This window comes from Callithrix jacchus, chromosome 3 (assembly GCF_049354715.1).
Source record: "Callithrix jacchus isolate 240 chromosome 3, calJac240_pri, whole genome shotgun sequence".
Taxonomy (NCBI): Eukaryota; Metazoa; Chordata; class Mammalia; order Primates; family Cebidae; genus Callithrix; species Callithrix jacchus.
Window position 1 is genome coordinate 144,891,404 of NC_133504.1, and position 500,340 is coordinate 145,391,743.

Below are 500,340 nucleotides of genomic sequence, written 5' to 3' on the forward strand. Positions count from 1 at the left end.
CATGGCCCAAGCTCTAAATTGGCCCCTTTCAGCCATGGCTGGAGCGGCTGGGACAGAGGGCACCATGTCCCTAGGCTGCACACAGCACAGGGATCCTGGGCCTGGCCCATGAAACCACTTTTTCTTCCTAGGCCTCCAGGCCTGTGATGGGAGGGGCTGCCATGAAGACCTCTGACATGGCCTGGAGACATTTCCCCATTGTACTGGGGATTAACATTTGGCTCCTTATTACTTATGCAAATTTCTGCAGGCTGCTTGAATTTCTCTTCAGAAAATGATATTTTTTTTACTATCTCATTGTCAGGCTGCAAGTTTTCCAAACTTTTATGCTCTGCTTCCCTTATAAAATGAAATGCCTTTAACAGCACCTGAGTCACCCCTTGAATGCTTTTCTGCTTAGAAATATCTTCTGCCAGATACCCTAAATAATCTCTCTCAAGCTGAAAGTTCCACAAATCTCTAGGGCAGGGGAGAAATGCCACCTGTCTCTTTGCTAAAACATAACAAGAGTCACCTTTGCTCCAGTTCCCAACAAGTTCCTCATCTCCATCTGAGACCACCTCAGCCTGGACCTTATCATTCATATCACTATCTGCATTTTTGTCAAAGCCATTCAGCAGGTCTCTAGGAAGTTCCAAACTCGCCTACATTTTTCTATCTTCTTCTGAGCCCTCTAAACTGTTCCAATTATCTTCCTGTTGCCCAGTTTCAAAGTCACTTCCACATTTTCAGGTATCTTTTCAGCAATACCCCATTCCTGGTACCAATTTACTGTATTGGTTTGCTTTCACACTGCTGATAAGACATACCCAAGACTGAGCAATTTACAAAAGAAAGAGGTTTATTGGACTTATAGTTCCATGTGGCTGGGGAGGCCTCATAATTTTCTAGCAACTGTTGAATTTGGGCCATTATTTCAGGCAAGTCTCTGTAACTCATGTTTGTATACACACACACACACACACACACACACAGTTATGCACAGCTCTATTTCTGAAGCTTTACTCCCACAATTCCTCTGATTAGACTAATCCACACTTCATAATTGCCTTGGTAACAATCAATAACTATACCCTGTAATAAAAACTTCAGTCAAGATCTAATTCCAATGCCCAATTTCTCTTTCCAAAACTGGTCCTGCCTGCTCCCATATTTATTCTGGCACAGTCCAATATTGAAGCCAGCTCTCAACATGAGCTTATTCTCTATGAAGATTGCCAGATTTAGCAGATAGAAAAGCAGGACACCAGTTAAACTTGCATTTCAAATAAATGATGAATAATCTTTATGTCCCAAGTATTGCAAAATATTCTACACTGAACAATTCATTCCTCATAACAAAGAATTATACAGTTCATATATTGCAGGAGACGCAGCTGCATTTTATCTAGCAGCCCTATATCTCTAACCTCTCTGCCTTAAATCCTGCTGACTTGTGAAGATTTCCCTAGAGTCTTCTCCCACCTACTTCTTAAAGCTATAAGGACATTCACTTTTCCAGAGTTGACCTTGTGTGCCATGTGCTTGTCCATTTCTGGATTACTCAGTATTTCAGTCAGGTTCCAATCAGGAGACCAGAAACTAACTCAAATTTTAATGCAGGTGATGGAAGAGGCTTAAAAAACAGTGACCAAACAATGAAGCAACTCAAAGATTAACAAAAGCATAAAGTTATTCTCATCTCTATGCTGGACAGACAAAGGAAAGGTGGACTTACTGGAGCGCAGGGTTCAGGGTCACCTAGTAGAAGCTGGAACTTGAAAATAGGCTGGCCAGGCACAGTGGCTCATACCTGTAATCCCAGCACTTTAGGGTTGAGGCAAGTGGATCACTTGAGGTCAGGAGTTTGAGACCTGCCTGGCCAACATGGTAAAATCTGGTCTCACCAAAAAATACAATAATTAACTTGGCACGGTGGTGGGCACCTGTAGTCCCAGCTACCCATGAGATTAAGTCATGAAAATCACTTGAACATGGGAGGCAGAGGTTGCATGAACATGGGAGGCAGACGTTGCAATGAGCCAAGATTGCACCACCGCACTGCAGCCTAGGTGACAGAGTGAAACTCTGAAGAGAAGGAAGGAAGGAAGGAAGGAAAAGAAAGAAAGAAAGAAAGAAGGGAGGGAGAGAGGGAAGGAAGGAAGGAAGGAAAAGAGAGAAAGAAAGAAGAAAAAGAAGGAGGAATGAAAGAAGGAAAGGAGGAATGAAAGAAAGGGAGAAAGAAAGAAGAAAGAAAGAAAAAAAGGAAGAAGGGGGCTAGAGGAAGGAAGGAAGGGAGAGAGAGGAAGGGAGAAAGAGAGATGGAGGAGGGAGAGAGAGAGGGAGGATGGAAGGAAGGAAGGAAGGAAAAGGAAAGCAAGGAAGGGAGGGAGGGGCAGAGGGAGGGAGGGAGGGAAAAGGAACAGGCTGATCAAGCAGAAGCAGGAGATGAGAAGAGAGGGGGCCTGTCCTGCTTCTCTCACCAATCAATTTCCTGCCACTGGACAAACTCAGACAGAAACCAGCTAACAAGGGAACCTGGGAACTGCAGCCAGTCAAAGGCAGTTTGAGTTCACAGGCCCTGATCCTCAAGAAAAGGAGTCCCTTATCCACTTGTCAAAGGTGGGCTGCCTTTTCTTGCTCCATGGAGTCCTGTCTTTGGGATTCAGGTGAAGTCTTGGTGGCCACTGCCTCATTCAATCTACTTGTGAGGAATTTTGAATGGTTATTTTTTTTCTAATCCTGATTGTGTGCACTCAGTCACCTACTGAGCTTTCCCGAGCTGAGTCACACTTTTGCTCCACTCAGCCCTGTTCTTACCAGCTCTGCTGTTACCGTACATTAGTTTCGGTATATAGACACAGGGGGCGCTATATTCCCTACCTCCTTTGAAGTCAGGTGTCACCATGTGACTTGCTTCAGCCAGTGAAATGTAAGCAAAAGCAATACATGTCGCTTCTAGTTGAAATTTTAAGAGCAGGCATGGAATTCACCATTGTTCTATTTCCTGCCTGCTACAGTTTGAACATGTCCCCCAAACTTCACGTGTTAGAAACCTAATCCTCAAATTCATATGCTGACTGGAGGTGGGGCCTTTGGGAGGTAATTAAGATCAGATGGGGTCACCAGGATGGAGCTCCCATGATGGAACTGGTGGATTTATAAGAAGAGAAAGAGACCCAGCATGGTGGCTCATGCCTGTAATCCCAGCACTTTGGGAGACCAAGGCATCCAGATCTCTCTGAGCCCAAGAGTTTGAGACTAGCCTTGACAACATGGTGAAACCCCATCTCTACTAAAAATGAAAAAAAAAAGTAGCTGGGCATGGTGGTACAAACTTCTAGTCTCAGCTTCTTGGGAGGCTGAGGTAGGAAGATGGCTTGAACCTGAGAGACAGAGGTTGCAGTGAGCCAGGATGGCACCAATGTACCCTATACTGGGTGACAGAGCCAGATCTTGTCCCAAAAAGGAAGAATAAGATGAAGAAGGAGGAGGAGAAGAGAAAGAGAGACCTGAGTTGACACACATGCCCTTGACCATGTGATGCCCTGTCCATGTCATGAGGCAAGAAGACCCTCATTAGATGTCAGCACCTTGATATTGGACTTCCCAGCCTCTAGAACCATGAGCTAAACAAACTTCATTATCTATACATTACCAAGTCTTTGGTATTCTGTTATACTATCACAAAATGGACTAAGACACTGCCTTACGGCCCACCAAAGCTTTTGTCAAAATGGAACATAAGTCTCTATATTAGTTTCCTATTGCTGCTGTAAGAAATTATCCCAGCTTAGTGGCTTAAAACAATAAAAAATTATCATGTTATAGTTTTGGAAGTCAGAAGTCCAAAATCAGTCTCCCCAAGCTGAGGTCAAGCTGTTGACAGTGCTACTTCCTTGTAGAAGTTTCAGGGGACAATCCACTTGTCTTTTTCAGTTTTAGAGGATGCCTGCATTCCTTGGCTTGTGGCCCCTTCCTCACACCACTCCAACCTCTTGCTTCCGGGGCCATGTCTTCTACTACTGCCTTTGACTTTCTTCCCTCCTTCTTATAAGACCCTTGTGATTATACTGGGTCCACCTGGAAAATCCAGATAGTTTCCCTATTTCAATATCCTTAATGTAATCACATCAGCAAGGATTCTTTTACCATGTAAGGAAACATATTCAGCGGTTCCCAGGATTAGGAGGTGGATATCTTTGGGGACTATTGTCCTAACAGTACTTAAGAGATTTCAGTGAGCAGAGCTCCACCTGCTAAGTTGCATTAGACATGCGGTGTGAGAAAAAAAAATGGGGGTGCATTGACTCACTGAGATTTAGGAGGTTGTCTATTATGACAGCAGAATTTAGCACACATTTACACTTCCTGTCATTTTTGCCTCCTGCCTATGTTTTGCAATAACTCTACACAGTAAATACGACTTTTTAAAATAAAGTAGACTTTTTAAATAATATACTAGGAATAATCAATCTATAAGCAAACCAAAGGGTGTTTTTGTTCCTGAAAAAAAGTAACTTTAGATCTGTAGACTTAAAAATAAATACAGCCCACATTTAATATCTTAACAAAATTCTTTCCTGACTCTGAAAAATCTTCAGATTCCCTTTGTTTCAAAAAACTAAGAGGTTATACTTAGATCTGAAGCAGGTGAAAGCAACAAAGAAAACACACTTGATTGAAGGATTGTTAAATTTAGTCCTGTTTTTTCTAGAAGTTGAGGGGTGAGGATGGAGGAGTTTTCCCTGATAACTGAAATACAAATATACTTATCTGACTTTCTAAAGCACAACCCTTTCCCTAGTTCATGTATTCGTGTGTTATAGGTCATAAAAAGTAGAGCAATAAATGTTTTACAGTCTTGAATTACAGAGTCCAAGCTGTGCCACCACCCACATGTCTTCTTCATAAGTTGGATTGACTTCTGGACAAGTCTGTCTCAGTACAAATCAGGGGTCACCAGCTTTTTGATTGTGTCCCTCTAATCAGCAAAAAATATTCAGCCCATACTTCCACTACGTATACTTACCAATGTATTATAAGCATTATAATATGTGCATCAAAAAGACACTAAAACATGAGATAAATAATATTATTATTTATTTATTTTGGAGGGCAGGAAGTAGGCTTTATTGGTGGGTGTGACTAAGGAGGGGCAGCCCAGTGGGAGCCCCCATAAGCACAGGGCTGGCCGCTTGTCCAGGGGACCATGATGGCGGGGGGGGTTGGCCTGATAGCTGTCTAGGATGAGCTGCTTCGCAGCTACCATGTCTTCAAATTCATCCACATTAATCTTGGTAAAGTCTTGCTTCTGTGAGATACGGATCTTCCGGCAGCTCGGGAACCTGAACTTGGTCCTGTGTGGGGCCTTACTCTCATGCTCCTTGTTCTGGAGCTTGGTGCAAATGAACATAATGACTTGGCCAATGTAGGCCTTGCCTATCATACCCTGGGGCTTTCAGAGGCATGCTGCGTACCTGTCTGGAGCCTAGACTGGGGAGAGCATCAGGTCAGCGACATGAACGTCCATTGGAAAGGGCTGTGTCCAAGGTTCCTCAGGGCAACACATACAGCATACAAGCAACAGGGCCACACACTTCCGAGAAGGCTGCCATTCACAGCCATTGCACACTGGGCCCTTGCCAGGTAAGGAACACGATCAGCTTAATTGACTGTAGGAAATAATATTTTTAAATGTCTTTCTGATGGTGACAGCATCATGCTACAATCATTACCATTTCACGTCAAAATATGCCCTTAAGTTGTGGTTCCTCATTAATGATAGTGGATGTAAATACAACCAGCAAGCCATCTCCTTGATAATTTGGACTGTTTTGTCAGACTTTTCATCAAATCTCATTTGACCCTTATTATTTTTACCTTTCAATGTGGATAACAAAGAGCTTTTTCTAGGGGTTGAAGTCTCTGCTCTGTCTTTTTTGTTGTCGTTTATTTGCTTGTACTCATGTTATTGTTTTAGCCTCAATCCACGGTTTCTTTTCAGGAAATCTTTTTAGGTCATCTGCCTGTTTTTATGAGAGTTGATTTAATTAAAATTAGAGACTATGATTGAAAAACAGTTATGATAATATAGCTGACCATACATAAACTAATACATCACACTGTGCTGAAAGCAAAAGAGTGAGGAAACCGCCTTCACCCCACCTTTCCTGGAACTCCCAGCTCTGATTTTTGAGCCAAACTAGTGTATTACCTATAGAAAGATATTTATAAGGTCATGGTTTGCCTCCTGTTGTATGTCTAGCTGTATGTCTCACTGAAAAGGATATTCAGATAGATAGATTAAGGTTCCTCTGAAAAGAGTTCTTCATGCCCTCTCTACCAGAAATTCAAGGATATTATTAATATGGTTTGGATTTGTGTCACCGCCCAAATCTCATGTGTAATTGTAATCCCCAATGTTGGACAAGGGGCTAGTGGGAGGTGATTGGGTCATGGGGGCAGCTTCCCCTGCTGTTCTTGTGATCATGAGTTCTCCCAATTTCTGGTTGTTTAAAAGCATAGGGCCAGGCGCGGTGGCTCAAGCCTGTAATCCCAGGACTTTGGGAGGCCGAGGCAGGTGGATCACGAGATCAACAGATTGAGACCATCCTGGTCAACATGGTGAAACCCCGTCTCTACTAAAAATACAAAAAATTAGCTGGGCATGGTGGCACGCGCCTGTAATCCCAGCTGCTCGGGAGGCTGAGGCAGGAGAATTGCCTGAACCTAGGAGGCGGAGGTTGCGGTGAGCCGAGATCGTGCCATTGCACTCCAGCCTGGGTAACAAGAGCGAAACTCAGTCTCAAAAAAAAAAAAAAAAAGCATATAGACCTTTCTGCCTCACTCTTTTCCTCCTGCTCCAGCCATAAGGATGTGTTGGCTTCCCCTTCGCCTTCCACCGTGATTGTAATTTTCCTGAGGCATCCCAAGCCATGCAGAACCATGAGCCAATTAAACCTTTTTTCTTTATAAATTACCTAGTCTCAGGTATTTCTTTATAGCAGTGTGAGGATTGACTAATACATTATATTCAGGGCTACATTGATTATATTGATATATATTGATTCTATTCAAGGACAGCCAGCCAAGAAGATGTCTGGTGTGGCAACCTGTAAGAAATGATAAAGTGTTCCTGGAAACGTAATAAGACGAAGGCAATTATAGTTCCCTCCTGTACCAGTAGAGTGCAATCAGGGAAGCAAGACCATTATGAGCACTGTGGGGTATGTTATTTATTATGGAGTTAGACTTTTCACAATCTGGGGAAAAGCTGAGGGTGAACGGTCTGAAAAGCACCAGAGAAAAGTCACTAATCAAGCAAGCCTGGAAAAAGTGAACAAGTGGAAGCTTGCTGGATGTGAGGTGCACTGACTGCTGGAGGGCAACCGTGAAGGCACTGGCGCAGGAGTCTGTGGAGGACTTCCAGCTCTTTGTGGCTTCCTCCTCTGTGAGTTCATAACAGAGCATCTTATGGTGGGCCTGACTCATAGCTGGCCAGTAAGGCCAGCATCAGGAAGAAGAGCTGGACACTGAGTGGGAAAAAGTGAGGACAAGATGGCACCCACAGGCACTGTATTTTGTTTTTTTGTTGTTGTTGTTGTTTCGAGACGGAGTTTCCCTCTTGTCACCCAGGCTGGAGGGCAATGGTGTGATCTTGGCTCACTGCAGCCTCTGCCTCCCTGAAGTGATTCTCGTGCCTCAGCCTCTGCAGTGCTGGGATTGGGGGCGCCATGGCCCCCAATCACACCTGAGATTACAGGTGTGAGCCACAGCACCCCGCCCCCACAGGCACTGTTAACCACCCCTACCGGTGATGGCCTTCAAAGTGCAAAGGCTGCTGCCTCATTCCTGATCTCGAATTTCACACAAGGCACGTGCCTCGGTAGCCCATATAACAAAACTGGGATGATACAGAGAACATCAATATGGCCCACACACAGGATGATGCACAAATTCATGATGCGTTCCATATTTTCAGCTTCCTTTTAATATCATGCTGTTGTTTAGGTAGTGGGAAATACTAGGTAATTGGTTTTAGATTTTGTAACTTTCTCCCTGAGTTCCTGCTAGACTTTTACATTCTAGTAGTCAATGTATTTTCAGTGAAATGTAAAAATATTCTCATTCTCTTTGATAAGTGTTAATTTCTTGAGGTCATATTGTACTTGAATCCTGTAGCTGTCATTCGTCTCTTTTATAAGTAACATGATTTTTGACATGTGTAAACCAGCTCTTCATATTTTCAAGATGTGATTTTACATTCTTGCATCTTAAAAACAGTTTGATCATAACTCTAGATACATGCTGCTAATTTATGTACTTGCACATGTGACCTTTGTGAACAGAAATTGCCATGTCCAGTCTGTGTTTATACATAACTTTCTGGTTATATACTGCACTTGAAAACAGGATCTCTCAGCCAGGCGTGATGGCTTACGCCTGAAGTCCCAGCACTTCGGGAGACCTCAGGTGGATCACCTGAGGTCAGGAGTTCAACACCAGCCTTCCCAACATGGTAAAATGCTATCTCTACTAAAAATATAAAATTTAGCCAGACATGATGGTCTGTCTGCACCTTAATCCCAGCTACTTGGGATACTGAGACAGGAGAATCACTTGAATCTGGGAGGCAGAGTTTGCTGGCAGGTAAAAGTTGCAATGGATGGCACCACTGCACTCCAGCCTGAGCAACAGAATGAGACCCTGTCTGGAAAAAAAAAAAAAAAGTCAGATGCTAGCAAGCTATAGAGGGACCAACATGCTCCCATTGTATAGTTTTTAACATTTTTCAGAAGCACAAGTACAGACTGAAAAGCCTCCAGTCCTCATCATGGCTAAGATTCTGTTCCTGGAATGTAGCCAGATGGACTCATTAAATTCAGATTCGAATCCTCTGGAACTACGACTTGAAATGTCTTCAAGTCCCTAGAAGGAGCAGCTTCATCTTCTGTGATGCTCCTGTAGTGGGCACTGCTGCAAACTGCCGGATCCCCTTCCCCACGCCACCTCCAGATGCTGCAGCGACTCACAACTGCCCTTGCTCAAGAGAACTGCCCTTGGCCAATGGGAGCCATCTCCCCAACAGCCCCCTGCCAGTGACTGGCTGATATGAAGAAACGAGAAGCCAAGCCACTTAGCTCTTCTGCTCTCTCCTCCTTTCTTCCCTCGCTTTTTCCTGAAAGCACATCCTCAGGAAATCAATGACATTTTATTTCCTGTCTTAGGTTCTACTTCTAAGGAGTCCCAATCTACCATCCCTCTCTATTGCATTCTCCCCCGCAGCCACACTCCACACCTTCCAGTCCTAGAACCGAGGCATCTGCCAACCTCGAGGCCTTTGCACTTGCTATTCCTTCTGCCTGGCACGGTTTCCACCAAATATCTGAGTGGCTGACTCCCTCAGCTCCTTCAGGTCTTTACTTAAAAGCCAGCTTTTCATCAAGATCTTGTTTTGGATTTATTTTTTAACAACCCATTTAAAACTACAAACCCATCCAATACTGCTTTATCCCTTTCTTCTACTTGTACCATTTAATATAATAACAGCAAGTACTTATGTAGTACTTAAAATGTGCTGGGCACAGATCTAAGTGTTTAACACTAATTAAATGTAATCCTCATTTTTTTATTAAACCAATTTTACTGATGAGGAAACCAAGGCACAGAAAGGTTAAGAACTTTCTCAAAGGTCATACAGCTTGTAAGTGATGGAGACAGGCTTTGAACCCAAGCTGTCTGGCTCCAACATGGTGTCACTACACTGCATTATCATATTTGCTTACTTTATTTGTTTATTTACTTATTTGTTTTGATTAATGCATATCTCCTTCCACTAAAATACAAGCTCCTTGAGGATACAGATTTTTGTCTTCTTGGTCCACTGCTGTGTCCCACAGCACCTAGAGAAGTCTGGGTACGATACTCAGCCCTTAAATATTTATTAAACTATGTACCTTCTGTGTCCTCAACCCTTCTTCTTTCTGGATTCAAGAGAGAAAACAAATTATTATAAAGTGGATTGGTTCTTCTACTTTCAGCCAGTGTTCAGACTGATAAAATAAGAACCTCTTCCTTCCCATTTTGATTGAGCTCTGTAACAAATTGGATGCAATGATTTATGGCTCACAGTGACTGATTAAATATCTGGCTTTGGCTTCCTTTGTATAACCATGAGTGACATGCTGCCATGTTACTGTTGGCTGAGATGACGATCTCTAGCATCCTGAACACAAGAGTTTGCAGTGATTTTGTCAAGTTTTTTTACCAGAGACAATAGAAACTGATAGAAGACCTGCGTGAATCTTAGCAGAAAGTTCATGGCCAAAGTCATTTATTCATACAATGTAGTACTGTTCATTGGGACTTCAGGGAACTCCCAAAATAGCATCACATCCACATTCTGAACCATGTGGGAAATAGGACCAAAAAATAAGATGCATGGAAATCAAAATATCATGTTTACTACTAAGAAAGCTGATATTGCAGAATGTGGCTTAGATTTAAGAGCCAACTGGGTTTCCTAACACTAAATCCCAGAATTAGAGAGCTTGCCTGTGGATGGCCACAGACCTCCCCAGGGAGGGCTCTGACCTGTAAACGTACAGCCTGGAGCAGTCAAAGCAGACACATCTTTTCTACAGGTCCCCAGCTCCCAGGAGGACTCAAGAGGACACATTTTATCTGCAGGTCAACAGCTCTCAAGAGGAACTGAGAGGAAAGGGCTGGCCATTCATTCAACAGCAAAATGGGCAATTGAACTACTAAAGGAACTAAAGTTACATTTATGCTTTATGAATGTGGCATCATCAAATATCTAATAGTTAGATTATCATGATTACCATTTTGTTTCTTAGTTCTCAGAGCTAAAGCTGTATTGAAACTGTAGCATTATACAGTGAGGGGTAAAACTTTAAAAATAATTCCATCAACTGCTCTCCTTAATACAGATGATAAAACAGAAGGGTTGAATAATTTGTCCTATAACAAAAATCTAGGCAGGTCAGAACCAGAGCTGTCACTCCTGTTTATTTTCAGTCCAAATACTTAATCCATCCAATGGGCTGTTTTCAGCTTGTCATCAAAGTGTCTCTAGTGTCAAGAAAGAGAGGAAAAAGAAATCCTTCACTAATAAAATCATAACATACATGTCTATTTCATAGCCAAGATTACAGGGAGGCAGTAAGAGGATGAGGTGTTCAAGAAAACGGAAATCATTTCTCTAAATGAGGTAAAATAAGGGCTTCATCAGCTTTCACTGTACGTTTCATGATTAAATACCTTGCACTAAAATTTCCCACTAGTCTAAGTTCATGTGCTGTAGCTAGCTAAGTCTCTGCTTATTTTCATGAAATTCAAGAGAACTAGATAGGTCTCTTTATAAACATAAACTGTAGTATCCTAATGATATCTACGTTATGCTATTTATACATAGCTCAAACATCCTGGGCATTTTTTAAATTCTACATTATTATGAAACATATTGTAGCTTTTTTTCAATGAATGGTAGAAGAAATTAGTGCTAGTCTCAGTATCTCACAGGAGAGGGAAATCTTATTTCAAGATTCTTTCACTTTCTAGGCCAGGCACGATAGCTCATGCCAGTTATCCCAGCACTCTGGTAGGCCTAGGTGGGTGGATCACTTGAAATCAGGAGTTTAAGACCAGCCTGGCCAACACGGTGAAGTCCCATCTCTATTATTAAAAATACAAAAATTAGCCAGATGTGGTGAGTGCACCTGTAATCCCGGCTCCTCGGGCGGCTGAAGCAGGAGAATCACTTGAATCTAGGAGGCAAAGGTTGCAGTGACCCAAGATCATGCCACTCACTTCAGCCTGGACAATAGGGTAAGACTCTATCTAAAAATAAATTATTTTTTTCACTTTCTATAACACAATATGCATGGATAAGGGCTTTAAAATGGGGCACAATGGCCGGGTACAGTGGCTCATGCCTGTAATTCCAACAGTTTGGGAGGTGGAGATGGGTGGATCATCTGAGGTCAGGATTTTGAGACCAGCCTGGTCAACATGGTGAAACCCCATCTCTACTAAAACACAAAAAGTAGCCAGGTGTGGTGGCACATGCCTGTAATCTCAGCTACTCCAGAGGGGGAGGCACAAGAATTGCTTAAGCCTGGGAGGCAGAAGTTGCATCCAACCAAGATTGTAACACTACACTCCAGGCTGGGCAACAGAGAGAGACTCTGTCTCAAAAAAATAAAATAAAATAGGGCACAAATATAACGATCAAGTATCACTGGGTTTGAAAATTAAAATAAGGAATGAATTCAGTATAAATAGGCAGTATGATAATAGTAATTGTTTTGATATTATATATCCATGGTTACTGCTGAGGGTATTTCATTTGTTTATCCCCATACTTTTCAATTATGAAAGGTTAGTGCTATATTTCAAATTATAGAAAGTTTATGTAGATACAGAATCTAAAGAGAAATCTTAACTACTTTAAAATTCCTTATTCAACTACTTGCCTGTGTAACTTCATAAATAGCAACGCTGTTCATCTAACCCATGAATTGTGGGCTGGAAGTACCCATGCTGTGATGTAAGGAGATGAGGGTGCCTCTGCATGCTTGCTCTGGACTGCCCAAATACATTAGGCCATTGCACAGACTGTCATTCACCGAGGTAAGAGAGCAATTTTGTTGCTAAAGGAGTAAAAGCTTACCTAATGAACTACAGGCTCCACTAGCAAATTTAGGTTATTTTATTATGAAAATGCACTGTGGTGTTCCGTTGTGTGGCAATTGTTGCAGATATCTATAGCAACAACAACAAAATAGTCCAGCCAGGCTGGTGATCCTGAGCTGTAAAAGGTATGGACCCACGTTTATAAAGTTTGCCTAGGATAAATGATGCTTCAAAAAGATATCAAGAAGTGTGTGTGTGTGTGTGAGAGAGAGAGAGAGAGAGAGAGAGAGAGAGAGAGTGTGTGTGTGTGTGTGTGTGTGTGTGTGTGTGTGTGTCTTGAGGAAGGTTAAGGAAATAGCTGGTTCAAAGAGAGTGTGGGGTTTTTGGTTTTACTTTGTTTTTTATTTGAGACGGGGTCTTACTCTGTCACCAGGCTGGAGTGCAGTGGTGCAATCATGACTCACTGCAACCTCAAACTCCTGGGCTCAGCAATACTCAAGCAATACTCCTGCCTCAGCCTCCCCAGTAGCTGGGACTCCAGGCATGAGCCACCATGCTTTTTTTTTTCTGGGTTAAGTCCAGATTTAGAGCCAAATTTCTACTCTCCAGGTACTTACGGTCAGCTTTGGGACCTTTGTTTCTTCTGGAAAAACAAATCAGTCTGTAGGGCTAAATTTCTAAGTAGAGGGGCTAGAATGCTGCTTAATCATGGGAAAAGTATTCACCAATTCTACTGCTAACCTCAACTGTGTGTCAGTATTTCATAATATTCACAGCAAAGATTTTGATGATTTATTCACATTACTATCGCCACACCTGGAACAGAGTCTGGTGCCTAATAAATGCTCAATAAATATTGGCTGGATTCAGAAGTCATCAATGATTCTAAATTACAGCCTCACCTTATCACAGCTGCAGTGTGACCTTGATCCAGTTATTTGTCCTGTCTATTTCAGTTCTCTAAAGACAAACGAAAGCACGAGCAGGCCCTGGGTGGTGTGAGAAGTAGATGAGACATGTCATGTAAAGCACTTCAGCACAGTACTTGCATTCAATGTCCGATTTTAAAAATTATTTACGTTATTTTAAATGTTTTGCTTTTATGAAATTATCATATAAGCCAGGCACAACAGCTCATGCCCGTAATCCCAGCACTTTGGGAGGCTGAGGCAGGTGGATCACGAGGTCAGAAATTCAAGACCAGCCTGCCCAACATAGTGATACACCGTCTCAACTAAAAATGCAAAAAATTAGCCTGGCATGGTGGCGGGAGCCTGTAATTCCAGCTACTCAAGAGGCTGAGGCAGGAGAATCGCCTGAACCCAGGAGGCAGAGGTTGCAGTGAGCCAAGATCACACCACTGTACACCAGCCTGGGCAACATTACAAGACTCCATTTCAGGAAGATAAAAAAGAAAGAAAGAAATTATAATGTAGTAGAATTATAACAAATAATGTTCTAATTTCTGAAGCTGTTATTTTGGTACTGCAGACCTTTGGTTCTCATAACATTTTATGACTGTAAATTTTAACTCAGTCATTTAGAATTGTCTCTAATACACACCCATCAAATCTTAAAAATTTCAGTTTACTCTAAAATCAATCGATAATAAATGTGCTGTTGTAACAGGCCAAACAGCCCTGGTAGCTTCTAGAGGTCAAAGAACTCCCTGTGCTCATGCAAGTGAAAGAAAGGAGTAGAAAAAATATTCTTAATCTGTACTAAAAGTCTAAAATTGAAAAATGACATAGAACACTAAGAAATAAAGTCATTTGTAATCTTAATTAAAGTACAGCATTGCTCCGACTAAAAACCTGATACACAGTTATAAAACCATATTTATCCTCTTTCTATTTTGTTGGTGACAAAGATAAATTTTAGTCCTAAATCATCATGTGTCAGATTTGCTTGAAGGGTTATATTTATAAAGGCATCTTATTTTGTATCTGCTAATTTTTTAAAGGAAAAGATGAATTTTATTCCAGTATTCCTAATGAAGATGTTAAATCTTCTGTCAGAAGATTCTAGACCTAGGGGTGTCTTCAATTACCTATTATTTAACTACACTTAAAACTTTAGATTTATAATGGAGCACTAAAGCCCCATTACAACTAATAAGAGAAAATGTCTTTAGGTCTCACCACTCTTCACCAGCCCCTAAAACATGGAGTCAAACAGTTCTCAATGTAGTGTAAGAGAAAACTCAAAAATGGGTCCCCAAAAATAGTTCACATGGCTACTAGCAATGTACCAGAAAACCCAAGAAGCTGCACTGATTGTTATCGGTGTATGCCAACCCAGCACATGCTAGGATCATGTACCTGAATAACTAAAACAAAAACAATGATAATAGGTATGTCTTACGTGTTACTATGTGCCAGGAACTGATTTAATGGCCTTGTGTATATTAACTCATTTACCCTCACAATTATCCTGGGTGGTAGGTCTACTAATGAGATTATTTTTCTAGGTCCCCACCCAAATCTCATCTGGAATTGTAGCTCCCATAATTCCCACATATTGTGGGAGGGACCAGGTTGGAGATAATTGAATTGTGGGGGTGGTTTCCCCCATACTGTTCTCGTGGTAGTAAGTCTCACAAGATCTGATGGTTTTATAAGGGGGAGTTTCCCTGCACAAGTTCCCTCTTGCCTGCTGCCACGTAAGATATGCCTTTCATCTTCAACCATGATTGTGAGGCCTCCCCATCCATGTGGAACTGCGAGTCCATTAAACCTCTTTTTCGTTATAAATTACTCAGTCTCAGGTATGTCTTTATCAGCAGCATGAAAATGGACTAATACAACTAATACACCTATCTTGTAGTTGAAGAAACTGAGACACAGACAGGAGAATTACTTTGCCCACAATTGCACAGCTAGTAAAGGGAAAGACATAGTCCAGATTTCATGCCCTTTCCCCACTCAAGTGCTCTCTTTACTCGTATACTGTAGAAAAGCAGGTATTGGTTTGGTTGGGTCAGCCAATGAGGATCTAATGGGTGAAATAATTCTGTTCTTTCAAATTTTATTCCTTTACATTTGCTTTATTTTTTTATGTGGAAACACTGTAAAATATAGACATCATGATATTTTATCCCTAAATACTTCAGTATGCAGCTCTAAAAAATAAGAACATCTTCCAGAACCAAAATCAACACTATCATGCCTAACGAGCCATAATAATAATCTTAATGAGTTTTAATATCGTTTAAGACCCAAGCCATATTCCAATTTCCATAATGTTTCCCAAAATCATTTTTGTAGCTATTTAGATCTACATAAACTGGAATCTAATCCAGGATCACATGTTATAATACATCTGATGGTTGGGTCACTTAAATTGCTTTAACTCTATAAGTCTCGCTGTTTCTATGACGCTGATTTGTTAAGTGTCCAGGACAGTTGTCCAGTGGAATGTCTCACCTTCAGGGTTTGCCTGATTGCTTAATCATGGTGATCATGGTGTTGTTTAGCTTGTTTCTACTTTTCCAGTTATTACCTATCTTTGAAATACCCTTCTGATAGTTATAAGATAAAGAAAATAAATCTACAACACCAAAGGCATGAACTATGAAAAATTGATAAACCAAACTTCATTAAAATTTAAAATGTCAAGGCCAAGCACAGTGACTCACACCTGCCTGTAATTCTAGCACTTTGGAAGGAAGGTCCAGGCGGGAGGATCACTTGAGCCCAGGAATTCAATGCTTACCACTGCACTCCAGCCTGGGTGACAGAGCAGAACTTTATCCTTAACAACAACAACAAAAACCTGGCCAGATAAGGTGCCTCACTTTGGGTAATCCCAGCACTTTGGGAGGCCAAGGTGGGCGAATCATGAGGTCAAAACATCAAGACTATACTGGCCAAAGATGGTGAAACCCCGTCTCTACTATAAAATACAAAGAAGAGAAAAATAGCTGGGTGTGGTGGCAAATGCCTGTAATCCCAGCTACTCGGGAGGCTGAGGCAGGAGATTCATTTGAACCAGGGAGTTAGAGGTTATAGTGAGCCAAGATCACGCCACTGCACTCCAGCCTGGCAACAGAGTGAGACTCCGTCTCAAAAGAGAAAAAAAAAAAACAAAAAAACACCTGTTCTTCAAAGACACTGTCAAGAAAATGAAAACACAAGCCACAGACTGGGAGAAAATATTTGCACGACGATCTGATAAAAGACTACCTTAAAAATATACAAAAAAATCTTAAATCTTAACAAGAAAAAAACAACCCAAGTAAAAAATGGACTAAAGAACCTAACAGATACCTCACCAAAGATGATACATAGATGACATCTGTATATATATATATATACACACACATATATATATATACACACACATATATATGTGTGTGTGTGTGTGTGTGTGTACAAACACACATAAATATACAAATACAATATATATAAACCTTTGTGTGTGTATATATATGCAAGTACAAATATACACACGAATCTTTGTGTATATACACATACACAAAGATGCTCAACTTCATATGATTTCAGGGAATTGCAAATCAAAAGAACAAATGAGCTATCACTATGCACCTATTAGAATGGCCAAAATCTAGAACAATGACAACACCAAATGCTAGTGAGGATTTAGAGCCACAGAACATCTCATTCACTGCGGTGAAAATGCAAAATGGTACAACCACTTTGGAAAACAGCTTGGAGATTTTTTAGGAAGCTAATGATACTCTTATCATATGATTCAGCAGTCATGCTCCTTGGCATTTACCCAAAAAAGTGAAAACTTATGTTCACACAAAAACCTGCACATGGATGTTTATAGCAGTTTCATTTGTAACCGCCCAAACCTGGAAGCAACCAAGATATCCTTCAATAGGTGGATAGATAAATAAACTGTGGTCCAACCAGACAAGAGAATATTATTCAGCACTAAAAGGAAATGAAAAAGCACTATCAAGCCATGAAAAGACATAGAGGAAATTTAAATGCATATTGGTAAATGAAAGAAGTCAATCTCAAAAGGCTGCATGCTGTACAGTTCCAACTATATGACATTCTGGAAAAGGCTACAGTAAAAAGATCAGTGGTTCCTAGGAGTTCAGGGGAAGGAGGAATAAACAGGGAGAGCACAGAGAATTTTTAGGGTAGTGAAACTACTCTGTAAGATTCTACAATGGTGGACATATATCATACATTTGTCCAAAACCATAGAAGTACAACACTCTGAGTGAACCCTAATGTAGACTACTGAATCTGGGCAAAAATGATGTGTCAGTGTAGGTCCATCAGTTGTCACAAGTGTACTGCTCCGGTGAGATACGTCGATAATAGGGGAGGCTATGCATGTTTTAGGACAGGGTATTATGGGATAGCTCTGTAACTTTTGCTCAATTTTTCTGTGACCCTAAGATATTCCAAAACAAAAAACTCTATTGAAAGCAAAAACAAAGCAAACACAACAAAACCTAGATAAAAGAACATTGAAAGAACTCAAAGGTAAATTCTTGAGGATTCTGGGTGTGGTGGGGGAGATAATACATTGAATCTACAGCTCGTGTAGCAGCCTAGAGGAAAAAGTCTGAAGACTAGAGAGGAGAATGAGCAGAAACTAAGGACTAAAGGAATGTTATTCAATTATCTCTAGATTTAATTCATTTAAGTGATCCCTGTATGAATAACCACAAGTAATTGACACTAAAAATAAAGTAATAGTCCAAATAACTTGCATTCTGAGCAGGGACTAGAAATTGTAGGTATAAGGCAGCTTTATGACATGGATACCAATATACAAAGCAAGATTTTGAGTTTTTGTCTTCAAGGGTTTATCATATGAGGTGGGGCTTTGTAAGGCAAGCTCTCATTGGAGACTTCAATCTATTCAAAGACAAAGTGTAAAGTACCAAGGCTTAGTCACGTTAGCAATCTACAATGTATACTAGTGCAATATAAATTCAGCTTGTTGCTGGCTTGCAGTCATAAAAGTCTTTTGAATCCTTATTCAAAACTCATTTGCCTGCACTTTAAATGCTCAGGAAATAGCCATGGAAAACTTTCATTCAATGTAGGTAAATAAAAATGTTGCTATGGGATTATAAAAATAGACTGGAGAAATTTCAAGGTACTTCCATTATTTACTTATTCACCAAGTATTTTACATGACCTGCCTTAGCCAGGACCATGGACACACTGTAGATGTGAATTTTAGTTCACTAGGATTTCTGAAAGGCAGTGTTCTTTTGTGTCTCTAAATAAAATTACATTGTTTCAGAGTCCCCCTTCACTCAGGAAATTCAATCTCTAGAATTTGGTGGGGATGGGGGGCAAGAACCCTTCTTCCTAGGGTCAAGTGAGGGGATCTGGCACAATCTAGAACATTCTGGAAGATCATCTGATCTCTTCTAGTCACATTGAACTGGTGTTCAGGGTCAAAATCCATGTGGTCCCTTGAAAGCAGTGGCCCAGTCCCAGAACTTTTGTTGACTGGGAAGTTAAAGGCTTGGTAACCCTTCTCTCTCAGGGGACTATGCAGCTTTTCTGCCATGAGGTCCTGCCACACACCAGCTGTGGGAGGGAAGTGCTGGTCTGCTGTACTACAGGACCTGCACACCTCTGCCTTGCTCCCAGTCTCTCCAAAAGCTTTCAGAACCTTCCCTCCGGGGTTGGCCTATTTCTTCCTCTCTCGGTCGGGGCTTCTTTTTTTACAACAAAATTCTATGTAGGGGTGATATTCCAGATTCCTGTTGCATGCTTTATTTCTCAACTCTTCATTTATCCCTGTAGTGCCAAAATCATTAGTCCTAAACATAAGGACATTTGGTGACTTTCTTGGAATGGGGAAGGGAGAATCCTTACCGTTCATTCAGGCTGCTGAAAGAGGACATAACTCAAATTAAAACCTCAATGTGGTTTTCTAGTCACAGAAGTGAAGGCGAGAAAGACAGCCCCTGCCTTCAGGTATCTCACATCCTAGAACAGAGGCAAATAAAGAGGTCATCAAAATACAGCACACAGGAGAGATTCCTGCCTCAGGCCGAGAGGGAGAATTTTCCTGGAGGAAATGGTTATGAACACTTAAACAACACTCCCTGTGTGCCAGGCACTATGCCAAGCAATTATTTATGTACAGATATAGAGTGGGGCTATAATGGAGCCCAAATAGTCTGTGTTCCTGCTTAAATTCCTAGGCTTTAGGGACATCCCCAATGGGACCCAAAGAATAGGCACAGGCTTGCCATGGCAAAGCATGTAGGTGCCTGGTGGAGGGAATAGGGTGGACACAGTGCAAAGATGCCCTGAGAGGCGCTCTGAAGAGGGAAGCTGAAATTGAACAGCCTGGAGCAGTTACAGCTTAGGCCCCTCCCCAGGTGGACTGCCAGGATACTGACGCTTGTTTCCCTAATGCTGAGAAAAGTGAATCAGACCAACTGAGCTGACTAGGGTAACAAATGGATTTTCAAAGATTCCTCTGCGAAAGCAAGTCTTCCCCCAACATTCTATCAAGATCTTGATTACTAAGCTTATTAGATTTTGATTACTAAGCCTCTTGTCTAAAATGGAATTATGCCCTGCAAGGAGCTAAATCTGTGGTTTGCATTTACATCCTGCTGTGAGTCATTTTCACCAGCAATCAAATTGCTTTTCTCCCACCCACACCATAGCCAGGTGCGAAGGTTGCTACCTAAAGAGAGGCTCGGGACAGATAGCAGGACAGGAAGCTGACAAAGCACACTTGGGATGGGGTCAACAAATCTGCCGCAGGACATCACTGGCCTCTGCTTAACCACATATTCTCTCTGCTACACCAGGATCATTCTGTTTTTTGCATTCAAAGGCTTTGCATATCATGGGCTACAGAAAGCAGTTCTGGAATATTAAAGTAGTAAATTTACTCTCAGGATGTCTGTTATCAGCAGGTGTGAGTAAAATAAAGGACAGCCTTTGGGAGGCCGAGGCGGGTGGATCACCTGATGTCAGGAGTTCGAGTCCAGCCTGGCCAATATGGTGAAACCCCTGTCTCTACTAAAAATACAAAAATTAGCCGAGCGCAGTGGTGCACATCTGTAGTCCCAGCTACTCAGGAGGCTGAGGCAGGAGAATCACTTGACCCTGGGAGGCAGAGGTGGCAGTGAGCCGAGATTGTGCCAATGCACTCCAGCCTGGATGACAGAGCGAGATTCCGTCTCAAAAAAAAAATGATAGGCTTGATGCAAGGAAGACTGGAGACACAAGTAAATCAATGTTCACTCGTCTTCATTCTTCAGACTTTCCTTATTTGTGTCAAAATTATGATTGTTGGAGCCTGCTTCACCTCTTGCTGAGTCTGGCATTCTGAACATCAAATCCAGATGAAGCTGAAGCAGCCAGAACTCTGGGTTGATGGCCCAGAAGCTCAAGCTGAGAACTGGCAAGGTGCCTCGCGCAAAAGCCGTGCCAGCTCATGGCTGGAAAAGTAGAACCCATGGTCCATCTTTGTGTGACACCTCATTTAAACCCAAGTGCTCTGCTTTTGTGAGACTTAACATAATTTATTCATCAGAGAGGGAATGAGTGATTCACAGAGCCTGTCACAGAGGTACACAGATGGCAAGTTGAGCTGGAATAAGACAAAGAATGTCAGGATGCTGAGAGCTGCTCTTGCCACCCCATGAACACCCAAGATGTCCCCGACACACACATGAAACCTGTCCGCACCAGGAGCCAGCCAGAGCCCCTTTTACAGAGCAGGAAGAGGTGGCTGTGGGCGAGCCCTGGGCTCCTAGGGGCATCAATCATATTTCCACCTGCATTTTTTTCCTTAAGAGACAGGATCTCCCTCTGTCACCTAGGCTGGAGTGCCGTAGAGCGATCATGGCTCACTGCAGCCTCAGCCTCCTAGGTTCAAGCAATCCTCCTGTCTCAGCCTCCTGAACAGCTAGGACTACAGGTGTGTGCCACTACAGCTGGGTAATTTTAAAAATTTCTTTAGTATTTTGTACAGACAGGGTCTCATGTGTTGCCCAGACTGGTCTTGAACTGCTGGCCTCAAGTGATCCTCCTGCCTCAGCCTCCCAAGGTGCTGGGATTACACAGCAAGCAGTCTCATTTTGTCTTTAATCCATCCCCATCGCTCCCCCACTAGGGCTTGCTATTCAGCCAACCACACTGAACAGCACTCTCTCCTGCCCCACCAAGCTGCTTGTCCAGGTCTCTTCAGGTGTCTGTATTTATTTCTTGTTATGCATCAGTCTATGCATGTCCTCTGTCCAATGAGGCTGCTGGAGACACAACATATCATAGAGGTTAAGAACATCAGCTCTGGGACCGGGCCACTGCAGTCTAAATCATGCCTATACCACCTGCCAGCTATGATCTTGGCCATGTCACTTATCTTTTCTGTGCCTCATTTTTTCTACTTGTAATGTTGGGATAATAGCATGTATTTCTAGGGTTGTTTAAAAAACCCTGCAATGAGTCTGTTAAGAAAGAAAGGAAACTGTTCAGCTCCCACTTATGAGTGAGAACATGCAGTGTTTGGTTTTCTGTTCCCGTGTTAATTTGCTGCAGATGATGGTTTTCAGCTTCACCCATGTACCTGCAAAGAACATGAACTCATTCTTTTGTAGGGCTGCATAGTAATCCATGGTGTATATGTGCCACATTTTCTTTATCTAGTCTATCACTGATGGACATTTGAGTTGGTTCCAAGTCTTTGCTATTGTGAACTGTGCTGCAGTAAACATATGTGTGCGTGTGTTTTTACAGTAGAATGATTTATAATCCTTTGGGTATATACCCAGTAATGGGCTTGCTGAGTCAAATGGTATTTTTGGTTCAAGATCCTTGAGGAATCGCCACACTGTCTTCCACAATGGTTGAACTAATTTATACTCCCACCAACAGTGTAAAAGTGTTCCTATTTCTCTGCATTCTCACCAGCATCTGTTGTTTCCAGACTTTTTAATGATTTAAATATAGCCATCTATTTTTTTTTTTTTTTTGAGACAGAGTCTCACTCTATAGCCCTGGCTGGAGTGCAATGGCACGATCTTGGCTCACTGCAACCTTTGCCTCCTGGGTTCAAGCAATTCTCAAGCCTCAGGCTCCTGAATAGCTGGGAATACAGGCGCCTGCCACCGCGCTCGGCTAACTTTTGTATTTTTAGTAGAGACGGGGTTTCACCATCTTGGCCAGGCTGGTCTTGGACTCCTGATCTCATGATCCATCTGCCTCAGCCTCCCAAAGTGCTGGGATTACAGGTGTGAGCCACTGTGCCCAGCCAATGGTCACCATTCTAACTGGCATGAGATGGTATCTCATTGTGGTTTTGATTTGCATTTCTCTAATGACCAGTGGTGATGAGCTTTTTTTCATGTTTGTTGGCCACATAAATGTCTTCTTTTGAGAACTATCTGTTCATATCCTTCACCCACTTTTTGACGGGATTGTTTGTTTTTTTCTTGTACATTTGTTTAAGTTCCTTGTACCGTCTGGATATTAGCCCTTTGTCAGATGGGTAGAGTACAAAAATTTTCTTCCATTCTGTAGATTGCCTGTTCACTCGGATAATAGTTTATTTTGCTGAGCAGAAGTTCTTTAGTTTAATTAGGTCCCATTTGTCAATGATGACTTTTGTTGCAATTGCTTTTGTTGTATTAGTCATGAAGGCTTTGCCAATGCCTTCCACCCAGGGAGGGGAACGTTACACACCAGGGCCTGTTTTGAGGGGGTGTGGGGAAAGGGGAGGGAGAGCATTAGGACAAATACCTAATGCATGTGGAGCTTAAAACCTAGATGACGGCTTGATAGGTGCAGCAAATCACCATGGCACATGTATACCTATATAACATATCTGCACATTCAGCACATCTATCCCAGAACTTAAAGTAAAATTAAAAATAAATAAATAAAAATTTAAAATGCAATTTTAATATGTAGCTTTCCTGTCAAAAGCTTCTGAGAAAAAAAAACAGAAACAAAAAAAGGAAAAGGGAAGCAAGGTAGGGAGGGGTAGAGGAGGGAGGGAGAGAGGGAAAGAAAGATAGTGAGCCTCTTGAAATAAAGACCCATGTATTATTCACTTTTTCTTCTGTGCCTCATTAAATTCATTCATCATCATTACCATTCATGAGTTCATACGATGTGCCAGTTACTGAAAAAGCTCAGTCCTTGACTGCCCTGACCATCAAGGAGCTCACAGTCGAGAGAGAATGCCAGTGAATGACATCAGTGGCTGTGATAGTGTGAGGACAGCCAAGGGACAGCAGGGCCACATTGCTCTGAAGCTCATCACTCTGAATCCCAGGTTCAAATTCTACTGTCGTTTCCTGGCTGTATGACTGAGTAAGTTATTAGCACCACTCATGGGACTGCTGTGGGGATGAAGTTAAAAGATAATGAGAGCCTGGACAACATAACAAAACCTACAAAAAAAATTTTTAAAAATTAGCTGGTGTGGTGGTGCATGCCTATAGTCTCAGCTACATGGGAGGCTGAGGCAGGAGGATTGCTTGAGTCTGGAGGTTGAGGCTGCAGTAAACTAGGATTATACCACTGCACTCCAGCCTGGGCAACAGAGACCCTGCCAAAAAAAAAAGGGAAGGGAAGGGAGGGTTGGGGAGGGGAAGGGGAGGAGGGAAGGGAAGACTCTATCTCTAAAAAGGAAAAAAAACAAATAAGGTCATAGGAGACCAGAAGCACAGCTGACACATAGTATTTAAAGCATGAATGTTACATTTATGTATGTATATATGCATAATAGACACATATATAACATATATATGCACAACAGGTATCCACTGCAGAGTGCAATGGGAGCACGGAAGGTGAGAAACTATACTTGAGTCTGCAAAGCTTCCAAGAGGAGGTGACCCCAGTGCTCAGTCTTCAAGAATGAGTAAGAGAGAGGTGGAGAAGCAGAGGAAGGCTGATTCAGCCTGACGCTCCAGTGAACATAAAAGCATGAAAGGAGAGAACGAACATGAGTCACTCCAGAAGGCCCTGGGAGGGCCTCAGATAGATGCACTGGAGAGACAGGCAGGAGCTGAATCACGCAGGGCCCTGCTAATGAATTCAGACCTTGCCTGAGGTCAGTGCAGGGCTGTGGAAAAAGTTCAAGCTGGAACCTGCGATGGAAGGTTTGGCACTTTTTAAATCAATCATGTTTTCATAGCATTAGCCAGTGAAAACCAACTTCAGATCAGGTCATGATCCCAAGGCCCTGTAGAATGCTGAAGCAAAGTCCAAAAAAGGCTCTGTCGAGGGCCATAGACGTCTACGGCAACGTGTATTTATTCTAATTCTTTGGGAAGTGATAAATCCTTTGTGGAAAAAATCTCTTTTTCTATTATCTTTGAAAGTGCTAGAACAATACATGGACACATCAGATTTGCCCAACAAATACCAATTGGTTATAACCGATGCACATTACATATGATGACTTCTAGCTACTTAACGTAGTTAACGAACTATTCGGTGACAAGTAGAGATGAGGGTGGGAGCATAGCAAGATATTGAGGGACAAATGCCATTAGGGTATTTGTTAGAAGGTGGACTTCAGTGACATGGAGAGCTGTTCATTTAAATCACAAAACCTATTAGAAAGCTATTCTGTTCATACCACAAAAGGGCAGAAGCTTTTTCTGACTTCTGGTAATACAATGTGAAATTAGCAATAGAATTATATTCCCTTTAATTTGGAGGTGGAAAAAGGAGTGAAAAGAAAATAAGACACACTTTGGTGGGAGGAGGAACCAGTGAATCCATGGAGGAATGTGGTCTGAAGGATCTACTCAGGAAATGAACCCTCCAAAATAACAGTATCTTGACAGTCATTGAACCCAGGTCCACTTATTCATTCATTCATTCAACAAATATTTATTGAGCTCCTTCTAAATCTAAGATGCTACAAAATGGTGAACAAAACTGACTCCAAATTGTTCTGTACCTCATGAAGATTACACTGAAGAAGGGCAAACAGGCTTTCTATAAATGAACACACTGATAAGCCCATAATGAGTTGTGATAAGTACTTTGAAGGAAAACAATAGTGCCCTGTGCTATGAGAAAGAAGAAAGGCCTGCCTTAAGCTGTTCTGCGAAGCAGAAAAGTTCCTTTTTAAAGTTTCCTTTCTTGTTAAAGAATAAGTGTACTAATAACTTTGTTAAGCCCTATCCTATGTAGCTGTTAGACATGCCATGCTTACAGGTACATAGGACATTCTATGATATTGTACCTTAACCAAGATATCTATGCTGGATGTGCTCACAGGCATGTCCCAGCTCTCCATTGCTTTTACCTGGTTAGAAAAGTTTTAAGTTATTAGCCAATTGGGTTTTAGTTTAGATTGTGAGTTCTGGCTCCAGCCAATGGAAATCAGACTCAGCAGTAAGGACGACCCAAAATGCGTAAGGGATAAATTTGTGTGTTTTCCTTTGTTCATTGTACTCTCGTGGCAAGATGGCTAGCGAGAATAGTCTTCCTCCAGGAAGTAAAAATTGTGTTGCTGAAAAATCCTTTGTCTCAGTGCTAATTTTTCTTTGCCGCACAGAGCATCTGTTTCCAACAGCAGGGGTCCAGCAAAATTTTCCTGGGGAACAGTCAAAAAGCAGAAGTAGGAAAAAGCCAGGACAGGACAGATCAGGAGAGTCTGCAGGTGGGGGTCAGGGGGTCCTCAGGTGGAAAAGAGCTGTGTGAATGTGAGGAACAACAAGTCAGTGGTGTGGATGGGGGAGGCGTGAGGAAGAGGGGGCCACTGTGGAGAGGCCGAGGCCGCAGATACAGGGACCAATTTACTCAGTAGGAAAAGGTGAGAAATGAAGAGGGCCTTAAATGGAACTCCACAGCCTCTCTCCAAGTCAACATACCAGGTCAGTACTGGCAGCTCAGCCCAGAAAAGGTTGTCAGCCACAGCTGGGATAACTGTGTCCAGAGGTGTTTGAACCAGAGCCATTCCATCTTGAATAGGGACTGAGTAAAATAACACTGAAACTTACTGGGCTGCCTTCCCAGGTGGTGTGGCATTCATAGTCACAGGATGAGATAGAAGGTCGGCCCAAGGTACAGGTCACAAAGACTTTGCTGATAAAACAGGATGCAGTAAAGAAGTCGGCCAAAACCAATCAAAATCAAGATGGACATGAAAGTGACCTCTGGTCATCACTGCCCATTAAATGCTAATTATAATGCATTATCATGATAAAAGACATTCCCACCAGGGCCATGACAGTTTACAAATGCCACTGCAATGTCAGAAAGTTACCCTATATGGTCTAAAAAGTAAAGGAACCCTCAGTTCTGGGAATCGCCCATCCATTTCCCGGAAAACTCAGGAATAATCCACTTCTTATTTAGCATATAATCAAGAAATAACTATAAGTATAATCAGTTGAGCTGCTCTGCCAGTGGAGTAGCCATTTCTACTTCTTTTTTTTTTTTTGAGATGGAGTCTTGCTCTGCCACTCGGGCTGGAGTGCAATGGCACCATGTTGTCTGACTGCAACAAGCGATTCTCCTGTCTCAGCCTCCCAAGTAGCTTGGATTACAGGCGTGCACCACAACTCCTGGCTAAATTTGGTTTGTTTTTAGAAGAGAGGGGGTTTCACCATGTTGGCCAGGCTGGTCTTAAACTCCTGGGTTCAAGGGATCCACCTGGATTACAGGCTTGTTGAATGTGAGCCACCGCCCCCAGCCTGTTTCTTTACTTTCTTTTTATTTATTATTATTATTATTATTTTTGAGACAGAGTCTTGCTCTGTCCACAGGCGCCAGGCTGGAGTGCAGTGGCGCAGTCTCGGCTCACTGCAACCTCCACCTCCCGCGTCCAAGCAATTCACTTGCCTCAGCCTCCCGAGTAACTGGGACTACAGGCGTGCGCCACCACGCCCAGCTAATTTTTTTGTATTTTTCGTAGAGACGGGGTTTCACTATGTTGGCCAGGATGGTCTGTATTTCTTGACCTCGTGATCCGCCCATCTCGGCCTCCCAAAGTGCTGGGATTAAAGGCGTGACCCACCGCACCCAGCCTCTTTACTTTCTTAATAAACTTACTCTTTATGCACTCACCTCGAATTCTTTCTTGTGCGAAGTTCAAGAACTCTCGTTTGGGGTCTGGATCTAGACCCCTCTCCGATAACAACTGATATCGGTATTAAAGTTTCCCCCAAATGTCAGCGGCTTCCCCCTACAAGTCAGAGCTGGGGAGAGACAGGAGGGAAGAGGGGGCCGACAAAGAGCAAAGGAAAGAGAAGGCCTGGGAGCCAAGCGGGCCTAGGGTGGACTCCAGACTCCCCTGGCGGCCCGCACAACTCAGATGACCCGTCTGCGAAGCGGAGATCTCAACGGGCGCGCCACCAGGCTGCGGAGAAGGAGTGCAAGGGTGATGCCCACGCCTGGCCCGGGGCGGGGACGCAATACAAGGCTCTTCCGGCTGTGATTGCTGGAGGAAAGGAGTCCCGTGGAAGACACAAAGGAATTAGAACCTACTCCGTGTCGGGACAAGCCTTGAGGGTTGACGGGGGCTGGGAGGGGGGGGTCCGGCAAGAGCTGGGTTTCAGCCTGGGTTGCCCACAACAGCGAAAGCGACTGGCAGGTGGCGGTAGGGTGACTTCTTCAGCTTAAGTGCTTAGCGGGCAGGCGAAGGGGCGGAGCAAGAGAAGAAAACACAAAGGACCGGGAGGAAGCCGGGGAGACCGGTGGGGGCCGCGGGCCGAGGTCTAGTCGCGGGGGAGCGAGGCCTGCTGGGCTCGGCAACGGGGGACGCGGCCTCGGAGGCGACCCGGCCCCCACAGGTGAGCCCCCGCCCCGGGGGTGGTGACGGCGGTAGGGGGTGGCCTGGGGGAACGCGGAGCCGCGGGGTAGTCCTTTAAAGGCTGCGCGGCGCAGCAGCGGCCGCCCCTCACTCTCACCGGGTTCGGACCCCGGCGGCCCCGGCGGGGGCTAGGGGCTGGGAGGCTTGGGGTGGCCCCGGCTGCCTCTGGCTGGGGACGGCGGCGGACTCCAGTAGACTGACCCCCACCCGGCTCCCCCGACCGCATCAGAAAGTGCGGTGTCCCCAGCCCGTCGTTCAGCTCGGCAGTCCCCGGGTTCCAGGTCATTCTAAGAAGCACCCCCGCCCCCCATGCTGGGGCGCGCTTTCCTACGCATGTCCGCCGGTCAGAACCCCCGGGTCCCTTCCCCATCACTGAAGGAGCAGAGGGTCCCCGGACCACCCCAGGGTGGGGGGTGGGAGTTACACCTGCAGTCAAGATCCTCGGAAGGCTTACTCTTAGGTGTGGACTGAGGACTAAGTGGGTGCCAGCGGACCAGGCCACCGAAGCTGAGAGGTATCTTTGCTTCCTAATATAGGACAGTGGCTTACTGGCTAAGCAAAAATAATCCAGTTTGGCCTGGTCAGCACAGACTTCCTGGGAGTGCTCAGGAATTGGAAGGTGTGCAGGGCCTCTCTGACAGCCGCCCCTTCCTACGCACAGACTCACAGCGTGCTGGGTGCTGAGCGGGGCCTTATGGACCTATCCCTCATCCTCATCCTCGTCTTCATCTCTGCCACAGCCCCTCACTGTTGTGTGCATTATGCCCACTTAACAGAGGAGAAAGCTGAGGCACAGACGGATGAAGTCTTTTGTACCCAAGCACAAGGATCGCAGGGGAAAAGAATCAGGATTTGAACCCTGGTCTCTTGGATCCGGCACTTTCCTGTGAAGCTCACCATGCTGCCTCTGTAATCACATTAGGCACCTGTGATGAATCTTGGTGGGAGTATGGGTCCCTTTAGCTCAAATGCTTCAAAGTTTAGTAATTGATGTAGGAAACAGAATTGTGTATAAGAGATTCATTTTGCAGAAGAAAAGCAGAAGTAGTGGTGGAGTTCAGGGCTGCAGAATGCAGTGGCCACTCGGGGCAGGAGGAAGCTCAAAGTCCACCTGGATTATGTCCATCATTGCCAAATCCAAGGTCCACTTTTCTAAGCCATGTGAAGGTGTTGATCATTCACTCCCTCCTTCAGGAATTCCTTCCCCTCTGTATCAGCTATTCCTTCTCAGTCATTTCCTTGGCCTGCTTTTTTTTTTTTTTTTTAATCTTTCTTTCTTCTCTTTTCAATATCCCCTTGGGTTCAATGTTCGTATTTCCAAATACTATTTTTAGACACATTTGTTCAAGTTCCCTGCTCTAACTCTCATGTCTATGATGGCATTTCCAAATTCATCTCTCTAGCCTACCCCTGTTCTGGAACTCCAGACACAAATAATCATACATTAACAAATATTAACAGCTAATTCTGTTTGCCCCACAGGCACCCTAATCCAACATTTCCAAACCCAAATTCAGCCTCTCTGTCAAAGATAGACAGAGCTGAGTTCCAGCCTGGGTTGCCACTAACAGCAAAGTGACTGCCTGGTGGCTGTAGGATGACTGCCAGCTTAAGAGCTGGCGAATTTAGATATCTATCAAAAATGCTGAATTCCCACCAGGGTCTTTGTTCAGGTCTCTGTAATTCCTTGTGCAGACTAGTGCACCACCTTCCAACCTGATTCTCCTGTCCCAGAGTCCATCTGCCTTCCACAGATCCTCCTGAAAGTTTAGGAGTCCTAGTCCCTTTAGTGACCTGACTAGATGGAATGGACTGTCCTTCCTTTCCTTCCCTAGCATCCTGAGCATACCTCAAGGGAACCCTTTTCATGTTGTTTAACTGTTGACTTGTCTGTCTCCCTCTGTGGACTGTGAATTCCTTCAGCAGTGATCTTGTCTTATCCTTCTTCATATCCCCAGGCTGGCACATAATCAACATTCCGTGCACAATGTGATATTCCACTCTATTCTAAATCTGATCTGTCCCCCATTAGTGAGTGAATGTGTGCATGCTGGTGGAAGAGGGGCACTAGAAGTTGAGTTTGCAGATGGACTAATGACAAAAGGAAAACGAGTTTTCCAAATAACTCCAGTGGATCCTCAGAATGCTTTTAAGCTTGATACAAACATTCAGTCATGGCATAGTGATTCTCTTCTACCCGTCCTTAGACACTGGGTCAAGGAGCAAGCAGAGGATAATCAACTGGAAGGAGAGCAAGCACAAAGTCATCATGGCTTCAGCGTCTACTCGTGGAAACCAAGATAAAGATCCCCATTTGCCACCACCAAGCAAGCAGGTATACTTTTATCTTTATTTATCGATTCGTTGAGACAGGCTCTCACACTGTCCCCCAGACTGGAGTGCAGTGGTGCAATTATGGCTCACTACAGCCTCAAACTGCTGGATTAAGCGATCCTCCTACTTGAGCTTCTCACTTAACTGGGATGACAGGTGCAGGCCACCATGCCTGGCTAATTATTTTTTTGTGGTTAGACATGAGGTCTCACTATATTTCCCAAGCTGATCTCAAAGTTCTGGCCTCAATTAATCCTCCTATCTAGGCCTATTGAAATGCTGGGATTACAGGCGTGAGCCACCATTCCTGGTCAGGTATAGTTTTAATAGCAGGACCTGCCATCTAAATATAGATATATATCATACAGGATTTTTATTAAATTTCATCCTTAACCAGTATCTTATTTTTTTCAGTCTGGCACTTTGTTGGATGGGCTTTTGAAAAAAAAAAAAAAAAAAGCCGCTTTTCAAGGCAGCTGAAAAGTGTGTTTTCAGCTGCTTTGAAAAGAAGCCTTTTAAAATTTTATTTACAAAATCCTTTCTTTTTACTCTTTGTTCTTTAGAATCCAGTCTTACTAACTCTTAGATGAACTGTCAGTGACTGAAGAGGTTTCTGATAGCAGAGCAAAACTCTTTATAGATTCTAACAGAATGATACATATTGCATTCATTCATTCATTCATTCATTTATAGAGAGAGGGGTCCCATTATGTTGCCCATGCAGGTCTCAAACTCCTGAGCTCAAATGATCCTCCCACCTCAGCCTCCCAAAGTGCTGGGATTACAGGTGTGAGTCACCACACCTAGTGACATTTTGCTTATTTTTTTTTTTTACATTTTTATTACTATGGGTAGTTGCACTAATCCTATGCTGCTGACAGGTGTTACTGTTCAGGCAGAGCCTTTAATTACTAATTAGTGAGCAGGTTGAGAAACCAAGTGTTAACGTGGAAACTATTTTTCAACTTGTTAGGAATGAATACTGTGTATTTCAGGAATATATTAATTAACAAAAAGAGCTGAGGCACAGTGTCTCATGCCTGTAATCCCAGCGCTTTGGGAGACCGAGGTGGGCAGATCACCTGAAGTTGGGAGTTCGAGACCAGCCTGACCAACCCTGTCTCATTCAAAATTAGCCAGGCGTGGTGACGCATGCCTGTAATTCTAGCTACTGAGTAGGCTGAGGCAGGAGAATCACTTGAACCCGGGAGGCAGAGGTTGTGGTGAGCCGAGATCATGCCATTGCACTCCAGCCTAGGTGACAATAGCAAAACTCCATCTCTGATGGGTCAATAGTGTTCATATTCAAGCTGAAAATAGGGTATGGAGGCAGTAATGTTTAAGGAGCAAAGTTTAGGCGACGCAAACAGACAAGTGATAGAAAGTCACAGGAGAATTATTTGGATACCTGAGTTGCCTCTGTGAAATGGAGAGTCATCAAACATTCATTGCTATACAGAAAAGGATCACCAGAGCTCCTTTTCTTTTCTTTTCTTTTCTTTTTTTTTTTTTTTTTGAGATGGAGTCTCCCTCTGTCACTCAGGCTGGAGTGCAGTGGTGCCGTCTCTGCTCACTGCGACCTCTACCTCCCAGGTTCAAGCAATTCGCCCACTTCAGTCTCCTGAGTAGCTGGGATTACAGGTACCTGCCACCACACCTGGCTAATTTTTGTATTTTTAGTAGAGACAAGATTTCACCATATTGGCCAGGCTGGTCTTAAACTCCTGACCTCAAGTGATCTGCCTGCCTCAGGCAGCCTGGGATTACAGGCTGACTGCAGGACTGGAAGCAACTGTGATAGCCAGGGTGTGTGTATTTGTTTATTAAGGGGAGGCAGTCCTTATTTCTGCCCCAGGCACAGCCAAGAGCAAGAGCGAATATTTACCCTGGGCATCTGGAGGCATGCATGTGCTAAGGAAGGAAGATAAGTGGAGACTGAGAGCAGCTCCTTCTCCTACTGCTGTGACTCACTCTGGGACTTACTGCATCTTTGCCCTGTGCCTCGGGGAGTTGCAGAGAGAGAAGAGGGGGGTCGAAGGCTTGGGCTGCTTATAGAGCTCCACAGATGCTGGTCTCACAGGGTTTCTCCAATCTATTCATTAGCATCATGCATGTAAAGTGCTTGGCCCAGGACCAGGCCCATACAAAGTGCTCAAGAAATGGTGACCATCCTGTACACTGGCATCTACTACACAGAAAGTCTAAAAAAGACAGTGGCTAGATCAGCACAATCAAACTACAAGAGTTAAGGAGCTGCTCTGCAACCAGAAAAACACAGGTTTTTACACTGGAGATAAATGGCAAAGAACCCACATAAATAATTCCCAAAAAAAGGAAATATAAGTGTGACTTTTTTTTTTTTTTTTTGAGATGGGGTCTTATTCTGTTGCCCAGGCTGGAGTGCAATGGTGCAATTTCAGCTCACCACAACCTCTGTATCCCAAGTTTCCTGCCTCAGCCTCCCAAGTAGCTGGGACTACAGGTGCACACCACTACACCTGCTACACCTGGCTAATTTTTAATATTGTTTTAGTAGAGACAGGGCATGTTGCCAGGCTGGTCTCAAACTCCTTAGCTCAGGCAATCCACCCACCTCGGCCTCCCAAAGTGCTAGGATTACAGCACTGTGCTCAGCCTGTGACTTCTATAGTAATGAAAAAGTTAAACTAAAAAAAAATTTTAATGAGGCTAGGCACAGTGGCTCACACCTGTAAACCTGGCACTTTGGGAAGTCAAAGTGGGACAATCACTTGAGGCCAGGAGTTCAAGACCAGCCTGAGAAACATAGTGAGATGCCCCCAGCTCTATATTTAAAAAATTTTTTTTAATTAGCCGGGCAAGGTGGTGTGCACTTATAGTCCCTGTAATGGTTACTGCCGAGTTTAAAATGAGGAAACTGAGTGAGGCCAGTATAAGAACAATCAGATGCCAATTTATTTATCTCCCGGGCGAGGTTCTGTGGTCCTAAGGAAAGGGGGCCAGAGAAGTCACGCTTGACTTCTCAGGGCAGGGGGTTTTATGGGGGTTAGAGGGGGGCTGGCCTAGGATGCATGGGGTGGGCTGCCATTGGGTAAGGCTTGGAGGGATTTCTTCAATTTTCGTGGGTTCAGCTGTATAGTTTAGTGCTGAGAGTGCACAGTTTAGTGCTGAGGTTCAAATGCATAGCTTGCTGCTGAGAGTGCATAGTCTAGTGCTGAATATAGACCTGGGGGCAGAATGCAGAAGTGGGCGAGGGGAGCCCCCATAGAGGAGCCAGATGCTGAGTAAAGTGTTCTGCCTGATAAACTGTTATCAGGCATAGAGAGGGGTGGGTGTTGTTCATCCGGCTCTTAGCAAGGCTATCGGCCTTACAGTCCCAGCTACTCAGGAGGCTGAGATGGGAGGATTACTTGAGCCCAGGAGTTCAAGGCTGCAGTGAGCTATGATGGCACCACTCTACTCCAGCCTGGGTGACAGAGTGAGACCCTGTCTCTAAAAAAATAAAATAAAATAATATGGTCAAAATGGCAAATGTTATATGTATTTTTCCACAAAAAAATTAATGAGCCAATACAAAAAGATTACAACCCAGATCCAATTACAGGAATTGTCTAAAAACCAGAGAGAAGGGCAATGTAGCTGAAGAATATGTAGAGATACTCAAACACATTCGTTAGCAAAGAAGTAATTACAAGTGCTACGAGATTCTTTCTTTCTTTCTTTTTGTGAGCCAAAGATTTATTTCTTCATTTCTTGCATTTGAAGTATGCTTTAATGACATCCTTGGTCTGAGACTCCTTGCCATAGTCCTTTTTTTGGCAGGGGAACAGAGTCTTGCTCTGTCACCCGGCCGTAGTGTAGTGGCCCAATCTTGACTCACTGCAACCTCCACCTCCCAGGTTCAAGTGATTTTCTTGCCTCAGCCTCCAGAGTAGCTGGGACTACAGGCGCATGACACCATGCCCGGCTAATTTTTGTATTTATTTAGTAGAGACAGGGTTTCACCATGCTGGCCAGGCTGGTCTTGATCTCTTGACCTTGTGATCCGCCCGCCTTGGCCTCCCAAAGTGCTGGGATTACAGGCGTGAGCCACCGCACCTGGTCTCCTCGCCATCGTCCTTAACGACTACACAACTGCAACCAACCACTTTACCGGGGTTCCTCTCTCTGTCAGTTTTACAGAGGCTTACACATTCCCCTAGTTTCTTGTTGTCATCAACCTTAATTAGGTTGATTTGGTGTTCAGCACAAAAGGCCTCCACCAAATAGGCTCCTCACAGTTGGATGCAAGCACACAAAGATGGGCTTGGTGCTTGTCTAAGGCTTTGGCAGCTTCGCGAATTCCACGTGCTAGGTCATGGTGAATGAGGGCGGTCTTCAGCACCTCTTGTAAAGCAGTATTAACGTCCATTACACCTCCAGCAGCAATGCCTTCCTCGGCCACTGCGGTGGGTTAAAGGTGAAGCCGAATCTGGAACACACCCAAGCCTCCACTTCTACATGACTCTTTGGTGGCGGCGGCAGGGAAAGAGCCAAACTTCTTTCTTTAACTTGCTTGGAATAGTCTTTACCCATGCCTAGCTGTTACACAGGCTACATAGCTGGGAGGGAGTGTTCCGGCCCTGCAGGTAGGGGTGGAGACTGCGCAGCCATTAAGGAGAGCGGTCTAGCAACATTCGGTCACAGTAAGAATATACACCCCCTGAGCTTTACTTCTAGGTTCGTGTCTGAAAAATGTCCTCTCTTGGGTCCACAGGGGGAACATGAGGTGATGGGGACTCGGAGGCATTGTGCAGAATTATACAGCTGTTAAAAGCAGCAGACTAGATGAAGACAGAAACATGGGTGGGTCTTAAAAGCATAGAGCTGAGTTGAGAGGATTTTAAGAATCAAATATATAAAACAGTGCTATTTACATTAAAAAGATGTATTCCGGTGGCTCAAGCCTGTAATCCCAGCACTTTGGGAGGCCGAGGCGGGTGGATCACGAGGTCAAGAGATGGAGACCATCCTGGTCAACATGTTGAAACCCCGTCTCTACTCAAAATACAAAAAATTAGCTGGGCATGGTGGTGCACACCTGTAATCCCAGCTACTCGGGAGGCTGAGGCAGGAGAATTGCCTAAACCCAGGAGGCGGAGGTTGCAGTGAGCCGAGATCGCGCCATTGCACTCCAGCCTGGGTAACAAGAGCAAAACTCGGTCTCAAAAAAAAAAAAAAAAGATATATTCACCCAAGATAATAAATATTTCACAAGAATGGATAGAAATAAAAGATCCGGCCAGGTTCGGTGGCCCAAGCCTGTAATCCCAGCACTTTGGGAGGCCGAGGTGGGAGGATCAACAGGTCAGGAGTTCAAGACCAGCCTAGCCAACATGATGAAACCCTGTCTCTACTAAAAATATAAAAATTAGCTGGGCATGGTGGCGCATGCCTGTAGTCCTAGCTACTCTGGAGGCTGAGCAGAATTGCTTGATCCGGGACCCCAAAGGGGAGGTTGCAGTGAGCTGAGATCGCGCCACTGCACTCCAGCCTTGGCTACAGAGCGAGACTCCATCTCAAAAAAAAGAAAAGAAAAGAAATAAAAAAATAAAAGATCCAAGGATGTTATCGAAGAGTACTTCAAATGCAAGAAATGAAGAAATGAACCTTTGGTTCACACACACAAAAAAAAGAAAAAAAAGGAAAGAAAGAAAGGAAAAAACCACCCAGAATGGTTGTGTTGGGCAGAGGGGAAGGAGTGGAGAATGTGGAAGAGAGTGAGTGATTAAAACATATGTACCAACAAAACCAAAGGAATGGTAAAAGATGGGAGTTGGTCTGATGATAGCATATGAACTTGATTAAAAAAAAAAAAAAAAACACTGCAAGGCCAGGCGTCGTTGCTTACGCCTGTAATCCTAGCACTTTGGGAGGCCAGGGAGGGCAGATTGCTTGAGCTCAGGGGCTGGAGCCCAGCCTGGGCAACATGGCAAAACCCCATGGTCTCTATAGTCCTAGTTACTAGGGGAGCTGAGGCAGGAGGATCGTTTGAACCAGGGAGGTAGAGGCTACAGTGAGCCACGATCACGTCACTGGACTGTAGCCCAGGTGACAAAGTGATACCCTGTCCAAAAAAAAAAAAAAAAAAAACACTGCCGAACACACTATGTACCCACAACAATTAGAAGTTTTTTTAATTTTTAATAAAGTCCAAAAAATACTACAGAACTAATCAAAATAGTTATGTCAACCATGTCAATAGTTATATGAGAAATTATATGCACACCACTTATAAATGTGTTAAAATAAAGTGTCTAAATTGAAAGTAAAGTATGTCGACTAATAAAAAGCAGTCCAGTGATGAGTTCACAGTCTAAAAATGCATACAGAAGTGCATATACGTAGGTGCTCTGAGTGTGATGCCCAATGTCTAACTATTGTGATGGGGAAAATCTCTCTCTTCACCCTGGAGACAATGTTCAGCTGGGTGTTAAGACCAGTCAGGCGAAGGGAGTGAACAGCATTCTAGGTACAGTGAACCATGTAGAGGCATGGAGGTGGGGAAGGAAATGTGGCCTCAGCAGGGATTCAGCCTCACCACAAATCTGCTGCCTGCACCAGTCGGTGAATCACTCTCACTCTCCAGCTAGGATTCTTCTGTTGCCTAAGTCAATCAGTGTTCCCAGCAGGAAAGCACTCTTGGAAACTGATCATTGCTTTAGGCTGCCTCTGGCACAGAATACACACTGTATAGCAAGTGAAGAGACCTCCCTGTTATCTTCTGGAAAAAACAGAAAACAAAGTGGGTGATTTTCGGATGACTCAGTTAGCTCACCATATAATTTTCCTTACAGAGCCTGTTGTTTTGTCCAAAATCAAAACTGCACATCCACAGAGCAGAGATCTCAAAGATTATGCGAGAATGTCAGGAAGAAAGTTTCTGGAAGAGAGGTAATTGCACCTAACACTGTATTTGTGGCAGCAAACTGCCTAGATATCATATTAGAATTGTGGTAATGACATACTTTTGAGCAGGGACTTTGCATAACTATCTGAAGAACTTTGATATTCAGGGATGTTTAGAGTTTAAATCCAGGTTCATTCCTTATTTAGAACAGAGATAATATCTGATTAAGGAGCACTTTACCTCACTTAGCAAAAGGCGATGCACATGTAACTCTTCCCTTCACCAAGTGACCAAGAACGCATACCAAGACTGTTATTTATAATTTCTTGACTCCCAAAGAGTGGACCTTCCTAAATTCTACTAGACTCTAAGCCTCATAGAGTTCAGAAATAATGTCAGGTTCATCTGGAACTTCATCCTAGAGCATAGCACAGTGCCCCATTCATAGAAAATACCTAATCGGTATTTGTCGAATGAATGAAAAATGGCTGCGTTCCATTAATACTTCTCTTACACTGTCTCTGAAATAACATTTTCGGCAGAGTCACTTCCTCTTTCTGAGCCTGCCTCACATAAGACAAGGGTGTGAATTCAGGCTGTGCATTAACGTCTCTTTCAATTAAAAAAATGTGCGATTCAGCATTGGAAAATGGCATAGTAGAGCCTGTAGATATAGTCTCAATATTTTGCAACATGGCTGATGTGTGGATAATTTAAACTTTGAAATACTCATTTTGATTTCTTAAGTCATTCAAATTTAGTGTCACTTGTTTTAGAAATAACACTCTCAGGTCAAGCGCAGTGGCTTAGCCCGTAATCCCAGCACTTTGAGAGGCTGAGGTGGGTGGATCATGAGGTCAGGAGTTCAAGACCACCTGGCTAACATGGTGAAATCCCATCTCTACTAAAAATACAAAAATTAGCCAGGCGTGTTGGTAGGTGCCTGTAATCCCAGCTACTTGGGAGTCTGAATCAGGAGAATTGGTTGAAACCAGGAGGCAGAAGTTGCAGTGAGCCAAGATCCCACCATTGCACTCCAGCCTGGGCAACAAAGCAAGACTCCACCTCTAAAAAAAAAGAAAAAAAAAAGAAAGAAAGAACACCCTCGAGAAGTTGATGTTTATTATACATTATAGGATTACTGATTGTGCTTCCAGAAATTCATTCCAAAAATTTAATTGGGCCCTAGTAGATTAACACTTCAGTATGACCTATTTGCCCACTATGGTGTAGCTATGAGTGGAAAAATTGGTTTCTATTTGCTTTGTCTTGGTTGAACTAGAAAGAGCTACATGTTTATCACTACTCTCTGCTTTTGAAAGAAGTCATCTGACACATTTTGATGGACAGAACTAGAAACTGCTTTTCCTAGACTAAATTTCCTGTTTTAAAATTGTGGCTAAACATTACACATGTTTAACATGAATATAGTCATCGTGTAATCTTTAATTTGGATCATTGGGCAAATCCAAGTTGTAAGAGAAAATGTCATTAAAAAGAAAAAGAAAGGGAGGGAACTGTCCTAGACTAAAGCAGATAGGAGGAGAGTATGTGTAACATATGATCCCTGAATTTCTGAATTGGAAAAAAACCCACAGCTATTGGCCAACAGCTATTGGGCCAATTGGAGAGATTTGAATAACAATTGTGTATGAGTTAATATATTTTTTCTTGAGTATGTGTGTTTAATTTTGACCATGCTAATGGTGGTATAACTGCGTGCAGAAGCATTCTTGTTATTAGAAGACACCTGCTGAAGTATTTAGTTACAAAAAGTCATAATGTTTGCAAATTTCACGTGGCTCAGAAAAAAAGGAAAAATTAAAAAATGATAAAGCAAATTTGGAAAAATGTTCCCAATTAATGAATCTAGATGAAGGGTATGTAGGAGTTTATTGTATTGCTTTTTAACATTTATGTAGGATTGAAATTTTCAAAATATACACACAGCTAAAGGCAGCTCCCAAATTCAACAGGTAAATATACTTATATCCTAAGATGCCTTTATTATATGTCATGCTTAGAATCTGGTGTGTGTTGGCATTCATTACAAGTGGATGTCAGAGATGAAGTAACGTAGGGTTCAATTGAATGCTGTGCCTCAGGGTGAGTGACTGGGGAAGATTCCAAGAAAATTCTCCATGCTGCACTCAATAAATATTTGTTAGTAAATTAACAAATGAATAAAATTTCACTGACAAGGTAAGAGAAAAAGCTCAGAGTAATTCTCCGTAACTTCCAGGTGAGGTGCCAATTTTTAAAATACCAATATTAAAGGATGCTTTTGCCTTACAGCTCTGCCTTTTTCTCTTGTGAGCATGCTTGTCACCCAGGGACTAGTCTATCAAGGTAAGATTCAACATTTGTTAAATAATCTAATTTCAGAGAGCCCAGTTTTCTGTGACCCTCCTGGCAGCTTTTTGGCCCCTGGCACTTACTTTTTGGTGAAGGATTTATTTATCCAGACTTCTTCCTATTTTTAGCCTAAGTCCCCATCTCCCCAGAAAGCATACTAATCCCCAGAATTAGTGAATATATTGGGTTACCTGGCAAAAGGAAATCAATGTTATAGATGGAATTAAGGTAGTTAATCACCTGACCTTAAAATAGGGAGAGTTTCCTGGATGATCCAGCTGGGCCTGGTGTAATTGAAAGGGTCCTTAAAAGTGAGAGACGGGATCTGAAGGTGGAATCAGAGAGGTGACAATCTGAGGACTCAGCTCAACATTGTTGGACTTGAAGATGGAGGAAGGGGCCATGAGCGAAGGCTTGTGGGCAGCCTCAAGAAGCTAGAAAGGCACATCCTCCAGCCTCCAGATAGGAAGGCAGTCCATTTAAGGAATGCAGTTAAAACCTTGGTTTTCATCTGGTGAGACCCATTTTGGATGTCTGACCTCAAGAACTATAAGATAATAAATTTGCTTTGTTTATAGAAAAGAGAAGCAATCCCGTGCCTTTCTCTGTGCCAGAGTGCTGTGTCTTTCAGGGCCTCTGTATATGGTTAGAGACATGGTTCCCTGTACAAATAATGATGCTCCAGGGAGTGGGTGGGGAGCTGAAATCCACCCCAACCTGTGTCCACCACGCCATTTCTTTTGGCAAGAGGCTGCATCTGCCTGAGGTGGGCACTCTGTCTCCTCCATAGAAGATTCTGTAAGGACCAGCAACTGCCTTGTACCTCCCTGCACAACCTCTCCCTGCCTCTTAGTGTGTTCCTGTTTTCCTCTCTATTCTTTCTTCTTCATCTTCTCCCTGTCTCCACCTGACTAGAGAGAACCCAGAGACTTTGCTTAGTCCCCAGGTGACAAGAAGGCACCTTACCCTGTTTAAGCCCATTTTATCTAACACTGTTGATTGCCAGGATTTTGCTTTATTTTTTATTTGTTTTAAATGACATGAGGTCTTGCTATGTTGCCGAAGCTGGTCTCAAACTCTTGGGCTCAAGTAATCCTCCTCCTTTAACCTCCTTGAGTAGCTCAGATTAGAGGTACACACCACCAGGCCTGGCTTCTGATTATCAGGATTTTATGGGGGTCTCGGGGTTTTGTTTTGTGGGGTTTTTGTTTGTTTATTCATTTTTGAGACAGGGTGTCACTCTGTCATCCAGTGCAGTGATACAATAGTGGCTCCCTGAAGTCTCAACCTCCCAGGCTCAAGTGATGCTCCCACCTGAGCTTCCCAAGTAGCTGGGTCTACAGACACATGCCACCACACCCAGATAATTTTTTTTAAAATTTCTGCAGAGACAGTGTCTCGCTATATTGCCCAGGCTGGTCTCGAACTCCTGAGCTCAAGTGATCCTCCCACCTCAGCCTCCCAAAGTGCTAGGATTACAGAGGTAAGCCACCACACCCAGACTGGATTACCGGGATCTTAAAAGGAACATTTGTGCTCAGTAACTATGAAGGAAGAAATCCTCGTTCCTCTCTGGGTCTTAAAAACCACGTTGCATATCTAGGAGAATCCCACTTTGACCAATACCATTCTTGTCCATAAAGGTCATGTATTAAATATGATTTTATTTTTATAACTTGAAGATAGCTTTTTGTAGAAGTAATGAGCATTTTTACATCATTTTTTACACAGATAAAAATATGGGTGCTGGGATATATATGGAGATTATGGGGGGGGTTTTGGGTTTTTTTTTGAGATAGAGTCTTGCTCTGTTGCTCAGGCTGGAGTGCAGTGGCCTGATTTTGGCTCACTGCAGCTTCCGCTGGCTGAATTCAAGCAATTCTCCTGCCACAACCTCCCTAGTAGCTGGGATTGCAGGCGTGCACTACCACATCCAGCTAATTTTTGTATTTTTAGTAGAGACGGAGTTTCCATGTTGGCCAGGCTGGTCTCATACTCCTGACCTCAAGTGATCTGCCCACCTCAGCCTCCCAAAGTGCTGGGATTGCAGGCATGAGCCACCACACCCAGCCAGGATTATGTTTTATAAGTATTAAACTACTTCAATTCTAATGCTTGTGGTGTGAATGTCCCCTTCAAAACTCAGGTTGAAATTTAACTACCATTGTAACAGTATTAAGAGACAGGGCCTTTAAGAGGTTGTTATGAGGGCTCCACCCTCATAAATGGATTAATTCTATTATCATGGGCATAGTTCCTGATGAAAAGGATGCATTCAGCCTCTTGCTCTCTGTTTCCTGCACTTCCTTGCCATGGGATAACCCTGACTAGATGCCAGCTCTCTGCTCTTGGACTTCCCAGCCTCCAGAACTGTGAGCCAAGTGAACTTCTGTTCTTTATAAGTTATCCAGCCTGTGGTATTCTGTTATAGCAGCAGAAAACAGACCGAGACATCTACCATCTTTTGCATCTATGTAATATATTTTTTCAGGGCTTGGTATCAGTTTTCTACAACTTCTCTAATAAATTACCACAAACACAGTGACTGAAAACAACATGAATGTATTATCCTACAGTTTTTGGAAGTCAGAATTCTGAAATGGGTCTCACGGGGCTGAAATCAAGGCGTCGGTCCAGCTGTGTTCCTTCTGAAGGCTCTTGGGCTTCCTTTTCCTTTCCAGCTTCTAGAACCACCCATATTTCTTAACTGAAGGCCCCTTTCTATGACCGTAAAGTCCATTACATTGAGCCAAGTTCTTCTCTTGCTGCCATCTCTCTCATCCATCACCAGTTTCCTCTTCCACACTGAAGGATCACATTGGACCCACCCAGATCCTCTCTCTGAAGTTATCTGATTAGCAACATTAGTTCCATTTTCCACCTAATTCCCATTTTGTGACATAATATATTCACCTTTTCCAAGAATTCAGACTTGGGTCTCTCTGGAAGGACATTGTTCTAACTACCATGAGTTGTACTGTTTGCACTGTAAAATAGTGATATGTGAATGTGCACATGGATACTTTCTATGTTGAGTTGTTTAAAAGGGAAAGAGGATGATGACTAATGTGTTTGAACACTGTTGTTAGCCCTACCTTTGCTTGATGTCTTTGAATCAGTCTTGAATTGTCTGTTTCATACTGTTTTCTACACATTAAAGCTAATATTTGTAATTTATCTAAAATGACTATCTGGGAGTTAAAGTGAACTTTAACCATTGAGTCACACTGTATTTCTGTATTCCTCCTTAGGTTATTTGGCAGCTAATCCTAGATTTGGATCATTGCCCAAAGTTGCCGGTAAGTCATAGAAATAAAAAAGCAAGCCAGGCGTGGTGGCTCACGTCTGTAATCTCAGCTCTTTGGGAGGCTGAGGCGGGTGGGTCGCTTGAGTCCAGGAGTTCCAGACCAACCTGGGCAACATGGTGAAACCTTGTATCTATTTTTAAAAATAAAAATAAATAAATAAAAATTTTAAAAGCAGATTCATTTTGGGGGGGAAAAAAAGACATTACTAGCAACTGGAGATATGAATTTCCAGCCTAACTAAACTGCCTGTATTGACTTTTTGAAAAATCAGCCTCTATTTTCTGCCACTGTGCATTTCTTAGTTCATGCAACACTTTCTGATATACAGATTAGCAGTAGGGACATCTCCTTAGACCATCCTTAAAGCACGGACTAAGAGGGACTGGCAGGATATACAATGAGATTATCAATAGCAGAGCCTCTGAATGATACATCCTTTAGGGATTTTTATTTTCTTCTTTTGGCTTGGCCACTCTTTTCAAAATATTTTCTACAATGCATGTAAAAAATGAGTAATTTTTAAGAATTGGGGGATTTCTAATAATAGATTTACTGCAAACTTGGGGTTTCATCTTCTATCTTCTTCCACCTGTATCAATAGATTTTTTATGTATAAAAAGGACACATTCCAGTTGAGCGAGACTGAAACTGCATTTATTCCTAGCAGGAGAAAGAGGTTTGAGATCTCTTCCATAGGAGGGTCCCTCTCCCTCTGACCTCTCTCCTACAGGCAAGATGGACTGAAGCTCTCCCCTACTCCAAAGCCATAAGGAAGATTATGGGTGTTTCTACCCAGTGATTTGGAGGCTGTATATAGCCACAACCCAGACCTCATCTTCCCCTGCCCCAGTGGTCTCAACCATTTGCTTGACAGGTGGGCCCTTTTCTGGCTGGCTGTCTCCGGGACAGCACTGTGGCTTGCTCTGTCCTGGCCCTTCTACCACCAGTTCAAAGCTCAGATCAGGAAATCTCCAGTTCCCAATTCTGCTCATTTTAAATTTCATTCTCAGAGTCTTCATTCACTGATTTAGCATGGTCTTTTTAATTTTAAAATTGCTAGCATTAACTTTTAAAGCTCTTGAAGATAATTAATGAAGAGGATTCTCAACCTTTAAATGATCTCTCCCAAACTGCTTTTACAGTTGCTGGTCTCTTGGGATTTGGCCTTGGAAAGGTGTCATACATAGGAGCATGCCAGAGTAAATTCCATTTTTTTGAAGATCAACTTCGTGGGGCTGGTTTTGGTCCACAGCATAACAGGTTTGTAATCTATTTGATTGAGGGATTGTAATGTAATTATAAAAATTAAATGAAAGATTACTCACTATAATATTAAACCATTTTTAAAATTCATATGTTAAAAAAGTTTTAACTCCCAGGTTTAAAGTTGTTGCTACCCAACTTCAATAATAACTCTGTTATTACACTTACTTACCTATTTCATTTGTCCAATAAATATTTAATGGGTACCTACTGTGTTCAAAGAATTGTGCACGTTTCTAAAGAATTTCTCAGCCAGGTGTGGTGGCTTGCACCTGTAATCCCAGCACTTTGGGAGGCAGAGGCAGGTGGATCACCTGAGGTCAGGAGTTCGAGGCCAGCCTTGCCAACATGGTGAAACCCCGTCTCTACTAAAAATATAAAAATAAGCCTGGCATGGTGGCACATGCCTGCCATCCCAGGTACTAGCGGGGCTGAGGCAGGAGGATTGCTTGAACCTGGGAGGTGGATGTTGCAGTAAGCTGAGATCATGCCACTGCACTCCAGCCTGGGCAACAGAATGAGACTCCATCTCAGAAAAACAAACAAACAAAAAAGGAATTCCTCAATGAGCAGATATGCCTTTCACCATCTCAGAGTCACACAAAACTTTAACAGTTTCTAGGCTGGGTGCAGTGGCTCACGCCTGTAATCCCAGCACATTAGGAGGCCAAGGCAGGCGGATCACCTGAGAGTGGGAGTTCAAGACCAGCCTGACCAACATGGAGAAACCCCATCTCTACTAAAAAATACAAAATTAGCTGGGTATGGTGGCCCATGCCTGTTATCCCAGCTACTTGGAGGCTGAGGCAGGAGAATTGCTTGAACCCAGGAGGCAGAGGTTGTGGTGAGCCAAGATCATGCCGTTGCACTCCAGCCTAGGCAACAAGAACAAAACCCATCTGAAAAAACAAACAAACAACAACAACAAAAACAAAACAACTTAGCAGTTTCCTTTACTGCAGGCCTCCTTGGAGCTGCTGCTATGTTAATACTGTATACATCATGCTTTTCTATAGGGGAAAGAAGCAGTATGACTTTAGAGTTAATGGCACCTCTGCTGTTACAGTACTTAGGTTGAAAACCAGGTCTACCACTTACTAAGCTGTATGACCCTGCAAGTTTCTCAAGCTCTCTGATCTTCGGTTTTTTTATGTGTACAAAATGGTAATCAGGATAGTTTTTTATGAGATGTAAAGAATAGAAATGATTATTCATGGCTCTCAATAAGTGCTCAGTAAACATTAGCTATTTCTACTATTTCTACCATAGTAGTTACAAGACTAGTGTTGGGGACACATTTCTCTAAAGACCCCTTGCTAGTCACAGTGGGTTCTATCTAAGAAGCAGCGAAATATGACAAAAACAAACTGGACTAGAAGTCAAAATACCCAAGTTCCTTTTCTAATTATGTGACTGGAAAGCCATGTTCCCTAGTCCTGGAGTGATAGATGGAACCTTCAGTACTGTCTCTTTTTGATGAGCTGCATGAGACCCAGAGAGCTTCAGAGACCTTCTGAAGGTGACATCATTAGCAGTGGGTGGAAAAGGGTCTCTCACCTCAGATCATCTGTTTTCCAAACCCTTACTTTTCCCATTACAGAAGCAAGGCCACCAGTGCATCATTAATTCCGTATTTACAGATAACATCAACTATAGTTCATCCTTGCAAAGTTATGTTTTAGAGTCAGCTTGCTGGGGAGGAATTGATCACATGATTCTGGTCTGTGTAGGAAAGTAGGACAAAGTAGCATAAATAAAGGAGAGAATTTTGTTGACTGCTTCCTCTTCAATTTCAGGAGTGTCTTTTGCAATTAACCAACTTTGGATTTCAGAATAATTATGAACACAAGACTGAAATCTACATTTTTCAGACAATGTCCATTGTGAAAGGAGGTAATTGAAGTAACTAGTTTCTAGGGCTCCTTTAAGCTCTGCTTTCTGTGGTTTCATTTTGCCTTCCCACTGCCAGCCACAGAAGCCCCACTCTGGACTTGCATTTGTAGCTGGTAACCAATTGCTGTGCCCTATGTGAAGGGCCATTACCAGCACATCTGAAAGGCAATAATGCACAAAGCGATTTTATTTTCCAGTTAAGGGAAAGTAGAGTGGGGCACTTGACTAAGTTGAGGTAGAGGAGAGAGTTAAGGAATAGGCATTAAGGACGACTGCTTGGAGGAGGTGATGATACTTGACTTGAATCTTAGTAGATTCAAGTAGTAGGAACTATAGCAGAAAGTATGACAAGAGGAGATATAGCAGGAGCTATGGCTACAGTACGAGCTATGGCAGGGCTGAAGAAGGGGATTCCAGTCCAGGAGTAGTATGTAGAGAGGGGAAATTTTCCTTATTAAATGGAATCATAAATACATCCTATGGCTGGAGCATAAAGAGCTATTGGGAAAGGCAGATAACAAGCTGGAAGTCCAGGCAGGTAGAGGTCAGCTCCTGGAGGAATTTATGCCATGCTTAAGGATTTTTTTCATTCTCAAAGCAATGGGGGGAAGTAAGTGAGAGAAAGGGGTTCCTCAGCCACATGTTCAGGGTTTTACAATAGCAGTTTGTGGTCTTGCTACCTTTCAAGTAATCCTTCCCACCCAAGCCAGATTGAATGAGTTTTCTATCATTCAAAACACTTCCTATCACTGCCCTGCATAAAGTCGTCCTGTTGCAAAGTCCTCATCGTAGTAGATGTTCAGTAAATGTTTGTTGAATTTGTAAGATTATAAAGTGTAAATGCAAGGAGGGACTTGAGGACATCTATTCCGTATTCAAATGTTAATATTATTCTAGAACGAAGCTGTGCATTTTCCCTGGTGTCCTAAGGCAATACCAAGGGAAAGTTAGGCAAACTATAAGCCAGAAATTCTGGAAGTATCATTATTTTTTAATTTAAAAAATTATGTGTGTATATATGTGCACGTGTGTGTCTGTCCAAACCTAACTCTATAGGCATATAGTCCAATCCTAGATCAGTGCACTATATATTTATAATTTTTATGCTATTGTTAGAAATTACTCAAATTAAAAAAGAATTAATATGTTCAACCCCTGCTGGACCCTGACCACAAATACAACCATCTGTTTCAATATAAAGCTCATTATTTGCTTTTAGGGGCGTGAAATTCTGGGGTCATAAACCAAGCAACAACTCCTATTATTTCTGGAAAAACAAGCCTAGTGAACTTTAGCATAAACTATATCTCTAATATTGTGTTGAGGCCAGGTGCAGTGGTTCACGCCTATATAGTCTCAGATACTCGAGAGGGTTGGGTGGGAGGATCCCTTGATCCCAGCAGTTCGAGACTAGCCTGGGAAACAAAAGTCTCTTTTAAAAAAGACTTTTTAAGTTAAAATAATAATAACAAGGCTAGAGCTTCCAGTGTCAAAGTACAAACAACTGTCTATTTTTGCTTCTCTTCTAGGCACTGCCTGCTTACCTGCGAGGAATGCAAAATAAAGCATGGATTAAGTGAGAAGGGAGACTCTCAGCCTTCAGCTTCCTAAACTCTGTGTCTCTGACTTTCAAAGTTTTTTAAACGTCTGAATTTGTACACATTTAAAATTTCAAGTGTACTTTAAAATAAAATACTTCTAATGGAACAAAAACCTTGTGTCTCTCACTCACTGAAACATATTCGGTGGAAGCTCTCAGGTAAACTGAGCGTTACGTTTTTCTGCTCTTTAAGATCATGTTGGGGCTGGGTACAGTGGCTCACACCTATAATCCCAGCACTTTAGGAGGCTGAGGTGGGCAAATTATTTGAGGTCAGGAGTTTGTGACCAGCTTGGCCAACATGGTGAAATCCTGTCTCTACTAAAAATATAAAAATTAGCTGGGCCTGATGGTGCATGCCTGTAATTTCACCTACTGAGAGGAAGGCTGAGGCAGGAGAATTGCTTGAACCTGGGAGGTGGAAGTTGCAGTGAGCAGAGGTTGTGCCACGCACTCCAGCCTGGGTGGCAGAGCTAGACTCCATCTCAAAAAAAAAAAAAGAACATGTTAGGAATACACACACACACACACACACACACACACACACACAAATGACATTTCACCTCCCCTGCTTACAGCTAAAAAAGAGAATTAAGTCATCACAGATTAACCTCTATCCTTTCTTTTACTTTGCTTTTTTTTCCCCCCCAGTGTTTTAAGTTCTCTGATAGAGCATAGGAGTGAATGTTGAAGAAGTTAGGAAGTCATGATTGCAAAAAAATTAATGCATATGGAGATAGAAACAGGACAAGAATGTGTCTTACATGTATGAGAAGTGTAGGGCAACATTTTTAACTTAGTGAGAAGTGTTTTATTGGAAAGGGTTATAATATGAATCAACTCTTCTTTCGGTGCTCCGGGTGGCCTTATGGTTCAAAAGTATGGTGGAGTTTTAGAAATAACCACTGTCTTTTTTTTGAGACAGGGTCTTGCTGTGTCGCCCAGACTGGAGTGCAGTGGCATGATCGTAACACACTGCAGGTCAAGCCACCCTCCCACCTCAGCCTCCCAAGTAGCTGGGACTGTAGGTGTGTGCCACCATGCCTGGCTACTTTTGTAGTTTTTGTATAGATGGAATTTTGCCATGTTTCTCAGACTGGTATTGAACTCCTGAGCTCAAGCAATCCACCCACCTCTGCCTCCTGAAGTGCTGGAATTACAGGTTTGAGCCACTGTGCCTGGCCTCTTTGTCTTTAGGTTACCACAAGGTTTCATGCTTGTGGCCTGAAACAAGAAACACAACTTCCCAAACTGTCTCTCATTTCTACCAACGAACAGCTTATTTATGGGAGAATCACTGGAATAATTAATACATGGAATGATAAACAGAATTTTAGGGAGTTCAGAGGCAGCCAATGCAACTCCAAGGGTTGGACTCCTATTCTCCTGTCAGACTTGTTGCATGAAAACAACAAAAATCCGGCCGGGCCTGGTGGCTCATGCCTGGTAATCCCAGCACTTTGGGAGGCCAAGGAGGACAGATCACTGGGAAAACAGAAGTTTGAGACCAGCCTGGCCAACATAGTGAAACTCTGTCTCTACTAAAAATATAAAAATTAGTCAGGCATGGTGGCATGTGACTGTAATCCCAGCTACTGGAAAGGCTGAGGCATGAGAACCTCTTGAACTGGAGAGGCGGAGGTTGCAGTGAGCTGAAATCACGCCACTGCACTCCACTCTGGGTGACAGAGTGAGACTCTGTCTCAAAAAAAAAAAAAAATTAAGGAAGAAAGAAAAAAAAAAACAGAAATCCTTCCATGTGGGGAACCTCTGTTTTATATATGACAGATTGAGCCCTACACAAAACTACTTTTGCATCTTTGCAACTTCTCAGGAGAATGCTTTATATATGTATCACCATTTTTATCAATACATAGGTCAGGCGCAGTGGCTCACGCCTGTAATCTCAGCACTTTAGGAGACTGAGGTGGGTGGATCACTTGATCTGTTTGAGAGCAGCCTGGTCAACATGGTGATACCCTGCCTCTACTAAAAATACAAAAATTAGCAGGGTGTGGTGGCATGTGCTGGTAGTCCCAGCTACTCAGGAGGCTAAGGCAGGAGAATCACTTGAACCTGGGAGGTGGAGGCTGCAGTGAGCCAAGATGATGCCACTGTACTCCAGCCTGGGCAACAGAGTAAGACTCTGTCTCAAAAAAATAAAAAATATATATATATATATGTTGTGTGTATGTACATGTTTGGGTTTTACTTAATACACCTTGAAACTTGTATCATGGGATTTAAAAGGGAAACTTCATTAAAAGTTAATCATTTACATGAAATATTTTATTTTAAACATCAAATTATTCAGAAGTTTTAATTTTTACATGCACATTAAGTGTAAGCCTCTTTTTATATTATGGATCCTATTTTTTCAGTCAATAAAGTTTTATTTCTATAAATCAGAATGCAAAGCCAATATCCTACCATCTTAAATGCAAGTTTAACTCTTGGCTCTGAAAACTAGTAGTTATGACTCTTTGTGATCTCAACTATTGGCAAAAATTTAGAATTGGGTTCATCTATTTCCTGCTTCCCATAAAATTATTTCCCAGGGATCAGAACATTTCACATTGCTTAGCACAGCAAGTCAATGTAAAAAATCTATCCCAAGGTACTGGGGAAAGATGCATTTATTATTGTTGAAAGGAGCATTGTTTTAACTGCTGACATCTTCATAGTTCTTCTCAATCAAATTGGGTTTATTGCTTGGGCTTTCTACTTTTCCTATGTAGAAAATTTATTCACTGAAGCAGTTTATCATGACAATCTATCTTAGTGTGAAAGAAAATCAATAAGGAAGAAATTGGAAGTTCATCCAAGAAGCTTTGATTATTCTGCTGCCTATCTTTTTTTTTTTTTTTTTGAGATGGAATCTCTGTCACCCAGGCTGGAGGGCAGTGGCATGATCTCGACTCACTGCAACTTCTGCTTCCCAGGTTTAAGTGATTCTTCTGTCTCAGCCTCCTCAGTAGCTGAGATTACAGGCATGCATCAACAGGGCCAGCCATTTTTTTGGCATTTTTAGTGGAGGCAGGGTTTCGCCACGTTGGCCAGGCTGGTCTTAAACGCCTGACCTCAAGTGATCTGCCCACCTCTGCCTCCCAAAGTGACAGGATTACAAGTGTGAGCCACCACACCCAGCTGCCTATCTATGTACATATTAGAAAGCTAGTACTTAGGGCAGAATGTCTGTTTCTTGCGTTAAAGGAACAGCATCTGTCTTTTGGCTTTTCACCATTGCCAACATTCATTCCCACGCTGGTCACAAGCTTACGAAAGCAGGACCTTCATAATAAAAAACCGTAACAAAAAACCTTGGAGCTGGGTGTGGTGGCTCACGCCTGTAATCCCAGCACTTTGGGAGGCCAAGGCGGGTGGATCACGAGGTCAAGAGATCGAGATCATCCTGGTCAACATGGTGAAACCCCGTCTCTACTCAAAATATAAAAAATTAGGTGGGCATGGTGGCGCATGCCTGTAATCCCAGCTACTCAGGAGGCTGAGGCAGGAGAATTGCCTGAACCCAGGAGGCGGAGGTTGCGGTGAGCCGAGATCGCGCCATTGCACTCCAGCCTGGGTAACGAGCGAAACTCCGTCTCAAAAAAAAAAAAAACCTTGAAAAAGAACAGCAAGATAAAATTGTAGATAAACTCACATGAAAGAACTGATGAGACTCCATGGTAGTAAAAGTTGGATGTCTAACCAATTTTATTGGCAAACTTTCCCTAGGATGATGTGGACTGACATTCTACAGTGAAGAAAATGACAATCATTCCATTATTTTGAATTTGATTAATGGAATTTAAAATATAACAGTAGTTTATCCATGGATGCACCTGTAAGAGGAGACAAACTTGATATCTGAGATTAACAAACCTTGTCTAACATATTTGTAGTTCCTCTAGATAACCTAATGAAATGTTTTTACCAGAGGATAATGACGCTAATGAAAATAAGGAAGAATCTTACTCAACCAGAAAACATCAAAATGATTTCTTTAATTCCATGCATTCCCCTGATGCTCCAGTGATGCCTAGAAGTGTGTTTCTTTCTTGGCTTACATACAAGTCGTTGACTAGAAAGGATGCTTTCAAGCTATTTTTAGTTTCAAAGGCATTAACCAAACATTCCACCATTAACTAAGGTGATCATTTGTTCTAAATTTTGCCTCAGTTTGTGTGATCCTGGAGTTGAAAATTTATAACTCTAAACTGTATTCTCATGAAATGTTTTACAATTTAAAAAATAGTGGAATAATCCTTTTTTGTTTCTCATATCAAAATAGATCATGTTTCCAGAAAGACTCATATAGATATACTGTATATTATTACACATATAAATAATATATGTAGCATATAATATACTGTATATAATGCTTATTATATATTTTAAAACTCTCATTTAAACAAAGGTATTCTCCTCCTTTGCTGTCAGAATAGACGGTTCATCTAATTTAACATTATGAAAGTAATAAAAATGTATCTTGAATGATTTGATTAGGTAATGAAGTGTAATGCAAATGTAATATAGGCAATTTTCTTGATATTCAAACAATGCAACCTGTTAATCAACAGAAAAACCTCTCCATTTTGGAACTCTGCTCCAAAATTGCAACTATAAAATTCAGTTTTGTAGACACCTGGAGTTGACAGAGATTTCAGTGATTAACTCAGAGCCTTCAAAGAACAGGACCAGATGGACAATGTAATCAGTGAAGCTGAGCTAGTGGAATATTAAACAAAGGTGTGTTCTTCGCTGCCATACACAAAAATAGATGAGCCCACTGTTACCATATCTTCCACTTTTTCAACATTCAATGCAAGCAAACGTAGGTTTTTATGTGAAATCTCCCAGTTTTAAAATATTCACATTCTTTCATATGCTTAAATATTGAACACTCATTCGGTACCAGGAACTGTCCTAGGTCCTAGGAATATAGCAGTGACTATAACCAGCAAAATCTTATTCTCCCGGAGTTTATATTCTCATCATCAGTTCTTGGCTTGGGATCCAATCCAACCCCCACAGCACTCATTGTGGAAGTCCCCCCTGCATTGTCCTGGGAGGTGAGATTTCAGGACCTACATATGTACTTCCAAGGGAAGGACAACTACCACTCCACGGTGTAACCCAGTACACTGCTCAGCTTAAAGTCTTCAGAAAGTCTTACAGGGAGCCCAAGTTTGCTTCCCTCCTGTTCTAGACTGAAAAGCCCTCCAAGACAGAAAATGTTCTCATTTTATCTTATCTCTGAATCCTCAAGTAGTATACGTGCAGATATGGGCATTTCATAAATGCTTGTCGGCTTAAACCTGTAATTTGCCTGTGGCTACAAAATACAATTCTCATTCCTCTTTCACAAAATAGCCTTGAAATATTGGAAAGCATGCTTCTGGGAATTTTGCTAAAGGGCCCTAGTTTTATTCACCATTGGAGTGTGTTTCCAGCCCAATCACAACCTGGTCTTGGGGCAGCTTTTGGTTTGTGGTGTCCTCATACACAAAGACTCCAAAAAATAGACAGACCAGTTCATTAAAAGGCAGGATTGTTATAATTTTTGCTTTAGTCACTGGAACTGTTAGCAAGAGGGGCTCTGCATCTGGACCTGTGCTTCAAACCCAGGCTTTACCACTTACTACCTACTTGACTTTGGATTATTTATCTGCTCCAGGACTCAGCTTCCTCATCTGTAAAATGGAAATATTAGACTTACCCGATAGGTTTCTCATGATAATTAAATGGGCTGATACTTATAAATTATTTAGAACAGTGCCTGGCTCCGAGTAACCACTCAATGGATGTTAGTTATTACTACTATTACTATTAATGAAATCTAAGAATATGTAATTAGATTGCATAGTCGATTGTTACCGGCCCTCATTATTAACACTTACCTCTCCTTCATCCATGCCTTTTGTTATGCAATCTTGCCTTACCTTCCTACTGTGAATGGGGGCATACTTACCTATCTTCTTGATCTTCAGCTTGTGGATATGATTTTAGGCAAAATATGAGCCCAAAATGAAGGTGTGCTGAAACTCCAAACTTAGGCTTAAAGAGGGCTGTTCTGTTTCCATTTCTGTTTCTACCATGGGTGTAAGAAAAACATGCCCAGTACTAGACACGAAAGCAATAGCCCATGGGCTGATCCATCAGCAGTTGCCTAAGGTCTGATCCCTGCAGTAAATCCTTTATTCTGGATCACTGATAGCAGTTCTGCTTTTCTATAAAATCCTAATTCAAAAACTTGGTAGGAGGGCAGAGCAAGATGGCAGAATAGAAGGCTCATTGATCATCCGCTCACCACAGGAACACCAAATGTCACAACTATCTACACACAAAAAACCACCTTTAAAAGAACCAAAAGTCAGGTGAGTACTCATAGTACCTTGTTTTAACTTCTTATCACTGAAAGAGGCACTGAAGAAGGATGATAGTCTTGAATTGCTAATACCACCTGTCTCCTATCCTCCTGAACCACCTGCATGGCACAGAGAGAGAATCTGTATGCTTGGGAAAGGGAAAGCACAATTGTGAGACTTTGCATTAAACTCAGAGCTGCCCTGTCACAGCAGAAATTGGCTGAACTCAGCTGATGCCTGTCCATGGAGCTAGCATTTAGACCATCCCTAGCCAGAAGGGAATCATCCGTCCCAGCGGAGTTCCAGCAAGCCTTGCCACCATGGGCTGAAGTGCTCTGAAATCCTAAGTAAACTTGAAAGACAGTGTAGGCCACAAGGACTGCAACTCCAAGGCAAGTCTTAGTGCTAAGCTGTGTTTGGAGCTAGCAGATGCCGGGGAAGGGCAACTACTGAGATATCAGCAAAGCAGGTAAAAGTGCTTTTGCCACCAACCCCAGGCAGCACAGCTAGTGGCTCCAAAAAAGAAAACCTCCTTCTGCTTGAGGAGAATAGAGGGAAGATTAAAAAGGACTTTCATCTTGCATCTTGGATACCAGCTCAGTCACAGCAGAATAGGGGACCAGTCAGTCGGGAGGCCCCCATTCCAGGACTTAGCTCCCGGATTACATTTCTAGACACACCCAGGGACAGAAGGGAACCCACTGCCTTGAAGGGGAGGACCCAGTCCTGGCAGGATCCTTCACCTGCTGACTAAAAAGCCCTTGGGCCCTGAATAACCAGCAGTGATACCCAGATAGTACGCATGAGACTCTGGTGAGACTCTGAGACATGCTGGCTTCAAGTGATACCCAGCATATTCTCAGCTACGGTGGTTACAGTGAGAGGCTCCTGCTTGAGGAAAGCAGAATAAAAGTAACGGGGACTTTTTTTTGCGCCTTAGGTACTAGCTTGTCCATAGTGGAAAAGAGTACTGAGTAGACTCTTTGGATCCCCGATTCCAGGACTTGGCTCTTTTTTTAGTGGCACAATCTCAGCTCACTGCAACCTCTGCCTCCTGGGTTCAAGAGAGTCTCCTGCCTCAGCCTCCTGAGTAGCTGGGATTACAGGCATGTACCACCATGCCCAGCTAATTTTTGCATTTTTAGTGGAGATAGGGTTTCACCATGTTGGTCGGGCTGGTCTTGAACTCCTGATCTCATGATCCACCCAACTCAGCCTCCCAAAGTGTAGGGATGGATTACAGGCATGAGCCACCATGCTTGGGCTAGGACTTGGCTCTTGGACAAAATTTCTGGACCTTCCCTGGGACCATAGGGGAGCCCACTGCCCTGAGGAGGGACTCCCAGGCCTGGCAGCATTCACCACAAGCTGACTGAGAAGGCTTTGGGTCTTAAGGGACCATCGGCGGTAGTCTGGCAATATCTCTTATGTGCCTTTGGTGGTGGTGGCCACAAGTGAGGTCCTCTGCTTGTGGAAACGGAAGAGAAGAGTGGAAGAGACGGTGTCTCATGGTTTAAGGGCCAGCTTAGCTGCTGTAGAACACAGGTAGATTTTCAACAATTGAACTGCAGACAGTTAAAACGGTTCCTGGACAGGGTCTCTGGACCTGCCTAGGTCTGGAAGAACTTGCCACTCTGAAGGGAAGGATACACATCTGGCTGGCTTCACCACCTGTTGATTGCAGAGTCCTAAAGCCTTGAGCAAACATAGGCAGTAGCCAGGTAGTGGTTACAGTAAGCCTTGGATGACACCCAGGGCTGTGCTGGCTTTAGATATAACCCACAGACCCAGTGGTGGAGGCCACATGGGTGCTTGTATTATCTCATCCCCAGCCCCAGGAGGTTCAGCACAGGGAGAAAGACTCCATTTGGGAGAAAGTAAGGGAAAATAACAACAGTATCTACACAGTAATCCAGAGAATCCTTCAGGGTCTTATCCAAGCCCACCAAAGCAGTACCTTTAATGAGTCTGCAAGAACCATTGCATAACTGGGCTTGGGGTGCCCCCTAATGCAGACATGGCTTAGATCGCAACCCCCAAATCCTTTTGAATACCAAGAAAGACCTCCCAAGAAGGGAAGGCTTGTACAAACCCGGATTGTAAAGACTACAATAAATACATAACTGATCAATGCCTAGAGACCAGTGAGTATCCACAAGCATCAAAACCATCCAAATGAACTAAATAAGGCACCAGGGACCAACCTTGGAGAAACAGGGGTATGTGACCTTTTACAGAGAGAATACAAAATGGTGGTTTGAGGAAACACAATGAAATTCAAGATAACCCAGAGAAGGAATTCAGAACTGTATCAAATAAATTTAACAAAGAAATTAAAATAATTTAAAAGAATCAAGCAGAAATTCTGATGGTGAAAAATGCAAATTTTGACACATGAATACGCCAGAGTCTCTTGATGCCAGAAATAATAGAGCAGAAGAAAGAATTAGTGAGCTTGAAGACAGATTATTTGAAAACACACAGTGAAAAGAGACAAGAAAAAATAAAAAACAATGAAGCGTGCCTACGAGATCTAGAAAATAGCCTCAAAGGGGAATTCTATGAGGTATTGGTCTTAAAGAGGAGGTAGAGAAAAAGATAGAGGTAGAAAGTTTATCTGAAGATGTAATAACAGAATTTCTCAAACCTAAAGAAAGATATCAATATCCAAGAAGGTTATAGAACACCAAACAGTTTTGCTAGTATCTCAACAAAAAATTGTTTTATATATTTATACCAAGCAGATTTAATCCAAAGAAGACTATCTCAAGGCATTTAATAATCAAACTTTCAAAGGTCAAGGAGAAAGAAAGGATCCTAAAAGCAGCAAGAGAAAAGAAACAACATACAATGAAGCTCCAATACATCTAGAAGCAGACTTTTCAGTGTAAAACATACAGGCCAGGAGACAGTGGCATGACATATTTAAAGTGCTGAAGGAAAAATATTTGGGGCCGACAGTGGTGGCTCATGCCTGTAATACCAGCACTTTGGGAGGCTAAGGCGGGTGGATCACCTGAGGTCAGAAGTTTGAGACCAGCCTGGCCAACACTGAAGAAAACTCCATTTTTACTAAAAATACAAAAATTAGCCGGGTGTGGTGGCAGATGCCTGTAATCCCAGCTACTCGGGAGGCTGAGGCAGGAGAATTCCTTGAATCTGGGAGGTAGAGGTAGCAGTGAGCCAAGATCACACCACTGCCCTCCAGCCTGGGTGACAGAGCAAGACTCCATCTCGGAAAAAAAAAAAGAAAAATATTTTAGCCTAGATTAGTATGTCTGGTGAAAATAACCTTCAAACATGAAAAAGAAATAAATAAAGACTTTTCCTGACAAACAAAAGCTGAGGGATTTCATCAACAGCAGACCTGCCCTACAAGAAATATAAGAGGGAGTACTTCAATCAGAAAGAAAAGGATGTTAATGAGCAATAAGAAATCATCTGAAGGTACAAAACTCCCTGGTAATAGTAAGGACACAGAAAAACACAAAATTTTATAACACTGTAATTGTGATGTGTAAACTACACTTTTGTAGATAGACTAAAAGATGAATCAATCAAAAATAACTTTTCAAGACATAGTACAGAAAATATAAATAGAAACAACAAAAACTTATTTTTTATATATACATCTGTTCATTTTTTGAGACAGTCTCACTTTGTTGCCCAGGCTAAAGGGCAGTGGTGTGATCAATGGCTCGCTGCAGACTCAACCTTTCAGGCTCAAGTGATCTTCCTCCGTCAGCACCCCCAAGTAACTGGGAGTACAGGCACACACCACTATGCTCAGCTAATTTTTTCTTTTTCTTTTGTAGGGCTGGAGTCTCACTGTGTTTCCCAGGCTGGTCTCAAACTCCTGGGCTCAAGCAGTCCTTCCACCTTTGCCTCCCAAAGTGATAGGATTACAAGCATAAGCCACCACACCCAGCAAAACAATAAAAATTTAAAAAGCAGGGGGACAAAATTAAAGTATAGAGTTTTTATTAGTTTTCTTTTTCATTTTTAGTTTATGCAATGAGTGTTGTTATTCACTCAAAATAATGGGCTATAAGATAGTATTTGCAAACTTCATGGTAACTGTAAGTCAAAAAACATGTTAAGCTGCTAAGATCTGGATTAATTTAAAAAAACATACAACGATTACACAAAAAATAAAAAGCAAGAAATTAAATCATGCCACCAGAGAAAACCACCTTCGCTAACAGGCCGACAGGAAGGAAAGAAGGAAGAAAAGGCCACAAACAACCATAAAACAAATTACAAAATGGCAGGAGTGAGTCCCTATTTACCAGTAATAACACTGAATATAAGTGGAATAAACATTCCAGCCAAAAGACACAGAGTAGCTAAATGGATTTTTTTTTAAAAAATCCAATGATCTGTTGCCTATAAGAAACACACTTCATATAAAGACACATGTAGACTTAAAGGGATGGAAAAAGATATTCCATGCCAATGGAAACCAGAAAAAGCAGGAGTAGCTATATATACTCATATCAGACAAAATAGATTTCAAGACAAAAACTATAAGAAGAAACAGAGAGGATCATTATATAATGATAAATAGGTCAATTCAGCAAGAGGATGTAACAATTATAAATATATATGCACCCAATGCTGGAGCACCCAGATATATAAAACACATATTATTAGAACTAGAGAGATAAACTATAATACCATAAAAGCTGGAGACTTCAATACCCTACTTTCAGCATTGGACAGATCTTCCAAACAGAAAATAAACAAAGAAACATCAGACTTAATCTGCACTAGAGAACAAAGAACCAAATAGATATTTACAGGCTGTTTCATCCAATGGCTGAAAAATACACATTCTTTTTCTCAGCACATGGATCATTCTCAAGTATAAACCATGTGTTAGGTCACAAAGCAAGTCATAAAGCATTTTTTAAAAATAAATAATATCGAGCATCTGCTCTGACCACAATGGAATAAAACTAGAAATCAATAATGAGGAATTTTGCAGACTATATAAACACATGGAAATTAAACTATATGCTCCTGAATGACCAGTTGATCAATTAAGAAATCAAGAAGGAAATTGAAAAATTTCTTGAAACAAATGATAATGGAAACACAACACACCAAAACCTATGAAACACAGCAAAAGCAGCACTAAGAGGGAAGTTTATAGCTATTAAGTGGCTACCTCAAAAACAAACAAACAAACAAAACATATGTATATATTATATATGCACCCAATACTGGAGCTGTGATGTGTAAACTACACTTATATATCCAAAATTAGTAGAAGAAATAATAGGATCACAGCAGAAACAGAGATAAATGAAACTGAAACAAAGAAAACAATACAAAGATCAATGAAACAAAAATATTTTGGTGAAAAACAAAATTGACATACCTTTAGCCAGACTAAAAAAAAAAAGAGAAGGCTCAAATAAAATCAGATATGAAAAAGGAGACATTACAACTGACACTGTAGAAACTCATAGGATAATTAGTGGCTACTATGAGCAACTGTATGTCAATACACAGAAAATCTAGAGGATATGGATAAATTTCTAGACACATACACAACTACCAAGATTGAACCATGAAGAAATCCAAGACTGAACACAGGGATAACAAGCAATGAGACTGAAGCTGGAATAAAAACCTCCCAGCAAAGAAAAGCCCGAGACCCAAGGGCTTCACTGCTGAATCCTGCCAAACCTTTTTTTTTTCCCCAGATAAAAATATATTCCACTGGCTTCCCCCTTCAGCCTCAAACAGCAGGTCATGCAGAACAAGAAAACATCTGGGGGATTCTGCCAAACAACTAAAGAAGAACTAATACCCATCTTACTCAAAATACTCCAAAAAATAGAGAAAGAAATACTTCCAAACTCATTCTATGAAGCCAGTATTGCCATGATACCAAAACCAGACAAAGACACATTAAAAAAACCTACATGAAAGTATTGCTGATAAATATTAATGAAAAAATACTAGCAAACCAAATTTAACAACACATTAAAATGATTATTATGACCAAATGGGATTTATCCCAGGGATGCAAGGATAGTTCAACAGATCAATGTAATACATCATATATCAATAAAATGAAGGACAAAAACCATATGATCACTTCAACTGATGCTGAAAAAGCGTTGGTAAAAATTCAACATCCCTTCGTGACAAAGACCCCAAAAAACTGGGTATAGAAGGAATGTATCTCCACACATTAAAAGCCATATACACAGACATATAGTTAGTATCATATAGAACGGAAAAAGCTGAAAGCCTTTCCTCTAAAATCTGGAACATGACAAGGATGTTCACTTTCATCACGTTATTCAGTGTAGTACTGGAAGTCCTCACTAGAGCAACTGGACAGGAGAAAGAAATAGAGTATCCAAATTGGAAAGGAAGAAGTCAAATTATCCTTGTTTGTAGATAATATGATCTTATAGTTGGAAAAACTGCAAGACTCAACCAAAACACTATTAGAACTGATAAATGAATTCAGTAAAGTTACAGGATATGAAATCAACATACAAAAATCAGTAGCATTTTTACATTCTGACAGAGAATAATCTGAAAAAAAAAAAGTAATCCCACTTATGATAACTACAAAGAAAACAAAATACCTGCGAATTAACCAAAGAAGTGAAAGAGGGTCAGGCATGGTGGCTCACATCTATAATCCCAGCATTTTGGGAGATGGAGGCAGGAGGATTGCTTGAGGCCAGGAGTTTGAGACCAGCCTGGACAATGTGGTGAGAACCTATCCCTGCAAAAAATTTAAAAGTTAGCTGGGCATGGTGGTGTATACCTGTAGTTCTAGCTATTTGGGAGGCTGGAGGTGAGAGGATCACTTGAGCCTTGGAGTTTGAGGCTGCAGTACACTATGACTGTTTCACTGCACTCCAGCCTGGATGACAGTGAGATGCTGTCTCAAAAGAAGAAAACAAACAGCGACAGATCTCTACAATGAAAACATTAATGCAAGTAACTGAACAGGGCTCGGTGTGGTGGCTCACACCTGTAATCCCAGCACTTTGGGAGGTCGAGGTGGACAGATCACTTAAGCAGGACTCTAAGACAAGCCTGGCCAACGTGGTGAAACCCTGTCTCTACTAAAAACACAAAAATTAGGCTTGGTGGCACATGCCTGTAATCCCAGCTACTCTAGTGGTTGAGGCATGAGAATTGCTTAAACTTGGGAGGTGGAAGTCATAATGAGCCAAGACCATGCCACTGCACTCCAGCCTGAGAAACAGAGCAAGACTCTATCTCAAAAAAAATAAATTAATAAAAAATAAAAAAAGGAAAAAGAAATTGAAGAGGATATAAAAATATGGAAAAATATTCCAATGTTCATGGATTAGACAATCAACATTGTTAAAATGTCCATAGTTTCCAAAGCAATCTACAGATTCAATGCAATCTCTATCAAAATACCAGTGACATTCTTCACAGAAAAGAAAAAAAAAAAATCCTAAAGTGTATATAGAACTACAAAAGACCCAGAATAGCCAAAGCTATCCTAAAAACAAACAAAACAAAACAAAAAAACCACAATACTGGAGGAATCACATTGCCTGACTTCAAGTTATACTACAGAGTTATAGTAACCAAAACAGCACAGTACTGTCATAAAAACAGACATATACACCAGTAGAACATAACAGATAACCCAAAAACAAATGCATACATCTACAGTCCACTGAGTTTTCAACAAAGGTGCCAAGGACATATCATGGGGAAAGGACAGTCTCTTCAACAAATGGTGCTGGGAAAACTGGATATCCATATGCAGAAGAGTGACACTAGACCCATCTCTCACCATATACAGAAATCAGATCAATATGAACCAAAGAGTTAAATCTAAGGCCTCAGCCTATGAAACTATTAAAACATTGAAGAAACACTCTAGGACATTGGACTGAGTAAAGATTTCTTCAGTAACATCCTACAGGTACAGGCAACCAAGGTGAAATGAAAAAATGGTATCACATTAAGTTAATAAGCTTCTCCATAGCAAGGAAATAATCAACAAAGTAAAAAGACAACCCATAGAATGGAAGAAAATATTTGCAAACTATCCAAAGGATTAATAACCAGAACATAAAAGGAACACAAACAACTCAATAGGAAAAAATCTAATAATCCAATTAAAAAATGGGCATCCTCTCGTGGACGCTGAGGTTTGAAATAATAGGCCAGGTGCAGTGGCTCACATCTGTAACCCCAGAACTTTAGGAGGCCGAAGTGGGCAGATCACTTGAGTTCAAGAGTTTGACACCAGCCTGGGCAGCATAATGAGACCCTGTTTCAATTAAAAAGAAGAAGAAAAAAAAAAAGAATAGAGTAATAATATTAGAATGGGCAAAAGCTCTGAATAGACATTTCTCAAAAGAAGACATACAAATCGCAAATAGGTATATGAAAAAGTGCTCAACATTATTATTAGTGAAATGCAAATCAGAACTATAATGACATATCCTCTCCTGTCAGTTAAAATGGCTTTTATCCAAAAGACAGACAATAACAAATGTTGGTGAGGATGTGGAGAAAAGGGAACCTTCATATACTGTTGGTGGGAATGCAAATTATTACAACTATGATGGAGAGCAGTTTGGAGGTCCTTGAAAAACTAAAAAAAAACAAAAGAGAGAGCTACCATATAATCCAGCAATCCCACTGCTAGGTATATACCCAAAAGAAAGGAAATCAGTATGTCAGAGTTATCTGCACTCCCATGTTTACTGCAACACTATTCACAATAGCCAAGATTTGGAAACAACGTAAGTATCCCACAACAGATGAATGGATAAAGAAAATGTGGTACATGTACTCAATGGAGTACTATTCAGCCATAAAAAAGGATAATATCTTGTCACTTACAACAACGTGGTGAAACTCGAGGTCATTATGTTAAATGAAATAAGCCAGGCACAGAAAGACAAACTTTACATGTTCTCACTTATTTATGGGGGCTAAAAATTAAAATAACTGAAGTCATGGCAACAGACAGTAGGATGGTTACGAGTCTTAGAAGGGTAGTGGGTGGGGAGTGAGACAAATGGGTGCAGTGGGTATGGTTAATTGGTACAAAAAAATAGAGTAAGATCTAGTATTTGCTAGCACAACAGGGTGACTATAAGTAAAAAGATATCTACATACATTTTAAAGCAACTAAGAGTGTAATTGGATTGTTTGTAACACATGGATATCCCATTTATCCTGATGTGATTACGCATTGCATGCCTCTATCAAAAATTTCATGTAACCCATATATATTCCTGTGTACCCCCAAAAATAAAGTTTTAAAAAGAAATTTCATAGCTGAAAGTGAGGTCCTCCCATAACAAGAAGCTAAAACATATGGCATTAACGTTGGGACCAAGTAGCAGATGGAAGTTGCCAGGATTTTGAGATTGCTAGTAAAATTATAAAGGGCCTCGAGGGCAACGGTAGCAGAAGCCCAAAGGGCTTCCAAGTAAGATGTCAGAGGGAGGAAAATGTTACTGGAAGCTGGAAGAGACCCTTTATAAGCACTAAAGTTTAGCAAAACTGTTACCTGTGGTGACCAAAAATAGAAAATGTGCCTAATGATCCAGCTAAGATTTCCCAGCAATACTGAGTCTGGTGCCATTTGGCAAGTAAATAGGTGTATTTACTATGTATCAATTTATCTACATAAATCACACTATGTTTTTTAGACACAGGGTCTCACTCTGTCACATAGGCTAGAGTAGAGTTGTGTGATCATAGCTCACTGAAACGTAGAACCGATGGGCTCAAGTGACCCTCCCAACTCGGCCTCCTAAGTAATAGGACTACAGGCACATGACACCATTGCCAGCTAATTTTTATCTTTGTAAACACAGGGTCTCACTTTGTTGCCCAGGCTGGTCTCGAACTCTTGGACTCAAGCAATTCTCCCACTTCAGCCTCCCAAAGTGCTGGGATTACAGGCATATATTGTTAAATATTATAGGTGACTTTATTTCCTATACCTACATGATTTTAACTAACTTAAAAACTACATCAATAATTGCAAACAATAAAACCATTAAAACCAAGGAAGATGAGGGCTGTTGCATGTTCCTTTACATTTTATTTGTCATAAACATTAAGATAATACAGCAAATACTGGAGAAATAAAGCTTTTTAATAATTTCTTGATGTAAAGCTTCACACTTAAAAATTATGCTTGCTTCCCCCCACCCCAACTCAACATGCAGCTATCATTTATATTCATATATGTTGATTCTAGAGCACTATAATCTCTTGATGGTTTTATAAAGTATCTTTGCCCTTGCAACAATTTCACAAACTGTATACAATCATGGCATGATACCATCATTCAAATGAATCCCCAAGGTGAGAACATTTCATACAACATTAACACTAAAAATCTGTGTTTTTTAAAAACACCAGAGAAGTCAAACCACAAAAAAACACCCAGGATTTTGTTTTAAATGTGTTTATGAAGACTGCTGCTGAGCTCAAAGCATGCAGGTATTCATGACCACCTAGATGAAGCTGGATATTGAAACTTCTTCAGTAGATCCAATGATGTAATTTTTCACTCATCCCAAGTATCTCCATATTTGTTTACTTTGACTAGGAAAAAAGCACAAATAATTGATGATTCCAAACAATAATAAGTAAAAAACATTAGGTTTGTTGCTATGATGAAAAGTTATGTTTCTCTGTCATTTGAATAAAAGCAGATGAGAGTCAAATTATAATTACAAAAAGGGGATGGCCAGACTTTTGTGAACCTGGGGTTGGACAAATGCATTGTAACTAGAATTTTACATAAATAGTTGATCCTCATAACAAAATTCTAAACACAATCCTCATTTTAATGGTGGGAAAACAGATTAGTAACTTGCCCAAGGTACAAGCCCTAATGATAAGAACTGAGATTTGAGTACAGGTCTGCTTAGATCCAAAGCCTGGGTACCTTTACATCTTTACCATACTACCTAAGTAAGTGTGGCACATATTAAGCCATATGCAAAAAAACAAAAAAAATTAGTGAGAAACAATAATAAAACAAACATTTATATTTTTTTCACAAAAAATACAGCAGTAGAAATGGTCAAGTCTTCAAGTTGTGATTAATTCGATCTCTCTCAGGGCTGTAAACACTATTATGAGAAGAAAATACTACTACATTTCACTGGTACTCTACATTCTACATTTTGAAACATGTCCACTGTCTTTTCTTTTACTTTTTGGCTCTTCCTCCACATAGCCTGTCTGTGAGTAATCATAATCATATAAAGCAGCAGTTATCACAGTGTGGACCCTTTTCAGGGAATACATGAAGTGAAAATTATTTCATTATTCTACTAAGACATTACATATCCTTAACCTTCACATTTTGCCTTTTCCCCTTGCTCCTCATTCCCTCCTAAGTATATGGTATATGGTTTTCTAGAAGGTAAAGAATGTGTGGTGACACTGCTCTGGTAGCTAATGGAATATGTGCTTGAAATTTTTTAATTTCTGAATCTTAATTTCTAATTAGGTAAGTATCAACCACAAAAGCTAAAGATGAAACTTTAAGTGACAGTTTCTGACCCTGTGAATCTACCCTGTACTAATTCCAATGATATTTTAGAAAATCACTGAAACTATTTCAAAATAAGTCTTTAAATTATATAAAGCACAATTATATATTATATAAAGCACACTATATAAAACAGCTTTTACCAAAAAAGTATCATTTCACATTATTTTGTCATGTAATACAACTTAAAGACTTCACAGTCAAAATTCACAAATGTCAAAAACCAGCAAATGCTAAAGGTCTACCAAATTTCCTTTTCTTAACCTTTATTACTACAGAAGCCTAAACCAAAATACTCAATTTCTGATACAGTGTAAGGTACTATGCTATTTGAACAATAATAGAAAAAATTACAAAAATGAGAAAAATATAACTCTCTGTCCTCACAGAGCTTACAATCTAAATCCTCAAATTAATAAGCAGAACGAAGTACCAAAATCTTTATGTATTATAGAGGAACAGCCACTAGATGCATAGTTTACACTAAACATTGTTTGATGACAAACATTCAAAAGTATGGTAGATTACTAATTTATTTCAAAGGTAGATCTTTTTTTACATCAGTAATATGACACAGATATTATCTATCATTGTTATAAAAACAGAACTCCAAATTTGAAGCAACCGCGAATAATTAAAAATAAAATTAGCTCTAAAAAATGACCAAAACAACAAATACTAAGGACTTTTTTTTTTTTGGAGACAAAGTCTCACTCTGTCACACAGCGACTTGATTTTGGCTCACTGCAATCTCCACCTCCTGGGTTCAAGCAATTCCCTGCCTCAGCCTCCTGAGTAGCTGGGATTACATGCACCCACCACCACGCCCAGCTCATTTTTATATTTTTAGAAGAGATGGGGTTTCCCCATCTTGGCCAGGCTGGTCCTGAACTCCTGACCTCATGATCCATTCACCTCGGCCTCTCAAAGTGCTGGGATTACACAAGTGAGCCATTGCACCGGGCCATACTAAGGACTTTTATATATTTTTGCATTCTTTGTGTCATATGACCTTCTAGATGGTACCAAAGACCTATTATTTCCTTCTATTTTTAAAGTAAATAGAAAACCTTGAAACAATGACACATACTCTGAAATTCCTTAAGAGAAAAATCATAAAATCTTATACTGAAATAGCTATAAAATCCTATCAAATACCCTCTTCCTTTAGAGGTAAACATGTATCAAAAAATTTACTTTGGCTAATGTACAGCTATTCCAAAAAGACTTAAAAGAAATCAGGATTTTAAAATTCACATTTTTTAAAGTACGGTTTTTGTTTGTTTTTTAAAAAGATTAAATTCATCTTTTGGAAATGCCTTAGAAGCTGCTTTTTCAATGTCATAAATGGTCAAGAAAGGTCAGGCACAGTGGCTCCCACCTATAATTCCAGTGGCTAAGGTGAAAGGATTGCTTGAGCCCAGGAATTTGAGACTAGCCTGGGCAACGTAGGGAGACACCCACTGTACCAAAACATTTTTTTAGATTAGCCAGGCATGGTAGCATACACCTGTGATCCCAGCAACTCGGGAGGCTGAGGTAGGATTGCTTGAACCTGGGAGGTCAAGCTTGTAGTAAGCCATGATTACATCACTGCATTCCAGCTTGGGTGACAGAGTGAAACCATCTCAAAAAAAGAAAACAAAAAACCAGAACGAAAAAAACCCAAATGTACAAGAAAATCAATCTCATTACTTAATTATTCTGTGCTTAGGCCACAACTGGTACTTAATTTACAGAGCAATGCCAACCTCAGGTCACCACAGTGAATTGTGTGATAGGAATACCATTAGGAAAATAAGAATATCAGATCTCCAAGGAGACTTGTTACAAGGGGAAAACAGTCAAATGAGTATATAATCTCTACCCTGTGTTACAAAATTAATCTTGCTGCCTTAAGTCTTACTATTTGGACTTCATTATTTTCTTTATTCTTTTGAGACAGAGTCTCGTTCTGTCATCCAGGCTGTAGTACAGTGGCATGATGTCGGTTCACTGCAACTTCCGCCTCCTGGGTTCAAGGAATTCTCCTGTCTCAGCCTCCTGAGTAGCTAGGATTATAGATGGGTACCACCATGCCCAGCTAATTTTTGTATTTTCAGTAGAGACGGGGTTTCACCATGTTGGCCAGGATGGTTTCCAATTCCTGGCCTCAAGTGATCCAACCATCTCGGCCTCCCAAAGTGCTGGGATTTCAGGCATGAGACAGCATCCCTGGCCTGGACTTCATTATTTTCTAACACAAAATAGCCTTTGGAATACCTTAAAAATGGAAGAACAGATAACTGTAAAGTAACTGCTCTTTTAAAAAAAATTTTACTTTGGTTAATTGCTTAAAGAGTTAAATCACATATAATTAATTTTTTATAGTACTGTTTTAAAGTAATGCTTTAGTTTCCAATCCTAAACAATAAAGTGATTCAGACTAAACTATCATACCTTCTTTTTTTGGCACTCTTTCATGCATAGGCCTGACTGAGGGGTCAGTCTTTTGTGTTAAAGATACTTCATATGACTCTCTGTTCTTATTCCTTAATTCCTCATATGTAAATTTTTTTCTTTTAGGACTTTCTTCAAGGTTGGGATCTGGTCCTAAAACAACAAACAGTTAATAAATGGTAACAAAAGGATTTGTATAAATCTAAACAACTAAATTTTATAAATGCTCCTTACCTACAATCAAAATAAAGTAAAATAAAGAATCAGATTATTATCACCATTTCACAGGTACTATAATTTCACCAAGATAATTAGCAAACTAAAATTTATTTCCTCTTATACTTTTAAGCTTTTATTTCTAAAAATTAAAATGGACATCAAAAAATTTTAAAACTAAACCACAGTCAGAAGAAAAATAGATATCATAATATAGAACAGTACAAATTAAACTCATTAAAATACCAGTGTTTTAAACTGGAGTTATTAATACTGTATATAGAATTAAGAGAAATATATTCTACTAGTGACAACTGAATAAAACTTGACAGCGTCTAGATTTTACTTAATATATTTTTATAGTTAAATATTCCCATAACCAAATACTCTATGAAAACAACTTCAGCTATTTCAAAAATCATTTATTTTACCATTATGAAATTTAAACAAAAATACCTGAAAATAGGCCAGGGGTGGTAGCTCACACCTGTAATCCCAGCCTGGCCACCATGAAACCCCATCTCTACTAAAAACACAAAATTAGCTGGGCATGGTGGCACATGCCTGTAATCCTAGCTACTCAGTAGGCTAAGGCAGGAGAATTGCTTGAACCCAGGAGGCAGAAGTTGCAGTGAGCCAAGATCACGCCATTGCATTCCAGCCTGGGCAACAAAAGCAAAACTCTGTCTCAAAAACAAAACAAAACAAAGTGAAAATAATACTGAAAAGTATAAAACATAGCCTTTAATCAGAATATGTATTGTTTTCATTCTGGTCTAACAGATGCAATGATGATGCAGAAGAAAGTATCAACTATTATTTCAGCCTGGGAATTAACATTTATTCTTTATTTCTCCAAAAGAGAGTCAAAGTGTGAATATTACATATTATCATAGAGTCAAATGTAAATATAATGTAGCGGTTTACTTCTAACATTGGTTGACAGGATCAAATAGTGAACACAATTTACACAAAATTTATAAACAGCAAAAACGGCCATATGAACATCCAAAAGAAAAAACGATGCTTACAAATCTTACATATCACACCAAAAGTTCTTTTTTTCAAAGATGTTTTCAAGGAGATATACAAATTGGGCATATAATTTTAATATAATGTTAATATAATTTTCTAAAACATAACTTTTGTGATACTTATTCAGAACTCAAAGGTAAGATCCCAGTGAATAATTAGAATTTTTCAAGCAACACAACTATACATTAAATAATGTTTTCAATCATAATTTTTTCTTCTTTTTTTTTTTTGAGACAGTCTCATTCTGTCACCCAGGCTGGAGTGCAGTGGCGCGATCTTAGCTCACTACAACCTCAGCCTGCTGGATTCCAGTGATTCTCCTGCCTCAGCCTCCCAAGGAGCTGAGATTACAGAATGTGCCACTATGCTTGGCTAATTTTGTATTCTCAGTAGAGAGAGGGTTTCGTCATGATGGTCAGGATGTCTTGAACTCTGACCTCAAGTGATCCATCCACCTCGGCCTCCCAAAGTGCTGGGATTACAGGCATGAGCCACTGCACCAGGCTGTTTTCAACCATAAATTTTAATTTTGCCAAATGAATATATACTGTACTGATGAAAGCCAAAGAAGATTTAAATTTCTAATTAGTTCTAGTATTATATGATGGGTTGAAAACTAAATTTTCTTACAAAAAAAGAATGTAAAGAAAAATATTATAATCTTATATTGGGTTTAAAACACTTTGTATTTCATTAGTGATAAGTAATTACTGATTTCCCTTCACCATATATTAGAAATTCTGATGGAAATCGTGTATACTTCAGGAACCCAACTTCAGAGTTGGGTTCTTAACCCCACCCTGCTGACAATTAGGGAATGTCCTTGGGCAAATCACTAAGCTTCTTCGAATCTTGGTTTTCTCAATTGTGAAATATGGCAGTTTGACTAGATGATCTCCGAAGTTCCTTTCAGGTCTAATGCTTTTTCTTATAAAAAGTATTTTACTGTTATAAAATTCTGGAACAAATAATGAATATATAAATCAGACAGAAGAAGACTGGGGAGAATGTCCTGCATTGGGGAGAGAACATGATTTACTATTTTGGGAAGGTTATAAAGAACTGGAAGGAATAGGAAAATGTAAAGCGGCACTTAAATCTGACTGTAATAAACTCTAAGTCTCCTAATAGCTATGAAGGGTACTTGCTATTTTAAAAGATTAATAACTCTCTGAATTCCTGGTAAAAGAAAGCACAACTAAAATAGGACTTAAACCAAAGAAGATGCCCAGGTAGGGGAGGACAGCATTTGGGGCAAAGCAAAAGCAGGCCACTGCTGGCCCACGTGGAGAGCAGTAGAAAAGTGGCCACTTTGATTTAGAGAAGGGGGTCAGAAAGCAGAGCAGTGGATGGATGGATGGCACAAAATAATATTAAGACATGGCCTTGCTGTAGTCTTTGGGTAGATACCAAAGGGCTTTTTGTTTGTTGGCTTTTGTATGGAAAAGAAACAATGTAACAGAATTTCCTAATGCAAATGGTGGGAAGGATGCAAGTCATTACAAGGAAAGAGTTAGTGCATGTCTAGAATACAGTAGTGCCCCCTTATCTGTGGTTTCGCTTTCCAGGGTTTCAGTTACCCACAGTCGACCATGGTCTGAAAATATTAAATGGAATATTCCAGAAATAAACAATTCATAAGTCTTAAATTACACCCTGTCCTGAGTAGTGTGATAAAATCTTGTGGGGTTCCACTCTGGTCCATCTAGGGCTTCAATCATCCCTCTGTCCAGCATATCCAGCTGTCTACACTAACTGCCTGTTAGTAACTTAGTAGCCATCTAGATCGAAAAAACATAGAGTATAAAGGATTTGGTAATATCTGAGGTTTCAGGCATCCAGAGGCATCTTTGAACTTATCCCCCATGGATAAGGGGGGACTACTGCACAAGAAAAATGGATTTGAACTTTAGACTGGTTAAATGAGACATAGTGAGGAACAAGGACAGCTGCCTTTGGAGATAAGATAGTGACTTCAGCCATTCTCTCCTAATCTGCCCACTCCCTTCCTTCCTTTTTTGACTTATTTGGTGCCTTTGCTTCCAACCACTAATGAAAAAAATAAAGAATTGGAGTTGAGGATTAAGAGGCTCTCAACAACTTTCATCCAAACTCTCTAATCATCTGAACTTCCATTCTTTCCTGTCTCTTCCTTTATACAAGACTAATACTCACCCCTTTGCCCCAACTTTTGCTTTGAAGTAGTGCTGTCCAACATAACTTTCTGCAATGAAGAAAATGTTCTGTATTGGTGCTAACATGGTAGCCACTAGCACATATGACTGTTGAGCAACTGAACAGCTGCTACCAAAGAAATTGAGAAATCAAATTTTAAATTTTATTTCATGTCAACTAATTTAAATAGCCACATATGACTAGCGGCTACTTTATATTCTGATTTACCTAGAACCGCCTTCTGCATTCTCTAGAACCTTCTCTGACCTATAATAAACTTCTCCCTTTCCACTGTATCCCCTACCCCTCCCCTTAATTTCTTTCCCTCTCATCTTTTAAAATTTAAAGAATATACTCTACGAGGGTCCATAATCCCTTATTCAAACCCTTGGGGTCAGATATGTTCCACAATTCAGTTTCTTAGATTTCAGAAAAATACTATAGTATATACCCCTTATTTTACTTAATACCCATCCATTCAGAGGTTTGAGACCGCAATGAATAAGCAAACATATTAATATTTCTACAATGAAATAAAGGAAAAAATCTTATCTGGCAAAGTAAATAAAGTCTATGTTATATAACTCATTTGAATTTAGGTTAGGGTATGCTGCTAAATGAATTCAGGCAAGATTTTAATACCAGTTTAATTACTAAAAAAACACAAAAACAAAAAACTTGGTTTTCAAAGTTTTTTGAATTTCAGGATTTTAAATAATTGTAGACCTGTATTTTCTATTTCTGATTCCTCATCTTTCACTGCAAACTAGACTGAAGGAAAGAAACTAATGTTTTTTTGAGAGTCTATTATTTGCCAGGCATTGTCCCTGATTATTTCATCTAATTCCAACAGTTCATTAAGAGAGGTTAGGTTTTGTTTTGTTTTGTTTTTCTTTTTGAGATGGAGTCCCTCTCTGTCACCCAGGCTGGAATGGAGTGGTGTGATCTTGGCTCACTGCAACCTCCACCTCCTGGGTTCAAGCAATGCTCTGCCTCTGCCTCCCGAGTATCTGGGATTACTGGCACCCATGCCCAGCTAATTTCTGTATTTTTTAGTAAAGACACATTTTCACCATCTTGACCAGGCTGGTCTTGAACTCCTGACCTCGTGATACACCCACCTTAGCCTCCCAAAGTGCTGGGATTACAGGCATGAACCACTGCAATTCCATTCAACTGATCAAGAAACTGAAAGGATTATAAAGTAGTTATAATAATCCCACTACATTGTGTAGTAGCAGTATTACTAGGTCACATAGCTCACAAATGTCAATCATGATTCAAATCCAAGCCTTAATCCAAATTGATGTTGTTGCATTTATATGTGTGATCCTCAAAGCTAGTATTTACAAACTTCACAAAGCATTTTCACATGGATTTTCTCACTTGACAACAGTTCTTTCTTATATTACAGACAAGGAAGTTGAAAGCCTTTAAAACCCAGCCTATCAAATGTAACCTTTACAAAGCTTTCCTGGAGCCTCTATTCCCTGAAACACAACTTATTTCTTCACTATTCCACTAAGTTTGCCCTAGTATTTTCAATTACTGGGACATACTAGTAATTTATCCTTGTATTTCTACATCTTCTAACAGACTGAGACTTTTTCAGGGACAAGAACCAAGTGTTATTCATCTTCTTCCACATCTAGCAGAGTACCTGACACCTACTGATTCTCAAGAAAAGTTGAATGAATGAAGAAACAAATGAACAAAAACAAACATGCTGTGTTTAGGTTGATGATTCATGGTACACAGGTGATATCCAGCAGAAAGTCATCAAATAAAGTTTATACATACGTTGGACCATAAAATGCTGAAATTCATTTCAAGAGAAGTTTCTACCTTGGACAATATGATCAGTAATACCAGTGGGAGCAGATTCATTCACAGAAGAACTGAATGGAATTGGCTCATAATGAGGAAGCATTTCTATGTTGTCTGCTGCTGGGGATGTCCCAAAAGATGATTGACCACTCACATTTGAGTCATATTTTGACTTTTGATAATAGTGCCTGTAAATGAAAACCATATTGTGTTAAGAAATATGAGTCACTGCCTATATCTTAAAGTGTTAAAATAACTTCTTCTATATATCTTATTTCCAAAATTATATATATATAGATATAAGTTTTTCTTTTTTGAGACAGGGTCTCACTCTGTCACCCAGGCTACGGTGCAGTGGCATAGTCTTGGCTTACTGCAATCTCCATCTCCTAGGCTCAAGCGATCCATCCACCTCAGCTTCTCAAGTAGCTGGGACCACAGGCATGCACCACCACTTGGTTTTTTGTAGAGATAAGGTCTCACTATATTGCCCTGGCTGGTCTCAAACTCCTGGGCTCAAGCAATCCTTTTGCCTTGGCCTCCCAAAGTGCTGGGATTACTGGCATGAGCCACCACATCTGGCCTCAAAATAATTTTTAACACAGTTATTTATAAGCAGTAAAATGAGGTCTGTTTCTTTCTGCCAACAAAACACTTTTAAGAAGTCCTGACCCAGTTATACATCTTAAAAGTGGTCACTGTCAACACGGAAAAATTGGAAATGTATACCCAACTTTCTAACTATTAGCCTTTCAAGATAATTTTAGTATGTTTGAAAGTTCTTGGAAAGAAAAAGCACTTCAAATCAGGTCTATTTTCAATAACCATGTCCATTTCCCATGTCAATTGAGAAGGTAATGTCATAGCTAAGAATCTATAAAAACACTAATTTGCTAAAGCAGATACAAGTAATTCTCTCTCATGGGGATTACATTGCTTGCCTATCTGTTTAAGAAGCATTAAAATTAAGTTAAAATCTGTTAAGAGATGGGATTGATAACATTTGGGAATTCAAAAGAAAAGTCAAACTACAGTAACCAAAGGTGTTTGCAAAATTGAATCAAGATAAAATCCTTTATTCTAGGACATGTACTCCCAATAGGATACAACTCTATATTTAAAACAATGAAGTCCGGCAGTGGCTCACGCCTGTAATCCCAGCACTTTGGAAGGCCAAGTGGGGCAGATCGCTTGAGCTCAGGATTTGAGACCAGACTGGGCAACATGGTAAAACTAGTCTCTATTACAAAATACAAAAAATTAGCTAGGCATGGTGGTGTACGCCTGTGGTCTCAGCTACTCTGGAAGCTGAGGGAGGAGGATCACTTGAGCCCAGGAGGCAGAGGTTGCAATGAGCTGAGATTGCATTACTGTACTCCCAGCTTGGGAGCCGAAGTGAGATTCTGTCTCAAAACAAAACAAAACAAAAATGAGGAACCAGACACAGTGGCTCACACCTGTAATCCCAACCATTTGGGAAGCTGAAGCAGGGGGATCGATTGAGCCCAGTAATTCAAGATCAGCCTGGGCAACAAAATGAGACCCCCATCTCTTAAAAAACATTCTTTTAAAATTAGGTGGGTGCAGTGGCTCACGCCTATAGACCTATTTACTCAGGGAGCTCTAGGCAGGAGGGCCCTGTGAACCCAGGAGTTCAAGGCTGAAGTGCACTAAGATCATGCCACTGCACTCCAGCCTGGGCAACAGAGGGAAGCCCCATCATTCATTCATTCATTCATAAATAAATGGTGGCAAGTCTTGCTCCAATTTTTGAAGCAAATTACTTTTAGCCTACAATATCCAATGGTCCTTTCAGGCAACGTTTTTGAGCCTTGAATTATAGAAACATCTAGTTGTTACTTACAAATTAAAAATCTTAAGTAAAGATCAGAATCTGGCCTACCCAGGTGGTGAAGATCGTCGTCGTGCTTGTGCCAATCGTAAAGCTTCTCCAAGGGGGGAATTTTCAAGATTCCTGAATTTCTCTTGGCAAGTTTTCACATAAGAAAGTTTTCCAGCAAAGTATCCCATGATACAAGCAACTTATTTGTAAAATCAAACAAAAAGTGTAACTGAATGTGACTTTCAGACAAAAGTATTTTCTAAAAAAAAATTTTTTAAGTGTGATTCTAAATATGTCTTTGGTTTAGAAAGACTGAGATGTCCTGAAATAATGATAGAAGAATCAAAATTAAATCAGATCAGAGTTCACAGACAGAGTCTATGGATATAATTCTGTTTCCTAAAAAACAAAGTATGCCAAAATAAAGTAGCTTTAAGTAAATCAATTATAATATACTACTTTATAATATATACAGGAAAGATTTAGTAAAGGTATAATGGGAAGAGGAATGGATAAAAAATCAAAATATCAAAACATTTATTTATTTCTAGTTCTGGTCTCATCACAAGGATTTAGGCCATTATCTTTCTATAAAACAGGAAATCATTTGCATAGCCATTTTCACAAGATTGTTTTTAAAATAAAATTAGGTGCAACAAATCTCTTAAAGTAATGGCAATTACTGCATCACGTGAGTTTCTAATACAACAGAAAGGCTAACCTGAAAGACCCAGGAAGAGCCTCAGGTACTCCTTTTGAAGAGCAATGTAGCTTCTTTTTCTATTAACTATATTGCAACGTGTAAATAAGTTACAGTTATTTACATTTTAAAATGTACATTAGAGATTTCTTTTAAAAATTAAGCTTAATTTTAAATATACTTTATTTTGATTAATCAGAATATCTACACAACTTTCTTTCCCCATAGACAGACCAAAAATTTATTTTCAAATACTTTATCCTTACAAAATAATTTCAAATTAATAGTTCTATTACATTATAAAGATACAAAAAATACCTATTTCAACTAAGGATTTTTTATGCTAACAATAAAATACCCAAGTAATCCACTTAATGAAATGCTTTAACAAACTGATTTATCAGAGTATGTAACCATATAACTAATACGAGTAAGATATGATAAAACATTTGATAAAAATAATTGTATTTAAATTTTAAAAAGCTATGAAAACTACAATGTTGTTCATACTTACATATAAGTTTAGGGATTGAACCATATTTGGGATGACTTGAAAGTATTCCTAAAGAAAAGAGTTAAGTCTTTCTGAGTAACATTGTTAAAGAAAAACCAGTAAAGACTATTTTAAAATATAATCTGACAACATTAGCTCCTTCCATGGCCCTAGAGAACCCTAGGCTTTTTAATAGGGAAAATCAAATGACTTCAATATCGAGAGAAATATGACAAAAATCCAAAGACTCTATCAAGTATTAGAAAAGGTGAATTTAGAAAGATCACTTGATACAAGGTCTATAGACCAAAAATACGCATATATGTATATATGAAAAACTGTTTATACCAACAACAAACAAAAAAAATCAAACATTTTTTAAAAGACAGAATTAATTATAGCACCCAAAAAACACTCAAAACCCAGGAACAAATCTAATGAAAGAGATAAAAGATCTCTACACTCAAAGTTACAACTTACTGAGAATTGACTCAATATTCTAAAATGGCAATTCTCCATAACTTCACCTATAAATACAATGCAATCCCAATTAAAATCAAAAGTTTTGCAAAAATTGAAAAGCTTTATAATTTTTCACACAAAGGGCCAAGGCAACACTGAAGAATGGTATTATAGAACTGACTACCACCACATAGCAAAACCTATATGATAAAGCTGTAGTACTTAAGACAATCTGGTATTAAGTACAAGGAAAGGTAAAATGACCAAACTAAGAGTCCAGAGACAGCTCCATACCTGCAGTCACTTGATTTATGACAAAGACAACTGTAGCATAGTCTTTTCAAAATATAGTGCTGGCTCAATTAATATCCATTAACAGGGGAAAATGTACCTTGATCCTATATCAAACAATAAACTAGATGGCTTAAAAATGTAAATATAAAAGATTAAAAAAAAAAAAAAAACCTCTAGGCAATTCAGGAGCCACAGTTTAAGGTGCAGACACAGCCAAGTCCAAGAGCCACACCACACACAACCAGTTCCGAAAACGGTACAGAAATAGTACCAAGAAACACTGATCACAAAGACACAAATCTCTTAAGGGGGTGGACCCACGTTTCTGAGGAACATGCGCTTTGCCAAGAAGCACAAGAAGGGCCTAAAGAAGATGCAGGCCAACACCTCCAAGGCCATGAGTGCACGTGCCAATGCTATCAAGGCCCTTGTAAAGCCCAACGTTAAGCCCAAGATCCCAAAGGGTATCAGCCGCAAGCTGGATCAACTTGCCTACATTGCCCACCCCAAGATTGGAAAGTGAGCTCATGCCTGCATTGTCAAGGGGCTCAGGCTCTGCCAGCTAAAGGCTAAGGCCAAGGATCAAACCAAGGCCCAGGCTGCAGCTCCAGTTTCAGTTCCAGCTCAGGCTCCCAAAGGTGCCTAGATCCCTACAAAGGCTTCAGAGTAGGCGTCTCTGTCTGCCAATGTGAGGACAGAAGGACTGGTGCGACCCCTGCCCCAGGCTACCATCTGCACAGGGCTGGGGCCCTCCTGTATTATTTGTACAAATAAACCTGAGGCAGGAAAAAAAAAAAAGCATATAGAAGAAAGCATAAGAGACCATGTTTGTGTCCTTGGAGTAGACAAAGATCTTAAAGAGTCAACAAAATGCACTCATCAGGAAGAAGAAACCTGATAAACTGGAGTCTATTAACACTGAAAACTACAGTTAAACAGAGTGAGGAAAAAAACCCCACGATATACATATCTGACAAAAGACTTACTTCCAAAATATAGAGAGAAGTCTCATAAAACCAGTAGAAAAAAGACAATCCAATGAAAAAACTGGTAAACAGACTTCGACAGATACTTCACAAACAATGATGTACTGAAATGAGGTATAAGCAAATGAAAAGGTCTTCAACTTCATTAGTCACAGGGAAATACAAATTCAAACCACAATGTAATCAATAATAGTGTTCATTTATCATAATGGCTAAAATATCAAAGACATAAAAATAGCTAGTGTTCGTGAGAATGTAGTAGTATAAATTGGTCTAAATAGTTTGGCAATATCGACTAAAGCTAAATAAACATATATGAAATCTATGACCCAGCAAAATGTCTATCAAAAGCACCATATTCTTGGCAGAACTAATTGTAATAGTCAAAACTGAAAACTACCAATTATCAATGTACAGTTAATACAGATAAACTGGTGTATTTACACAGAGGAAACCTATATGGCAACAAGGTGGATAAATGCAGTGATGTGCTGGTAAACTCCCTATAATAAGCTCTAATTTTAAGGTCTGTCAGTTTCCATGGTGTAAAGCCTCCAACACTTTAAAAATCAGCTTGCCGAAGTTTCTGAAAATTTAACAACCAATTCTCAGGAGCCAGTACAAACCAGTTCCAGCATGCTACTGGATCAATCTCGTAATGTTGAAAGAATTTACATAAAAGAATACCTCAGTGTTTTATTTCATGTAATTAAAGTACAAAAACAGACAACTAATCTGTGCCATTAACCTCAGTTCCTTCATTTATACCACTGGGATGATAAGAGAAAAGGAAAATGGTAAGAACGTCTCTATTTTTACATTAAAAAGCTGTTCCAGCCAGGCACGGTGGCTCATGCCTGTAACCCCAACACTTTGGGAGGCTGAGGCAGGAGGATCACGAGGTTAAGAGATCAAGACCATCCTGGCCAACATGGTGAAACTCTGTTTCTACTAAAAATACAAAATTAGCTGGGTGTGGTGACACATGCCTATAGTCCCTGCTAGTCAGCAAGCTGAGGCAGAAAAATCACGTGAACCTGGGAGGCAGAGATTGCAGTGAGCCGAGATTGCACCACTGCATTCCAGCCTGGCGACAGAGTAAGACTCCATCTCAAAAATAAAATAAAATATTTGGAAAGTCTCACTTCTGAGGAGAATAAAAAAAAAAAGAAAGAAAAATAAAATAAATAAAATTGTTCCTTCATTCTGTCATCAACTAGTTATAGACTACTTATAAAGACGCTAAATGCTGGATATTAACAGGAAACAAGACACGCTCTTTACTCTCATGGAATTTACAGTCTAGAGAGAGAGTTAAGACAAAGAGAATAGTGTGATGGTTGCTATTCATCCCCTCCAATATTTGAGTACTATGTGCACTAACTATGCCCTCTGTCAGGTACTAGAAACAGCTTATTTTCCTAAGTAGCAGCAAGAATGCAGGCAAACAGATTTGTTGAAGGTTCCTACAATACTCTTTGTGACATATGGTTGCATTAATTATAGTGGCAGTACAGATGGAGGTGGATAGTTAATAAAGACATTTAAGAGCTAAACGACAGGCTGGGCGCAGTGGCTCACGCCTGTAATCCCAGCACTCTGGGAGGCCGAGGTGGGTGGATCACGAGGTCAAGAGATTGAGACCATCCTGGTCAACATGGTGAAACCCCGTCTCTACTAAAAATACAAAAAATTAGCTGGGCATGGTGGTGCATGCCTGTAATCCCAGCTACTAGGGAGGCTGAGGCAGGAGAGTTGCCTGAACCCAGGAGGAACACGCCAATGCACTCCAGCCTGGGTAACGAGAGCGAAACTCCGTCTCCAAAAAAAAAAAAAAAAAAAGAGCTAAAAGACATGAATTGGATAAGGCAGAGATAAGGGATAGAAGTGAAGAAAAATGTTCCAGTTTTCTGGATAGTATTAATGTCACTCAGTCATGAAAAGAAAAGAGGAATTGGTTTTTGGGGAAAATGATGAGTTCAGTTTGAGGGGCCTAGTGAAGAGCCATCCATATTATATACTATATCCAGAATATAATAACACCAACATTTCCAAAACAAGCAAAGAAAACCCATACAAAAATGTAAGCACCAAGAGGTCATGACTTTTTGTTGTTCAGTGCTATATAACAATGTGTAGTACATGTCAAAAAAACATGAAACAACAAAGGAATCGCCTGAGGTGAGAGAAAAATCTTAGGAATATGACATCGTGAAAGCCAAGAGAATAGAATTATTTCAAGAAAAACTGGTTAAAGTTATATAAAGCTGGTCAGTAACAAAAACTATCCATGATATTTAAGCAGCAAAGAGGTTGTGTTGGTAACCTTTTGAAAAGTTCCAATAAATGGTAGAATATATGGATAGTCTCACAAGGACTGCAAGGGGTTAAAAGAAGTAAAAAGTGAAGAGTGAAGTGTTCATGAAGTCTGGCTTCAAATATGAGGCAGTTGGGAGTAGCTGGAAAAATAAATGAGGGAAGATTTTTTTTTTGAATGTTCTTAAGTTAGAGGAGACCTAAACACATAGAAATGGTTTTGACAGATCAGGAAGAAACAGAGGGAGCAGCTAAGACCATGTGGAGTATGACGCACTGTGGATGAAAGCAGATACAGGCAGCCCTCTGTAGGCGTGTGTTCTACAACCAACTGCAGATAGAAAATATTCAGGAAAACTTTGGGAGGCCAAGACGGGTGGATCACAAGGTCAACAGATCGAGACCATTCTGGTCAACATGGTGAAACCCTGTCTCTATTAAAAATACAAAAAATTAGCTGGGCACGGTGGCACGTGCCTGTAATCTCAGCTACTCAGGAGGCTGAGGCAGGAGAATTGCCTGAACCCAGGAGGCGGAGGCTGTGGTGAGCCGAGATCGCAACATTGCACTCCAGCCTGGGTAACAAGAGAGAAACTCCATCTCAAAAAAAAAAAGAAAATATTCAGGGAAAAAAACTGCATCTATACTAAATATGCAGACTTTTATCTTGTCATTATTCCCTAAACAATACAGTATAACAACTGTTTATGTAGTGTTTACATACTCTTAGGTACTATAAGAAATCTAGAGATGATTTAAAGTATACAGGCAGATAGGCACATATACTTTACTAGGCCATTTTACATCAGAGACTTAAGCTTTTGTGGATTTTCGCATCCTCTGGAGGGTCCTGGAACCAATCCGCAGATACAAAAGGACCAATGAACAAAATGTCAGGGATTCCGATTAAATGCAAAATGTCTTGGTGGATACTGAATTCTTGTCTTAAAGTCTCTCCCAATTTTTACCACTTCTACCTTACCTTCAGTAGTACAAAGTCTTCAACTGCACCTAAATCCATAATCTCTTAAAACACTTTCCCCTCTTCATAACCTAATCCAAATTATAATTTCTCCTGGCTCTACTTCAGCTCTTTAACGGAGTTTTCACTCCTCCCTGCATGATTTTGCCTCTTCAGCTCAGTCCTGTGTACCTCTCCCAAAAGTCATGCCTATTTGTCTTGATCATCAGGTCTCTCCTTCCTGGCAGGTTCTTTCTTCTCTTTTAATCTAAATCCTGCCCATCTTTCAAAATCCACTTCTTTCAAGAAACGTTCCTTGATTACAGCAGCCCTACAAAGATTTTTCTTCTTTGAACACCTACAACTTTTAGGGGTCCCTACTCTGCAATTTAGTAGCTGATTAAGTATGTAATTCAATTTCTATTTGCTTCAAGATATGTTCACATCCATTTGTTTCCTGCAATGACCTACTAGCAGCTCGTAAATTTCCTTTGTATAACCTTCTGCATACCTAGCTCCAATCATTATTAAATAACACACAGGAGTCGGAGGTTGCAGTGAGCCAAGATTGTGCCACTGCACTCCAGCCTGGGCTACACAGTGAGACTCAATCTCAAAAAACAAACCAAAAAAACAACAACACAGACTCTAGGTCCCCATTAATGTGCATTCTAGCAAGCTCCTAGGTGATAATGTTGCTACTGGCCCACCTAGACCAGATCTATCCCACTAATGCTGGTGTTTAGTTACTTTCTTGCTCTCATAGGTTGTTAATGATGCTATCAGTGCAGTAGAAATTCTCAAGTCATAATATTTGGGTCAGTGGATCCATAGAGACAAAACGTTTAAAAATGTACTGTAGAAATTCATCAATGAATTTTATATAATGTTTAATATAATACACTGTTATCTTTACTTCTTCTAAAAATCTAGAAAATATCACAAAACAAACATGGTATCCAAAATGCTAAATAAATTCAAAGTTTGAATATTTACCTTTACTAATTAATCCTTGAGTAATCAACATACTTGTTGCAGCCAAAGGCACAGCTATAGGAGGAAAAAGACCTTGTCAACATCAAAGAAAGGAAAAGATTTTGTCTTCAGTTCATTAAATAAATGAGTATCAGTAAAACCTTCTAGGAAGTATACTGCAAAACTAAGATCTTTATTGTATACATAGTGGAAAAATTAAAGGAGCATTTTAAATTTAAGAAAACATCACAAAATATTAAACAATATAATTAATGAACCATCTAGGCTTAGGTTCCAAATAGCCAGCTGTTCATTAATAGCATCAACTAAGACAACACAGTAGAACTGACTAAAAGTTAATTCTGAAGTTAGAGAAGGGGGAAAAGTTAATGAGGGAGAGGCAAGAAACAAGTTACAAATAAGAGCCACTACTGAGTAATGACTAAATTCTGTGCATCAGGCTAAGCACCTTATGTGCATTATCTCATTTATTATACTTTTATCATTTTTCTATAAGGTATCATATCATATTTTTATCATATTTCTATAAGGTAGCTTATGTTATTACCACCCTTTTAAAGATAAGGAAACTGAAGCTTAGAGATGTTAATTAATTTGCTCAAGGTCAAACAACTAATTGAATGGTTGGTTTGCAGATTCTAATAAAAGCCTGATATCAGATCTCAAGCTTTTAAGCTCTGTATTACACCCTGTGAACCAAAATACAAAATATATTTGACCATAATCAAATGGTGGCTGAGGCAAGAATTAAAAAGCACTATTTTAAACACTAATGTTTTGTTTTTGACACGGGAGTCTTGCTGTCACCCAGGCTGGAGTGCAGTGGCGCTATCTCAGCTCAGTGAAACCTCTGCCTCCTGAGTTCAAGCAATTCTCCAGCCTCAGCCTCCCCAGCTGGGATTACAGGCATGCATTACCACGCCCAGCTAATTTTTTTGTATTTTTAGTAGAGACGGAGTTTCACCATATTGGCCAGGCTGGTCTCAAACTCCTTACCTTGTGATCCGCCCTCCTCGGCCTTAATGTTCTTTGTACTATACTCACGAACTTATTAAAGAATATGAAAATATTACATCTATATATGCCTACAACTGAGAGTGAAAAATCCAAAACTCTTGTAATCTCAAAGAGGGTTATAACTTAAAAACAGCTATCAGTCACTGTTTTCTTCATTAGCACTAACGGAATTTTTGTGATGATGAAAGCTGATTTTTGAGTGACCAACCCTGTGATGAATTTGGTCTAGGTACTTGACTGGTAAGCAGTTCCCCACATTGAATATGTGTAAGTAGCTCACTGTGCTCAAACTGTACAAATACAACTCATGCCAAACACCTGCTTTCATTCTGGGAGTCTGGAATTCTGGTACCTGTTAGGTAGAGGGTACATAAGTGACTAGTCTTCAATAAAAACCAAGGGCACTGAGTCTCTAAAGAGTTTCCCTGGTAGATAAAACTTTACACATTGTTAGGACTAGCTGTTAGAGAAATCAACACTTCCCAGGAATTCTCTCCCTGGGAGAGAACTCTTGTTACTTGGTTTCCTCGGGACTTCACTCCATGCTCCCTTTTCTCTTGATGATTTTGCTTTATATCCTTTCACTGTTAAAGTTAAATCACTACATTTGGCTACTGGCTGCCACACTGGACAGTGCTGTTCCAGACCTGAGGTTGACAAACAAGTTCTATGAAGAGCCAGATGGCAAATATTTTGGGTTTTGTGGGACAATCTCTGTCCCAGTTACCCAACTGCCATTTTAAAGCAAAAGAATCCAGAGACAATCCAAAAACACATGAACACAGTAGTGTTCCAAGAAAACTTTATAAATGTAAAAATATGAATTTCGTTAAGTACTTTTCACATGTAATGAAATATTCTTCTGCTTTCATTTTTTCTCTTAACCACTATTTTTAATTTTTTTAGACAGGGTCTTACTCTGTCACCAGGGCTGGAGTGCAGCTGTGCAACCTCATCTCACCACAGCCTCAACCCTTGGGCTCAGATGATCCTCCTGCTTCAGTGTCCCAGGTAGCTGGGACTGCAGGCATGCGCCACCATGCCTGACTAATTTTTCATTGGTTTTTGTTTTGTTTTGCTTCTGTAGAGATGAGGTTTTAAGATGTTGCCCAGGCTGGTCTTGAATTCCTGGGCTCAAGTGATCAGCCCACCTCAGCCTCCCAAAGTGTTGGGATTACAGGCGTGAGCCACTGCATCCAGCCTCTTAACCATTTTAAAATATAAAAACAATTCTCATGCATACAAAAACAGATTTGATCCACGGGCTAGTTCGTTCAACTCTGGTTTAAACCATATATGGACAATTTAAGAACCAAAGTAATTAAAACATTTGAATTATTAGAGATTTCATGATTAAAATCCATCACTTTGGAACAGGGCATTAACTTTGCCATCAGACACAAACTGCACAAATGCTAAGGTTTGAATTCACGCATTCCTACTTACTAACAGATTTTACCTTTGCTAGAAATATGGTTTCTTTAATGTTGGCTGGTTAGAATGCCTTCATGTATTATCATTTAAGGTTTTGCAAAGGACAAATCCCTTTTAATTACAGCACCAGTACAATTTGCAATCATTTTTCTCCTTCAGCTTCACTCAAGGATTGCAACATGAAGCGCTGAAGAATCATACAAGGATAAAAGGCAATGAGTTAGTTGGCCATTTCTACAATGGATAATGCTTTCCCCATTTAATGTGGAGTAAGAGTCTGCTTGAGGAGATACTATTTCTGCCATTCACCACAATGTCTTTGTACAGCTTCTCTTACATTATCTTAGGATAATGGATTAGACCTAAGGTCTCATTCCAACTCAGGTATTCTACTTTATGTCATAGAAAAAGACAATGGTAAGACTGAAAGAGGCTTCAGAGATTATCTAGTCCTCATTCCAATCAGAGTACATTGACACCAAGAAAAGACAAGTCATTTGCTCAAAGCAACACAGCTGGTTAGTTTGCGGTAGTGCTGGGATCAGAACCCAAGTCTCGTGACTCCCCCAGTCAGTGGCCTTTTCCACTGCAGTATATAACTTCTGTTTTGTTAAATAATCTGTTTCCATAGGCAAATCAGTAACACTGCTGACCAAAACCTAGTGCACATTATTACCACGGTCCCAAACTATATTCAATATGTACAAGAGCCCCTACAATTCTTTGAACTCTTCTCCCCTCACAGTAACAAAAAGTTACTCTATATTCATAACTGTAGTCAATAGAAATTTTTATTTCATTAATCACAAGAACAGTAATAGCTATTTAATAAAGATAGCCAACACATAGACAATTAAATTGCATTAATCCCTATAACAATTTCATGAGATAGGCAGTTATCCCTATTTTATAGATAAGAAAATTGAGGTACACAGACCTCAGGAACTTGCCCAAAATCTCACAGCTACTATGTGTGGAGCTGGGATTTGAATCCAGCCAATCAGACCCCAGGGTTCATCCTTTTTTTATGGAGACAGAGTCTCACTCTGTCACCCAGGCTGGAATGCAATGGCATGACCTCAGCTAACTACAGCCTCTACCTCCCGGGTTTAACCAGTTCTTCTGTCTCAGCCTCCCAAGTAGCTGGGACTACAGGTGACTGCCACCACGCCCCACTAATTTTTGTAGTTGTAGTAGAGATGGGGTTTCACCATATTGGTCAGGCTGGTCTCGAACTCCTGACCTCAGGTGATTGGCCTGCCTCAGCCTCCCAAAGTGCTGGGATTACAGGCAGAAGCCACCATGCCTGGCTGCTTTTGTCTTTTTAACATGTGACTTACCTGTTTAGATGCACAAAGAAATTACTTAGCTTTGTACTGTTCATACACCACATGTCCCACTATTAAGTCTGGTATACATGGGCATCCTGATTATTGCTCACTGCTATTTAATGTACTTTTGGCATAATCCTGTCATAGCTATTTAGAATGTTAAACATATGCAACAGCATACATTTATCAGCCAGTAATAAATCTGGACACCTTAGCATCTATTTAGCCAGTAGGCCAACAGTATAACAATCCCAAACCCTCTCTATCAGACTTGTCTTTTTCTTAATCCTGTGTCATTGAGACTTGAAAACAGATCATTTTATCCTACCTACTCTATACAATTGTCAAAGATTGGAAAAAAAAAAACACAAAAACTGTAGCCAGAGTATATAGCCAAGTTCTCTAAGAAATTCCTCCCATTCTGGCCAGGCACAGTGACTCATACCTGTAATCCCAGCACTTTGGGAGGCTGAGGCAGGTGGATCACCTGAGGTCAGGAGTTCAAGACCAGCCCGGCCAACATCCGTCTCTACTAAAAATACAAAAATTAGCTGGGCGTGGTGGCAGGCACCTGTAATCCCAGCTACTCAGAAGGCCGAGGCAGGAAAACTGCTTGAACCCAGGAGGTGGAGGTTGCAGTGAGCCAAAATCATGCCATTGCACTCCAGCCTGGAGGACAAGAGTGAAATCCAGTCCCAAAAAAAGAAAAGAAAAAGAAATTATTCCCGTTCTATGAGCCATGAAACTTTGATTGAAGTCCTTAATGTATGATGACTATGCGTCTAAAACAATTATTCTCAACTGCACAGTCATCACAAATCAAGATAGACATCATCACCTCATTCTTACTCAGATTCTTTTTAGCTTGAAACATCTGCAAGTCTCTGAATATTGGTGAATAAAATAATTAAGATTCTATCAGAGCTCGTGTTATCTTCCTAACTGCTCTTGGTCTCTGTTGATTCTTCCACCATCACTTGTTCCCTTATCCATGGTACTACTCAAACTTTATTCTTTATTCTATCATTCCTAAGTATTAATCACATGGCAGAAACTATTAACAGTTTTATGCTTTTATCTCTACACTTAATTTGTAGGTGAATTCACCAATACAACTCCACAAGAAACCCGAATTTTTCATCTATATTTTGTTTCTATCTCTAGTTGCTTACAAATCTTCCACAATCGAAAGTTGCTCCATGAATTCAAAATGTCTGAACTAAACTCATTTCCCTCTTCAAACAAGAACTCCTTCTAACTGAACCTTTTATTCAGTAGTATCATCAATAATGAGTTTCCTAAGCTGGTTATCTTAAAACTATTTCTTTCCTCTTACCATTCCTTCATTCCGCCTTAGTTGAATTTCTTTAAAAATCCTATTATTTGTTCTTTAAAAAAGTCTTTCGTTGCCAGCTCATCTTTTCCAGTTCAAATGACACAATATTCAACTTTATCTCATCAATGACTACATACATATGCCTAAGGTTACTGCCAAAAGCTCATAGCAGATTTCACCAAATACAATTTCTCACCCTTCTACCCATCTTGCACACTGCTAACGAACCTTCCTAAAAAAAAACCTTACATATCACCCCGCTTCTGCTCAAGAACCTAAACGATATAATGAATCAAATCTTTAACTCATTACTATGTTTTATGTTCTATCCTCAATGAAAGACTTCTGTTCCAATCAATTCAGGCTCATGGCTCTACAGAGATCAAGTTATTGCAATCTCTGCCATTGTTCACTACTCCTTTCATCCAAATGCTACTCCACCTTTCCTCTTCATTTATCTAATTATTATTAATCTTTTATAGGGGGAGGGTAGAAACAGGGCCACACCATGTTGCCAAGGCTGATCTCAAACTCCTGGTCTCAGGCAATCCTCCTGTCTCAGCCACCCAAAGTGCTGGGGCCAGGTGCAGTGGCTCATGCTTGAAATCCCACCATTCTGAGAGGCCAAGACAGTCAGATCATTTGAGCCCAGGGGTTTAAGATCAGCCTGGGCAACATGGAGAAACCCAGTATCTACAAGACCAAAAACCAAACCAAACCAAGGTGTCAGGATTACAGGTGTGAGCCACCATGCCTGGCTTATAGTCCTATTATAAAGTTATTCCAGTATTGTTTACCTAAAAAATAAAGGTCTCTTTCCAACTCAGGTATTCTACCTTATGTTACATAAAAAGACAATTGTAAAATTGAAAGAGGCTTCAATTTTTAACAAATTGAAATTTAATAAAATTTTCAGAAAATTTTGAATTTTAAAATTTCAAGTTATTCAAATGTTTCAATTTCAGTAAGTCAATTCTACTTAATTTATCTCCTTAAAAAGTCTTCTGCAGTTACACACTTAATCTCTGTTTCATATTATAGCTTTGTCTCACCACATATAAACCTTCTTCAGGGCCAGGCCTGGTGGCTCACACCTGTAATCCCAGCCCTTTGGGAGGCCAAGGCCGGCAAATCAACCGAGGTCAGGGGTTCGAGACCAGCCTCGCCAACATGATGAAACTCTGTCTCTATTAAAAATACAAAAATTAGCTAGGCATGGAGGCGCGTACCTGTAGTCCCAGCTACTTGAGACACTATGGCAGGAGAATCACTTGAACTCAGGAGAAGGATGTTGCAGTGAGCAGAGATGGTACCACTGCACTCTAGCCTGGGCAACAGAGTGAGACATTGTCTCAAAAACAAAACAAAAAAAAAAAGAAGAAAAAAGAAAACTACTTCAGGACAAAGACTGTCCTTTCATAAAACTTATCTTCCCAAAAGGTGCCTTGCACATCTTGTACATTTTAAGCATACGTATCAGGCTGACTGATGAAAATGTACATACTCCTTAATGGCTTACGTTGTCCTTTTTTTCCTTTTTCTTTTTTCTTTGAGACAGGGTCTGGCTCTGTCACCCAGGCTGGAATGCAGTGATGTGATCATAACTCACTGCAGCAGCCTCTATGTACCCAGCTCAAGGGATCCTCCGGCCTCATCCTCAGCCTCCCAAGTGGTTGCAACTACTGCTGTGTACCACCATACCCAGCTAATTTCTTTCATTTTTGGTAGAGATGAGGCCTCTTTCACTTATTGCCTAGGCTGGTCTCAAACTCCTGGGCTCAAACGATCCTCCTGCCTCAGCCTCCCAAAGTGCTGAGATTACAGGTATGAGGCACCATGACCAGCCAAGTTGCCTTTAAAAAAAAAAAATTTGCTGGGCAAGGTGACTCACGCCTGTAATCCCAGCACTTTGGGAGGCCGAGGTGCCTGGATCACCTGAGGTCAGGAGTTTGAGACCAGCCTGGCCAACAAGGTGAAAACCCATCTCTACTAAAAATATAAAAATTTGCTGGGCATGGTTGCACACACCTGTAATCCCAGCTACCTGGGAGGCTGAAGCAGGAGAATCGCTTGAATCCAGGAGGTAGAGGTTGCAGTGAGCAGAGATTGTACCACTGCACTCCAGCCTGGACTACAAGAGCAAAACTCCGTCTCAAAAAAACAAAAATCCATCCTCTTTTTTGTTATAATTACCTTACCTGAAAGGATTACAGTTTCCACGTAAAGCAATACCAGTTCTTTGTTCATTTTCTTTGATTTTTTTTTCTTTTCTTCCAGTGTTTTGTTCAATACTAAGATTATATTTTGTGTATTGCTTCCAACAATCTCTGTCTTTAAAAAGTAAAACCTTGACATATATACACAAATATATATAATTCTCTAGTCAGAAATCAAGAGTTGGTAGTATAACAACATTTCACAAAGATGAAATGGGAACTAACCTGTTATTATGTAATGGTTAAAAGCATCAAGAGTAAAATCTGTTTCAGACAGACCTGGTTTCAACTCCAAACATCGTAATTTATCTCCTGTGTAACACTAGGTGCTGTTGCCATTTAACATCTCTAAACCTCAATTCCCTCACCTGTAAAGTGAGGGTAATAATAATTATCAAGTTTATTGGGTTGTTTTTATATAACTTATGTACATACAGTAAATGCTAACTATTACTATTATCAACAAAATTACCTCATCGTTTTGATTACAAAAATCTGGAAATAATTACTTTAAAATGTATGCAATTCCTTTTTTTTGAGACAGAGTGTCGCTCATTACCCAGGCTGGAGTGCAATGGCGCGATCTCGGCTCACCGCAACCTCCACCTCCTGGGTTCAGGCAATTCTCCTGCCTCAGTCTCCTGAGTAGCTAGAATTACAGGCACCCGCCACCATGCCCAGCTAATTTTTTGTATTTTTAGTAGAGACGGGGTTTCACCATGTTGACCAGGATGATCTCGATCTCTTGACCTCGTGATCCACCCACCTCAGCCTCCCAAAGTGCTGGGATTACAGGCTTGAGCCACCGTGCCCAGCCTGCAATTCCTTTATTTCCTTAATCTCTTTTAACAACAACCACACTATGCAAAAAGTTTGCCAATTTGTTCTATACAGAGTTATTATAATTTCAGATTCAAATTCAGGTCAAAATTTCAGGTACAAATTTTGGATCAAATTACATTAATTAGAAAATTGAACTCACATCTGAACCAGAAGCTTTCATCACTGCATTCTGCGAAGAGTCTCCTTTCTTCCTCTGTTGGAATGTAATCAGGCCCTATGTCTTTTTACAAGGAAAATAAAAAAACATTAAATTACCCATAATAAAAGTAAGTCTGAAAAATTATATTAGCCTAAATATTAACAAGAGACACTTTTTTTTTTTAACTCAAAATATAAAACAACTGGCTTATACATTTTTTTATTTGAGACAGAGTTTCACCGTTGTTGCCCAGGCTAGAGTGCAATGGCGCAATCTCCTCTCACTGCAACCTCCGCCTCCCGGGTTCGAGTGATCTGCTTCAGCCTCCCGAGTAGCTGGGACTGTAGGCACCCATCACCATGCCAGGATAATTTTTTTATTTTTAGTAGAGATGGGGTTTCACCATGTTGCCCAGACTGGTCTCTAACTCCTGACCTCAGGTGATCCACCCATCTCTGCCTCCCAAAGTGCTGGGATTACATGAGCCAGCGCGCCCAGCCATTTACACACTTTTAACAAACTTTGACTTCAAACAGAAGTTAATGCTACTATCTGCTCATCAAGGACTGACAACGTAATGTGCTGGGCCCACTGCAAAAACAAAACAAAACAAAAAATCGTGGAACTCCTTGTCCAAATTATTCAGAATTTCAAGAGTAGAAACATGAAATCAAGTACAGGGGCCTGTCTGCACATGCTCATGAAGCCAGCCCACCTGCCACTGTTACTCAAACCAGTGAAATTTCCTTTGCATAGAAAGCGCTTCTAATTATAAATACTTAATAGATAGTTACGGGTAATTGGTCTTGGAACTTCTGCACTCGGCTCTTGAAAATCAGCCCTCCCATTCATCTTTCCTGTATCAAAAACATCACATATTAAGTATTAGAAACCATCACTAGTTAGGTCAAAGTAAATTAAGATGTAGGCTATAGTAAAACTACTAGTCTACATAGCAATCAATCAACAAGCATTTACTACACACCACAGTATCTTAGATACTTCACATAAAAATAGCTAGATGAAAAAGTAACAGACCTATTAATTTGACTCACTATTCAGGTTACGTTCCTTAATTGAAAAAGCATAAGCGTTTTATAAGTTTATACTGTTTTTTATTAATATCAAGACATAAAAAGATAGCAATAAAATAATATACATATCTTTTCCTCCTGAAACTGTTTGTTTCATATTATCTTACGTTTTGGTTGTTTTGCAAATCTATGCCCAATGATTAGGATAATTCCCCAAAACAGAAGAGAAAAAAATCTCAAGTCATTTTTGAGTTTCCATATTAAAAAACAAAATAATCATCAGAAACATTCAACCTTTCCCACAAAAGAGGACTCCAAAACTACAGAATAACAAAGACGTCATATCCTTCACCCTGTGATGTAAAGCTAACAACAAATTCCGTATCTCCAAATTTCCTTCCTCCCCAAGTATATATTATAAAAAAGGCATAAAATTCCAAGAACGTAAATTTTATTTGGTTCTTTAAAAAAAAAAAAAAAAACTCATATATTGGGACTTAGACCAACAGATCAAGTAACTGTATTTTACAGAATATTTACGCGGGATCATTATTTTTCTTATTTTAATAACAATTTGCATGGAAACAGGAAATGGCATACACAATTAATTCATTTAGTCAGTAAGCCATGAGGGCCTACTACATGCCAATCCCTTAGATCCAGAAAAGGAATAAAAAGGGTAAGCCGAATTCATGGATGGATGGAGCCTGCTGAATAATATACTTCTACCCTACAACCGCATTCGAAAAAAATGAAACTCTCTTATTTCTCACAACAGCATCCTTCCCAGAAACACCACAAAAACTGTCAGGGCAGACAAGGCCCTGGAGACAATACCATTTTAAGCACTTAATAAAAAAGAAAGAAGGATTGAAGCCCCAGCGGCCTACAACCGCTGATTCCCGCACTCCATCCTCCACTCCCTGTGTCCATCTCCCACCTGCCATTACTGACTGATCAACAACCCCACAGGCATTCCGTGACCACGAACTTCCCCAGCTCACACCCCCAGAAGCAATCCGTCGCCTCAGCAGTCACCGACACCAAGGAGGCCGAGACCCGAGCGCGATCTATCCACCCTCACAGGCAGGAAAATGGCGGAAGGTGCGAAAGTCGCGGATGGCCACAGAGGTGGTGAAGGCATACGCGGAGGGCAACTACGGGGCTGTGTGCATCACCTCACCCACCTCCTGTCTACAGCAGCAGACGACTGCGAAGCAAGGCCAAGCGATCAGGGGCAGAAGGCTCGAAAGGGACTAGGGAGGGGCAGGGAAGGAGAAAAGTGCAAGGTACCGCGGGGAGGGGGAGGGGGCGTACAGCCGCAAGAAGTCACCCAGACTGGGGATCTAAATGACCGCGACCCGGAGACAGTGGCTACCTACGGCAGGAAATGACGTCAGAACTCCCTGAGAGGTTTAAGAGCTAGCGGCCCAGGATGGACGCATGCGTATACTCGTCTCTCCTCCCTTCTCTTTCAGGCCGCGGCGCTCAAGAGCCGCACTGCGACTGCGCAGGCGACAGCGGCGGACCAAGAACCCCGCCCGCGCCCTCCCTGGGTGACGGGGAGGGTTGAGGGTAAGCTTGTCTTGGGCTATTGTGACTCACCTCTCTGGGCTTCCCTTGACAGGCTGGCGGGAACATTCTGGAACCCTATGTTGTCCCTTTTTGGAGAGTTAGCGACTTTATACATTTTATCATAAATGAGATAATTTCATTCTTTGACCCTGTAAGCTAAGTAGTGGAAAGTAATTTTTAAGCATACGTACCTGGTTATCTGTCATATCCTCGAGCCAAGTTTCTAAGAGTTCTAGAACCGCTGTCAGGGTACCGTAGTCTCTCTGAGCCTAAGAATTTTCTCATCTGAAAAGTGGAAATGCATATAAGTTTATTAGAATTAAAACAACACATCTAAAGGTTTTAAGCGCTCAATGTCTGTTAATACGGGGCTCATGACTTCCGCTTATGGGACATGGTGCTGCCACACCCAGCCAATCACTACTCATTTTCATCCATTCCTTCCTCAAGTATTTATTAGTACCAGGGACTGGAAGTTATTAGTTACTAAACAGTGGGCAATCCAAGTCCTACTCATTTTATCAACCCTAAAAGCCTCTCAGGTTTCTCATCTCTTTCTGAGTCCCTTTGCCATTTTATCATTTCACATTTACTCTCCCGCAGACATAATTAAGAGAGATGGTCATGTAAAACAAGTCCAATCCCGAGTTGCCTTCCTTAGAGTCTTTTGATAACTTCAGTCATGCACAGAATATAAGGCCCATGATGGCTTGGCCTCTGCCTTTTGAGCATCACTTTCTTCTCTTGCAGTGTTCACTAATAAGAACCAGCTGGAGGTCTTTGCCCTCAGTGTGCTCTGTGCATTGGTCCCTCAGCACAACTCTATTTCCTGCTTTGTCAATTCTATTGATATTTCAAAATTCTGCTTTTACATCACCATCTTTGTGATACCTACCCTGAAACACACCCCAGAGAATTACTCAGTCTTCCTTCTTAGTCCTTAGCTTGTCCATACTGCTGTCACTGCAGTGTACTTCTGCACTGCATTATGATCTTTCTTACTTATGTCTGTCTCTCTTACAGAGCTCCTTTAGGACAGAGACCTTGGCTTGTAAGTCTTTATCGAACCAAATAAATCCCTGAGGTAATCAGTATTGGTAACTAATACTCATTTTGTTCCTGGGACATGCTAAGTTCCTTCTGGGCCCAGGGCCTTTGCAACTGATGTTCCCTCTTCTAGAACACTGTTCTTCCAGATGTTCAACATGGCTTCTTGTCTCAGACTTCAGTTGATGTCACCACATCAGAGAGGCATTCCTTGACCACCCAACTAACATGGCACGCCAGTCACTCTCCATGTTACCTTGCTTATTGTTTTCATAGTATTTGTCATGATGAGAAACTGATTTGTTTGTGTATTGTCTCTCTCTCCTCACTAAAAAGGTGTATGACAGTAGGAGCCATATTTGCTTAGCATCATAGTGATTGGCACATCATCACATGAAGTCAACAAATATTCCTTAAATGAATTTATTGAATGCATTTTTATGAGAGAAGAAATAAAAATAAGAAAATTAGAAGACATTCTAAAAGAAATAAAAAGGAAAGTCTTTTTTTTTTTTTTTTTTTTTTGGACAGGGCCTTGCTCTGTTGCCCAGGCTATAGTACAGTGGTGCCATCTTGGCTCACTGTAACCTCTGCCTCCCAGGTTCAAGCAATTCCTGTACCTCAACATCCTGAGTAGCTGGGACTACAAGTGCACACCACTATGCCCAGCTAATTTTTTTATTTGTAGTGGAGAGGGGGTTTCACCACTTGACCAGGCTGGTCTCCAATTCCTGGCCTCAAGTGGTCTGTCCACTTTGGCCTCCCAAAGTGGCATGAGCCACTGCACCCTACCTTAAAGCAAAGTCTTTTTCTGTGCTTTCTGACTACATTATAAGATTCCAGAATCCAGTTTTACCATATTCTTTATACTTACTGAGCCAGGCCTAACACATAGCATATGATAGATTGATAAGTATATTTTCCGTTGCCCCCTAATTTCTCAGATTAATCAATAAATTGGGTTTCTGTTGATAAAAGGGTATGAGCTCTTTCTGCGGGAACAAATAGGATTCCAAAACATTCAAGTAAACTGTCATTTTGCATTGTGCTGGCATTTAGAGGTTATTGAGTCCTTTGGTAATTTTGGTAATGCAACAATCAAAAAATTCAAACATAAATTGGGTAAGATCCAAAGACTTACTGGAAGTTCATACAAATTTGCTAGAGATGGGCTACAGGCTTTATTAGCCAATTCAGTCTCATGTGTTCTAATCTGGAATGGTGAGATCATCAGAAGTTAATCTACCTGGATTAAATTAAATCACTATTCTTTATTATACTTCCATTGAGTTAAGATCTATTGAAATGTCACCATAAGAAATTTCCATTTATTAGACATCACTTAAAAAAAACTAATTATAAGGGGATAATTTATACTTATAAATTCATGTAAATGAAATCAATGTGGTGAATTTCTACTTGATTTCAGTGTCAATAAAAAATTTCAAATGAACTCTTGAACTTCGATAATTGATCATTATTCAGCGATTATTCAAGCAATAATTATTCAATAAATTATTATTCAGCATATTTCTATTTACGTTTCATTAGAGCAGAGATTGTGTTTTATTATTTCACCGGACTATCTAGTTCAACACATATTTATTGTTCAAAATGTAATGTCATAGAAGCCAAAGGAAAAGAATCTTCTAAGAAGGAAGAAATGGTTGATTATATCAAATGCTGGGAAGAATGGAGAACTATTCATTACATACAGCAATAAGAAGGTTATTTATAACTTTCGCAAGTGTAGTTTTATTAAAATCTAGATTCCAATGGGTTGAGAACAGAATGATTGGAGATAATGTGAGAATCAGTGTACATTCCTCTTTCTAGAAGTTTAGCGCTTGGAGAAAGCAAGACAGAGTGGTAGCTGGAGGAAAAAATTAAAATGGATGGTTATTTTTTGTTTGGGGGCTTTTTCTTTTATGATTTTTAACTGACATAATTATACAGATTTATGGGGTACAGCATGATATTTTGAAACATGTATATGGTGTGTAATAATCAAATCAGAGTAGCATATTCATCACCTCAGTGTTTTTGTTTTTTAATTTTATAGACTTTTAATTGTAATTGGCAAAGCAAAATAGCCAGTAAAAAGAAGAGAGCTACTCTTCTGTAGCTACTGTGCCCGTAATCCCAGGTGGCAGTAGCTCATGCCCGTAATCCCAGGTGGGCAGATCACTTGAGGCCAGGAGTTCAGGACCAGCCTGGTCAACATGGCGAAACCCTGTCTCTACTAAAAATACAAAAATTAGCCAGGTGTGGTGGTGTACACCTGTAATCCCAGCGACTGGGATTGAGGCAGGAGAATTGCTTGAACCCAGGAGGCAGAGGTTGCAGTGAGCTGAGATGTCATCACTGCACTCCAGCCTGGGCAACAGAGTGAGGCTCTTGTCAGAAAGTAAGAAAGAAGAAAGAAAGAGAGAGAGAGAGAGAGAGAAAGGAAGAAGGGAGGGAAGGAGGGAAGGAAGGGAGGGAGGGAAGGAGGAGGGAGGGAGGAGGGAAAATACAAGCAGGAGAAGGGATAATTAATAGCACAGGGTGGATTTCTTAACAAATATTCCCATGGATGTGTTACAGGTATGCCACAAGCTATTGATTCACTCACTCGGCCTTTGCAGTAGTCTGTGGGCAGAGCCCATGAGCTAGTTTCCAGTTTCCTGCATTATAAGCAACCTTCTTTGGGTTCCTCTGAGGTGAGCTAGAGGAAAACAAAGTCTAATGGCATTCCTGTGTACTCCACAAGTGATGAGAATAATAAGCAAAATTCAGCTCTTCTTTCTCCATACTAAAATCTCAGAAAATTCAGCCAAAGGGCATGCTACTGCCCATCATGGGCAAGGGGCCTATGGGGCTGCTGGAGATATTCTTGTGCTAGATGCCCTGGATGCATGGCAGGCATCCCAAGGTGCAGCTAGTAGAGTGGGGAACACAAGGAGTCAGCACAGGGCTCCAGGTAGGTGCAGTTCCAGGAAGTAACCCCAAGGAGCAACTCCATATCTCAGTGTCACATTAATTGGGCATGTCTGGACTTTTGGAGTTGATATGTCCTTTTTGTGGTGTTCATACCAGCTGCAGGGGTTCTGCTCTCACAATGCAAATTACAGTTCCATCATTATTTTGACATATTTGAAATTAAAAAGTCAGGCCAGGCACAGGGGCTCATACCTGTAAGTCCCAATACTTTGGGAGGTCAAGGTGGGCAAATGGTTTGAGCCCAGGAGTTCCAGACCCACCTGGGCAACATTGTAAAACCCTGTCTCTACTAAAATTACAAAAATTAACCAGATGTAGTAGTGCATGCCTGTAGGTGCAGCTACTTGGGAGGCTAAGGTAGGAGGACCACTTCAGTGCAGGAGATCAAGGCTAGAACGAGCTATCACTATGTCATTGCACTCCAGCCTGAGCAACAAAGCGAGACTCTGTCTAAAAGAAAAAAGTTCCTTTGAATTGAAGATTCACCTGAAATGTCATTCAGACATTTCTGTTACATGTCTTAATGAAAGAAAAGAGGCCAGTGCAGTAGTTCACACCTGGCCAAGGCAAGAGGATCGCTTGAGTCCAGGAGTTTGAGACCAGCCTGGGCAATATAACAAGACCCCATCTCTAAAATAATAACAACAATAATAAGCTGGGTGTGGTAGTGCATGCTTGTAGTCCTAGCTATCCAGGATGGGGAGGCAACAGGATCACTTGAGCCCAGAAGTTCTAGGTTGCAATGAGCTATGATGGTGTCTGTACACTCCAGCCTGAGCAAAAGAGTGAGATCCCATCTGAAAAAAAGAAAAAAAAAAGTTTTAGAGTTATTGTGGTAATTTCAATTGTAAATACTGAATGGTTGTTGCATTCAAAATTTCTTGTTAATGGAAACTATTAAAAATTCAGGCTGGGCTCAGTGGCTCACACCTGTAATCCCAGCACTTTGGGAGGCCAAGGCAGGTGGATAGCCTTCAGCTTAGGAGTTCAAGACCAGTGTGGGCAACACGGCAAAACCCCATCTCTACAAAAAATACAAAAAATTAGCCAGGCATGATGGTGCTCGTCTGTAGACCCAGCTACTTAGGAGGCTATGGTGGGAGGAACAACTAGAGCCTGGGAGACACTCCTGGGCAACAAGAGTGAGGCCATGTCTTCAAAACAAAACAAAAATTCAAAGAAGGCCAGGTATAGTGGCTCACTCCTGTTATCTGAGTACTTTGGGAAGCCAAAGCAGAAGGATCATATGAGGCCAGGAGTTTGAGACCAGCCTGGGCAACATAGTGAGACTCCATCGCTACAAGAAAGAAAAAAAAAAAGGTGAGGCATTGTGGCACCCCTGTAGTCCTAGCTTATCGAGAGTGTGAAGCAAGAGGAGCACTTATGCCCAGGGATTTGAGGGTCCGGTGAGCCATGATAATGCCACTGCACTCCAGCCTGGGCAACAGAACAAGACCTTCTTTAAAAAAATTAAAAATCAATAAAAATAAAAATAAATTCAAAGAGATCATCACTTTAAAAAGGAACTGTATATAGCCATTTCTATTTTTTTAAGCATTACAATATTTCTTTTTCTTAATTTTACTTTAAATTCTGGGATACATGTGGAGAACATGTAGGTTTGTTACATAGATATACAGGTGCCATGGTGGTTTGCCGCACCTATCAACCTGCCATTTAGGTTTTATGCCCCACATGGATTATGTGTTTGTCCTAATGCTCTCCCTCCCCTTGCTCTCCACCCCCCAATAGGCCCCAGTGTATGATGTTCCCCTCCCTGTGTACATGTGTTCTCATTGTTCAATTCCTACTTATCAGTGAGAACATATGGTGGTTAGTTTTCTGTCCCTGTGTTAGTTTGCTGAGAATGATGGTTTCCAGCTTCATCCATGTACCTGCAGAGGACATGGACTTATTCTTTTTTTATGGCTGCATAGTATTCCATGGTATATATGTGCCATTTTTTCTTTTTCTTTTTTTTTTTTTTTTTGAGACAGAGTCTCATTCCGTCACCAGGTGTCAGGCTGGAGTGCAGTGGTGCAACCTCGGTTCACTGCAACCTCCGCCTCCTGGGTTCAAGCAATTCTTCTGCCTCAGCCTCCTGAGTAGCTGGGACTACAGGCATGTGCCATCACGCCCAGCTAATTTTTTTGTATTTTTAGTAGAGACGGGGCTTCACCATGTTGGCCAGGATGGTCTTGATCTCTTGACCTCGTGATCCGCCCGCCTCCGCCTCCCAAAGTGCTGGGATTGCAGGCCTGAGCCACCATGCCTGGACTACGTGCCATATTTTCTTTATCCAGTCTATCGTTGATGGGCATTTGGGTTGGTTCCATATCTTTGCTATTGTAAATAGTGCTGTAGTAAACATACATATGCATGTGTCTTCATAGTCGAATGATGTATAATCCTTTGGGTATATACCAGTAATGGTATTGGGTCAAATGGTATTTCTGGTTCTAGATCTTTGAGGAAGCACCACACGGTCTTCCACAATGGTTCAACTAATTTACACTCCCGCCAACAGTGTATGTTCCTATTTCTCCACATCCTCACCAGCCTCTGTTGTTTCCTGACTTTTTTAATAATCGCCATTCTGACTGGTGTAAGATGGTATCTCATTGTGGTTTTGATTTGCATTTCTCTAATGATCAATCATAATGAGCTTTTCTTCATATGTTTGTTGGCCACATAAATAAATGTCTTCTTTTGAGAAGTGTCTGTTTATATCCTTTGCTGACTTTTTGATGGGGTTGTTTTTCTTGTAAATTTGTTTAAGTTCCTTGTAGATTCTAGATATTAGACCTTTGTCAGATGGGTAGCTTGCAGAAATTTTCTCCCATTCTGTAAGTTGCCTGTTCACTCTGATAATAGTTTATTTTGCTGTGCAGAAGCTCTTTAGATTGATTGGATTCTGTTTGTCAATTTTGGCTTTTGTTGCAATTGCTTTTGGTGTTTTAGTTATGAAGTCTTTGCCCATGTCGATGTCCTGAATGGTATTGCCTAGGTTTTCTTCTACGGTTTTTATGATTTTGGGTTTTTACATTTAAGTCTTTAATCCATCTTGAGTTAATTTTTGTATAAATTGTAAGGAAGGGGTCCAGTTTCTGTTTTCTGCATTGAATAAGCCAGTTTTCCCAGCACTATATATTAAGTAGGTGCTGTTTCCCCATTGTTTGTTTTTGTCATATTTGTTGAAGATCAGATGGTTTTAGATGCGTGGTGTTATTTCTGAGGTTTCTGTTCCATTGGTTTATATATCTGTTTTGGTACCAGTACCATGCTGTTTTGATTACTACAGCCTTGTAGTACAGTTTGAAGTCAGGTAGTGTGATGCTCCCAGCTTTGTTCTTTTTGCTTTGGATAGTCTTGGCAATATGGGCTCTTTTTTGGTTCCATATGAAATTTAAAGTAGTTTTTTCTAATTCTGTGATGAGTCACTGGTAGCTTGATGGGAATAGCATTGAATCTATAAATTACTTTGGGCAGTATGGCCATTTTCACAATTTTGATTCTTCCTGTCCATAAGCATGGAAAGTCTTTCCATTTGTTTGCATCCTGTTCCTTCCTCTGGAAGCTTCATTCCTGAGGCGCACTAGCCTGATGTCAGCTGGAGCTCTTCTGTATAAGGTGTCTGTCAACCCTTGTTGGGAGGTCTCTCCCAGTCAGGAGGCACAGGGATCAGGGACCCACTTGAGGAGGCTTTGTCCCTTAGCAGAGCTGGTGCACTGTGCTGGGAGAATCCTTTGTGTCAGGATCAGCAGCTCTCTTCAGAGCCAGCAGGCGGGAACTAGTAAATCGTTTGAAGCTGTACCCACAGCCCCACTTTCCCCTAAGTGCTCTGTCCTAGGGAGATGAGAGTTTTGTGTGTAAGCCCCTGACTGGGGCTGTTACCTTTCCTTCGGAGATGCCCTGCCCAGTGAGGAGAAATCTAGAGAAGCAGCCTGGCCCCAGTCACTTTGCCAAGCCCAGCGCAGACCTCCCAGCCTCCTTAGCATTGTTAGGGGAAAACCACCTACTAAAGCCTCAGTAATGGCAAATGCTACTCCCTGAATCAAGCTCTATCATCCCACGTTGACTTCAGACTGCTGTGCTGGCAGCAAGAATTTCAAGCCAGTGGTTCTTAGCTTGCTGGGCTCTGTGGGAATGGGACCCGCTGAGTGAGACCATGTGGCTCCCTGGCTTCAGCCTCCTTTCCAGGGAAGTGAATGGTTTTGTCTTGCTGGGGTTCCAGGTGTCACTGGGGTATGAGTAAATATTTCTGCAGCTAGCTTGGTGTCTGCCCAAACAGCTTCCCCGTTTTGTGCTTGAAACCCAGGGCTCTGGTGGGAATCTCCTGATCTGCAGATTGCAAAAATTGTGGTAAAAGTATAGTAACCAGGCTGGGCACTACAGCCCCTCATGGCTTCCCTTTTCTGGAGGAGGGAGGTCCCTGGCTCCTTACAATTCCCGGGTGCAGCAACACCCCATTCTCCTTCTGCTCATTCTCCATGGATTGGACGCACTGCCTAACCAGTCCCAAGGAGATAAACGGTACCTCAATTGGAAATGCAGAAATCACATACTTTCTGCATTGGTCTTGCTGGGAGCTGTTCCTATTCGGCCATTTTGCCCCCTTTTTTTGGTGGGGAGAGAGTCTCGCTCTGTCACCCAGGTTGAAGTGCAATGGTACTATCTCAGCTCACTGCAAACTCTGCCTCCTGGATTCAAAGGATTCTCTTGCTTCAGCCTCCCTAGTAGCTGGGATTACAAGTATGTGTCACCATGCCCAGCTAATTTTTGTATTTTTAGTAGAGGCAGGGTTTTGCCATGTTGATCAGGCTGGTCTCAAACTCCTGACCTCAGGTGATCCACCCACCTCGGCCTCCCAAAGTGCTGAGATTACAGGTGTGAGCCACTGTGCTCTGCTACCATTTCAAATTTAAGCCTAATAGTAAATAGTAAGAAGTTGGATTTTGAGAAGCAAGCCCAAGTTTTAAAAGATACTGTTTCAAAGTCTTATAAAATTCAATATTTATTCAGTAAAAGCCAGTATTTATTATCTTTTGTTATCTTCCTTTGCATTTGGTATTTTTAATTGCAGTTACTATATATCAACTAAGTGCTAATATAGATGTTTCAGTTGCCTCCAGTTTATTCTAGTGAACTCCATTATTCCGTATGTGCCTCAATATAAAAAAGATTGGGACATATTGGCATAGAATATCCAAACAGAGCAAGAGAGAGAGAGATGCACAGGTGGATAAATCGACATAAATGGAATAAGGACTGACTCATCCTGTGTGACTAGGAGGAAGACAGTAATGAAAGTTACAGAATACAGGCCACTTTATACATTTGTGATAGAAAGACAAAGTAGTTGAGGATATTGGCAAGAGAATGGCTGAAGAGAATGGCAAGAGAATGGTTCCATTATGGGCAATGGAATTGAAGTTGAGTAGGGATGAAATGAAGACAATCAGATAGGGATAAAGTTAAGATTATCAAAAGATCTGCTAGTCACTATGATGCCAAAGAACAGGTATGTGTGGATTATCTACGCAGGAAAGCTGAAAGAATATGATGTTGACTGGATAGTGGAATGTAAATATTTCATACTCAATGAATTTACACCTTGGCCACAAAAAGCTTTGTTGTCATTAAAACAGAGGTGATGGGAAATGAAAGGAAAAGTAATGTTGGGACCGTAGGGGTTCTGAGCTGCTAGCTAATGCAGCAGTGTGATTTCCTCCTAGCCACTAGAGTAGGGATTTGAGAATTTGACAAGAACTGAGACAGCCCTGTCCACATTGTCAGAACCTAGTGTAGTTCATGAGCCTCAGGAGTGAAGATTTTTTTTTTTTTTTTTAATTTTTTATTGGATTATAGGTTTTGGGGTACATGAGCAGAGCAAGGAGTGAAGATTTTTTCGTATGTAAGACCCACTATAGTTTTCAGACCTTTGACAAAGTGCAGCACTTCTTAAAGACCGTCCAAAAAACAGGCTTACCGAGAAATGTAAATTCCCTGGCAGGTTTTGCAGATCACTCCAAAAAAAGCATAGTTTCATGCAAATGAAGTTTCAAGACAATTACCTCCCAGCTACTTCTTGCAAACACATTGCCAATCTCTGAGTCTTGTCTACAGAGAAACCTTGTATCTGCCATTGTGTGAACTTCTTCTAGATAATTTTTTCTTTTTTCTCTTTTAGATGGAGTCTCGCACTGTTGCCCGGGCTGGAGTGCAATGGTGTGATCTCGGCTCACTGCAACCTTGGTCTCCTGGGTTCATGTGATTCTCTGCCTCAGTCTTCCAAGAAGCTGGGATTATAGGTGCATACCACCACACTCAGCTAATTTTTTGTATTTTTAGTAGAGACACGGTTTCACTATGTTGGCCAGACTGGTCTCAAACTCCTGACCTCGTGATCCACCCGCCTCGGCCTCCCAAAGTGCTAGGATTACAGGCGTGAGCCACCATGCCCAGCCTCTTCTAGAAATGATTTAAGAGGACTTCAGAAATCCTGCAGTACCAGAATGTATCTGAATATATGGATTATCCTTTTAAGGCATATTTTGTGCTTGCTTTCCTTTTTTTTTTCAGCAGAAGAGATGAAGAGAATCATCAATAAAATCATGGAGCCCATGTGTCAGTATTAATATGAACCTAAGAAGAATCTATTAGTATCTCTGAGATTCTGAATCATAGAAAGTTATAAGTTTTAAAGCACCTGACAGCATCCGGGACTTGGTTTGCATGCAGAAAATGTGAGGTTTTGTTTGTTTTTCTTTTTTTTTTTCCGTAAGTTTTAAATAGTGCGCTGTTCTGAGTAAGGTGATGAACTCTCAGGTGTTTGTTTTTCTTGAAGATTTAAAGTACTAGAAAGGAGTTTGAAAAAGAGAGAGAGAGGTAAGCATAAAAGCGATCTAGTCTAGACTGTTAATTTAGGACAATTCCTGGTAAACTATTGCAAATAGTTGGTCTAACTTTGTAATTAAAATTTAAAACCAAAGTTTAGTTTTAAGGGGAAAATTGGGCTTCCAATGATCACTATTAGCTCTAGTCAATGCTATTTTGTGGATTATATTATTTTTGTTTTGGCCCTAATTCCAAGTCTATCTCCAATATTCTGAATATTGCATTCAAACACCAATCTGTCTTTAAATATGCAGAGTCAGCTCTTAGTCAAAGGTTAGAGAAGGAGAGTTTTTTTCACATTTGGTGACTCTATGATTTCACTACAAGAAATATTTGAAGGAAAAAAAAGGCTTTCTGAATAGCCATCCCCTGCTTTTCTTTCTTATATGACAGTTTCATTTTCAGGCAGAAGCAAGGAGAAAAAAAAACCCTCCACAGGAGGTGACCCTTGCTACAGTGCTCCTCGTGCTGTCAATCAAACAGAGAACCATCTGTCTCACTTTAGATTTCAGAAGCTATCTTGCACATCTGCTGTGCCTTTTCTATTGCCACTTATAGAACACACTAAGAGCTGTTAGATGAATTAGAGGAACCAGAGTGCAGCTGCATGGAGCTGGTTTGAATTTTGCAGCTGGGTCCTACTTATCAATCTCAGTCTTGAAATTTTTTTATTGAGATTAGAACCACAAAATAATTTATTATTAATAATAACTTCTAATTTATTATTAATAACTTCTAAAAAAGTCTTACATTTTTATTCTCTGAAAGTTTATATATTTTTTACAACTCTCACCAAATGCTTAAAATTCTAGCCAATGGTAATATTTAAGTAGTTATTCAGGAGCTCCTCTTAAGAAAAGTGTCACATGGAAAAAATGTTTTTAAAACTTTAACTCAAGTGCCAAATACTTTTCGATATAGAAGCAAGTTTGATGCTTGTTATAGAAAATGCTAGAAGTTTGCAGGCCACAAATCTAAAATATTAGCAGCTTTAGGTCTGTTTTTGTTTGTTTCCCCTTTGGGACAGGATCTCACTTTGTCACCCAGGCTGGAGCACAGTGGAGCTGATTCCCGGCTCATTGCAATCTCTACCTCTCTGGGTCAAGTAAGCCTCCCACCTCGGCCTCCTGAGTAGCTCGGACTACAGGCACGTGCCACTATGCCCAACTAATTTTTGTATTTTTTATAGAGGCGGGGTTTCATCATGTTGTCCAGGCTGATCTCAAACTCTTGGGCTCAAGCAATCTACCCACCTCCACTTCCCAAGGTACTGGGATTACAAGTGTGAGCCACTGCGCCTAACCAGTTCCTGCAGCATTTTCACATGCCTTTAGGATAACGCTTACTACATCACAATTGTTTGTCTACTTGTTTCACCCACAGTATTGATCCTGTAAGTAAAGGGACCCCCCACCATATCAACAATGTCACGTATACCAGGCCCTTTTAAAAATATTTCGTTAAATGAAAAATCATAGTATGTAATAAAAAAAAGTGTTGTGATATTTCTTTAAAGAAGCAATCGGAATTCCACATCATGCAGGATAGATGTCATGACAAGAGTTTGTGGAATTCTTCTGTACCTATACCCGTATAGTGTCTTTCCGCCATGACACACACAGCTCTTCTGCCTGTGCTCCTATCCAGGACCAGCCCTGTACTTGTGAGGTAGATTGCATCCTCTTTCACCTACTCAAGGTGTTCACCTACTCAAGGTTGAGCACCTACTCAAGGTACTCACCTCCAACAGTTCTACCCACTCCGTCTCCCATCCCTGATTTCTCTTCACTGTAAGAAAACTCCCATCAGCTTATAAACGAGTTATGATTCTCACCTTTAACAACAAAAATCCCAAAGCTTTTCTTGACTTCATATCCTCATTTATTTGCTCTTTTATGACAAAACTCCTTGAAAGAATTATCTCCACTTCCTGTGTCTAATTCTTCTCTTCCCAGTTTCTCTTGGGCTCACTCCAAACACTTTTACCCTAGCCCTTCCATGGCAAATGTCCTCATCAAAGACTCCATGACCTTTGTGTTACTAAATCAGTCTTTCCATCTTTCAATTCTCAATTGTTGTATTATGTGACCTATTCTAAACTTTTGACACAGTCACTCCTTTATTCTCTTCACTTTGTTCAAAAATTTGGCCCCCTTTTCCTTTTTTCCCTCTATCTCACTGACCACTGTTTTTCAGTTTCCTTTGCTGGTTCTTTCTCATCTCTCTGATTTCCAAATTTTGGGGTGGCTTTGACTCAGACAGACCTTAGACATCTTGGTAGTCACTTTCTTGGTAACCTACACTGGTTTCAAGGCTTTAAATAGCATATGGTAAATGCCAAATTTAGGTGTTTTTTTTTTTTTTTTTTTTAACGAAGTCTCTCTCTGTTGCCCACCTCCTGGGTCTAAGCCTCAGCTTCCCAAGTAGCTGGGAATATAGGCATGTATCACCATGCCTGGCTAATTTTTTGTATTTTTAGTAGACACAAGGTTTTACCCTGTTGCCCAGTCTTGAACTCCTGACCTCAAATGATCCACCTCGGCCTCCCAGAGTGCTGGGATTACAGGCATGAGCCACTGCCCAGCCTTAAATTTGGTTTTTGAGTATAGACCTCACTCTGGAACTTCAGATGCATATGTCTGCCTACATGTATCTAATTTGCATCTCAAAACTTTACATAGCTGAAACCAAATTTCTGGTCTTTAACACTACAAAAGAAAAAAAATGAAACACTTCTTTTCAGTCTTCTCCATCTCATTTAAAGGCACTCCTTTTTCCATTTTATTTGACTAAAATCTGTGGAGGCATCCTTGACTCTTCTTTCTCTCTCTACATAAAATTTTTTTGTGACTTATATTGGATTTACCTTTAAAGTATATCCATAATCTGATCCATTATTATTATTATTATTTTGAGACAGGATCTCACTCTGTCACCCAGGTTGGAGTACAGTGGCACAATCTTGGCTCACTGGAACCTCTGCCTTACCCAGGAGTGGTGAATTGTATTATGCAGCTATCTGAGGGCAATTACATAGAGCCTGAGATGGGTACCTGCTTGGCATGTTTGAGAAAATGCAAGAGCAGTGTTGCTGGAGTGTAATTAACGAGGGAAAGCATGGTGGAGTATAAAGTCTGGAGGAAAAGGGAAAAAAGACTGAAGGGCCTCCTATGCCATTGTAAAGACTTTGGCTTTTATTGGAGAATGGGAAGCCATTTGGAGGGTTCTGAGTAAAGAAGTGGCCATCTACTTGGATTTTAATAAGATCACTCTGGCTACTGTGTTAAGAGTAAAGTGAAGCAAGACCTGGAGGCCAGTTTGGGGACTTCTGCAATAATTTAGGCAAGAGATCATGATGATGTGAATCAAGGTGGTAGCGGGAGATCTAATGAGAAGGGATCAGGCTGGGTATAGTTGTTCATACCTGTAATCTCAACACTTTGGGAGTCCAAGGTGGATGGATGGCCTGAGCTCAAGAGTTCGAGACCAGCCTGTACAACATGGCAAAACTGTTTCTATTAAAAATACGAAAAATTAGCCAGGTATGGTGGTGTGTGCCTGTGATCCCAACTACTTGGAAGGCTGAGGTGGGAGGATCATGCCACTGCACTCCAGCCTGGGTGACAGAGTGAGACTCAGTCTCAAAAAAAAAAAAATTGCAACTCCTCACTTCTTTTTCTCCCATCCTCAGTCACTATCCATTGCAGGCATTTCCTATCCCTCTCCTATTCCCTGCTTTTCCCCACCTCTGGTAGCACTTATTACAACCCAACCTATTGTTTTACTCATTCCTTGTCTGTCTATAGGTAAGCACCATGAGGCAGGATTTTAATTTTTTCACTGATGTATCCCTAGTGCCTAGAACAGTGCCTGGCACTTAGGTGCTTAAATAATATTTTTTAAAAGACTAAATAAATAAGCAATAGTCATTAATGAGCATATATCATATGACAGGGACTGGATAAGAGAATCCCTTAAGCCCAGGAAGTTCGAGGCCTGCCTGGACAATGTAGTAAGATCTCATCTCTTAAAAACAGCCAGTCGCCGTGGCTCACATCTGTCATCCCCGCACTTTGGGAAGCCGTGGTGGGTGGATCACAGTGTCAGGAGTTTGAGACCAGCCTGACCAACATGGTGAAACACCCCATCTCTACTAAAAATACAAAAATTAGCCAGATGTAGTGGCAAGCACCTGTAATCCCAGCTACTCAAGAGGCTGAGGCAGGAGAATCGCTTGAACCCGGGAGACGGAGGTTGCAGTGAGCCAAGATCACACCATTGCACTCCAGCCTGGGTGAGAAAGCGAGACTCTGTCTCAAAGGGTGAGACTCCATCTCAAAACACACTTACATATACTCTGCTCCTGAAAGTCTAGCTATTTTTGGCAGAGATAGTAAGAATATCTAATATTTGTCAAGCATCAGACACTGTTCTAAGAATTTTGCATGTATCATTTCATTTAGTTCTCAAAATAAGAGGTGGATACTATTAAATAATATTTTACAAACAAGGGGACCAAAGCGCTGAAATGAAGAAGCATACTTAATGTCACAGAGATAGTAACCAGTGATGCTAGGATTCAAATCCATACAGTCTGACTTTGGAACCCATATGGTTAAGGACTTAAGTTTGAAGTTTATAATGCAATGAAGTCACTACTGTGATTAAAAGGAGCCCAGGTCATTAGAGGAAAACATAGCAGGCCAAACTTTCTGGGAGAGGTGATTGTGAGGGACTGCAATTAGTTAGCCAAGGGAAGAACAAGGGAGTGGATGCTTAGGCAGCATATGCAATAACAGGTGAAAGACTGGGTGCTTGGGCATCCTACAAATGTTATTAGTAATAGCTAGAGAATAAAGTGGCAGAGAGAAGGTGATAAGAGCAGATAAGGTAGACAGAGGCCATAATATGAAGGGCCTCAAATGTCATAATTAGGATTTTACATATTATCTTAAAAAAAATTTTTTTTTCTTTTGAGACTGTGTCTCACTCTGTTGCCCAGGCTGGAGTGCAGTGGTGCAATCTCAACTCACTGCAACCTCCACCTCCCAGGTTCAAGCAATTCTTCCTGCCTCAGCCTTCCGAGTAGTTGGGATTACAAGTGCCCGCCACCATGCCCGGTTAATTTGTTTGTATTTGAAGCAGAGATGGGTTTTCACCATGTTGGCCAGCCTGGTCTCGAACTCCTGATGTCAGGTCATCTGCCTGCCTCGGCCTCCCAAAGTGTTGGGATTATAGGCATGAGCCACTGCACCTGGTCTTTACATTTTATCTTGAAGGCAATAGGGAAAGCCACAGATGGATTTTAAACGAGGAAATGGAAATATAATCAGATTTGAATTTCAGAAAAATCACTCTGAGCTGTGTAGCTAACAGATTAAATTAAAGGCAAGGAGAAAAGCTATATTTAATTAAGGTTGTTTTACTAATACAAGGAAAAAGAATGAAGACGTGAACTAAGATGGTTGAAATGGTGATGAAGACAGGTGAACAGATTTAAGAAATAATGAAACATATAATCAAAGGGATGCAGTTACCAACTAAGGAGGGTTGTTAAAGAGGAAGAGAACAAGAATGACTCTCAGGTTTGGTAACAGTACTGGGTGGTAGGACCACTGACTGCCGTAGAGAATACTAGAGGGAGAAAAATTTGATTGAGGGAGAAACATATATATCAGCTGAGTGTTGGACGTGCTGAGTTTACAATTATCTTGCTTCCTTTGTGCTGCTGTAATGGAATACCACAGGCCGGGTAATTTACCAAGAACAGAAATTTATTTCTTATAGTTTTGGAGGCTGGGAAGTCCAAGATTAACGCACCAGCAGGTTCAACTGTATGGTGAGGGCTTTGTTTTTCAGAGGGAGGAGGAACACTATGTCCTCATGTGGAGGAAGGGGTTAGGGCAAGTCAGCCAAATGCTGCAATACCTCTTTTATAAGGTCCTTAATCCCATCAATAAGGGAGCAGCCATCCGGGCATGGTGGCTCATGCCTGTAATCCCAGCATTTTGGGAGGTTGAGGTAGGCAGATCACCTGAAGTCGGGAATTCGAGACCAGCCTGACCAACATGGAGAAACCCCAACTCTACTAAAAATACACAGTTAGCAGGGTGTGATGTGGCATGCCTAATCCCAGCTACTTCGGAGGCTGAGGCAGGACAACCACTTAAACCCCAGAGGCAGAGGTTGCAGTGAGCCAAGATTGTGCCATTGCACTCCAGCCCGGGCAAGAATGAAACTCTTGTCTTAAAAAAAAAGTGGGAGGAGTGGAGGGAGAGCAGCCCTCAAGGCCTAATCACCTCTTAAAGGCACCATCTTTTTTTTTTTCTTTTTTGGAGATAGGGCTCACTCTGTCACCCAGCCTGGAGTACAGTGGCGCAGTCACCACTCGCGGTGGCCTTAAACTCTCAGGCTTAGGTAATTGAACCACCTCAGCTTCCTTAGTAGCTGGGATTACAGATGCACATCACCACACGCAGCTAATTTTTTGTAGAGATGAGGTTTCACCACCTTGTCCAATCTGGTCTTGAACTCCTGGGCTAAGTGATCCTTCTGTCTTGGCCTCTCAGAATGCTGGGTTTATATACTTGAGCCGCTGCATTTGGCTAGCCCCACCTCTTAATAGCATCGTATTTGCAACACCTGAGTTTTGGAGAGAACCTATACAAAACAGCACAATACCCTAGTGGAGAGCTGTAGTGAGCAGCTGGATGTATTGGTCTGGAGCTATTACCTCTATGACATTGAGTGTGCTTAGGTCCCCTGGTTTGTAAAAATAGTACTTTAATAGTATCCACCTCTTATTCTAAGAACGAAATAACATGATACATGTAAAATTCTTAGAACAGTACCTGGTACAAAGTAACAGTGCCTGATGTAGGGCTCAGGAAAACATCTGGGCTGGAGACATCAGGCCATAGATGAAGTTGATGTCATAGTAGCAAAAGAGTAAAATGAACACTGGGAAACACCCACATTTAAAGCAGTGAGTTTGAGCATCAAATCGCCTTGGGAAGTTTTTAAAAATACAGATTCTCTGGAGCCCCTCCCCAAATCTACTGAAGCAGAATCTTCAGAGATGAGAGAAGGAGGAATCTAAATTTTTAAGAGCTCTCAGTTAATTTTGCTTAGGCCAGCCTGCAACTGGAAACCAGTGATTAAAATGATGGGAAGAGATCAAGAAACATACTTTTAAAAAGAGGCAAGAAAGGGAATAAATAATAATGCCTAACATTGATTACACACTTAGTGTGAGTCAGGTACTATTCTAAACACTTTGGAGCAATCTCATATGAATCCTTATAACAACCCAATAGGTACTTGGTACTATTATCCCCACTCTATACATGAGGAATTTGAGATACAAGGATGTCATATAATTTACTGAAGTTCAGATTGCTAATAAGTGGTAGATCCAGGATTTAGATCTAGTCCATGCTCTAGATCAGTGCCTCTCAGATTTTTTTATTTTTGTTTTTTGAGACAGGATTATGCTCTTCACCCAGGCTGGAGTGCAGTGGCTCAATCATAGCTCACTATAATCTTGAGCTCCTGTTCAGACCTACTCAATCAGAATCTGTATTTTAAACAAATTCATAACCACTGTAGTTCCAGCTATTCAGGAGGTTCAGGCAGGAGGATCATTTGAGGGTAGAAGTTTGAGATCAGCCTGGGTAACCCTGTCTCTACACACAAAAATTTTTTTAAATAGCCACCTGTTGGTGGTTTGTGCCTGTAGTCCCAGCTACCCTGGAGGCTGAGGCAGGAGAATCACTTGAGCCCAAAAGTTTGAGGCTGCAGTGAGCTGTGATGGCACCACTGCACTGCAGCCTGGGCAACAGAGTGAAAGCCGGGTGCAGTAGCTTATGCCTGTAATCCCAGCACTTTGGGAGGCCGAGGTGGGTGGATCACGAGGTCAAGAGATTGAGACCATCCTGGCCAACATGGTGAAAGCCGTCTCTACTAAAAATACAAAAATTAGCCAGGTGTGGTGGTCTGTGCCTGTAGTCTCAGCTACTTGGGAGGCTGAGGCAAGAGAATCACTTGAACTTGGGGGGCAGAGGTTGCAGTGAGCCAAGATCACGCTACTGCACTTCAGCCTGGGCTACAGAGGGAGACTCCATCTCATAGAGAGAGAGAGAGAGAGAGAGAGAGGGAGACAGGGAAAGAAGGAGGGAGGAAGGGAGGCAGGAAGGAAGGGAGGGAGGGAGGAAGGAAGGAAGAAGGGAAGTAAGAAGGGAGGGAAGGAAGGAATGAAAGGAAGGAAGGAAGGGAGGGAGGGAGGGAGGGACTAAAGTTAATTTAAAAGGGCAAGGGCAGGGATAATTCTGGGCTATCAACCAGAGTATGATTAGTCAAATCAATCTTATTCTGTGTATCTGTGGTGTAATTTTAAAAATCCAGAATTTGAAGTGGGTTTTAAACATTCTCTATGATATAATCTAAAGAGAAAAGATTTTCCCGAGTAGAAAAAAGAGAAAAAATTCATAAAAGTGATTTAGGAAAATAATGAAAACTAACAAAATGCAAAGTCCTTTTCCAAAGTTCCCCCAAAAAAGTGTCCTAATGAAAGCAAAAAACTGGAATATCTTCTTTAAAATGTTTTTCCAAATTTATTTATTTATTTGAGAGAAGGTCTCACTGTGGTGCAGGGGCATGATCCTGGCTCACGGCAACCTCTGCCTGCCTCCTGGGTTCAAGTGATTCTCCTGCCTCAGCCTCCCCAGTAGCTGGGACTACACGTACCTGCCACCACATGCGGCTAATTTTTGTACCTTTAGTAGAGATGGGGTTTCACCATGTTAGCCAGGCTGGTCTCAAACTCCTGGCCTCAGGTGATCCACCTGCCTCAGCCTCCCGAAGTGCTGGGATTACAAGTATGAGCCACCACCGTGCCTGGCCTGTTTTTCAAAATTTAAATGACAAATGCAAAAGAAGCCAGACATGAAACTGAATGAATAAAATTGGGATGGCTTTAATTTTAGAAAACAGAGTATGAATATTTTCTTTTCTAGAGATCATTAATTTATAAAGCCAGCATATAGCTGTATAATCCATACAAAATACAAAAGTAAAATTGCTTAGCATTGAATTTTTTTTCTAAACAACTGTTAACTAAACAGACTGGAATATAGAATACAAAGAAAAATTTTCATAAAAAGGACAAGAGAGATTTCTGATAATTTTTTTTTTTTAAGAGATGGGGGTCTCGCTCTGTCACTCAGAGTGGAGTACAATGGCACGATCAAAGCTCATGGCAGCCTTGAACTCCTGGGCTCAAGTGATCCTCTCCTGAGTAGCTGGGATTATTACCATATCATAAATCTTATGTCTTTTTTCACATTTACCCAAAGTAAGTTATAGAATTGACCAAACAAGGTTTCAAATTGCTTACCATCTGTATAGTCCCTGTATTAGTTTTCATTGTTGTGTAATAAATTATCCCAAAATTTAGCAGCTCAAAACAACACACGTTTATTATCTGGCAGTTTTTGTGGCTCAGAAATTTGGGAGTAGGTGTTGTGTGGCTCTGCCTCAGGATCTCTTACAAGGCTGTGATGAATATGCAGACCGGGTTTGCAATCATCTGAAGGCTCTCTTGGGGCTACAGTATCCACTTCCAAGGCAGCTTACTGACACAGTTGCTGACAGGGGCCTTAGTTCCTCTCCTTCGTGCTGGTTGAGTGTCCTCATGATCAGGCATCAGGCTTCTGCAGAGTGAGTGATGTGAGAAGTAGAGGAGGAAGCTGTAATGCCCTGTATGACCTAGTGTCAGAGATCACACACTATCACTTCCTCCATATTTATTTGCAGTGAGCTACACTCACACCACTGTACTCCAGTCTGGTCAATAGAGCAATACCCAATCTCTGAAAATAATAGTTGAACAAACGATAATCCAATTGCCAAAAACGTCTAGCTCACATCATAAGTAGATCCATATGTACCATAGCAAATGCTCATTGTTGCAGCTTCCCAGATGCCTCTCTTCTTTTGGTAGCAATGCCTTGATTTTCTTTTGCAAAACAAAGCATTCTTCCCTTTCAGTCAGTGTGGTGAGGTTGAGGCTGATTCCACTCCTTGGTTCTAGCTATGCGCTCACGTCTCAAGCTAGGCTGTTGTCCACACTGAGATCTTAGCTGAAAGTATTGGCAAAAGGCATACTTCGTCCACTGGGATTGCTCAACTGTTGGTTCCTGCCTTGGAAGGAAGTCACTGCAAAGGAAAGCAGAGACCAGAATGGAAGAGAGAAAGGTTTCTTGACGCTATCTTGAGAGTAGTTGGATCCAGCTGCACATGGGGTACATATCTACCTCTGGACTTTGCAGGAAAAAAAAAAATCCTTTTTAATCTGATCTAGTTTAAACTGATGTCTAATTTTTGCTACAAAAAGTCCTGATAAATACATGAACCAACATGAAAGATGTCTGTAAAATACAGCAAAGCCAAAAAGGCAAGATGCAAGACACATAGAGATGAATTCATTGTTTTTGTCAAAAAATAAAATAATTATACCTAGGATGTACTCCCAAAATTAAGGTAAAAACATTTTTAATAAAATAAAATAATAATCCTGGAAGAATATATACTAAACTGTTAGGAATGTTCAACTCAAAAATAGAGAGAGAGAGAAAGAGGATGGAGTTTCTCTTTGGAGAATGGCATACAGGGGATTTTAATATTGAACATATATATAATTATCACTTTAAAAATGAATATGACAGTAAAAAAATGAAAATAAATATCTCATAATAGGGGAGAATTAGATAAATTATGATATCCATGCCACAAAGACTATTAAAATTCATATTGTAAGTGAATATATAATAGCATAGTAAAACGATCACTATTTTATGGTAGATGAAAAAGTGGTGCACAAATGGCACAATGGAATTACAGCATTGTAGATAGAATAAAGATAAAAGAACCAAGTGCTTAACAGTAAGGACTCTAGCATCAGGCAGCCAGCATTCAATTCCTAACCTGATCACCTGACCTGTATGACTTTCAGCAAGTTCATGTCTCTGAACAGATTTTTTTCTTCCGTGAAAGGTAGAACATGGTATTAGCACCTAGGTCACAAGGTTGTTTTGAAGAACAAATTAGATAATTCATTTAAGGTGCCTGGAAAAAATATGAAAAAAAATACACCAAAATTTTAACAGTTGGGTTTCTCTGGTGGGAGATGGTGAAGTTTCCAATAAATTTTATTTTCTCCTATAAGCTTTCTATATTTTAAAAATTATAATCAGGAAAAAATAAAATTAGTATGTCTGGTTTCCTGTAAAATATAGTAATGATTGAGAGAATAAAATATTAGCAATACTATCAGTAGCTCAGAGAGCTTTAGCACAGTTTCCCATTTAAATGGTAGGTCTATAACAACACTACTAGACTTATCACCGATAAAAATGTGTGCGGCCAGGTAGAATTAGAATCATGCCTCTAATTCCAGGACTTTGGGAGGCCAAGGCAAAAGGACTGCTTGAAGCCAGGAATTCGAGACCAGCCTGGGCAACACAGTGAGACCCCCACCTCTATAAAGTAAAAAATAAAAAATTAGCCGGGCATGCACACCTGCAGTCCTAGCTTCTTTGGGGGCTGAGGCAGGAGGATCACTTGAGCCCAGAAATTTGGGGCTGCAGTGAGCTATTGTGGTACCACTGAATTCCAGCCTTTGAGCAATACTGTCTCTAAAAAATAAAAATAAATAAAAATGTATGAAAAGGGGAAATCCTGGGAAAGTTCACAATTGAAAGGGAACACTTGAAGGAAGTAATAATAATCTCTTGTATTTGTATAACAGTTTTTACTTTATGAATGCCATTGAATTGTCCAAAAAGCCCATATAGATATTATTTCCATTTTACCAACAAGAAACTGATGCTCAAAGAGATTAAATGACAAAAATCCACAATTTGCAAATAACCAAACTGGGTCTTGAATTCTAGGTTAAAAAGAAAAAAAAAAAAAGATGAAATAAAAGAACATAGCATTAGTGTGTTTCAGAATCCAGAGAACCTTTTCCTAGAAGTTGTCCATGGCCATAATATTAGATAATTTTTCCTGTGACTTTTTTTTTGTTGTTGTTTATTGCACGTCACTCCTTTATTATACTGAAAAAGGATTCAGTACAGTTATGCTCAAATGAACACTGGACCTATATGGCTGGGCCAAGCAACTAGAACACGATTCAGAAATCAGTGAAACAGACACTTGGACAGAACCAAGAGGCATTTCACTGCCACAAAACAAGGCAGGAGGGATTCGAAAACACACAGCAGGAAGCATTCCTGCCCCTCAGAGGTCAAGGAGCTGATCCCATGTTGGTATGAGGAATGGCTTATTTTCTGATGGCCACATATGCTACTATTTCAACTGCCACAAGAAACCCCAGAAGGGTTACTGTTTTGTATTATTTATATATACTATACTTTAAAATATATATATAAAAGTAAATGTAACACCTAAACTAAATTCAGGATTGATCCAACCTTCTAGAGGCAGCTCCTCTGGTGACCGGTCAGGGAGGAAACAGTTGTCACATCACCATGCAGGTTACATTCATCTTCCACTGGAATGACTAGAGTCCCCAGGCAGTGGCCTGACTGCAGGCAGCAGAGGACTGGCACCTGGGGGGCAGACAAGCTCTCTTGCTTCTCCTCATTGGTCACGGCTTAGCATGGTTCCTCCCTACAAGTCCTTAGTAAACAAAGCACTTGCAAAAACCCAGGTCACTACCTTTAAACTCTCTTGGATTAGGGGAGCCTTTCCACAGCTTGGACTGAGAACCTGTGTCCTAGAAGTGCTTTTCTGACTAGAATGTTTGAAGGGAGTGGGTGCAGGAGACAAAATGGCTAAAATGAAAATGAGAGCCACCAGTCCCCGTCTGCAGCTACAATTCAAGATGTCTACAGATTTGGTCAGTGTGACATGTGCAGGAGGGAGGGGTAGAGGGACACAACAGGCAGGGAGGGTGTTCCTGGGGACAGCAGCCTGCCCACTGGTCTTCACTTCTTGGCCTTGCCCTGGGCAGCCGCAGCTTCCATGGCTTTACCCACGGTCTTTTCATCGCTAGGAACTGCATGGGCTTGATGGGCTTCAAATTCTTGTCCAATTCATAGACAATGGAAATACCAGTTGGCAGGTAAGGCTCCATGATAGCCTCTTCAGAGAGACCCTCCAGATGCTTGGCAATGCCCCGGAGGCTGTTGCCATGGGCTGCAATCAGTACCTGTTTTCCCTCCTTGATCTGGGGAACTATTTCTTCATTCCAGAAGGGCAGAGCTGAAGCAGTGGTGTCCTTCAGACTCTCACAGGAGGGTAGCTGATCTTCTGTGGGGTCTGCATACCTGCAATCCTTACTGATGTTGCTGTAGAAAGGATGGTCGGGCTCCATCGGAGGCAGTGGGACATCATAGGAGCGCCTCCAGATCTTCACCTGGGCTTCACCATGCTTTGCAGCAGTTTCTGCTTTATTGAGATCAGTTAGACACCTGCAGTGCCGCTTATTGAGGCGCCAGGTCCTCACTACTGGCAGCCACATCTGATCGATGGCATCTAGCACTGTCCAGAGGATCCGGATCGCTCTCTTCTGCTCTGAGGTGAAGCAGAGGTCAAACTCATAGCCAGCATCTAGCAGCGCCTGCCTGCCGCGCTTCGCCTCCTTGTGGCTCGCGAGCCCCAGGTTGGCGTCGTACCAGCCGCTGAAGCAGTTCTCCATCCAGTTCCACGTTCTCTCACTGTGCCAAATCAGCACCAGTTTGTGGACGGCCATGGCTGCGGGATGGGGATGCGGCTGACTATTATTCTTTTTTAAATTTTGAGATGGAGTTTCACTCTTGTCACTCAGACTAGAGTGCAATGGCACGATCTTGGCTCCCTGCAACCTCTACCTCCCAAGTTCAAGCGAGTCTCCTGTCTCATCCTCTCCAGTAGCTGGGATTACAGGCATCTGCCACCATGCCCGGCTAATTTTTGTACTTATTTTAGTAGAGACGGGGTTCCATTAGGTTGGCCAGGCTGGTTTTGAACTCCTGACCTCAGGTGATTCATCTGCCTTGGCCTCCCAAAGTGTTGGGATTACCGGCATAAGCCACCACACCTGGCCATGTGACTCATTTTGAAAGGTCTTTTCATGCATTAGGGAAATTCCACAATATTATTTTTAATTCTTTAAAAGTACTTAAAATTTTTAGTGCATGATTTCTTGTGTAATTCTTCAAAAATAATCAAATTTTGGGAGAATAGCTCCAGAGACTTTTAGTGTGTATAGATTAGCACTGGGGTAGAGATGAGAAAAGGATAGCAGTAAAATAAGGAACTCTTATTGGCCAAAACTAGAGAAAATATTTACAATCTAAACATTAATAAATATAAAGAAGGCATTGAAAGGTAATCAGTCTGCATAGAGAGGGAAGTGACATGTGGATTTGTAAAAATAGGCAGGAGCCTTAAATAAATCTGAGTTTTAAATAAATAAATAGTGTGTTTGTCCTAAAGGCAGCACAAGAAATCTGCCTCTCGAATAAAGACCAACAGAGACCATTAAAGGGAATTTTAGGAAGGGAGTGACATTGTCAGAATGGCAACAGAGGAAGTTGATTTTGGCAGCAGCTTTGGGAAAGGACTTGAGGAGGAAAAAACTCTGGAAAGGAGGCTTTTCTCAAGGGGAGTAATGACTATACAGTGCACATAGGTGAAGTTGTAAAGATGGAAAAGATTGAGCACCCAAGAGCCATCTATTTCAAACTTTTATGGAAATGTTCTGTTTTTCAAGTCCTTTTAATGAAATCTTATTTGTCATCTATCTCTCCACTATACTTTGAATGTAGCTTTCATTAAGATGTACTCAAAATCATTATAATAATAGTGTGTTTTAAAATTGCTTGGGCAACCTGCACTGGTCAAATCAGCCCTCTCCCTGGTGTCATGCCACTTTTAGTAGGATAGAAGGGAAGGCCACACAGCTGGCAAGGCTGCCGCCTGCCTCTCTCCTACTAAGTGCTAAGAAAATCAGATACAAAGCAGAGGCTATATGTATTAACCGTATGTTGCATTCCAACAAGACTCAAGGATGTTTGATCAGTTTCCTAGTGCAGCCATCTGGGCATTCCAAACTCAAGTAATAAACATGAACACCTTGGACTTGAAATGTTAAAATAAAACACCCATTGTTTCAAACATCATTCTGTGTCATGAATTTTTGTTAAGAGTGTTGGAAGGTGGGTAAAAGGCTATTATACTCAAACTCTTTTAGTAGCTTTTAGCTTGTTGGGACATGAGTTTCAATTCTTTGAACTGTAGTCCTCCTCCTATTCATACCGCCCAGTTCATTGTTGGATAAACACTTAGCAGCCTGTAGGTTTTCACTTGGTTTTGTTTTGTTTTAAGCTGTTGCTAATTTCATTTGCTTTGAGCTGCTTTGAATTTCTAAACTATATCCTGATAAATGGTGAATGTTAAATGTTTAACAGTGATGCTAGGAATTAAGATTGCAACCGCCAAAAAGAAAATAATATAGCAACAACAATTATTCTTTTCTCTTATCTATTTCGTTGTTGTTGTTGCCCAGGCTAGAGTACAGTGGTGTGTGTGATCATGGCACACTGCAGACTGCACTCAAGCAGTCCTCCCACCTCAGCCTCCAGCATAGGATGACAAGCATGTGCTACCATACCTAGCTAATTTTTAAATTTTTTTTGTAGAGATGGGGTGTCTCCCTGCGTTACCTAGGCTGATATCAAACTCCTGGCCTCAAGCAAGCCCCTCCCAAAATCCTAGGATCAGATCAGGCACAGTGGCTCACACCTGTAATCCCAGCACTTTGGGAGGCCAACACGGGCAGATCACCTGCGGTCAGAAGTTTGAGACCAGCCTGGCCAATATGGTGAAACCCTGTCTCTGCTGAAAATACAAAAATTAGCTGGGTGTGGTGGTGGACACCTGTAATCCCAGCTACTCGGGAGGCTGAGGCAGGAGAATCGCTTGAACCTGGGAGGTAGAGGTTGCAGTGAGCCAAGATCACGCCACTGCACTCCAGCCTGAGTGACAGAGTCACACTCTGTCTCAAAAAAAGAAAAAAAGCTAAGATTACAGGTGTGAGCCACTGCACCCAGCCAATTATTATTTTCATATCCACCATTTATGTATCATTAAATCTAAGGACTTTAACAAACATCAATTATGAAACACTTTTTTCTTTGCCTTTTTTTGTTGTTGTTCAAGACAGAGTCTTGCTCTCTTGCCCAGATTGGAGTACAATGGCATGATCTTGGCTCACTGCAGCCTCTACCTGCTGGGTTCAAGCAATTCTCCTAGCCTCTAAAGTAGCTGAGATTACAGGCACCTGCCTCCACGCCCAGCTAATTTTTTGTATTTTTAGTAGAGACAGGGTTTCACCATGTTGGCTAGGCTGGTCTTGAACTCCTGACCTCATGATCTATCCGCCTTGGCCTCCCAAAGTGCTGGGATTACAGGCATGAGCCACTGTGCCCAGATGAAACATTTTTTTTCTTAGTGACTTGGTTTCCTTAGAGACTGAGCCATCACATCACATCAACTTTGGTAGAAATCTAGGAAAGGTCAGTCTCTTCTAATCTGGGAGCCATAGCTAGTCCTATACCTTTGGACACTGAAGGAAGGGATTTTCTAAAGGAATGTGTTCTTGATGGCTAAATTCAGAAAGATTTAAACAAGGCCATGAGAAGTTCATTGGCCCTGGTAAAATCAGCCCTCTCCTTACTGCCTGTCATACTATCTTCAGCAGGATAGAAGGGAAGGCTGCACAGCTGGCAAGGCTGCCACTTGGCTTTCTCTTACTAAGTGCTAAGAAATCAGGCACAAAGCAGAGGCTATAAAGAAAACTGATACCTCTACAAAAAGGAAAATAAATCATTATATAGAAAAGATAGCTGCTCATATGTTTATCACAGCACTTTCACAATAGTGAAGTCACAGATCAACCTAAGTGGACATCAGCAAATGTTTGGGTAGACCTAGTGCTGTGGCTCATGTCTGTAATCTCAGCACTTTGGGAGGCCAAAGCAGGTGATCACTTGAGGTCAGAAGTTTGAGACTAGCCTGGCCAACATGGTGAAACCCCATCTCTACTAAAAATATAAAGAATTAGCCCGGTGTGGTGGCAGGCACCTGTAACCCCAGCTACTTGGGAGGCTCAGGCAGAAGAATCACCTGAACCCAAGAGGCAGAGGTTGCAGTGAGCTGAGATTGTGCCACTACACCCCAGCCCAGATGACAGAGCAAGACTCCATCAAAAAAAAAAAAAAAAAAAAAGGATTGGATAAAGAATGTGTGGTACATATACACCATAGAATACTACTCAGCCATATAAAAGATTGAATTCATGTCTTTTGCAGCAACATGGGTGGAACTGGAAACTATTATCTTAAGTGAAGTAACTTAGAAAGTCAAATACCACATGTTCTTACTTGTAAGTGAGAGCTAAATAATGTGTTCACATGGACATAGAGAGTGAAATAATAGACAATGGAGACTCAGAAGGGTGAAGAAGCAGGAGAGGGAGAAGGAGTGGGGATGAAAAATTACCCAATGTGTACAGTATACACTATTCAATGATGGTTACACTAAAAGCCCAGACCTCACTATGCAATAAATCCATATAGCAAAACCACACTTGTACCCCTTTAAATCTATATAAAAATAAAGCATGCTTACATTTGTCTTTTATAGCTGTGAACTCATGTAGTATGAACCAATAAAGAAAGAAACGTAATTTTTTTTTAAGACGCAGTCTCACTTTGTCACCAGATTGGAGCACATTGGCATGATCTCAGCTCACTGCAACCTCTGACTCCCAGTTTCAAACGATTCTACTGCCTCAGCCTCTCAAGTAGCTGGGACTTACAGGCACATGCCACCATATGGCTAATTTTTGTATTTTTAGTAGAGACGGGGTTTCACTATGTTGGCTAGGATGGTCTCGATTTCTTGACCTCATGATCCACCCACCTCAGCCTCCCAAAGTGCTGGGATTACAGGCGTGAGCCACCATGCCTAGCCACATTGTAATTTTTTAAGAAAGGAAGACTGACACTCACCTTCCCTTAAGTGACAACCAGCATTAATCCCATTATGCCAAATGTCATATACTTCAGGCAAACAGTTCAAACCAGCTGCTTCATTCATTATCATTCAGACAGTTTAGTATATTCATGGATCTGAGTCAATTTCCCACTCTTCCCCAACCAAACAAATTCTTTACTATATGCTTTGGAATTCATGGTTCCTCTTTCTTGAACTGAAGTTTGTCTCACCTTTGAAGAAACTACACTCTCAGCTCTCTCAGTGGTCACTGTTTTCTCCTACATCTCATTTTCACAGGACCTAGAGGTGATATCCTTGTTTCTTATCATTGCTTTTAGACATTTTTATGGTTCCTCCTCCCTAAAAACAAAATAAACAAAACCCCTTAACTTTTTTGAAGCACATGTCAGCAGACCACTACTCTTCTTTATTGAGTCACCTACCAGCCACTTACTAACTCTTGCTTATTCAACAAAAATTTTAGCATCTATTTTTTTCTCTCTCTGTCCATCACTATCCCATATTCCTATGATTGGTGACTTTAGCATCCACAAAAAAATAATCCTTGTAAACACCCTAGCCTCTCAGTTCCTTAATCTTTTTCCTTCCTTCCTTCCTTCCTTCCTTCCTTCCTTCCTTCCTTCCTTCCTTCCTTCCTTCCTTCCTTCCTACCTTTCTTCCTTCCCCTTCCCCTTCCCCTTCCCCTTCCCCTTCCCCTTCCCCTTTCTCTTCTCTCTCTCTCTCTCTCTCTCTCTCTCTCTCTCTCTCTCTCTCTCTCTCTCTCTATTTCTTTCACAAGGTGTTGCTCTGTCACTCAGGCTGGAGTACAGTGGTATGATCACAGCTCACTGCAGCCTTGACCTTCCAGGCTCAAGTGATCCTCTTACCTCAGCCTCCTGATTAGCTGCAGCCACAGGTGCACACCACCGCACCCAGCTAATTTTTTCTATTTTTTTTTTTGTGGAGACAGGGTCTCATTTTGTTGCCCAGACTGGTCTCAAACTCCTGAGCTCAAGCAATCCTCCCACCTCAGCCTTCCAAAGTGCTGGGATTACAGGTGTAAGCCACCACGTGTGGCCTTCTCATGTCCAATATTATTTTCTTCCACCCCATTTCAACAAAACACCATCATGGTCATACACCTTGATAAATGAGAATTTATTATTACCATATCATCCACCAAATAGTGTTTATTTATTTAACTTTTCTTTTTTATTGTTCATGACCTAATGGGCAAGAACAAAAATATTGATTTCTAGAATCCTATACTCTTATGATTAATCATCCTTCTCTTTCTAGCTCTACCCCTATCACCACACTCAACCATAACCTTTGGAGCAGCCAATCCAGTGACCTACCACTTCTTCACCATCCATCATTCCATGCACATTACTTTCTTTTCTCCATATGGACATCCAACTGCCTTGTTCCTCTCACTCTCCAATCTTGCTAGAGAACCTAACTCTGTCTGAAATATAATTCTCTATCCACTTTACATCAGCACTGAACAGTCGAACATTGTTAGAAAAAATATGTAACTATGTTGACTGGTCTTCCTTCAAAAATGTTTTAACCATACATCTCAAATCAGCTCTGACTCTGTTTAACAATCTTGCTACATTTTTCCTAGCCTTTTCCACTCTCCTAGATAATCATTTCACACCTTCTCTTCTTTCTTTAAACTACAAACATTCTTACTCCATTTCTTGCTTTTAGATAATGACCACCCTTTGAAGTGGAAAAAATAGAAGCAATAAGAAAAAAAAAAAAAACAGTCATTTTGTCTTCACTAAATCTATCAGCCTGCCAGGATCTATAGCTTTCCCTTCTGCTACCTTGCATAAACCATCAGTGCTCCCGTCTGAAGCCAACATTTCCACATGTGCATTAGATCCCATCCTTTTGGTCCACCAACGATTTCAATATCCCTTGCATCCGCAATTTTTTCTTCTCTTCTTGATCACTCCCATCAGGATACAGCAGGATATAAATTCTCTCTAGTATCCTCATCTTTTTTTGACTATGTGGCACATCTTTCTTCAAATGTGGCACGTTTTCCTACTTCCTTTTATAGAAATGGTCCATTCAAAAATGTCTATTTTTACTGTCTTTACTTTGTCACCTTGCATTTTCAACTTGATTCACTTCTTTTCTAGTATTACAGCATTCTAACTACTCCATGCCAGCATTACCCTAGAAAGCTGGAATGAACTATTTCTCTAAGACTACTCTTGTCCAGTTCAATAGCAAGCTGGGCACAATGGCTCATGCCTGTAATCCCAGCTACTTGAATGTGGGAGGATTGCTTGAGCCCAGAAGTTCAAGGTCAGCCTGGGCAACATAACAAGACCCTGTCTCTAAAAATAAAAATTAAAAATTAAAATTAAAAAAATTTAATTTAATTTAAAAAATCCAATAGCGACTTGTATCTTGCTAAATCCAGAGGTAGCATATCAGTTCTCATCTTGCCTGGCCTCTTAACAGCATTTGATTTGACAATCACTCATTCCTTCCTTAAACATATCTTTACTTGGCTTTCAGGGTCTCCACTCTTCTTGCTTTTCCTGCATCACTAGTCACTCCTTCTAAAGACTCTTTCTTTCTCTCTTTCTTTCTTTCTTTCTTTCTTTCTTTCTTTCTTTCTTTCTTTCTTTCTTTGTCTTTCTTTCTTTCTTTCTTCTCTTCCTTCCTTCCCTCCTTCCTTCCTTTCTTCCTCCCTCCCTCTCTTTATCTCTTTCTTTTGTGTCTTTCCATCCCTCCCCCTCTTTTCTTTTCTTTCTCTCTTTTTTCTTTTATTACAACCAGATCTCATGAGATCTTTCCCCCCTCCCTCCCTCCCTCCACCTCTCCCTCCCTCCTTTCCTTCCTTCCTTCCTTCCTTCCTTCCTTCCTTCCTTCCTTCCTTCCTTCCTTCCTTCCTTCCTTCCTTCTTTCCTTCCCTTCTTTTTGAGACAGGATCATGCTCTCTCTCAGGCTGGAGTGCAATGGCCTGATCATAGCTCACTTCAGCCTCAACCACCCAGGGTTTAAATAATCCTCTCACTTCAACCTCTTGAGCATCTGGGACCACAAGCATACATCACCACACATGGCTGATTTTTTCTATTTTTTGTAGATACAGGGTCTCACTTTGTTGTCCAGGCTGGTCTCAAATTCCTGGGCTCAAGCATTCCTCCTGCCTTATCCTCCCAAAATGCTGGGATTACAGGCATGAAACACTGTACCTGGCCCACACCCAGTCTTTACTCATGTTTAAAAGGCCCTAATGTCTTGACCCACCTCTCTGACCTTATCCCTATAACTCTCCCTCTTTTCCTGCTCTTCTTTAAACATGCCAGACTTGTTCCTGTCACAGAGGAAAAACAAGGCGCATCAAAAAAAATCTGATTTTCCTTTTAGGATAGACAAAAACTTAGCAGTGTTTTGGTTAATTAAGCATGCTGAGGCCCAGATTAATCTATCAGCTGATGAAAATTGCATTTGTAATCTCGTATATATATATATATATTTGTGGATTGATTGTTAAGGTGATGAGGCAGTGAACTCCATGGACATGTCAGAAGACTCATAATCATATCCTGCTTTGGTTGTTGCTGATGCTAGATGCTCTTTAGCCAAGTCAGCCTTGATTTGGGTTATTCATGTCACAATGCACTTCTTTTTTTTATAGTGGGATGTGAGACGGAAGATATTGCTGTCATGATTAATATATTAATAAGCATTCATGAACTCTATCCCTGGGTTATTTTTGAATAAACCCAAAATTCTATTTCTTCTCTACTCCCTTTTTATTCATCCCTCCTGTGGAAAAAGGCCCACAAATCACTTTTCTCCTTTCTTTGCTCTTCCCTTTATTCTCATTCTCCTCTCAAAACCTGTTAGGAGAATTCAGCTTGCCTCAAATTCTAAGCTAGATTAGGCAATAAACAACCTGAGGGCAGAGACTGTGCTTATGTTATTTGCTGCATTCACAGTGCCTACCACATGCTTGGCATATAATTGGCACTAAAAATAATTGTGGAATGAGCATGTGAAAGCAAAATGGAAATTGCTAAGGGTACAGGCAGAAACCTAGCTTTTTTGGGTTATGAGCTAATAGCAAAAAAAATCTAATCTTTGTAGAAATCAAAATGATTCATGAAGTAAGAAAGGTATTGTCATGTCAGAAACTCCAGCAACTGTCCTTTAAGAAACTTCCTAGGAACATACATTATTTCTGTAAGGCTAAGGCCGAGACCCTTGACGCCGGCCACGATGGCGAAATTTACAACCATTAAACTTCAGCCTTAGCTTAGCTTTACAAGCTCTGGAACCCAATATTGTCAACATACTAAAAACAGATCCACTTCTTAGGACTGGACTGGCATTATCCAAACTTATAATAATGGTGTATAAACCAGAATGCCAATATATTACTTTATAATGAGAAGTATAATGATTATAGGAATTGGAATATATGAAGTCTGTACAATCAGTTCATGCCTGTAGGTAAACCTTTATAAAAAGCCACATCAACTAAGAAGATTGCCTGTTGAGCAGGAATTTGGAGATGCATTATAGCAGAATGATTAGGACTCAGACAGACTTGATTTTAGATCCTGAGTCTGCCACTGACTTGCTCTGTGGCCTTGGGCAAGTTACTTAAGCTCTGAATGCCTTCATTTTGTTAACTGTAAAATGGGGATAATAATAGTCCCTACCAGCTGGGCATGGTGGCTCATGCCTGTAATCCCAGCACTTTGGGAGGCTGAGGCAGGGAGATCACCTGAGGTCAGGAGTTGGAGGATAGCCTGGCCAACATGGTGAAACGCCTTCTCTACTAAAAAAACAGAAGTTAGCCAGGCGTGGTGGTGCATGCCTGTAGTCCCAGCTACTTGGTAGGCTGAGGCAGGAGAATGGCTTGAACCCAGGAGGTGGAGGTTGCAGTGAACCTAGATGGTGCCACTGCACTCCAACCTGGGCGTCAGAGCGAGACTCCGTCTCAAAAAAAAAAAAAAAAAAAAATAGTCCTTCCCTGTACTAGATACTTTGTGGGATGTCTTCACAGGACACACTGGTTTACTTCTCTAACAATAACCACTTTCCCGCCTTTTCTCATGTCCTCCTTCTATGTGGACCTCTAGTAACCCTATTTTTATATTGTGACCTTGCACTACTGTCCACAGGGAAATGAATAAGGGGTGAACTCCTTATTTACGTGGGGCCAATCAGGTTCTCTTTCTTAGGAATTTGCAGAGATATCCAGTCTGGTCTATTTGCTTGAATGAAGTCATGTAAACTTGGGATTGGAGGCTGCCTCTGTGGAGTTAATGATGCCTGTCCATGTGCTGCCAGAGTTAGTTGACTCTGGGTCTGCAGAAAAAAAGGAGAGGGGAAGGAAGCAGGCTTGCCCAGAGAAGCAAGGACTGGGACCATAAGCACTGGAGAGAGAGCCTGGAGTAATGCCTGCCATCTCCCTAATCCAGGCCCTTCTGAGGCTCGACAGCCTTCCCCTGTCTTAAGAAGTCCCTGTATCCTCTCCTAAAGCTCCCCTTCTTGCTTTAGCTAGTCAGCGTTGGCTTTTCTCGTTTGCAACAGAAGAACCTTCATCAGCAGGGCATGGTGGCTCATGCCTGTAATCCCAGCACCTTGGAAGGCCTAGGCAGGCAGATCACTTGAGGTCAGGAGTTCCAGACCAGCCTGGCCAATGCAATGAAACGAAAAATACAAAATTCAGGCAGTTGTGGTAGTGTGTGCCTGGAATCCCAGCTGCTTGAGAGGCTAAGGCACGAGAAGAGCTTGAAATTGGGAGACAGAGGTTGCAGTGAGCTGAGATCATGCTACTGAACTCCAGCCTGGGCAACAGAGTAAGACTCTTTCTCAAAAAAAAAAAAGGAACCTTGACCAATACAGCACTACATGATATTTTTAAGAAGTCAGCAAGTGAACACATGTAAAACACATGTAATAATAAAATTCTTACCACTCAGATTGATAAACTGAGGCCTTCAATCAAGGTATCCTCTCTCCATAAGGGCTTGAATGAAGGCTGCCAGCAGTTTTCTGTGACTCTTCTATTTGTATACCTCTGTGGCTAACCATTCTCATTCTGATGGATATGCTTATCTTTTTAGATACAATGGCACATTTTATCCTTTTCTGAAGTGCGTAGGGTTAGGAGCCATTCTGTCTCTTTATGGTGATTCTGGTCTTCTCTGATTCATTACCTGTTGGCTCTAAAATAAATTCCAAGATGACCTTTAGACCTTTCTCATTTCCAGATTCCTTAAAAATACTTATGTGTGTGGTCAGTAAACACTGATAACAATTTGTGCCCCCCAGGCCTGTCCATTGATAAATACTGAATACACTAAAAGGACTCTGTTGTTTATCCTAGTCTACCCACCTCAGATTCATTTACAGATTTCTTTTTCTTTCTTTTTTTTTTGAGAGGGGGCCGTGCTTTGCCACCCAGACTGGAGGGCAGTGGTGCAATCTCAGCTCACTGCAACCTCCACCTCCTGGGTTCAGCGATTCTCCTGCCTTAGCCTCCCAAGTAACTGGGAATCCAGGCACCCACCACCACAGCAGGCTAATTTTTGTACTTTTAGTAAAGATGGGATTTTACCCTGTTGGCCAGGCTGGTCTTGAACTCCTGGCCTCAGGTGATCCACTTGCCTAGGCCTCCCAAAGTGCTAGGATTACAGGCGTGAGCCACTGCACCTGGACATCATGTACAGGTTTCTTAGGGCCACTCACAGGGGATACAGCCAGACTGCTCTATCTCCCAGCTGCTCTCAATGAACTGGACTGACATTATCCAAACTTGTAACAATGGCGTATGAACCAGAATGCCAATGATAAAATATTATACCCTTGCTTTCTCCAATTTTCTGTTAACCATAGATGGCCGTCTCCTGAGATCTTTCTCTGTGATGTAGGCAAGGGCAGTAAAGATACCTGGGGAATAGCATATAGGCCAATTTGGTTAAAATATCAGAATAGTGGGAGATGGTGCTAGAAAAACAGGTTGGGGTCTGTAATGTAATTGTCATTAAAGCAAACAAACAAGCACAACAACCACCCAGATTCTCTGAGACTGGCAGAACCTTCATATCCAGCTGGGTATGGTGGCTCATGCATCTAATTCCAGCACTTTGGGATGCCGAGGTGAGTGGATCACCTGAGCTCAGGAGTTTGAGACCAGACTGGCCAATGTGGCAAAATTCCTTCTCTATTAAAAATACAAAAATTAGGCTGGGCGCGGTGGCTCAAGCCTGTAATCCCAGGACTTTGGGAGGCCGAGGCAGGTGGAGCACGAGGTCAACAGATCGAGACCATCCTGGTCAACATGGTGAAACCCCGTCTCTACTAAAAATACAAAAAATTAGCTAGGCATGGTGGCACGTACCTGTAATCCCAGCTACTCAGGAGGCTGAGGCAGGAGAATTGCCTGAACCCAGGAGGCGGAGGTTGCGGTGAGATGAGATTGTGCCATTGCACTCCAGCCTGGGTGACAAGAGCCAAACTCGGTCTCAAAAAGAAAAAAAAAATACGAAACTTAGCTGGACGTGGTGGCTAGCACCTGTAATCCCAGCTACCCAGGAGGCTGAGGCACAAAATCGCTTGAACCCAGGAGGTGGAGGTTGCAGTGAGCTGAGATTGCGCCACTGCACTGCAGCCTGGGCAACAGAGGAAGTAGAATTTGTTTCAAAAAAAAAAAAAAACCTGACAAAAAAAGCCTTCATATCCAGAGAGAGAGAGAGAGAGAGAGAGAGAGATTGAAACTTGAAACCCAGATATTTTCTCTCTCACAATCACTCAACGACTTCTGCCTCTGCTATCTTGGCCATGAAGTTACTGCTGTCTCGCTGGCACTGCCACTTAAGCTTGGCCACCATTTTTACTGATTTTGTGGAAATTCTTTAGTCATAAGCTCCCTGATATGAAGGACATTTTTGATGTTAGTACCATTTTGGAGGCTAGAACAAATTGTTTTCTTACTTGCATGAAAATTACCAGGCTGACATCGTACAGGCTAAAAATGTTCACATAGCAGGACTTCTATAAATAGATCCAAAATACTGAATTGTGTTAAGTGGGATTTCACAACAGCCACCAGATATCTACATATGGTTTGTAAAACTTGTCTATGGAAAATGTGACCTGCCAAAATACTGGGGCATGCAAAGTTGAGAATTTTCCTGTGCAGCGGGGGAAAACCCTCACAGTTAAAGATGTACATTGCTTCATTGATTGAGGGAAAGAGCAAAATTCTCTACGAGCAAATCCTCCTGCCTCCTGTTTCCTCTTTACTGTTTACCTGAGTTTACCCAATAGTACCTTTCACTCTTCTTTTGTTTTTTCTTAAAAGATCAAGTGATGCTTTCAGCAGTAACAAATTATGGCATGTTTACCAAAACCTTCTTTCTTTACCCTGAAAAGTGTAATCAGTTTTCATTTTGAAGTAGATTTAAAGGTGAGGTATCTCTTTGAAGGACAGTTTAGATTATTGTTCAGTTACTGTGGATTTTGTTCTATGTTAAAAGGCTAATTTACTGAAAGAGGATTTCCTCTTTTTAGTTTTAGTATGTTGTCACTTTATCATATGTAGCAGATAAAAAATTTCTGGTGTGATAAACATCAGGAAAAAAAATCACAAATTAATTGCATCTTGTTTTGCAACTTGAACTTGAGCCTCTGCTTCTCTATTACCATTTTACCAGTGTGGCTAGTTTATTACTAATTTCCTCATTATGTACATAGTTAATAAGTTAGTTTCATACATACATGTTGTCCCAAAATCTGGCCTAAAATTCAGGCCAGATTTACACTTGCAGAAAGGTAGTAAAACATTAAGCCTTTTATTTGGATGGTTCAAACAAACTAAAAAGAACCCAAACACTACTCAATGGATGAATCTATTATTATAATTCTGAGATAATTACGGCAAAGCTGTTTTTAAGAGGAGTATCTGAATGACCCAATTATTTTCTTCACTATATCTGTGATAAATGGCATGGCAGATATATTTATTTATAGATCTTTGTTGTTATGCTAATTGACTAGCAAGATTACTATGTCTGTATACCTTTATGTGGCTTTTGCATTATCTAGGAGCTACCTGGAAAGTGCTGATGAGTAAAGCTAAATTTAAAAGATAAGCCTTGGAAAAGATAATGGACTAGGGTCTGAGCCAAGCCTCCGGTACCAGAGAGCCCAATTTCTTGATATCTTCCTGCCTCCTCTTTCCTCCTCACTGTTATCTGAGTTTACCTGTATTAGTCTGTTCTCATGCTTCTGATAAAGACATACCTGGGATGGGGTAATTTATAAAGAAAAAGAGGTTTAATGGACTCTCAGTTCCGTGTGGCTGGGGAGGCCTCACCATCATAGCAGAAGGTGAAAAGCACATCTTACATGGCAGCACACAAGAGAGAATGAGAGCCAAATGAAAGTGGAAACCCCTTATAAAATCACCAGCTCTTGTGAGACTCATTCACTCCCATGAGAACAGTATGGGGGAAACAGTATGGGGGAATCCATGATTCAGTTATCCGCCGTCAGGTCCCTCCCACAACACAAGGGAATTATGAGAACTACAATTCAGGATAAAACTTGGGTGGGTACACAGCCAAGCCATATAATTACCTAACAGTACGTTTCATTTTTTTCTTTTCCAAAAAGATCAGGTGATTCTTTCAGCTATAAAAAATTGTGGCATATTTACCAAAACTTTCTTTCTTTACCTTAAAAAGTATAATCAACTTTAATTCTGAGTTAGATTTTAAGGCAGAAAGATGAACAAACAGGCTTATCCAGAATCTACAGTGGAATCCAAAATGATGCCCATTACAGTTATTCCTGAACTTTTATTGTACCTAGCCACAGGGCAAAAAGCAATTGAATTTCCTCCAGGAGAATGATGATGTAACTAGTACAAATGGGTCATACTGGTTACAACTGAAAGAGATATCCTTCTTTTTCCTGTATGCTGGCAAAAAAAAAAAAAAAAAAAAAAAAGATACCATTGCAATAATTTAATAAAAAATGTTATTGTCTTAACTGCTGGCATCAGAATTCTTCTCAGCAAAAATTTCAAACTGTTTGTGTTTGGAAGAATGTCTCAATAAATGATTGAGACCCTGAGGTCTTGGCTATCAGCTGGTTGCAAAACTTGAGAGAGGATGTCAAAACTGTTTAGTTGAGGAATTTGTTCTCTAGGAGGAGAGACATTTTTGGCTACTGAGAGAATGTTGAGAAGATGACAGAGGAGGGAAAAGGGTGTGTCAACAGAGTGATCATGACCCAGGGGTTATGGCAGAGAACCATGAGAAACCATTGGTGCTAGGTGGCTGAAAGGACTCTAAAAAAGAGAGTATGTTAAATCCTACCCAGACAGTGGCTCACAACTGTAATCCCAGCACTTTGGGATGCCAAGATGGGAGGATCACTTGAGCCCAGGAGTCTGAGACCAGCCTGGGCACAAAGGGAGACTCCTGTCTCTACAAAAAAATTAAACAATTAGCCAGGGTTGGTGGCATGCGTCTGTAATCCTAGCTATTAGGGAGGCTGAGGAAGGAAGATAGCTTGAGCCTGGGCGGTCGAGGTTGCAGTGAGCTGCGATTGTGTCACTGTACTCCAGCCTGGCAGTAGATCGAGATCCTGTTTCCCCCACCCAAAAAAAAAAAAAAAAGAGCCAGAAAGAAAAATCCTACTTTGAGTTGTTTTCCAGGCTATGCCTGATGTGACAGCTGTCTTCAACTTCTAGTTCTCCCATGAAATCTGCCACACTCACAGTGTTTCTGTACACTGGAAAAGTCTCAGAAGAGAGTCCTGAGGAGAGAGAGACTGAGCTTTGAGGCTCAATGAAAACATAATTCCTCACTACCACATTCCTGCCCTGGTAATTCACAGACATCCTCCAGAGGGCTTTTAGAATTGTTTAAGGTACACATTCAGGCTGATTTTCTAAATCTTAAGGGGCCAGGTGTCTCCAGCTTGCATCTAGGAATATGGGAAGGGATGTGTTTCCTTACAACTGCCAGATAAAATACAGGACACTCAGTTAAATTTGAATCTTGGATAAACAGAGGGTACTGTTTTAGGGTAATTATGTTCTGTGTATTGCATTGGATATATTTTTGCAGGGACTACAGATAGTCCCTGAATATTGATGATTTATGACTTTTCAACTTTACTAGCAATAGGCAGTCAGTAGAAACTGTACTTAAAGTACCAATACAACCATTCTGTTTCTCACTTTCCGTACAGTATTCAATAAATTGCAAGATATATCCAACACTTTTCTTTTTAATAAAGTAGGCTTTGTGTTAGGTGATTTTGCCCAACTGTAGGCTAATGTAAGTACTCTGAGAATGTTTAAGGTAGGCTCAGTTATAGTGTTTGGTAGGTTGGGTGTATTAAATGCATTTTCTATTTATGGTATTTTCAATTTATGATAGGTTATTGGGATGTAACCACGTCGTAAATCAAAGAGCATCTGTACTCTCTTAAGGGCTTCTTCTGATACCCAAGGCAGCTACCTTGTTGAATTTGAGCTTCCTTCCCAGTAAACAATATAATTTCTTGGAAAAGAGACTAGGATCTGAGCCAAGGCTTTGGTTCCATAGAACACATCTTCTTTTCTTTCTGCCTCTCTTTCTACTTCACTCTTATCTTTCTCCTGCAATTATTTCTCATAATTCTTTAAACTAGAGGCAACTGGGGCTGTACTAAGGGAAAAAATTGAAAGGCAGCCTGTAGTTAAGTTTCATCCTCTGTAAAGTGGGGGGTAATAGTTCCTTTCTATGGAATTGTGAACTTTCAATGAATTGGTATAATTAAAGCATTAAGGACAGTAACCGGCATAGGTAAAATACCAGTGACTCTAAGGTCTAGAGTCTAGAGGTCTAGTGTGTAGGGTCTAGAGGCCTTTGACTATTGTAATCACTACTCTTGCCCCCTCACTAATCCATTCTCCACACTGTAGCTAGCGATCTTTTCAAAATGCAAATCTGAGCCCTGTGTGTGGCATGTACCTGTAATCTCAGCTACTTGGAAGGCTGAGGCAGGAGGAGTGGCTTGAACCCAGCAGTTTGAGACCAGCCCAGACAATACAGGGAGATTTCATCTCATAAAAAGATTAATAAAAATTAAAATGCAGACTGGGCACAGTGGCTCACCCCTGTAATCCCAGCACTTTGGGAGGCCGAGGCGGATTGATCATTTGAGGTCAGGAGTTCAAGACCAGCCTGATCAACATGGTAAAACCCCATTTTTACTAAAAATACAAAATTAGCTGGGCGTGGTGCTCGGTGCCTGTAATCCCAGCTACTCGGGAGGCTGAGGCAGGAGAATAGCTTGAACCTGGGAGGCGGAGATTGCAGCGAGCTGAGATCACACCACTGCACTCCTGTCTGGGCAACAAATGTGAAACTCTGTCTCAAAAAAGAAAAAGCAAATGCATACCAGGCACGGTGGCTCACACCTATGATCTACCATTTTGGGTGGCTGAGGTAAGAGGATCATTTGAGCCCAGAAGTTCAAGAACAGTCTGGGAAACATGGTGGGACCTTATCTCTACAAAAAAAAAAAAATTAAAATTGGCTGGATGTGATGGTGTGTGCCTATAGTTCTAGCTCCTCAGGAGGCTGAGGTGGGAGGATTCCTTGAGCCCAGGAGTTTGAGGCTGCAATGAGCAATAATTATTCCTCTGCACTCCAGCTTGTGTGACAGAGCTAGACCATTTTTCTGAGAAATAAAATAAAAATTAAAAAATGCAAATCTGAACATGTCATTGCCTTGATATAAAGCCTTCAATGGTTCTCTACTACTCTGAATAAAGACCTATGGGTGCTAAAGCCTTTGCTTTTACCTATTTCTCCAACTTCACTACTTTCCTCCCTTGCCTTCACTTTGCACTTTCTAGGCACACAGGCCTTATTTCAATGCCATCAGGGTGCCACACATGCTGTGCCTTCTGCCTGAAATACATTCCTCTTTCCCATCTCTCACTTCACTCATTTTTCAGTCCTTGTCAAAGAATTCTTCCTCAGGGAAGCCTTTCCAGATTGCCTGGTCTAGATTACAATTCATGGTGTAGATACCCTGTACTTTTCCTCAGAGCCATTTATTATAGTTCTAATTATTACACTATAAGCTCCATGAGGGCAGGGACCATGTCTATCTTGTTAACCATTATAGTCCCAACCATAGCATAGTGCCTGACACATACTAGATACTCAACTGAAAAAAAAAAGTTTTTTATTTTTTCTAAATGAATTAGACTTACATTAAATCAGAGGGCCTTACACTGCAGCTCATGGGCCAAATCAAGTCCACCGTCTATTTTTCTATGGCTGGCAAGCTAAGAATGGTTTCTACATTTCTTAATGGTTGAAAAAAAATCAAAAGAATCGTGATATTTCTTGACACATGAAAAAGAAAAGAAATTCAATTTCAGTGTCCATAAAGTTTATTGGAACATAACCCTACATATTAATTTATAATATAACATCTTTGGCCACTTTAAGGCTACAGCAGCACAGCTGAGTAGCTGTAACAGAGACCATATGGCCTGAAAAGCCAAAACTATTTACTATCTGGCCCTTAACAGGAAAAGTTTGCTGACCCCTGTGTTAGACAATAGCATTTTGGGTCTCTGGGGCAACTTGTGTTCAAAAGCACCTGCAGGTGGCTTTTCTCAATTGTCAACAGTTTGCTTCTGTTGCTGAAACAAGTGGTCCATTTATTTTGCTTAGTTGGTAGGATTAATTAATGAGGGTTTCCTTTGTCCTTTGTTTTTCTGCTTCTCTATCAACAGACAGAAGCCCCCCAAAGGAGATCAGTCTATGGCATACTCCTTTGTCAGAGGTATGCTCATGTAACTGATTTACCCCCAACCAAAAAATTTCTCAGGTCTTTGGATAATTCATGAATTTCTCAAATGAGATAATGAGTTGATATAGGTGGTTGCAATACATTTAAATAGAATGTCTACTTTTTTCCCATCTATTTTCCGTCAACCCATAAACTAGGAACAGATTTAAAACTGCTTTCTGTCATCTTTTAAAGTTATAAATTCATACTTACCAGAGAAATATTTTAAGGCACACATAAATATAACAGATTTTAAGACTGTTCCAGAATGATTTCACCATAGTACTAGATAACCATTCAAACAGTGGCAGACAAGCTAAACTCAGTGGCTTATGCTTGTAATCCCAGCTACTCAAAGAGATCAAGGCGGGAGGGTTTCTTGAGGCCAAGAATTTAGATTAGCCTGGGCAACATAGAAAGACCCTATCTCAAAGCCCCCCCCAAAAAAAGAAAGAGAGAGAGAGAGAAAGAGAGAGAGAGAAAGCAAGCAAGCAAGAAAGAAAAATAAAGAAGTGACAGATGAACTGCTCATTCCTCTAAATAATTTAAAAGTCTAATCTGAAAACCACTTTATATGCTCTTGGGTCCTAAATTCAAAGGTGTTTTTAGTAATAGATAGACAGAGGGGGATAAACTGAATATAGGTGTCTTTACTTGTACAGTGCCTTTTACTTCTCTGTTGCCCAGGCTGGAGTATAGTGGTGTGATCTTGGCTTACTGCAACCTCTGCCTCCTGGGTTCAAGCAATTCTCCTGCCTCAGCTTTCCGAGTAGCTTGGATTGCAGGCACACACCACCACATCTGGTAATTTTTGTATATTTAGTAGAGCTCTTGGTATATTTAGTAGAGATGGGGTTTCATCATGTTGGTCAGGCTGGACTTGAACTCCTGACCTCAGATGATCTGCCCGCCTCTCCTCCCAAAGTGCTGAGATTACAGGCATGAGCCACCATGCCTGTCCATATTTCACCATTTAAAATACTTTAACAAACATCTACATGCAAGAATTTAAAAAGCTTTATTTGCATTAGTCTGCACACGTGTGTGTGAGTGTGTGTGTGTAACAGAGCGAGACTGTCACCCAGGCTGGAGGGAAGTGGTGCAATCTTGGCTCACTGCAACCTCCGTCTCCTGGGTTCAAGTGATTCTCCTGCCTCAGCCTCCTCAGTAGCTGGGATTACAGGCCCGTGACCACTCCCATCAGCGAATTTTTCTATTTTTTGTAGAGAAGGGGTTTCACCGCGTTGCCCAGGCTGGTCTCGATGCCTTGGCCTCCCAAAGTGCTGGGATTACAAGTGTGAGCCACCGCACTCAGCTGAGAAATATTCTTTTTAAAGAGTGGGGATTGGGCTTAGAATGGGAAACTAACAGAGGGAGATAAAGTACAACTTGTAAAGTTCTCCAGGGTTAGAACTGGGGCTGTTTTCAGCAACACTGCACATTCTCAAGAATAACCTGACATTGTAAGCTCTAGATTTGTAGATTTTTATAATTCTTCTTTGCTGTAAAATACCAGTAGGAGTATTAGAACCAGGAAGTTGTGTGTGGGGGCTAAAAAGTGATAAATTATCCTCTTGTGGGCAAATATGAAAAATTTAGAGAAAAGAATAATACAAATTATATTTGAAAGATGATGATCTCAGCATAGTTGGTTCAATGCAAGTAAGAGAATCTAGAGGTTACTGTAGACTGCCTTCTTTAGTTATACGCCCAGTCTACCAGTGCAGCAAAACAGGGCAGTAGCAAGCTGGATATCACAGGACAGGTGTTTCAGAAAAAAACATGAAAACATCACCTAGACCTTGAACAAAAGCTGCAGGTGTGTACATGCCTGAAATGCTGGATATCTCCAGAAAATCATACTAGATATCAGTGCATAGAATATTCTGAATATTATTATTCTTAAATTCTTTTTTTTTTTTTTTTTTTGAGTTGGAGTCTTGCTCTGTCACCCAGCCTGGAGTGCAGTAGTGCAATCTCAGCTCACTGCAACCTCCGTCCCCCAGATTCAAGCGATTCTCTTGCCTCGGCCACCCTAGTAGCTGGGATTACAGGCATCCACCACCATGCCCCGCTAATTTTTGTATTTTTAGTACAGACAGGTTTCACCATGTTGGGTAGGCTGGCCTTGAACTCCTGACCTCAGGTGATCTTCCTGCCTCAGCTTCCCAAAGTGCTGGGATTACAGGCATGAGCCACCGTGCCTAGCCTCTTCTTATATTCTAATGTAGAATATTAGAACCCAGAAGCAGTCTCAAAGTTTGAGAGTAGTAAATGAGTAAACCGGAAGTATCCGTTTGGCTTGACTGCAGTTTTAATATACAGTAAAATCAGAATAGGCTAAGCATAGGGGTTTAGTTATAGGGACTTAATAGGGAGAATGTATGTATCTGTGAAGGCCATATAAATGCAACCTAGATAGTTCATTGTCTCTTGCCCCAAGTAGTGACACCTTCCCACAACGTTCACTTTTGTCTCCTGCTCTTCCTTATTTCTGGGTAGCCTCATGAAATTTTTCACCTGAACGTGGGGAAAAGTCCTGTGGATTGCCAACTACTGATGTTGACTTACCCTTCTGTCATTAAGCCCCTTTTCTAGGGTACTGCTGAGCACTGACACTTCCTTGGCACCATTAGATTCTGCTGGGGGTATCACTGCAAATGTACCCTGGGGTACAGTCTTCCAAAGTTCATTGGCAAACAGGGAGAGAACACATAACCATTTTCCCCTAACATTCTTAGATGGGTACCGAGCTGCACCTGTGCTCGATTTTAGTGGCAACAAACCTTTTGGTTCTTGCAGCTTCCCTGGGAACCTGGGGAAATTCTAATGCAGACGCCACACTAGGCTTTCCCGTAATTTCTTCTCTTTTCAATGAGTGAGTTTCCGCTCCAGGGTGAAGCTTCTGGTATCAGACTCCCTCTGAGAGATGCGTTTTCTCCCGAGAGGCACCTCAGTCGTTCAAGAATCAGCCTTATGGTACCGACTTGGGTTCAACTGACCTGGGGTGTGGGGAAAGAAGTCCTGCACTTTGAGAATGACATAAGGGTACCATCTACTTAATTTTTTCAAAAAAGTAACAGGTCTCATGCAAACGCCGGAACGTCACAGAGGACGTGACTTAAACGGAACTTATAATGGAAATAATTTAAATGCTTTTCTAAATGAACACTTACTAGACAAGCAAGGAAACCTCCAGGTTTTCAGATACCTTGATTAAAGCTCTTTCGGGTGGCAAAATGCCAGTGCAATCAATGGTATGAGTAGAGCGGACAGTGGACGAAACTTGTTGAGTAAATCTCAGGAAGAATTAGCACTGGACTTTCAGGTATTCTAACTCAATTCTAACCATTCCATTCACTGGACCACAGGATAAGGTTCCGCAGGATCCGAGCGCCAGCTCTGGATGCATTACTCATCGGGAGAAAATTTTGAATTTTTCTCTTGTCCCTTTCCAGCTTTCTTCAATATAGGATATGAGTTTGTCCTCGACCCCCAACAACATTTAAAGGGAAAGGAGCTCCTAGAAAGCAAAGTGGGGAGGACTTTACAGCTGTGTTTCCCAAGCCCGTAAAGGGAGAGTAATAATGGTAGGGGGCGTGCAGACTAGTTCCTTCCTTGCCCAATCAGGTATACAGGAAGATGTTCTTTCACCAATAAAAATAAAGTTCGCTTTCCGGAGGCGGGATGGCGAGGCTTGACTGCCAATTCTCCAAAGCGACGTTAGAAGCGAGGACAGAGAATGATTAGCGGGAGGACCAACCCGGGAAAAGGGGCGGGGAGAAGGTGGGAGCAACTTTGAGCGGCGGCTGACTAGTCCAGTGGAGAGCGAGGATCGCTGTTCCTGTTGTAGTGTTTCTCACCAATCATGAAGGCCAGGGGGTGGGCGGGGCAGGGAAGGGGGTGGGCAGAGCTCGCAGCACCGCCGGGCGCCCGTCGGGCTCTGGGAGAGAGCGAGAGAGAAATCCGGTTAAAATCAGAGTCGGAGGGAGGTTTAACCACAGATCGGTTCCGATCGGATTATTCCTTAAAGGGGACGCTCCATTGTCAAGAGAACTGAGCCAGGTGCCCGAGGGCGGGGATCGGCGGCGCTGGAGGAGCGAGGCAGCTTCACTTGGACTGGGAACGGGTAGGTGTTGACTGGGGAAAGGCGCTTCATTTTACTTTCTCTTCCAGCTCCGGGGCAGGCGCTTGGATGCCCGTCGCCGGCAGCGCAGCCCGGGCGGGAGACGAGGTCGCCGGCCCTCGCCCGCTGCCCTTCCTGGTGGGCGCCGAGGGGAGGCGGGCCGGGATGGCTGGCAAGCGGCGCCGCCCGGGCCGACGCTCGTAACGGACACCAAACGGCGGCGCAGCCCCAGCCTCAACCGAAAACCCTCCCGAGCCGGGTCGGGTCCGCGGGGAGCGCCGCGCGCTTGGCTCTCCCGCGCGTCCCCTTCCCCTCCAGTGCCTGGCTCTCCTCGCGCGCGCCCGGCGCTCCCTCGCGCGCCGCCTCGCCACCAACTCGCGGGAGCCGCCCCGCGGGAAGGAAGGCGGCGGCGGCGGAGGAAGACCGGCGGCCACGGCTCCGCCGCCCCGGCTGGGAGGGGAGGGCTGAGGAGCACACTGAGCGCGGCGGCTGGCGGGCCTGGCGGGCAGGGTTGGCGGGGACCGACGGAGCGCGCCAGCCTGGCCCGGCATTGTCCGCCTTTTCCTTGCTCTGGTCTCTCCGCCCACCGCTCGCGGCCGTGGGGAGGGGTGCGGGCGCTGTGCCCGCGCCGCCCCAAGCCGGCGGCGCACCCCGGTACCCGGAGCCTTCCGGAGCCGCGGCCACCGCCCGCTGGCCGACTCGGCCTGCAGAGTGCTTGCTGCTCTCAGCCTCGGCGCCGGGCAGGCTGCCTGGGCGCTGAGCTCTTCCTTGCAACTTTTCTTTGCCGTTTGATGGAAGTTGTTGCTTCCCGGTGGCAGGTTCTTTGGAAAATAGACTGGTTTCCTGCGTTCTGGAGAGGCTGGTTTCTAGGGCGAAATGGTTCTTGATTGCTGCTGGTCTTTCCTGCCATCCTAGTTTCGTTCCTCGACACCTGAAATAGCATTTCTTTTTGTGGATTGGCAATGATAGGAGCATTAACCTTTCCTAGATCAAGATTTGAAAAGAAAAACAAGGGTTAGGGTGTGTGCTGCTGAGAGACAAGAGTTCTTAGTGGAGCTGCCCTTACCTTTGAACTGCGGAAAATATCATCTCGAGTCACTGGCTGGGATTCTTTTGGAAGGGTAGGGGTAAAAAGACACAGCAAAACAGGTTGCCAGGGTCTGTCGGATTATGGGGAAAAAAAGAGTTTTGATGGAAATAAAGTTGGTTTTATAAAATACTGTGCTGCCTCGGAGATAGCGCCTGTAAAGTTGATTCTGCTACTGAATTTATAGGCATTATAATTAGTACCAACAGCTTTTACTATTGATAAAACTAGTATAATAGGTCTTTTCATCTTGAGCATTATCACTCTGCTTAACCTGTCAATACTTGCTGAGGAATCACAGAGATAGTACATTCCTTGTTAGAGGCCTTAGTGAAGAATGTTTTCATAAGCATTCATTTTTGACAGTTTCTTCTTGAGCAATACTTTGTAGAGTACTTGCATGTGCAAGTTACAACCGTATAAACAAAGTAGCAGTGGGTGTGTTATTCTGTGGTCTTTTTTTGCTACTCATTATCAAAAATAGCATTCCATCCTGTCCTTTCTTCCACTCTGAATTATTTTATAAAATCAGTTCTCTAAAAGAGGGAATTTTGTCGGAACATGTGATCCAGTTTTTTTTTTTTTTTTTAAATTAAAGCAATACAACTTTTAAAAGTATTCATCGATTAACTTACTGTCCAGTAACTCCGGAGTGATGTGGAACATTGTAAATTCACAGGCTCAGCAGTAAAAATAGAGAAACTACTTGGGAAATTGAAACCCAATATCAGATAATGTTTGAAAGACAAATCTATTCTTTCCACAGAATTTAGAAAATGAAGACACTCAAAAACATATTCTTTGGGCTCGAGTGATCACCTCAGCCTCTGGAGTAGCCGGGAATGGAGGTGGGCACTACTGTGTCTAGCTAATTTTTTTTTTTTTTTTTTTGTAGAGTTGGTGGTCTCACTTTATTTTTTATGTGGATGGCTGGTCTCCAGCTCCTGGCTTCAAACGATCCTTCTGCTTTGGCCTCTCAAAGTGCTGGGGTTCAGGCTGAGCTACCATGCTTGGCCGTTTGTAGTCATGTTGATGGTATCTGGCATTGTTTCACCTAATATTTCTTCTTTTCTATTTTTTCTTTGATCCGCTTCTGTGATAAGGATGTCAGGCAAGTATCTAGGCCTAATCTTCCTTCCTGTCTCATAATAAAAAGTAGACGGTTAAACCAAGTTTTTAAATGTCTGTCTTTGTTTACTTACCAACTTATTTAAACAATAAAGGAAAGAATTTCTCAACTTTTAAAAGCACATATAAAGAAAACATTCAGAAATAATTATCTTTGAAATATCTAGACCATATTTCCTGGAAAAGCCTTTTTTTCCTCTTGTGTGCTTTCTCCATTGTTTTAAACACATTGTTTTATATGCACACATTTCTTGAGTTTGAACTGTTTCTTGAGATCTTTGGGAGCTAGGACTATCCTCCATTTCTGTGCAGATTCACTGTATCACCTAGGACCTTTTTAGTACCCAATAAATGTGTTATTTTAGGTCTTTGTGACAGAAAAAGATAACGTCCTGTAAAGTTCGCTTGAGTTAGTTTTTATAAAAAATAAATACCTTTCAGAACATTTTATACTAAAGACCAGTAATTGGCTTGTGGTTGGAGGAAGATATGTCAATCTAGAGGTTCTTTGTTCTGTGTACAAAATGTGATTTAATTATTTATAATATCTGTTCCACAGACATCTTTAGTGATGGTGAACACATTATCACGATTATTCAGAACTAGGTTTTATCTGTCATAACATCTATTGAGTATATATTTATTTAAAGGGTATTATGTAAAGTAGAAACTGATGACAGTATTTATGGAGATAAAGGAGAAATGGATGACAGTCTTGTTCTCAAATGTATACAGGTTTTTTTTTTTTAAATTAGACCCAGAGTCAGCAAATCAGATGTATACAGTATAATGAGAAGGTGCAAAATTCTTAGGAAAAAGGCAGTGGGCATGTCAGTGCAGTAACAAGGACAAAGAAACAGTGACACAGAATTCATGTAATTGATTGTTAGAAGTGGAGAAGTTTTCAAGGCTTTAGCAAATTTTAGAATATATGTTTAAATAAATTTTTTAATAAAGTAGTTTTGTCGGTAGATGGGGTGTATGTTCTCTATTAGAGCTATTTTTATGTATAAAATATTTTGGGGAGACAGAGTGTGTACTCTGAATTTCAACTATTATTACATAGTGACAGGGACCATCCATCTGGCTCAGCTCTGATATCACCTTGTTTGCAAGATCTTCCTCTGTTCTCCTAATCACAAATGATTGTTGTTTGCTTTGGCTGCTGTAAAATCCTCTTACAGTACAAGCCATGGTCTGACTTACTACAGTGTGGTTATGTATGTATGTATTTTATTAGATTGTGGAGTTTGGTAAAAACTATTAACAGAAGTTAGAACCCTTTCATTTTTACTGTTGCTTGAAGTACCTGCAACATATAAAAACCTTGGCAGTTTTAATAGCCCACCAGTATTCTAGAAAAATCACTGTAAAGAAGTTTAAATTATTTTTATTTGGGGAATGTGTGTATGTGTGTTTAAAGGAAAAAAAGTTTTTTCTTATCTAAGTTTCACATGCTCATGGTAAAATATTATTATGAAATAAGTGCATAATTTCAACATTAAAAGTGGCCAGACTTGGTGGCTTATGCCTGTAATCCCAGCACTTTGTGAGGCTGAGGAGGAAGATGGCTGAGCACAGGAGTTCAAGAACAGTCTGGGCAACATAGGGAGACTCCAACTATATTAAAAAAAGAAAAAGAAAAGGAAAGTGTCCCATAACACTGCACTTACCACACTGTAACATCGTTAATGGTTTGTTTATTCTTTCAGTTTTTTTCCTTTTTTTTCTCCTTTTACCTCTGTATAGGACTGTCTTAAACTGTTTCTCATGCAGATTTTAGTAAATTACGTTTATTGGGAGTAGAGAAAGCTAATCATTTTTTATATACTTATTTTTTAAAATAATTTCTCCAGACTCAGTAATTCTGGTTCCTTTTTACCTTAGGATACAAGGCTATCACCAGTATGTTTGTGTTCAAAATGTAGACTTCATAATCTTTGCAAAAATTGATCAAAACCTGTGTGCCTGAACAGTTTACCTGCATTTACCCCAGAATAGTTTTGGAGTACACACTTTAATTTCTTCTCATTTCTTGATTCTACTTCTCAAGAGAGACAGCATTAAAAATTGCTTTGAGACTCCCAGCGGGCACTCCTTATAGTAGCCCAAGGAGAAATGTAGATTTGTTCATGGTGGAATCACTCAAACATTAGGTTGCTAATTGTAAATAGGGGGCTACAGTTTAGGCCGGTGAAGTAGGTGAGAAGAGTCTGTTGTTCCACGTGTGTCTTTAAGCTACCTCAGAGGGCAGAAAGGCTTTCTAAGGGATCCTAAATAGAAAACCCAGCTGTAAGTAGCCAGGGGGGCCTAATCAGCTGAAAAAAAAAAAAGTCTCCATTCATTTAGCAGATTTTTGAGAACTGCACCTATAGTGTGTACCATGCTAGGCATTGAGGGTAAGATTAAGTTTGTCTGTGTCACAAGTCATGAGCTCCTCTGAGAAGAAGCCTTAATTAGATAAGAGCACAGTGGAACGTGTGGGTTAAAGGTAGCTTATGTGAAGTGCATCCTTTGGTGAACTTATTATTCACTCATTTGTTTATTGTTCTGCATAGCCTCTTCCAAAACAGCCTAGCAAACAAAACTGGTCTTCCACCGGAGATGGGTTAAGGTCCATGGAGCCTGTTGAATTAAACTTGTGAGCCTAGAATTGTTCTTTGGGATTGCAAACACTGCTGTTCCTGTGGAGCAAAGCATTTCTGAAATTCTGCAAATGTAGTTGTGTCTTTTCTTATACATAATTTACAGGAATCATGCATTTCAAAGAATATCATTATCTTTGTTTATATCTGCCTATTCTGGATATTCTAGATAAATACAAAATAACATTTTAATAAATGTACATTCCTTTGTAACTTGATCCCTCTCAATATGTACAATAAATACTGTGAATAGATTCAAGTACCTGATTTCTTGATGTGTATAACTACAAGTTTAGAAAGGTATTTATGTATTTATTTGCGACAGAGTCTCACTCTGTTTCCCAGGCTAAAGTACAGTGGCACAGCCACGGCTCACTGTAGCCTCCACCGGCTGGGCTCAAATGATCCCCTCGCCTCAGTTCCCCGAGTAGCTGGGACCACAGGCATGTAACACCACACCCGGCTATTTTTTGTAAAGAGCTATGTTGCCTAAGCTGATCTTGAACTCCTAGGCTGAAGCAAATCGCCTGCCTCGGCCTCCCAAAGTGCTGGTATTACAGGTTTGAGCCACTGTAGAAAGGTTTTTTTTTTTTAATTTTGAGACGGGGTCTCGCTATGTTGTCCCGGCTGGAGTGCAGTGGCTGTTCACAGGCGCAATCCCACTACTGATCATCATGGGAGTTTTGACCTGCTCAGTTTCCGACCTGGGCCGGTTCACCCCTCCTTAGGCAACCTGGTGGTCCCCCGGTCCTGGGAGGTCACCATATTGATGCTGAACTTAGTGCAGACACCGATTGGCATAGCGCATTACAACCCAGAACTCCTGGGCTCAAACAATTCTCCCACCTCAGCCTCCCGAGTAGCTGAGACTACAGGCACACTCTACGGAGCCTGGCTGTAGAAAGGCTTTAAGAGAAAATTTAACCCATCATATAGTCGGAAAAAAAGATTTTGTTTTCCCCTATGAAAATCATTAGACTCATTCTGCTAACACTTCCTTATACTAACATAATCATTTGATGACTGTCTTGAAGTAAACAATTTATATTTCAAGTTTTGCAGATTGGACTCAAAGGGCAGTATTTTAAAAGAAGTTAAAAGTACTTAGTTCTAATTATTGATGAATGTGATGTGACAACATTTGCCCCTTAAACTGGTTCAAAAATAGTGCTTCTTAGATTGATCATGATGGATTTGTATTACTCTTGCATATTGCTAGTGACCTGGTAGACCCTTAATAAGTGCTTATTGATTGGCTGATCATTATGATCACAGATATTTCCATCAGCTCTACTAGTCTTCATCTTCTGTCTTATAATAATAATAGCTACTTGCTAAGTAGTGTGATGAGTAATTTATGTGTACAATCTTTTAAGGTAGGAAGATGCAGTTTACATTTTGAGAATTTTCTGTAGTTGTCTTCATTGATTGTACTTTTACAGGCTTCTGGTCATTTCTTTGTCTTTTATAGATTATTTTGAATTACTATTTTTGATCAAACCTAAGACACTTTGATACTGGTGCTTTCTTGATCTTTCCAGGAGGGATCAACCGAACGTTTTCACCAACTACATCCTGCTGTTGAATGACAGCAGTTGTAAGATACATTGCTGTTTCAGTGTCCATACTTCAGAGAGGTTAAAGTGTTGTTGTTGTTAAGAGCATCTGAAAGTTGATGAAAAAGGAACATTAGTTTGTTTACTTAGTGCAGTGCAGCCTTGCCTTTTAGGATATAAAATATTCACGTGTTCTTTGTTGCCTGAATGGATTTCAGTGTAATATTTCAACTTCTCAGAATTCCTTGTATTGTTCTTCTTTTTTTTCTTTTTCTTTTTTTATAGGTCTCTTCATTTCAGGGTAAGCTTCAAATGTGGTTTAATTTAGTTCAATAGTAAAGAATGCTGGGAGGCGGAGTTTGCAGTGGCCAAGATCCCGTTGCTGCACTCCAGTCTGGGCAACAGAGCAAGACTTGGTCTCAAAAAAAAAAGAAGAATGCTGGAAAGATAATTTTTAATTTTAATTTTTTTTTTTTTTTTTTTTGAGACGGAGTTTCGCTCTTGTTACCCAGGCTGGAGTGCAATGGCGCAATCTCAGCTCACCGCAACCTCCGCCTCCTGGGCTCAGGCAATTCTCCTGCCTCAGCCTCCTGAGTAGCTGGGATTACAGGCACGCACCACCATGCCCAGCTAATTTTTTGTATTTTTAGTAGAGACGGGGTTTCACCATGTTGACCTGGATGGTCTCAATCTCTTGACCTTGTGATCCACCCGTCTCGGCCTCCCAAAGTGCTGGGATTACAGGCGTGAGCCACCGCGCCTGGCGTAATTTTAATTTTATTTTTCCATTTAAAAACTTAAGATGGGTTATGCATCTATAATACTGATTAAAAAATATTAGTTCGGTGAATGTATGTCTTGATAAATGTGTATTCCTGTGTAACTTGATCCTTTTCAGTGTGTATAAATACTAAGAGTCGATTCAAGTACATCATTCCTTGATGTGTGTAGATCCAAGTTTATGGATTGATTGATTGATTGATACAGAGTCTTGATCTGTTGCCCAGGCTGGAGTGCAGTGGTGCAGTCACGGTTTACTGTTGCCTCTATAAGTTAGGCTCAAGTGACTATCAAAAATTGCCATTCAAACTAATCTTAAAAAGACAAATAAATGATCAGAAGCCTGTAAAAGTACTGTTAATGAAAACAATTACAGAAAATTCTCAAAATATAACCTGCATCCTTTTACCTTAAAAGATGGTACATATGAAACACTAATACATATCACCTTACTTAGCAAGTAGCTAATAGATTCAGTTATATTTGTGTGTCTGGGATAACAGTGAACTCACAATAATTTATTTGCAAAAGGAACTTCAGCCATTAGTGTCCTCAGCCAGCAGCAATGTACAGACCATCATATTTTGTTTGTGTATTGGTGCAACCATTTCTTTTTAAAGCATGTCTGGTTTTGGGGGTTGATTTGCTTATTACTTTACTGTTAACTGTTATCTCTTTGTTTTCCCTTGTTATACCTGCCCATGGTAGTCTCCTCTTTCTAATTCGATGTTTTCAATGTGCTGTGGGAACAGAACCCAACACAGTACTTGCTGATTGGTGGATAAAAATGACAGAATGTTCTTCTGGGTGAGAAACCAGAGGACTTCCTGTGCATGGAGCTTAAGTGCTAGGGCTTGTTATGTTGGTTTTTACTGCTTAGAGGACTTGAGTTTTTTTTCTGGTTTTGGACTCTGTTTTGGCTAAGTGATGCTTCTGGATAGCCAAGGGTGGTATAACAGGATGGTAGATATTACCTTGTGGTTGTTTAACTTCTCCTGAATAATGAACCTCTAAAAATTGTCTTAAGTCTAACTCAAGTGGATGGAGAAGAACTGTTTTTCCTTTTTGAATGGCTTGCTAGTCTACTTCTTGTAAGAACCTCATAACCCTAAGCATGTATACCAGGAAACTTGGATGTACTGGTGTGTTTATTGTTTGTTACAATATAATTCAAAGAGCAGAAATTAAAGGCCTTAAAGCACTATGAGATTGCATGTTAAATAGCCAGATATGTCTGTTATCTAAATATTTTTATTTAAACTGGATCTTAATCTGTTTCATTGAGGTAAACCTATCTTTGCAGATGCCTTTTTCTGTATTTGTGTTGATACAGTTTAGACCATGTCTTGTATGTAATATTCTTGACACTACTGAACCATTAATGTACTTTCAATAAATACTAGTTAGAATTTGTCATGCATGTTTTTCATTGTTTCACTTTTTCCTACCTTGGAGTTAATGTTTTTGGAGCTAGAATGTCTTTAGGAATTATACAGTAGAATGTCTGCATTTTTATAGATGAGAATGAGATTGCAGCTTGTTTAGAATTGTTCTTTTTCTGCAGGTGTAGATTTGAAAGGAAATGACAAAAAAACTAAAAAAAAAATTTTTTTTTCTGTTATTCTTAGCTTAGTATTTTTCCTATTCTAACATTCTTCCCCAAGTAAAAAATTTAAGGGATGGATGGTACCTTGGAATTTTGTAGCCTCTGTAACAGAGGTCTGCAAAACTTTATTTCAGCAGTATAAAAAATTGAGTAGTCATTCCCAATATGTGTATACTTATTTATTGTAAACTGTATTCTATAAATCATGTTCAGAATAAGACATTAACAAAAAATGTGATAAGGATGAAAAACATTTTTGAATAATTTAAATGTAGTAGTTGCATGTTTTTGACCCCACTTAAAATATTGGTACATAAGAAAAATGTGATTGAATGTCATCACTTTAAAATTTTTTTTCTTTTTAATTTTGAAGTATTTATAGACTCATGGGAAGTTGCGGCAATACTACAGGGAGTCCTGTGTCACCTTCATTCAGTTTTCCCCAGTTATAACATCTTATATAGGATAATATATTAATAACCTTAAACTAGGAAACTGATACAATGTTGTTAATTAGCCACATTCAGATTTCATGTTTTTTAATGAATTCATTTATGTGTATGTGTGTGTACAGTTCTGGGCAATTTGATAAAATTTTTGTAGATGCCTTTATATGTGTATGTACAGGTAGATTTGTGTAACTGCCACCACCACAGTCAAGATATAGAACTGCCCCACCACTGTCAAGAAACTCCCTCATGAAGCTCAAGGTTTGCTTCTACCTCCTTATCTCCATTTACTGGCAGCCACTAATTCTCATTTTACTCTGTCATTTTGAGAATGTCACCTAAATGGAATCGTACTGTATGTAACCTTTTGCAATTGAGTTTTTCACTCAGTATAGAGTCCTAGAAAACCATCCAAGCTGTCTCACACAATAGCTCATTTCTTCTTATGGCTGAGAAGTATTTATTGTATGAACATAGCACAGTACGTACTTTAACTCTTCACCTGTTGAAGAACGTAAGAGCTATTTCCAGGTTTTGGCTGTTAATTAAAAAGCTGCTTGGAATATTTATGTACAGTTTTAAAGTTTTCATTTCTCTGGTATAAATGACCAAGAGTGCAATTGCGGGGTCATATTGTATGTGTATGTTTAGTTTTATAAGAAACTGCCAGACTATTTTTCGAAGTGACTATATTTTCATCAGCAATATATGGAAAGTTCCATTTCATCCATATGAAAAGTTTCTCTATATCCTCTCCAACATTTTGTATTATCATTATTTCATATTTTAACTGTTCTAATAGTATTATAGTGATAATGTTGTAGTTTTAATATGCCTTTCCCTAAATTAACTGTTTCCCTAAGGGGCAGATGGTATTGTTTTTTGTTGTAGAGTTTTGAGGATTCTTTATATATTCTAGATAGAAGTTCTTTGCCAGTTACGTGGTATGTAGCATTTTTCTGCATCTGAGACTTGTCTTTTCATCCTCTTAAGAGGATCTTTCACAGAGCAAAACTTTTGCATTTTCATATAGTCTAGTTGTTATTTATTCATTTTTTTCGAGAGAGGGTCTCACTCTGTTACTCAGGCTGGAGTGCAGTGGTACAATCATAGTTCACTGAAGCCTCTACCTCCTGTCAAGTGGCCCTTGCACCTTAGCCTCCAGAGTAGCTGAGATTACAGGCCTGTACCACCACCATGCTCAGCTAATTTTTCTTTTTTTGGTAAAGATGGGGTCTTCGTGTGTTGTTCAGGCTGGTCTCAAGCAGTCTTAATGTTGTCTTGGCCTCAAGCAGTCTTCCTGCGTCAGCCTCCCAAAGTGTTGGGATTATAGGTGTGAGCCACTGTGCTCAGCCATATAATGGTGTTTAATCAATTTTTTTCTTTTATGAATTGTACTTTTTTTTTTTTGAGATGGAGTCTCGCTTCACCACTTAGGCTGGAATGCAATGGTGTGAACTTGGCTCACTGCAACCTCTGCCTCCTGGGTTCAAGCTATTCTCCTGCCTAAGCCTCCTGGATAGCTGGGATTACAGGTGCCCATCACCACACTTGGCTAATTTTTGTATTTTTAGTAGAGACAGGGTTTCACCATGTTGGTGAGGCTGGTCTCGAACTCTTGACCTCATGATCTACCTGCCTCTGCCTCCTGAAGTGCTGGGATTGCAGGCATGAGCCACCGTGCCCGGCCGAATTGTACTTTTTGTGTTAAGTCTCAGGACTCTTCACCCAGTCCTAGGTCCTCAAGATTTTCTCCTCTGTTTTCTGCTGAAGGTTTTATGTTTTACAAAATAATTACTTTTTTACCTTGTAATTTTTGATAAAGCACTGATATTGGTAACAGAACAATTGCCAGCTCTACCATTTTCATTCTGCTTGCTTGTATTTTGATTTATTAATATTATGTCTCATCTATCCTTTTTCATAAAATCTTTTAAGAATCCAATTGTCCATTTGTGAGTGCTATCATAATTCAAACGAGATCTGCAGATCTACTGTAAGCTGCAGTGTGTTGTTGTATCCTGGAAGGGAACAAACAAGAGGACATCACAAGCCACCCCTAAGGGTGTGCAGCTGCCACCTTTCCTTTAGGAAACCTTTACTTACAGTATTCAGTGTCAGGAAAAGAAACCCCCTTGAGCATTTTAAGCTAGAAGCCGTTGAATGCAAGATATTAGGTGCTTATTGAATTGTTAGAAGGGCCAAGCAGCAGGTTTTAGGGTGGACTGCAATGTTTGAGTCCAAATCAGTCAGAGGTTACCCACAAGTGGAGCTTTGTGGGCTCCGCTGGGACTTTGCTGGAATCCAGAGCTTGTGTCATTGCTGTCCTTGCCTCCGGATACTCTAGAGACTGGGGAATGGACCCGTTAGCTGCAATCCAGGAATAGGAAGTTGGATCAAGAAGCCTCTGCTGCTGCCACCTCTATGACACTGCTTCCCACCACCCATGCTATACATTAGGTTTTTAGAAGTACTCATCTTGTAACTGAAAGTTTGTGCCCTTTCACCAATATTTCCCCTTTTCTCCCACACACTGGTTCCTGGCAGCCACCATTCTACTCTGTTACTCTGAGTCTGGCTTTTTAAATTTTAGATTTCACATATTGGTGAGATCATGCTGTATTCGTTATTCTGTGTTTGGTGTGTTTCACTTAGCATGATGTATACAACATTCATCCACATGGTTGCAAATGGCAGGATGTCCTTTTTTAAGGCTTAATAATGTTCAGTTCTGTATGTGTGTGCATGATATGGTTTGGCTCTGTGTCCCCACCCAAATCTCATGTCGAATTGTAATCCCCAATGTTGGGGGAGGGACTTGGTGGGAGGTGATTGGATTATGGGGTCAGATTTCCCCCTTGCTCTTGTGATAGTGAGTGAGTTCTCAGAAGATGTGGCTATTGTCATTTTAAAGTATGTCCCCCTTACCTGTCTCTTCCTGCTGACCATGTGAAGGCTGTGTGTGCTTCCTCTTCACCTTCTGCCACAATTTTAAGTTTCCTAAGGCTTACCCAGAAGCAGAAACCTGTACAACTCACAGAATCATGAGCCTTAAATCTCTTTTCTCTGTAAATTACCCCGTCTCAGGTATGCCTTCTAGCAGTGTGAGAACAGACTAATATAGTGCATAGCTATCTATCTATATATTATATAGATATATATTATGATTTATTTATCTGTTTTTTAACATCAAACTACATAATTTTAATGAATTGAAAAATATTAAATCTGTGGAAATCCATGAATTTGCAGAAGAAACTATTCATTTGACATCATTTAAAGTAACTCTTAAATCAACTCTTTACTTTGAAAGCTGGTATTTAAAGGTAAAGAATTAAGCCTTTGTACTATTGATGAATGCCTTGACTAAAAACAAAAACAAAAAAAGAAAAGAAAAAAGAATTAAGCCTTTCTTCTGACTTCCTAGCACTGATGATTTTGAGGACTTTTAAATTGTATTGTATATGATATTGTTTCAGCTGAGTAGGTAAATCTGGGTTTTGTTTGAGATGCATCTTGTGAGCCTGCTCTCTGCTCCTCCTACTCAGGGCCTCCTGTGGCTGGCTGGACCATGGCTCTTTGCCTTGCTCTAGCTGAGAGATCAGAGCTGGCTGGAAGTGGGTGATGTTCGGAAGGCCAACAGCCTCAAAGCCCTCCTGCATCCCATCCTTACCGGCATGTCCTCAAAAGTCACTGATTCTTGGGGCCTGGCTGTTAAGGAAACAGCTGTCATCATCAGACCTCTTTTGTTCGTGTCTTGAAGAAAGGTAAAAGTCTCAGGAGTGTGGACTCTCACTAGCCCCTACAGCTTCTCAGGGAACAGACTGCGGGCATTACGCACAGTTCCTCTCAAACAAAACTCACAACGGCACTTCATGACTGTTGTGCATAATGCCACAATGAACATGGCAGTACAGATATCTCTCTGAGCTTGTGATATTATTTACTTTAGATATATACCCAGTAGTGGAATTGCTGGATCATTTGGCAGTTATATTTTAATTTTTGAGGAGCTTCCCTTCTGTTTTCCAAACTGACTGTACCAGTTTGCACTCCCACCAACATATGTAAGTGTTCCCTTTTCTCCACATCCTCACCGACAGTTGTTACAGTTTGTCTTTTTGATTCTAGCCATTCTGGATATGAGATACCTCATTGTGGTTTTGATTTGCATTTCCCTGATATTTAGTAATATTGAGCACCTTTTTATATACCTATTGACCTGTTTGTATGTCTGTCTTTGGAAAAGTATTTATTCTGGCCTTTCCCATTTTTAAATTGGGCTTTTTTTACTGTTGTTGTTGAGTTGTATGGATTCCTTACATATTCTGGAAATTAACCTGATTTGGATATGTGCTTTGTAAATATTTTATCCCATTTTGTAGGTTGTCTTTTCATTTTGTTGTTTCTTTTGTTGTGCAGAAACTTCTTAGTTTGACATAGTCCCACTTGTTTGTTTTTGCCTTGTTGCCTTTGCTTTTGGTGTCAAATCCAAAAAAATCATTGCCAAGACCAATGTCATGGAGCTTTCCCTCTATGCTTTTTCTAATAGTTTTATGGTTTCAGGCCTTATGTTTAAGGCTTTAATCCATTTTGACTTGATATCTGTGTATGGTGTAACATGAGGATCCAATTTCGTTCTTCTGCATGTGACTATCCAGTTTCCCCAAACCATTATCGAGGAGACTGTCCTTTCCCCATTGTGCATTTCTGGTACCTTTGTAGAAAAGTAGTTAACTTTATGGGTTTATTTCTGGGTTCTCTATTGATATCTATCTGTTTTTATGCTAGTGCCATACTGCTTTGATTGCTATAGATTTGTAATGTGGTTCAAAATCAGGAAGTGTGATATTACCAGTTTTGTTGTTTGGGGTCAAGATTGCTTTAGCTCTTTGGGGCCTTTGGGGTTCCATATGAATTTTAGAATTGCTTTTCCTGGCTAGGCGCTGTGGCTCATGTCTGTAATTCTAGCACTTTGGAAGGCTGAGGTGGGCAGATCACAAGGCCAGGAGTTCAAGACCAGCCTGGCCAACATGGTGAAACCCTGTCTCTACTAAAAAATGTAAAAATTACATTTTTAGGTACCCGTAATCCCAGCTGCTTGGGAGGCTGAGGCAGGAGAATTGCTTAAACCTGGGAGGTGGGGGTTGCAGTGAGCCAAGATGGTGCCACTGCACTCCAGCCTGGGCAACAGAGCAAGACTCCATCTTAGGGGTTGGGGGTGGGAAGAATTGCTTTTCCTATTTCTTTGAAAAATGCAATTGAAATTTTGATAGTGATTGCCCCAAATCTATAAATTGCTTTTGGTAGTATGGACATTTTCACAAAATAATCTTTCAATTCATGAACATGGGATATTTTTATATGTATTTGTATTATCTTCAGTTTCGTCTGTGTACAGCCCTATCACTTCTTTGTTTAAATTTATTCCTAAGTATTTTATTTTTTTTGATGTTGTTGTAAATAGGATTGTTTTCTTTTTCAGATAATGTATAGAAATGCAGTTAATTTTTTTTTTTTTTGAAAACAGGGTCTCACTCTGTTGCTGAGGCTGAAGCACAGTGGCATGATCATGGCTCACTGGAGCCTTGATCTCCTGGGCTCAAGTGATTCTCCTGTATCAGCCTCCCATGTAGCTGGGACCATAGGCACATGCCACCATACCCAGCTAACCTTTTGAATTTTTGTAGAGATGAGGTCTCACTTTGTTGCACAGGCTGGTCTTGAACTCTGGATTCAAGTGATCCTCCTGCCTTCACCTCCAAAAGTCCTTGGATTATAGGTGTGAGTCACTGTGCCTGGCTGCAATTAATTTTGTATGTTGATTTTGTATCCTGCAACTTAACTTATTTAATTAATTAATTAATTAATTAGTTTTTGAGACGGAGTCTTGCTCTGTTGCCCAGGTTGGAGTTCAGTGGTGTGATGTTGGCTCACTGCAACCTCTGCTTCCCTGGTTGAAGCAATTTTCCTGCCTCAGCCTCCTGAGTAGCTAGGATTATAGGCCCCCGCAACTGTGCCTAGCTTAATTTTTGTATTTTTAGTAGAGACGGGATTTCGCCATGTTGGCTAGGCTGGTCTCGAACTCCTCACCTCAGGTGAGCTGCCCACCTTAGCTTCCCAAAGTGTTGGCATTACAGGCATGAGCCAAAGTGCCCAGCCTGAATTTGTTTGTTAGTTTGTTTTTGGTGGAATCTTTAGGGTTTCCTATAGATAAGATTACATAATTTACAAACAGATACAGTTTTCCTTCAGCCTTTCATATTTGGACTTCTAGTATTATGCTGAATTGAAGTAGTAAGGTGGGTACCCTTTTCTTGGCTGATCTTAGAGGAAAAGCTTTAAGCTTTTCAGTGTTTAGTATGACCTTAGCTGGGAGCTTGTCATATATGGCCTTAATAAAGTTTAAATTTTAACCTTAAGATAACAAATATGTATAATCTTCTAGTATTTTCTTTTCACTCAATGCCTTGATCATCTTACTTTTAAGGGATGCATGTACTCCAGTTTGAATTTAATACATTTTGAATGATTAGGTATTAGGAACACAGGTCTTTTTTTTTTTAATTTGTTTTTGAGACAGAGTCTTGCTCTGTTACCCAGGCTGGAGTACAATGGCGCAATCTGAGCTCACTGCAACCTCCGCCTACTAGGTTCAAGTGATTCTTCTGCCCCAGCCTCCTGAGTAGCTGGGACTGCAGGAGCATGCCATCATGTTCAGCTAAGTTTTAAATTTTTTATAGAGACGGGGTCTTGCTAAGCTGCCTTGCCTGGTCTCAAAGTCTTAGTCTAAGCAATCCTCTTGCCTCTCAAAGTGCTTGGAATTATAGTCATGAGCCACTTTGCCTGGCCTCCAAGTATTTGAATTTATCTGAAATCTCTCAATTTCTGAAACCATATCTTTCCTTTTATAAATATGGACAAATATAAAATGTTATTGTTTGGGGAAACACTAATTAAATTCAGTCAACATAATTCTTTCCTTACTATGAGGACCTGAGCTTTGTCTCTGTTTAACACCTGCATTTTTCCTAGTGTTCCCTGGAGAATAGTATAAAAGGTTGGGTCTTTTCTTAGAACCATGCTTTTGTACCAGAAGTCATATAGCCAAAGTTATCATTATTTTGGTACATTTTTGTTGAAAATAGTTAAAGTTTGGTTTGTTTTATTGTATACTTTGGATTTTATTCCTGGATAGAGCAACTTTTGGCACAAAGCTAAACATGAGACATGCAAAAATACTCGCAAAGATGGGTTTCATATGGTCTGTGATGGTGATCAATTTAAAATCCAATAAAATAAGTTGTATGAAAAATCTGAGTGTGTGTTCTTGTGCATTTTTCCAGTGAGAGGTTTGTAGTTTTCATCAGATCCTCAGTCACAGGGCCCAGGACACAGGAAAGATAAAAAATGGCTCCTCTAGAGGTATATATTAAATAAAAGACATTTGCCAATCACTTCAACACCAAAGCTTCTGCCATCTGTCATGTACCCCCTCCCTGATCTCCATCCTGTGTCTGCAACCTATCCTTAAGGATGTTAAAAAATATAACTTATTGTTACCCAAGTGTTTAGGAATGGGCCAAGAAACAACGCAAGAGTTCATTATTAGAGGAGAAGGGACACTTGGAAGTCAGTCATATTACCCCAGTAATCATTTTTTTTAAAGAACAGTATTAATACATTCACATATGGTTGATGGGATCCTGCAAAACAGTAGGCTATATGTGTCAAGATATGTTCTAATGTTCATAATCTCTAAGCCAATAAAGACACTTTGGGGAATGTCTTTATTGGTTCCGGCTGCAGTGATGAAGTACCATAGACTGGATGGTTCATAAACAATAGAAATTAATTTCTCATAGTTCTGGCAGCTGGAAGTCTGAGATCAACATGTCAGCATGGTTGGATACAGGTGAGGACCTTCCTCCAGGTTGCAGACTTTGGACTTCTCTGTGCATCCTCAGTTTGTGGAAAAAGAGCTAGTTAGCTCTCTTGTCTCTCCTGATTTGGGCACTAATCCTATTCATGAGGGCTCTACCCTCATGACCTAATTACTTCCCAAAGGCCCCACCTCCTGTCATCATTTTGGTCAGAGATGTAGCCATACACCTAACAATGGGGATACATTCTGAGAAATGTGTCCTTACTGATTGTTGTTATTGTGTGAACATCATAGAATGTACTTACACAAACCAAGGTGGTACAGCCTGCTACACATCTAGGCTGTGTGATATCTCTTGATCCTAGGCTACAGATTCTTATAACATATTCCTGTACTGAGCACTGTAGGCAATTGTAACAAATAAGTATTTCTATGTTTAGCTATTTGTTTAGATACTTTTCTATGTTTCTTGTATCTACACAAAGAAAGGTACAGTAAACATAGGGCATAAAAGATTAAAAAACCTACATAGGGCACTTATGAATGGAGTTTATAGGACTAGAAGTTGTTCTGGATGGGTCAGTAAGTGAGTAGTGAAGTGAATCTGAGGGCCTAGGATATTACTGTACACTTTTATATGACTGTCAGTGCAGAGGTTTGTTTATATCAGCATCACCTCAAACACAGGAGTAGTGCATTGTCCTTTGACATTACTATGGTTACAGTGTCACTAGGCTATAGGAATTTTTTAGCTTCATTATAATCTTGTGGGACCAGTGATAATCAATTGTTGACATAATGCCATTATGCACCCACGATTTTATATAAATATGTTGGATATTTATATAAAATATAAATATTCACATCTGTGTCACCTTTTCATGTAATTTTACCCTTGCTTCTTAACATATGGCTTCTTTTCATTCAAAGCCTACATGGAATATAGCATGGTGAAAAGTAGAAATGTAAAAAACTTTTCTTCAAACCAAATTGTGCACAGAGATCTCAAATGTAAGGAGACAGAAGGAGAAAGTGGTTTTGGTTGAAGTAGAAGGCAAAAAAATGCTTTTTGCATATTTCCTCTTCAGTGTCTGTGTGTATGTGCGCGCGTGCGCGCGCACACACACACACACACTAATAGAGAGTAGTGAGGGTGGCCTGTAATCCTAACACTTTGGGATGCCAAGGTGGATGGATCCCTTAAGGCCAGGAGTTAGAGACCAGCCTGGTCAACATGGCGAAACTCCTGTTTCTACTAAAAATGAAAAAATGAGCCTGGCATGGTGGTGCATGACTGTAGTCCCAGCTACTCAGGAGGTTGAGGCATGAGAATCACTTGAATACAGGAGGTGGAGGTTGCAATGAGCCAAGATTGCACCATTGCACTCCAGCCTGGGCAACGGAGAGAGAGTCTATAAATAAATAAACAAATCTACAGTTAACATCATACTTAATGATGAATGACAACATTTTCCCCAAGGTCAAGAATAAGACAAGGTTATTCTAAAAGTATTCAACATTGACCTGGAAGTTCTGGTTCTTGTAATAAGGCAAGAAAAAAAAAAATACAAGTCCTCTAAATTGGAAAAGAAGAAGTAAAACTCTTTATTTGAAGATGATATAATAGTGTATGTAGACAACGCTAAAATAAATTCTTCAGAATCTAGAAAAAATGATTAGAATAAGTAAATTTAGCAAGGTCACAGGATTATAAAATCAGTGTACAAATGAATTAAATAACAAAGAACAATTGGTATATAAAATGAAAATTAAAAATACACATGCCATACTTAGGAGATTGAAGCACAAGAATCACTTGAACCCAGGAGGCAGAGGGTTGCAGTGAGCTGAGATTGCGCTACTGCACTCCAGCCTGGCCCACAGAGCGAGACTGTTTCAAAAAAAAAAAAAAAGAGGTTTAGAAATAGACTGACGGAGGGTGCAGTCTCTGAATCCTGGTTCGTTGTACTTCAGGTCAAGTTATTTAAAGTCTCCCAAAATACCATGGATAGCCTTAGATTCTGCATGTATAAATGAGAAAAAAAATTTCCTTTAGAGTTGTTGTATGAAATAAGATGTAAAGGATGCGCATAACATAGTGCTTGTGCTAGGCAGAACAGGAGCCCTCCAAAGATGCCTAATTCCTGGAACCCGTGCATGATATGTTTCATGGCAAAAGGAATGAAGGCATGAGATGGAATTAAAGTTGCTAATCAGCCGACCTATGATAGGAGGATTAGCCTGGATTACTGACTGGGCCTAATGTTATCACAGGGGTCCTGAAAAGTAGAAGCAGTAGAGTCAGAACCAGCAAGACCAGACACAGGGGCTCACACCTGGAATTCCAGCACTTTGGGAGGCCAAGGCGGGAGGATCACTTGAGCCCAGGAGTTTGAGACCAGCCTGGACAACACAGCAAGCCCTCATCTCTACAAAAATAAATTTAAAAAATCAGCTGGGTGTTCCCCCGAGTCAAGGAAGCAGGGCAGCCTCTAAACTTCTAAATCCAAGAAAACAGATTCTTAGTGCTGCTGACACCTTGAATTTAACTGTGAGACCTGTTTTGGATCCGACCTCCAGAACTGTAAGATAATGCATATGTGCTGTCCTAAGCCACTGTGTTTGTGGTAGTTTGTTACAGCAGCAGTGGGAAACTGGTTTAGTGCCTACGACATACATATTGGGAGCTAAATAAATGTTTTCTTTCTTAACACAGCCTGCTAACGTTAACCCTTGTCTACTACAACATGTCTAGTTTTCCTTTTTCACAGAAAAAGATGTCCTTTAGTTTTTCACTTGAGCCTTAGAAGCCTGTTTCTTTTTCTTTTTTATTATACTTTAAATTCTAGGGTGCATGTTTAGATCTTGCAGGATTGTTACATAGCTATACATATGCCATGGTGGTTTGCTGCCTCCATACCCCCATCTTCTACATTTTTCTTCACCTCTCATTTTCTGTTCTACTCCTTGGAATATGCACAGAGCTGCCTTGTCTTGGGAAGTCCTCTGCTTGAGCCTGGTTTCCCTATTAGTCTCCATACTACAGTCACCCGGATGAACCAGACAACCTTAAATGTCTTCGGAGGTATCAGATGATTTTCACCTTAGAGACAAAGTCTCACTCCGTAGCCCAGGTTGGAGTGCAGGGGCGCAGTCATGGTTCACTGCAGCCTCAACTTCCTGGGCTTGATCAGTCCTCCCCACTTCAGCTTCCGAAGTAGCTGGGGATATAGGTGTGTACCACCACACCTGGTTACTTTTTAAATTTTTTGTAGAGACAGGGTCTTACTATGTTGCCCAAACTGGTCTTGAATTAATGAGCTCAAGCAAACTTCCTACCTCCACCTCCCAAAGTGCTGGGATCACAGGCATGAGCTGCTCCTCCTGGCAATTTTAATTCTTTATAGGGTTTATTATATTTGATATAAATTACTGAAAGTATTTGAGTGCATTTCCTCTAATAAACACTATGTTGGTTATGGTGAAGTTAGAATAGAATGAGAAGAATTGCTTCTCTGAAGGATCCAATTGTAGACAATTAGCAAATTATCGTACAGTTAACAGGCAATGAATACCAAACCTCAGAGGGCTTAGTGTCAGAGTGAGTGGTAGAGACAGTAGGTATCACAGGAAGGGCAAAATAGAGGTCATTTTAGACTGAAACAATATCTGACAGCTTTGTGAGAGTGATTTGAGTGAGGAATATGCTCTTAAAGGAATTACAGAAATTGGTTTTCATAAAATCTACAGTATTAGAAACAAAAGTTTACCTGTTAAATTGTATTTTGGGGAAAACCTTTTTTTTTGAGACAAAGACTTGCTCTGTTGCCTAGGTTGGAGTGTAGTGGCACAATCTTGGCTCACTGCAGTCTTGACCTCCTAGGCTTAAGCAATTCTTCCCGCCTTGGCCTCCTGAGTAGCTGGGGACTACAGGCATGTGCCACTACACCGGGCCAATGTTTTTCATTTTTTTGTAGAGATGAGGTCTCCCTGTGTTGCCCAGGCTGGTTTCAAATTCCTGGGCTCAAGCAATTCTCTTGCCTTGGCCTCCCAAAGTGCTAGGATTACAGGGAAAAGCCAGTAAACCTGGCCTCTTTTTTTTTTTTTTTTTTTTTTTAATTGAATTTTTGATGTTGAGGAAAGACTTGTAGAATTTTAAAAAATTATAAACTTAAGTTGCAGTAAATTGACACATCTGTCTTGATAGTCTCAAGTAGAATGCATGAGATGCCTTAATTCCTTGTGTTGCCTTCAGTGATATATACTGCTTTTTAAATTATATTTTAATGTTGGTATAAAAGTCTCAGTATGTTTTGAAGCCTAGCATGGCCTAATCTAAAAGTCATTGTGCTTTATGTGCTAAAAACATTGACTCATTACATTTTTAAAGAAAAGTATCACATGGCCTCAATAAAGACAGTTATGTTAGGTCAGCCTTGTTGTTAGAGAGGATTATTAGAGGATGGGTCAGGAGAATGCAGAAGGTATGGTATAACTAGATTTCAGCTAGAGATTTTGCAGCATTTCTGACAAGGGGGATAATATCAGCTGAATAATGTTGGCTTGGATGACCACACAGTTAGGTAGAAATGGATTGGTTGAGTAATACCTCTAAGAGTTAATGAGTAATGAATTGGTCACAACTGGAGAGAAACTTCTAGTAGCATGTGGAAATTTATTGTCTACTTTTTGTAATGACGTGAATGAAAATGTTGAGGCTATGTGTATCAGATTTCTGGAGGAAATGAATTTTCTGACATTAACTTAATGGAAATAGTATTTCTGGGTGAAATAGTGGGCCATGGCTAAGGAGATAACTTAGTGTGGAGCTGGGTGTCAAGTTTCATACCTGGGTTAAAAAACCAGCTCACAAGGGTGAGGGAGATGTGACTGAAAACAAACAACTAGAGTATTTTAATTAATAAACTCAATATGGATATAAAGTGTGACTACCGGAGGGCTTCACAGAATCATAGTCTAGACTAATAGAAGGAGGAGGTTGAGAAGAGGAAGCATGCTAGTCTTATATTATTCTGCAGTGTGCACAGTCCTGTACCCAATGCTACACCTAGGGTATTGTGTTCACTTCTGGTTGTCACAACTGAAAATGATTCAGGGCCAGGTGCAGTGGCTCACACCTGCAAATCCAGCACTTTTGGAGGCTGAGGTGGGTGGATCATCTGAGGTCAGAAGTTTGAGACCAGCCTGGCCAACATGGTAGAACCCAGTGTCTACTAAAAATGCAAAAATTAACAGGACGTGATAGCTCCTGCCTGTAGTCTTAGCTACTCAGGAGGCTGAGGCAGGATAATTGCTTGAACCTGGGAGGTGGACGTTGCAGTGAGTCAAAATCATGCCACTGTCCTCTAGCCTGGGCAACAGAGTGAGGCTCCCTCTCAAATAAACAGACAAACAAACAAACAGTGTCAGTGAAGTTATGGAGAAATTGGAATCTTACACGTTGCTTGTGGTAATGGAGAGTGGTGCGCATACTGTGGAAAACAGTTTGGTGGTTTCTCAGTTAAATGTGAAATTGTCATGTGATTCAGATACTCCACCCTAGGTATATACTTCCAGATAACTGCACTCAGGTATTCAGACAAACCCTTGTACATGAATGTTTATAGCAGCCCTTATTTACATTAGCTAAAATGCAGAAACAACCCAAATGCCCATCAGCTGACGAATGAATAACCAAAATATGGTATATCCATGCAATGGAGTATTATTCAGCCATAAAAATGAGGTACTGACATATACTATAAAGTGCATGAACCTTAAAAAAAAACCACAAATTGTATGATGCCATTGATACGAAGTTTCCAGAAAGGTAAATCCACAGAGACACAAATTTGCGATGTGGTTACCAGCAACATGGGGAATAGTGATTGCTAAATATGGGTATGGGGTTTCCTTGTGGGGCGATGAAAATGCTTTAGAAAGAGATAGAGGTGTTTATTGGTTGTAAAACAATGCATGTATTTAATGCCACTCAATTGTACACTTTAAGATGGTTAATTTTGTTATGTAGATTTTACCTTAGTTTTTAAAAAGTGTCAATACATATAGATTAATTAAATAGTATTGAGAGTCTATAAGTAAGTCTTTACATTTATGGTCCCTTGAATTTTTTTTTTTTTTTTTGAGATGGAGTCTCGCTCTGTTGCCAGGCTGGAGTGCAGTGGCACAATCTTGGGTCATTGCAACCTCCACCACCTGGGTTCAAAGGATTCTCCTGCCTTAGCCTCCCAAATAGCTGAGAGTATACAGATGCATGCCACCATGCCCGGCTAGTTTTTGTATTTTTTAGTAGAGACAGGGTTTTACCATGTTGACCAGGATGGGCTCTATCTCCTGAGCTTATGATCTGCCCATCTCGGCCTTCCAAAGTGCTGGGATTACATGTGTGAGCTACTGCACCTGACCTGAATTTTTTTTTAATTAAAAATATTTTTTGGACAAGGGCACCAAGACAATTCAGTGGAGGAAAAGAGTGGTCTGTTCAACAAATGATGCTGAGACAACTGGATTTCCGAATGCCAAAGGGTAAATTTGGGTTCTTTTCTCATACCATACATAAAAATTAGCAAAATAGATCGTAGACCTAAATGTAAAAGCTAAAATTATAAATTTCATAGAAAATAAGAGCAAATCTTGGTGACTTTGGGTTAGGCAAAGCTTTCTTAAGTAAGACACCAAAAGCACATGCAACAAAAGATTAAATGTTAGACATAAATTGGATTTCATCAGAATTAAAAAAAATTGGTGCTTCAAGGGGAGAATATCAAGAAAGTGAGAATGGGAGAAAATATTTGCCAATCATGTCTAATAATATGATTGGTACCTAGAATACTCTTCTAGAATAAGGGACTTGTACCTAGAATGCTCTTACAACTTAGAATAAAAAGATAAATAACCCAAGCAAAAATGATGATTAAATTGGTGAATTTTATGGTATATGAATTATATTACAATAACAACAGTTAAAAAATGAGTCACCTAGATTATGTTCGGAGGAGATTTCTAGTCTTGTGATGGGACTCAAAATTGAAATCCTTCTTTTCTCCACCTACCCCGCCTCTCAGTTGTACCTTTTATACTGACAAGCTTGTAAACATTCCTTCTGTAACTTTAAAGTCGTTGGTGCTTTATTTTTATGTTGAGCCTAAATTTTTCATGGAAATACTAATTGTAGAGCTGAGTAGTAAGTTACGGGCTAATCCTTCTCTACTTGTTTAATGTCGTGACCCATGCCAATAGAAGGAAGATTTCGTACTATCAAAGTCCATGGATTTTCTTTCCCTGCAATCCATTGGTTGTTCCAAATCATGTCATTTTTTCCCACACTTGAATTATGACTTTCTTGAATAATTTCTCCTCCCCTTCTTCTGCCCTGCCCACTCCCCGCTACCCCCCAACCACCATATCTTTTCGGTTGTTTTTGGCTGCAATTAACACTCTCCAAAGGAGCCATCTGATTTCCCTGGCCTTCTCTTATTGCTAATAGCTGCTGCAGCTCCCAGCGTCTGTTTCTCACAGTGTGCTAAAAGGCAGGAAGATGGGAACAGAAGAAGGTGTGGGCTGCTGCTTCTGGATCTTCCCCTTTTGTAAATATATTTTTGAAAAATTAAAAAACTTACAGAAAAGTTGTGAGAAGAGTAATGTGAACTCTTATCTAGCTTTCACCGGTATTCATCAGTTATAAACATTTTGTCATGTTGGTTTTTCCTTTCTTTATCTTTGCCTATCTAACTAGATATAGAGTTTTTATCTAACTAGAGTTTTTATCTTGATGAATCTTTTGAGATAATTACAAATATCATGACTCTTTACCTTAAATACTTAAGCACATATCACCAGAGAAAAGGACTTTATCAATGTGATCATTCATGGAACGATGATTAAATTCAGGAAATGTAACTTTCATTGTTAATTGTTGAAGCAGATGCCAAAACAGAATTATGATTGCACAAAAGTAAAAGGAGGAAGCAGGGTGGGACAGATGAGGCTGTCAGATTGTGATTACACTTTGTCTGCCAGCTCCAGGGGCAGATCTGGAGTCAAGATGGTTCATCAGAGGAGTTTCTCATTGGGCAGAAATTGGTCTCTACCACTACCTGTCTTAGCTATAAGACAGTTGGAGGCTGTCTAGAAAATATGCAGCTCTCTTGAAAACTAATGCCAACATAGATAAAGCTAACAGCTAGAGCTCTCAGTTAACCATCCTCCTCACACCTGCCAGGGAGTCTTTGGGATGCGAGTGGTACACCTCCACATCTACTACAACATGATACTATTGTCCAGTATGCAGTCCATATTCACACTCACCATTTGCCCAGTAATGTTCTTTATGGCAAATCTCCCACACCCCCCATCAGATCTCTTATCATTGAGGAGAGTCTTACAAGAAGCTTCCTGGATGACTTTCTTGTATGTTTCATTGGTTTAAACCAATCACTAGCAAAGGAAAATGGGATTTTCAGGATTAGTTCAGACCTGTGGGTGTGGGAGGAGGTGTTGCCTTTCCTAATCAGGTGTTTAGGAAATCAGGTGACCAAAACAGAAAAATGCAGTTTATTTAGTAAGGCATAAGGGAGGAAGGCTGTGGCTAGACAACTAGCAACATTTGCTGAAGTTTTCTTTTGCGTGTTTTATTTTTAATTGAAATATGCATTCCTGTCATTAAGCCAGCTTCTTAATTATCCTGTCTTTTGAACAGAATCCATTTCTTTTTTCCTTTCATGAAACTCGCTAGCTTTCTGTTTTAATGGGATGAATTATTGTCTATTCTTGCTGCACAGCTGCCATTCTGGGACTTCTTTTTCATTTTGCTGTTGGATTATTTCCAGTTTCTTTTGAATTCTCTTATCAAACTTTATTGGTTTCCATCCTTGTTTTGCTAAAGGACTCCATGAAATGATGTCCTGGAAATGTCTTTATTCTGCCTTCTCACTTGTTTGATCATTTGGATATATAAGTTTAAGCCAAATTATTTTACTTTGGAAATTTTTCAGAAAGTACTCTCTGTCTTCTACATTTGAGAGTTTCTGATTTTAGTCAGATTCTTAAGTCATGATTTTTTCCTCTCAAATTATTTGGAATCTTTACTTGGTCATTGTAAAAGTTGATGGAAATTGTCTAGAAGTTTTTTTTTTTTTTTTTGTCATAGAGGGGAGGTCATTTCCTCTCATTCATTTTTAACCTGATTCCCTATCTTATTTTGTATCTGTACTTTATTATTAATCTTCTTTTATTTGGAATAATTTTAGTGTCTATGTCCATCTAATATCCTTGGCCTTTCTGACAGATACTGCACCTATTAGTAATTCTTCTCTTTCTTTTGCTTATTTTGTCTAGGCATTTAGTACTTATATGTTTCATGTGCTCCTCCTCAGCCCCAAGGGGCAGTTGTAATTGCTCAGCCTGAGCAATGGCAACAATGGCAAGGAGTTCCATTCTCCTTGCCAGTGATTGTTTAGGTACGGTGTTATGAGGGAAGTCTGCTGGGAATCTGCTTTCCTTGAATTTATAAAGGTATACTCGTTTTGGATATAGTAATGTAAGCTCATGATACCTGGAGTGCTGCAGCCATCTTGGTTCACAGGGGAGAAAGTGAAATGAAGAATGACTCTCAACACAAGATTAACTTGTCAGTTGAACTCTTGATCACCAGCTCCCTCTCTCCATAATTTTTTGTTTCTCTTTCTAGTTGCTTGGGCCAAGAAGATCCTATAGGTTCCTCCTTTTAATTACATTTACAGTCTTCACTATTATTATTTGCACTGCTGGCATCCTTGTCCAGGCTGCTACCATTGCTTGCCTGGGTTACTGCAACAGAGCAGCGCCTACCCAGGAAGTTTTCTTTCCCTCTTCTTTTCTTCTACCTCCCTTCCCTTTACCCCCTTCCTCCCCCCTCCCCCCTTACCCCCTCCTCCTCCTCCTCCTCCTCCTCCTCTTCCTCCTCCTTCTCCTCTCTCTTTTTTTGAGATGGGGTCTGACTCTGTCACCCAGGTTGGAGTATAGTGGTGTAATCTCAGCTCACTGCAGCCTCAACCTCCCAAGCTTAAGCAGTGTTCCTGCCTCAGCCTCCTGAGTAGCTGGGACTGCAGGTGCATGCCCCACACCCGGCAGATTTTTGTATTTTTTTGTAGAGATGGGATTTTGCCACATTGCCCAGGCTGGTCTCAAACTCCTGGACTCAAGCTGTTTGTTCCTCTTGGCCTCCCATAGTGCCGGTATTACACTCGTGAGCCACTGCACCCAGCCTTTTTTTTTTTTAAATTTAAATAAATAGAGTCTTGCTCTGTCAACCAGGCTGGAGTGCAGTGGTACAATCATAACTTACTGTACCGTGAACTATTAGGATGAAGTGATTGTCCTGCCTCAGCCTCCCGAGTAGCTGGGATTATAGGTTCATACCACCATGCCTGGCTAATTTTAAAATAGTTTTTTTTTAATAAAGATAGGGTATCACTATTTTGCCTGGGCTGCTCTTGAACTCCTGGCCTCAAGTGGTTCTCCTGCCTTGACCTCCCAAAGTGCTGGTATTACAGGTATGAACCACTGCCTGGCCTAGGGAGCTTTCTTAGGGCTCAACTAGACAGACCTATGGATTGCCACAGACCACATTTGACATCAGATTCACTTGGGAGGATATGGGACAGGAAACACGGCTTACCATCACGGGATGCTCCAGGTGTTCTCTTTGGAGGGGGTACTTGTAGCAGTTCATGAAGAGAACAGCCAGAACATTCTCTGTGCCACTCCCTGCTTTTGGGTGAAGCTCAGGTTTGTGTAATGGGGCTCACATGGGTGGGCATATCACTGATTTGGCTTAGGAGTCCCATGCTCCAAAAGTCATTTTGCTTGACAACCATGAGCATAGCTTCCAGGATCCCGACAAGGCACATACCCAATTACAGGAGTTCTCACACTAAGAGAAGCCGTAAGCTATGGCCAGCGCCAGGTATTTATAGTTCCTCCCAGTCCCTTTGCAGTTTACCAGTGGGTCATTTTTACCATAAGCAGTGTTGCCTAGTAACACAGCTGACATTCTGCCTGTATGGTTTCCAGGGGAACGGAGCTAATAGCTGGGTTAAACTGAATCCAAGCCCAATTTCTCATGGTGAAAAAGACAAGAGTTTTGCTAACACTTAAGTCACAAATAGCCACTTAACCAGAGGTCTCCCTACTTCTGTGTTTCTCTGCCCTTTCCTCAGTTTCAGCACAGTAGCCGGAGCGATTCTTTCAAATGTATGGTGGATCACATTACCTGTTGTCCACCCTGCAGTGGTTCCCTCCTTCCCTCGGAGTTTGGTTGTCGCCAGGCCTTACCTGAGTTGGCCCCTCTTTACCTTTCTGACTCTTTCCCCTACCAATTCCTTGCTCATCCATTCTGATGTTGCTTATCGCCTTGCTGTTGCTCTAATATGCCAGATACGTTTCCACTTTGGGCCTTCCTTGACTCTTGCTGTGGCTGGAATGTTCTTACTCCTGATGTCCACCTGGATGACTCTCTTGCTTCCAATCTTTGCTCACATGTCACCGTTTCGACAAGTTGTATTCTGACTACTTAAAAAGTGCAACCCCGGCCGGGCGCTGTGGCTTACGCCTGTAATCGCAGCACTTTGGGAGGCCGAGGCAGGTGAATCACGAGGTCAAGAGATCGAGACCATCCTGGTCAATATGGTGAAACCCCGTCTCTACTAAAGATACAAAAAATTAGCTGAGCATAGTGGCGCATGCCTGTAATCCCAGCTACTCAGGAGGCTGAGGCAGGAGAATTGCCTGAACCCAGGAGGTGGAAGTTGTGGTGAGCCGAGATCGCGCCATTGCACTCCAGCCTGGGTAACAAGAGCGAAACTTTGTCTCAAAAAAAAAAAAAAAATCCAACCCCTACCCCATCCCCCGCACATGCCACTACATCATTCTTTCCTACTTTTTGTATTGATAGCTTCACAATCTACTTATTATAATATCTTGCTTATTGTCCCCTGCTCTTAGCATTCAGGTTTCATGAGGGCAGGATTTTGCATCTGTTTTGTTCATTGATACGTCTCAACTGCCTAGGAGAGTGCCTGACACATAGCTGATGCTTGGTTTTTGTTTTCTTCTTTTAATGTATGTATGTGGCTTAAACAAGATAAGTATCTAACTTCCCGTCTGTAGCTGAGGAGAGGTGGAGGGATGACTGATTTAGTTAACATGTGTCTTCCGTGTCTGGGCAGTTGTTGTGCTCAGTCAGGAGGAAGGAGGAAAGAGATCCGGGCCAGGAGGGCACATGTGCATCTTCCTAGATGCCAAACCACACTTTTTATCTTTGCTTTGCCAGAACATTGTCATATCACCATAACCAATTATAAGGAAAGCTGGGAAACTTAATGTTCAGATGGCTAGTCATATCTATAGCTAAAACTTTAGAGTTCTATTTTTATAGGAGTGGGGAATGGATGTAAGAGTCCAATTTGAAGCACATATAAATATATATGTATGTATGTATATATATATATATATATATATACTTTTTATTAATTTTTTTTTTTTTTTTTGAGATAGATTCTCATTCTGTTGACCAGGCCGGAGTGCAGTGATGTGGTCTCAGCTCACTGCTCTCTGCCTCCCAGGTTCAAGTGATTCTACTCCCTCAGCATCCCAAGTAGCTGGGACTATAGGCACACACAACTATGCCCATCTAATTTTTGTGTTTTTGGTGGAGACAGGGTTTCACCATGTTGACCCGGCTGGTCTTGAACTCCTGACCTTAAGTGATCTGCCCGCCTCAGCCTCCCAAAGTGCTGGGATTACAGGTGTGAGCCACCACGCCTGGCCTGATGCTTAATATTGCATAGGATTTGTGAGTAAAAGTTCATGGGAAGACTGGTTTAAGTTGAGATTGTGGCCTTTTCTTTGATGTAACAATACATATGTTATTTTTTATTTCCACACAATTTCACCCTTTTGTTTTAATGGCAACCAAAGCTGAAAACGATTTGTAAAGATATGTGGGAAGAGCTGGAATTGGAGCCAGACAAGGTAGGCTTCCTTGCCAAAAAAAAACCTATCAGGATTCTTCACAACTTTTATGAATTGAATTCATCCTGTTTTATTTTCTTTTTTCCCAAGTTAATGAGATGATCTTTAGAGGTCCACATTGCTGATGTATCAAGAAATAGATTGTGAATTCATATATTGATTGTTTTTAATCTGAACAAAATATAAATCTGAATAAAATAATTGTAAAAATAATATTCTGCCATGCCTGCTTTATTCATACCTGGGATCCTGTTTTCAGCAGTACCAGTTTTTGTTTTAGGTGATAAAAATATTTCCAGACAATGCTTACTTTTGAGGGTTTTTTCCATTTCTTGGGAAATAACTTTTGAGAAATTTTCCCCCATCACTCACTTTAAAATTATCTCCAACAAGTATTGCCTTGTGAGGTTTTAGTTTATTTGTTTTAAGCCCCAGCATATGAATTACAAATGCAAGAATGTTGTTACTTCTCTTCCTGGAATCTTTTGGCGGGGGTTGGGGGGACGGGGGGGTGGATAGGGGAAATATATTTGTTTGAGAGAACCTCCCTCTCTCATTAACCAGTCTCCTCTCCCCAATCCCTAAGTCCATTGTAGGATCAGGGAAGGGTTTTGCTCTTTTCCCAGGAGTTGGCCTGTCCTTGATATCCATAGTGCTTTGTGAAAAACTACCTCAAAACAGTCATTTTTAAAAGAAACAATCATTTATTTTTCTCACAAATGTGAGAGCTGCCTAGGCTCTGCCAGGCATATGGGTTACCTTGCAAAGTGACAGTCAGACCATGGCTTGGGCTGTGGTCTTCATGCACATGTCTAGCACCTGGCCTGGGAAGAATCAAACAGCTGGGACTCTTCTAAGTGTCTCTTGATGTGGTCTGTCTACATGGTGTGGCCTCAGAGTAGCTGGACTCCCGCAGCTGTACATACGAGCATAGCAGTAGCTGTGTGGGGTTTTCTGATCTGCCTTAGAAGCTGGCACCATTCTGCCACATTCTGTTTGTGGAGGCAGTCACAGACTGCCCAGGGTCAGGAGACATGGATCCAACTTTTGGTAGAAAGAGTGTCGAAGAATTTGCAAATCTGTTTTAAAACTACTGCATGACTCTTTAACTGTTACCTGTCAAAATTAGACCAGTTAGTACTAGAGAAATCCAGATCCTTGGAGCAGAGGGTTGTGCCAATTCCTAACCACAGTGACCCTTCCTGTGGGAAATGCAAATGTATGTGCCTTTGCTGTTCACATACAGAGGTGCTTGATTGATATGAAACATTCCTCAGTGATTTTTAATGAACTTTTATCTTACCAGTAGTTCCAAATTTTCTTTTTGACATTATACTTAATTTAGGACTCATGGAAATCAAGTCATCTCTCTCTTTAACCACCATATATTTTTTAAATCTACTCTAAGATACTGAGTACCTACATTGCACTAGATATCTTTAAATCACTCATCTTCTAAATGTCTCATTCTATTTTCCTTCCTTTTCAATTTCATAGTCACTGCCCTATGACAGGCCTTTATAATTTCTTACCTAGATAATTACTGTCCTCTCTTAAGTCTTTCTTCCTCTAGATATCTGCCACTATATATATATCTTTCTAAAACTCAATTCTGATGATTTCGTTCCCCTGATTAAAAGCCCTCTTGGACTATCTATCTGAATTCCTTGACATGTGCAGTCCCTTTTTTTTTCTTATTTGTTCCAGCCTAGCTTTTTGACCTTATTTCTTGCCAATCCCGACAAATGCACAATTTGTTCTAGCTACACTGAATTTCTCAATATAATCATAATGTACTGGGACATCTATTACTCTTTGCCTTCTTCTTTATATGCAGAAGCACTATTCATACAGTATTCTTTTTTTTTAATTTGTTTTTCATATGAAGTACCTATCACTTAAGTTCACACTATATTATCGGTGGGAGATATTGAGGATTTCATAATAAACATTTTAATCTTTGCAAAATAGTGCAAATATAGTAAATATAATAGAAACCTTTTGTTGTTTGAATTGATCCCTGTGATTTGACTAAATATAGGAGGGATTTTTAAAATAGTTAAAGTTATCCCAAGTGAAAGATTTTAGTTCTCTAGTTTGGTTTCACATGTCACTGTTAACTGAGACATTTCTCATTAATGCAGTTTATAGTTGATCTCTCAGATGTCACAGCTTTTATTTAACTACTTTGCTGCTTTTGATTTAAGAAAAAGAAAAAATCAGGCATATGCAGCTATTTGTTGATTTTCTCTGATTTCATTCTCTAAGATTTATTTGGGGCTCCCTGTGTAACTCAATGACTTGGAATGAGTAAATATTAACTTATGAAGTTGTTGACTTTTTTTTCCTTGTCATTTATAATGCTTCTTACCTTCACAGGCTGACTGACTTTCTTTCCTTCTTTTCTTCCTTCCTCCTTCCCCTCCTTTATTTCAACAATTTATAATTTATTAAGATACAATTCATATACTGTAACATTCACTTTGCAAAGTATACAATCCAGTGGATTTTAGTATTTTTACAGAGTTGTGTAAACTATCACCACTATCTAATTTTAGAATATTTCTGTCACCCCCAAAATAAAATTCTTACTTATTAGCAGTTATCCCCCTCCCCCACTAATTTGTATTGTTTCTGTATATTGGATCACAGGGTTTCTTAACATTCTTAGTAAATACATTCACTGACCTATTAGTTACAGAAATTTATCTAGATGCTCACATGGGTTGTGTTAGGGTTCTTCAGAGAAACAGAACCAAAAATGTGTGTGTGTGCGCACACACATGTACACATGTATATGGGGTTAGTGGGAAGAGAGAGGGAAAGGGAGAGTTGTTAAATTTTTAAAAATTGGCCCAAGTGATAGCGGAGACTTGACAAGTCCAAAATCTACAGGGTAGGCTGGCAGGCCAGAGACCCAGAGAAGAGTTGCAATTCAGTCTACTAGCAGAATTCCCCTTTCTGAAAAGGTCAGTCTTTCTCCATCAGGGCATTCAACTGATTGGATGAAGCCCACCTTTTTGGAGAGTAATGTGCTTTACTTAAAATCTGCTGATTTAAGTGTTCATTCCATGTAAAAAATCTGGACAGAAACATCTAGAATAATGTTTGACCAAACATGTGGGTACTATGGACTACCAAGTTGACACATAAAATTAACCACCACACAAGTATTTACTGAGATGTTTAAAGATAGAAAAGTAGAACACTGAATTAGGGAACAGGATAATTACTTTCTGGTCTTGGTATTACCAGTGAGAGCTTTATACATGGACAAGTCTGTAAACAGTTATGGGCTGTAAGTTTCTGTATTTGTTAAACAAGAAGTTCAGCTTGATCAGGTTTCCTTTCTTGAGTTCTTATATGGAAGCTTAATATTTAAACAAAAAAGCTTGAAAAAACTAGCTAAGTCATCTCTAAGCCCATTTGAACCTAAACACCTGTAGTTGTTACAGTTCTGATTCTGGATTTGTGATTTTTTAGGTATGACATGCTTTTCTAGGTAAAGTAACACCTAGGTAAGAATTTAGTGAAAGGCTTGTAAATTCAATGCTCTTTGTTTGTACTTTTCTACCTTTAAATATGTAATATGCTAGCATTGCCCTAATTCAGTGCTCTACTTTTCTACCTTTGGCTTGCTGCTGTGGCTCATGCCTATAATCCCAGCACTTTGGGAGGCCAAGGTGGGTGGATCACTTGATCTCAGGAATTTGAGACCGGCTTGATTAACATGGTAAAACTCCATCTCTAGAAAAAAAGAATTAGCCAGGTGTGGTGGCACACACCTGTAATCTCAGCTACTTGGGAGACTAAGGCAGGAGAATCGAGCCTAAGAGGCGGAGGTTGCAGTAACCTGAGATCATCACACCATTGCATTCCAGCCTGGTCAACAAGAGTGAAACTTCATCTCCAAACAAAACAAATCTCAGATTACCCTTCAAAAGGGTGGGACAAATACAATCATTCTTGGCAAATTGAAATTTCTGTAAAAATTGGTATTGTATGTAGTTTTAATAATTGGAGTTTTTTGGGGGGGTTAGTGGTGGTACCTGAGAACATTTTATTTTGTTCAGGCGTGAATGCCTGAATTGGATTGTGCTAGTCTGTACATAATATTAAGAATGGATAGCAGTCCTGCGTTGGTTTGTTATAGTAGGGAGTAATTGACAATATCAGTCTATTTTAAATATCATGAAGATGATGTGCAGAGCTGTGAGGCTGGATAAGTTGGAGTATAGGTAGAAAAGAGGTCCAGGGACTGAGTCCTGGGTTATCCAACGTGATGAAGTTGGGAGAAGAACTAACAATGAAGACTGACAGTGAAGTCACTAGGAGGAAAACTTCCACAGTGTGGTGACCTGGAAGCCAAATGAGGGAACAGTTTCAAGGTCAACAGTGTTATATGTGCTGATTAGTTAAGTAAAACAAAGATTCTAAATTGTGTTAAGTACAACTTCGTGCTAGTAAAAATTAACATTGTCAAACTTTAAAAGGTACATAAGGTATAAAGTAAAAAATTCTCTTTCTCATTAAAAAAAAAGGCAAATTTTCTGAATAATTTCAGGTTCACAGCAAAATTGAGGAGGGTACAGAGACTTCCTCTTTCTTCCCTGCTCCCATACATGTATAGCCTCCATTGTCAACATCCCTCTCCAGAGGGGTTTTTCATTTTGCTACAATTTGATACAATTGATGAAGCTACATTGATACATCATTGTTACCCAGAGTCCATAGTTTACATTAGGGCTCACTCTTTGGTGTTGTACACTCTATGGGTTTGGGCAAACTTCTAATGACATGTATCCACAATTATAGGATACAAAGTAGCTCATTTACTTAAAATTCCCTGTGGTGCATCTGTTTTTCTCTTCCCCTGGCCAACTACTGATGTTTGTATTCTTTCTGTAGTTTTACCATTTCCAGAATGTCATAGAGTTGAAATCATCTCTTCTGTTTTCAGGCTGGCTTCTTTAACTTAGTAATATGCACTTAAGATTCCTCCATGTCTTTTTATTATTGTTATTATTTTGAGACAGACTCTGTTGCCTGGGATGGAGTATAGCGGTGTCATTTCGGTTCACTGCAACCTCCACCTCCCATGCTCAGGTGATTTTCCTGCGTCACCCTTCTAAGTAGCTGGGATTACAGACATGTGCCACCGTGCCTTGCAAGGTTTTCTTTTTCTTTCTTTGTTTTTTTTTTGGTGACAGAGTCTAACTCTGTCACCATGCTGGAGTGCAGTGGTACAGTCTCGGCTCACTACAACCTCCGCCTCCTGGGTTCAAGCAATTCTCCTGCCTCAGCCTCCCAAGTAGCTGAGACTACAGGCATGTGCCACCACGCCCAGCTAATTTTTTGTATTTTTAGCAGAGACTGGGTTTCAGTGTTAGCCAGGATGGTCTTAATCTTCTGACTTTGTGATCTGCCCGCATTGGCGTCCCAAAGTGCTGGGATTACAGGCATGAGCCATTGTGCCTGGCCATTTTTCTATTTTTTAAAATAGAGATGGGTCTTCACCATGTTGCACAGGCTGGTCTCAAACTCCTGGACTCAAGTGTTCTGCCTGCCTCAGCCTCCCAAAGGGCTGGGATTACAGGTGTGAGGCACATGCCTGGTCTCCATGGCTTTTTATGGCTTGATGGCACATTTCCTTTTAGTGTTAAGAAATATTCCTTGGTCTGAATGTACCACAGCTTGCTTTTTTTTCCCCCTCAGATCTATTCACCAATGGAACAATGTCTTGTTTGCTTCAAAATTTTGGCAGTTATGAATAATGCTGCTATAAACATCCATATGTAGGCTTTTGTGTGGAAATATGTTTCCATTTCCTTTGAGTAAATAACAACGAGTAAGTGCTGGATGTATTTGTTAAGAATATGTTTAGTTTTGTAAGAAAACACCAAACTGTCTTCCAAAGTGTCTGTTTCATCTTGCATTCCTACTAGCAATGAATGAATTTCTCTTGCCTCACATCCTCATCCGCATTTGGTTGGTCATTGCTCTGGGTTTTATCCATTCTACTAAGTGTGTAGTGGTATTTCATTGTGGTTTTAATTTGCATTTTCTGATACTGTATGATATGGAGCATCTCTTTGCATGTGTATTTGCCATAAATATATCTTTAGTGTTATGTCTGGCCCTTTAAAAAAATCAGGTGTGGGCTCCATGTGGCGGCTTACACCTGTAATCCCAGCAGTTTGGGAGGCCAAGGTGGATGGATCGTGAGGTCAGGAGATCGAGACCATCCTAGTGAACATGGTAAAACCCCGTCTCTGCTAAAAATACAAAAAATTAGCTGGGTGTGGTGGTGCATGCCTATAGTCCCAGCTATTTGGGGGGCTGAGGCAGGGGAATCACTTGAACCAGGAGGCAGAAGTTGCAGGGAGTGGAGATTGCCACAGCATCCCAGCCTAGGTGACAGAGTGAGACTCCATCTCAAAAAATAAATAAATAAATAAATAAATAAATTGGTTGTTTGCTTATTGTTGAATTTTAAGAGTTCTTTGTGTATTTTGGATGTTACTTCTTTATTGTACGTTTTGCAAGCATTTTCTCCTAGTCTGTGACTTGTCTTTTCAGTCTCTCTCTTGACAGTGCCTTTCACAGAGCAGAAAATTTTAATTTTAATGAAGTCCAGTATGTTAGTCTGTTTTTATTGCTTCTAACAGATTACCTGAAACTGGATGGTTTATGAAGAAAATGAATTTGTTTCTCTGTTGTAGAACCTGAGAAGTCTAAGGTTGAGGGACCACATCTTATGAGAGCCTTCTTGCTGGTGGGAACTCTAGAGTCCCAATGTGGTACAGTGTATCATATGGCTGAGTGTTCTAGCTCAGGTCTTTTACTTGTAAATCCAGCAATTCTATTCCCATGGTAACCCATTAATCCATTAACTCATGAATCCACTATCTATTAATCCAGTAATTTTGGCGAGAACCTGTATGACCCAGTCACCTCTTAAAAGCCCTATGTCTCAATACTACCACATCGGGGATTAAGTTTCAACTTGAGTTTTGGAGGGGACAGGCATTCAAACCCTGATAGCAGCTAATTGGTTTTCTTTCATGGATCTTGCCTTTGGTGTCATATCTAAAAGGCCATTGACCATTTCAAGGTCAGCTAGAATTGCTCCTATGTTTTCTTCTAGGAGTTGTCAAGTTTTATATTTTAGATGTGGGTCTGTGATTCATTTTGAGTTAACTTTTTTTTGTGGAGAGTTTAAGATCTGTGTCTAGATTCTTTTTTTTTTTTTTTTTGCATGTGAATGTTCAGTTGTTTCAGCACAATTTGTTGAAAAGACTATCTTTTCTCCTTTGTGTTGCCTTTGCCCCTCTATCGAAGATTAGTTGAAATCTTTTTTTTTTTTTTTTTTTTTTTTTTTGAGATGGTGTCCTCCTCTGTCACCCAGGCTGGAGCAGTAGCATGATCTCGGCTCACTGCAGCCTCCTCCCCCTGGGTTCAAGCGATTCTCCTGTCTCAGCCTCCTGAGTAGCTGGTATTACAGGCATGTGCCACCATACTGGCTGATTTTTGTATTTTCAGTAGAGATGGGGTTTCACCATGTTAGGCAGGCTGGTCTTCAACTACTAATCTCAAGTGACCCACCTGCCTCAGCCTCCCAGTATGCGGGGATTACACGTGTGAGATACCCTGCCCAGCCAGTTGATAACGTGTATGTGGGTCCATCTCTGGGCTCTCTGTTCTGTTTCATTGATCTATTTATCTGTTCTTTCACTGTTCTTGATGACTGTTGCTTTATAAGTAAGTGTTGGGTTGGGTGGTGTTAGTACTCTAACCTCGTTCTTTCCTTCCATTGTATTGGCTATTCTAAGCCTTTTCTTTTCACATAAACTTTAGAATCAGTTTGTCAATATTCACAGAATGACTTCCTGGAATTTTCATTGAGATTTCATTGACCCTATACATCAAGTTGGGAAGAACTGACATTGTGACAATATTGAGTCTTCCTGTCTGGGGGAGGTGGCTCACACCTGTAATCCCAATGCTTTGGGAGGCAGAGGCAATAGGATTGTTGAGGCCAGGAGTTAAAGACTAGCCTGGGCAACATAGCGATACCCTGTCTATACCCCCACCCTCCAAAAAAAAATTTAGCCATGTTTAGTGGCATGCTCCTGTAGTCCCAGCTACTGGGGAGACTAAGGCTGGAGGATCACTTGAGCTCAGGAGCTTGAGGTTACAGTGAGTTATGATTACACTGTGAATGCTAGCCTGGGTGGCAGTGTGAGACCCCATCTCTTTGAAACAACATCAACAAAAGCTTGAGTCTTCCTATCCATGAACATAGAATATCTATATTTAATTCTTTGATTGCTTTAATCAGAGTTTAGTAGTTTCTTCATATAGGTCTTATACATATTTTGTTAGGTTTATACCTAAGTTTTTTATATTTTGTGATGCTAACATAAATTGTATTGTGTTATATCAAATTCTGTGCATTCATTGTTGGTTTATAGGAAGGTAGTTGGCTTTTGTATGTTAGCATTGTATCCTGCAACCTTGTTATAATTGCTTATTGGTTCCAGGAATTTTTTTGTTAATTCTTTTTGCTTTTCTACGTAGACGATCCTGTCATCAGTGAACAAACATGGTTTTATTTTTTCCTTTACAATCTATGTACCTTTTATTTCCTTTCCTTGTTTTATTGCATTAGCTAGGACATCTAGTATGATATTGAAAAGGAGTAGTAAGGGGATATCCTTTTCTTGTTCTTCATCTAAGTGGGAAAGCTTCTAGTTTCTCACCATTAAGAATGATGATAGTGGCTGGGCATGGTGGCTCACTCCTGTAATCCCAGCACTTTGGGAGGCCGAGGTGGCCGGATCATGAGGTCAAGAGATCAAGACCATCCTGGCCAACATGGCAAAACCCCATTTCTACTAAAAAATACAAAAATTTGCTGGGTGTGGTGGTGTGTGCCTGTAGTCCCAGCTACTAGGTGGGCTGAGGCAGGAGAATTGCTTGAACCCAGGAGGCAGAGATTGCAGTGAGCCGAGATTGTGCCACTGTACTCTAGCCTGGCACCTGGCAACAGAGCAAGACTCTGTCTCAAAAAAAAAGAAAAAATAAATAAAAGAATGATGATGGCAGTAGGTTTTTTATAGATATTATTTGTCAAGTTGAGGAAATTTCCCTCTAAATTTACTGAGAGTCTATCATGAATGAGTGCTGGATTTTGTGAGATGTTTATTCTGCATCTATTGATATGATCATGTGACTTTTCTTTGTTAGCTTGTTCATGTGATGGACTACATTAATTGATTTTAATTGTTGAGCCAGCTTTGCATATCTGGGATAAATCCTTTGGTTGTGGTATATAATTTTTCTATTACATTGTTAGGTTTAGCATACTCATATTTTGTTGAAGGTAACTGGATCTGTGTTCACGATAGATGTTAAGTCTGTAGTTCTCTTATAATGTATTTTCCTGGTTTTGGTATTAGAGTGATACTAGCCTCATAGAATGAGTTACAGAGTATTTCCTCTGCTTCTGTCTTCTGAAAGAAATGGTAGAGAATTGGTATAATTTGGTAGAATTCACCAGTGAACACCTCTGGGCCTGGTGTTTTCTCTTTTGGAAGGTTATTAATTAATGATTCAATTGCTCTAATAATGTAGGCCAATTCAGATTGCCTATTCTTACATGATTTTTGGCAGTTTGTGGCTTTCAAGGAATTGGCTCATTTAATCTCATTTATCAAATTTTTGGGCAAAGCATTGTTGATAGTATTCCTTTATTTTTTTTTTAATGTTTATGGAATCTGTAGAGTCTCTCTCTCTCTCTCTCTCTCTCTCTCTCTCTCTCTCTCTCTGTCTCTCTGTCTCTCTCTCTGTCTATCTCTTTTTGTGATGGTCTTGCTCTGTTGCCCAGGCTGGAGTGCAGTGGCATGATTTTGGCTCACTGCAATCTCTGCCTTCTGGGTTCCAGTGATTCTCCTACCTCAGCCTCCCGAGTAGTGTGTCTGGCTAAGCTTTGTATTTTTAGTAGAGATGGGGTTTTGCCATGTTGGTCAGGCTGATCTCAAACTCCTGACCTCAGATGATCTGCCTGCCTCAGCCTCCCAAAGTGCTGAGATCACATGTGTGAGCCACCACACCCGACCCCCTCTTTCATTTCTAATATTAGTAATTTGTGTTTTGTCTCTTCTTTAGTTAACCTGCTAGAAGCTCATCAGTTTTATTGATCACATTGTTCATAGTCTTCCTTCTTTCCTTCCTTCCTTCCTTCCTTCCTTCCTTCCTTCCTTCCTTCCTTCTTTCTTTTTTTTTTTTTTGAAATGAAATCTTACCCATCGCCCAAGCAGTGGCATGATCTCGGCTCATTGCAACCTCCACCTCCTGGGTTCAAGTGATTCTCCTGCCTCAGCCTCCCAAGTAGCTGAGATTACAGGTGCCTGCCACCATGCCTGGCTAATTTTTGTATTTGTAGTAGAAACAGGGTTTCACCATGTTGGCGAGGCTGGTTTTGAATTCTTGACCTCAGGTGATCCACCTGCCTTGGTCTCCCAAAGAGCTGGGATTACAAGCGTAAGCCACTGAGCCCGACCTGTTCTTAGTATTTCTTTATTATCCTTTTAATATTCATGGAATCTGTAGTATTGCTTCTGCTTTTATTTTCTAATATTAGTAATTTGTGTCCTGTCTCTTTTTTTCTTAGTTAACCTGCTAGAAGCTTATCAATTTTATTGATCTTTTCAAAGAACTAGCTTTTGGTTTTCTCTACTTCCTGTTTTCAGTTTTGTTGATTTCCACTCTAATTTTTATTTTTCTTCTCTTTACTTTGGATTCAATTTATTCTTCCGTTTCTAGTTTCCTAAGGTAGAAGTTTATATTATTGATTTTAGATTTTTCTTCTTTTCTATGTATGTATTTAATGCAGCAAAATTCCCCCTACATATTTCATTTGTTGCATTCCACAGTTTTGATGTTGTATTTTCATTTTTATTGTGGTTAAAATATTTTAAAATTTCTCTCGAGATTTATTTTTTGACTCGTGTTATTTAGAAGTGTGTTGTTTGATCTCCAAGTATTTTGGGACTTTCCACCTGTTTATCTGTTGTTGATTTCTTTTAATTTCATTGTGGTCGGAGAGCAGTTATTGTATATCTGTATTCTTTCAATTTTGTTTTATGGCCTGGAATGTGTTCCATCTTGGTGACTGTTCCATGTGAGTTTGAGAAGAATGTGCAACCTGCTGTTGTTGAATTAGTCCATAGATGTTAGTTATATCCAGTTGATAGATGGTGTTGTTGGGTTCAGCTATGTCTTTACTGATATGCTGCCTGCTTCTGATTCTGATCTGTTTGCTTTTAATGGGGAATATTGAAGTCTACAACTGTAATAGTGGATTTATCTGTTTTTCCATGTAATTCTATCAGTTTTTCACTCACATTTTGTTGCTCTGTTGTTAGGCACATATGCACATTAAATATTGTTATGTCATTTTGGATAATTGACCATTTATCATTATGTAATGCTAATCTTTATCTTTGTAGAACTTTCCTTGCTCTGAAGCCTGCTCTGTTTGAAATTAATATAGCTAGTCCCACTTTCTTTTGATTAGTGTTAGCATGGCATCTCTTTCCCCATCCATTTGCTTTTAATCTATATGTGTCTTTATATTTAAAGTGGGTTTCTTTTAGATAACAGAAAGTTACGTCTCATTGTTTTTGATCCACTCTGACAATCTTTCTTTAAATTAGTGCATTTAGACCATTGATATTTAGAGTGATTATTGATGTAGTTGGTTTAGTATCTACAATATTTGTTATTGTTTTCTATGTGTTGGGCTTGTTCTTTGTTCCTATTTTTCTCTTCTACTCTTTTTATGGCTTTTGTGGTTCTAACTGAGCATTTTATATGATTCCATTTTCTTTCCTTTTTTGGTATATGAATTATATTTCTTTGTTGCTTTTTTAAGTGGTTGCTTGCAACATACATTTAGTGGTATAGTGTTACTTGAAAGTAACATTTTTACTACTTCATCAGTAGGCGAGTATATCATGGCAAAATATTCCTATTTCCTCCCTTCTCTCCTTTGTATCATTGCTGATAGATGTGACTTTTACATAAGCATACATAATCATGCACACACACACACATACACACACACACACACACAGACATGTAGGTATACATACGTAATTGAATACATTGTTGCTATTATTTTGAACAACTGTTTCCTGGTAGGTTAATGAGTAATAAGAAAAAGAAAAGTTTTTACTTTTCCTTCCCTTGTTCCTTCTCCAGGGTTTGTCCTTGCAGATCTGAGTTTCTTAACTGTATACTTTTCCTTTTCCTTTAACATTTCTTTCAAGGAAGGTCCACTGGCAACAAATTCTGTCAATTTTTTTGTTTCTATGAGGAAGTTTTTATTTCTTTTATACTTTCGAAGGATAATTTCATAGGATACAGAAATCTAGGCTGGTAGGGGTTTTTTCTCATTACTTTATTTTTTACTTTTATTGAGATAGAGTCTTGCTCTGTTGCCCAGGCTAGCATACAATGGCATGCTTTCAGTTCACTGCAACCTCCACCTCCCAAGTACAAGCTATTCTCCTTCCTCAGCCTCCAGAGTGGCTGAGATTACAGTCATCCACCACCATGCCCAGCTGATTTTTGTGTTTTTAGTAGAGATGGGGTTTTATCATGTTGCTTAGGGTGGTCTTGAACTCCTGGCCTCAGGTGATCTGCCCGCCTTGGCCTCCCAAAGTGCTGGGATTACAAGTGTGAGCCACTACAACTGGCCTTTTCCTATTACTTTAAATATTTTATTTCACTTTTTTCTTTCATGGTTTCTAGGGAGAAATTCTGGGGATGTAATTCTTACTTTTGTTCTTCTATAAGTAAGGTGTTTTTATCTGCTGGCTTCTTTCTGGATTTTTTTTTTTTTATCTTAGATTTTCTGTATTTGGATATGATTTGGTATGTCTAAGTGTAAATTTTTTGTTTGCTTTTTTTGGTGGGGGAGGCATCTACCCTGATCAGTGTTCTCTTGGCTTCCTAGATACCTGGTTTGATAGCTGATGTTAATTTTGGGGAAATTCTCAGTCATTATTATTTCAAGTATGTCTTTGGTTCCTCTTCTTTCCTTCTGGTACTCCCATTTCACACATGTTACATCACTGTAATTGTCCCACGGTTCTTGGGTTTTGTGATGTGTCGGAGGTTTTTGTTTTTGTTTTTTCCATTCTTTTTTCTCATTGCTTTCCAGTTTTTGAGGTTACTATTGAGATATCTTCAATCTCAGATTAGAACTTTTAGCATATTAATCAGAGTTGTTTTCAGTTCCTGATCTGATAATTCCAGTGTATTGCCATATCTGAGTCTGGTTCCAGTGCTTGCTCTGTTTTTTCAGACTGAGGTGTTTGCCTTTTAGTATGCCTTGTAATTTTTTCCTCTTTTTCTGTTGGAAGTAAGGGGAGACTTTTCTGATATTTACTGTGAGACCTGGAGGTAAAAGTCAGAAAAAATGTGAGAGGCCCCTTCTGACTGGGTCCTCTGGAGTTTCTGACTCTCAGACTTTTCCACACTGATCCTCCAGTAATTTGTCAATTACAGGTCAGGTTTTCCTTCCCTGGGTTTCAGTTTCTGCTCTGGTAAGTTGTGATTCTCTGTATCCTTCTGTATGTCCCTCCAACTTTGGGGGCAGTAGTTTGTCTTGTGACCTCATTTCTTTTAAGGATCTAAGATGAGTTGTTGATTTTTTTTTTCCAGTTTGTCCTGCTTTTTACTTATTTTGGAATGATGACTTCCAAGCTTCTTTCAGGTCAGATCAGAAACCAGAATTCTTTTTCCCATTTCTTTTTTAAGTTGCTATACAGTATTCTTTTATGGAAGCAAACAATATAATAAGTTTCTGGTGTATCCTTGCAGAGGTAGTCTACTATTTAAACATTTTAAAAAATTGAGATGAGATTATTGATTCCAAAGACACATTCCGTGAAAAAAACCCTTTATTTCTGTGGTTATAATCAATTTCTCATTATTGATGTCATAGTTGTATGTTTTTATGTCCATCTCTGAAACTATCTGCACCTGTCAGATTTTCTTGATTTGCTGAATTTTGATAATTTTATTGGAATTTTTTTTTTTTTGAGATGGAGTATCACTCTGTTGCCCAGGCTGGAGTGTGGTGGCATGATCTCAGCTCACTGCAACCTTGGCCTCCCGGGTTCAAGCCTCAGTCTCCTGAGTAGCTAGGAGTGCAGGCACACACTATTATTTCTGGCTAATTTTTGTATTTTTAGTAGAGACAGGGTTTCACCATATTGGCCTGGCTGGTCTCAAACTCCTGACCATGTGATCTACTCACCTCGGCCTCCCAAAGTGCTGGAATTCCAGGTGGGAGCCATCTCACCCAGCCTTGGAAGTTTCAAATAACTAATATACTAGTTAAGCTAAGTTAGCTTGTGGTGCAATAAGAAAACAATTCTCCAATTATCAGTCACTTAAAACACAAAGATTATTATTTCTCATTCATATCAAGTTTATACCTTTCAGGGAAAGTTGTCTTTCCTGTAAAGGCAAGCATTGCACCTCTATATGAACAAATGAGTCATCAATTACTGAGAAAGCAGAAGAGAGAGGTTCAGAGCCCAACAGTTAAATGCATCTATGGAAGTGTATAGGTCACTTCTACTCACATTTCATTGGCCAACACAAGTCACATGACTGTGTCTAACTTCAAGAGGGAAAAGGAAAGTAAAATCCTTCATTATGCCCAGAAGGAGAGGGGGAAATGGATAATGCTGTTAATGACCTCTGTATCTTTATTTTTCTGATTACTTGGTTCGTGTTATTTTGAGTGTCTTACCGTCTCTAACCCTGATTGCAGATGCTGATTTGGTAAGCCTGACTATCCCACCACTTACCCCCACAAAAAGAACTATCTTAGAAAAGCAAGTAGTTTTGCCTTTCACATCTTTGTTAAGAATTTCATGGTCATTATTTCTAAAATTCTGAGAATTTCACCAGTCCTCTGTATCTGTAAACTCTTGTCATAAGATTGGTGATTTTTTTCCCCCTATATAGTAGTTTCCCCTTATCCTCAGTGTATGTGTTCCAAGACCCCAGTAGAAGCCTGAAACCTCAGATACTGCCAAATCCTATGTATACTATGTTCCCCCCCATATATACGTAAGTCTGATAAAGTTTAATTTCTAAATTAAGTGCAGTAAGAGATTAACAACAATATTAACAATAAAATAGAACAATTATAACAGTATGACAGCATCACTACTCTTGTGCTTTGGGACCATTGTTAAGTAAAATAAAGGTTACTTGAACACAAGCCCTGTGATACTGTGACAGTGGATCTGATGACTGAGACTGCTTCAAAGTGACTAGAGGGTGGGTAGCATAGACAGTGTGGACACACTGGACAAAGGGATGATTCATGTCCCAAGCGAGCGGGATGGAGCAGGACAGCGTGACATTTCATCATGCTACTCAGAATGATGTGCTATTTAAAACCTATGAATTGTTTATTTCTGAAAATTTCCATTTAATATTTTTAGACTGAGGTTAACTGAAACCTTGAGAAATGAAACCCCGGATAAGGGAGTACGACTGTACACATTAATAGTGTTGATAAATAGCACAGGCTGTATCACAGCTTGGCATGAGATTGTATTCTCTCTCTCAGAGGATAGATGGAATCTATTGAAGATTGCAGTCGGTATTTAGCGCAGAGAATCTGATGGAGGGGAGTGATTAAGTGTGGGCCATTTTCTTCTGGGCCTCACCTTAGTGGAGTAGCCTGGTGGGCAGGCTTGTGGAGTGGAGCACAGCAGATACGGCTGATGTAAAGGCAGATTGATTCCCCTTTCTCTTACCTTAAAATGTCTTTGTGAAAACTCAAAGTTTTAGGTGAGGGGTGAGACCCCTTTCTAATTTCTAATGATGCTTGAATTTTCTCTTTTATATTGATTTCATTATCTTGAGGGATAATGGAACAGGGAGCTAAATCAAATATGTATTCTTAGGTTATCATCTGAATATTGCTTCTCCTTTTAAGCTTGTTTGGATAAAGTTTGATTCCAGTATTTAACAGGAAGAAGAACAATTTCAAATCTGTTTTTTTTGGAGACATTAGGTTCCATCTCAACATGGATGTAAAATAAGGTATTCAAATATATTGGATTTATGTGCTGAAGGCAACATATTTCCCTCCCTTTCCCTGTCATTCTGCACTGTTCTAAAGTCTTCTAAAGGCAGCACAGTGGAAATGTATGTATTTTATTGAATTAACTGTTTGAAAGTCTGCATATTGGTGTTTTTTTTTTCTTATCATTTCTTATCATGGGTATCATTTGTGTAATCAACAAATGTTTATTGAGTTCCTGTAACCCAGGAGATGATATTGGGGGTTATAAATATCTACACGATAGCCTCTACCCTCCTGGAGCTTGCCTTTTAGTCAGGTAGACAAACAATAAACAAATATTGGATGATAAACTTGATGATGAGAAATTAAGTTTGCTTAGAGAGTGATGGTGTCCATTATTTTAAATAGGGTATGTGGGAAGGCCTCTTTGGAGGGTATTATTTGCAGTGATCGGAACGAAGTGAGGAGGCAAGCCATGCTCAAGGGAAAAGCTTTCCAGGCAGAGGGGTTAGCAAGCCCACAGGCCTAACATGGAAATAAACTTGAGTCTGAGGGATAGCAGGAAAACTGGTGTGGCTAGAATAGGAGAATGGGAAAGTCAGTGACATTTGACCATGGACTTTTTCCCCTGAATTTTATGTGAAACTAGTGGAGGATTTTGAGCATTGGTGGAATGAATACATTTGTATTGTTTATTTTTAAATTGTAATTTCAAATTGAAGTTATTTTTTGAGATGGGATCTTGCTCTGTCTCCCAGGCTGGATTACAGTGGCAAGATCATGGCTCACTGAAGTCTTGACCTCCTGGGCTAAAGTAACCCTCCTGTCTCAACCTCCCAACTAGCTGGATTACAGGTATGTGCCACTGTACCCACCTCATATTTTTTGTTATTTTATTTTATTTTAATTTTTTTTGTAGAGTTGGGGTCTTGCTATATTGCCCTGACTGTTCTCAAACTCCTGGGCTCAAATAATCCTCCTGCCTTGGCCTCCCAAAGTATTGGGATTACAAGTGTAAGCTACCATGCCTGGCTATATATAAATAGTGATCTTTTAAAAGATCACTCTGGTTATTATGCAGAGAAATGGGAAATGAGTAGGTGGAAGAATATCATCAGCTAAGAGTCTCCTTGATTTGTTTGGACAGAGATAATGGTGGCTGTGTCTAGAGTGGCAGCAGTAGATCTGGAGAGAAGTGGTCTGTGTTAGGTTATACAGTATTCTGAAAATAGGGTTGACACAACTTGATGGATTAGATGTGGGGGTGTGAAGGAAAGAAAGGAAATATATGTGACTGCTAGGTTTTTGGCCTTAGCAACTATAAGAATGGTATTATTTAGAAAGGAGCACGGCTGGGAGCAGGCAAAGATTTTGATATATTAAGAGTTAAGGCTGGAAACAGTGGCTCATGGCTGTAATCTCAGCACTCTGGGAGGCTGAGCTGGGTGGATTGCTTGAGGCCAGGCATTTGAGACCAGTCTGGGCAACATGGTGAGACTCTGTCTCTACTAAAAATACAAAACTTATCCAGGCATGGTGGCATGTGCTTTTAGTTGCAGCTAGTCAGGAGGCTAAGGTGGGAGGATCACTTGAGCCCAGGAGGTTGACGCTGCAGTGAGCTGTGATCATACCACTGCCCACCAGCCTGGGCAACAAAGCAAGATCCAGTCTCAAAAACAAAAACAAAAAATCCAGTTAGGTTTGAGGTCCTTTAGACATCCAAGGAGGATAGTTGAATTTGCCGACCATATCCCTTAGGAGGGGAGAAAAAAAGATGTGAGATTTTTGTCACCTTGAAACTGATATTCTCAGTTTAAAATGGCAGTTAAGAGATGAGTAGTGTTGATTTGGAAGTATTTTCTACTTCTGTGTCCTCAGAGAGCCATTATAATTTTATTTTTCTCCTTTTGGCCTGCTTGGTCTTATTGTGTATCATGATGGATTTTTACCTTTCACATTTCTGGTAAATGGTGATCATTAGGAAGTTGAACCAGTTGTGTTTAAAAAATGTAAAAGACATTTAACAGGGAATGTGCTTCCCAAGGCCCATTGTTTACCACAAAAAGGAAACCCTTACTTCTTGTTACATCAGTGAAGATAACATTATTTTGTAAACACAGTACTCCTTTTATGACTAACATATTTTTGTACTGTGATCAGAAGAAATTATGCAAACAATAAGTTTATGGGAAATGTAGACATGTTACAAATGAGAATTTATTCATTGAAAGCCCTTAAAAATCCTGATTTTTCATTATAACATTTCAGATTTTTCTAATTGTAGAAGTAGTTGATTATGGAAAAATATAGCTTGAGAAAGTTAGTATGTATTCAGTCATTAATTTTTTGGGTTTTAACAAAAGTTTTAACAAATGTTAGTGGATAGAATATAGCAGCATGGTAGTAGGAATATTTAGTTTTATTCTGAAGCAGAGGAAGGAAATCTGTATTTCTGTAAGTATAGTTACTATTCTAGTGAGCATATATTGTAAATAGACTATCACAACTTAGTATCTGCCTCCTGTTGTTAATTCAGGCTTAGTAGTAAAGTCCTCAGGCACTACCCTTGATCTCAGCCAGAAGGCAGGGAAGAATTCCTCAGGTCGTTTGATTAAGAACAACGAAAATTCACAGAAGACAAGTATATGATGATAGAATTTGGGCTCACTGGAGACCAAGGAATTTTATCTTCTATCCCTTACTCAACTCCCCACTCCAAAAACCAGAACAAAAACACATCTAAATGTATCTTTGGCCATAAAAAAAAATCCCCATTTCTGAGCATCTAAGAAACATACATATGGGCTGGGTGTGGTGGCTCACACCTGTAATCCCAGAACTTTGGGAGACCGAGATGGGCAGATCACCTGAGGTCAGGAGTTCAAGACCAGTCTGGCCAACATGGTGAAACCTCGTCTCTATTAAAATACAAAAATTAGCTGGGAGTGGTGGTGGGTGTCTGAGGCAGAGAGAATTGGTTGAACCAGGGAGGCAGAAGTTGCAGTGAGCAGTGATTGTGCCACAGCACACTAGCCTGGGGGACAGAGCAAGACTCTGTCTCAAAAAAAAAGAGAGAGAGAGAGAGAAATGTACATATGGAGGCAAGAGTCTCAGCACAGTAATTAGAGATGATAAGATGTTCAAGTTTTAAGCTATGTGTATCATCGACACAATTTTATTGTATAAATGTGACCTTTCCACTAGGATAATGACCTCAACCTTTTATTTTGTATTTTTATTTGTTTAATTTTGTATAGAGATGGGGTCTCCCTATGTTGCCAGACTGGCCTCAAACTCTTGGGCTCAAGATCCTCCTGCCTTGGCCTCCCAAAGTACTGGGATTACAGGTGTGAGCCACCATGTCCAGCCAAACTCAACCGATAAAACAAACAAACAAAATGTCCCACATGTGCACAAAAAAGTGTGCACATGTGGGAAGGTTCCCTTGTAACATTACTTGGTTTGTACTTCTTCATTCCTGCCCCTCCACTCTCTACCTCTCTGATTCTAGGCTGGTTTAGAGGATACAGTGGCCTTAGGTGCTTATATTCTAGTTAGGGAGAAAGGCAATAAGGAATTAAAGAAGTATATAAAACCAAGTATATGTTAGATAATGATGAGTTCTATAATGAGAACAAAATGGAAATAGGATAGTGACATGGGAGGCCTACTTGATGTTGTGTGTTCTTCTGAATCTTTTTCTCATTTTTCAGTTGGGAATAATAATCATCTACCTCCTTAGAGTTGTTTGGACTTAAGTAAGTTGTGTGTGAAATACACCTAGCAGAATAACTGGCAACATACCTAATTATTAAGTGCCTGCTGTTCTCCTTTTCTCTTTCTTTCTGTAACTTGAATCTTCCAAATCGGTGGTGTAGTGCCATAGAATCTACCTCAGCTGGAGTATGTTTAAACTATGACCCTGTGTGGTTTTGGAGTTCTTATACAAAAAGTTAATAACAAAGATGAATCTTGAGGACATCATGCTTAGTAAAATAAACCAGTTACAAAAGAACAAACGTTGCATGATTCTACTTACATAAGGTAACTAGAGTAGTCAGGCTCATAGAGACAGAAAATAGGATGGTGACTGGCAGGCTGTGACAGAGAGAATGGGGTTGACTGTAGTGGGTATAGAGTTTCACTTTTGTAAGATGAAAAGTTCTGGAGATGGATGGTGGTGATGGTTGCCCAACAGTGTGAATGTATTTAATGTACATTTTTTATTTTTATATTTTAATTTTATTTATTTTATTTTTTGAGATGGAGTCTTGCTCTGTGACCCAGGCTGGAGTGCAGTGGCGCAGTCTTGGCTCACTGCAACCTCCACCTCCAGGGTTCCAGCAATTCTCCTGTCTCAGCCTCCCGAGGAGCTGGGATTACAGGTATGCACCACTACACCCAGCTAATTTTTTGTATTTTTACTTGAGATGGAGTTTCATCATGTTGGCTGATCTGGTCTTGAACTCCTGACCTCGTGATCCGCCCACCTTGGCCTCCCAAAATGCTGGGATTATAGGTGTGAGTCACCATGCCCAGCCTTTAATGTACACTTTAAAATAGTTAAGATGGTAAATTATATGCTATATGTATTTTACTGCAATTTTGTTTTTTGAGATGTAGTCTCTCTGTCACCAGGCTGGCGTACAGTGGCGCCATCTCGGCTCATTGCAATCTCCACCTCCTGTGTTCAGGCGATTCTCTTGCCTCGGCCTCTTGAGTAGTTGGGATTACAGATGCACGTCACCACACCCAGCTAATTTTTGTATTTTTAGTAGAGATGGGGTTTCATGGTCTTATTCTCCTGACCTCGTGATCCGCCCACCTTGGTTTCCCAAAGTGCTGGAATTACAGGCATGAGCCACTGCGCCTGGCCTTTACTGTAATTTTTAAAAAGTAAATGATATGGGCTTGTTTGCTTTGTTCTTGTAAATCTGTGTTAGTTCTTTGTAAATTCTGGATATCAGCCCTTTGTCAGATGGGTAAACTGCAAAAATTTTTTCCCATTCTGTTGGTTGCTGATTCACTCTAATGACTGTTTCATTTGCCATGCAGAAGCTGTGGAGTTTGATTAGGTCCCATTTGTCTATTTTGGCTTTTGTTGCCATTGCTTTTGGTATTTTGGTCATGAAGTCCTTGCCTACTCCTATGTCCTGAATGGTTTTGCCTAGATTTTCTTCTAGGGTTTTTATGGTGCCAGGTCTTATGTTTAAGTCTTTAATCCATCTGGAGTTAATTTTAGTGTAAGGTGTCAGGAAGGGGTCCAGTTTCTGCTTTCTGCACATAGCTAGCCAGTTTTCACAACACCATTTATTAAACAGGGAATCCTTTCCACATTGCTTGTGTTTTTCAGGTTTGTCAAAGATCAGACGGTTGTAGATATGTAGTGTTGCCTCTGAGGCCTCTGTTCTGTTCCATTGGTCTATATCTCTGTTTTGGTACCAGAACCATGCTGTTTTGATTACTGTAGGCTTGTAGTATAGTTTGAAGTCCGGTAGTGTGATGCCTCCCGCTGTGTTCTTTTTGCTTAGAATTGACTTGGCTATGCAGGCTCTCTTTGGTTCCATATAAAGTTTAAGGTGGTTTTTTCCAGTTCTGTGAAGATCATCGGTAGCTTTATGGGGATAGTGTTGAATCTATAAATTACTTTGGGCAGTATGGCTATTTTCACGATACTGATTCTTCCTAACCATGAACATGGAATGTTTCTCCATCTGTTTGTGTCCTCTCTTATTTCGTTGAGCAGTGGTTTGTAGTTCTCCTTGAGTAGGTACTTTACATTCCTTGTTAGTTGTGTTCCTAGGTATTTTATTCTCTTTGTAGCAATTGTGAATGGCAGTTCATTCTTGATTTGGCTCTCTTTCAGTCTGTTATTGGTGTATAGGAATGCTTGTGATTTTTGCACATTGATTTTATATCCTGAGACTTTGCTGAAGTTGCTTATGAGTTTCAGGAGATTTTGGGCTGAGACGATGGGATCTTCTAGATATACAATCATGTCGTCTGCAAATAGAGACAATTTGGCTTCCTCCTTTCCTATTTGAATACCCTTTATTTCTTTTTCTTGCCTGATTGCTCTGGCTAGAACTTCCAGTACTATATTGAATAGGAGTGGTGAGAGAGGGCATCCTTGTCTAGTGCCAGATTTCAAAGGGAATGCTTCCAGTTTTTGCCCATTCAGTGTGATATTGGCTATTGGTTTGTCGTAAATAGCTTTTATTACTTTGAGATACGTTCCATCAATACCGAGTTTATTGAGGGTTTTTAGCGTAAAGGGCTGTTGAATTTTGTCAAAGGCCTTCTCTGCATCAATTGAGACAATCATGTGGTTTTTGTCTTTGATTCTCTTTATATGGTGAATTACGTTTATAGACTTGTGTATATTGAATCAGCCTTGCAGTCAAAAGTAGGCAAAGTATATGAACAGACACTTTGCAAAAGAAGACATACATGAAGCCAACAAACATATGAAAAAATGCTCATTATCACTGGTCATTAGAGAAATGCAAATCAAAACTACATTGAGATACCATCTCATGCCAGTTAGAATGGCGATCATTAAAAAATCTGGAGACAACAGATGCTGGAGAGGATGTGGAGAAATAGGAACACTTTTACACTGCTGGTGGGAGTGTAGATTAGTTCAACCATTGTGGAAGATAGTATGGCGATTCCTCAAGGACCTAGAAATAGGAATTCCATTTGACCCAGCAATCCCATTACTGGGTATATATCCAAAGGATTATAAATCGTTCTACTATAAGGACATATGCACATGAATATTCATTGCAGCGCTGTTTACAATAGGAAAGACCTGGAACCAACCCAAATGCTCATCAGTGATAGACTGGACTGGGAAAATGTGGCACATACACACCATGGAATATTATGCAGCCAACAAAAATGATGAGTTCGTGTCCTTTGTAGGGACATGGATGAACCTGGAGACCATCATTTTCAGCAAACTGACACAAGAACAGAAAATGAAATGCCCCATGTTCTCACTCACAGGTGGGTGTTGAACAATGAGAACACATGGACACAGGGAGGGGAGCACTACACATTGGGGTTCTATTGGGAGGAATAGGGGAGTGACAGTGGGGGGTGGGGAATTAATGAGAGATAGCATGGGGAGAAATACCAGATATAGGTGAAGGGGAGGAAGGCAGCAAATCACACTGCCACGTGTGCACCTATGCAACTATCTTGCATGTTCTTCACATGTACCCCAAAACCTGAAATGCAAAAAAAGAAAAAAAAAAAAAAAAGTAAGTGATAAAATTGTTTTGGTAAGCCATCAGTGAATCAAGTTATTCCAGTTATTCCTGACCAAATCATGAAATAGAAGGTGGTTGTTCTTGCGTCATGAATCTGTATGAGAGTCCCATAAAATGAAAACGTTATTAAAAATTTTTAGCATCTTAACTTCCAGAGGTGTCAAACCTTACACTGTTGATGGTGAGCAAAGAGCACAGTGTGGCTGGAAAAGATATTTCTATTGTTTTATTTTGTCAATTTATAATATATTTATTGATCACTTATTGTGTTTAGGGAACAAGAGTAATAACATTTTCTGAGTATTATCTCAGCAATTATTCTAAGTATATGCTTAACAATACTTAATACCAATAATGATTTGTCATTTTTCTATAGCAGCCTTGAAGGTGTTATTCTCATTTTATAGTTGAGAAACCTGAGGCTCTGAGTGGAAAAGCGACTTTCTACTTTAAAGATGATTTTAGAGGAATTTCAATACATAGAAACAAAGGGAGGGCATTCCAGATGGAATAAAGCATGCATTAGATCTGTGTATAGGAAGGCATGGGATATATTTGCACAGAGCATAGAGTTCAGCCTGACTGAAGTCTGGATAACATTCGGGAGATGGGCTGGCAATGTCGTCCCTTCCATGAGCATCTTGATGAGGCTAATGAATTTCTGAACTGTATTCTGTAGGCATTGGGAGGCACCATTGAATTACCACGCCTGGGGTTTTTGTGATCAGAGTTACGCATTGCAAAGCAGTATCTGAGACACATTGGAGTAGTGAGAGAGGGGAGGCCAGAGACCAGTTAGAGTGACCACTTGGAATTTTTTTGCGGTCGTTAGGAAGTAGTTGGGGTCAGAGTGCAAATGGCTGATAGTTGAGGACTAAGTTGGGAGGTGAGAAGGGAGAAGCACAAATGTAAGTGGAAATGAAGTGGAAGGGAGGAGTGTATGGGGCATGATTGTAAGTAACACTTTTTGTGTGTGTGTGTGGTGAGGAGGGGCATAATGGTCACATGTATATGAATATGTAGGTCACATGTAGCTTTGAAAAGGGAGAATTCTGAGAGATATGTGGAAATAAAAATGCCTTCACACATAGAGCCTATGAGCACAAGGACGGACTTAGCAGTCTTGAATTGAATTTGAAAGGTTGACATTAGGCAACCTTTTTCAGTTTAGCAGATGAAGGTATCTGTATAGAGTGGGACTGTAATGTGCCTGGGGACTTGAAGAGTAGACAAGTTTAAGCTTCTGTAAGAGAGAATTCAAATTTACTAGAGTCAATTGTCACACTTTAGAGTGTGACATGCAATAATAGTAGTGCACTTTTGTTCATCTTTTATACAAATAACGTATAGAGTAGAAGCTCTTTTACACAATATTGGCTATATAATATACCTGTGGTTGGGTTGGCTAAATAGAATGTTTGTTTAAAATCAGAAAGAAAGATACATACCTTAAATATTTTATGTGTATGAATGCTTATATTTCACCAGTCTTTTGATGTGTAGCCAAGACATTTTCTTTAAAATGTTTTTAATGTGACTTGCCTTAATTAAATTACACAACTTAATGTTTAGAGGCAAAGCATTTATTTTTGCACTCATTTTTGATGTAATATGTAACTAAACTATGTAATTGTAGTAAGCACAGTGGACATAAACTGATTTTAAAGTAAACACAATTTACTGTAGCATGCAACTTTGTTATTGGGAGGAAAATGATGTGGTGTTCCAGAGAGGACTCTGCTTTCCCCAACAAAGAAATTGAAGCTCAGAACTTGTTGCTTGTTCATGGTTTTAGGATTGACAAGAATGATTTTATCATTGTATTCAATGCTTTTCTCATATGGAGTTATAAGGTGATATAGAATAATGTGTCAGATGTTGGTTAGTAGTTAGGAAGTTATAGACTATAGTTTTTTAAAAGTAGCAGATTTATTGAGATTCACATGCCGTGCAAGTCACTAAGTTAAAGTGTACAATTTAAGGCTGTGCATGGTAGCTCATGCCTGATATCCCAGTACTTTGGGAGGCAAGAGAGGAGGAACACTTGAGGCCAGGAAATCAAGACTGGTCTGGACAACACAGCAAGACCTCCATCTCTACAAAAGATTAAAAAAATTAATCAGACATAGTGGTATACTCCTGTAGTTCTAGGTACTCTGGAGGCTGGGGCAGGAAGATTGCTTGAACACAGGAGTTTGAGGCTGCAGTGAGCTATAATTGCACCATTGCACTCCAGCCTAGGTGACAGAGTCAAACCCCTTCTCAAATAAATAAAGCGTACAATTAGAGGCTTTTTTATATTCACAGATTTGTGCAACCATTACTATAACAGATTTTTAGGACATTTTCATCACCCTCTCAAAGAAACCCTGTACCTGTTAATAGTCACCACCTATCTTTTTTCTCCTGGTCCTAGGCAACCACTTACCTGTTTTCTCTTTGTTAGATTCATCTATTATGGACATTTCTTATAAATGGAATCATATAATATGTGGCCTTTTGTGAATAGCTTCTTTCAGTTAGCATAATGTTTTCAAGATTCACCCATGTTATAGCGTGTGTCAGTACTTCATTCCTTTTCATGGCAGAGTAATATTCCATTGTGGATATAACACATTTTATTTATCAGTTGATCAACTGATGACATTTAGGTTGTTTCTGCCTTTTGGCCATTACAATAATGCTACTATGAACATTTGTTTTCATATTTTTGTGTTGATATGGTTTCATTTCTCTGGGATATATACCTGGGTGTGGAATTGCTGGGTCATGTTTAACCTTTGGGGAATGTGCAGAATTTTGATTAGTAATATATGTTATATGGAAGCTGCTAAAATGTTAACGCGTTGTAAGCATGGCTGTTACCAATAACTGTATTTCCTGTTTTTTAATCTTCCAGCATAGAACATTCCATATTCTGCTTCACACACGGTGACTCACTCACTACTGCTTTGCACCAGTGTGCCCACTCGGAGTGCCTATAAAGTACAAGCTCCAGATCGAAAAAGCTTCTAGATGGATCCTTTCCAAACTTGGTGTCTTTTCTACAAACTCTGTGCCTCAACAACCATTTCTGAGTGGTAAGGACAAGTATATTTTACAAATAAGAATAACATAATTACAGAAATTTGTAAAATAATTGTTGTTTGGATAGCCTTTGCTCTTTTCTAGGCCTTCTTTCCTTTATTGTATATGGGTTAATACCAGTACTTTTTTTGCTATTTTTTTCTAAATCAAATCTAAAAGTAGCAAAAACATGAGGTTTTTTGAGACTTCAAAACACTTTTTATATATTACACTCTGTGCACAGAACATGTGTAGTTTATAAAGAATAGAAAAATATGTGAGCAACTTTATGCCTGTGCACTTTATGTCCTTTATTTGTACTCTGTAGTCTCTTACTGTAAGGCTTAGTTTATCTTGTTACTGTCTTTTTTTTTTTTTTTTTTTTGAGACAGAATCTCGCTCTGTTGCCCAGGCTGGAGTACAGTGGCACTCTGTTGGCTCATTGCAACCTCCTCCTCCTGGGTTCAAACAATTCTCCTGCCTCAGCCTCCCAAGTAGCTGGGATTACAGGTGCCCACCATCACGCCTGGCTAATTTTTGTATTTTTAGTAGAGGCAGGGTTTCACTATGTTGGCCAGGCTGGTCTTGAACTCCTGGCCTCAGGTGATCCGCCTGCCTTGGCCTTCCAAAGTGTTGGGATTATAGGCATGAGCCAGCCACCGCAGCCTGCCATTACTGTCTTATCTATTTAGGGATTTTGAGCCCATTGGTTGAAGAATACACTCCTACTTCCTGGCAATTGCAAATTATGTGTACATTCATAGAGATGATAAGAGAGGTGTGCAATGCCAACTCTTCTTTTTATAGTATAGCACTATGTGTGCCTTTTCATATTCTGACTTTTTTTGGAAATGTAGATATCAGTTAGCAAACAAATTTTCTAGACATCTCTGAGATTTACTCAGAACAATAGGTGGGTGGGGGGCAGTAAACTTGAGCAGAAATGGGAGACCTTTAAAAGAAAATGACTGAAATAGGCTCATTTTGAGCCAGTTGATCAACCAATGCCTACTATTTAAGAATGAAAATGTATAATGACATTTAGCATAATAGAGAAGTAGTTACCAAATGGAAACTGTGGTATTAGATAAGGATGAAAGGCAGGTAGATAGAGTGAAAACTGGGGTACATTTTAGCTCTAGTTCTAATCATTAGTTACATAGTTTACTTGAGTGCTGGTTAATTAGCCTTGGTAGACCCAGTTTTCTCATCTGTGAAATGAGTAAATTAGATTAAATGACTGGTGAGGATTCTTGTTGCTTTCATAATCCCAACAATATATGAACTATAATGAACAAATTGATAGATTTTTTTATCTATTTGAGGATATGTTTTCTTTTTTTCCCTAACCTATCTGATAGAGACACTTTACATCTATTTTTGCTGAATTATGGGGCGAGAATAAGGTCTCCACTATCAGAACATTTTTCAGTTAATCTTTCTGTTTTGCAATTAGTATCTTTCTTTCCACATTCTTATCCTTCTTTCCTTGACCTTGAGGACTTTCCTTCATTTGACTCAGACCTTCTCTTTCCATCCACTCCTCTATCATATTAGTGGCTCTCATGATGCTTCCTTAACGTGTCTAGCATCCATTATTTTCACATTAGCAATTTCCCACAGTCACTACACCTTAGATCGGTGATTCTGGTTCTGGTACCTTTTATAAAAACACATACCTTTTGAAGCGGAGTGTGATGGTTCATGCCTCAATTCCCAGTGCTTTGGAAGGCCCAGATGGAAGGATGACTTGAGGACAGGAGTTTGACCCCATCTCTACAGAAAGTTTAAAAATGAGCCAAGCATGATAGTTGCACACCTGTAGTCCCAAATACTCAGGAGGCTAAGGTGGGAGGATTGCTAGAGCCCAAGAGGTTGAGCTTGCAGTGAGCTGTAATTGCGCCACTGCATTCCAGCCAGGGTGACAGAGCAAGACCCTGTCTTGGGAGGCTAAGGTGGGAGGATTGCTTGAGCTCAAGAGGTTGAGGTTGCAGTGAGCTGTGATTGCATCACTGCATTCCAGCCAGGGTGACAAAGCATGACCGTGTCTCTTAAAAAGAAATACAGACATTTTTTGAAACAAATTTGGGAGATGAGTGTGATTCTTTGGCAGGTAGCTAAAGCCAGCATTAGTCCATCAGGACTGGAGCCTCAAAGTTCTCTTACTTTTCACTTTTCATCACTTCTTGCCCTGGACCTCATTATTACCTGGAACAGTTTCTTCTCTAAGGTCATAGAAATAGAATGTTATTTTTATTTCAGGATTTTTTTTTTCTTGTGTCTATAAAAGAAATGTTTTGTCTTATTTATTTAAAAATTTTATGGTGGAAAATGAGAAACATATGCAGAAGTAAATGGACTGGTATAACCAATCCCTTTGTATTCAGACCCAGATTCAGTAATTATCAAGTCATGCCCACATTGTTTATTTATTCCCCACCAACTATTCTCCCATTCCTATATTATTTTAAAGCAAATTCTAGACATCATATATCTTATTTGTAAGTATTTCAGTATTTTTCCTAAGACCCCTTAAAAAAAATCATGAGAAAATTGCTATGAATACTCTGGTATATATCTTTGGGCAGATCTGTGTACTTTTTTCCCTTGGGTATATACCCAGAAATAGAATTTTTACTTCTGTATGTTCATATTATAAAAAAACATGAAGAGAATAAAAATAATTAAAAAAATTAAAAAAGAATTTGCAATATTGGTTTGGACTTAGCACATTCTCTTGGCAATGTTTAGTCCAATTACTATGTATATTATTATGTATTACTTTGTAACAAACTACCCTGAAACTTAGTGGCTTAACACAGTGACATTATTATCTCATAGTTGCTGTGAGTCAGTTTCTTTGGGGTGCAGCTTAGCTCATGCTTTCGGCTCAGAGTCTCTCATAAATTAGCAATCCAAGTATCTTCTGGGGCTGCATTCATCCCAAGACTCAAGTAAAAGGGGCACAAAGGATTAACCTTTTGGGGTGCTTTTAGGCTCACTCGTGATTATTGGCAGGTCTCAGGTCCTTTCTGGCTGTTGGCCAGAGACCAATTCCTTGATGCTTCCACAGGGCAGCTAACAACATGGGCAGCTGGTTGTTAGTTCAGAGCAAGGGAGAGAAGGCATCCAAGATGGAAACCATGCTCTTTCTGCAACTTACTCTTTTTTTTTTCTTCTTTTTTTTGAGACAGAGTCTTGCTCTGTCTCCAGGTGCCAGGCTAGAGTGCAGTGGTGCAATCTCAGCTCACTGCAACCTCTGCTTCCTGGGTTCAAGCAATTCTCCTGCCTCAGCCTCCCTAGTAGCTGGGACTACAGGCATGCGCCACCACACCCAGCTAATTTTTGTATTTTAGTAGAGACGGGGTTTCACCATGTTGGTCAGGATGGTCTCAATCTCTTGACCTCGTGATCCACCTGCCTCGGCCTCTCAGAGTGCTGGGATTACAGGCGTGAGCCACCACCCCTGGCCCTCTGCAACTTATTCTTAGAGTGACAGCTCATCACACCTGCTGCATCCTTTTTGAAAATTTATTATGGTAAAGTGTGCATAATGTAAACCTAACATTTTAACTATTTAAAGTGTACAATTCAGTGGCCTTACATACATTCACATTGTTGTGCAATTACTACCATCATTCATCTCCAGAACTTTCTCATCTTCACAAAATGAAATTGTATATCCATTAAATAACTCCCCATCCTCTTCTTCGCCCAGCCCCTGACAACCACCATTCTACTTTCTATCTCTAAGAGTTTGACCCCTCTAGTGGAATCATGTAGTTACAGTATTTATCCTTTTGTGACTGGCTTTTTTAACCCAGGGTAACGTCTTCAAGGTCATTCATGTTACAGTATGTGTCAGAATTTCATTCTTTTTCAAGGCTGAATGATATCCCATTGTATTTATATACCACATTTTGTTCATCCATCCACTGATAATTTGAGTTCTTTCCATGTTTTGGCTATTGTGAATAATGATGGTAGGAAGGAATGTAGGTATTCAGCTGAATTCTATTCTTAGAATCAAGACTTTCAATTCAGTCTACACTAAGCGGGAGGTGAGGCTGGGCGTGGTGGCTCATGCCTATAATTCCAGCACTTTGGGAGGTCGAGGCAGGTGGATCACCTGAGGTCAGTTTAAGACCAGCCTGTCCAATATAGCAAAACACTGTCTCTACTAAAAATACAAAAGTTAGCCAGGAGTGGTGGCATGTGCCTGTAGTTCCAGCTACTCAGAAGGCTGAGGCAGGAGAATCGCTTGAACCTGGGAGGTAGAGGTTGCAGTGAACCGAGATCACACCACTGCTCTCCAGCCTAGGCGACAAAGTGAGACTCTGTCTCAAAAAAAAAAGGGAAGGAGGTGAATACTTAAGGGTGTGAATACCAGGAAGTGTCAGGAAGTGTGATCATGGGGGCTGCTCTGAGATATCACACTGTTTAAGTTAGTCTTAATCATTGTTCTCTGTATAGTTATGCCACCAACTGGATATACAATTAAGTTCATTTTCTTTCATATTTAATAACTGTTCTAAATGTAATTTTGTTTTATAATCATGTATAATAGTTTTATAGTTCTAAAGTTGAATTCTGTTTTCTCCTTCTCTGTATAAGTAATCGTATTCTAGAAACTTTAGTTTGTTCTTTTAAGGAAAATATAAGCAAGCTATATATTCATATTTCTCCTTATATAAATGATAGGATACTATATCCTTTTTTTTTTCTTTTACTTGAAATATTCTGGGGATCACTGCTTAGTGGTATATTACTCATTTCTTTTTATAGCTGTATCATAGCCCATTGGATGAATGTGCCATAGATTATTTAACCAGTTCCTAGTTGATGGGGACTTGGATTGTTTATAATCTTTTCCTAACGTAAATGGTATAATAGAAATGCATAACCTTGTGGATATATAAATCTTTTAACATCTTGCCATTTTGTTTGGGACAGGTTCTTAGAAGTAGAATTGTAGGGCCAAAGGGTAAATGAATATGCAGTGTTGTTTGTTTGTTTGTTTGAAGACAGTCTTACTCTGTCACCCAGGCTGGAGGGCAGTGGCATGATCTCGACTCACTGCAACCTCTGCCTCCAAGGTTCAAGCAATTCTCATGCTTCAGCCATCTGAGTAGCTGGGATGACAGGCATGTGCCACCATGCCTGGCTTTTTTTTTTTTTTTTTGTGATGGAGTCTTCCTCTTGTTGCCTAGGCTGGAGTGTAGTGGCATGATCTCTGCTCACCGCAACCTCTGCCTCCTGGGTTTAAGAGATTCTCCTGCCTCAGCTCCTGAGTAGCTGGGATTACACGTGCCCGCCACCACGCCCGGCTAATTTTTGTACTTTTACTGGAGACAGGGTTTCCCCATGTTGGCCAGGCTGATCTCAAACTTCTGACCTCAGGTGATCCACCTGCCTCAGCATCCCAAAGTGCTGGGATTATAGGTGTGAGCTACTGTGCCCAGCCTTTTTTGTATTTTTTGGTTTCACTGTGTTGGCCAGTCTGGTCTGGAACTCCTAGCCTCAGGGATCTGCCTGCCTTGGCCTCCTAATGTGCTGAGATTACAGGCATGAGCCTCCATGCCCCATCTTGTTTGTATTTTTTTTTTTAAACCTGGGTATTGCTAGATTTATCCTCATAAAGAATTGTACCTCTTTGTGCTCCCATCAGTAATGTATGAGAGTGCCTATTTTTCCATACATAAACCTTGTCAGCAGAGTATATTGTCAAACTTTTGGGGTGTCTTTCCAAATGGAATCTTATTGTAGTGTTAATTTCTACCTCATTATGAGTAATAGTGAGTATCTTTTTATATGGCTAAGAGGCATTTGCATATCTTTTTCTAACTATTTCTTTAGCCTTCTTTTCCATTTGTTGGTATTTTTTATTTTATAAGCTCTTTACACATTAGAAATATCAATCGCTTGTCTATTTGCTTTTTTTTCTAACAGTTAAACAGAGATATTCTTTCAACTTACTTTACTTTTTCCTCATTCTTTTTCATTAATGTTACATTTATTCTTCTGGATAAGAGATCATTTGACATTTAGTGACTCCACTTGTACACATCAGACCTATTCCATTATTTCTGCAAGTTCAACATGTTTTATATGAATTTGACTTTATCTACAAACCTGTGTTCCCTTTATCAGGTAATGGTATTGTCATATTCCCAGATGAGAAATTGAAGTGACATTTTGGACTTTATTTATTATTTATTCAATAAGTATTTATTGAGTACCCATCAGCAAATTTGTTGAGATTTCAAGTACGGGCTAGGCACTAGGTAACAAATAGTATAATCCTAGCTCTCAGGGAATGGTCTAAGAGGGGAGTAGGTGTTCCATAGATACACAAAGCATGCCTAAATGTGGTTAGGAATTCCAAGAGAGAATGTAAAAATGGGGATATATTATAAGATTGGAGAGGTTGTGAGTTGTCTCTGAGAAAATGATTCTTAAGCTAAGATTTGAAGGATGTTTAGGATTAGCCTGGTGGAAAAATGTCAGTTTAGGATTAGCTTGGTGAAAAAAAAAGACACAGGAAACAAGTGTATAGAAGGATCCTGAGGCAGAAATGAAGTTGGACTTCTAGGAAATGAAAAGACCAGTTTAGCTGGCATGCAGGGAGAAGGGGTGGAAGGGTCTGAGATATCATCTGATTCCTTTGTAAAGAGATCACTCTGGCTATGCTGGGGGTAATCCTTTGGAGGGGGTCATATAGAAGTCAGTCAGGAGCTGGGTAGCAGACTTGTAGTAATTGTGAAGTCATGGTGCCTATTTGTTCAGTTATAAAATTCTTTCAGTTCTAATTCAGGACTTTGGTCATCTTCTCTCTTGACCATTGGGATAGATTTTTTTAAATTGGTCCCACTCTGTCGTAGGTCCTGTTCCCCATCCAGTCTGCTTCAGAAGACTACTTTTAGAGTCAACAGTCTATTCATATCACTTCCTTTCTCAAAAACTTATGATGGTTCCATGATTGTGGAAGAATGAGATCCCACCTGGAATTGAAACTTTTATCATTTTCTTTAGGTTTCAAGGTCCGCTCTCCTGAGACAACTTTGTTTTAGGCAGCCAAGATGGGTATTTTTCTGCCTCTTTTCTTAGCTCATCTTCCGTCTTCCATCATGACCTTTCTTCCCCGCCAACCCCCTCTATTCTCTGATCCTTCTTAGATCCCAAGATTGACTTCTTTTTTTATTGCATTTTAGGTTTTGGGGTACATGTGCAGAACATGCAAGATAGTTGCATAGGTACACACGTGGCAGTGTGATTTGCTGCCTTCCTCCCCTTCACCCACATCTGGCATTTCTCCCCATGCTATCCCTCCCCAGCTCCCCCCTCCCGCTGTCCCTCCCCTATTCCCCAATAGGCCCCAGTGTGTAGTGCTCCCCTCCCTGTGTCCATGTGTTCTCATTGTTCATCACCTGCCTATGAGTGAGAACATGTAGTATTTCATTTTATGTTCTTGTGTCAGTTTGCTGAGAATGATGTTCTCCAGATTCATCCATGTCCCTACAAAGGACACGAACTCATTGTTTTGATTACTGCATAATGTTCCATGGTGTATATGTGCTACATTTTCCCAGTCCAGTCTATCATCGATGGGCATTTGGGTTGGTTCCAGGTCTTTGCGACTGTAAACAGTGCTGCAGTGAACATTCATGTGCATGTGTCTTTATAGTAGAACAATTTATAGTCCTTGGATATATATCCAGTAATGGGATTGCTGGGTCAAATGGAATTTCTATTTCTAGGTCCTTGAGGAATCGCCACACTGCCTTCCACAATGGTTGAACTAATTTACACTCCCACCAGCAGTGTACAAGTGTTCCTATTTCTCCGCATTCTCTCCACCATCTGTTGTCTCCAGATTTTTTTTTTTTTTTTTGAGACGGAGTTTCGCTCTTGTTACCCAGGCTGGAGTGCAATGGCGCGATCTCGGCTCACCGCAACCTCCGCCTCCTGAGTTCAGGCAATTCTCCTGCCTCAGCCTCCTGAGTAGCTGGGATTACAGGCACGCGCCACCATGCCCAGCTAATTTTTTGTATTTTTAGTAGAGACGGGGTTTCACCATGTTGACCAGGATGGTCTCGATCTGTTGACCTCGTGATCCACCCACCTCGGCCTCCCAAAGTGCTGGGATTACAGGCGTGAGCCACCGCGCCCGGCCTGTCTCCAGATTTTTTAATGATCACCATTCTAACTGGTGTGAGATGGTATCTCAATGTAGTTTTGATTTGTATTTCTCTAATGACCAGTGATGAAGGCATTTTTCATATGTTTGTTGGCCTCATGTATGTCTTCTTTTGTAAAGTGTCTGTTTTTTTTTTTGCCCATTTTTGAATGGGCTTGTTTGTTTTTTTTCGTGTAAATCTGTTTTATTTCTTTGTAAATTCTGGATATCAGCCCTTTATCAGATGGGTAAACTGCAAAAATGTTTTCCCATTCTGTTGGTTGCCAATTCACTCTAGTGACTGTTTCTTTTGCCATGCAGAAGCTGTGGAGTTTGATTAGGTCCCATTTGTCTATTTTGGCTTTTGTTGCCAATGCTTTTGGTGTTTTGTTCATGAAGTCCTTGCCTACTCCTATGTCCTGAATGGTTCTGCCTAGATTTTCTTCTAGGGTTTTTGTGGTGCCAGGTCTTATGTTTAAGTCTTTAATCCATCTGGAGTTAATTTTAGTGTAAGGTGTCAGGAAGGGGTCCATTTTCTGCTTTCTGCACATGGCTAGCCAGTTTTCCCAACACCATTTATTAAACAGGGAATCCTTTCCCCATTGCTTATTTTTGTCAGGTTTATCAAAGATTGTATGGTTGTAGACATGTTGTGTTGCCTCCGATGCCCCTATTCTGTTCCATTGGTCTATATCTCTGTTTTGCTATTAGTACCATGCTGTTTTGATTACTGCAGCCTTGTAGTATAGTTTGAAGTCCAGTAGTGTGATGCCTCCTGCTGTGTTCTTTTTGCTTAGAATTGACTTGGCTATGCGGGCTCTCTTTTGGTTCCATATGAAGTTTAAGGTAGTTTTTTCCAGTTCTATGAAGAAGGTCATTGGTAGCCTGATGGGGATAGCGTTGAGTCTGTGAATTACTTTGGGCAGTATGGCCATTTTCACAATATTGATTCTAACTAACCATGAACATGGAATGTTTCTCCATCTGTTTGTGTCCTCTCTTATTTCGCTGAGCAGTGGTTTGTAGTTTTCCTTGAAGAGGTCCTTCACATCCTTTGTTAGTTGTATTCCTAGGTATTTTATTCTCTTTGTAGCAATTGTGAATGGCAGTTCGTTCTTGATTTGGCTCTCTTTCAGTCTGTTATTGGTGTATAGGAATGCTTGTGATTTTTGCACATTGATTTTGTATCCTGAGACTTTGCTGAAGTTGTTTACCAGTTTCAGGAGTTTTTGGGCTGCGACGATGGGGTCTTCTAGGTATACTATCATGTTGTCTGCAAATAGAGACAATTTGGCTTTCTCCTTTCCTATTTGAATACCCTTTATTTCTTTTTCTTGCCTGATTGCTCTGGCTAGAACTTCCAGTACTATCTTGAATAGGAATGGTGAGAGAGGGTATCCTTGTCTAGTGCCAGATTTCAAAGGGAATGCTTCCAGTTTTTGCCCATTCAGTATGATATTGGCTGTTGGTTTGTCGTAAATAGCTTTTATTATTTTGTGATACATTCCATCAGTACCGAGTTTATTGAGGGTTTTTAGCATAAAGGGCTGTTGAATTTTGTCAAAGGCCTTCTCTATGTCAGTTGAGAAAATCATGTGGTTTTTGTCTGTGGTTCTGTTTATGTGGTGAATTACATTTATAGACTTGCGTATGTTGAACCAGCCTTGCATCCCTGGGATGAATCCTACTTGATCGTGGTGAATAAGCTTTTTGATGTGCTGTTGCAATCAGCTTGGCAGTATTTTATTGAAGATTTTTGCGTCTATGTTCATCATGGATATTGGCCTGAATATCCATGATTCTTTTCTCGTTGAGTCTTTGCCAGGTTTTGGTATCAGGATGATGTTGGTCTCATAAAATGATTTGGGAAGGATTCCCTCTTTTTGGATTATTTAGCATAGTTTCAAGAGGAATGGTACCAGCTCCTCTTTGTGTGTCTGGTAGAATTTGGCTGTGAACCCATCTGGACCTGGGCTTTTTTTGTGTGGTAGGCTCTTTATTGATGCCTCAACTTCAGACCTAGTTATTGGTCTATTCATAGTTTCGGCTTCCTCCTGATTTAGGATTGGGAGGACACAGGTGTCCAGAAATTTATCCATTTCTTTCAGGTTTACTAGTTTATGTGCATAGAGTTGTTTGTAATATTCTCTGATGATGGTTTGAATTTCTGTGGAATCTGTGGTGATTTCCCCTTTATCATTTTTTATTGTATCCATTTAGTTATTCTCTCTCTCTTTTTTTTTTTTAGTCAATCTGGCTAGTGGTCTATCTATTTTGTTGATCTTTTCAAAAAACCAGCTCTTGGATTTATTGATTTTTTGAAGGGTTTTTTGTGTCTCTATCTCCTTTAGTTCTGCTCTGATCTTAGTTATTTCTTGTCTTCTGCTAGGTTTTGAGTTTTTTTGATCTTGCTTCTCTAGCTCTTTCAATTTTGACGATAGGGTATCAATTTTGGATCTCTCCACTCTTCTCATGTGGGCACTTATTGCTATATATTTTCCTCCAGGGACTGCTTTAAATGTATCCCAGAGATTCTGGTATGTTGTGTCTTTGTTCTCTTTGGTTTCGAAGAACTTCTTTATTTCTGCCTTCATTTCATTGTTTATCCAGTCAACATTCAAGAGCCAGTTGTTCAGTTTCCATGAAACTGTGCGGTTCTGAGTTTGTTTCTGAATTTGAGTTCTAACTTGATTGCACTATGGTCTGAGACTGTTTGTTATGATTTCAGTTGTTTTGCATTTGCTGAGGAGTACTTTACTTCCAATTATGTGGTCAATTTTAGAGTAGTGTGACGTGGTGCTGAGAAGAATGTATATTCTGTGGATTTGGGGTGGAGAGTTCTGTAGATGTCTATCAGGTTTGCTTGTTCCAGGTCTGAGTTCAAGTCCTGGATATCCTTGTTAATTTTCTGTCTGGTTGATCTATCTAATATTGACAGTGGAGTGTTAAAGTCTCCCACTATTATTGTGTGGGAGTCTAAGTCTCTTTGTAAGTCATTAAGAACTTGCCTTATATATCTGGGTGCTCCTGTATTGGGTCCATATATATTTAGGATCGTTAGCTCTTCTTGTTGTGTCGATCCTTTTACCATTATGTAATGTCCTTATTTGTCTCTTTAGATCTTTGTTGCTTTAAAGTCTATTTTAACAGCAATGAGAATTGCAACTCCTGCTTTTTTTTGCCCTCCATTTGCTTGGTAAATCTTCCTCCATCCCTTTATTTTGAGCCTTTGTGTATCCTTGCATGTGAGATGGGTTTCCTGGATACAGCACACTGATGGGTTTTGCCAGTCTGTTTCTTTTGATTGGTGCATTTAGCCCATTTACATTTAGGGTTAATATTGTTATGTGTGAATTTGCTACTGCCATTTTGATGCTAGCTGGCTGTTTTGCCCATTAGTTGATGCAGATTCTTTAGTTTGTTGATGCTCTTTAGCATTTGTTATGTTTTTTGAATGGTGAATGGCTGGTACTGGTTGTTTGTTTCTATGTGTAGTGCCTCTTTCAGGAGCTCTTGTAGAGCAGGCCTGGTGATGACAAAATCTCTGAGTACTTGGTTGTTTGCAAAGGATTTTTTTTTTTCTTCACTTACGAAGCTCAGTTTGGCTGGATTTGAAATTCTGGGTTGAAAGTTTTTTCTTTAAGGATGTTGACTATTGGCCCCCACTCTCTTCTGGCTTGTGGGGTTTCTGCCGAGAGATCTGCTGTGAGTCTGATGGGCTTCCCTTTGTGGGTTACCCACCCTTTCTCTCTGGCTGCCCTTAGCATTTTCTCCTTCATTTCAACCCTGGTGAATCTGACGATTATGTGCCTTGGGGTTGCTCTTCTTGCGGAATATCTTTGTGGTGTTCCCTGTATTTCCTGGACTTGAATATTGGCCTGCCTTGCTAGGTTGGGGAAATTTTCCTGGATAATGTCCTGAAGAGTATTTTCCAGCTTGGATTCATTCTCTTCGTCACATTCTGGTACGCTTATCAAACGGAGGTTAGGTCTCTTCACATAGTCCCACATTTCTTGGAGACATTGTTCATTCCTTTTTGTGCTTTTTCCTCTAATCTTGCCTTCTCATTTGATTTCATTGAGTTCATCTTCAATCTCTGATATCCTTTCTTCTGCTTGGTCAATTCGGCTATTGAGACTTGTGCATGCTTCGCGAAGTTCTCATGTTGTGTTTTTTAGCTCCATCAATTCACTCATATTCCTCTCTAAGTTGTCCATTTTTGTTATCATTTCCTCAAATCTTTTTTCAAGGTGCTTAGTTTCTTTGCATTGAGTTAGAACATGTTCTTTTAGCTCACGGAAGTTTCTCATTACCCACCTTCTGAAGTCTGATTCTGTCATTTCATCACACTCATTCTCCGTCCAGCTTTGTTCCCTTGCCGGTGAGGTGTTGTGGTCCCTTGTAGGAGGTGAGGTGTTCCAGTTTTGGGTGTTTTTCTCTTTTTTTTGCTCTGGTTTCTTCCTATCTTTGTGGATTTATCCACCTGTCATTTGAGTAATTGCTGACTTTTTGATTGGGTCTCTGAGTGACATCCAGATTGTTGATGATGAAATATTTCTGTTTCTTAGATTTTTTTCTAACAGTCTAGCCCCTCTGCTGTAGGACTGCTGAGGTCCACTCCAGGCCCTGCTTGCCTGAGGAATACCTGTAGCAGCTGCAGAACAGTGTGGGTTACTACCAGTTTCTTCTTCTGCTATCTTTGTCCCAGAATGATGCCCGCCAAATGTCAGTCTGATCAGTCCTTTGTGAGGTGACTCTTTGGATATATGGGGGTCAGGGAGCTGCTTGAGGAGACAGTCTGTACTTTTTAGGAGCTCAAGTGCTGAGCTATGAGCTCCATTGTTCATTTAGGGCTGCTAGGCAGTTACGGTTAAGTCTGCTGCAGCAGAACTCATAAAGCCCCCTTTTTTTCCACAGGTGCTCTGTCCCGGGGAGTTAGGGCTTTATTTATGAGTATCCATTGCACTGTCCTGCCAAGCAAGGAGGCAGTCTAGTCAATGCCTGCTTGCAGAGGCTATGCTGAGCTGCTCTATGCTCCGCCCTTCTGCCATGTGTAATTCCCTGTAGTTCTGTTTATATGGGTGTGGTTAGAGCTGCCGTGGCGATGGCCCGCCTCTGTAATGGCAGACTGTCTGTTATGGTGGGTTGCTGCAGCAACGGCAGGCTGCGTTAGCAATGGCAGAGTACCTCCTTAGGGGTGGAGTGCCTTGGTAATGGTGGACACCCATCTTCCACTGAGCTGCACCAACCTGGGTTTTTGCCGTGAAACTCTCAACCCTGAGCGTTTCCAATTGCTGTTTTGTTTGTTTTTGTGGGGGTGGGACCCGCCGAGCCTGATCACCTGGCTCCCTTCCTCAGAGTCCCTTTTTTTTTTTTTAAGTTGAACAGTTGACTCTCTCCCAGGTGTTCCAGTTTCCTGCTGAAAGGGTGCTGGGATCTGTGTGATTTCCCATGCCGCGACCCACTGTGCCGGCTAAAACAACGTCGCTGCCCGGGACTCTCCTGGCCTGGCTTACTGTTTAAGTCTGGTTTAATCAGATGAATGGGCTAATCTGCCTTCCCAAATCTCAAATTGCCGGTTTAACAGTGCAACCAGACCAGTGTATTTTGTACGGAGTGTCGCTGTGCTGCGGCGCCGGCTGAAATAGCCACACTGGCCCAAACAGCTGTGCTGGTGGCCTGTGGGGCTTCTACACCTGGGAATCTCCTGGTCTGTGGGCAATAAAGATCCCTCTGTAAATGCGGCGTCCACTCACCCTCTGTGCTTTCACTGGGAGCTGCAATCCCGAGTTGCTCCTATAGTGCCATCTTCCCAAGTCCAAGATTGATTTTGTAAAAACTGAACGTATACTCTATTTTCTTTTCTTTTCTTTTTTTGAAATGGAGTTTCACTCTTGTTACCCAGACTGGAGTGTAATGGCACGATCTCGGCTCACTGCAATCTCTGCCTTCTGGGTTGAAGCAATTCTCCTGCCTCAGCCTCCCGAGTAGCTGGGACTACAGGTGTGTGCCACCATGCCCAGCTAATTTTTGTATTTTTAGTACAGACGGGGTTTCACCTTGTTGACCAGGATGGTCTCGATCTCTTGACCTCGTGATCCACCCGCCTTGGCCTTCCAAAGTGCTGGGATTATAGGCATGAGCCACTGCGCCTGGCCCATTTTCTTTTGCTCTGTAAATTCTAAGATTTATCAGAGTTTATGTTGAGAAATATTCTTGAATTTATTTAGAGTGCAAAGACATTATATATTTTTCTTCTTCTTCTTCTTCTTTTTTTTTGAGACAGCGTCTTACTCTGTCACCCAGGCTGGAGTGCAGTGGTGCAATCTTGGCTCACTGCAATGTCCGCCTCTTGGGTTTCAGTGATTCTCCTGCCTCAGTCTCCTGAGTAGCTGGGATTGCAGATGTGCACCACCATGCCTGGCTAATTTTTGTATTTTTAGCAGAGACAGGGTTTCACCATGGTGGCCAGTCTGGTCTTGAGCTCCCGACCTCAGGTGATCTGCCTGCTTCAGCCTCCCGAAGTTCTGGGATTACAGGCATGAGCCACAATGCCTGGCCTATTTTTTATTTTTAAAACTGATAGGGACCCAGTAGATATTTGTTTAATTGTATGAGATCAGGGAGCATTCCATGTGGTGGATCAATCATTGAAATGTCTTGTAAAAGAAGCAAGTTTCAAGCATAATTTTATAAATATTTTGAATAGCACCTTCACGGAGTAACCTCATTTAGAAACAGAAAAATCTTGTCGTTTGAAGCAGCTTTTATAGTTCAGTGCACATCAAGTAATGCTTATATTCTGTACACTAGGTTAACAAAACTATGTTATATGGCAGTATCAGAGTTCTTATGACTTACTGCAGGTAATGGCATATTTTGGTCATTAAATATTTGATTGCCAGGTAGCAGAAAATGGTCAACAAAATAATGAATGTGTAAGTATTTAAATGTACCTCTGCTTTTACCTGAGATACGTTTGGACTCATTGTCCATTTAGCTAACTTCTTAGCATGTATCTTTCTAGAGTAAGTATGTTGTCTGCATATTGACAAGGATTAGTTTACTTGCTTCTCATATTTGATTACGTTAGTACATCAGCACCAGCCAGTATGTCTTTTTTTTTTTGTAAAGAGAAGAGAACTAATGTTATTTACTGCCTACAACTTGCAAAATGATTTCATGTACACTCTTTAAAAATCCTTACAGGTTTTATTCTCTCCCTCTCTTACTCAATTTTTCCTTCCCTCTCTTCTTTTTTCCTGTCGTTCTCTTCCTATAAATGAGGTTAAGTGACTTTGGGTAACCGTGGCTTAGTGCTGTGTAACTAAACTGCATACATTGTGTTGCCTTCTCACATGAAATTATTTCTCTGAAATTACATTGGAAATGGGATTTTTACAGATTTGTTGTAGATATGGCTTTATAGATATTAATCTAACTTTTAGATTCTTTGGATCACCTCTTGAATTAAATAGTTGTTTTTGTCTCCTAGTACATATTGATGAAGTAAAAAGGTTGGGCAATTATAATAATTTTGGTCCTATAATGAATTTTTGTTTTCTGAAATGCAGTAGAAACTAAACCTTTTAAACCCATTTAAAAGTCAATTTTCTAAAGTGACATTTAACAGTTTTAGTGTTTCAATAATATTAACTAATGAAAACCATTTTGCTTTTATTATTTTAAGGTAAAGAAGTATCTTAATGGAAATTTTAAATGAGCTTGCTTAAGATTAAATAAGCACCTTGAGTGTAGTTTCTGGAATGTGATTTTAAGTTTTTTAAAAAAAATTACTAATAGGAACTAGGACAAGTACTTAAGTAAGAGTTAAATTATTTGATACAGTAAGCTTCAATTACAGTGCCTTTAGTTTGGAGTGATGAAAGTTTTTGTTTTTATGTTTTTGTAATTAATGTTTTTGAGAGAGATAGGGTCTTACTCTCTCACCCAGGCTTGAGTGTAGTTGTGCAATTACAGCTCACTGCAGCTTTGATCTCCTGGGCTCAAGTGATCCTCCCACCTCAGCCTCCCTAGTAGCGGGGACTACAGATACACACCACCACGCCTGGCTAATATTTTAATTTTTTTTTTTTTTAAGAGATGTGATCTCACTATGTTGCCCAGGCTGGTCTCGAACTTCTGGGCTCAAGTGATCGTCCCACCTCAGCCTCCCCAGGTGCTGAGATTATAGGCATGAGCCACTGTGTCTAGCTAAAAGTTTTTATTTTTAAAACTGAGAATCTGTAAAAGGAAAAATATTCATTGTAGCTTATGGTTTGACAGGTTTATGAAAGGCTTAAAAGATAAAATTGTCATAAGTAAAATACTGCGTTTCACATAGGATTTATGTAACTAGTAGTGACGGTGAAAAAACCTGATGAGGTGGGAGAAATGACTCAGTGTCTCACTTTGCCCTCCCTGTGTCTTATTTCCCCTCTCATTTTAAGTTCTACATGAGTATTACAGCTTCAAATATAATCATGGCATTAATTCAGAAGACTGATATATTAAAAAATAATCTTTTGTTTTTCTGTTAATAACTATATTTGTATCATACTAGAGCTTTTCTACCACACTCTCCTTCTGAGACAGTATAGAGCTAGCTGGGTGAGTCACACCACACCATGAATTTGTTAAAGTGGTAGGTAGTGTTGTATTCATCATTTGTGTCCCTCATTGCCTAGTGCAGTGCTTGACAGGCAGTTGGACTCTGTTCCTTTATTATACTGTACCTGGTATTAGGTTTCTAGAGCACTTCAAATTTTTTTTTTGCCTTTTTTGCTTTACTCTAATAAATCTTCTAGTTAACATTAATACTAGCCTTAAATGTGATTTAAGTGTATGTTAAAATTCTTAAGAAGAGTAGCAAATTTAGATTGGGAACTGGATCCATAGACAATTTTCGAAAGAGTCAATTCAGATGACCCTGGACACCACTAAACTGATCCAGGGGCCAAATATTCTCTCAAAATAGAGCAGGAAAAAGGAAAAGAGGCATGTATGGACCCAGGAGAAGGAGGATGATTTATGTGGAGTGGAGGAAATTTTCATTTTAAACCACAGGTATCGCCATTGATCCTTGTTTGCTTTTTTTTCTCTTTTCTTTTGGAGACGGGGTTTTGCTCTTGTTACCCAGGCTGGAGTGCAGTGGTGCAATCTCGGCTCACCGCAACCTCCGCCTCCTGGGTTCAAGCAATTCTTCTGCCTCAGCCTCCTGAGTAGCTGGTAATACAGGCACGCGCCACCATGCCCAGCTAATTTTTTGTATGTGTAGTAGAGACAGGGTTTCACCATGTTTACCAGGATGGTCTTGATCTCTTGACCTCGTGATCCACCTGCCTTGGCCTCTCAAAGTGCTGGGATTATAGGCTTGAGCCACCGTGCCTGGCCAATCCTTGATTACTTTTTGTCAGGTTTTCCCTATAATAGAGAAACTGCTGACCAAGAATTGTGCAGCTGATTGAATTAGCACCTTGTTTAAATTGTTAGCATTCATCTTTGAGAAGCATATTTTTAGATTAAAGATTTTTAAAATCTTGACTGAAACAAAGGACGGTCTCTTTCCTTTTTGAAGTTGTTGGTTGAATTTTAAATAGTAAGACATATGTTCTTCACATGTACCCCAAAACTTAAAATGCAATTAAAAAAATAGTAAGACATTAGCAGAAGAGGAGTGAATTTAGTCTTCAAATAAGCATCTCTGTGATTTGTTGGTCACAACATGATTTCTTCCCCATTTCCCACTGTTTTTTTTACTTTTAGTAAGGTAAATTTTTATGTTTCCATGAAATATTTAAAGCAAATTATGTGTTAATTATGTTTAATTATCCTTTTTGAGAGATCTTTAGCATTTTCTGTTCTAAGGTTCAGAATCAATATAAGAATATGTTGAAATCATAATTGCATTTTATTTTCCAAACAACTGTTGAAAATAATTGCATTTTAATTTGAGAATTTTATGTCAAAGAACTCCATATAACAGCTTATACTTTAAAATATAATCCAGAGGTACAGTATTTTTCAGTTCATTTATTAGCTTCGTCAGTTTCTACATCTGTAAAGTTGAACATTTAAAGTTGAAATTATGGGCTGGTTTTGGTTAAAATAAAGTAATACATGTGAAGCATCTAATGTAGTTGGTCACGCATAGTAGGCCCTTGGTAATTAGTTGTTGTTGCTGCTATTATGGATACTTAATTAACTTGGATTTCTAGGGCACCATTTGTTAGGGTGCAGTGAACCAATTCTGAATTCTACCCTCCTATATTTGTTGTTTGTTTAGACTGACTTAACCACTGTGGAGAATAAAGCCTATTTGTGGGGTGGGATGGGGGTGGGGCCTACTGACTTTGTATGTGTGTTTTTTCAGAGTTACGGGATGTGTACTGGAATGTGAAGGATTAAGCTTTGTGGTGGCATGTTCTATATGGCCATCCATAGTGACCAAACTGATTTGGAATGTTGTTTTGTTACTAACTTGGAAATGTGTTATTTTCTCTACAGAGGATGTTGATCTGAATAAACTGCTTATTAGGCTTTATACATTTCTAGAACGAAAAGAACTGTCAATCAGTGTAAATCTCACCCAGCACAATATTTTCTTTCATAATCATGGGGAGGAGGCAATACCAAGATAACCACTTTTGGGACAGAGCCAGGAGCTGTTGTGTAACTCAGAGGGTATGTGATAGCACCCAGCTTTGGAGCCTGTCACGTTGGGAACGTGTGGCATGGAGCCTTACAGAAAATAATCTTGTTTATTCCACCTGAATAGGGTACTTATACAGCTTTTTAAAAAGTCATCAGCTAACCAGGTCCTCAGAGAGAGGCAAGAAGCCATTCGCGTAGTTAAGAGATTGTGGCTGTAGTCAGTTTTCTGGTAACAGGAGCTATGAGCACCACTTCTTCGATGAAGTCTTTCCTGTTCCCTCCTCCACTCAGGTTGATGACTGTTTCCTTTGTACCTGGTTTCAGCTTGAACATACTTAGGTAACATCTCTCAAAGCACTTGAAACATGTTAGTACCTGTGTCTCCCTTCCAGCTTGTCTGTAAACTTCTTGATGGTAGCAGCTGTGCGTGTGAATGCCACTGAGTAGGGATTACTGGAGCTTAGGTTGACCCCGAGTGAATGTTAAATGCAGATCTCCCTGTGCCTTGTAGAAATGCCTCAACATCAACTGGTTCAATTATATCCTTCAACTTGATCAATAACAAGTCTTTAGTGAAAAGCCTCCAGAGATGCTATTCCCATTCTGTACCATCCTCATTATTCCCATTCTTATTTCTTTCTTCTTTGCCAATGTAAATTATTTATTTCTTTAAGTCCTTCTCCATGAAACTTTTTAAAAGTATGCTTCATTTTAGGGCCAGGCACGGTAGCTCACACCTGTAATCCAGCACTTTGGAAGGTTGAGGTGGGTGGATCACCTGAGGTCAGGAGTTCAAGACCAGCCTTACCAACATGGTGAAACCCTGTCTCTACTAAAAATACAAAATTAGTTGGGCATGGTGGCATGCATGTGTAATCGCAGCTACTCTTGAGGCTGAGGCAGGAGAATTGCTTGAACCCAGGAGATGGAGGTTATTGTAAGCTGAGATCGCACCACTGCACAGACTGGGCAACAGAGTGAGACTCCATCTCAAAAAATAAAGATAAAAGTATGCTTCATTTTAGCTAATTCGTAATTAACATTGAGAAATCCAAGAAAGGTGAGAAATGTAAACCATAGCTGGAGATTTAAAATTGGACCCATAAAAATACATTTTTAAGTAAAATAAGTTCATAAACATTTTCATTGTTTAAAAATCTGAAATTGAGGAACGATCCAAGATGGCCGATTGATAACAGCTCAGGATTGCAGCTCTCAGTCAAAGCACAGAGAACTAGAGGACGCCACACTTATAGACAAATTCTGGTCGCTCACGGAGCAGAAGATCCCCAGTGGAGGAACCACATAGGTCGCCAGCGTGACTCTTGTGGCTGGCGCAGCGGTTTTGCCGGCACCTCGGGGCGGCAGCTCTCAGAGCAGAGTAAACAGGGCTGGCTCCCCTTCTGACCGAGGTTTGGAGCACCCACACGGGTCCCCAGCACGACTCCTGAGACCGGCGCAGTGGCTGTGACGGTACCTCAGCACGGCAGCTCTCGGCGCAGAGTAAATGAGACTGGTTCCCCTTCTGACCGAGGTTTGGAGCCCGGGGAAGGCAGAGTCGCCCATTACGGACACAAGAAGGAAGCCAGACAGGAGAATCCTGGGCAGAAAAGCACCATCAGTCTTAACGCCGCCATTCTGGCCCTGGGAACTAACAACTTGGACGTCCACTCAAGAGACCTAATCTGAAAGTTGGTAATTTCAAAGACAACAGGAGGATAAATTTACAATGATGGGAAGAAACCAGCATAAAAAGGCTGAGAATACTCAAAATCAGAATGCCTCTCCCTCTAAAGTTGATCACAGTTCCACATCAACAATGGAACAAGGCTTGACAGAGAACGAGTGCATCCCAATGACAGAATCACTCTTCAAGGATTGGATAATAAGAAATTTCTGTGAGTTAAAAGAACATGTTGTAGCCCAACGTAAAGAAACTAGGAACTTTGAAAAAAGGTTTGACAAAATCCTATTGAGAATAGACAACTTAGAGAGGAATATAAGTGAATTAATGGAACTGCAGAATACAATACAGGAACTCCGAGAAGTGTGCACAGGTTTAAACACTCGAATTGTTCAAGCAGAAGAAAGGATAACAGAGGTCAAAGTCCAACTTAATGAAATAAAACAAGAAGACAAGATTAGAGATAAAAGGATAAAAAGGAATGAGCAAAGTCTCCAAGAAATGTGGGACTATGTGAAAAGACCAAATTTACGTTTGATAGGTGTACCTGAATGTGATGGAGAGAATGAATCCAAGCTGGAAAATACCCTTCAGGATATTATTCAGGAAAATTTTTCTGAACTAGCAAAGCAGGTCAATATTCAACCCCAGGTAATACAGAGAACACTACAAAGATATTCCTCAAGAAGAGCAACCCCAAGGCACATAGTTGTCAGATTCACCAGGATTGAAATGAAGGAGAAAATACTAAGGGCAGCCAGAGAGAAAGGTCAGGTTACCCACAAAGGCAAGCCTATCAGACTTATAGCAGATCTCTCAGCAGAAACCCTACAAGCCAGAAGAGAGTGGGGGCCGATATTCAACATCCTCAAAGAACAGAACCTTCAGCCCAGAATTTCATATCCAGCCAAACTAAGCTTCACAACTGAAGGAAAAATAAAATCTTTTATGAACAAGCAAGTATTCAGAGATTTTATTACCACCAGGCCTGCTTTACAAGAGCTTCTGAAAGAGCCATTACACACAGAAAGAAACAACCAGTATTAGCCTTACTAAAAATATACCAAAAAGTAAAGAGCACCAACATAAAGAAGAATTTTCATCAACGAATGGATCAAACAACCAGTTAACATCAAAGGGCAGTAACCCTAAATTTAAATCGACTAAATCCCCCAATCAAAAGACACAGCCAAAACCCAACGGCATGTTACATCCAGACCTGTTTCACAGGCAAGGATACACAAAGACTCAAAACAAAGGAATGGAGAAAGATTTACCAACCAAATGGAGAGCAAAAATAAATAAATAAATAAATAAAAAGCAGGAGTTGGAATTCTCGTATCGGATAAAATAGATTTTAAAGCAACAAAGATATAGTGGTAAAAGGATCAATACAACAACAAGAGCTAACGATCGTAGCACCCAGATACATAGAGACTTAGATTCAATGAGACAGAAAATTAATAAGGATATCCAGGACTCGAACTCAGATCCGGAACAAATAAACTTAATAAATATTTATAGAGCTCTCCACTTCAAATACATAATATATACATTCTTGTCAATACCACATCACACCTACTCATAGGTTTAAATGAAACATTGATTGGCCATTATTAATACCCATTTTTTTTTTCAGAATAAGCAATATTTTCGTTCACCCTCCCTCTCTCTCTTCCTCTTTCTTTCTCTCCTTTACTCATTTTTTTTTTTCTTTCCTTCTCTCAAAAAAAGAAATCAACTTGTAAACCTCTAGATCCAGGTCGGCAATGTCTCTCTCATTGCTTGAATTCCTTCGTTCCCTTCCCTCCCCTCCCTCCCTCCCTCCCTTCCCTCCCTCCCTCCCTCCCTCCCTCCCTCCCTCCCTCCCTCCCCCCCTTACTGCCTTCCTTCCTTCACCCATTCCTTCCTCCCTCCCTTCCTCCTTCCTTCCCTTCCTGCCTTCCTCCCTTCCTCCTTCCCTCCCTAAAAAAAAAAATAATAAAATAAAATAAAAATCTGAAATTATATTAATTTTGGTAAATTCTAAATCTTTTTCCAAATAGTTTAAAACCTCAAAAGAATGGAAATTTTAGGGAAAATGTAGGTAAAAATGGAAAGAAAGTAAGAGTTGTATTGTAACTTTCAGGCTGTTATAAGAAATATCTTTTACCAGCCGGGCACAGTGGCTCATGCCTATAATCCTAGTACTTTGGAAGGCTAACGTGGGTGCATCACCTGAGGTCGGGAGTTCAAGACCAGCCTGACCACATGGAGAAACCTCATCTCTACTTAAACTATAAAAATTAGCTGGCATGGTGGCACGTGTCTATAATCCCAGTTACTTGGGAGGCTGAGGCAGGAGAATTGTTTAAACCCAGGAAGCGGAGGTTACAGTGAGCTGAGGTCGCACCATTGCACTCTAGCCTGGCCAAAAAGAACGAAGCCCCACAAATAAATAAATAAATACATGTCTTTTACCGTATCATATGGTATTTTATAGTATTATATAAAAATATAGGGATTGACCTTATTATCCTTATTATACAAGGTTTTATTGTGGTTTAAAATTTTAAGTCTTTTATGTAGCTTCCCTTATACCTCTGCTTCAATTATACCATAATAGTTTATTGAAATTTAATGTATATAGGAAAAAGCCGTGTCATTGACTTTTTTTTGGAGAAAATTATTCATTTTAAGACAAAAGCAGAGACTATTTGAGCCAAGAACTGATCGATTTAAGAGTGCTGTTGATCATGGTTGACTTGTGAACACGACTGATTGATAGATCTTTTATTTTTTTTCTTGTACTGGGCGGATGGTTTTTTTTTTTTTTTTTTGCTTATTGCCTAATAATAGTATCATTAAGCAGGCAGGGGAAAACTAACGTTATTGAGACCAAAATTTAGTAATTTAATTTGAGTTTAAATATATATATATATATACACACATACTCATTATACTTTAAGTTCTGAAATACAAGTGCAGAACATGCACGTTTGTTACATAGGTATGTGTGTGCCATGGTGGTTTGCTGCACCTATCCACCCATCGTCTAGGTTTTAAGCCCCACGTGCATAGCTATTTGTCCTAGTGTTCTACCTCCCTTCGTTCCTCCCCACCTCCTGACTGCCCCAGTGTGTGATGTTCCCCTCCCTGTGTCCATGTGTTCTCGTTGTTCAGCTCCCACTTACGAGTGAGAATGGGGGTGTTTGGTTTTCTGTTCCTGTGTTAGTTTGCTGAGGATGATGGCTTCCAGCTTCATCCATGTCCCTGCTATCATTTTAATCCAGTCTGTCATTGATGGGCATGTGAGTTGGTTCCAATTCTTTGCTATTGTAAATAGTGCTTCAGTAAACATACATGTGCATGTGTCTTTATAGTAGAATAATTTTAATTGTTTGGGTATATATTCAGTAATGGCATTTGGGGCTCTAGATCCTTGAGAAATCACCACCCTGTCTTCCACAATGGTTGTACTAATTTACATTCCCACCGGCAGTGTGTAAAAACGTTCCTATTTCTTCACAGCCTCACGAGCATCTATTGTTTCTTGACTTAATAATTACCATTTTGACTGGTGTGAGGTGGTGTCTCATTGTGGTTTTGATTTGCATTTCTCTAATGATCAGTGATGTTGAGCTTTTGTTTCCATATATTTGTTGGCTGCTTAAGTCTTCCTTTGTGAAGTGTTTGTTTATATCCTTTGCCCACTTTTTGGTGGGGTTGTTTGCTTTTTTCTTGTAAGTTTGTTTAAGTTCCTTGTAGATTCTAGTTATTAGACCTTTGTCAGATGGGTAGCTTGCAAAAAATCTCCCATTCTGTACGTTGCTTTTGCTGTGCAGAAGCTCTTTGGTTTGATTAGATCCCATATGTCAGTTTTTGCTTTTGTTGCAATTGCTTTTGTCATTTTCATCATGAAGTCTTTGCTCATGCCTGTGTCATAATTTTACAGTTTATCGTGTTTATGGATAAAGTAAAAGTAACAAGAACAGTATTTGTTCTATGGCATTTGTTTTATGTGTTTCATGACACATCATATCCACATACAAATATATACATGTATTTACCAGAAATATAATTTAACATCTTAATGCTTATGAATTTTCAAAAAATATATAATAACATTGATTTTTTACATGTAATTGTATGTGGAAAACTTACATTTAAATGACTGAGACCTTCACATTTATGTGAAGTTTGCACATTATCAGTTGAAATTAATTAATCTTTATTTTGTATTTTATTATTTGTCTGAATGCCACTTTGCCTCTCTCTGTGGGAGAATTAATGATGTATGTACCCTTTAGAGGATCTCATTCCCAGAGCAACTTTTATAGCACCACAGAGTTCTAGAGCAGGAAGAAACACTGGAGGTTATCTTCTCTTATGAGTATGTTTAAACAGTAGTTCTCTGACTCATGCATTTTCTCTTTTGCTCAGTAAGCAGGAGATATGGGCCAATTTTTTCATTTGTCTGTTTGAAACAGGGTCTCACTCTGTTGCCCAGGCTAGAGTGCAGTGGCACAGTCATTGCTTACTGAGCCTCTGACCTGAGCCTAGGACTACAGGCTACCGCCACCATGCCAGGCTGACCTTTTTTATTTTTAGCAGAGATGAGGTCTCACTATGTTGCCCAGGCTGGTCTCAAATTCCTGAGCTTAAGTGAGCCTCCTGCCTTGGCCTCCCACCTGAGATTACAGGTCTGAGCCATTGTGTCCACCCATGGGGCAGTTTTTTTTTAGTACAGGGATTTACAAATTATGAAGTCAAGAAACAATTTTAGTGGGAAATGACTGGAATATAATACTTGTTTTTCCTCCACATATGTTAGAGACTACCAAAATGTATTGCAGATTTCCAACATATCATAATATATCATATATATACTGGATTTTAAAAAATGTATTATACATTTTTAAATATGTTTTTTAAATGTATTTTTTATTGAAGTGTAAAGATTTTAGAAAACATATCTTTAATGTGCCTACTCCCCCACCTCCCACCCCCGACTTGAAACCAGGGAAGCAGCCATTGTTCTTCATCCCTAGATACGCTGCTGACTGTCTTTGCATGTGCTCCCTTGCTCTCATGCCTGACACCAAAGTAAAGTGTTTTCTACACAGAAACCAGGCAGTATTTCCCTGTGATATGTGTTAGTAAAAGATGTAGTCAGATAGTTTTTTTATTATGCTGTTCTTGCATGCCTTTGGGCAAAAAGTAAAAACACTTTTGTGGCTCTAATTTTTAATCTGTGAGTATTGCTTATGATGTGCCTAATTTGGTACCAAGATGTGATTTAGGCACCAAGAGAATTTGGATTACTTAATACTAGTACATAATAAAACTCCTTATCAAATATTCATGTGGGCACATACAGAGGCATAATTGTACTCTTGTAGTGCACAATATAAATACTAATATTGTTTTGGAGAATCAGCATGGTATGCTGAAGCCATGGTTTGGAAAAATGCATTGTAGTATGCTTTTATCTGTGGGAATTTCTGGCAAGTATAATTGAGAGATTCTAAATACTGTAGTTGTTTACTTCACTTTCGAATTTGGCTTAAGTATGTCTGGTCTTTTTTTCGATAATTGCTGAATTATTATTTTGCTATATCTATGGTTGAAGCTAAACCATGATTGTTTTGTTATTTTAATATTTATATTTTCTTTTAAAAGTATATTTTAGAAACAATTTTCTCCCACTGAGAGGAGTTTAAAAATATTAAACGGGAGAATATTAGAATAAATGCCCAGGTACCCATTCCTCAGCTCATTATGAAACCATTGTTACCTACTCCCTTTCTGAAGGTCCCAGTTATATCTGATGCATTTTCTTTGTCACAACATTTCACCTGTAAATACTTCAGTATGCATTTCTGAAAGACAAGGACTCCTGTTTTTAGATAAAGTAGAATCTTTTTTTTTTTTTTTTGAGACGGAGTTTCGCTCTTGTTACCCAGGCTGGAGTGCAATGGCGCGATCTTGGCTCACCGCAACCTCCGCCTCCTGGGTTCAGGCAATTCTCCTGCCTCAGCCTCCTGAGTAGCTGGGATTACAGGCACGCGCCACCATGCCCAGCTAATTTTGTATTTTTTTTTTTTTAGTAGAGACGGGGTTTCACCATGTTGACCAAGATGGTCTCGATCTCTTGACCTCGTGATCCACCCGCCTCGGCCTCCCAAAGTGCTGGATAAAGTAGAATCTTAAGAACCTTTTTAAAGAATGTACTGAATTAGGGCGGGCACAGTGGACGCCTGTAATCCCAGCATTTTGGGAGGCTGAGGCGGGTGGATCTCTTGAGGTTGGGAGTTTGAGACCAGCCTGACCAACATGGAGAAACCCCATCTCTACTAAAAATACAAAATTAGCCAGGCATGGTGGTGCATGCCTGTAATCCCTGCTACTCAGGAGGCTGACATAGGAGAATCACTTGATTCTCGTGGGAGTCAGAGGTTGCAGTGAGCTGAGATCGTGCCATTATACTCCATCCTGAGTAACAAGAGTGAAACTCTATCTCAAAAAAAAAAAAAAAAAAAAAAGAATGTACTGAATTATGATCATTAAATTTGTTTATGAGATGTTTGCTATAAAGGAAAATGAGATTGTTTAAATGGAATAAATGGAAAAAAGAAATATCCAACAAGCAGTTGTACTAAGAAACAGTAGAAAAATTACAGTGAAAAAGCCAATTAATAGCTCTTAAAGTACCCACGGAGAAAAGGAAGACATTTACATTTTTTAACAGCCAGTATGTGTCTACATTCCAGATGGGTCACTAGCGGAGTACAGCCAAGTGTATTTCATACCATTTGAAATAGCAATTCTGTTTTAAGACTTTTTCTTAAGGGAGAAATCAAAGATGTATACAAAGATTGCCAATCAAGATATTCATTACAATATTACTTACAGAAATTCGGAACTGTACTTTTTAAAAGAGATCTTTTAGTCTTTTCTTTGATTTTTATAGATAATAACACAGGTAGTTTCCATTTATTAAGTACTTACCAAATTTCAAGCATTTTGCTAACACCTTAACATGAATTATATCACTTAAACCTCTAACAATAATAAATAAGCAATATTTATTCAGTCTTCAACTTTCACATGAGAAACTAAGGCTTGGGCTGGGTGCATGGTTCATACCTATGCTTCCAGCACTTCGGGAGGTCAAGGCAGGCAAATCACCTGAGGTAAGGAATTTAAGAGTAGCCTGGCCAACATGGTAAAACCCTTCTCTACTAAAAATACAAAAATTAGTTGGGTGTGGTGGCATGTACCTCTAGTCCCAGCTACTAGGGAAGCTGAGGCCGGAGGATTGCTTGAACCTTGGAGGTGGAGGTTGCTGTGAACTGAGATCCCGCCACTGCACTCCAGCCTGGGTGACAGAGTGAGACTGTGTCTCAAAAAACAAAACAAAAAGCCAAAAACAAAACATTAAGGCTTGAGTTTAACTAACTTGTCCTGGATAACTCAGGAAATAAGCATAAAGGAAAGTTCTGAACTTAATCTAGTTCCAGAGCCTTTGTATCTAAACATTATTTCCAGGAAGTAGTATGTCCATACTACTTCCTGACCTAGTCAGGAAGGTGATTTAGACCCATAATAAGAAATGTGAAGAAGAGACTTTGCTCCAGGTCACAAAAAATAATGCAAAAGTGAGCCTGAAAAATCCTAACTCAGGGCTAAATACAATCTGTCACCTGCCACTTGAATATGGCTGATAAAAATAATTGTTCCTTATTTCTTCTCTTTAGTATCCTATGTTCAACATTTCCCCATCTACTGTTTATGCAATTTTAAGTTTCTGGTCTTTATTTTCTTCTCTGAGGAATAATTTTCTGAATCATATTTGCTCAGGAGCATTCATGAAATAGCACTGAAGTACTCATTTCCTGAACCTAAAGGAATTGAACTTAATGCTCAGTGTTAGTGGAATTGTTAAATGGAGATAATATATTTATAAAATAATGTTTTGTAACCACTAGATATTGTACAATATGATTCCAGTTGTATACAGTACAGTGTTTAATTTTTATAGAAAGACCTGAAACAAATTAACCCAGATGGTAAAATGAATTCATAGTGGCTACTATGAATTCTACTATGGTGTTAGAATTGTGAGTAATTTTTATTCATTACTTTTTTGGGAAATTGTTGCAAATTTTATCAGCATATGTGGTATAAGTTGATAAATAATATCATTATTGAGTACTTACTGAGTGTCAAGCACTGTTTAAGCACTTTTCATCTTTTACACTTAGTTCTGAAAATAGCCCTAAGAGATTTTATTATCCATATTGTACACATGAGGAAATGGAAGTTTAATACTTTCACAATTTGAGGGTATCCTTTTAGGTCTATTCTTGGGTTCCAAATGTAATTTTATTTCCAACAATTGGGAAGATGCTATAAATATTGTTTTGTTTTTTTTACTTCATAAAAATATATGTTGAATATTATGGCAAAGTAGTCAATATGTTTTTTAAAAAATTGATGGATAACATTTCATCTTAGGAATGTACCATAATTTTTTTTTCCAACTGGTCCTTTTTGTTCTTTGCCTCTACTGCAATACTCTGCTCATAGGAATAATAGTACAATGAACATCTTTGCAAATAATTTGTATATGCATTTCTGATTATCTTTCTAGAATAAGCTTTTAGAAGTGGAGTTACTGGGTCAAAGATCATAAACATTTTAGAGGCTTTTGATACAAGTTGTGAGATTACAGGTGACAAATGACCTTCCTTAAATTTAGCAAAGTTGTTTTGGGCTATAAATTTGGGAGAAATGGGTCATCTAAATCATCTGTCGGAATTTGTGCTTTCATAGTTTCTCTTATAGAAGTCAGGCTTCCAGAACTAAGCTTGCTGGAGGCAGTAAACAGAAAAAGAGGAAAGACAAACTTTGGAGATTAAATTGTAGCCATTTACTTGCTTTTTGACCTTGAGCAGCTATCTTGTCATTTTTCTTGAAAAAGCATTTTAACTTAAGGGGGTCCAGAGAATAATTAATGAAATCAGAAAAAAAGTCTCCATATGAAGCTACTGAATACATTAGGGTTGGTTAGTCTAGAAAAAACAAGGATGATAGTGGGTAATCTGACAGTCTAGAAATTCAGGAGGAGTACAAATGGAATAAATAGAAAGCATTCTATTGAGGGTTGAAGGCTGTAACTGCTTTAAGGAAAAAAATAAGTACCACTTTTTACTATGAATAGTAAAATTGTAAAACAGTCTACTATAAATAGTAGGCATAGAAAATAAGTATAAGGAGGATTTTTATCAGAGGCTCTTAATCCATAGTTAATGGTTGGATTAGGAAGGCTCAACTCTTCAAAGTTATATAAATGTGCTTTTTGGAGGATGATATCTCCATTTCTTTCAGATTGCTAAAGCAGTAACTCTGAAAGGCTTAAGCTCTCACTGTAATGTAAGCGCCACAAGGATAGGGATTTTTGTTTGTTTTATTCACTTTTTTCCCCCTCTTACTGGCAGATAGTTCTGCTTAATAAATATTTGTGGAATACATGATTTCTGTAAATTTATGTGTGGTATACTTATAGTAATGGTTTTTATTTCTTTTAGAAGTTAGGAGTGTAGTACATCCCAGATTTATGTCTTACTGGGCTACTTCTGAATTTGTTCAAAAATTTTTTCTTGGAGCCTAGGTCTAGTTGTAGAATGGAAAGTTTTGTATGATAAATTTGTGATTGAATTCCATTTTTCTGTGCCAACATGAAAATGCAATATGAAAATTATTCTAAAAATACATATTCATCAGTGTATAAAAAAATATACCACTGTGATGCTGCTTTTATTTGATTTAATGAATGAAACTTTTATAGAAAACTTCCTCTTAAAATTGTGAATGGAAAATTTGCTGATTGTTTTCATTAGATGAAGTAGTGTGACAATAACTGCTTTGTGGCTGAAAATGTAAAGTCAACAAAATGTTGACAAATTCACCTGCAGAGTACATTGCTTTATCAGCAAGAAATTTAGATTTTTGCTGTGAAGCCCAAATACTCTGGCTAAGTATCATTACACAGCATTTTTAGCAGGTCATATAATGTAATCTGTAATTATGTTAGTCAGTGTAATATGTTTTTATACTTTTTAAAATTGAAATTTGGGAGAAGGTTAAAAAGAGGCCAGGTGCAGTGGCTCACACCTGTAATCCCAACACTTTGGAGACTGAGCAGGGTAGATCACTTGAGGTCGGGAGTTCGAGACCAGCCTGGCCAACATGGTGAAACCCTGTCTCTACTAAAAATACAAAAAATTAGCCAGGCATGGTGGTACACACCTGTAACTCTAGCTACTTGGGAGGATGAGGCAGGAGAATCGCTTAAACACAGGAGTTGGAGGTTGCAGTGAGTCAAGATTGTACCACTGTACTCCAGCCTGGCCAACAGAGCAAGACTCTGTCTCAAAAAAAAAAAAAAAAATTGACTAAGAATGTTAAATGCAAGTTCATTTTTTAAAAATTGTAAAAATTATAGCATTTCTTAAGAGAAAAAGTGAATTAACAATTGAAGAGTGATTAAAAAAACACTGCTAATTTTACAAATCTTGAATTTTTTTTGGTAATTAAAGGGATGACCATAAATTCTTTTTTTAAAAATGATTTTTACCAGTTAGATATAAAAGATATTTGACTAATTGCTTGCTGCCTGCACTTGGTTATTTGTGAACCAATTTTTCTTGTTTTATATAGTCTTTGGCAGATTAAAAGTTACTGCATTTTGTTTTTTGTAATTATTTTGATATTACAGGAACTATGATTATTTTAAATTTATTTGAAAACTATTGCATCCTCACTCTAAAAGGCTGTCAGAATTCTTGTGGCATTTTGGTTTCTGCATCATTTTACGAAGCCTTGCAGGATTCCCAGAATTAATTTTAACAGAATAGCAGGAATTGGCACTGATAGATTCCATATTTTATAGTGCAGTTTCTCACTGTAGTTGAAATATGATTTTCTGTCACCACACCCTCTAGTATTCAAGTATAATGTGAAATACATTTTGAAGTCACATTTAGAGTTTTGAATTTGGATCTTTGAGGTAATTTACCCTAATCTTTTTACCCAGTGGCATAATCCTTTTTATAACATTCTATAGGTATATTAGCATTCCTAACAACTGTTGCCTACAGACTCAACGAGCAGGGACCCCAATCCTTTATGAAGCAGGCTTTTCATTACTTACATACTACTTAAGTTGTTGTTCCTTGTGTTGAGCTCAAATCTACCATTTTACCAGTCACCACAACTTCTCTGTTCAATTCAAATTTTGGAGTATTCCCAGCATACAGAAAAGTATTATGAGGACTGTAATGAACATATCTGATTTTAATTTTTGCTCTATTTGCTTGGGATTATTGTTTCTAATATTAATGTATAATATTAATACACACATCAAATGGCTTCCTAAAATTAAGATAAATTTGTGGCATTTCTGTTATTACTATAGATATTTTGTTCAAAGGAATGAAGTTCATTTGTTATTTGAACACGCATTCAGCTTTCTTTTGCTTTCTGTACTGAAGTGATGTGAGGCTTCCTGCCTCCCAGGACCTCATTTGCACTGAGGTCCTCCCAGGCACTGGAGCTGAACCACTGTTCACTATTTATTACACATGGAAGCTTCTGCATTATTACTCCACCTGTAGGTGAAAAGTCTTGCCCTTCAAAGCTTGTACTGATTGGCTATTTACAGTCTTCTCTTCAGTGTTGTCAGTTACCAACTAATGTCCTTTTTTATTTGAACTTTTTCATTTTCAGTAAGAAAGAACATCAATGATTATTTGTATAGATGACCGTGTACAAGTATCAAACCTCCCTGACCTTCACTGTCTCAAAATAGTATTACAAAAGTAGTAGTGGCCGGGCGCAGTGGCTCATGCCTGTAATCTCAGCACTTTGGGAGGCCAAGGCAGGTGGAACACCTGAGATCAGGAAGGAGTTTGAGACCACCCTGATCACCAAGGTGAAACCCTGTCTCTACTAAAAATACAAAAATTAGCCAGCCGTGGTGACGTGTGCCTGTAGTCCCAGCTACTTGGGAGGCTGAGACAGGAGAATAGCTTGATCCCGGGAGGTGGAGGTTGCAGTGAGCCGAGATCATGCCACTGCACTCCAGCCTAGGTGATGGAGTGAGACTTTCTAAAAAAAAAAAAAAAAAAAAAAAGCAGTAGTAAAAATTACTCTTCTTTACAGATAAAATATTCTCCAATCAAGTGAAATGAAAATAAAAATTAATCCCATGTTAAGTAATATATATGGAGGCAAGATGAAAAAGTGATTGTCATGCAAGTAAACAACAAAAATGTCCCAGAAAGACTCTCCCTGTCCCACCAGTCCAGCCCTGCTAAAAGTGATTATAACCTATAAAGAAAGTGAGAAAAGTGGGGAGGATCCAAGATGGCTGAATAAGAACAGCTCTGGAGTGCAGTTCCAAGGAAGAACAACGCTGAGGGTGAGTGCCAACTGCATTTTCAAACAAATTTTCACTGCCCACAGACCAGTAGATTCTGGGGCGGAAAAGCGCCACGAGTTTGTAGCACAGTGGTTTCAGCTGGTGCCAGGTTGGTACAGAGAATCACACACAAATTTGGGCGGCCATTTTAACTGGTGCCTCGAATGTCTGGGAGGTTAGATGAGATGCTAACTAGAATAAACAGCTTAGAGAAGAATATAAATGACTTGATGGAGCTGAAAAACACAGCACAAGAACTTCGTGAAACATACACAAGTTTCAGTGGCTGAATCAACCAAGCAGAAGAAAGGATATCAGAGATTGAAGATCAACTCAATGAAATAAAACGAGAAGTCAGGAATAGAGAAAAAAGAGTGAAAAGAAATGAACAAAGCCTACAAGAAATATGGGATTATGTGAAAAGACCTAATCTATATTTGATAGGTGTACCTGAATGTGATGGAGAGAATGAATCCAAGCTGGAAAACACTCTTCAGGATATATCCAGGAAAACTTCCCCAACCTAGCAAGCCAGGCCACCATTCAAGTCCAGGAAATACAGAGAATTCCACAAAGATATTCCTTAAGAAGAGCAACCCCAAGGCACATAATCGTCAGCTTCATCAGGGTTGAAATGAAGGAAAAAATGCTAAGGGCAGCCAGAGAGAAAGGTCAGGTTACCCACTAACAGAAGCCCATCAGACTCACAGTGGATCTCTTCACAGAAACCCTGCAAGTCAGAAGAGAGTGAGGGCCAATATTCAACATCCTTAAAGAAAAGAACTTTCAACCTAGAATTTCATATCTAGCCAAGCCAAGCCTCATAAGCAAAGGAGAAATAAACTCCTTTATGGACAAGCAATTGCTGAGAGATTTCGTCACCACCAGGCCTGCCTTACAAGAGCTCCTGAAAGAAGCACTGAACAAGGAAAGGAGCAACCAGTACCAGCCACTCCAAAAACATACCAAATGGAAAAGACCATCAACACAATGAAAAATATGTGTCAACTAATAGGCAAAACATTCAGCTAGCCTCAAAATGGCAGGGTCAAATTCACATATAACAATATTAACCTTAAATGTAAATGGGCTAAATGACCTGATCAAAAGACACAGACTGACAAATTGGATAAAAAATCAAGACCCATTGGTGTGCTATATTCAGGAAACCCATTTCATGTGCAATGACACACATAGGCTGAAAATAAAGGTATGGAGGAAGATTTATCAAAAATGGAGAGCAAATTAAAAAAAAAAGGAGTTACAATCCTAGTCTCTGATAAAATGGACTTTAAACCAACAAAGATCAAAAGAGACAAAGAAGGGCATTACATAATGGTAAAAAGATCAATGCATCAAGAAGAGCTAATGATCCTAAATATATACACACTGAATACAGGAGCACCCAGGTATGGAACATAAGGCAAGTTCTTAATGATCTACAAAGAGGCTTAGACTCCCACACAGTAAGAGTGGGAGACTTTAACACTCCACTGTCAATATTAAGACAGATCAATGAGACAGAAAATTAATAAGGATATCTAGGACTTGAACTCAGAGCTGGACCAAGTAGACATAATAGACATCTACAGAAATCTCCACCCCAAATCCACAGAATATATATTCGTCTCAGCACCACATTGTACCTACTCTAAAACTGACCACATAATTGGAAGTAAATCACTCCTCAGCAAATGCAAAAGAATGGAAATAATAATAAACAGTCTTTCAGACCACAGGGCAATCAAATTAGAACTCAGGATTAAGAAACTAACTCAGAACTGCACAACTTCATGGAAACTGAACAACTGGCTCCTGAACATAGACTGGATAAACAATGAAATGAAAGCAGAAATAAAGATGTTCTTTGAAACCAACGAGAATGAAGATACAACATACCAGAATCTCTGGGACATATTTAAAGCAATGTCTAGAGGAAATTTTATAGCAATAAATGCTCACATGAGAAGCAAGGAAAGATCTAAAATCAACACCCTATCATCAAAATTGAAAGAGCTAGAGGAGCAAGATCAAAAAAACTCAAAAGCGGGGCTGGGCGCGGTGGCTCACGCCTGTAATCCCAGCACTTTGGGATACCGAGGCGGGTGGATCACAAGGTCAAGACATCGAGACCCTCCTGGTCAATATGGTGAAACCCTGTCTCTACTAAAAATACAAAAAATTAGCTGGGCATGGTGGTGCATGCCTGTAATCCCAGCTACGCAGGAGGCTGAGGCAGGAGAATTGCCTGAACCCAGGAGGCGGAGGTTGTGGTGAGCCGAGATCGCTCCATTGCACTCTAGCCTGGGTAACAAGAGTGAAACTCTGTCTCAAAAACAAACAAACAAACAAACAAACAAACAAACACTCAAAAGCTAGCAGAAGACTAGAAATAACTAAGATCAGAGCAGAACTGAAGGAGATAGAGACACAAAAAATCAATAAATTCAGGAGCTGGTTTCTTGAAAAGATCAACGAAATAGACCACTAGCCAGATTAATAAAAAAGAAAAAAAGAGGGAAGAATCAAATAGATGGAATAAAAAATGATAAAGGGGATATCACCACTGATTCCACCGAAATACAAACTACAATCAGAAATTACTACAAACAACTCTATGTGCATAAACCAGTACACCTGGAAGAAATGGATAAATTCCTGGACACTTGCACCCTCCCAAACCTAAACCAGGAAGAAGCCGAAACCTTGAACAGACCAATAACAAGGGCTGAAGTTGAGGTAGTAATTAATAGCCTACCAACCAAAAAAAGTTGAGGTCCAGATGGGTTCACAGCTGAATTCTACCAGACGTACAAAGAGGAGCTGGTACGATTCCTTCTGAAACTATTGCAAACAATCCAAAAAGGGAATCCTTCCCATATCATTTTATGAGACCAACATCATCCTGATACTGAAACCCAGCAGAGACACAACAAAAAAAGAAACCTTCGGGCTAGTATCCATGATGAACATAGATGCAAAAATCTTCAATAAAATACTGGCAAACTGATTGCAACAGCACATCAAAAAGCTATCCATCATGATCAAGTAGGCTTCATTCCGGGGACACAAGGCTGGTTCAACATACGCAAGTATATAAACGTAATATGCCACATAAACAGAACCAAAGACAAAAACCACGTGATTATCTCAATAGACACAGAGAAGGCCTTCCAAAAAATTCAACAGCCCTTTATGCTAAAAACTCTTAATAAACTAAGTATCAAAGGAATATATCTCAAAACAATAAAAGCTATTTATGACAAATCTACAGCCAGTATCATACTGAATGGGCAAAAACTGAAGCATTTTCTTTGAAATCCAGCACTAGACAAGGATGCCCTCTCTCACCATTCCTATTCAATATAGTATTGGAAGTTCTAGCTGAGCAATTAGGCAAGAAAAAAAATAAAGGGTATTCAATTAGGAAAAGAGGAAGTCAGGTTTTCTCTGCTTGTAGACATGATGGTATATTTAGAAGACCCTATCATCTCAGCCCAAAATCTCCTTAAGATGATAAGCAACTTCAGCAAAGTCTCAGGATACAAAATCAGTGTGCAGAAATCACAAGTATTTCTATACACCAATAACAGACTTAAAGAGAGCCAAATCAAGAATGAACTGCCATTCACAATTGCTACAAAGAGAATAAAATACCTAGGAATACAACTAACAAAGGATGTGTAAAGTCCCTCTTCAAGGAGAACTACAAAGCACTGCTCAAAGAAATAAGAGAGGACACAAACAGATGGAGAAACATTCCATGCTCATGATTAGGAAGAATCAACATTGTGAAAATGGCCATACTGCCCAAGGTAATCTATAAATTCAATGCTATCCCCATCAAGCTACCAGTGACCTTCTTCACAGAACTGGAAAAAACCACCTTAAACTTCATATGGAACAGAAAGAGAGCCTGCATAGTCAAGACAATCCTAAGCAAAAAGAACAAAGCCGGAGGCATCACGCTACCTGATTTCAAACTATACTACAAGGCTACAGTAATCAAAGCAGCATGGTACTGGTACCAAAACAGAGATGGAGATCAGTGGAACAGAATAGAGGCTCTGGAGACAATGCCACACTCGACAACCATCTGATTTTTGACAAACCTGACAAAAACAAGCAATGGGGAAAGGATTGCTTGTTTAATAAATGGTGTTGAGAAAACTGGCTGGCGGTGTGCAGAAAGCAGAAACTGGACCCCTTCCTGACACCTTACACTAAAATTAACTCCAGATGGATTAAAGACTTAAGCATAAGACCTAACACCATAAAAACCCTAGAAGAAAACCTAGACAAAACCATTCAGGACATAGGCATAGGCAAGGACTTCATGACTAAAACACCAAAACCATTGGCAACAAATGCCAAAATAGACAAATGGGACCTAATTAAACTCCAGAGCTTCTGTATAGCAAAAGAAACAATCATTAGAGTGAACTGGCAACCAACAGAATGGGAAAAATATTTTGCAATATACCCATCTGACAAAGGGCTAATATCTAGAATCTACTAAGAACTGAAACAGATTTACAAGAAAAAAACAAACCCATCCAAAAGTGGGTGAAGGATATGAACAGACACTTTTCAAAAGAAGACATATATGAGGCCAACAAACATATAAAAAAAATGCTCATCATGACTGGTCATTAGAGAAATGTAAATCAAAACCACATTGAGATACCGCCTCATGCCAGTTAGAATGGTAATTATTAAAAAATCTGGAGACAACAGATGCTGGAGAGGATGTGGAGAAATAGGAACAATTTTACACTGTCGGTGGGAGTGTAAAGTAGTTCAACAATTGTGGAAGACAGTGTGGTGCTTCCTTAAGGACCTAGAAATAGAAATTCCATTGGACCCCGCAATCCCATTACTGGGTATATACCTAAAGGATTATAAATTGTTCTGTTATAAAGACACATGCACAGGTATGTTCACAGCAGCACTGTTTACAATAGCAAAGACCTGGAACCAACCCAAATGCCCATTGGCGATAGACTGGACAAGGAAAATTTGGCATATATACACCATGGAATACTATATAGTCATAAAAAATGATGAGTTTGTGTCCTTTGTAGGGGCATGGATGAATCTGGAAACCATAATTCTCAGCAAACTGACACAAGAACAGAAAATCAAACACCACATGTTTTCACTCATGGGTGGGTGTTGAACAATGAGAACACATGGACACAGGGAGGGGAGCATTACACACTGGAGTCTGTTGGTGGGAGTGAGGGAGGAACAGTTCCCCAGCAATAATATGCAGAGAAATGCCAGATGTAGGTGATGGGGGGATGGAGGCAGGAAATCACATTGCCATGTATGCAACAATCCTGCATGATATGCACATGTACTCCAAAACCTAAAGTACAATAAAATAAAGAAAATCTTCTCTTACCAAAAAAAAAAAAAAAAAAAGTCAGAAAAGTATAAATGGCATATTTTCCATGGTTACCAAAAGATGCATTTATTTTTATCAAAAGTGAAAAGTTAAAAGTATGAAGGCTATGTGTCTACTGAAGAAATGTTGCAAACTCTGGGCAAATATTGATAAGTCTTAAAGTGACATAGTGCCATGACAGTGTGATTACAAGAAGAATAAACACATACAACAAACGCATGACATTAGCACTTGCTATGTCTGAGCAGAAGGCTGTTCAAAAACAAAGCCAAATGAAATACCTAGACATGGTGACACAAATCGGTCCTAGGTGGGATTTTTGCAATGTTCCTGAAACTGCATTGTACTGTAGTAGTGACTGGTTTTGAGATTTGTCCCAGAAGATGAAGTGAAAGATAATTTAAAACTCATTAAATATTGTCCAATGTAGGACCATACCCACAAGACATGAAATGCTATTTGTCACATGAATTTATTTTGGTTTGAGGGAGAAATGATGCCATGAATTTAAGATAAGTAAAGTGTAAAGAATTATGGCAGGATTGTAACTATCATATTGATAATAGATTTTAGAAATATTTGATGGAGCAGTCAAAAATTCCAGTAAGTTGGAATGATATTATGAGCAAGCACAAACAAGTTAGTATTTTATTCATATTTCCCAGATTTTTGGCTTTGAAGATTTGGCTTTAGTCATGATTTAATTGATTATTCTGTGAGTAAATATTATATTTTTCTAACTTGGCTAAAGGAATTTCAAATTAAGAGTATTCAGTACAAAATTAATATTTCAGGATATTTAACTTTTTCTGTTGGGTTGGGGATTAAATTCATTAAAAAGAAAAACTAGTATCCAACTGGTTATTATTGAAAAATAAGGCTAATTTGAGTTCCAATGCCAGAGGACAAATTCGTCTTATTTTTGCTATAGAAAAATGCCAAGACTGGCTGGGTGTGGTGGCTGACACCTGTAATCCCAGCACTTAGGGAGGACGAGGCAGGTGGATTACCTGAGGTCAGGAGTTGGAGACCAGCCTGGCAACATGGTGAAACCCCATCTCTACTAAAATTACAAAAATTAGCTAGGCCTGGTGGCAGACGCCTGTAATCCCAGTTACTCAGGAGGCTGAAGCAAGAGAATTGCTCGAACCTGGGAGGTGGAGGTTGCAGCAAGCTGAGACTGTGCCACTGTACTCTAGCCTAGTCAACAAGAGCGAAACTCTGTCTCAAAAAAAAAAAAAAAAAAAGCGAGGACTTTTTAATGGTAATAAAACATGAATTTTTTTATGTTAACATGGAGTCCATATAAATGGTAAAAAGATAACTCCCTGTGGTCATTCGCTTTATTCTCAGTAACCATCCAGGTATTACAGATACAGTACAGTAGTTCATGGTCCATGACCCCCTCAGAGTTACTATAAGTAGACTTTGAAAAATGTGAATCCCAAAAGTTATCTGTAGATGTGGTAAATATCAGGTCTAGCAGATACATGAAGTATTTTACAAATCTATATTTTAGTGAATAAAATAATATATGATTGAATAATTAAGTTATGGTGTATGAGTTTAACCATTGGCTAGTGAAAGCATTATTGTCGCTCTATACAGAAGAAAAGGAGGAAAAAAGCTATAGATTAAAAGTTATTTAAGAAATATGGTTACAATTGCCTGTATGAATTTTGTTTAAATTTAGATGAGAACAGACTGTTAAAAGGACACTTATGAGGCAATTGGGGAAATTTGAGTGCTGATTAGTAATTGGTATTATATTATTAATGTAAGTAGTATAATGGTATTAGCTTATTTTTACAAAGTAAATCCTTGTCTTAGATACATAATGAATTATGTACAGATGAAATGTTATGATGTCTGGAATTTGCTTCAGAATAATCCAGTGTGGTGAGATAGAGGTTGGGGGGGTAGATGAAGATATAAATGAAACATGATTTGCCATGAGTTAATTGTTGAAGCTGGGAATGGTGGGGGTTTCTTGATAATATTCTTAATAATTTTGCATTAGTTCGAAATTTTCCATAATAAAAAACTTAGAAAAATTGTTGTGCAATGTTATTGAAAGAGGATATCTGCAGCACTGGGTGACACTGGTGTGTAAAATGTGTTCAGAAGGAAGAATGGATGTGAGTGACATACAGGTGTACTTATAAACACACCAAATATATAAATGTATTTTGTTTTTTTTTCAGAGCTAAAGCCATTTATTGGAATCTTGGATGGTTAACATCTAAATGCTTCATTCCTGAAACCACTCAAGAATCATAGGATTAGATGATCCACGTTACCACCAAGGAATACTGTCTCAAGTGATATGGTAAGATTGTAAATATTCTCAAGACTAAATAGTGATTGAGGTCTGAAAAGATTTGTAAATGCTGCATTTTAGCTGTGAGCTTCTACTATAATTTCTTCAGCCCATAACTATTATACCAGGAATTAAAAGTTGTGGTAATCAGCTAAAGTGCTTAGAAGTATCAACATTAGTGATTAGAAGTAAACAAGGCATTATGGCATATCTTCCTCATAGATCCTGTTAGTAATAGTTTTGTTACTGGAATACTTCCCTTTTGCTGTATGTCTCAGGGTGAATTCTTTCGACGTTTATTAGGAGTCAACACTTATAATGAGGGGGCTTAGGAAGCAGATGAAGCAAAGGAAATTGAACTGCAGTGCAGGCTCAACAAAGTTTTGGCCAACCCTACAGGGAGTATTACAACTGTAAGAGTTTATTTCCCTTCTTAAGTAGTCAGCTTTTTTGGGAGAGACATGTATCTTCAGTGCCTTTGTATCCTGCACAGTTCATTAGAGAAGCTATTCAAGAAATATTTGTTGAATGAAGGAAATCAGAGAAAAATCTCTGGTCTCTTCTATAACCCCTAATCCTTGTCCCTTTTACCTTAACCCCTTCCTCTCTCCCCTTGAAAGTGCAGTTGAGAATGGTGAGGTTAACAGTGACACAAATGGGTGTCTTGCATGTCATGAACAAACATGAATTAGCATTCTTCTATGTACCACTGTGTTTCTGGGCTTCATAGATAAGGATGACCTGCAGAGGGACCTGGGGAAAACCACAGACATAAAATGTAAAGAACATGAGATCATATCCAGAGAAGGAGGAAGGGAAAGAGGGGGGAGAGAGAGAGAAGGGAGGGGGAAGAGGGAGCTGGGGAGAGAGGGAGGTGGGGAGAGAGACAGAGAGAGGGAGGTGGGGGGAGAGAGAGAGAGAGGGAGGTGGGGAGAGAGAGAGAGAGAGAGAATATCAGTTTTAGCCATATTAAGGCATGCAGTTTACCATTTTAAGCAGTTGCTTTTTCTGTTTGTGGGGAATATAGGCTGATTGGATTTTAACTTTGATACTTTTATAATCAAAGATTAAGAGACAATCTACTTCTTAGATGCATTTTTTTTAAAGTTAATGCTTTTTTCTTATTGAATATATACCTGCTTTAAGGGCAACAGATTTATGTCTTTTACTTGGCTTTGTTGTTTTCCTTTTTTTTTTTTATAGGAGTTCTTGAGACAGAATTTGTATTAATAAATCCTTAAACTTTCTCTGGACCTTAATACTTTATTAATTAATGCGTTGCATGTAAAGGATCTTCAATTAATACTTTTAAAATAAAGTTAAAGAAGAATAGTTGACTTCCTAAGTAAAGTGGTAGGAGAATAAGCTTTAAAAACAAAGTGGCCAGGCATGGTGGCTCTTGCCTGGATTCCCAGCAGTTTGGGAGGCTGAGGCTGGCCGATTACCTGAGGTCAGGAGTTTGAGACTATCCTGCCCAACATGGTGAAACCCTGTCTCTACTAAAAATGCAAAAATTTGCTGGGCATGGTGGTGTATGCCTGTAGTCCCAGCTACTCAGGAGGCTGAGGCAGGAGAATTGCTTGAACCCAGGAGGCAGAGACTCCAGTGAGCTGAGATTGTGCCACTGTACTCCAGCCTGGGCAACAGAGCAAGACTCTATCTCAAACCGAAAACAAAAACAAAACAAAAAAAACAAGCAAACAAAAAAAAAACGCAAAGTAATCAAAGTAATTAACCAGAAATATACCCATTTTTCTATTAAAACCATTTTTTCCTGTTATCTATGTAGACCGTATATGCTTCATCTTTCGAAATACTATGCAAAGCGTTTTCTTCATGTTGAGTATTAGCAGCATGAGATTATATTGTGTTTCACTGAGTGAATCAGATTTTAAAAATTATGTATCATTCAAAGAGATATGATTGCTTAGGGTTTTGTTCTTGTTGTTGTTTATACTTTTAAGTTCTGGCGTACAAGTGCAGAACGTGCAGGTTCGTTACCTAAACACCTGCCACGGTGGTTTGCCTTAGGGGCTTTACTCTATCTGTTACCTTTGTTTTTAGATTTCCTTCTTGCTCACTTAACCCCACCAGAGGGCAGGCAAAGGAAGGGAGAAAAGAAGATAGTACTTTCAGTTTTCAAAGTCTTGTAGATATTCTTTTATTGGACTCTCTTGTTACACTTCTGAATTATATTAAGACAGTAGGGTTGGCTACTTTTGCTATTTTAAAATATTTTGTAGAGTGCTCAATTATTTTGAAAATCATATAATGTTGACGACTGTTTTTATATTGAATTTAAGTATTTATACTTTAAATTCTTCAGCTTTATGTTTTTAGATCCATATATTTAAAATTAATCATTGTTTTTGGTTATTCCTGCCAAAGTTTTCATCATTACTATTGATAAACACCACTGATTGTAATAGGGAGGTTTTTTTTGGAGGGAGTATTTAAAAGTAACCTTAGAATGTTCATAATACAGAATAAAGTTTTAAGTGACCTTTTTATGTTTTATAAAAGTTGACATTCCTGAGGTCTGTTAATAAATTTTCAAAATGATAAGAATTATCTTTTGAATACAAGTTACTGTTTTGCATGTCAGCTCTAAGTTTATTTAAAAGGAAGACATACCTCAGGCCAAAGTAAATTTCTCTTTACACAGTGAAAGTTCTCAAAATCTACATGTTAAAGTAGATGGCTGCTCAATGTTTTATAGACTCAGTATTGTCGTTAGCACCCATTGTACGTGTATGCCCACATGAAGTGCAGTTTCATGGTCTGTAGCTGTTTGGTTTGTTATCAGCATGAACAGTAAATGTCCTAAAAATCAGCTTCAAAACAGCTGGCCATTGACCAACTGGGGTTTAGCACCGCCTAAATTCACATGACGTTTATTTGCTCTTTGACACACATAATGTACCTGAACTTCTCATCAAGGAAGTTGGTATAGACACCTTTCTGTGTGCTTGTGGGTCTAGTAATGTAGAAGAACCTTAAAATGGATTTTTTAAAGAGAGTTGTTCCTCCCATTCTTTCGGGAGATGTCGTTTTGGATACTAGTGTTCAGGAAAGTTCCCCAAGGTTAGTTAAGATGAAACGTCTTAGTTTGCTTTCTTCAGAGAAGACGATAGATGAGCAAGGTGGAACTAATTTCTGTCATAGTAATTATGGCAAATACGAACACCAGCAACTAGGTAAAGTAAAAACGTATTTCCTTCTGTCCTTTAAAAAAGTATTTTAGGAAAGTAAAACTATTTTTACAGGTATGAATTCTAGTGATCGTGAATATCTTGAAAATCAACTTTATTAAAATTTTAATGAAGTATATAGTTGGCCTACTTTATTAATAATAAAATTTTTGCTTTAAGTATAGCTGGAGAAATATTTATGCTGTAAGTCAAGATAAAACTTTAATGCACTAATAGTACTGATGATCTTTGCAAATTATTTTTGAAGTGTTTGTTATTGAGAATATGTTAGTTACACCTATAGGATATGCAAACCAAAAATAAGATACTGAATTGTTGCTATATAAAGCACTTACATTTTGTTTAAAAATAAGTTCCATTGTTTTATTTAAAAAGATAGTGAATATTTGGGGTGAAGTATTAAAAAGTTAAATCTTTGAATAGAATGAGGATTATTTTGTATCATAGTATTTCTGTTACGTGTAATCCTGCAAAGTTAAATATAATGCTCTTTAAAGTTTGAGAGGATAATAATTAATATATTTCAGGATAAACATCAGCTTGGATATAGTAACTAGCAAATATTAGAGGAAAGGAAAATTACTAAGGAAAAAGATGAAAAAATGCTTTAAGTTTTCAAATATTTGGTTAAAGCAGTTTAAAGTGTTCTCTATGATTATGTTTCTTTTTTAATTTTAGGGAGTAAATAACTGTAAATAAAAAAAAACCTCTGCAAGTTTGATATGTACTATAACTGTTTTCTATACATATTTTAATATATGCACACACACATTTTTATTAGTAGAATGTGAAAAAAATGAGACTGACTGTCCAAGTCATTCTGATACTTGCTTTTTCACTTAGTACATAGACATCTTTCTGTCTCATTCAAAATGTGCTTTTTTTGTGGATATAATGATTTATTCAGTTCCTCATTGAGGAACATTTAGAATGACTACTTTTTAGTTATTAAAAATTATTATGTAATATTCATTGATATATCACTTTATACCTTGGGATAATTGCTTATTAGTATAAATTTTCATATATACTAAATTTTTTTAAAAATTTATTTTTTAAAATTGACATAATTGTACATATTCATGGATCACATAGTGATGTTTTGATACATTGTATAGTGATCACATCAGTCATTAGCATATCTGTCATCTCAGACATTTATCATTTCTTCATGTTAAAAACATTCAATATTCTCTCATTCAATATTTGAAACTGTATATTACTATTACTATGGTCATCTACAGTGATATAGAACACTAGAAATTATTTCTCCTGTCTAGCTGCAATTTTGTATCCTTTAACAAATCTCTCCCTATTCCCCCACCTTCCCCCGCATTTCCTAGACTCTCCTATTTTCTTTTTTACTGCTTTGTAAATTTTGATAGAAAATGCAATTACCATTAAAAACTTTATCAATTTAAGCTCCTTCTCATCATACATATTTCTTTAAAAAGAAAGTATGGCATACTTTCTTTTTAAAAATACCAGTTACATAAAACAATGAAGGAAGGAGCTTTTACGTTTTAAATAGAAATATATATTGATATCTACTACATCCTGGTATTAGAAATTACCAGTTTTTTATTCTCTTTGCTTATTTGAGTAGAAATGGAAATGAGGCCACTGATGGATTGGCACTTCGTAATTTCAGTTAAAAAATTTATAAATTGGCCAGCACTTGGTTTTGTGTTCAACAGTGTATGTGTATAAGTGAAAATATATATATATTAATATGTGCAGTTACTTGAATAATTTAGTTGTTTTCTTCACTTTACTACAGCCTACATAATTGGACTTGGTATTTAAATGTAATATGCTATGCCTATTTATATGGCTCCTTACTTTTATCTCTGAACTTGTTCTTTTTTAAAAAAAAAACCTATCTTATACTGTTAAATATAGCACACATGTTACAAGGTATAATGATTAGATTTTGTGATTTGTATTTGCAAATAAGCTGTCAATCTAATGATTAAGAATTTCCCATGGTTTGTGTTTTTACTAATTAAGATCAAAATAAAACATAATCATGGAACACGAAATAATCTGATGTCTGTTGAAATTTCTAAGGCTACAGGTTATTTGTGGAATAAATAATTCTTGCATGATTTTTCTCTTTAAAAATAAAATTCAGGACTGAGGATGGGGAAGCAAAAAAAATAAATAAAATTCAACTTTAGGAAATGACTATGAAAATTAATTTAAAGAACTTATTTGGCAACTTATGTAGAGATATTTGGTTTTAAAGCTTCTGACTCTTCAATTTTCATCTACTGATCAATTGAAATTGCATCTCAAGATTCAATTTGAATCTTAAATCTCAAGATTTGGCACTAAATTTATATTGCATATACAAATTATAAACACAACAGTTCATACCAATGTATACATAGGTTAGTTGCAACTCAGCATAAACGAATCTTACTTCCTGTTTACTGGTGGTTCTGGTATAGAGATAATGCAGTGGTTTAGCCAGAAGTTACAGTTTTGTTCATTTAACGAAAGGAGAAATTGATGATATGGAAAGATTTCATGTAAAAAAAAAGCAAAGAAAGAGCTGTTCTTTTAGAGAAAAACCGACATGTAATCTCAAAGCTGTATACTTGAATCAGTTGTTTCCAACTTCTTTAATTATTAATTCAGTATTTCAAAAGTTATTTTTCTGGGCCAGGCATGGTGGCTCACGCTTGTAATCCCAGCACTTTGGGAGGCCGAGGCGGGCGTATCACCTGAGGTCAGAAGTTCGAGACCAGACTGGCCAACAAGGTGAAAACCCATCTCTACTAAAAATACAAAAATTAGCTGGAGGTGGTGGCAGACCAGTAATCCCAGCTACTCAGGAGGCTCTGAGGCAGGAGAATCTCTTGAATTGGTGAGGCAGAGGTTGCAGTGAGCCAAGATTTCAATACCGCACTCCAGCCTGGGCGACAGAGCGAGACTGTCTCAAGAAAAAAAAAAGTTATTTTTTTAAGGGACGTTAGGTAAGATCATAATATATATTGACAATTGTACTTTTGTAAGAGAATCAATTGAGAATAAGTCTAGCTTAGAACATGTAGACATCTACCCGCAGCTTTTTACTATCAAATTATTTATAGATGCTTATGATTTATTTAACAAATATGTATAATTTGCAGAGATCGATATTTTAAAGATTCTTTGCTATTGATAATTTTTTTTATTTTTTAGCTTTCTTTAAATGTTAAGTAGTATAATATTTTAAAAATTTTTCTGGAAGTTCTCAAACAACTCATTGGTTTCACTAGTATCCTCTATTTCTCTGTAAAATATATTTTAAAATGCCAATAGCACACTACTACATACTGATGAAAATTCCTTACTACTATTTCTGCTCCTAACAGGCTAAGTTGTGGACTTAACAAGAATTGGTTATATTTTTAAACAAATCTGTTTATGACAATTATACTTATTGTAATTATGTAATTTAATTATTACACAATTCAGGAAAATATGCAATTCAAAAGCAAGAGTTGTTTCAGTGTAAACAAAGTTGAGTGCTTTGGTTAGACTTCATAAAGATGAATTCCTAAACAAATGTATATTTGAATTACACATAGGCCAGGAAAGTATACAAAGGATTTTGCCCTTGGATGCCTTCAGTTTCTTGTGTCACTTTAAAGAAATCCAAACTTGAAATTATAGCAGATGTACATGGGTTTTGTTTTAGGCAAAAGCACGCTGGTGTAATAGCATATCTGCCTTGCAAGGTAAGGCCTTGGCACTGTATCAAAAGGCTGGTGAATAAACTTGGATTTTATATTTTAAGTTAAAATTAAACCTTTAGTGAACCTCTTGATCTGTTTTTCCCCCCTGATTTCTACTTTAATGGAGTTTTTGATTAAATAGTTAGACAATAGTTGTGATTTATAGTAAAGGGCTTCTACTATATAGCTGTATAATGTTGCAATTTTTTAAAAGAAATAAATCATTTATTTGTTATTCCTACTTAATAAAAGAAAACCTCCAAATGATCACATATGATGTGACATAATCTTATCCCATTCATGAGATGCTTAAATATCCTTAGGGGGTGTGTGTGTGTGTGTGTGTGTGTGTGCATGCACACATGCTGTGTTTGTGTAGTGTCCTAATCATGTGATCCAAGACTGATCTCACTGATAAATACTAGCATAATTAGAACATATTATATCCATATTCGGGTATAAAGGTTGCTGGGAGGAAGGTATTGTTTACTGATTCAGAATGTACTATAATGTTTTCTGACTACTGAACAATGGATTATAGGTATAGTCATGAGTGGATCCTAAACTTCCATAGACTGTGTGTGTTTCCATAGACTTCTAGGTTGACAGCTGCAAAGTCCTTCTATCTCAAGGATTGGGTTATTTTATTCTGATGGAATAAACCTTAATATTATTGTTGTTCATTCCATTTGGAATCAAGGATAAAGGTTAATGTGAAAAATATATATATTTTAACATTGATCTGTATAAAATTCACCAAGAACAGAGACAATGATACGTTGAACAGAAGAAGATAGCACCATTAAGAATTAGGAAACATGAGCACCTTCTATATTCTGGACACTGTTATCTTGTTCTGTTTTACTGAAGTGATCTCATTTGTCTACCAAGTAGTGCATTTGTGTTCCATTTCCCTCATCAAATAGAATATAAGGTGAGCATGAACTTTGTTTTGTTTGGTGTGTTCCAAGGCTTGGGACATAACAGTTGCTCACCGATGGAAGTGAATGAATGTTATCTAAGTCCTCTTGACAACCCTGTGAAACAGGTGGTTATGTAGAATTTTAAACATTCATGGAAACAAATTATTTGAGGCCTTTTGATTACTAAGTGGTTTAGCCATGCTTTTGTCTTAAAATAAGGCATTTTCCCCTTCTACTCTATTGCCTTGCAGTATTGTTTGATGTTTTTGAACCTTTATGTATACAGTATTTTTTTAAAAGATTGTTGTGTCTGATAGGTGCAGTCATGTACCTGTAGTCCCAACTACTTAGGAGACTGAGGCTGGAGGACTGCTTGAACCCAGGAGTTCAAGGCTGCAGTATGCAATGATGGCACCTGAGAACAGCCACTGCACTCCAGCCTGGGCAGCATAGTGAGACTCTGTCCCTTAAAAAAATAAATGACTAGTGTATCTATCCAATTTAATTATTTTATTAAAGAACATACACCCTTTTTTGGTGCTTTCATTTTAATTAAGATATATTTTAATAGGAAAAAACTTTAGTGTATGTTAGGCATTACTCTTTGCAACTGTCTTTTACTTTAATGAACAGTTGATAATTATTTTTCGTAACACTGATAAGATGAACTGATTAAATAAACGGCTATTTTACATGCCTTTTACAAAACAAGAGACACACGTATTGTGGTATCAGTTCCATTTCATTACAAAGTGTTAATGACTCCATGAGATATAAATGTTTAAATAGTATTCTGGTATACCTCTCCCTGGGTGTTCTGCACAGCTCACTAGCAGTGACAACCTACCATGTAGCACTTACTTTACTAACTGGATTTCCCTAGTAAGTGATCTTTTCAGTTTGTTTTTGTAGAACCATTGCTCTCAGTTGTTAAATTGTCTTAAGTCCAGATTAGCAGATTTTGGTTTGATACTCTTAATCTTGGGTAGAGGGGTAACCTGACAGGCCATGTTCTTTTTAGAAGGCAACAAAAGTGACTTAAGTCTTTATTGAAGACCAGACTATTCTTTTCTTTTTTTGAGACGGAGTTTCGCTGTTGTCTCCCAGACTAGAGTGCAATGGCACGATCTCGGCTCACTGCAACCTCTGCCTCCTGGGTTCAGGCAATTCTCCTGCCTCAGCCTCCTGAGTAGCTGGGATTACAGGCACGTGCCACCATGCCCAGCTAATTTTTTGTATTTTTAGTAGAGACGGGGTTTCACCATGTTGACCAGGATGGTCTCGATCTCTTGACCTTGTGATCCACCCACCTCGGCCTCCCAAAGTGCTGGGATTACAGGCGTGAGCCATCGCGCCCGGCCCAGACTATTCTTAAAGAGTTTGAAGAAGGTCTTGGGAGAAAATTGAGTTGAGGTTTCTGCCACTTCAAATGCTTATGATATTGACACACTGAAGGAGATGGAGAATTGTTTGGAATTCAGAAGTGATACAAAGATTGCTGGGCAGAACAATGTCCTGGAAGAACCTGAGCTCCAAATAATAATCAGTCTGCTATGGAACTTTCAGCCTGACCCAGATGGAACCTCACACTTACTATGTGTGTGAAGGAGTTCAGGACTTGTTTTTTCTAATACAAATAGGATTTGGAAGCACTGGGCTTTCATAGTGTGAAATAAGTTCCTTTTATTAAGAGGGTCTTTGCAGTACTTTTCAGGCCGTAATCATTGGAGGATGTAGGAGAAGCCTTATTGGGTTGTATTCATGTCATCTCTGGATCTTCTGAGAATTCTCATGATAAAGGAGGGATATTGGGAATACCTGCAGGCATGATGGGGGGCCAGGCAGTGAAATGTTGAGAAAGGAGGCGGATGGCATTTCCATCCAGACTAAGCTGAGCTGTGCTAGTGACTGTGCCTTGAACTGGCTACTTCATCATTCTAGACTAGTTAACCTCACCTATCAACTTGAATTATATCTTTTTTCTAGCATTGTTTTCAAGATTATAAAAAATTGTCAACAGAATTGACATATTTTTCAGTAATGGTGGCTATTTGTATTACAAATGCTTCTCGATTTTTATTTGGATGTAGATGAGTCAGTTTAATTACAAATTTAACCTTAGAACATTCTTGCATAGAAAATATTCTAGGTATTTGGATGTAGGTATTTTATTGTACATAAATCCTGAAAATTTTAGCACTTGACTTATAGGACAGTTAATAGGGGCTTAAACAGAGCACTTTTCTCTGTCTTTCCGTTTTTTTGTTTGTTTGTTTGTTTTTGAGATGGAGTCTTGCTCTGTCACCCAGGCTGGAGTGCAGTGGCATGATCTTGGCTCACTGCAACCTTTGCCTCCAAGGTTCAAGCAGTTCTTATGCCTCAGCCTCCTGGGTAGCTTGGATTACAGATGTGCACCACCAAGCCTGGCTAATTTTTGTATTTTTAATAGAGGTGAGGTTTAACTATGTTGGCCTCGAACTCCTGACCTCAGGTGATCCACCTGCCTCCATTTCCCTAAGTGCTGCGATTACAAGTGTGAGCCATCGTGCCCAGCCGTGTCTTTCCTTCTTTGTTCATAATGTGTGCTCTTCCAAAAAGCTACTGCCAAATGATTGTGTGATTTAGATAGAAAGGTTTTTTTAGAAGTCAGTGCAACCTTACTATGTCAGTAGCTTTTGTTGGCCGTTTTTATAGTTAGCCTAATCACTTCTTAAGTGTGTTTTTAAGGTGCTTTACATCATTGATGATCAGAGAAGTTTAAATCAAAACTATAATGAGATATCATCTCACCCCAGTTAAAAATGACTTTTATCCAAAAGATAGGCAATAACAAATGCCGGTGATGATGTGGAGAAAAGGGAACCCTTGTACACTGTTGGTGGAAATGTACATTAGTATAACCACTATGGAGAACTGTATGGAAGTTTCCCAGAAATCTAAAAATAGAGCTACTATATAGGATTCCAGCAATACCACTGCTAGGAGTATACCCAAAAGAAAGGAAATCAGTATATCAAAGAAATATCATCATTCCCATGTTTATTGCCACACTATTCACAATAGCCAAGATTTGGAAGCAACCTAAATGTCCACCAACAGATGAATGAATAAAGAAAATGTGGTACATATACACAATGGAGTACTATTCAGCCATAAAAAGAATGAGATTCTGTCACTTGCGGCAACATGGATGGAAGTGGAAGTCATTATATTAAGTGAAATAAGCCAGGCACAAAAGACAGACTTCACATATTATTGCTTATTTTTGGGAGCTGAAAGTTAAAACAGTTGAACCTGTGAAGATACAGTAGAAGGATGTTACCAGAGGCTGGGAAAAAAGTAGTGGTGGGATCGCAGGTAGAGGGTGGGGAAGTACGGATGGTTGATAGATACAAAAAATATTAATAGTTAAAAAGAATGAATAAGATCTAGTATTTGCTAGTGCAGCGGGGTGACTGTAGTCAAAACATGGAGTCTCATTCTGTCACCCAGGCTGGAGTACAGCAGTACAGTCTCGGCTCACTGCAGCATCCTCCTGGGTTCAAGCAGTCCTTCTACCTCAGCCTCCCCAGTAGCTGGGATTACAGGCATATGCCACCATGCCCGGCTAATTTTTGTATTTTTAGTAGAGATAGGTTTCACCGTGTTGGCCAGGCTGATCTCAAACTCCTGACCTCAAGTGATCCACCCTCCTCACCCTACCAAATTGCTGGGATTACAGGTGTGAGCCCCTGCATCAGCCTATACTCAAAAATAATTTAATTGTACATTTAAAAAAAAGGGTATAATTGGATTGTTTGGAATACAAAGGATAAATACTTGAGGTGATGGTTACTCCATTTACCCTGTGATTATTATACATTGCATGCCCGTATCAAAATGTCTCATGCAACCCATAAGTATATACACCTACCACATTTTTGTAAAAATTAACAGTAAAAAATTATTTTAAATGCTGTCTTTTTAGACTGCCTCCCAAAGTTATTTGGATGTATATTATTAAAAATTGGGGCAGATAGGTATGGTTAAAATTAAGGTCAGGATCTTTATTTCTTCGGATAAAAGAAATTTGCAGGAAACTTAATTGAAGTAAACATACATCTGTCTCCTCCATCTTTTGAAAATTTTTACTTGTTAAATATGTATTAAATAATATAAGGGATGTATATAATTATATTGGGATATATAATTTTTATTTAATAAAAGTTTTATTTAATTAAAAAATCTCTTTATTATAATTTTATATATATCCCATATATATATATCACTTATAATAATAATATTATAATGCAAATTATACTAGTCACAAGACTGGTATGTATCCAGTATGTACTGGTATGGTGACACTGGTTATGAAAATATTGTAATTTGTTGTGTCGGTTGATATTTAGCCACTGCTAAATCTCCTCTCCCAGTTGCTCCTGATGCTCAGATCCCCCTGCCCCCACCTGAGGACCACTGTGTGTTTCATGCACTAAAGGGTGAGGCACACCAGGGCTTCCAGGACTCAGCTCCACTCTGATACTGCACCTGCTCTAATTGTGCAGTTACTGCCTCTTCCTGGTGGATGACTATTTTGACCATCACAGCTACTTATTCCTCACTTAAGAAGCAAAAGAAAAGCTGTATTGAATCTAAGATAAAATAATTGAAACAAAGGGGATAAGAAAAAGATATTGCTAAATAAATATATCGCTAAATAAATATCAAGTAAAACATACTGAAATAATAAAAGTGTAAAAAGATGAATAACACAATCAAATGTGTATCTCAAGATACTGAAAAAATAAAGATGGTTTTAAAAAGAAGAGTAAAATAGGTTAAGATGAATAAAGCTATGTTGAGGTTTAAAATGTGACTGAAGGAATATACTGGAAAGGTTAAACAAAAATGAAGTGCTGTAAAGGGAATTCAGGAAGCAATATTCAGTCCAAGGGTTAACTCCACCCAGGTACAAGTTGTGGCCTTTGGGTTGAGGCAACTACAGTTATAAGCTGCCAATTCTGGTGACTTCCTGAAAGTTGAATCTGCAAGGGGAGTAGAAATCTCTTGTATGACTATCCTTGGGGTTAATAGTTTTCCTCACCCCCTAACCTCTGTTATTATTCTATTTAACATGAAAGTGTTGTTTCTTTTTACTAGATAGTGGGTTCAGGACTGAATTGGTACCCTAGAGCATAGCCCAGTGGCAGGCACTTCTTAAGCAGTTAGCAAACTTGTGTTAAATAAATGTTAAGAGTCCTCTGGCCTTTATGGACCAGAGCAAGTTTTTACTTGTTAAGAAGTGCAGTTAGTTGTCATATGTAGCTCACTGACTTGTCCTTCAAAACCATCTAGCACATTGCTCAGTAGGCAATGGTTCCCTAGGCCAAAACCAGCCTTAGTTTCTTTCTCTCTCTCTCTATTTTCTCTCTCTCGCTTTCTGTCTCTCCCCTCCCTCCTTCCCTCCCTCCGACCCTTCCTCCCTTCCTTCTTTTCTTTTCCTTTCTTTCTTTTCTTTCCTTTCCTTCCTTCCTTCCCTCCCCCTCTTTCCCTCCCCTCCCCTCTCCTCCTTTTTCTTTACTCTTCTTTCTTTTTGCTCTGTCGCCCAGGCTGCAGTGCAGTGACATGATCTCCAGCTTTAGTTTCAAAATGAAAAGAGAAAAACAAAAAAAACACCTCAAATTAAGCAAGTGGTGATCAGTCTAGAACAGCAGTTAGTAAACCTTTTCTGTAAAGGGCCAGATAGTAAATATTTTAGGCTTTACAGGCCACAAGTCTTTGTCATAAATACTTAGCTCTGGCTTTGTAGAGCCAAAGCGGCTGTAGATGATATTCGAGTGAATGTGTGTGGCTGTGTTTTACTACAACTTTATTTTAAAAAAACAGCCACTGGGCCAGATTTGGCCTTGGGGATCAGTTTTCCAACCCCTAAACTAGACTACAGAAAAGAATATTGGTAACATCCGAGAGCTACATACAGGGAACTTACCTGGGAATTAGAGAATAGAAGCTTTGGCTGGGCGCAGTGGCTCATGCCTGTAATCCCAGCAGTTTGGGAGGCCGAGGTGGGTGGATCACCTGAGGTCAGGAGTTTGAGACCAGCTTCGCCAACATGGTGAAATCCTGTCTCTACTAAAAATACAAAAATTAGCCAGCCGTAGTGGTGCGTGCCCATAATCCAGGTACTTGGGAGGCTGAGGCAAGAGAATCTCTTAAACCTGGGAGGCGGAGGTTACAAAGAGCTGAGGTCGAACCCCTCCACTCCAGCCTGGAAGACAACAAGACCCTGTTTCAAAAAAACACAGAATGGAAGCTTTGAAGAAAGTGTCCAATACCATACCTAGTTGTATTTTCTAAAACTCTTGGAATAGTGTTTTATCTGTTCTAGGTGTTCAATAAATATTTATTAATTTGATGTGAGATCCTACTATATCGCTTATCTTCCTTGGCCTTCAGTTGTCTCATGGTATTTAAGAGATTATGATAAATGATTGTTAAAATCTCTCCAGTAAAAAAAAAAAAGGACTCTGATTCTGTGACTGTTTTGGAAGGCCAGATGGTTTATTCTTTAAAGATAACAATTGTTGGCTTAATACATTTCCCATATGTGCCCAGTATCCTGATTTGCAGTTCCGAAGTGGTTGCTTTTATCAGTTGTTTATCCTTAGTGGAACAGATTGTCCACTAGGGTATACCTATGTGCCTTCCACTCATTTTCCCCACCCCATCCTGCCACATGCGGGGGTGGATATAAAATGTATTAATCTGAGTCATTTTTTTTTGTTTTAAAAAATTAGCTGAAAAGGTAAGCTAGACCATCTCAGATGATTCTTTGTAAAAAGATAGCAGTCAGGATGAGGATTGGTCTGTCCTTTGGAATTATATTTTTCTAAATTCTATAGCTAGCAAAGCAGACATGCCATCACTGACTTATTTTAACTGTTAAACAACAATCCAAAATGATTTTATTACAAAGTAAATTATAGGAACCTTACCTAAATTCTTCTTGTACTTTTACTTAGACTTTTGATGGTATTTTGTGTTTCTGAAGAGTAACTTAAGACTAAATGGACCCTTTGATGACCCCTACACTGTCCTCAAGAGGAAGTATAAGCTGATATACATTTTCAGGCTACTTGATGAAGAAACTTTAAAAAAAAAAAAAACTGAAATTTTCGTTGTAATGAATACAGAAAATTTATCTTTATTATTTCTTAGGCTTCTGAAATTTCCTATTTATAAGTAGCCCTTAAACTTGGACATGCTTCAGAGTCACCTAGGGGATCTTATTAAACAATAGATTCTGATTTTCTAGGTTTGGAGTGGGGCTTTAAAGAATATTAAGATTATGAAGTTAGGTTTTTCCAAATTACTTTGAATACAGTACATTTAGGTTAAGGTTAACCATGCATAAACATTTGTCTGTGTTTTGAACTTGCCTGTTTAATTTTACTGGACAATCTTTTCATCTTCTTAGCCCTACTGGTTCTCTAATTCTTTTTTTTTTTTTTTTTAATACAGTCTCATTGTTTCACCCACGCTGGAGTGCAGTAGTGTAGTCTAGACTCACTGCAACCTCTGCCTCCTGGGCTCAAGCAAATTCTCCTGCCTCAGCCTCCTGAATAGCTGGGATTACAGGTGTGTGCCACCACACCTGGCTAATTTTTGTTTTGCTTTCTTTTTAGTAGAGATGGGGTTTCACCATGTTGGTCAGGCTGGTCTCGAACTCCTGACGTCAAGTGATTCACCCTCCTTGGCCTCCCAAAGTGTTGGGATTATAGGTGTGAGCCACCGTGCCTGGCCTGGTCCTCTTAAGAGTAATTTTTGCCCTTGCATTGGCTTGCCTCTGCAGTTTATTGCTTCTTCCTTTCCTGCTTTAGACCTTTACTTTATTACAGCCTTGCTGACTCACCCCTCTGGTTTAAAACTAGAGTGATATTAAAGTTGGCTTTAATGGTAAAGAATCTCTAGTTGATTGAAAATGTAGTAGTCATTTACTACTGATGATTTAGGAAACAGAAAAAGGCGAGTTTTGGCAGTAAATACTGAGCCTTTATTTTGTGATGGGTGCTTCATGGAGGTGACTATAGGAAGTCTCTGTACACCCTGGGTAGTTGTGGTTTACATCTACCCGGGCAGTTGTGGTTTATGTCTCTGTTCTGGCATCGTTATTAATAGTACTTACTTCATGCTCAAAACAGCCCTGCTTTGGGCAGTAAATTCTATATTCACAACATGGATGGCTCCTAGAATTTTACTTGTGCTGTTCCATTAGGACTAGCCAATTGTAATGGCAGATACTCTTTTCTTCCCCAAACATCTGTATAACCTGTATTGTCAGTGAAACTATGTTGGTGTTAGTAATTCCAGCTTCAAGACAATAAAATAAATATGCATTATGTTATAAAAATACAAATCCAGTAACTGGGAGCTTTTAGAATAGAAATTTTAAAATCTGGATTTTAATTAACAGTATCTTGAAGAATTGTTGTTTCAGGCAATTTATTCCTATCTATATTTCTTAGGACCTTGAGAATGATTTTTAAATATATTTGAAAAGAGCAGATTTTTTTTCTTTGAAGAAATAATATTTTAGCACTGTGCCAGATTTGATGGGAAATTGGTATGGTTTGTGAGAGCAAAGAAGAAAGTTATGATTACAGGATTTTCTAGACTGTTTCATTCTAGCAGAGGAAGCAATTTTTTAAAATGTGTGAAATAGATAAAAAGAGCTAAAACCAAAAGCCAGGAACAAATTGGGCTGTTAATAAATACCTGTGTCAGGAACGTAACAGTAATTGTACCTTACAGCATACACAAGCAGTATAATTGCTGCATAGGTAACCACGCCCCAAATTACAGAGCTTAGTTAAAATACTTCCTTACTGGTTTTATGTTGCTAACTTATGAGTATATTATTACATTGGTCCAATCTGTAACATTTGTATAAAACTTACCTTTTTTAGAAACCCACTTATAGCCATGATTAGAAACTTGATTTATACTTCTAAATATAAGCAGTTAATTTGGACATGACCTGAAACCTTTCTATTTAGAATTCTAGGCAGAAGTCTGGTCCAACTGTTTCAGCAACAGATTCTCTTCCTTACTCAGTAGTTTATTTTGTTTTCCTTTAGTAGTGCTACATTTGAATTATTGTCTCTTTACTGCTTGCTTTTTCTTCCGTTCAGCTGAATTCATTAAATGTGGTTATTGTTGGCTAGCAAGTACTTGAAAATAATTAATTCACTTTTCCGCCTCATAAATAGAGAAGATGCTGTGAGAGCTTTGTGGAATTGGTTATATGTCTATTTCTCTGCTGTCTAGTCCTTTCATCCTTTTGTATTTTAGATATATTAATATATAGCCTAGACTTTATGTGACCCATAGTGGGCCATTCCACATTCAGCACGACCTTCTACCCAGTCCCCTAAGCCTGGGGGTCACCTTTGAATATTTTAACTTTATTTATGTTATCTATTGTGTTAGTCACCAAATGCATCAGGAAATATCTAGCAGGAAAAAATGGAAACTGTTTCCTTAATTTCATTCTTACTACCTTTTTCCTAATTATTATCAGTAGACTATTATTTTTAAATCATTGTCTTTCACCTCAGCAATTTAAGTGGCTTATTGACTTCCACTGTGATTTCTGCAAGTTCACTCACCACCTAACCAGTCAAGTGGCCTATCTGACCTTGTTCCTGCTCAAAACCCTTCTTGGGCATTTCAAGATCTACTTTAATGTTTCCTGGAGCCCTTTGGGTATTTTAGAGGTTCTTTGAGAATCATCTCAGGCAAGTGGAAGAGCCCAGTGGATAGGACTCTAGTGCTTTAACCCCGATCAGCCAGAGTTCCTTTGCTTTTATTCATTTTTCTTTTTAGTGTTGAGCATAAAGCTTCATTCTTTGGAAGAATACCCACCTGCTGAACAGATTTCATGTTTGATAATGTTCCCACAGAGTGGCCTTCCCTGACCACCCTATCTCAGGCCTCCTCTGGTTTCCTTGGTCGGTATAGCCCCTTCACTGCCTTCATAGCACTTTCTCACAGTTTGTAATTTTATGTGCATGTTTGCATGTGGGAACACTTGCACATACACACTTTTTATCTCCATTGTTGGATTCTAACCTCTGTAAGGGCACAAGGAGATCTCTTTTATTTATTCAATTATCCTTTGCAGTTTTTAGACCACTTGTATTTAAGGTAACCACCGACATATTTGGATTTTAGTCTGTCTTGCTGTTTGTTTCCTATTTGTCCCATCTGTTGTATTTTCTTCCCCCACTCCCTTTCCTTTCTTTTGGATTAATTGCACATTTTTTAGCATTCTAATTTATTCTATTATTCTATTATTGGCTTGTTTTATGAAAAAAATATATATATGAATTTCAACTTTTCACACTCTACTTTCAAATAGTAGGATCACATTTTACATAAGAACCTGAAACCTGATACTTCTGTTTCTCCTCCTATGTGCTATTTTATTTCTATATAATTGTAAACCCAACTGTTCATTGTTAATCACTTTTACTTTAAATAGTTAACTTTGAAAGGACATTTAAAATGAGAAATAAAAAGTATTTTAACTACATATTTACTGTTTCTAACACTCTTCATTCATTTGTATAGATCCAAGTTTTCATCTTGCATGATTTCCCTTCCACCTGAAGCACTTCTTTTCATTTTTTGTGGTGCAGATTTGTTGGTGACAAAGTCTTTTAGCTTTTGTCTGTCTTGGAAACATTTTTACTTTCCAATTATATTTGAAAGATATTTTTATTGGATATAGAATTCTCGGTCAGTAGTTTTATGCTTTAAGCTTTTCAGTGATGTCATTCTAACATCTGCCTTGTATAATTTCCTGCTTTTTTTTTTTTCTTTATGAGATGGGATTTTGCTATGTTGCCAAGGTTGGTCTTGAACTCCTGGGCTCAAGCAATCTGCCCACCTTGGCCTCCCAAAGTGTTGGGATTACATGCATGAGCCACTGTGCTGGCTAACTGCCTGTTTTTAAGATTGTTTGTCTACCATTGGTTTTCAGCAGTTTGATTATGATGCACCTTAGCAGGCCTTTTCTTTGCATGTTTGTGTTTACTTTTGCTTGAGATTTTTGGATCTGTGGGTTTAGCCAGTCAATTTTAGAATATTTTTGATCATTATTTTTTCAAACAATATTTTCTTTTTAAAATTTACTTTACTTAAAAAATTATTATTTTTTAGAGACAGGTTCTTGTTCTGTTGCTCAGACTGGAGGGCAGTGGTGTGAACATAGCTCACAATAACCTCAAACTCTTGGGCTCAAGCAGTCCTCCTGCCTTAGCCTCCTGACTAACTAGGACTATAGGTCTTAATATTAAAATTGTTTTTGGTAGAAATGAAGTCTCACTATGTTGCCCAGGCTGGTCTTGAACTCTTGGCTTCAGGCAGTATTCCTGCACTGGCTTCCTGAAGTGTTGGGGATTACATGCGTCAGTCACTGTGCCTGTCCTCAATTAATATTTTCTGTTCACTCCTTCTGAGATTCTAATTCCGTATATATATTAGACCATTTCCATATTAGACCTGTTCCACAGGTCCCTGAGTCTAGGTTCATTTTTGTTTGTTTCTTTCATTATGTTTAGTTGTCTATGCTTCACTTTGGAGAGTTTCTATATCAATTTCTCTAAATTTGCTGATTTTTTTTTTTGCTGACTCTTGCCCAGGCTGGAGTGTAGCAGTGCAGTCTCGGCTCACTGCAGTCTCCGCCTCCTGGATTCAAGCGATTCTCCTGCTTCACCCTCCTGAGTAGCTGGGACTACAGGCACGTGCCACGATGCCTGGCTAATTTTTTGTATTTTTTTTTTTTAGTAGAGACAGGGTTTCACCATGTTAGCTTGGATGCTCTTGATATCCTGACCTCATGATCCACCTGCCTCGGCCTCCCAGAGTGCTGGGATTACAGGTGTGAACCACCATGCCTGACCAGTTTACTGATCTTTTCTTCAACAAAGTCTTATTTCTGTTAGTCCCACACAGTGAATTTATTGTTTTAGATGTTGTGTTTTTCTTTCTTCATTTTATTTGAGTCTTTTATCTTCTATTTTTTCTTCCTTGTATTTATTTTTTTCTTTATGTCCTTGAACTTATTTATAATTGCCTTTTAAAGAACCTCTCTGTTAATTCTGTCATCTCTGTTGTTTCTAGGTCTACTCTGTTGACTGGTTTTATAGGACACATTTCCTACACCGTGACACATTTAATCCATTTTAATTGGATGCTGCATATTTGTGACATCGTGGAATGCTGGATTTTGTCACATTGTTTTAAAGAGTGTTGTTTGTTTTGGAAGGCAGTTACTTGCAGATGAGCTCCATCCTTTGAGCTTGGTTTAGAGGATTGTTTTGGAGTCTTTGAAACTACTTTAAGGAGTGTTTAGATGCTAGCCCCATTATGAGGCACGACTTTCTGGAGTATCTACAGAAGGCCCTGAGTATTTAATGGGGACCTCTACTATGGTTCCTGGGACTTCATGGGATCCTTTTTGTACCATAGTCGTAAAGTGCCCCTAGGCAGAAGTTGGGGTACTTTTAGTGTTCCTCTTATTTGTCTCTCATCTCTCAGAGGTCATTGTCCTCCTTTGTCGTGTCTGAAAACCTTGATCATATACTTTGTACAATGTTGTGATTATTTATGGCAGGAGAGTAAGTCCAATTCAAGTTACTCCAACATGGCCAAAAGTAGAAGTCTGGAAAATGAAAGTTTTTCTTTTTTTTTTTTTTAACCAACTTTTTATTTTGGTATACTTTTATACAAAAATTACAGGGATAGGCTGGGTGCAGTGGCTCACACCTGTAATCTTAGCATTTTGGGAGGCCAAGGTGGGCAGATTGCCTGAGCTCAGGAGTTTGAGACCAGCCTGGGCAACACAGTGAAACCCCGTCTCTTCTAAAATAAAGAAAACTAGTTGGGCGTGGTGGGCACATGCCTGTAGTCCCAGCTACTCAGGAGGCTGAGGCAGGAGAACTGCTTGAACCTGGGAGGCGGAAGTTGCAGTGAGGTGAGGTCACACCACTGCACTCCAGCTTGGGTGACAGAGCAAGACTCTGTCTCAAAAAGAAAACACACACACACAAAAGTAAAAGTTGCAGGGATAGTACAAAGAATTTATGTGTACCCTACAATCAGTTTCCACTACTTTTACTATTTTACATGATTATTGTATGTTGTTTACAACTAATAAACCAATGTTGATGCATTATTGTTTATGAAAGCTCATGCTTTATTTGGATTTTCCTTATTTTTATCTATTGTCCTTTTTATATTTCAAGATACGACTTTATATTGAGTTGCTGCATTTCCTTAGGCTCCTCTAGTCTGTGACAGTTTCTCAGATTTTCCTTGTTTTTAATGACCTTGATAATATTGGAGTATTGGTTGGATATTTTGTATACTGTCTCTCAATTTGGATTTGTCTCATATGTTTTCTTTATAGTGGTTAGACTGAGGTTAAAGGTTTTTGGGAAGAAGAATACAGATTAAGTGCCATTTTCGTTATATCATATCAAGAGTCTATAGTATTAAACTGACTTATCACTGATAATGTTAACCTTGATCTCTTGGCTGAGGTAGTGTTTGTCAGGTTTCTCCATAATAAAGTTACTCCTTTCTCCCTGTTTTTATTTCCCTAGGAATGAGCTGTGATACCACAGGTGAAATGGTGCCAACCCTGGAACCTCATTAGAGACAATGCCCAGGGTTTTTATTAGAGCTAATCATGTAGGCACCCCCTACCTGGCATAAACTCAAATTTTAGACTCCCAGGAGGAAAGCGGGTGTTTGGTGTAAATCATATTATTTATACAAACAGTTTAGGCATAGTGAGTCACTCTTAACTGGTTCTGGTAGTGGCGGGACCCTCCCAAAATCTAATTTCTCAGATGTCAGCCAAGGGTCAACCTTGTAAGGCCTTTCAAAGGATAGCAGTCAGACCTACTAGGTTAACTCCTTTCCCATACAGTGAAAACATTATCTCTTCTCCCCTATTGATTTACTTCTTCAGTCATTCATTTAGGTCAATATGGACTTACAGATTTTTATTTTTTTACTTTTCATTATATTCTAAACGTATGTTGTTAATTTTGTTGCTCAGATTTGACCTTTAAGCGCTCTTTCAGTTGGCTCCTTTATCTCTGACACCACATTGTTTTATTTTTTGAGCTCTTCTTTTTCTCTACCTTCTCTGCTTTCTTTGTTTTTGATACTCCAAGATGCTCCAGGCTTATCATGTATATTTTCTGTGCCAGTCCTAGAATCAGTATTTCTCTAAGGAGTCCTGCTGCTGCTGCTGCTGCTGCTGCTTTTTTTTTTTTTGGAGACAGAGACTCACCTAGTTGCCCAGGCTGGATACAGTGATACAATCTTCACTCCCTGCAACATTCTTGATTCTCGTGTCTCAGCCTCCTGAGTAGCTGGGACTACAAGTGCACACCACCATGCCTGGCTAATTTTTCTATTTTCAGTAGAGTCGAGGTTTCGCCATGTTGTCTAGGCTGATCTCGAACTCCTGGCCTCAAGCAGTCCACCCACCTTGGCCTCCCAAAGTGTTGGGATTACCGGCATGAGCCACTGAGGCTGGCCCCTGCTTCCTTTTTGTAGTAAAGTTTTAAAATGTTAAAACATTTATTGAAGAAAATTTGGGAAATTTACGAAGGTGTAAGTAAACAGAAGAAAGACATAAATGTATCAAGAAGTTAGTCAATGCTATGGGCAGTTACTATTAACATTTTGTTGGGTATTTAATGAGGTTTCAAAGAAAAATATGAAGTGATTGTTACAACCATTTTTTTTCTTGTTTATATTTCATGTGTGGTGGTAATTATATAACAGATGTAAAAGCAACTTTCCTTCTACCTGAAACCTTTATTTTCTTTTTCTTTCTTTCTTTTTTTTTTTTTGAGAGGGTCTCACTGTTGCCCAGGCCGGAGTGCAGTGGTGCATTCTTGTCTCACTGCGACCTCGACTTCCTGGGCCCACCTCATCCTCCTGAATAGCCGGGACTATAAATGGGTGCCACTACACCTGGCACATTTTTTGTTTTTGCATTTTTTGTAGAGATGGGGTTTTGCCATGTTGCCCAGGCTGGAGAAATCCTCCTGGATTTAAGCAATCCTCGGCCTTGGCCTCCAAGAGTGTTGGGATTACAGGTGTGAGCCACCTTACCAAACCTATCTAAAACCTTTCAGTCTCTTTTATAAACTCCAGAAAAGAGAGGACTCTGAAAAGCTGAAATCTGTGGGGCTGTAGAAGATTCTAGGATTGATAACGCATTTGACATTTGTATAGAAAAACTTGCCAGTTTCTGTTTTTTACTTATTGTAATTCTGGATACCAGTTTAATAATTTTGGAGACATTTAAAACCATCAATATGAGGAATTATTCATGTATTTGTACTTTTTTCCTAAGAATGAGTAATTGAAGAATTTTGTTTAGCCAGAGCATTTAATTCCCATGAATTGCATAATGTTTCCAGTTAAATCCAAACTTCATTCTCTATCAAGAAACATTTTATTTGGATCCATATCTAAATAGCAATATTTTATAAGTTTTATTAACAATTTTTCCTGGTACATATGGTTTTGGTGTATTGGAGTGTACCTCTGTTGACTTTCTGCTTAAAAATGTAAAACAAGTAGCTACTTCCATGAATCCTCAAAATGCCAAAATGGGCATAGAATCGGAAGCTGATTAAAAGAAATAGAGAAATGTACTTTCTAACTTGTTGAGAGCGAGAACTTCCATGGTCATCTTTCTTGTCAAATCTTTACTATATAGTATTTTGCTCATGCCAGGAGGATCTTATTCAATAAGGACTGATAATATTGATGTTGGAATTTCTTAAAAATGCTTTAAAATTTATCATTTAAAAAGCTGTCTTTAATAGGTAATCTAAAAGTTGGGGAGGAGTATAATTGAAAGAAATTATCCAAATTAGTTTTTTCTGCTTTGCCAAGGATATGCCATCAGGGAACAATTTCAGTGGCTATCTTTTTATGGTGATGGGGTATGTGATAAAATTTGGAGAATTCTGAATTTATAGTAAGAATAAAATGAAAATTGGCACCTCTTGTCTTTTGAGAATCTTACAGTAAGCTCTAGGCTATGACTTAGTTTCTGTGATTAATTGGCAGGTTAAGGATAGAAAACTCATTTGAAGATTGATAGCAGTATTATTCTTTGTGTAATTTAAAAACAGAGTTAGTATCTGGGGCAACATGGCCAGAAACTACTTTTCCAAAAAAAAAATAAAAGAAAGAAAGAAATAATTAGCTGGGCGTGGTGGTGTGCGCCTGTCTACCCAGCTACTTGAAAGGCTGAGGTGGGAGGATGGCTTGATCCCAGGAGGTTGAGGATGCAGGGAACCTTGTTCCTGCCACTCACTCCAACCTGGGCAACAGAATGAGACCCCTATTTCAAAACAAACAAAACAAAAATATGATTAGTAATCAAAGGATTGAGAAAGCATTCAGGATACAAGTGGGACTCTGCCATTATCATCTAAAAGGATTGATTGGTTGGACACATATGTAGTTTTCCTCGTTAATACTTTAGTAATCTGCATGATAAAAGTTTGGGAAGAATTAGAAAGAAAATACTTAACCCACTAAGCTTTGCTATGATATTGTGTTTTATAGTTGAAATAGTAACACTATTAGTTTTATTCTTTCCATTTCAGAATTGAGTTCAGAGAGAGAATGTGGCTCTGTCCACATAGGCCTATTGAATTAGTCTGCATATAAATGGGAAGGGATATAGTCACCTGCTTTCTGCGTATGATAAAGCCCTAATGTAAAATGGACCTTCTAAAAGAAGCTCTGAAATTAATTTTATGCATTTGTGTTCCAAAGAAACATTAATTTGCCTTGGAGGTACACACACACACACACACACACACACACGCATATATACATATACGTATATGTATATATGTATGTAAATATATGTGTGTGTGTATATATAATGTATATACATTATATATATGACTGATTAGATAGAAAAGAAACTTTAGGTTCTGATTTATTTTTATAGATGTATGTAGATAAGCAGAAAATTCATTTTTATTGAAGTTGTGAGAAAATCACCTATTATTTGGCCCCTACTCTTCCTCCCAAAGTTATCATGTTCTAACATTCTATATGACAGATAGTTTTGCTTGTTGTAGTTTGTAAAGGTTTACTGGGAATGAGCCTTAGTTATTTTGATGGGACATTACAGCCAAATAGTAGTAAGTAGCTTTTAAGACTTTTATGATAGTAATAGGCTTAGCTTAATAGAAGTAGAAAGAATATGGTAAAATATCTGGGCTTATGCCTACTAACTTGTCTACTTAGTGACATGGTTCAGTTCTGACCCTTGGCATTTAACAGTGTAGTTTGTTTGGGTCTAAATTGGCTTATTTCCTGAATTTGTTAACAGCTATTTGATGAAAAGAGGATTATATTATGAAATCACTTTGGGGGTAAATTAATCAGAAAGAAAAATTAAACTGGTTTCTGTAAAACTGAGTATTTTGCATGTTGACATGTATTGTTAATGTATAAGAGTGGATGTACTGTAGTAGGTAGTGTTTCTGGGTTGTGGGATGCCCTTTTTTCATTCAGCATCTTAAGGCATGTTTTCCATTATATGAGGAGAAACCCTAGTGTCTGCAGTAGTTCTGAAATGTCTCTGATCACATTGTACCCAGACAACAGTATTGTGGTATTATGGTTCTGTGTTGGTTACCCTTTGCCTTCCTGATCTGAATTTACTTTTTGAGTAGGGATGGCCAGATTTCTTGAACTGCTCCGAAAAGAAAAAAAATACCTTCAAATAACCCCCACCCTTTCCAAAAAACACCACTACCACTGAATATCTTTTAATGAATTTCCCATAATGTGTAATTGTTGTCTTGGAAGGATGTTATTTTAGCTTCTGATACAATGTTTAGCCATTTGGCTGTGAATAAATTTATTCAGTTATGACTTTGATCACTGCATTTTCTTATTCTTTGTGTTACTTAAAGGATACAGTGCTATAGCTGGGTTGGTACAAATGTATTGCTAAATATGGAAAAATACAGCTCTAAACACATGACCTTCAAAGTCGCAGTAAACTAATAGGAGGCCAAGACATTTTTCTTCTGATAATGACATATTATTTGTTCATTTTGGTTGTGAAATTTTTCTACTGTTTTGAAGAGGTTAGGCTTTAATAGTGTTGTTTTCAGTTTAGAACAGATTCTACAGAAGGAAGTTTTACAAATGTGTAGTATTTTATTTTGGCCAGAGGATTTCTCGCTATTCATTGACATTTTTTACTATAAGATTTTCAAGGGAATTATGTGCTATAGTAAGAATAGAAGACTGTGTTTTTAACTGATCCCATTATTATAATAGAGTTATCGCTTTTGAGTAAGTTGCATGTATCAGAGGAAAGTTTGTCCTGAGCTGAGCAATTTAGAGGCTGATGGAGGCTCAGCCAGTGTTCATTACATCATCTTTTCATTCCATTAGCCAGCGTGATCTCCAGTGGGGTAAGTGAGACAGTAGACTCTGCATCATCACAAACATGCTGAGAAAATCACTGCTTACTGACTGGGTGTGTAGAGGGGTGGAGAGAATTTACTACTAAAATCACCTAAAGGAAACTGATATTGAAGTGAGTTAAATACCTCCAATTTTTTTTTGATTGGCTATTAAAGGAAAAGATTTAAAAGATTTTATACTAAATCCTAATTTATTTATTGTTTAAAAATTTCTAAGGCCCTTTGTGAGAAAAGTTGGTATCCAAGGGCAGAGCTTCTACCCTTGTCTGTTTACTAGCAGTCGTGATTACACATCTAGAGACGCTGCTCCTCAGAACTGGTAACAGGAACATAAACAGAGAAGATAATTTTGGCCATGTGTATATCTGCATAAAGAAAGGTGAGGGTGTCCTTCTGGGCACTTATAATAAATTTGTAAGCTTTTATTCAACTGGATAGTTCATCTGCATTCAGCGGCGTTTCCACTATAGTTGTGCGTCACTGCAAGACTGCATGGTAATGAAGCCAATGCACTGTGGGCCAAAACTCTGCTGCCTGTGAGAAGAGAAGGGACAGCGGCTTGGAGAGATAGAACGGCAAAACCACCACTGCTGCTGCTGCTGCTTCTGCTTCAGCTTCTGCTTCTGCTGCTGCTGCTGCTTTTGCAGCTGATTGAGACACTATGTTGAGTCTACAGGATTCTGTGTTTTTTGAAATTAGCATAAAGTCCTTGTTAAAGTCCTGGAGCAGCAGCTGTAAGTATATATTCCTCCATGGAAAAAAAAATGCTGAGGTATTATTATCATTGCTATTCCTTGCATGCTAATTCTTCAGACTAATCCAAATAGATTAAAAGCCGTTGAAAATAGCATGAAGAATGTTTTCTTGAATGGTAATCAGTAAGATAGAAAATGTAGACATGCACACATCAGACAGTTGTAAAATCAGTAGTTAAATTTTCTTTGATGAAAATTTACCAGCCTTGGATTTCTTAGTAATTTGTGTTATTCTGGCAAAGTTTCTTGCAATTAGTCATAATGGGGGGCAGTGGGGGAGGTAGGGGGAAGAAGACCACAAATAGACTCTAATCTCTGTGGGGTTATCAGATACCAGTTCTCTTCCACAGTTCTGTTAGCACAGTGTTGTTTGAATCAACATCAGCTATCTTAAGGCACTAGACAACTTAATATAATGATAATAACTTTCCCTCATTCTTCTAATTGAAGTTCTAATGTGTAGTATTTATATGTAGTAAATTTTCTGATAAAGAACATTCATGATGACATACTTAGATTTCAGAGTTCACTTAAGTCAATACAACCGATACCATTGAGCTATTATTCTGTCTGTAACTCTCTTCCTAACATATGGATTTGGCAGAAATACTGCTTTTGTTCAGTATTTCAATCACACTTTTTCTTTTAAGATCTCAAAACACTTACCATAGTCTATTTACTTTTTTGCCAAAAGTATCATAATACAATATCAAACCCATGAATTAAGCAAACACAAGTTCTGTTATCATGTTTGTTTTGCCCAAAGAAAATTGAAGTATAGAAAAATTGTGACTTTTCCAAGGTCATACAGTGGCAAAGAACTGGAATAGAACCTAGCTGTTCTTGCTCCCAACTATGCTGCGGGTGCCTGAGCAAACTAATGCATAAAATATGCGAAATTAAATTTACATTTTTCCAGGTTAACTCTTTACCAAAATATTTATTTAGTGTAGTTTTGTTTTATAAGCAAATAATATAAAAGAGAAAATATTGACATGAGAAAAAACTCTCTTAAAGTCTTATCGAATATAGTTTGAGGAGGTTTGTAAATGCAGCCAAATATACTGCATTTACAATCTCTATATTTCTTTTTTTTTTGATCTGTAATTCTTCCATATGGAGATATTGTTGTGCCAGATGGCAGAAAATTATCTTAGTTTTAGGAAAGTTTTTAAGTGAATATATGTAGTTATTGGGAGAATTATAATTACTAATTCAAGTTAAATACTTTTACTAGTTAAAAAGGAGATAGTAATGTAGAATACATTTTTGCTCAAATAAACTGGACTCTAGTTTCTAATCTCTCTTTGATACTGTTTCCCTTCCTTCTCCCATCCTCACCATGTACTTTTTTAAAAATAGTAAGACAGATTTATAGTGAGAATAAAGCTATAATTAACAAGTTCTTATAGAAGAACAGTGTATTATATCATAGCAGCTTGTCTTGTAAAAATGTTGTTTAGGTACTTGTGAACTATGTGGTTATCTTGCTTTGTGACCATTTAAATATTTCTACATGTCGTTACCTGAACCCTGTAACCAGCCACAGCCAAATCTTGTTTAATTGTACTCCTTGAATCCAAGATTGAACCAAAAGCAGATGTTTGTAAAGCCTTTGTTTTTTAGCAGTTAGTAATAGAGTGATTCAGTCAGTCTGAGGGTATCCCATTGTCCTTGGGCATTCATAGTACACATCTCATAAAGGCGTTTTAACCATTCTGGAGCAATAGGTTAATACTGAAACGAAATTGCTAGTCTCAGTGTTCAGTAGGGCTCTGACCTTGTCTGCCATAGCCCTGAAAAGTGGAAGAATATATTTTTTTTCACCAGCATCTGTCGATGTCTTCTTTGTCTTCTCTTGAATTTGTTGTATGAGAGAGTTAAATACAACTCATGAGGGGAGGAGTTAAAATTTTAAGACCCTAGAAAAGGATAGTAGCACTTTCTTCCTAGGAATGTTTTCATAACATCAACACTTTTGAGTCAACCAGCGTTTATAGAGCATGTACTATGTTGTGGCAGATGTTCTTTGCTCTTGAGGAGCTTATTGAAATTATATATGAAAAGTTATCATAAGGAAGTCAAATGAGAAATGTGTGTGCACTGTGACTTACCAAAATGACTGTTGTACATAAAACAGACCGGGAGTCCAAAAACAGATGGAATCAGATTGGTCCGCTGGGCATGGGAGCTTATGTTGGTAATCCTATCACTTTGGGAATCTGAGGTGAGAGGATCGCTTGATCCCAGAAGTTCGAGTCCAGCATTTGAGTACACACACAGGCACACGTGTGGTCCCAGTACTTGGGAGGCTGAGGTGGGAGGGTTGCTTGAACCCAGGAGCCCTGTTCATGCCACCGTACTCCAGCCTGGCTCACAGAAGGAATCACAAAAAAAATAAGAAGGAATCACATTGAACTACATGGTTAGTAGAGACTTCAGAGGGAAAGGGATTTTTTTGAGTTCGGTTTTGAATGCTAGGATCCTCTCCACGATGGTTGGTAATACTGATATCCACAGTCTCCCCAAGCCAGAAACCAGAGCTTGGTTAACACCAACCCCTTTCGGTTCTTGACCAAGACTTGCCAATCTTCCGTCTCAAATGTCTGTAGTCTCTCCTCTCCACAGCCACTGGCTTACTTCAGCCCTCCCTTCATGATCACCTGGATTATTGCCACAGCTTCCATATTGGTCCTGTTTGCATCTTGCACATTGCTGCTAAGGGTTCCTTTTAAAGGCTGGCTCTTCATGACCCTTCCCTCCTTACTTCACAGACTTTCTGTCTCCTGTGGGATGAAGCCTTTCATCTTCCAGTTCTGGAAGCATGGTGTGCCTTCCTATTTGCTACCTTTGCCTGGAATGCACCCCGTCATCTCTCTGCCTGCGTTACAGTGATTCTTACTCTTCTTTCAAGATGCATTCTTCCTTGAGTCAGCCAGACAGTTACTGCTTCATCTGTTCTCTTCTTCACTTTAAACATCATTGCATTATTATACACATCATCCTGTTCATGTCTTTTTTTTTGAGACAGAATCTCACTCTGTCGCCAAGTGCCAGGCTGGAGTGCAGTGGCGCAATCTCGGCTCACTGCAACCTCCGCCTCCCCGGTTCAAGCAATTCTCCTGCCTCAGCCTCCCAGGTAGTTGGGACTACAGGCGCGTGCCACCACAGCCAGCTATTTTTTTTTTTTTTGTATTTTTAGTAGAGATGGGGTTTCACCATGTTGGCCAGGATGGTCTCAATCTCTTGACCTCGTGATCTGCCCGTCGTGGTCTCCCAAAGTGCTGGGATTACAGGCTTGAGCCACCACCTCTTCATGTTTTTCTTAGCTACTTGAGTATAAGCTTCTGGAGGTTATTGGTTGATTGTCCTTTTGTTCTTCTTTCTGTATTTAATGCTTATTTAAACTCTGGTAAATGTGCAGACAAGAAAATATTGGATAGGGCTGCAATAATTTTTGTTGGGATGAATTTATAATAGAAAAAAAAGTAGGAGCATACATATATGACCCCTTTTATAATTTGATTATTAATATTATGCTACTGTTGTCTCTCAGCGTAACAATTCCTGAATGCATAAAATGATTTTTTAGTGATTAAAAAAGATAAAATTTCATAACATTTTATTTAGTGAATTTCTTGGGATGAACAGAGGAAAACTTAATTTATTAATAGCTTTTATTAAAAGTAATGAAAAATAATTTTTTCATTAAGTAAATTATGTGTTTCAAATGTTGCCCCTACCCTCCTGAAGAAAAAAGAAAAAGAGAAAAAAAATCTGTGGGTTTCGTCATCAAACATAACTTAAAAGCAGTGTATATTATTATTGTTTTTCAACATGAATTATAATAGTATTTCTTATTTATAAGATGCATTTGCATACTTTGTATTAATGTTAAATGCTACTTTTTATATGAATCGCTAGAGGCCCTCTGATTTCAGGGCCTGCTTAGCTGGCAGAATGTTGATGCAGTGCTGCTGAAGTTAGATTATAGTTGAGCTTATTTCTTTCAGTAAGAACAATGAAGTGACATTCATATGGCCTAAATTCAGAGTTTTGTCTTTGTGCCAACAGTTTTAGGCATTACTTCTTTTAAAAACTGAATCAGGAACATTCTGTTAAACCAGCTGTGTCGTGAGGATGTGATAATTTAAAAGATTGGCGCAGTACCCTAAAATTGATAAGACAAAGCAAGGCTCAGTACTGAGTTCTGTTCAGTTATGTATTTGTAATGTTAAGATCACAGATGCATTTACTGTTCATATAATGCCTCTGGTAAGCGTATTAATTTATAGAGTTTATTTTGCATACATAATTTTATAAGAGCTGGTGTTTCAAAGAATTTAGTTTTTATCATAGGCATAAAATAGATTGACCTTCTTAAATGATAGTTTTATAAGTTAAAATGTGAATAAGATATGGTATGTTAAACTATATTTGCATAGCTTACTTGCATTTTTACACAATGAGAAAAGTTCATAGATTGTTTTTAATGCTCAGATATTTTTTATTGGATTGTAAAAACAGTAAAAGCCAACCCCAAAAAGCACATTATACGTTCATTTGAATTTCAGTTAAAATCTGTGTGTTATTTGATTGGAAGAGTACTTACTGTTTATTGAAGTACTTATATAGGTCTGGTATGTGCTAAGTACCTATCATGTGTTTACACACGTACCTGTGTATACTTATATACACATACATTAATTAAATCTCTTGTAATCCTCAGCATGAAAATCTCAAGAAGAAAATTATTGCTGTTTTTCAAAAACAGCAGCTTTATTGTGATATTCACATACCATAAGATTCATAAAGTGTTCAATTTGGTAGTTTTTAGTGCATTTCAAAATTGTACAACTATCACCACAATCTAATTACAGAACATTTTCATCATCTAACAAAGAAAGCTCATACTCGTTAATCTACTTTCTGTCACTACAGATTTGTCTATTTTGGACATTTCATATACATGGAATCATACAACCGGTGTACTTCTGTGACAGGGTTCTTACACTTACTCTATTTCCAAGGTTCATTTATGTCATAACATGTATTGAATAATGTTCCATTGTATGGATACATCACATTTTGTTTATCCATTCTTCAGTTGATGAATTGGTATCTTATAGAGTAGTAAATTGGGGCTCAGATAAGCAAAAGAACACTAAGAACACTCCCCACCCCCAGAAAACCCCACACCCAAACTTTTTAGCTAACTTTCTCTGCTACTCCTTCATATTTTAATTGAAGGCTTCCCTGATCAAGTGGTACTTTAGCAAGATCTGAAGGAAGAAATAGTTAACATTTTGGGAGCTAGGTGGGTGAGCAGAAGGGATATCCAGTGCTAGAGGCTGGAGGGAATGGCCATTTTGGCTGGAGCAAAGAGCTATAGAGAGCAGGATGGGAATGAAGCTGGAAAGTTAAGCAGGGACTAGACCATGTAGAATATCAAAAACCTTGTAATGGATTTTGGTCTTAATCCTAAAATAAATGAGGAACCATTGACGGGCTTTGTGACAGTGACTAGGGTAATTTCATGAAGTTTCTGTCTTTGGCATGGTGCCAGGAGACTAGTTAGGATGCTATTGAAATAGACCACAGTGAGATGAAGGTTGAACAAATGGAAGAATTGTTACTTAATTAGCAAACAAGTATATAATACCTACTACATGCATCTGTATTCTTGTAAGCAGTTTACAAAATATTAGCTCAACAAGGTTCTGGGAAATATTTAAGATGCAGGAAAAATAGGTCTTGGTGGCCGGGCGTGGTGGCTCACACCTGTGATCCCAGCACTTTGGGAGGCCGAGGTGGGTGGATCACGAGGTCAAGAGTTTGAGACCATCCTGGTCAACATGGTGAAACCCCGTCTCTACTAAAAATATAAAAAATTAGCTGGGCACGGTGGTGCGTGCCTGTAATCCCAGCTACTCGGGAGGCTGAGGCAGGAGAATTGCCTGAACCCAGGAGGTGGAGGTTGCGGTGAGCCGAGATTGCGCCATTGCACTCCAGCCTGGGTAACAAGAGCAAAACTCCATCTCAAAAAAAAAAATAGGTCTTGGGTTAGATACAGGAGGTCAAGGAGATGTTTAGCTAGCTGTTCACAAACTAATTTTGTAGGGTCATTTACATTCTCATTGATATGTTTCAGAAATGTATCTGTTGAGAGTTAATGTTGCTCATAGTGGAAAAGAATCACCTATTGCTTATTGCCAGAATACTCTTATCCCTCAGATAAATTTGTCTGCTTTGGGAAGTGGATTCTGGACAAGAAAGCCAACTCATTGTACTGTTAAGTAAGCAATGTGAATTTTTCATGATCGTCCCTGAAAAGGGGGATTTCTAGCTCCGATGTCATTGAATTTAGAGTCATGCGCCTGCTTTATCTTTTTGTTGTTGTTCTAACTTCTTAAGCTAGGTTCACCTCACTTGAGGAAAGACATTTCATTTTTGAGACTAAACATTTTGTGTTATGAGAAGTACAACTGATTATCTGACTCATTAAGTATTTGGGTTTCACAATTTTCTTTAAAAATTTTTTTTGTTGATAAATATTAAAGACATAGTTTACTTATGAGATTCGAAATCAAGAAAATCCAACATGGATGGTCACAATATTCATAGGTGACTGAGAGTACGCAAATGGGCCAGGTGACTGAGAATATGCAAACAGGCCACTATAATATCTGTGTTAAGTTTGACCCTGTGTTTTATTAACATTGCTATCATGACCTTTCTCTCTTTGTACCTGTTGTGGTACTAGTAGACTCAGTCTTAGAGCAGGCCCTGGGCCCTAAGCTGTGCTAAGATGGGGAGTTTGGGACAGCCCTAGTTCATTAGTTCCAGTGACTCACCATCAGCCCAACCTCATTACACTTTTTGATCTGACTTTCTTCTTTAGTTGTAGTGTCTGGGCTGTCCATTCTTGTATCAAAGCCTCCATCTATAATTATCAGAATCACTTCTTTTCTGAGCCTTTTCTTATCAAACTTCAGTATTCCGTTTCCTTCAAATGTGAGACCCTGCTCTGATCTTGAAGAGGATGAAGTTCTGCTGACATACCTTTTTGTTGATTAAACCTCCGCCACCCCAGCTGCATGTCTATTTCCTGTTCATCGACTTTGCATTATTCATCTGTTTACCAGGATGACTTCTGCTGTACTGCTGGATCTCCCTGGTGCTTTTTACCAGTTATCATATTCTCTGGGTACCATCTTCTGCCTCCATAATTAGATATGACCTCCAACAATGCTGGTATTCAGTCATCTTTCTGGCTGTAGCTCTTTTGATTGCCCCTCTGTACTGATTGCTTAATATTTTAAGTATGAAACCTGACAGATATCTTGCCTATTATAAGCATAGCCAGTGCCAAAGCCTCAGATCACTGGGTTCTGGCCTATTCCACTACTGGTCAAACTCTTAAGCTTCTTTTCTGGAAGTAACTGTTTGCAGTTGCATTGTCACATTGAGACATAAGACAAGCTTGCTAGCCTTTTGCAGGGTGGAATGGGTCATGTGTCTTTGGTTATTCTTCCTAGTCTGTTGATGTGTGATACCATAGGACATTGCCTGTTTGATGGAATTTATGACAATTTTGGATCTATTAGGTGGTTTTCATTAAGCATGCTGTTTTTCAATATTTTAAATTTTGCTAAATGAGTAAAGTTTTAAGGATTTTTTACAAAAAGATCATTAAAGACTGTAGAAGAGAAATTCCAAATTGTCAGACCTGTTCCTTTCAGAAGGTAATGACTTGTAAATGGCATAGAAAATTTTATGAATTGTTTTATAAGCTGTATTTTCAATTATATTATTGACATATGATACAGAAAGTAGTCAGTGAAGGCGTTCATAAAAAAGGAGGAATGAATTATTAACAATATCCATTTACCTGCAATATAGTAACAACATAACAAATGCAGGCTTACATTCAATATGTTAAGTGGATCCTCTTTTCTTTAAAATAAGTTTTACATAATTTTGGAACAATATCTGAATGAGTAATTTTTATTATAGGGAGACTATATGGAAGAAAATAAAAAGATGATTCCAGTAACATAGCCTTAGTAATATAGTTGAAGATAAGGTTAGTAGTTGTTTTTATGTAGCGAGGGCAAAAGCATTGTATTGACGTGATTTGATGTGTAGGGCCTTAGCATGGTTGGAATAGAACTACTTGATGGCTATTATTTCTGGTGTTATAACTACAGGTTTCCTTATTTATGGTGCTTTTGAAATTTTTAATGCTCACAATGAACTTTAAGTAAAATTGTTGTATAGAGCCAACTGTTCCATTTTAGAAGAATAGGGTAAGGCAATAGTTCACACCCCTGGCTGCATATTAGAATCAGCTTGGGGAGCTTTCAAAAACATACACAAGACTCGGCCCCGCTCCAGAGATTTTGATTCTGACTTAAGGTATGGCCAGAGATGGCCAGCAAAGTTCAGGGTCAAGTCAGAAAGCTTAGCTTTGTCAGAATGCTGAGAGTATATATGAAATCTTTTTCAGGGAATGGAATCATCATAAACAATATGACAGACAAATCCTTATGCATTTGCCAATTTACTAATTTACAGTGAGAAATATGCCAAGTGGATATTAATGCTAGAGCTGGCAGGCCATCCTTTCCACTCCTTGTGGGATAAGCTCACACAAAGCTAAATTATTATCAGAAGGTTGCACAAGAGAGCCTGAAGATCAAAGAAATTTATGCCCTGTTCTAGGGGCCAGAATACTTATCCTTTGTAAGAACACCTTCTCCACAGAACTGTACTTAAACGGGCATTACATTTTTATCAGCGATGTGTTAAGTGTTTCATTTCCCTGTACCTTACCTGCAGTAGGTGATATAAGTATTCTTTTCAGTATTTACCAGTCTGATATATATAAAATGAAAGCTCATTGCTGGTTTAATTTGCATTTTCTGGGTACACTGAACATTTTTTCATATGCCTGTTGGCTCTTAATACTTAGTGTTACGTGAATTGCTTATGTCTATCTTTTGGCACCTTTTCTTTATCTTGTTGTGTTGTTATTTTGTTAGAGCTCTTTGAATGTTTTATATTTTCTGTCATCTACATTTTAAATATTTCTCCAACTTTGTCTTGTTTGTGGGTATTATTTACCCTAAATATTTTATATTTTTATTTGGCTAAATCCATTTATCTTTAAAAAACATATAATTTTGGTTTTCTGTCTAGACTACAGGTCATTTCACCCCTTGATTATAAAAGAAGATTCCTAATTTTTTCTAAGGTTTTGAAAAATGAATTTTTAATTTCATGTTCATCTAGACTTTGGGTTTTTTGTTTTTTTTTTTTAATCCAGTCAGGTTTGGAATCTGATGGACTTTGGTGTTTGAATATAGTATATTTATTTTTCTGTAGATGAATGGCCAGATATTTCAACATTGTGACTAATCTTTTCACTTCTAATTTTGCTTATGTTGAATTCTTACTCTGGAATGCAGGGAGTTCTCTTTTTTTTCCCCATTGATCTGATTTGTCTATACTTATGTCTACTGAGTTGATTATTATTATATTGTGTTCTGATATAGTTATATTATGCTCTGAAGTATGTCTTGATTATAGTTATGTTCTGATTCTAGTTAATTTCAAAAATATTCTTTATATTTTTAAAGTAATTTCTTTGGCTTTTCTTGAGTGTTTATTCCTCCATGTATACTGTAATAAAGTTTTATCTAATAAGGCTGGGCATGGTGGCTCACACCTATAATCCCAGCACTTTGGGAGGCCGAGGCGGCTGGATCACGAGGTCAAGAGATCGAGACCATCCTGGTCAACAAGGTGAAACCCCGTCTCTACTAAAAATACAAAAATTAGCTGGGCATGGTGGCGCACGCCTGCAGTCCCAGCTACTCGGGAGGCTGAGGCAGGAGAATTGCTTGAACCCATTGCTTGAACCCAGGAGGCGGAGGTTGCGGTAAGCCGAGATCGCGCCATTGCACTCTAGCCTGGGCAACAAGAGCGAAACTCTGTCTCAAAAAAAAAAAAGTTTTATCTAATAAATCTAGGCAAAATAGTATCAAAATTTTTGTTGGAGCTTTGCTAATTAATATATTAATTTTATGAAAGTTGATCCTTCCATCTATGACTATGACTTTCCACATATTCAGATTTTCTTTGATGTCTTTTATATCTTCTTTTACATCAAGAAGCTCTTGTCATTTCCTCTGTATAAGTCCTATGCTTTTCTTATTATGTTTATTTCTACCTATTTTATTTTTGTAAATGGAAGTTTTTTTAAAAAATCAATTTATGTTTCTAGGTGATTATTGCTAGTTAATAAAGTTTCATGTCTTTTTTAATATTTGTAACAATGATTTAATTTTTTAATATATTGCATTTGCTTATTATCTCCAGGATGGTGTTGAATAGCAAGGCAAAAATCAGCACTTAAGTTTCTGTTTTTAATCAAAATAGGTTTGTTCTGAAGTCTATAATATTTGTTGCTGATGTTTGTTAAGTATTTTATTTGTTTCTTTGTCTCTGGCTGCTGGATACCATTAGATGTACAGTTAAATTACTTTGTTTGCTAACTGAGTGTAGGTCAGACTGCTAAGGTCTTTTAAGGAGTAATCCCAAGAGTGACTGAGGGGAAAGCAGCCTAAAATAGCACCAGTTAACAGCTGTTAAGATAGTAGGAGGGAGCCCCCTTGCTCCTTGTCTTTTCTCATCATCTCACCCTTTGAGCTACAGAGGACTCAGCCCATCTATTTTGATACTGCTCAGCTTCATTGCAGTCAGAGAAAAGGGCTACACGTCTCTTTGTAGTTGTCAGCCTCCCCAGTCCCTCGGTCCAGGTATGTTTGCTGGATGAGGTCCTGCAGGATTCTGGTGTGTTTACAGGAATATCTTTTGCTGATCCACAGGTCCATGTCCAGCTAGAGGAGAAGAGTCAGCCACAATAGCTTTTTCACAGGCAGTGAATATTTGTATGGGGGGAGGAGTGGAAAACAAAAATGAAAACAACATTCTTGTTGCTTCTTACACATACTCTTGGTTGCAATATAATTCAGCTTGTTCATTTGCTACAGAGGAAGCAAAAGAGGTTTAATTTTATTAAGATTATAATGATAATGAGTAGCCAAGTCAAGTCTAGAGCCCTTGTCTTCTGGCTCCCAGGTCCATGCACATTTAAAAAATACCATATTATCTCTAGGTTTTGAGAACAGTTTCTTAGCTGAGCTCCCAAAGGTTACAATAATAAAAAAAAAAAATAGTAACCTCAAGGAAACTGTAGCTGAGTAAATGATGGAGTTTTTAGATGATAGGTCATTTTTCTTGAGCTTTAATAGTAAGTGATATTTCTGTAGTAGTCAACTTAAAGTAAAAAACATTGGATGTGTGCCAAAGATGTCATAGGATTTCTATGTTTAGAAACTTTTTTCAGTGAGAATAGTTTAGGATAAATAAACATTTTAGGGACAGCTGTCCAAAGAACAAGCAGAGTAATAATTTTTCTGTCCATTGAAATGGAACCAGAAGCAAAAACATTGGATTGAATAGTGAGGGAAAATGATTTCATTTGCACAAAATGGAAACATAAAGTATTTAGGAATAGAATTAATAAAAATTAGATCTCCTCTGAAGGAAAGTATACATTTTTTTCTCTAGGTACACAAAAGGTGAGTTAATGGAGGTGTGTCAGATACTAGATAAGACGTTTTATAATACAAAGATGTCAAGTTTTTTCCAAGTAAGTTTGTGAAGGTATGCATAAGCTTGAAAGTATGAGTGACAGTAGCTGAAGATGGTGAATAAATAGGAATATTTGTCTCAACAAATAATAAAACCCATTATAAAGCTGTAACAATTGAAAGTCTGATACTGACACAAACACAGATTATTATTGAGCAGAATAAAAAGCCCAGAAAACATATTTGAGTATGGATTTAGTTTATGATAATGAGTAAAATTTACAGTGACAGAATTTCAGCAAATGAACCTAAAAGAATTGATTAAATGTTGAGGAAAAAAGATGAAATCTTTATTTCATATTAGTAAGGCAAGTCAGTTTCAATTGGATGACAGATTTAAATGGAACAAATAAAATGAATTTAAAAAGAGTTAAAATGTAGGTTAAGTAAAGTGAGGAAACTTTTTTATCCTCTTTATACAAATGAATTAGAAGATGCGACCAAAATATTAGATTTAGGAAATGTTTATTCTAAATAAACAATATAAGAATTTGACCTTTAAAGGAGGGAAGGATCCATCCACATTTGGTGATTGTGGAAGAAATAGTTATTGATGGGAATATTCTTAGTAACCAGGACCCAAGTTCCTGTTCCAGTGCTGCCACTCCCACATGACAGTAGCTTTAATTTGGAGTCAGTTCTTTGTCATAAATTCTCTATAACTAGGAGTGATGTTCTGGATCTAGTTCCTACAAGCCAGTGGTTAAGCCGTTAGTGGCTTAAGAGCACTTAAGGGGTGTGAATATTTACACCAGAGATATTGGCAAAAGGCTGCAAAATGGGACCCTCTCCCCTGCCTTTTGTTTTGCTTTGTTTTTAAGAGAGCCATTTACCAGCATATCACTTGAAATAAGAATAGATTTGTTAGACTAAAGAGATAATATTTTATATATTGAATCATGTTTTGTCCCATTGGAAGTAAACAGCATCTGGTATGCTTTTCACTAACATGGAGGAATTTTGAGATTCTCTTGCCTTCTAAAGCCCCCTCTCTGCTCTTGCTAAACTGTATCTGTTTAGCAAGATACATGATGTTTTCTAATTACACCTCTCAACACACACAGCATACACATTACTTATGTTTCCTTTTTTTGTCTTCACATTAGTTGCTTTCAAATGTTCAGTTTTCCTCTGGATAGGTAGTTGAAAGATCTGGTACTGACAGCAATTCAACTGGCCTCACCAGAAGTTGAAGTTTGCTATTATTCCCTAATACTGATTTTGCTTTTTTTGTTTACTACTTTTAATCTGTCTACCATATAAGCCGATTAGTGTTTTTGACATTTTCATTTTAATTGACTTATAAACTGTTTCCTGTCTTTGAGCAGGATCGAATTATGTTATTGTTTTAAGCTCCAGCTTGAGCTATTGTTTATTTTGACTCTTCCCAGGAACTTGGGTTCTGGCTGACAGGGATAGGATAGGTTTGCTATTCTTTTATTTAGCTTTTCTTTTGTAAATTAATAGGCTTTTTTTTTTTTTTTTAGCATAATTTCAGGTTTATGGAAAACTTGAGTAGAAATTAGGGTTCCCTCATAACCTCCCTCCATTCCCAGTTTCTGCCTTTTAGTGTGGTGTGTTTGTTACCATGGATGAAACAATATTGAAACATTACTATTAACTAAAGTTTACATTGCAGTTAACTCTTTGTATTGCACATTCTGTAAGTTTTGACAGATGTATGAGACGTATCCACCATATACTCCCCTACAGAGGAGTTTCACTCCTATTCATTCCTCCCTTCTCCCAAGCCGCTGGTAATCACTGACCTTTTATTGACTTTATAGTTTTGTCTTTTCCAGAATGCTGTATAGTTACAATCAGACAGTATGTAGCCTTTCCAGATTGGCTTCTTTCACTTAGAAATACACACTTAAGCCCGGGTGCGGTGGCTCAAGCCTGTAATCCCAGCACTTTGGGAGGCGGAGGCGGGTGGATCACGAGGTCAAGAGATCGAGACCAGCCTGGTCAACATGGTGAAACCCTGTCTCTACTAAAAATACAAAAAATTAGCTGGGCACGGTGGCGTGTGCCTGTAATCCCAGCCACTCGGGAGGCTGAGACAGGAGAATTGCCTGAACCCAGGAGGCAGAGGTTGCAGTGAGCCGAGATCGCGCCATTGCACTCCAGCCTGGGTAACAATAGCAAAATTCCGTCTGAAAAAAAGAAAAAAAAGAAGTACACACTTAAGATTCTTTCATATCTTTTCATAGCTTGATACCTCATTTCTTTTTAGCACTGAATAACATTTTATTGTCTGAATGTATCTCAGTTTATTTATCCATTAACCTCCTGAATGACATTTTGGTTGCTTCCAAGTTTTAATAATTATGAATGAAGCTGCTATAAGCATCCATGTGCAGGTTTTTTGTGTGGACATAGGTCTTCAACTTCTATGGGTAAATACCAGGGAGCACATTTCTTGGATCATGTGGTAAGAATAGGTTTAGTTAAAAAAAAATGACCAAACTGTTTTTTAAAGTGTCTGTACTATTTTGCATTCCCATCAGTAATGAATGACAGCCCTTGTTGCTCCACATCCTCATCAGCATTTAGTGTTGTCAGTTTTGGACATTAGTCCATTCTAATCAATATGTAGTAGTATATCGTTGTTGTTTTAATTTGCAATTCCCTGAAGACATATGAGGTTGCACATCTTTTCATATGCTTATTTGCCATCTGTATGTCTTCTTTTGGTAAGGTGTGTTAGATCTGGTGCCCATTTTTTAGTTGTATTGTTTGTTTTCTGGTGGTTGAGTTTTAAGAGCTTTTTATGTATTTTGTATGCCAGTCTTTTAGTCTTTTATCAACTAACTATGTGTTTTGCAGTTTTTTTCTCTTAATCTGTGTCTTGTTTTTTCATGCTCTTCACATTCATGTCTTGCAGAGCTCAAGGTTTCATTTTGAATAATTTTTTTTCTTTCCTGGATCATGGTTTTGATGTTTATCTAAAATGTCACCCACCAAACCTAAGATCACTTAGATTTTATCCTATCTTCTAGGGGTTTAATAGTTTTGCATTTCACATCTAGATCTGTGATCCATTTTCAGTTAATTTTTGTAGAAGGTATAAGTTCTGTATCTAGATTCTTTTTTTAATGTGTGGGTGTCTAGTTACAGCACTGTTTGTTGCAGAGACTCCTTTATTCATTGAATTGCCTTTGCTCCCTTGTCAAAGATCAGTTGATAGTATTTATGTGGGTCCATTTCTGGGCTCTCTGTTTGTACCATTGATCAGTTAGTCTGTTCTTTAACTGGTGCCATACTTATTGATTACTTTCTTGAAGTCACATCATGTCAGTCCTCTGACATTTTTTTTCTCCTTCAATATTGTTCTGGCTGTCATGGTTTATTTGCCTTTCCATATAAACTTCAGAGTGAGTTTGTTGATATACACAAAATAACTTGGGGGGTAGGCTTGCTTTCTAAACTAAAAATTTTGTGTTTGCTTTTTAAAGTCACTGATATTTTTTACTTTTGTTCTTGTTCCAAAGCCGTTTACCTTTTACTTTTTCTTTTATAGGTAGTCTTCAAAATTTTTACTGTTAGCCAATATGGTGTATAAATAATAATTATTGTAATAGTAAGCAATTATACATTATGTAAAAATTTCTGTTATATAAATGTATACCTAAATGTCTACATATGTGTGTATCTATGTAAGTTTGTGGCTATGAAGAAGTAGCCCAGAGACATTTTTTAAATCCCTAAAGACCTCTTCTTGGGTGTGAGGAAGCTAGAGGCAGCTTCCACAGACTTCATCATGGTTATTTTAGACCACATCTACCTGTAGGGAATGAAATACCCCAACTGTTGAGAAGCAGTGTGTATTTTAAGGGCCTTTACATTCAGAATGTGGTGTGTAAAAACATAATGGAGTCAGAAAAAAGCTGAGAACTCCTGCTGTAATGAACCCAAACACACCTAATTGTAACAGTTATACATTATGTCTCTTCTTTGATTGAATTTAAATTTATTTTGTAATGGTTTAGGAGTCTCATCAGCATAAAAAAAATTGTTTTACTAAATATACTGATATTTAGTTTTTATTTGACCTTTATCTAAGAGACAGAGTAGGAATACTAGCTTTTAGATTCCCAAATTATAATTATTTAGGTCTTGCTTTATTCTTATTATTAGCAGTTAGAGGTTAGTAGATTTATATTCCAAGTATATTTAATATGACATCGGGCTTTTCCAGTTTGTAATTCAATGCTTGAATTGCAGTGTTAAGAATTCTATTAACAATTATGTCTTTGTTCTCTCATAGGCTTACATAAATCTTTTAAAATTTTGGAATAGCATGTAGAGAAATATTACAGCTTAGCATTATAAGATAGTTAATACAAGCAGTCAGATAACATCAAGTTAATCTAGTTATATGGAAGCTAGCCTTTCTTGTCCTGCTTAGAGTGATCATCCCTGTTTCTCTCCTATTAGCAGAAAATGGAAAGAATTCACATATCTTTACCAAGGCTGAACATTATGATGAAATATAAAGCTGAGGGGGACAACTTTGATGGATGAAAAATGTTACTTGATTTTTATTTTAGAATATTAACGAGATTAAGTATTATTGGTCTCTTCCATTTTATCATTTGTAACTTGTTTATTCATTCATGTCCTTGTCTTGTTTTCAGTTTGAGGATGTAGGTCTTTTTCTAGTCGATTTCATCACAGCTTTGTGTGTAGAGGTAAAAGTGATTACCTCTGTGTTTATTATATGCCACATATATTTTTTCCTGTTTTCTAATTTTACTTTGGTTTTATATACACACTCTTAGGATCTTTATGCAGTTAATACTATATTTTGAACACTTTCCTATGACTTTTGGTGTTTTTTGGTAATGTAATTTCAAATGTCTATTTAGCATTCTGCTTATTAGATTATAACAATAGTTAGTTTGAATGAAATACAATTTGAAATTTATTTTGAAATTTCAATCAGTATATCCATTCTTTGTTACTTTTTTATATTAATAAATTCAACAACCATTTATTAAACACCTACTAAGAAATATACTTTAAATAAATTATTTAATCAGAAACATTTGTGTTTTTCATAAAATTTTGAATTCTCAAATGAAATATTTTTATCTTGACAGGTAGCTTAGAAGTAAATGTTTGCCTAAAAATTTCTGGCTTTATTGACAAATTTTTAATGTATGCAATTATGATACCTGGGAATATTTGGTTATGCTTTATTAAGAAAAATATTTAAAGTCTAGAATGTCATTTTAAAAGTTTTAACTTTATGAAAATTTAGAATTGAAGTACCTAGGTCAGTTTTAAGGATCTTGTTTAGTTACATTTGCTATAAAGTTAAAGCTAGAGAAACTTTGTAACTGTTATGACCTTATGAATCTTAACTAAAGGAAAAGATATAGTTTGTATCCACTACCCTAAGTTAAATTATAGTACTTTTAATGATCCAAAATAATTTTTTTTTTAATTTGAGAGCTCTTCTTTTTTCTACAATGACACTTGTTAACAGATTCCCTCCTTGATAATATACAATGTTGGATCATGAAACAGAGTAAACAAACAGGTCATTGTTTAAAATAATGTTCACTGTGTTGAAAGGACTGTTGAGTTTTTGTTTTGAGTTGTTTTATTATATAATTTTAGTTCTAGAATACAGTGCATAATGTACTTTAACTTGATATGATACAAAGATATTTAGTTTAGATATAATATTAGCAGTTTGTGATATTCTTTAGATTACTTTTACAGACTTGTGTATTTTGACCTATATGTGGTAGAGTTTTTTTAATTTGACAAGACAATTTTTATAAGTTTTGAATTTATGAATTTAGAACAAATTTATTATCCTGTAGTTATATACACATAGACACAAACACAGGAAATCAGTGTTTAAGTAATTGTCTTCTGCTTCCTCTTTCAAGGAAGGGGTTCAAGGGCAGTCCCTGGAGTTCAGGTTGAGGTAGAGAAGCACAAACTTGCAGATTCTCCATGAATATTCTAAGCTAAAAAGGGCAATGTAAGCTGAAGTTAGAGGATATGGGATCGACATAATGTGTCTGACTGGAAGACTGGAAGACTGTATGTAGGAAGCCAGGTAGGCTGCCTGGGCAGTCAAGAAAACAGAGCAGGTCAAGCCGCATGGCATGCAGTGGTGTGTCTTCTTTTGGGGCCAAGCCTGGTGCAGCTTACTATTTGTCAACACCGTGTCATCTCCATCTGAGTAAATGGCACCACTGTCCTTTGAGTGATTCGAGTAAAAATGCTGTGAGTCATTGTTAATTCCTTCTCTCACATCGCTAATTAATCCACTAATATATGACAAGTCTCGGATATTTTTCTTTCTTTTCTGTGCCATTTCCATCCTCTTAGCCCAAGCTGCAATCATCTCACCCAGATTTCTGTAATGGCTTCCTTGAGTCTACATTTTCCCTCTTTGAATCCACTCTCCAGAGGCGCCAGAGAGATTTTTATAAAGAGAAACCCCGATCCTATCCCTCTCCATATTAATGCTTTCCACTGAGTTTTAATTGCATTTAGAATAAAATCTGATTTCCTTACAAAGTCCATAAAGGTCTTCTTCGACTTGCTCCCTGACTAGTGATTCTGACCTTATTTTATATCACCTTCCACCTCTGCCTCTTCCCTCAAGCTCCAGCCACACTGGTCTTTCTGTTTTTCGGGGTGCACATTCAGTCTTGTGTTTTCTGTTCTTGGTGCTTTGTCTTGCTCCCTCCTTTTAAAAATAATTTAGGCCTGAGTTTAAATGTAGTTTCTTCAGTGAGGTCTTCACTGAGCATATTTTCCTAAGTAGTGTTGTCTTTCAGTTCCCCAATCCCATTCCTGTTTCATTTATTCACTTCTGTTTTATTTCCTTTATTGCATTTGACTATCTGATAAGAATCCATTCATTCATTTAGTAAATACTGTGCACCTAATATATGCTAAGCATTGTTCTAGATACTTGGGATTTACCATGAATAACAACAACAAAAACCAAAAGAGAATCCCTAGTCTTATGGAATTCGCACTGAGGTAGGATGGAGAGAGAAACGGTACATAATGTACATGATATGTAATTAAATTGTAAATATGTTAGAATGTGGCAACTGAAATAGAGAGAATGGATTATGGTAAAGGAGATTGTAAGAACTGGATGGGGGCGAGGGGTAGATTACAACTTAAATAGGGTAGTTATGGTAGGCCTCTTGAGTTGATTATTAAAGTAGAGTTCTTTTGTTTCTTTTACTTTCAGCTTTAGCACCAGTCAGCAAAGTGAATAAGTACTGTGCTTCTTCCAACTTTCATTCCACTTGGGGAAAAAATAATATCATCATGTCAAACATTACGATTGACCCAGATGTCAAACCTGGTGAATATGTCATCAAGAGCCTCTTTGCAGAATTTGCTGTTCAAGCTGAAAAGAAAATTGAAGTTGTAATGGCCGAACCCTTGGTGAGTAGAGCTGACTTATAAATCTGAAATATTTTCTTGACTTTTGTATTAACCACTATAATACAGATTTTTCAAAGGAAATAATATACTTGAAAAAAGTATTAAGGGATAGTGGTGATGTAGAAAGCCGCACTGACTTTAGAATCTACTTCGATAAGTGACTACAGGTCACAAAAGAACTAAAAGGAACTTCAACAATGGGAATTGTGGAAACAGATGAAACAGAAAATAAAGGAAAATTAGAATATAGTATGAGTTAAAACTAAGATCACAGCCAAACTTATAAACAAGAGAACATATTTTTACATGTATACTGCATGAGATGTACTTGGAGAATGTGAGAAGCTCTATTTGATTAGAGCCCATGATGTGGAGGATGGAAGAGATTTGAGTCAGTTTCTGAAACGTTGTAAATGCTTTTGTGATAGATAATACGGTGGTTGAACAATACAGGGAGAAGACATTGAGAGCAGAGATGCTTTAGCTATTGTACGTAGTTCAGGGGTCGTGAATTATGGTATTAAAAGTGGCAATGATTGTAGAAGAAAGTAAGAGAAATAACAGAAGTAAAATAAATAGAATTTGACAAGTAATTAAGGGACATTTTGAATGAAAGTTAAGGGTTAAAGATGCTCTGGAGTGTTAGTAAAGACAATAATATATTTACTTTGGTAAAGTACACAGGTATATCTTTGGGTAGAAAAGGTAGATAAAATAATTTTTCACTTGTGTATCTTAAGCTTGAGATAACAGTGATCTCACCATATGGAATTAGTTGCTTGATTGGTAGTTGGAAATTCTTTTTGAGAACTCAAGAGATGGTAATTAGAATTACAGATTTTGGTATCATCTGCATGAGGGTGAAAATTGAAGCCAAAAGAGCAGATAATGATTTCAAGGGAAAGAAAATATAGAATTATTATTGCTAATAATATAGAGCAGGGGAGTACAATGAACATTGAGAGAAGTGGTTATTGGATTTGGAAATGAAGCAGAAATAGAACAGAACAGTTTTACCTTCTTAATATAACTACAGGAAGTAACTTTGACTCTCTGACACCTTAAAAAGGTGGCAGTTTAGGTTACTCTTTGGGTTGGAAGGAAATGGGTATGTGATGTACTAAGATCACAGTGTAGGTTAGATGTGGGATGATGGTAATGGGGAGGAAGGTGAACGATGTAACAGCTGAAACTCATTCCTTACACAACTGAATTAGGGATAGTTATTCACCACCAATTTGAGACTCAGAGGGTTTGCTACTTGTAGGCCTAAAGCTAGTAAGTGGAGGACTGAGGAGTTAGGAACAATAATATATTGGCTTTAGAACCTGTAGGCTTACTCAGCCTGTTATAGTTCCTTAGAAGGAAGAGAGAGAGGAAAACAAGAGAAGGGAGGATAGGGCAGGAGGAAAGTTGAAGGAGGTATTGTTAATGCTGTTTATTTTCTTAGTGACGTAGCCTTGAAATTGCTGTAAAGGTGAGTTTCTTTGCAATGATTAAGTAGAGAAAACTACTTAAGGAAAGCATCTATGAAATGTGTTTTGAGATTTAATACATAATAATAGCCAAATGCATATTTCAAAACTGCAGATATGTATATTCAATTTAAATCATCCCATGATTGCTTTCCATATCTCAAATTATTGTTATACTAGTATATATATATTTGTGTATATAGACAGCATATATAGTAATATAAAGTTCTGTTTCAGAAGTAAGGATTACAAAAGCCTATAGCATGAATTCATGATTATAAGATTTGATTATAAATATGCTTCAGCTACAAAATGTTAGTTTTCTTTTTTCAGTGGTCTCTGAATTACATGATAAATTACTACAGTAGTCTACTTAAACAGCATACAGTAAGAAAGGGAACAACTTTTTAAAAAATTTTAGAATTTATTATGGAAAATGTCAAACATATATAAAACTTAAGATTATAGTATAATGAATACTTAGGACCCATTACCTGTCTGCAGCAGTTTTCAAGTCACACAGCATATTTTAAAAACACCTTATTTTAGAAAATATTTTATAGTAGTGCTATGTCCTATGTCCTATTTGAGTCCTACCAGTTCTCAAACATTATATATTTGAGACTACTCTCTCTATTTATTTATTATTTAATTTATTGGAAAGACAGGGTCTTGCTGGGTCTCCCAGGCTATAGTTGGTGGCACAATCTTGGCTTACTGCAACCTTCCCCTCCAGTCTCAGGCAATCCTCCCACCCCAGTCTCCCAAGTAGCTGGGACTACAGGCATGTGCCACCACACCTGGCTAATTTTTGTGTTTTTGTATAGATGAGATCTCACCCAAGCTGGTCTCAAACTCCTGGGCTCAAGTGATCCACCTGCCTTGGGCTCCCAAAGGGCTGGGATTACAGACATGAGCCACTGCTTCTGGCCATATTATATATTCTTATTCCAAACTTCCCATATATTTATTCCCTCTAACTTAGGCATCCTCCCCTAAGCTAAATGAATATGTATTTTACTATAATAATTTGTACATAATTCTGGATTATAATATACCATGTTATGGTTAATTGCTTACATGTTTATCTTCTCTGATGTGAATTACTTGATACCAGGAACCAGGTCTCTCTCATCTCTGTATCTGCAGTACTGCTTGTTGTAGTGGGTACTTAGTAGAAGGTTTTGGTAAATGTTTGTAGTTTAATGAATGTAGGCTTAAGATGTATTGCTGTGGTGTATGCCTTTTGTTCTTCTAATAGAACATGATATCTTCATTCTAGCCAGAGCTTCTGATAATTCTTTCAGAATAGTCTGATGCTGAGTATATTTTATTCATTTATTTAATAGTTAATTTTAGAGACATCTGCTATGTAATCTGAGATTATAAAATTATAATAAATAATGGTGAGAATTTCATCAGAACATCGATGTTTCTACTCTGCTATCACAAATAGAGGAGGCGTCACTGCTTACTCTTCCTGACACACTAGGAAAACCCCCAAATTGCCATCACATTTTACAGATTTTGCCCCTTACATGCCTATATACCAAGATAATTTCTTCTTATCTAGAGCAGAATGCTAGCTTTGTTTTTATTTATGTCCAGGTCTAGGTAAATTGGAAATCCATAGCTTCAAGATTAGACAGTGAAAATACATTTAATCTAATATTGTCACAATTTTTACAGTATAGCTTCAAATGCTTTTATTGGAATTTCATTTATTTTGAAAAGTATTCTGTACCCTTTTAGGTAATAACCAACCATCTAAGATGACTCTCTGGGTTCTTGAATGAAAGTCTTGCAGAGTCACTTTAAAGTAAATAGCATCCAGGGCTTGTCAGATACAAGGAAGCTGGCCTGGCTCATGGTCAGTCAGATAGTAGGATTCAAAAAAAGCACAGATGTGAATGGCTTTTGCTGAAAGAATTTAATCAACCACTAAAATGAGAGAATTGACTTTTTGATTCTCATATTAGAAATCATAATAAAAGAAGATTAAGGAGGTCAAAAGACTCGAAGATTAGCTGAGCTGGATTTTTATTTTCATTTTAGAAGGAAGATTCAAGAAGGGCAATCAGTGATTGAAATGGCAACTTGCAGGCTATGCAATCCAATACCTTAGGTCCTTTCTTCCTAAAAGGAGATGGATCAATCCTCGGTAATAACCTAGGCATATCCAAGTTTATCTGTTAATCTTTTACATTGCTGGGGACAGGAAAAGAAGACAGAAAAACAGCCGTTTACCCATCTTTTGCTGATTTAGACCTTATGTTTTGATTTAGGCTCAGCATTTTAAGAACTCTAAAATTTCCACTATTTTTTTTTTTTAGAATATAAATATATATATGTATTTGAAAGGTTTTCTTCTCCCTGTATGGTCAGTTTCTTCCAAACTGTATTTTTCTGCTGATTTTACCTTCTCCTCACATGTTTATTTTAACTTGCTATATTATAAGAATGAAACACAGTTGATTGGGAGTCCATTGTACACAGAAGAGCCCTTTTGACTTATGATCTGTGTATTACTATCAATGGACCATCAGTGTCAGATCTTTTTTGGGGGGCTTGCCGAGTCCCCAAAGAAGGTTTCTGCATTACTCTGAATGGGAGAGTTTAGGCTTTAGCTGCACGCATTCTGGGGAGTGAGACTCAGAAGATAACTGGGGTTTTGATATTTGGTGTATATATTCATGCTTAACCTCCCTGTCTTCAGTATGTTACCTCTTTGGATCCCCCAGTCAGCATCATTGTATTTTGCCCTTTTCTAAGCAAGGCAATTCCTCTGAAGGTATGGTGAAAGGGAGGGTCTAAATCTTTATTAAACCTTTTTAAACCAATCTTTCAACCAGCCGTCTTATTTTTATCCTCACCTTTAGCCATACTTTCAGAGTACCCAAGTTCTCCAATTGCCAAGCCTTGGGGGAAGTTCTAAAGTATCAATTGGGTTATTTTTCATTTACTGTCTGTGGGGCAAACTCACTCACCTCCGTCTGGTTATGCCTCAAGTGTCATCTTCTCTATGATCGTGTTATCTGAAATTTCAGTCCCTATTCCAACTTCCTATCCTAAATCTATCTGACATAATGTACACTTCCCTTGCTCTCTCATTAGACTGTCAGCTCTACAAGCCATGAGTGGGTTTCCATTTTGTTCATGGCTTTGTCTCCAGAACCTAGAACAGATAAGTGTCTGGCATATTGTGAACCCAGTAAATAATTTGGATGAATGAGTGAATGACTGAATGAATGAACAGACTGCTGACTTTTCCATTGCTTACTTAGGAGTCACCCTTGTTTGGTGAGATAATTAGTTATGCTCTTCATCTGCTTTTCACCTCCTCTCCTATAGTCTTTGTTTTTTTGGTTTTAGCCCTTATACAAATTATTTTACTGTTCTGCTTTAGGATAGAAGGTTGGCTATACAGGAGTTCAATCTTCTATCTCTAATTACAAATTGTCATTGTTATGCTATCAAAATTTTTTCAAAAATTCTCTTGCTTTCTCTGGAAGCTACATTGCTGTTGGTATTCTACATATGCACTGCATGAGAACTGAGTTATCAAATAAAGGATTGTGAACCTTGGAATCATTAACTTTTTATAGTATTATGAAAATAACACTATAATACTTTATAATATAAGATTATAATGTTATATTTTATAATTATATAGTATTACTATAATACTTTTATTATTATGAAAATAGTACTGTAAAGGGTAGAAATAGTTTTAAAGGTTATATAGTAAAAACATCTAATCACTGTCAACAGTTTTTAGTCTACCAGTTTTTCATGTCTATTACTTATCCAACTCTGTAGCACCTGCCACCTTTAACAATGTTTTATTCTTTAAATTTAAAAAATTTAATCTTAAAAATAATTGATGCATAATAATTGTATGTCTCATGGGGGTACATAGGGATATGGTAAAACATGGTGATCAAACCAGGCTAATTAGCATATCCATCATCTCAAGTGTTTATTCATTTTGTTTGTATTGGGACATTCAATATCCTCTTTCTATTACGGCTATTTGAAACTATATAATGTATTATTGTTACTGTAGTCATCCTGCAGTGGTATAGAACACTAGAACTTATTTCCCACACTCTAGCCATAGTTTTGTATTCTTTAACAAATCTCTCTGTGCCTCTCTTTCCCCTACCCTTCCCAGTCTCTCGTATTCTTTGTTCTGTTTTTGCACTTACATGAAATCACCTTTAAACACACACAAATGAAGGTGATATATATGTGTGTGCGTGTGTGTGTATATCTATGTATACATATAGAGATATGCACACACACACACGTATCTCTATATGTATATATAGATACACACACACACACACACACACACACACACATAACATTTTTGTATACCCAGATTTTTTTTTATTGTGTTTTAGGTTTTGGGGTACATGTGAAGAACATGCAAGATTGTTGCATAGGTACACACATGGCAGTGTGATTTGCTGCCTTCCTCCCCATTACCTATATATGGCATTTCTCCCCATGCTGTCTCTCCCCACCTCCCCACCTCCCACTGTCCCGCTCCTATTTCCCCCCCAACAGACCCCAGTGTGTGATACTCCCCTCCCTGTGTTCATGTGTTCTCATTGTTCAACACCCACCTATGAGTGAGAACATGCGGTGTTTGATTTTTCTGTTCTTGTGTCAGTTTGCTGAGAATGATGGTTTCCAGGTTCATCCATGTCCTTACAAAGGACACGAACTCATAGTTTTTTATGGCTGCATAGTATTCCATGGTGTATGTGTGCCACATTTTTATTTTAACAATCTAAATTGGAGTTTATTTTTTTTTTATTTTTTAATTTTTTATTGGATTATAGGTTTTGGGGTACATGAGCAGAGCATGCAAGACAGTTGCGTAGGTACACACATGGCAGTGTGCTTTGCTTTTCTTCTCCCCTTCACCCACATTTGGCATTTCTCCCCAGGCTATCCCTCCCCACCTCCCCCTCCCACTGGCCCTCCCCTTTTCTCCCCAATAGACCCCAGTGTTTAGTACTCCCCTTTCTGTGTCCATGTGTTCTCATTTTTTCATCACCCACCTATGAGTGAGAATGTGCGGTGTTTCATTTTCTGTTCTTGTGTCAGTTTGCTGAGGATGATGTTCTCCAGATTCATCCATGTCCCTACAAACGACATGAACTCATCATTTCTGATTGCTGCATAATATTCCATGGTGTATATGTGCCACATTTTTCCAATCCAGTCTATTATCAATGGGCATTTGGGTTGATTCCAGGTCTTTGCTATTGTAAACAGTGCTGCAATGAACATTCGTGTACATGTGTCCTTATAGTAGAACGATTTATAGTCTTTTGGATATATACCCAGTAATGGGATTGCTGGGTCAAATGGAATTTCTATTTCTAAGGCCTTGAGGAATCGCCACACTGTCTTCCACAATGGTTGAACTAATTTACACTCCCACCAACAGTGTAAAAGTGTTCCTTTTTCTCCACATCCTCTCCAGCATCTGTTGTCTCCAGATTTTTTAATGATCGCCATTCTAACTGGCGTGAGATGGTATCTCAATGTGGTTTTGATTTGCATCTCTCTGATGACCAGTGACGATGAGCATTTTTTCATATGATTGTTGGCCTCATATATGTCTTCTTTCGTAAAGTATCTGTTCATATCCTTTGCCCACTTTTGAATGGGCTTGTTTGTTTTTTTCCTGTAAATTTGCTTGAGTTGTTTGTAAATTCTGGATATCAGCCCTTTGTCAGATGGGTAGACTGCGAAAATTTTTTCCCATTCTGTTGGTTGCCGTTCCACTGTAGTGACTGTTTCTTTTGCCGTGCAGAAGCTGTGGAGTTTCATTAGGTCCCATTTGTCTATTTTGGCTTTTGTTGCCAATGCTCTTGGTGTTTTGTTCATGAAGTCCTTGCCTACTCCTATGTCCTGGATAGTTTTGCCTAGATTTCCTTCTAGGGTTTTTATGGTGCCAGGTCTTATGTTTAAGTCTTTAATCCATCTGGAGTTAATTTTAGTGTAAGGTGTCAGGAAGGGGTCCAGTTTCTGCTTTCTGCACATGGCTAGCCAGTTTTCCCAACACCATTTGTTAAACATGGAATCCTTGCCCCATTGCTTGTTTTTGTCAGGTTTATCAAAGATTGTATAGTTGTATGTATGTTGTGTTGCCTCCGGTGCCTCTGTTTTGTTCCATTGGTCTATATCTCTGTTTTGGTACCAGTACCATGCTGTTTTGATTACTGTAGCCTTGTAGTATAGTTTGAAATCCGGTAGTGTGATGCCCCCCGCTGTGTTCTTTTTGCTTAGAATTGACTTGGCTATGCGGGCTCTCTTTTGGTTCCATATGAAGTTCATGGTGGTTTTTTCCAGTTCTGTGAAGAAAGTCAATGGTAGCTTGATGGGGATAGCGTTGATTCTGTAAATTACTTTGGGCAGTATAGCCATTTTCACGATATTAATTCTTCCTAACCATGAACATGGAATGTTTCTCCATCTGTTTGTGTCCTCTCTGATTTCGTTGAGCAGTGGTTTGTAGTTCTCCTTGAAGAGGTCCCTTACGTTCCTTGTGAGTTGTATTCCAAGGTATTTTATTCTTTTTGTAGCAATTGCGAATGGCAGTTCGCTCTTGATTTGGCTTTCTTTAAGTCTGTTATTGGTGTAGACAAATGCTTGTGATTTTTGCACATTGATTTTATATCCTGAGACTTTGCTGAAGTTGTTTATCAGTTTCAGGAGTTTTTGGGCTGAGGCGATGGGGTCTTCTAGGTATACTATCATGTCGTCTGCAAATAGAGACAATTTGGCTTCCACCTTTCCTATTTGAATACCCTTTATTTCTTTTTCTTGCCTGATTGCTCTGGCTAGAACTTCCAGTACTATATTGAATAGGAGTGGTGAGAGAGGGCATCCTTGTCTAGTACCAGATTTCAAAGGGAATGCTTCCAGTTTTTGCCCATTCAGTATGATATTGGCTGTTGGTTTGTCATAAATAGCTTTTATTACTTTGAGATACGTTCCATCGATACCGAGTTTATTGAGGATTTTTAGCATAAAGGGCTGTTGAATTTTGTCAAATGCCTTCTCTGCGTCAATTGAGATAATCATGTGGTTTTTGTTTTTGGTTCTGTTTATGTGGTGAATTACGTTGATAGACTTGCGTATGTTGAACCAGCCTTGCATCCCTGGGATGAATCCTACTTGATCATGATGAATAAGTTTTTTGATTTGCTGTTGCAATCGGCTTGCCAATATTTTATCGAAGATTTTTGCATCTATGTTCATCATGGATATTGGCCTGAAGTTTTCTTTTCTCGTTGGGTCTCTGCCGGGTTTTGGTATCAGGATGATGTTGGTCTCATAAAATGATTTGGGAAGGATTCCCTCTTTTTGGATTGTTTGAAATAGTTTTAGAAGGAATGGTACCAGCTCCTCCTTGTGTGTCTGGTAGAATTCGGCTGTGAACCCATCTGGACCTGGGCTTTTTTTGTGAGGTAGGCTCTTAATTGCTGCCTCAACTTCAGACCTTGTTATTGGTCTATTCATAGTTTCAGCTTCCTCCTGGTTTAGGCTTGGGAGGACACAGGAGTCCAGGAATTTATCCATTTCTTCCAGGTTTACTAGTTTATGTGCATAGAGTTGTTTGTAATATTCTCTGATGATGGTTTGAATTTCTGTGGAATCTGTGGTGATTTCCCCTTTATCATTTTTTATTGCATCTATTTGGTTGTTCTCTCTTTTATTTTTAATCAATCTGGCTAGTGGTCTGTCTATTTTGTTGATCTTTTCAAAAAACCAGCTCTTGGATTTATTGATTTTTTGAAGGGTTTTTCGTGTCTCAATCTCCTTCAGCTCAGCTCTGATCTTAGTAATTTCTTGTCTTCTGCTGGGTTTTGAGTTTTTTTGATCTTGCTCCTCTAGCTCTTTCAATTTTGACGATAGGGTGTCAATTTTGGATCTCTCCATTCTCCTCATATGGGCACTTATTGCTATATACTTTCCTCTAGAGACTGCTTTAAATGTGTCCCAGAGGTTCTGGCACGTTGTGTCTTCGTTCTCATTGGTTTCGAAGAACTTCTTTATTTCTGCCTTCATTTCGTTGTTTACCCAGTCAACATTCAAGAGCCAGTTGTTCAGTTTCCATGAAGCTGTGCGGTTCTTGGTCGGTTTCTGAATTCTGAGTTCTAACTTGATTGCACTATGGTCTGAGAGGCTGTTTGTTATGATTTCAGTTGTTTTGCATTTGTTGAGCAGTGCTTTACTTCCAATTATGTGGTCAATTTTAGAGTAGGTGTGATGTGGTGCTGAGAAGAATGTGTATTCTGTGGATTTGGGGTGGAGAGTTCTGTAAATGTCCACCAGGTTTGCTTGCTCCAGGTCTGAGTTCAAGCCCTGGGTATCCTTGTTGATTTTCTGTCTGGTTGATCTGTCTAGTATTGACAGTGGAGTGTTAAAGTCTCCCACTATTATTGTGTGGGAGTCTAAGTCCTTCTGTAAGTCATTAAGAACTTGCCTTATGTATCTGGGTGCTCCTGTGTTGGGTCCATATATGTTTAGGATCGTTAGCTCTTCTTGTTGTATCGATCCTTTTACCATTATGTAATGGCCTTCTTTGTCTCTTTTGATCTTTGTTGCTTTAAAGTCTATTTTATCAGAGATGAGAATTGCAACTCCTGCTTTTTTTTGCTTTCCATTAGCTTGGTAAATCTTCCTCCATCCCTTTATTTTGAGCCTTTGTGTATCCTTGCATGTGAGATGGGTTTCCTGGATACAGCACACTGATGGGTTTTGGATTTTTATCCAATTTGCCAGTCTGTGTCTTTTGATTGGTGCATTTAGTCCATTTACATTTAGGGTTAATATTGTTATGTGTGAATTTGATACTGCCATTTTGATTCTAAGTGGCTGTTTTGCCTGTTAGTTGTTGTAGATTCTTCATTATGTTGAAGCTCTTTAGCATTCAGTGTGATTTTGGAATGGCTGGTACTGATTGATCCTTTCTATGTGTAGTGCCTCTTTTAGGAGCTCTTGTAAAGCAGGCCTGGTGGTGACAAAATCTCTGAGTACTTGCTTGTTCGCAAAGGATTTTATTCTTCCTTCACTTCTGAAGCTCAGTTTGGCTGGATATGAAATTCTGGGTTGAAAGTTCTTTTCTTTAAGAATGTTGAATATTGGCCCCCACTCTCTTCTGGCTTGTAGTGTTTCTGCCGAGAGATCTGCTGTGAGTCTGATGGGCTTCCCTTTGTGGGTGACCCGACCTTTCTCTCTGGCTGCCCTTAGTATTCTCTCCTTTATTTCAACCCTGTTAAATCTGACGATTATGTGCCTTGGGGTTGCTCTTCTTGCGGAATATCTTTGTGGTGTTCTCTGTATTTCCTGCAATTGAGTGTTGGCTTGTCTTGCTAGGTGGGGGAAATTTTCCTGGTTGATGTCCTGAAGAGTATTTTCCAGCTGGGATTCATTCTCTTCGTCACATTCTGGTACACCTATCAAACGTAGGTTAGGTCTTTTCACATAGTCCCACATTTCTTGGAGACTTTGTTCATTCCTTTTTGCGCTTTTTTCTCTGATCTTGGTTTCTCGTTTTATTTCATTGAGTTGGTCTTCGACTTCAGATATTCTTTCTTCTGCTTGGTCAATTCGGCTATTAAAACTTGCGTTTGCTTCTCGAAGTTCTCGTATTGTGTTTTTCAGCTCCTTTAATTCATTCATATTCCTCTCTAAGGTATCCATTCTTGTTATCATTTCCTCGAATCTTTTTTCAAATCTTTTTTCAAGGTTCTTAGTTTCTTTGCATTGATTTAATACATGATCTTTTAGCTCACAAAAGTTTCTCATTATCCATCTTCTGAAGTCTAATTCCGTCATTTCGTCACAGTCATTCTCCGTCCAGCTTTGTTCCCTTGCTGGTTAGCAGTTTTGGTCCTTTCTAGGAGGCGATGTGTTCTGGTTTCGGGTGTTTTCCTCCTTTTTGCGCTGGTTTCTTCCCATCTTTGTGGATTTGTCCGCTGGTCGTCTGCGTAGTTGCTGACTTTTCGTTTGGGTCTCTAAGTGGACACCCAGAATGTTGATGATGAAGTATTTCTGTTGCTTGGTTTTCCTTCTACCAGTCTAGCCCCTTCGCTGTACGACTGTTGAGGTCTGCTCCAGACCCTGCTTGTCTGGGGTGCACCTCTAGTAGCCGTGGCACAGCGAGGGATGCTACCAGTTTCTTTTTCTGCTCTCTTTGTCCCAGGATGATGCCTGCCTAATGACAGTCTTTTGGATATAGAGGGGTCAGGGAGCTGCTTGAGGAGACAGTTTGTACTTTATAGGGGTTTAATTGCTGAGCTGTGCACTCTGTTGTTCATTCAGGGCTGTTAGGCTGCTATGTTTGATTCTGCTGCAACACAGCTCATTAAACAACCCTTTTTTTTTTCTCAAATGCTCTGTGTTGAGGGGTTTGGGCTTTATTTTTGGATGTCCGATCAGGTGTCCTGCCCAGCTCGAAGGCAGACTAGCCACTGTTTGGCTGCCGAGGCTCCGCCCTGCTGTTGTGTGATTTGCGCTGTTCCTGCCGGCTCTGCTGTGGTCTCCGCCACGCCCTGCGGCGGAGTCTCTTCGTTGGAGCGTGTTGCCTCAGCAACGGCAGGCTGCGTCAGCAGTGGGCGTGTATCTCAGTAGGGACGGGTTGCCTCGGCAACGGCTGGCTGCGTCAGCAGTGGGCGTGTATCTCAGTAGGGACGGGTTGCCTCGGCAACGGCTGGCTGCGTCAGCAGTGGGCGTGTATCTCAGTTGGGGCGGGTTGCCTCGGCAACGGCTGGCTGCCTCAGCAGTGGGCGTGTATATCAGTTGGGGCAGGTTGCCTCCGTAGTGGTGGACGCCCCTCCCCCACAGAGCGTCTTGGACCGTCTGCCCGGGATAGTTTGAAATCGCGGTTTTGTTCGTCCCACTGGGTATCCCAAACGATCTGTCCCTGCAATCCCCTGGGTTGGGCTACTGTACAAGTCTCGTTCAGTCTCAAGTCCAGCCCTCTCAAGTCTCAGGTTGCTGGTTCAACAAGGCACCCGTACAAGCGCGCCCTGTGGGGATTGCTGGGTAGGGCTGGCAGCCGCCGCCCCGGCTGCCGGCTTCGCCAGGCAGACCTACTGCCTGGCGTCCCGTGTCTTTTTATACTTGGGAGTTTCCCCGTTCTGTGGGCAACAAAGATCAGTCTGGAAATGCAGCACTGACTCACCGTTTGCGAATTCAACGCGGGCTCCTATTCTGGGTTGTTCTCACAGCGCCATCTTGAGTCCCCTTGATCCAAATTCTTCGCTATGCACTTTTAAACAGAACAAGCATATTGCTGATACCAGTATTTGACAACCACCTTGTTTTTTCAGATGAGAAAACCAAAGCACGAAGGCCATAAGGCATCAGCCTATGGTCATTCACTTAGTGGTAGTCAAGCCAGAGGTGACTCCAAGGCCATCTGGCTACTGATAATCTCTGTACTAGAGTGCTTTTCAGTAAACTCGTGAATGAATGGAAGAAAGAACACATGCTGTTGACTTTTGAACTTGATCTAAACAGAACCTATATTTAAGTTTGTAATCTAAGAACTTGTTACAAAAAGAGATCCACGGGCACAGTCACTTTCTTTGGTATGGAGAGTATCACAGTGAGAGCCTTACCTCTGGAGCCACACTTAAATCATCCCTGTGACCTTGGGCGAGGAGGAGGCTTACCGTAAGAACAAGTAAAAACAAAAGCAAAACCAAACTCACAAATCTAAACTGTTGGTTATGTAGAAGATTTCTAAAATTTTATATCTGTGTGCCAGGCGCAGTGGCTCAAGCCTGCAATCCCAGCACTTTGGGAGACTGAGGCGGGTGTATCATGAGGTCAAGAGATCAAGACCATCCTGGTCAACATGGTGAAACCCCATCTCTACTAAAAATACGAAAAATTAGCTGGGCATGGTGGCGCGTGCCTGTAATCCCAGCTACTCAGGAGGCTGAGGCAGGAGAATTGCCTGAACCCAGGAGGTGGAGGGTGTAGTGAGCCGAGATCACGCCATTGCACTCCAGCCTGGGTAACAAGAGCGAAACTCCGTCTCAAAAGAAAAAAAAAAATTTTTTTTATTTGTGCTTTATTTTTATTTTTAATTTTTACTGTAGGAGAAGCTATTGTCCAGATCTCTTCAGAGGGGTGAAGATCTTCAGTTTGACCAGGTATGTCAATTTTGGGAGAATTTTTTTCCCACCTGGGAACTGTTCATTCTAATAGTCTGGCCCAAATATATCCAATATTGAAGAATTCCTCAGTTTTGTTTAGTGATACTATATATCCTTGTATGCTTAATTCATTTTAGATTTGGCAGCTGTTTTAAATAAGTAGTAGAATGAACTGTGAACTTTATTAGTTTCTCTTCATTTAGCATTTTACAGCTTTTCATTGTTAATCTCTTTAACATTTATGTTAACTTTAAAATTTAACATTAACATTGTTAATTCCTTTCACATTTTTCGCTTTCGGTTACATCCCTCAGTCTTTCCTTCTGTACCAATTGCCACACTTTTTACATAATGATATTTTACCTTTTAACATTTATTAATTTTTTTTTTTTTTGCTCTCAATCTGCATGTAGAACACTGCTTTCTGACAACTCTTGTGCTGATCTTCTAATGTTAATTCTTCCTTTTACTAAGATTAAATGTTGGATCAATTTTGTCATAAGTATTTTAATATATAGTGGTTATTTTAAAAACCAGTAACCTAGATTAGCTTTCTTTACTATCTTGTATTCCTAGGACACTTTACCTAAAATTATGTATCTCAAAAATAGAGTTTAATGTTCATATTAGGCTAATTGACTAACTAAGGAAGACTGGTTAGAATTACTTAGTGGAGACTTACCAAAATACTGTGTTCCTGGATGCCACTCTAGTTCTGCTGAAGCAGAATCACTAAGGGTGGTGCTCTGGCCCTTGGATTTATGACAGTTTCCTACGGAATCTGACTCATACGCTTAGTAAACAGCCACTGTTCTAAGAAGAAACCATAATTAGACCGGTAAGACCACTGTTACAATGATACTGTAATAAGATCACCTTATACAGTGCTTTTCAAGTCTCATACCACTACAAAAGTTATTTAGATTATTCACATCTTGAATCCGTGTCACTAATCAGTCCATAATCAGGATTCTTCAAAATCTGATTAAACAACATTTTAAGAAAAATTTCCATTTTTAATGTAAATGATTAATAAACAGTAAATGATCATGCCTCATAGCTTGATTTTTTTTGGGGGAGGGTGCTGACAGTTAAAAGTTCTGTGTGGTATAAACTGTTTTCTATATATTTACAATAGTTGATGGGTTTTATTATTTCTTCTTTAGATATTACAAGGGATTTCCTTTGAGTGCTACTGTTCACTGTTAATAAATGTATTTTTTGAAGTATGGTTAAATAAATTTAGAATCTTGTTTTTACCTTAGTTTTCTATATTAGAAACTATTAACCTGTCAAATTATGATAATTTATAATAAAAGGATGATTAAAAAAGAGTACAAGTAATGAAAATGAGAACAGCCAACATAAATAAACTGTTTGTTTCATTCTTTTCTGTTTTTTTCTGGATGAAGTTTTATACAGAATATGAAATAATAGGAACATTAATTCAGTTTCCAGCGGTATCAATTTATCTTCTTCATTAACTAGCTCCTACTCTAGTTATGGAACTTAAAGAGAACTTGAATATCCTGCAACTCATACTTTAAAAAATAAGTTAACAAAGTGAAGCATATTTAATTATATGCTGATTTCAGAATATTAATTTTATGAGAAATGGGTTGAATCACATACAGAAACTCTTATGAAGAGAGAAAATTTTTCTTGGGATCCTCAAAGTGAAGAGTGACCTTAGGGACTGCTGATGGTAGCGTGTCCTGGCAGGTTGGATTCATTCATGAAGTGAATTTGTGTTGTTCACTTAGAATTTGGGTCATTTCAAGGGTGCCTCAAATTTAGTAACAGTTGTTCATCACAGTACACTTTTCATTATGTTGTCCTTTTATGTATTCTAAGCCTTACACAGTTGTTTACATGTTTCTAACATGCTGATTTGCAGATAACAGAGTAATTATAATTCTCCTCTTTGTCATGGTATAGGAAATTGGAGCTTTCCCCACAGGTCTTACATAATGTAGTCTTTGTTTCTGTCTTTTCATCCATAGAGTGGCAACATTTTAGAATCATTTGTTCACATGAACATGGAGTTGCCAGGGCAGGAAGTGGATATGGTTTCTTCATGTTTTTTGTAATGCCTCCCCTAAAGGTATCTGTGTATTTAATCAGGGATGTTACTGATGGGCATGTTTTTACACATGTGAGTGGCATATGAAGGCAGGGAAAAGGTCAAAAGCCATTGAGCTAAACCACCCAAGGAATAAAAGATAAAGTTTAATAGTGGGTGAAACTTTGCCCACTTTATCATTTGGCTAAACCCTTGACTCTTATTTTAATTTTAAAGCACATTTATTGCATTGAGTTACTGTGTTTATTCATTTCAAAACGACAGCTAATAAAGAGTGTGGTACATTCAGTGATACACTTCATTTTCTGGTAATATCTTGTGCTTTCAGTTGATAAGCTCTATGAGCTCAGTAGCAGAGCACTGTCTCCCTTCCTTACTTCGCACCTTGTTTGACTGGTACAGACGCCAAAATGGAACGGATGATGAATCTTATGAATATAGGCCTCGATCTAGCACAAAGTCTAAGGGGTAAGTGGTTTATTTTACACTGTTTTACCTGGAATCAACAACACTTCCAATGAAGGGAAGTGTTGTTATCAGTGATTGTTATCAACTGAAAGTTGTTATTGTTTGATTCATAAGCAAAATGCATTGATTACTTTTGTTACGACAATGGTAGTAAGGGGGAAGGATAGTTCATACATAAACTATAAATCAAGAGAAGGTATCAGTTAAACTAGATGTAGCCCTGCAGTACCCATACCGGGGTACCATGCAAAAATTAGTTATACAAAAACTCACTTAGGAGTGCCGTTTAGTAGTTCAGTGAGGAGTTTTAATTGTCATAAAAGTTAAGAAAATATTCAAAGAAGTTCCTGTTCATATGGTTAATGAAAGGAGGCAATTACTGTGATACAGGAAGACTGCCAAAACCCTGTATTATAATAGTACTATGATACTCTTCTTGGAGCTCAATTCCTAGAACTTCTTTTCTCCTCCTTCAAATTCCCCAGGAAAATTGTGTCATGTAAGTAAGAACCACCTGTGTTCAGGTGATTGTCCATGGTTTAGGGTTGGACTTCAGTAGATGCCACTTGTGATTTTTTTTAGCTTAAATTTGTGAGAAAGATACCTTGTACTGTATTTTCCTGTTGAAAAGTTAATACTTTTCTTTCAGTTCTGAACAAAAAAAGTTAGTAATCAAATACAGAACAATGCTAGGTTTTCTAAATAAAATTTAAAATACTAATTCTTTTAGATTTGGTTTAAATGCTAACAGATATAATAGTGAACTCTGAATAAACACCCAATATATAAAAAGGGAAAGAACATGTTCATACATATGTTGGATTATTAAAAAGCTTCAGGCTAGGCACAGTGACTCATGCTTGAAATCTGCTTTGGGAGGCTCAGGCAGGAGGATCACTTGAGCCCAGGAATTTGAGACTAGTCTGGGCAATGTAGGGAGATCTCATCTCTACAAAAAAATAAACAAAATTAGCCAGGTATGGTGGTGCTTGCCTGTAGTCCTAGTTACTTCGGAGGCTGAGGTGGGAGGATCACATGAACCCAGGAGATCAAGGCTGTGGTGAGCCGGGTTTGCAGCATTGCATTTCAGCCTGGGTGACAGAACAAGACCCTGTTTTAAACCAAAAAGACAAAAATAAAAAACAAAAAGCTTCATATTAACAATTGCTGTTGCACATTCTATCTAGTAGGAAAACAGCAAGCAACATAAGCTACTAACCAATAGATATTTTTAAAGTTATAGTCTTAATGCAGTACTAATTTTGGGTTCTTGTTTCAGGGATGAACAGCAACGTGAAAGAGATTATCTTCTTGAAAGGAGAGACTTAGCAGTAGACTTCATTTTTTGTTTAGTTTTAGTTGAAGTTTTAAAGCAGGTAAGCTCTTTTATTTCTGCAAAGTATATTCCTTATTCTTTGCTTACTGTGCCTTCCTGTTTTAGTTATTTTAAGATGCTGTGTCTAGAATTTTAGCCCGCATAAACTGAATCCCTGTAATTTAATTATATTTATTTCAGTTGCCTGGGGCTTTCATGCCCTGTACCTGTCATCCCCTCTTCTTTTTACCTTTGTATGCTGTCTAAGATATAAAATCTTGTTAGCAAAATGGAGCTGAATGGAAATTGTATTAATATTGTCTTTTAGCTGTAAATGTAGTTTAGTTTGCCCGCCATTCAGCTACTTCAGTTCCTTATTCCACTTAATTTCTCCTCTAATCCCTCAAGCCTGCATTCCAACATGTAATAATGGTGCACTTATACTTGAGGAATGGGGGTGATTTGATAAGGATACTGAATTGTCATGTGCAAATGGTTTTCAGGCAAGTAGAATACCTCAGATAATTAATTATGAATGTTTATTCATTCAGTGAAAATTAGAATGCCTACTGTGTGCTGGCATCACTTGCACTGCACTCATGAGCTTACATTTGAATGGGATAGATACACAGTAAAGATATGAATACATAATATAATGTCAGGTATAGTCTTAGTATTTTTACTATTCAAGATTAGTATCAATGCCTGTGCTGAATTTGAAAGTTTTTTTATTTAAAGATTATAGTCGTAAAAGTTATATATCATTCAAGGATGATCCATGTATTTCCAGTCATGAAAATTGTATCATTTTGAAACAAGTTAGGAAGCCCGAAAGTCAGAATCATGTTTTGCTTATGACATGTTTGGACAGGGAGTTTTGTTTTCACTACATAGAACGGAATATGTGACAAACAGCAAATGGGAGATACTAAAGTTAATTGACAGTCTTTTTCTCAGAGTATAACAATATTTGAATTATATAATCAGTTATATTTAGCATTTGTTTTTACAAGGAATATGAAAAGACAGTTATTTGATACTCTGAAATCTGCAAATAAACAACTTTAAATATGTAAAATAGACAAATGAGTTAATCACATGTTAAATCACTTTAATTTGTGCATTTCATAAAAATTTTTCAGTAGAGGTAGGAAAGAAATCTCCTCTGGGAGTTGTGCTAACAAGCCAAACTTGACTTCTATGACCTCTTGGATCAGCTGAGATGCTAAGACCTTAAGGCAGAAGTATGTAGGGTAGGAAGAGCTAAGGCCTGGAAACGGCCACAGTCCGTCAGTGGACTCTGATGACTGCTCATTGTGATTTATCCCTGGCGTATCTTGTGTGCTAAATGGACATCATTTAAGTGGATTGGAAACCAGTATTTGTGTTTTTTGGCTTAAACAGTATGGGATTTCTTCTTCCAGCCAGAGAAATGGCAGACTCTGTACACTAACATTCAGGAACCCCAGTGACCTGGCCCCATTGTGCTTCCTCTCCATTCATTTCCCATGGCATCCTTTTCTTAGATGTCAGTCTCACTCCTCATCCTAAAGTTGCCCAATCACTGGCTTCAGAACTTCAATTCAGAGGCAACTCTGTGGAGGTGTTTTTCCTGTCTCTTCCCCCTCATCCTCCCAGTCCTTTTCCCCTTCTTGTTACCTTTGTGTAGTCTTCCTCCTCTTTCAAAATAGTCCAGATAGGTCTTCAGGGAGAGAGAAAAAAAAATCAAGATCTATAAAGTTAAGAACGCTTTTTTTTTTTTTTTTGGAAGAGAGACCTCATCTCTAAAAAATATTTAAAAAATAAAAAAAATTATTTGGGTGTGGTGGTATTCACCTATAAGCCTAGCTACTCTGGAGGCTGAGGCAGGAAGATCACTGAAGCCCAGGGATTTGAGATTGCAGTGAACTGTGATTGCACCACTGTACTACAGCCTGGGCGACAGAGCGAGACCCTGTCTCTTTAAAAAAAAGCATAAGAACATCTTTTTTTTTTTCTTGGGTGAACTCACTATTCATGTTCACTGCACAATATCATTTCTGACCCACAGTTCACATGGACTCAAAGTGAAAAAAAAATACAGTAGCTCTGATAGCTAATCTTTGTCTTTGGTTCTGTCATCATATTATTCCAACCTATAGTATCCTTTCTACTGACTTCTTCACTTCTATTACTTTTATCCCTATACCCTAATTTAAATGCACTCATCAAAAAATGTGTGTGTGTGTGTGTGTATGGAGAGAGAGAGAGATAAAAATCTGTATAGGATTTTAGATTAATAAAGTGTAACTGTGTTCTTGGTGAGAAACATATATATATGTTTAGATATATGTACATAGATACATAGAAACACATATATATATATGTTTCTCACCAAGAACATAGATGCACTTCATTAATCTATAATCCTATATAGAGATTTTTCCCCTGGTAAAAGGCAAGTCTTTGTAGCTTCTCTAATAAAACTAGAGAAAATGACATAAAAATCAATAGAGCTTTCTGAAACATCACCACTAACTAACCCAATTTTCTTCTGTCAGAATAATGTGAGGTTTAATAGATCCAGAGAGTAATCAATGTAATATATCTAGAATTTAATAGGACTTTTCCTTTTGCCCCATATAATAACACCTACATTAAAATGTATTTGAGGTTTATTTTGATGAGGTGCATAGTCTTCAGAGTACTGAAGTGTTGAGACATGGTTGTTTCAATCTTGAGGAGTAAATATTCCTTATAGGATAGACCTTAACCTCATGTATTAGAAATTATGTGTTCCTTGAATAATTTGTTTTGTCTCTAATAATCACACGTTTGGAACTTTTCAAAATGTGTGAAGGACTCTATAGCCTTTGTGCAAACTGATCATTGTAATAAACCCGGGGAGATGGCCATGGCAAGTACTATTAATATCCCAGCTGTCTTGCTTGCTGCATAACGTTGGGCAGGTTACTGTCCCTGACTCTTTCTTCCTCTGTAACAATGTATAATATCATTTTTGTAGAATCGTGAGAATTAAATACAATAATGCCTGGTGTGTGGAAAGTCCTCGATACATATTATCTGTTGTCTTCACTTTACCGGGGAAGAAATGTTCTTAATTGTAGTGATTTGCTAAAGATTATAAAGCTAATTCATTTATACCACTCCAAGTTTTCTCTCTTTAATAATAAAGATAAACTTATTCTCATTGGTAAAATAGGTGATACATTAGGTGAAATGGCCAGTATCTTATAAAATTGAATGGAAGTTTTATTATAACAAGCTAGTCAAATAGTTAATATAAATATGATGAAATTAAGTAGAGGAATTCCCCTTGGGGACACAATTAATTTCAGATAATAGAGGACTAATTTTACTTTTATAAAAAAGTCAGGGCCGGGCGCAGTAGCTCATATCTGTGGTCCCAGCACTTTGGGAGGCTAAGGTGGGTGAATCACGAGGTCAGGAGTTCAAGACTAGCCTGGCCACAATGGTGAAACCCATCTCTACTAAAAATATAAAAATTAAGGCCGGGCACGATGGCTCACGCCTGTAATTCCAGCACTTTGGGAGGCCGAGGCAGGTGGATCATGAGGTTAAGAGATCGAGACCATCCTGGTCAACATGGTGAAACCCCGTCTCTACTAAAAATACAAAAATTTAGCTGGGCATGGTGGCGCGTGCCTGTAATCCCAGCTACTCAGGAGGCTGAGGCAGAATTGCCTGAACCCAGGAGGCGGAAGTTGCCGCGAGCTGAGATCGCGCCATTGCACTCCAGCCTGGGTAACAAGAGCGAAACTCCGTCTCAAAAAAAAAAAAAAAAAAAAAATTAGTTGGGTGTGGTGGTGGATGCCTGTAATCCCAGCTACACAGAAGGCCGAAGCAGAGAATTGCTTGAACTTGGGAGGTGGAGGTTGCAGTGAGCCGAGATCGTGCCACTGCACCCCAGCCTGGTGACACAGTGAAACTCCATTTCAAAAAAAAAAAAAAAAGAATAAATTTGGGGTAATGGCTAATTAAAAATAGTATGTTAGTACCAAAGACTTTAGATCCATGATAAAAGTATGTTTAAACAGCAGTATAACATTTTTAAAGTTTGAAGCAATACTCTTTTAGTATTGAATTTTAGTCGTATGTTTATTCTTTAAAACCAACGGGAAGTTGAGAAACCTAGTTTGTGAGCCATTTCAAGCTCTTGGCTTAGTTTTATTCATACTATTGTGAAGTATCAGAAGGTGGTGATATATTTTATGTCTTCAGAGTAGATTATTTGCATTTTCAGACTTAATAGCATTTTTGATGTTGCTGAGCAGTTCCAAAGGTCCACATGGGAGATGATTTGTCATTCTGCTGATGTGTGATGTTGTTTACATTCCTTGGTGCTGAGAATTGGTCATTTAGCTAATGAGTGGGCTAGTCCAACTTCCCACTATCTTAACCTAGTTTTTTGTTCTTTCATAATGTTATAAAAGCATTAAATTTTCAGCAGTGGTGGTGGAAATAGCCTTGGAATAAACCTGAGTATTTGTTATTATAGTTGTTTTTTTTTTTTTTTTTTTGAGACAGAGTCTCGTTCTGTCGCCCAGGCTGGAATCCGGTGGTGCAATCTCAGCTTATTGCAATCTCCGCCTCCCTGATTCAAGCAATTCTCCTGCCTCAGCCTCCTGGTAGCTGGGATTACAGGCCTGTGCCACTATGCCTGGCTAATTTTTGTAATTTTAGAAGAGATGGGGTTTTACCATGTTGGTAACGCTGGTCTTCAACTCCTGACCTCAGGTGATCTGCCCATCTCGGCCTCCCAAAGTGTTGGAATTACCGGCATGAGCCACCACACCCGACCTGTTATTATGGTTTCTACTAGATTTTCTTGTATGTTCAAGTAGAATTAGAGCCGCTTCTAAAATCACATCGATGACAAGATCTTAGAAAGTCTTGATGCTAAAGAGAGACATTACTCCATGAAAGAACTTTTTCTCTGTGAGCTGAAATGAGTCTTTGCTCTCTCTGTTTTTGGAAATGCAGTTAGAGAGGTTTTTCAACTACTGAAAATAAGGGGAGAAATAGGGACTTTCAGAATGTCTGTACATTCTGATAATATTCATTCTTAAAGTAAAATTTTTAGAAGTTATCAATTTTTTTTACACCTTGAACTCTGTTTCAGCAGAACTTACATATTTTTAATTAAAATTAAAGATGTATTTCTTCTTTTACTTCTCTCTGTTTCTCTTTCTTTCCTTGCAGTCATATGATAAGACCAAAGTTTTTTGCTTATTTATTTTATTCATTCAAATGCATTTTCTTTTCTTTAACTTTTTCTTTTTGGGGGGTGGGGGGGAGTCTCTCTGTCACCCAGCCAGGAGTGCAGTGGCGTGATCTCGGCTCATTGCAACTTCTGCCTCCCAGGTTCAAGTGATTCTCCTGCCTCAGTCTCCCAAGTAGCTGGGATTACAGGTGCCTGCCACCATGCCCAGCTAATTTTTGTATTTTTAGTAGAGACTGGATTTCGCCATGTTGGTCAGGCTGGTCTTGAACTCCTGACTTCAGGTGATCCACCCACCTCAGCTTCCCAAAGTGCTGGGATTACTGGTGTGAGCCTCAAATGCATTTTCATATATCAGAGTCTAGGGATAGTATATTCTAGAGAAGTACACAGCAATCTCTGAACTTCATTTCCCTCATCTGTAAAATAGGAGGCATATCTCTGTCTTGTAAGTCTGTTACAAGTGTTATATACACAGAAAGTGGTGATGGTGGTGGTAGAGTGGCAACAAAGATCGCGTAGCATGGCTGAGTGTTGTTCTCAGCTATCGTTGTTAAACTTCAGGCATAACTGAAGCAAATATAGTAATCTCCCTTTATTCTCAGGGGATATGTTCCAGAACTCCTAGTTGGTGCCTGAAACTGTAGATAATATAAAACCCTATATATACAGGTTGAGCATCCCTAATCTGAAATGTCCTCAAATCCAAAACTTTTTTCAGCACCAACGTGACACTACAAGTGAAAAATTATACACTTGACCTCATGTGATGGGTTGCAGTAAAACATAGTCAAAACTTTGTTTCATGCAGAAGTTACTTAAAATATTTTATAAAATTACCTTCAAGCTATGTGTGTAAGATGTATATTAAACAAATACATTTTGTAATTAGATTTGGGTCTTATCCCCAAGGTATCTTATTATGTATATGTGAATATTCCAAAATTTAAGAAAATCTGAAATCGAAAACACTTATCATCCCAAAGATTTTAGATAGGAGATACTAAGCCTATGTTATGTTTCTTCACGTACATACATACCCAAAACAAAGTTGTTAATTCATAAATAGGCACAGTAAAAGATTTACAATGTTAACTAATAATAAAATAGAACTGTTATAACAATATACTATAATAAAAGTGTATGAATGTGGACACACACACACACAGTCTTAGTATTTTCAAACCATGAATGACCTTGGGTAACTGAAACCACAGAAAGCAAAACTGTAGATACAGAAGAACTACTGTATAGGGGAGGAAAAACGTTTTGCTCTGCCTTCTTGGGTTTAGTGACTGGGGCCCTACAAATTAAACTGACAGGAGAAAGATTACCAGGTCAAAAGGTTTATTACAAATGCACATGGATGCCTTGTAGAAAATTTGCAGACCAAGAGCTAGTACACTTTTTTTTTTAAAGATCCAGGTAGAGGCTGGGCACGGTGGCTCAAGCCTGTAATCCCAGCACTTTGGGAGGCCGAGGCGGGCGGATCACAAGGTCAAGAGATCAAGACCATCCTGGCCAACATGGTGAAACCCCGTCTGTACTAAAAATACAAAATTATCTGGGTGTGGTGGTGTGCACCTGTAGTCCCAGGTACTTGGGAGGCTGAGACGGGAGAATTGCTTGAACCTGGGAGGCGGAGTTTGCAGTGAGCCGAGATTGTGCCACTGCACTCCAGCCTGGCGACAGAGTAAGACTCTGTCTCAAAAAAAAAAAAAAAAAAAAAAAAAAAGATTCAAGTACAGACTGGAATGTATATCATTTAACAAAGAGTGATAAGTTGTAGAGCAGTGACAAGACAAGGGAAAAAGGTTTGGGCTTCTAGGAACAGTAAAATTGTGGGAAGGTAAACATATGCAGAAAACTAATGGAATGTAATGGTTATTTAGTAAGGATTGTAGAAGGAATCTTTCCTGCATCTGCTCTTTCTCAGTTGCCTTTAGCTCAAAATAATCTGTGTGCCAAATGGCATATCGTGGGTGACTTACCTGATCTCCTTCACTAGATTGCATGCTGCCTGGAAATCATTGCACACTCCCACCAGCAATATATACAAAACCTCACTTATCACATTATCTCTACTATTTGACATTGTCAGACTTAATTTTTTTCCCCATCAGATAGGTATAAAAGGGTATCTTGCATATTTTCGTTCTCTTAGTGAAATCAAGCATCTCTTTGTCAAAGGACAAAACCAGAAAATTAGATAATATTACGAAAAGTTATTTCACATAAATATATAAAAATACAGTTAACTATAAAAATTGTTTTAATAGATTCATTGCAGCCACAATAAAAATCCTAACAGTTTTTATGGAACTTGAAAAGATGACTCTAATTGAATATGGAAGAGCAATGGGCTAAGAATAGCCAAGTTATCTCTGAAGAAAAGTAAGCAGAGTACCTGCATTGCTACATATGAGAACTTATTATTAGCTCTAGTAATTAATAAGATGGTATGGTTTTGGTATAGACACATACAAATTGATTGATGGAACAAAATAGAGAGCTCAAAAATAGACCCACACATATACAGTCAGGGTCTTCTTATCTGTGAGTTCCACATCCATGGATTCAGCCAACCTCTGAACAAAAATATAAAAATAACCCATAAATATATATACCTGCTAGGTACCCAGAAAAATTAAAAATTAAATATATGTAAATAACAGTACAACAATAGAAAATACAGTGTAACAACTATTTACATAGTGTTTACATTGTATTACATACTATAAGTAATCTATGGGAGGATGTACATAGGGTTATAGGCAAATAGTACACCATTTTATATCAGGAACTTGAGCATCTGCAGATTTTGGTATCACAGGGGTTCTGGAACCAATGCCTTACATATACGGAGGGTTGACTCTGTAGAACTAGAATACGTGTTAGCAATGACTTCTAAACTCTTTAACCCAGAGTTCCTCCTTTTGGAATTTTTCCCATGGAACCCTACAAGTATATAATTTTAAATGCACAATATGTTTAATTGTAGTACTGCTTGAATATTGAAAATCTGGATTGAAATGTTCATTAATAGGGTGCTCCTCAAATTGTGATATATAAATACGGAGTATTATGTGGTTGTTAAAAAGTATAAGGAGGAGCTCTGGATACTGACATGGAAAGATACATTATTCTGTTAAGTAAAGCTAATGAATGCACGCATGCATGTGTGTGAGGATGTGTAGGAAAAAGGCTGAAAGGATGTACGTGAAGTTATTAATAGTGATTACATGCGGTGAAGGAGTAGGGCTTTTATTACTGGTTTACATTTTTTAAATTTGTTTTACATAGTAGAAAGTAGCATATACTTTTTCAAAGAGGTTAAAATGAGAATATTTAAATGACAGGTTTTTAATAATGTCTATAAATAGTTTAAGATCGTTAGAAAAGATAATGTCCCTTGCGGCCATTGTTCATGATAGTTCAAAATTGGACTATATGAAATATAGGGCTGGCTCATTACAAAGGTACTTTTCTACATGTTTTGCAGGGAGGTGTATGTAAGTGTCTTTTTTAGCTTTCTGGCAGTAACTATTTAACAGTAATAACAGTAACAATACTGTTTTTCCTACTGCATAGTACATAGTTTAGTGATTCGTGATTATGAAGCTAATATTCTTAAATTTAGAGCTTGTGAAATTTGATGAGTAACCAAATTCTTAGAGAAAATGAGATTTTCAAAAGAAAGGAAAGTTGACCGATTAGTAATAGATTATCACATGAAAATTAAGATTGATTATTGATTTAATTAGTTGAATTGACAAGAATACTCATAAAAAACCAATAGCTTATTTAACTCTTACTTACTTGATAATTTTTTTAAATTCTAGATTCCTGTTCATCCTGTACCCGATCCCTTAGTTCATGAAGTTCTAAACTTAGCTTTTAAGCACTTTAAACATAAGGAAGGGTAAGTAAAATATTAACTTGGGATTGTTGCCTCTTTTTGCAATCCAGGTCTAGACTATTTGAATTCTTATTGATTATTTGTGTTGAGAGTTCAAGGTAATTACTATTTTTTTAAAAAAAAAAAACAAGGTTTTACTCTCAGCCAGCTTGGAGTGTAGAGATGTGATCAGGCTCACTGCAGCCTTGACCTCCTGGGCTCAAATGATCCTCCCAACTCAGCCTCCTGAGTAGTTGGGACTACAGATACACACTACCACACTCTGCTAATTTTTGTATTTTTTGTAGAAACAGAGTTTTGCCGTGTTGCCCAGGCTGGTCTTGAACTCCTGGGCTCCAAGCCATCCACCCACCTTGGCCTCCCTAAGTGCTGGGATTATAGGTGTGAGCCACTACACCCAGTCCCCTTTTCTTTTAAATTCACACAAAAAGCCGATAAGAAAGATTTTGTAAAAATAATTCTTAGCACTATAGATTGGATATATACGAACCAGAAGATTCAATATCATAGTAAAGTAAAATTTAAGATAGAATAAAATTAGTATTGCTTTTATCATATAAATGAATATTGCTTTTATTATATAAATGAATATTCAGAGAATATTATACAATATTCTGATAAAGAATTTTCAAATGTATTAGACAAGAGAGTTTGTAGAAAAATTTAATGAAATGTTATGTTTGTTCTTTGTTATTTTAGATATTCAGGAACCAACACTGGGAATGTGCATATTATTGCAGACTTATATGCAGAGGTGATAGGGGTTCTTGCCCAATCAAAGTAAGTTTTGCAAATCACCCATTTAGATTTTCTTTGCATCTTAGAATTTTCATTGTCAGCTGATACAGTAGATACTGATAGTATTTTCTTCATAGTACTAAGTTAGCTCCACCTTTCGTTACTTTACTGCTCTGTTTCTCAGACGCTCTTTAACACTCATAACTCAATTTCGCCACTTGTTTTAATTTTATATGGGGTTTTCCATAAATGTCTGAATCGAACAAATCAGAAATTACCAACCGTAGTTAGGATATTATCTTTCCCCCTATTTTTAACAATACTGTGAGAGGATTTTTTTAGAACTCTTTACATAGCTAATAATTACTTTCCAGGTGAGAACTTTTATTCCTCAGATAGCAATGCAATGTTTTCTAATGATCTTACTTGTCTTAATACTAAACAGAGTTTGAATTGGTAAACGAGACACCAAAAAGGAAAGATGAAAGATATTCGGTTACTCAATTAAAAGTGTTATTTATTAGGAGTTATACACGTTGAGTTACATTGAACCATCAATTTAGTAAACAGTAAAATATGTTTGTCATTAGCAACTTGTGGTTGCTGTAAAAATTATGGAAGATTTTGAATTTCTTTTGTTACTACTGAGAAATTTGTAAGAAAAAAATATCAAATTATATTTTCTTAGATGTGTTTTAAAGAGTCTTTGGCTCTGAAATCATCATATAGCAAGCAACCTTTCTAAATTCTAGGAAGGCAAGTACAATTATTGTTAATGTTTAAGTAGTTTGTATTTTAATATTAGATGAACTATTTCATTTAGCATATTTTAAATCCTTTTAATATACTAGGGACCCTTGTATAGCGAATGTTATGGAACTTAGAACATGGTTTGAGTATTTTAAATGATTTAGACATCGACAATAATACAGACACAAAAACATAGATATGAGCAATGATGTATTTCCCTTTATGACATAGTTTGTTCATGGTATTTTTGTTTTTGTCAAAGCTGAGTTTGTATCTTAGGAATGTAGACCAGAAATTCTAAATAATGCATTAGCAAATTGGATCCAGGAGAACACTTCATCATTGCTAAGTTAACTCTAGGTGGCAAGGATAGTAAGTCCAAACGGCCAGTAAATGTATGAAATAGTGCTCAGCCTCACTTGGCCAGTTGTAGGAGAAATGCCACTGTAGAGCAATACTAAGGTGTTTTCTACTCATGTATGTAATAAGCATGGGAGAAAACGTGAAAGGATTCACTTTGAGTTAGGCTGATAGGACCTAAGGAGGCAGGTGGTGGGGTTGAGTGGGGGTGGTGAAGAGAAGGAGATAAAGGCTAGGGTATATTTGAATCTTGTGTATGTGTTTTCTTGGCTTGTACTGACTAATAATTTTCATAAGTAGTTTAACAAAAGGAGAAAATCCTTAGATTCTAATATTATTTTAGTGGAAAGAATTTTATCCATTTTACAAAAATTTTCTTAAGGAAGTGCTGAAGAATATATTCATGAAGAATAGTATCATATTCGCCAAGATTACAATCAAAATAGATGTTATATTTCAATCATGTATCCATATTTTGTTAATACGTTTTGTTCTCACAGTAGTCAGTGACTATTGGAAAGCATGTTCTGAGGTTATTTTAACTTTAAGGAACTGGCTTCCCCAAGTATAATTAATAGTTGCTTTATTAGGGGGGTATTAAGTATTATTGATTAATTAAAATCTTTAGTTGCTTTATAATACATTGGGGGTATTAAGTACTATTGATTAATAAACGGTTAGATGTCCTTTTCAAACATAAGCAAAGAAAAGCTTACTAGCTTTAAAAATTGTGATTTGAATCCAGGATGATGCTCACATTTCAATAGCCTTTTCACAGCGTAATGATGTATTGATTTTAAGTGATAATTAGTACTCTAAAATTGATTGGTTTATCTCTTTGAACAAATTTATAGTCCAATTTGCTCTCCATATGACTAATTGCAGACTTTATATAAAAAGTTGGAGACACTCTCTGATTTACATGGTGGTGTTTTATAGGTGGGTTATTGGATATTATTTTATTATGGTTATTAATTAAATGGTAATGGTGGTGTATTAATGTTATAGGAATAAAGAAATGTTATGATTCTTTATTAAATTAGAAGTATCAGAAACTTCTAATTTAATTTTAAAATAAATGAACAACAAATTTAGAGTAGCAATTTGTATTTTCCTCTTTGTGCTTTCCTGGCAATTGTAATGAAGGTAGAAAAAGGAGATGATATTTAGGTAGCTTACCTTTTGATTTTTACCCTTAAATATCATGTGGAAATTAGTGTATTTAATTCAAATCAATTTATGTCTCTACGTATATTAAAGGTTTCAGGCTGTAAGGAAGAAGTTTGTGACAGAATTGAAAGAACTGCGACAAAAGGAACAAAGCCCACATGTGGTACAAAGCGTTATCAGCTTAATAATGGGAATGAAATTTTTTCGAGTAAAAATGTATCCTGTAGAAGATTTTGAAGCATCATTTCAATTTATGCAGGTGATATACCTTCTCAGTGATAGTAAATAGAGCAAGCCTAACCAGTTCTTGCTCTTTATGACTTTTTAAAAGAAACAAAATATACAGAAATTAATGGTATCATTTTTAGTCTCTTGTGTGTTAAGTTGTCATAGTGTAAATTATTATTTCTTCTTTGAGACAGTCTTACTCTGTCACCCTGGAGGCTGGAGTACAGTGGTACGATCTCAGCTCACTGCAACCTCTGCCTTCTGGGTTCAAGCGATATTCCTGCCTCAGCCTCCTAAGTAGTTGGGATTACAGGCACTTGCCACCATGCCCAGCTAATTTTTATATTTTTCTTTTAGTAGAGACAGGGTTTCACCCTGTTGGCCAGGCTGGTCTCAAACTCCTGACCTCAGGTGATCTGACTGCCTCAGCCTCCCAAAGTGCTGGGATTACAGGTGTGAGCTACCATGCCAGGCCAACTTTATGTGTTGACCTTAGTTTTTTGGTAAAATGGCAGAGTGTTCACAAAATTATTTTGATATTACAAATTCTTTAACCTTTGCTCTTTTGGTAATCTAAGTATATACCTCTTTCCCTTTAAGGAATGTGCTCAGTATTTCTTAGAAGTGAAAGATAAAGATATAAAACATGCACTTGCTGGTTTATTTGTGGAGATTCTTATCCCTGTAGCTGCTGTAAGTATGTTTTTATTTTCATACCATTTTTGTATTATATAAGAACCTTAACAACTCTATTCTTTCATTTTTTTTTTTCCCTAAAAATACTTACATGATAGTAAGCTGTGGTCATGGGAGGGCTTGTCTCATTTGTTCCCTGTGCTCAGAAGTCTTTTCCCTTTGTTGATTATGCAGTGTTTTAGAGATCATTTCATGTATTTTGTTTTTGGTTGTTTCAGATGGTGGGGAAATCCAGCTCCCTTCACTCCATCTGGGCTAGACATGGAAATTAATTACATTCTTTTTGTTCAGGTTTTATTCTAGTTAAAATCTCAAAAAATGAAGAAATTTATTAATGTTGAAAATTGAACTGTTTTGGCTTTCATTTTTAAACATTGAATTCACTGACTTGTGACCTATGAGCTTGTATGAATTGGTTTGCAGTATTCAGGTCCTGCCTTTAGAGCATGTGTAACAGAGAACTGTTTTAAAAGTTAAGAATTTAAAATATTGATGAGAGTGATTGATGCATCTCTTTTTAAAACCTGTCTTGCATTGATGATTTTTTTAAATGGGGACACACAAAACTCATAAATTAAAGGTTTGCAAGTGGTTTGTTTGAGTTACACAGCTCCCATTCCCTCCCAACCCAGTTTTTAGCCATATGAGTTCGGCTTATTTTATCAAAAAGAAAACAGGCTATCATGTATAAGTCATGTCAGTTTTAGTCTTTTATTAGAAATGCACTTTGATTTCTTTTCCTGTAAGTTGTTTGAATTACTGTTTATCCCTTCCAAATGATCATTTGCACTTCCCCCTCTGTTTGATCTACCTTTTTTTTTTTGCCAGTTGGCTGAGATTAGGTTTTAGTTTTTTTAGTTCATGAAAAGGAACAGGTTATAGGAAGAGAGGCGCTTGACAATGGTCCATTATCACCATGTTGCCTGCTCCTTTTATACCATATTTACTTTTCTGCCCAGGTTTATTAGCCTGCTAGGGCTGCCGTAATAAAGTACCTCAAACTGGGTAGCTTAACAACAGAAATATATTGTCTCATATTTACGGAGGCTGGAGTGTGAGATAAAAGTGCCAGCAGGTTGGTTCCTTGTAAGGGTTGTGAGAAAGAACCTGCTCCATGTCCCTTGCCTAGCCTCTCATGTACTGAAAATCTTTGGTGTTTCTTGGCTTGTAGAAGCAGGGCTCTATTCCTACCTTCATGGTCACTTGGCATTCTCCTTGCGTATATGTCTGTGTTCAAATTTCCTTTTTTTAAAAGGACATCAGTCATGTGGATTAGGGTCTTCCTGATCCTAACTTAATTAACTTAAACTGCAATGACCTATTTCCTAATGAAATCACCTTCTGATGTATGTGGGATTAGGACTTCAACATGAATTCTGGGGGGATATGATTCAACCCATAATACTAGGCCTCTGTAGATAGAGCTCCTTCTGCCTGGAACATTCATGCCTCTCTAGTAACCTCCCTCCCCTCTTTGCCCAACTCACCTCTCTTTCTTTACTCATTTTTATATTGAGTGCTTTCTCTTTGTCAGGTCCTCATCTATGCACAAGAGAATACAACAATGAATATGATAGGAAAGACTCCTTAGTATTGTAGACTTTACTTACAAGTGCAGAAGATAGAAAATATACTAGTGCATAAAATAGGTAGTGTGACAGATTGTGGAGAGTAATGTGATGAAACATTAAACAGGGTGGGGAGCATAGGATTGCCAAATGGGGGATGAGGGAGTTGAAATTTTAGAGTATGATTAGGAAAGACCACCACCTCAAAAGAGATGGTAGCAATTGAGCAAAAACTAAAGGAATGAGACAGTAAGACTTCCTACGTCTGTGGAAGGAGCTTCTCTGGCAGAAGGCCCCAGCATAGACATCCTAAGTCAAGAAATGCTTTGATGCATTCTAGGAACAGCGAGGAAGCTCCTAGGGCTAGGTCCCTGTGTACATGGTCAGAGGGTGGGAGATAAGGCCAGCAAGTTTAAATGGGAGACTTTAGCAATATTTCTGGTAAGAGATGTTGGATGCAGATTAGATGTTACTTCCTTCTGGAGATTTTCCGTAGGGGACCGTTTTGAGTGCACCAAGAGCGCAGAGAATTTGCTCTCATTGAACCTGTTATACTGTGTCTTCCTTGGCTGTATTCCCACTTTGTTCATTCAGGGCTGAGACCAGGTTTATCTTATGTACTTAACATTTGGTCACTTGGCACGTTGTAATACTTCAGTGAGAGTCTCAGTGAATTATTAACCAATTTCAAACCTCACAGAAAGTTCTTGTAACCTTTGTATAGTTTAATCTAATGTCTGTAATCATTTTCTTTGTTTGCATTCTCTTTTTACTAGGCTGTTAAAAATGAAGTGAATGTTCCCTGTTTGAAAAATTTTGTGGAGATGCTTTATCAGACTACTTTTGAACTGAGCTCGAGAAAGAAGCATTCATTGGTATTAAGAAACATTTCAAACCTTTTCATATTTAATTGGGATCTTTAGTAATTGATTTATGAATTCACTGGAGATTTAAGAGAATTATAAAATCTAAAATTGTAAAATCCCTGAAGTGCAATACAAAGGCAAATTTAATATACATATTTTTCACATTGCTCTATTTAAATTTTCTGTTTTTAATTTTACTAGCTCTGCATTTGATGAGTTGTTCAGACTTCCTTCTAGGTAGTCATACATTGCTTAATGACGGAAATATGTTCTGAGAAATGTGTCATTAGGCAGTTTCATTCTGCAAACATCATTGAATGTACTTACACAAACCTAGTTAGTATTGCCTGCTACCCACTAGGCTATATGGAATAGCCTATTGCTCCCAGGCTACAAACCTCTACAGCATGTAATTGTACTGAATACTGTGGGCAGTTGTAACAGAATGATATTTGTGTGTCTAAACACAGGGAAGGTACAGTAAAAATATGTTTATGATCACTGTCATAAAGTGATTTTAGCAGCTGTTTTCTGTCTGATCTTTTCTATTCAGATTAAAGGCATTTTTTTCTACCTGTTTCACATAACTTTTCTGTAGATTGGAGAAGGTTTGGAGAATTGGTCAAATATTTGATCATCTAAACTAGAGATACAATAATAGTAAACATGATTGTGCCAGGCATTGAACTAAGTATTTTGCACTTTTTCGTCTTACTTTAAGCTTCACAACCCTGTAAGATATTTGTGATTATTGTCTTCCACTTTACATGTTTGGAAAGTGAGGCTTAGAGTGCTTGATCAGTCAAGGAATTTTCCTTGTAGAAAATTTACCTTTTATCCTTCTGCGTTGGATTATTCTGTGAGATTATACTTCTTACTACAAAATAGCTATGAGAAAACTGCTTACAAGATTTGTTTCCTTGCTTATGAGAATAAATGAAATGTAATTTACAAGTCCAGTGCTTTTCGATGAAAAGTGTTCTCTCTTTTCCCCATCTCCTTTAGGCTTTATATCCACTAATTACCTGCCTTTTATGTGTCAGTCAGAAACAATTTTTTTTAAATAACTGGCATATTTTCCTACAGAACTGTTTGTCACATTTAAAGGTAAGATGTAATCACACTTCTGATCTATAAATACTGACTGTGGTGTATTTGTTTGTGCATATAAATTGAACAGTGCATAATGAAACTTTTGTTACTATTGATATACTTGAATAGTAACATGTTGCCACATTCCTTTTCCTATTTCTTCTATAGGGAATCATGTATAGATATGAGTAAACCTTTGACTGAAAATTTAGTTTGTCCTAATGAATGCAAAATTATACATTTTTAGTGATATTTATATTAAATCTAGGAATATTTGTTAATATTTTTAGAATTATAGAGTATTACTCTCACAAAACCCTTTAGATACTTATTTTGTCTTTTGTTTTGAGGAAATCAGAATGTTGGTTTAAGTCTGAGCAAATGAAAAAAGCTTTGATGATATCACTAAAATTTCATTTAATTATGCCTAGCCATATCTAAAAGTTGGTACTGGATCCACACAGATGTAAAAGCTCCTGAAATGATTCTGACTTGAATGAAAGGGTACTTGTCACTAACACTGTTTGGCACATCGATATTCAGTCTCTCTTAGTCCTGAACACAAAACTGTGAGAGATACAAGGATCATTTTCTTCCCAGGATGCTCTGCTGGCAGGATCCTCTGTTCTTATTTGGGTAGGAACACAATTCTGACAGAGTGTGGGAATATTCTTCAGCTGCATGTCATGCCAGTGCTTGATTTGAATATTCTTTTAGTATATACTTAGATGAGCCTATTTGAATATTTGCTCGCAAGTTATAGAAATATTGCAGACATGACATTCCATTTCCTGGTATTCCTCTAAGTTAGATTTTAAACTGAAAACCCTATACTTTGAAGATAATGGAACCGAGGCAGATAGAGTAAGTGACTTGTCTTTGGCTATGCAGCTCACTGTGCTATTGTAGAAGTAGGACTGCCTCTTCTTTCATACTTCAGGAATGATCCACTGGATATTATCCTGTATGTCTTTTTCATAATTCTATGTATCATTTTCAAAACTGCCTCAATTTCTTAGATATGTAGAATATATACTACTTTGAGAAATATTTTCATCTGTTTTCTTTCTAGATAAACATTGATATTACTTACGTTTGGATGAAAATTTATATACCTTCTTTGACTGTTTATGAAAATTCACAGGACCAAATCAAACTGATTAAACTCTTTATGTCATACAACCAGGAGATAAATTTTATTTACCTAATTATAATGTACTTGTTTCTGTTCTTATTTTGATAATTTGTACAGATACAGGGACCAAAAGAGAATTGATAATTTTTCTGGATAATATGATTTTTCATAAGTTCATTTAAATATTTTTAAGATATGCAATTAAATGTTTCCGGAAGACTGCTTTGTTTCATAACAGTTCATTCTTTTCTGTTGCTTGTTGGAATTTTTTAATATATATACGTTTCACCTAACATATTTGCAATACTTCGCAGTACCTTAACTTTTTTTTGTCTTAAGACTTTCATTTAAATGCTCTGTTTTCTTTGAACCCTTACCTCCTGTTAAATATTTCTGGCATATTGTTCATTTTCATTAATGGCTATGTCAATCTGCCAGGCTAAAGGAGATAAGAGCCACTTAGCATGAGTATTTGGAATATAATTGTCTTGGCCATTAACCCTTAACTTAACATTAAGGCTCTATTCAGCAGAAATTTAATGAATTGGCTCCTGTTTATTAAGTCTTAGATAATGTGGCTGCTCTGCATAGTTGTGGTAAGGATTTGAGCATTGAAGGAAAAACTATGTTAGTTTTCTGTTATAACAGTTACTTGTTTTATGTATAGGAAAAATTGATCTAAGATAAAGGCCTTATCTAAATAATTTTGTGGTTCAGTTAATCTCTTGATACTAAAAACCTAAAACAATTTCCATTAGACCCATACATTTTTTTTTTTTTTTGAGATTAAGTCTTGCTCTGTTACCCAGGCTGGAATGCAGTGGCACTATCTCAGCTCACCGCAACCTCCACCTCCTGGGCTCAAGTGATTCTTCTGCCTCAGCCTCCTGAGTAGCAGGAATTATAGGCACCTGCCACCACCCCCAGCTGATTTTTGTATTTTTAGTAGAGATGGGGTTTTGCCATGTTGGCCAGGCTGGTCTTGAACTCCTGACCTCAAGGTATCCATCCCTTCAACCCCCAAAGTGCTGGGATTACAGTTGTGAACCACTGTGCCCAGCCTAGACCCATACTTCTTATGACTGGTTTTTATTACTCTTTATTGGATGCTACATCCTCTAAGTACAGAATCTCACTTGATTTTTACTGTACATGAGGCTGAAAGAAGATAAACAAGTAACCTGTGTTTTGGGAGCCAGTAAATCATGGAGATGGACTTGTGTCCATATTCACATAGTTCCATAGCTCTCACTCTTCTGGTCCACCATGTTACTGCTGAATGTAGTGTAAGCACTATTGTTGAATATAAGCACTGAATATTTTAAGAAAACATCTTAGCAATAATTTGGGGATATTTAAAAGGCATTATTCTCTAGAGTCATAAGAATAAATATGAATTTTAAGGCACTTTATGATATTGCACAGTTTTTAAAAATTATCATACCAGTTTTAAGTTGATGACCATGAAAAATGAGTTCTATCCCTATGTGCCCATAAAATAGCTTGTGACAGAGTATCACTTTATTTCACTGAAAAGTTAAATCTTTAATTTTTGTTCCAAACAGAATTTTGTAGTCTCCCATTCCCATGTCTGTATCAATTTAGATACTTGTGTGAAACATGATTTTAAAGTTTCTGGAGAATTCTTAAGAGAGATAGTAAATAAGAGTAGATATCATACAAAAATAATTTAGAGATTTTTTTTCCCCAAAAATCTATACTTATTTTTATTAGACAATTTAAAGTTGTCTGAACTGAAATGCAGTGCTTTAGGAAAAATGTTAAGAAAAATTAGAGAGTTAACACTTTTGTTTTCTCTTAGTTTGAATATTATAGGTGGATCTCCCATGATGTCCAAATTGTGGGATTTTTTTTAGTGTTTCTGGCCACTGTCTTAGACATTTCAAATTTCTTCTAAATAGACGCCTTGGTGAAGAGCTGTCTTGTTTTGTGCTTATTTTCATCTAACATGCATGTGCTGCATCTCATGTTTATGTTTGCTGTCTCACATTGCTTTATTTAGATGCCATCTAACAACAGTATCAGAAAACAAATAGAAACACTCCAGGTGAGTTGTGTCGACACTACAAAGTAAAATATTGCTTTATTTCCTTTAAGTGTGGCATTTGTTTTTCCTTTTCCCATTGTTGCGTTGCATGTCTAATGTATTTTTTCCAACCTGCTTCTGGTATTGTAAAAGAAGAGTGGCACACAGCAGAAACATTCTTCAGAAGGTTTAATATCAATGTGGCCCCAAGAAGATGAATTTTGAAAATAGAACTGATACTAAATGAGGATTCTTCACCAAAATTCACAATTTTAAAATACTCTGTTTAATATACATTATCTAGCTGTTATAAATGAAAATGTTTAATTTCCAGTGAAATTAAGGAGATAGTAGCTTAGATTTTGAATATAGTTTGTTGTTCTTATTGTTTTTATTTTTAATTTTTATGGGCACACAGTAGATGTATATATTTATGGGGTACATGAGATGTTTTGATACAGGCATGGAATGTGAAATAAGCACATTGTGGAGAATGGGGTATTCAACCCCCCAAGCATTTATCCTTTGAGTTACAAACAATCCAATTATATTCCTAAAGTTAATGGAATAAATTTTGACAAATTAACTTTTAAAATTTTATTCTATTGATTTGGGTTTTCTGTTTTTTAATTTTTTTAGAGACAGGGTCTTGCTATGTTGCCCAGGCTAGACTCTTGGGTTCAAGCTAAGACTACAAGTATGCACCACCATGCCTGGCTTTACTGGTTTGAGTTTTAAACAAACGATTTTTTTTTAGTTCAGTAGAAAAAAAAGAGAAGAAATATTAAAATGATTGTTGCCAAAGACTATATTTGACTAACATATCAAAATTTTTATTTTATATTAAGTTCATTAGATTTTATTTGTATAGTTGTTCAAATTAAATTGGATATCTTTGTTTAAAGCTCAGATAAATTTAGGATGATTTTATTATTCCAACATATAGCAGCATTGTAGCAGCTGAAAAAAAATAATAATTGATTTTTATTACTTCTCATCTTGCTGTTTTGGCATTGTGTGAATGCCAGCTTTGTTTGAAAATCAAGGTTTTTTATGCCAGATACCTCATCGCTTAAGATAATCCAAATACTTTTATATTTAATCATTCATATGAGAAAAGTTTTTATGTAGAATTGGACCTATATATTTTTAAAGTATAATTTTTAATAGTATTTTGAAAATACAATTTAACGACATAAAAATGTTATTTCATGTGTACCTAAAAACTAATGGGACTTATTTAAGAGTGGTTTTAGGTTCACAGTAAAATTGAGAGGAGGGTACCGAGATTTCCCTACCTCCACTCAGGTCTAGCTTTCCCCATACTCAGCATCCCCCTTCAGAGTGATACATTTGTTAAAACTGATAAATACACATTGGCACATCTTTATCACACAAAGCCCACAGCTTACATTACAGTTTACTTTTGGTGTTGTACATTCTATCGGTTTGGACAAATGTATAATGACATGTATCTACCATTATAGTATCATGCAGAGTATTTTCACTGTCCTAAAAATCCTTCATGCTCTGCCTTTTCATCTCTCTCTGTTTTCCTAACTCCTGGCTGAACTATTTTGACATCTGGTTATCTTAGATTTAAATGATAGAAAAGAAAGTTATGTTTTCTTAAAGACATTACTACAGAATGGTTGAATATAGTTGTTATATTAGTAGTATACATTATATGTTACTTTAGTTACATTTGTAACAAATATAATTGGAAATTACTCGGAAGGTATATTTGAAATTTGGGGTCATTATGGATCTGGCACTGGATTGATACTGAGAGTCTAAACAGCCGAGTAACTGATCTTCCATTTTTAGTTATATCAGATCTTTATCCAAATAGATGTGCAGAAACCTAACATGTAAATTCACAATAATCAGTACATCCTAAAACTAATCAACAGATGTATAAAGTGTTTCTTTTTTAAAAAAGGAGATTATTAGCTGCATTTCAAAATTTACAATTAAATCTCACTGCTTTACTGGTCATTTTAGAACTTTATTTTTTATAACAGCTACAATGAAGAAAAAGTATGCTGATCAAATTATGATTAAAATGGAATAACTTTCTGATTCAAAATAATACTAATAGTTTAAATAATATCCTGATTCCAAATAAAAATTATAACACTTAATAGTCAATGAACGTTTAATACATGCCAGGTACTGTTCCAAGTGCTTTACAGATATTAACTTTATCTCTAAGGTAGGTACCATATTTTCTCCATATTAGAGATGAGGAAATCGTGATTCAGAATAGTATAACAATACCCAAGGATGGAGCTTGGATTTAATCCATTTTTCCCAGCTTTAGAGTCCATGCTCTTGAGTCACTATTCACTCATAAGGATATGCACTTCATAATATTTTGCATTATTTTGTAAATGCAAATGAGTATAATACCATTTGGTGTTCTGAATTTTAACTGTATATGGACTATAAGTGAATTACACCAGAAATGAGTGATCATTTTTCAGTCATTATGTCAGTATTGGAGTGTGAACTGTGTATCATCAAGTAAGTTTGTGTGTGTAACTTTACAGTTCTTAGAAATTTTAGAATAATTTTATTTACTAAATAAGATTTAGTATCTTCTTTTGAAAGTATAAGGAAAGGCTCAATTTTCACATTTATGGTTACTTTTGAGCCATAAACTGACCTTATACCAAATATGTACCTGTATATTTAAATCTATTTTAGACGGAATACAAAAAAGATGAGCTTTTAGTTGTTGACAGAGAATATGTTTGCTCTTAAGTGATGCAAGTATTTTAATATGTTTATTTTTATTCTCTCTTGTTTTAAAACAGAATAAAGATCCTAAAATGTCTCGAGTTGCACTGGAATCTTTGTATAGATTGTTGTGGGTTTATGTAATTAGAATAAAATGTGAAAGCAACACTGTAACTCAAAGGTGAGTATCTTTGCTTTAAAGTCCATTAAAAACCATGTTTTAAAAAAAAAAACACACTAATAGGAATTTTAGTAAACATTATACTTTGTGGATGGAATATGAATTCTGTTAATATATTATGAAGAATAGGAAGTATTTTTTGCTAACATGCTGTTGATGTCGTGATCTCATTATAACTAGATCTTTTTCCCTGTAGTCGTCTTATGAGCATAGTGTCAGCACTTTTTCCAAAAGGCTCACGAAGTGTGGTTCCTCGTGACACACCTCTCAATATATTTGTGAAGATTATTCAGTTCATTGCTCAGGTGAGTGCTTCACCTCATAGTAGGTATGTATGCAAATTGTTAGAGTAATCTATTGTAATCAGTGGGAGCTTTGAAATTTTTTATGAATCTAAAAACATAACATCAAATAAGTTTTTTTTTTTATTAATCTACACTTGCAGACAGAAAGGAAACCCACAGGTGGAAGCACTTTTAATTGAAAAGTGATCAACAATGTATCTCATACTCCCAATCTTAGTGGATTTACTGATTACCTCCTGAATATCTTTAAGGATTTCTTAGAAAATTATTTTCATAGTCTATATTAATCTAGGCTCTTAGGTACAGATAATAGAATCCACTGTAGCTAGTTAAACCCAAAGGAATCTCGAAAGGAATATGGATAGCTCAAAGAATTTATAGTAGGGCTGAAGAAATGAATTCCAGTCTGAAAGACAAAGAGGAAACTGCCACCTTGCCAAAATAAAAGCCATTCGATAAGGAAGTCACCACATGTGGATGTGCTTCAGAATCATGCTGTGTCTACCACATTCCTCACCAGTAAAATAGATTTGTTTCTCCCTGCCTTCTTCCTCTTATTTGCATATCCCAGTTCCCAAAGAGACTCACATGAGCATACCACTTGGCAGGGTATAAATCATGTCCTCAAGCTTTTTGTTACATGGGATCCTGGGAAATACAAGTTTAGCTTTCTAGCATCTGCAGTAAAGGAAGGATTATTAGAAGGGGATTAAGTGGGTGTTGAGCCAATCTAAGGTTTTGGTCACATTACCTTTTGAGACATCCACCTTGGAGAAACATAAGTAGGGTTACCTCCTCAACATGGGAAAGTGCTGTGATTCCAGAATATTAGTTGCATTCTCTTTCAACTGAAACTGTAACAATGTAGATGATCCATAATACAATGATTTTTGACAGTGAAGAAATAAAGAATATTTAAATAGAATCAGTACATTGTTATTTACTAGAGAACAAAAATAATGTTAATTAGATAAGTATAAGGTTATCAGTCAGATTAATAAAAGCAAATTGTACTTTAGATCAAGTGTTCAGAAAACTTGTGACATTAGGTTGCATCTCTTCCCTTTTCTTTTTTTCCAGAACTGTGCCCACTCCCTTGAATTAGTTACCTTCCTCTAGCACTCCACCAGAATTATAAAACTCCATTCAGACATCAGTTAATCTTATTAGTTAACTTCCCCCGCCCCCCACCCCGGGAGATTTCCTTCCTAGAGCCCCAGCCCCATTCTTCCTGACCTAATATAAACTCACTGCTCACTAGGCCACTGCCTGGCTATTGTCTTGGGACTTCCTTTCATTATCATTCTTGGAATTCTTTCACTTTGATTTTAATATGATTTTGGTGAATGAATGTTTAAAACTTTTATTCTGTTTGGGTATTAAATCATTTGATAATTAATATACTTATAGTCATATATTTTGACCTTAATTCTTGCATATTTCTGTTCAGCTATGAACTTTTTAAGGGCACAAACGTGTGTTGTTGCCATTGTATATTATATTTATAATTCCTAGCATGAGACCTAACACATAGAAGCAAGTTATAATAATTTTTTTTTTTTTTTTAAGGAACGTTTGGATTTTGCAATGAAAGAAATAATATTTGATCTTCTCAGTGTTGGAAAATCTACTAAAACTTTCACCATTAATCCAGAGGTAAAAAAAATTTATAATCTAATAATATACAATCCTATACTATTTATTTTGTTTTTTTTAGAGCATGATTTCTGGAATTAGAACTCTTAGTTTCAAATCCCAGCTGTACTTCTAATACTAGCTGTGATCCCAGACAAGTCATTTAACCTTTCTGATAGCTGGCTGAATGGTTTAATAATAGTGTTTGAGCATGGTAGAAAATAAAAAGGAGAGGAAAATTTTGTCGGGTTAGTCAGCTCAGCTGGCTCCTGGAAGTTGTAACATGTGCTCAGGTTTTTTCTTCTTCTTCTTCTTTTTTTAATTCACATGATTTATGTTTAAGGTGTTATTCAATAAATTTCATGCATTCAACATTTATTGAGCACCTAAAATGTGTCAGGCATTGTTCTATGTGTCATAGAAAAAAACAAAATTTGTTCTCTCACCACCACCCCACCCCCCGCCAAAAAAAATTAACATTAAAAAAGTAAATGTTCTATCCTGCCTCCATGGGCTCATGATTCACTAGTAAACTCTAATTCATTCTTTAGACATTAGATTTCAGGATTTTTCAAAATATTTCATAAATTAATTGTTTATTGGAATCTAATTACATTTGAGAATATAAAAAGGCAAAATAGGCATTATCTGTTTTCTTTTTTCTTACTTATTTTAAATTACGATCTTGGTCCAATACATAGTCAAATCCTAAGATATGTGTTTATATAGTTAACAGATGAGTTGGAAAGATACTGAAGCTTTTCATTTGTAATATTTTTAAGACAGTTTAGTAATTATTTCCAGATTTAGAAAGTAGGCAAACATGATTGTATAGCTGACATATTTAACACATGGTGGGGTACATGCATCCCAGTGGGTATAGAAGGTAGTTCACTGGAGTACAGGAAGAAAATAAAGCTTTTATTTATATATTTTTTTGTTTCTACCAACAAAAATGGTTTCCAGCAACAAAAATTATGAAACAAAAGATATTTTATTGAACATCCATTAAAAAAATATTCACTTCGTTGAATAAATGTATTTCTGAAAGTAAATTATTTTCTTACTGAAGTTCTCATTCTAGGAGTTAAAGAAAAGTTCTGAGTGTGTTTTGGGTGGTGGTGGTTTGTTAGGTTTACTTTGTTAGGATTATCTTGAGTCTGTATTTTCTTTTCAAGAACTTTAAGTTTGTAAGAGCTAGTTTAGTTAAACCTAGATAAAATTACCCATTAGCCCATTTAATCAAATACATGCAATTGCAATACACTGAAAGAATGTATAAGCGAAGCTTCCTCTGTCAACTCAATTACATTGTGGGCCTTTTCTGCTTCTTTCAAGGTGTCATCTTTGATTATGTGACATGTGACTATCTGATACTTAGACTAAGGGAGGGCACCAGTACCATGTTGTATATAAAGATGAGTGAAGCTTAAAGTTTTAATCTTACTTAGATAACAAATACATATAAATAAAAGCTTTATTTTCTACTCATATTCCAGTGAACTACCTTGCACACCCACTGGGATGTGTATACCCACTGGAGAAATCACTGGTGTAGATCAGAGAAAATGACAGCTTGGGCTTAGATCATAGTGGTGCAGATAGAGGAGCATTCACTGAGTAAAGAAACACTGCGAAGGAATCATATTTGGGGGCAGCAAGGTCTTGCATTTGGTTTGAACGTGTCTAACCTGAGGCATCCAAGTAGAGGCTTCCAAGTAAGAGATGTCAGATGGGTCTGAGTTCAGGCTTAAAATTTGTGGGTGATCTGGTATGAGTGGTCATTGAAGCATGTAAGTATATGCAGTTGCTTTGGGAGGTAATACATAATGATAGGAGAAGGCAGCCTAGGAGGACCTTGCCTTGAAGCAGTCTAACATTTAATACCCAGGTAAAGGAGGATAAACCTGAAATGCATATAAAGATGACACAGCCAGAAGTGGAAGAGAGATATTAAAGGAAGGGAGTGTTTCAGGAGAGAAGGAGTACTTGACCTTGTCCATGTTGCTGAAAAATCAAATAGCATGCTATAAATAGGCCCACTGTTTTGAGCAATATGGTCACTGATGAGTGAGAATGGCTTCAGGAAAGTATTTGGGGAAAGTTTGTTCCATTAAGATAGCAAGTATAGTTCAGATAAATGGGATATATTCAGCTGAAAGGAAAATGTTGAAGATGCAAGAAAGAAAAGGTGTAATTGGTGTTGGAATGTTTCCAAACATGCCAGAACAGATGGGATTCCAACAACTAGGAATACTGCCACTCCCTCACTATGCCAAGAGCAAAAAGGAGGGAGAAGAGGCTCAGGTATAAGTAGATTAATGTGATTTGTAATAAGAGATTGAGGAAAATTGGTGATTGTTTTCTTTCTGTGAAGTAGAAGACAAGTCATTTGCCTAGAAAGGCGAGGGGACAGGACCATAGGAGGATAAGAGAGTTGAGGAAGGATGGAAGAGGATTGCTATAAGCCTTAGAGACAATAGGAAGCTGGTTGACCTCACAAGTGAGTGAGTGGCATTTGGGAATTTGATATTAAAGCAAACTCTAATGCCTGGGCTAGTTAAAAATATTGGACAGAGAGGTTAATGTTCCTTCTGTCTTCCTTTCTGCCACTCCCCCAACTCTGATGTTATGGATAAATATTTTTAACATGCAGAAAAGGTAATTTATGACACTCATTTCTTCCTTTTGAATTTCTTTTCCTTTGAAGAGAATGAACATAGGCCTCAGAGTCTTCCTTGTAATAGCAGACAGTTTGCAGCAGAAAGATGGTGAACCACCCATGCCAACAACAGGAGTTATTCTTCCCTCAGGAAATACTCTTCGTGTAAAGAAAATTTTTCTCAATAAAACCCTGACAGATGAAGAAGCAAAAGTCATAGGTTAGTTTAACTGAAATTAAGTAAGTTCCTTTGTAATACAGTTTCATATTCTTTTATAAAAGTCTGATCAAATCTAAAATGTATATAAATTTGCCTAATACCATTTTTTCAGTATATACAGCTGTACAAAATGAATACTTCTTTTTTTTTTTTTGAGACAGAATCTCATTCTGTTGCCCAGGCTGTAGGGCAGTGGCACGATCTTGACTTACTGTAAGCCCCACCTCCTGGATTCAATCGATTCTTATGCCTCAGCCTCCCAAGTAACTGGGACTAGAGGCATCCACTACCATGCCTGGCTAATTTTTGTATTTTTAGTAGAGATGGGGTCTCACCACGTTGGCCAGGCTGGTCTCAAACTCCTGACCTCAAGTGATTCACTTGCCTCAGCCTCCCAAAGTACTGGGATTACAGATGTGAGCCACTGTGCCCAGCCCACAATGAATACTTTTTTTTGATAATAGTTATGAGTCTTCCTGTGAAGAGTTTTCCAGTTAAATCTTTATTTTATCACAGGATCCTGTTCACTGCATTCTGCCCTTTCTTCAACTTAATTTTAGTCTTCTGCGTAATTACTACATAATTTCTCCAATTAGTCCAGTATACTGAAGCTGATCATCAGGGAGAATATATCACAGTTAAAACCCCTTTTGTGGCAGCAATAAGCTAATATCATTTAAAGATTGATAGGCTTTTACTACAGAAAGTAACTAAGTATTCTTATCTAATATCAGATATTTTATAACCGAAGTTTTTTCCCCTAGGAATGTCAGTTTACTATCCTCAAGTAAGAAAAGCATTAGATAGCATCCTCAGACATTTGGACAAAGAAGTTGGGAGACCAATGTGTATGACCAGTGTGCAGATGTCTAATAAGGAGCCTGAAGACATGATTACGTATGTAGTAAATTTTTGCCTTTATTGCCCTTTCAGTTTTCCTAAGACAGTATGAATGGCTCTTGCTTACCTGTCTCCTCACTTTGTCTTTGGAGTTCTTCCATGTTTCCATCTGCTGCAGTTTTCCATACAGTGATTCCTTCCACGTGCTCAGTTTTAAAGTGCTGTCAAACTGGCATAGACAGCAGAACTCACTCTGGATCCCAGTCTGATGTGTTGTCAATGACAAGGCCCTGTACTTACTCCACGAGCAAAATATGAATCCTAGGTACCCTAGATGTATGTGGGCAGGATTGGTTTAATTAAGTCAGATAATTGCTTTACTTCCAAAGCCCTAGTTAAAAAAGAAAAAATCCTGAAAATCTGAACTCCAAAAGGAGCAAAGGGGTATAGAGAGAAATAGCATGAGTAGTTTTTTTTAGAAACAGTACCTCATCCCACCCCACCTCCAGGGCCTCGTCATTATTTGTCATCCCAGCATCTTTTTTTTTATTGCTAGGGACTTCTCCTCCAGAGGGTGTATGTTATGGCAGTAACTTCTTTGATTTGCTAGAAAACATCTGCATATTATCTGTAAGGGAGGAGATTCTTTCAGATATTAATATTTGCATCATTAGAACACCAGATTTGATATTTAACCTCTAAATTTAATACACAGTTATTATGGACTACTATATGCTAATATCTCTGAGAGTTTCTTTAATGTGAAGTTTTTTCCCAGTGTTACTTCCTCTGGGATTTCTTGTTTTTACCACAACCACCTCATTTTTGTCAGTAAGTTTGCTTTCACCCAGTTCCTCTGATACCTGTATGACATCTCGAAAGACAGCAGTGTCAACATTCCCTGGCTAACTCTTTCTTCTGTAACTCCATTACCTTTCTAGTCTATTTCAGTGTGCTTTAATTTAGGATCGTTGAGATAGAGAACACCCTCTCAGTGACTAGGAGAGAAGCAAGATAGCAATGAAGATGTTATTACTTACAGGTGGCGGGGGTACACTGCACACATGGAGGCCTCACTCACAGAGGTCAGGGAGCATGTGGAGAGAGAGAGAGAGAAACACACCTATGGGCCAGTGCCTTTTTTGGGTTGAGGGTGTTATCCAAACAGTTACTGATGGGGAATTCTAATTGGTGGATTGAAGGCAAGCAGGTGTGAATTCAGGAGGTCATGCTGTGCCTGAGAGGTGGTCACTGCAGCACATCTGCATAGTCCATGTCGGGTACGCAGGTCAATGGGGCCGGTCAGGTAGGCTGCATCTAGGTGTTCATAGGGAGGTGGTTGCCAGGAGGAAGTTGGGTAAGACAGATACCTGGATCAACCATGTTTAAGAACTGGGAGATGGTGTTGGGTATAGAACTGGAAAGTAATCATGTAAATTTGACTTTCTCATACCAGTCAAACTTATATTTAAAGTAGATGCCAAAGCAACATAAATAAGAACACACTACACAGTGATACTACTTTTTTCTTTCTTTGTTTTACTTCCTCTTAGTTAGCCAGTACCCTGTTTTGATTATCCATTTTTGTAAAATGTCACGTGGGTTATGCTGGGAGACCAGGAGGCAACACCTTTATACACTTTGCTGTCTGTTTATGAACTGAATAATAGATGCACATTGACCAGTCACCGACAGTCTTGACAAAAATGACAGTGATTATGATGTGCATGGTCCTTTATGGACCAAAGAGCCAAAGCAAATTTTGTTTGCTGTTACTTAGCGTATGGTAGCTTAAATTTGAACTGTGTTTTTGGGAACTGGTGTTATTTAACTAAAGTGTAGTAACTGAAATTCATGCATTTTGAAACCATACAAAGAGAGGACTGACTGACTATATGAAATCTCTAAAAGGAGGTAGTGAGGCCATTGCCACTATAACAAATACCCAAGGCCAGGTGGCTCACACCTGTAATCCCAGCACTTTGGGAGGCCAAGGCAGGTGGATCTCCTGAGGTCAGGAGTTCAAGACCAGCCTGGCCAACATGGTAAAATCCCATCTCTATTAAAAATACAAAAAATCAGCTGGGTGTGGTGGTGGGCACCTGTAATCTCAGCTACTCTGGAGGCTAAGGTACGAGAATTGCTTGAACTTGGGAGGTGGAGATTATAGTGAGCTGAGATCATGCCATTGCACACCAGCCTGGGCAACAAGAGCGAAACTCCGTCTCAAAAAAAAAAAAAACCCAAAACACTGAGAATATCCAAATTCTTTTCTACATAAGGATGTTTTAATAGGCCAACTGAAGAACAATTTAGATTTAAGAAATTTAAAAGACCTCACCCTCAAATACAGACCAAAATAAAAACTAGTATGTTAAGAGGTTAGACATTTAAAATAAATAAAATTATTGAATAACTAAAAGAAAGTATAGTAAAATTAAATTGTATTAAGCCTCTGGAGATATCAGGATTTTTGAAAAATTGGCTCATTTTATTATATAGAAATTTTAAGTATGTCTATGTGTGTGTATCACACACAGGACAAGAACAAACAACATCCAGTATTTATTTAATGATATCAATGTTATTATTTGTTATTTTAATATTATTTATGGCTAAATAGTAAATATTTAATCTTAAATATTAATAAGATTAATTATAATCTGTTTAAATAATATTTGTTATGTAATAATAATGGTTGCAATGCTTGTTGTTTAGTTACTAAAAACCTTTTTGTTTGCTGGTTTTCTCCTGAATTATTTCTATATTCTTTTGTTCATACATAGGCTAATAATTACCTACAAGATTTATATATATATATATATTTAATATTAAATATATTAAACTTCAAGGGAGGGTTCCCACTTTCTGTAGTTATTTTTCCAAGTTAGATTTTATTGACTAGCATATGTAATAAGCTTCTTATTAAATCCTGTTGTATTTTTCAGTGGGGAAAGAAAACCCAAGATTGATTTGTTTAGAACTTGTATTGCTGCGATTCCAAGGTTGATTCCTGATGGTATGAGCAGAACTGACCTCATTGAATTGTTAGCAAGGTAAATGAGAATTACTGTTTGCTATGTTAAGTTTTGCGTCTTCTGCTCCTTTATATTTCCAATATACCTTTGTTATTGTTACCACTAAAAAGGCAATGATAAAGGCGTTTCTAATCCTTCATCTGATTTACTTTCTAAACTTCCACTTTGTCTTTCTTGTTGTTAAACACATTTTTCTCACTAGTTTTTAACTTCTCAAGTTCTACTGGATTCCTCCCACACTATATTCCCCCAAAAATAGTTCCCTGTTTTTCCATCTAGTATTCTTTCCTGGATTTCTGTTACCACATTATCTCTTAACATATGGGCATTATCAGTGTATCATAATTCCCAGTTAGGCAATTAATGATTATGTTTACTCTTACAGTCATTTCTTTAGCATCTCTGTTGATAATCAGGTCTCATTCGTGCTTTTTTTTCCCCCTATGGCAGAACTGTGGCATTCAATTTTTCTCTCTCTTTTATTAGGTATATCATAGCTCCATAAAATGAGTAAATAACCTGACAACCAGACTTACATACTAGTTCCTGATTCTAAGTTGAGGTGTTAACCTGTTGAAAAACTGCTTTGCTGATGTAGTTGAGGATTCCCTAGATAGGGATCGGGCCATTTTTCTGTAAAGTACCAGATAGTATTTTAGGGTTTGCAGATCATTATGATCTTTGTAATGGGTCCAATTATACAGTTTGATAGAAGTAAGACCTAGTGTTCAGTAGATCAGTAGAGTGACTATAGTTTACAGTAATCTGTTGTACATTTCAAAATAGCTAGAATAAAGTTTTCTAACATAAATAATTTATGGTGATAGATATCCTCATTACACTGATTCGATCTTTACAAATTATATGTATGCATTAAATTATCACATCTACCCCAAAAGTATGTACAACTATTATGTATCAATAAAACAAGCAAACACATATTCATCTCTGATATTGTAGTACAAAAGGCAGCCATAGACAATAGGTAAAGGGGGGTGCATGACTACATTCCAGTAAGCATCTGGCTGGATTTAGCCCTTGAGCCACAGTTTGCCAGCCCCTGTCCTAGATGAAAAAAACAAATATAATGACTATAGCAGAGCAGTGATACTTGGAGACATTGAAAGGTGTTCACTTGTTGCTGGGCATTTATCACTTAGGCATATGTTAAATTTATAATAAATAAACAATTAATAGACTGTTCCAGCAACCCTTTCTCCCCACTTCCCTAGCTTTTCACACACCCTGGCACTACCTTATCATCAGCTGTTGCCTGTTGTGATCAGAGATTCTATGTCTCCTGTGATGATTATGAAAGAAAGGGGTTCCTTTGCATCACATAAATTTGTTCCCTTCCCACACTGTCTCCCAATTTTTTTGTGAATCAGAGTGCAGAGTTACAAAGTTTATGTCAGCACTGGAAATAAGAAGCATTAATTATTTATAACACTGTTTCTTGGGAGAGCAGTAAACACCTACCGTTCAATTCTGCTCTTACTCCTCCTATCTTAACGTAACTCATCTACCTCTTTGTGGATGTTGATCCGTAAGAGTAGATCTCCCATGATTTCCACCAAAATGAAACTGCGAGTATGAGGGACAGGGATGGACAGCCTAGAAAAAGAACAGACAGCTGAACAGTGAATGACAATTTGCTTTGCTGTTCACTTTGCTTGTTTCTCCTATGATATTTGTTTACTAATTAATTTACCTCAGTGGAAAGGAAGAACTCAGGGTCTGTTCTAATATCTCCTCTCTTCATATCATTTGGAATTGTGCTATCTAAATCTTATTTACTTTAACATAAAGGAACCAAACAAACAAAACAAAGATGCATTGTAAATTTGCAGACCTGCATGCTGTCCCTAAGGAAAGTTAATTAATTCCCCTGCCTTTAATTAGCCAAGCTTTATTGTTATTCTACTGTGTACCATGAGCAGTTAACTCACACATATATACCCTGTATCACACAGATAGGAATAAGATAGATATTTACATATTCATAGATTTAAGCAATGTTGAAATAACCTTTAAAGTCAGTATCATTGAGGACTGTCACTCCTCTCTCATATTATATCTCATGGTGCCACTATTAGAGACAGAATACTGGGCTAGAGATGCTTAATTTGACTCATTATTTCTCATGTGCTGATGGAACTGCTGCTGCTTGCTTTGTTGCTTATTCCTCAGTCTGTCTAGCTACAATACATCTTCTCTTTAGTCTCATTGTCAGTTGAAGGTTGGCTTAGTGATGACTAGAACTGAGTTCAGCAGGGTAAAGACTGATATCTCCTTTCTCCTAAACCACGCAACTTTCTGCCTCTGTCATGGATAACTTTGTTTTTCCAGCTTTCCAAGCATGTAATTGTGCTGTATGTTTAATATTACGAACTTATCTTTTTCATTTAAACTATTTCTAACTCTGATGAATTTCTTTGTAGTCAATTACTTAATTCTCTTCAGCCTCAAATCAGAAACTCTTTATTCATAGAATATTATTATATAATGGTGGTTTCCATTGCTGCAACAATTTTTTTTTATGTTCTTATTTATCATTCTCTTTTATGCTCTGGTAAAATTCTGTAACTAAAATTATATTCAGAACCCTATGTTGTTTAAAAACTAATTTTTTATAGCCTCTTTCCTAATTTGTTTAGACTTAAACTCTCTTTAGGACCTTATGTGCAGAGTCAGCACACACACACACACACACACACACACACACAAACATATTTTAAGATGGTGTCTTGCTCTATTGCCCAGGCTAGAGTACGGTGGCACAATCTCAGCTCACTGTTACTTCTGCCTCCTAGGGTGAAGCGATTCTCCTGCCTCAGTCACCTGAGTAGCTAGGATTACAGGCGTGCACCACCATGCCCGCCTAATTTTTTTGTATTTTTAGTAGAAATGGGATTTCACCATGTTGACCAGGCTAGTTTCAAACTCCTGACCTCAAGTGATCTGCCAACCCTGGCCTCCCAAAGTGCTGAGATTATAGGTGTGAGCCACTGCACCCAGCCTTATTTTTTTTTCTAGGCATATGCCATTTATGATATTATTCCTAAATTTACTCTCATTCTGAACTTCAGGAATTATTCTATTACACTGATTCCATTTAATGTGTTGCATATCCTTCTTCACTATCAGCCATCTTATATTTAACTGTAACTTCAATGCATATAAAGAATGGTTGAGATAAATCATGTCCTTACCAGTGACGGCAAAGGATTAAATAGATGTGAAGATAGTGCTAAGGTGTCATATGATTAGATACAATTTTTGATTGATTATAGGATAACAATACAGTATTTTAAGGATAAAAGGATTTTAAATGGAATTCTAATGTCATTTGTATCACACTTATTCAGATTATAGTAAAAACACCAACTAATAGGAATAGATTCATATGTGAATTTAAACAGATGAGAGTATAAACTAGCATAAAGTTGAATATAGCATGAAAAAGTGAACATTGGTTGCTATCTTCATATTTCTTACAAAACAAGAGGACATATATTTTAAGGTCATAGTTTTCAGTTTTAGATAATAAAATTAATTGAAAGGCATTGAAGTTTGCTAATGGAATTTTGTTCTTGGTAGGCTCACAATTCATATGGATGAAGAACTGCGTGCTCTGGCTTTCAATACTCTGCAGGCACTAATGCTTGATTTTCCAGATTGGCGGGAGGATGTTCTTTCAGGATTTGTTTATTTTATTGTTCGTGAAGTGACTGATGTCCATCCCACGCTTCTTGATAATGCCGTAAAGATGTTGGTACAGTTAATAAATCAGTGGAAACAAGCAGCCCAAATGCATAATAAAAACCAGGACTCACAGGTACCAGATTCTTTTCTATCGTCTTTTTGTATGTGGTCAGTGCTAAATGACCAGTAATGGTTTTAATACAGATTTACTTTATCAAACACTAAGAGTATTATTAGTTCTGTTCACTCTGTGTTCCTAATCCCTTAAACTGAAATTTCCCATAGTTCATGTAGTAAATATATGCATGTTTGTGACTGACTTTTCTAATCCTCTTTGGTTAACAATTAGTTTTTAATGAGCATAGAAATTATAGAGATCATTTCCAGCTCACTTTTAGGTTGTGTCCAATATATTTAAAGCCAATACAATAAATTTTTGGTAGTCTTCCATTTGCTTTATTTGATTGTTTTATCCATGTCACCAGTCCCTGTTTCGCATAGACAGTATCTGCCCTCCTCAAGCATAAAAGATACTCAAATCATTGATTTATGATTATGTGTAAATCATAGAACCCCTTGGGATTTTAGACCCAGGCCATTGAAGCCAACCTAGCTTCTCAACCTTTAAGAGCATACAAATCAACAGGGCACTAAAAAGAGTATCTTAGAAGCTCTCAGGTGTTGCCAGGCTGCTGGTTCATACTCCGAGTGTGAAAGATACACTGTAATCCCCTCATATCCCACATAGAAATTAGAAGAGCAATTGTCAGTTCCAAGGTTACAAAATAGAGAATGATAGAAGTTAGGTACAGAATTCATATTTAGACTGCCAATAAAATGTTCTTTTTGCTGTGCACACTATTCCATGTTTATAAGTTACATACTATTTAAATCGCTTTAGCCGAGGCAGACCTGTAGTCATAGTTACTGTGGTTTGCTTTACTCTTATTGTTTTTCTGGAATGTCTGTACAAACCTATTTTACTTTTATATTTTCTGGAATGTCTGTACAAACCTATTTTACTTTTAACTTCTATTTTTCAAGCATGGTGTAGCTAATGGAGCTTCTCATCCCCCTCCTCTGGAAAGGAGCCCATATTCCAGTGTATTCCATGTGGTTGAAGGCTTTGCACTTGTCATTCTCTGTAGCAGTCGACCTGCCACTAGGAGACTAGCCGTCAGTGTCCTTAGAGAAATACGGGCTTTATTTGCACTTTTGGAAATACCTAAGGTAAGATTTAGGTATTTCATTCAGTTATCTAATGAAAGTACTGAAAAACCATCTCTTTGTCCGTCCCGATCCCAAGTAGCTAGGTTACTACCGTGGGTCTAAACTAATCTACTGTTCTCAGTTCCATTTATAACAAATAGTGCTGAAGTATATTTTCAGTGTTCACTTGGGTTTTATACCTTGCTTAAACATTCCTAATTTTTTTTAGACATATGATGTCTTTTTTACAGGGTGATGATGAATTAGCCATAGATGTGATGGACAGGCTGAGCCCATCCATTCTTGAGAGCTTCATACATCTCACTGGGGCTGATCAGGTAATTGTAGTGACTTCATGCTAGCCAGTCTTGTTTTGAAACTTAAGACAGACACATATACATACATGTACACCTGCATACATAAAAGAACTTCCTTAACAAATGTGATGTGTCAGAAAGTATTTTTGAAAACTAGAAAATGCTCAAGAGTAATACTTAAAAAGTGACATCCGTTTATACTGGTTAAGTACTCTTCCACATACAAATGAAAATAGTTTCATGTTTGTAAAATTGTAATCCTTCCAATCTAAGAAGTTTCCATTAAATTGAATGTTACTTTATGCTACTGTTTGGTATTTATTATGGCATATATTATTCTTGACATAGAAATACTTGTTAAAATGCTGTGGGGAAAAAAATAGTGATACTCAAAGCAAAAACTTATACCCTGCCTTTCTGGTGACTATTTTTTGTTTATCACATGAGTTTAACTACAGTGGATTAAGTACGTAGTGTTTTATACCAATCTCATATGTAATTTGACTCATTAAAATGGAAAGAAACATTTTATCCACAAACACATGACCAAGAAAGTTTATGCAGACTTTCTTACTTGGTCTTGCTGTGGTAAAAGATCATATATTAAGATTCCAAAGTTGATATAAGAATAGCTATGAAACCTTACTACTTAAAAATTCTTTCCTCCTGTTTTAGAATACATGGACAAGAGGTTAATGCATAACAGTAAGAGCTTTCTGCATAACGCTAAAAGCTTTCTGCATAACACCTGATTCTTATAATTCATGAGTTATATACAACCAAGGGAGGTAATAAGATTTGTTGTTGGTTTTTTTTTTTTTTTTTTTTGAGACGGAGTCTTACTCTGTTCCCCAGGCTGGAGTGCAGTGGCACAATCTGGGCTCACAACAACCTCTGCCTCCGGGGTTCAAGCTGGGACTACAGGTGCGTGCCACCATGCCCAGCTAATGTTTTGTATTTTTAGTAGAGACAGGGTTTTACCATGTTAGCTATGATGGTCTCGATCTCCTGACCTCATGATTTGCCCGCCTTGGCCTCCCAAAGTGCTGGGATTACAGGTGTGAGCCACCTCGCCCAGCTGGTAATAAGATTTTATAAGCCTAAGAGATGTTTAGAAATCTGTAAAATTCCCCTCCCCAACGATGCTAGACTTTTTAAAAATTTAATTTTTATTTACTTTTAAATTGACACAATTGTGCATATTTATGGGATACAATTTGATGTTTTGATGCATGTCTATATTGTATAATGATCCAATCAGGGTAGCTAGTGTATCCATCATCTTATGTATTATCATTTATTTGTGGTAAGAACCTTTAAAAGCCTCTCTTCTAACTCTTTTATGAATAGAGCTGCACAATTTAAAGCATTTTGTTTTAGATATTAATCATAAATTAACTTAAGAATTATTCCAAAAAGAGAATAATGGATGACTTGTTTCTAATGCCTAAACCAGTGCTTAATAAATGTACTTTTCACTGAACATAAATGTGTATCTCTTTATTATAAAAGTTCAAATATTGAACAAGTACTTAAGAATACATACCTCTGGAGAAGAGCTCATGTTTGAGTCTGTTCCACACATACATAGTTACAGGTCAACGTGAAAGTTAATGGTTCACTTCTGAGGTGCCTAGCAGCTTTCAGTATACCGTGAAATTTGGGTATTTATTTAAGAATTACTTAAATTGTGGTCCTGAACTTCTTTGGTTTGTATATCCTTTTGAGAATAATGAAAACAGTGGAATCCCTCTCCAGAAAAAATGCACATACTTTACATACAATATCAGGAATTCCCTACTCCCTTCCACCTACCATGGACTTTATATTACCTTGCTTTAGAAACTACTAATAGACCACTTTCAGTTTAGAGCAATTTATATGGCACAATTTTCAAAGTTACTGAAATGTGTAATAATCAATTTTTTTCCTCTCCATATAGACTACTTTGCTCTATTGCCCTAGCTCGATAGATTTACAGACATTAGCAGAATGGAACTCTTCTCCAATTAGCCATCAGTTTGATGTGATTAGTCCATCACACATTTGGATATTTGCACATGTGACTCAAGGCCAAGACCCATGGATTATAAGTCTCTCCAGTTTTTTAAAGCAAGAAAATCTTCCTAAACACTGCTCTACAGCTGTGAGCTATGCTTGGATGTTTGCATACACAAGACTTCAGTTGTTGTCCCCTCAGGTTGATATAAAGTAAGTTATTTTCCTGGTTTAAATTTAAAAATGCATAGACTGTCAGCTTTCATAATGTGTTTATTTGAAAGATACAAAAGTATTACAGATTGGAAGGCCCATAAATAATATGCGATACTGTATCGATGTCTTAAGGAGGGAGGAGAATGTTGTCAAGGACATAGTCTCATAACTTCTTTATCCTTTTCATGTCATTCAGTCTCACCAAATTTTAATTGTTAGTTAACTTAATAACACTGTGCTTGGTACATAGTTGTGTCCAATGAATCTGTTTAAAGGGAATAAATTAGGAAAGGTTCTGAAGATGAAACTGGATGTAGATACAGAAGTTTGTAGATAAAGGGTGAGAAGCAGAGCGAAACTCAGCTCAGCAGCCTTACTTTTCCTGATGACAGTATAAGGAAGGCCACCTTCTGGTGGCTAGTGGTAATAACACATTGAGTAGTAGATTTGAGGATGTTGGTAAAGATTTGGAGTAACGGATGATGAAATGGAGAGTTGACCAAGGTCATTATAAATTTCAGTTAATTTCTTTTTGCTCTTAAATACACAGGAGAATTTCTGAGTCTGGGTTTGGGTTCCTGACTATCCCATTGATCACATTGAATGGAATGAGTCCTCTGAGCATATAACTTGCCCATACAAACCCTGGATTGACCTATCACTTGAGGCCCACATTAAAAATGCTTCAAACCTAACTCCACTCTGTGCCTTTTTCCCTAACTTTTTATCAAAGCCTTTAATGTTGGAACCAAATTATCCTCTCAAACTTTATTACATGTGGTTAACAGTTTCCATTTTGTGAGCTTTTGTTCATATGCACGCAGGATACCTTTTTTTTTCTTTTTGCATATCCATATCTGATATAGCTCAAATTCAGTCTTACTTTTAAAAATCTCTTAAACGTCCTACCCAGAGTGGTCATTTTTACTTTTGGATTTGAATATATGTATATATTTCGTATTTCTACATATATATGCTAATGTTTATGTATGTTCTCAGGTATTGTGTATTGGATTTCTTTTTTGTTTTGTTTTCTTTTTCTTTCTTTCTTTTTTTTTTAAGAGACAGGGCCTCTCTCTGTAACTTAGGCTGGAATGCAGGCAGGGGTGTAATAGTAGCACATTGCAAACTCGAACTCCTAGGCTCAAGTAGTCCTCCCACTTCAACCTCCCAAAGTGCTAGGACTACAGGTGTGAGCTGCCACACCTGGTCTGGATGTTACTTTCTAAGTAAAGATTGACATGTGCCACCTTGCATACCAGTGATAACCTTATCTTTTTTTTTTTTTTTTTTTCCCCTGAGCCAGAGTCTCACTCTATCGCCCAGGCTGGAGTGCAATGGCAAGATCTCAGCTCACTGCAACCTCTGCCTCCTAGGTTCAAGTGATTCCCCTGCCTCAGTTTCCCGAGTAGCTAGGATTATAGGCATGAGCCACCATACCCAGCTAATTTTTGTATTTTTAGTAGTGACGGGGTTTCACCATGTTGACCAGGCTAGTCTTGAACTGCTGACCTCAGCTGATTCCCCCCACCTTGGCCTCCCAAAGTGCTGGGATTACAGGCAGGAGCCACTACTCCTGGCAGCTGATGACCTTATCTTAAGTAGCCTTCACTAATTACCATATTTTAAATTATAACCCCATCTCCTACTAACATTCTTTATTTCCCCTTTCTGCTCTATTTTTCTTCATCAAACTTAGCCATCTGACATTGTTTTGTTTGTTTCTTTATTGTGTGTGTCCCATGGCCCACCTGAGGGCAGTGATCTTTTGTCAGTTGTTTTTAACTGATTTGTTACCAGTGCTTGGATCATTTTCTAACATAGTATGACATTGTTATACAATACTCTTGTTGAATTAATGAAGTGGTGTATTTGCATTACTTAACATATTACAAAACTTGTTGAAGGCAAGGATTGTATATTAGGATCTTTCCTCTTTCGTTTTGCTTTTAGTCCTTAATTCTAACATAATTTTGGTATTTGGAAAGATTTATGGAATTGTTTCAAAATATTTTCTTGGTATAATATTTCAAGACAGGAATTTGGCAGAAGGCTTGAAAATATGCATCTTCTTTGACTGTGATTTCATTTTCAAGAATTACCTAAGAAAATAAGTATATTCAAATATATAGCATTGTGTATAATAGGGAAAAATGCTATTGGCTAAAATGTCAGTGAAAGTTTGGATATAAAGAATATACTTTATATATTGATATAGCATGTGGTTAATCAAAATAATGTCACAGAAGTATATTTACATAGAGAGGTGAAAATATGTAAGTCTAAAAAGTAGGTACAAAATAAACATTTAATTTTTATAAATTAAAAGATCTATTCATGCATTTATGGTTCATGTGTATGAATTAAAGATATATAGGATATACAGTGTTTATTTTCATGTAGGATTAAAGGTGATTTAGATTTTATTTTCTTTCTACTTGAGTATGCATAAGTTATAAAATATGACCCAATGAAATATTAACTTTTATCACAGGAATAATAATGTTAAAATGATCTAGTAATATGTTTTAATTTTTAATCTAGTATTTTATTAATTGATATCAGTCCATAAAGATAGTACTAGTAATAAAAACCTTATGCCTACCATCTCCCCTAATTAGCATTAGGCCAGGCGCAGTGGCTCATGCCTGTAATCCCAGCACTTTGAAAGGCTGAGGCAGGTGGATCATCTGAGCTCCTCCTGGGCAACATGGCGAAACCTCATCTCTACCAAAAATGCAAAAAATTTGCTGGGCATGGTGGCACACACCTATAGTCCTAGCTACTCTGGAGGCTGAGGTGAGAGGATCCCTTGAGCCTGAGAGGTGGAGGTTGCAGTGAGCCAAGATCGTGCCACTTGTACTCCAGCCTGGGTGACAGAGTGACACTCTGTCTCAAAAAAAAAAGAAAGAAAAAAGAAAAATTTAGCATTCGTTAAAACAAACTTTTTTTTTTTTTTGAGACGGAGTTTCGCTCTTGTTACCCAGGCTGGAGTGCAATGGCGTGATCTCGGCTCACCGCAATCTCCTCCTCCTGGGTTCAGGCAATTCTCCTGCCTCAGCCTCCCGAGCAGCTGGGATTACAGGCACGCACCACCGTGCCCAGCTAATTTTTTTTAATTTTAGTAGAGACAGGGTTTCACCATGTTGACCAAGATGGTCTCGATCTGTTGACCTCGTGATCCACCCGCCTCGGCCTCCCAAAGTGCTGGGATTACAGGCTTGAGCCACCGCGCCCGGCCTAAAACAAACTTTGAAAAACATGTTGTGTTGTTCATATCTGCCTATTTTTTTTCTGTTGTTTTCCTTAGTAGCCCCATCAATGCTAAGAAAGTAAACACCACCACAAGCAGTGACTCATACATTGGCCTCTGGAGAAACTATCTGATCCTTTGCTGCAGTGCAGCAACATCATCATCTTCCACATCTGCAGGTTCTGTGAGATGTTCTCCTCCTGAGACGCTGGCGTCTACCCCAGATAGTGGCTATAGCATTGATTCTAAAGTAAGTTTCTCAGATCCACTGTTGGATCTATGGAATCTGAGTGGCCCCATAAATATAAGGTTTAAAAATTTCTTTTCATGGACTATAAAGTAACTCGGTTGCAAAACAGGAAAATACCTCAAGGAAGCCCATCATTGTTTTTATGGATTCCTAGTTGGAATCAATAATGCATACATAGTTTTCCATTGGAAAGAAATACCCATGCTCATTCAGTTCATCATTCTGAATATTATTAGAGAAATTGTCATACCTGTTTTCCCTTATTCCAGTTCCTATAGTTCTCACACTTCTCCAAACACAAAAGAAATCATTTAAATAATTAAACACCTTTCTAGAATTTCCCTAAATCATGTAGTGATCTAAAGGGTACCTGATAAGAACATTGGTTTAGTTTTCATGAAACTGTCAAAACTGAAGACCAGAATGTCTGACTTTAACACTGGTGACTATTTTAGAAGTCACTTTGTTTTCTTCATGTTCATAAATCAAAAGGTACAGAGTATCTGATGAAGTGAATCAGCCTATTAAATGATATTGAGTGTCTGTAAGAAATCAGGAGTCCCAAGTTCTGTTAATGAACTTGCATTAAGCCATTGAACAAGTTATTTAACCTTTTAAGTTATGTACACCACAGGTGAAATTTGAGGTATCATTCATAATAAAGTTTCACCTGTCCATTTATCATTGACCTAAGACTACTGAAATCTCAGATTATCTAATTGGACATAGTATCATTAGTGGCTGTTAAAAATATTTTTTTTTCCAGATTATTGGAATCCCATCCCCTTCATCCTTGTTTAAGCACATAGTTCCAATGATGCGCTCTGAGAGCATGGAAATCACAGAATCCCTTGTTCTAGGTCTTGGCAGGACCAACCCAGGAGCTTTTAGGTAACTATGTTCTTAGGTGTTGTATATGCACTAAAAGAATAAATGTGCTACTTAGAAGGTGTGGTTGGGTCAAGCAGAGTACTTACTGCGATAGTCATATAACAGGCCTGACTCTGACCAGTTAACTAGCCATGTAACATTTAACAAGTCATTTATTGGAAGTTTTATTTCCTCATTTTGATTGAGCAGATTAAAACTTACCTATATGTTCTAGAAATAATGAAATGCCATATAAATCTTAAATATTTTCCTACTATTTATTTATGTAGTCATTCTGTTAATGTGTAATCTTGGCCTAGTGGTTAAAACTCTGGCTTTCCCTCTTTTTATCCAAGAGAATTAGAATATCTTTCAAACAGTGTTTACATAGATGTTTGATATCATTCATGTTTTTTTGTATTAATGAAGCAAATTCTTCTGTTTTGGCTGAGATTCTGCCTTGTTGCCTTCTGGGCCCTGAATTTATTCTTTTGAGAATTTCCTCGATTAATATGAAATGGTATTTGATGTTTTGTCTCCATGATAACCAAAGAATACGTTAATACTCTGATTTCTCTTCAGAGTCTATAAATCTTTTGCCTTTTGCTAAAGATTTTCATGGAGAGGAACATATAAATAAAAATAAATAAAAAAGAATACATTAATAAATTGTAATTATAGATATGGGATAGCATTCCTTGTAAATGAAGTTTTGGAAAAGGATTTTATGGCAGATAAATACACTTACGTGCTTGCTTCGACAGCACATATACTAATATTGGAATGACAGATAAATACACTTTTGTGCTAATTGAAAAATATAGGATGTAAAAGTGATCTCAACTTAAAATAATTAAATTCTCATAATTAGAAACAGTTTGGAGACAGATACTTTTAAACATCAGCAATTTTTGATACATGATTAAATTGTGGTTGATTTTTTTTGGTTTTTTTTGTGTTTTTTCAAATTTTCCCAATCTTAAAATAGGCACATTTTCCATTTAAAATCAAAATATAAATAAAGCGAAATTTATCATTTTTACAAAGTTTATACCCTTTGACCCATTAATTTCATTTGTAAAGTTCATCCTAAGGAGATAGTCAGAAATGAAGACATTGAAAAATGTACAAAGTTGTTCACTGAGACAGTATTTTTAGTAAGAGAAAATTAGATAAAATTTAATGATTCATTAATAAATGAAAATGTCTAGGAAAATTAATAGTATCCCACCCTATGTTTGAATATCACGAATTAATTATTGGCATATAAAATTAACTGTGTTAGTGTAAGAAGAGAGAAAGGGATACCATTTTATATAAAATAGTTTCAACTAAGTAAGACATATGTGGATTGCAAACTGATTGAATAAAAATATTGGTAGTATTTATCTATAAATTAAAATAAGGGGCTGATAACATTTTTTTCCTGGTTTCCAAATATAATGTGTTATTTTATAAGCAAAATACAACAATAGACACCGTGTTTAAAACAGTAGGATTCAAATTAAAACTTGTCAGTTTACATCATGTTTTTACATATTTGCATGTGTTAGATTATATCTGTGTGGCTGTTAATAGAATATGTACCATTTTTCTTCTAGGGAACTAATAGAGGAATTACATCCCATAATTAAAGAAGCACTCGAAAGAAGGCCAGAGGTGAGCTGTGTTCTGCAGTCTCTGTTAGTGAACTTATTTTTCTGCTATATTTACATGTTATACCAAAAGTTAGAAATTAAAAAGAGATTAGTGCGTTCTCCTATTTAAGATACAGACACTTCCCCTGCCCCCAGAAAATTTTATGCAGAAACCAATTATGTAAAATGGATGAAAAATTGCTGTAGCTTAAGTGAGGGTAGAAAATAGGGTCTAGATTGGAGTTGGCAAACTTTTTCTGTAAAGGACCAGATGGTAAATATTTTCAGCTTTATAGGCCATAGTGTCTGTTGCAGCTACTCAGCTCTGCCTTTGTAGCATGAAAGCATTCATAGACAATGTAAAAAATGGAGTGTGGCTTTTTTCCACTAAAACCTTATTTGCAGTGACAGGTAGCAGTGGGCCAGATTTGGCCCATGGGCTGTAGTTTTACAGGCCTGAGTCTAGATTCCCAAACCTGTAGGTTCTGAGTAACTTTCAGAAACTATAGGTCCAGTGAGACAGATGGCTATGAAAACCTTAATTCTGACAATTTCTTGTGCACTCAAAATCATAGAGAAGGGAATCTATGAACCCAGAGAAGAAAGCCTGGGATTCTGGCTGCAGGGTGTTAGGGATGCTTTATTATTCCATGATACTGTTATGAAGTGCTGATATTTGAGATTAATTTTGAAGCACATTTCCCAGTGGACAAGCAAGGGAGAGGTATTCTAGGCGAAGAACAGCATTTGCAAACTTCACAAAGGATTTTGAAATTGCAAATTTTTCTGTATAATTGTATTATGGGGGAAGTGATTGAATATTAGGCTGGATAGCAAGATGAGAACTATCTCACGAAAAACTGCTAGTTTTAGCTTTAACCAGTAGATCAGTAGTCCCTGTGCATGTGGCATCTGAGAATTACCTGGGGAGCTTGCTAAAAATTTTAGACCCATGGGCCTATTGAATGAAAATCCCCAGAGTGGGTCCAGAAGTCCCTACTGGGGACTTCTTTTTTGTAAAGCATCTTAAATGAGTCTGCTGTAGAACGTTTGAGAATCAGTGCTGTTAATGCTGGGGATCCCCTGAGGAGATGGTGACAATCGCTTTAGTTTAGGGACTTTGAAACATCATCTGGAGTTCCTCACTGTCCTTTAATTCAGCACTGTAGGGTCATGATAGTATTCCCATTTTGTGATTGATTTGATTTTCGTTTCAGAATGATCAGCTTCGTTATAGTGCTGGATGCCTTATTAGAGAAATGTGAGATTGAAACAAAACAAAATAGCGGTATTTATTCTTCTGAATTTCAGAAGGAAAGTTACTAAACACTATAGTGATGTGCCTTGAATGTGAGTTATAGTGTAAGAGCTTTATACTCACATTCTTTCTGTGAAGACAAAATGAAAACAGGCCAACCAAACTGCAAAAACCAGTTTTAGAAATCTTCAAAGACTGATAAAAAATCATCCTGTTCCAAATGAATTGCTGTCAACTTTACAAAGAACCCAGAGAAAAGTAAATGTAATTGATTGGTCATTAGTAAATTATCACGCATGTGGAAGGCAGAAAAATTGAGTTATGGACAGGAAAGTGGAAGACTACTAAATATGTTAATTGCTCTGTAATATGAAAATTACATCACAAGTGAAATAATGAGCTATAATAGAAGGTGACATAGGTGATCAGTATCTTACATGACTTTCTGCTAGAAGCAGAATCAAGTTGAAATGTTACAGCTGTTCTTCTAAGCATTATTCTAGTTCTTTGGCCCAAGTAATACAAACATATTTATTCATATCATCATGAGTAAAGGAGTTTTTCTTGTTTTTGTTTATATTTTTTGTGCCAAAATTGTTAACTGGAAAACTGTGGCATGAGCAAAATCTTAACCCCTTTTTAGAATTGTTTTCCCTACACTTCTGTCATATATTTGGGAGGGTGTTAGAGATTCTTTATTAGTCCATGATAACAGTTTACTAATGGCTTCAATTCCAAAACTGTCTGATTACCAAATAACCTAAAAATATAGTATTTTACTTCCCCTGACACAAAGGGACTGTCACCATGTAAGATGCCATGTGACTTTATTTGGCTTATACATTTCAAACTGTTCATACATATCTTTGAGGCAGTAGCTGCGAGAGGACCCACAGTCTACACTGTATAAGCAAAATAACTCTGATGAGCCCAAAAGCTCTCTCTAAGACATTCACACTATTCTTTCCAAGTTACATGAGCAAGATTTTAATTAATATCTTTGTGTCTTTGGAATAGAATATGAAACGGCGCAGGCGTCGAGACATTTTACGAGTCCAACTGGTACGAATATTTGAACTGCTGGCAGATGCTGGTGTCATTAGTCACAGGTCAGTATTGGATTCAGATTGATAAAACTTTGGAATGATCCTATAGAACATAATCTCTTTTCACTCATGAAACGTACAAAAACAGAAAAGCACCATTGCAACAAGAAAACCTGTATGTATCACTATGAAAATTATTTAACAAATATGCATTCAGTACGTTAACCAATAGCTAAAAACAAATTGAAAAATCTCCCACCAGAACTGGATTGCCTCAGGCAAAAAATGGATATAATGTTCCTATGATTTTGATATTTGTTGGAACTTAGTTATCTTGGCAAGTGGACAGTAGTGGCCTTTTCTTCACAGATTTTCCTGTTCCTTACCTCATTTTAAAGATGTTTTTCTTCTGAGGAACATCTTATTATTGAAAAAATAATATATTCATAGGCTAAACATTGTAAGGTTTACAAATTTATTCCAATGAACCTTTTATCTATCCTGCCAGGAAAAATTATGAAATCTGCTAACATAATTCACAACTGTTTTGTGTCATTCACAAATAAAGCCATGAAACCTGGAGTTACTGCTGCAGTAAAGGCATCTTCACACTAAGCCCAGCCCCTTGAGGAAAATTCCATCAACTGTATGTTGAAAAATATTTCCTTAGGAGGATAATGGTGTTACCTGACCATTGAAGGAGAAAGATAATAGATCTGACATATCCAAAAAATGTCACTGAAAAGATACCTTAAGAAAAAAAAATAGTGGGCCAGGTGCAGTGGCTCACACCTATAATCCCAGCATTTTGGGAGGCTGAGATGGGTGGTTGAGCCCAGGGGTTGGAAACCAGCCTAGGCAACATAGCAAAATCCCATCTCTATAAAAAATGCAAACAACATCCAGGAATAGTGGCAGACACTGGTAATCCCAGATACCTGGAAGGCTGAGGTGGGAGAATTGCTTGAGCCCAGGACCTTTAAGTTGCAGAGAGCCTTGACCATGCCACTGGACTCCAGCCTGGGTGAAGAGTGAAGAGCGAGACTGTCCTGAAACAAAAAAGGAAAGAAAGAAGTATTAATAATCAAACAAGTGTAGTAACTACGAAAACTACACAACATTGTTCCTTTAGGATTTCTCCTGATTATTTTACCTAACACTTTTCATATATAGCATTGAATACTTTTGACAAATGCTTTCAAAATAGAGCTTTTTTTTTTAAATTATTATACTTTGGGCTCTGGGGTACATGTGCATATCCTGCATTCTGCAGGATTGTTGCATAGGCAAAATAGAGCTTTAGTCAGAGTATCTAAACCATTGATTTACTTTTCTTTCCTAGTAAAAAGCAAATAAAATAAAGAAGTATTGGTCGGGCCCAGTGGTACATGCCTTTAATCCCAGTACTTTGGGAGGCCAAGGCCTGTGGATCACCTGGGGTCAGGAGTTCAAGACCAGCCTGGCCAACATGGTGAAACCCTGTCTCTACTAAAAATACAAAACAGCCACACATGGTGGCACACGCCTATAGTCCCAGCTATTCGGGAGGCTGAGACAGGAGAATAGCTTGAATCTGGAAGCCAGAGTTTGCTGTGAGCTGAGATTGTGCTATTGCACTCCAGCCTGGGCAACAAGAGTGAAACTTACACTCAAAAAAACAAAAAAAGATTCTCTCTTCTTTCCTCCACAGAAATAAGAGTTAAAGTTAGGAAAAGTAAAATTGAAACTTGTGGACTTGATGCAAAATATTAACAACCTGATACACATCTAAATCTTTTTTTTTTTTTTTTTTTTGGTTACTTTAATTATAGTGTTAATAGAAGAATCTTTGAATTCTTTGAATGTTTCTATTTTGGGGAGTGCAAAATGTTGTTATATTTAAAATTAACTATAAAAAATGATACTTTTAAGCAATAATGACTTTTGAACCCTGTTGTGTATTTTGTTTGAAGTATTTTTAAAAAGAGATATTAATAGAAAGTTACTGCTCTTCTGGATTTTTTAATTTCCATGGCTAAGGAAAAAATGAATTCCAAATGCCAAGAAAACAGGGATCTTTTGTTTTTCACCTAGTGAATTTCATGGTTCTGACAAATAGGAGATAATGAATATTTGTAAAATGAATGAAGGTTTTATTCTGGTGCAGGTTGTAGTCCACTAAATCAGTTTCCCATCCACTAGGTCATGATCCAGAGCTTGAAAAACACATTCATTCAATAAATATTTATTGTTGTAGACTGATATAGTAAATATACTGTAGCCTCATAGCAACATTTTACACTTGTTTTCATGAGTTTAGGGTATTTATTCCAAAGCTACTCATAAATAGAAAAAGAAAATTTTTTTACCTTTAAAATAATACATATTAAAAGTACTTTTCAAACATAATAAGAAAAAAGCTGACCTAAATAAATGCAAATGTAATAGCTAATCATTTATATAACACTTATTGTTTAGAAGGCCTTTTTATATGTTGCAACTCATTTACATCCTTACTAAACACTCTGTGGTTGATACTGAATACATGCTCACTGATTGGTGAAACAAGACAGGAATCCAGGACTTCTGACTCTAACCAAATACCTCCCTATCAGTCAGTCATTGGTTTCCAGGCACAGACATAGATCCCTTGCCTCAAAGAAAATCTCATTGCAGATATTTTTCTTCCTTGAGACAGGCTCTTCCTCTGTCACCAAGGCAGGAATGCAGTGACTAGATCACAGTTCTCCCAGGCGCAAACAATCCTCCTGCCTCAGCCTCCCGAGTAGCTGGGACTACAGGCACACACCAGGAGGCCTGGCAAATTTTTGTAGAGATGGGGTTTCACCATGTTGCACAGGCTGGTGTCAAACTTTTGGACTCAGTGATCCATGCACCTTGGCCTCCCCAAGTGCTAGCATTACAGGTGTGAGCCACCGCTCCCAGCCCATTGCAGATATTCTTAAAGGCAATTCCATAGGTCTAGAAAGAGGGTTCGAAACCCAGTACTCTACCCTATTCTTACCAGAATTCTCTTAGATTTTATTTTTTTTGAGATGTAGTCTTGCTCTATCACCAGGTTGGAGTGCAGTGGCACCGTCTCAGCTCACTGCAGCCTCTACCTCTTAGGTTCAAGCGATTCTCCTGCCTCAACCTCCCCAGTAGCTGAAACTACAGGCACAGACCACCACACCCAGCTAATTTTTGTACTTTTAGTAGAGATGGGGTTTTACCATGTTGGCCAGGCTGGTCTCGATCTCTTGACCTCAGCCCCCCGAAGTTCTGGGATTATAGGCATGAGCCACTGTGCCTGGCAAAATTCTCTTAGATTTTTGTATCCCTGATAATATCCAGAATCTTACTGAGATAAGTGGCTAATAGATGTTTGATTTTGCTGAAGGCATAATATGAGTAGACATGGCAACTATGAATAAATAGAACTAGTCTTTCCTCTTTCTACCTTTCTAAACTGATCCTCCCCAGTTCATATGCCTGCGGGTCTCTTTATTTAGAAAGCTCTATGTTTCAACATTTAGCACTCACTTGATTAAAGCTAGATATGGAGTTGAATAATACAAATTGCAATAGCAGTTCCTAGATTAAGAAGCACCATCTATTTTCATATTAAAGTAAGCAAAATCATGTTGATTTAATTTTCATATATTAAGTTGCATGCTACCATGACAATGCAAAAATTAACATGTATTATTCTGATTTTGAGTATTAAGAATTTTTTACTTAAATTATAATTTAAAGTCCCATTTTCTTTATCATTTGTTTTCTTCAATATTTTCAGTGCAAGTGGTGGCCTTGATAATGAAACACATTTTCTCAACAACACATTATTGGAGTATGTAGATTTAACTAGACAACTCCTGGAAGCAGAAAATGAAAAAGACTCTGACACACTGAAGGATATACGATGCCATTTTAGTGCCTTAGTGGCGAATATTATTCAGAATGTTCCAGGTATTATTTTCAGTTTCTTAAAGTATTACTGAGTATTAAAGAATTGTATTATTTCTTTCCTTGAGGTTTAATAATCTAAGTTGATAAAGTAACTTGTGAACATACTGGAAAAATATGTCAGCATAACATGGATGGCTGGAGTTTGTTTTCCTTTTGAATTATTGTCAATTCTTACAAATAAAAAAAGCAACCCAGCATAGAAATTCAACAATAATGAGGATACTGACACAAGAACCTGCAGAAATCAATAGAATAAGCATTTTAGACAAGCTTGTTTTAGATGCAGTAAGCAGAGTGTAGTGTTTCAAATGATAATTGAGAATAAAATTAAGAAGATACTTTTGAATAATGGGAAAAGAGTATAGGTCACATGTACAAAATGTAACAAGAATACAATGTTATTGATTTACCAGATATGTTCCAATTATTGAGTATATTCTATATTGACAGGTACTGGTTTAGCTACTAGGAAGATTAATATACACAATTACATTTTTAAGAGTTAAATTCTTGGCTGGGCGTGGTGGCTCACACCTGTAATCCCAGCACTTTGGGAGGCCAAGGTGGGCAAATCATGAGGTCAAGAGATGGAGACCATCCTGGCCAACATGGTGAAACCCTGTCTCTACTAAAAAATACAAAAATTAGCTGGGTGTGGTGGCATGTGCCTGTAGTCCCAGCTACTCGGGAGGGTGAGGCAGGAGAATTGCTTGAACCTGGGAAGCCAAGGTTGCAGTGAGCCGAGATTGCGCCACTGCACTTTAGCCTGGCGCCTGGCGACAGAGCAAGACTCTCTCTCCCAAAAAAAAAAAAAAAAAAGTTAAGTTCTTTACAAATATAAGAAGTAATGTGACTCTAGCCTTTGGCTTATAGTATAAATACAAATGTTTCTTTTTCTCCCTGAAAAATTAAAGTCGCATTGTTACTTTGAATAATATGTACAGACAGTTGATGTCTAAAGAACATGGGTTGTATTTTATAACAGGGTCATTAAGCACTAATTACATATGTCAATTTCAACTGTAGGAACTTTGGGGAAAAAATGACACTATTAAAGAAAAAGAACATATTTTTTCAAAAATTTCTGATCTGAAGCTCACTAATGTAAAGATACGGTTTAGTCTGTAACCAAACACTTTTTACAACTTCCACATTGGTTTATTGTGATACTGCTGAGTTACTTCAAGAAGGATAGAAATAGAGAAATTATATAGTAGAATTGCAAAATAGGTGAAGAAAGTCCTTGGAGATCATTGAAACCAGTGGTTTTCAAACTTTGCTATTTCTGAAAGCCCTGAGGTTCTCTGGTGCCATCAGCCGAAGGCAGCAGAATGTGTTGGGACACCAGGCCTCAACTCTCCTTTTACCTATTTCATATATTGAGATTACTTGTAAGCCTCTTTTAGCAGAAAAAGGCTTTTCTGCTGGAAAAACAAAAAACAAAGTTTAAAAACACATATCTCAGTCAAAGCCCTTACGTACCAATGACCAAGATACAGAGGTGTTTCTGTGTTAAAATCTTGGCCAATCTCGCCATATAACCAGGGAGAAATGGGCTTGTGGCCCCACCTCTATGCCAGCCTCTATGTGCCATTGAGCCTGCCATGGAATTTCTGCTTGTGGAGCTCTATGTCATGTAATGCTGCAACAGGGTGACACACACTGCAACTCTGTTTCTGTGATTTGCTTATTTATATATATATATATATATATACACACACACACACACACACACACACACACACACACAAACACACATATAAATGATCCCTGCTATGGTAGAGGTTTTGGTAGTTTGAAATGAGAACTTTTGCTTTCTTTTTTACAGTATTATACATTCAGTAACATGTTAGCATAAAAGTTAAAGCAAAAAGAAATGGAAATAAATGTTTTCTGTCTTTTTGACTTGCAGTGCACCAGAGAAGAAGTATTTTTCCTCAACAGAGCCTTCGTCACAGTCTGTTTATGCTGTTCAGTCACTGGGCAGGTCCTTTCAGCATCATGTTTACGCCCTTGGACAGATACAGTGATAGAAATATGCAAATTAATAGACATCAATACTGTGCATTAAAGGTATTGACTTAGAAACCTGATTTCTTTTTTCTTAGGAGCAGAGTTAAATATTTTTATGTTCAGTCACTAGTATCATAAAGAAGATCAGAATTTCTTCAAAGTATCAGAGAGTATTAGAATTTTTCTGCCATATTCAAAACTTATACCATAAGTTTTATTTAAGTACATAAAATACAATGGAAAAGAGTTCCAGAATCTACTCAAATTTGATCACCATTATGTTAAAGAACTAAGGATTACTTGAAAGAAGTGCCTTCCTTTTTTTTGCTTACTCAAGTACTTTTGCTTGATCTTTTTATCTTCCCTTCTAGTACTGTTCAAACACCATGTCTAATTTGGTATCGTATTTACTTACCCATAATAAATTTCTCAGTTTTAAAAAATAATTTGTAAAGAACAAAATAAAAGTATTGTGACTAGATAAGTATTTTGCCTCTTCTCATTAAGCAACTAATATTTAACCTCTTAAACTTGTTAAATGTAATTTTAATATTATTATTTGAAGGCTATGTCTGCTGTACTATGTTGTGGCCCTGTTGCAGATAATGTAGGACTTTCATCAGATGGCTATTTGTACAAATGGCTGGATAACATTTTGGATTCTCTGGACAAAAAGGTAATTATGTCAGTTTCCTTAAGGGTTCATAATAAATTGTCATTGTATTATTTGCAGTAAGTGTATGTTGCACTAAAAACAAGTCTTTTTTAAAATAAGATAGGTTAGGATTATATGCAAAAAGCATATTATGTAAAGTTAAATAGAATCCTATAATGTAAAAATGTTCTAATTCTTATGTATCATTACTTTGAATAATTTTAATTTCTCTTTAATAATTATAGGATTAACACAGGGATGTGTGTCTCTCAACAGGGTTCTAAGTCAATAAATAAGATGTTAATATAGAATATATTGAGCTGCATGGAAGAAACCTGTTACTTGCTGTGTTTCATTTTACTTTTTTAACCACTTTCCAATTACTCATTTCTCCTTGCCCTCCACACTCTGCTTTCCTTACTCTCATGTTGTACATACACGGACTTCACAATTTAAAATAGGGCTTATATTTTTTCCCCTCAGAACAATTTTTCTATTGGGTCATCAAAAACAAGAATAAAGCTTGATAAAAATAATTGGAGAGGTGAATGACTCATTTTTCTGAAAGCACTTAATCACTATTCATATTCATTAACTGCTTTCAGGGCTCTGTTAGAAGTCAGAATTATACTAGAGAGGCTTGTGTAAAAAGCAAGAGGCCAAATACAATTCATCCATGTGGTTTTTTTTTTTTTTTTTTTCTGCTGGCTGAATAAACTGAGAGGGAGGTGAACAAAAGGAGATGGAATTTCTTTATAAATGAAGTAAATATATGCTCTATATTACTTTAGTAAGAACTGTAGGGAAATTGACAAAAAATATATAATGTTGTCTCTCTTGGGCAATTTTGCAATGTTTACCTAGGTTCACCAGCTGGGCTGTGAAGCAGTTACGTTGTTGCTGGAGCTGAACCCTGATCAGAGCAACCTGATGTACTGGGCTGTGGACCGCTGCTACACGGGCTCCAGGAGGGTGGCGGCCGGCTGCTTTAAAGCCATCGCTAATGTTTTCCAGAACAGGTACATTAGATACAGACCTCTCTATCTTAGGGTTTTTTCTTTGTTTCTTAAAGAAAAGTTTTCTTTTAAATTCAAAAATATGAAGACACCAGTATAGTTGTCCTTCAGTATCCCTGGGGGATTGGTTCTAGAACCCCTCTCAGATCCCAAAATCCATGGATGCTCAAGTCATCTATAGAAAATGCTGTAGTATTTGTATTTATGCAAATCCTCCCATATACTTTTTTTTTTTAAGACATGGTGTTGCTCTGTCACCCAGGCTAGGGTACAGTGGCATAATCATAGTTCACTGTAACCTCAAACTCCCAGGCTCAGGCAGTCCTCCCACTTCAACCTCCTGAATAGCCAGGACTGTAGACTCCCACCACCATGCCTGGCTAATTTTTAAATTCTTTGTAGAGACAGGGTCTCACTATATACGTTGCCCAGGATGGTCTCAAACTCCTGGCCTCTCACCTTGGCTTCCCAAAGTGCTAGGATTTCAGGCATGAGCTGCTGTACCTGGTCTTTCCCACATATTTTTGATCCCCAGAAGGTTGACTGTATTTTCTTTTCTTAAACTCTAATGCAGCTGTGTCCAACCCTTTGAATGTGAGGACTTTTTTGCTTATCTGTGGTGGTGGATATTACAAAACTTATGCATGGACCTTATTATTATTATTTTTTTTAGCTCATCAGCTGTTTTTAGTGTTTTTTATGTGTAGCACAAGACAATTTTTCTTCTTCCATTGTGGCCCAGGGAAGCCAAAAGATTGAACACCTGTATTCTAATGGAATTTAACCAAAATAAGGATTATGATCACCATGCATCTCTTGTTGTACCTATTGCCTTGAAAAAATCCAAGTCTACTCATAGGCTTAGAAGACATGTGCCTATAAGCCTTGCCCTTTGCATATCATATTTATTAAATGGTACAAAAGCTTTTAGACATTGTTATTTACCTAATATGTAAAATTTATTCCTAGGGATTATCAGTGTGACACAGTGATGCTTCTAAATCTGATACTGTTTAAAGCAGCTGATTCTTCTAGAAGTATCTATGAAGTTGCTATGCAACTTTTACAGGTTTGTAAACACGTTAATTTAAATATTTTTTACTCAGGATTTAATGAAGCTCAATAATTTAGTCTTGCCATTAAAACATAGTATTTAGCTTTATTTATAATAATTATGGTATCGAGTCTTATTACTAGAAATATAAGACAAAGATAGTATAGATATTTAAATTTATAAATAATGCAAACTATTCCTAACTGTTTTGTAGAAGGATTATGTATAATAATGTGTGTGTATGTACATAAAGGTACTTGTAAAGATGTGTCCATGTAAGTATTTCTGTTCAGCAGATGAGAACAATGTGTGTCAGAATTTTTTTGGAGAGCCATGTGAAAAATAATTAGCTGTTTTTATCATATTCTCATGTAACTTTTCTTTATTGGATTGAGGATAAATAGAAAGTTAACTTACGAAACACAGATCTGTTATTAATATGCAGTATTTAACTAATGCATAATAGGGCAAGATTCTTTCCTCTTAACCAGGGGCTAAGAAGAACAGGATTCAGGTAGATGCTTTTTCCAAAGGCTCTGAAGTGGTTCTGATGCCAGTAGGTCCATCTTAGGAATTATACCCTAATGCCTTGGTTAATTAAGAGGAAAGTTCAGCAGCAGTATAGTTCTTTAAATAGTGTAATGTCAAAGGATCTGCTTAAAGGGTTTTTTTTTTTTTTTTTTTCAGTTATATTGTACTACCATATTTTTGAGTGGGAAAATGCTAAATCTTTTTCGGGTAATTGTATATTAAGTTGCTGGAGTTATTTTCAGACTATGTTACTGATCTGGATCATTGGCATTAAATATGAGGAAAGTAAATTCTTTTAGTGAGAAAGGGTTTTTGTTGTTTTGCTTCCTTTTGTTTTTGAGATAGGGTCTCATTCTGTCGCCCAGGCTAGAGTGCAGTGGCACAGTCATGGTTCACTGCAGCGTCTACCTCCTGAGCTCAGCAATCCTCCAACCTCAGCCTCCTGAGTAGGTGGGACCACAGGCACACACCACCACACCTGGCTAATATTTAAATTTTTTGTAGAGATGACGTTCTGCTATGTTGGGCAGGCTGGTCTCAAACTCCTGGCCTCAAGTGATCTTTCTACCTCTGCCCCCCAAAGTGTTGAAATTACAGGCATACTGCATTCAGCCTTGGGAGAAGAGTTCTTTAAAAAATATAAAATTTGGGTTATACTTTAGAGGACTTATAAAATCTTAACCTAAGTTGATGGAATTACATTCCTGTAGATTCTGGAACCGAAGATGTTTCGCTATGCTCACAAATTGGAGGTTCAGAGAACAGATGGAGTACTCAGCCAGCTGTCTCCTCTACCACACCTGTATTCTGTTTCATATTATCAGTTGTCCGAGGAACTAGCAAGGGCGTATCCTGAGCTAACTCTCGCCATATTCTCAGGTATGATCAATGGACTGATTACTAGTTTCTCTTTGTCAATCATTTCTTCAAAAACAATTTTTAGAAAATTATAAATGTATTAAATTATAGGTTAAATCAAAACCAGACATGTTTTTACATAGAAAATTTATTTAGGTTTTTCTGTCAATGGCGTCTTTATAGGGTATTATATCTGACCTTCCCGTCACTCCCTACTCCATCCAAAAAAAAAAGAAAAGCAGGAAAAAAGTACAAGAGGGAGGACTTTTCATGTGTGACTTAAAAGTATTTCTTAGTAAACATAGAACTTATTGAATACATTTTACCTTGTGTATTGGCATAACTTTAATAATAAAAATAGGCAAGGATAAAGATATAGGTAGTTTTCTGTGAGTGAAACTCCTAATCATAAGAGCAGGTGGGACAGTACCTTGAGCAAAAACTCTTTCTAGTCTCCCACATCTTGCTTGTCGCCTACCTCAAGATCTTGTTCCACTCTAACTACTGGATGTGCAGCAACACTTGGATCTGGGAGATTGCAGAGTTCTGCTGTGGGTCCTTTCTTTCATTTGGTCCCAAGAGATAGTGGCCTTAGCCACTAGTGAATCTTTCCACAGCACCTATTTTAGCAGTAGAAATAGTTTCTTTCCTATCCCTAATTGACCTGAGTGGGAGAAAAAAGCAACAACAACAACTTAAATTCTCCTAACATTGAGTTCCTAAAAGCAGTTGACCTGTTTGCTTTCCCCTGGTAGTTGGCAGCAGTTATGCCCTTTCCTTTTTCCCAACCCCCACATCCCTGACAGCCCTTCCAAGATGGCTATAGGTAGTCATCAACACAAAATAGCGGCCACCGTGAACATGGATTTTTCGGCTGCTGAGCTTCTGCTAGAGGCTTCTGCACAGAAAGCAGAGAGTCTAGCTGGGTCTCAGAGATCAGGTAACTATTTAGAATGTCATGTCATTGCCTAGGATGTCTGCTGGTACAGGTGTCGACTGTGCCAACACCTCCACCACCATGTCCTTCCTTCACTTCTATCTTCAGGTATTCTTGTCCTTAGCATTAGCAAATTTTAACTGCTTTGCTTAAGACATTTCATTCTAAACCAAAACATAACCTGTCAACCTGACAAATTCCATAGCTCACCTATGTCTTCACTTTCACTGTTTCCAAGGCAAGACAAACACAATATTCATTCAGGATTTTGCTGCACAGCTACAGATATCAACATAAACTTTGCCACTTTAAAATTTGAGGGCCATGATTCTTTCTCCAGATTCAATGCAGTAGTCTTTAAATGCTGTCAGCTCTGTGGCCCTTCCCATTCTGCTCCTCACATCCTTTCCCTCCTTCACCCCTGCTCCTGACCTTTTCCCACCCCTGTGTTTGCCATATTCTCAGTCCTCATGCATGCTTTAGATCCCCCCAGATGGCCTTCAGACTCCACTAGTGTCCATTTCCTTTCTGTAGCCTCGCCAAGTGCCTTCTGACTGCTCAGTCTAGTCGCTGGCTAATAGTCTTCAGTTTGTTTGCTACTTTCTACAGCAGTTGGTATTAGCCATCTTATATTTCTTTACGTTCTGATCTCACTTGATTTCAAAAAACTGAGTATTTCCTGCTTTTTCTTCCACCATTGAGTATTCCTTTTCTGTCTCTTTGGGTAGATTTTTTTTTTTTTTTTTGAGACAGTGTCCCCCTCACCCCCCAAAGCCTCTCTCTCTCCCTCTCACCCAAGCCATCCTCCTGTCTTAACCTTCCTACTAGCTGGACTACAGGTGTGTGCCACCACAGCCGGCTTTTTTTTTTTTGTAGGGAGGGCATCTGGCTGTGTTACCCAGTCTGGCCACCTCAGCCTCTCAAAATTCTACGATTACAGGTGTGAGCCATCATACCCAGCCCTGTATCTTAAGTATTAGTGTTCCTGGGGTATCATCTTGAGCCCCCACCTCCTACAATCTCATCTCCCTCCAGGAGATCAAGCCACCACCATGACCCCTACTTTCACAGACACAGACTCTTCCTTCCCTAGTCAGGATCTCTTCATTCAGCTTCTGAACTCCGTGTCTTTTACTTTATACCAGAGGTAATAAATTGATGTTTTAATAGAATCTTTGTAAAAGGTTAAAGTTGAGCATAACCGCATGCCAGGACTGAGCACTTCATTGGCATTCTATTGGATTTGCACAATAACTTCATGAGGCAACTAGTTTTGTTACTTTCTTTTTACAGAATAATAAATCAAGGGTTGGAGGTTGACAGGTTAGCCCTAGGTCAGGCTGTCTATATGTGGTAGATCTGTGGGATTCAAACACAGGGTTGTACAATTCCAGAGCCAGATTATAAATCACTTTCCTAATGAGTTAGTAAGTACAGGGTCTAGCAGGGAAAGAGAGGAGTAGAGGAAAAAGAAGATTTTTACTTTTAGTGATTTATGGAAATTAAATTTTATATATAAGGCTCATGGGCTTTGAAATTGACCTTGTGTTTGAATCTTTGCCATTTGGTAATTGTTCAGCAAATTACTCTGACTCCACCCACCTCACAGATTTGTCATAAGAATTAAAGTCGATGATTGTAAACATAACAGGCACGACATAGGCATCTCCCCTATGTAGAACCAAAACTGGTGAAGTTCTTAATGGGTCAGTTTAAAATTAATTTGTGTATAAAGATGTTCTTTTATTTTTTTATTACATTTTTATTCATTGTGATTAAAAAAACATAAAATTTGCCATCTTAATCTTTTTTTTTTTGAGACAGAGTCTTGCTCTGTCACTCAGGCTGGAGTACAGTGGTGCTCCATCTGCAACCTCCAGCTCCCAGGTTCAAGCAATTCTCCTGCCTCAGCCTCCTGAGTAGCTGGGATTATAGGCGCGTGCCACCATACCTGGCTAATTTTTGTATTTTTAGTAAAGATGGGTTTCACCATGTGGGTTAGGCGGGTCTCAAACTCCTGACCCTCAGGATCCACCCACCTCAGTCTCCCAAAGTGCTGGGATTACAAGTGTGAACCACCAGGCTTAATCTTAATCATTTTTCAGTTCCAGAATACACATTGTTATGAAACAGACCTCTAGAACTTTTTCATCCTGCAGAACTGAAAGTCTATACCCACTAAATAACAATCCTCCTTTTCTCTCTGCCCCCAAGCCCTGGTAATCATAATTCTACTTTGTGTTTCTATGGATTTGACTACTTTAGGTACTCCATATATGTGGAATCATACAGTATTTTTGTTTGTAGCTGGCTTATTTCAGGTAGCCTGTCTTCAAGCTTTAGCTATGTTTTGGCATATGACAGGATATTTTTCCCCTTTTTTCCCTTTTTAAGGGTGCATAATATTCTACTATGTGTACATGCATCTGTCAGTGGACATTTCACTTGCTTCCACCTACCTCTTGGCTCTTGTGAATTGTGCTGCTGAAAACATGGATATACATATATTTGTTTGAATTTCTGCTTTCAGTTCTTTCAAATGTATACTTAGGAGTAGGATTGCATGATCATATGATAGTTCTATTTTTAATTTTCTGAGGAATCACCATACTGTTTTCCATAAAGTATGTACCATTTTACAATGCCAACAACAGTGCATGTTTATTTTAGCTGCCAAAAGTATTTTGTATAAAATATATATGATTTATGTTAGTTGTTAACTGTATGATGTCATTGAGGTGAAATTTGCTAAAAGGAAAAACAGTACTCATAATTGTTAAGTATAATGAGTAAAATGAATAAAATCTGGCTTCTGAAATCTGTTGAAGTTAATTATGGATCAGAGGAAGCCGAAATTACATCAGTTCTCTTCTTTGACTTGTTTTCACTTTCAGAGATAAGCCAGAGAATCCAGACAGCTCATCCTGCTGGGCGCCAGGTGATGCTGCACTACCTGCTACCATGGATGAACAACATTGAGCTGGTGGACTTAAAACCTCTGCCCACAGCAAGGCGACATGATGAAGATGAAGATGATTCCTTAAAAGACCGAGAACTTATGGTGACTAGCAGGCGCTGGTTACGGGGAGAAGGATGGGGATCTCCACAAGCCACTGCAATGGTTTTGAACAATCTGATGTATATGACAGCAAAGGTAAAATGAGTTTTGTACTTACAATTGCTGCACAGAATTATTGAGTTAGTAGATGTGGTTAGAAACAGATGAAGACGTTCCGTAATCTTGTGATAACCAAACAAAAATGCATTATAAATTTTTCTTTTAAAAAAACTCATTAGATATGAGTTTTTTTACTAAAACCATGTATGATTAATGATATTTATGTTTAGATTTGTTGAAAGACATGATTGTTTTTGTAAAGTGTGGAAATGATTAAAGCTATCTGTACAAAACGTTATTTCTTAATATTTCATGGTATGACAAGTTTGGTTTTTATAGTAGGCAGTCATGACTAAAGTATCTTTTATGTGTATTGCATCTAGTATGGCGATGAACTGGCCTGGTCAGAGGTGGAGAACGTGTGGACCACACTTGCGGATGGCTGGCCAAAAAACCTGAAAATCATTTTGCACTTTCTGATCAGCATTTGTGGGGTGAATAGTGAACCAAGCCTCTTGCCTTACGTATGTATTCAAGTTTGTTTGACTTTAAGATACATATATATATTTACCAGTATCTTGTAATGTCAGAGCATGGGCAGCAGTTGCCCGGGAGAAGTAAGGCAAGCGCCAGATGAAGACAGTCAGGAAGTAGCACATGGATTTATTCATTGATTCAGTCAGCAAATGTTATCCATCATTATGACAGGCCAGGTGCTCCTCTGGGCATTACAATCTGATGGGTAATACAGAATTTATTCGTTGAACTTACATCTAATTTATTTAATGAATAAATCAATAAGTTAATACAGTACAGTGTGATAAAGGAAAATTGCACAGTTATGAGAGTAAAAAACCTAGGAACCACAGCTGTCTAGAAGGATTCAAGATGACACTTGAGAGAAAGTGATATTGAAGCTGAAACCACACATTGGGGATGTTTCTAGTTTCTGCTAGGCAGAGCTGGCATTTAGATACAAGAACAGGATGGTGGAGCTGAGTGCCTGTAGGATTGTCCTCCAGGCTGCTGGAAGCAAGGGAAAGCGTGGTAAGAGATAGAAAATTAAGAAGATAACATCTTTGCCTTCCAGGAGAGAAAGCAACATCCACATCTGCCCAAGTCAGGAGGACACGTTTGATACGAAACTATCAAACGAGAGGGTTAAATAGAATATACACACATACCTTGTAGATACAGATACAGATATCCAACCTGTGGCAACATCCCTCAAAAGTGTGGTCCAAGGAAGACTACTTCTACAGAAGGTTATCTAAAAGTTCTTACAGTCTGGGCACAGTGGCTTATACCTATAATCCCAGCACTTTGGAAGGCTGAAGTGGGTGGATCACTTGAGGTCAGGAATCTGAGACCAGCCTGGCCAACATGGTGAAACCCCATCTGTACTAAAAATGCAAAAATTAGCCAGATGTGTTGCTGCACACCTGTAATCCCAGCTGCTCAGGAGGCTAAGACAGGAGAATTGCTTGAGCCCAGGAGGCAGAGGTTGCAGTGAGCCAAGATCATGCCACTGCACTCCAGCCTGGACAACAGAGTGAGACTCTGTCTCAAAAATAATAATAATAATAAAATAAATTTTAAAAAAGTAAGTGAAACTTCCTACAGATTCTATTTTAACCAAACCACTTAATAGCTTTGCTTTACCCAGCATTCCCTGAGTTCACTTGGTCACTGAAAGCATCATTGCCAAGGTGTACCACAGGCGTAGTGCCTTTGAGAAGTGCCTAGAGAACTGTTAGTGTATAGTACAAAACAACGTTACCCCACATCACCTCTCTGACTGTGTCTTCTGTATTTTCTGGTGTGCTCCAACCCTCCAGCTGCGCTGGCCCCCTTTGCTCCCGGCTCTCTGACCAGGCATTCCCTTCTCCAGGCCCTTGTACTCACTTGCCTGCTCTTTCCGCAGTTACCCGCATTACTTACTCCCTGCCTCTTTCAGGTCCTCCTCAAGGTGTCAGTGCTCACTGGGACTTCTGCCCAGCCTGTCTAAAACTGCAAATGCCCCACCTCCGCATGCATACTCCCATTTCCTTTCCTGCTTCATTGATCTTTCTGGTACTTAATCATCACCAAACACATGATATATTTTACCAATTTACCTCATTAGTTTTGCCTCAACCAGTAGAATGTAAGCTCCTTCAGAGTGGTACTTTTTGTCTATTTGATTCACCGCTAAATCCCTATTTAATAGTGCCTGGCACATAGAAGGTACCCGTTAATTGGATGAATGAATGGGGATTAGAGCCAGAACTAGAAAAAGCCAAATGGAAATTTGGGGAATAGCCATTTTCCAGGTATTTAAAAGGAGCCATTTTTCATGTCAATAATAATTTCTTGGTTCTGTTTTAAGTACTTATTATAGGTGCTTATTATAGGCATGGTAAAAGCACTTCATCCACATTATTTAATTCTCAGAATAAATCTGTGAGTTTGGTAAGATCACTGCAGTTTTACAGATGAGAAAACAAGGCAGAGAGAACAATAATTTCCTCAAGGGCTCACTCTATCACTTAATAGATCTAGAATTCCAACCCAGATCTGGTTGTGAAGTCAGTAAAAGCTTCATGGAGTAGAGTTAAGGTGGGGAATGGGGCTTGAAGACTTGATAGGATTAGGGTTGGGAGTGATCCGTAGTGAGGCAGAAGGAAGCCACAGAGGCAGGAATGCACACAGCATGCTCAGAGGAGGCAGAACCTGAGAGCAGAGAGAACTAGCAAGAAGGGCCTATTGGATGGAGTCAAGAGCCATGCATGGAAGGTTATCACTGGGTAATCATTGTAAGAGTTTTGGCCGGGCACGGTGGCTCATGCCTGTAATCCCAGCACTTAGGAAGACCAAGGCTGGTGGATCACCTGAGGTCAGGAGTTCAAGACCAGCCTGGCCAACATGGCGAAACCACGTCTCTACTAAAACTACAAAAATTAGCTGGGTGTGGCATCAGGCACCTGTAATTGCAGCTACTTGTGAGGCTGAGGCAGGGAGAATTGCTTGAACCTGGGAGCCAAGATGGTGCCACTGCACTCCAGCCTGGGCGACAGAACAAGAGTCCATCTTCAAACAAAAAAAAAAGAATTTTGTTGTGACATAATAAATCATGTTTTAAGAGTCATCCAGAGGTCATCTAAAGGAGGGCTTTTCATATGTCTGTAAGAATATGAATCATTCTGATTCTGGAGTGGGGGTGGGCCTGAGATTCTCTATTTCTAGCAAACTCTAGATGACAATGCCTGTCTTGCTGTGACCACATTTTGAGTAGTAAGGATTAAAGTTGGGAGAAAAGGAGATATGCTGATCAGTTACAAAGTTATTTCAGTAATATGCATTACTAAAACATACGTATAATATATACTACTGAAATGTTTTTCTACTTAACTCATACTATATTACTAGCCATTTTTAAAATGCATTATAAACCTTAACTCATTTAATCTTTCTAACAGCTGTATGAAGTAGGTGCTATTACTGCCCCCATTTTGCAGATGAGAAAACTAAGAGTAACTTTCCAAATGATAGAATTAGTAAATGGTATATCCACATTCCAAACCAGGCAATGTATATAGTTTGAGTTCTAGTTTAGTTCTGGTTCCTTGCTCTTAATGACTACTCTCGTTGACTGTGGGGAATGGGGAAGGCAGAACAAAGGATAAACACTGAGTTTGGAGGCTCGCTAACTAAAAATCAGAGGATTTTTTTTTAAAAAAGGCAAAAAAGCAAAGAAAGTGTGCATAAAGTAGAAACCACTAAACATGTTCATTTCATCCTAATTAGACCTAATGTTGAGAGTTAGAGGGAGGACAGAATTGATAAAGCTGATTAACGTCTTATTGTTATCAGTGCCAGTTTTGGTCTAGATTGTTTATTCATCTGCCACTTAAAGTTGAACTTACTCTGATAAAATTTTTCTCAAGAGAAATGAACGAGATAAAAACTTTGCTTTTTCTTTTCTGAACAATTTCTTTTGTGACAGGTGAAGAAGGTCATTGTATATTTAGGTAGAGATAAAACAATGCAGTTACTAGAAGAGCTGGTGAGTGAGCTTCAGCTGACCGATCCTGTCAGTTCAGGGGTCACTCACATGGATAATCCCCCGTATTATCGCATCACTTCCAGCTATAAAATCCCTTCTGTCACCTCAGGTGAGAAATTTGTTAAAACTGATTGCTGTGTGAGATGATAGACATCTTTATCTGCTTCACTATGGTCACCATTTTAAGGTCTCAGTGTCCAGTAGCATCATGTTATGAATCTCAGATATACACAATATAATTTATTAAAAGAAAAAATCTTCCTTGTATGGAAAGAGAAGATTTACATAATTACTAATTTCAACAATAGTTTATTGTGTCTTTAAATATTATGGTTAAGGAAAAAGCAAATGTAAGTCATGTATGGTGATTAATTTGATGAGACTTTGTAAATCCTGTGAGTAAAGCAATTCGACAGTGTAAGTATTATTAATATACATAAAAGTAATACTACACACTTATTCAAAGATGGAATATAAATTTATATATTCCCTACACAGCACATGCTTTTTTTTTTTGATTGTTTGTTTTGTTTTTGAGACAGAGTCTTGCTCTGTCACCAGGCTAGAGTGCAGTGGTGTGATCTTGGCTTTCTACAACCTCCGCCTCCCAGGTTCAAGTGATTCTTCTGCCTCAGCCTGCCAAGTAACTGGGACTACAGGCAAACACCACCATGCCCAGATAATTTTTGTATTTTTAGTAGAGACGGGGTTTCACCCTGTTGACCAGGATGGTCTTGATCTCTTGACCTCGTGATCCACCTGCCTCGGCCTCCCAAAGTGCTAGGATTAGGGTGTGAGCCTGGCATATATGCTTATATGTTGAAATTATTTGTGTAATTTCATATTACAGTTATTTGGGTATATATTATACATAATACCCAATCAAATGAGAGCATGTGTGTGTGTGTGTGTGTGTGTGTGTGTGTATTTATATATATATACACTTATCTGTATGTACATATATTAAAATTATTATAATATTTTGAGTTGAAGAAACTATGTCCCTAATAGAAGAACCTCCAATGAAATTCAAAATAGTAAAATGGCTATTGTAGATGAAATTTCTATGAAACTGTTACTCAGTTTGTTTTCAGCATGCTAATAACAACACTGTGTAACTAGAAATATTTTAAATTATGTTTTTATAATTTATTTTTATCATCTCTTAGTCCTTTTGATTTTCTTGGAGATGTCTAATAATGCTTCTGTTGAATTTTTCATATCTACTAGAATGTTTTAAATTCCAGAGTTTCATTTAACTTTTTAAAGTAGCATCGTATTTATGTCTCATGGTTGGACTGTTGTTCCATATCTGATACTTATCAAGTTTTCTTCTCCCAGCATAAATCCTCATTTTCTCCACATTACTGTTTTGTCTTGATAAAACTTTTCGCAAAAGCCTACCAATTCTAGATCTGTCTTTTCATAGAGAGTAGAATATTAAAAATTTATAAGTTCTATAAGTATATATGGAACTTGGTGATGGTGTCCTTTGTTGTACCATGATTTCAGTGATGCCGACATCTATAGGTCTTTTCTCCTAGATTTATCAAATTCCTAGAGAAAACTCTACTAGTCATTTGCCTACAGAGGGTGTGTCTGTGAGTATATATAGATGCACGCACATGCGCATGTGCACACACACACCTTTGGATTATATTTATACACAAACACACACACACAGTCTTCAAACTTTCTGGAAGCCCAGTGGGGTAAGAAGAATCTAGGGGTGCAGTCTCAAATTTTAGCATGTGCATTTTCATTTAATGCCCCTGTTCTTCGTAAAGTGCCTCCTCTTTCAGGAGGACGTGGCATGCCCTAGTTCAGGAATATTCTGATTTACTATAATCAGAAAAGTCTTCTAGAAGTGGGGAAAGACAGCCACCCAGCTACAAGAGGCAAGAAAGTAGATTTTGGGGACCAATTATAAAATAGATTGACTGTCAGTTGGGTTGCCGATTTTTAGCACCACCTTCAACCCTTGTTTCCAGAGGTTCTTGATGCTTCTCATCCCTGAGCCTTTTGGGGGTTCAGCAATATAAATATGGAAGCTTCTTGGTCCCCCACCAAACCACATTTGGATTCAGCCTTCTCAACACTTAATTACTTCTTGTTCATTTGTATTCTAGCATCCAAAATGTTGTTTATCTTGTCTCCTTTCTGTTTTGGTCCTTATGAGGACATTCCTTTTTAAAAATGACTTCACTCTCATTTTAGTGAAGTTTTGATATTAATAATTTGAGATCTTTTGTTCTTAGGGGGTTATTCCAGGTTTGTAGATTCACAAGTACTGCTTTGTCTTTGATTACAGGAACTACTTCCAGTAGCAATACAATGGTAGCTCCCACAGATGGCAATCCAGATAATAAGCCCATTAAAGAGAATATTGAAGAGAGGTAAGTACTTCTCTGTTCTTTATTAGCCTTTCAGTTTGACTGATACTGGTTGTCATCAGAATAAATGATATTTTCTGCATTGAATGTGGATGTTGTTGTTAAAATTCAAGTGAAAAAAAATATGATATCCATACTGAAATTTTTCCACATTGAGAGTTTAAATATTAAAGATGCTAGCCTGCTAGATTTTGTTATATGCTGTTAATGCACGACTAGATAGTATATGGTAAGTCACTCTTTGTATGCTTAAAGTTTTAGACCTATATAAATGGTATTTATTCCACCTGTTTTATATTCTAGAATGTTATTTTAGGTAGAAATAATTTATTAGAAGTTTGAGCTTTTGGACTACAAGGTGGAAATTAATATATATCATAGTAAACTTTTGTTAATACTTTGTGTACTGTTGTCCTTTTTTAAACCTAGCAAGTGAAACATAAAGTATAAATACTATTGCACTATGAACTGTGACTAACTTCAGTGATCATTCCCATAGCTATGTGCACCTGGACATCTACAGTGGACTAAACAGTCATTTGAATCGGCAACATCACAGACTAGAATCCCGATACAGTAGCAGCTCTGGAGGATCTTATGAAGAAGAAAAAAGTAATAAATTCCAAATGTTTTTAATGTAATTATAAGGGTGAGGTATATTGTTAATTACATTAACGTTAATAAATGTATTTTTTCAGTAAATTATTTTTTAAAAGTGTATTTAACTGCCACTAGTGGTGTTCCAACATAATTTGAAACATCTTGATTTTAAAAAGCAACATAAATGGGGGACATTTGTTTTTTAAACACAGGTTTCCTATAGATAAGTCACAAGGAACATAAGAACTGGTTCTCAGGAAGCATCATAGAACAAATACTGGAAACAGGCTGATCTTTTTATCAGGATTGCTCCTTCTGCATGAATTCACATTTTCTTGTAAAGCTTCTCCCTTGCAATTGCAAAGTGAATAATCTACCCAAGTTTCACTGTAATATTAAGGTAGGGTATCACAGAAGCACAGCCTTTCAGACTGGAAAGGGACCCTGAAGATGATCTGGTCCAATCTCCTCATTTTGCACGTGATGGAACTGAGGTCCAGAGAGGTTAAGTGACTTACCCACGTCACACAGAATTCACATTTCCTGACATCATTTTTGACTGCACCCCGCAGCCCCGCTGTGGTAGAGCAGAGTTCCTTTGAAGATGGAGCTGTGTTGGCCCCGTCTCAGGAAATTTAGAACTGAGTAACTTACCAGAGGGCCTTTTGTTACAAGGCAGCTTCACCGATAATGTGATCTCCTGGCTTGGACATCACTGATGGAATCACAATGAAATGCTAATACAGTTTTGCTTTGACATACAGGGTGGAACCTAAATTGATCTCTTTCTCTCTTTCTCTCTCTCCCTCTCCCTGGTTTGCTTACAATATTTGTGCCTAGACCTTTCTAGCAAACATATGTTGAAATAGTGGGAAATTATTTTTTTATCACTTTCCAATACTATATAAACAGTCGGGATCTTACTAGAGTTTGCTTATATTGGCAGAAATTAGATGGTGTAGAAAATGAGATCATTTTATCTTGATAGGTGATTCAATGCCACTTTATTCTAATTGGCGACTGAAAGTGATGGAGCATAACCAAGGAGAGCCACTGCCCTTCCCACCAGCTGGAGGCTGCTGGTCACCACTGGTGGATTACGTGCCTGAAACGTCATCACCTGGATTACCTCTTCACAGGTGGACTACAGCGTCATTCCTTTTTCATATGAGCCAAGTTGCTGCTGAACACTGTCGGCTTTCTTTATGCTATCTGACAACACAGAATAAAAGCAATCTTCTTTATGGAGATACTGCAACATAGATCAATGTGTTTATATTCTAAGAAATCTAAAAAACTCAGAATTCTAACAACTTTACAAAATTAATATTATTAAATCTAATTCTGCTGCTGCTTTTCTGGGTGTCTGGCATAGTTACTTGACCTTTCTGGGACCCAGTTACTACATCTGAAAAATATGGCTTTCTTATGGTAGGCACTATTATTTTGCATCAACTTAAACTGAATTCTACTTAGCAAAATCACAACAGAGCAATTACTGCATTCTTTCAAAATGTATTAATGCACCAAACATATATTCGAACACCTACTGTGGCAAGCAGTGTGCTAAGTCTCAAGGTTGAAAGATGAAGAAAATGTGGCTCCTGAGTTCAAGGAGCCCTTAGCCCTTATGTTCTGTTCCATCTCTTTAACTTAATGGTTAACGTTTTCTTCAGCTGTATTTGTTTTTCCTCCTTTTTCCTTGATAAGTTGTATTTTTCCACGAAATGTGAAATTAAAGTCTTCAAGTAATTTTGTACCAAATTTTCTCTAGGTCTACTGAGATCTAGAAAACGTTAATGAAACTCTTATTTGTCATAGGTGTAACATAGCAGTGATCCTTTTGACTGATCTGATCATTGATCATAGTGTGAAGGTGGAATGGGGAAGCTACCTCCATCTTCTTCTTCATGCAATTTTTATAGGTAATAAATATTTGGTTCTAATTCTTTCATTTTATACTTTTATGGTAATTTAAAAGGAATATGGTGTTAAGTTTTTACATGTTTCTCTTTCCTGTTATTTGTATGTTATTTCCATGACACTTTTCACTATGATTCCTCTGGTCTATTGGGGAGCTATTCCTGGCCTCTCTTCTAATCACAGACATGTCTGTTACCCCCATACCCGTCCATAAAAATGTCTGTTATCCCCTATTCCTGTTCTATGGCTTCACCTGCCCACACACAAACACACATATACTCTACCAAGGAAGAATTCTATTGCTGTGGCAAGAGTCAAATTAACTTACCTCTGGGATTGGAAACTTTCAGAGTGAATGAAAAGTTGAAATACGTTCTAAGTATTTCCCAGAAGAATTGGATTGTTGGATACCTGATTATTACACCTGAAAATTATCACACCTGAAACTCCATCATACCTTCTGTGACAAACACGTGGGATCTATCATATCTATAATGCACTTGATGCTTATAGGAGTGGCTTCCTGAAGCAAGTCAAGATAGCCATCTCCCTATGAGTTTTCCTGATGTGCACCCTTATTGTTGGTGTATTACTTTATTCCTTCAGTTAATCACATACTGACTTTCTGTTACGTGCTAAGCACCGAAAAAGCCGGCCTTTAAAAAAAATTTCATTTCCACAAATTTTTTTTTATGTTATGTGACAGTAGTAATTTTTAAGGGATCACTAAATGTTAGACATGAAACACATTTAACTTATCTTGAGTCTCCCTAGTAGTATAGGCAGTAGGCTACTATAAAAGTATATAAGAACGGCAATAAAAAGCTATATAATACGTCATCTTCCCTGAAATCTTTCATATAATTTCTCCTTTTCTTCAAAATGTGAGTTTGGTAGTAAGCATACTCATTATTTCTCTTTACTGATGATGTTTTTCTACTATCCTTTTTAGGGTTTGACCACTGCCACCCTGAGGTGTATGAACATTGTAAACGCCTGCTTCTGCACTTATTAATAGTAATGGGACCCAACAGTAACATCCGCACTGTTGCTTCTGTCCTTCTCAGGAACAAGGAGTTTAATGAGCCCAGGGTGCTTACAGTCAAACAAGTTGCACACTTAGATTATAATTTCACAGGTATTTTCTTCAAAAATACAATTTGAAAGTAGAATTATACTTGATTAATTTGGAATCCTGCATTAGAGAAAGTCAACTAAGTAAAAGTTGAAATACTAGAGAACATTTTTTAAATATTACTATTTTAAATACCATTTAAATTCTTTACTAATAAAAGAAGGAATTAAATTTAAAGTATTTGAGTCTGCGTTACCTCAAAGGATCTTTATCACAAGATTTAAGGCATGAATATGTAAGTTGAGGACATAATGAAACAGTGCTTAATTTATTGAGGACTAAAGACGAAAAAGATGTCGAGCTTGTATTAGATTCCTCTTACTTGCAGTATCTGAAAACTGACAAAGTAAGGCATTTTAAATTTTGTTATCCACTTGATTATATTTACTGCATTGAAAACATACATTTTGAAATAGTGAAGTCCAAATTAATGAGACTTACTATAGTTTATTTCACTGTCAATGTTAAACTTTTTCTAACTTTGTAAGGTATATTTTTGTATTTCCTAATAACTCTAACTTATTTCTTTCATTCATCAGTACCATCAGGCTAATAACAGGTGATCTAGAAATTTTTTTTAGAAATTGAAATAAAATTACCATATTTTCTCTAATCATACAGTGTCAGATAAAGGGTTCATGAATTTTAAAGTTAGTTAAAACCCTGTTATTTATTTAAAATTCTATAGTTAGTAAGAAAACAATTATTAGGAAACATTAGCCTTTTAAAACTATGATTAAAAGAAAAATTGAATGAGGTTTACTGCCTTTTTATAAAAAGCACCTTTATTCAAAATGTTATAGCTTGTTTGTTTTTAAGGCTCCTTTTGCCAATTGGTAAATATGGGTATTAGTAATAAGCTTTAACAGTTTTTAAAAAAATAATTAGGCCAGGCACTTTGGGAGGCCAAGGTGGACAGATAACCTGAGGTCAGGAGTTTGAGACCAGCCTGGCTAGTTAACATGGTGAAAACCCGTTTCTACTAAAAATACAAAAAATTAGCCAGGCGTGTGGTGCGTGCCTGTCATCCCCGCTATTGGGGAGACTGAGGCAAGAGAATCTCTTGAACCCAGGAGGCGGAGGTTGCATGAGCCAAGATTGCGCTATTGCACTCCAGCTAGGGCAACAAGAGCAAAACTCAGTCTCAAAAATAATAATTATTATTATTATTGGCATACTATGTGTATTTCAAGTACATTTGAGTCTTTCTGCAATTAAAATGGATCAAAAATTATAGAAAATTTTCTATAAAAAGGAAATTTTGATTATATTCCTATAATCAAAAATTTAGAAATTTTTTCAAAAAAAATTTCATTAAAAATCAGTTCATATTATAGAAATGTGACTGACAAGCAATGTTGACAAAATATGCCAAAATATTAGGAAACTGCCACTTGCAATTTTCTTCAGCAGATGGCGGCAGAGGACTGCACAGTACATCCAAATTGCTAAGTTTTCAAGCTGTGAAACGATGTTTGCCCCAAAACTTACTTGCTATAATTTGGTGTTTGTGAGGATCAGCAGGAGAGCTGATTGACATTACATTGTGCTGACAGATTTCTTCATGTGTCCCATAGAGTCTATAAGAAATGACAGTTTAATTCTATAGGTGTTTTGTGAGATTCTTTCATATTTTAGGTATTCATGACAATCTTTCTCTTTCAGCAGGCATTAACGATTTTATACCTGATTACCAGCCCTCCCCTATGACTGACTCAGGGCTTAGCTCAAGTTCTACCTCTTCTAGTATCAGCTTAGGAAATAACAGTGCTGCCATTTCACATCTGCACACCACTATCCTCAATGAGGTTGACATCTCAGTGGAGCAGGATGGAAAAGTCAAAACCCTCATGGAATTTATTACCTCAAGGTAACACTGGCAGCTCTTAGCATCCCAGCAGTGTATGTATCAAGTCATTCTTTCATGGATCAGGTATTATAAGCCATAGTTTTTGTTTTCTGAAATGCCGTTAATGTGAAATACACAGGTTTGTATTGTGCAGTACTTTGAAAATTAGGTTGCAACCAAAGACTCTTCTTCTGTACCAATGCAGTTAGACCTCAGAAGGACTTTAATCATATCTGGTTATTTAATGCCCAAAGAGAATGCAGTATTATCTGAACATATATTTCACTTTTATTAGCTACATTACCAATCAATCATCAAATATTTATTTATGGTCTACTCTTTGCAAGGCACTGTAAGTAGAGAAGGAATACAGATGGGGAGAAAGGGAAGGGTATTCCATTGCAAGAACAAAATCATAGGAGCACAAGAAAACAGTATGTTTGGAAATGATGAGGAATCCACTCTGACTGTAATACAGAGAACAGAGAGTTGTTCTAGATGATTCTGGAAAGTTTGGGAGAGTTCAAACTGGAGGGCCATGAAGCCCAGGCCATAAGGTTGTAGATTACGTTGAAAGTCATTAACCTGGGGGAAGGGTGGGAGGCGCAATTTAATAAATATGTGGAGAAAATCAGCCCCATAACAGTGTGTAGGATGCATTAGAGGGGGAAGGAACCAGAAGCAGTGTGCAGGGGGTTCCAGGGCACTTTGGGCTTGTGGTAATAAAGAGCTTAACTGAGGTGGGAGCTGAGAATGCAAAGACATTTTAAAGAAAGAATCAAGGAGACATTATTCTGTCCTAAACTTAGCCTGTAGTTTTAGCTGGTAAAATTATTCTCATTGCATTTCACCAGTAAATTGTTTTCTTTGCATTACAATCTACATACAGATTATATTTTTACCTTTAACACATAAGCAGTAACCAGTATACTTCTCACTTGGCAAAAGTTGGCATCTTTTTCTACTACCTCAGAGAGAATTTGACTGGTGTGATGGTAGACATTGGAAATTAGATCTTTCTCTCCTGGCTGTAGATTACTACATATTCATGTATCTAAGTAGTAGTAGTAGACTGTGACCTAGTTATTTAACTACCATCCTTTCTAATTGTAAAGATGTCACTTAGGCAAGCATGAGTACAACTGTTAATCACAAGTGAAAAATCCAAGGAAATTACCTCTGTTCTCTATTTTCAGAAAAAGAGGGCCTCTTTGGAACCATGAGGATGTTTCCGCCAAGAATCCTAGCATAAAGAGTGCTGAACAGTTAACTACATTTTTGAAACATGTGGTTTCTGTTTTTAAGCAGTCAAGCTCAGGTATCTTTTAAGAGATATTTCAAATGATATTTTAGTTTTAGTGACATTTTAATGTGATGTCAGTTTTTGATAATGCTTAGTAAAAAGTTAATAGTTGATATGTGATATGTCTAAAATTAAAAATTTCAGACAAGTTTTCTTTTTTAACTTATTAATGAAAACAGATCTGTTTTCACTGAAGAAAAATCAAGTTACTTAAAAATAAAGCTATCTATGAATTGCTGGCATCATAAAATTATAATACAATTGCGTAATATGAAAAAATTACATTAAATGGACATATATAGAAATGGGAAACTGAAAAAAAAATTGTGCTAATATAGGCTTCAGTAATCTGAAATTTAACACATCCTGAAAATCATAGTAAAATTGTATATGTCTAGAGCAATGATTCTCAACTAGGGGACATTTGGCAATGTCTAGAGACAGGGTCACATTATGGGTTGGGGGCAAGAGGTTACTACTGGTATCTGGTGGGTTGAGGCCAGAGACACTGCTAAACTTCACACCCTGCTCAGGGCAGTCCTTCCAACAAATAATTTTCTGGCTTATAAGGTCAGTAGTGCCAAGGTTGAGAAACCGTGGTCTCAAGGATTGCTTCCCTAAAAATTAAAGAGTCATTGAAAAATGCAAATGGAGTTTAATCAAAGAAAAAGCATTGACTTATAAATTGTGAGTGCCTATCTGGTTTGCCAGGTAGTGTGCTAACTGCTAGTTTTAAAATTATTCACTTCTGATTATAAACCCGACAGTATTCTAAAGAACAAGAACAACCTACTTGTTTCCTTTGCATTCACAGAAGGAATTCATTTGGAACATCATCTTAGTGAAGTTGCTCTGCAAACAGCACTTTCCTGTTCTTCTCGACACTATGCTGGGAGATCCTTTCAGATTTTCAGGGCCCTAAAGCAGCCTCTGACTGCAACTACCCTTTCTGATGTTCTCTCCAGACTTGTAGAAACTGTAGGGGATCCAGGAGAAGATGCACAGGTATTTATTTCCTTACATTCTTCCAGCAGTTATTGAGCTGCTACTAGTTGTCAAGGATTTATTGTCAATATAGATTGCTATAGCTAGAGCAAGATAACAGGTGTCTAGAATTATAGTCAGATGTTGGGCAGGCAAAGAATTAACAGACAAAGTTAATTTTATAATTAATATCTAATAACCTAATTAAATCAACTGTTTAGTGCCTATCAGAAGAAGCTTTACACTCGCCCACTCATACACACACACCCCTAGATCTGGGATGATCACAAGGTAAAAAAAGATACAAAGTTAAATTTAAATGTAAAGTGGAACATTGATTTTCATTTTTTAAGATAAGTGAACTATTGCACTAGAGAACTTCAGTTTGTACAGATGAATGATTTTATTAACACTATTAGAAATACCAGGGATACAGTGATGAATGAGACAAATTCCTGACATTCTAGAGCTCATATTCTGTTGGGGGAAATAAGCCTTTAGTCTTCCAATTATGCATAACATAATTTATCCTATTGCTAATGCTGTGAAAATAATAAGGTAATAAGATTAAAGGAGAGGGAATTGTTTTATATATGATAATCCATCTGAGAAGGTGATTTTTGAAGAGATACTGAAATGAAGTAGGCTCTGTTATGATCTGGGGAAGAACATTTCAGGCAGAGGAAAATAGGACTACCAAGTGCAAAGGCCCTGAGGCAGAGGCAGTAGGGCTGTTCTGAGGAGCGTCAGGAAATTCAGTGTATCCAAAATACATTGCAGGATGTGTAGCAGGAAATTAATGAGGTAAACAAGTTCAAATCATGTAAGGCCTAGTAAGCCCTGGTGAGAGGCAGGACTTCACTCTTAATTGATGGGAAACTACTCAGACTTTTTGAGGGAAGTTAGGAGATGGATGTGATTTGTTTTTTTTTTTGAAAAACTCATTCTGACTTTGGGGTGAAATCTGTAGGAAGGGCAAGAGTGGAGGCAAGAGAGGTCAGTTTGGAGGTTATTGTAAGGATCCAGCTGAAATGGTGGTAGCTTAGATTAAGGGAAGTTGTGGAGGTAGAGGAAAGTGGTCAGATTTAGTGTATATTTTAAAAGTAATGTTTTCGGCCAGGTGCAGTGCCTCATGCCTATAATCCCAGCACTTTGGGAGGCTGAAACAGGCGGATCACCTGAGTCAAGAGTTCAAGACCAGCCTGGCCAATGTGGTGAAACTTGTCTCTACTAAAAATACAAAAATTAGCCAGGTGTGCAGACACATGTCTGTAGTCCCAGCTACTCAGGAGAATGAGGCAGGAGAATCACTTGAACCCAGGAGGCAGAGGTTGCAATGAGGCAAGATTGTGCCACTGCACTTCACCCTGGGCAATAGAATAAGACTCCATCTCAAAAAACAAACAAAAGTAATATTTTCAAGACTTGCTGGTGGATTCAGTTTAGATGTGAAAGAAACAAGAATAATTCCTAGATTTCTAACCTGAGCAATTTTGAGTGAATTGTAGCACCATTACAATCAATGTATACACCATTAATTTGATGGGTTTGCATCAATCAGCAAGATCATGTTGCTGAAGAGTTTAATCATGTAACATTAACATGGAGTTTGTTCTATTTTTAAATCCCATTGGGAAGTTCATTGTAATTTCTTTATTCCAGAGCATAATTAATTAAAATCTGTCTTTTTCCCCTCAGGGATTTGTGATTGAGCTGCTTCTCACATTGGAATCTGCAATTGATACTTTGGCTGAAACCATGAAGCATTATGATCTTCTTTCTGCCCTTTCTCAGTAAGAATTTAAACCAGAAAACCTAATATGTAGAGAACTTGAATAGCTAACTATGCATAACTATATCTTTTTAAATTCTAATATTGTTAGTGAGCATAATATCCCTAAATCAAGGCCGGGTGCAGTGGCTCACGCCTATAATCCCAGCACTTTGGGAGGCCGAGGCGGGTGGATCACAATGTCGGGAGATCGAGACCATCCTGGGCAACATGGTGAAACCCCGTCTCTACTAAAAATACAAAAAAATTAGCTGGGCATAATGGCACGTGCCTGTAGTCCCAGCTACTCAGGAAGCTGAGGCAGGAGAATCGCTTGAACCCAGGAGGCGGAGGTTGCGGTGAGCCGAGATCGCGCCATTGCACTCTATCCTGGGTAACAAGAGCGAAACTCCGTCTCAAAAAAAAAAAAAAACAAAAACCCCAAATCAGATGGATTACCCGTGGGGAGACGGGCCACAGACAGTGAGGGCTTGTGAAAAATCCTAGTGCTGATTTTGGCAGTGGTGTTCTTCTGATGTGCTGGTCAGCGATCTTTCCGCTGCGCTACTTCATTCCTGCCACATTCGGCATCCTGTTGCTCCCCCGCCCCACCGCAGCCGTCCTGGGAGCCTTAGGGTTCTCCCACCTTTCACATATTGTTCCTTCTCCCTGCAACTGCCTCTCTCCACACTTTCTCTGTCTTGCAAGCCCAGAATTGACTAGTCCTTCAAGTCCCATCCCAAATATTACTTCTAGCTAAGCATTTCTAACTTCCTCAGGATAGTGCTAATTATTCCATCCTTTGAGTTCTCACGGTGGTTTTTTTTTTTTCTTCATATTTTAATAATAGCAATTAACAGGCTATAAATTTATCCATTCACATATCTATCCCCTCTTCCAAAAGACTTTGTCTAATATTCCTTCCTTTTCTGTATGGCTGGCAAACATAAAAAGCAGTCAGTCAATACTTTCTTCATAAAAATGGGATGTGAGGGAGGAGGAGAAATCAAAAATAAATTTTTGAGCTTAGCTCTTTTAGAAAGTGTGTGTCATTGACAGAAATAGGGACATAAGGACCATCAAGTTTGAGGAAAAGACAAATGAAGTCAGCTTTGGACATAATGTTTGCCTAAATCCCAGAGCTGAAAGTTATTAGTGATTACTATAGCAGAATTTTCTCAGCAAGTAGAGCCTCATCTCAACTCAAAGGAAACCATTAGTCTCAGGAGAAAAGGTACCGTTGTACATTTTGTTTGAATTTGGAGGGAAAACTAAAATTTGATTCAACAAAGTCAGATATACTGAAAAATGATTTTGCTGGTACCAGTTACTATTTTTCAGTGTTTTCAGAAGTAAAATTAATATAGCAAAAGAAGTGACTGTGTATGTATTCATCTATTCTTTCTTTTTTTTAAGAACCTCATATCATGATCCTATAATGGGAAACAAGTATGCAGCTAACAGGAAAAGCACTGGACAACTCAATCTAAGCACAAGTCCCATTAATAGTAGCAGTTATTTGGGATATAACAGTAATGTAAGAAGTAACTCTTTGAGATTAAGTTTAATTGGTGACCGAAGAGGTGACCGGCGGCGGAGTAACACACTGGATATAATGGATGGACGGATAAACCATAGCAGTAGTTTAGCAAGGACTAGAAGCCTTTCCTCTCTAAGAGAGAAAGGAATGTATGATGTGCAGTCCACTACTGAGCCTACCAACTTGATGGCCACCATTTTTTGGATAGCAGCATCTTTATTAGAATCAGATTATGAATATGAATACCTCCTGGCTCTCAGGCTTCTCAACAAACTGCTTATCCATTTGCCTTTGGATAAATCAGAGAGTCGAGAGAAGATTGAAAATGTACAAAGCAAATTGAAATGGACTAATTTTCCAGGACTTCAGCAGCTCTTCCTTAAGGGTTTTACCTCAGCATCTACACAAGAAATGACCGTGCACCTCCTCAGTAAACTCATTTCTGTCTCCAAACACACATTGGTGGATCCTTCCCAACTGTCAGGTGATGTTAATATAATTGCCCCAGCACTTTGCACTTTATGTAGTGAAATGTAAACTAATCATTTGTTTTGAAATCTACTAATTTCTGCTTTTCTGCAAGTAGTCATGGTTTTTATATGTTAGGTAGTTTAAATTATTTGGTAAAAGCCGAAAAAGAATTAGAAGATCAAGTATCCCAGGATCTTCTGAAAAGAAAATGGTTTCTGTGAACCATCTAAAAAAGTACCTTTAACTTTTAAAATAATGTGCAATAAAATTGGTTATTGTTTGCTTTTTTTTGTTTTGATAGGCTTTCCTCTTAACATCCTTTGCTTATTGCCTCACTTAATCCAGCATTTTGACAGCCCAACTCAGTTTTGCAAAGAAACAGCTAGTCGAATAGCAAAGGTAAGCAAATGTTATGCTGAAAGGTAACTCTATAGGGAAATGACTTTGTAGTCCATCTTAAGGGAGGGGGAAATCTCTTCAAAATCCTTTTATTGTCACTTCCCATATGAATTTTGCATTTAAATTTTTATTCATTTTTATGCATATAAAGGAGTTACATAGTAATGGTGTAAGTTACAACTGCTCACATGATAGTAAATAAAACTATTTAATTAGAGTAACACTCCTCTGAGTCTGAGTCTTTTTCTGCTCTTTTTCCCTACTTCTACTTCTCTGTCTGTCTCATTCATTTGTTTATCCACTACCAAGTATTTACTGAGCACTGGGTTAGATGCTGCAAGTACAATGATAAGCAAAGTGGATAGTAATATCATGGGGAATGAAGTCAAGTAAGTAGACGGTAGCCAGAGAGTCTGATTTGGTGTTTTATCAGTGGGAATACTCAAGGAGCACACAAAAGGAAAGTCTTCCTAGAAGAAGTGATATCTAAGCTGACTTAGATCACTATTGAAGAATGGATAGGAATAACCAAAGTAACATCCCTGGATGAGAGGCAAAGCGAGGGGCGGTTCGGGGTTTCAGGTTTTCCAGGCAGAAGAAATTACAGGTGCAGAACTTCTGAGGAAGAAGAGGGCATAATCTGTTGTAGGATTTGGAAAGTTCTCTGTCTCTTTTTGTTTGCCTTTTTTCTTTTTAACACTCTTTCTCTTCATCTTCTCTCTCTACTCCCTTCATTCTTTTTTTCTTCCTTATTTGGCTCTAAAAGAGCCAAATCTAAATCATACGGTTTTAGAAACAGTGACATAGCTATTTGTAAATTATTTAAAATTTGTTCAAAAGTATTATAGCTCTTAATTTTAGAAGAATGTAATTTTGACATTTTATATTTTTACTAGTCCCCTCTCAAGAATAATAAAGAACTCTCAAACAGCCTGCCTTTTGCTTAAATATAATTCCTAACTTTTTTTGGTCAGTCGTTGAGTCTGGAGGAAAAAATGCTTTTCAGACTGAAAATATAAACCGTTCTAAGAAAGAGTTATATAAATTGACAAGTAGCATACATATCACAGGAAATTTGGTGAACTGGGGGAGGTGAGTGAATAGGAAGACAAGTAAGAGAATTTGGCTAAAGCACCAGTAGAAAAAAAAAAAAGTTTTTCACAGAAGAGAACAAGCAAATAAAATCCCCAGAAAGTGCTTTTTATATAAGCAATTTCTAAAACTGAGATTTGATTAGCAAGTAGCATAGCAAAGGGAAAAAGCAAGCTTGCAAGAAGCCAAATAAAACCCCCACTTTACATGGCCCAGGCACACTTACCTCCAGGTGCCAGCATAGTAAAGAAAATACTGGCAGCCCAGTGAATCTCATTAGCAGTAATAAGAGTAAGAACCTTTTCACTACCTTGATAAATAACATTTAATAAATGACATGAAAATATTTAATAAAATATGCTCTTAACACCATCCCCAATTCCTAACTAAGATAGCGAAAGATAATATAATTATTCTAAAAGCATGTATTTTAAAAGAGCCATTATTTTAGCTAATGGAAACATCTTAGTTTCTTAAATAAAAATGGTGGTGGTAGGAAATAAGCCAAAAGTTGTCTTTTATTCTTGGTTTTTATTAAACTAATCCAATAGAACATTAAGTATCAAGAGAGGGTGAAAATTATGACTATTAGAAATATTGCCTTTTGAATATAATTACTTGCCTAAAACCAGCTGCATGTATTTGCATTAATAAAGTCTAATAGTCATAGAAAATTTATTAAAATAACTTTCATTTTAATATTTTAATGATACATCATTAGAAAAATTTTGTAAACCAAGATTTTTTTTCCTACATGAGGGAATAGAAAGCAAATATAAGGGGGAAAATACATATTCGTTTACTTCGGAGGTTTCAAGAAAATAAAAGGCATAAATCCCCTAAAAAAGGGAAGTAGAAGCGTTTAAGAGTGGCAGCTGAAATGTGTTAAATAATCACTGCCTGCTAAATGCTGGGGTAACTGAGGAGCCGGCCTCCTAGCCTGAAGGATGTCACAGCTCCTTGAATATCGACCTGCTGATGTCGTGACCACGGTAGGGCCATGGAAATGCCCAAATATCTTTTATGTTTTTAAGAGATCAGATATGGCCTTCTGTGATTAATAAATTGTTTTTAAGCCTGTTTTCTTCCCATTGGACAGCACACAAAGGTTCCCTCTCCGTAGGCTTTTAGCAACCTGCAGGATGTGAATTAAATTGGTTCCTTAATTATTCTCTCACTTATAACCTTCAAGAGTAATTTTCTGCCATTATGTGCTCCTTCATTATGCAAATATCCCTAGTTCTACTGTTTGTGCCTTTGGAGAGCACAGAATTTCAAAATGAGGCAACACTTAGGACAAATATTTTTCTCTTTAGTGATTCATTATGGCAAAAATAGCATGCTAAAAAAGTTTGTTATAAAACACACTCTTTTTGGATCATATTTTAACCTGGCATTTCAAAAATTCCAAAATTAAATCTGTCACTTGTTCTGTTGTGAAATTGCACAGCCTATATCCAAGGAATTTTCTCCCTTTTCAAAAAATAGGTTTTTTAAAATCATTCTTTAAAAAAAAATTAAGAATATAAGAATTCTATAAGAATGTTTTATTCTTCAGGAAAGTTTTTTATGTTTTAAAGAATTTAACAAATTGTGAAGTTATAAAATTATGTGACTTTTAATAATATGTTAAATTACTATATTTTGAAATGGAAATAGGAAATACCAACCAATTTTTTTTTTCTTTCTGAAGTCTGTTTATGGGTAAAAGACTACTGCATGAAATAAGCTGCTTTCAATGATTTTATAAAATAACTTCCCAGGTACTGTGTTAATAGTCTCTGCATGGCCTTGCATAATCTTTAATTTTGTGCTTGTTCCATTATAGTGTCCTAATGATGAATTTGAGGCCCTCCAAGCCTATTAAATGTATTCTGAATTACCAAAAATAGTGATATTTATTTGAAAAGTTGAAGACGTGTATATTTAAAAGGGCAATTTCTTTACCAAATGCTGTAGGTAGTTGTAAAAATACGAACAAAACATCAATAAGATGGAAGAATAAGTAAGGAAAAGGAAAAGCAGAAATGACAATGAGGCTAGCCCTGTATGACAGATTAGTGTGTAGGAGTAGCATGGCCCTTTTCCAGTTCTGCAGGGCTCAGTTTTTCCCTGGGAGAGGCCAGGGAACGTGGGAGTCAGTATATTTTGGAGTAGCCTCTAAAAGATTGGCCAAGGATTTTAGAGCTTTAGGTGATTTCCTAAAGAGCGGTTTGGGGTCCACCATTGGGGATTCTGGACTCCAAATTTTATCAGAGCCCCAGTGATGTCCTTTGACTATGTCACACATGTTGAGGCTGTTTGCAGCTGACTGCTATACTGAGACACCACGGACACAGCTGGAGGCTGAAGGATTTCCTCCCAGTCATAGCAGCTCGGAGCCTCCCTGAGAATTCCCTAGTTACGCCTGCCTGTGTATGCAGTTGTGCACTGATCCATCCTGGGTTTGACAAAGCAATTCCAAAATGATGTCCCAAGTTTACAGAACCATACATGGTTTCTGCCAGAGACAGTTTTACAGATCTTCAGACTGAAGAAGGCCATACTATATAATACCCACAAAGACATTTGACATATTAATCCTCTTCCTGTACCATCTCTTATTATTCTCTGAAGAATGCCTTGTGCTTTTTTCTCATTTCACTTTTCTACTGTATTGAAGTAAAATACATTAAAACCATTATACATCTAAATTATTTCATTAAGCAGATACATTTACCATAAAATCAAACTTTGTGTTGTTAAACTTTGTGTTGTTATTTTAAGTGAATGAAATAATTTTATTTGTTTTCTAGGTTTGTGCAGAAGAAAAATGCCCAACACTTGTCAATCTGGCACACATGATGAGTTTGTACAGTACGCACACATATTCCAGAGACTGCTCTAACTGGATCAATGTCGTGTGCAGATACGTGCATGACTCCTTCTCAGATACAACATTTAATCTTGTGACTTATCTTGCGGAGGTAAATTTACCAAAAATGTATATATATTTTTATTTACACTATGTGCATGTATATATATATATATTTTTTTTAACTACTCTGTAGGATCTTTTCAAGTTGGATTTATTTGCAGAAGTACCAATATTAACTGACACTCAAATTGTCCAAGAGTCAATATAGATAATAATTTTTAAGATAAAAATATAGGTAATTCCTATCAAGTGTAAAAGAAGTCTTTATTAAAGGTGGGTTGTTTCCATGTCCAGTGTTTATATCCTTATTTGCTATCCTTAAGTGACATGAAATTAAAAATAATGTACACTTTACCTAATTAAAAATGGAGAATGCGTTTTTAGTGGTCCTGATTCTAGAGAATGGTTATAATTTTTATTTCTACAAAATTAGGTTTTGGGCTTAGAAATCTTTTCTAGAATAATAATTACAGCATATAAAAGTATTTCTGCTGGAAAAGTTTTTAGTTTGATGATACTTCTGCTTCCTATCTAAAATATAATTTTGAGGCAGTAAAATATGGATTATAAAAAATAGCCCTAGAACAGCATAAAAAGTTAATATTTATTTGATGCTTAAGAAATAACTTTATGCCCAGAAAAGTAAATTACTAAATAGATAGGCACAAAGAAAAAGTCAAAAGCAAGAGATTCCTAGTCACTAAAAATGTTTGTCAGCTTATAATAAAATAATACCTACTAAATTAAAGAAATAAAACACTGTGATTTAGATGAAAGCTATTTCTCCTTTCTCAACCAAGGAAAAATAACAGTAATAGATGCTGCCTTTTACTTTATTTGTCTCTAGATTTCTAATTCACCTAACTATAAACTCATAGGCTAAATCTATGTTTTTCAGCCTCTTAAATGTAAATATTGAGTTTTTGTTGAACCTGATTAAAGTATACTTTAATATTACTTTTAATATTATTTTTAGCTATTAGAAAAAGGATTGTCCAGTATGCAGCAGTCATTACTACAGATTATTTATAGTCTGTTGAGTCACATTGACCTGTCTGCAGCCCCAGCCAAGCAGTTTAATCTGGAGATCATAAAGATTATTGGCAAATATGTACAGGTGAGTGACCACAAAACTTAATGTAACCTTGTTCATCTCAAAATGACTTACAATCACACAATATCGGAAATGCCTTAAATGTTGAAGAATAGGAAAGTGGTTCAACCATGAGTCGTTTTTAGGATATTAACAATATGGAAAATGTTCTCAATGTATGTGACAAAAACCAGAATCTGAATTGGTATGATTTCTACTTTTCATTTTAAGAATTTCTGTAATGTTCTCTAATGACTGGAAGGAATGCACATACACATTGCAGCAGTCACAACTCTGGAAATTAGGACTGTGACTCATTGGTTGTTTTTGTTTTTGTTTTTGTTTTGAGACAGAGTCTTGCCCTGTTGCCCAGGTTGGAGTGCATTGGCGCAATCTTGGCTCACTACAGCCTCCACCTTCTAGATTTAAGCGATTCTCCTGCCTCAGCTTCCCAAGTAGCTGGGATTGCAGGCATGCATCACCACACCCAGCTAATTTTTGTATTTTTAGTAGAGACAGGTTTTGCCATGTTGGCCAGGCTACTCTCAAACTCCTGACCTCAGGTGATCTGCCCGCCTCAGCCTCCCAAAGTGCCGGGATTACAGGTGTGAGCCACCACACCTGGCCTCATTGTTCTTTCTTTCTTCACACCTTTCTATTTTTTTTAACAAGGTTCCACATAAGTCAACATACACTGCTTTTAGAAACAGAAAACCTCTTTGAAGAGTTTGTATTTTAGAGCTTTTTTATATGTCTGATAAAAAGTCCCAAATATTTAAAAGTAGAAAATAAAACTCGACTTAAATGTACATGATGACAATTCGGCCTGGTCTTTGCTGAATTTCACCTTTGAGCTGTCAGTTAAGAAAGGCATTGCTGAGCAGATCAATAGGGTGGATACAACTCATCAAAGAGAACAAGCTCATTAACACCCTTAATAGATTAATATGTTGTGTTTATACTCCAGTTATGTTTTCATTCACTAGAGCAGAACTTATAAAGGGAAATACTTAGCTGGCAAGGAATTTATTCTAGTTCATATCTGAAAGTAATAAAATTGTAGTAAAATGTTTTCAGTGATTCAGTTATGTAATCCAGATTACCTCTTCCATTCCCTTGAAAATGAGTGATTGCATGTATCCAAAAAATGGAAGATTTTCTGGTTGGCCATATTTATCTTCTGTCTTACCCCTCAATGAGTGAGGTTTTACTAGACAGCAATTATATCTCTTTCTAAAGCACATTTCTCTTTTCTTCTTAAACCTTAAAAAAAAAACTTACCAAATATGTGCTATGTTTTACATAGAAACAGATACCACATTGAATTTACTACCTTAGGAACCATAGGTATAGTTCTTATCTTTAGAACCACAAGCTCAATTTGCCAGTGGACAAGCAGGTAATCAGAGGGAGCACACAGATCTATGGCTATGTGAACTGCACACTCCCCATCTCAAAGGAGCCACACAAGTTAGCTTCCCCTGGTGGTTTTCATGTTAGTATATGGGTCCAGTGTGGCCAGACTTCTCATTTTTAGAGAAGCTGGAAATCTACATTTTTCTGTAAAATCTCCTGATTTTAAAATGTTGACTCAATTTTTTTTCCAGATTTCTTTGTAAATGTGTGAATCAAGATCATATTTAGCTGATGGCTCAGCACAGCTGCTGGCTTGTGCTTTACTAAACATCTAAATATTTCACAGAATTGAGTTATTGATAATCTTTTACATTTAAACACAATCAACAATATAATGTATAAAAATATCCCTAAAGTTTAGCATTTCATGATGCCCAGAGATTGTAATTATTTCTGTCAGAAAAAAAATGATGATTATTTCTACTAGGTCATGATTTTGTTAAATGTAAACTTTTTTTTTTTTTTGAGAACCGAGTCTCACTTTGTTGCCCAAGCTGAAGTGCAGTGGTGCGATCTCGGCTCACTGCATCCTCTGCTTCCCAGGTCCAAGCAATTGTCTTGCCTCACCCTCCCAAGTAGCTGGGATTAGAGGAACATGCCACCATGCCTGGATAATTTTTGTAGAGATGTTGGCCAGGCCAGTCTGAAACTCTGACCTCAAGTGATCTGCCCACACTGGCCTCCCAAAGTGCTGGGATTACAGGCGTGAGCCACTGCTCCCAGCCTTTAAACTACTTTTTACAGTGCTGTTCTTAAAATGTCACAGTGTCATGTAGACCTTCTTATTGTCAAATATTTTGTGTTTTGAGTGTCTTCATAGCAAGATGTTATGAACTCAATTAGCCTAGTTTTGCCAAAGATTTTTTACTTCCCTTTTTTGGTGTTTTAATGGTACTTTTCTTTCCTCAGATATCAGCTGTGAAAGAACATGTATAATATAATACAAGGTTGAGATGTGGTTTTTGGTACCATAAATAACAAGTAGTTTTTTCTATGTATTCTTTTCAATGGGTGGTAAAAGAAAGATACTATAAATTCTTTATCAAATATTGACTTCTCTACATGCATGTCTATCTCATAAATCATTCCTAAATTGTGTTGGCAGGAATATACAAAACTAAGACAAACAGAAAAAAAAGAATTTTTTTAAGCCAAAATATGTAGGGAAAAAACCTTGCCCTATACAACTCAGAAATCCCTGAGAACATCAGTTTAGCATGGTATTTACACTCAGTATTTGGGGCCTGGGCCATCAAGAAAAAAAGTCCTAAGTATATTTTAGTATTTTAATCTTTTTATGTCTAAAAAGGCAAGTATTTATTTAAAAATTTTTATCTGCAGAGACTTAAAATACTTCAATTTTAGAGTTTCAAAGCTATAAACTTTATTCACCTAAAAGTTGATGTATATGCAAATCTTTTGTTTACCACTACTGCCAAATTACTGTGTCAGTCTGTCCAAATTAATGACAATTACAAAGCACTTACTGGGAGAAAAGCAAGAGATTTGAGTTGGGTGTCATTATTACACATATGGTATCTGATAAATCTAACAGTACAAAAAATAACTTGTGTTTTCTTTCCTTTTGTAACTCAGACCTTTCGTTAAGGATCTTAAAAATGAATAATTTTTACAAGTGTTTTGTAGAAATAATATTTTCATGATGTACAGTAAATTTTTCTTCTTAGTTGAATGTGCATTTGTAACTTTTATGTGTCAACTATTCTTTAAACCAGAGTCCTTACTGGAAGGAAGCCCTTAACATATTAAAGCTGGTGGTGTCACGCTCTGCAAGCCTCGTCGTACCCAGTGATATCCCCAAGACCTATGGAGGAGATATAGGTTCCCCTGAAATATCCTTCACTAAAATTTTTAATAATGTTTCTAAGGAGTTGCCTGGGAAGACCTTAGATTTTCATTTTGATATATCTGAGGTAAGATGCTCAGGAATGATGAAGATACTCTATTAGGAATTTTCATTTGTTTGTTTATTCATTCTTTCATTCAACAAACATTGATTGAGCTCATACGCAGTATTAGAAAAACAGTGTGGGGTTGTGGGGAAGGCCTGCTGTCCGAAAGCTTACTGTCTGTTGGGGAAATAGACTGTACATTCCCCATCTAAAAGGTGCGTCACAACTTAACTTTCCAGCAGCGTTTAGCCTAGCAGCTAAACATTGTGATCAGCGCTCAGCTGGAGTAAATTAAAAGTGCTAGGGGAATATGTAGATCTGTCTAAAGGAGTGGTTTCAGAAAGGAGCCAACATCTGAGCTGAGTGTTGAAAGACAAGTAATCCTAGACCAGGCATATATGGCAGTTTGGGGAGGGGAGGTTAAATGCACAGAAATGGAGAACGTGTGAATGAAGGCTTGTTAAGTGTGAGAAAGCATTACAAGGTATGCTGTACTAGTTGGAAGTGTCCAGAATTCAAAAAAATGCAGGTAGAGTGTGATGAGAGATGAAGCTGAAGGCATAGGAAGGGGCAAGATCATGGGGCTCTTGCATTTCATAGTAACAAGCTGGTTTTGTCTAAATCAGTAGGAACTCTTAAAGGATTTTTAGTTGGCATAGGCATATTAGGGTTTGCATTTTAGAAGGATCACTCTACTCATAGGATAGAAAATAGAGCAGGGAGGGGAAGACGACAATTGTTAAGGAATCAGAAGAATTTGGGCGAAAGATAATGTGGGACTGTCCCAAGAGAATTGCAGAGGTAATGAAGAAGGAAGAGAGATGGTTTACAAAAAGACCAAGGAAGTAACTGATGGGATTTAATGGGAAAGTGGGGAAGAGGCATCAAAGTTTGATGAATGGCTTGACAGGTAGATGCATGTTATACCATTCAGAGAGTGGGAATGCAGGAACGGATCTTATAGCAAGGAAGGAGAAGGCAATGAGTTCCGTCTTGGACATGTTGACTCAGAAGTGTTCGAGAACCATACTAAAAGAGGTGCCTGGTGGTCAATTAAATTTGGGGATCTTTAGTTTTAGAGGAAAACTTGGGTGGATGTAACAAATTAAGAGTTTTGGTATTGTATTGGTTTTGGTATTGTATAAGTGGGTGGCTGAAACCATGGAAGGAATACTAAAAAGGCTACAATGAAAGGAAACCTGAGAAGCCAGATATTTTAGGGCTAGACAGAGGCGGGGCCCACCAGTCTGGAAGGAACCCTGGACCCTGGCTATGCTGTATATTTATACAAATCTCATTTAAAGATTTCTCATCCTTGCTGAGAGAACAATTTATTTTCCCCCTCTGGCACCTGAGCCCACTCTTGGTGCCGAAATGCTACTTAAATGGTCTTCCAGAAGCCAAGGGAGGAACTTTTCAAGAAGGAAGTTATTGATCAAGTATTGTAATGTTGAGAAAAATTAAAAATCGAAGCTCTACTTACCTTTTGTTGATTAGAATTATATAGATAAAAAATGTTTTATTGCAGTTTAATCTTGGCATTAGAATTTATCCTACACTTAATTTTTTTAGATAGAAAGTATATGTGTTACTAATGTTTTAGTTAATAACATCTGAGCATTTCTAACAAGGTGTGTGTATAATAGCATGGGAATATGGTAGAGAAGTTTGGCTTTCCTTTTCCTTCTGATTCAGAAATCAATTGTGTAATTTAATTTTATTATTTGAAGCAGTGATGCAAATTCTCAAAACATTTTATATACTTAATTGGTTTCATCAAAAATTCCTCAGTACCTGCCAAGCATAAGTACTGGAGATATACCGAAGGTACAGAGGTGATCACACATGGTCCAAGGGATTCATGTGTGGTAGGGAAGTCAGGTGCGTAAACAGCTTACAGTCAGCACGGTAAGTGTCTAAGGTTGATTACACAGAGGTGGTGGTGGTAGAATAGAAGGCCTCCTTGGAAGTCTGGAGTCATCATTAAAAGATGGTTAGAAGTTTACTTAGTGGATATTCCGTGCAATGGGGGCAACATAGACTAAAACATGGGTCTATAAAAGACCATGGTATGTTAGGAAAACAAGAGCAAGCTCAGGTTTGCTGGTGTGTGAAGTTCAGGGAGGGGTAAGTAGTCGTAGTTGAGGCTAGGGAGAGAAGAAGGATGATCAGTTGAGCATAAAGGGATTCGTATGACATGCAGATGAGTTAGAATTTTATTTTCAAATGCAAATTTAAAACACTTTACAAAGTCAAATATAAACAAATTTTTGATTGTCATAGAACTTTTACTGAAATGAATTTTGGAAGTATTACACATCAGAGTTGTAGTAAGAAGCTACATAGAAATGTTCCCTTTTGTTACTTATCTTCAGTATTTGCTAAACCACATTGTTCAAGCATACTTAACAATAGGCATTGAAAAAGCGCCAAAATTTAACAGATATTAAGTCTGAGTGGTAAGAAAACATGATTTAATATTTAAAATGTAAATCTTTTTTATGTTTTCTGAGTTTTGGGCATATTTTATAATCATGGTGGGAGAAGGTAGAGGTGGTGGTTTTTAAAGAATGCAGATTATATTTAAAATAGAAGCAAGCTTTCTGATAATCTCAGATACAAAGTTATTTCCAGTAAAGCCTCTTGATTAAAAAATATATATCATTACCTTTGAGCTTTGTTAACATCCACCTCATGCAAAGTAATTTCTCTCCTCATGTTGTTTTTTGTTTGTAAAAAATATTATAGGTGCACTATTAACCCTTTTATGTTTCTTTTATGTTGAAATATTTCTGCCAAACACTGGCATTTTGTTTTTGTGTAGACACCAATTATTGGAAACAAATATGGTGATCAGCACAGTGCAGCTGGAAGAAATGGAAAACCAAAAGTTATTGCTGTCACTAGAAGTACTTCCTCAACTTCTTCTGGTTCTAATTCTAATGCCTTGGTTCCTGTTAGTTGGAAAAGGCCACAGTTATCCCAGGTACGTAAAGAATATCAAAATGGAATATTCATAGAATAGAAGAATCAGTTTTGTTACATGTATGAAAATTTGAGTATTTGTCTTCTTTTATCAGTAGTCCTAACATTTTAATTTTTTGTTTTTTTCTTTAGCGAAGAACAAGAGAAAAGCTAATGAATGTGCTTTCTCTCTGTGGTCCAGAATCTGGCCTCCCAAAGAATCCATCAGTGAGTAATCATGAAGGCCTGTGTCAAGGTCTCAAAGATCATGTTATTCCATGAAGAAATGATGTCTCCTTGCTTGCCTTTTTAATTTACCTTACTTATGGTATTAACTCAGAATGAAAAAAAATATATCTTCTCTCTTGTGACATCTGACAGCCATACTAACTAGGTGTTCAACTAGTTAAACATGAAGACCAAATTTAAGCTCATTGAATTCATTGAAGAATTAGGCCTTCAGTGGCTCTTGGGGTATCTCATATGCAGAGTGACAAATCTGATGGATGGACTTTTTTTTTTTTTTGTCGGTCATCAGGTTGTATTTTCTTCTAATGAAGATCTGGAAGTCGGGGACCAACAGACTAGCCTAATTTCTACAACAGAAGACATAATTCAAGAGGAAGAAGTAGCTGTGGAAGATAATAGCAGTGAACAACAGTTCGGTGTTTTTAAGGATTTTGACTTTTTAGATGTTGAACTGGAAGATGCAGAGGTAAGGATGTAGGCTTTCTATGCTAATATTTGTAGAAGAGTTGTATGAGAATTAAGGATTTGATCACAGGATCTTTCCTTATTGAGGTCAGTGTAAGGTCAACAAGGCAACTATCTTAATTAGGAACTAAATTTGATTACTACAATTAGTCAATAGCAGACTAAGTCTGAGAGAAAAGGAACATTCAATTTTTCATTTTTCTCTTTAAAAATATAAAATTAAAAAATGGATTTCATTTTCAGGGTATGCTTAGACTTAAATGTTTTGCATGATCTGTTTTTACAAATTAATATGCAGCCAAGTGGTAAAAATTTATATTAAAGTTGATTAAGCACAACTTTAAAGAGAGTTGCACTTAGCACTAAATTGGTATCACAAAGGGTTTGGCTTTCTAGAACTCTCCCCTTTGGCAAATGAGATAGATTCTTTCTATGACATTCCAAATCACTTTCTTCTTTATGATGTAGGTAACTTTCAAATGCCTGGTTTCATTTAATACTCAAAGGGTTTCTCCTCTAAATTGATTTAGTCTGGATTATATTATATTGGTAGTTATGTCAATTTAGATGCTTCCTAAATTGAAGTTAAAACTCAAAAAGTAGATTTATTAGCCCACAAAACTGAGCTAGTCCAGAGTTAGAGCTTATATTTAGATATGGCTCAGTGAAGTCTGTGGCTGTTTCTCTGCAGTTTTCTAGGCTCTGTCCTTCTCTGCAAGTCGGCTGGACCTCAGACAGCAGCAAAACAGTCATCATTGCTGGGTAGTCTTATTCCCACACACAGCAATATTTGGAGGAAGTGAGGGTCACTTCCAGAAATGTTCTTAGAAAAGTAAAGAAGTTGCTTTCCGAAATGCTCTTAGCAGACTTCTTGTCACACTTCACTGGCCCAAGTTAGGACACATGCTACTTTCTTAAACAATCACTGTGGTAAATAGAATAGGATTATCCTGGTTGTCTTAGGCTATTTAGGGATCCATTGCTGTAGCTGAGCTCAGTTCCCCAAACTGCAGTCTCTTAAAACCTGCACAGTTTATATCAAATCGATTTTTAAAAAATGAATATTTTAAAATGTCTACAAATATCTGTATGCAAGAGCAAAATGCCTTAATACCAAGTATCTATATATCATATCTTGATGTATCTTTTTCTAAAGAGTCAAAACTCATCATATAGCTCATATGCATTCAACTTTCATATACATATACAACTCATATACAGTTCATATACATTCATCAGCTCTCATATACATATACAACTCATTTACATGCCCAGCTCATATATATTCAACTCTCATATACATATAACTACTCATACATTCATCAACTCTCATATACACATATAACTCAAATATATATACAACGCATACACATCTCATACACATTCATCACCTCTTCCTGCAGGGATGTTTCCTCTGGCTTTAATAGGTGAGTCAGAGGAAAGAAATGCAGTGCACTCTCCCATATCACACTGTTCATTGTCCATGAAAGACCAGTTTAGGGAAGTGAAGTTCCCTCTCCTCAGCATGCCTCAGGGCCCCCTGCAGATGTGAGGATGTGACCATGTTGCCTCCAAGTAATACAAATGCCTCATGTCAGCTTAGGAGCCGTGTAGGCTTCTATAGAATACTCCACCATTTACTACATTTTCCCAAAGACACAATTGTATAGGTTCCTAGGAACTCAAGAACAAGTATTATTCAGCACCTTGCAGGGCAGTACCTTTTAAACCTTTTTTTGATACTAATCCATAGTTAATATATTTTATATCACATCCAATTATATATATGCCTTTAAAAATAAAGGTTTCAAGAATATGCATCCAAACTCTATGCTATGCATACTGATATTTTCTGTTCTCTTCCTTTTATTTTTTTTTTCCCAAAAAGTGTAGGTCACCCCCCTAAAATTAGTTTCACACTTATCGTTTGAAAAACGATATTGTAGGGAATAGGACAGACTTGCACAGCCAGGTAACAGAGTGGGATGGGCTGAAGAGACCTGCTGCCCTACCGAAGGCCGGGAGCAGCTTCTAAACTCTTGTGTAGTTATTTGCTTTTTTCAGTCCACAATTTAAATTTCTATAGGCAGGCTCTTGACATTTTTGTACTGGTAAGATTATTTTTCTTTTTGTTTGCCTTTTTTTGTTGTTGTTTAAAGTGCACTGTAAATGCTTTCAAGTTCATTCAGCGCTCCAAAATGTCAGTGGTAATGAACATGGCTTTTAATAGAACCTTAGTCAGAATGGATTACGGATGTTCACTGTAGTTCTGTCTTTAATTCAAGTCATAGTAATCAGGGGTGGGATGGAGCATGCTAATTTATCCCTCATAATTAGGCCAAATCAGCGATACAGATTTTCTAAAACCTGGATATAGTCTTGTTTAAAATATGGTGACAGGAAATACTTTGATTGCTGCAAAACAAACTTAACCAGTAATGAAAATTATAATAAAATATCTCCTCACTTTGAAAGCCCACAGTGCATATTCATTCATTCACCAAATACATATTGAGGGCTGCTGCCATTATGTATTTTGATACATAATATTTGAAATGACATGTTCTAGGAAGGTGATTTTCAAACTCTGACCTGCAGGGTCCTAGGGCTTCTAAGGAACCTTCAGAAACAGCAGGGACAGATCCAAGGACCTAATGGCCAACCTCCTAGACACCTTCAACCAGAGAAGCTCTGGTTTTCTCAGTTTTGCACAGTTGACTTACATCTAAAATTTCATTTAAAATAAGTATTCTTCCGCTTCAAAACAAAAAGATTTGAAAACTTCTAATCTGGACAATTACTGTGTAAAGGGATACAGAAAAAAACGTCATATTTTGCTAGCCAACTCAGTATGGTTTGTCATATCAAGGCCTAAGAAAAATTGTAAGGATTATATCCTTACAAAAGGAGGAACAGCTTAAAATAACAGAGACATAACTTATATAAATCCTTAAGTGGGAGAAAGTGAAACTTGTCTTATTTCCTCTTGACCTTCTGAAATTGGCAACAGTTAATGTTTTGATGGCTATGATCTTGGTTGTAAATTATATTTTATAATAAAAAATGACCATTGAATTTAGCCAGAGCTTAACCTACTGACTAAAGTAATTGTGACCTTGTGTGTTGTCAACTGCGTGTGGGTATTTGAAGTCAGTTTTTGCATTGTACTAAGTATTAAACCTTTGTAAATCTTGAAGATTTTCTTAAAGTTTGTGTTGCCAAAGTGTATCATAGAAATGTTGTTTTAAATGTCTGTCTCTGACTTTTTCACAACATATTTTGCATAAAAAAAGGTTTGAATCATATGTTGACTTTCTGCACAAAGCTTAATCCAGAGCTTGAATCAGTCTTTGGGTTTGAGAAATCACAAAGAGTTTTCCCCAAAAGTGTAGTGTATATTTAAATGTTTGTCTTCGTTTTTTTCTAATTCTGTGTGTTTTCCTTTTTGCTAACCAGGAGCTGCAGGTAAGTTGCAGCCTGGTGTTGTGAGTTGTTTATTTGTTGTCATCTGTGATGTATTTGTCTTCTTTGTGGTCTCATTCATGTTTGTGTATTAGAATAGAAATGGCTTAGATAGTAGATTTAATTGGTCCCCGGTAATACAAGATAGAAAGTCAAGAAAATTATTTAGTTAAAACAGGTTGTCAACCAAATAATTGTGATCTTTTAAAATATCAATATTTAATGGTGTGTTAACAGTTTAAAGAAATTGAAGGGCTGATTGAAACTCTGCTTTTAATAATTCATTAAGTATTTTTCATCTTTGTATATGTTTTTCTGGTATATTACATTTAGTACATTTAGAAACGTATCTGAGATTTTAGAAATCATGTCTTGCTTTTCCAGGGTGAAAGTATGGACAACTTCAACTGGGGAGTCCGCAGGCGCTCACTGGACAGTATTGACAAAGGGGACACTCCATCCCTCCAGGAGTACCAGTGCTCTAGTAGCACCCCCAGCCTGAACCTTACCAACCAGGAGGATACAGATGAGTCCTCGGAAGAAGAAGCCCTTACAGCAAGCCAGATACTCTCACGCACACAAATGGTATACAGTTCCCTTCTCCTACAGTAACAGTTGCTCTCATTTTCCTCTTAACTTCCAACTTCGTAATTATTGTTTCCTGATTTTCCAGTTTTAATTTCCGCGTAGGTGAAATGCACACACTGAAATGAATTTACAGGATTGCAGCAGTAATGGAGTACCGTGTTGTTACTCATGACAGCACCAAAAGCACTAAACTTAGTAGGTTGATACTGCACACCTATTAGCTGCTAGGACATAACTTCTCTTGCTTCTATCCTAGTCACAATGAGTTGTTTTGGGCCCTAGAGGCCTTCAAGGATAGTATATTTCCGGTATCACTGTGCGTACCAACACCATTTAATTCACCACCTGCTTTTCTTTTCTTTTTCTTTTTCTTTTTCTTTTTCTGAGACAGAGTCTTACTCTGCCGCCAGGCTGGAGTACAGCGGCACAATCTTGGCTCGCTGCAACCTCCGCCTCCTGGGTTTAAGCGATTACCCTGCCTCAGCCTCTGAAATAGCTGGGACTACAGGCATGCACCACCACGACTGGCTAATACTTTGTATTTTAGTAGAGATGGGGTTTCACCATGCTGGCCAGGATGGTCTCGATCTCTTGACCTCACACTACCCATTTTTCTTTCCTAGTTAGTGTAGTATAGAAAGAGCACAACTTTGGTCCCTTTCAAGATCAAGTAAAGAGTGAGTGGAAAATGAAAGCTGCAAGAGTACCCTGTTATTTCAGAAGAGTCGGGGTGTACAAAAGCCAGTAGTAGGGCTGGAACTTGAAGACGGCACTGTAAAGAAGGAGAAGGCACGAGGAGTAGCTACCCTGGTACATGTGATAAGGAAGCGACCAGTGGAGACCAGACACCAGCTATGGTTACACAGCTCTTATATGAATGCCTCCTTTTTTTATTCTTTAGGGACAGGGTCTCACACCATCACCCAGGCTAGAGTACAGTGGTGCAACCATAGCTCCCTGTATTCTTAAACCCCAGGGCTCAAGTGATCCTCCTGCCTCAGATTCTCAAGTAGCTAGGACTACAGGTGCACACCACATATGCACAGCTAATTTTTTCAATTTTTTGTAGAGATGAGGTCTTGCTATGTTGCCCAGGTTAGTCTTGAACTCCTGGCCTCAAGTGGTTCTCCCGCCTCAGCCTCCCAAAGTGGCGGTAGCACAGGCATGAGCCGCTGCACTCAGCCACCTGCCTTTAATTTAGATCCATTTGCTCCACTCAGCCTGCTAGTCAAGTGCTGGCAATGATGTTGAATGGCAGGGCCTGAGCCGCATTAGGCAAAATCTAAAGTGGTCAGTTTGTGGTTGACATCCGGTCTTCTCTCCTGTTTTTACATCTCATTGGTGCCCCAGTTTGTCTTTCAACTAACTGCCTCTCTCCCATTTAAGTGTTCAATGATGAGCTGCTGCTGCTAACAGCAGCTGTGTTACCACTTACTGTCTACGTTCAAGGTGTTTTATGTGTATTAGTCACCATAACTCTCCTCCCAACACGCAAGGCAAGTATGGTTATCACAGTTCTGCATATTACATGACTTATCCCAGGACACACAGCTAGTCAGTAGATTCGAATCAACAGTGGTCTATCTCTAGTACCCATTCACTTAACCGCGCCACATAAAGCTTGGTCCTCCATGAATAAATTTGAATTCAGCTCCAATGTGAATTTCAGTTCAAGGTTAACGTAGTTACATAGAGCTCTTCCACTTTGCTAGTCTTTGTTTAGCAAAATTCAGCCTTTATTACTGCATACTTAGTTCTACGGAGGGGTTAGCTGCTTACCCTAACAACACCCATTCTGGTATAGACTGGAAGGAAAGAAAGATGATTTTAGGAAATCTCAGAAGCTCTTTATAACAAAGCCCCTAAAGTATTTTATGACAGAATGTTTCTTGTGGCTTTTGTGACAATCACTGACTCATAAATGAATTCCTCATTTTACTGTTTCTCTCTTTAGTTAAACAGTGAATCTGCTGCTGAGGGAACAATGCCAGACCATCCTGATTTACTTCTCCAGTCTCAAGATTCCACTGGCAGCATCACAACAGAAGAAGTGCTTCAAATAAGGGATGAGACCCCAACTTTGGAGGCTTCTCTAGATAATGCTAACATCCAGCTGCCTGAGGTGGGGAGAAATGGGGGCTGGTGCATGGCTAATCTGGGTTCTTTTTAGCACTCTTTTATAGCTCCTGCTTTTCTTTCAAAAGAGTTTTGAAATTGATTTGTTTCCAGTATTTCTAACCTGTTGAGTTATTTTAAATGAAATAGTCAAATCTGATTTTTTTTTTCTTAAGTTGATTAAGGAAATGACCTACAGGTTAAAAATAATCTTGTGTTTTTAATGAGCATTTTGCATTGCAGAACGTGATGAGGTTTATGTACTGACGCTTCTGGGGTTGGCGAGCATCATCTATTGTGCTGTATTTTCTTAGAAGGACCGCTTTGTTTTTTTCTTCTCTTTTTGCTTTGTGTTGGGTTTATGTGATTGGTGCTGTGATTGGGATTAAAACCTCAGGCCAGCTGTGTTAGCAGCTGTTAAATGAAATCATTTAAAAAGACTTTGGAACCACTAGTATGTTTTTTGGAAAGGCCTGTGAGAAGTAAACCAGATTTGAAGCTAATGACTGACCAAAATAAGTAAGTATTAGTATTTTTTTTAAGATTATTACAGTTTTTAAAAATGTAATTGATATAGTGCTGTCATATGTGCTTTTTTTATTCCTTGGTAAGTATTAGGAAATGCTATATTTTTGACCCTGTTCATCAAATTAATTTAGTTATTAGATCTAGTCAAGTTACCAGATCTTATTTTTGTAAGGTGATAAAACACTCTCACAGAACTGTTAGGCTGACTTTGTACATATTCGAACTTGAACAGTAAGTAGACACATTTTGAAATGAAGGCATTTTGGCTTCCTTATTAGCAAGCCATCTTTAAAATCCTCATACTAATATGGCTAAAGTTTAGATAATTCAACAAATAATTTATTGTGGTTTCAGTAGATGCCAGGCATTCAGCTAGGTGCTAGAAAGAAGAATAAAGCATAGATGGGCCTGTTCTCAGATAACATTCTCTTGCTGTCTATTAAGGAAGACAGAGAAGGCTTTAAAATGCATTTCAATATGGAAAATTCAATAATATGTTCAAGGCTTTACAAAAACTGAGAGGAAAGTAATCAGCTGTGCACTGGGGGCGATGGTAAGAAAGGGCAGGTTTCATGGCAACTGGGACATTCCAGGCAGAGGGATACAATGTAGAAAGGGATGGCAGTGTGAAATAGCATGGTGTGTCCAGCTACAAGCAGGAAATTCAGTATTTCTAGAGAATAAAATGGAAGAGCAGTAGGAGCAATGAATAGGGTCTAAGACAGGAGATGTCTTGTGTGCCACACGAAAGACTCAGACTTCATCTTGAGATAATAGACATTTTTATTCTTTCAAGAGATCCCTGTTAAATAAGAAGCACTGTACCAGATACCAAGATGGAAGCACACACCATGTGATCATTCATTTATGTAGCCAGTATCTACAGAGCGCCCACCTCATGCTAGGCACTAGGCTAGGTACAGGGCACATGGCAACTGTGACACAGATAAAGGCCTCTGGTGCTAGGGAGCTTCATTCTAGTAGGAGAGACAGATAATAAGCAGGTAAAACAAAATATAAATAATATGTCAGGAAGTGCTTATCTTATTCATCATACTAAGAACATCTCACAGTAATGTGGACTTGAGTAAAGGAGAAAGTTAGGGGTAGCATTTAAGGTAAAACCTAAATGACAAGAAGCAGCTCAACCCCTGAAGATTTGGAGAGAGAAGGTTCAAGGCAGAGGAAGCAGCTGTTAAAAAGGCCCTGATATATATGAAGGCCAGGCTGGAACGCAGTGAACAAGGAGAGGGGTGGGTCAAGGCGCTGTCATGACACGTGTCACAGGCCATGCAGCAGGTAACCATGGAAGAACATGATCTGATTATTTTTTAAAACCTTGGCCTTTCTTGTCGAAAATGGAAAGTAGGTTCTAGTTCCTGTCACAGAGAGCTTACAGTGAGGGATCATCATAGGAGGGCTGCAGTCTCATTGTGTCGGTGAAGTCTCTAAGACAGAGGCATGGAGGGTGGATTGGAGGAGATGAAGGAGCTAAGCTAGAAGAATATTAGCAAGAAGTAAGGAGGGCCTGACTAAGAGTACACAGACGTGAGAAACGTTTACAAGAGAGAACTGACAGAATTTAGAGATGCATTTTAAGTAGACTATATTCCTTTCCGTTGCTGGGAAGTTTATTAGTTATTAAGCCAAACTACGGTGCCTAGTTTGGATCACACCATACATTGTAACACCGGTGGATGAGAATGAAAGGGATATTTTGAAAGCATAGTATTTTCATTTAGAAACAGTTCTACTGATATTAAAACTATCACCAAAGGAATGGCTATCCACAGGGAATATAACAGCCTTATATCTGTTGGATGTATTGGCCTAATTTTTCTCTGCGTTGCCAAATGGTGTTAAATGACCCAAAATTGCTTCTTGTACCAAAAAAAAAAAAAAAAGGAGAAAAGCACCAAGATATTGAAATAAAACCATATTTTTAAAGCAACTTAAGGCAAAGAATATAATTAACTTTAATGGGTGAAATATTTTGTGAATTAAAGGAATAAATGCACTCCTAAAAATATTTATTAGAATTTCTTCCCTTAAATCATGTTAATATTGGAAAGATAAAATGGAGTAGGCTAAAGCATTTCATGCCATGAAAAACATTAGAGCTGCTTGTCCCTTCCTTCTCTGTAATATACACACATTACACTCTGATCTCTAGAAAGGATTAAGTTCTTCACTTGTATTTACTCACAAATGGTTTCTTTTATTATTTATGATAGCTTGGAATCCAAGTCATGGATGACAAGTTATTCCTTATAGAAAAGAACTCTTTGTAACAAAGCATACAGTGTCATTGTCTAATAAGGCAAAGTACGAGAAAATTTGATTCTCATAATCTACATATAAACAATGGAATCCATTCTATCAGCCCCAAAAACACTTCCTTCATGACATGTAGGCATTACTAGAAAATTTCATTGCAGATAAAATATCATTTTGAAATTATTATTGAAGAAAAATGACAATCCACTGCAGGTGTGAACTAATGAAAAGTGGGGGCATTGAACTGAATTTGGGTTGAGATAACATAGTATGTTCATGTTGGTGTAGAAGGAAAAAGTCATGACACTAAATATTCTAGGTATAAGAGGTGGGCGGATCACCTGAGGTCAGGAGTTCGAGACCAGCCTGGCCAACATGGTGAAACCCCTTCTCTACTAAAACTACAAAAATTAGCCAGGTTTGGTGGCACATTCCTATAGTCCCAGCTACTCAAGAAGCTGAGGCAGGAGAATCGCTTGAACCCGGGAGGTTGAGGTTGCAGTGAGCCAAGATTGTGCCACTGCACTCCAGCCTGGGTGACAGACAGAGACTCCCTCTCAAAAAATAAACTTAAAAAATTTTTTTTTAAAATTCTAGGTACAGAAATGTCTCTAGCACTGTCACATAAATTATCTTTCCAAATAACCAAATATTTTTTAGAAAATTCATCTGGAAACCTTAGAGTATATTGAACATAAGCTGGTGGAAGAATTAAGAAATAATTCTACTATATTATATTTAATGCTAAAGAAAAGACAGAGTTTGCTGCTTTCCCTGCTTAACTAAATCCAGACCAGTGTTCCCTTATACACTTGGCATTTTCATGGCGTATTTCTGGGCCTTTGGTATCTTTTAATCACTTTGCCTGCAATACCATTTCTTCCTCATGTTTGTCAAAGCCCATCACACACTGTATCCTCCAAGGAGATTCCCCCCAGTTGCCTCAACCAGATGTGAGCTTTGCCATCATTGAGTACCGGCACTCATTTGTATGTTAACTGATAGTATTTACCGTACATTTATAATACTCTGGTATATGTTATTGTCATTCACTTATTAGCCTAACCCTGTTATTAGATTGTAAACTAATTGTAGTTAGGAATTGAACACTCAGCCCAGAATCTAGTTAAAATCTTCCATTTTATAGATGAGTTTAACATATGAATAAAGGAAGGCCCAGGCTAGTCTAGGGTCATAGGCTCTGACTTTCTCTTACTTTTCTTATTTTGGAAGGAAAATTCTATTTTTATCTATAAAAAAGAGATAAGAAACTACTGTATAACTGAGAAGTAACTCAGGTCCAAATACTCAAAAGCAGCTGATCTTTATTCTGAAAACTGTAACCATTAGTACTTATTTTCAAATTGATTAAACTAATACCCATGTAAACTAAAAACTAGTGTTGATACCATCATCATATATGCTTTGAAAGTGTTTTTCTTTTTGAATAGTGGCAGCTCATTTATTCAACCAATATATATCTCTTGAGCCTCTACTACTTGTCTGTCACATAGCAACGTTATTTCAGTAACATTACAATGTATAGAAAGGGCAAACCACTAGTATACTTTATAACATATATTTTCATTACTGTTTACTTCAAATGAGGAGAATATAGTCTTTTTTCTGGTAGTGAGCTTGTGATATGTTTAATTTTCAAAAGTATAATTATCTAAAATCTCCTAATGTCTTCTGAACTCTAGCTCAGGGATGAAGCTTCATCAGTGCTCAAAGCCTAAATGAGTTCTTATCATAAGGCTGTCCTAGTTGTCCGGGTTTAGCCTCCTTCTGATTGGTCAGGATCTGTTCCTGCTGTGTGGCAGCCCTGCAGGACCAGTGGTTAACTGTTTTCAGTCATCTCTCCTACTTACATTCACAATATTCTGTGCTCCAGTGTAATGAAAGAAATGACATTTCAAACATGAGACAATTTATACTAATATTACAAAGTTTTACTTGTGTAGAGTTAGAATATATATGAGAGAAGGTATTTTACCATATTTCTAAGTAAACACCTAACTCCTGTTACTTAAGAGAAAAAACGTCCTCAATGTTTCTATATACTAATAGATAATATATTTTAATTTCAAAAATTTTTAAACCTATGATTGTTAAAAAAGTTTATAACTGGTTCAAAAACTATAAAAGTGGCTCGGCGTGGTGGCTCACACCTGTAGAGAGTCCAAGGCAGGTGGATCACAAGGTCAGGAGATCGAAACCATCCTGGCTAACACAGTGAAACCCCGTCTCTACTAAAAAATACAAAAAAAAAAAAAAAAAAGAAAAATTAGCCTAGCATGGTGGCCTGTGCCTGTAGTCCCAGCTACTCGGGAGGCTAAGGCAGGACAATTGCTTGAACTTGGGAGGCAGAGGTTGCAGTGAGCTGAGGTCATGCCATTGTACTCCAGCCTGGGTGACAGAGCAAGACTCCATCTCAAAAAAAAAAAAAAAAAAAAAAAAACCTATAAAAGTTAGACTGTGTAAATGAACATCACTTAATAAAACAGACTTACATGAATGGCAATACTTATTGTGTTGTAAAATTTTTTATGTTATTATAGTTCACGAAAAATATTATTTTGTAGGATACAAGTTCAGTATTAAAGGAGGAACATGTTACAGCCTTTGAAGATGAAGGGTCATATATAATTCAACAACAGCAGGATTCTCTTGTGTGTCAAGGAATTCTGGATTTAGAAGAAACTGAAATGCCAGAGCCTTTAGCTCCTGAAAGCTACCCCGAGTCCATCTGCGAAGAGGATGTTACCTTAGCTTTGAAAGAGCTAGATGAAAGATGTGAAGAAGAAGAAGCGGATTTCTCTGGACTGTCTAGGTGAGAATACAGAATCATAAACACCGTAGTGAGGTGATATTCTCTCCGTTATTCCCTCCAAAGAGTGCCCCTCTATTCCAGTTTACTTAGTTTCATTTCTTTGTGTTTCAGTCTGTAATCATACTTTGTGTGTTTTAGTCTAGAATCATACTATCTTCATTTTTAAAGATAAAATGCCTTACTCTAATGGGATATTTCTTCAATTATGGACATTCCCATAAAGAAAAACAATTAGGCCATTTTCAAAGCATCATAATCGGCATTCCACAATTAGAAGCATACCAGATATCTATTTTGGGAGATGCCAAATGGCCAAGTATTAAACTCCATATTGGAATGAACTTCCGTGATACCAAAATATAAATCTGAAATACATCCAAAAAATTTTTACAGTTTCATAATCAGTGGTCATATTTTTAAAGTTATATTTCTATAATAGGCAAATGCAATTATTTCTTAGATGCTAGGTTTCTCCTTTTAAATGTTTATGCTCCATACATTGAAAATTTATTACCACAAAGTATGAAGAATTCTCAAATGGAACTTTTTCTTTACTCATGGGCTAACCTGAATAATTAATTATTATATATAGTTTTTAGGGGAAATTTTGGTGGCTGTTATGAAACTCATATACCAATAATTCTGTAACAATTAGAATTATATCCACTATTTAAATTTCATAAATATTTGCAGTTCAATATTAATATTTTTTTATAAAAGTATCATCTAACTTCATATACTCTGTGAGTGTATTTGTTACCCCATTCAAAGATTTGGAGCTCCTGAGTAACTTTTTCTATAAAATTAATATTTAATAATCATCGAGTATTTCAGAATTTTACTTTTTTTTTTTTTTTTTTTAGCTCAGGACTTTGTTTTTGTAAAGTAAAATAAAATATAGCTACATAAAACCATATAACACCAAAGTATAGCTTAACTGGTTCTTACAAGGCACACACCTTTATAACAACCACCCATTTCAAGAAAGAACTTTGCCAGCCACCCCAGAAGCCCCATCCAGTTTTAACTCACCAACCATGACCTTGACTTGATAGTAATTACTTCCTCACATTTCTTTATATCACCCAAGTGTACACATCCTCAAACATTATAGGTTAGTGTTGCTCATGAAAAAAAGATATTTTTAAATCTCTCAGAATTTTACTTAAAACAAAAATTATACCTTTATACTTCATGTGATAAGAGTTTTAACATATACAACACATTGGAGATTTTTTTTACTGTCAGTGTTTCTAGAATACTTACCTACATTTGATAATATATATTCAGATATTAAATCTCAGTGATAAACCTTTTTCATATTACTGATTTGAATATGGCAGTAGCCCATGCAACCACTGAATCATTAATCATGCACAAATTCAGGGATGCCAGAAACGATGCTATTCAGCTGCTTGGCTTTCTAAAAGGCCAAACACTTGACTTTGGCCAATTACTGCAGCTGAAATAGAGTGGAGCATTCCTACTAAGTGTACAGGTTATCTGCTCTAGCTTATAGCATATGTGTTAAAATCAGTCACCACACTGACAGTTTTAAAAATAACCTTTTCAAGATCTCATTTGTTTTCACTTAAGATGTCTGCTTAATTTTTATCATTTTCTCCAGTCTTTACTTGGGTCCCTCTCTTCCACATGCGTTGCTACAAAATTTCTGTAAAGCCTTATAGCTAGTTCTACTAGCTTGTAATGTGAAATATGCAATTTTAAGACCTTGAATAACACATTACTTTTTTATGGAGTGTCAGACTCAAATATTTCATCTTTTGGCTGAGAGTTGTACAATGTCCTACCTAAATACATCTTCATCTTTTTCCATTGCATTTTTGTTTGTATAATCTGACTTTTGGGATTATAGGCTATAAATTATTTGAAGGAAATGAATGGGCAGGTCTTACATTTCTTTGGAGTCAAATCTATTATCAGCCATATTGCTAGGAACATAATATGTGCTCATGAAATAGCTGAGCTAGTTGTATGTTTCCTGGCTAACAGCAGCATAGTCCCAGGTTCAAATTCTGGCTCTGTCATTTCTTACCCAGTAACTTAGACACATTATTTAACCTCATTGAGCTTTTTGTTTCATCTTTAAAAATCAAAATAATAATAGAACCTAATCCTCATATGGTTGTGAAGACTGAATCAAATTTTTATCCACATAAGGCACCTAACATAGCCCTTAAAACAAAAGACCATGATCAAAACTTTAGAAATATTATCACCAATGTGAGGCTATTCAAATAAAAAGCCTCCAAAACTGACCATTTAAAATGAAAGCATTCTAATCAGTATTTATTGAAGTTACTGAAATTAATCTGTAGTGGTGACATCTTATAGGACTTGGGTTATTTTAAGGTAGTCACTTGAAATTAGAGTTTTAATTCTAAAAATGTTAACTAGAAAGAACAGGAATTCACTTATTTACACTTTCTTATAAAATTTAGGTTATTGTACATTTTCTAAATCAATGTGTATATATGAAGATAACCTGTCAAATGACTTAAGCTATCTTATGTGATTGAGCCTATTCTTTTCTTCTAAGATAGTATTATGATATCTGTGATATCTGTGTTAACAGTCAAGATGAAGAAGAGCAAGATGGTTTTCCAGAAGTACAGATGTCGCCTCTGCCGTCACCCTTTCTTTCTGCCATCATAGCCGCTTTTCAGCCCATGCCATATGATAATGAAGAGGAGGCCTGGCGCTGCCACGTCAATCAGATGCTGTCTGACACCGACGGGTCCTGTGCAGTGTTCACTTTTCATGTGTTTAATCGGCTGTTTCAGGTCAGTGAGCTTCAGGGTTTCTCAATTCATATTACAGTTACCTAATCAAGTTATAGTTTTTCTTCTAAAATCAGCATCTCCAATTTTAATATTCCTACCAATTTTCTTTGACACATTTTTTTTTCTAAGCTAGTGGTATTACTTACATTGACACTGTGACGTTGTGGTATTGCTGGTACATTACATAATGACCCGTACAGATCTCTCCCCTAAGGCAATTAAAATAAAACTTCAAAACAACATCTGATATGTTTTCTGTAGTACGCTTAGGCACCATCAGGATACCAAAGAAATAAAGGCCTAAGCTCTGTAGTCAATATATAAAAAATCAGTTTATAATTAAGGCTTAAAGTAATTGACACTTTTATGACTCTGTGAGGACCTTAAAATTTTTAGCTGTTAAAGTTGCTTCCCCCACAATAATGATAACAATATAAGCTAAAATGTATTGAGTACCCACTACATACTAGGCACTATGCTAAATGGCTTTATGCTAAGTGTTCTCACACCCCTACCACTATGGAATGTAGATATTTTTAGCATTCAGTGGAGAAGGAAATTAAGGCACAGAAAAATGCCACCATTTAAGTCATTATCCTCTGAACTATCAAGCAGTTTTCCTCCCTTTTCTCCTCCCAAATTTGCCCATCTTGGAAGACTCAGCTAAATACATTTTCTCACCGAAGCTCTCTCATGGAAGTTCTTCAGTGTTCATTAACAGGAGCGCTTTTTCTGTACTTATCGCATCACTACTTGGTTTTCTACTCAGTCTTTTCTTTCCAGTGATATTGTAAGTTTCTTGATGGCTGAAACTGTTGATCATATTTTTTATTTTAATCAATCATAATGCCACCTAACAGTGAACACATATGTAAGTATACTTTAACCATTGATATAATAATTATACTACTGATAATACAGTTTAATTGGTTGACTTACTATGAGTCAGGCAGTGTCAGATCGTTTCATGGAAATGAATATTCTTAGACCCTGAGAAGATGTTACTCTTAATGCACTTCTATGACTTTACCTAACGTTAAGCCAGATGGCAGCCTGTAGAGTAAACTACATTAACTGAACGTTTCTTTTGGATAATAACTTTAGATGACCAACTTCCTCAGACAGGTGAGGACTTTTATTGCTAAGGAGGTATAGCATGCATCCATCTGTCTGCCCCCGATGAAAAAAATCTTGAGAATAGGGAGATAAATGGCATATATCATTCATTTTTTTCAGCAATACTATTTTGTAAACCTTTCTTTATAGAAATTGTTTCTTAAGGAAATACCTAAAATATGGATTTACAGATCAATGGTTAAAATTCTATGTATCATTGTAATTTTAAAATAAAAGTCTACCCTATTATGCTTCTTTACTTAAAGGTGAAAAAGGCCTTCTTATGAAACACTAAACTCTTTCTTCTGCTTTTCCCCATAGACAATACAAAGAAAGTTTGGAGAAATAACTAATGAGACAGTCAGCTTTCTTGGTGAGAGTCTGCAACGCATTGGTACCAAATTTAAAAGCTCCTTGGACGTGATGATGATGTGTTCAGAATGCCCAACAGTCTTTGTGGATGCTGAAACAGTAAGTTTTTACATGCAGATTTATTATAAAGACTACATTTGAATGGCATCATTCAGTAAAAGTCTTTTTTTCTAAGTAATTCTGAACTTTATAGTGTGAAGGTTCATATTTTCAACATGAATATATTTGGCAAACTATAATTCTAGTATATTAGATGCAGCAACTGGTGACTATTTCTGATTCTGACCCCTTCCTGCCCTTACCCTCCACAGAGTCCTAAATGGAGGTAAAAAGCCATGCTGTAAAGATGGGTAATTTTTTTATTCTTAAATAAAAATGGGTAGGAGATGGCTAAACCTCCCCCCATGAAGTACACAGGCCTCCGTGGTCATTTCCTGATTTACTTCCAAGCACACTTCTAGATTATATATTAAGATATTTAAAGAACTAAGGTTTAACAAGCTTCAGGGTTGAAACCTTTGATGTACTGGTCTGGCATGACATTTCTCGTCTTAGCCAGTCTTTGAAAACACTTGGTCCTTCCTGACACTTCCCAAGTCCCGCTGCACTCCTACTCTGTTTCAGTGAGAAGTCAGCTCTCAGTATGGGACACAGTAGAGTAAGAGAATGTCCGAAAACCAACTAACAGGTATTCCGTGACTGAAAAGTCTCATGACTTTGTGGGTCTCGTGATTTTGATCAGAAATGGTAACCTGGATCAATGTTTCTGATTTGCCAGCTAATGTCATGTGGTTTGCTGGAAACACTCAAGTTTGGGGTTTTGGAGTTACAAGAACACCTGGATACATACAATGCCAAAAGAGAAGCAGCTGAGCAGGTCAGTCTCTTTTTTACCATGTGCGAAAAGTGGTTTGCTCTTGACACTGGAAGGGTAATCCTGGCAGCAGAATAGCCCAGACAGAAAAGACCTCTTAGCACTTGCCTCAGGGTTTTCCAGACAGCAGCAGGTTCTTTGAGCTCTCTGTCCAGCAAATTCCTACCTTTGGCTTTTAAAAGTCAGCCCTCTAACAGCGCAATGGAAAACCATAGCTTTGTAAAATTCTTCTCTGTGGAGACTATATCACTGCTGCCAGCATTCCAAGTGGGAAAATCAAAGCTACATTTCTTAGTGTGTTAGAGAATTGTGGTCTAGGAAATCCTGAACCTCTGACAAAGCTGTGATCTTTTTCCCGTGATGTGTACATGTACATGTGCAACCGACGGGAGAAAAAAACATGTAGTAAATTAGATAGCACCTCCGAAGAAAGGTGGCACTGAAAACAGAGTAGCTCTGTTCCTTCCCTAAGAGTAAATCCAGTATGTTTTCAATTGGGAGCAGCAAAAGAACAAAAGGTAGCCTACCTCTTTCATACAAACTGCATACAATGGGGAATTATTTTTCTAGGAGATGGGTCTTTAATAAGTAATAAATATCTATGACATGTATAGACCTGTGAAAAATGAAGTGTAGGGTGGTATTTCATGATACTTACTATTTTGCATTTCCCTGATGACTAACATTAGAGAACCTTTTCTTATGGGTCTCATTTAGATATTTTGTGAATTGTGGCTTCAAGTATGTTGCTCATTTTTGTAAATGGATTGGGTTTTTCTTACTGATTTGTAGGGGCTCTTTATTCTAAATGCAAGCCCTTTTTTGGATATATGTATTGCAAAGATTAATTCTCCGTGGCTAGCATTTTTGCTATCTTAGTAGCATTTTTTGATGAACACAGTTTTTAATTTTAGTAAGTCCAGGTTATCAGTCTTTTCCATCATGGAAAAGACTTCAGAAATCATTGTCTACTAGAAGCAAAGGTAGATTGTTGCAATACTGGTCCCAATGAATTATGCTTCTCTGTGGCCACACCCCTTTGCAACGTGACTTTGCTATTCTTCCCATCAAGAGACAGAGTCCATTTCACCATCTCTTAAATCTGGGATTTGCTCTAACCAATCAAGTTTAGAAGCAATGCTGTGTAACTTCCAAGACTAGTCCTAAAGTGGTTTTTGTTTTTGCCATCATAGTGGTCAGAGTAAAACTGGGATAAATTCTGGGAAACTATTTGACCTCTAGCCTACTGGTAGATGAGAGGCCATGTAGGAGAGAACAGAGGCATTCCAGTTGACAGCCAGTGTGCAAGACATATGAGTGAAGCCAGTTTGGATCTTCAACCTCCTACTTTCCCAGTTAGAAGCCATCAAATAACTATAGACTCACGAGTGACCTGAGGCAAGGCCAGAAGAAACTCCCAGCCAGTATATAGATTCATTTTGGTCATTTAAAGCCATTAAATTTTAGGTTGGTTGGTTTTAAAGCAATAGATACCATTTATAATAGGAAAATATCAAATACCTATAAATAAATCTATCTAAAGATATGCTACACCTCTATACAGAAAACTGCATATATTACTGAGAAAAATGAAAGACCACCTAAATAAATGGAGGAATATTTACCATGTTTATGAATTAGAAGACTCAGTATGGTAGAGATGCCATTTTCCCCCTAAATTGATCTTGTAGGTTTAATGCAGTCTCATTCAAAATCTCAGACTCTTTGCTGATCCTAAAATTTGTATGGAAATTCAAACAATAGTACATATAAACTTCTTAAACACAGGTCAGCAAACTACAGCCATCAAGTTATATCTGGTCCACTGCCTATTTTTGTAAGTAAAGTTAGACAGTAGAAAACAGCTCTCTGGTTTATTTACATATTGTCTGTGGCTATTTTTTGCACTGTAAGTTAAATAGTTACAACAAAGACTATAGGGTTTGCAAAGCCTAAAATATTTACTATCTGCCCTTCTATTTAATTTTCCTATTGGTTTTTGAGTTACACATTTTTGTTTTTTATTCTTCAAGACTGCTAAGGCTCACAAGTGAATTGAATGGTTTTTCTCTCTCCGGCACTGTGAGACCAGCAGTCTCTGCCGACCTTCTCAGCCTCCCAGGGACTGCTTTGTGGTTTCTTAGCCGTTCCTCCTGCACATAATAAACAGGAACAGCAAGTGTCCCAAGGTGAAACTGCACGGAGACGATTGGAGTAACTTCTCTGCAGTTCTCTTTTCTCCAGGATATTGGCTCTCGATATCTCACTATCTTTGAAAACCATTTTCCCAGCCCAGTGAAACTGTAGGGCATAAAGTTTATGCCACTGCTTTCTGTTCAGCCTCTATGCACAGAACGTAAATATGAATATACCTAGAGTAAGCACTGGGATGAGTGTTGGGCTCACTTCAGTACTTTTCTCCAACTCTTTGAGCTTCGGCTGATAGGATTCAGCTTCCATAGTTGTCCTTGCAGGATTGGTCTTATACAGGCTACTCCATCACACTAAGAAGTAGAACCTCACCAGTTAAATTTTAACCTTCATTTGAACCTTGAATAAAGAAAATGCCATGACAGGAAGACTGATTAGATGTGAACTGGATGGTGTGCTATGTATAAGCTACTTACTGTGTCTTGTATGCACTGGCTGGAAAGGTGTGGACCTGGATTCCTCAGGCCAGTATACAGCCATAGGACTATATGGTTGAGGTTTACCTTTTAACAGAATAAAAATCATCAATAATTACGTTGCATAGTGCCCCCAAAAGGCTGTATCACTAGGTACACAGTATAAAAATAAGCCATTAATCAACTGAAATTCTTTTCAAATTATTAGTATACTTGGACAAACTGGACAAGGGATGATAATTAAGTATATAAACATTCTAACATTTTGTATGAATGCACAGATTCCATGGTAAATGTCAACTGCATTTTGCTGATATACAGAAATCTGCTGATAGCTTTTGACAATGGCTGCCATCAGCTGTATCACACCAGAAAAGCTTAACATGTTTTTCTTCAGTGATGCTGTCAAGCAAATAGCCTAAGGGCCAGTGAAATCTAAGAGACTGGAATAAAAGGAAAATAAGGTCAAAGAGATCATTTTTGAAATAACTGAAATGCCTACTTTTAATTCTTTGTGTGTAAAGCATAAGCTACAGTAGAGAATGTTAAATGTTGAATACTAAAATATTTTCAGAGTAACTGCTTAATGCAGCTAGTAGCTTTTCTCAAAATGATTTTTTAAATATGTTAGTTGTATTCTGCTTAATAATATAATAAAAAAGAACTAAGAAGTCAAAACAACTGATACTATCAAACTGTCTAAAGGTAGGAGCTAACCTTGAAGGCACTTAGCGTTTACTTCAGCTTGGAAATTTTGTGACTCCAGCGTTCTTTTCTACTACACCACAGTACTATTGTTTTATTTATATTTTGTTGAAGAAAATGTACTTTAAATTATTTTTGAAGTATTTCTTTTTTAAATTTTATTTTTTTAGAGACAGGGTCTTCCTATGTTGCCCAGGATGGTCTTGAACGCCTGCCCTCAAGTAGTCCTCCCCACTCAGCCTCCCAAAGCTCTGGGATTACAGGCAGGAGCCCCCACACCCAGCCTGTACTTTTACATCAACATTAGGAATATCACCAGAAAAGGAAAAACCACATTTGGTTTCCACATCCAGTATTGTTTGGAGATAACATGTTTGCCATTAATCACTATCCAAAAAGAAAGAAAGAAAAAGAAAAACAAGATTTAAAATGGAACTTGATTGCCAGTTCACAAATGAAAACTGACACTGGTCTTCTGAGAATTACACTCCTCATAAGCAAACAGACCTGCTTAATTCTAAGTTGCTTTTATTAAATTGACCAGAGCACATCTCTCATTTCCCCATCTTACGTTACACAAAGGTCAGGCATACGTTGTGAAGATTTTCATAAAACCTGCAAAATGAAGAATATCCTTTACTGAAATGGAACATCACAGGTCCCTAGAATGGAAGACTGCTCGTTGGGTTTTGTTAGTATAGCTGTGACAAGTGTGTGCATCTTGTTATATTGATGCTATCCCTGCTTTTGTTAGTTCCATGTAACTGATTTGACTGGAATGGAGATAAAAGTCTAGGTCTACAGCCAGTCCTAGAACTTCAGGTTAACTAAGTTTGGTGTTGTGTATGGACAGGCTGTTATATTACCCATTTCATTGTGCATATTAAATGTTACTGTTACTTATTTTTAGTGGCTAGATGATTGTAAGAGGACATTTGGTGCCAAAGAAGACATGTATAGGATAAGCACAGATGGACAAGTAAGTTTCTTATTCTTGTTTTTGCTTTATTTCTGTATCAGGTAAAACAGTGCATATGTTCAAATGTCCTTATTTGATTAGAAACAAAGAATATTTGTAAAACTTTTCATTTTGGTTATCAAGAACAATCTTTGTAAAAAGCTCAATGAAATACTGGTTTAGTAATGAAAAATTCACTTTAATAAAAATGAACCAGCTTGTGACTGAAGCTTAATAACATTCAGTAGATAAGCTTGATGGATATCTGGACAGTCCAGGTAGGCTTTTAGTTGCATCTGCCTCTTGAAAAGGAAAATTTGTCCAGTGTTAGTATTCCAGAGAGATTGGTCAAGAAAGCAAACCTAAGAATAATATGCTATAATGCATCCATACTAGCCTTTTCAAAGGTAAAATTAGAATTGAATAAATTACGCTTTTCTCTGATATAAGGCTCAATGAAAACAGCAATATATTTTCTTAGAAAGGTGCACATACGTAAATACATACATTGTGGTTAAGTGAGGCTAAGTTAGGGCCTACAAATTATTCTAATGGAAGTGCAACTTAATACGGGAAAATACATTCATCGACTGAAATTTTTTCATTTGACATCAGAATTCCAGTCTTTTCTATTCTATCTTTGGTTACATTATTAGAGATTTCTAGTCTCTGTAAAGGTTATACTGTTAGAATAAAAAGTTGAAGCTTTGCAGAAACTGCAACGTTGAGAAAAAATGATACATGCATTAAGTGTTGACTATTTGCTGGCCTCTATTGTTATCTTTATCTTTACAACTCAGTCAAGTAGTTCTCTAATTATCCCGGTTTTGAAGATGAGGAAACCGAGGCTCAGAGAAACTAATTTATCTAAAATTAGCAAATAGTGAAACCAAGATTCAAACCTAGGCAGGCTGACTCCACATCCTGCACTAATGTAAAAAAGAAACTGTGAAGTCATCTGTGTAAAGAAATGAAGGTAAGGAATTAACCCTAGACCAGAAGATCCTTTGGCTCTAATTCTGTCTTTGCCATTGCTTAATTGCATCTGTTTTAACGGCATGTCTTCATCAAAAAATCTTACTATTAAGTAATTTTTTAATATCCCCTGTACTTTGAATAAAACGGTATCTATCTATCTCCAAGACCAAGTCAGTTAATATAGCTTAAGGTTATCTACTAAGTGGAAATTGAACTTTTAAACACTTGCATTTATATGTCAGCTCACCTTTCATATTCACCTTTTTTGAGGGTGGAAGACCCTTTTTATGCAACTTGATCTGTCCTTATGTACCAGTATAGTCTTTTACATGATAAGCAGTCAGATATTTGTTAGGTGAAAAGAGAATGTGCAAATTTTAATATACTTAATTTAAAATGTGCATACACACACACAGTACTGTTAGCATATTTAGATTAATTGCTGGTAATTCAGAGCTATAGAATTCATTACATTTGTGTTATTTCCTATTATTGTGATCATAAACTTTATCAGCAGTTTATGCTCCATTATATCCCAAAGTGGAGCGTATGCATATATGCTTGTAGAATCAGTTCTACTTGATTTATGCTAAAGAAGTGGGAGAGGTATTTAAAATTCAAATTGTTAATTTTCATTTGAAATAAACGGTATGCACTAAACCCTCAGAAATTTAGATATGTAATATGCTTGACCTTGGATTGTGCTCAACCGATGTTTACTGGATGACTCTCCACGTAATTTATGGTAAGCAGCATGGAGCTAAAGTTCACCTTTGCTTACTTAGCAAATCCCTTCTAAATTGATGGGAATAAACGTTATGCAAACGGTCCTTCACAGAAAACTATTTACAAAAGCAGGCTTAAGAATGACTTTTAGAAGGTACATTTACAGCATAACAATTGCTGTTTTAATTAAGAGTCATTCTCCTCTTAATGAGACCAGATCCAAGTTGCTCTACATATTTTCATCTAGTTTTTAAGATAGTCCATAAATTAGATTTTTCACTATGTGTTTTACATACCTTATGTTGATTCAAACCTAGTCAGGTGAAGTTTCTGAAACTTACTGAACTACATTTGGAATGCAGTTTAGAACTCATATCTGCTTTTGATATTCCACCCTGTGGTTCAGCACCAATTATAGCAAAGTACGACCTAATTAGACAGTATAGGATAGGAAGCCTGGAATGAGCCACTTAATCTTTTGATGGTGATGGGTAAGTATTTATTATGTATGATTATAAGCCAATTCTTTTTAGTTGTAATGGTAATTAACTTCTTATTTTCTAATCTTAAGTTTTCTAGTTTATAAATGGAAGTTTTATTACAGTTGGGTTTTGTTTTTTTTTTAAACCTGGATAGCCACATTTCTCAAGACCACTACAGTACAGTTTTAGTCATTGTAGCTTTTACACAGAAGTCATAGCCTAAATATAATTTAGTTATTCTTTCGCAAAGTGTTTAAAAATACCCTGAATTGTTGCAGTAAATGACTAAAAGCCTTTATTCTGGAAATAACTTCATAAAGTTTTTTGGGGGTATATGTTCTTCAGTTTGCCTGGAACATCTGTGACCTTAGTTAAAATGATTTCTTACACTAATTCTTGGTCTTTTTCTTCCTTTGTATTTTTTGTGACCTGATCACCTTCTTGCTTAGCAAATGGAAATACTAGCAGTAAGTGACCTGTCTTGATTTATAGACTACTCACCCTTGCCAGACAAACTGGTTTTCATCTGCCATTTGTCCATTTGTGATGTAGCTATGTTTTGTCATGGACTGCAAGTAGTATGTGCTTCAGTTTTGCAAAGCCCTAATCCATGAAATGTTGGTTCCATTAAAATAGTGAGATGTTAAAATACATAAAATTAGCAGTCACCTTTTTTCTTACATCTGTAACTAACATAGCTCCTTTTAAATTTCTTAATTTTAAAAATCAAAGTGCATATGTTTTTTTTTTTTTTTTTTTTTTTTTTTTGAGATGGAGTTTTCCCTCTGTGGCTCAGGCTGGAGTGCAGAGGCACGATCTCAGCTCCCTGGAACCTCTGCCTCCTGAGTTCAAGCGATTCTCCTGTCTCAGCCTCCCAAGTAGTTGGGATTATAGGTGCCCACCACCATGCCTGCCTAATTTTTTTGTATTTTTAGTAGAGATGGGGTTTCACCACGTTGGTCAGGCTGGTTTCGAACTCCTGAGCTCAAGTGATCTGCCCCAAAGTGCTAGGATTACAAGTATGGACCACCGTACTTGGCTCACACATCACGCATGTTAAGTTCACAGTTTCATTTCAATGAGATTACCAAGTGGTTTTCTTTAGAAAAATGACCTCACTTTAAAGACAAGCTTTTCTTACTTTTTAGGTAAGAGGTTATCCAGTTTCACCCTGCATTATCATGCACTTGTTGATAAATGCAGTGAGAGCTCATCTCAATGAGGGCACAAGTCTATGCATTTGTAGATTATTTTAATTATGAATTTAAAATTTTAAGTTCTAATTGATCCTTTTAAAAGTATCCTATTAATTGCCTGCTGTAACAGTCTATTTGTAGAATGTAAAAATGTGCTTAACACTAAAACTGAATTATGTAACTAGCAGTGATCTTTGTTATTATTTTAATCTTAGTCTTTTAAGCATATTTCACCTGCCTTTCATCAGCTTCACACCATATTAACTTGCTTACTGCAGAAAAATAAACGACAAGACAATTTTAACATTAACTATAAATTTTCATTGGAAATATGCTGTCTAGAACATAACACCTAAATTTAATGTAATGTTATTTATTTCTAGGAATTGGAGCTCTGCCGAAGATTATACAAATTGCATTTTCAACTGCTGCTTCTGTTTCAGGCCTACTGTAAACTTATAAACCAAGTAAATACAATAAAAAATGAAGCAGAGGTAAATATTCAGTTGTACTAGGCATCAGTAACCGATTCTAGAAAGTTTTAAAAATATACATATATTACTTGTTAGAATTGCTTAAGTCAAAAGTCACTTAGAGTGATTTTTTTTTCAGTTAAGGAATAATTCGTTTTTTAATGATGTGCTGTCAGGACCTATGAGTAAATAAGACAGCATATATCCAGCAGTTGTAAAAGGTTCAAAACCAAAGGTTTCCATAGCAGAAACAGATCATCCGTAATAAAAAGTCAAGCAAAAGCGGGGATGGTGGCACATACCTATGTCCTAGTGACTCAGGAGGCTGAGCTGGGAAGATCACTTGAGCCCAGGAATTAGAAGCTGCAGTGAGCTGCGATTGTAACAGTGCACTCCTGCATAGGTGACATAGCCAGACCCTGTCTCAGAAAATAAAAATAGTCAAATAAAGCACATCAGTTCAATAAAGACATAAAACTATATTATCAACCCCCCCCAACATTTTTTATTTCTATAGTTCTCTTTTTTGAAATGGAGTCTCCCTCTGTCGCCCAGGCTGGAGTACAATGGTACAATCTCAACTCACTGCTTCCCAGGTTCAAGCAATTCTTCTGCCTCAGCCTCCCAAGCAGCTGGGACTACCAGCATGCACCACCACACCCAGCTAATTTTTTTGTATTTTTAGTAGAGACAGGTTTCACCATGTTGGCCAGGCTGGTCTCGAACTCCTGACCTTAGGTGATCCACTCTGTTGGCCTCCCAAAATGCTGTGATTTCAGGCATGAGCCACCGTGCCTGGCCCATATAGTTCTATTAATGCACACAGAATAAACCTGTTAAAAAATACTTCGAATGTTGAAAATCAATACATATCCTCGAAGATGCTGACTTTAGTCTGTTTCCCCGCCTTGTTATCTGCTGGTAATCAAACTATCACTGGGGAAATGATTTAATTTCTTAAGGTCATTAAATCTGTAAAAAGAAATATATATGTGTATTTATATAAAAATGCCCTGGGTAAATAGTATTTTAAAATCTAAAGACTTTACTGTCAAATCGTCTTTATGCTCCCCCGTAACAGTAAATGTATTTTTACTATCCAAAATGTAGTAATATTAAAACCAATATAGACATTTATTTATTACAACTTACCGCTTTATCAAGAACATTTCAAGACTACTACTTGGTGGAATATATTTGCTCCTACAGAATGGAGAACTTGAAATAATAATTGCCCTTTCTTCCAAGGTAAACATTTTAAAATAATCTTTAAAATAAAAGAGAGTGCGGCTACCATCAGGTATATCCTTGTAGCCAACTAAATGTTTTTGTTACCAAACATAAACATAAAATAGATCCTCAAAGATGTATTTGTTTTAGGTCATCAACATGTCAGAGGAACTTGCCCAATTGGAAAGCATCCTCAAAGAAGCTGAGTCTGCTTCAGAAAACGAAGACATTGACATTTCCAAAGCTGCACAAACTACTATAGAAACTGCCATTCATTCTTTAATTGAAACTTTGAAAAATAAGGAATTTATATCAGCTGTAGCACAAGTCAAAGCTTTCAGGTAAAATGTGACGGGATTTAAAGGTGATGCTTTTAAATTAGACTGGAAGTTAAGTAATACTAGGTTTTCATTTTCAGTTTGCTGTTTCCATATCATGTCTTTGTAAAAGGAAAACATGAGTATTTTTAACAGTTGCCACTGAAATGATACCAATTTTAGATTTCTTTTCACTTTCAGGTGGTACTTTGAGTAATATTTGCTCAAATATTAAAACAGATTATCTGTTATTGACAGGAAAATGTTTTTATAGGTATTTAACTTAAACCGAGCTAATCTTAATAATTGCCTAAGTCTCAGAACTGAAAAAGTATTGTGTATTTTCAGATCTCTCTGGCCCAGTGATATCTTCGGAAGTCGTGAAGATGACCCTGTGCAGACACTGTTACATATATATTTCCATCATCAGACGCTGGGCCAGACAGGAAGCTTTGCAGTTATAGGCTCTAACCTGGACATGTCAGAAGCCAACTACAAACTGATGGAACTTAATCTGGAAATAAGAGAGTCTCTACGCATGGTGCAATCATACCAGCTTCTAGCACAGGCCAAACCTATGGGAAATATGGTGAGCACTGGATTCTGAAGATGATGAAGAGTATTAACCAAGCACCTTTTATGGACCCTTGCATTCACTGATAACTTTTTGGCAGCATCTACTTTTTAGTGTAACTAATGTCAAACTGTATCAAAAACGGAGATCTGAAAGAAAAAAAATCTGGTATTTTAACAGCTGCCAATATCTCTCACAATAACTGTATGAAGAAGGAATTTTTTAATTACTTAACCTACGTGAAAAGAAAAGGGCTAAAAGTGATGCCTACAAATACATTACTTTCTGGGCAAAGAAAAGAATTTCAAGAATGTTTGCAATAATGGCCTCCAATACTGAACCATCTGAAAGCAGGTGAAATGAGGCTGAAATCAAGGCTGTTTCATTTTAGCTGAAGACCTGCAAAGCTGCTTGGATTTCTAGCAGTGGTAAACCTAATCTATAGTTGATGCTTCATCATCCACATGAACATGCAGTCAGCTATACACATAAAGACTCATTTGCAAAAACCATTGATTTTTCGATATGTGGGATAAGGGTTTGGGTTTGTTTTTTGGTCTGTATAAGGAATTATGTGTGTGTGAGTTGGGATGTGTGGATATGTGATAGTCATATTTTCAAGGTATGGATGTTTGGTGATGTCTCGGAGCATGCCTAAAAGAGCACTGCAAGATTATTTTTGAAGAAATGTTATTTTATTAGATCTAACTCTTCATAGTATGTAAATGTTAGAACATTTTAATAATATTTTAAAACTGGGCTTTCCCAGTATTTCAAAAAGAAATAATATATCTGTTAACGTTATTGGAATGCTGCTCAGTTCTCTGATCAGTGCTTATGTTACAATTGTTGATAACTAACCAAAGTAGATGCCTGCAGAGACTTTAAAATGTAAAATAAAGATGTATGCTGCCCGTCAGCTATTCTCATTAGAAAAGTTAACTTATTTTGCTCCATATAGAAACTGCATAGACTAAAACCAGTATTTTCTTGTACATTTGTGCCATGCACTGTTATTATACAAGAATAGGTGTACAAAGCTAAAGAAAAAAATGTGGTCATTGATGATGGAATTTATGACTTGCAGGCTTTGAAGTCTGTGGAATTCAAGAAAAGAGCTGCAAATGCATTTTTATATGTTTATTCAGGACTCATATGTTTTACCCTAAAGAAACTTGGGGCTAGGGGAAATGAAAGGAAGCCTGAAGACTGACTACCAAAACATGCAATATACTTATTCACTGTCTAAGTCTGTAGTATAACATGAACTGGAGTCTCTATCCTTTTTTAAATAGCATTTTGTAAGAAAAGGAAAAAAAAATGTAGTCCCACAACTCCTGATTGAAAGAAACACCTTGTATTTTTTATATACATCTCTTATCCACTGTGACTTTTCTTTTAAACTGGGCTCTGTGATTCCAGAGTTTAGAATGTAGAGATGAAATGCTTAGCTTTACCTTTTCTTGGGGGTGTGGACCCTGCCAGAAATGTAATTACGTATGCTGAAGTGCATTGATTGAAGGCACTGTGCACAGCATTGGACTGCTGACCACAGTTACGTTTCCAGTAAAATTCCATAACCAGTCACTGCTCATTCATAATCACTGTATTTTTTGACCCTGATAAAGACAATTATTTTGATGGTATTCTGGTACTGTAAATGGTGTCCTTTAAATTATTTAAAACTTTTGGGTGTGGGGCAGGCAGAGAGGGATGGGGTCCAGAGATACATCACACTTTACACCCTACCTTACTATCCCCTATTTTTCTCACCCTCCTTACATCCTTTCTGTTAAAAATAAAAAGCATTGTAGCTGTTGGTTTGCGTTGTATTTTAACTAAGAATGAATGACTCTAGTGTGCATCATTTAGAACCCTTTCAGATGTTACCTTCTTCTTGAATTGCCTTAAAAAAAAAAAAAATTAGCTGACTACCCAACCAAACCTTTCAAACAGTTGATACTTGTTTTTTGTGTTTATATGTAACTAAGTCTATTAATAATATAATAAAAATGAATGTACCTGCAGCAAGCAAGATGCAAACAAGTTCATTAGGATGGCCTTCTCAATAGCATTTTCCTCCAGTCTACACTTCTCTGCTCCTCATCCTCTGAATCCCAAGTTAGCATTTATTACCTGATTTAGTTCCATTTGGAGCCCAGTTTTTGCTACATACCTTTTTCTTTTGCCCACTACATTTATCATTTTTAGATAGTATGCTTGTAAGACAACAGCAAAAGCAGCAATCTGCCAGTTTCTTGATGCTGCTTCTAAAACAAAACCACAGGATTTCTTATGTATTTTTGAATGTGCTTTCTATTTTTAGTGATGTAAAATTTAGAGAGTGTGTTAAAACACATAACCTACCTTAAATTTAGGAAATCATGACACGCTTTCTTGGAAAAGACTCATCCAGGCCTATGAGTGAAGACGGCTCACATAAAACACTAGTGTAACCTAAACGAAAGGAGAAAGACATTATAAAGTCCATATACTTGTGTTTTATAGCATTTTCCCTGTAATTTTTCAAAGTAATCCATGGTTCCTTTGGAATATGTAGGAAATACAAAGAAAACTGCAGTTACTTCTCTTGATACCCAGAGACCTCTTGGAGTATTTCCTTCTAGCCTCTCTCAACCTGTCTTAAAATGTATTCACATCTTACAAGTCTTGGATTGTAGGCACAAAGAGTTTGGCACTGCCTTTTCATTGTTCGAATGTAATCACCGTAATCTGAATGGCATGTTTTTGTGCCACCTTCAATATCTGCTTGCTCACCCACCCTAAGGAAAACAGTCTGACCCTCACTTTCCTCAACTAAAAAATAGGGTTAGCTGCTGTGTTAGGAAAATTAATGGCAAGCAGTATTAAAGAACAATGTAACCATTTTAAAAGCCAGTGAAAATTTCTGTCTTAGGATTCAATGCAGGTCCATTAGTGTAATTCATTCATTCATTGAGGAAATGCTATTTAGCACATGTATTACTTGTAGGCAACAGTACAAATAAGTTTCCTACACCTGTACCTACCCCCAACCAAATCAACAGGAACGTGTTAGAACTATTAAAATAACACATCACCTTTTCCCGTACCAGTTCTTGTCATTTCTCTTTAGCCCTGCCACCACTTCATCTGGTCCCTGCAAGTCTCCTTATCTACAGGTATCCACTGTACAGCCAAAAGCTTTTTTTTAAAGTGAATCTGTCACCATGCCCCACTATCCCCATCATACCTTTAAAACTTTTTAGTGCGTCCTGGTGAAGTGCCTATAGTCCCAGCCACTTGAGAGGCTGAGACAGGAGGATCGCTTGAGCCCGGTAGCTTGAGGCTGTGGTGTGCCCTGATAATGTCTGTGAGTAGCCCCTGTACTCCGGTGGAGACCATCCTCCTGACAAAGGCCTAAAACATCCCTCTAGTCTGGCACTGCTAGATTCACCTGGCATGTCCTCCAGAGCATTCTCTCACTGTGGCCTCCTCCCGGTTTTCTACCACAGTGATTTTGCACAGGTTGGCCTAATCTGGAAAATTTCTCCTCCCCATTTTTGCCTTATTCTACTCATTTGAATTGGAACTCAGCTGAGGTGTCATTCTTTCAGGCAGGGAGTTGCTGACTTAAGTCAGGTCCCTTATTGGAGAGGCACTTAAGCATATCGTATCACAAGTCAGAACCTCAGTTTTACATTTATGTAAAAACTAGTGGCCATCTGCCCACTCTACTGGAAGCTCCATGAGATGCCACATCTCTACCGAGCATAGGTTCTCACGCTTCAATTCCATTAGCAACAACTGGGGTGCCTGTTAAATGTCACCTGACAGTGCTTTGATAGGACAGGTGCAATCTGCATTTTACATGCACCATCTCCATATCGATACAGGTGGGCCTTTACCCTTAAGATACAGATTCCATGGAGACCTCCAACCCACTTTGGGCCCTTTTAACCCCTTTCACTATTCCCAAGTGTCCAAGATGTTAGAACTTAGTGTTATGGCCTTCCTAGTGTAGTAAGGGAGTTCACTGAACTGGGATGTTAGAGAACTGGAGGCATAATTAGCACCTGGTTTCAATTACACGGTTTCTGTAATTAAACTTTAAATAAATGCCACTTGAGGCCCTAAACTCAGTGCCATCCTCAACTAGGAGCGTTTGTTCTGGCAGTGGGGCCTGTCATGAGAATCTACTAGATGCAGGTAGAAAGAGTCTGGCATCCCGACTACCAGGAAGTCAGTGAAGACAAAGGCTAAGGCCTACGCCTCTAACTTGACATCTTTAAGTACATTTACAAGGCTTAAGAAAAAAAAAAGCCTTGAAGAAACACAAGGTCTGTTTGATGGTTATTCAGTGTGTTAAAGCAGCCAGATGCCCACAGCCTCCCCAAGCCTCACTTTGCCATTTGTGAAACTGACTAGTGAGTCAGGTTAGTTTTCCCAGCCTCCCTCCACCTAGTAGCTTACCTCCTAAAGTTACCCAGACACCGAAGCCCTTACCTACCCCATCACTGCCACGCAGCATCTCCCACTCTAGGTTACCTCCAATGGTCTTGTACAACCAAGAAATGGCTCTGCCTCCACCTCTCCCAAAAGAATGCTTAACATTACAGCTAGGTGGCTTTTTATTCAGTTAACAACTTGCTTCTCAGCTTCAGCCCTCCAGACCTGCCCAAAAAGTAGACCTTGTCTAAGAGCCCCCCTAAATTGTTTTCCAAGTGGTTGCAGCCTAACTCAGAGCCTGGCCCACTCCTTGCCATCAACAAGCGTTCATAAAGGTGAAGTGACAGGCCCAGCCTGTTAGCACAAGACAACCGCTCTGGAAACTTTATTTTCAAAGACAGATTTTATGCAGTGTATAAATTGTGTTGCAAATACCTTTATTGGAAGGCTTTTTCAGAATACACTGCCTTTCACGAAGCATTTTGAGAAGGGAGAGAAGAGGCACAGAAAAGCTCACTTGCTCCATCATCACAGCAACACTTTCACTTAAATGATGTATTTGAAGCTGAAAGTGCTGTCACAGGACAGGCGTTTCCCTTTGCATCTCCCGCACAAATCTTGGCGGTGGGGCCGTTTAGGATCCACGTGGCGAAGTTTTACTGGGCAGGAACATTTAGTTTGTTTACAACTCTGCGGGGAGAAAAAAAGAGAAGTGTGTACAGAAGATAAACCTTTAGTGATTTCCTAGGATTTCAACATAATTTTTCCAATCCATTCAAGTACTTACTGAATGCACTCTAAGCAAGGACCTGTAGTAATCTTGTTTTCCCTCTACATCCCCACCTACCTAGCAATGACAGGGTTAGGAATAGTGAGTGTTTAACCATGCTGTACTGTTGCTATATTGCATCAGATCCAATTCTGAATTGTGAAGTTCGTTTTGCAACAACTTTTTAAGAGGAAGGGTAGAGAACAAACAAGTCAGGAATTAATTTGACAATGAAAGCCAAGAGCAGAGTAGTTAAGGCATCCTCCTTTAGAAACATGCCCAGCCCTGATTTAAGTGATTCTAAGTACATAGTTTCTCTCCACTACCCCAGGGTGTTAATGCTTCTAAATATCCAACTTGGGTCAAGTGCATTGATTAGGCTGTCTCAACTGGCAATCCAGACTCCATTAGCTGTGTGGTAACAGGTGAATTCAGTCACTTCTTTCCTCTCAAGGATTAGCTAAGCCCCTCAGCACAGTTAATAGTGAGCAATCAAGTGCTTAGCAATGCTAAGTTATTTCTTGCTTACCATTATAGTCAACTTCCCATAAAGCTAGACAATTTATTTTTGTCTTAAACTGTCCTTCTGTGAGCTTTCAGGCAAGACAAACTAAACCCCTGTGCTTAAATTACTTTGAGATTGTGCTTTGTAAGCATTTGGATAAAACAGTCAACTGTGACTACCTTATGTTAATGTTTAAAACAGTCAACTGTGACTACCTTATGTTAATGTTTTTGTTGATTTTCTCATAGATTAGCAAGTAAGGCAAGTATTCTTACACTTCACAAGTGAGGTAACAGTTTTAAAAGAGGTTAACCAGAGCATTTTGCAAGGGCAGAAAGAACCTAACACGAAGGCCCCATTTCCCAATGGAGTATTGTTTCAACCACTCCTAACAAAAGCCAGTTGGAACCTAAAGGTCTGGGGACCTGGCCTCCTTTTTGGCAGCATACTCAAGAAACTATACTAAAAACCATTTACGACTGCCCAGGTCAGACAAAATTGCAAAATGTTCGATTTACTTTACAGGCGATATCCTCCACTCGGTAAGGGTTATAAGACTTCTGACAAGTTCTGCAAAACTGTTTGAAGTAAACCTGTGATAAGAAAGAGAATAAACTTAAAGCAAAACCCCCTTGACACTTTTAGCAAGAAGATGCCAGTTACCTGGTATTTCCTACCTTGTTAGTTCCCTGTACACACCACACATAAGCACTCTCCCATCGGATGTTGCAGTCCTTGCAGTGGTAATAGCCATATTTCTGCTCTAAGAACTGAACAACAGGTTATGTCAGTTTAACCATAACACCTGAATTATCCTTTATTTCAGAAGTTAGGAATGATCTACCTGATATTTGAAATTGGCAACTTCACTCCAGATCATGAAAAATCAGGGTCAGGTTTGGGTATGCCTCTTCAGTACAGTAATTAAGTGAGCTAATAGCCTAGTCAAGCAATTAAGCAAGCATGGGCTTTAAAGTTTATACCAGATTAACTCAGTTCATACAGCTGGCTGATAAATGATTAAGTATGGACATAATAGTTAAGCAGTTCTCTGAAGTTTGGGATTCTTTAGGGAGGCCTTTTCTCTAAGATAAAGCCTGATCTTAGATTATGCACACAAGAAAGGTATTAAGCTAAAGAAAAATTGATTCCTCATCTAAGGAACTTTAAGGGTCCACCCAAGATCACGTTCTCTATGCTGCTAGTTAATTCCCAAATAGTAGTGTCAGGAACCTAAGTTATACTCAAGTCATAATTCATACTCCATATGGACAAAAGTCGTGTTACCTAAACTTCCCTGCTTCCCTCCCAGTGAGTAACCAGTTCTACACGTGGTTTTAAGAGTTAGGCTTTTCGATTTGGAAGGAACTCTGGGGAGCACTTCATTCAGTCTGCTCACCTGTGAAACTGCGTTAAATCCAGAAACGTTATGGCTGGCCTAAGATCACACACAGCTCGTGCATGGCCACGCTGGAAAGCCCTGGCCTCTGGATTCAGTCCTCGCACAGCCTACCGCCACCAGCCCCGCCCCTCAAAAGGAATACCAGCCTGTGAAGGCTGTGGAAGAGACTTCGGCGGACTCCCTCGGACTTCCTACCACCCCTTGTGCCTTTCCTCTTCTGCTGGGTCACAAGTGCGCTCTGCGTGCCCCAATCCTTTAAAGGTTCAGACTGCTTCTCTCGGGCAGCAACACCAGCACCTCAAATGCTTTCGCAGTATTGTGTTTCTGAGTGGGGGATGCTTTTTAAAAGCAAATTCCTAAGAGGAGGCATTTTAGCAGCTCCAGCTTTCAAGTAGCTTGGAAGCTTGTAAAGGAGAAGTCAGAAGAGCAGACCAGGATCCCAACAGTCGAAGGGGTTTTTGTCACAAGTAGTGGGGAAATATGTAAGAGAGGGGTCCGTGGGAATCTACGCTCCTTCGGAAGCTCAGCTGTGGCCACTCATAGATCATCCAACCGCTCGGTCAGGACTGGCCTGCGCGCCCACTGCCCCAGCTTTACAGCGCAAACATGTGGGTTATAAGAAAGTCCCAAGGGCGTCGCCCTGGCCAGCCTGTGGAGCAGCCGCTGAGTGTGAGTCAGGCCACCTCCATGAGACTGCTTTCGGGAAGGAAGACACCTGCCGCAGTCACTAGCTGTTTCGGAAACACAGAAGTAGCCTACGCTTAGGGAAGTGCCGCACCTCCGCACTCACAGGGCCCGGCCGCAGTTAGACACCTGCATCCCCGGGATCCCCTGGCCGCCCCACGCCTTACCTGGAAGCGCAGCCGCTCCTTGCAGGGCTCCGGGCTCCGTGGCGACTGCCTCTCTCCGGCGGCGGCCGCCTCCCGCCAGTCGCCGCCGTCTCGGGCTCTCCCCGCCGGCGGAGACGGCCCCGGGCTCCTTAGAACCGACCGCCGAGCCGCCTCGTCCTCCTGGGACTCCCGCGGCGGCAGCCCGGGCCCATTGGCCGGCAGCTCCCAGCTCGCCCCGACCGCGGCCTGGGCCTCGCCGTCGTCCTTGTCGTCCTCGGACTGTGGCCGTCGGGGCACCTTGCTCGCCGAACCCTCTCCCTCCTCTGGGCCTCTAAGTCGCACGGGCGGCGACCCCTGCTCTCCGTCCGACGCCCCCGACCTCTGCTCCCACGCCGCGGCCCTGGGCCCCGGCCCCCTCAGGAAGGCGGTGACGCGACGCGAGGCCACGGGCGAGTACACGGCGACGGTGCGCGGAAAGCGCACGGGCCGCTGGGCGCAGCTCAGGGGGCTGCCCTGCTCCGGGCCCCGGCGGGCCGGCGGCTGGGAGGGAGAGCCCCCGCCAGTTGTTCCCCCGGCGCCGGAGCCGGCCGGGGACTGGGGGTCTCGGGCCCGGCGCTGCAGCGTGCGCCTCCCCAGCGAGCACTGCACCGCGGCGTCCACGCGCGGGCTCACCTGCACCGCCACGTCGCAGCTGCCGAGCCTGCGGGCGCGGGCGCGCAGCCCGAGGCCAGGCCCCACCTGCGCCAGGAGGGCCATGAGCTGCGCCCGCTGGTAGCTGTCGAAGTACTCGGCGGCCGTCAGCTGCCTGCAGCCCGGGAAGGGCGACGAGGCCGCACCCGCCGAGAAGGGGGAGGAGGACGAGGAGGCGGGAAGGCAGCCCCCGCCGCGGTGCTGCCAGCTGCCGCCCGCCGCGCCCCTGCCCTTGGTGGCCGCCGGGTTGGGGTACGGGTACGAGCAGGGGGCACACGCTGGGAACACGTAACCATCCAGCACCTCGTCCCCCAGGGCCGCCATGGGCGCACCGTTCCCACCCGCGGCCGCACGCTAAATAGGCGACTCGCTCCCGCGGCCGGGCGGAGGCGGGGACGGCCTTCTGCTGGACTCGTGCGCTGCACCGCCCTCCGCGCCCTTCCAGCCACTGGCTCGTGTCCCCGAGTCCCCGCCGAGGGGGCCCCCTCTCTGTCCTTCTCCCTATGGAATCTCTCTCTCCACACCCGGATGTTGGCACAGTGACCCTTAGATGATCTGGAAAGAGGGGTTTCTTTGCGATGAAAGGGCTGATTTGTAAGGGAACCAAGGCTCCCGAGGTGAGGAGGTTTTCAACGAGAGAAACTCATCACGGGCTTCAGCTGAGCTGGCTACTCCCGGTGCCCTGATTGTTACAGGTGCCTGCGCCCCGGGAAGCAGAGGCCAGGCCGGGTGTCTCTGGCTAGTGAGCGAAAGTGCCAAGGTTTGGGAACTGTTCTGGGTCTGTCACCCATTATTAACGCGGATGACAGTTTATCTCAGAGCTGCTCTGAGAGGCTGCACTGAGCCCCCTCGGCGATTGCACGGAGAACCACCCCGGCATCTTCATCTAGGCTGTTTTCTCTCCTGGAGCGCGTCCCTTCCCCCAGCCCCAGTGGTTGCCAGGAGGTACCGTTTTTGCTTTGCTCCAGAGAGGTTCTGGAAAATTTCCCAACCAAATCATTCCTCCAAAACATAAATTGATTTGTGTTTACATACATGCAGAAGACCAATCCAAAAAAAAAAAGGCTTGTCCACTAAAAACATGTTGATTATTTATCACTAATAAGTAGATATCAGATCAAGTAATTAAATACATTAATGTAACTTTTCTCTGATACTGGTTTGACAAATACTGTATTTCCTTATTTAAGTGACCTGTTTTAGAATTTTTTCTGAATACAGGTCAAAGTTCAACGTTGTCAGGAATTTTAAGTAGAGAAAGCACACATTTTTGTTTTTACAACAATTACATTAAACTCAATTATGCTTTACAAAGATAGCTTGTTTTTACTTGTAAGACAGTGCGCAAAATTCTACATTTCCAAGACCCTGTTTTCTAATAGTTTCTGTATTTGCAACATTATAGAGATTGGTGATAGAAAAAACTAAAAAGCACATTTAACTAGTTCAGGCTGCACGTTAGCCATCCCAGGTGCAAATTATATTACAGCATTGATTTGTAATTTGTGACAATGCTTGGTTAATACACAAACGAACCTTAAAATGAAAATATAAGAATTGTTACATGTATGATAATGTGAACCAGTTATCCTTTATGTGAACCAGGTGCACTACCACAGGCCATAAATATGAAGCAATATTTTAGCAAGATAGAAGCTCCTGTGTGTCTCCACATTTAGAGAGAAGTCTGAGCCGTTTCCATCATTATTACATTATCTGCTTTCACTGTGCCATAGGAAGTGTCTGCCATTTCCTCTTCTTTTAGTTTTTTATAAGAAATATCTGTATCTTCATCTTCATCTAGAGGATCTCGCTTGTGCAGTGTTTCACTTCCATACATTTTATAGATTAAAACAAAAATCCCTGCTTCTGCTGACTGGAAAAGGGCATAGAGCAAGGGAAACATATACATGCTTCCTATGAATTGCGGTGGAAAGGCCAGTTTTAGAATAGCTGTACAGAGCTGCACATTCTGACTTCCTGTTTCCAGACATACAGTCCGCTTGCAATTGGGTGGAAGGTGGAAGAGAGTAGCTAAGCCATAGCCTGAGGCATAGCCTGCCAAAGGCATAAAAATTGCTACCACATAAACAGCAGCAGGGATACTTGCCAGCAGTTCAGGTCCTAACATAGTGCCGGTCATTATGAAAAGGACCACCAGAGTCACCAGCAGAGACCACAGGGAAACCTAGTAATAGAAAATTACAATGAGATGGTTGAAGAGGAATTCAGGTGAGAGAATCCTAAGCTCATGGAAGAAAACAACCATCTAGTATGATCTCCAACACAAAGTGCAGACCTTTGACAGAATATTTCTGAAGATGTGCAGGCCACCTCTTCAGGAAGCATCCAGAGCCATGTTGGACACCTCTGATTATTTGGAGGCCTGTCCTTATGTTGAGGGACAATTTGCCTTCTATAACCTCTAGCCATTGACTTGGATATAGGCTGTTAGGAGCAATGAAGACCAGCTCTTCAAAAAAAAAAACCAAACAAACAAACAAACAAACAAAACAGCACAGTGACAGTGGCTCATGCCTGTAATCCCAGCACTTTGGGAGGCTGAGGAGGGAAGTTCACGAGGTTAGGAGTTCAAGACCAGTCTGGCCAAGATGGTGAAATCCCGTCTCTACTAAAAATACAAAAATTAGCCGGGCATGGTGGTGAGCACCAATAATCCCAGCTACTCGGGAGGCTGAGGCAGAGAATTGCTAGAACCTGGGAGGTGGAGGTTGCAGTGAGCCAAGATCGTGCCACTGCACTACAGCCTGGGTGACACAGTGAGACTCCATCTCAAAAAAAAAAAAAAAACACCTTTTCTGAAAAAGCTCTTCAAAAGCTTAGACACCGGTTATCAGGTGAAGGCTACTCTTCTCCAGGCAGGTCATGCACAGACTTAAAGCCTCCATCACCTAATTTTGTTTTGGTGTCCTGACTGTTCCGAGCATGTGTTTCATTTGTGAATGTGCCTCTTAAAAACAGGGCAGTGAGAACTGAGCCCATACCCCAGGTATGGTCGACCATTAGAGCAGACAAGTACATATTGACTTTCCCTGAACAGAACCCCGTGTTTTCCATAAAAAATTAGTTCTCATTTTGCAGGAGTTAAAATTTGTGAAACTTAATTGTCTGAAGCTCAGTGTGTGATGTTTTTAACCCTCAAAATATATTGCAAAGGATTGCTTGCAATATTGAAGCAATCACCTACTCTTAGATTATATAAGAGAAAAAAAATATAAAGATGTGAAGAATTCTTTGCAATTTGGCAACATTTTTTTCATTTGTTCATGAGAAACCTCCTGTCTGTGAGTCTTTTATGATGCTTTGGGATTATTATAATAGATGAATTTTAGATACAGTACAACTGTCTTCTGTATAAAACATGTTGTCTTGATGTTCTGACTAGTATATTTCATTCATTCAAATAAAACAGGCTGTATGAATAGTAAGGCAGACACCTAAAAATTCTTCCCCTAGTACTCCTTCATATTGGTAGTTTACTTTTAAAAAAATTTATTTGAATGAGGAGTGGGCAGGGAAAGGAAACTGATCCAGAGAGAACAGCTTTAATGTTGCTTCTAGTTCCCTGGATAGAGGAGATATCCCTTTTGCAATCTGTGAGACTGGCATAACTTTACACTCTTAAAATATTTAAAATTTATCTGAGCTGGTCACAAATTCTACCCTAGAGGATGCTGCAATACTTACTATATAAGGTACAGATACTACAGATGTACAATTGGCAGAAACCAAGCTATTACATGTAAAACTTACTGTTTTAAAGTATGTCACACTGAAAGCATTGAGAAGCTGTTTCTTAACCGTGTTCTAATTAAAGAATAGGGCTACGTTAACTTTAAATTCAAAGGTAGCTAATCTTATTGATCTGTCCATTGAATACATCTTTTCTGTTTTTGGTGTGTAAATAGGTCATATGATTGACTTTCTCTTAGACTTCCTAAGGTTTTATAGTAAATGTCATCATGTTAATAGCATTAGCTTAATGATTAACAAGTTATTAATGCAACTCAAGAGTATGATATTGAATATAACATGGATAAATATATGTGTATTTACATGTACATATATATTTTTACATTCACATACACATGTTTATTATGGAGCAGGATTTCTTTTAATCAAGGCTGGATATATGTACAGAAAACAACTCTACTTTTCATAGTAATAAAAGCTGACTCCTCTATATAATCAGATTACTTTAGAAGATAATATAAGTAAAACAGAAGAGTGTGTCTTCTTAAATCTATGTAATTGAAACATTAGGGTGGCTCTTTTTCTCTTCATTTGTCTAAAGGAATTCATGCATTTTGCAGGAATAATTATGTATTTTATTTGACTAATTACCTGAAGTCAGTATCCTGTCATGGCTTATTCTTTTTCACTGCTCTTCTTGAATTTTTAAAGAAAATTCTCCAGTGAACTACTAGAAAATCTTTACTGCTCCAGAAAGCATTCATTTTAAAAAAAAAAAATCAAAACCACAGGGGAAATTTTGGAAATATTGCATAAATTATAGAACTCCCTCATCTTTTCACTAACTTTAGAGACCATATAAAATATTGCAATGGGGAAGAAAAAAGAAACACATTTAGTAAGAGTAATATAGCCTCCATTATTTATCCAGGACCCAACTTTTATTTTATGCTTTAAAGCCAATATTTTGTGTTCTACTACTACAATGTAACTTTTCCATTACTTTTTGTCCTATTATCAACTTACTTTTAAAATTTAATAAAACATTAAAGGAACCTACAATAGAGTTTCTCAGAATTAGAGTTCCACTTTTGAAAAGATAGTCATGCATTTCTAAAATACTGCACCAATTCTATTAAAAGTATTTAACCTGTTTGATTTTTAATTATATAAAATTAGTAGAAAATATGTTGCCATTTGATTACACTGTCCTCTTCCTCACCCTGCTATGATCTGTTTCCTCCAGATGAGCACTGATAGTTCTTTTATGCTGGTTTTGATTAAGCTGTGTCTTAATTAAAGTTATTGTTCTAGGAATCCCAAAAGTGGAAGTTAACTTTGTAGCATAAACTTTTTTTTTTTTTTAAATTTTATCCAGGCAACTACTTTCACGTCCTTTTCTTCCTTTCCCTTTCTCCCAACTTCCTCACATTTCTGCTGTGGATCAGAGATCAAAGGCTCTCCACGCTAGTGTGGAAAGGGAAGAAGAGCCTTACCTTCACAATATAGTCAGCCAGCCGGTTGTATTTGTAGCGAATGAAGACGCCCAACCCGATAGGGATGAGAGTGCTGCAGAGAGTCAGGGTCACAGTCCCTAGCGGTAGTAACTGCACGATAGGGGTGTTGATCCAAGCCCAGCTGTAGACCCACAGGCACAGGGGCATCAAGACCAGGGCCAGAAGCGTGGAGGAGATGGTCATGATGATGCTGCGGAAAAGGGAATGAGCAGAGATCAGAACCGGCTTTGAGTCAAAGAGCCAGCCAACCTTTTCGTTGTACGTGGAGTAGAGGGGAAATTGGGAGACTTCCTGGGGTTGAAGTCTGGGTAGAACCGACATTATCCGAGGGGAGCGCCAAGAGAGCAGCACGTCTAAGCCCAGTGGAAACATGAATCCAAGGGTGGGGGGAACCCTGTCTCAGTACTGTTACCCTAGCCTTTATAAAGTATTGAGCCTGGATGATTCTGAGGGCAACGAGCGTTCATCCTCGCAACCACCCTGCAAGGTCAGCCACGGTGAAGCGGCTGACCGCTACATGTTGGTTGAACTGAACGATCCTGTCCCCTATGTGAGATTACTTTCTCTGCCAGGCCAGTAGCCCCGATACTTTTACGTCGCCGGCGAGTTCCAGTTCAGACTTCCCTTTCTCTTTGTCTTCCACTGGCCAACGACCTGAGCCACCAGCCCGACGCTCGGGGAGGACGGCGAGGGATCTGAAGGCCGCGCTGCGCATGGAATGCCGGCCTTGGAGTAGCCCCCTCGCTGTCTAGCTCGCCCCTCCGGCAGCACAACCTGTAAGTTGGCCTTGACTTCTAAAGCCCGGGCGTCCTCATCTTCTTCTTTCCTCCTCTTTCCTCCACGCCTGATTCCAACCCCTCCACTGCCTCTGTCCTTCGTCGGGGGCCTACGGCTGTAAACGCGTGGCTGGGCTGAGACAGATGCCCGTGGAAAAGACATACCCCTACCTGAGGTTCATGTCGCCGTCAACCAGCAGGGACATAAGATTGGAGAGATTGCCGCCGGGACAGCAGCCACACAGGAGCACCGCCACGGCGGCCACCTCGTCCAGCTTGAAGGCGAGGGCCAGCAGGAAGGCCAGCAGCGGCAAGAAGCCGAACTGGCAGAGCGCGGCCAGCAGTGCGCCCACGGGCCGGCGGACGTGAGCCCCGAAGTGGTTCACGTCTACCGTGCAGCCCAGGCCCAGCATGGTGATGCACAGGGCGGCGCCCACGAACACGTTCAGCCCGTGGTTCAGCGGCGTGTCCCAGAACGGGGGCGCGTGGGGCGCCCAGGGCCGAGGGAATGGGGAAGGGCCGTGGCTCGCCGCGCCTCCCGCAAGGCCGCTGGTCGTTGGCTCCGGGGTCGGAGTGGGACCCGGGCTGAAGCCGAGGCTCGGACCCGGCCCAAGGCTGAGCCCGGGGCCGGGGCCGGCGCTGGACGCAGGGACGAGGGCGAGGTCAGTGCCGGGGCCAGGGCTGCTGGCGTTGGCCGCCAGGGTGTAGTTGGGCGCCAGGGTGTAGTTGTCCGGCAGCAGAGGGGCGAAGAGCAGGGTCGCATTGTCGGTGCCGTCCATGGCGCGGCCGGAGCTGCTGATTAGATACCCTCTCGCCGCGCGCGCCCCTCCGTCCCGCGATCACGGCCGCAGTCCGTCGGTCTGCCCGTCGGTCTCCTAGCCCCGGCTGCGGTGCGGCGGGCCGGTCTCCGCTCCCGGGTCTGCCGCCGCCCGCAGCCTGGCGCTCCGCGCTGCGCGGCCCTCGGGTGAATCCAATCGCTGCGCCTGGTCCGCGCCGGGGCCCCGCGCCCCGCAGGCCCCGCCCCGCCGCCGGGTCCCCTCCTGTGAATCGCCAGTAAGTGGTTCTGTTAGAGTGTAGCCAGGGGCGGAACAAAGACCTGACAAAGGACCAGAGCAGGAAAAAACCGTGCCTGGCTGCCGATCAAGTTCTCTGATGGGCTCTGCCTCTTTATAATGAAATCTGGAGACCCAGACACACAAAGTGGAGGGGGTGGGTGGATAAGCTCATGGATGCACGCGCGTAAACCACAGAAACTGTTCCCATGGCCTGCAGCCCTAAGAGGGCTGCTTGACTTAATATGAGCGATTCTAAAGCACGACATGATATCTGGCTTGAATTTGCAAACGATTTTTTGCATGATTTTCATGTTCAGTTTTAAAGTAGAATGTAATAATATAGCGGGTTTGTGCAAGTGCTTGTGCATTAGTTCATTCGATTCTTACAGCAAAGCCTTGAGAAAGATACCATTTTTACAAGCTGGATTTTTACACACGAGGAAACCGAGACACAGGGAAGTCTCAGCCTTATCGACCGAACCCACAAGTACCTGACTGAATCTGCACGGTGATGTGTCCTTAAAAAGGGCAGAGAAGAGCTCGGCTAATAACAGTCTCCATGAAAAATGTGTGTCTGAGAAGTTATTGGCAAGTGGAGAGAGGATATTTCAGTGGCTGCAGATTTACAAAGCTTTATGAGCAAGGTCCTGGCATTAGGATTAAAGGACTGAAAAGAAATAAAGTGCTGAGATTCCCTGCTAGAGACAGGTTTATCCCAAAACAAATCAAAATCAGAGCTCTTAGGAACGGAGATGCAACAACTTTTAAGCCAGTCACTAGATGGCATATAGAAAGGAAAATAATTTCTCTGCTTACCAACCAAGCAGGCTGCTTGAGGAGGCATCTAGCTCCCTGGGGTGATCATAAAGTGATAGTCAGTTGAGTCGTGAAAAACCACAGGAACCAACCCTAGGATAAGACTGAAATCAAAGCTCAGACTTATCCCGAAGATACAGTGAATTCTTCTATCCAGGAACTTTTCCCTATCTCCTGTCCTGGCACAGAGTAGCTTCTATTACCCAAGGGTGGGCTGAGCCTTTCTTCCTCCCCAAATCTCATGTAGAGGACAGAGAACATGAAAAGTAAGATAAATGCAAAGCATATTGCACTCTTCATCACAAATAATTTATTTCTTCTCCATTGGACTGTAAATTCCATGAGAGCAAAGCTTTTACAAGCATTTAGAAGGATAATATGTCCTTAACACTTTTCCAAAACACTAAACCCAGAAAAAAAAAATTCAGTGAACTCTGTAGAGCTTTAAGGGAAGTGGGTTGTGACCAAAAGTATTTTAAATTTTCATTTCAGCTTATGTATATAAAAGAAAGATATTCAGATATACAATGATCCATGCTACCTAACCATTACATTTGTACACCCAGGGAAGATGTGTGGAGAAACAGACAGGATAAGGAGGAAAGACACTGCTGAGCCTTCACCGTCTTGAAACCACAGGCTGAGATAAACCGAGAACACGCATGGCAAAGGATCCAGCTGAAGCCAACTGTGCAGGCACCACTCCTATTTGCCTCAGAACCCCTCATTGTGTTAATGATATTAAAATCCACAATCACATTAAATAAGCAGTAATTAGAGGCAGACTGACTCAACTCATCCAACTATCTCCTCTCAGAGTTTAGGGAGGGACTTGGGAGGCAATTTGTGCAATGGGCGAAGACTGAAAACAGAAAGGGGCCTGCCACAGGTGCTCTTGCCTGCAATCCCAGCAACTTGGGAGGCTGAGGCAGGCAGATCACTTGAGGTCAGGAATTCAAGACCAGCCTGGCCAATATGGTGAAAACCCATCTCTACTAAAAAGACAAAAATTGGCTGGGCATGGTGGCCCATGTCTGTACTCCAAGCTACTCAGGAGGCTGAGGCAGGAGAATTGCTTGAACCCAGGAGGTGGAGGTTGCAGTGAGCCGAGATCATGCCACTGCACTCCAGCCTGGGCAACAAACTGAGACTCCATCTCAAATAATAAAAATAAAAAAGAAGGAGATGATGGGCTGGGATTGTAAATCACGAGGGATGCTACACCTGCAATCTTGAGGGCTTCTTGGGACCTACAAACCTGATGTCACTCCTGCTGATGGGGTGATTGAATGTAAAGAAAACAGGTTCTCTGGCCTCCCCTTCTTTCTCATCTTCCTCACTATTTATGAGAAAATCCCAGGATTCGGATTAAGCCCATTCTCTAGGTGTGGTGACACTGGTGAAGTGGCTTGAGTCATTTTGCTTCCTGTATTGCCTCCTGTTTACTCTTGCTGCCACCAAGAAGGGTCTGGACCACCCAAGGGGGAAAGAACATGTAAAAGGGAGAGATAACATAGTGCTTAGAAAATACGGCCAGGCACGGGCTCATGCCAATGGGAGGCCAAAGTGGGCAAATCTCCTGAGCCCAGGAGTTTGACACCAGGCTGGACAACATGGTGAAATCCTGTCTCTACAAAAACTACAAAAAATTGGCTGGGCATGGTGGCACACACCTGTGGTGGCATACACCTTTGGTACCAGCTACTTGGGAGGCTGAGGTGGGAGGATCACTGGAGTCCATGAGGGTAAGGCTGCCGTGAGCCATGCATGATCTTTCCGCTGTACTCAGGCATAGGTGACAGTAAGACCCTGTCTAAAATAAAAAAGAGACAAAGAGAAAGGAAGGAAGAGAAAGAGAGAGAGAGGGAGGAAGGGAAAGGAGGGAGGGAAGGAAGGAAGGAAATTAAATTAAGCTAGCTATTTGGGAAGAAATAAATTTAAAGCTATGTGGCACATTGTATACCAAAGCTAATTCCAAGTAGATTAAAGGGTTAATAATAATAATGATGCAACAAAATACTGGATAAAAAGATTGGCAAGTGTTTATCTCATCTTTGGATACCGAAAATTTTTCTAAGCACAATAGTAACAGAAGAACTCATAATGGGAAGCTCAGTAGACATGGATACATAAAAACTTTAGGCCGGGTGCGGTGGCTCAAGGCTGTAATCCCAGCACTTCGGGAGGCCGAGGCGGATGGATCACAAGGTCAAGAGATCGAGACCATCCTGGTCAACATGGCGAAACCCCGTCTCTACTAAAAATACAAAAAATTAGCTGGGCATGGTGGTGAGCACCTGTAATCCCAGCTACTCAGGAGGCTGAGGCAGGAGAATTGCCTGAACCCAGGAGGTGGAGGTTGCGGCGAGCCAAGATTAAGCCACTGTACTCCAGCCTGAGTAACAGAGTGAGACCCCGTCTCAAAACAAATAAAAAGCAAAAAACAAAAACAAAAACTTTAAACTTTGGTATAGTAAAAACATTATTTAAGAAATTTAGAGAAAATTTATGATTAATTTATAAAGCAGCTTTATTGTGTTATTTTATAGGAAAAGAGGCTAATTACATAAATAGACATAAGATCACAAAAGAGATGCAAGCAGCCAATATGTTTGTGAAAATATTCGCATTTACTAGTAACCAGAGCAATTAAATTGGAGCAATTAGATGTCGTTTTCCAGTACTGGAAAAGATTCAGATATATGCTATTATGTGGCAAGGATACAATCAACGTGGATATATCCTATCATAGAAACAACCATGAAAACAGAGCGCCTACTTCCAGGAGTTCTCATAGAAATCTTTGGATTAATTTGGGATTAATAAGGGGGAACTATTGTACAGTAATGTTTGTTTGGCCACTTTTCTTAAAAGGAAGCTAGGCTGGGCAGGGTGGCTCATGCCTGAAATCCCAGCACTTTGGGAGGCCCAGGCGGGCAGATCACCAGATCAGGAAATTGAGACCATCCTGGCCAACATGGTGAAACCCGGTCTCTACTAAAGCTACAAAAATTAACCTGGCATGGTGGCAGGCTTCTGTAGTCCCAGCTACTCAGGAGGCTGAGGCAAGCAAGTCGCTTGAACCTGGGAGGCAGAGGTTGCAGTGAGCCGAGATCATGCCACTGCACTCCAGCCTGGCAAGAGAGCCAGACTCTGTCTCAAAAAAGAAAAGAAAGAAGAAAAAGAAAGAAAGAAAGAAAGAAAGAAAGAAAGAAAGAAAGAAAGAAAGAAAGAAAGAGAAAAAGAAAGAAAGCTAGAAGTCTTTTTAAAAATAGTAGTAATTAAATAATTAAATAGAAAATAGGCGAGAGAAGCGTACCCATCCCTGAACCAATCACTGTGGCCATAGGATGGAATGGTTTCACTCAAGCAAAGGCGTGGTCTCATCCCTACTCAAGACACATCAACTCAAATGTGGGGAAGGGATTCCCCAGAGGAATAGTGGCTGCTGTTAACAGAAGGGAAAAACGGATGTTGAGTATGCAGAAAAACGATAAAGGTTCACAGAAGTTGCATTCAGTACCTCAGCACCCTTACAGGTGTTTGAGGGTTTCTTCCATTGAGTTTCCAGAAGTAAGTGCTGCTACCCTAAGAATTTTTGTCAATATGCTGTTTTAAAAGTTTCATATTTTGTGCTTATTTAACTACTAGTGAAATAGAACTTTTTCCGTTTAATAATAAAAATACTTGGTTATAAGTTATGTATTTTGCCTATTTACAGAAATCATCTCTTACAATTTAGGTACAAAGGTAAGACTGGTAGAAGAAAGATTAGAATCAACCTAAGTATCCAACAATATGCAACTGGTTGAGTAAATTGTTTTTTATTTGTATGATAGAATCAATACTATGCAGCTATTTTAAATTTTTATGATTTTTTTAATGTGAAAAAAGCAAGTTATGTACAGTTTTGCCTCAATTTCTTGCTTTTGTATTTTGTTTACAAAATTTTTTTAGAGATGTTACATTGTCCAGGCTGGAGTGCAGTGGCGATTCATAGGCACAGTCATAGTGGACTGCGGCCTGGCTCTTGGCCCCAGTTTCTTTAAAAGCACTTACATAGTTGCATTCAAAAAGACTGGACCGAAATATTAGATTATGGAGGATTATTGCATACCTTTTTGTTTTGTTTTCTTTCTTTCTCTCTCTCTCTCCCTTCCTTCCTTTTTCTGTCTTTCCTTCTTTCCCTTCATTTTCTTTCTTTCCCTCTTTCCCTTTTTCCTTCCTTCCTTTCTTTCTCTCTCTCTTTCTTTATTTCTTTCTCTTTCTTCTTTCTTTTGACAGAATCTCATTCTGTTGCCCAGTCTGGAGTGCAGTATCACAATCTTGGTTCACTGCAATCTCCACACCCCTAGATTCAAGTGATTCTCCTGCCTCAGCTTCTTTTTTTTTTTTTTTTTTGAGACGGAGTTTCGCTCTTGTTACCCAGGCTGGAGTGCAATGGCGCGATCTCGGCTCACCGCAACCTCCGCCTCCTGGGTTCAGGCAATTCTCCTGCCTCAGCCTCCTGAGTAGCTGGGATTACAGGCACGCGCCACCATGCCCAGCTAATTTTTTGTATTTTTAGTAGAGATGGCGTTTCACCATGTTGACCAGGATGGTCTCGATCTGTTGACCTCGTGATCCACCCGCCTCGGCCTCCCAAAGTGCTGGGATTACAGGCTTGAGCCACCGCGCTTCTCAAGTATCTGAGATTACAGGTGCCTCCCACCATGCCAACTAATTTTTATATTTTTAGTAGAGACCGGGTTTCGCCATGTTGGCCAGGCTGATCTTGAGCTCCTGACCTCAAGTGATCTGCCTGCCTCAGCCTCCCAAATTGCTGGGATTATAGGCATGAGCCACCACACAGGCTGATTTTTGCATTTTATATTCTTCTTATCTCGCTCCACATGATCACTGCACCTTCAAAGAAATGGTTTGAAATAACCAAACAAATGTATTGAGTCTATACCGGATTTTAAGTAGTGGAACAGGCAATTTTCTAAATTCATTGAAGGAGGCTGAATTACAGTAGTCCCCCCTAATCTGTGGTTTTGCTTTCTATAGTTTCAGTTACTGCAGTATGAAAATATGCAAATCAAAACTACATTGAGATACCATCTCACGCCAGTTAGAATGGCGATCATTAAAAAATCTGGAGACAACAGATGCTGGAGAGGATGTGGAGAAAAAGGAACACTTTTACACTGCTGGTGGGAGTGTAAATTAGTTCAACCATTGTGGAAGACAGTGTGGTGATTCCTCAAGGCCTTAGAAATAGAAATTCCATTTGACCCAGCAATCCCATTACTGGGTATATATCCAAAGGATTATAAATCGTTCTACTATAAGGACACATGCACATGAATGTTTATTGCAGCGCTGTTTACAATAGCAAAGACCTGGAACCAACCCAAATGCCCATCGATGATAGACTGGACTGGGAAAATGTGGAACATATACACCATGGAATATTATGCAGCCATCAAAAACGATGAGTTCGTGTCCTTTGTAGGGACATGGATGAACCTGGAGAACATCATTCTCAGCAAACTGACACAAGAACAGAAAATGACATACTGCATGTTCTCACTCATAGGCGGGTGTTGAACAATGAGAACACACGGACACAGGGAGGGGAGCACTACACACTGGGGTCTGTTGGGGGGAATAGGAGAGGGACAGTGAGGGGTGGGGAGTTGGGGAGAGAGAGCATGTGGAGAAATGCCAGATATAGGTGAAGAGGAAGAAGGCAGCAAATCACACTGCCACGTGTGTACCTATGCAACTATCTTGCATGTTCTTCACATGTACCCCAAAACCTAAAATGCAATAAAAAAAATATTCAGTGGAAAATATTTCCTAAGTTTTCAATTGCCTGTATTCTGAGTAGCATGATGAAATCTCATACTGATATGGTTTGGCTGTGTCTCCACCTGAATCTCATCTTGAATTGTAGCTCCATAATTCCCATGTGTTCTGGGAAGAACCCAGTGGGAGATAATTTAATCATGGGGATGGTTTCCCGGATACTGTTCTCGTGGTAGTAAGTCTCACTACTTATTGACGGATAAGGGGAAACCCATTTCGCTTTGCTCTCTTTCTTTCTCTTGCCACCACCATGTGAGACATACCTTTCACCTGCCATGATTGTGAGGCCTCCCAACCCCGTGGAATTATAAGTCCAATGAACCTCTTTCTTTTGTAAATTGCCCAGTCTCAGATATGTTTTATCAGCAGTGTGAAAACAAAGTAATACACATACCCTCCTGCTCCATCCCACTCACCTGCAGCTTGAATCATACCTTTGTCCAGTGTACCCACACCTAATTTATAAATTAGGCATAGTAAGTTATTAACAACAATACCTGGTAATAAAATAGGACAATTGTGACAATATGCCAGCATCACTACTGTTGCACTTTGGGGCCATTACTAAATGAAGTAAGAATTCCTTGAACACAAGCACTGGGACACTGAGACTGTTGAACTGAATACTTAGCCCTTGCACTCAGAGACTAACGGGCGGGTAGTGTAGACAGGCAACTGTTAGTCGCTGAGTGGCCAGGCTCAGCAATCAGATCAACAGTCTCAGTGTCCCAGTGCTTGTGTTCAAGGAATTCTTATTTCATTTAGTAATGGCCCCAAAGTGCAACAGTAGTGATGCTGGCATATTGTCACAATTGTCCGACTTTATTACCAGGTATTGTTGTTAATATCTTACTGTGCCTAATTTATAAATTAAACTTTATAAGAAGTATGTATATATAGAAAAAACATAGTAGACATATATAGGGTTCAGTACTATCTGCAGATTCAAATATCCACTGGGGTCTTAGAACATATTCCCTGAGGATGTCGGGACTATTGTACAGACATGTTTATTTGGCTACTTTTGTTGAAAGGAAGCTGAAAGGTTCACTTTTATTTATTTATTTATTTTGAGACGGAGTTTCACTGTTGTTACCCAGGCTGGAGTGCAATGGCGCGATCTCGGCTCACCACAACCTCCACCTCCTGGGTTCAGGCAATTCTCCTGCCTCAGCCTCCTGAGTAGCTGGGATTACAGGCATGTGCCACCATGCCCAGCTAATTTTTTTTTTTGTATTTTTAGTAGAGACAGGATTTCACCCTGTTGACCAGGATGGTCTCGATCTCTTGACCTCGTGATCCACTCGCCTCGGCCTCCCAAAGTGCTGCGATTACAGGCTTGAGCCACCACGCCCGGCCGAGAGGTTCACTTTTAATAGAGATCTGTCAAACAGGAGAGCTAACTGGAATATTGTTCTTAGCTGATTTGTATTTAAAAGCAACATGGCCTGTTGATTGCTTTATATAGTTAAGTCTATTTTACAGAATAAATGCCCATTTCTAACAACATTATGCTTTAATAACTAATGATGGATATATCCAAGGATTATTTTCTATGTCTAAAAAGTATATCACACTTAAAACACTTACTAATCCCCAATATTACATTTATACAATTGGCCTGAAAGTCTCGATACTCTAAATCAGTGAGGGCCTGGCTTGTCTGTTCATGGTGAACTCAAGCATATTAAAACCTGCTCAGGAATATCTGGGTAGCCTGGTGGACCAGCCAGACAGAGGTCATATTTATGAAAGCCTCACTGGTAGAGTTGTCAGACATAGCAAATAAAAATACAAGACATCCAGCTACATTTGAATTTCAGATGAACAACAAATACATTTTTTAGTAAAAAGATGTTTCCAATATTTCACCTGGCAATTTTACCTGGAGACAGATGATTGTTAGAAAACTGAGATGGCATGGTGGCCTTCAGGGGCTACGATTTCCATGCATTTAGGAAATAAACTCTAAATTGCAAGAAATATACTAGGTAGGCGAAGAGGAGGTGCATCCGCCCGGGCTGAGGATGCTGTCTGGGGAAGGGTGAAGGGGGGGCAGTGGGGGTTGAGGCCCTCTCTTGTCCCCTAGGGAATTTTGGCCTGGTTCTGTGTGGAGAGGGCAGCTACAGGATCAGAGGTGAATATGTCTTGTACTGAATAACAGTTTAATATGAGTGGGAAGAAGACATTGAGACACCAGAACCTGAGAGCAAGCAGTAGTTTGGGAATGAAGTGAATGTAAATCGGACAATGACAAAAGTGGTTCTGGTCTCTCAATGGGACCAGGAAGCCATGAGGTGAGGCGCAGGGAGGAGCCGGAGGGAAATGGACCCACGAATGTCAACATGGAGGAGGGTGCTTAGACACTTAAACCCTCGGTAGATGCCTCTGCTCCCTGTAGTGAGTCCGATGTTGTTTATCTCAATTATTTTGCTCCCAGCACTGTTCCCCTGTTCTTCCGGGAAATGGACCCTCCCTTTTGGGGGGAATCACACCTCCAATGGCTCCTACCATAAAGTCCAAATGGAAGCTACTCCCTTCCCAAGGGACCCCACTTCTGAGCTGTCAGTGATAGCTCAGGGCCTCCCATATCCACTCTGAGCCCATCTTAATAAGAGTTCAAGGTAGCCCTAAGCAGGGCTTAGATTTTAGTATCAGTTTGTGGGGGGAAATTCATTTATAAGTAAGTAAAATTGCTCTTGAAAATCCTTCTAACAATATCACGATCTTTTTTTCTCAAGGCTACAATGACATTCTTTTTCCAGTATGGGAATAGCTGATTACCAGGCACAGTGGCCGGCCTGCATTTGGGGTCATCTGATCTTTCTTCCAGATGCTCAGGCCAGGACAAGTATGGGGAGTTGAGGCTGACCTTGGTAGCTGCAGATTCATATTTCCTGGCTCACCTATGACTCATGCAATCTCTCTCTTGTTTTTTCCTTGTTTAATTCTCATAGTTCAATTTGTGAACGTTAATTTGGCATTCGATGTGATGCCAGGAACCAACATGCTACCCTCAGTGACTGATTTGGAGGTAGAGCGAGATCCACCCCGACCACTTGGGACCCTTCCCTGTGATTTTGATTTTGTTTTTAACAGCCATAGGGAAGAGCCCTTTCCTCTTTAGTTAAGAAATTGGAAAACTGCTACTAACTATGGTTCATTTGATGAAATCACCCAGTGTGGGAGAATAAGGTCAAAAATAAAAGCTGAAATAAAGGAGATGACAGGGGAAAAGGGAAAGTGTGGGCAACACCGAGACCCTGTTCTGGTCCTTTCCAACACCACTCCTCACCTAGCTGGTTGTGTGAGCTGTTAAATCTTCTTCTTTTAGCCAAGCTAGGTGTAACTGAAAGAATCCATAAGAAATAAGGGCATTTTTATGACATTGTTTTTAAAAATAGAGAATGAGTGAGGTGAGGTGCCTCATGCCTGTAATCCCAGTACATTGGGAGGCCGAGGTGGGTGGATAACCTGAGGTCAGGGAGTTAGAGACCAGCCTGACCAACATGGAGAAACCCTGTCTTTACTAAAAGTACAAAAAAAAAAAAAAAAAAAAAAACTAGCTGGGCATGGTGGTGCATTCCTGTAATCCTAGCTACTTAGAAGCCTGAGGCAGGAGATTGCTTGAACCTGGAAGGTGGAGGTTGTGGTGAGCTGAGATCGTGCCACTACACTCCAGCCTGGACAACAACAGCAAAACATCTCAAAAAAAAAAAAAAAATGGAGAATCAGATATTCAATAACTTTACAGGTGATATTTCAGAGTCCAAGGCTTTATTTTGTTAGTTTCAGGATAACCCATATTCCTGGATTGCCGCCTCAAACTCATGTGGCCAAGGGGAAGTACGGGCTACATTCAATTTTCCACAAAACAAGCAATCGCTAACAGCATCATCTATCATCGAGGACAACCAGCTTTCCATACCTAGAGACGATCTTACCATGACCAAATACACATAGAGCTAACAGGTAGCTATGTATAACTTTCTGTGCCTTGTAACTAATCAAGCTCCTGTGCTGAGATCATGTTGATCTGGGTGGAGCTGTTGCTTCCAGACCTCCTGCAGCATTTTTGAAGCTGATTCCTTGTGTCCTCGCATGACTCTCCCCGGCCTATCCTGTTTGCTCTGATAACATGTCAGATCTCATACAGCAGTCAGCTTTGTAAAGGTACCAGCTCATCAGCACTCAAATCAAATGATTCAATTGCCTAGTCCTTACCAAAAAGGCATCAACTGAGGCTTCCTTTATTCCAGGCCCTCCTTTCCTATTAGCTCCAAGTCTATACCAGAGGGGCTCAGCTTTCTACAGATTTCTTCGAGGCTTACCAAAGGTTTACTTGAATGGGAAGATTGTTTTCATTCTCTTTTCTCTACTAATCTTCCATTTTTGATCAGTCCCATCCTTGTTTCCATCTATTCTTTAACCTAACATTTCAACTTGTTTTCTGTGCATGTTTTTGAGCCTTTCCTGGGGATTTCACACCACTCTCTTTGTATGGCAGAAAGTCTTGTATCAAGGAGGCATTTGTCATCTGATAAACTGAAAAGGAAAAAACAATATCTACAAAGCTCTAGCAGGATATTAAACTGAGAATTTATTTGATCTAAACATAAAAACATATCTCCACTGATATGTTTCAAGGCTCACTACTGAAAAATTACCTCTTGCTGAGTAACCAGACCACACAGTGAGTAGCAAAAATGAGATAAAAGAAAAAGAAATTTGATTAAAATAAGACTCTACTAATTGGTTTGGGTTTGAACTATTTCATTTTCTGTCACACTATACAAAGTTGATAAGCATTAACATTTTTGATTTTAGAAGTGTTTTTTTAAAACAGTCTTTAAAGGTAGATTTCTCTTGAAATAATTATAAACTTCTTGTCCATTATACAGGAAGCAAATCATAGAAACAACCTCTTGCTCACTCATTAATTTCGGTAGAATTGTAAAGAATACTGATGAGGGTGCAGTGGCTGATGCCTATAATCCCAGCACTTTGGGAGGCCGACGCAGGTGGATCACGTGGTCAACAGTTTGAGACCAGCCTGGCCAATATGGTGAAACCCCATCTCTACTAAAAATACAAAAATTAGCCAGACATGGTGACGCATGCCTATAATCTCAGCTACTCGGGAGGCTGAGGCAGGAGAATCGCTTGAACCTGGGAGGCGGAGGTTGCAGTGAGCTGAAATTGCACCACTGCACTCCAGCCTGGGTGACAGAGTGAGACTCTGTCCAAAAAAAAAAAAATGAACCATGATCTGTTACTAATTTTATGTTTTGTACATCTTTTCTTACTCCCAGTATTGAATTGGTCTTGCCATCCAAGAGATCTGGGATTTATTCCCCAAAGCTGCTGCTCACCGGCACCTGTCATTGCTATCCATCACCCTGCCTTGTCTAGAATATTGACTGGGGGACAGTGGAGAAGGTCACTCCTTTCCCTCACTACTTCTGCAAAACAGAGCCTGATGATTTAAACAGATGATTTAATGGGGGCTAGATATGGGGGTTAAGTTGGTCCTGAGCATTTTTATCATACTTGCTTAGGCTCTCTCTTAACAGCTGGCCAAAAAACAACTTAAAAAAAAAACACTGATATTTTGAAATATATATTATATATATTTTTCCTCTATTATTTTATAGTTATCTGTAGTTAGTAGACATTGACTCCTAAACTTCCAGAGTTCTTTTTGCAATACTGTATTATAACAACTCAATTTAACAACTGTATGTTAATCTCCCAAAGTTTTGCTAGGCAGTAGGAATGATAGAGGACATTAACCATATCTAGGGTATGTTTCGTGTTCTCAAGGACCTTGAAACTCTAATTCAACTGCAATGCGTTCTCTATGATGAACTTTATATATTTAGGATCAAGTAGAGAAGGGAATGATGAATCTTAGATGTGGAGTCTAAGCATCATTAACCAGGAAGCACTAGACTCCAACATGTGAAGAAAGGCAAAGGCCATTCCAGGGCAGAAGAACACCTTGAGCAAAGTCATGGAAATACCTCACTTATGGCAGGAAACAGAGAGTGGACGCAAAGTGACAGGGACAGGCTGGACGTGGTGGCGCATGCCTGTAGTCCCAGCACTTTGGGAGGCTGAGGCAGATGGATTACCTGAGGTCAGGAGTTCGAGACCAGCCTGAGCACTGTGGTGAGACCCTGTTTCTACTAAAAATACAAATATTAGCCAGGTGTAGTGGCAGGCACCTATAATCCCAGGGTAAGGAGGCTGGGGCAGGAGAATTGCCTGAACCTGGGAGGTGGACGTTGAAATGAGCCAAGATTGAGATCACACCACTGCACTCCAACCTGGGTGACAGAGCAAGACTCTGTCTCAAAAAAATGAAAAACAAACAAAAAACAAAGTGGCAGGGACAGGAAAGAAGCTATGGAAGAGTGTGTAGCAGGGCAGTCTCTATTGCATTTAAGCACTTGGACCTTAATTTTGCTGACAGCAGAAAGTTAGCTAAGCTTTCTATGCAGGGAAATGACGTCTCCAGATTTAAGACTCAGAAAGGCAGGCCCAGAAGCCCTGGGTAAATGAATAGAGATGAATAAAGACCAGCCAAAGAGTCAGGCTAGGAGGCTATGATGATAATGCCAGTGGAAAATAGTGACAGTTTATATGAGAGGAGAAATAGAAGCTGAGAGAAAATACACTTTTAGAGAAAGAGAGAAATAACTCGACAACATTAGGCTTTAATTTGGAAAACTGGGTGAATGGGCATGACATTAACTGAGATAGAGAACACACAGGCAAAGTGCCATGGTTGAGACTCAGGTTTTAGATGTGTTGAGTGTAAGGTGTTTGTGAGGCCGTCTTGGAATCTAATATGCAAATGAACTGCAGTTCTGAGGTCTGGTGGAAAGAACTAGAAACAGAGGTCAATTAGCAGCCAAGCCATTCATGGCAGTTGTGGACTTCCACTTTCTGACAATATGGCTGACTCAGTAACCTGAAAATGCTTGTTTTTCAGACAATACCCAGATATGTTGCATTAAATGTAACAAACAACCTTTTATATTTATTTTATTTTATTTCTTTTGAGACGGAGTCTTGCTCTGTCGCCCAGGCTGGAGTGTACAGCACCATCTCAGCTCACTGCAACCTCCACCTCCCGGACTTAAGCAATTCTCCCGCCTCAGCCTCCCAAGTAACTGGGATTATAGGCATGTGCTGCCATACCCAGCTAATTTTTGTATTTTCAGTAGAAACAGGATTTCACTATGTTGGCCAGGCTGGTCTCAAAATCCTGACCTCAAGTTGTCCTCCTGCGTTGACCTCCCAAAATGCTGGGATTACAGGTATGAGCCACCATGCCCGGTGGAAACATCCTTTTAAAGGCGCAGATAAGTCCACAACAGAGTAATAGAAATCCCCAGGAACCAAAACCAGAGGGAACTGAAAACTTAAAAGGTATGCAGGTGGTTCTGGGCTCCATATCCAAGGGGCTTACCCTTCAATGGCCATGTGGGCACAGGGCACAGTCCTGGACTTATGGCAGGTGGAGAGTTGAGACTGATCTGTGTAAATCTGGGACTCTGAAAGAACTACACTCTTTGTAAAAGTCTGAACTAGGAAAGAACATCTACCCATTAGCAAAGAGGAATGGTGGGTTTTTCATTTCTCTTTTGGCCCATGTTGCTGGGTTAGGGGGAAAAATGCTTTCCCTGAGAAGTTTTCACTATAAGCCCAGTATAATGCTGCAGCTGACTCGTGCACATTTCTTGCTAACTCCTCCTTCAGTGTCTTAAGTTGGCTGCTTAAAATCAGCAATTATGTAAATATTTACAAAACAATTGACAAATGCTCCAAATCAGGGCTTTTTCTCAAGTGAGCTGGTTGTTAAATATTTCTCTGTCTCCCCCTCTATAGGTCTGTCTTCACACAGGTTTGAAGTTAGAATTTCTACTAGTGTGGCCTAGGAGCACCCAGCCTGAGAAACTGACACAACTGTGATCTCAGGATGGTCAAATCCTAGGGTACCCAGCAGAAGTAAAGCAGAGTCTGTCTGGAGGGACATACCCTAAACCCAGGCCCCTTGGTTCTTATCAATAATCACAAACATGAGAAGGTAACAACCCATGAGAAAACATCCAAACAGCTGGATTAGATTCCAAGAGCCTCGGTAAATAGATGTTTTGGCTAGAGACTAAAATGTAGAAAGGAAATACATAATTAAAGACAGAAAAGAAACAATAAAAAGGTAAAAACTATTGCTCCCAGAAGACCAGCCTGATTTGAAAAATAGTTTTTTAAAAGATAGAACACTTCTAGAAATGAAAAGTTTAATTATTGAAACAAAAATCTCAGTCACAGGTTAAATAACAGGCTAAATATGGCTAAGGAGAGAATTTGAGAAGTGAAAATTAGATTTGAGGAGTTACCCAGAAGGCAGTATGGAGATGAGATAATACAAATGTGATAAATTACGAGAGATGGAAGATAGAAAGAAAAACCTCTGCACACATCTCCTAGGCATCCAGGAGGAAAGAATGTACACAATGCAGTAGTTTAAATAGAATTGTTGAGAATTTTCTTGACTCAAAGAAAGACATGAATCCAAATTCAGGAAGCATAAAGAGTCCTGAGAAGGGTAAGTAGAAATAAATTCAGGCCAGGCGCAGTGGCTCACATCTGTAATCCCAGCACTTTGGGAGGCCGAGGTGGGTGGATTACTTTAGGTCAGGAGTTCAAGACCAGCCTGGCCCAACATGGTGAAACCCCGTCTCTACTAAGAATACAAAAATTAGCTGGGCATGGTGGCATGTGCCTGTAACCCCAGCTACTTAGGAGGCTGAGGCAGGAGAATTGCCTGAACCCAGGAGGCGGAGGTTGTGGTGAGCTGAGATCGCACCATTGCACTCCAGCCTGGGTAACAAGAGCGAAACTCCATCTCAAAAAAAAAAAAAAAAAAAAAAGCAGGGCATTGTGTATCCGCCACACACTTTTCTTTTGTACTCCTTAGATACTCTTTTTCACACCTTCTTGGGTGTCCCTTTTCTTTAGTCAGATCCTAAATGTTCCAAAGACTCAGTCATGGGCCGTTTTTCTTCTCACTGCACATTCTTAGGTGATTTTTTTTTCTTTTTTCTTTCAGATAGGGCCTTGTTTCATCACCCAGGCTGAGATTGCACCAATGATGCAATCTCAGCTCACTGCAGCCTCAACCTCCTGGGCCCAAGTGGTCTTCCCATTTCAGCCTCCTGAGTAGCTAGGACCACAGGCATGCACCTAATTTTTGTATTTTTTGTAGACATGGAGTTTTGCCACGTTGTCCAGGCTGGTCCTGGGCTCAAGCAATCTGCCAACCCTGGCCTTCCAAAGTGCTGGGATTACAGGTGTGAGTCACCATGTCCAGCCTCAAAAGCTATCTCACTAACTTCCAACTCTATTTCTAGCACCACATCTCATCTGAGTGCCAAATCAACCACAGATACTGCAAACATGACATAAAGTCAAATTAATCATCTTCATCCCACCCTGTGTCTCCTTTCTACCTTAGCTGCCAACATCAGTCTCTTGCTGTTGTGTGTGTATCTCCCTGTTGGGAGATATATCCACTCCTTTTCTTCATCTGGAAATATCCAGTTCATCTCTCAAAATATACTTCAAATCTCACTTCCTCTGTGAGCCCCTTCAACTCCCCTTTGGTTTCCCTGTTAGTGATCAGGGCTATCTTCTTTGGTTTTCCAGACAACCTGTATATATTTGTTTGAAATCTACATTTTCCCACAGACTACAGGTATGTTAGTTGCAGGAGCTGTTTGTTTGGTGTCCTATTGCCTTTGCGCGGGTGCCTATCCTGAAATAGGTCCGCTTTGAATATAATTGAATGAATGAATGGATTAATGAATGAAAGCGTCTTATCCAACCAACACAGAGGGAATCAAGAGTGTGGCTTTAGTGTTACACCGTCACCTGATGATTGCATTTGGTTCTGTTCAGTTGGCTCTGATTCATGGTCTGGTATTGAGAACAGAGCTATGGCTGGGAGCACACTAGCTGTTTTTCATGGTGCCTGTTTTTCAACAGCAGGGTGTTGCCAATCATTGTCATATAAAACAGTCTCAACAGCTCTGCTCCAAATGACCCGATGTGAAACTGTCTGGGCTGTGGGTTGGAATATTAAATGACATTGTGTTTCTGCAGCTAACTGAGCTGCCTGAGTCACAGCTGCAGTAAAAACGTTTTAACAAAATTAAAATCTCCTTGGGGGCAGGGGAAAGCAGAATAAAGAGGTTTGGCTAGAATGCTGAGATGAGAGCAGCAGCAAGACAGGAGACATTGGTATTGCCGGATTTCTAGATTTAATTGCAATGGGCAAGTAGATATTTAGACTGACCGGTCTGTATTTGTGATTTAAAATAGCCTAAGTAGTCTAAAATTTGCTCCCCTATGAATTGAAAAAAAAAGATAAAATTTTTTTTTGAGAAAATACAAATACATAAAATTTTTTTTTGAGAAAATACATAAAAAATAATCCATGGGGCAAAAAAAATAAAAGCTAGTTCCTATGAGAGCAAATTGAAATAGACCAATTGCTTCCTGTCACTTCCTATTCCCAAGCTAATGAATTACGTTTTAAAAGCCTGGCTCTGCGCACTGCTGGGTTTGACGTGAAGAAGGAAATTCCTGATGTGTATCTTATGCAAATGGAAAATGAATTGAGTGAGAAAGTACTGGTGCTTCTTGAAGGAATCAACATAAATAATTCTTGTTACTATAGACAAACTAGAACTTGAAAAATCTTTCTGATAAATTAGAGCCCCGAGGAACACACTGTATTTTATTTTCACTCAAAGGAGTATTTTCAATTGTCACCTTTAGCAAAGGACAGAAAGAGGGCTCTAAACACCCTAAAACATGACGTAGCTTCTTTAGTTTGCTCCATGAAGAAAGTGAGAAATAGCTAGTTGTCCTACTGTGTTCCAGGCCCTGAGGATACAAAGATGAGTGAGGCTAGATCTCTGCCCTTGAGCAACTCACGGACAAACACAAAACGATGCAACAGAGCCCAACGTGAGGGCAACAGCCGGTATCAAAGAGCCCACGGCAAGCAGAACGGCCAGGCTCCATGAGGGATTAGAGCCAGCCACTGAAGGTCAGGATTCCTCATGTCTCTCTGCTTCTCTTTTTCTACTTCTTTGCATACCCAAGCTTCTGTCTCTCTTTGCTCATCTCTTTCCTTTCCCGCCCTCCTCTACTCCATTCACTTATTCATCCATTCATTCACTTACCCCTTTTCACAGTGTGTCTACTTTGGGGTCAGCACCAGACAAAGCAATAGGAGAGGTGAGGGGAATATCATTCAGGACACAGGCATGGGCAAAGACTTCATGATTAAAACACAAAGGCAATGGCAACAAAAGCCAGAATAGACAAAGGGATTCTGATTAAACTAAAGAGCTTCTGCACAGCAAAAGAAACAATCATTACAGTGAATACGCAATCTACAGAATAGGAGAAAATTTTGCAATTTATCCATCTGACAAAGGGCTAATATCCAGAATTTACAAGGAACCTAAACAAATTTACAAGAAAAACAATCCCATCAAAAAGTGGGAAAAGGATATGAACAGAAACTTCTTAAAAGAAGACATGTATGCAGCCAATAAATATATATGAAAAAAAAAGCTCATCATCACTGATCATTAGAGAAATGCAAATAAAAACCGTAATGAGATGCCATCTCACACCAGTTAGAATGGGGATCATTAAAAAGTCAGGAAACAGCAGATGTTGGTGAGGCTGTGGAGAAATAGGAACACTTTTACACTGTTAGTGGGAGTGTAAATTAGTTCAACCATTGTGGAAGACTGTGTGGCAATTCCATCTAGAACCAGAAATACTGTTTGACCCAGAAATCCCATTACTGGGTATATACCCAAAGGATTATAAATCATTCTACTATAAAGACATATGCACAGGTATGTTTATTGCAGCACTATTTACAATAGCAAAGACTTGGAACCGACCCAAAGGTCCATCAATGATAGACTGGATAAAGAAAATAAATATATATACCATGGAATACTATGTAGCCATAAACCAAAATGAGTTCGTGTCTTTTGCAGGTACATAGATGAAGCTGGAAACTATCATTCTCAGCAAACTAACACAGGAACAGAAAACCAAACACTGCATGTTCTCACTCATAATTGGGAGTCGAACAATGAGAACACATGGACACAGGGAGGGGAACATCACACACCGGGGCCTGTCAGGTGATGAAAGCCAAGGGGAAGGAGAGCATTAGGACAAATTCCTAATGCATGCAGGGGTTAAAACCTAGATGATGGGTTGATAGGTGCAGCAAACCACCACGGCACATGTATACCTATGTAGCAAACTTGCACATCCTGCACATGTATCCCAGAACTTAAGGTAAAATTTTTTTTAAAAAAGAGAGAGAGAGGTTTCTAAGCAGGCTGGTGTGATGGCTCATGGCTGTAATCCCAGCACTTTGGGAGGCTGAGGCGGGTGGATCACTTGAAGCTAGGAGTTCAGGACCAGCCTGGTCAACATGGTGAAACCCCATCTCTTCTAAAAATACAAAAATTAGCTGGGTGTGATGACGCATGCCTGTAGTCCCAGCTACTCAGGTGGCTGAGGCAGGAGGATAGCTTGAACCCGGGAGGTGGAGGTTGTAGTGAGCCAAGATCATGCCACTGCACTCCAGCCTGAGCAACAGAGCAAAACTCTGTCTCAAAAAAAAAAAAAAAAATAGAGAGATGTTTCCAGGCAGAGGAACAGCACCCAGGAAGACACAGACTCACAGAAGGTCAGCTCTGTTCTGGCATGAGGGGACTGGAGTCCTGGAGTCCTGGAGAAGTTGGGAGGAGTGACAAGAGATGAGAGAGATAAGCAGGGGGAAGCAGACTGATCGTGTTAATAATTCTGTAGGCTGTGGAGGATGAGTTTATAGGCAAAGAGAGTTACAGCTTTGAAGACGCTCTCTCTGGCAGCAACCTGGAAGCCAGCCTAGATTCATGACTCTTGACCTTTTCCCACCACGACATCCATGGTGACATCTTCCCATTTTCCTGTGTATATCTAATATTGGGGCTTTCATCCTAAAGAAAGCACACCGGAACGCAAGGGAGAGTATGACTTCAATCTGTTCCCTCCAAGTTATTGTAAACTAAATTCATCACAAACATTTGTACCTTCATTACTACCGAATTACATGCAATGCATCACATAACTGATTCTGAGTCACAGTGCCCTGGTGGAGAACTGGGAGAGTAAGCATGGTCATCTGTGCTGCATAGACCCCTGGGAGTTCATGGGAAGCGTCTTGGGGATTCTGGAGGGAGCTACAAAGACAGAGCTCTGGCCCCACCCTCCACTGCACACACCCTTCAACTAGAGCAGCTGCACTTTAATTACTGCAGGTTTTTCAGCAAGATTTTCTTTCAATAATGTGTTCCACTGTTTGTTTTTTAAAAAAAATTTGCTAGCAATAGATTAAAAGACAGGAGAGACTGAAGGCAGATAAACAAAATAGGAGATAATTTTAATAGTCTGGGTGAGAAATAATAAAATTAGTTCCACTAAATCTAGTTGAATGGATGAATTAAAGGTCATAAACCAATAGGAATCACATGCAAGCTACAGTATAAGGCATTTCCAGAACCTGGAATAGGAAATGACATCACTAATTTATTTTGGCATGAGACGAGGGTAGAAATGAATAAATAAAATATATTATCAAGGTGCTGCTCAAACTTCAATGTGTACAGACATCACACAGGTATCCTGCCAAAAAGTCTGATTCACAGGGCCTAGAGGGCTGAGAGTCTACTTCTTTTTTTTTTTTTTTTTTTTTTGAGACAGTCTTGCTCTGTCGTCCAGGCTGGAGTGCAATGGTGTGATCTCGGCTCACTACAACCTCTGCCTCCCGGGTTCAAGCAATTCTCCTGCCTCAGCCTCCCGAGTAGGTGGGACTACAGGCATCTGCCACCACGCCTGGTTAACTTTTGTATTTTTAGTAGAGACAGGGTTTCACCATGTTAGCCAGGATGGTCTCGATCTCCTGACCTCAGTTGATCTGCCTGTCTTGGCTTCCCAAAGTGCTGGGATTACAAGTGTGAGTCACTGCACCCAGCCAAGTCTACTTTTTTAACATGTTCCCAAAGACTCTGATGTTACAGGTCCATGGACCACACTTTGAGTAGCAAGATATTAGAAACTCCTAAAATAATTTAAAGATTTTTAAATCTATCCCTAGCCCATGAAAGAATGTGGGCTTTGTAAGTCAGAGCTTTTGTTTTGTTTTTGTTTTGTTTTTTGTTTTTTTTGAGACGGAGTCTCACTCTGTCACTAGGCTGGAGTACAGCGGCACGATCTCGGCTCACTGCAACCTCTGCCTCCCAGGTTCAAGCAATTCCCCTGCCTCAGCCTCCTGAGTAGCTGAGTAGAGATGAGGTATCACCATGTTGGCCAGGATGGTCTCAATCTCCTGACCTCGTGATCCGCCCACCTTGGTCTCCCAAAGTGCTGGGAAGGCCTTTTTAAGGCCAGGATTCATCATTTTCAAGTTCTAGCTGACACCTCGGCCTGTGTCCTCAGCTGTAACTGGATGAGCTCTTGTGTGGATTAAGATAATGCACCTAAAAGAATTAGCACCACACTTAGCTTATAGAAATAGTTAGTAAATGTTAACTACCAATTTTTAAAAGAGTCATTTACAAATTTCCTGTGTCAGATCCCCATAGTGCTAGTTTAAAATGCAGACACCTGGACTTGACAGCAAGTCTACTGAATCAGAATCTCTGAGGGAGGACTGGCATTTTTAACAAACCCTTGGTACTCTAGAGCTGAAGGAAGAGGGCCTGCAGGAAGCTATGTGCACACATAGCTAGACATGGTCAGAAGCATTTCCAGATACACACTTAGCATGGAGAGTTGAGTGGGAGTGTGGTGGGAAAGCTGGAGTGCAGACAGGAAGAGTGCACATTTCCATTGGGCTACAGAGATCTAGAATGACTGCAGTGTTAGAACTGAAGGATACATCTATGCTCTGCTTTGCCATAGTCCTTGTCAGCTAAGAAGCTCATGTCCCAGGACAAAAGAAAAAATGTCATCTTGCACCCCCTTCCTTGCCCAACTTTCTTTTTTTAAAATTGTTTTATTATTTATTTATTTATTTTTGAGATGGGGTCTCACTCTGTCACCTAGACTGGAGTGCAGTGGTCCAATCTTGACTCACTGCAACCTCTGCCTCTGGAGCTCAAATTGATCTTCCCACCTCAGCCTCCAGATTAGATGGGACTACAGCTGCACGCCACCATACCCAGCTAATTTTTGTAGAGACAGGGTTTCACTATGTTGCCTGGGCTAAGGGATCTGTCCATCTCGGTCTCCCAAAATGTTGGGATTACAGGTGTCATCCCTGCCCGGCCCCCTTACCCCACTTTCATATAAGCTTTCCTGCCAGGATAAGTTAAGAGAAATTGCATTTTTTTTTCCAGGCCAATTGTAGGCAAAGTTGACCCTACTTATCACAGTAAGTCCAAGTTGTTATTTCTGAAGCCTTTGCGCTTTGCTTTTTTTCCTCCCTTTTTCCCACTTCCTAGCCCTAACCTCTCTTCTAACTCCCTGGCACCTTGTACAACCTCATTTTTCTAAATCCCAACTAAGTGTTTTCTCCCTTATCTATATCTCATGCCTCCCTCCTACCTAGTACAGGAGGGAAGGGTAGGCAGAAGCAGGTTGGCCGGGGACGTGCGGGTGGACATCCTTTAAGGGAAATGGAGCCCAAGTCCCATCTGGAAGAAATTTCACCACACTCCATAACTCTGACGAGGAGAACCGACTACCCACGGACAAAACTGAACCCAAAGCAAAGCAAAGCAAACAGGCTGAACCCTCTCCAGCTCGTGGTTCCATGATGCGTGAAATCAATCCCCAGAGTTCCAGAGGATGACTTAGAAAACTGACCTAGGAAAAGGTGTTATGAGTTGTCTACCACAGCCATAGAAAAATCTCAGAAGTAGTCTGAAAGAATATCTGTCTTCAGCAGTTGAACTTTATGAACCTACAAGGGCCCCATATTAATTTTTGAAAAATCCCTTCCACCTATACATATTAGGCAGTCAGTCTACAGATTATAAATTATTAGAGTATTTATCACATGACATCATTCTAGATTCTGGGAATGCCACTATGTAGATTTCATGACATTTTTAAAAATAAGCTAACTTTAGGTAATTCTATAATCATATGCCTTGCAGAAGAGAATATTTGGATAACCTGGCTGGGCATGGGTGGGGGTGGTTAGAAGAGCTCTTGCTCTCTGAAGGCAGCATTTGAGATGGGACCTACCTAAGGGGAAAGGTGGTTGCCATGTGAACTTCCAGGGGAAGAGCATTCCAAGCAGAAAGAAAATAAGTGCAAAGACCTTGAAATGGGAAGAAGCTTGGCAAATTTCAGGGACAGAATGAAGGCATCCAATACCTGTTTGTAATGAATGTGTGGATGGTGAGTATCTCATAACACACATGACTGGAAGCGAGCCTAGGCAGAATTTGAACCATGGCATTAGAGCATTATCACTTTCTTTTTTCTTTTTCCGAGATAGAGTTTGGCTCTGTCACTCAGGCTGGAGTGCAGTGGCTCGATCTCGGCTCTCTGCAAGCTCTGCCTCCTGGGTTCAAGCAGTTATCCTGCCTCAGCCTCCTGAGTAGCTAGGATTACAGGCATCCACCAGCACACCTGGCTAGTTTTTGTATTTTTAATAGAGACAAGGTTTCGCCATGTTGGCCAGGCTGGTCTTGAACTCCTGACCTCCTGATCTGCCCGCTTCGGCCTCCCAAAGTGCTGGAATTACAGGCGTGAGCCACCTCGCCCAGCAAATTACTTTCTTTTAATTCAATGAGTAATAAGAACTGTCTCCTCCCCTTCCCCTACTCCCTGCACCCCGGTGGTAAGCATTGGTTTAAATGTAAAAGATAAAAGATCCCAAAGTGCCTGCTTTGAATAGCTCCTAACTGCTGGTGGAGACAGATCCCTAAGGACATGGGTACAGCAACCTTTCAAGTGCCCTGGAGTGGGGATGTCACGAGGCCCTGTGGAAGCTTCCGTTCATTAGAGGAAGAAAGGCTAACTCCTCCAGAAGGGCAGAGAGCTTTTACATAAGAGGTGACCTTTGAGTTGAGCCTTTTAAGATGAATGGGATTTAACAAGATTAATTGTTCCTGGCAATACCTTGAACTAGGTATTCTGAAGAATTCTCCAGCTACAAAATACCAACACTGCTGAATTAAATACAATAAATAATCTTTGAAAATCAGTAGTGTAGTACCTGCCAATACTAGGAACCCAGAGCCCTGGAGAGAGACTGGGATGGGGGTACGCAGAGGACAGAACACAAGAGACAGAACCCAGGTATACATGGGTGGGGGTAGGAAGCAGGATTCCCCACAGGAAGACAGAGCCTTGAAGGGCCACAGCCCCCTCAAAAAGGTAGGAGAGGAAATGGTATTTGTGCCTTAGCAAAGGTAAAGCACATACCAATGTAACTTGTGCATCTTGGCCTAGGTGCTAGGGAAGGAAAAGAGAAAAGAGAAATGTCTCCTGAGGGAATTAGTAATGACAGCCAGCCATCTGTCACCCAGATTGGGGTTTGACTACACCAAAAACTCCATTTACATCCCAGAATTCCCAGCAGCTCAAGAATGGACAGCATCATGTACTTCAGGAAGATGGTGATAGGCCAACATCAGGAGGTCTGTTTAAGATGCAGTTCATTTGGTCTACCTTTGTGCATTTCTCAGTATGTAAGTTTTATCTCAATAAAACTTGTTTTTGAAGGAGAAGAAGTGTAAGTGGGGGAGTAGGGAGAGAGGAGAAAAAGAAGAGGTTGTTAAATGTCCAGTTCTACACTCCAGTCTACGTGTTTGTACAACCTCCCTGTTATGGACTGAATGTACATGTTCCCCCCAAATTCATATGTTAACATCTTAATCCCCAATGTGATAATATCACAAGGTGGGGCCTTTGGGAGGATAATTAGGTCATGAGGGTGGAGCCCTCATGAATAGGATTAGTGCCCTTAAAAGGGACCCGAGAGAGCTCTCTCATTGTTTCTGCCATGTGCAGATACAATGAAAAGACAATATTCTGCAACCCAGAAGAGAGCCCTCACCACCGCCAGTTTATACTGGCACCCAGAACCGTGAGAAACACATTTCTGTTGTTCATAAGCCACCAGTCTATAGTACTTTGTAACAGCAGCCGGAACTGACTAAGATGGTCCTCTTGATGGGAGGGTTCTTCTCTGGAGACGGTAAAAGAGTCTCTGCACTGGGGGATATCAGGCAGAGTTGAGGGTACAAATACAGTGAGCAGAGGAATAGGCGAGCGTGTGCAAGCAGGACACTGTGCTTCCCATAGCTTCTTTCCTTCCACTTGGTTCCCAGAACCTACTAGCTGGGATCAAAAGATAATGACACTGAAGACCCCTAACAAAATGGCCCCAGCCAGACCACCCTAAAGGGAAAATAAATCCTCCCCCTGTGCTCAGAGTTTCCAATTGGCTTCTTAGTCTCTCTTTCTTAAGTATGCGCAAACAATTACTAGACAGCAAAGGAAAACCTCCAGTGTGGAATACACACAAACAAACCAAAAGGCAACATGCAAATATAGAGACCAAGTAGGAAAAAAATCAAACTTTTTTTTTTTTTTGAGATGGAGTTTTGCTATTGTTGCCCAGGCTGGAGTGCAATGGCTGGATCTTGGCTCACTGCAACCTCCACCTCCCAGGTTTAAGCAATTCTCCTGTCTCAGCCTCCTGAGTAGCTGGGATTACAGGCGGCCACCACTATACCCAGCTAATTTTTGGAATTTTTAGTAGAGATGAGATTTTACCATGTTGGCCAGGCTGGTCTCAAACTCCTGACCTCAGATGATCTGCCTGTCTTGGCTTTCCAAAGTGCTGGGATTACAGGTGTGAGACACCGTGCCCAGGCAAAAAAAAAAAAAAAAAAAAAAAAAAAAAAGCTGGCCCAGCATGCTGATGCATGCCTGTAATCCCAGCACTTTGGCAAGTTGAAGTGGAAGGATTCCTTGAGGCCAGGTGTTTGAGACCAGCCTAGGCAACATAGGAAGACCCCATCTCTCTTATATATATATATATATAATATATATATATATATATATACACACACACACACACACACACATATATATGTGCACACACACATATATTATATATAATATAATTATATGTATACCTGTATCTAATACATATATGTGTATACATAATATACATATAATGTACAATATGTGGATAGTATGTAATACATATGTCTATAGATGCAAGCCACCAAATTTTATGTATATATGTATACACACACACACACACACACACACACACACACATATATATATATATATTTATATATGTTTTTTTTTTTTTTTTTTTTTTTCCCAGAGCTGGGCTGAGTGGCTTGCACTTATAATCCCAGCTACTCCAGAGACTAAAGTGGGAAGATCATTTGAGCCCAGGAGTTTGAGACTGCAGTGAGCTATGAATACACCAGGCTGGGTGACAGAGTAAGATACAACCTCTAAAAAAATCAAAACCAAATTTCAAAACTAATATTTTTAATTTAAAAAAATGAAAAGAAAAACTAAAAAGAAAAACAAAAAGCAAACCCTTCAGACGTGAGATAGTGCAACTATGAAGCAGGACAGGAGACTATAGAAAGGAACATTTGGAGACCAGCAAAAAGAAGAGTCTTAAACATTCAAACTATGAAAGCAGAAATGAAGCACACTATAGAAGAGCTGAACATAAGTTAAATTTTTCTGCAAAGTAAAGCAAAAAATGACAAAGGCAGAACATAATAAAAATTACAAAAGTTAAAGGGCCAGTCCATGAGGGACAACATCCAACAGGCAGTTCTAGGGGGAAGAATGGACAAAGCTGAGGAAAGCAATTATCCAGTGAAACAATTCAAGGACATTTCTCAGAACCTAAGGATGTGATCTGCAGATTGACAGATCCCACGGAGAGCCCAGCAAAATGGATAAAATAGGCCACATCAAAGCACATCATTATAAAGTTTTTATAATGATAACATCAAAGGTTATGTGCTTCCAGAGAAAGAAAGTTTAAAAAACAAACAAAAAAACCCAATAACAATAGCAACAGCAAAAATACAACTTGGTCATGTAGGAAAGATCAGGAATTGCATCAGGATGGCTTTGGACTTCTTAACAATACTACTGGAAGAAACACTGTATCAACATAGTGTTTCAATTTCCGGAAATGACTGGCTAGGAAACTCATCAATCCTCTTCCTGAAAATGGTGAAAAATACAGAATACTGGATAAAAAATATTTTTGAGAAGAAACATACCATAAAAACATTAAGGACATTAAAAGACAGTTGGGAACTTTTAGGTCACTTTCCACGTTAGAGCTTGTAACCAAAGAGGCAAACAAAACAGCAGAGTTGTAATGGCAGACCTGAGCTAGACTTTTCCATCTTCCCCTGAACTGCTGCCAACTGTGGAGATGATGGTCTTGCTGCTGCTGTGGGGAGCAGGGGAGGAGAAACAGAAAGGAAAAGCAAAAGAAGCCTTCCTAGGGAGCTTGTGCCCATTGACTGATCCTTGACATGAATTTGTATTCACAATATATGTTGACGTTTGGATGGGTCAGGAACTCTCAAACCTTACGTGGTCCCTCCTCATAGGGCCTTTAGACAGCTGGCAGAAGCAAGTGCAAGGCTCTGGAGGAAGGTACATTGATTCTAGGCCTCAGAAAACCACCATAAATTATTTTTTGAAGTGGAGTAATAGGCAGCATGCAGCAAGAGTAGGAAGCACACCAAAAAACAAAATATGAACCCGAATGAGAACAGATATTAGAAAAATCAGTCATGAACTTTAAACAGTGATGCTACCAAGTTTAAAGAACTAAATAATTTAACTTCAAAATATTTTTAGGAGGCCAGGCACGGTGGCTCACGCCTGTAATCCCAGCACTTTGGGAAGCTGAGGTGGGTGGATCACGAGGTTAGGAGATCAAGACCATCCGGGCTAACACAGTGAAACCCTGTCTCTACTGAAAATACAAAAACTTAGCTGGGTATGGTGGCACATGTCTGTAGTTCCAGTTACTCGGGAAGCTGAGGCAGGAGAATCGCCTCTACCAGGAGGTAGAGGTTGCAGTGAGCAGAGATCGTACCATTGCACTCCAGCCTGGGTGACAGAGTGAGACTCCATCTCAAAAAAAAAAAAACCTTCAGGAAGAAAAGAATTATGAAAATGACAGCAGTTTTGAAAAGGAACTAAAGAGAATTTCAAAAAAATGAAAACTACATGAAACTAAAATTTTAGAAAAAGAGCAATGTCTTCACAGCTCTAAGAGAAAATGCTGATCTAAGATTCTATGCCCAGCTAAACTATTAAGACATGATCAGTCTAGGATAAAGAGATTTTCAACAGATACGGTTTCAAAAAAAATTACTTGCATCCTTTCTGATGTACCCTTTCTGAAGAAGCTACTATAGGATGTGGTACATGAAGATTGAACAGAAATCCAAGAAGATATGGGAAACAGATAACAGGAGGTTCAACACAGGAGAGAGGCAAAGGGAATTCCCAGGAAGAGGTTGAAAGAAGGTAGCAGGATAATAGCTGCACACCAGATGTAAAAGAAACCTGCTTACACGGGAGCAGTGTGACAAGGGATATTCACAGTGGCAGCTCTCATCCCAAGATCATTGCTGTCATTCTGCTTGTTCTCCCTCTCTCTTTTACCCTGCAGGACCATATACTTGACTTTTCCTGACCATTGCTGTAAAAATTCCTGTTTTTCCCTCCATGTCCTGTTGCTTGGATCAACTAAGGAATTCATTCATCCCAAGATGTTTACACCTACTCCTGAAAGCTGGAGGTAGATCTTTGATATAAGAAGCAGGAAATACAGGATATCCCTTCCCCTTGATCCTATTTTCATGACAATTTGTAAGTTCCACACTGCAGCCCTGTCAAATACCCTGTGGTCAGGCATCTGTTTCTTAGAACTCAATCAATTTCCTAATATCAAACTTAGCAAAATACCTACATTTACATATACATAAGGAACCCCACTATGAGGATGCAAAATGATTAAAACACTTCTTAATGTGTACCTCATGATTAATAAGAATGGTATACACTGTTGACTCAGTTGTACGCATGACATGGCTCCTGTGACATTAGCTATATCCAAGCCTGCACACTTGATGCTTTTCAAACCATCTTCACACCATTCAGATGTCTCCTAGTTACTTTCAGAAATAATTTGAGACTTTACCTATGCATCATTTTTAAGATACTGGATTTGGGGTCATAAGTAAACATTTTTATCTATAAACTTCAGCTGAAAAATGTATTGAGAGGCTGCACTTCTTGAGGTTGGGAGTATTGAAAGCCAAGGGGTCTTCTAGCAGGAAAATATCACCAGAGGAGCGCCCTGCCAGTCCCCACACACCCTGGAAATTCTTCCTTCAATTACTTCGTCCTACAGCTGAGTGCCAGGTGAGCCTTAGCAAAAGGGGAGGCTTACAGCCAAGCTTGTTTCTGGGAATTTCCACCATACAAAATAAAGGCTACCTCTGTGGAGGAGAGGGGAGGCTTAGTGAGAAATCTATCAATTGTGAAAAACAGATGCTGAAAAGATATTTTTCCCCCCTTGTCTAATTGGTGAGTTAGAATGTGAAGATTCAAGTAGTTGCAGAAAATCAGATCCATGACTTCGGTCTGTACTGTCCTTTGTCTCAGCTGCCGGGTTCTATCCTTATGGCTGCATTTAGCAGAGTTACAAAGCCAGCTGGGGTCAATTATAGCATAAATTTCACTAGATGTGTCCTATTTTAGAGGCTGTACCATTAGGAGAAATTCTGCCAAGAAATTTGACTGCAGTCTTAAGTGAATTAATATAACCCTGTCACATGTAATTTAATAACCACTGTTAGGCTTCAGGTTGGAAGTTTGCCAAGAAAATAAAGTCTGACGTGCACCTCTCTATACTTCCAAGGGTGGAAGTGATTATGTAACTGAATGGACTCATGATTTCCTAATTGATACTTAGCTATTTCAAAGGGATTAAATAGTTATTTTTAAAGTCTTTTTAAATTTGAGACTAAGTAAGATGTCTGTTACTGATGTTTTCCTTAAAGTCTCTCTTTAATTTATGAAACATTCACTTGGTAATTTAACAAATGCCTGATGATGATCATGATTTATTTGAAAAAGAAGACTTTTTTTTAAAGCAGGATCAAAAATCATTAGCTATATAACTTAAATGATTATATGCTGGTGATATGGTTTGGATCTGTGTCTCCACCCAGGCCTTGCTCCCTGCAGCCTCCACCTCCTAGGTTCAAGTGAATATCATGCCTCAGCCTCCTGAGTAACTGGGACTAGAGGCACCTGCCACCAGGCCCAACTAATTTTTGTATTTTTGTAGAGACAGGGTTTCGCCATGTTGGTCAGGCTGGTTTCAAACTCCTGGCTTCAGGTAATCCACCCGCCTCGGCCTCCCAAAGTGCTAGGATTACAGCTGTGAGGCACTGCACCCAGCCTAAACCCCTTTTCTTCACAAATTACCCAGTCCCTGTTACTTCTTTATAGCAATGCGAGAATGGACTAATACAGCTGCTCAGAATCTGAGTTGATAAAAATCAGATATGTTGGAGTGTAGTTGCAGTTTCTCTAAAAGGCAATATATTAGTCAGAATAGGCTACGTGCTTTAACAAATAGCCCTGAACTCTCAATGGTTTGATATAGTGGAAGTTTATTTCTCACTTATGTGAATTCCAGTGTGGATGTTTCTAAGCAGTTTGTTGAATAGTTTATCTCCAGGAAGAGACTCAAAAATTCAGTCCCCTACCACCTGCAGCTCCATCATCTTCCCTGTAGGGCTGCCAAGCTCTGAGGGTGTGGAGGAGTTAGGGATGAGAAGCGCTCATAATTCCTTGTCTAAGTCACACGTCACTTCTGCTCAAATTTCTTTGCTAAGAACGCGTCACCATCTCAGTGGTGTGCTGGAACCAGCTGGTTCCAGCTTCAGAGAGTCACTTTTGTGCATTTCTTTCCAATTCTACTTTAGTGGTGTCATATTGGTGGCTTGAAATTGGCCTTTGTGTGAATGTTCACACCATTCAAGCAGACAAATGCTACAGATGAGGGCTTTGTTCATCGAGAGAGCCAGGTGTTAAGCATTTACCAACATGCCAGAGTCACAGGGTGCCACATAGGTGCAAGAGGCCTGAGAAAGGCATTTAGCTGTGCGCCCAAGAGAAAGGAATGGATTTGGTGAGTATCCAGTCTCTCTCTATCACGTGAAGCAAATAGGGGAAACAGATCAAAAAAACGAATGAGGATAAATCATTCCATTTCGCTTTGGAAATGATCTCCTATGCGGTTCTTTACAAAGGAACATTGCATAGTTTTGATTATCATGTCCCTATGCCATTTATATTATTTAAAGTCAGGGAAATTGTTTATGAATTAGCTAACTAAAATTATGTTGCTGTTTGATAAGTAAGATACCACCTTGTCTATGTGCTGTGTTTCAAAGGAAGTTCTACTCTCTTTTATTTGCAGTTTCTGGTCTTCTCTTCCTCCCTCAAAATATTACATCCCTAATGCACTCCTTTAAAATATTTATGGACATTTTCTTTTGATTTTTAAATAAGTTGAAACACGAATTCACAGTTTTTGTAGGTAATAAATGTTCAAATATCAGCCACTTCATATGGTTCAACCATACATTTTTTTAAAGTCCCATTAGGGAATTACTTTCATGTTTCATCTTATTTTGTATTGGATCACTTTATGGGACCACTTATTAGCAATATACATGATTAGAAGTTCCCATCCAGATCTGTTCTCGTTCTCTCACAGTTCAAGCCTCTCTAACTTTTTGAAACTTCCAAATGGATTATCTCCGCAGTCTCACAAAAATTCTTGTAATGATGAAATTGCTCTTTTTAAGAGAGAGACCAGGTTTTTGTTTTGAAGGCTTCTGGCCATGTGAAAAACTGTTTTCCCCTTGAGTCCCTGAGGCTGCTTTTCTGTGGCCCTCTCTACCTTTGCCACTGTGACAAAGGGAACTTGGAGAATTCTTGGGAACTGTATTGAGACTATTTGCAAAGCAGTAAGTGATATGTGAAAAGCAGTATTCACTGTGTGTTGGGCTGCAAATGTGAGTTATGAGTCAAGTCTACCAAAGGAGCACAGAACCCCACTGGGTAGCCTGTGCTGCTGTCTCTCCCATTCCATGCTCCTCCTCGTCTCTGTGCTCCCTCTGGTTTCAGGCCATATTCTCTAGGGTTTTGTGATATGTGGTGATCCTATCCCCAAGAGGATGGGGAGTATTATGCTTATCCTACCCCTCCCAGAGACACAGCATGAGAAAATGGCAAAAATTGCTCTATTTGCTTCTCCAGGATGGTAGCCCTGGAGTCAGAATGGAGGTAAAGTGGGTTACCCTTGGATGGTGTCAAACTCTTTTAAAAGGGGCAACTTTTTAAAGTTTGCTGAAGTGAGTAGTCAGAAAGGATGGGACTTTTTCAAGGCCCCATAGCTAATTATAACTGATGACTCCTGGCTGAGGACAGGGGAATAACTTGAACCCAGGTTCAAGGACCTGAAACTTCAAGCCTAAGATACATTCTCTTACCTGACTTGGCCTCGTTCAGTGTAGACATGTAGTAGGCAGAGTGTTAGTTTCCATTTGTCACTGTTTGATGCTCCATTTAATTCTTATCATTCTCCAACACATACCTGGGCAAAACACATTTGAGAGGTGTTACTTCACGGTATCCATGCATTCTTGGTGATTTGTTATTTTTTGTGACTGTTTTCACTTCTAATAATGTAAATTATCCGTATCAGGAGTTGTGTTAGTAATTCTAAGGTTCCCCTTTATTTTTATCATAATTTATTTTCTTCATAATAATTTAATTATTTCAGGAAATAAACACTTCATTCTCTGACTTTGGGATTATACTAAGTTATCTTCATCAGGCTGGGTGCAGTGGCTCATGCCTGTAATCCTACCACTTTGGGAGGCCAAGGTGAGTGGATCACCTGAGGTCAGGAGTTCAAGACCAGCCTGGCCATCATGGTGAAACTCTATCTTTAAAAAAAATAAAAAAATTTTTAAAAAGATGTCATCATTTTATTTTATTTTATTTTAAGACAGAGTCTTGCACTGTTGCCAGGTTAAAGTGCAATGGTGGGATCTCAGCTTACTGCAACCTTTGCCTCCCAGGTTCAAGTGATTCTCCTGCCTCTGCCTCCTGAGTAGCTGGGACTACAGGCTTGCGACACCACACCCTGGCTAATTTTTGTATTTTTAGTAGAGATGGGGCTTCACCACGTTGGCCAGGATTGTCTCAATCTCTTGACCTCATCATCCTCCCCCCTCTGCCTCCCAAAGTGCTGGAATTCCAGGCATGAGCCACAGCCCCTGGTCTTCATCATTTTTTAAATCACACAAACATGAATGTTGATTGACCTCTTTGAAATTTCTGGCAAACTTTGAATCTGTGACCAAAACCTCACGCCACAGTAGACTTTTTGTCTGTTCCTCTTTGTAATGTGCTTGTGTTTGTTTTATTTATTTTGAAGGTCTTCATCTATTCACAATGACTTGACTTAATGTCATTTTGAAATGACTCTAACAGTGTTTTTGTCTGATAATAATATGGCTACTAAAGAATTCTTTTGTTTAACATTTTTTCATTCTTTTAAATTTTTCAATATCTTTATATTTCAGATGTGTCTCTTGCAAATAACTATTTTTTTTACCACTCATCTCCTTTCTCTTTTAATTGGAGGCTTTTATCTCTCTATCTGTAACTTTGATATGATTATTGAAATACCTGGATTCTAATCTATCATCTTATTTTTTGCCCAACCTGTTATTTTGGTTTTCTTGACTTCCTTTGAACTCATTTCTTTATCTTTCAATCCCTTGGCCCTCTAGCAACAATTTAGAAGTATACACTGTACTCTTTTTTTTTTTGTTATTTTGTTTATTTATTTTGCTTCTCAGATTCTTTAGTGAAACTCAGACCTTCTATCTGAGACCTTTTTCCTTCTATCTAAATTATATCCTTTAGAATTTCTTTGGTGATAAGATGCTGGTGATGAACTCTATTTTTGTTTTAATATCTTTTCTTGGCTTCCATTCATTGTTTTCTTTTTCTAGAGGTAAAATCTCACTCTTTAACCCAGGCTGACATGCAGTGGCACAATCATAGCTCATTGCAATCACAAACTCCTGGGCTCAAGTGATCCTCCTGCCTTGACCTCCCAAGTAGCTGGGACTACAGGCATGTGCCACGATGCCCAGCTAATTTTTAAATTAATTTTTTGTACAGATAAGGTCTCACTAGATTGCTAAGGCTGGTCTTGAACTACTGGCCTCAGGTGATCCTCCTTCCTCAGCCTCCCAAAGTGCTGGGATTGCACATGTGAGCCACTGTGCTTGGCCAGCTCTCATTCATGGAAGATATTTTCATTGAGTATGGAATTCTAGGTTAGCAGTTGTGATGATCTTTTGATATGTCAAGCTGGCTGGTCTACAGACCTCAGTTATTCAATCAAACACTAGGGATTGCTGTGAAGGGGTTTTGTAGATGTGATTTAAGTTCATAATCAGTTGGTTTTAAGTAAGGAAGATTATTCTAGGTAATTTGCCTGGGCATGATTAATAAGTTATAAGACATTAAGAGTGGAGTTGAGGCTTCCCAGAATAAAATAGAAATTCTGCCTGGGGATTGTTGCTTCAACTTGTGCCTGAGAGTTCCAGCCTGTCCTTCTCACAGTTGTGTAAGCTAATTCCTGCAAAAAGTCTCTTAATACACATCTCCTGCTGGTTCTGCTTCTCTGTTTGAACACTGATATAGCAATTATCTTCTTTCAGTTTATTTAAGACATTATGACATTGGCATCTGCCTTCCATTATTTCTTTTTTTTTCTTTTTTTGAGATGGAGTCTTGCTCTGTCACCCAGGCTGGAGTGCAGTGGCATAATCTTGGCTCACTGTAACCTCCACCTCCAGGGTTCAAGCAATTCTCCCACCTCAGCCTCCCAAGTAGCTGGGATTATAGGCGTGAGCCACTGTGCCTGGACTGCCTTCCATTACTTCTGTTGAGAACTCAATTGTCTGTCTAAATGCAGATACTTTGAAGACATTCTCTTTTTTACTTCCCCTCTGGCAGCCTTTAAGATTGTCTTTGTTTTTGTTTTTCCAAATTTCCACTATGATGTATTAAGGTGTGAAAATCCCAAGCAGCATAAATAAAAAGATATTCTGAGCCTTTGGAATCTGTGGATTGGAATCTCTCATTTTATTTCTGATAAATGTTCTGCCATTATCTCTTTGGATATTGCTTCTGCCCCATTCTCTTTCTCATCTCCTTCTGGGATTCCAATCACAAATAGTTAAGACTTTATCTTGTACTTCTCTGCTGTATTTTATTTTCTATTTTTTTTTCTTTGAGACAGAATCTCATTCTATTGCCCAGGCTGCAGAACAATGGCGGCCTCCCACCTTCTGGGTTCAAGTGATTCTCATGTCTCAGCCTTCTGAGTAGCTGGGATTACAGATGTTCACCACCACAACCTGCTAATTTTTGTATTTTTAGTAGAGATGGGGTTTCACCATGTTGGCCAGGCTGGTCTTAATCTCCTGACTTCAGGTGATCCACCTGCCCCAGCCTCCCAAAGTGTTGGGATTACAGGCATGAACCATCACTCCCTGTGCTGTATTTTCTATGTTCTCCTCTGTTACACATTCTGAGTAATTTCTTTTGCTCTATCTTCTAACTCACTAATTTTCTACTACCAAACATGTCTTTTGAGTTATTTTGGTTGTTGTTGTTAGTGAGTGTGTGTGTGTGTGTGTGTGTTTTAAGAGACAGGGTCTTTCTCTGTCATTCAGGCAAACGTATAGTAGTATGATTACAGCTCCCCGCAGACTTGAACTCTCTGGTCTCAAGCAATCCTCTCACCTCAGGCTCCCAAGTAGCTGGGATTACAGGCACATACCACCATGCCTAGCTTTCTTTCTTTCTTTCTTTTTTTGTACAGATGGGGTCTTGCTTTGTTGCCCAGGCTGATCTTGAACTTCTGACCTCACACAATCTTCCTGCTTCAGCTTCCCAAAGATTGGGATTACAGACATAAGCCACCATGTGCCTGACTTGTTTCTAGAATTTTTGTCTTGCTTTTTCTTAAATCTGCTTTATCACTTTTAATGGCTTCTTACAGAGATTTTCAAACTTGTCATTTATATAATTTGTGCCTGCTAATTTGAATGGCTGAAATTTAGGTAGTCTCTTTTTTTCTACCAATTTTCATTCATGTTGCCTTGCTTTCTTGTGTGTCTAGTATTTTATCCTTTTTGGTCATACCCCTTAAGAAAAATTTGGTAGGTTCCCTGGTACCTAGGATAAATGATTCCTATTTCATAGAGGTTTTGCATTTGTTTCTGCCAAGTGCAAGGGCACAGTGGTTGTGAATAGTCTCAAATTGAGATTCTCTGTTCAGCCAGGCTATGTATATCTAGAGTACAAATACTTATGAGGACCAATCTATGGCCATAACTTCGTTCCTTCCTTTCCTTTCCTTTTTCCTCCTTCCCTTCCTCCCTCCCTCCCTCCCTTTCCTTCTTTATTCTCTTTCTTTTTTTCTTCTTTCTTTCCTTTTTTTCTTTCTCTTTCTTTCTCTTTTGTTTGTTTTTCCCTGTTCCTTTACTACTAGGAGGTAGGAGGAGTTTAGTTATGGTTATAATTTATTTTATTATGTAAAACAAATTATTTTTAAATTATTAAAGATTGCTAAAACTTCCTTTTAGCAATTTGGTTTCATGTAAAGAATGTTATCACAAGTTTCCTCTTCCTGAATGGCCCTCAGCCTTGACTCTGTCCTTCTTGCCACATGAGGCTGGGGAACTCAAGTCTAAGTGTTCAGTGTCAATAAGCCCCCTTAGGGATTTTGTTGCTCAGATACTTTTTTCCTTGACTTCTAGGTTCAGGCTTTTCTCACCAAAATGTGGCATGACAGTTCATATTATCTTTTTAACCCTTCCTTGCCTTTTCTTTCTTTCTTCTTCTTTTTTCTTTCTTTCTTTCTTTTTTTTTCTTTGAGACAGGGTCTCACTCTGTTGCCCAGGCTGGAGTGCAGTAGCACAATCACAGCTCACTACAGCCTCAACCTCCAGCCAAGGCTCAAGTGATTCTCCCACCTCAGTCTCCCAAGTAGCTGAGACTCAGGTGCCCACCACCATGGTTGGCTAATTTTTGGATGTTTTGTGGAGACAAGAATCTTGCTATGCTTCCCAGGCTGGTCTCAACTCCTGGGCTCAAGTGATCCTCCGTGTTGACCTCCCAAAGTGCTGGGATTACAGGCATGAGCCACCGTGCCCAGCCCTTCCTTGCTTTTAACCTGACTTTAAATACATTTTATTCAGTGTTTTTCATTGTAAGGATTGATTCTTAATACTTTCCACTGATGTAAACTGAATTCCTGTTTGTATAGAATGTCACAACACAAAAACTATCTTTCTACTTCCTTTTAGCAATCTAGTTAGCTAGCCCAGTAGTGGAGAATCTCAGACTCACATGCTAGATCTGGACTTCATCATTTTGTCCAATAGCCAATGCATTTTCTAAAATTGGCTCCCAGGTGCCCAAACTTCCACCATTAAAATGAGCAAATCCAATTATGAGCTCATCTGCAAGCATGTACTGGCAAGAAGAGACCATGTAGGGCAGGGTTTCTCTGGGAGCTTCATTCTGAGATGGTTCAGAGCTTGCAGAAAAAAATTAAGGGGGTGGGGTAGGGGAAACAGAAATAGAACCTGGACTGTGAGTCAGTTCCCAGCAGATGATTTTGCTGGTGATAGAGGCTGTTAGAGGGAGCCCCAAATATCCAGGAATTAGATCACGTTAGCTGACTTTAGCTGGTATTGGGGATATTAGTTTCAGTTCAAGCTAGGCTGAGCAAGCAGAGGACTTGAGCTTTCTTACAGAGAGAATAAGACTTCTCAGAGAGGAGGAATAAGACTCGGTGGAAAAGAGCATGTGGGCATGGTTAAGAGAGGAGAGGATGGGCCTAAGAGATATTTGCTAATGGCAGGGGTGAAGTACTGGGAGAGTGTTTTGTAGTGTTTTTGGGAACAGAAGATCTGGACTGGAGACTGAGGGTTTGGGTAGGCCAGAATGCTTCACCTATATTTCTCTTCTGGCCACTTTTCTCATCCGTCAACAGCTTTTCCTGTCATTTCTGTTGTGTACCCACATGTGCTCCTTTCTCTGTGGCTTTGGAAGGGGTGAGTTTTGGTGATGAACCTTAATAATTAGTGTACTCTACTATCATGCTTCTTATAGAATAGGAAAAATTCTGCTGAGAAGTACGGAAAGCCATAGGATAATGGAACATTCTCCGTAAGTTTTGCTTTTGTTTGGAAATTTTAGAAAACAACATTTTTTCTTTATTCAAATAAACCATGGACTTTACCACCCTTTATTACCCACTTCCTTTTCTTTTCACTCCATATGCCTTTCCAGGGAGATCATATCACTACCAGGGCTTTGAGTACCAGATACATGCAGTTACCTCCCTAGCCTACATATGCAGCCCTGATATCTTTCCTGGGTCTAGGCTCTGACACACAATGTACACCTTAAGCTTGGTATGCCCAAAGCTCAGCTCAATATCTTCTTCCCAAAGCACTCATGTTCTTTCCTGCATTCATTCATTCATTCCCTCATTCAAATAGCTACTGGGCTCCAGGTACTTCACTAGGCACCATAAATGAATCAAGAGCGAGATGCACATGGTTCCTGCCTTGACAAAGCTTATGGTCCAAGGATGTACATGCACGAGGAAAGAAGAACATTTCCAGAATAGAAGAATAGGAACTTATGAGTTTCCAGGCTGAAAAGGCCTGTTGAGGGCCTGGGCCAGCATATTTCAATTTTATTTATTTATAATAGATTTTCGTTTTTAAAACAGTTTTAGGTTCACAGCAAAACTGAGTGGAAGACACAGAGATTTCCCATAAACTCTCTGCCCCATACAGGAATAGCCTCCTTCATTATCAACATCCTCCATCAGAGTGCTACATTTGTTGCAATTCACAAACATACATTAACACAGCATTATCATCCAAAGTCCACAGTGGACATTAGGGTTCACTCTTGGTGTTGTATAGTGTATAGGTTTGGATAAATGTATAATGACATGTGTACAACATCATAGTATCATACAGAGTAATTTCACTGTCCTAATAATCCTCTGTCCTCCACCTATTCATCTTCCCCTTCCCCTTAACCCCTGGGAGCAACTGATTTTTTAGCTGGACTCCATATTTTTTGTTTTTTTTCCAGGATATCATTTTTTGTTTTTTGTTTTTGAAACAAAAACAAAATGTAAAACAAAACAAAACAAAAAAACACAAAACAAAAACAGTATGTAACTGTTTCAGATTGATTCTTTTTCTTAGTAATACGCCTTTAATTTTTCTGCTTATCTCTTCACGCTTGAGAGCCCATTTCTTTTTAGCACTGAGTAGTATTTCATTGTCTGGGTGTATCACAGTTTATTTGTTCATTCATCTACAGAAGGACATCTTGGTTGCTTCCAAGTTTTGGCAATTTTGAATAAAGCTGCTAAAACGTCCATGTGCAGGTTTTTGTGTGTATATGCATTTTCAACCTATTTCAGTAAATATCAAGAAGTACAATTGCTGGATCATGTGGTAAGAGAATGTTTAGCTTCGTAAGAAGCTACCTAACTGTCTTCCAAAATGGCTGTCCCATTTTTCATTCCCAACAGCAATGAATGAAAGTTCCTGTTGCTCCACACCCTTGTCAGCATTTGATGTTGTCAGTGTTCTGCATGTACTTGGTTTTCTGTTTCTGTGTTAATTTGCCTAGAATAATGGCTTCCAGCTGCATTTATGTTGCTGCAAAGGACAAGATTTCATTATCTTTTTGTGGCTGAGTAGTATTCTACTATGTATATATACCACATTTTCTTTATCTAGTCATCTGTTGAGGGACACTTAGGTTGATTCCATGTCTTTGCTGTTGTGAATAGTGTCATGATGAACACACATGTGTGTGTATCTTCAGGGTAGAATGCTTTATATTCCTTTGGGTACCCCATAATGGAATTGCTGAGTCAAATGGTAGTTCTGTTTTACATTCTTTGAGAAATCTCTAAAATGCTTTCCACAGTGTCTGAACTAGTTTCCATTCCCACCAGCAATAGATATTCCCTTTTCTCCACAACCTTATTAGCATCTGTTAATTTTTGACTTTTTATAATAGCCATTCTACTGGTATGAGGTGGTATCTCATTGTGGTTTTGATTTGGATTTCCCTAATGGTTAGTGATGTTAAGCATATTTTTTTCATATGTTTGCTGGATGTGTGTACATCTCATTTTGAGAAGTGTCTGCTCATGTCTTTTGTCCATTTATTAAATGGGACTTTTTTGTTTATTAAGTTCCTTATAGATCCTGGATATTAGATCTTTTTCAGATGCATAGTTTGAAAATATTTTCTCCCATTTTGTAGGTTGTCTGTTTAATCTGTTGATAGTTTCTTTTACTGGGCAGAAACTCTTTAGTTTAACTAGGTCTCACTTGTCAATTTTTGGTTTTGTTGCAATTACTTTTAGAGTCTTTTTCATGAAATGTTTGGCAGGGCCTCATGTCCAGAATGGTATTTCCAGAAAATCACATTTTTAAAAAGGCCTTAACAGCAACAACAAATACGTGTGTGTGTGTGTGTATATATAATGAAATATCAAAACACTTGAAACACACACAAAAAAGTCCTTTTCATTTCCCCAGAAAGAGTGGTGAAAGGGCCACATTTAAAGCAACAGTAATAGAATGACAGTAAGACTTTCAGTACCAACCCTAAATACTTGAAGACCACAGAGGGATACCCTCAACTTTCTGAGGAGCTATTATTTTCAGGAGAGAATACTATATGCTCTGAACTGTCACTTACATGAATTATGTAGGAGTCAGGTTCTGCATAGAAACAGAGACAACAGGATGCATACATAAATATTTATGAGATTTAAGGAACTGGCTCACACACTTACGGAGGCCAGCAAGTCTGAAATCTGCAGGGTGGGCCTATAGACTGGAAACCTAGGGAAGAGCTAATGCTGCAGTTGAAGTGCAAAAGCCATCCACTGGCAGAACTTCCTTTTGCTCAGGGCAGGTCAGTCTTGTTCTATCCAGGCCTTGAACTGATGGGATGAGGCCCACCCACACTATGAATGAAAAACTGCTATACTCAAAATTCACCCACATAAACATTAATCTCATCCCAGAAATATTCAGAATAATTTTTGACACATATCTGGGCTCTGTGGCCCAGCCAAGTTGCCACATAAAATTAACCATCACAATGGTTAATATTTTTAAAGTTTCAAGGAAGTTTAAAAATAAATATATTTATATATCATTTTTATCATATTTATAAATTTATATTGTAGCCACATTTCTTATAAATATATGGTATATAATGTATATTATAAATATATACTTATAAATTTATTTTGACTAATTATTTTATTGTATATTATATTTTATATATTATATATAAATAAAACTTACATATATTTATTTTATATTATCTATTATATACAATTTGTTTTTGCCCGGGATCCAAGATGGCTGAATAGGAACAGCTCCAGAGTGCAGTTCCCAGAAAAAACAACGCAGAGGATGACTGTTCACCACATTTCCAAACAAGTTTTCACTGCCCACAGACCAGGAGATTCCTGGGCCAAAAAGCACCATGAGTTTCCAGCAGGGCTGCTTCACCTGGTGCCACAAGTTGGTGCACAGAAACTTACAAAACTCTGGGTGGCCATTTCAACTGACTCCTGGAACACCTGGGAGACAGAGCTGCCCATTCAACTGAAAGGGAGGGAGCTGAGACAGTGAGCCAGGTGATCTGGCTTGGCAGGTACCACCCCCACAAAACAAGCAATCTGAAATGCTCTGGATTGAGAGTTTTGCAGCAAGGCAGCTGGACCTGGGACAGTACAGGTTGGTGGGGGGAAGGGCGTCTGCCACTACCGAGGCAGTTCTAACTGCCACAAGGTAGTTCACACAGCAGCTGGGCAGAGCCCGAGGTAGCTCAGCAATGTCCCTGCTGGCAGACTGTGACTAGACTATATTCGTGCGGGACAGGGCATCTATGAAAAAAGGCAGCAGCACATCAGGAACTTATAAATAAAGTCCAACCTTCCTAGGACAGAGCACCTGGGAAAAGAGGCAGTATGAGTTCTGCTGCAGCAGACTTAAACGTACCTGCTCAGCAACTCTGCATGGAGCAGCAGAGCTCCCAGCATAGCACTTGAGCTCCTATAAGGGGCAGACTGTCTCTTCAAGCAGCTGAATAAACTAAGTCTCGAAGGAACGTATCTCAAAATAATAAAAGCTTTCTACAACAAACCTACATCCAGTATCATACTGAATGGGCAAAAACTGAAAGCATTCCCTTTGAAATCTGGCACTAGGCAAGGATGCCCTCTCTCACCACTCCTATTCAATATAGTATTGAAAGTTCTAGCCAGAGCAATCAGGCAAGAAAAAAAAAAAAGCGTATTCAATTAGGAAAGGAGGAAGTCAAATTGTCTCTATTTGCAGACAAAATGATTGTATATTTAGAAGACACTATTATCTCAGTCCAAAATCTCCTTAAACTGATAATCAACTTCAGCAAAGTCTCAGGATACAAAATCAATATGCAGAAATCACAAGCATTCCTATACACCCATAACAGACTTAAAGAGAGCCAAGTCAAGAACGAATTGCCATTCACAATTGCTACAAAGAGAATAAAACATCTAGGAATACAACTAACAAAAGATGTAAAGAACCTCTTCAAGGAGAACTACAAACCACTGTGAAAGGAAATAAGAGAGGACACAAACAGATGGAGAAACATTCCATGCTCATGATTAGGAAGAATCAATAGCATGAAAATGGCCATACTGCCTGAAGTAATTTATAAATTCAATGCTATCCCCATTAAGCTACCAGTGACCTTCTTCATAGAATGGGAAAAAAATCACCTTAAACTTCATATGGAACCAAAAGAGAGCCCACATAGCCAAGACAATCCTAAGCAAAAAGAACAAAGCTGAAGGCATCATGCTACCTGACTTTAAACTACATTACAAGGCTACAGTAACCAAAACAGCATGGTACTGGTACCAAAACAGAGATATAGACCAATGGAACAGAACAGAGGCTTCAGAGACAAGGCCACACATCTACAAACATCTGATCTTTGGCAAGCCTGACAAAAACAAGCAATGGGGAAAGGATTCCCCTGTTTAATAAATGGTGTTGGGAAAACTGACTAGCCATGTGCAGAAACCCAAAACTGGACCCCTTCCTGATACCTTACACTAAAATTAACTCCAGATGGATTAAAGACTTAAACATAAGACCTAACACCATAAAAACCCTAGAAGAAAACCTAGGCAAAATGATTTAGGACATAGGCATATGCAAGGACTTCATGACTAAAACACCAAAAGCATTGGCAACAAAGGCCAAAATAGACAAATGGGACCTAATTGAACTGCAAAGCTTCTGTATAGCAAAAGAAACAAATCATTAGAGTGAACTGGCAACCAACAGAATGGGAAAAAATTTTTGCAATCTACCCATCTGACAAAGGACTAATATCCAGAATCTACAAAGAACTGAAACGAATTTACAAGAAAAAAATAAACAAAACCATCCAAAAGTGGGCAAAGGATATGAACAGACACTTTTCAAAAAAAGACATACATGAGGCCAACAAACATATAAAAAAATGGTCATCATCACTGGTTATTAGAGAAATGCAAATCAAAACCACATTGAGATACCATCTCACACCGGTTAGAATGGCAATAATTAAAAAATCTGGAGACAACAGATGCTGAACAGGATGAGGAGAAATACAAACACTTTTACACTGTTGGTGGGAGTATAAATTAGTTCAGCAATCCCATTACTGGGTATATACCCAAAGGATTATAAATCACTCTATTATAAAGACACATGCTAACATATGTTTATTGTGGCACTGTTCACAATGGCAAAGACTTGGACCAACCCAAATGCCCATCAATGATAGACTGGTTAAAGAAAATGTGGCACATATACACCATGAAATACTATGCAGCCATAAAATAGGATGAGTTCATGTCCTTTGTGTAGACATGGATGAAACTGGAAATCATCATTCTCAGCAAACTGACAGAAGAACAGAAAACCAAACACTGCATGTTCTCAGAAAACCAAATACCATAAGTGGACACAGGGAGGGGAGCATCTCACACCAGGGCCTGGGGGATGGGAGGCTAGGGGAGGAATAGTAGGGAGTGGGGAATTGGGGAGGGATAACATTAGGGGAAATACCTAATGTAGGTGACGAGGCAATGGATGCAGCAAAGCACCAACATGGCATGTGTATACCTATGTAACAAACCTGCACAATCTGCACATGTAGCCCAGAACTTAAAGCATAAAAAATAAAATAAATTATTTTAAAAAAATAATTTAAAAAACAAAATTTATTTTTGTTTATATTAATGTATTTTTATTTATATATTTATATCACATATAAATATATCCTCTGAATTATCAATTATGAAGTGTATTAGGTAATATATTTATGTTATAATAAATAAAATATTTATATAAAAATATAAACATATAATAAATATAAAAAATATATTTATTCCCTGACTAAATACACTCATACATAATTGAGTGTATATATTTCAATATAATTATATCTCATATGATATTTAACATATATTAATAGTATACATCTAAAATATTATATATTAATTATATTATATTTAATATATGATATACAAATGCATTAATATTATATATTAATGTTATATGAATATATATTAATATATAATATAAATAAATCTGTATACTTATGCATTTATATTTATAATAAATATATAATATTTATATATAATTTAAACATATAATCTTCTTAAACTTCCAAGGAAGGCTTCAAAAGTTTGCTTCTCATGCATCATTTCCTATGAGCCATTTAGGAAGCTTCAGCAAAACAACACAGTAAACCAAGAAGGAAAAAACACAGATCCAGGGAAAGGTTCTAACACAGGTAAGTTTCAGACCAATATCTACCTAGCAGGTCTAGGAAACGACCCAGGCAGATGGGAGTCAACCCTAGAGTGGGGAGGAAAGGCAGAGTGGAAGGTGGCCTGTCCCATGCTTTCCTGGGCTTCTTTGGGGGTCTGTGGGGGATGGTGTTAAAGCTCAGGCTCTGGAGCTGGACTTCCTGGATTTTTATCCTGGCTTCACAATTTTATAGCTAGGTGATACTGGGCAAGCGAATCAACCTCCCAGTACTTCAGTTTCTTCACGCGTAAAATGAGAGAAATTAGAGTATGTTTTGCTTGGACGTATGGTGGCTCCATGATAGGATGAACTATGTTATGTTACATGCAGTAACAAATCCCAAAACTCAGGGGCTTAAAATTACAAAGATATTTTCCTTTCTCCTTCTATATGTCCCTGTGGTTGGGTGGGGGGCTTCAAGTTGTTCTCACTCAAGCAAGCATGCTGAGGGAAAGCACGCTGAGGGAGATTCCACCACCTGGAGTGACAGTGTTTGCTGGGGTGGAGGGAAGGAAAGGCAGGAGTTACATACTAGCCCCTGAAGGATTCTGCCTAGAAATGACGTCATTTCTGCTCTGGTTCCATTGGCTGAGGCAAGAGAATGACCGGTGATGTTAAATCCCACCTCATGCTCAGGCAGAAGAGAACCAGAGCCTTGGTGGATGGACGCCCTAACCACAGACCCCTAATCACTCCCACCACAAAGAAGGGACCAAGGCTCTAAAGAAGTGGAATGGAGCCATTTGGAGGGAGTTTCCAATGGATTCTGTAGGCAGGAGTAAGGAAAAGGACAGGAGGCGGAAGAGAGCAATGAGTCTAGGGAGAGCGTGTTTTGGATTTGAGAGAAGAGAGAAAGAGAAGGAAGGAGTGGAAACACGGGAGGGTAACAGAGGTCCGAGTGGATTTGTGGCTACTCTTGTTAGGTATTGTGCCACATAAACCTCTGTGATAGCTCAAGAAACGTTAACAGACTTTTGTCACATTTGGAGCTTTTTAGAGTCAGTTTTATGTTTTTTCTGGATGGAATACTAAGACAAGCCTCAAGGTAGCCTTATACATGTGAGTTACTGTGAACCCAAGAAACTTCTTAGACACTTGGCATTTGAAGCAGACTTCCCTGGACTCAGTCCTGAGAGTTCTTCCCCCTTCACTTCCTCTGCTGACAGGGATTCTTTGGTAGGAGTTGGAGAAGTTCAAATAACACATATTTCTATATTTAAGTATTTTTAATGGATCTAATCCTATTTAATTGTATCTTCAGATACTTATAGCTCATTCAGCAAACTCATTTCTTTTTTTTTTTTTTTAAAGACTAGTCAAGTGCAGTAGTGAGAAGGGGGGAAAACATAGAACAAGGAGTTCCATCTGTAACTGACTGTGAACAGTCAATTGAGATAACTCACTACCTTCGGAGCAGCCAGCAAACTCCTTTCTACTAGTTGACTTATTCTTCAAATATATTCTTTTCAAAGTATTTTTATGGTTTCAAAAAAGAAATAAAATGGGAATTAGGTTCTGGTCTCTTTTTTAAATTTCTTTTTTAAGCAAACCTTTCATTTTAGAATAATGTAGACTTACAGAGTAATTGCAAAGATTGCTAAATTCAGAGAGTTCCCATGTACCCTATATTCATTTTCCCCTAATGTTAACATCTTGCACAACTACTGAAACAATGTTGATATATTTTGATTAACTAAATTTCACAGTCGATTCCGATTTCCTTAATTTTTACCTAACGTTCTTTTTCTCTTTCAGGATCTCGCTCAAGATACCACATTACATTTACTTGTCATGTATCCTCTTATTTTGATAAATATGCAAATCTCATACTTATTCACTTGCACTGAAAATAAAGCAAATTTAATTCAGAGCAAGCTGAGGGAAGGATTTAAAATATTCCAAGTGTAAATTTGTTCAACCATTGTAGAAAGCAGTGTGGCAATTCCTCAAAGAGCTAAAAACAGTACCACCATTCCACCCAAAAATCCTATTACTGGGTATATACCCAAAGGAATAGAAATCATTCTACCATAGACACAAGCACAGGAATATTTGTTGTAGCACTATTCACAATAGCAAAGACAGGGAATCAACTACATGCCCATCAATAACAGACTGGATAAAGAAAATGTGATACCTATATACCATGGAATACTGTGAAGCCGTGAAAATGAAGGAAACCATGTATTTTGTGGGAACATGGATGGAGCTGGAGGCCATCACCCTTAGCAAAAGAATACAGGAACGGAAAACCAAATACCACATATTCTCACGCATAAGTGGGAGCTAAATGATGAGGACACATGGATGCAAAGAGGGGAACAATAAACACTGGGGCCTACTTGAGGGTGAAGAATGAGAGGGGGAAGAGGATCAGTAAAAATATCTACTGGGTACTAGGCCTAGTACATAAGTGATGAAATAATCTGTACAACAAACCCCCATGATACAAGTTTACATATAAAACCTTCACATGTGCCCCTGAACTTAAAAGTTTTTTAAAAAGAAGTTTAAAACAAACAAACAAATGGATTCAATCCACTTGATGAATGAATAAACAGAATGCAGTATATCCAGACAATGGAATATTATTCAGCTATAAAAAAGGACAGAGCACAGATAAAGGCCACAACATGGATGAACCTGGAAAATGCTAATGCTAGGTGAAAGAAGCCAGACACAGAAGGTCACATTTTAAATGATTCCACTTATATTAAATATTCAGAATTGGCAAATTCATAGAGACAGAAAGTAGAAAGTAGATTGGGGTGAGGGGAAATTGGGGAGGGACTACTAATGAGTATGGGTTTCTTTGGGGGGTGACAAAAATGTTCTGGAATTAGATAGTCATGATGGTTGCACAACCTTGTGAATACACTGAAAACCTCTCAGTTGGATACTTTAAAAAGATAAATTTTATGGTATGTGAATTATATTCCAATTAAAGTTAATTTTCAGTTTAAGCTCATGATTATGTATTTCTGACTTCATAAAAAAAACTGATAACTCAGTGTAGGTGAAGTAGGCCTCTATATGGTTTTTTACTTGTTTTTTATTGCTCTTAGGAATATTTGGTTAAAATATATTGGTGTGAATATTCTTTAAGTACTAGACTAATGCAAAAGACTTTTGTAGAGGACGTTGGACCCGTGAGTCATTCTATAAACATTTATGATCATCTATTATATGTCATACTCTATGATGGGCATAAGAAAAAATAAGATTAGAATACGTGAATTCTTTTAGTGCTCATAGTCTAATGCAAAAGATGAGCAGGTAATTATGGTGCAGAACAAGTGCCAAAGGAGAGGCATGAACAAAATGCTGTGCTTAGAAAATATACACCATGGAATATGATGCAGCCATCAAAAACGATGAGTTCGTATCCTTTGGAGGGACATGGATGAACCTGGAAACCATCATTCTCAGCAAACTGACACAAGAGCAGAAAATCAAACACTGCATGTTCTCACTCATAGGTGGGTGTTGAACAATGAGAACACATGGACACAGGGAGGGGAGCACTACACACTGGGGTCTGTTCGGGGGAAATAGGGGAGGGACAGCGGGGGGTTGGGGAGTTGGGGAGAGATAGCATGGGGAGAAATGCCAGATACAGGTGATGGGGAGGAAGGCAGCAAATCACACTGCCACGTGTGTACCTATGCAACAATCTTGCATGTTCTTCACATTACCCCAAAACCTAAAATGCAATAAAAAAAAAAAAAAGGAAATGAAGTGGATTAGATTGAAGTACCCAAGGATACCTTAGGAAGATATGAAATCAGCATACAGGCTGGTTGAGCTTTCCAAGATTTTAGAGTTAAAAAATCTGCTTAGAAAATGAAGTGGATTTGAATGAAGCACCCAAGGATACCTTAGGAAGATATGAAATCAGCATACAGGCTAGTTGAGCTTTCCAAGATTTTAGAGTTAAAAAACAAACCTCAAAGAGCTCACCTGGAAGGGCTGAAAAAGCTGGTGCTGGAAAGGGGAGGTGAGGGTGAAAGCGCCAGACGTGGGGATGGTTAATGGGTACAAAAAGTAGTTAGAAATCGTGAATAAGGGCAAGGTGCAGTGGCTCACGCTTGTAATCCCAGCACTTTGGGAGGCTGAAGCAGGCAGTTCACTTGAGGTCAGGAGTTCGAGACCAGCCTGGCCAACATAGTGAAACCCCATCTCTACTAAAAATACAAAAATTAGCTGGGCATGGTGACACGCACCTGCAGTTCCAGTTACCAGGGAGGCTGAGACAGAAGAATCGCTTGAACCTGGGAGATGGAGGTTGCAGTGAGCCAAGATCACCCTATTGCATTCTGGCCTGGGCAACAGAGTAAGACTGTCTCAAAAAAAAATTGAATAAGACCCAGAATTTTTTAGCACAACAGGGTGACTATAATCAATAATAATTTAATTGTACATTTTAAAATAACGAAGAGAGTATAATTGCATTGTTTGTAATACAAAGGATACTTGAGGGGATACCCCATTTATTATGATTATTACACATTGTATCCCTATGTCAAAGTATTTCTTGTATCCCAGAAATGCACACCTACTATGTGTCCAGAAAAATTAAAAATTAAAATTTAAAAAAGGAAAAAATAAATTAAAAAAAAAAACAAAACACTCCAGGCCAGGCGCGGTGGCTCAAGACTGTAATCCCAGCACTTTGGGAGGCCGAGGCGGGTGGATCACGAGGTCAACAGATCGAGACCATCCTCGTCAACATGGTGAAACCCCGTCTCTATTAAAGATACAAAAAATTAGCTGGGCACGGTGGCGCGTGCCTGTAACCCCAGCTACTCAGGAGGCTGAGGCAGGAGAATTGCCTGAACCCAGGAGGTGGAGGTTGCAGTGAGCCGAGATCGCGCCATTGCACTCCAGCCTGGGTAACAAGAGCGAAACTCTGTCTCAAAAAAACAAAACAAAACAAAACAAAAAAAAAACCACTCCAAGAGAAAGCAAGATCTCCCCCTAGTGTTTTGATAGATAATAGCACTTTGACTTTCCAACGCAGTGCTAACACTGGAGAACGAATCTTGGATTTAAAAAAATATATATTTTTTTTGGAAATAAACACCTCGCTTTCAATATCACCAATAGAAAGAGTAGACACAGTCAATTACCAACAAAAATGGCACACAAATTCAATAGCGAAATGCCCTTGAAGAGAGAGATGGCATTTCAGACCTGGGAGGTGTTATGTAAAAACCTGTTAGCTGAGGTGCATTAATCAGGATTAAGGAATCTAACAGATAAGGCATTCAATCTCCGTAGATATTAATATTCTAAATGGCTATTAGTTTCGATGAACAGCATAGTTAGCGACACTTCCCCCCTCCCACTTCTCACTCTCACCTCTGAGTTAACTGGGTATCAGTTTGCTGACTATACAAACTGTTGAATGTAGTGAAAGATCAGGAAGTATGCCAAAACAGCCCTATGGAATATCTATCACAAAGACAGGCAAACAGAAACTAGATATCCATGTAGAAATAAATATAGTTATGAATGTACCGGCTACTATTACTTAATATGAAATTCTAATAATTTCGGTTGATTTGGGTTGGCAGAAAGGAAAGAGCACATTTTTAAGGATGGCTTCGGCACTGGATTTCTGGCAGCATGATTGACAACTAACTGGTAGCCAAAGAAGAAATAAATTGGCCGGGCGCGGTGGCTCACGCCTGTAATCCCAGCACTTTGGGAGGCCAAGGAGGGTGGATCACAAGGTCAAGAGATCGAGACCATCCTTGTCAACATGGTGAAACCCCACTCTCTACTAAAAATGCAAAAAATTAGCTGGGCATGGTGGCGCGTGCCTTTAATTCCAGCTACTCAGGAGGCTGAGGCAGGAGAATTGCCTGAACCCAGGAGGTGGAGGTTGCAGTGAGCCGAGATCGCGCCATTGCACTCCAGCCTGGGTAACAAGAGCAAAACTCTGTCTCAAAAAAAAAAAAAGAAAAGAAAAAAAGAAAAGAAAAGAAAGAAATCTATTCAATACAGAGTATAGTCCTTTATTTTATTGATGAGTCTATATTAACAACATTCACATCATAATCAGCATCTTCTTTTTATGAAAGCATCAGAAAAAGATTTTCATTAAAAATGACTAAAAAATGTTTCAAAGTTTTTGAAAGTTAAGTTTCTGTTATTTAGTAAATTCATTTATTATTTGGGCAGACCCCGTTGATTGCTAATCCAATATCCATTCCCCCTCTTCTACCACTAACAGAATTCATTTATTTGGGAAGATAATGAACTCAGCTAAATATTGCTAGAAGCTGCTTTGTGACAGCTTTGGTCTGTAAGATACAAGCAAAAATCTGCTGGGCCTCTTGGGAAGCTTTTGCTTTCCAGACAAAAGAAAACACATACCCTTGACACTGCCCCATATTCCCGGCTTCAGTAAAGATGTGATGGCTGGATCTGCAGCAGCAACAACGAACCGCAAGGAAACTCTAAGGATGGTGGGGCAGAAAGTTAGAAAGAGCCTGTATCCCCGACATTATTGTTGAGCACTAAACCAACATCACCAATAACCTAAGCTGGACTTCTTCCACACTTGTTTATGCTCTCTGAAAATCAAGTTTTCTGTTACTTTTAACCCAATATATTATATGCCGACCAATTAATTATTCCTAAATATTATCTTTAGTATGAATAAAATAATTAATGTTTATTGAAGGCACCACATAAAGCTCTTTTAATCCACACAGCAAGTATTAATAAAATAGCATCAGATAGTATCATTTCCACAACATTGCTGGAAGACTTCCATTTAGAATTTTTGTGCATACGTTATGTCTTTAGGATCTAGTTTTCTATGTCTTTTGTCTTATCTTCCTCTCAAACCTTCACTCAAAAATGAGAATTACAGTATTAGATTGTATTAGTCCATTTTCGCTCTGCTGTAAAGACACTATCCAAGACCTGGTAATTTATAAATAGAGGTTTAATTGACACACAGTTCTGCATGGCTGGGGAGGCCTCAGGAAGCCTACAATCATGACAAAAGGCAAAGGGGAAGCAGATAACTTCTTCACAAGGCAGCAGGAGAGGGAGAAGTGTGTGTGAAGGAGGAACTGTCAACCACTTATAAAACCATCAGATCTCATGAGAACACGCTCACTATCATGAGAACAGCATGGAGGAAACCTCCCCCATGATCCAGTCACCTCCCACTAGGTCCCTTCCTTGACAGGTAAGGATTATGGGGATTACAATTAGAGATGAGATTTGGGTAGGACACAGCCAAACCATACCATAGATTTTTGTAGAGCAAGCTGATCTGATAGCTCTTGTTTTTTTTCCACTGATTTTCTGCATCGTAAATATTTTTTTCATCAATCTACTTACCACTTTCCTGTTTTCAGTTCATTGTATTTCATGGATCTTGCTGGCATACATTTTAATGCTCAAGTCAGCAAATTTGTATTGGTGACTGATATCTCAATGATGATAGACTTTTAAGTTCTAGAAACTTATTTAACTGCATTAAATGTTAATGAATTCCATCCACTCCACCATGGAACACCAAATTGAACAACTATCCATACAAAACAGCACCTTTATAAGAACCAAAAATCAGGTGAATGATCACAGTATCTGCTTTTAACATCACATTAATGAAAGAAGCACTGAAAAGGGAGGATAGACAGTCTTGAATTGCCTACACCACTCGTTCCCCATCTCCTGGCAGCAGAGAGAGAACCTCTGTGTTTTGGGGAGGGAGAGCACAGTGACTGTGGGATTTTGCATTGGAACTTCATGCTGCCCTGTCACAGCAGAAGGCAACACAGGGCAGAACTCAGCCAGGACCATGGAGGGAGCATTTACACCAGCCCTAGCCAAATTACCTATCCGAGAGCTTGTGATGTGAGTTCCAGCAAGGCCCACCACCACAGTATAAAGTTCTTTGGGGCTTTAAATAAACTTGAAAGGCAGTCTTGGCCACAAGGACTGCAAGTCCTGTGCTGGACTGGGCTTGGAGCCAGTTAACTTAAGGGGCATGTGACTGAGTGAGAAACCAGCCAAGGGTATGCTTGTGCCACCCCTCCCCCAGCCCCAGGCAGTGCAGCTTGCTGCTCTGGGAGAGACTCCTTCCTACTGCTTGAGGAGAAGAGAGGGACGAGTAAAGAGGACTTGGTCTTACAACCTGGATACCAGCTCAATCACAGTAGGGCACCAGATATTTATAGACGCACCCTGAGCCAGAAGGGAACCTGCTGCCTTGAAAAGAAGGACCTAGTCCTGGATTAATTGCCTGTTGATTAAAGAGTGTTTTGTCCCTGAATAATCAGTAGTGGTAGCTAGGTAGTACTCACTGGGGCCTTGGGTGAAACTCAGAGATGTTCCGGCTTCATGTGTGACCTAGCACATTCCCAGCTGTGTTGGCTATGAGGCAAGACATTTTCTGTTTGAGGAAAGGAGAGGGAAGGGTAGAGGAGTCTTTATCTTGCAGCTTGGGTACCAGCTCAGCCACAGTGGTATAGAGCACCATGCAGGCTCCTGGGGTTCCTGATTCTAGTCACTGCTTCTGGTGACACAGGGTGCTTGTGTCACCCCCCCCCACTCAATTCCAGGCAGCTGAGGACAGAGAGAGAGAGAGAAACAGAGAGAGAGAGAGAGAGAGAGAGAGAGAGAGAGAGAGAGAGAGAGAGAGAGAGAGAACGCATTTGTTTGGGGGAAAGTAAGGCAAGAGAACAAGAGTTTCTGCCTGGTAATCCAGGGAATTCTCCCAGATCTTACCCAAAACCACCAAGGCAGTACCTCTACAAGTCTGCAAAAGCCACAGCATGACTGAGCTTAGAGTGCCTCCTAATACAGATATGGCTGTAGTGACCAAAGCCTTAGATCACAACACCCAAGTTCTTCAAGTACTTGGAAAGCCTTCCCAAGAAAAACAGGCATAAACAAGCCCAGACTGCAAATACTATAATAAATACCTAACCCTTCAAAGCCCAGATACCAACAAATATGCACAAGCATCAAGACTAGCCAGGAAAACGTGATCTCACCAAATGAACGAAATGAGACACTGGTCACCAATCCCGGAGAGACAGAAATACGTGACATTTCACACAATTCTGAGGAAGTGCAACAAAAATCAAGATAACACAGAGAAGGAATTCAGAATCCTATGAGATAAATTTAACAAAGAGATTAAGATAATTAAAGAGAAATCAAGCAGAAATTCTGGAGTAGAAAAATGCAACTGATGTATTGAAAAATGCATTAGGTTCACTTAACAGCAGAATTGATCAAGTGGAAGAAAGAGTTAGTGAGCTTGAGGACAGGCTATTGGAAAATAACATAAAGGAGACCAAAAAAAAGGAATCAAAAAGAATGAAGTATACCTACAAGATCTGGAAAACAGCCTCCAAAGCACAAATCTAAGAGTACTGGCCTTAAAGAGGAAGTAGAGGGAGCGACAGAGGTAGAAAGTTTATTCAAAGGGATAAGAGAAAATTTCCCAAACCTAACGATACCAATATTTAAGTACAAGAAGGTTATAGAACACCAAGCAGATTTAACCAAAATAAGACTAGCTATTCAATAACCAAACTCTCACAAGTCAAGGATAAAGAAAATATTCTAAAAGCAGCAAGAGAAAAAAAATAACACACAAAAGAGGTCTATTATGTCTAGCATCAGTCTTCTCAGTAGAAACCTTACAGGGGGAGGAGAGAGTCGCATGACATAGTTAAAGTACTGAAGAAAAAAACCCTTTTATTCCAGCAGTCCTTCAAACACGATGGAGAATAAAAGACTTTCCTTTTGAGCCAGGCAAACAAAAGCTAAGGGAATTAATCAACATCAAACCTATCCTACAACAAATGCGAATGGGAGTTCTTTAATAAGAAAAGGACGTTAATGAACAACAATAGTCATCTGAAGGTACCAAACTCACTGGTAATAGTAGGTATACAGAATATTATAACACTGTCATTGTGGTGTGTAAACTACTCCTATCTTGAGTAGAAAGACTGAAAGTTGAACCTATCAAAAATAATAACTATAACTTTTGAAGACATAGACAATATAATAAGATATAAATAGAAAAAAAAACTGGCAGGGCATGGTGGCTCATACCTGCAATCCCAGCACTTTGGGAGGTCAAGGTGGGCAGATCACTTGAGGTCAGGAATTTGAGACCAGCCTTGCCAACATGGTGAAACCCTGTCTCTACTAAAAATACAAAAATTAGCTGAGTGTGGTGGCATGCACGTATAATCCCAGCTACTCAGGAGGCTGAGGCAGGAGAATCATTTGAACCTGGGAGGCAGAGGTTGCAGAGAGCTGAAATCATGCCACTGCACTCTAGCCTGGGTGACAGAGCGAGACTCTGTCTAAAAAAAAAAAGATCATCAATGATAGACTGGATGGGGAAATATTATGGAATATTATGCAGCCATCAAAAATGATGAGTTTGTGTCCTTTGCAGGGACATGGATGCACCTGGAAACCATCATTCTCAGCAAACGGACACAAGAACAGAAAATCTAACACCGCATGTTCTCACTCAAAGGTGGGTGTTGAACAATGAGAACACATGGACACAGGGAGGGGAGCATCACACACTGGGGTCTGTCAGGGCCAAATAGGGGAGGGACAGCAGGGGGTGGGGAGTTGGGGAGAGATAGCATGGGGAGAAATGCCAGATATAGGTGATGGGGAGGAAGGCAGCAAATCACACTGCCATGTGTGTACCTATGCTACAATCTTGCATGTTCTTCACATGTACCCCAAAACCTAAAATACAATTAAAAAAAAATATATATATATATAAATAGAAAAAACCAAAAAGTTAAAAGCAGGAGGATGAAGTTAAAGTGTGGAGTTTTTATTCATTTTCTCTTTGCTTGTTAGTTTATGCAATCAGTGTTAAGTTGTCATCAGGTTAAAATAATGAGTTACATTATTTGCAAGCCTCATGGTAACCTCAAATTTAAAAATGTACACAAAAAATAAAAAGCAAGAAATTAAAACATACCACAAGGAAAATCATCTTCAGTGAAAGGAAGACAAAGAAGAAAGAGAAGACTAGAAAACAAATAACAAAATGGCAAGGATGAGTCCTTACTTAACAGTAGTAACATTGAATGTAAATGAACTAAAATCTCCAACCAAAAAACAGAGATTAGCTGAATGGATTTAGAAACAAACAAACTGGCCAGGTGCGGTGGCTCACGGCTATAATCCCAGCACTTTGGGAGGCCGAGGTGGGTGGATCACGAGGTCAAGAAATTGAGACCATCCTGGTCACCAAGGGGAAACCCCGTCTCTACTAAGAATACAAAAATTAGCTGGGCACGGTGGTGCGCGCCTGTAGACCCAGCTACTCGGGAGGCTGAGGCAGGAGAATTGCTTGAACCCAGGAGGCAGAGGTTGCGGTGAGCCGAGATTGTGCCATTGCATTCCAGTATGGGTAACAACAGCGAAACTGTCTCAAAAAAAAAAAAAACCAAAAAAGAAAAAAAGACCCAACAATCTGTTGTTGCTACAAGAAATACTTTGTCTATAAAGGCATCACACATAGACAGAAAATAAAGGGATGGAAAAAGATGTCCCATGGCAATGGAACCCAAAAAAGAGCAAGAGTAGCTATACTTATATCAGACAAAGAAAGTCATTATATAATGACAAAGTAGTCAATTCAGCAAGAGGATATAACAATTGTAAATATATATGTACCCAACACTAGAGCACCCAGATACATAAAGCAAATATTATTAGATCTAACGAGAGAGAGGGAGACTCTGACACAATAATAGCTGGAGAATTCAACTCCCCACTTTTGATACTGGCCAGATCATCCAGACAGAAACTCGACAAACAAACATCAGATTTAATCCTCACTATAGACCAAATAGACCTAATAGATATTTACAAAACATTTCATCCAGTGGTGGCAGAATGCACATTCTTCTCAGCACGTGGATCATTCTCAAGGATAGAAAATGTGTTATGCCACAACACGTATTAAAAAAATTTAAGAAAATTGAAATTATATCAAGTATCATTTCTGACCACAATGAAATAAAAGCACTATTATTATATTTTACCAGTTCTCTACTTGGAACTTTCACCTGTACAGGTGGGTGTAGTGGAAAGGGTGAAGGCTTTGTAACTTGACTGTAGGTCAGAACCTGAGTTTGTTACTTGCTAGCTATGTGCTGCTACATAAACCAAAATTTCCCTGTATTAAAATTGGGGAAAATATTAGTATCTACCTCATAGAATTTTGAAATGATGCATGTACATGCGCAGCAAAAACATGGTAAGTGCTTCACAAATTGTTACTATTGTTAGCATTATCATCTCAGCTAACCACAACCTTTCCTCTTTTAAGACCTTTGCTCTGCTCTCTTTTGGACAATGAAACCAAAATAGCTGAAGACTACATGAGTAAAATGCTTCAACATATGAAAATAACTGTTAAAACCAGGCATTCATGCTTTCTCTACCAATCCTGGTGACTCGTTGTTTACTCTGTTATCAGGTGGGTTCATCAGCCCTGTAATATAATCATTGCTCCTTTATAAGAAATTAAAAAAATCTGTTTGTATGATTTACACTGAGTCCACTTGCAACGTTCTCAACATTTAAAATTTAAACATTTTAACATTTAAAATAAAAATTAAAAAATGCTATATTATTAAATTTATCAAGCTTTCCCACTCATACTATTGATTTTTTATTAATTTACCATAATTAGGAAGTCTATGAAATTGACAATAGGACAAATTAGTCAAAAATTATTGCTTCACTCGTCTAAGAAGAAGAACGTCACCTCAGTCAATTTCCAGAGAAGCTCTACTGTAAAGGCTCATGGATATAAATGCCAGTTTGGGTTTTGGTGTTGTTACCCTAAGAAGTTATCCCTTTGTATAAAATATGTCTGAAGGCTGGTTTATTTCTTCCAGATCAAGGAGAGTGTATCTAGTGTTGCTTCTTGATAATGTGGTAGGTTTAATCACTATCAATTTCTTAGTGAAATATGTGAGAATATTTGGGGAAAATAAATTAGGATGTGAATTTAATAATGTAAGTGCTCCTTATATTCGGAAGATTGCACATAGTACAGGTACTGACACATTAAAGATGCTAAATAAGAATTTGTCAGATGAATACATATTTTTCTTATCATTCTTTTCTGATTCTGAGATTTAGAAATTTCAAAATCATCTCCTTTTCTTTGTCAAATATTAGTAACATCTGTCTTCTTCTGGAGAGTCACAGATCTCCTTTAGAGGTTTTGCGAGAAGAAAACCTAGGACTCAATGAAAATTGGTTGTTGTGCTTCAGATTATGATGGAAACATCTTGGATTTAAAAGAGAAAGTATATCTTAAGTACCTACTGGCCAAATTTCCAATTCTCAAATGTAGCTTTTCTTCCCCTTCAAATTTCTAAAGGGGTTAAAAAAAAAAAAAAAAGGGTGTCTACCACAGAAACTTGAGTTTTCTAATTAAAACTGTTTTTCATGTTATTTAAAAGTAATGAAGATAAACTCTTATAGAATTGCTTATAGAAACACTTTTTGTAAAAGACTAACAGATTTTGCTTACATTTACTTAGTAGTCATAATCTCCTTTATTTACTATAAAGCTAATATTTTAAGTTGATTATAAAATTACATTATTAGGAGTGGTTTTGTTCTCAGTCCACAGCATCAGAGCTGTGCAAAATAAGTTAAACCTACAGAAGTCTTGCTAGCTTGCTGAGGAATGCAACTAGGTGGAAAAATCTGATATGTAGATTAAAATGTAAACATAAATTCTTCACTTCTGTTCACCTTAATTCTAAGAGAATATTTATATAATAAAATAAAAACACAATCAGGTCTGTAAAGAGGAAGAGGAAGCAATGATGCCACACACGAACACTCTTACTTTATAAGGCTATCATAACCACCACAGCATGGTACAGATACAAAAATAGACAGATAGATCAATGTAACAGAACAGAACACCCAGACATAAAGCTGCACACATATAACCAACTGATATTTGACAAAACTGACAAAAATAAGCAGTGGAGAAATGGAAAACTGGCCACCCACATGCAGGAGAATGAAACTGTACCCCTACTTCTAACCAGATGCAAAAATTAACTCAAGATGGATTAAAGACTTACATGTAAAACCTCAAACATAAAAATCTAGAAGAAAACCTAGGAAAAAACTCTTCTGGACGTTGGCTTAGGTGAAGAATTTGTGATTGAGACCTCAAAAGCAAATGCAACAAACACAAAAATTGATAAATGTGACTTAAAGAGCTTCTATACAGCAACAGAAACTATCAATAGAGTAAACGGATAATCTACAGAATGGGAGAAAATATGTGCAAATTATGCATCTGACAAAGGACAAGCATCCAGAATCTATAAGGAACTTAATTCAACAAGAAAAAAAAAGCAACCCCATTAAAAAGTAAGCAAAGGACATGAACAGACATTTCTCAAAAGAATACATGCAAGTGGTCAATAAGCATGAAAAAATACTCAACATTCCTAATCATTAGGGAAATGCAAATCAAAACCACAATGAGATACCATCTCACATCAGTCAGAATGGATATTACTAAAAAGTAAAAAAAAAAAAAAAACAGTAACAGATGCTGGTGAAGTGGCCGAGAAGAGAGAATGCTTATACACTGATGGTGGGAATGCAAATTAGTTCAACTTCTATAAAAAACAGTATGGAGATTTGTCAAAGAATTAAAAATAGAACAACCATTCAATCTGGCAATCCCACTACTCGGTGTCTACTCAAAAGAAAAGAACTCGTTCTATCAAAAAGATAAATGCACTTATGTTCATCGTAGTACTATTCACAATAACAAAGTCATGAAATCAACTTAAGTGTCCATCAACAAATGTCTGGATAAAAAAATGTGATACATATAGACAAGAGAATACCACACAGCCATAAAAAAGAATAAAATCATGTCCTTTGCAGTCACATGGATGCAGCTGGAGGCCTAGTCAATTCATTCTAAGTGAATTAATGTAGAAACAGAAAATAAAATACTGCATGTTTTCACATATAAGTGGGAGCTAAACAATGGGTATATATGGACAAAAAGATGGGAACAGTAGACATTGGGCATTATGGGAGAGGCTGAAAAACTGCGTATTGGGGTGGGTGTTGAACAGTGAGAACACATGGACACAGGGAGGGAAGCACTACACACGGGTCTGTTGGGGGGAATAGGGGAGGGACAGCAGGCGGTGGGGAGTTGGGGAGAGATAGCATGGGGAGAAATGCCAGATATAGGTGATGGGGAGGAAGGCAGCAAATCACACTGCCACGTGTGTACCTATGCAACTATCTTGCATGTTCTTCACATGTACCCCAAAACCTAAAATGCAATAAAATAAAGAAAGAAAGAAAGAAAAAGAAAAACCACCTATTGGATATTATGTTTGCTATTTTGCTGCCGGGTTCAATATAACCCCAAATTCCAGCATTATGCAAGACACACATGTAACAAATCTGCACATGTACCCCTGAATTTAAAATAAAAGTTGAAATTATATAAACAAATAAACAAATATGTAAACAAACAAGACACCTTTGCCAGGTGCAGTGGCTCATGCCTGTAATCCTGCAACTGGTGATACTGAAGTGGGAGAAGTGTTTGAGTCCAGGAGTTCGAGGTTACAGGGAGTTGTTGAGTTGTTATCATGCCACTGCACACCAGCCTGGGCAACAGGGTGAGACCCAAAGAACCACACCTTCATCTCATCTTTCTGTAAACCACTTTAAATCCTTTCTGGGACAAAATCGACTAAAAAAAAAAAATAAATTCAGTTGCTGCAATTGAACATCGTATATAGTTCTAAACTTTCTGGCAACAGGGATAAAAATGCAAACATGATAAATCACATAGGTCTTGTATCCAAGAAGGAGAGCCCCAATTCCTCAAAAGAAACAATGAGTTTTTCAGATACTGCAGCCTAGAAAAAAATTATCACATGAGCCTTTACACAGGGGATATTGAGTCACATAATGAACAATGCTCTTGATAATTTTACACCTGAGGCAGAAGCAGCTTTTGTTCTTCATAAAACCCTTGATAAAGCCAAATGCATAACATTAGAGTAAAATTCATGAATATGCTTCTTGCGGTGCAAATATAAAACTTATGATGCCGTGATGGAGAAGGCTGAAACAATGAAGAGTGTGTTCCACAGACCAGATTGAACTCATTTCATTAAGTCAAACAGGTTTTTTGAGGGGGGCAGGAAGACAGTGGTTATATTTCTCTTTTGTTTGAAAAAGCAGTGGGTATATCTATGAACATGATAAAGAATTCAAACAGGGCCAAGTGGGGTGGTGCGAGCTTGTAGTCCCAGCTACTCAGGAGGCTGATGTGGGCAGATTGCTTGAGCCCAGGAGTTCAAGACTGTAGTGAGCTATGATCATGCTGCACTCCAGCCTGGGCAACAGACCGTCTCTAAACAAAGAAAAAAAAATAAAGAATTCAAACAGTACAAAAAATATTCAAGTAAAAGGCTGTTTCCTTATCTCCTTACCACTCTTAGCTGTGTCCCCCACTTCCCTCTTCACAGATAACCTGTCTCTTTTGTATTGCTCCAGAGGCAGTCATTGATAACAGAGCAAATATAACGCTCAAACCTTTTTATTCCACAAATGACATCTTTGGTACCTTTTTACTTTTCATGATGTATCATGGGCATCTTTCCACATCATTACATATAGAGCTATTGTATCTTGATCTTTGTAACAGGTGCCTAGTATTTCAGTGAATAGTATTTCATAACTTAACCAGTTTCCTATTGAGGGACATTTAAGTCCAGCCTTGTTTGCCCACAAGTAATACTATAATACATATTCTTGTATTCTTATCTACACAAGCACATATGCAGGTACCACTTCTAATAAGATACGTTATTAGAAGTGGAATCACTGGGTCCAGAGGCACCTTTTTAAACTTTATTTTTTGTAGAGAGAGGGTCTACTATGTTACCTAAGTTGGTCTCAAACTTCTGGCCTCAAGCAGTCCTCCAGCCTTGGCCTCTCAAACTTGGGATTATAGGTGTGAGCCACCATAGCCAGGCCAAAGGTACATTTTGAATTTTGTTAAGTGTTTCAAATTGCTCTCTAAAGAGACTCCCATCAACAACACTTTCGTTCAATAATTGTTTGTGTGCCTATCATGTGTCAGGCACTGGTCTAGGTATTTGTCATGCATTGATAAAAATGATCTCCACTTCCATGAAGCATACATGGTATGCAAGCGTGCAGATGTGTGTGCCCACATGCAAGGGCATGCACATGAGTGGAGGGAGAAGAGAAAGTCGGCATAATGATGAGTTAATTATATGGGATGCTAGGTGATAAGTGCTATGGAAAAGAGTTTAGTTAAAAAAAAAAATAGCTGAGGGAGGGGCTATTGCAATTTTCACCAAGGAGGTGACACATGAGCAGACTTGAAGCAGGTGAGGGATTTGCCATATGTTATCTAGGGTAAAGAGCATCTCAGCAGAGGAAAGAGGAAGTGTTTTCTTGCTGTCTGGTGGGAATGTGCATAAGACTGGGTCAGGGGGCTAGGGAGCCAGGGAGCCAGGGAGCCAGGGAAGCTGAAACAGAGTGGAGTGAGGCAGAAGACAATGCCAGAGAAGTAAATGGGGGGAACAGCAGACACTTTGGCTTTTACAGTAAGTAACTGGTGAGCCCCTGGAGGACTTGAGGTGAGGTTTGATATGACTGAATTACATTTTAAAAGGATCACTTGTTGCTGTGTGGAAGTGAGGGTTGAGGTAAGTGCGGCCTTACCTCAACCCTCAGTAGTTAAGATTCTGGATATATTCTGAAGGTAGAATCAATGAGATTTATTGACAGATTGGTTGAGGTGTGTATGGAGAGAGAAAGCAAAAGAGTAAGGGAGAAGAGATACCAAGAATGACTCCAAAGTTGCTATTAACTGAGACAAATGAAGCAGGTTTGCAAGATCAGAAATGTGGATTTGCACAGGTACACTCTTGAGCTGTCTGTTGAATACCCAAATGAAGAAGCTGAGGAGGCATTTGGGCATGTGAGTCTGTAGTCTCCAGACATGTAACAAATGGTTTCTAAGCCATGAAACATTGTGAGAGTAGACAGAGAGGTGGACCAAGGACTGGGTCCTGGGACACAACAAATTAATAGCTACAAGACTAAACTTGAGAAACCCCTGGTGGAACTAACAAGAGAAGAGGTATGGAGGGGAAAGAGTGAGGGAGGAAAGGTGAGAGAGGGAGAGAGAGGAAGATCCAAATACTAACACATGGAATAAAGGGGTCATCACTTCAGATCCTGTATTCATTAAAAGGTTTACAAACAACTCTACTAAAATCTATCCTCTCTCTCTCTCCACAAGACCTACAGATCTCTCTCTCTTTCTCTCTCTGGCTCTCTCCACAATACCGACAGAATTCCTACAAATTAGAGAAAGAGACAACTCAATGTAAGATCAGAGAAATGATTTGAAAGAGACTTCACAACAGAGAATACCCACATGGATGCACTTGGACAGTGGAAAACAATACAAATAACTTTTTGAGAGCCAATTTGCCATTGAATTCCAATAACACACTGCTAGACCTTCAATACTGTCCTCGGGTTCCTGAGGCTTTGCTCATTTTTTGAATTTGTCTCTGTTCTCCAAATTGAGTAACTTGTTGAGATTAATATCTCAACTTCATTGACTCTTCTGCCATCTCCAGTCAGCCGTTGAATCCATCAAATTTAAATATTTTTACATATTTTTTCAGTTCTAAAATTCCTATTTGGTTCTTGAACTTGTTTTTTCTACTCTCCTGAGGACTTCTATGTTTCCATTAATAAGGGTGCTTATTTAATG

At 38.9% G+C, this 500,340-nt stretch overlaps 5 protein-coding genes, 2 long non-coding RNA genes, 2 other non-coding genes and 1 pseudogene across 49 annotated transcripts; 4 read left to right on the top strand and 6 right to left on the bottom strand.

Moving 5' to 3' along the window:
- Positions 1-5,102: 5,102 nt before the first annotated feature.
- Positions 5,103-27,956, bottom strand: LOC118152301 (uncharacterized). 3 transcript variants are annotated; one of them, XR_008480230.2, is made up of 4 exons: positions 27,648-27,956; positions 19,461-19,574; positions 13,539-13,625; positions 5,103-11,073 (listed from the first exon to the last, which is right to left on the bottom strand). It is a non-coding gene; the product is annotated as an uncharacterized LOC118152301 (long non-coding RNA). The 3 variants fall into 3 exon arrangements; XR_004740930.3 differs by having other exon boundaries at positions 5,103-13,625; XR_008480229.2 differs by having other exon boundaries at positions 13,539-19,574.
- On the bottom strand, positions 5,520-5,660 carry LOC118152588 (small nucleolar RNA SNORA70). The gene has a single exon (XR_004741333.1). It is a non-coding gene; the product is annotated as a small nucleolar RNA SNORA70 (small nucleolar RNA).
- Positions 7,860-7,961, top strand: LOC118152564 (U6 spliceosomal RNA). Its single transcript, XR_004741312.1, has one exon. It is a non-coding gene; the product is annotated as a U6 spliceosomal RNA (small nuclear RNA).
- A 276-nt stretch (positions 27,957-28,232) lies between the features above and the next one.
- Positions 28,233-48,126, top strand: OCIAD2 (OCIA domain containing 2). 3 transcript variants are annotated; one of them, XM_002745855.6, is made up of 7 exons: positions 28,233-28,372; positions 30,600-30,727; positions 37,542-37,638; positions 39,890-39,943; positions 43,201-43,248; positions 44,400-44,517; positions 47,943-48,126. In XM_002745855.6, exons 2-7 carry the CDS (start codon positions 30,662-30,664, stop codon positions 48,022-48,024), a joined length of 465 nt encoding a protein of 154 aa, XP_002745901.1. In that variant the 5' UTR covers positions 28,233-28,372; positions 30,600-30,661; the 3' UTR covers positions 48,025-48,126. The 3 variants fall into 3 exon arrangements, with proteins under 3 accessions (XP_002745901.1, XP_078223357.1, XP_054109332.1); XM_078367231.1 differs by lacking the exon at positions 37,542-37,638; XM_054253357.2 differs by lacking the exons at positions 43,201-43,248; positions 44,400-44,517; positions 47,943-48,126 and adding exons at positions 41,338-41,432; positions 42,204-42,395.
- A 16,322-nt stretch (positions 48,127-64,448) lies between these two features.
- OCIAD1 (OCIA domain containing 1) lies at positions 64,449-140,038 on the bottom strand. Of its 18 annotated transcripts, XM_035293733.3 has the most exons (11): positions 139,632-140,038; positions 139,242-139,457; positions 93,795-93,888; positions 91,789-91,851; positions 90,995-91,075; positions 82,679-82,732; positions 76,685-76,732; positions 75,531-75,669; positions 73,646-73,815; positions 68,375-68,527; positions 64,449-64,977 (listed from the first exon to the last, which is right to left on the bottom strand). In XM_035293733.3, exons 4-11 carry the CDS (start codon positions 91,844-91,846, stop codon positions 64,940-64,942), a joined length of 741 nt encoding a protein of 246 aa, XP_035149624.1. In that variant the 5' UTR covers positions 91,847-91,851; positions 93,795-93,888; positions 139,242-139,457; positions 139,632-140,038; the 3' UTR covers positions 64,449-64,939. The 18 variants fall into 18 exon arrangements, with proteins under 18 accessions (XP_035149624.1, XP_035149625.1, XP_078223371.1 ...); XM_035293734.3 differs by lacking the exons at positions 93,795-93,888; positions 139,242-139,457; positions 139,632-140,038 and adding an exon at positions 93,411-93,536; XM_078367245.1 differs by lacking the exons at positions 93,795-93,888; positions 139,242-139,457; positions 139,632-140,038 and adding an exon at positions 93,407-93,536.
- On the top strand, positions 93,526-104,276 carry LOC144581822 (uncharacterized). Its single transcript, XR_013533127.1, has 2 exons — positions 93,526-93,603; positions 103,823-104,276. It is a non-coding gene; the product is annotated as an uncharacterized LOC144581822 (long non-coding RNA).
- Positions 117,406-119,703, bottom strand: LOC100394104 (phosphoglycerate mutase 1-like; annotated as a pseudogene). The gene has a single exon (XR_001910669.4). The product of XR_001910669.4 is annotated as a phosphoglycerate mutase 1-like (transcript).
- Positions 140,039-140,360: 322 nt separating the features above from the next.
- FRYL (FRY like transcription coactivator) lies at positions 140,361-422,684 on the top strand. 17 transcript variants are annotated; one of them, XM_054253361.2, is made up of 66 exons: positions 140,361-140,584; positions 187,634-187,730; positions 197,052-197,232; positions 237,812-237,936; positions 284,048-284,247; positions 297,863-297,916; positions 300,331-300,470; positions 301,750-301,846; positions 310,870-310,949; positions 311,646-311,726; positions 314,055-314,223; positions 314,793-314,885; positions 317,233-317,331; positions 318,328-318,429; positions 321,573-321,617; positions 324,416-324,519; positions 324,716-324,824; positions 326,394-326,480; positions 329,170-329,341; positions 330,106-330,238; positions 333,130-333,237; positions 336,820-337,057; positions 337,969-338,154; positions 338,385-338,471; positions 340,393-340,661; positions 343,975-344,167; positions 344,934-345,058; positions 346,639-346,696; positions 348,950-349,041; positions 352,754-352,926; positions 354,839-354,999; positions 355,505-355,615; positions 356,459-356,613; positions 357,580-357,679; positions 358,906-359,074; positions 362,885-363,144; positions 363,492-363,632; positions 367,094-367,262; positions 369,465-369,549; positions 370,046-370,158; positions 371,135-371,285; positions 371,968-372,071; positions 373,022-373,207; positions 374,870-375,074; positions 376,250-376,371; positions 377,171-377,361; positions 379,039-379,133; positions 380,528-381,135; positions 381,424-381,521; positions 385,409-385,579; positions 386,507-386,647; positions 389,776-389,973; positions 392,777-392,938; positions 393,070-393,144; positions 393,455-393,631; positions 397,477-397,677; positions 399,635-399,802; positions 405,186-405,433; positions 408,030-408,237; positions 409,675-409,824; positions 410,504-410,602; positions 414,842-414,910; positions 417,525-417,542; positions 418,655-418,765; positions 420,125-420,315; positions 420,640-422,684. In XM_054253361.2, the coding sequence occupies exons 5-66, from the start codon at positions 284,128-284,130 to the stop codon at positions 420,896-420,898; spliced, it is 9,084 nt and encodes a 3,027-aa protein (XP_054109336.2). In that variant the 5' UTR covers positions 140,361-140,584; positions 187,634-187,730; positions 197,052-197,232; positions 237,812-237,936; positions 284,048-284,127; the 3' UTR covers positions 420,899-422,684. The 17 variants fall into 17 exon arrangements, 16 of the variants coding, with proteins under 16 accessions (XP_054109336.2, XP_078223363.1, XP_078223365.1 ...); XM_078367237.1 differs by lacking the exon at positions 321,573-321,617; XM_078367239.1 differs by lacking the exon at positions 321,573-321,617 and having other exon boundaries at positions 374,873-375,074.
- Positions 419,047-429,866, bottom strand: ZAR1 (zygote arrest 1). 3 transcript variants are annotated; one of them, XR_013533126.1, is made up of 6 exons: positions 428,821-429,866; positions 427,245-427,337; positions 427,086-427,160; positions 425,729-425,983; positions 423,233-423,322; positions 419,047-419,163 (listed from the first exon to the last, which is right to left on the bottom strand). XR_013533126.1 is itself a non-coding variant. In XM_078367244.1 (4 exons), exons 1-4 carry the CDS (start codon positions 429,811-429,813, stop codon positions 425,840-425,842), a joined length of 1,305 nt encoding a protein of 434 aa, XP_078223370.1. In that variant the 5' UTR covers positions 429,814-429,866; the 3' UTR covers positions 425,714-425,839. The 3 variants fall into 3 exon arrangements, 1 of the variants encoding a protein (XP_078223370.1); XR_013533125.1 differs by lacking the exon at positions 419,047-419,163 and adding an exon at positions 423,001-423,135; XM_078367244.1 differs by lacking the exons at positions 419,047-419,163; positions 423,233-423,322 and having other exon boundaries at positions 425,714-425,983.
- Positions 429,867-430,560: 694 nt separating this feature from the next.
- On the bottom strand, positions 430,561-436,472 carry SLC10A4 (solute carrier family 10 member 4). Its single transcript, XM_035293729.3, has 3 exons — positions 435,668-436,472; positions 434,700-434,910; positions 430,561-431,677 (listed from the first exon to the last, which is right to left on the bottom strand). The coding sequence occupies exons 1-3, from the start codon at positions 436,273-436,275 to the stop codon at positions 431,165-431,167; spliced, it is 1,332 nt and encodes a 443-aa protein (XP_035149620.3). The 5' UTR covers positions 436,276-436,472; the 3' UTR covers positions 430,561-431,164.
- Between the last annotated feature and the right edge of the window lie 63,868 nt (positions 436,473-500,340).

Bases quoted from the DNA above. Each gene is read 5' to 3' on its own strand.
- FRYL (XM_054253359.2), top strand. From the start codon at position 264,997: ATGTTGAGTCTACAGGATTCTGTGTTTTTTGAAATTAGCATAAAGTCC. The intron at 314,886-317,232 runs GTAAGTATGTTT...TCTTTTTACTAG, and splicing joins TTCTTATCCCTGTAGCTGCT to GCTGTTAAAAATGAAGTGAA. The intron at 317,332-318,327 runs GTATTAAGAAAC...CATCTCCTTTAG, and splicing joins CGAGAAAGAAGCATTCATTG to GCTTTATATCCACTAATTAC.
- ZAR1 (XM_078367244.1), bottom strand. From the start codon at position 429,813: ATGGCGGCCCTGGGGGACGAGGTGCTGGATGGTTACGTGTTCCCAGCG. The intron at 427,338-428,820 runs GTAAGGCGTGGG...CCTGTTGTTCAG, and splicing joins AGGAGCGGCTGCGCTTCCAG to TTCTTAGAGCAGAAATATGG. The intron at 427,161-427,244 runs GTAGGAAATACC...TTCTTATCACAG, and splicing joins GTGTACAGGGAACTAACAAG to GTTTACTTCAAACAGTTTTG.
- OCIAD1 (XM_002745858.7), bottom strand. The intron at 76,733-82,678 runs GTAAATATTCAA...TCTTTTCTTTAG, and splicing joins TCAAGGATTAATTAGTAAAG to GAATACTTTCAAGTCATCCC. The intron at 75,670-76,684 runs GTAAGTATGAAC...TTTACAAATAAG, and splicing joins TTCAATCCCTAAACTTATAT to TTGCTTGTATCATGGGATAC.
- OCIAD2 (XM_054253357.2), top strand. From the start codon at position 30,662: ATGGCTTCAGCGTCTACTCGTGGAAACCAAGATAAAGATCCCCATTTG. The intron at 39,944-41,337 runs GTAAGATTCAAC...AAATTTCTGCAG, and splicing joins CCAGGGACTAGTCTATCAAG to AGACAGTGTCTCGCTATATT. The intron at 41,433-42,203 runs GTAAGCCACCAC...TCATGGGCATAG, and splicing joins AAAGTGCTAGGATTACAGAG to TTCCTGATGAAAAGGATGCA.
- SLC10A4 (XM_035293729.3), bottom strand. From the start codon at position 436,275: ATGGACGGCACCGACAATGCGACCCTGCTCTTCGCCCCTCTGCTGCCG. The intron at 434,911-435,667 runs GTAGGGGTATGT...CCTTTTCCGCAG, and splicing joins GACGGCGACATGAACCTCAG to CATCATCATGACCATCTCCT. The intron at 431,678-434,699 runs GTAAGGCTCTTC...TTCTATTACTAG, and splicing joins TGGCTGACTATATTGTGAAG to GTTTCCCTGTGGTCTCTGCT.